The following is a 476,872-nucleotide window of genomic DNA, read 5'->3' as shown; positions in this document are numbered from 1 at the left end:
CCTTTTCTCCTCCCTTCTTCTCAGATGATGTGAAGAATCTTCTTTGCTCTAAGGGTGCAGAATCTCTTGCTTTTCTTCAGGTTGCTCTGCCAGGGAGGTGCTGCCCACACAGCAATATTCGCCAGATGTAAAAAAGCAGATACCACTAGGTATCTGTGTCTCTTAGCGGAAGTTTGACTTCCTTAGACTTGTATCACAAGTAGTTCTCTCCTCACTGCTCATCAGAGATAGTCCCTGTAAGTCAGAAATAGAATTAAACACATCTTATAATGTTTAAAAAAACCCCCAATTTCCACTGGGAGACTGGTTACCGAGTTAATGCATTTTCATCTCATCCAACAATCATTAAAACTGATATCACTAGGCATAGATGTCACTCAGCTCTCATTCAACTGAAACCTTGTTCTTTCTTAATCTCAGAAAAAAAAAATCAAAGAATCGTCTGTAGAGAGCAGAGAGAGGGCAGGCACTTGGTCTGTGTGTGGGAAGTGTGTTTCTAGTCCTCGTCTGACAGATAACTGATTTTGCAAGTTGCATTATATAATTGCAGAAGAGAAAAGCTGTATAGATAGTGTAGGGAAGGCTCCTTTTAATCACTGTTGCTCAATCTTCCTAAATCTTACTTATCTTACTAAAAATAGAAATGAAGGCATGTTAATTCACACTACCTTTTTGCTTAATGTTTTCTGTTTGCAGGTTTTATATACAGCAAATTTACCTCCTACCACTGGCCAGGATAAAATGTAACAGTGGTCAGAATACTGAATAAGAAGTGGAATGTGCACACATGTGTGTGGTCTAAGGGCAGAGCGTGCCAAGTGCTGAGGTTTACTGAGACTCTCTGTCACACCAGGAAACTCAGCAGCTTTTATGAATTTCTCTTGAGAGTGAGATGGGCCTTATTTGTCTTTTGGGGGATCCTGAGAAGGGAGAAGAGAGCACAGGGGATATATGGTAGTCAAGCAGGATGGTTGTGAGTCCTGCCAGCAGAACAGCTGTGCTGGCAGCTGGCAGGTTCTGGTTCCCAGAAAAGACCAGCGAAGCAAAAGTACGAGCCATTTCTCAATGGGTAGACTGCTTTCTTGTGATCAGCAGAAACTGAAAATACACAATGAGAAGCAGAAACAAGAAATCTACAGAAGGTGGTAGTGAGAGTAGGAAGAATTAGACATCTCTGTCCACAAGAGATTATATGTTTTCTTGTTTGCTCTCTGGTGTTATTCCAGACATAGGTATAGCTTTTGTTCAATTATGCCATTTGCTGCTATCTTGTATGCCTCTGACCACTGTTACACTGCCCAATAACTTCTGTTTGGCTGAAAAGTTTGATGTGAATGTGATGTGAAAATCCTGAAGCACGAGATGCAGGATCTACTGGTTTCAGGTTTTGCCAGAATAAAGCAATTGTATGGGAAGGACCTTTCACAAGCTGAGTCTGTAGATTTTTAAATTGGTCTCTGGGAGGTGTTCCTCCTGTTCAGGTTATTGCTCTGCAGATCACTTACATTTTCTCTTCAGTTTACTAGCAGTCCTTAAAGTCTGATGTGCATATCAGATAAGCAGACAACACTGTTGTACTCATTTCATCCGCTCTGCTCACAGAAACCAAATGTTCCTCTTGCTGTTCTTTTGCCTCTGTTAGGATGTCCTTAATCTTGTCTTTGACATATTGTTGCACTAGAGCCACAAGTTCAGCTCTTCAGCCACAATAACTGTGACAGAAAATCTTTGAGTACATGCTTTTCAGGAAAAAAAATCCTCTTGCTCTTTACAATGCTCCCTTAGGCATTGATGTTTCTTATTTTGGGATGTAAATTTTTTCTCTTCAATAAACCACCATGCATCTGCATGCTTATCTTGCCCCACTCATTATGTTCAGCTCTATCAAACTAGATATCTTCTTTGAATTTAATCAGTGATAAATTTTCTTGATTTCCAGATGGAGAGGTGAATAGAACTGAATCAAGATTTAAATCTCTTTGACCCTGTAAGAACTCTCTTTGGTGAGGAATGATTTCCCATCAGCAGCAACATTTTGTAAGAGGTGTTGACCGTCATCAGCAGTCTTTTGAGATCTGTCCTTAGTGCACAGGCTGCACTTCGGATATGCTTCTGATCTTTCAGGCATACTGTCATCAGGGAAAAGGTCTGTAGCCATGTGAATGCTACAGTAACTGTAGCCAGTTTAGAATGATCCATATGGCACTAGTTTGAAGAAAGCACCTACCTGGCACAGTGCCTTTTGCCCAGTCCTTCTTTGGAAGGCTTTGAGTAGTAAATGCACCTGCCGTAATACCAACTCGCTTCATGCCAAATTGCCCGATGGGAAGGGCTGTCTTTGTAAGGAAACTGAGCAAGAATGTTTCTGTAGAAAGAGGAATGTTCAGTCACAAAAAAGAGAAAAATAGTTGCAGTTACATATGCTGAAAACTTATGATGTGTGAACTCCGGAAAATGAAGATTAAAAAATTTATCTACCAGTTTGTGGAAATCAAGAGGATGTGAATGAATCCTGAAATACGTTCTAATGGCTTACCAATGAACAGAGTCACTGGGAGAGCCTTCAAGGAAAACTGGAGAGAAAACAGAAAAAAAAAAAAAAAAAAAAAAAGAAAGTTCAGAGCAAATGAGACCATGCAGAAAATACAGGAAATATGTTATGAGTGCAGGTCCTGCAATTGCTTGGAGAGAAAAAAGAGTGGAAGGGACTGAGTCTCCAGCAGGGGAGCTCTGAAGTCCCTTGTAACACATGGCAGCTGGTCTTTTTCAGATGCTTTTTGGAAAACCTGGCAGAGACTAAGAAAAGGAGAATGGCAGGAGATGGCAAGATTGTGAGGAAAAGGGAAAGCATTCTCAGTGTTGTTTCTGTAAAATTAAATGTTTTGCAGGGGAAGAGAAGAAGAGGTCATTTAACCTCTACTAAGTGGTATCAGGATAAGTAACACTGACCAAATAAATCACAGGGTGGATCAAACCTGATTGGCTTGACTGGAAGGAGATTAACCTTTTATAAGGGATGGTGTGTGTAGGGGGAGCACATTAAGTGCAACAGGAAGGAACTTAATAAAAGCAAAATGTGGAACAACCCATACCATAAAAACTTTGCTTTTCACCAGAAGATAATTTCAGCCTCTCCCATCTTTTATGGGAAGCCTAATCATTAATTTGCCATTTAACAGGAGGCATAAGAGTTTTGCCCAAGGAAGAACTGGAGACAGAGATTAACCTAACCCACTAACTAGATACTTACCACTGATATGCCAGTGCACCATCCATTCTGTCTGATCTCAGCGCTGGCCAGATCTGGGACAGATTATTCAGACAAGTGCTCGTTTGGAAGAGGCTGGCCCACAAGAGAAGCAGATGACAATAAAAAAAAAAAAAGGGACAACTAATGCAAGAATTAGTATTATGATTGATTGTGTGGATCCAGGCTGCCAAAGTCACAGATGGACAAACATTTACCTTTCTCATCAAACCATTCTCTCCATCAGGTAGCCAGCTCCTTTGTGTGTTGTTTGGCTTTGTGGGGTTCTTCTTTTGCTGTTCAGGTGAATTTGGATCATAGTGTGCACATCTGTGCTCCCATTCTTCCTTGGTAGTAAAATGTTTGTGCTACCAGTTCATTGTACAGTTCCTTTCTTTGTGACTTCTTAATGTATTCCAAATTTCCTACACCAAAACAGAGCAATCTGAGAGAGAACTTAAAAAAGGAAGTGAATAATTTCCTAGTTTTAGAGACCACCACTGTTGTTGTTTCTCAGGTGATTCACTCACAGTTTATTTCAATCTTTTCAATTCCATGAATTCCCTTTGGCTAAGATAGCTGTTTGTGCTGACAAGGAAATTATTTAAGCCAAAAACATATTTTCCTTGTTCAATGCTAAGCTGCAATTCCCCTCATTTTTTTCTTTCAGTGGACCAGTTCCGTGCATTCTACTGTTTCTATCCACTGGTGATTCTGTAAATTATGTCAGTCATCCTTTTCCTCAGCCTAATTTGCTTTCTACATGCTGTGCTTGCAAAGCTGCTATAGAGAGAGCTCCTCATTTAAAAAAAAGAACTGAAACTTCTTACCTCAAACATGACAGAAATAGTCATTTTGTATGCTGAATTTTACTTAAAATAAAAATCATTGATGCAAAAAAAATCAGGGGGTACCTTTAGGGGTGACGAGTTTATTCTTCTTAAATGTGAAATAGCACAGCAGGGAGCTTTCTTTGTCACATTCAGTGATCTGTTAAATGTCACCAAGCAGTTTCTACAGATAGTTAAGAAGTCTGCGCTGTTTCCACTCTGAAGAGCAGTTGATACCTGAGATTGATTTTTTTTTCCTAAGTGTCTCAGCCATCACCTATGCATCACTATGAAGTCCTCTCAAAGGCTGGTCTTTCTGGGGAAAAAAAAAAAAAAAAAAAAAGCTCAAGGCAGTGGTGAGTGGTGAAAGCAGAAGTGTTCTCAGGCCACTTTTATGTTTATTGTGATGAGTTTAGATACAGAGGAAGGATGACAGTGTGGTGTAAAGGCTTTGTGTTTTGTGTGCTTTCTATTGGTGCCCCCAAGTCTCAAACAATTCAGTTGCTGGTAGCTTCTAAAAATTTATTAAATGACTGGCCTTATCCTAAGCATCTACATCTTCAAAGTCTCTCCTGACATATTCCTTCCCTGGCAGATGTAATATAAAGGAGGCTAATTAAAAAACTGAAGTATTTGCAGAGGATCAAGAGTGAGAAAGAACTAACACTTGATCTTGCTGGTTACTAATCTTTCCATGTTTGCTAAGGCCCAGGCACTCCGTTATCCCATGGAAAAGCTCTTTCACTGCAAGGCCTGTTCAAGACAATCTGTACAGCCAGCTTTTACAGTGTTCAGTTCACTTTTAATAGCAAGGGAAACCACTCAGGACACCAAAATAACACTGTGACAGGCACAACAAAAGGTTTCCATTGGAGCATCTCTGTCATCTTTGTGATTCACAGGAATCCATCAGAGGATGTGCTTTGTGAATTGTTGGTGAAACTTCCTATAGTTAATTTACATCCACAGACTTTCATTTGCTCACAAGCAGATAACTAAAACCTCAGAGAAACTGATGTTTCTTCCATCAGCACAATGTAGTGACTAATTTTTTCTTACTTTTCATAAACATATTTTTTACACTCTGTACTTGCTGTGACTCCACTTGCTTGGCTGGGGTGCCCTGCTTTAACCATGAATGACTTTCAGGTCCAATGGAGTTTAATAATGCCACCTTCTGGTGGAAATGCAAAGAAAGCACTGACTAAAGATGTGGCAGTAGGAATGATGGAGCAAGCTTAGGACAGAGGGTCCTGTGTGAGCAAGGGATTACAGGGATAGCGAGAGGGTGTGGTGACTCTGGAAATATTTGGCTCCAGGTGTTGTTAGCCTTGTGCAAAAAGATACATGCCACTGTCTACAGTTGCACCTTCTGAATCTGACTTGAGCTGTAAATCCTGGCCTGGGCATTCTGCATTGCTTTTGTTGTAACTTGAATTTTGTCCATCCCTTCATTGTAGCCTCCTGAAACCTGAACTACCAGGAGGAACTGGAGAGCAAGGGTAAGCAATGGGACCAAGAAAAAGGAACTGATCAAGATACCAAGTGAGGGCAAGCCTTAATGATTCAAATGAGGCCCTCCTTGGGAAAAAAAAATCAAAACCAAACCAAAACAAACCACAAAAAAAAACCAAAACCAAAAACAAAACAACAAACCAAAACACAAAGCAAAACAAAAAATACAAGCAAGAAACCAAACAACCAAAAAAGAAAAATGAAAAAGCTGATCACAGTATGAGGATGTCTATTTTCTAAGCTGGGAATTCAAGGGGGAGGGGGACTATAATAAAGCAGAGACTCAGTGCAGAGGGGCTCTGAAGCCATTTAGGGGTTATGACCTGGTAAATTTTAGTCAGCTCTAATACTGCCATTCCCAAAACAGGCAAACCCAGCTTTGACCCTCCTCAGACACAATCCTTCCAGGGCAAAGAAGATGTGAGGGGAAGGTCCTTCATCTGTACCAGAAGACCTAGCATGACATCCCGAGGAAGCGCTGAAGAAGCAAATCCCGGGCACGCTCACCCAGCTCCCCACCCTGGCTGCTTACAGGCCATCAGCACTACCGGGTCCCGTTTTCCTGTGGGGAATGCTGCCGCTGCCTTGTGCTCCAGCCGCACCCAAACTGGGATCTGTGGACTTGATCTGCGTTGCTCAGCAATTGCCTGGGGAGAAGCGGGCGGCAAAGGGCTGCGGACAAAGCAGGTTCAACAACCTGCTCCAGGAGCGTTTCAGATTTACCATTTCCTTCTGGTTCGCTCCTACCTGGTCGGAGACTGGAAAAAGTAACTGGAGCGGCAGCTCGGGGTTTCAAGCAGCCCTTATCTGCAAGGAGCCGCGCAGCTCCGGGGCACAGGGATTCCCCATGGGCACAGCCGCTCGTGTCCGGCGCCAGGGGGAACTCTCTTGTCACAGGAGCATCGCCGCTCAGCTTCCTCAGCTTTGCCGGTGACCTCCGGCGTGCCCGGCAAGCACGGGACACTGCCGACATTTCTATGTACCAAATTGATCGGCTAAAGGTGAACTCCTCCTGGGAGAAATGCAGCTCCTCAGTTGCCTGCATTATCCTGGCGTTTTGGAGCTGTGTGTTGTGGGACTGTTGTGCTGCAGCTGGATACGGGGCAGAGACGAACGTGTGCCATTTATCAGAGACTTAAAACTGAGTGAGGTGGGAAACAGACTGTTCCAATGACAGCTGAAGTTGGAAAGTGGATTATATCCCCTATGTAGTGCCAGAGTCTTGGCTAGCATTCTCTATCCCACTCACCATGCTCTGCCCTCAGTGACACAGAGTTCATGTGCTCCTTCCTGCTGATTGAAATGCCATGGTTAGAAATGTGGTAAATGCAAATTGTTCTTCAAAAGCAAACCATTTTCCTCATGTACAATGGGACTTATTTCATAGTACTTCTTTAGGAAGAGGAACGAAAAATGCAATATATTAACATTTTTGTATTGCATATTAATGCAACAAGCAAAATTGGACAGGAACGGTTGGTGGATTTTTTTTTTTTCCATTTTGAAAGCAATGTGTTAACTCTGGCCCTGTAAAACATAGATCTTGAGGTTTGGGTGTGCATGGTGAAAACCAGGCTCTTACAGTGGCTCCCACATAAATTAGGAAGTTCTGCTTACCGGTGGCAGCAGAATTATTGCTAACTTCAACAAAAATTATATGTATGTGGTTAAGTGTCAGAAACCAATTTCTAATAGTTAGAAATTGTTTTCAATTTTTTGCTTTGATTACTGAACTTCAATTTCAAAATAATAATGCTGGATGACACAGATTTTCATTAGTTTCAGGTGTCCTAAAGAGTAAAGAAACTGAAGTGCAAACAGTAAAACTTTGAGCAGGACTAGGTATGTTCTTAATACAGACAATATTTCATTCAGTGGCTATTTTAGAAATGATGTGTTAATGGCCTTTGGCAAATATGCATCATGCTTGGGCTATAAGTACAGATAGGACCTGAAAAGAGATCTAGTGCAATTTCAGATTTTCTTTGAAAAATTCTCATTTGGTTTTTAGTGATAACAGGACTTGGGATCTGCATGGATCAGACTTGTTCCCTCATTGTCCTGCTAAGACAAGGGCCTTATATCACTCACAAGACCTCAGTGAGGGACCTCACAAAGGTTATAGAGACAAAATGGAAATGACAGAACTGAACCCATAACCCATTAATTCATTAACAGTTTCTCTGTGAAGAATGCCATTAAAACTTCAGACTACCCTGGGCCAGTACTTCAAATCCACTCCCACCAAATGCTGAATCCAAAGGAAATATGTGGGTAGTGACTGGTCCTTCTGGTGCCAGTGCTGGAAATGTCAGCTTTCACTGCTGAGCAATTTCCTAGGCCAATGTGATGCTTTGACCAGCTGCACTTCTAAGCTTTTTATACAAGTTTTTTTGTTTAAAAAACCCCAAGAATTAAAAAAAAAAAAAAAAAAGTAAATCCTATTGTTTTGGAACTGTGTTGTAATATTTTAATGAGATGCATTCACAGTGGCACCTAAAAAAATACTGATGTCCATGTATCTCAATGCAATCAGTTCAGCTAAATATAGGTCTTGTTCATTCTGGTTTTAAGTAGAACATGAAATATAGTCATGAACCTGCTAAGGACGCTTGGATTCAAGTTTTACTAGTTCCTCAAATATAACCCAGCTGGGAAAAGATTTATAGCAAGTGTCAGTGTGATTCTCAAACAGGAAAAGAAGTTGATAATAATGAAAAATTAGGATGCAAAGATAGCTCATCAACCTCAAAACTCCAAAGCCAACACCCATCCTGCAAACCCAGAGATTTCCTCACCTTCTTTTTGCACAACTAAATACTATTCAATGGATAGATACAGCAAGTGTGTGTGCATTTCCATGTGTAAATTGTGACCTGCTAAGTAAGCAAGAGTCTGTCCTTAATTTATAGCAGATGAAAAGTTTTTACCCCATACTGAGAGAGTGGTTTACTTTCTCATGGGTAATGGGTAGGAATGGAATGTTGCTGATTCTCAGGGATGTGTTGATCCAGTCTAAGGATAAATCCATCATTAGTGCTGTACATAGAAAAGCTTAGCAGGTTGTAAACTTACCAGGCAGTTAGAAAACACCAGTTTCCTGCAGCAGAGGTTTTGAAAGAGAAGTTGTGTCTTTTAAAAAAGGCTACAATTAACTGAAAGTCCAGTTCTTAAAGAGACATCAGTAGGCTTTTCTGTCAGGCTTGAATGGTGTAGTGCAGAAAAGAGCAGCAATGCCTGTCTCAGCTTGCAGCTGAACCCACACCTGCTAAAGTTTACTACTTGCTGCTCTCAGGGCATAGGTGTGTTCCATGGAGGCCAAAGTTTCTAAGGAAGAATTACAAGAATAGTTTTCCTGTTAATACAAGCAAAATGAAAATGGTGATTTTGGTTTTCACTTGGGTTTTTAAAGATTTACTGCTGCTCCTATGAGGAAGGCCCTGCATAAACCAGCATTTTGTGGTGGAGGCAAAGATGAAGATTTTAATTTCATCCAAATGCTCACATATTGAGCAACAAAACCATGAAAATAAATGGCAAACATAATAACTTGCAAATACATGGCATGAAACTTGGCAATGTTATGCTGGCAATCCTTGGAAGTGTTCCATTGCACTGTGTGGCAGAGAAGACAGGAGTGCAGGATTTCAGGAGGGGCCCTTGACTTGCAAGTGAAGGTTTTTTGCAGCTTGCAGAGGACCCAGGGCTGTCGAGGCAGTCTGGCTCACAGTAGCAGGTCTGCCCTGCCAGAGGGAGATGCATCTGGAAGGAGAGGGATGCACTGTGCTGGTGATGGGTAGGATTGCTGGAGAATCACTGGATCAAAGCAGCAAAAACCTCTGCTTTCCTGGAGAGCTGGCATCAAGCTCTGGGTTTCCACCTTTCATTCTGAAGACAGCACATGGATCATCTTTAAAGATGCCTTTTCCTTTTTGCAATCTGTAACTCACCATTGTCTGAAAAATCAAAGGGAAGTTAAATAAATCAAGTGTGATTGCATTGCTCAGTTTGGCAATCCACCGTCTTCAGGCTGACTTCAGGCTGATAACTTCTTGTTTAGTCTCAGAGCCTTCCTCTTTCTTTCTGCACATCCTGGCATTTCTTTAAAAAACATTGTAAAAATACCATTTCTTAAAATACCACTTTCTTGGGGGGAGTGAAAACAAAATTGCCTTATATCACTTGATTAGTCAGACTGAAATTTGAAAAAATAATTTAATTTCAAGTGACACTCATGCTACACTTAATTTTAGACAACAAGTCTGGAGTCTGGAAGTCTACTTTTAGTGAAAATTACAGAATTGAACATAGAGGATGTATTTCCACCTTATAGGAAGAGAAAATGTGGTGGTTTTTTGTTGTTGTGTTTTGTTTGGTTTGGGGTTGTTTTTTCTTTGTTTGTTTGTTTGTTTGTTTGTTTGTTTTTACTGTAGATTGTGATGAATGTTCAGTGGCAAAAAAGAAATATTTATGTAATTATGGGAATATTGCTCAATGGACACACTCTCCTCCACATTTTCTAAGAAACAAGGTGGTACTAAGATCCACAAAGAAAGGCCCTACTCCTCTCCCTGACAATCTGAAACAACTTTTTTGTGTTAGTTCAAAAGTGAGAGTGTTTCTTCAGATTTGACATATTACCAGTTCCATCAGAGTACAGAAATAGGGTTCCACTGTCATGGACTTGTTTTGTAAGACTGGTCCTTGATTTTTTTTCTTGTAAAGTGATCTCAGCTTCATTATTGGCAACAGTCCTTTTTCCACTCAACCCTAGTCCACAGTGCCAACAAATTCTCCTTTGCTTTTGCAGCAGATGATGACAGGGATGCCCAGGTAAAGGACTCAGTTGCCTGATGGCCATTTTGTATCCCCAGTGCGTTGTTACTGCATGAGTAACAAGGATATTTGGAGGCTGTGCCCTGCATGTGGGAAATGTGTCCTCCGGGATGCATTAAGTCTGGGTACAGCTGCAGTTTTCCCTGGTGAAATCAGCTGTGGTGGGAGAGGCCACAAAACTTGAGGAAGGTTTTGTTAAGCAGCATGGGCAAGTGATTATTTTGTCCCCAGAGCCATTGTCTGTGATAGTGTAGTCATGGTTGGTGTTTACAACCTGTGGCAAGCAGGGCATGGGTGAGAGGCAGGGACTTACCATGCTCAGCTTGATCAAGCTGTATTTGGACCAAGCACAGGGATATCCAATTCCACACTTCCAGTTCCCATTGTTCCACTGTCAGAGCCCTTGGGGATTGTGGGTCTCAGATTCAGTCAAAGAAAGAAACTGAGAGTTTCTAGCCAGGCAAAAGGCCTGGGAAAGAGCTGGAGAAGAATGTAAATAATTCTTTATCACTCTTGTTTTTCACATTGCTTATAGTTAAGTTCTATCACTGTGCGTCAAGCACTTTGCACCAATGCTGTGGGTTGTTTTCACTTCAGAACCAATGGAGTTGGTCCTCAAGAAGCTCTGTATAAAATAACAGTGTATTTTGAATAAATAGGAGTTTTACTCTCACAGCCTTCTGGTCAGTCTTCTCATTCCTGTCCTGCCTCAACAGCGACAGGGGATGTGCTCTGTGAAGGCCTCCACTGAGCTCTGGCATTTGGCTGAGGCCAAGCCCATGGAAACTGGGAGATAACACCCACTGGCATATCTCTAATCCTAAAGGATGGATCAGAGGTCCTTGTTCTGATTACTGCATGCTATAAACACAGAGAGAACAGGGGACACTAAACACATGTTCAGAAATAACTTTGGTTTTTTAAACAGTGGGATTTTATTACATAAGAAAACACAGTTAAAACGTTTGTTGCAATCAATAATCACAAAATCAGTTCCTTATGGATATATAGCATCAAAAATACACCCCTTTACTACAAAAAATATTCCCCTCTCCTAAAAGTCAGTCACCATTTATTAAGGAGATTTCTCTTCCCTTAAAAAATGAGTTTAGGTCTATGTACATCAGTATTACATGCACATACTCTGACAGATGCACAGGTTCCAGTGGTGGAACAATTCAAAAGATTCCCTACCCTTAAATTCTTCTTCTCCTTCTTTTCTAGGCAGAGAGCTCCTTTTTTTTTTCTATTTTCCCTGATCCTTGCTCTTGATTCCATTCCATGTCCAACACTGACATATTGTACTACTTCTGTTTTTAAAAACTTGGCTGTTTTAGAATATTTAATGCTTAACTAGAGGCATGTCAGTAATTCAGTGCAGCCTTTAAGTCTCTTCATATGGGTAAATGCAACCCCTCAGTGGCTGCTATCCCTGCAAGAGACACGTATTGATACATTTCTCCATCTGAGACCATTTTAGACGAAGACAGAGACATCCTGGTCGCTGGTGTTCTGGGTTATGTTGCTGTTCACCACACTTTCTGCATAACTAACTGAATGAGAGACCTGGTAGTGACTGCAGGGCCCACAGAAACACAGGAATGGACAGTACTTAAAGCAGACATGATAAAGGTATTTCCTGAATTTTTCCCCAGCAAAGGCATAGATAAGAGGATTGAGACAACAGTGACTGAATGCAATGGTTTCGGTCAGGTGCATTGCGTAGTCCAATGACTTAATTTGGTTGCAATTTGTGAATAACTCATAGTGATTTAAAGTATCTAGAAAAATCAGTACATTGTAGGGTGACCAAAACAGAAAAAAAACTACCACCACAATCAATATCAATTTTATGGCTCGTGCTTTTTTCTGATTTTTGCAGGACAGGAGGGTTTTGATGATCCCACAGTAGCAATAGAATATGATACAGACCGGGATGAAAAAGCCAATAGTGTTCAGCTCCACATTGCAGAACACTGGCCAGATGTTCTCCAGCTTCTCTGGGTAGACAGCAATGCAGTCATTTTCTATGAGCTGGGAGAACACAAAGTGTGGCACTGACACTAAAACCGCTATTGCCCACACTCCACAGGTTACAAGAAAGCCATGTCTTACTGTTCTGGATTTCAGAGAATAAGTTGCCCGGACAATGGCCAAGTACCTGTCAACACTGATAACAGTGATAAAGAACATTCCCCCAAAGAAACCAATGTAATACAGCGAGGAAACAGCTTTACATGCAATAGTCCCAAGGGTCCATCCACGGACTGTGTTGGATGCCCAGAATGGGAGGGAGATCACAAAGAGAAGGTCAGAGACAGCCAAGTTCAGGAGATAGATGTCAGTGATGCTTTTTTTGTTGCCTTTCACAATGGCAAACACCACCATTAGATTTCCTGTGAGGCCAAGAGCAAATACCAAAATGTAAAATAGTGGCAGAAATATTTTCCCAAACTCTTGGATGTCGGTTTTATTGCAGGAGAAAGCATGTTCATCGTAAGCATATTCAGCTGTGCTTTCTGCATATGCTTCTGTCATGCTGAATTTTCTGGCTAGAGACAAAATGGAAAGAGCAAAGAAAATAACATTAGAGTGATCTTATATGTATTGTGGTAAAATACCGAGGGACTGCACCAACCATGCTTTGGGATTTTATCACTATTTTAGTGAGGGCTGTATTAATGTGGAGCTGATGGTAGTTATATTATGACAAAAGCCCAGACTCTGCTGTTACACCTACTTCACTGAAAATTAACTCTTTAGGATAAGAAAAAAAATTGATGAGAATTTCAACGGCTGTCACATAAACCCCTACTTACTGAAGTGCAGCAGGAGCAGCAGCAAGCTGAGATCTGGCTGAGCTGTGCATGTGGTGCATGGCAGCACCACAAGCAAGGCAGGTGCTCTGCTGATCTGTGGGCAGTGCTTGGCAGGAAACAACAGTTCACAAGTAGTTGCTGAGCAGATTCAGTGCCTGTCAACACCCCAAGAGCCCCATCTTCCCCTAACCCAGGGCTGGAAGGGTACAAGGCACCCAGTTTGGCCAGGCCTGAGCTGATGCTTGCTGATAAGGGAGTAGCAAGTCTGCATTGGGACATCGCTGGCAGCAAGCCTATCTTTGATGAGGCTTTTCTAAAAATCATTCTATGATCAAAAAAGATAAAACACATTGACCCTTTTCTTCAAGAAACAAAGCATCTCATGACTGCTCCTGCTCTGGCTGTGAGGCTGGAGCCAGGAATTCACCTTGGCTGAATCCAACGAGAGTATGGGGTGCTGGTGTGTGACCTCTGGACTCACTGGTCTGCACACCCAAAAACCCAGAGCACCTGCCATTTCATCTGCTCTCCTTTGGGATGTGGTGTTCAAGTCTCTGCAAAGATTTCTGTTTGCAAGGAATCAGAAATCCTATAGGAGCACAGATGTACTTTTATCTGGTCTGCTCCCTGGTTGGGTAAAGAATTTGGAAGTATCCATTACTTGGTCTCACTGTAGGAGATGAAAGAAAGTGAGTGTGATATGCTGTCCAGAAGCCCAGGGAGGTGATAACATGGCCAAACCAGCCTGTTAAAGCTGAGACCGAAAGAAAAGGTTTTGGTTTTGATAACAAAACTGCGACTAATAACTACACCTTGGCCACAGTGTCACCATTGCCCGCTACCTGTACAGAAGGGACTCAGTTCAGTGACCACAGGCTGTCTATGTTTACATCTCCTGTTAGTGGGAGATCTAATCAAGTTCATCCTCATCCAATGCAGGTCAGGCCAAATCTACTTTAAGACAGGACAGACTGCTTTCCAGACTGCTGACCACACCAATAAAACTTCTTTTCCCAAATATAAGGTGAGCATGGATGCACTGCTCAGTAGTAGGTGCTAATGGTGTATAGCTAGTCTGACTCCTTACACTTACAGCTAAGTGACTGGAATCCACATTTCACCAACAGCAATAGTTTTTATACCTTCTATTACAAATAAGCCATGCAAGATTAAACATGAAATAAAGATGTCCTCAGGTGTGAGACAATTTTCTATGACATGGTGGTAACTACAACAATCTTCCCCATGAGTAGCTACTGTGACCATACTGACATTTTCCCCTAATGCCTCATTGCCAGTGCATCGTTTGTGGCATTGCCTGTGAAGTTCTGGCCTCTTATTTTGTAGCAATATCTTAAAGAGCATTTTTTTTTTTTTTTTTTTTTTTGGTGCTAGTTGGAAATGCAGGGTCTCAGTTTTAAAATATTTTTTAACCTAAATGTTCAAACCCTAATGATTAGTGCCTACAGACTCTAGAAAACATCTTTGTGGTTTGCACAGGAAAAGTGGGCTACAAAAGGCTGTCTCAGCGCTGGTAGCTCTGGGGCATGGGCACAGTATGGTGAAAGCTGTTTGCAGCAGGCAGGCACACCCATGGGCAGAGCGGCTCTTGCATTATCTATTCACTTGAACTGGGAGCTGAGTCTGCCTTCAGAGTCTGTCCAGCCCCTGCCTGTCAGCCCAGTTCTATTCTCAAGCCTCTGGAAAGGAGGTATCTGACACCAGCAGAGTTAAAGTGATACAATCTGGAAAAGCTTAGGTGCTGGGGCAGAAGCTGACAGCAGTTGCAAACAAGATACTTATTTTCTACTGGTGAGACAAATAAAGAGTTGCCATCTCTTAATCTGCCCTGTTGCGTGATACAGATATGAGCAGGAGAATCACATATAATCTCCATAACCCATCATTTTCTGCCATCCAATCCTGATTTCTTTCTTGCCTTCTGATGCAGCAAAAGCAGCAGGGTACACCAAGTCTCCTGTGCTGAATATGTGTCACTCTGTCGTTCCCCCAGCTCCTTTGCCACTGAGCTGTTACTGCACCCATCTGTGCACCCAGAGCCTACACCTTCCTCTGTGGGCTCATGTGCTCCACAGCTGGTTCTTCACTGAGGCAGCAGTAGCTGAGGGCTGCAGAAGTGACTGACTGGGGCAGGAGCACATGGTCCATGAGAACTCACTGGGTTTGGTCAGCCTCAACAAGAGATGTCTCAAGAGGGATTTGGGGTGAAGGTGTAAAAACTAAACAGACAACTTTCTCTGGGGGAATAAATAGCAATACCCATGGGAAATCATTACTTAATGTATTGAAAAGAAATTTTTGCCATAATGGTGGTCAAACACCAGGACAGAGCTCCAGGGAGCTTGTGGGATCTAATCCCTGGAAGAACTTGAAACTCATCTGGCCCTGCTCTGTGCATGGGTTTGGGCAAGACACCTCCAGAAGTCCTGTCCTGTCCTTGTGACTCTGTGGCAATGCCAGACAGAGATCATGCTGTTTCTGCAAAGATGTCCCAGCTTCTTTTCTGCCAAGTCAGCTCCTGTTTCAGACATGTCATTCCTGGTGTGACAACCAGAAGTGTCATCAGACAAAGAGGAAAAAACTGATCAAAGCTTGCTCATATCCCCTTAACACCTTTGTTAATTATGTCATCATCCTGAGAGGGCTGTCAGTGGTGCTTGTTTTGACTGTCTGTGCTGTGTGAAATCCCTGCTCTGGAGAGGAGGAGCACACATTACTTTACTCTCATCTCTAAGAGCCTCAAGCTATGCTGGTTTTTAACATGCTTGCTCCCTTAATTCACATTGAGAAAGGCAGTTTGTCCATCTGGAGAGTTTCCATATGTGTCCACAGAAGTCACTATGTTCTGTGGGACACAGGATATCACACATATAAGGAAATGCAGCTCCCACCAGGGCTTAGATGTCTCAGGTCTGGCAGACTTCTGCACAGACTTCTGAACTGGCCTTGCCTGGAGAGAAAGTTGGGCTTGGGAATGGCCACCTTCTTCACTGGAGAACATTTATGCAGACATGCAGGAGAAACTCCTGGCCTTAGTGAAGTACACTGAAACATTGCTTGTGCTGGGATATTTCCTGAAATACATTTTCAGTCAAGTAATCTCCTCTAGATTACTGATGAGGATAATTTATTTCTACAGTAGCAAATTATTTCCTTTACCCTTGGATGGGTGCTTGTGGGGTCTGTGGTACATACAACAATGGGAAGGGTGAGATTCTATATTGCATTTCCAGGGGCAAGCAAGGACCCCACTTACCAAAACGACATTGGTGTTTGAATATGCCGGCAGTCTGTGGCTTACTCACTCTCTATCTCCTGGATTTTATTTATCAGCAGTCACTCATATCCTTCCACCACCACTCATCCTGCACAGGCAATGCCACCAGCACTGTTTGAATATTTAGCTCCTCTTATACCAGTTTGCTCCGTTTCAACTGATGATATTCAGTTGATGGGCTGCAAATTTCAAAGGGCTCCCAAAACCCAGCCCATGCCAGATAGGGATAATGTGTTGAAATGATATTGCACCTTAAAGAAAGAAACTTAGATCTGACAATCCTCCATCCTTTCCTGTCAAGTATTTTCTGTCAGCCTCTCAAAGTCCAGTGCAGCACATACTACAGGTTTCTCACCATCAGCTTCAACACAATTTTCTCTTTTATGCTTACAATAAATGTTCACCTAAGAGACAGAGTGAACTGAAGAGTGTAGAGGACACAGGAGGACTGCAAGGCTTTGAGGTTTCTCCACCAGATATTTTCCCTTGCTGACTACAGGAAATAGTAGATTCACTTCTGCTTCTCATGGAACTGCTCAACCACTTTTCTCTGTCTCCGGATTTCCCCATCAATTTTACACCCTACTCTTCGCAAACACTTCTGCTCCTAATCATGTTTATAGCTACCTCAAAGACTGTAGTCTGCAAGACCAAGACCCCTGTTTCTCAACCTAACCACCATGTGCTTGCCATGAAATACAGAGGGAAGTGAAATTGTGAGAGGTCTGCAAACTCCTCTAAAGAACAGAAGTTGTATTTCAATCTTCAAACTACACTGGTATCAGGCTGGGTGACATAAGAGAAAATCCTTTTTATATATCTACATATCAGATATATTCAGGTATATCAGATATATCAGATTCTCTCCAGGTGTCATCTCTGACACTTCAGCCAAGTGCCATGTTACAGGTTTTATTGCCAAGAAGAGGGAGATCTACAAGCAGTTTGCCTCCCTGTGATTCCGCTCCTACCACCAAATTAAAAGAAGTGAAAAAAATTACCAAATCCAGACCTCTGCCAGAGGGTCACACTTCAGATTTGTACAATATGCTAATTAAAGTATTTCAGCCTCAGAAAGAATTTCACACCTTAGTCAGCATTTCTGAGTGATGCTTACACACTTCTCTCATGCTAGAAAAACATGTTTTCAATGCACACTGAATATCCTGATTAATCAGCTGGCCCTGGGAAGCTGAAGGCTTTGTGAGAACCCCTGTGAAACCCTACAGGTGTGTGTAGATCCCTTTTTCACCCTTAGATCTGAGCTGCCATCACCCTATCCAAATATAAATGCTTTTGCTTTTTTGCATGTGCAACTACACCCACCTGTTTCTTACCAGCTGGTGATTCTCAGCAAGAACACAGGGATGACCTCAGGCGCCTCCAAATGAAATGTTGAAGCTATGGTGGCACTTCTAACACACAAAAGAAAGAGATTAAAGTAAATAACCAAAACTTGATGAGAGCTAGGAGGAAATAGCACTCTGGATAAAACTTAACCACCCTGGCCAAGAATCTACCACAGAATCATTAGACTGCCACAGACACCTCTACCCATGGTTTAGATGATACACCACCCAAAACTTCAGCTCACAGTTAATACAGTCACCCAAGATGGGGCCTGGTTGCTAGTCCTACGCCCTGCTAGTTCCTGTAATCCACTTAGTTTATTTTTCAGAGCAGGGTGGTTCCATTCACAGGCAATGGCCTCTGGAGCTTGTTTGGACCACGTTAGATAGTCAGGGTTAAAAACAAGCCCATCTCACCAAATACAGTTACTTTAAATATTAAATTTCAGTCTTTCATTCAGTCCTGAAGTGGGGAGATGTTCTCCCTATTCCTCCTCTACATGCAGACCTTTGAAAGTGGGAAGCAAAGTGGGAGGGCTCATTTAACCTAACATTTAACTCAGGCAAAATTAATTTAAACTGTCAAGGGGCAGAGTGCAGCTAAAGCCAATCTGCATGGCTTTATAGAAGAGGATATTTTAGTTTGGGCATCTGAAGTTATCTGATGGGATTGCAAGGTTGAAAAAGGGAGCTATCTGGGTGAGTTGGAGCTCTGACTTGCACTGCACGCTTATTTGGTTAACACGTGTCTCCAGCCCAAAGAAAGACCAACAAAGTATTGCAATGGGATTTGGACCAGTTAGATGTCAGATCTCAAAAGACAGAAGACGTCCATGGAGGAAGCCTTGCTGAACTGGGAATATTGCTTGTAAAATGTCTGCGGAAATGACAAGTTGAAAGCCAAAAACTCTTTGGTGTTTTCATAATTGTTCTGAAAGCACATTGGCAAAGAGAGGTGGCAGGGGCACTGATAAAAGGGTTACAGGACTGGAGAGTGATTCAGACAATCTGAATAATCTGGGGCTTCCGGAATGATTCACATTGGCCCTAATGGAGCCAAATGTAACCAAAGTGACATGGCTGGGAGTTAAACAACACAGGTCGTGTCTCAACTGTGGGGGCATATATCTGAAATGAAACCTGACTGCAAGAAAGGCTGATGAAACCCTCAGGTGTTAAAAGAGCTTCCAGATAGGAAGGAACAAAAGAGGGATGACTTTGACACAGCAGAGCTTGATACAGGGCCCGCAGGCATCATTTGGTAACACCTGATTTCACTTTTGCTTGTGTTAATAATCTTGCTAATTATTTGAGTGGGATTAGCTCTCCATTACACTGATGCAGGGAAATTCAAACCAGAAACATGCAAGACAGGAATAAGATTATTATTTTTAACAGTGAAAGGCTAATAACTGGAACAGACTTCAGGTAGGAAAAGGATATTTTTGCATGTCTGAGGGTCTTCACTTTGAGAGAAGATATCACTCTGGGAAATGGATTTAGGCCAGACATAGTGGAGAGACTCAACAGGAGGGTGCTGGATTAAATTCTACAACCCTTGATAGGCAGGGAGGCAGACCAGGATGAGGCACAATTCTCTGAATAACTATGATTCTCTTCTGGTAACAAATGACTGAAAAAGCGAAACTCTTTGATCTCTGCTCCAAACCAGCTAGCTCAAATCTTAAATGGGATGTGAACCCTGGAAGAAGCAGGGTCCTGTGAAAACCATGGAGCAGCTGCTGTCATTGGGTTAGCAGTGAGGCTATCACGATGGCTTGGAAAGAAAGCAGCACAGTTTGGAGATGTTGTTAGCAAATAGCCACCCTGTTGAAACCTGTGTATTTTCCCACCTGACCAGTTCTTTTTTCATTCCTCCCTAGCTTCTGAATGAGTGTGGAGTAATGCCACATGCTCACTGCCCCTCCAGTTCTTCCTCAATGACTTTAAGGTGAGGAAATTTCTTTCTTTGGTGTTTCTTTTTTCTTCTGTCATTTATTCTCAGATCAACTGGACTATTTCTGTGGCACATCAGAATTCTGCAAACCTAATAATTGCTTTTCACTCTGGGTGATTTAATTTATGGAGGCTTCCCCCAGTAATTCAAGGATAAGCTTTTTAAAAGCAAGTAGTTCTCTGGGATGCTTTGTTATTGAATTTTCCAATTTAAGGTGAAGTTGAAAGTGCAGAAACATTATGTTGAGGCTTCCAAAGAATTAGGCCACTTAAAGTGTCATAAGTAAATTACTCAGAAATAGAAGCTGATAAAACCACTGCTGATAAGAATATGACTGACTATTGCAGAGGCCTTGGATCCCTTTACAACGGTATTTAGGTCAAAGATATTTTAAAAATGCCACTTCCCTGATCCAATTCTACAGTTTTTACACCAATATCACAAATTAAATTAGAAGCAGACAGCACTAGTTGAAAATGAGAGGCATGTAAATCTACAAACTTAAACCAATGGTTTTTGGTAGAAAAATTCATGTGGAGAGATCAGACTTTGATAATGGAAGGCATGAGATAATGCAGAGTCCAAAATCCCAAGGGTCTCTCTCAGCATTACCTAGGGCATTATAGTTTTGGAAAATGCTTCCTCAGTGATGCTCCATGCACACCTGGAGGTAACAGTAAGTAACCAGAACACAAGATTTATATTAGCCCATCACATCAAAATTAGGTATATTCATGATTTATTAAGAAAAGCCAAAAACATGGAATTTCTTCTGGATGTCTCTGCCAGTGTCAAGGGCTTCATCACCTGTCTTTCAGAGCAACAACACAAGTATTATTTTGAACAAAATCTTGCCCTTGCTCCTTCAGTGTGCTGGCCAGTCTGGTGGCCCCACTCAGGTTGTTTGTGCTGCCATCACAAAGCAGGCACAGGGGACTGAACCCAGGTGTCCTGGGCACATCCTGCCCTCAGCAACATCCCCCCACTTGCTGATTTTTTTTTGCCTCACCAGGCAGACTTGCTGTGAGCCACTGGGAAGGGACAGCTGCACCACAGCAGTGTGTGGTTTGCTGGGGCCAAGTTATGTCCTGCCAGACCCCTGGCAGCTCACCCCTGTGGCTGGTGTATTTACAGAAAAAATTGAAGCTTGCAGTGATTTCAACTCCTTCCCTCAGCACTGGGGAGACAAAGCCCCTCTGAGACTGACAAGGTGGCTATGCAGGAGCCTTGGTGCCCACACACTTCATGGAGCAGGGAATAGGTTCATGTTTCAGGGCATGACCAAGTCTCTTGAGCACGTGAAGCTGTTTCAGAAAAGACTCCATGAAAGATGACCTGACAGTACAACTCATACTCCCATGTCTCCCTTGCATGTTGAAGTTGAGGTTCAAAAATCACTGAAATGGTTCTGAAATTTGCATCCTTATCTCTCAGGGTGGTCTTGATCCTATGACCAGAAGCAAGGGACCTTGACAGAGCTTCTGCAGCCTGAAATGGTTTCCCAGCAGTGCCCTGCTCCCAGGGATCAGCCATGGGATAGGAAATTAAGTAAATGGTGAGCATTGTTGTAGAGCAGTAGTTATTTTGGTCCTCACAGAGGCTGGCGAGCACTTTAACTTGGCTGCTGGGAAGCAGTGGCAGAGCTGAGGGAGCAGGTGTCCTCCCAAGAGCTGCCCTCAGGGAACTGGGTCTTTGGGGTTGTCATTTGACGATAGTGACTGGATGGTGACTGCCAGGATCGGGTTTTTCTTAGAAAATTTATTTCACAGGTATTTCACCTAGCTTGTTAGTTCCCCTAATTGCCCTTTCTGCTTGCACAATTGCTCAGGCACTCTGTACCTATATTTTCAAATGTATAGCTGACCATTTTGCCAGTGTTTTCTCTTACCTGCTCTTCCTCGGTATTTCTTTTTCCCAGGCTTTCTCTTCTGAAGCAGCATTCAAATTTCTTTTGTATTTTCTGTTGAAGGGACAGCAAAATCAGATTATTATTTGTAGCTATGAGCACTGTTTGTACTTGTTTATGGTTACTGTTGGCTCCATCCTCTCACTACCTTTATTGTGGCATCTATTTGCTTCCTGCCTCCATCCCCTTTTTGTGATTAATAATTTCACATTGCCCCAGCACCCCTGAGAAATCAGAGAAGGCTCTCCAGAAGTGGGAGATCTTTTAAATAACTTTCTCCATCATTTCAGAGAGCAGAGCACATTAAACCTTCTTGATTATGTATGGATGAGATTTAAGTGCCTGCTCCTTCCTTGAAATATAATTTTTTTAATGGGATTTACTCTCAATTTATTATGCGTTGTCTTTTGTCAAATTTTAGCCTTTTCTTCTCCCTTTTGCACTTTTTCTGCACTGCCCAAACCCTTTTGATTCATTGCAGTTGCCATCTATTATCCTGACATCCAGTTCCCTGCCTCTGGCTGCACTGCCTGCACACAGGGCTTGCCCCAACAGACCAGATTTTGGAAACCACTGCTGTGGACCTGTGTTTTTATCACACAAATACTTAGCAGGTTGCCACCACTGTGGCATTACCCAAATGTCTCACACAAACTATCAGACATGTTCATGTAACATGTTTCCTGTGGAAAGCTGAGTCACAGAAAAATTAAGTATATTATACAGAAAGGTACGTGTTTTCAAATGTCTTTAATTTCCATTGCTCTCTTGCGGGTCTGTCTGTGTCAGACGCTTTCTATTGACTCTATCAGATTTTCTGCTTTGGCTGTCTTTCAGTGTCAGTGATGTTTTGGATGTTGGTTCATTGACTAAAACTAGAAGCAAGCAATGCTGGTGAGTTGTGAAATCTCTGCAGGCATCAAAGGAAAAACTTCTAATGAAGTAGAAGGGCTGTATCTTCTTGTCTGTTCTTCTAGGTTACTGTTGCACACCAGTCATATATCAGCATTTACTAACCTTGAGGATTTCTATCCAGGGTAAATATTCATTGTACCACAGGATGACACAAATAATTAGTGACTGAGTAAAATTTATCTGCCCTGGTTCACTTCGTTAACAGAAGTGCTTCCCTTTTTACTTTCACAGTTTGTAAACGGTACCCACATCATCTTTACCCAAATTAAATATCATTTAGGTTCCAAGCACTAAGCAGTGGAGAATTTCCTTTGTCTCATTTTTCCCTGTCAAATTATAGGGAAAATACAATTGCCTCTTACCTTAATTCATAGCTGCATTGGAAACCAATGTTTTCTTCAAGCTGAGCCTGTTTGGATTTAAATGCATGTTTCCTCTTCTCTAATGCTCATGCCTACATAAATTGCATGGTTAGCTTCCTGGGCTGAGCTTAGGGGCTGAGCTGAGAAAGTACTGATGTGCTGTGCTTGGGCCCTGCTGGCTTCTTGTGAAACTGTCAAGTAGGATGCAGCCACTCAGAGGGACAGAAGTATTTACACAGGACAGGATTTGCACAGAGACAGAAATGCCTGAGGTGCTGTGACAGCACGTCAAAGCTGTCACCCCCTTATTTTCCCCCCTTCTATGCAGAATGAGACATTTTCCACTCAGACACAGTGTGTAGAAATATGAGTTTGGTACAATAGCAGGGGCCTTGGGCTGTGGGAATGCAGGATGCAGCACAGAGGAGTACAGGTATGGGAGTGTAGAAAATGGGGCAGAGGCTGGCACTGTGGAGCCACACAGCTCTATACAAATCACTGATGGTCAGGTAAAAAAAATGCAGATCTGGAGATGGCAAAACTAGGTTTAGTGGTAACAGAGAGAACAAAATTAGTGTCTAACATACATAAGGGGCACTGCCTATAGTCGGTTGTGTATAAAGCAGTGAAGAGAGAATAAGATATAAAAGCATGTTGGAAAACAGAAAAACAATCCAAAACAGATCCTGGAAAAAGACAGAAGGAAAATCAGGGTGAACACCGCACTCATCCCAGGGAAGGACTGGAGGTGCTGACAGCTCTTTCTGACACCTCACTTCACCACAACCACCAGCCTTAGGGCCCAAAGGAGCAGGGATAAGTGTGAGCATAACACCAGGAAAATGGATAGAAACTATGTGTGTGCAAAAAATTGAAGTTGCAATAATGTTCTTGCTTTTCTGCAACCAGCAGATTTAAACTGATAACAATTGGAGTCTCAAGAATGCCATTGCACTCACAATACATTCTTGGCTCTACCTATGATACATTGTGCTCCTTCTTTGCCTGTAAACAAGATTTTAAGTATAATGTCTCTCTGCAGCCCAGTGGAGTCAGAGGGTTTAAAATATTGGGATGTTCATAAACCAAGGACTCTTCTTGGCCCCTGACCTGAGCATCCTGCTCAGGGTCGCACTGTGAGTGCAGCACAGCTGGGATGCTGTGAAGAACATTGCCAGGCACTACTGGTGCCCAAAAATCAGTTCCTCTGGGGTGGAGCAGGGCAGGAGGCTGTGCAGTGGGGTGTGGTATGAGAAACAGACATTGCATCCACTTGGCTGCTCTACCAATACCAAGGCCCTCCAGGACACAAGGAATGTGGTCCTGGAAACACGCCCAGGTACTGCCTCAAAAGTCAAGGGAGATTAAAATGCCCTCTCCCCAGAGGCAGAGTTGTGCTGTCTTCAGGCAGGCTGACCTTGGTGGGATTCTGGGGTGGAGAGTATCTTCCAGGTTGCCTGAGCTCTTGCTTGTGGATTGGTTAGCAAGTTACCAGGCAAGTATCTTTGTGTAAGTTCAGTTCTGGTATTTCTGCCAGTTACATTTTGCGATTTTTTACTGTGTTATGCTTTATCTATCAAATGTTACATCCGGAACAGCTACATAGCAATGTAATTAAGGTCAAACCGTGGGCCTCCAACATCAGCCAAATTATGCAAGTGATGTCAGCCGGGTGGGCCAGGGCAAGCACCCATGGAAATAATCAGGGGACTGACTCCTGTATAGGTGTTAGGCAGGGACAGCAAAGATACACTGCTGGAAATAAAGTTTAAAGGGTAGGGAATTATAAAGGGCCAGAGCAGTGAATCTGCAATACTCACCTTTTTCTCTGACAAGTGCCAGCAGACCCATTCTACTAATTCTTTAAAAACAGATGTAAAGCACTCTGCACTGTTTTTAGGACAGCATCAAAAGGCTGGTTTCTCCCCACGCCTGTAAAGTAGGATCTATGACTGCCAAAATTATGAACTTTTAGCTTGCAGTAAGGTAATTTCTGGTAGATGGTACTAAGGAAATGTTCTCATTGTGTGAAAAACATGAGATTCAGAAAGCTGAATGAAAGCTTCCTCAATGCCAGTGATAATCTGATACTATCGGAGCAGCACTGGCCTGTCTGTAGATGGGCTGTTGTTTGGAGGACACCCAAATCTAAATTTGTCTCCCATGTCCTCGTGGGGATGATGAAGAGCTGTGTCCCTCCCTCCCCCCCTGAGCCTTGTAAAGAAGCCACAGATGGATCAGTAGGAGTTTCCCCACTGGGGACCTGCACATGCCAAGCTGGTTTGCTGCTGATCAGTGAAATGTGGGCAGAACCCAGACAGACACGGCCACCCTCACCGTGGTGGCACCTGCTCCTGGGTCACCAATACTCAGCACAGTGCCACTAGTGTGGCTCTTTGCAGGCAAAATCCTTGAGAAGAGGGTCAAACAGGAGAGGCTGGCCCCAGGCATTTCTTACCTCCAGGTAGAAGGAACCTCCTAGAAATAGGGTTTTCCTGAAGGTGGTCATCAACCTCTTCCTCTTGTGCTGCCCAGAATTTAACTGGAACCAAGCACATAGCAGGCTATTACCCTCAGAAAGAAATTAAGTTTGCCAAATTTTACCCACAGAGGTTTTATCTGGAGACTTCAATTAAAGATAAACCAATTCAAGCTGACTCACAGAGATCCTTAGCAGATGTCCCTGGGAGACACAAAAGGCTTTCTGCTGTATTCTGCTGTGAGTGAAAAACCTAGATAAGAGTGTTACTCATTATCATGGTGTGCACTTGTAGTGCAAGATAGACAGATGTGAAACCAATACCATCTGAAAGGCAACTGCCACATCAACCATATCTCTGCTCTCCATCTTCAGCCTCTTCACACTCTGGTACTGAGGACAGCTCAGGAATAAAAAATTCTGAGGAAGCTGCTGAAAGGACTTTCATTTTGGTCCATACACAATGGATGAAAACATCTTTTGTTTCTCCAAGCTGAAACAAAAAAGACATTGCATCCCTTGTAACCAGAGAGACTTTTGCTGGGAAGGGCTAGGTATAGTGTGCTGCTTTCTCAACTGGGAGGCCTACAATGATTTTACAGGAAGGAATCAAGAGTAAAGAATGACACTGTGGCTAAAGAATGGCAAACACCCTGGTCTTTTTATTCTATCTCTTTCTGAGTGGCCTTCCAAATTTGAAAACTCATGTCTCTCCATATCTAGGGAGACCAGAAGTACTTCAATACCACTGGCATCTCCTCATGCTCTGCAAGAGCAGGAGCAGCTTTGGGAGGCAGGGTTTTGCACAGTATCACTGGCAAGTTCAAGCTTTGTGGGCTAAAGCACTTGGTAAAGGAACATCTAGCCTGAAGGGTCAAAATGCTGTTCTCCCCAGCAGACTCAGCTTTTGCTGCCATGGAGGAAAGCCTGATGGAGGTGATTTGCTATGAAAAGAGGCTCTCTTTGTTCTCAGGAGTTTCACTAGAGTCCCCTCTGCAGGCCAGTGGGGAACAGCAGTGGCCTGGGTGTACCCGCTCCATCCTCCCAGGAGCTCTGGGACGCCGAGCTGCCCTACGTGGCTCAGCAGCGTGACACACACCACAGCCTCGACTGCACTGGCCCCTGCTGGACATTTTTTTATCTTAATTTCTCCAAAACACTAATCTCTTCTGTCTGGGTAGAGGCGCTCCTGGAGGTGCATCCCTGCCACATCAGCATCCCGTTCCTTCCATGCTGTCCTGCAGCAGAGCCCATCCAGCAGCTTTTGCTGCAGATGTGAGCAGCAGCTGCTCAGACACAGACACATACAAAAATCACAGAAATAATTTCTGTGCCTCACTTTTGAGAGAAAAGCCAGCAGAGAGAGCCTCATCCCTCCATGTCACTGTTATGCAGAGATGCAAGAAGACAACTGAGCTTTGGTGTCTTTCCAGACACTGGTGGGAGATGCATTTATTTTACATTAAAAAAGTGGGGATGTAGAAATTACACAGAGTGAGGAAGAGAGCCATTATGTCTAGGGATGAAAATGTTTCATCCTGAGGGCTGCTGAAGGGAAGAGCCATAGAAGGCTGAAGGTTTGCACAGTTTCTACAAGCAGAAGGAGCATGGCTCAAACAGATATCAAAAATCAAGAGAAACATTTATTCCCACATTAGAAATGTCACAGAAGGGATAGGGACATTGAAACACTTTAGTGCTTAGTCTCACTCATGCCTTGGTAGCCCCACTGTGTTCCTGAGCTCCAGCTGTCATACAGATATGGTGCTGTCCTGCCCTGGAGATGTGGCAAAGGCTCAGCCAGGTCTCCTGCAGGTGTCCTCCTCCCCTGGGACCGGTGACGTGCCTGTGAGCTGCTCGGACCCGCCTGTTTCGGGGTGTACCTGAGTTACACTGATCACTCACAGTACATCATGAGGCTGCCCTGCTTGTGAGGTCAGCTCCAACAGTAACAGCATAGCCCAAGAAAGATGGGAAGAAGCCTTTGGTTGGGCAATCACATCCCTTCCCTCCTAGGCTCATCCAGACAGGAGGAATGGCTGCAGAGCCACACTCCAGCAAGCTGCTGTTCAAGAGGCTGAATAAAGAAATGCCTTTCCTCCCTCCTTCCCTCCTCCCCCTCCCTTCTCTGTCCCTTGTGCTGCTTATGAGAGCTGAAGCTGTTGAGTACATTAGCACCAGCACCACCCCTGTCTCTGCTGGGCTGCAGCTGAGCACACGTCAGGGCAGTGCGGTGCTGCGAGATGTGCAGACATGAGCAGAGAGGAGTGGAACTGCTGCCTGCCTTGCAGTGAGCATGGCCAAAAGATCCAAGGAAACCACTCAGCACTGCTCTTTGCTCTCAGCCTAGTTGAATACCTGAGCATTAGGGAACAAGACCCATTTCCTCTACTCCTTATTGTATAGGAAAGGCAACTGGTTTGCAACCATTTCTTGCTACACAGATCTCTTCACCTTGCTGTCAAGGTTGGTGCTGACTCAAACACCAAGGGCAATCAATACTTCTGCAATGTCCTGGCAGTCTGTGTTAGGCCAGGGCTGTGTCCTTCCTTCCTTCCTTTTGTCCACTCTCACATTCTGCACACACCTTCACACCTTCTCTGAACTCAGGCATGTGGAGGATCGCAGAGACTGCACATCCTCCAAGGGTGCCAGGTGAAGAAAGGGATGAATGTCTTGGCAATGCAGACCTGCATGCATGTTGCACATTCATTAATGTTAGTGGGAAATCTGCCTGGATATTGGAGCATGGTGAGGAAAAACTGTTTGCTGACACTGTTGTTTGCTTGGTGGCACTTTTTGTTTGCATAGACCTCATCCAACGTGGTAAGTCTGACCCAGCTGCTGACGCCAGCATTATACTGGGTGCCCTGGCTGCTGGAATACACTTCAAAGCTGCAGGGACACCTGGAGGCCCAGAGAGCTCTGTGGGGTCAGAATGAGGCCCCAGCAGTCACACACATCAGCAGAGGCTGTAGGAACCCAAATCAGTGTTATTCTCAGGTGGGGATTTCTGTGACCTGTTTCTGTACATTCTGGCATTTCAGCCAAATCAGCAGAAACACAGATTTACCTAGAGCAGAAGCACACTGCTCAGAAGTCGTGCGTCAAACCTGACACACTACAGCAGCAGCTTTGCTTTGCTCAGTATTACTTGCTGCCTTTAAGGGACATTAACATTTAAGGTATGTTAACCAAATATGAATATCAGCCCACATATTACAGTTAAACCTGATATATTCAGACTAAAGTTATAATTACCTTTCAACTTCCCAAACTATTTTTAGATTTGGACAGAATAGCTAAAGCCATGGGGTTTTTTCTTCTGTCATGAGGGACCTTTCTGTATCCTCTTCTAGCATAGTCAATTATTTCCATGCTGCTTCATAATTGGTATACATATGTTTGTATATATAGTAAGTGTTTTCAAGAGGCTGAAAATAAAACAATATTCTCCTGGATATGATACAATTAACTTGGGGAGTCAGGCTTGGGGAGTTTCATGTATGCTAATGTAGGCCTATCCCTGCATAGATGCATCCTTCAGCTAAGAGAAGAGTGGGACACAAATACCCTTCATTAACTTTTCTTTTTCCCCTCCCTAAAGTTTTGCCTGGTTCTGACTTCCAGGTGTAACCAGATGTTACCACAGCAGAAAGAGCAGAGTTGTGCTGCTGGCTGGCAGGGCTCCTCCTGACAGCACCAATTCCTCATCCCCAGACTGCATCCACTGGCCTGAACGAGTAACCTGAAGGTCAGAGATTCTGCCAAGGATTTAATAAGTTTGAATCCATGTTACCTTGGGAAGGAGGCTTCAGCATAATGCCAGAAAAAGCTGGATATGGACTAGTTTCTCACTCAAGGATAGTGTTTTGGGACAAGAGACATGATTACCTGTGCTAAAGTGGCAGTCCTGCAGCTCAGAGCTGAGGAAAAATCTACTAGGTTCCACTTGACACTGTTTTTTGAGGAATCTAGCAACATCAGAAGCTGGCATGGTCTCATACATCCCACTTTTTGCTGCTGTAGTTGAATAGCATTGTCCTTGAACATGCCCATACAACTGCTGCACATGTTTGCAGTGTGGCAAGTGATAAGCACCGCTGATGCCACCGCAGTGCTCCAGCCTGTCAAGGCCTTTCCATCCAGACATTCAGAGAGCATCATGAGTAGCATCAGACAAAGTCTTCATCTTTCTAAGAGACCGTCTGTAGAAGGGATCCTCTGGTGCAAGTAACACCAGTAAATCAAAAGAAAACAAGTCTGACCTTTAGGTTTAAGTTTGAATGTGGGTAACAGTTACTCTGGTCTCTGTTTTAAGATGATGTGCAGAAGATTACATCTGACTGTTTTGTGTGCCAACATCATCCTAAATCCTCTTTAACCTGCCTCATCTCAGCAAAAAGAAAAAGCAAGATCAGGATATGAAGGTAAGCAGCAGACATGAGCAGGAGCAATACAACAGCTGTGGTAGAACAGCTGTGGTGGAACAGCTGAGGTGGAACAGCTGTGGTGGGTACATTTTATGCAAATAGGTGAACAGGCACTGGGGCTGTGCAGAATGTTTTAGTCTCAGCTTCTTGTGCTCCTTTCCCTTGGGAAACCCCTAAAATTTGGCATTTTCCTCAAGCTGTCAGCTTGCACAGATACAGGAATATGTCTTCTGCTCTCAATGCCTTCACAGGCACTGGAAGGGCAGCAGACTGCTCCAGGCTCATTCCTTCAGAAAGCAGTGGAGCTCTGTTACCTACAGGGGTGTTTCTGGCTACCCAGAAGAACACAGGGCAGCTCTTGCCAGCCAAGCTTGCCAGTCAAGCACTCTCCGGATGTGGGTCTCACCTCCCTTTGCACAGGAAGGCAGAAATACCAGTTTAAAGCAGTTGGATAGTGAGAAGAGTTGAGGTAAGGTCCAACTCAGAGCTCCTGGTGTTGCTGATAAAACAGAAGCCATCTGCCTCTGGCAGAAAAACCCTTTAAGCTGCATAAAGCATCTCCTGTTTCCTTGCTAGAAGGTGTTGTGGCAACAGCAGGGCAGGATGTCCTCCAGTGAGAGCCTGAGAAGTGAAAGACTGCAAAGAATGCTCTGCATGTTTAAGCTACCCTCATGCCTAGCCTAACCACAAGGGTTGCAGCCCTTGTGGGGAAGCCCTGGATCACAGCCTCAATCCAACAGCTACATAACAGCAATCAATGAAACCTCCAAGCAGAGGGAGATGTCCCCTAGCAGACATGCTCAGCAATCAGAGAAAGGCCATCATCATCTTGCCAGCTTGGGCAAATGGGCTCCTGTCCCAAAGCACTCACACAAGGGGTGCAGGGTGAGGCTGTTGAGGCTGCAGAAATCCTTCCCATCTCTGGTGCTTCAGCTGAGTGAATTTTGCTCTAGATGGCTCATGCTGTGGATCTGCAGGGGAGAGAGTTGGTGCTGTCCTCTTGCCCACCACCCTTTGGCTTTGCCCTGAATTTTTTTGAAACCCCTTCTAGAGAACCAGAAGGTTTGCATATCCAAAAAAAGCCTGGCTGGCTATAAGGCACCTGGAAGGCAGAGGCTGTACTGCTGTGCCAGGCAGTGATCCTGCTGCTGGGACCCAGGCAGCAGCTGAACTGAAGAGGAGGCAGAGAAGAGGCAGCTGGAAGGACTATCGGTTGTGTAGATCAGTCCAGGACAGAATAAAATGCAGATGCTGACACAAATAATGATGAAACAGGTTCCTCAGGTGTAAAGACTGTGCAATTACACTTCACACAGTATCTTTATTATAAAATTTAAAACATGGTGATAACTTGTAGGGAGAAAGAGAAGAGAACAAAAAGCTTTAGAAAACCATTGCATTTATCTAAGAATATTTGCACATATAGAAGTATACATATGTATATATATATGGGCATATCAGTGTGTATTTGTGTATATATACACACAGAGGCAAGTATAGATACGCATGTATGTGTACATAGCAGCTCTATATCTATATAGATACATATAGATATATCTATACGAATGCGTAGCCATTCACATATATAAAATCAGTCATTCCAAGTTGGAACAGTAACTGGAAAGTCAACCCCATATGCCTGTTCAAGAGCAGTGACCCCACTGGCACACCAGCTACCAGTTCAAAAATGTTCATAAATCCCCTGACAGGGACGTGTGACAGCTCACACCCACTATTTTTTCCACTCTTCAGCCTTTTTACTGGTAACAATTTCTCCATCCATTCCTACAGCACTCATTCATTCCTGCAGGGGCTGTTCCTTGACGTCCACAGCACCATTTCTAAGCTACAGCTTGAAAGCCTTCCAGCCAAGAAGCTGCAGGCCCTGGTAGCAGATGTGGAGTCAGGGTCATACATAGATATTAATTCACATTGATTTTACCTAAACACGTGGACAGAATTTATTTCTTGGTTGCTTATCCAATTACTCACTAAGTTCTTCTGGGACTGGAAGCATTGTTCAGATCTGTCAACTGGGAGCCAGGCTCTGGCATGACACCTTAAACTTGGGCCCCATTTCCCTCCAAAGAGCAGGTTCCCACTTCTGCAGCGAGTCCCATCCCTGCTCACAAAGCCAACACACTCTGCTGAGACAAGGGAAGGAATGGCCAAGTGTCCAGGGTTTGGAAACATAAACAGTTCTTTTCAATACTGAGCCTGAAGGGGAGATGGTATTTTTCTAAGGTACCTCTCCATCTTGTTCTGGCAGTAGGAGTCTGCTGGTAATTTCACAAAGCAAGCAAGGCAGGATGTGCTGAGGGAAAGGGAGGATATGCTAAAAAAAAAAAAAAAAAACCAAAAAACTCTAAAAAGTGAGAAGAAAAAAGCAACCACAATAAAAGCAAAATCAAGCAGCTGCTTCCACTTTTCATGTTCTAAAAGGTTGCTCAAACAGCCCATGTCTGTGGATGCCCAATTGAGGATTTGTCAGTTTTAGGTCACCTGTCCAGGATGATAGTTTTGGACTTGTAGTTCTACAAGACAGTGCCAACAGAAGACAACTGTGAGGACTTTGTGTGCAGAGAGGAGTGCTTGTCCAGGCTGCGCCCACCGAAAGCCCCATAGCCTTTGCAGTTGGACAGAAAACATACAGATTTTTTGAAAGCACCACAGAGGTGCTTCTTGAACTTCTCACCCACAAAAGCATAGATGACTGGGTTGAGGCAGCAGTGGACATAGGAGAGTGCCTCAGTCAGCTCCACAGCTAGGTCTAGCCTTTGGCTTGTCTGGCAGTCATTGATGATGTGCATGTTCTTCAGAGAGTCCAAAAACAGCACAATGTTGACGGGGGTCCAGGAGAGAAAGAACAAAATGACAACAGTAAAAACCAGTTTTATTGCTTTGTACTTGTTCTTGGTATGGCACTTCTGCAGGTTTTTCAAGATGTTGTGATAGCAGAAAATGAGGACAACAACAGGGATTAGCCACCCCAGAATGTTGACTTCAAAATTACTGAAAGTCTTCCAGCCATTGTTGCCACTAGGATAATGAGGGAGGCACTTAATCTGGTTATTGTCATTTACTTCCTGGAAAAAAAGTAAGTCTGGTAATGATGCTAAAATGGCAACTACCCAAACAACCAGACTGGTGATAAACCCAATGGCAGTTGTCCGAATCCCTTGCACGTGGAGGGAGTGGACTATGGCCAAGTACCTGTCGATGCTCATGATGGTTATGAAGAAGACATTGCTGTAGAAACCAATGAAGTAAACTGAGCTGATGATTTTACACAGTGCATTTCCAAAAGTCCACTGGCTTACAATGGAGTACTGAACCAAGAAGGGCAGAGAGAATACCAAGAGGAGGTCAGAGAGAGTCAGATTCAGCAGATACATGTCAGTCATGGTCTTGATTTTCATGTAGACTGTCAGTACCCAAACAACCAAAGCATTTCCCACAAGGCCGGTCACAAACAGTATGGAGTACAGCACTGGAAATAAGGTAGGTGCAAATTCTGGAATACCTTCAGGATGACAGATGATGTGTAGTTCAGAGTAGTCAAAGGCATATTCATAGGCTGCAGAGTAGTTTGGTGTTGGTGAGGTGTAACTCATCTGTTCAAGGACAATGAAATTCACATGAGCCAAATCCCACATTAGTAGATATACCAGGCAAGAGTCAGCTCACACCAAGCTTCATGAGGACAAAATAGATGCCACAGCTGTGGTATAAGATGAAATGAGGAATGAACATGAATAGCTGGCCATCCCCTGCAAGACCCAGGACAAGATCCTTGCATCACAGGGGCAGAAGAGATCAAGGAGAATGCAGCTGTGGTGGTAGAGGTTACCAGCATCCTCCTGCTGACTCCGTGTGGGGCCATGGCCCATGTCCGAGTCCAGGTGGGATACTGAGGCCAGAGACAGGGAGCATCCTTAAACTAGCAACGACATGGGCATGGCCAGGAGGCTGAGTGCCCCTGATATGGGTTTTGGGGTCCTATTTTATGTTTCCTTCTTAAAGGAGAAGGGAGCATAACCCAGGGAGAAACTGACATGTTAACACTCATCTCCTAAAAGTTTTGTTTCCAGTTAGCTGAGTGCCAGAAATGGGATGCACCAGCAGCAGTGACATGCCCCCTTCCTGCTCACCAGCCCCTTGCAGCTTGCCCACTCCCCAGCAGCAGCCACCACATCCCTAGGCAGTACTTGTGACAGGAAACAATTAAAGAAGATGGACAGCAGCATCACTGTCAGGATGTCCTCCATAGGACACTCCTAGCACTACTTCTGCCCTCAAGGACATTCTTCTTCCACAAGCACAGTGTCATTAGCTAAAGATATTTTCACCCTGTGTTTTGGTTTCTTTCCAGAGAACAACGATCACACTGATTTCTTTTAAATGTCCATCATCTCCACCAGTACCGTGTCTCCATAGGAAAAACTGAACCTCTAAGATGTGCTACTGACCCCAGCTTGCAGGACAGCAACTCGGCAGGGAGTGACTCACCAACATGTCCTCAGAGCCACTGCTTCCCAGCAGGTCTGTCAAATTCTGCTCCATAATCCAAGTGTCTGAAAGAGTGCAAAAAAAAAAAACAAAAAACAACTGTCTTTATATAATGCATTTTAAAGAAGCAGGCATACCTTTGTGTATATAGGCTGGCAATATTTACTTTATCTTATGTTGCAATGCCAAGTCGCAGATAAAGTCCTTGCTGTAGCAGTGCACAGTTCCAGAATAGCTTTTCCTCTGTGTGACCTGTGTTACATTAAAGATGTATGAAACCCCAAAGCAGTGAGTTCAGCCTCTGTACTTAACACCTACAGGACGGAAATGTCAGCTTTATCTTATGTATGACCACAAACTTTTCATTCTGAGCACTTACATTCTCCAGTGGAAGAGATTTGCAATCTTCTCCACTTCTTTGAAGTGTTTCTCTCTCCCACCTGCATGCCCTGCACCTGCTGTCCCTCTCTGCAGTTCCGATGCCTAGGAGAGAGGAAGTAGCGCTGTCTCTGCCCTGCTCCAAGGACTTTTGGTGAAGATGGCTGAGAGGGATGGTCCAATGCTGCCAATAGCCAGCAATGGCAAAGGGCCACGTATTTGCTTTAACATTTCATTTTTCCTTGGAAGGCACCTTCCCCCCGCACCCTCCTAAGCACAGACAGGAATACCTAAGGCCTGCTGTGACCTCATCCAGACCCAACACAGCTTCCATCCCACAGCTCCGATCTTCCCCACAATACAAGAAACAGGGGAAAGAGCAGCCCTACTGAGCAACAGGCAACATTTGAAGTGTGTGTATCTCCTTAAATACTGCTGCACTCCACTAGAGCTTGGTGTCATTACTGAAACTCAGGCAAGTCATGTTGCATTAATAAACAGACAGAACTCAGTTTCCTCAAGCAGAAAAAACCAATTCTTTATTAACATAATTCATTTTTATACAGTTTTCACAGACCTTGTGTTCAACTCCAATTGGCTACTAGTTTTCTTGCCACTCAATTAATTGGTTAGTAACTTGCATTTTTCCTTTCCATCCAATCTCTTTATTCTTGGATTGTTGATGTATTTTCTTCACTGATTCTCATGGGACAGATCTATTGTTTATGCAGGTGCAAACTTATTTTTTTTATTAAAATAGGTTGTTGTGTTAACTGTCTTCATTCTTATGACTTTTCCTTATGGGAACTTACAAGCTACTGCTAGCTTAACTAGAGTAGCAGGGCCTAAACCATATTTAATAAGACCTTTCTTTTATAATATTTCTACCGGCCTGCAATAAGTCACATCAACTTTTTGTTTGTTTTTGAACAAACAGCACCTCATTGGGCATCAGTCCATAGATGTGCTGCTAGAATCCCCACGTGGAATGATCTCAAATGCTTTGAATGTCCACCTTCACTCACCATTGCTCCAAAGGCAGAGTGATAAATTTATGTGAACCAAGAAAACTGCAACTATTGCATGTGTAGCAGTGGATGGCTTTCCTCGGCCATGGCGGGCAGTGTGATATTAGGTCAAAGTTTTTCATGTGAGTCAAGCCATGACAGCCAAGCTCTGCTGGGTATTAACTCTTACAAAGCCTGAAACTAGGAATTAAAACCAGAAGCAAACTCTTCTGCTACAGGCAGTGTTACTGGCAGTTGCTGGCAGCGCTGAAGCTTGATCTCCACTGCCCTAATGCAGGATTAAAACGGCACACACAACTCTGTTGGTGCTAAAGTGGCAAAGAAAACGATCAGGAATTATTCAATGTGGAAAAAGATGTGTCCACCAAATGGTAATTTGGCAGTTCTCTCATCTTTCATCTCCTAAATAAATGACAGGCTATGTCAGAGCACAAGGACAGTGACATGAAGGGACGCGGCTCCCTCTGCTGGGCATTCCTGCAGAATTGAGGCACATCCCTGCAGAGCAGTGCAGTTTCACCTCCTCATTCATCACGAGGCGTGTTTTAAGGAAGAAAACACTTCCATAGCAAGATAAATACCTGGAGACTGCTATTGCTGCCAGGTTTTCATGCTGGATGAGCTCTTTCTTGGGATGTATGCCATTTGGCCAATATTGTTGCAGCCCATTTTGCTTCAGAAAACTACAAAAATGTCAATTGTTGCTCCACGCAAAGACATGGAGGGAGAGGATCCAGCCACACCATACCCAGTTCCACACAGAAACATTTCAAATGCATCACTTGAGTTTGTTGGCCTTACTAGAGTTAAGCTTACTCCTCTAAACAGCCAGAAACATGCAAAAAAAAATAGCCAAAGGGACTTTTTCAAAATGACACATATACCCCAGAAAGCTTCCTTATATAATCAATTGTATCACAGATGATGATGCATTGGGTTTACAAGGAAAGGTTTTGGTAGCAAGGGGGCTGCAGGGCTGCCTGATGTGAGAAGATCCAGAATCTGCCCCTGTGGCGGCAGTAGCCAGTTCCAGCTGACTCCAAGATGACCCTGCTGGTGATTAAAGCTGAGCCCACTGGTAATATTGGTAGTGCCTCTGTGATTCAGAAACACTGTGCAGCAGCAGCTGTGAGAGAGGGAGAATACGTGAGAGAAATCCCCTGCAGAGTCCACAGTCAGGGAAGATGGAGGGGAAGGAAGAGCTGCAGGCAGTGGAGCAGAGATTCCCATGCAGCCTGGGATGATGCATGTTGTCCCTGTGCAGGTACACAATGGAGCAAGATGTGAGGCAGAGAAAGAAGCACTAGAAGGGAAGGAGACAAGCTGATCTTCTTTTCCATGAGTCAACAGACAAAGTTAGTTAATGAAATGAAAGGCAGTCACTCATCCAAAGGAGGGAACTGCTTAACAAAAGAGGAGTTGCCAAAGGGAAGAGGGAGTCCATAATGAAATTATTTTTCTACCCTGTGTGTTAGGCTAGCAAAAGTACTTCATTTTTTTCAGAGAAAGTATGAGAAGTATATTCTCTCCTTCTTCAGAGGCTGCCACAAGGCAAAGCGAGCACAGGAGAGGAAGTGGTTTGTGCATAATGGCTATTGCTGTACACAGGGTTGTCTTTCTAGGAACACCTGAAGCATGATGTTCTGGACATGTCATTCCTTACTTGGCCAAGGCACAGTAGGTAGGCAATTCTTAGAAAAGCAGCTTTGCCAAAGCCGCAAGTTGCTCCTCCCAGCTCCTGCAGTTTTGTTATTGATAAGCAATGTCTGGCTCTGCAGGCACAGCGAAGCCACAGTCTCAGGGCTGGCACAGGTCTAATATTGAAACACTTCATTTTGGTGCCTCACTTCTTCAATGCTGTGGAAAGCCAGCCTTCCTCTGCTCTGGGCCCAGGATGTGGACGAGCAAGTGGAAACATTAGCGATAGAGGTAAGGACGTGTCAGCGTTCATCTCAGGTTTCTGAACAACACAGTATCCATAGGAAGCTGGTTTTGTGGGGAAGTGGGAGTGTGAACTGAAGGAAGACATGATGCCAGTTCATTCTGCCATTATGAACTGACCCTTCCCACTGCCTACGTCTGACAAAGCGTGCTGGGGCGCAGTTGCTGGATACAGCACAGAGTGCTGGAATATAGAGTACAGTTGGTGGAACTGAGTAAATTCTGCTGATCCCAACTTCAGGCCATGGAACTGTTGGAGAAAGTCCAGAGGAGGCCACAAAGTTCCAGAGGACTGGAGCACCTGAAGACAGGCTGAGAGCACTGGGGCTGTCCAGCTTGGAGAAGAAAGGTTGTGTGGAGATCCCATAGAAGCCTTCTAGTATATGGAGGGGACCTACAGAGGGGGACTCTTCATTGGGAACTGCACTGATAGGACAGGGAGTAGTGGGCATAAATTGAAAGACAGGAAATTTAGCTTAGCTTTTAGGAAGAATTTTTTTTTTTTCTGTGAGGGTGGTTAGACACTGGAACAGGTTGTCCAGAGAAGCTGTCGATGCCCCACAGCTGGCAATGTTCAAAGCCACACTGGATGGAGCCTTGAGCAGTGTGGTCCAGCGGGAGGCGTCCCTTCCCGTAGCACGGGGGCTGCAGCTAGATGAATCTCAAAGATCCACTTCAGCCCCTTACCGTTCTACGATTCTGTATAGAACGTCCAAAAGCCGTGACAAACACGCGACCCGGGGACAGAGCCCGCTGGAGAGGAGCGGGCTAGGGGTGGGGAGCCGCCGCTCGCCACAGGCCGCGGCGGAGCGAGACGGCGGCGGGCGGAGGGCTACGGGAGCCGCCTGCGCCTGGCGGGGCGGGGCTGCGGCGGGGCTGGCTCGGGGCCGGGCGGGGCTCCGGGCGGGCGAGCGGGGCTCCGGGAGGGGCGGGGCTGTGGGCGGGAGGGGCTCCGGGAGGGGCGGTGCTGTGGGCGGGCGGGGCTCCGGGCGGGCGGGGCTGCGGGCCGGGCCTCGCCGCCGGCCGGCGCGCACCGGGGCGGCGGGCGGCGCTGGGATGCCGGGCCGTGAGGCGGAGGTACGGCCGCGCCGGACTGGGCCGGGGCGCTGCGCCCGGGCCCTCCTCGCTGCTCTGCCGGGAGCGACCGGGGCGAGGGGGGCTCGCTGCGCTGCTGCGTCGTGTTCCGCGGCCTCGGGCGGCGGGGGCGCGGGGGACGGGCCCGGCCCCGTGACGGTGGGTCCGGGCATTGCTGGCTCGGAGTGTGCCCCTCACTGCTTCTGATCTGTCCGTGCTTTCTAGTCTGTTGTGATTCTGCTGCGCCGAGGGGCACAGACACTCCTTCTTGATTAGCGAACCCCGTTATAGGTTTATAATAACACAAACCCTCTCTAAACACCTAAAAACCTTCACCCTGCCGTGGGCTTTGTGCCTCCTGCCGTGTTGTTTCCCGAGAGGCGCCGGGCGGCCGCAGCCGCTGTGGGCAGCAGAGGCAGCCTCGGCTGAGCAGGCCTGCGGTGCTTTGGGGCGCGGCAGGGGCTGGGCAGGGCTGCCCGCCAGCGCCCGTGGCAGCGGGGAGACCCTGGTGAGCGGGTGGGACGGAAGGGTTGGAGGTGCTGCCAGCAGAGGTGGATGGGACTGCGGCAAAGGTACAGGTAAGTAGTGAGAAGGGGAACACCTATTTCCTTTGGCGTGGCATAGGGTAACCAAATGGCTACTAGTACATTTGATGTTCAGAAAACTCTTACCAACCACCGAATTTAAAGGCGATTCTGAACTACCTCCCAGAAAAAGCAGAGAACCCAAAAACCACAAATAAAACTTGATTAGCCTCAGAAACAGCCTGGAAAATTTTCCTAAGCAGTACCCTAAGCAGCTGTCCTTAACATCTGGGGTCAGCACGCCTTCCTTCCAATAGCATGTGACGTGTCAGCTGAAATATTTCCTCTTGTGCATTTTTAATTAAATGGCCATTTAAAGTTCTGTTCTTTCTCTTCCAGATGCATCCAGTCCTAAAGGCCTTTGTGTGTGGCTCCATCAGTGGCACTTGTTCCACGCTCCTCTTCCAACCCCTTGACCTGCTGAAAACCCGCCTGCAAACTCTGCATCCTGCTGTGAATGGGTGAGAGGAGGGGGCTGTGTCTGCCTGGGGGTCCTGGAGGTGCTCTGCCTAGGCTTCTGCCCCATTTTCTGCCTGGGGCTTGGAGTTCAGAGCTGTAATTTGGGAAATCAGTCTTTTTAAAAGAGGAGGTATGTTTTTATATTATGGAGAAGGATTGTTATTTTGCTCCAGAAGAACAAAAATGCCTGTGAGTGGTTGTGAATGCCATCAGAATAACTTGTAACCTCAACATTTGTTCTCATCTGAGATACTGGTGTTTGCTGGAGTGGCTACCATGCAGTTTCATGGGATATCCTCTGCCTGAAAAAAATCTTGTATAGTTGTCAGATAATTTTTCATGGGTGCAGCTTGGTGTAGTCAACCAACAATCTGCTGCTGCTAACAAAGAGAGTGAGCGACTAAAAATGCTAATGGGTGTTACAAGTTGTGTGAGATACAGAAGGTCATAGAGAAGCCCTGGAAAGAGCAACCAAGAAAAGCAGACTGAGATGAGGAAGAGCACCTTGGAGATGTTCCTTGGAGTTCATGCACCTTGGAGTTCATGCACAGAGATTTGAATGAAAGGGGTGGCTGTGGAGTACACCTGCCAAGGAACAGAAGCAGGTAATTTCTTCAGTTCCTGTCTTGTCTTTCTTTCAGGTCTGGTCGTGCTGGGATGGTGACACTGCTCTTTAGGGTTGTTCGTACTGAGAGTATTCTGGGGCTCTGGAAAGGTGTCTCTCCAGTAAGTGTCTGGTTTAATTCTGACTTGTAAAAATAAATAAATAAATAAGCTTACTGTTTATTGCTAATTATGTCTGCCTGAATTTAAATAGCCAACTCTTGTACAATTATGAGTGAACCAACATGATTTAGATTACATCCTATTTTAAGGATGAATTGAATTGAATTTCACTGATTTGATTATGGCAGTCCTGAGCAGCTGAACACTTGAATACTTTTGCAAATGTGGTGTGGCAACTGCAGGAAGTTCATTTTGGTTTGGGATATCCTGTTCCTAGAAAATTGACATTGAGGAATGCAGTAAATCCTGGTATAATTTGAATAATTTGTCTGTCAGTGCCATAAAAGATTTCTACCTTATCTTCTTTCCTCAGCATGTTAACTTCTACAAAGCTTCCTATCAAGCTCAACAGTTTCAGAAATGTTTTGTAGTATATTTTGTCTTATGTAAGCTTTTTTTCCCTTCATCTGCATCTGTTTCTCCTGAAGTCCTTTGCAAGATGCATTCCTGGAGTTGGGATTTACTTCAGCACATTGTACATGATGAAGCAAAAGTTTCTTGTGGACCGTTCACCCACAGCCCTGGAGTCTGTCTTCCTGGGTGCCGCTGCTCGTGCAGTTTCTGTGATTTGCATGTTGCCAGTGACTGTAGTGAAGACCCGATATGAGGTATGAGTTTCCAATTAGTCCCCTGTTAATGGTGTCACACACCTTCCTTGTGATGCAAAATAAATCCTTCTGCCTGGAGAAGGTTGCTGCCACTTGAGTACCACCAGGAATGTAGTCCTGATTTCACCTCAATTCACGCATTGTGCAGGAAATGAAATTTTGGCAAGAAGATGAAATAGAATTCACCTTAAGATTTGTAAGTTTCAATTGTATACAATGTTTGTGTACCATCTTTCATATGTTACCTTCCTGAAGGATTATTTTAAAGGCTGAGGTAGGTGAAACCCAATTTTTGCCTTGGGTTGTCCTCTGAGTTGCCATCTTGGGCATCATATTAAGTTCACACTACCATTTGTTGGGATATTATATCCTCAGGGTACATGTAGGGCTCCTCAATGTGTGTCAGGCACGTGGATGACTGACCTTTGTCTGCTCTTGCAGAGTGGAAGATTTGGCTATGGGAGTGTGTATGGAGCCCTGAAGAGTATCTATCAGACCGAGGGGGCTCGTGGCATGTTCAGTGGGCTCACAGCAACGCTGCTGCGGGATGCACCCTTCTCTGGCATCTACCTGATGTTCTACACACAGACCAAAAAGCTCACACCTCAGGGTGAGGCTGAATGTTGCATGCTGGGTGGAAAATGTTCCTCTTCTTAGATCCTGCCCTGCAGCTGACAACCAGCATGCTCTGCTTGTTGCCCTCCACCTCGGAAGTTAAATTAGTCTCCTGTAGGGCTTTGGGTCACTCACTCACATTTGCCTGTGGAGAACTGTAGACCAATAGCTGAGGTCAGTGCAGAAATGGAGACTGGCCCTAAATTGATTGATTGTCTTCATGAAGACTGATGCATAACCGGGTTATGTAACAGTTGAAAGACAGGGTGTCTTAAGCAATGCTTGCTTCTTCTGCTTGTGTTGCATACTGCTCAGTTTCCACTAAACTGGGGCTTCTCTGATATTTGAACTCACTGGGACAACTCTTGTACATTTTTTTCTTTTCTGATTTTCTGTCAAATTAAGTTTTCCAGCAAGTGAGACTTTTCAATAGTGCCAACTTTTGACTAGTAGCCACTTTTGCCCTTGAAAATTGGTTTCTCTAGCTGCACGGATTTTAACTTTTCTTAGGCTCTGATGTTGAGTTAATCATTCAAAAGCTTTCACTTTGTCATGTAGCATAAGTGTACCTGTCCTGAATGGTGTCTGAGTGTGTTCCCTTTGCTCTGTTGCAGACCAGATGGATCCAGTACTTGTGCCGTTGCTGAATTTTGGCTGTGGGATCTTTGCAGGGATCTTGGCCTCTTTGGCAACGCAGCCTGCTGATGTTGTCAAAACACACATGCAGCTGTCACCCCAAAAGTACCACAGGACAAGCCAGGCCATTGCCTTTATCTACAAGGTGAGGTGAATCCCTTTTGACATGCACAACCACATCCTTAGTTCTGATTCCTTTGCTCAAAACTCAGCTTTGCTGGGGAAGTTGTTGCCTTTTAAAGGAGGTGGACAAGTGTCAGTGTTTCATCTGCTCTTGCAGTTGGACAATTCACTGTCAGCATTTTCAGGATGATGAAGGGGGTCATGCTGTGGTAGACCAAGTGTGCGGTGTGAAATGCTGGTTTCAGATACAAAACAGCTATAAAATAATTGTTTGCACTCTAGACATCAGAAGAGAAATAAATGTCCAGGTCCTAATTGCAGGAATGGGATGGAGAAGTAGTCAAAGCCCACCTTTCCCTTCCTGCAGTCAGAAGGGCAGATCTTGGAAGATTCACTCTGTTTCCATATTGGACTCTATTCCTAAGAAATAATCTGTTTATTTTTGTATGCATTTTTATGTACCTCTTTTTCCTCAAATCATGTTTTTTGCTTCAATACTTAGAAATCTCAGAATAGCTGAGAGACTTTTGTAAATATGAAGCTCCAAAAGAAAGACTAGCCATTTTCCTGTAGTGTCTGGAAATGATCACACCCTTGCCTTTTCTTTGTTGGACTTGAGTCTGGCTATCCCCATCTGTTGTCTCCATCTTGGCCTTCCTTTTTTCTGCTCCCTGCTCTTCCTGCTTTTCTGGGTAGTCCTGCAATAGTACAATGCTAGTACAGGTTCTTCCTAAACACTATTTAAGCCGAAGTCTTTCAGAGACTGATCCAGGTCTGGGGTGAAATACATCCTTGTGCTCTTCCATGTAATATACGATGAGAAATTAAAACCCTTTAGGCAGATTGGGATGAATTGCTGTTTATCTCCTGTTACAGGACTTCGGGCTGGTTGGCTTTTTCCGAGGTGGTGTGCCCCGAGTTCTCAGGCGCGCTCTCATGGCAGCAATGGCATGGACGGTGTATGAACAGATGATGGAAAAAATGGGCTTGAAATCCTGACTGAGTTCCACAAGAAAGGACCAACTTCACTCCTTCTCCTGCTTGTGATCAGCTGGCACTGAGAAGTTCTCAGTTCCACAGAGGAATAAGCCTTCCCCAGCCTGGAGGAAAAAAGCCCTTCTGAGACCGGGGATTAGGCCTTTTGGCAAGTAGAGGAAAGGAAGGATTGGATCTTTACATTGTTTGATCAATGCATTCCAGAAGGACTGCACTTGGAGACTGCCATGGGAAATGACAGGGTTTTCACAGCCTGGTCACTATGCTGAGAAGCCCCTTTTAAAAATAACTCTGTGCTCACCACCTTCATGCAATGAGGCAGTATTAGAGCAAAAGTTTTTGAGGAGAAAACAGTGATGGCAGAACCTGCTAGCCTGTTCCTTGTGGGCATAACCAGAAAGGCCACAGTGACCACCATCTGATGTAAATCCTTCTTCTTCATATGCTTTATTCACACAGGGGAACACTAGGCCCTGGTGGGAAACTGGATGTGTCTCGTGATACTTACATTGCAGGAGTGGGTGAAAGAGAAATGAAGTGCAGGGGAAAAGCTACAAGCATGGTCTCTGTCATCACTTTTGTACTGTGGGTGATCGCAGAGAAAGTAACTGGAACCTCCTTGCTGTGTTATGTGTTATTATGTTATTGAGCACCTTAACACTCTTGAAATGTTCTGCCTCTACAGCAGGGTTTGCACAGGAATTAAGAAGCATAAGGCACTTTAGAATTGATTGCTGCCAAAGTTCTACTTGTTCTCTTAAAAAAAAAAAAAGCTGCTGGTCTAACTACAGCAGGAGCACTCAAGTGGGTTTTGTTGGGGTTTTTTATGCAGTTGTCATAGAGACTTACTTGCTTCCTATTCTTTATTTGTTAATCACTGATCAATACCGTCAGTGTGAACTGATCCTTAGAAGTAGCTTTTAGAGCCATGACTAATAATGCATATATGTATAATGGAAACAGATACAGATGCTGGCACTTCAAATTTTCCTTAAAACATTGCTGATTGCATGTGGAGTATGTTTTGGTTTGGAAAGAAAAAGTTGCTATTTCTGTAAGCTTGCTCCGAAGTTTGAGCCCTGTGGGTACTTGGTAGTGACCTATAATTCCCTTAGGGCTCCACACAGACTCTTCTCATCTTCCTGGCTGATCCTTTTCTCTTATGAGGTAGTCCATATTCGACTATGAATATGGACTGAGTTTAAATACACTTTTCATCCTCTGTGCCTTCTTACTCTTTTTTACTGTGTTACTCAGACCTCACAGTTTGTGCCAGGTGCAGCTTGATTCCCCCCTTCACTTGTGCCACTGTGATGGATTGGATCCCTTGCAGCTCTGTTAGCATGGGCGTGAAGCTGGCGTGGAAGTGTGCATCATGTTCTTTAGTGTGCCTTGCAGAAGACTTAGCTTTGGCTTTTGTTTTCTTAAATATCTAGGCATATTGCAATTCTAGAACCAGAGCACCTGTCTCTAAACATGAAGAGATGACACTGTAGCTGTATGAACAACCAGTGCTGTTGTTCATAAATTTTAGAGTGTATTTTGGGCAATCACTGCCTGCCCAGGCAGCTTCCCGAGCGCAAGAACAGAGGGGATGTGGATTGTTAAAGTGCTGCCTGTTTTCAGACTCAGCCCATCTGCGAGGGGAGGTTGGTGCTCTCCAGTGCAGGAGTCTCCAAAATTGGTGGTGGAGGATTCTGTGTGCACATGTCTACGTGTTAGCAACAAAGCACTGCATCAAATCAGGCATGTGGCACATTATTTGCTAAATCCTAAATGTGAACACCTGTTCCTTTCTTTTGCTGTTCCTTCTGCCCTTAGTGACCAGAACTTGTGAGAGTGCCTGAAACCATGGTAACTGCACATCCTGCTTGTTTGCCATCCTGAGCATTACTGACACAGAGCTGGAGAACCAAGTCTAGGACTGATGACCTGGCAGAATAAGGTGGCAATTAGATGAGTTACTTCATTTGTCCTTTATTCCCCTGTGTATGCACCAACATTGTGCTGGGAGCCTGAATTAACTTGGTGCTTTATGAATCTGGCATGTGAGTTGGATCTGTTGATCATCCTGGGCTGTGGTAGCCAAGGGCAGTGTGTGGGGTCACCTGCAAGGTGCTTCTCACATATTTTGTTCCTGGTTTAGCAATGGCAAACTTGTTTAGCAATGTGCAACTCATGCAGACAGAAACTTAAGCTCTTAAAATGAGGCAGGCAAGCAAAGAATGTGAGGTAATCTGGAATTAAGTAAGGTCCTCATCAGAAACCTGAATTTCAAGAACACTTTGGTGGCTTTTATGTCCCTGTACTCCTGCTTGGTCAAGTAACAAAGGAAGAAGTAGAGAGTTTATTCCCATTTGTTAATGTTTCAAGTTCTGCTGTGGGATTTTTTTGTTTGCTTTAAATCGGGAATCAGGCCTAAAGCAGTGTTATCTTTTACTTTAGGAAAGCTTTTCCATTCTGCTTTGGTGCTTTGTTATTGGAGTAGAATGAAAAGCTATATGATTTTTGGCTTGTGGATTAACCTGGGCTCCTCCGAGTTTAATAAACAGAGAATCTAAATTGCACTGTGTTTCATCTACCATTGGTGCTGCAAATCCAAAAGCGTATCTACCTGTAAGTTGGAGAGAATGAATTCTCTAGTGCAAGCTTTTTGTTTTTTTCTTTGTTACTTCTTTTGTTGGATGTCATATATGGGGGAAGGGAAAGTCTGAAGTTCTGCTTCGCTCTGTTCTGAAAGCTTTATCCCATGGTCAGGCATAAGACTGTTTCTCAGCTCTGGTCCTTACTGTCCTTCACCCTTTTCTCCTCTTCAAAAACATTCTGTTCCTGAAGTGATTTATTAAAGTTACTCCTTGATAGCTGTAGCAAGTCAAGACAATCAAGTGCATGGACTTGAAGTTTATGTGTATTCCCCTTGAGGTTTAATGCTTCTACATAACAACAAATTGTCACTGTACAGCCTAAAGGTAAAGTAAATCAAATAAAAGATCTGGACAGAGGTGCTTAATCACCTGCCTGCATCATGCCAGCAATTCAACACTAGCAATCTTGTCAGATAATCATTTCCAAAGCCATCTTGGCTTGGATTCTGGAGACAGTGGTGTGCTCCCTCTGCACTTCAGGATCTCAGGACTTCAAGTCCCTCTTAGACTGACCTCTGTTGCTGGCAGTGCACTGGTAGTGATTGTGCGCTGTCTCTGCTTGCCCCTGCAGCTGTGGCTAAGAACACAGCTGGCTGGCATGTTGAGGCAGGTAGTGTTTAAGTGAGTTGTAAGGACACAAGAGAAATAGTCTGATTATTCATGCTTTAGAAACTATGTTTTCACTATTCCTGTGTGATGATTTGTTTGGGTTTTTGTTTGTTTGTTTGTTTTTTTTTTCCTCCAAGTCTCTTAAACAGAACTGGAGCTTTGGAACATTGCATAGCTTTGAGTATTGTGAATGCTTCTGTGTCTGTATAAAATATTTATGTGAAAAGGTGTATTATATGTTTATATTAAAAACTGGTTGCTAAAATTAAGGATGTAATCTCTTCAGTGTGCTTTTTTTTTTTTTTTTGAACACACATAGACAAGCCCCAGACTGATTAAATGCACAAGGGATTGGATGGAGTAGAGGCTTAAGAAGGCAAGAGGAGTTTCCCAAGAAGACTGTTGGATGTGTTCAGAGCCCATAAAAGGCAAGGAATATTCTCTTTTTGTGTGGTGTATAATATGCACAGGTTGTGCTAGTACAAAATCAACTTTGCTTAATGGAAAAACCAGACAGCACTGGGGAATGTTGTGTTTTACTCAGCTTCCTCTGCCTGCCTGCTGTGTGCAAAGACAGATGGCTGTTGAATCCCTGTACTAGCTGGTGAAATACCTGCCTTCAGGACAGTGGCGTTTTAAACTCTCTGGGGAGAAACTGTTTTTAGTCTCCTGCTGATGAGGTTTTTGCTACGCAGGCAATCTGATCTCAGCAGGGGGCCAGAAATTGTGCCTGGGACACAATTGTCTCCTGCAAGGCATAATGCAAGGGAATGCTGGATTGCTGGTATCTTCTCTTGCTGTCACAGTATGGTCCTGGGATTCAGTAGCAGGCAGATTGTGTTCAGCAAAATGTTGATACTGAGATGTGCATCTTCCAGATGTGAAGATCCCAAGCCTTTTTTCTTGCTTACATAATACATTCTTACATGGAGCAATTTTCATGGAGGGTTATGTGTGTGTAAGAGACCTACCAGACAGTACTGAGGTGCAGCCTTGTGCCAGCTGAACCTGAATTGCTTGTGCAGGTTCCTGGTAGCAAGTTAGGCCTGGGATAGTGCCTGGTCCTGCACACAGGGCTCTGCAGAGCTCTCCTGCTGCCTTGCAAAACCACCTCCTCTGTAGTGAGTGTTGCCATCCATGCTGCTGACAGCTGCCCCAGCTGTGAGGAGATAGCAGACAAGCTCCCTAACCCTTCTGGATGGTAGAAGGTGGGGAAGATTGAAAGTTTAAAGGTGCTGTGGTTGTAACAAAACATTGAGTTACAGATCTCCCTTCCTCATTAAAAATGGGCAAACGCTTTGCTTGCTTTTTTAATTTTAATGAGTTTTGTGCCACACATAATCAGTGACGCCAGAATTGAGCAGAAAAGATTCCTCATCCCACACAGGCGCATATATATGTGTACTCTTGTGAACTCCATGTGGGTTTATTGAATATGCTTATCCCTTCTGGCTTTGGTGTTTATTTCAAAATAGCAGGCTGATTTTCTGCATTTGCAGTTTCTTAATTTGTGATTTTATCACCATAAAATGTTTTAGGAGTTTTTATCATAATGCATTAAGGAGTTTTAGTAAAAAGGACAAAATCCCAGTAAGAGGTTAAAATGAGACCTCTGCAAGTTTTGTAGCAGGTATTAAGCAATTCTAACTTTGTACAACTAGAAATAAATTTGCCAAAATATGTTTTCCCAAAACATGTAAGAAGTAATAACAAGCCTTTGAAACACAAGCCAAAATGGAATTTATAAGGAAAGCACAGTAACATTAGTGCAGTTTCACTGAAAGTGGGTTATCTTCATAGTTCTTCTTTGCCTTCTCCAGGGGTGCCACACCATCTCTTGGGTGACACCCACTGTCATGTTTGGTGGGGAAGATATTGCCTGAAAGGCTTTCTGCCTGAGCCTCTTGCCCAGGCACACAACCCAACCCCCTCATGGCAGGAGCTGTTCTGGCAGCACAGAACACCTCCTCTGCAGCCCTGTGAGGAACCCTCTCTCCCAGCACTGGGTCCTGGTACAGCCCCCTGCTCAGAGGCTTCTGGCCAGGGCTGCTGCTCTGCTGCAGTCTGGGCTGGCTCTCTGGGAGATATTCTTTCTGGGGCTTTGTGACCATCCCAGGCACCAACTTGAGGTCCTCAGTGTAGCACCCAAAGGCTGGCGGTAGCTCTGTGATGCTTCTCTCTGAACATGTGGGCTCTGAGTCTCCCTGGCACTTCAGGAGGACCAGTGCCTCAAATCTGCCTTTCCTGGCTTTGCTGCTGCAGAGCAAGGCTATTCCCAGGGGCTGCCAGCAGCTTGCATGTAACTGTGTAACAGAGTTCAGTGTGAACTTTAGACCAGGGAAACCTTGTGTAAAACGTGATAAGATAGATACACTTTCACTTGAGGGACACGTCCATTAGTAACAGATCTACTTTAAATTGTCTTGTTATACAGATAAAAAATAAAGGCAAGCTTTCAGGTTATTTAAGGAAATAATTAGAAATACTTTATTGTCAAGCTTCATCACCACTTTTCCAAGCCCTCTCATGGGCTGTGGGTTTCATGGTCTGCCAGAAAGGGCCCATAAGTGTAACAATAGAAAGTAAATGAAGTATTAGTGATGCTAGAGTCTATAACACTTACCAGTGGCAGTCTTTTGATAACATCGTACTTACTGCAATATTCAATACTTAATTTCCAATTATTATGTTCAAACACATTTTTAATACAGATGGGTTTCAATTGTGACGAAGAGCTCTCTAGGCGAAATCTATTACCCACATCATGATGACATCACCACCACCTCTCCTCTTCCTTCCCAAGATAGTATTCATCCTGCTCCTGTCTCCTTAGGAGGGACACAGTTTGTACACAGCCCCATCAGGTCAGCTCTCACTATCCATAGTGCACTTATCAAAGTGCCACAGGCGTCTCTAATCTCTCAGGCAATAATAGTTCACACTCTGGCCGAGGGCTCACTAACCTGTTGCTGAGTTTCATTTTACATACTTTGTCACCACCGTGTGGCAAATGTTTGACTTACTCTCTTACAGCATATTCTAAAGCTGATTACTGGTAATCTCGCTAATTAACACCATCTAATAAGCACGAAGAAAAGAAGGATAGAGAGCCATTTTCCAGGAGATAAAGAACACACATGAGACGATGTAACCTGCTACTTGAGCAATTCTTCCCCAGAGTAACTCAGGGCTCAGGCATCAAAAAGGAGAGTCCAGGCCCAGTCACTCTGATGTGGTTATATGAGGTTAAAATAGAAGGGAGAAAATTAAAGAAACACTGTTGTTAGAAAAATGTGAAGATTAATTATCACTTGCAGAAGGCATTTGCAATAGTATTTGCACAGTCCAGAAATCTGTCCAGAATGTATCCACATCTTGACGATAGGAAACATAGTAAAGTATCACTTTTTTCTTTTTTTCCAAGAAATTTCTTTGTCAGGTCTGTGTCTGAGAACAGGACAAGGAAGATAGTGAAGATTTTTAATCTTATCACTTTCTGTGGTTTTTTAAAAACAAGCAACAGCAAAAAAATCCAAAATCCAACAACACACACAAACCTGGGCAACTACCACAAAAAATGTCTACTGCAGAATGAGGATGTGTAAGTTCAGTGTCAAGTTCACCTGTTTTTACTGTCATTTCTGCAAAGGACAGGAACAGCCTTGGCTGCCCAAGCTCTCCTGTGTGGTGCCAGAGCAGTGCCTCTGCAGGGAGGGGCAATGTGGGTGCAGGGAAGATGCTGCAGCTCCTTAGAAGCTTCCCCCCACAGCAGGCAATTTAGAGCCTAGATATAATTAATCAAATAATCACCAGCCCTCTGAGAGCATTTACTTCACTTTCAGCAGGAAAATGGAGCTAGCTGTAAAATGTTTAAAATAAATCTTTGCTTTCTATTCACTTCAGGACCTCAAAAACAGCCTTGAGATTGCTTGGAGCACAAGCCTTAGGATGCTGTGAAGCAGCACAGACTGACAGAACCACAGAACCAGTTCAGTTGGAAAAGGCCTCTGAGATCGTGGAGTCCAAGCCATGACCAAACACCACCCTGTCAACCAGACCTTGGCACTGAGTGCTTCGTCCTTACACACTTCACTGGACGGTGACTCCACCTCTTCCCCGGGCGGCCCATTCCAAAGTCTAAAAACTCCTTCTGTGAAGAAATTCCTCCTAATGTCCAACCTAAATCTCCCCTGGTGAAACCTAAGTACTCCTGTCCTGTCGCTGGTTGCCAGGGTCGAGATGCCGGCCCGCACCTGGCTACGCCCTCCTCTCAGGCGGCTGTAGAGAGCGATGAGCTCACCCCTGAGCCCCCTTTCCTCTGGGCTAAACACCCCCGGCTCCCTCAGCCGCTCCTCATAGGACTCACACAGCAGACTGGATTTTTTTCCCTTCTCTGGATTCATAATCCCCCAAACCCTACGAACCCTTAGAACCGGTGTGGGGAAGGGGCGGGAGGAGGCGCCCGGCCGGGGATGCGGGGCGGCGCTCCCGGCGCGCGGCCTCGCCCCCGAGGCGCCCATTGGCTGGCGAGGCTATAAAGGCGCGTCAGGAGGGGCTGCGCTCTCTTTCGGCTCCGCGCCGCCCGGGCCTCCACACGGCGTTGTCAGCGTGAGTCGGGGCCGCCGGGCGGGGGGCGCGGGGGCGGTGCGGGCGCGTTCCCGGCGCTGCCGTAACACCGGGGGCACTGTGCATCCCGCCGCACAGTGCAGCCCGCCGGGCCGGGCCGGGCCGGGCCGGGCCGGGCGGCGGGAAGGCCGAGGCCTGCCGCTGGCAGCGCGGGAGGCCGCCCAAGATGGCGGCCGGGGCGGCCGGACCTCGTGCGCGGCCCCGCCGGGCTGAGCCGCGTCCCTGTGCCCGCAGGTTCCCTGTCGTTGCTTCCCAAGGGAAACCCCACAATGTCCGGAGGCCTCGATGTCCTGCAGATGAAGGAGGAGGATGTCCTCAAATTCCTCGCTGCCGGGACCCACCTGGGAGGTACCAATCTCGACTTCCAGATGGAGCAATACATCTACAAAAGGAAGAGCGATGGTAAACAGGCGGGATGGGTGGCCCGGGTTGGGCAGCTGGGATCTTGTGGGAACATCTGGGAGAAGCAGAAAAGTGCTTGTGCTTGATCTCCTTAGCATGGTTTCTCCGTGGCCTTTGCATATCAAACAGTGTTAACTCAAAGAAATAGGACAGAATACTGATTTTTGAACAATTCTACTAGTTCTTGACTGTTTTAATCTTGGAATTTGGTAAATCAGTCACAACTGGTTTGAATAGTTTTGCTAGTTCTGTCTTATATTAACAAAATGGTTTTAGTGTCTCAGTAATGATTTCTGCTTGTTAGTATTGGTCATCAATTTAAGCTGCCCTGTGTTAAAAGATTAAAACTCATACCAGGGCTAGGTTTTTGATGATAAATGCTGGAAGAGTGTGACATAAAAACCGTAAGAGGAGAATTATAGCTTTCCATTAGCTTGAATGAGACTAGGGTGTTGTCATTTCATAAAGGACACTGAGAGACTAGTGTGTGGACAAGGGCAGCAAAGCTTTTGGAAGGTCCAGAAAATGTAAAGAGGAATGACTGAAGGAGGTGTTTGTTTAGTCATGAGAAGAAGAAGCTCAGGGGGGGATCTCACTGCTCTCTACAACTATGTGAAAGAAGGGGCCATCCTTTTCTGCTTGCCAGCAGTCAGGATCCAAGGAAATGGCCCTAAAATGAGACAAGAGAGATTCAGATTAGATAATAGAAAAAAAATTTCACTGCTTGGGTGGTCAGATGGTGGAATAAATTGCCCAGCTGCCTTTAAGGGGGACCTGGATATGATGCTTGGTGTTATGGCTTAGTGGTTTCAGTGGCAGTGCTGGGTGAACAGTTGGCTGAGATGATTTTGAACCTCTTCCAGCTTTGCTGATTGTATGAATTTTGGAGTAACCACAGCCATGTGACAGGTTTAATGGCAGAGGAGTGCTATCCTGTTTGAGGATCTTGTATTTGCTGGTTGCTCTAAAGCCTTTTGTTGCCAACAGGTATTTACATCATCAATCTGAAGAGGACCTGGGAAAAGCTGCTCTTGGCAGCTCGTGCCATTGTTGCCATTGAAAACCCAGCTGATGTGAGCGTCATTTCTTCCAGGAACACTGGACAGGTATGGACATCAGGAAGCCTGCAGTGTTGAGAGCAGGACTCCCTTGCTTGCATGCATCATTGCTTGCTAGTGATAATAGGCAATAACAGCAGTTTTAACTATAGGAATGCTTTCTTTAAACATGGTTTTTGTGTTGCACATGGCAGCTTAAAACAGACAAGAAACCCACTCCCCACTTCAGGGCATTTGATAACTTGGTTTTCTTCCATATCCTTCTTCCTGTTGGATTTCTGTCATATAGTGGTCAATTATGGTGACCCCTTCCTACCAAAGCTACTGTAATTGGCACTGATTTTCTGGGGACAGTAAGCACCTGATATGAAAGTAGTCAAAGAAGAAATTTTCTGTTACTGAGCAAGGTATAGTAAACCGGTGTATTTGTAATTTTGACTCTAAATTTTTAGCACAAAAATGTTCTGTTGTAGAAGATGATAATGTTTAATTAGTTACTGGAGTTTGTGCAGTTAGTTGGTTTAAGTAACTGCAGGTGGGGCCACAGATGGTTAGGGACATTCAAGGGTGGATTTCTTCAGGCAAAGCTTGGGCTTGATGTGCACACTATTAAAGCTTGATGCTGAGGTCATTTCTGGCCGATGAGCTCTCAAGTGTCGGAAGTGTGCGACAGCAAAGGATGGCAGGGTTTTCGCTAACGCCAGGAGAGGAGCTCCCTCTAGGACTGGAGTTTGATAGTAGGCCCTGCCACATGCCTGACAAGTCAGAAGCTGTTGGAATTGAATAAAAACACCCAACTGCAATCTGAATGGACACAGCTACAGTTTGTGTGTATTTATTGCTGAGTTTTTATGTAGCTCCTTGAAGTTCCTGGGTAATGAAAATATTGAGAAATAATGGAAGAAAACATGCTTTCCTTTTTTTTTGTAAGCTTTTAATTCCCCCTTCTATGAATTGATTATGAGAGTTTGGAGTAGAGCTTGCCAATGATTTGAGGGGAAGAGAAGGCTTTTTTCCTTGTCCTGACTTACTGTTTTGCTGGTGGATATGGTCTTTTAAACTCATGGTGTAGCTCTTTTCAATAACATTTTTACTTTGTCTCCTTCTGAGGTGGTGAGCCCTGGTTTCACAGGAATGGAAAAAAAATAGTTCACTTAAATGTTGTGCACATTCGCTGGCAGTGACCTGGCTGAAATGCACTTTTCTGGCTTGGTTGAAATGCAATTTTCCTGCTTCACCTTTGCTGTGTCCCTTTTGCAGCGTGCGGTTCTGAAGTTTGCTGCTGCCACTGGGGCCACTCCCATTGCCGGGCGCTTCACCCCTGGCACCTTCACAAACCAGATCCAAGCAGCTTTCCGTGAGCCACGGCTGCTGGTGGTTACGGACCCGCGGGCTGATCACCAGCCGCTGACAGAGGCGTCCTACGTCAACATCCCCACCATCGCCCTGTGCAACACCGACTCCCCGCTGCGCTACGTGGATATTGCTATTCCCTGCAATAACAAGGTAACACTTCCTGTGGCATTCCTCCAGAGTGTGCCCTAGGCTTCCAAGATGGATGCTTTCTGCAAGGGAGAGTTGGCTTATGTCTCACGTGTTTCTTGGGGGATGAGCTAATTAATCTCTTTCAGGTGGGTGGGGAGGAGAAAATAAACTGCACACAGTTGGAGCTTGGAGCTGAGGCTGCTTTCTGGCCAAGGAACTCTCAAGTGTAGGACGTGTGCTACAGTAACCTGGCAGGATTTTTCGCTGACACCATGAGGGTCTGCGTGACCCAATGAGTGGAGTTTGATAGTCATTCTTGCCACAGATCTTGAATATGAATGAAAGATAATATGAACTGATGGAGAAACTGCTCTGAGACATTGCCTTGCCAGAAATCACCTGAAAGGTAAAGATTGGGAAGCTATCTTAGATCTCTGTCTAGATGTCAGTCACCAAGAGAAGTGTAAGCCACATGTGAGGATGTGTGTAAGCTTTGTTTATTTTGTCAAGTTATCAGTTTCTTCATTGTTGAATATGTGGTGAACGTCATCCCTGTCCTTTGGATGAGACTCACATGAGCAACGTGAAACTTTGTAACAGGAGAGTTACTGCAGGCTGTATTGTAATGGCATAGTGATTTCTGCAGAGACCTGAAAATGTCCCTGGGAACTCTAAAAATTGCCCTTTTTTTGAGTTCGGGTACTTAAGTCTGGCATTGGCAAGTAATGTCTTTCACTAAGCATGAGCCTTGGATGGGGTACAAATAAGTCTTTTGCTCTTTCTGCAAAGGTTTAGCTTTACAGCCAACTCTTACATACTTTCTGCTGTTCCAGGGAGCCCACTCAGTGGGCCTGATGTGGTGGATGCTGGCTCGGGAGGTCCTGCGCATGCGTGGCACCATCTCCCGTGAGCACCCATGGGAAGTCATGCCTGACTTGTACTTCTACAGGGATCCCGAGGAGGTAGGAATCCTCATGGCAGGGATTGTGTCTCTCTGGGATGTTCTCCTGTCTCATGGTCCCGTGTGTCTGCTGTCGAGGACAGGTTTTGCTAGTATAATGATGGCACTTTACACTCTGCTGTGCTAGTTGGTTAATTGTATTCCCAGTTGGTGCCTGTTGTCTGATGCTTGAATAGTAAGGGTTCTGGGATGTGTTCCTGGGAGACTCAGGTTGGGCTCTTCCATTGCAGATTGAAAAGGAGGAGCAGGCGGCTGCTGAGAAAGCAGTCACAAAGGAGGAATTCCAGACTGAATGGACGGCCCCGGCACCTGAATTCACTGCTCCTCCTCAGCCCGAGGTTGCAGATTGGTCTGAGGGAGTGCAGGTCCCATCTGTGCCTATCCAGCAGTTCCCCACAGGTCAGTTTGGGGGTTGTCTGTGGGAAGCGGGGGGGAGGGTGTTGCGATGGTTGGAAGAAGCTTGGGGAGCACTAAGTGTTGTTGTGTTTGTGATTGCAGAGGACTGGAGTGCCCAGCCTGCCACCGAGGACTGGTCAGCAGCTCCCACTGCCCAGGCTACTGAGTGGGTTGGCACTGCCACAGAATGGTCTTAACTTCAGCCCTCCTGTACTGTGAGAAATAAAGGCTGGTTTAGTATGTGCTGTGCTGGTACTGCGTTTGTAAAGTTGTTGGCTGTTGACACGTGGGGGCACGGTCCTCAGGCAAGAGCAGGCATACCTGTTACACCTTGTTAAATGGAGCTTGGGAGGCTGTGGCCTTTGTCCCTGCCTGCAGCAGCTCGCTGGTCTGTCCCTCCTGTCTTTCTCAGTTTGTGAGGCTGGTCTCACATTCCCACCTTCCCTGGCTCCATCCCAGTGATGAGGCAGCAGTGTCTGTGCTCACAGGAGAGGACATGGTGAGGCTGGGTAGAGCAGTTTACTTTTGGTTTTTCTTTTTTAATAGCAGCCCATCTGGGCCCATACCAATGGGCTGTTATTGTTGCTCTGTCTGGGGTTTTATGGTTCTGGTGACCAGATGTGGGAGGTGGCCTGAACGAAGTGTGGTGAACAGAGCCCTTCAGATGAGAGCTGCTTCTCTGATGGAATCCCAGCTTTAGCATCAGTATTGCCAGTTCCTTCCTCAAAAATACTGCAGCAATCTTCAGGAAAGAAACACCATATTCATCTGCTTTAGTTTTTGCGGATTATATTGCTGTGATTACTGGCTATAATGGGAGGTAGACCCTTCACCAAGAGAAATGGAATTTTGCTTGTTGGAAGTGAAGATTGTTCAGATTGGATCCTTTTTTCCATATTGGTGTGGTTACAGATGCTCCTTTTTGTACCTTCAGCACTGCCAATCAACCTGTAAAGAACGTTTTCTCTTGGTGCATGTGTTCATTTCATTTTACTGTAATATAGGGCATATTAGCAGTAAAAAAACCCAAAGCAAGTTGTGCATATTACAGTATAGTAATATGCATAGTATCTGTCCAAAGGTGACTGATATGTCTTCCTCTTGTCTTTACCTATTACATGGAAGGTGACTAAATATTTTGTTAATAATGAACAGCAGTTAGCCGAGAGGTGGGTGAGCACTTCACCATTTGTTCCTGTAAGAGCTCGCCCTGCTCTGTTCACTGCGTTCTTGAGAAGTGTGCTTGTGGCACATCCTCTGCTATCCAGAATCCAGCTGGGGAAGGCTCCTTCCTGCCACCTGAGGTCTGTCACTTGTGTCAGGGACTTTGTACCTGCTGAGTGACTCCCCAGATCTGAGATTGCCCCAAAAGATTTGTTGGCGTGGACTTTTTTTTCACTCTGCTAAAAATAATTTTCAGACTTGGAGCACAGTCTTACCCTTTGGTACATTGAATCTCTGCTGTTACTGTTGCTATTTCACCGTTGTCCCTTTATCCGTTGTGTAACTTCTTTCATGCGAATGTGTTCCTGTCAATGAGTGTGTGGAAGTCATCAGATGGCTCCTGTGTGGGTGATGGTGCTGTTTTAAATCAATTGGTTCTGGGTAATTGCTGGTGAAATATTCCTGGCATGTTGCTGCAATGTGGTTGTTTTCATGTAAGTATTTCCTAAAGTATCACTTTGACTTTCATGATGCTCATTCTTAGAACTGAAGCCTGGCAGTGACAGGTGGATCTGCACAGCCCGGTCAGGAGACAGATCCCTGCATGTGGGTTCAGAATCACCTTGTTGGGGTAATGGGTAGAGTGGGAGGGCTCATTTGCCTGCAGCACTGCAGAGGGGATGAATAACAGCCTTTTAGGAAAGGAGGCAGTTTTGGCTGTGATAGCAGAGGACTCACTGCAGGAAGGCTATGATCCTCAGCATGCCAGAAGAGCAGGGTGGCACAGGAGTGGAGACAACAGCAGAGATGTAGCCAAAGATCCTGTGTGCCAGAGCTTCCCCTGTGGCGAATACCTGGCAGATGTAATCTATTGAGACAGTGTAGAGGAACAGGGAGGAGATAGAAGAAAATCCTTGAGACACTGGCTTGTTCATTATTGCTTTTTTTGGTTGGTTTTTTTTTTTTTTTTTTTTTTTTTGGTAAGTGCAGTGTTGATGTTGAATAAGAACATCAAAGAGCTTGTAATTGTTGTTCTGGATTGATTTGATTTGACCCAAAATGGCTTAGGCAGAGGTTTCTGTACAGTGTAATTTCCATTGAGGGTCATAGTAGTGTTTCCTTTTTCTGTGGCCTTCTCTTTGTGTTTGATATGGGTTAATGGAACTGGGTTGAATGGGGCTAGATGAGCTGCTTAGGATAGCCATCTTCCAGAGTTGGTCTCAACAGGAGCTGGCTGGAGTCTCTGAACATTGTAGAACCCCTCTGGACAAATGAGCTGTTGCAGTCCTTGCCAATATGGTACTGTGTGATCCATGAATGTCTCATACATACAGGGTTTCCAGTTCCCTCCCTAATTTATATGCCACCATTCACAGATGTTCCTTTTACTCTTCGGTCACTTCTTTGCCTAGATAATCACAATATTTCTAGTACCCATGTATTGTCAGATTACACCAAAGCTTTTCTTTTGCAGGAAGCAAATGGTTTTATGCACAGCTGAAGAGATTAATCTCTCTGCTTAAATCCAGATTGCAAAAATATTCCACTCTGCATCTGTAGTCTGTTTTCCTTTGTGAAACTCTGAAAATGGCTATACAATGTTGGATGCTGACTTTTAGGAGTATGGCATACTCATATTATGAGCCTGTTTATTCAAATCAGTGCACTGTATAAGTAAGTATGTAAAGGAAACAGACGTGTGTGATGAATTCACCTCACTGCTCCTCTTAGGAAGCTTCTTCCCTGGAGCTGTGAGCGTGTAGCATGCAGTTGGAGTGGATCTTGTAACATTTTTTTCTTTTCTTGGATTACTAGCATCTTGATGCAGATAGACTCTACATGAAATAAAGCACATGGTAAATCTGCAAAATTAATGCAGCACTCTCCAAAGCTGTTTATCTTGTACCTTCTTAGGACAGATGAAGCCTGGCATCTTGAATACATTTTCTGCCTGGCAGAGGGAGAAAAAAGAAAAGCATTCCAGATTTATGTCATTATTGCTGCAGGACCAAGGTGTTCCTGGAGCTTGTCCCCACTGCCCTGCAGCTTCCAAAGGGACATCAGCGGACATTTCAGGCAGTGCTTGGTACTACCAGCTCACAACCCTTGCAGCCTAAAGAGCTGGTGAAAACCTGACCTGCATCGAGTCTGTATGACAGGTAAAGGTGGAACAGTGCTACAGTGTTGCATGTAGCACTGGGAATGAAGACCATCACTGATCATTAGCCCTGCAAGGAGGCAGACTGTAATAAACACCTTGGGCATGATGGGTACAGTCTTACTATGTCACAACACTTGATTTTCTCAGTTTCTTGTTTTATGGGGCACTGATTTCTGAACTAGTTTTTATTGAATTTTTTAATACTTGTGATTTTAAGAATACTCACTGCCATTTTTCTGCTGTCCAGCTTTGGAAGCATGTAATTTTCATTTATACATTGTTCATTTTTACACTCAGTAATCACTGATGAAAAAAACTAATGAAGATCCATTGGGGCTGCTGCTTAAACCCTCAGTTTATAAAGTGAGTTTACCTGGTATGTCTTCCCATGTGACAGAGCCCTAAATATTTGTCAGCATTTGTTTCACTGGCTACAAGATTGCTTTTATTAGTTCTGTTCAAGCATGAATAAAATAAATTCTAAAGGAATGCAGGATTCATATTTTGAATTATGGTTCCCTAACCATGCTTTGAAGGCCAGAGAAACCTGCTGTGATAGGAAATCTTTCTTTTCATGCTAAATGCCGTTGCACCACGTGTAGAAGGGTTCCTGGGGTTGATTCACAAAGCTCACTCTCTCACTTGGGCAGGACAAGGGGTACCACAGTGCACAGGGACAGCCTGTGCCCACTTCCCTTGATATGGGGCTTGGGTTTTAGCAGCTCAGAAGGGGGGAATGGTCTATTGCATGGGCCAGAGCTGGATGCCGAGGACTGAAGCAACATTTTGGCTGCTCAATGGGACTACACCCAGGTTTAGGGTTACGCAGAGCAGGGTCAGCATGACAGGTGCGGCACAGTTCAAAACTCAGAGCTGCTCTGCCACGGGGCACAGCTGTGCCAGAGACTGGGCAAACTTGCTGTACTAGGGTATGCTGGCACTGCTCCTTCCTGTGCTGCAGATGGAAATGTTAGGGTGCAGCCCTACAGACTGGAAAGCTGCTTGGGACGCTCAGGTTCTCGCCTGGAATGCTGAATTAGTTAGCATTGCCCAAGGAATTGGTTCCAAAGTGTTTGCCACTTTACCTCCTGAGAGCCCAGGGGCTGCTCAGAGTGAAGGAGGTGGTCTGAATGTTTGCCTTTTGGGTCTGAACTAAGTCAGAACGACCTTGCCAGCCTTTTCCGCTCAGATACCGCCAAGGTCATGGAAATGGCTTTCCCGGGAGCAGGCTAACACCCCAGCGTCGCTCTCAGGTGGCCGGAGTTGGTGGCGGTGCCTTGCCCAGCTGCGCCATCCGAGCGCGGGGATCCTGCCGGTGCCAGTAGATGGGGCTCTGGCTCCTGGTTACAGCGGGCTGGGCGGAGCGGCCGCCCGGGGAGGGAAGGTACAAAGCTGCCCCTCGCCTGGCTTTTTGACTTCCCTCTGCCAGAATGGTGCTGTCTCACCGGGACCATAAGATACCTAAAAAAAACCCCAAATGACCGAAACCCCGCTATTTTTTCTGTGTCTGAGGGTTAAACTTTTTGCCTCCATGCTCAGTTGCAAGCCTTGATCTTGACTGTAATTTCCCTAAGGGAGCAAGTGTGAGATGTGGCTGCCTGTGAGTGCTCCAAGTTGAAGAAACTCCATCTTGGAAAGCCATGTTTCTAACTCATCTTTCCTGTATGCCTTATTGCTTCCAGTATTTTCTAGAATGGTTTGTCTTCTCCCTAGTACTTCCAAAGCTCCCAGGTATACAATTCACTGCACCTGTTGGCTTTGTTTATATATGAAAAAATGAAGCAGCACATGCAGAGAGGGAATCAGGTGTGAACCATTTTCTCTCACTTGTTATTTTGCTGTTAGAGGCACTAATTTGAGAGGAAAGATTAAAAAAAAAAAAAGACGCCAGCACTTCCTTCTCTGCAGCACATTTTCCGAGGGCTCCTTTAAGCCTCATTCCTGCTCCTAGCTGGGTAAGGTTTTACGAGCCCCAGGTGCCACGAGTTGAAGTGTCTCCTACCATTTTCTCACAAGGACTGGTGTGGGGTAGGAGTGAATGCGCTGTTTGTTGGCTTTTATTCTTGGTTTTGTGAGGCAAACCCACTTTGTCTGTGTGCTGTAAGCAGGTAGGTTCTTCATCACCTCTTCCAGGAGGGCTGGGAAGTCTAGCAACTATTTTTCTGATTTCAAGGGCTCAAGTCCTTTGAAAAGTTTTGACATAAATTTTAAGTCATAATTTTTTCCCTAAGCCTGTCTTCTATTTCTCCTTGACTCCTATGCTGCCATGCTCATTTTATTGTTTATTTTTGTTCTGTGAAAGCTACATATTTGTGTTTATTCTTTCAAAATGAAAACTGGGATTTCTCAAACTATACCTTGAATATTGAAGAAGGAACTTCATTAAAATGTCAAATCTGAGACTTATGATTTAAACTTTGCCAAGTTATCAACTCTGCATGGTCCCCAGGTGGGATGAGTGCTCTGTGAAGCTATTTTGTGGCCTGTGCTGTCTCTACTCCCCTGGGATCTCAAGGATGGAGCTTGCTCAATTGAGGTAAGTGTCCAGCTTTCTTTACATTTTTATTTAAATCTATCATTACAAGAATAGTGGGTTGACCTTCCCTTCTAGTGTCCATTTGGTAGGCACTGCTCTTCTGCTGTTACGATAATTGCAACACAAAATACAGAGGCAAGCAATGAGTGCCTCCCATGGTGCAGTGTGAGCCAGAGGGGAGCAGGGTGGGCAGCAGACACAGGGCAGCTGCCTCCTTGCTCTCCTAGGCTGGGATGAGCTCAGCAGTTGTGGTAGCTGCTCAGGCAGTATGTTGCTGGTACAATAGGGACCTGTGGCAAATGTGTGCTTGTCACGTCTTCCTGGTTAGATGAGGTTTAAGGGACACTGTCTAGGATGCATCTGGGTGTTGTGGAGCCCCCAAAACTGCCCAGAGGCTCCCCTCTCACCTGGAAGGCCAGGTGGAACAGTAGTTTCACAAATAATTTAAACATGTTATTTTCAGAGGTTCTGCCTTGCCTTCTATAGTCTTTCCTCTGAATTTGAGGTCGGGTGGTATCAGGAAAGAGGAAACCCTTTATTTTAGGTGGAGATTTGTTTTTCCTTCTGGACATTGGGTTGGAGGAGTACTGTGAGCAATGTATGTCTGATCCATCCCCAACAATATGATGGTTTTGGCTGTTTGGTGGATAACCTGTTCAAATGCAGTACTTGGCTTCAATGGCACCGTAGTAGTGTGGCATAGCCAGGTGCTGACTCCTCCTGTTCTGGCAGGACTAGTCAACTCCTTAGAGCCTGTTAAAGGTCTTTAGAAGTTACTTACCCTCCATGTTACTGGCATAGGTGCTGAGGAGGACAAAGTGCTGAAAGGGCATGTGCATGGCTGGGCTTTTCCTGGAGATCGATTACAACAGATTTCCACCATTTCTGCACAAAGGAACTGCTTTTGCCCATGGGTCAATGCTCAGGGTAGTGCTAAGGCAGATGTTTCCCCATGGTTGGCTCTCTGTGGCTGTGGCACAGCCCCATCCTATGTTGGCATGATGACAGATGTGGGGAAAGTTGAGCAGAAGCTGTGGAGAGTTCTACAGGCAGAGCTGCAGCTGCTTGTGAAGAAAAACTTGGCAGTGGCTCATTTGTTATATTCGCAAATGCAGGATCAAAATGCTTCTGCAGCCTTTTCCTCCAAAAACTGCAGGGCTTCTTGGGGAGCAGAAGCTGAGTTTGCCAGAGCCCTGTGCAAAAGCCCTGCAGCCCTGGCCACTGCAACAGATGCAGGTGGAGCTGGGTTTCCTGCAAGCTGCAGTGGTGCTGCTGTGGTGGCAGTGAAGCTCCACTGCTGTTCAGGCAGTGTTTGTGCTGCTCTGTCTGAGCTGCTGTAGCAAAGTGCCCTGGCTAAGAAAGAAGACATGGTTTTTATTATTATGATGGCTTTTTTTTTTTCCCTTTCTTCCTGGCCTTGAGCCCTCCAGGCACCTTATTAAAATACATCTGATAATAGCCTTCATATTTTGAAGATCCTACATATCTGCCAAGGCACTGAATTATTTACTGCTGCTGCTATCAAAAAAACCCCAAAAAAACAGAAGTCCCATATGTGTGAAGTGTTTCTTAATTAGAGGAAGGTTTGGATCTGCAGGCTTTTGTAGGAGGTAAGCCTTGGCTCCCCCAAACAACTTTGCTTTGAGGGAGGGAGAATAGAGGAAGGGGGAGAACACAGCTGTTTGGGATGTTTCTGCAGCTGCTCTTCCCTGGAAAAATGAGTTAGTAACGCCATTAAAATAATGTTCCACCTCCTACTAACCTGATCTGTACACTTGATCACTGTGGTGGTTTGTCTGTCCTCAAGCAGTCCAGGTAACAGTGCTGTGCTGCTATGGTTGTTTTCATTTTATTTTCAACTGAGCTGAAGTTATTTTTTCTCCCTCCCACATTGCCAGGAGAAGGATGACACTGGCAGCTTCTGCAGGCATTGCTCGGTTCCTAATGCTCTGCTGCTTTTATATCCTGCAGCTGTTTCCTTGCACAGTTTTTTCACTGCCTTGTGCAGCAGTGGTGGGTGCAGTGTGCCCTTAACCTGATGCTGGCCCTAAGGCAGGTGCAGGGCTGTTGAATTTCTTACCCTCTAGATTTCCCAGCTCTGTGAGCTGGGTTAAAGGATGCTAAATCCCACTCTCATTGCCTTGGGCATGAGCCTCCAGGGAGCACAGCTGAGATCAGCACTGGAGATTCTTATGTCCCACTGTTGTTTTGTTCTCCTGCCTGGGTCTGGTCCCGAGGAGATGAAGAAGAATGTCAGTGGTTGTCCCTCTCCTCCCCTTGGCTTCTCTGCCACCTTCAAGTGACTTTTGTCTGTTGGGTCTTTCCATGGATGTTTGATGCTGATGCACATAAGCCTTTGCTTGCTGGGAAATGGCATCTGTCTATCCAACCATCCCTGGGTGCCTGTCAGCTCTCCTCCCTCCACCTGCGTGCTTGGAGCACCAGCTGCAGAGAGAAATCTCTGTGCTTCAGTGCTCTCTAGTTCTGCTGTCAATCATGGAGGAGTGGTGCAGAAAATAATATAAATTCTGAAACATTTTAAAAATTCATTTATCTTGATCTCAGTGCCTTGAGTGGACACATGCATACACAGACTGTCTCCTGATATGTGGGAGATTGGTGGCCTTTGTTTGCTGAGGTCATGAAGAACATGGGTATTCTTCTCTGAGTAGCACCATTTGGTACGAATTTAAGATTTAGAGACAATGCTCACATCTGGGTTTGGATGTTTATACATGTCTGAATGGAAGGGGACCCCAGGGGGTTGGGTCCTGTGATTGCAGCAGAGCCAAGCCTCCCTGCATTAGCTCAACACAGTGCAGCATTTTGTTGGTATAGTCCATTTAAAACACAAGGCTGAGATCTGATTCAGCACTGATGACTATGTTGTGTGAGAAATGGGCCAGGACCTTAAATCCTGGGGTTTCAGAGTCACTTTTTTCCCCAGGGGAAAACTGAATGTGAGCATTTGGGAGTGATAAAGCCTTGGCTGCAGATGAAGCCGGGCTGCCACCTGCCAAAGGACAAGCTGCTGCCTCAGGGCTCAGGAAAATGGTGAGAAAACCATGACAGAGAGCAAAAAAATCCCCATGGCTGTCAGGCTGGAGAGCTGATAACATTGCATGCAACAGGAATCAAAAATGGAGGAATGACTAATTTAAAGTCTTTTGGCAAGCACTCAATTTTTTTTTTTTTCTTTAACCAGGACATTTTTACTTTGAAGGGATGTGATTTAGAGAGGTGGTGGGGTGAGGCTCAAAGGTCCCTGTCTGACCTGCTTTGGTGCAAAAGCACTGATGTGTGGTTGCAGAGAGGGGTCTGAACGTGCTGGGGTGCAGGAAGGTGGGAGACCTGCTGTACCCACAGCCTGCTGGGGTCAAGGCAAGGGCCCACAGGATATTACATTAATTCTTAGTGCATTTTCACTAGCACAGAAGCTGCTCTGGTGCTTCTGACACTGGCAGGAGCCCTGCCTTACAGGGCTTCTGCCACTGCCAGTCTGTGAATGTCCTTGGCTTTTCATTATTTGAAAGCAAAACTCAACGACCTGATTTTTGAAGAAATTCTGAAGTTTCTTTTTTTCTGTGTCTTTCTTGTATTTCCTTGGTTTTTTTTAAGTTTCTTTTTGTTGTTGTTTTTTAGGGTTTTTATGTTTGTTGGTTTGGTTTTTGGGGTTTTTTTTAAGTTTCTGGTGTCTTTTGTAAGCCAAAGGTATCAAGAAAACAGCTAGGCCTCTACAAAAGAGCACAACACAGTATTTGAGCTCTTAATTCCTGTGAGGAAACAGATATTTAAGTGTTTTTCTTGTGTCAGACCTTTAAAGCAGAATCCTTTTCAAATTTGCCTCATGTCTGACCTAACCAGACTCCTTTGCTCAGTTCCCTGAAGGAGACTGGCAGTGGCAGAGCTCCTGCCAGTGTGGGTTGTGGGGCTCCTCAAGCTTGTGGGGCAGGATAAACTGATAAAATCCCAGTCTCCATCATCAGGAATTTTCTCTGGGAAGTGGTTTTTGACTGTCTTTCTTACCTGGATTTGTCAGAGCAAGTTTTTTAGGGTACATCTGAGAAACTGGTGCTGGTGCCAGTTGTGGCCTTTGTTCCTGCAATGGCTCTTGTGGTGTCTGGAGCCTGTTTGTAGGTGAGAGGTTTCTTTAGCTTGGATGTGCCGCTGAAAACCCTCCTCAGCACCCTGAAAGAAACTAAAAATCCATCCCCAGAGTTCTGTTCTGTTAGCTGGCATGAGAAAACCCTCTCCCCTATCCATGAGCAAAGATTCCAAAGAAGAACGGAGGTGGGTGATACACAAGACCTCTGCAGCTCACATTTTCAAGCAAGGTGACAGTTCTATTTCTGCAGAGGTTCAGAATGTGTGATAAATGGCTTTGTCATAGTGCAGGGTTAGCTATAGGAAAAGAGGATGAAAGCTCAAGATTATCTTGACTGGTTGTTTAGGCTATGTGTTGTTATCAGGAAAAAGAGTGCTGTCAGTAGTGGTAGCATCCAGTGCTTGTTTTCCTTTCTCTCCTTGGAAAGCTTCATATAAGCTACTGAAAATACAAGTTCAGGAGTTTCAAAGTTCCCTTTTGAAAAGAACTTTCTGTCCTGCAGCAAAAAGCTGATTTTTCTGCTTTGGAGAAGCCAAGGTGCCTTGGTACCAAATACAAAATCAGTGTATTCTTTGCATTCTTTTCTGGGTTTATCAGCAAACCTGCTTAATGGTGTCTACTGTTTTCTGTTCATTGAGAGTACAGAAAGAAGCTTGTCTTGTATACAGCTGAGCAAATTATGATAGAAATGTCTGAATTGTTTTTGTCCCTAAAAGAGAGGAGTGCACGATGTTATCCCCTTCACAACTCATGTTTAGCTATGTGTTTTGAAAAATTGCCTTTTAAAGTTATTTTATTTTGCTTAGGTTCCTGTTCATTAGTAACACTGAGCAGATGCTCTGCCTGGCCATGCAAACTAAAAACTGATGCCCATGAGAGCTGCCTCTTTAAAAACAAACCTCTGATGAGAAGAATAATAAAATAATTAAGCTTAGATAGTTCCATTTTTTTTTTTTCCCAAAGCCTCTTGGCTGCAACATTTGAGCTAGTGGCAGTACAAGATGTGAAAAATTTGTAATGCAGAGAGCTCTTCCAGTCATCTGTGAATGCAAGCTGAGAGCTGTGAAAGACCTTACTAGGAGGGTCCCAGTACTCACCACTGAGGTTTTCTTTTTTTTTTTTTCCCTCTTTCCCCTTGAAGTTAGACTGAGCCCTGGAGGAAGATTGGGATGTATACAGTCTTTCAACAAATGTTAGGGGGTTGGAAATCAATGCCCAGACAAGGGCTTTTTGCTGTTTCTAACAATAGAGAAATAGGAATGAAACCAAACACCACTGAATATTCTGGTGAGTTTGTGAAGTTTAACCTTCAGTTGCATGTGAATAACTGGTAAATGGTCTCAGAATTCCAAGAGACAAATAATAATTTCAGTCCATGTGAGAACTGAGGGCTGGCATTTTCACAACTTTAATGACTCTTGTGCTCTGACAGAGGACCCCACTGTGGACTGGACGGGCAGAGAGTTGCCACCAGCCTGCAGGAATTGTCTGGCTGATAATATCACCCTTGTATCCTGGAGTCTCTGAGCCTGCAACAGACATTGATCAATGGGTGAACCTAATGTATTATAATTAGAGATAAACAAGCCTTGAATGAGTAATTAGCTAATGGGCAGTTGTGTGCTCCAGAGATGACACAGTGCTTTGGAATGCTCCATATTATTCCTGGTCTGATTCAGGGGCCTGATTCAGAGAGTATCCAAATCTTGTAGTAGTTACTAATCTGGTCTAAGTCTGCCTCTGTTTCTCTGGTTTTCAAAACCTGTCTGGAGTTCTTTATGGCTTCTTCATAATGCTTCTTGTTGCCTTTGTGTGTGTGCTGGCATGTATGCACACACACACACACACACACACACACACACTTCCAGCCTCTTTCAGTTTGCTAGCAAGAGGTGAGTGAGATCTGAAGCTGCATTCTCCCTTTTGCAAATTGTGTTTCAGTGTGAGCTGAGTGAAGAGGAGGAGAGTGCTCTTCCTTGATATGCAACCAGTGCCTAAGATACCAGAGTCTGCAGGGCAGACAGGGTGTGCTGAAATGAGGGCACTGTGTTGTTTCTGTGACATCCTTCTGGGCTGGCAGGCTGGGAACACCTTCCCCCAGCACTTTCTGACCAATATGGACATGTTCAAGGAAGGATGTCTCCTGGAAAAGGCCTCCTCTTGTCTGACTTTTCTCCAGTTCAGTGAATGGGTATCTCTGCAGCGAGCTCACCACAGCTGTGTTGCACAGCAGCTCTCATGGTAAAGAGGCAAGACAAGGCCTTTTCTGTGGGACCCAGATCAGAGAAATATCCTTTGACAGGAAAGAAATCTGATGAGTAGCTTCTCACGTGGAGGCTCCATGGGAGAATGACCAACCCTGACCACAGCAGTGTCCTGGGAGCAGCCAAACTGACTTTGAGCTGTGCACCAGGAACAGGTGTTTCTAAAAACAATCCATTGACTTTTCTGTATTTTAAAGCAAAATGCAATGATTTAATTTTTGAAGAAATTCCAAAGTCTCCTTTTATTTATCTCTTGCTTGCATCTCCTGGAAGTACTTTTCTACTGTTCTTAAATGGCAACAGGAATTTTGTAATTATTATAATCAGAAACTAGGCCATTGTTAGGCTCTCAGTTGTCCTGGGTGGTGTTGCTAGACTAGGAATCATATCCAGGGATTCAAATAATGGTGCAAGCTGCTGTCAACAGACTGTGAAAAGAAGAGTTGAGTGGGAACCTAGAGAAAGTGGTGGTGAGATTGAAAGATGAAAGTTTGGAGGCAGTAGACTATAGGAACTATGACATGGGACAAAATGCAGCTGACAAAATTCCCTCTGGTAGGAATCCTCTATTCCTAGTAGCAGCTGCCTTGTGGCTGAGCAAGGACACTCAATTTTTTATAAGAACACTAAATTCTTTAGGCAGAGGAACAGAAAAACAGAAAAAAACCACAACAAACCTCTGTTTAAAGGACAGGTAAAGTCATACCACTTTTATTAATTAAAGAAGCCTTTGAAAGCACTGGCAAGCACTTGCTTCACAGAGCAAGTTAGTGGCCACAGGGCTGCATCCTGTGTGAAGGATTTCAGCAGTGTCATGGCTGATTTTTGTTCTGACCACCTTACATTTCCCTTGGTATCAAAATCAGCAAAGCCTTTGGGGGTAACAACTCAGAAGTACTACTAAGTGTCTAAACAAATCTGTATTAAAGAGCGTTGGATAGATAGAGAGCACCAAGAGTGGAAGTCCAGCATGCAGGAATGCTTTCCTACCAAAACTACAACAGTTCATGCAGCACAGAAGAAACTTTGCTGAGGTTGCCGAGCAGCCCGTGGGTAGCATGGCTGCCCTCTCCCTCTTCCAGGGACTGGTCCCAGGGGGTGCCCCCATGGCCTGGGCTGGCCAGGGTAGGGTGCCCAGACGCCCAGTGTCCGTGGCTGTGTCACAAACACTTGCGATGGTGTGGTGAATGCTGCTCCTCTCCCGCCAGCCATGGGGCTGCCAGCCAGGACTTCTCCTCTGCCTGGTTTCCTGGCAGGGCTGGTCCCATTTGGAGACTCTATTTTCTTGTCTAGAGCAAAGATTATGAATGTTATTTTCTTGGTAGCAAACACTGCCTTTCATCCTCTCCCCAGTGGCTGCTGTTTCTTCTCTGTGCAATAACCAGAGTGTCTGGGGATTTGTATTTGAGCATCTGAGTGAAGAAATCAGGAATAAGAATTCTCCCCCTCCAACACAACAGCCAATACATGTCTCTGCTGCCCAGCCCCTCTTTTCAGATTCTTACTGATGCATTGATATAATAGTAATAATCCTACCAGCCATGCTGGTACACATCTAGGTATGGGGTGGTGGTGGGTAATTCCTGATTTTAGTCTTTATTTTCAGTGCGCTCAAAACACTGCCAGCACTATTTCCATTTAAATTAATGTCTGCTTTGGAGGGGATCTGTGCTGGGTTGTTCTCAACCTTCCAGTTTATCTCAGCCCATTGGATTCAAGGGAGTTATGGTGGCACTAGTCTGCTTTTCTCACCTGCACCAGGATAAAATCAAAATCTTTCAGGTTTTTTTCACAAGTGAGAACTGGAGGCTCTGACAGCCAGGAAGTGGCTGGTTGAGATTGAGCCTGGAGGATCCATTTTCTTTGAAAATAACTCAGGCCTGGTGCTAATGCCTCCACCTGGTTCTTTCTGCCCATGGACCCCCTCAGCAGCATTTTTTTATCCTAAGACTTAACCCAATCCTGCGAGAAGTTTCTGCCTCATTCATGCTGAATTTTCCAATGAAAAGTTCAACTCAGGAAGAAAAAGTCTGACTCAATTCACCAGACCTGAAACAACACTGAGTTTAAACACTGTTGGCAGAATAAATTGCTGGTTTCATGACCAGAATGGTTAATAGTTGGGATGTGAATCATAATTTTGGATTACAATTCCTACAGTGACAAGCCTGTGTGAGATACAATCCAGTCTAAAAATGTGCCCTTCCAGAGTGTCCATTGGCAGGTGGACTTCTGTGACAGGACAAAATCTGTGCTAATTATACTCATCCAATCCCTTGCTAAGGTGTATCCCTCCAGTTTCTCAATCCTACCCGTCACTTTGGTGGCTAAATGAGCACTTTCAGAAGTGTTATGGGTAGACTATTAATTTTTACCTTCTGCTTGTTTGGGGGGACTTTCAGTCTTCGTACTTGGTGTAAATAAATCCTCCAGATCTTGCAGCATAGGGTTGGTACTGGCTTTGTTGTTTCTCTTGTTTTTCTCCTCTTCTCGTTGCTGCATCAATAAAAACCATTGGGTTTAGTTAAAAACCCTGTCTGGGTGTAATCTGGGAAATGGTGGCTTGGTGTCGTGTTTGCCTGGCTGTTTATTGGTATGAATGAATCTCATTGTCAAGTTCAAGGTGCTGAATCCTGGTCCAGTGATCAAGTGTTTCCAGGCAAGAAAGTACATCCCAGGCAGGACTGGAAAACAGTGGCTCTGCTCCTGTTAGGGCAAAGCACTTGCTGATAATATGGTTTACATCTATCAGGCTGTCTGTGTGTTCCTACAGCTACCAATCTGCCCTCTCCGGTGTATTGGTTAGTTTTAAATGTGGGCCTATTGTGAGAGAGGGTGTCAGGGATAAATGCCAGAGGAAGAGGGTGCAGCAGCAGAGGGATGGGCTGTAGGGCTGGCTTTGGCTTTACTTGCATACATTTAGGGCTGCAAAAGGGTTTTCTTCTGGATAGTAACTGGAATCTGTACTTTTGGATAGGGCTGAGTCCTGCTTTGTGATCACTTTAGCCCTGATCCCAGCCAGGTTGTGCAGCATGAAATGGTGTGCCCCAAAAAGTGAGCGTGCTGTAGCACTGGTTCACCTCCTGCAGTACTTGAGGGTGCCCTTTGCACCAACATACTTCCTTTAAGCCGAGTGATTAATTCTGAATTTGAACATTTGAATGTAATTTATGGAGTCCTATTTTTCAGTGCTCACATCCTCACTTTTACTGTTGCACCAATCTCTGCTTTATGTGATGTTTTGCTTTATGTGGCACTGCTTCCTTGGCTTGGATCCTGTCTTGCGCCAGTAAAATGGCTGTGGTTTCCATGGGCTTATCATTGTTCCTGGGAAATCTCAGACACCAAACCATTGTCTGAACTTCGAAGTAACTTACTTCTGGAGATGAAAAGCACAGTTTATAGGAAAGCCAACTGTAGTTCTGATGTATGAAATAGCAGGCTATTATGGGATGTGACCACTCTGCACAGCTAGACATTAAATGCCATCAGAGGGGACTGAACAAGCATGAAGTACGTCATCTTCTTGTGTCACCAAAGTTTAGGTGCATGGTATTTCAGAGGTGGTTTTGCCAGATCAGTACTTACCATTTGCATTTTCTTCTTCAGCTCTGCGTTGGCACGCTGATATGCTTTAGACACAGCATTCAGGTAATAAATGGTGAGGCTAGAAAAGAAAACATGTTGCTGTAGTGATTGGAATGGGAAAGATAAAGTTTCACAAGGAAGGAGCATGTAATTTTTTGCCTACCTTCTAATTCCTAATTTTCCCATCAGTTGTCTCCAAACTTTTTTTAGAACCTCAAAGTTTAGGAAAAAGTTGGGCTGCCTATGGCAGGTTAGCCAAGACAGGCTGAGGGCATCCAAAGTTCAGTTCTCCTCAAAGAGAAGAAAAATGACCAGCCTGCCCTCATGCCTCCACCTTGGCTGTTCATGGGATCTCTCTGCTTCCTTTGCACCAGCACTGGGGAAACCAGGCACCAGCCTCGAGATGGAACTTGCCACCAGGTAACACAGGGACCTTAGGAAAAACTGGAAAATCAGGGAAACAGTGGTAGAATAGGGCCTTGACACCTCTCCCAAAAAGCAGTGCTCCAGGAACAGTCCTCCTTCCCCCTTTTCCAGGACCAGCTGCATCCCTGGACGGGGCCCTTGAGGGCAAGCAGAAGGCAGGTTGGAGAAGGGCCATGGTCTTTTGTTTTGATCCTCTCTTCTCCAAAAAGGGCACTCCAAAGCCAGGGGAACACTGAGCCAAGCTGGAGGGAACTGAAAGGCAAGTGGAGATGGGAGAGGGCATGTTGGCTGCCAGCCTCTGGCACACAGGGAGGCTGTGCTTTAAAACATGCCAAAGTGTCTGGGTCTGTCTTACCACCTCTGACACTCACCAGCCAGTAATATTTTGGTAGTAAAAAAAATGTCCCCTCCTGCTTTTGTGGAGTGCCTTTGTTTTTCTAAATTATAACCTCTACTCAGTGACTCCATGCCATTTCCAGGAAAAGTACCTGACATTCAGTTCACTGCTATAGTTGTTTGTGTTTGGTTTTTTTTTTTTTTTTTTAATAAAGTAGAAAATTCTCTTACAGAAGGAAAACAAAGGTAGGGAAAGAAAAATGGTTTCCTGACAGTTCATAACGTGTGTGTATTGCTCCAGCCCAGGTTCACCAACCTCAAATCAGATTCAAGGATTTCATCAACTAAATGCCTGACCCTAAGCCCAGCAAGGCACCATACACTGACATGTGGGTTTCCACATGGAAGATCAGGAAGTTTTGCTTAGGATTGCCTTTCTTGAGGCTTTTTACAGGGGAGTGTTTAAGGAAAATACATTTTCTTCCTTTTGCCTAACATTAACACAAAACTTGGTGATCTGGGCTCTCTGTCTTGGAAATTGTTTTTTCTTTTTGTTCTTCTGTAAAGGTGTGATAGTTTTATTTATTCTATGTTATCAAGCTCATTGTCTAGAAAATAGTACTTTGTAATCAGGGCTGTGAATAAGAATGGTGTTGATAACACACTGATGTTTTCGTTTTGCTAATTCTTGTTTATCCTAAGTTGAGCAAGGACCTTTGTTTTTTGTCTCACACTCTGTCAGTGAGGAGGTACACAAAAGAAACTGGGAGGGGGGCATAGGTGGGACAGGTGACCTGAACTGACCAAAGGGATATTCCACACCACAGAATGTCATACCTGGTGTATAAATAAGGGGTTCACCATTAACAGGGGCCAGTGTGCTTTTGGGAAGGGGAGTCTGAGTGGTGAGCAACTGTATTGTGTGTCACTTATTTTTCCCTTTTTATTATTATTATCATTTACCATTATTACTATATTTTATTTTGATTTTGAGTATTGAATTACTCTTATCTCAATCTACAAGTTTTTCTTTGATTCTCCTCCTCATTCAGCCAGGATTGGAGAGAGAGAGAGAGAGAAGAGGTTGAACAGGTAGCCAGGTAGTGCCTAATCTCCATATGGGTTTAAACCATGACACCCTAGCACCCCTCTTCTCTGATGTATTGCTTCCCCAGTTCTGGGGAGAGTGTGGATCACTGTCCTTTTTTAGCCTGTAGAGGAATTTTAGTTTTTCCCCCTTCTTGATACAGTAAAATGCTTCTATCTTCTGCCAGGAAGCTCTTCAGGCCACAGCTTGAAATCCTACTCTCAACCTGAGTGAGATTAAGTTATTTGCCTGTGGGCACAATATCTTTCATTCTTCTTTCTCTGTATTTCCTATTTCCCTTGTCCTTGGGCAGTTAAAAGCAGGACAGTAAGCTTGATGCCCATGTCACTCACTGAACCCCATCATTGATTGGAACCAGGAGCTAAGAACCAAAATAAATAGAAGATGCATTTTGGATTGTACCTGGATAAAAGAGAAGGGGTTGTCATGTTCTTAGTCATGTACTTAGTTCTGTCCATAGTAAGTGGAAAACACATTTTTTGAGAGACTGCAATCAAAATCAACAGACCATCCATTTATGATCCACCTGTTGCTCTTTGTAGAGGCTATTTTTAGTTAGGCTGGATTGCAGGTTGCCTTGCCTGCTGATTTGAGGGCTTCTGGCTCTATGTTCATCAGGACTAAATGAAGCTTTTGCATTTCCCTGGTTTCAGTCCCTTTGAAAACTGGATGGGGTTCATCATACGGACAAGCTCCAGCTTAACCCTGTCTGACTGTCAGCACCACAGCAGAAGCTGAAGATTTGTGGAGACAAGGCAGGAAATTGGGCACTTGACTGAAGAGGAGAAGAGAAAAGGGCCAAAGCCTTAAGAAACAACCTTGTTTGTTCACTGTGATCTTATTGTCTGGGATTATCACAGGCAAGGTGAGCATGTAGATAACAAGCAGTGCCTCTGCAAGGCACTCAGTGCTCTCAGGGCATGTGAGAGCTACTGCCAAGGGACTGTAGGTCAGACTGGTCCAGGCACCATGGGGGAAGCCTCTTCTTTAGGGCTGTGACTCTCTTGGGAACTGAACAGCTGGAAATCACAAGTATGTAATACATACAGGTAGTGTATCTGGGTGGAAAATGGAGACGTTTTAGGTTAAATGGACATAAGGTATCTCAGTTCTAAGAGGGGAATCAGAGCAGAGACAAAACTGTGTCTCAAGGGGAGTTGGACTAATGGTAAAGCTGCGGTGTGGGAATAGCCAGCACTGGGAAGGTGTGATAAAAGGTGTCTCTTCAACAAATAAATGGAATTTGTGTGGTTAATTTACCCAGCCGTCAGTGGAGGAAAGGGCAGGAGATTGTCACTGCAAAAGCCACATTATTTTCAAAGGTATTACTCTTTCTCATCAGCTTTTTTGAGGGTTGTGTGAAAGCCTCAGAAACCTGGTCTGCAGCCCTTTTGTAAAGGTGGCCCATTTGGGGTGTTCTTCAGTCTTCATTTTGTGTTTGCAGTAGCACCTGCCAGTGCTACTGTGAAGCCCAGAGGAACAGAGTTTCTAATTAAATATGCTTGGCCATGCTAGGGATGTGGTGTGAGAATTCTTGTCTTCTGCACAGACCTGATCTGATCTGTACAGGTGTAGGATCTGCCTGAACAACTTACACTACCTGATCATCCTTTTTAGGTTAAAATGAGCAAGTAGCTTGAGGCAGGTAGAGGGCTGACATGTCATTTTCAGTTTAATTAGGATTTTTCTCGGGTTGTTTATTTAAGAAACTTTGTATGGAATTTGTATTTGATATAATTCAATGGCATTACCTTCACTGTAGCTACGCAGGATGAAGCATCACAGTGCCCAAGGGTAGCTGTGCTGGGTCAGCTCAGCTCCAATGTGTGTGGATGCCCCAGAAAGAGTCAGAACAGGAACCTCTGGATGTAACAGGCTCCCCAACTCTCTCACCGTCTACCATTGATTAGTCTGAAGTGCTCAGAACTGCCTACAGAATTTGGCCACAGCCCTCCTACTCATTTTGATAGTTTTGTAAAGCCTCAAGAACAGTGCCAAAAATATCTTTTCAAATAAAAGGAGAACTAATCCTAGTACTGCTGAAGGTGCTGAGGATTTAAGTCTGATTTCAAAGCTGAAATGATCAAACAGCACTAAAACAAATACCAGATGTATTATTTGGAAAATGAAAAAGTAAAATCCCCCAAACCCAAACAAAGCTCACAACTCTTCATATTTTTGGAACATGTAATTTTTGAATGCCCTGTCTTGGCTGTGCTCTAAATACCACCAGCTGTGACAGAAATTGCTTCTCCAAAATGCACCAGGCTGAGACTGTCCATTTATTTCCTGCTGGCTACAGAACATTTTTCATATGGAAGCTGTGACAGCTTAGATATCTACAAGGCCTCTGTCAGCAATGTATTTCATCCACAAAGTTGTGTTTAATTGGGTCAGGTAATTAAATTTTGGGAAATTGGGTTAGGCAAAGGTATGGGGAGGGGGGATAGGGAGCATGTGTCTGCTCTAATCCATGCTGTTATCTCAGCAGAACCTGTATTTAGACCTCACTAACATACCAGAATTTTCTTTTTCCAACCTTCCCCCCAGCCAGGCATGTAATATTGCAATGAAAACTTACACCATGAGCAGAATTGCAGGTATGATCAGTCCTGGATTTGCCACATAGCTGAAGATCTTGGCAACAAAAAGTGGAAAATCAAGCTCAATGGTCTCTTGAATGACATCATACATCTTTTTCTTTCCACTGAAAAGACAAACAGCCAGTTAAGGAGTGCAGATATCTTCTGGAGGGACAAAATGCCCCATAGTCTCATGGTACTAAGCAGCATGTTTCACCTCTCTTTCAATGAACGTCAGCTTGCTGAAGGCCACAAAGAAGTATAAAAATGCCTTTATTTGAAATTTTCTATTTGTTCATTCATTCCCTCTCTCTCCTCACTGATTATACAATTAATCTTTGCTAGGCCAACTTGCTTCTGGAGTCAATACGTTTATTTCCATGCCTGACTCCTTTATGAGTCCTGACTATTTATCCCTCTGAAATAGATAAAACCCTGCAGACTGCAGTAACCACATATTTCTGATGAATATCTTGTTAAGTATGGCCTTTTCATGGTAGAGATGACTTTCCATATGCAAATTCCATCTTTCTGAAATAATGAGCCAACTTGAAGAGCTTCTAAGTAATGACAAAAATAGCAAGCTGTGATTATTGCTTAATAGGAGACTCAGTGAAAGAGTAATTTCAAACAGGATTGATAAAGCAGATGAGAGTATTCTGTATGAAAGAAGAACAAATCTGCAAAGGGCTGGATTATGTAATTGACCTTCTTCTCTCCCCAGCATCTCTGGTTCTGGGAATTCAACCCTATCAGGGCTATTCCTCCCATTGAGGCTTGGTGCCTCCTGGGGGCTTGCAGGATTCCAGTCAGGAGGGTGTTGGACTCTGTCTTGATGATGAGAGTCAGTAAAGAAAACTTGGATAAACAGTATCCCAGCCTCATCAACTGCCCGGAGCTCAGGAGAGCTGAGCTTTCAGTCGAGCTGCCAAGGGTCTGAATCAGGCTGAGTGGCTTTTGAAGGGTTGATAGGGAATTGAAATAGCTCTTTCACATTGCAGATTAGTCATCTCCAAATGATAGTGTGTGTGCAACAAGTTACTTGTCAGATCTTCTGACATTACTCGTTGACACCTGTCCTTGTTAGAGAATTGAGGGTATTTTGGTCTCTTGCCTTTCCCCCGAGTCTTTTAGCTTTCTGATGTCATTCTCCGTCAGCAAGCAGATAACCTAAAACATTGCATCTACAAGAACAATTTGTTCCAAGCTGGCTCCTTGCTGAGTCAGATTCAGCAGGCCCAGGAAATGGCATTATTCAGTCAAATTAGACTTTATTGGCACGTTAATCCAGTCCACTGGATGCTTTGTGCAGTGCTGATTCTGTCCTAATTAAAATAAACAGAAAGCCCCACAACATTTTAAAAAAACCCAAACAGCAAAGAAGGGGGGGAACCAAAAAAAAGGCAGCAAATTTACATGCTCAGCCCTATCCATTTCCTGCTATTTGCCAACCAAAGTCAACATGTAAAATACATCCTTTGGACTCATTTTGTTTCCTCAATGTTCCAAAGAACCTCTAGGATCCTCCAGTTGGAGTGTGTTTGTTTGGGGGGTTTTTTGGTGTTTTTTTTTTTGTTTTTTTTTTTTTTTTTTTTTTTTTTTTTTTTTTACTGGGGGCTGCACCTTGTCAACCCCTGCTGTTCTCTGATGCTTTCATCAGTGTGTGTTGGGAAAACACTGGGAATCATGTAGCAGAGAAGAGCAGCAGACAGGAGCAGTTTCAGTGCTCCCAGCTGACTGTTTACACTCCATAGCTGGACATGACCCTTTGCCTCACATTGCTAAGGATTTAAACACTTCACCATCTCTGCTGGAGTCCAGTCCTTCTAACTTCATGAAAATATGAAAATTTTGTTCTCAAAACTAAATGAAAATTTTGTTCTTGTGTACCAGAGAGCAAAAATATCCTTTTTGGTGTTTTGATAGTACCTGAAAGGTCCACAGTCAAAGGAGGGAGGCAGTGACATGATGGTGTAAGCCACAGGCAGGAGGCTGAGGAAGAGGATCAGCAGCAGCAATCCCATGTAAAAATTGTTAGACTTGGATGCTTTGAAGACTCTTGCATGAGGGACATTGCTACTCATAACAGCCCAGCACTGAAAATACATGGAGGTTAATAAGCGCAGCACGTTTATACCCACGAGCCCTGGTGCGTAAAAGGATCCCATCCTGAAAAGGAAAAGATAAGGACAGGAGGTGTTTTTTTGACAGACTGGAAGGTTTACTCTTTTCAAGAACAGAAAAGGAGGTGTTTGTGTGTGACAGTTGTGTTCACAAACGATGGCTGAGCGGGCTGATAGGTGCTACCCATGTGCTCCCACAAGAGAAGTCATCTGCACGCACAGGTTATGGTATGGTCTCCCTCTCTGAGGACCAGCAAGGCCTCAGACTGCTCAGGGGTTGCAAAAAAAATTTTTCAGTTTGTGACAAAAATTTCTTGGAGATGCCTCGGGAAATGTTAGGTGAATGTAACCAGAGGAGAGAGACACTTTTATAGTTAAGCACAGAAAGCCAATCAGTCAGAAAAAACAGAACCTAGAGGCTTATCTAGTTGGCTTGGAAGCTTTCTAACTCCGCTAACAGGTTTTCTAAATAATGTGAAAAATCATAAAAAAGGAAATATCTTACCAAATCATTCCCTGGTTGAAAACCAAACCCAAAACGTTGCCACTAATGTCAAATTCTGCATAGGACGGCTGTATGGGGAAAGAAAGGAAAGTGTGCTGTTGCTAGAGGTACGTGCTATTGTTTTCTGCTGGGTGCATGATGCTTATTTAGAGCTGGCAAGCAGAGGTTCCTGGGAGGGCTCCTGCTGCGTGCACACTGCTTGAATGAGCAGCAGCAGTGTGGGGAAAGCAGAACTGGAGCTGCTTCTCTCTTGGCTTCCTGAAAACTGGCAAGATACATGGAGGTGCTTAGAGCTGCTCTGTGTTTCTCTCTCCCTGCTTATTGCCACCAGCTGTGAGCATGGCACAGGACCACGTTTAAACTCCAGCTGGTGCCTGGCTATGGACTTACAGTTCAACCCTGGTAAAATATTGAATCTTGAAGCAGGGATAATTATGAGCTGGAAGGCAAATGCTATGCTGGATTATTTCTGTGTCCCTGGGTCCAAGCTGCTGAAGAACAGAAACACAGGGCAAAGGGAGAGAAATATGAGGGAATATATGACCTGATGGGTATTAGGTAGCATTTTACTCTGTGCTAGCTGACGTATTGCTCCATATAAAACAGTATTTTAGCTATCTGATGTGGGTGCTGATGGTGGCAGGTCCAGAACAGGCTGACCTGATCTACTGGCAGTATTTGTTGCATTATAAATTTTTATTTTGTTAGATTTGCCTATGATGAAGCTATTTCTTCTATATATATCTACTTTTGTGTGCACAAAATGTAGGTAATTTTTGGCAGATGAAACTTTGTGTAAAGATTTTCATGTTATGTTTTCTTGAAAAAAAGTACTTTTTTAAAATTACAATACAAAAAACAGCATTCTAAGAAATGGTAAGTGATGTTCTTATAATTTTGGAATATCCTATGTGGTATGTCAGTTTTTTATGCCATTTGCATTTACTTAATACTGTCAGCAATTCATAAAGTTGAAGATGTTTGTGCTTTATGATGAAAATTCAAGGGAAGTGTAGTCAGATTTTTGCTTCGCTAACTGCTCACAACTCTGGGAAGGGATGGCTGTAAGCACTGTTTTCTTTGGGTTTTTTTTGATTCTGGTCCATTTTTGTTTGAAATCTTTAGCTAGAAGTTAATATTGGCTTCTTCTTCACATGAAAATAAAGACACCTTTCAGTATCTGCTATCCTCTGCCTTGAGTATTCCTATGTGAGAAGGCTGGGTTAAACAAGAAGCTTACTCATTATCTGCATTAGAAAAACACACATATAAAATTGTGCTGGTGTCCCTGGCTAGGGTGAGCTAGTTGGCCATCAGCAAACCATCTTTGCACAGGCAATGGACGTAATTTCATGCTGCTTGGCTGCTGGGGGGACCTTTCTAGGCCACCCTGGGAAATGTCCTCTGCCTCCCTCAGAAGAAACACAAAGAGCTCCACGAGCAGCAAAATGCCTGTTGTGCCCTGCCTCCTCTTCCTTGACCAAAGCCCTCCTTTTTTGCTCTTCTCCAAACCACTCCTGGGAACCCTCCCAATACGACAGCTAGGCAGTGGATGCACTGATCTGCTTGTAACCTTGCAAGGTATTTTCTTCTCTGTCTGAATCCATCTGGTTTTGTTTCCTCCCATGTGAATCAATGGACTTCCCTCCACCCCTCCATTATTTTAATTGGTGTTTTGTGCAGTCCCAGTACTGACTGCTTTGGTAATGCAGCCTTTATAAATACCAGAGTCCAGAGTCGTGTGTTACACATTGCCTTCCCCCCTGTGAGAGGGGAAGGCAATGCTCCTTGTTCCATTGCAGCAGAAGAAACACCAGCTTCCAGGAGCAACCAGGAGACACTGCTGTGAGAAAAGCAGATTCCTGCCTGCAGGGTAGGCAATGAACAGGAAGGTCTGGGGCTTTGAAAAGGGATCTAGAAGAGCCCAAGGGTTTGGAGTTGTAACAACTGAATGAACACCGGATTATTTCTTTTTTAAGTCAGCTTCATGTTTTAAACTTCTGAGATGGGGAGGAGAACTGCTTTTTTGTAGAGTTCTTACTGGGATGGAGCTGATTGACCCCAAAAAATTATGCAGACTGGATACCAATTATCCAGCAAGACCAGACAGCCACTGGAAGCATTCAAAACAAATTCATTTGTAGTGTTTGACCAAATGGCCCTAAATTACTTTTATCTTCTTGGCTATAAGATACTTACAAATCCAGCCTCTAGGTCCCAGCACCAACAGTAATTCACAAATCTGACAAAGCAAGCTCGGATGAAATCTCCCACCAGAATGGTTATGTAGGTCACCAGGATATCGGACACAGTGAGCCTCACAAACTCCTGCAATTTAAAAGAAGGAAAAAACCCATTTAACTCATATAATTTCAGTAACACATTCAGGACAATATTTTTTATTAAGCTATTTGTCTTTATATGACAGTAATCTTCAGAAAAGCATGCCATAGGCAAACTCCATGCCTGTCTTCAAGCACTGTGCAGTGCCTAATCTTCACCTTTGTGCTCAGGAGCTACGAGCTCTGTTATAGCTGTTAGACCTGATAGCTGCTGCTGGCATTATTGACTGCACTGCATGCTGAGGCAGCACAGACAGTGGGAGCAGAATGCTAATGCTGCAGTGGTGCTGGTGTAAAATAAACACAAGCCCTCAGTAGTTTTGATTGTACAGAGCTCTGGTGTGGCTCAGCCACGTAACTTTTATGTGGACTCCTAAGAAAATTGTTCAGTTGTAAACAAGAGCTGTGCAGAAGTGTAGAGAAAGGAGATGTGCAAGACAAGGAAGATAAAATTACAGGCAGAAGGAAGACTCATAGGGTGGAAATAACTGGTGGCCCAAGGATTCAAAAGGAAAGACAGTCTCAAGAAAAGTTTTTAAAGTATGAGCGGGGAAAAACAAAGATCTGCTGAATGACAGCTCAGGTGCACCAAGGATCAGCTCCTTCTGAGGGGTGACAGTGTCTGGTCTTTTCCCACATGACTGCGTACCACTTGGCTTTTGAAGATGCCTTGAGTGTGCACAGGAATGCATAGCCTTGTAGTTTGGTAAGCCCTAACTCTCTCTGTCAGCCAGTAAACCACAGCTTTTACTTTTTAAGTTGTGCATAGTCTGGCTGCAGATCTTTTTGGTGCAAGGTAAATGTTGCAGGGTGAATTTGTGTGGTGAAACTCTGAGGACTTGAAGGCAACCCTGCCTGCCTTTCAAGGGGGTTACTTTTGCCTGATTTCTGCTTTAATCCCATGGCCTCATGCTGTATTATGGATTGGGACACGTCAGGAGTTCCCCAGAGGTGTGTCCTCTGGTTGGGTTTTACGCCTGCACCAAAGCCTCTCTGGAACAAGTGCAACACTAAATGGAGAAGAGAGGTTTGCTTCAAAGGCACAGTCATGATCTGAACAAGAACATGGTGCACTCATGGCTGCAGACTGCCTGGCCTTTTGTGCTCTTCACAGCCAGTGCCTCAGAGCTGTGCATGCCCTGGTTCCAGCTGAGGATTTCACCACCGTGACCTGAGAACCATGGCCAAGGGCTTGTATTGCCTTGGTGATGCTGTATGAGAGTGGGGGAAAGAGCTGCTGTTTGTGAGGAAAACTTCAAGCCTGGATGTTTTCCCATCAATGGGAAAAATAAAAGTGGATCATCCCAAATAAACACAGAGACTTGCTACATAATGGATTTCTTACAATGCCGACAGTTGTCTCCCAGCAGGGTCCCCTGGGCACATCTGCAGGGTCAAGGGGAGGTGGGGTGACAGAGCTGTCATTCCCTGCAGATGAGTTGTGGTGACCAAGCAGTGTCCAGTGCGTGATGTTTTTTACCACATCCTCTTCCGCCAGCTGCAATGAACAGACACCCCCACACCCCCCCACCAAGACAAAACTATCAGAAAATAGAAAACATGGAGGTGTTTGAAGAAATCCAAGGCACTGAGTTCCTCCCTCCTCCTTAGCAGTTACCACCCCTTGTATAAACATCTTTTCACAATGGAGTTACAGTGCTGGCAATAGCACAGAAAATCCTCTTTTGCCTGGAGCAGGGGAGCAGCAGCTGAGAGTGGGTCAAGGCTCCATAAGTTTTTGGGGAACAAGTAATATGTACCCTGCACATAGAGGAGTCAGACTTCCTTCAAGACTCCTGCATGCAGATGTAGCCTTTGCTTAGTCCTCTTCCTTTGCATGATTCATAATTTTTCAGGGCAGAGCAAACCACCCTGGTTCTTCTAATTCTCCTCAGTTTAAAACAGAGTAATTTTTTCTGTGGATAAGTTAGACGTTTATCCTTTTCTGCAGTTATCTAGCCACAACATACTACTAGGATAATGTTAAAGAGGGGAGGCAGGGGAAGAGGATTATAAACTCTGTCCTCAGGGTCTGCAGTAATAGAAATAGCAAACAGTGTCAGAGGGAGAAAAAAAAAAAATACCCTAACATGCTGTGATTATAAGAAGATAATAACTACAGTCTTTTCAGGGCGGTAAAGAGAAGCCAGAGACTCTGCTTGGTGAGTCTCCCTGGGGCACTGCTCAAGAGGATTAGGGACAGAGCAAGCACCTGCTGCAAAAGGGGTGATTGTCCCTGCTGGCTGTGGGGACAGAGTATGTTCACCCTCAGCTCTGGGAAATGCTATTTGACCATGGCTTTTTGGCTCAGCTCTTACTTTTTCGTTGACATCATCCATCAAGGCCAACAAAAATGTGTAGAGGTTCCCCAGGAAGAGTGCAAAGATCCGCCCCAGCTGCCATTTCAGCCCAATGCGGGGATGGTAATTTTCTAGTGCAGCGATGGTTTCAAACAGTGGAGGGCAAAACATGCCCAGCAAGGACATCACAATTTCAACCTGCCACATGAGGAAAATGAGATAACTGCTAATAGTAACAACAGTGACTATCTTACTTGGAGCAGAGTGGTAGCTGCTGGCAACTGGTTGTATATTTCTGAAGGATTTATAAAGGGGAAGGAGTCAAAGCAAACTCAGCTTCTGGCTTTGCTTAGCGTGCAGGCGGCACAGAGTCAGACTTTAGGCTCAGGTTGCACAACTTGCTCTTGCAGGAGCATTTTTGCTCTTATCTCAAAGGGATGAGCTCCAAAGAATTTGCTCCCAGTCAGTCCATACTCATGAATATTTAGGTTCTTCAAGTACCTTGCAGTATTGCTTGCATCAGCTCCAAGGTTCTTATTTTGGTTTCAGAGGAAGCGCAAGATTTGGCTTGTGTGCCTAAAGATAATTAGTCAATGCTAATGTTTATTTTCCACGTTCAGCACCTTTGCTTTTGCAGAAGGCATTTACAGACTTGAACGGAAGCATGCCAAGATCTCAGTTTTGCAGCTCAAGAAAGTGGTCCCAGTGGTATCTTTGTTTCTTTTTATCATGCCAGATAATAAGTTGTACTGTGGTCAATGAGGTCATTGGCCAATCAAGGTTAGCTCAGGTGTGACTTACAGGCTTTAAATATTTTTATAGCCCTACAGGCCCATGACCTATATCTATATAGGTTCAGGCAGTCTCTGACTCCTCTTTCTGCTTTTTTTTCCAGAAGAAGTAACAGTACCCAGCACTGTGTTTATTCAGATCTCACTTTATCACCAGGAAAGGGTCAGACATTAAACCTTTTTTGTAAGATTTTTTTTCTTTGGGAAAAATCTATAGTGATAAATCAAAGCATTTTATAAGCAAGTGCTGTTTTTCTAAAGTTTTTTGAAGGAATTTCAAAAATGCATGGCTTTGAATTTAATTTGGCTTTAATATATAAATACATAATAATGTAACAGACATTGAAATTAAACCTTTCCATAGGTTGAAATATTTTTTGCTCTATGTGAAGAGCTTAAAGATTTGAACTTCTCATTCCAAAATCAGACAAAGGAAAACTTTGACAATTGACTCTTTTTTTTGCAGGTTCTAAAACTTTATTCCCATTATTCAAGGTGGACAACAAAGATTTGATTTTAGAGTTAAGTCTGATTATGGACATTTCTAGACTCAGGGAGTTTTCTAGTACAACAGAGTTTGTAAGCATTATTATGCAACTTGATTCTTAAGATGATGATTGGTGTTTGGAAGTGCTGAAAAGCCATTGACTTTTCTAGTGATTTATTATAAGAGTATTTTCCTTTCTCTGCAGGAGTTGTTAATTTGCCCTGGGAAATTTCAGTGAGATCAATGTGCATTGCAGCTACAACAAGTGCAAAGGTACTGAAGGGGAATCCTGTGTCATGATAGGGAATCTCCCTGCCTTGGATGCTATCCTCAACCTCGTAATTAATTTGCTGATGTCCACAGCAAATTACCCTAGCAGAAAACTGGAAGCAAAGTTTCCTTACCTCATTTCTTTCATACCACCCAACATTTTGCATTTTGGAAAATGTCTGGGAGCGTTTGACCACAAAATAAATGAGGTAGCCACTCCCACACAAGCAGCATATGATGAGGACATTGGCCAAAACCCGCAGGAACCTCCTCAGGTGGATATTCTCATCCTTGTTGCTTTCTTGCTCATCTACAATAGACTCCTGAAAAAAACGGGAGGGGTGCTTAAGAAATTGGGGTGGATATCTTGCACTGCCAAGCATGAGGCAGCATCACTCTATGAAACGCAATCTTCTATTTTGGCTACATACTACTTGGTAGTTTTGGTTAAATTCAAACTAAGCTCCATAGAGGCATCCTGGTTTGACTGAAAGATATCAAATGGCAAAGAGCTTGAGATATCCCAGGGGAACTGCACTCTAAATTAATACAAATTCTTTTAAAGGCCAAAAAAAAGGAGTTATGGGAAGCATGTCACAGAAGCTGGAGCTAGCATGGATCAGAACCATGCAGTGTTCCTTTGGAGAGATGCTGAGTAGGTATCCAGATTTCTCTTTTAAGTATCTGCCACTGGTAGTCTCCAGGAGCAGGCAGAGGACAGTTAGCTTTACCTTGAAGCTGGTGGTGATGGATGCAAACTTGTTGTCTGCTGTCTCTGGGTTGCCAATGAGGTAGTCCCAGCTGGTGAACATTTTCCAGCTGAAAATGAAGTTGTCATCATCCCCATCTGCCGTGCTTTCGTTGGCATTGCGAGCCATCCTGCGTAAGGATGTGTGCAGTGACAAGGTCAGGCAGTGTCCCACAGAGCCAACACAGAGCCTTCAGCTTCAGAAGGCTTGGGTAAGATGGAGTGGGGCAACCATTCTTGGGGCTTGGGAATGATTAAAATGTGCCATTGGACTTTAGGTCTGAGGAGGACTGAACTGTCAACCATCAGGTCTACACAGGCTTTTTATTAAAAATAATGAGAAAATCTAGCATAGATGATTAATTAGATTAAGGATTGTTTTGTCCAGGTGGTGCCTGAAGAAAATATTTTTACAGTGCTTCTGAGTCCCAGGCTGCAGTATATGGTTATGGCTACTTTTAGTTAGTTAAATTTAGTCAAAACCCCCATGTCCCATCCAATACCCACTGCAGCACAAAGGTTTAGTGAAACTTCACTTGCTGTACAATGCTGGAGCCAAAGGGCTTGCAGGAAGTCATGCAGAGAGAGAGAAAGGATTATTCTTGTTAATCAGCGTAGGAGCAGATATGGCTTCTGCTGTTTCTTCTCTATTATTTGATCCCTGCAATCCTTCTGTAAGTCCCCCTAGAGTTCCTAGCACAAGTCCCTCAAGGAAGGCAAGACAACAGATGCTGCAATTTCATGGCAAATGTACAGCAAATCCCCATGTCCCACTCCAGCCAAAGGCTCAAGGAGCTCTTTCTGCTGAACAGCAATATGGCTTGTTTCAGGAAGTGATACAAATCCATGGGCTTATCCTTTCTTCCAAAGAAAGGAAGAACTTTTCATGGCATGTCCTTCAGGCAGAGATAGAGGGGCTTATTTTTTTATTTTTAACTTTGCAGAGACCATTACAGCACTGACAAGTGCTTTGTCTGCATCCTCAGTGCCCTGAAGATGCTGTGGGAGCCTCACTGAGGCTGGGGACAGTGCACAAGAGACACAGAAATTGTGGCCACTTTTAAACTCCACTGATTTGTTTAGGGACTCAACAAATACAGTCTGGTAGCACTTGGCTCTTGTCTGTAACACCTGCACTGTCTGTGGGACCCATGTAGTCTTCCAAGGATGTTTATTTTGCAATAAAAGCATGCAAAAGGAACCTTTGAAATTTACTGCAAGTAAAATCCTTCTTCATTTACAAAATCTACCTGTTTGGTGGCCCTGTAGTAATGCTGAGGAAGGGTTAAAGAAATCTGGAGTAAGGAAGTGTTCAGAATAGTGCACATGAGTACATAGAAGAGGCAGGGGAGCTCCCAGGTCCAGCGTGGTGGATGGGGAGGCCGAGTGCATGAAAACAGCAGGCACACACACCTCTTTCCCCATATTCCCCCAGCCATCCAGCCAAGGCTGGACCAGGTCTGGATGCCCAGGGAGGGGAACCCAGCCATGAGACACATCTGGGTGGATTTTGCAGAGGGCACTATGTCGGCTGCACTTACGATCTTATGACAACCATCAGGCTATAGCCAAAAACGCTGATCCCAACCATGAAATATGCCATTGGCAGCCTGTATTTCAACCAGCCAATTGTCCTCTGGTTGTTGTAGTAGCCATAAAAGAGCGCTGAGTATTTGATGTAGCCCTGGAGGTAAAGCAAAAGAAATCCTGTGTAAGCTGTGCAGCTTCTTCTCTGCAGGAAAAGGGTTTCTAGAGAAAACTGAAGATTTAAAACAAGGAAAATTAACTTGGAAAAGTTTTTAGGGTCTCATTCTTGTCTGTTTGCTGCCCTGGTACCTTTGAGAGCCATATTATTAAGAGTTTATTTTCCTAAGAGAGGTGAGATGAGGGAGACCATGTTAGAGGATAGTGGCTTAAAACTAACATCTGGTGTGGATTCATTGCTGTTTCATCCCTCCCAGAAAAACATCCTTATTGCTCTTTGTGGCTGTAGCCCACCTGCTTCTCTAAGCCAATAATCAAACACTCAGATCTTATATAAAAGCTGTAGCAAAGGGCCTTCCTACCATGATACGAAACTTTTCCTTTCAGGTAGGAGGCAGCTGATGCTCAGTGCCCTGCAGATTTAGCTCATTTTACTGGTTGCCACCTGCAGAGCAGATATAACTAAAGAGTGAAATCAAAGCATTACTTTCTTGTGGAAATCAGAGCTCAGACACAATATTAGCCATGTTGTCTCAAGCAGATCTATTTTTTGCTGTGCAATCTGTTAGGTATTCAACGAGCGTGCAGATCACCTAATTCACATTAGCAATCTCTCCCTGGTTTTCTGTCATATCTCATCCAAGTTGATGTGTATCATTGCACATTGTACTTCCCTATTTTTTGCCCCTTGTCTTCCAGCTTCTAAGTTAAGTGTACTTAATCAGTCTGGCCATGATAGTTGAGCAAGCTCCCCTCTGATCAAGCCTTTGAAAGGACATAACTTGAAGTTGTATCAGAGCGTGAGTAATGGATCTTGTCTGGAGACATTGAAGGGTTTACAAGTAAAGGGGCTTGTGGAGGCTGTCTAGCCAAGCCCCCTGCTCAAAGCAGAGCCAATTGCAAAAGGAAGTGTTGTGGGTCAGGGCTATGTGTCCAGCTGAGCTTTGACAATCCACAAGGACAGAGCTCCCACAACCTTTCTGGGCCTTTATTCCAGCGTTTGACTACTTGATCAATCAAACTGAGCTCCCCCAAAAACTCTTGACTTTTTATCCCTAACCTAATAAAAAAGCTTTGGTACCCCCAGGTACCATGGAAGCTGCATTTTTGCCCTGCACAAAGCGCTGTGCCACAAGTCCTGGACCACTGTGTGTGTGTGTTTCTGCCAGTGCAGCAAGCCCGTGGCTGGCACACCACAGCACGGCTGCCCGGGGCTCGTAGCCTGTTACACACAATGTCTGCTGAGGAGGGCTGGTGGAAGAAAGCCTTGTAAGATATAATGTCCCTGGAAGGCACTAGGGAAGTTTGCTTCTCAAGATGTAATTCCAAACCTTTGTCTTCTTGATTCATCAGATGCCAGGGACTGAAAAATGAGTTTCTCTGCTCACATCATCCAGTATGTTCTTTAAGCTCCATTTGTGAGACACGGTGCCTGGTGTCCAAGTGAGATTTATTCCTTTCTACTCCTCTAGAAATCCATGATTTGACCTCCTTCCTGCCAAAGCATACATTTCCCCAGCTCCTCTCTCCTGAAAGGTATTTTTCAGGGTAATGGTATTGACTCTTCATTTATGCCTAGTCTGATTTATATTTCTGCCCTGCACCTCTCCTGTGGAGCATGCTGGAATAAGCTTCTATTCATTTCCAAAGGGCAAACCTCTGCACAGAGCTTAATTTGACATCTCCTGGCTGCAGAGGGTGTTGGTGTACTGTGTTGCCCTGTAGTTGGAGATGTTTCTTGAGCTTAAATGATCGCTCCCTGATGTCAGATGGGAAGGGAGTGGGCACTGGTTGGGGACCTGTACAGCAGAGGGGTTCAGAGGACCAGCACCTCAGTGACAGCAGGAGACTGGCAGGTCATGGGAGTAAGCATTTCCTGGGAGCATACAGCCTCATCCAGAGACAAGTTTCCTTACTGATAGGTCTGTTACTTATGGTCTCCCAGAGAAAATCAGCAGCTGCATTTAATCAATCAACACTCCTTCAGAGTTTTTTGTTTGTTTGTTTTGAGGTTTTATTTTGCTTTTTATTCTTCTGGCTTAATGAGTTTAAATGCTACCTCTTGTATTTTTACAGTGCACTGCTTAAATGAGTTTTTTATTCCTTACACTGCTATTAAAAATGTCCCTAATTCACCTCTGAATTCTGGATTCTAGCAGTGAGGAAAAGTGCAGGAAGAGGAAGAGTTGAAAGGATCCTCAGCAGATTATGGGGGTAAATGAAGGTCTGGCCTTGGCAAGTTCCTCGACACTGCTATTAGAAGACTTATTAATAGATTAGTTTAAATTATCTGGTTTACAACAAAGTAGCTTTTTGGTTTTTTTGGTTGGTTGGTTGTTTTTTATTTGGTTGGTTGGTTTTTTCTTTTTTTTTTTTTTTTTTTTAAGCTAAGGAAATTGCAAAGGGGTTTATTACAGAAGGACTGTAGCCTGTGGTTCCATGCTTGTAGCATGTGGGCCAGTGCTGACAAGCACTGAAAAAATATTTCCAGAAGTAACTATTCTGAAAGTCAGATCCCAAGCCACTGGTTACATCCCAAAGTCTTCACCCCCTGCATATACCTTTTCTTGGGCTGTCACCTAAAAGCACTTAATCCCTTTGGCTTAAATTTTCAAAGTAACTGGGGTGGGAGGTGAATTGGTATTGCAGACAAGCACCCAGAGATGGCTGGAAACTTGGGATTTTCCTTTGGATGCAAGTCCTAAACTTTGGTTTGCGCTTCAGGCTTATGTAAATATTTCAGGGAAACAGGGAGGGCATGGACATGGGGAACAACCCTCTTCCCAATCACTTTTAGTAGTCTGGCAAGGTGCTTCCTGCTTGTGAAGGGGGTCTGCAGCTTGAAGTCTCTGTCTGGCTGCCTGTTTTGGAGCAGCTCCAGCCTCTCACCTGGGTGCTTGCTGCCTTTCCAGTTGGAAGCAAAATGGCTTTTGTGTCTACACACATGTGATGTGTGCCAGGCAGCACATTTCTATATGGAAGCGGTTCAAATCCATATGCAGGTGTCTGCACATGGACATCTGTTTTGGCCAGAAATCTCAGCATCCACAAATATTTTGTTGCAAGAAAAGGTTTTCCGGACTTCTTCTGGAAGAAACCATCTCCGCTGGTTTGTCTTGGAACAAAATCATCCTTTTAGCACCACTAACTTCTGAGAGGCTTTAGGAGGTATTCAAATGATCTGTTATGATTAACACTTGTGTACTTACCTCAAAATCCCAAAGAACTGAAAAATCCATAGCTGTTGCTTGTTCAGCCCGGGGTACAGTTTTCCTTGGCAAACTCCCATATGGCATTCCCATCAGGACCTGGAGAACATTAATAACAGTGACACATGTATGCTATAAAACACCAAAGAATTTTTAATAGTTTTTTTCCCTTAATGAGTCTGTTTTGGTTTACTTTTGGTTGGTTTTCCTTTTCTGTTGATTTTGATATATATTTTATTTATTAATGCTAGAGCAGCAGTTTTTAAAAACTGCTTAGCATTAATTTAATTTATAATTATTTAGTATTAATTATATCTATTAATATTTAGTCTTAAGTATATTTATTAATGTACAGTATTAAATTTATTGTTAATCCTTAGTATTAGTTTCACTCAAATAACCACAGGACTTCCCTTTCCCTAGACATATCCATTGCACAGGAGATATTTTTTGGAGAAACTGTATCCTCAATGAACACGCGCAGCTGAAATGTCCTTAGTTTAGCAAGGAGTTCTTTGCTTGAACTTCATGGATCTAATGCAGTAAAGAGATTAACTTCATCTATTTATGCAGACCTAGTCCTCTGAGACAAGTCAAGAGCACTGGGTCAAGCTTGCAATATAATTTGTATTTTTTAGTCCTGAATTGAAAGACATTCTCAAGGTGATGTAAAGGGCAATTAGGTTTGGGAAAAAAAAAATGTATGACAAAAGGATGCAAAGAATAGTTTTCATGGCACAGCCTGTCCTTATGGCACCATGCAAAGCAGGTCTTGCAGCAGTAGAAGTCCACACAGAGAATGCCAAGGGCTATGAAGAATTATTATATTTACAAGCTGGCTGCTGCCAATACCAAAATATCTCATTAGCATTCATAGCCTAGAAAGGTCCTAGTATATCGTCTATCACTTATTTTTTAGGGCTATCTAATTATACTCAAAATAATTTATGCTTAAATGTTTATTGCCCAGCTACTCTCCCTATCGTAACAGCTCAGTAGGCAGTGAGTAACAGTGTGCACACTTCAGAGAGGAGAGCTCCTGCCATATGCATAGTTCCTAACCAAACACATTTGTATTGTTCAGTGCTAATGGTTATGTCTCTTCGTCCTGGGGGGAAACTGAGCTTTCCCTTTCCATAGTGTGAGCAAGCACATTAAGGAGAACAAAAGCACGGTCCTCAGGAGACATTCTGCAGTGCATTTTTGCTCCATAAAATTCTGCATTGAACAGAACAGATGCCACTGTCTGTGGATTGCACAGCCTTTAAGTACTGCACTGAGTAATTTAGCCAGAGCTGTAATGGCTACATTAAAAAATTTTTCAATAAATGATCATATAAAGTTGGCTATGAGATCCTTTTCATTCTCCAAGAAGAGTGAGAAATAGAAAAAAAAAAATAAAACAATTGCTTGTGAATCATATGAATTGGAAGTACAAAAAAGGGTTATTTCCCAAGCAAGTGTTAGTTGGCAAAGTGCTGGGAAATTGTCCATTCCCCGAGAGGCTGTGCCCCCCAGAGGGCCCAAAATGGAGGGTACTTAATTATTTTCAGAGCACAATCCATTTCCTGTGGCTCGTGCAGACCAAATCTTGTGCCTAGGATTGGAATGTCATGTTCTTCGCTTTTGTCAAAATGTAAAACTAGCCTTGAATCAAATTGTTGAGCCCCTGTTTCAGATGCTGGATGGGCAGGATCTTTGATAGCATTTTATGTCTCCTGATATTAACCCGACTTCTGCTCCCGTGTCAGTAACTCTTTGTAAATAATTGTCCTCAGGCATTTCATTTTTCTAAAGTGATGCCTGTTATCGGGCATTTGTCCTGTCAATGTTATGTTTGTGTCAAGCAAAGGGCAAGATATTACTGAAAGGAGAATTAAGCACTTACCTCTGGAATTATAACCAGTCCAAATATTAACCCAAAGAGGACAAGATTTACTCCATACATCCACCGCAGAAATATAAAGTAGGAAGCAACAGAGGAGCCGAAGTGACCTTGAAACAGAAGACATTTTGTGGTTAGGAATTTAGGAGTGTTAAACTGTCTTCAGCAACCCTTTACCCTCAGGTGTCCCCAGCACATTTCCTGTGAGCCTCCCAACAGTCCCCACAAGTGCTGGAGAGAGCAACACCTGGAGAGGTGTGTGCTCCTTGCTTGGCACTGATGTCCCGAGTGAGTGGAGACTGTGGACCAGGAAGCTGGAACATTGTTTGTATGAAGACCAAGATATCTTAGAAAAAGTCCCACTGCCACCAGACAGCAACTTCAACTTACTCTCCACTTCCTTTATCTTCATCTCCCAGGGTATGCACTGAGTTTTAAAATTTTCAAAGTCTCTCTTAAATTTCACCCATTTCTGAAACAAGACAACAGTGTAGTGAGCAGAGAGGTGTGAATAGGGGTCTGGTCCAAAGCAGGGCTTTCTAATATCAGAGTTTGGTAGCATGGTTAGGTGTGGGTGTAAAGTCCATAGTAGGATCTCTAGTCTGGGTTTTACCTTTTGGACTACTTCAGAAGCTCCCTTCAACCAAAACACCCCCCCCCCCCACACACACACACACACACACTCCCATGTGTTCACATCTATGATTTGAGTTTTAAGAGTTTTAACCTTTCCAGGCTTTTGGAAAGCTGCAGCTGTGCTATGGGTTGATCAGATTATATAGAGGTGGGAAATTCAGACCTGCCTCTGGATTGAAAAAATTGGTTAAGGACAAACTCTATTTAAAGCAACATTTAGTTTGATGAAACACTGAGCTTGAATCTTTCCTCAGAAGGCCAGCAGCTAAACTCCCATTGATTTAATAATCTCAGGTCTGGCTCTGTTTTGCACTTCTCAATATAATCTCCATGACAACATACAACTTGGCTGCATACTTCAGTCTCAAAACACAGCCATCGTTCTCCCTCTTATCTCCTCATGACTGGAGAAGATGAAATTTTTCAGGACTAGGAGTAGGGCAAGAGTTTGTCAGGGCCTCTTTCCCCTTTAGGGATCTCTTTTCTCACGTAACAAGGTTTTGGAGATGGCAGCCAGAAAGCCATGGTTTTCTCTGCTCCTGTAAACTCTCCCTTGTTTCAGGAAGGGTCACAATGAGGTTCAGGTTGGGATGAATTTCCCCCTTTCTGCAGTAGTCATAGATTTGAAGCCAGCTAGTATTTTTTTCAATGTGAGCAGGAATTTTTATTCTGACTTCCTTGTGCCTCTTTCACCAAACAGAGGTCAAGAAACCTAAAAATGTGCTGAATACATAACTGAGTATCCAAGCCTTTCACTGACGTCACTGTAGCACTTACCTTCGCCATCATCATCTTATATGCATACAACTTTTTGCCCTTTCCTTTTCCCAGTGCTCCTTCAAACTTCTCTACAAAATCTTGTGCCTCCCTAATTGGGATATAAACAAGCAGGTTATTAAAACAGCAGAGGGGTCTTTAGCTTTTCACCCCTGCCTGCACCAGTGGGATAAGCAACCTTGCTCGTAGGAAGGTGGGCACTTGGTGTCTCTCCCCACCTGCTCTCTGCTGATCAGTTGCTGTGCCATGTAGAGCTCAGTCACCCACCCAGGATTAGCTCTTAGGTCCCCAGAGCACTCACATTCATATAGAAATGTTTTATATTAACTTTAAGTATTGTTACTGCCCCAGATCTTGCTCCACACTTCTCCCTGGATGCAAACTAAAAGCTTTGCCCATTTCTCTCATTGCAGAGCTCTCTCAGCTTGCATGCTTGTTATAATTTCTCTCTCCTGGTGCATTGGTCAAGGAGAAAATAACATTGCCTAGTGAAATAAACTCCAAGAGGATGCAGAGTTTCTTTTTATGAGCACCTCCCAGGATACATATCAGAGATGTGCAAACGGCCCAAGGGGATAATCTCAGTGCCAGAGGAATGAGTCTACACTAGTCAGGAGTAAAATCAAGCTGCAAAATGAAATTAGTTTTACACTAGGATATCTAAGGGAAATTCAGAGAAAATAGTCTAGGTAGATGCTGTTATGCTGAGTATGCTGAGCTTCTGAATAAAATTATATTGTATATTGGCATTGCCAATGAAAAGAGATTAAATTTCAGGAGCTGGGAGGTTTTATGTCATTCTAAGCCTGTGGGAAAGATGGACTTCCACTTGGTATAAATAGTTGCTAGGTCAGCCTGTAACCTTGGAAAAATCACCTGTGACTTCATTTGCAAGCCTAAAGTGAGATTTCTAAGTCTTGAACATATTGTTTCATTCTCTTTGTGTTTTATACCCCTCATCTGTGCAATGGGGGTAATAATTTCTTCTCTCAGGTTTATGTTCATGCAACCAAAAATATCTAATCAATGTAGAGCATGCTGAGAGTCTTTCTGGAGACCCCTGCATAAGCAGTGTCACAGTTTTGCTTAGGTTCATTAGTAGGTATTGATGATTGCTGTAGATCACAAATAAGATGAAAGTATAGAAGTACATTGTCAAAAATGATCCCAAATAGGAATTTTGTCAGTATCCTACACCACAGGGAAAAAAAATGCATCAGAAATAACTCCGCTTTGCTCATTTTGTTTAAATTTTCTTACAGAAGTTTGGAATTGTAGGGCCAAAAGAATTTATTTGTTATGAGCTCAGACTCATAGCACAGCTGTGAGGTGGACAAGTTACTTTAGCACAGTTTCCCTGTTATAGACCTACACCCAGATTTTCAGAAGTAATTGGCAGAGTTCACAATTCCTGATTTTATTGGAAGATGGAATGGGTCTTGGCCTTCAGGGCATAAAAGAGAGAAGCAAAGACACATGGTGACTGCCAGCTTTCATAGTACAGTCCCTGCAGTTCTGCACAACCTCTCAGCAAGCACGGAGCAGGACATCACCACTCGCTGTGGGGCTGTGTCATGGTTTAACATAGCTTGGTTTCTAATTAAAAAAAAATATATGTGTGCTTTGCAATGCTGTTTTGAAATCTCCCCTGGTAGAAAGGGGTTTCAGAGGTTCCTTAAGCAGTAGAGCTGGGAGCTGAATCATTGCCCTGACAGGGGAATGTTTTATTATGAGACATTCCCTGTCAGCTTATGGGTTTTGACTTCCCTGGTCTGCTCTGCCCCACTGTCCCTCATTGCCCAGCACTAAGTGGTCTCTGCTGCTGCCTGAGCTGTCCCCACTTTCATCAGGGGCTGTGTGACAGATTTATCTTTGCTCCATAAACTTCTGAAAATAATACAGCCTTTTTTCCAAGAAGTCCCATCTCAGGACTGTACACTACCACGGCACTGCGCTGCTCTGATTTCTGTCTGACAAAAGACATGAATAAGCAAGCCGGGGTATGGAGTTTGCTTTAACAAGTAGCCTGACTGTGGTGAGTCATTTGGTTTTAAATACGAGGGTAGAATGTCCTGGCCATGGGTATCAGTTGAACAGATTTGCACTTTGTCTGTTCTTTGGTTACAGAAGCTGAAAATCAGATTGCACATTTTAACTCTGATCATTTGAACCAGGTAGGCTGGCCAGGTTCTTCAGGTCACTTTTTCTGATACCATGGTATTACAGCAGCAGCAAATATGTCATTTCAAGGAAAGGCAAAGTGCATCTGACAAAAGTCAGACCTCAGGAGTAGGGGTTCCTATTTTGATGGGTACCTGAGCACCGAGAGCTTCTTCATCATCCTCCAGGGCTTGTTCCTCATGGTGGAAATCAGTTTTTTCTTTTGCTCCACCTGCTCCTTCAGCATCGCGAGCTCTTCCTCTGACAGTGACTCCTCATCAGATGAGTTGGAGGAAGCAGAAGAAGTACTGGAAGACACACAAAATAAAGGACACAGAAAAACTCACAGGGGTTAGAGGGAAGGCCTTGTTTGGGGTAGGCAGACTGCTGCTGGCCCTGGGGATTCCACTCCGATGTGGGCACAGTGCCTCAACATCCCCTGGCTCAGTGTGATGCCAGTTCCCTTTGCACTCAGAGCAGGGCTCTTTCCAGCCAGGATAACGAGGAGCCATTTGTGCCCTGCTACAATTCACTCAATGTCATGTTTTGGGCCACATTTTAGCTATAGAATATTGCCTACAGCTACCAAGGCTACAGCTGGCTCAGGAAAAATGGTTTTCATGCCTTCATAACAAAATGGGAGATATGAGGAGAAGCTGAAGGTTGGGACAAGCAAGATTTGGAAGAGGACGACACTTGAAAACACAAAGGATCCATTTTAACTGGAATGTTTCCATAGACCAGCAACAAAGAAAAAAGGTTGCAACACCCAAATTTCTCAAGGTACCTTCTTTAGGGGTGCTTTTCTACCCCTGGCTGTAGGTACTGAGTCCACTATACGCATAGACCTGATCCTGGTTGAAAAATGGTAATGACTTGGACACAGTTTTGTTTTGTGGCATTTTATGCTGTTTTCCACTGTTTCTCCTTAAGGAGAGTAGAAACTTATTTGCAGTCTGTTGGTTTTGCCATTGTGATCCATATGCCACCAGCATGTCAATATCACTGCCAAGCTGAACAAGGCACTGTAGTCAGGGATTGTTTAATTACCTGTTTTTCCTGCTTTTCTTCTGTTTATTCTCCCCCTCCTTTCCTCTCTTGGTTGTCTTCTTTTCTTTGTTTTCTGATTCTTTTTGATCTTTGTTGGGAGCTGTTTTGCCTCTGTCTTTCTGGTGGCTTCCTTCCTCTCTTGCCTTTTTTCCATCTCTGTTTTTCCTTTGGTAATTTGTTCTCCTAGAAGGTCTGTTTTGTTGGCTGCCATTGTCTTCCTCTTTGCTCTCATCTTCTTCTTTGTCTTCTTTTTCTTCTTTGTCTTTCTCTTTCTTTTTGCTTTGAAGTCTGCTTGCTCTGCCAGTTTCCCTGAGGGGTTGTTTGTTAGTTTTCTTGTCCTTTACTTCATCTTCTGCAAATAATAAAAAACAATTACATTTGGAAATCCATGCTGGCAGAATAAATATTCATCAGAAGAGCATGGGCAGCCAGGACATCTGAAGCAAACCCTGGCAAATTCAAAGAGCAGGTGCCTATTGATCTTGATGGGCTTTATGTTATGCCCTGTCCAAGAACCAGGTGGAACTCTTTGGTTGTGCAACTCCCATTTAAGACACTGTGATTTAGCACATCAGTGACTTATATGTGACCATAAGAGAATTGGAAATTAGTTACAAATGCAAAAGCCCATTCATCAGACAGCACAGATATCTCCCTGACCTGTAAACACACCAGAACAAAGGAAACAGAAATTGCAGTCTGTTGCACAATGTGTAGCTTGCTTGTTGATGTGATGTCCTTGAAAGATGTTTACTTTTCAAGGCTGGGAATGGAGTTCTTCTATTTATAGAGAGAAAAGGCACAGCGCAGGCAGTATCCAGTTTTCTTTCTCATAGTTTTCTTTTATATTGGATGGTCTCTATTCAGAGAAGAAAAAGACCAGATAGTCTCTGAGGCACATTTCATTCTTACTGGCATTGCAAACTAAAAACCTCCTCTTTCCAGAAGTCAGAAATGCTTCCAGCTTCAAGGATTGAAGTGGAGCATGATTTAATTGCAGAATTTTATGGAAAGGGGGAAAAAAATTTTCAACAGCCCCTGTCTCTCCATTTCTTTTATTACCAAGCTTATTAAAATGAATAGTAAGTGTTCCAGAGTATTCTGGCTTATTATTTTCCAAAAGTTCTGGCTGTTAAAAATAAAGAGTTGGAGATATTGTAATGGAAGTAGAAAATTATCATGGAGTGGAATCCAGAGTGTAAAATGAAGAGCCTGAAAGGTGAGAAAAGGTAGAGAAAAATAGAAGCAAAAAAGAATTTGAGTATTTGCATTTTTGGTTTGATGAAAATGTAGAAATTAATGACAAGCAAATAGTTTCTGGTTTTTAGTGGTAAAAAATTAGTAGGTAGTGGTTGTCACATTTGACACTGGGAATGAGAAGGAGCTTCCAATTAATTTCTCAGGAGCCATTATGAAGGTTTCAGTTATTATGTAATGGTCCATCTAAACTGATTTTTGGTCAATCAACTAGATCAATGGACCACCTGCTCTGTTTGGGAAAATGTTCATTTCAGACAGCCAGTGATCTAGGGGGTTTTTTATTTGCAACCTCTCAAGTATTAGGTTAAATATGAAGCATTATTTTGTTACCTTTATCTTACTGCCTCTTTTGCCTATATAGAAAAGGTGGATATTATTTAAAAAAAAAAAAAAAACAAGTTCCAGTAGTTTTCTGTTTACTCTCTCAAATTCTCTAAGTAATACAGACACAGTTGTGAACTGGTTTTGGAGCAAAAGCTACATTTTTATCACCTATCCAGTGCTGTTATGGTCTTACCTCTTAGCTCTCTCACTTTAGATATACTATACCTTCAGAGTTAAAGGCGTTTTCAGACCTGTCATGGGCTTTTCCTGATTTCCCTCACAGTCATAAGTCTCCCTTCAATCCTTTTTCATCATTATCTTCTTGAGGCCATGATTGATAAAGATCCCAGTGTATTACGGTCTAAGCAAGCATTGCAGGGAGGGCAAGCAGAACTTCAGTACAGTGCAAAGCAGCCCCAGCCCTGCACAGGGTAGTGCTTTACTGCAGTGCCTCATTTACTAGGGGCTGACTCCCAAGGGATGTGGGCTCTGACAGCCTTTGACTCTGGGAACATGGATAAAAGAGGCCAGACTGCTTAAGAATGGTGCTTTACATATCACTGTTATAATTTAAACCTCAAGGGAAAAATCTGCTTGCTTGCAAGTAGCTCATGTAAGAGTTTGTGTTGTAGAGCAAGTTGTAAGTTAGAGAAAAAAAGAGAAGGTATCACCTCTTGTATTTCAAACAGGACCACATTTGTTAATCTCTACATTACCTTCACTCTGTGTGTCAGTTTCCACTTCTCCATCAAACTCTATTCCGGCTGCAAAACAAAGAACAAAGAGTAATTGCATTTGTTGCTGGAATTTACACATGAGATGCTTGACACAGCTAACCCTTAAGTTCCAGCTGAGCTTGGCAGAATTTCCCTTATTGATTATACATTATATTCTTTCCCTACAGCAATGCTCTTAATATTTACTTTAGTCTGGCAGACTGACAAAAGTCTCCTGCCCAAGCAAACTGAAATTTTATGATCTTTGAGAGATGCTCAGGAAGCCCCAAGAGTTTAGTCAAGTATTTGGCAGCATGCAAATTGAAACGGTCTCGCAGTGATACCAACCATCTTCCAGGATGACCTGTAGAGAACTTTTCTTTTTCTTCCCCATGGCAGCTTCCTGTCTATTGCCCAGACACTGCTGCTATGCTGCACACACACCCCACTCATACACAGGCTACTCCCTCTTCCAGTGCCCATGTGCTTGTCTCCTTGGCATTGCAGACAGATGGGCATGTCCAGCCGTCAGTGACCTCTTGCTCATGAGCCATGAGGACAGGGAGGGGTGGGAGAGGCAGGGAAAACCTGGGCTCTGCCTCAGCCTACCCAAACACTTTCCCTTCTTCTCCTTTCTCCCTGTGAAAAAAGCACCTGTTGGCATTACATTGCATTTCATTACTTATACATGAAGGAAAGCCCTTTGGTGGGTACTTGGTGGTGTCGTATGAAACACAGGCACAAGTCACGTCTGGTTCTGACATAAGCATGTGGCTGGAGGCTTTCAAAGGATCAATTTTCTTAATGCCATATTCTTTACTGACCTGGGACAATCTGTGTAACCCTGTTAGTCATTCTCCTGCATCTTATTAAATCTCTCAGCCAATGCCCCTTGGGACGAAGCTCTGGGTCACCTTTTGTCCTCCATGCGTGTCCCTTGGAGGGGACTCATGAGCTAATATATACAGCAAAGAGTCAGGAGTCAGGATACCAGGATCTCTCTTTCCTTTGCTCCTCTATTCTGTGTGACCTTTGCATACTCATTGCACTTGCTGGTAAAATAGGATAGATTTTCCTTCTAGATGCTCTGAGGCTTAATTAATTAATGTGAGACCCTCATTTGGAAGGTCCTTTAGAACCACAAAGTATTGTATTGCATTCTGCAGCTTGCAGTTTTTCAGTGGGCCAAGAATAGGTTTGTCTGAGTGATGCCCAGAGTCCCTGCATTGTCTGCCTCAGCAGTACCTTCCACAGAGAGCACCCAAGGGTGCATTCCCCGTGTGGGGTTTCTCTTGGTGTCCTAAAAGGAGAGCTTACCCTCACACCATCCATGAAACATACTGCAGACCCCTGGCTTAAACAGGTGTCCCTTGGGGACCTGGCATGATGACTTTTTTCCAAGGATTAACAGGATGCGTGTTAATTCCTTCCTCTCTCCCAAAAGAGAGGACTGTTGCAGAGATCAGCTTGAGGCTGTTGCCACCATTGACACGTGTTGATGACTCCTGCTTTGGATCAGGTGTAATGACTGAGGAGGTGCCAGCCTGAACCTCTCCACTGCTTTTTCTCATTGAATTTGGGTCCAGAGGCATCTTTCAAATACTTTAATTCAAATCCCATGGATTATTTGATCTATGTTTGACTTTAGCTCAGCTCTCCTGAGCATAATGCATAATGTATGGTATATGCCCATCCATTATTAACAGTTCTAACCCTACAAGTTCATTGCACAGGGCATTTTCACTGTGTTTTCCCCACACCAGTGGGCTTGACTGGGTCTGAAGACAGTGATAGTGCCTTTTAAAGGTGTTCCCAGTGAATGAGTTTCACCTGTAACTCTATATGTTGATGTGGTTTGTTTCCAATGTGATCGCTAGGTCATTGAATTAATACTGCTTCAGGAAAAAAAGGAGAAATTCCCAGTTGCTGGAGGCTACTGGAACAGATCTTCTGCAAGATACTTCAGTTGCCTCAGTCCCAAGCATCTCTATCCCAAACAGAGGATCTAGGGCCCTTCTAGTTAAATGGAGACCAAGTTTCTGAAGAATCATGTGGCAGGAGACAAAAGGGCTGTGGATGCTCATCACACTCCACCCTCCACCCCCCTGGTACTGTACTGAGTGATAGCACTGTTTCTGCCTCAGGAATCACAGAATGGTTTGGGCAAGAACTGACCCTTAAAGGCCATCTGTTCCAACTCCACTGCAGTGAGCAGGGACATCTTCATGTAGACCAGGTTGCTAATAGCCCTGTCCAAACTGACCTTGAATGTTTCCAGGGATAAAACATCCACCACCTCTCTTGGCAACTTGTGCCACTATTTTACCACCCTCATTGTCAAAAAACTTTTTTTGTACCTAATCTAAATTGACCCTCTTTTAGTTTAAAACCATTACCCCTTGTCCTTTCATGGACCTTCTTTCCCACCATGGCATGCTCTGATGCTTTTTGCATGCTCAGGATATGTTCATGTGGGCATCTCACTGGCAGAGTTGAGTGTCCTGGTTTCTGCTCCACCACAGAGTCAGTGATTCACCCGTGATCTGCACTGGAGCTGGGACAGCTGCAGGCTCCAAAGCTGCTTGTGCCACTTGGCATGCCCATAGGCACCAAGTACATGATTTTGAAAAGTGATGGGGACTGCAAGTTCATTTTACTACCAAAATGTGTGGCCAGGTAATACCTCTGTCTCCTGAGATGAACCACTTCTCTTTGATTCTACAGTCTGTGCACAGCAGTGGGGGCAAGGTGTGATGTTCCCACAGCAGCCATGAGGCCCTGGGCACCCTTTGCCACATGGGGGGATAAGAGTGCCCTGCACTCCCCTCACAGAGGGAGTGACACCTGAGGGGTGCCAGCATATGGAACAGAGCAGGAACAGGGTCTGTTTCACAGCATTCCCATGAAGCAACAGGTCAGTATGGATGAGCATAGTTGCAATAAGATCTGCTTGGCTGTCGCTTTACTCCCCTGGACCTACACTGCCAAAGGTAGTAGGACTGGCCATGATAAAACTGTGCTCTTACAGGCTGGGTGGCAGCATTTCATTGTCACGTAGGAAGGGACCTTTATCTTTCATACTTCTGACTCCATTGGACTCCCTCCCATGGAGAGGAGGGAGTTGCATAATGCCTGGCAATTAATTCCTAATTAAGACTGTTATTAAACGTCTGCCCAAGGACTTACCCCTAAGGAGAAATCCCTACATTACCTTTCCAACTCAGCCCGTGGTGCAACAGACCCTTTGCATATGACAGGCTGCTCCCTTCGCCTTAGAGTCTCAAGAGAAATAAATAACCTACTCCATCTGATGCTGCTGACTCTTCTGGAAGTGATGGTCCCCCTGAGGCTGATTGGAGCCACACAAGCATGATGAGAAACCTTGGAATCTTGATTCCTTGTGGTACCTGTCCTTGGGGGAACATGTGGCAGACTTGCAGAGCCACTGTCACTTTTTGGGTGGGCCAGGCAGAGCTGGAGGCTGTGATGCAGAGGGAGGGTGGGCAGCAGAGACTGGGGAGGAGAGGAGTTGGATTGAGTGTAACAAAATGGTGTCACATAAGATGAGACCAAGAAAAACTGCAAAATTCTTAGATTGTCTTGCCAGGCTTGTTTGCCTTTTGTTTTTTGGTGAGCACAGAGAGATCTGTAATTTCCCCCCAGAATTAGGCTGGTGGAGATCTTGCTGTACCTCTGGGCTGGTTTTGCTGGTGTGATAGTCTGCTTGTAGTTTGTAGACACTGAATAGCACTGGTCAAAAACAAAAGGTTTAAAGGAAAAAAGATATTGCAACATGGAATTATTAATGGATAAAATCCTTATGGTTGAATATTCTACAAAATGCTGTGTGTGAAGTAAGAAAAGTGCAGTTCACATCCTTTTGACACCCATCTTTTATGGCAGAATGTGTTTCATTAAAGGAAAAATATACACAAAAAATTTATAATGAGACCCCAGAATGTCAGGCCTGGGAGAGCATCAAGACACCTCATGGGTTGCAAGGGAGGTGGCACCAAGGGACTTCCCATGTCTGTGTGTGTCCATCAAACAGGTGACAGACCCAAGCAGGGCCCACCAGGACTTGCACAGCCATACAATGAATGGGGAGTTTGCCAGCAGTGCTTCAGCACCAAGCACACCACCATCCTCAGCTCATGAGCCTGATTTTCCTAAGAGGATCAAGTGTCTTGCAGGGCTTAGGATTTTTTAGGATTATAGATTGGGGGAGAGGAGATTAGTGGATGAGTCTCTTACCTCTTGAGTTATTCCACACAAGGTGTGAATAAGTAATGCACAGCCATGAATCCAACTATTACTTATGTAAATATGTCTATGCAGTTTATGGATACAAAAATGTAGCACAAATATTTTTTACTGTGTTATTTAGTATTTTTCTCCTCATGCTGGTGATGACTAACACTATATAATTTGGCAGTTCTGAGTTTTAGCATACGAGGACATTAGGTGTCTCACACACATCCAAGTGTTAAATAAAAAACAGTTGTGTTATGGAGAGAGGGTAACTGAATCCTGGAAGCACATACAACATACTTGTAAATGCTTAATGAGCTAGTGTTTCTCCCTTTCTTGCTTTCTGATTAACATAGGGCTTTAGCTAATTAATCCATGGATTACATTTATTCAATATTCATCTCATCTATAAGTAATCTTTACTTGAGAGGGGTTTTGAGCAATAACAATAATACCTGACCTTTGTGTGCATATTTTGATTAGGACCTTAAACTTGTGAATTGCTGGAGCCAACTTTAATAACGTATCTCAGAGACGTATTTAAAAGGGAGACACCACTTTCAAACACTTACTTGCTTCTGTTGAACTGTTAAAGTAAACTAAACTCTTTTTAAAAACCCAAACCAACCATAATCATGTTTCCCAGGATCTCTCAGGCATGCTTCATAAAACTGGATTCAGCTCCAACCTGACTTTTTGACCATGTCTGAATTTAACTTTGCAAAAACAAATTTCTTACAAAGCCATGAAAATCCACCTGGGGCTACATGCTAACCTGAGCATCTGTCTACGCAGAGGTCATCCTTGCCCTCATGTAATCTCTGCAATGCTGTATTTTTATTCTGTATTTTGGTACCGGGATCTGGAGTGCACTCTGACAGAGCAGCATGGAAATGATTAGAGACCCCATTTGCAGCAGCCTTGTGGGAAACACTGCAGTTATTAAGACCCCAGATTAATGCAAAATACAAGCCAATATCTGCCAGATCACTGCCATCTTCACCTACTCCATGTCTCAGGCTCAGCACGTGCTTGGAGTCATCCTGGATGCAGGTGGGCTTGTCAGTGTTCTCCAAACACAACATAAAGGTGTTTAGCAGTGGTGCTGGCATCCCTGCTCATTGCTGACATTTTTGGGGACAGGCTTTGAGGAGAACAGGCTCATCCAAAAAACTGTGTGCATCACGGTCCTTTGAGCCTGGCACGGCACGAGTAGATAAGTGGCACTGGAAAAACTGTTCTGATTTCTAGCCAGATATAGACACCCCTACCCATGTCCCACACTCCTTTTAAGGAATGGAGGCAACACAACATATTTGCCAATGTATTACTCCATTTATACAGAGTAAATGAAATCCAAAAATGAAGTTCTTGTGAAATTTCCAAGGACAAGAAAAGTATTAAACCAACAATCTTCTGAACTAATCTAGAGCATGAAATGAGTCAATACTCATGCAGGACTTAAATGGAGAATGATTATGTCATATAGGATTTATATGAAAAGACTTGTGGTTTAGAAAATATATGTGCAAAACCAGAAGAAAGCATGTTTTTTGCACAGATTCTGATGTAGGAGGTTTTTTTTGGCAGAACATTTTTGCTGGGCTCCTGTTCCACCTTTTACTCCTGCTCTTCTGAAGAAAATTTCAGCATGGTCCCCTCAGCATTGTAGGAGGTCCCTGAAAGAGCATAAATGAAGGTCACAGTGTGAGAAGATCAGAAGAACATGCTTCACAGGAGTTGAACCTTTTTTGTTGGCTTTTCCAGCCCCTCTAAACACAGAGGGGTTGCTGCTGCTGGATTTCTTTTTCTTTTGTTCTGGGTCTGAGAATATTTCTGTGGGGAAAGAAAAAAAAACAAAACACTAAAACACATTTTTTCTAGAATCTCTTCACCTGAAAAGCAACTAGTTTCTTTTTCTTTTATTTAGAAATCAGAGAGAAAGCTGCCTGACAATCTGGTCGTGGCAGGAGGATCTTGCATGCTTTAACCTCTTTCTAAAAGCTCCCAGAGAAGCTCTGCCTTCATTTGCATCAGCCAAAGCCTCTGCTGCTATGAACTCTTAAAGCTTTAGTGACTTCCATGAGGATTTGCCAAGTCACGCCAGCTGTGGGTTTGTGCCAAACAGCCCTAGGGCTCCTGCTGGATCATAGGCTCAGAGATGCCCAGGATTTTGAGGGGTTTCCACATCTTTTAGAGTCAGATGGTCCCTGTGAAGGTTACTGCTTGTGTCAGAAAAGAAGTGGTAACAGGGTGACTGGAAGTCAGAATTAATATCTCTGTTTAAATTATATCAAAGCCCTGTACGTGGTTGATTTATACTGGATGAGAAAGTCCAAACACACAGGCTTTTGTGCCATTGTTGGAAAGATAAAGCCATATTAATGAAACATGTTGGATTATTTTTTTTTATTAGGTTTTCCAGGTGAGCTTTTAAAAAGAATAAATTGCAGCATCATGGTGGAGGACAGAAGTCACATAACGTGAACGCTAGCTGAGACAAAAGAGAACGAATTTGTTTGAGGAAGAGGACTACAATGATCTGGCATCCTAAGGGATTCTTTTAGTACATTTATATCATGCTTTTAGTACATTTATATACCTGCTTCCTCCTTCTCCTCGGTGTCAGTGTGATGAACAGTTGTGATGAACAGATCCTGCCCACGAGAGCTGTATCCCTCCCCTGCCCCTGCGAAAGCAGGATTGCCTGTGCCGTGCTCCCGGCGTATCCTCAGCAGTGACGTGCGACCAAAATGAGTTCCAGCCCACGGACGGCTTCCGACAGGCAGGGAGAGGTGAGAGGAGGTCTCAGGGGAAGGGAAGCGCATTTCAGGGGGATGGCGACCGGCTTGTGCAGGACGGGCTGGAGAAGAGCAGGCGGGGCAAGGCGGGTTCCCCAGGCTCTGGCTGAGCGATGCTCCGCGCAGCGCGGGGAGCGAGCCCGGCTGTGCAATGGGACCTCCCTCTTGTGGCAGCCCCTCTGCGCAGCAAACCCTTCGTCCCGGCTGCTTCACCGCCTCTTCGGGATGAGGCAGCACACTGGATAAACGAATGGGCGCTCGCCCTGTGTCAAACTGGTATTTCTTCTTTTTCCTAGCACGCTAACAAAGCCAAAGGACTTCCTACATCAGCCTCATCTGTATTAACATCTGGAATTATTATCTTCTGCTCTCTTGGGCAGAATTGGAGCTACATCCCCAAAAAGCAGAAAAGAAGTAAAGAAAAGGAGAGGGATTTGAGGGCTTAAACTTCCATTTATCCCAAATGACTGACATGCTAGGTCATTTGTAATATTAATTTCATATTGTGTAAGTCCTTAATAGAAGACTTTTTATATTCTATCTATTCTATCTTTTTTCTTTGAAGTACTGTTATAAAATACCTTGCTATTGAAGGATGTTTTCTTTTTTTTCTGTACTTAACAAAACAGAAATGGAGTTGGAATTCCCACATTGTTAACAAAAGCAGATGAGAAAAATCTCTTAGAACTATTAACCTGAAGAGTTTTCCAAATTTTCATTTATCGCAAATATCTTTTGGAAGAGCCCCAAACTAGTGCGGGAGGGGCTGGAAGAAAATAAACTTGTTATTTCCCAGCAGGGTGGTTTGATGAGGCATCCATCACAGCTGAGCTCAGCAAGTCAGCCAGTCTGCACAGAAGGGCTGAGCCTGGGACCTGAGGTCAGTAATTCAGCTCAATAATAGGAAAGTACTTAGATATGGGGGTAAGGCTGTGCAAGTGTGTGAGCAGCTAAGTAATTCACCCGACTGCAGCCCTGCCATGTAAATACTTTATGTTAGCCATGGTTTCAGGAACTTGGTTGGTCTGAGTCTCTGATGGCACACAAGGCCAGAAATTATACCTTTTTGATTTCTGGTGTAAGTCTAGTGATGCTGGAAAGATCTGTTTTAGAGGTACCAGAAGCCCTTGTTGAAGAAAAATTCTGGGCCGTCTCTCTAAATTATCCAAATTTGCTTTTATGATGTCTCATTTCTAAATGTGCTATCAATACACTTAAGTGTCAAATCTTAAGGCAACATGCCAGAATGTCTTCAGAAACATCTTGATTCTCATTCATTAAAAAATATTCCTTAAATTCAGTGGAAACATTTTTTGTTAGATCTCATGAACAAATTAAATTTCCAATAAGTAGCAAAGGAAGAAAATCACCAATAAATTACATGCTTTTAAAATGTTAGTTATTTCTATGCTTATTATTAAAAATGATTGTGTATTATTAAATAGTAACTAAGAAAAACATAGTTATAAAGGTCTGCCCTTTCCTAGCCTGGAGTATGTGGCAGATATAATTGGCTTATGAGAAGTTATTGTTTTTATCTGGGGTTTATTTAAACTCGCTGAGTATCTGCTGGTGCATTTATTCCCTTTAGATGGTTGTGATGAAGCTTACTTTGTTTAGAGAAGTAAGAAGAGGGTAATTTGTTACTATTATTAATAATATGTGTGAGTGCCTATATATTTGTGATCATGGGTTTTTGTGTGTGTTTATGTGCTGAAACTTCATGGCTATAGCTATATAGAATGTATATAGTAATTAGTATAATGTGTAATGTAAAACATATCTGCATGCCTCTCCTACTGTATGGCCATGGCTTCATGTTCATATTCTTTTGAGCTGACAAATATATACATTGCCTTCACCTTCTGGAGGATTCAGGTTTTGAGTTAGGTGAATCAAGTGTTAAAACTAAAATTGAGCTGGTATGGATGAGGTTTCCAGTCTCATAATGAAACTGGATTTTTTGCAAAGCTTTAAAATAAATATTGAATGCAGGTGTGTGCACGCAACATTTTCCATCATCTTGGTCTTTGTTACCATTTGGGGCAATTCATGATCTTCTGGAAGCTGAAACAAGCTGGCTTTAGGCTGGGAAAACAGTTTCTGGAAAACTCCCAAGAAATGTTTTGTTGTTCACTGGGCAGATCAACCTGAATGTTATTGCTGAGCCACTGCTGCTAAACTTGGCTCATCTGGTAGTGTAACAAGGGGACACTTAGCCTTTAAATTTTCTTAAGTACATAGTCACTGGCTCAGTTTTTTGGGTGCTTCTCTGATCAGAGACTTTTATTACAGAAGTCACCCTTGAGTGAAATTGATATCAGGTGAACTACACTGCCATGAAGGTCCAAATGAGAGGGTTTGAAAGATAGGTTATTTAAACAAGACATAACCCTGTTGATTAAACTATTAATCTTGTGTGTGGAGTGCAGAATGGATTTGGGTTTTTATTTTTGCTTTAACTGCATTGGCCTGTTCCTGAGGCAATTTTTTAGCAAGTGCTCATTTACAGTGTCACTACATAGTCATGCTTTTGCCTTAATAACCTGCCTTCTGGTTTTTAGTTGCTTGCTATGACTGCAGGACTCTTGTCAAAATCAGTATTAACTTATTGGAGCCATTGAAGAGAGAGATCAAACCGTATCTATCAAGACTAAATGGACAAAGTCCTAAGAAACCAAGTCTGAACTCCTCTTGGAGCTCCTATTTGGAGCAAAGGGTTGAACTTGAGCTATCCTGAGGTGTCCTTTCAGCCTGAACGACCTTACTTTAAAATATCATGCACATGTGAGCTAATGGGAACTGTTCTGTAGGGCATGAAGGAGGGGCTGCTAATTTAGACTATATAATCTAAATCTCTCCTTTGGGCTAGTGTTCTTAATCCCCCCTTTTCTTTGCAAAAAGGATGCAAGGGTTCTGTCTGTGTTACAGAGAGAAATGCTGATTACACCTGCTGTTTCCAGCCTGAAACCTATTCCTATTTCCCCAGAGCACCAGACTGTTTGTTTTCTTTGGCTTTATAGGAATTTTAAGTTTTCTCTTAACCTCATGCCTTTATGAATGGGAAAAAGATGTGAAAGATCCTCATTTCGACCTGCAAAACTCAGAATCCTTCTGGGGTTTGCCTAAGACTCAGATTTTTATCCTGTTAAGTTATGCTAAAAGAATTTTCAGTGTGTGGCAATTTAAGTTACCAAAATACTGCTGCTCATATATGTTGCATTTCTATAGAGAAATATCAGCAAAATTTGGTGCAGGAGAAATCTAGCTTTATTCTTGTTTTGCTACAGGGGAACTGAACCTGCAGGATGTTAAACTAGAAGTTCCAGAAGGTTAATGATTTCTTCAGCTTTGGTTTTCTAATTCCCAGATTTGTCCTTTACCCACATTACTTGCAGGTTTTGCATCTCACCTTTGGTTTCATGAACATGTGTTCCTCCTGCTAGAGATTTCTAAGTAGGACCAAATTCCCGTCTTATTGAACTGCAATTCCTAAAGCCATTATTATGACATTTCCCTGCTGACTGGGCCAGGGTGAGAATGCAAACTAGGTGGAGCAAAAATTTCATTTGGGAACACCTATATTATCAGTGTCTGACCATGGTCAGAGATGTATCTGGAGACGTGAATGTGGAAGCATCATCTCAGGGCCAGGAGCTCCATTGACTCCCAGCACCTTTTTGAGGGGCAGCATCTTGTGTGAGAACAGTGCTTACCAAAGGGAAATGTTATGGTAGAGTGAACTACAAATGCAAATGCCTCAGGCATGTTGTCGCTTCTGACTGTATCCTGGGTGGGTTGAGTGCAGGGGCAGATGAGTAACAGCCAATAGATCCCTCATTGTCCTTGGGTACATGAGGTATTTGATGATTCCTGCAACTCCAACAGCGACCCAGCAGGGCAAGCTACTGCCTTTTCAACTGAGACAGACCTAGATTAAAAAAAACCCCTAATTCTATGTGCTAATTTGAACCAATTTATTCAGCTATAATTAAGATGATATTGACTATCATGTGTGGATCTCAGAAATATTTATCATTGATGGCAGTGTACCACTTCTGTGGGGTTTCACTTTTGACCCCTGCCTCCCCCAGATGCTGCAAACTGGTGCTGTTACAAGTGGGTTTTGTTAGGAGGTAGGGGGAGGATTCTTGCTGTTTTCTCAGAGAAATAGTGTTGTGTTACTGCACTCACTGAAAACAACTTGGTAATTTACTGGGAATGAAATGTTGCTATTATAATAAAATATATAAATTATAAAAATTAGATTGCTCTGTCAAGAAACTCAGAGATTCAAGTGCTTATTTGGATATATATATATGCAAATCTAATGGATGCAAGGCTATAAATGCAGAGGAGAGAGAATGATTGCAGCAGTAGATTTGTGTAGTGATCAATCTATAAAAGTCAAACAGCCAAGGCATTTTTAAAGGAAAATTAGGATATCATTAACAGACGAGTAAGTTTTCAGACAAGATAAAAGGAAGACAAACTGTGATGTTTTCTAGATAAAAGGAAGATATTTGTTTTCAAATTTTCAGGCCCCTCCAAAGTTGCTTGAATAGATTTGCACCTTAAAAAGCATCCCAGTCTGTCTGTCAGAAGAGTCCTCCTGGGTCCCTACAGATAAAATCCAACCTTCTCTTCACATTGCAAGCTTCCTTGCTGTGTTTATCACCACCAGCAGCTGTCAGGATGGAATTCAGGTTGTTCTTCTTCACTCCCTGGAGTTTCTTACAAGTTTGACTTGCTGGATCCTTTTTTTTTTATACTTCTCTCAGTTTTGAGCCACACGAGCATTGTTTGCACAGTGTTTTAGCAGAGTGATTCCACAAACAAAAATTGCAAATGTGCAAATTGGTAGCAGAGGTTGAAAGCACAATAGAGATCCTATGTGAAATCAGAACAAGCTCTTGTGGATGATTTGAACAAGCTCTTGTGGATGATTTCAAAGGGAAATTTTGAAAAGTATCTGTTTCTAAATGTTAGTTTTTTGAAAGATGCAGGGCAGGATGAAGAGAAGATTGGTTTGAGGGAATAGTACACTTGACTTTAAGAATCTGTAAGCCAGCATGTATTGATAGAAGGTAAATGGTGTATGTGTATATTCTTATATTGACTAACACAAACCAGGACTGTAATGTATGTAAGACTGAAGCAGAAAAAGGCCAGTACATGCTAGGTTGTAGAAGATTAATTGAAGAACCACCCCCTTGGCAGTCAATGGCACTTTTTAATCACAAGCAAATCCATCAATAACCAATTACAATTTACAATCCCCATGCTAAAAAAGCCCACGCATCATATCGCTGTATTGGAGTACAGGCAAGAATTATGCTGGGGCACCTACTGGCTTCTCAGTACTACTTGGAGGAAGTAAGGATATTATGGAATATTATTTTGTTAATTTTCTCTCAATTAAATGTTATGCTAAAGTGAAAGCAACCACAGGAAAGTAAACCACCACAAGGAGTGCTGCAGCAAACTTCACAGGGAGCACAAAGCACTCAGAAATCCACGGTGTGAAGCCTGAACTCTAACAGGGATGTGTACAGGTAGCTGAGATGCAAGGATGTCCTGTGGGCTGGCCAGAAATCTCTGGGCATTTTGAATTTTGGATTTCACAGTGGTGGGACGCATTGTTCTTTTATCTGGATTTATTTCTTTCTGAGCTTTCTGAGCTTCTTATCATGAGTTCTGGTACATGTTCAACCAACTTGCTGTGACATGAAATGCTTTGCAAATTCTTCTCAAGAATCACAGAACTGCAAAACAGAAAGGTTATTCTTCTGAGTTCTTGCAGATTCTTTGCTCTGTGAATATATACATATATATGTGTATCTGTGTGTATATATATATCTCTATTTCATTCATGTGGAAATAAGGTTGTGATTCATATGTAAGGATGAGGATCTCAATGATGCCTAGAGGTTCAGAAAGTATAAATCATCTTTCTGTATTGAAGAGCAGATCATCATTACCATTCCTATTCTGTGTTAGAAACCTGGCCAGGTCTGTATCCAAAGACACCCATGCTGCCTTCTTTTGTTAGCTGTGCATTTCCCCAGACAAGTCTAGTTTAGAAATGCTGGCCAAAGCAGGGTTAGAGTAGGTGTTGATTTGAGTGCAGTCAGTGTTTTTAGGAGATGTCATTAATAAATCACTCTCATATGTCCATGTCCACAGTTCAGCTAAGCCATTTTGTTAGCATTAGGGAAAACTATGGTCAAGTTTCCCAGATGGAATTTAAATATGGGGTAACACAAAAAGAATCAGCTTTGGATACAGTCTGGAAAAGTGGAGGTGTTAGTTCTCTCGTTAAGCACTGTAACACTGCTGCAGGATTTGTACACTTTCAAATATCAATAAATTAACTTCCCAGCACCATATGAAGCAGGGGAGTCCCTTCATTCCCCAGAAGAAAGGAAAGCTGATGATGTGTTTGTTTGCTGCCTTAACTGCACTGTGGTACAGGACGAGGTGCAGGCTGGCTGGGCCATGGCAGTGAGGACATGGGATTCTGCAAGCTGGCTGTGCAGAATTCACTCTGGGTCATTGCTGTCACCTCTGATGTGGCCTGTGTCTGACTTCTGTCTTCTTTCAAAACAGTTAGCAGAAATGCACACAGGCTTTTCTCTCTGGCTGCACTTTTTCTGGCTGATGTGTTGAATTTTAAACAAGCTATCTGGCTCTTCTGTCAGTTTACTGTGGAGGGAGTATTTGCTGCTTGACTATTGATGTGTTATTCTTAGAATGGAATAGAAATAATTACAGTATCCAGTATTTCAAAATACATGCTGTCTAGCATGGCCTGTGAGGCACTTACTCTCAATAGTGAAAAAGCAAACCTCTGATTGTAGTTCAGTGCATTTAATGTAGGCACGTCTCTTTCTCTATGTAGAACTTGAGGGTTAGAGAAAGAAAAGAGGAAATTATTGGAAAGACTCCTGCTGCATCCTGGTTTTCTTTCTTTTCCTCTCTCAAGGTTTGAAAAATTACTATTACTGTTAATGGCCAGGAACTCTGATCTCTACTTAGAGAGAATGGTCAAAATGAGAGGAAATATTTCTGAAAAACAAAACTAACCTAAGTCAAGACTTCTTTCAGTCTTTGTCTGGATGCTGAGCTCAGGGCTAAGATATGGGCTGCTCGTGATGAAACATCCAAGGTCATGCACAGCAAAGAAAGCAGTACAGATTTTGAAATGCAACATTGACCATGCAGAGGGACAAAATTTCCAAGTGTTAGCTCCTGATGTTGGAGAGTGATGGTCTGCAGGGAGCTCGTCCAGCTCAAGGGGCTGAGCACGTGATGCTGCTGGCACAGGACTGGGTCATTTTCCAGAGGGAAGGAGGCAGCACAGAAGTCCCTCTGAATTTTCTATCCTCCCAAACTTAGGTGGCTACAGACCCACCTTCTCTGGTTCTACCTTCATTTAAGCAGATGAGATCCATAATTATTCTCTTGGTTATCGCATAAATACTCCTGAGTGGCAACATCCCTCATGTGTGCAGCAATACTGGTTGTGCCTGCAACTGGTCAGTTGGGTGGAAAATTAAAAAAAAAAATCGGCATCAGGTGGAGATGCATGGAAACTGGGAATTAGGAGTAAAAAAACCTCTGAAAGCCTGGAAAAGCATTTGGGAAGCTCTGGTGTGCTTGGCCTTACACAGCACTGCCAACATCAGTGCTCTGTGTGCAGCACTTGCTTGTGATGGCTTGGCTTTCTTGGAGTTTTTCATAGTCCCATAAAGGATATAAGCTTCTTGTTAGCTAACAAAACAAGCTGTGTAGTTTAATTAGCTCCCTGGGAAGGGAAAATCCCTGTGGATTTAAAATATGCAAGACTCGTGGATTTAAAGAAGCTCTGCAAACACAAACCACGTTTTTGGCTGGTCTCCTGACTTCCAGTTGCAGAGAATTTTTTTTGTCCCTCTTACTGGCGCTCTGTGCTGTCTCCCTATGTTTTGCAATGTAAAGGAAGCAATGCTTTTACTTAATGTGGGTTTCTTTTTTCTTTTTTTTAATCAGCATTCTTGACTGAAGTTAGCAGAAGCCTCCACCTTTCTGCCCCACCACCTTCAATTTGTGTGCCCCAGGAGGAAGCTGCTACCCTGCTGACTGGCACATCACTCACAAAGCTGTATGCTGATCTTCCTCCATGGGAACCTTTTCCCAAGAATCCCACTCAGTTCTTAAACATCTGGCAACAGATTATGGTTAACTGTTTTTGGCAGTTAAATCCCAAGTTGCCTACCCCAAGGAACTCAGAAAAATGAGAGAGCATCTGTTAATTTGTCCTGGGCTGTATTCCTGCACCTTTGTGGCAATCTGTTTCTTAGTTCTGAAGTTCAGTATCAAGTGTCCCCACACACAGCAAAAGAATCAAAGAGCCCAGAGAGGTGTGTCCATCCTCATCATCCTCTTGCTCTTGCAGTTTGTGTCAGAAACCTCTCTTCAGTCTTGGCATTTCTGTGTTGCTCCTCGTAGTCTGGCCTCTGCCTTGGGGCAAGTATCAGAAGGTGTCTTATTTTCTGATTAGTGGTTACAAGTTCATTTCTTGGGGCAGTCACTAGTACAGATACCTGGTTTCATTTTCACATTGCTGTCTTTGAAACAGTCAGTATCTATTAATCAGTTACTTTCTGGTTTCCTACTCCAAAATAAAACTTATGTATGGACTGAAAAAAAAATTAAATATTTCTATACAAACCTGCATAAACTTAACATAGGATGACTTTTAGAAATAGTTTCTGTGGGAATGGTAGAAGTCCTGGTTGTGGGTAGTTCCCAGATCATTAAGGGAGAACAGGTTTTTACAATTGTGGTGCTGTAAATTAATATCTCTGAATGGGGAAGTGCTAAGAAATAAGAAATCCTATTGTAGTAGTCCTATTCAGGGGGTTTCCCACTGCAGCTAGGGCCTGAAGACCTCCCATCCCTGAGGAATTTCTTCTGGCAGAGGTCCTAATTCTGACCATCACTATCAGTCCAGTTAAATGCTGGGCAAATAATTATGAATTTTGAATTTGGTTTTCCTGGTCACTTGGGTCAAGTAATTTCATTTTACTTATTAGTGAATGCCTAAATTTTTGGCTGGATTCAAGCATCTCTTTCCTGGAAAGCTAAAGACTTTGCACAGCTAAGATCCAGGATGTTTCAAGCCACCTTATTCCATTAACCATTGTAGAAAAATACTTTCTCCTTCTTTTTAGTCTTTACTTGGGATGAATCTTGTTGCCATGAATATATTCCTTTCAATTTTACCTGATAATTTGGATTTATCTGTAAATGTATGTGTGTTTTTCTTTGTAAGTCCAAGGGGATTCTTACCAAATCAAGTGCAGGAATTCTTGATACAGTTTCTAGATTGAACTGCATTCATCCAAAGATTTAAGGTACAAATTGCTAGTTCAAAAATTATTATTTTCTGAGCTTTTTCCAATTAATAAAAAATCTTTCAAATGTGTGCAGAAGCAGTATCCTGTTATATATATCCAGAAGCCTCCTGTTTTACAGCCTCCTTCATTGGTATGCATAGAAATGTTCACAGCTTATTTCTGCTTGGAGTGTTCCTTTTCTCCTGTCCCAAACATATCTTTGCTGTCTTCATAAGTGCATTATTTCCCACCTTCTTCACGACTTTGCTGGCCCCTTCAAGGTGGGTGCTTTGTGATGGCAAGGAGCCCTGGGAGTCTCTCCTGTAGGAAGTGCAGTGCAGTGCAGTTCTGTGGCAGTGGCAGCCTGAGATGGGCTTTGGGGCAGTGAAACAGCCTGGGGAAGGTACAGCACAAGGGCACTTCATGGCTGCACACTTCCCTGGTGCTTGCAAGCACCTGTGCACTTAGCCTTGGGCTTAACTTAGAACATAAACCTTGTGGTGCTTTTGCTAATCATGAACTGGTTTAAGTGGGTACCTCTAGGTGACCAAACTGCCCACCATGTGAATTGTAACATCCCCACAGGACACTGATGCTTGGGGCTGCTGTTCAACGATGGAGTAAACTCAGAGCAGCTTTGGAGAAGATCAAAACTTGCAAATTTTAACCCCCTGCCATGTTCACATCGTCTCTGATCTTTCTTTTTCTCCCATTCTCTGACAATACAGGAGACAATTGTGCTCTCTCTGAGCTTGTGCTATGGAAAAAGCAGTCAAGTTTTCTGATCTTGTGACATGCAAAAGAAGCGCCCTGCTCTCACAGGAGGAAAGAGACAAACACTTGTGTCACATCCTCCATGCCACCTCCCCAAGGCAAATTGTCCTTTAATCTAGGACTAAGTGGTAAATTGAAGCAGAGGACCATGAAGCAAGCTCACAAATTAGTCTACTTATAAGGCTGTGCTTTACATATTTGAACATAATTGAACCATCATGACTAATTCATGGAATAATTCTGCATTGACAGAAAAACAGCCATCTATTCTCCTAAGATTAAATATCAGGAACTACTTTTTAATCCCCTTCTTTCTATCCTAATGGATGTGATCATGAAACAGGTGTATTTACTCCTTTTTATACATAAAGGAGTCTTTCTCAATTCTGCACTATAAAGGCATGACTAATGCTATGGACATCAAGAAGAGGCTTATTGTTGTTTACGTGTCTTTGTAAGAGATGTCAAGGTCATTTTTCCTATTGTATCCCAGGCTTGCTCAGCAATGAAGTAAAAGAAACTCCTCATGCCTCAGCTTTTTCTGTTTGAATAGTGCAGCAATCATATTTGCAGGGAGAAGCCTTCTGTTATTCCTACATTGGCTGCACCACATTGACAGCAATTCTCTTGTAGATGGATATCTGTCTTGCACAGCTCCCTTTACAGTAGGCAACAGCTGGCTGTGCTGCAAAGGGGCTCTGTGTGGAATACCTTGATGCCCACTGTTACTCCCAGAGAATTTCTTTCAGATTCCTTATTAGCCATTCTGTGCAGGTGCAAAGACAAATACTGAAAAAAATTTGATAATTCCTATGAAAGCATCCTGCTGTAGAAAAAGGAATAATTTTCTCATCCCTCTTTAATGCCTCTGTATAGGCTGATCCTTAGATGTCATACAATGCCTTCAACACCATGAAAATCAGTGGAAAATTGGAAAGAGGAAAGGAAGCAAAATAGCAGAACTTCAAGCTTCTATGCCTTGAAGGTAAACAAGCAGTTTTGCTAGTAATCAGTGGCATTAGATAAGCAGTGCATGATATAAGACATCAGTGACTTTCTTTCTTGTCTTAGTTTTAATTATTCTACCATGTCTTAGGACCTTATGTTCAGCTGTATTAACTAACTAAAATGCAAATCAGTAGTGGAAATACAGTTTTGTCTTTGCTGAACTATTGGGCTGATAAAGCACAAATTCTATCCTCTATCACCCCTTGGTTCACTTCATGCTTGCTAAAGCTCTTGAACCTGTTGTATCTGTGAAATAGAGGTTCCCTTGTACTGAGTGGAATTTTACAGACTTGGACACTAGCATAGGAAAACAAAAAAGATTCCTCCCATTGTCTTTTCTTGTATCCAGCACCTCTCGGAGACTTTTTTTTAAATTGTTTTGAAATCCATTAATATCTCATCAATCTTTGTTGCATCTCTAGAGGCTCTGTCCCATAATATGTCTCATGGTCTTGTATCTTTTCACTTCCAGCTATTCCAATTGATCTGTTTCCTTCAGGTGTTCTTTTAATATTTATTCTTCTTCTCAGTCTAGCCACTGTTTCTTCAGCTCTAACACCTTTGCTTCTTCCAAGCCAAGTCTTGTCTGATCTCTCTCTCTGTAATTCTCTCCATGATTTTCTCTATCATCTTCCAAAACAGGTATCTCCACCTCCTTCCTCTGTGCCTGGTTTGAGGTCCCCCTCTCCAGGTTTGTGGTACCTCTTGCAGTGCCACCCCACTGTCTGTAGCTCAGATGAGCAGCTGGGCTTGTGCACACCGTGCTTCTTTTTGATCTGCAAAGACACCACGGAATCTTGCTTCAAATCCCTTAGGTACCACAACCTGGAAATGCAGCCAGGGCCAGCATCCTGCTCACATAGGCACTGGTAGTCCCAGCCAGGGTGCACAAGGTTATGGTTAAGGGACCTGGAGCTGTGTGAGAAAAGAGTTTGGGAATAGCTTATGTTTCATAGAATTTTGCCGGGAGACTGAACTTCACCTGAAAGACCCTGCTCACAAGTGACTGATTTCTGGGACTGTACATGTATTTTCCTCCCATGTGTAATCAGAAGCAAAGTGAGCCGCCCTTTCATCCTAGCCACAGGTTTTCTCAGCTCTGTCACACCAATCCCTATGTCCTCTCTTTCACTGGCTAATTTTTAGAAAGAAGATCTTACATCTGGACTAGACTTTGCTTTTAACTTTCCAGGTGAACCAATGCCACTGCTGCTTCTCACGTTTCTAGTTCAAGCCCAAATGTTTTCCCTGATGGCTGCATCGGGCTGCTGCCCAGCCATGGTGCTGCTCATAGGTGCATGTGGGATCTTCTCCTCCCATTTCCCAGCATGGAGAGGGCCAAATGATGAACAAAAAGCCCTGCTGTGAGCCAGGGGTTGTAGTGTGACATGATTTCTTCAAGTGCTGCCTTGCCAAACACCCCAAGAAGACCTGCTGTCTCCCCTCTTTCTGAACAGTGTTTCTCTTTCTGTGGTGTGGAACCTGCTCATCAGCCTGTGCAACCTGAGTGTTGTTAAAACTGCAGGTAGCTGTGCTGATTTGCACCTCCCAAGGAGCCAGCCTGTCCTGCTGGTCCATTATTTGAAATTATCAAAACATCAAAAGTGCTTGACTTTTCCTAATCAGAACCACCATAATTTTCTGGGGTGATGTGATATCTCTTTTCATTAATTAATTTCATTGATTAACTTATTTACTTGTTCTATTTTGTTGAAGAAGTACTGTGAAGGTAAATTTTCTTCCCACCAATGCCAGATTCACTGTGACACAGCTAATAAAAACTGGGGGGCACCTCTGTCCTTGTGTAGTGCTGATGCAAAGGGAGCAGGGTTTCACTAAGCACCCAAACAGCACAAGGAGGTGCTCCCTGACACAGCTCACCTAGAAGTGCTTCAGAGCAGCATCAGCCCCAGCACTGCTGGGTGGTCACACCCTGGGGCAGGCAGGTGGCCACCTTCAGGCTGCAAACATTGCCCTTCCTGTGGAAACTGTGGAATGTGGGAAAAGCTTGCAGTGTGGTTTCAAGTAGCCAGATATGGAGTGGTTCATCGCTTATGCCAGGGTGAAATGAAAAGAAATCAGTCTCTGAGGGGCAGCTCTGGGAACATACGGATTTCTTTAAATAAAGATCTTGTGTTATGAGAGCAAGTGATGCCATAGGTAGGGAGTGATGGGCTCGTTGCCATGGGAACTGCTCTTTCTACTTGAATAACAAAATCAATAATTGCAGAAAATCTCCAGTGTGTGTTTGGAGTTTGGTCCCCTTTTTTCATGTAGGTTTTATGAGAGGGGACATGATGGGTTATTTAAGAAAACAAAATCTCTGTGAGTGCTCTGTGCTGTTTCCTGCCCATCTTGGGCCCTGTGTGGAGATAAATTAATGCCATACCTTAATTTAAACAGATGGAGGTTTTATTCTTGCCATGCTGAAGGCCTAATTCTCTAACCCTTGCCTTTATTTGAGGGGAACAAAGCCTTTGCTGCTAAGAATGGTAACCAAAATACCAGCAAGGTTACCAGTACTGGTCAAGATAGCTGTAAAGACTGTATAGACAGACTACAACATAAGGATTGTGGAGGCTGCTGAGTTGGGCCAGGTGGTCATGGTAATTCCTATAGTTTGGAAGTTCTGAATCCCTCCCTACGGAGAAAGAAAATTCTCTTTGGGGATAGGTGAGCCAGGCTCTTCCCTGGCACAACTCCCCAGAGCTGTGGACATGGCTCCCTTATGTTCCAGAGACCACCTGGGAGCTGGCACTCCTTTGTCACCATGGTGCCAGAATAAGGTATTGCTCCAAGTGCGTCATGCAGGTTTCTTTTTCACTCCCACTTTGGTCAGCAGTGAAATAATTCCTGGCGTTGCTTGTTACTGGGAACTACTCTAATGCCTCTCTGAGATGAGCAGAGGTGATTAATGCTGTCTGAACTGCTGGATTTGCTTGTTTACAAACTCAAGCTGCTGCTGTGACAGCTCACTAATGTCCCAGGTTATCAGTTAGGTTTTTCTCATAGTGAATTTCCTTTTTGATTATTTTTTTGGAGGGAAAAGCCTTGGAGGAACCTGTTACATTTCTGCATATGTTTTGTGTATTTGTGCTAGCAACATGAATAGATAGAGGAATTGATTTATATGTAAATATTTGTGTTTAGCATTTTGATGTATTCAGCAAAATGATTTAATGATGACAGGATATAGTTCATGAACATTCCCTCCCTCAGCTACTTTCAGTAGTGCTGATCTTTCACACCTGGGAACCCCAGGGATCTATTTAATCTCTGCAGTTTACAAAATATATCAACAACCTGAGAACAAACACCAAAATACACAGAAAAAAAAGTTATTTTATTCCCTTCTTATCATAATCAACTTGTTTATACTGGTAGGTTATTTTATTTTGTCAGATTGCAATATCACACATTGAGGCATTTACATTCTCAATTTTTTTTTTTTCAAAGAGAGACTAGATTTTATTGTTTATATATTATTTTATCCACAAGGAGTTGGAGTAAGGCAGCTATCAAGGCCTGGATTCTCACTAGAGCCAGCAGACAGGATCTGATCATTGCACCAGTGCAGAGGTAGGTGTTACAATAAGGAGACCTCTGGAAATGGCAGCATATGGGATCATCCCTCATTTTCCAATTGGTCATTTTCCCAAGGCTTCACCTGGGCATGCATAAACACCTGATATAAGCTGTTGCTCAGTGTCTTGGTCCCAGTTTTACTCTACAAATTTACTGCAGATTGATCTGACTGTTTATGTGGTGTCTACAATTGTAGGATGCTGGCAGTGAATCTATCAGGAATTAGTTCCCAACTTGTGAAATTTGTTAAGCTCAGTCAACTTTGTACTTTTGACAAATTGTTTGTTTGTTATCTTCAAAACATTAAGGCCATAAAAATGGTCTTGGACTGTGCAGGTAACAGAAATATTGAGTATAGTATCACATATACTGCTTTCCATTTATTTTACAGGGTTGGGGAAATTCACTAGGTTCACAAACTGGCAAAGCCTGCAAGTCAACTTCAAGCTGGCTTTTTTAGTCATAGTTTTAAGTAATTCATGGGACTCAGATATTTGGGTCTTCATCTGCTGCACAACCTGCTGAGGGCTGATGGAACTCTGTGAGATAAGCATGTCATGGCATAAACCCAACAATACTTGAGCGGGTACAAATCTGTGTCAGGATAATCTTTAGAAGCCCTATAAAGTCAGCAATGACTTTAAATTGTATGCCTTATTTTGGGTTGTCAAAACAACTCTAAAGATCTGTTTTTTCCAGATGAGTGACTAGAAGCAGAAGCCCTTTTATGGGAGGTCATATATCTGGGGTTTTTTGCCTTACTACGTTCATTAGTGGGAGTTTTTTGTAAGGAATATGAATATTCCCATTGATTTGTCCTTCCAATCTCTCTGAAGGGAAATGTTGTATTCTGCCTCCATTTTCTTTCTGGTAGGGGCAGAATTCTGGTGCCCCCTCCAACATCTGGTTTCATAGTGAGGAGCTCACATTCATTATTTACCTTTGTCTAGCAAGGTTACCAGCTGAAATATCTCTTGATGCTCTCAGTGATTTAGACTGTTTTTCAACAACTTCTTAAATTTCCAGAAAGAGATGGATGAGGAGTTTCAAACCTGTGGGAGACTAGTTGATTTTTTTTTTTTTAATTTTGGTTTTGTTTCTGTTTTTTGATAATAAAATGGCAACTTTCCATCTAAAATGTAATTCAGTGTAATGAGCATACAAAACGAACAGGATTCACCAGCCCTGAAAATCATGACTCACAATAATTATTGTTATTTTAGAAAAGACACCACCACCAGTCTGGAAGAAGATGGAGCTCTTCAAGTGCAAAGCCCCATCTTCTTCCAATTCCCTATGTTGACCTGGACTTGAATATCTCCTGGAGATCTTGGCACTCTCTGAGGAACAGGACAAGGATAAATACCGTGCTGAAGAGATTATAGAAGGCTCAATCTGGTCCTGTCCCACAACTGACTGTGTACCAAGCTGTGGGGTCACTATGTTCCAAGTTGTTTCTTGTACTTATTCCCCTCTAGAGTACAGGGATCCCTTGATACCATAGGCAGAGATATCTCTGTGTGCCAAAACAAGAAGGGACAGGATACAGAGATTTAAAAATTCTTCTCTCCACTGATTTTGAAAATATATCTAGGAATATTCCTTTCAGAATTATTTATCCACTTTTCCAGCAAAAGTAGTGGTCTTTTGTTTGTTTGTGCTTTTTTTTTTTTTTTTTTTTTTTTTTTTTATGTACATGTGCTTGTTTCCAGCTTCCTCTGAGTCTCCCCAGGTCTTCCTCATGTGCTGACCTTGGCTCAGACTATAGAAGAGCCTCACTGACATGTCCCCCCATCCAAACATTTTGGAGAGCATCTTTTTTGCTGTTACAGAGCTGTCAAGTTTGCCAGAAAAACAAACCCTCTGACACAGAAGGTATAAAGCTGACGTGAAGCCAGCATTGGTCTGTATTTAAACCACACCCCCTCCCAGATAACTGGGAGTAATTGAGGCTTTGATGGATGAACTCTGTTTCTCTAGTCATTCAGTGATGAACCTTTGCACCTACTTGAAATTCATAGAAATTCCTGTTATTGAGCCTGTTTACTGTATACATGATGAATATGGGCCTAGCTTGCTCTAATACACTTTTGCAGTTTCCCTTATACTTTATTTTGCTGTAGATCTCCTCTCTCCTTTGTCTTGATGGCTGGCACAGAGCCAGTTGCTGGAGCAGCCATCATTCCTGGGGGCTATCAGCTTTGATTTTTCTCTTACATGCTGCATTCCTGCTGCCTCCACACTGGAAAGCTGTGTTATCAATCTAAAATCTGTATCTAAATCAATATGATTTCTATCCCTGCTACTGACAGGAGCTGCTACCGAGCCTGCCAGTACTTTGCTGTGAATTAGAGAAATTGCAATATAAATTTATTCAGGGAATGGAGCAAAGATAACAAGAGAGCCAGGCAGGACAGTCAAGGAAATTGGGGTGGTTGGCCTGGGAAGCCAGCAGTTCAGATCATCCCCTTTATTACAGAACAGCACCAACACACTTGGTAGAATAATAGCACTGGGATATATGCTTCAGATTTGCATAGTGCAGCATTTATCGTTATGGAAATAGAATTATGTGTTTTCAGAATGGTCTGCAGTACTTTGCTCCACTGCAGTCTTACAGAGGGAAAAAGAAATATGCTCGGGGTGCTGAGGGCTCATTACTTCATATCTGCATGGGATCTTAATACAGAACTACGTGAATTTGTTTTTGTGGTGGATTGACTCTGGCTGGATGCCAGGTGCACATCAAATCTGCTCTGTTGCTTGCCTCCTCATCTGGACAGGGAAGGAAAGCATAACACAAGTCTTGTGGGTTGAGATAAGGGCAGTGGCACGTCCATCTTCCAGACATCTGGCACTGGCCCTATGGGACATGGGGAAATTTCCAGTGACTTCCCACAGAAGTCATTCAGAAGCCTCCCACTACCAATGTCTTGCTACTCAAACCCAATACAATTAGGACTGTCTGAAATCTAAAATAACTTTGCATTTCTAATAAAATCAGGGGTCAGGCAAATCTGATAACATCCTATCAAGGAGGTCAACTGTTTTTCAGTTATTAATATTTTTCTTACAGAAATAATATAGAGAAATTTGAGTGACTATATACCATATAGAAGCACAGTTTTAGGGTAGAAGTTTCCCTAATTTCTACTAACAGCATTTATGAGAAAAAGCCTCGGGGATGGCAGAAATAAATTATGTGGGAAGTCACAGTGCAGCATCCTGTGACTATAAGTCACAAATGTATTTGCTCTTTTCTAACAAATAGACTGTGCTCAATGGCATTTTTTCAGCTTAGTTGATAGACAAGGCAGTGATTCCAGTGAGGGCAGGATGTCATCACCTTCTATAAAGTGATAATCTTTCATGTCTTATCACCTTTATAGATTGCCTCAGTCTCTGCTTCCCATTTCTATTCTATTTCTGCACTCTGCTTTGGGTACTTGTTATAGCAAAAACCCTCTGGGAGGAGCTGGGTCACCTTTGGTCCCACTCTGTACAGCCATTCCTGTGTCTTTCCTCTCATTTCCTGACCTAGAGATGTGGGTACAACCACTTGCAGACTGAATTAGCATGTAAAACAGGCCTGAGCCTTTACTGTTGCAAACTACCACATTGAATAATTCCCACTATCAATGAATCCAGATCCACTTTAGAGTAGCAGTGTTTTTCAGGAAGTTTGGATTACATTTGAAAAGATACAGTAATTCCAGAGGAAAACTCCAACAACTCAAAGGGGAAATCAGAGGGTTGCAGATGACTACAGTGCTCTTCAATGAGCTGTGCATGACTACAGCCCCCACAATTCCTGATTTATGGAATCTTTATAGATCCTATAAAGGCTGTAAACTTGAAAATATGTAGTCCAAATAATTTGGCTTATTTTATTAATTTTGGGTGCTGCTTTAACACCAGAGTGCTCTAGTCCCCAAGTTACATTTATCCCTGGCCATTTTATTCTCATGTGTTGTTCCACTAAGCTCAGTGCTTCCAGCCCATTTTTACAGAGGGCAGCTCTGTGTCCATTCTGTCCTGTCTCATGGCTAGAATAGAACAAACCAAGCCTTAGATTGCAATTGTAAACCAACTCCCTCTTCCCTACTCTTCTTGGCATCCAACTGAGAAGTATCTGATTCACTATGGCATTTAAGTGCACAATCTACTACTTTTTATAATTAAATTTCCACTGTTTCTCCCCCCAGGGTTCTCTAGTATTTCTTAGACAATTTTCAAATTGTCATCTTTACTAACTGTGAGTTCTCACTTTGAAATCTTGGTAAGAAATGTGCTGATTGCACAATGTAAGCAACGAAAACACTAATGAACATGAATAGAGAAAAAAATGAAAAGATTGATCAGTAATGAATTCTGCTTATAATGTTCCTCTGGCCTGATGAAACCTTTCTTCAGCCCAGCTGGTTGTAGTCACTTTAATCATTTGAAATTTCCTGTATTAATTCACAGTTTATGTCATAATACTTCATAGTGGTTTAACAAAGTTCCAATGGATGCAATTTACTACATTTTCCTTCATCTAGACAGTAAGTTTTTTTTTATCAAAGAAAGACAAAAATCTAGTCCAACATAACTGGAATTGCTAACTATATGCTAAACGTTATCCCCTTTTTTATCTTTAATGACTCTTTTCTTCTCTGCTTTCCTCTGAACACTTGTTGGTGATTGTTATATCTCAAGGATGCTCTCAAAGTTCTGTTCATCTCTCTCTTTAAAAAATCCAAACAGTGTTTGCTCTTCTTCCACATACTGCTGCACAAATCCCAGTGATGGAGGTCACTGTGCTGCCTTTAACATGAATGTCTGGAAAAGGGCAAAACCTCAAATCTCAGTTTAGATTTTGGATGGAATCTAGATATTCCTTAATGTTTTTAGCCTCTAAATCCCCTCCTATCCCATATTTGGTTTTAGCAGACCAAATGATCTGTCCTCCTTCCCTCTGGGAATGCTTTCCCACAGGCTTCTTCCCTGGCTTCATATGGAAACTTCAAAGAGCACTTCTTTTTCCCTTGGATATATGGAAATATCAAATCTGTAGCATTCCAAAGGCTCCAAGCTTTTCAGAAATAGGGCAAGTCCAGCAGACTTGAATTTTCAGATTTCCTTATTTTTCCACATGCGCCTTTGTAAGAGACTCCCATCTCTCTCTTTGATTGTTTAAAGAGAAACAGCTCAGGATTTCTCCATCTCAGACTACATCCTTCAACTGGCTCTTTCACAATCCCTTCATTAGGTGCCAAACCCAACTTTAAATGAGCATCAGCTCTTGCTGGCTCAGTGCCTGCATCTTCTGCTGCCTGTCAGCTCTCACAATCAGACTCCCACCTCCAAGGGGAATCGTGCACAAAGCAGAGTCTTCACTGTCATGCCCAGCCTAACAGCAGGGCTTGATCCTCACAGACACTCCAGTTCCTTGGCAGGACATGTCACTCTAACTACCTGGCAATTATGTCAGCCAAAATTATCATAAAGCACTGCATGTAGCTGGTGGTTTTCCATGCCAGGTGTCAGAGGGTACGGTACAGAGGCAAATGTCTCATGTGGAGGACAGGAAATTACACCAATTCTGTGATGACATCAATCGCGTCAATAGTGATTGATGAATAAACAAAAGGTCATAGCTTTTTGGCAAGGTTCCTGGAGCTCAGTAAAAACAGTGGCTATGCTAACTTGAGGCTTCTGAAGCTGTGAAATATCATCATGCTAATTTTGGAGAGGCAATAGCATTAACTGAAGCCTAGATGACTTGTTGAATTTGTCAGATTAAGGCAATTTGCTGATATGATTCTATTTTCATTCACTGTAGTTTTGTCTTGGAACATTTAACTTCACATATTTATTTAATCCTGTATTGCAATTGAATATCTTATCTTGCATATACCTAGCCTTTAGAGAAAAGAGGCTGTTATTTTCATACCTGATTTGTAAATTTTGATATGTTGGCTGCATTTTTAAAGTGTTTCTATGATCAGTAATAAAAAGACCTACTCACAGGAATTTTACTGGGGCGGGGGATTGTTGAGAACTCACAAAAAATCCTCAGTGCTCCTTTCAGTGGTATTAACAGTTGTTGAAAGTCTGGCCTTCTGGTCATGGGAACATGCCCATGTGTGAACAGCTAAAGTCAAATTAAACTGCCCCTAAACTCCTAAACTGACTGATAAACTGACAATTTGACTCTGGCCATCCAGGGCTGTTGAGCCCAGATCACTTGGGATTTGGATGGGGCATGTTGATGAAGTCCAGAGTCTGGATCCTGCCCCTTTTCTCATTCTTATTTTGGTTCAGGCAGAACCATTTTTGGGTTACTCTTGACAGCAACTTTGGTACTCCTTGTGTTTGAAATGCCTTATGATGCTGTCAGAGATGGATCTGCTTCAGGGAAAGCATCCTTACAGAAAGGCATTTCTCACTGCCTTTTGGGAAACAGATTCCTTCTTGATCTCAGAGCTTTGGGCTACTGGAGGAAGGCAGAAATAGACCAGAGTATTTACTGTCATCACAGATATCACAGTGTACAGAGAATTGGGCATGCAGCAAGAGTGAGAGCCAGTCCCTTTTCATCAGTGATGCTGTGTCAAAGTGAAATGCAGTGCATAAAGGAGGCTGGAAAATGTGAAATTGAAGGCTTAAAAGCCTTCTTCCCCTCATTTTTTTTCCCTCTGGAGTCTCCTGAAAACAAAGCCAGTGCCCCTTGGCTTGAAAGGGTGTATGACTGCAGGATACTATAAGGCAAAAGCATTGTGTTCCCTTGAAATAAAATTTTGCACAAAGGCAGCTTGAATTACATCCCTGCTTGAATACGTTTTAGACCTACTCCAGATCAGCAACCTCTTGTAATTGCTTTAAGTCTGCTATTCCACTACTGCAGTTCTAATCTTTGTTTTCGAAGTAGTGACAGTGGTTGCTCAAACCTGCATGCAGCCTTCAGACAAAAACTTCATCATTTTGGCACCTGTTGGTCCCTAACATCTGTGGGTTTGGCTCAGGTATCCTCAGCTCCACTTCTATAAATATAGTTTGTCATCAGTTCAGTCACAGAAAAGTCATCCACATGCCTATGGGAGCCTGCAAGTAACCAGGGTTACAGCCCTGGATCTGGTCCTTTTGTCTGCAGGACAGAGTTTTTGTGACATCACTGCAACTGAATATCTGGAGGTATGAACAAAAATCTAACTTTTGCTCTGGGGTTTCCTTTGGCTGAAGCTGCAGTTTCAGAGACTTGCTAACTGAGGCTATTCTTCACAGAGATTATATTAAAAACAAGAATTTGAAGAATTTTTAATGATTTTTTGATTCTTATTTTCAAAACTTGTGAATAAATCTGATTTCTAGAAAGGACACAGTAAAAACTTTCTTAAAATAATTCGTTTACCTTTTAAGGTGTTTTAGACTTTGGTACTTGAAAATTGAAGGCATGCAGAACCATTAACTACTGGTATTCTACTCTGCATCCCATTTGCCTTTCTTCATAGGATAAAGTTTTCTGCATAGAACTCATGTAGGGAAAAAAAAGAAAATGGAAGAATTTTATAATGAACAAAATCTGGACTCACTTCAACACTGAGCAATTCAGATCAAAATTGGTGCCTCTGGGTTACAATTTCTCTTTGGAGTATTTTTATAGTCACACAAGAGCAAAAGTTTCTACTGGAAAAGATGATCAAATAACCTTAAATCCTAGTTTCAGATTATTTCAGGTCCATGTTTGATATTTGCCAGACATGCTCCACTGTAGCACCCACAATGATTTTGCTGCATGGCTCTGGGAAAGGAGAGCTCTGTGCCAGCACAGGTGTCCTTCCCACCCCTGCCACTTCCTCATCAAGGTGCATGTGTGCTCCCTGCCAAGCCGTGTCCCAGCAACCAATAAATCCTCTGACTGAAACACCATCTCCCCTTGCACTCCTGCCTGCTGAGCTGCAAGTTCAGCAAAGTGCTGTCAATTTAAGCAGCTGTAATTCTGCCTCCTGGAGAGCAGCTCCTGTCTGCAGTGCTGTGAGGCAACAGTGAAGGGAATCCAGCACTGTGAGAGAGTGGGCACCGACTCCTCTGAGGTGAAATTGTGTTAGCACTTGTCTAGGGTAGCAACAGGTAGCATCATCTCTTCCATTGCTCGGATGTTGCCCCAGTCTCCTTTCCCAGGAATGGGAGAATATTGGCTGTATTTGACTTGACACCACCCACTCCTCTCTTCTGGCAGTGTTGCCAGCAGTATTTGCTCTCAGCTTGCTGCATGCCCCCATTTTATATGCGACTACTGGAGAAGTAAAAACTGTTTGGAATCACTACTCCCCAGCATCTTCCCTCCTATGTCTGTACCCCTGTGTGGCAACTCCCTGTTCACTCTCTTAGCAGGGATTGCTTGTACAAAAAGATGCTTTCCCATGTCTTTCCAGGATTTCTGTCCTCTGAAAGGTTCTTGGGAAGCTATTATCTGGTGTCAAATTTTATTGCCTTTTCTCTCCTTCCAGTAGAGTCATTAAGAGGCAGCAAAACATTGGATGTTTGTGTTGTCTGTCTTATAAAGTCATTTACCAAGGGAGGAAGTGTTTCAGTCTGTCCTTAACACAAGTGCAGGTATATATTACTTTCCATTATCTGGATCAATGGGCTGAGGCAAATTGCTTGAGGCACATGAAGGGCAAGTGCCAGGTCCTGTCTTTGGGTCCCAACAACCCAAGGCAGCACTACAGGCTGGGAGAAGAGTGACTGGAAAGCTGAGAGGTGGAAAAGCATCAGCTGGTTGACAGCTGCTGAACACAAGCCAGAGTGTGCCAGGTGGTCAAGAAGGCCAATAGCATCCTCGTACAGTCAGCAATAGTGTGGCCAGCAGGACCAGGGCAGTGATTGTCCCCCTGGACTGCTGAGGCCACGCCTCAAGTGCTCTGTCCAGTTCTTCACTGGAAGACTGGTCAGGCATTGGCATGGACTGTCCAAAGGGGTGGTGGAACATCACTACTGTCCCTGAAGGTGTTCAAGAAACAACTGGATATGGCACTTAAAGCTGTGGTTCAGTTGACAAGATGGTGATCTAAGGTTGAACTCTGTGATCTTGAAGATCTTTTCCAACCTTAATGATTCTGTGACTATGTGATCTTACCAGCTTTCAGTTGTGCTTGCTTTGCATTTCTTTCTTTTCCTCAAAGATTGCCAAATATTTCCTCCCAGCTCCTGGAGTATTTTTCCACGTTTACAGATTTAATTTTGGTTTGTTTGTTTCTCCTGATATCATGCCTTTTGAGACCACAGAAGCATTTTGGAAGTTGTTCAAACATTACTTTTTGACATATCTCCAAGCCAGTCTTGGAGAGCCAGTCTTTATCTGGTTTGCATCTTCTGATCAGGCTATTCATCATGAAGTTATTAGTTTTAAATTATCTTCCCTCCTGCTTTCCAGGTCTTCTTACTGTTATGTACAGAGTTCTCCACTTCTTATTTTTGCCTGCAGATACAATGCTTTATTGAATCTCTGAGCCCTGAGTTCTCAGTTTTATTCCCACTTGTCAAATTTATGCTGTGAAATTCCAGCTACTGACACCACTTTACTTGGCAGAATCTAGCACTGCTTCTTGAAGATTTCTGTATTTGTGGGGGCTTTTTAGCTATTTCACCTTTATTGAGGAATAGCTTAGAAAAAGTAACTGCATTCTTAATGACAAACTTTTCTAGTTGATGATGCATACAATTTTAATATGACACCACATTTTATATATTTTATGTATTAGTCTTAAATAATCTCTGCATATGAGGAATTAGTTAACCCACCCCTCCAATGACTGAGTCATGAGCAGGTGACTCAGTTTACTTCAGCATGTGACAGGTACTGTAAGGCAGTTGCAGGACATTATGGAAAGAGTTTGTATCCTCTGAGTTTATCTACCTACAGCTTTGATATATCTGTCTAAACTTGTCTTTGTTTCCTTTTCTGGGCTTTGATAGAGTCATGGCAGTAAAAGAAGGTTCTTCAGAGGGCAAGTCAGTGTATTAGAGACCAGCCTCTAGCCCTTTTATGCAGCAGCAGAGTTCAAATACAGTTACACTTTTTTGAGAAAAGTATTTATCAGTCTTTGTGACCAACGTACAGACCAGATTGGTCTTACCTTGACATTAGAGAGCCAAACTGAGGTCACAGAAAAGTACAATAAGGACAACACAGAACCAACAGACTGAGTCAGAGATTTCCTAGAAGCATGGACAGCTGAATGAGCCTGATCACAAATAAGCAAACAGATATGCTTGCATTATATGTGATAGAGTAGCTTTATTTTAGTAGGTGTCATAGTTAAACGCCAGCTAGCAGCCAAGCCCCACAGAGCCACTTGTTCACTCCACCCACCAGCAGGCTTGGGGAAAGAATCAGAACTAAATGCAGAAAACTCACACGCTGAGATCAAGGCAGTTTAATGGAGGAAGCAAAAGCTGTCCATGCAAAGCAAACCAAGGGATTAATTCACTGTTTCCCATGACCAGGCAGGTGTTCAGCCATCTCCAGGAGAGCAGGGCTCCATCACACACCACAGTGACTTGGGAAGACAAACACCATCACTCCAACTCTCCCTTCTTCCTCCTTTCCCCCCCACCCTTTATTATACACTGAGCATGACGCCACATGGTCTGAGATGTCCCTTTGGCCAGTTTGGGTCTCCTGTCCTGGCTGTGTCTCCTCCCAGCCTCCCACAAAACCCCAGCTTCCCAGCCAGTGTGGCAGTATGGAAAGCAGAAAAAGCCTTGGCTGTGTGCAAGCCCTGCTCAGCAATAAGAAACAGATCTCTACATTATCAACCCTGTGTTCAGCACAAATCCAAAACACAGCCTCATTCCAGCCACTATGAAGAAAATTAAGCCTACCCCAGGCAAAACCAGCACAGGAGCACAGATAATAAAGAACAGCCCCACTAGTGGGTGAAGCTTTCATATTTTTTTCCTTGGTGCAGGTTCTCTTCTGCACACAACCCCAACTCTCCACAGAGAGCTAAGTGAAGCTTCTGAGTTCATTGCATTTAATTTCTTATTCAGCATATAATTTGATATAATTTGTCTTCAATCAGTGTGCATTACATATATTGCATTTATTGTTTCTTGAGCCCTCATGAAGAGCAGTTAAAGGTTTTTCAACAAGTACACACATTGTTTTTCTTCTTTTAAAGATTGTGAAAGGTAGTTTCTCCTCATGGCGTGGGGCATTCCTTGAAAGTTTCTTGAAATTGTACATGAAGGTCAAGAGAAGGAACTGACCCCATTTTGGAAAGGAGCTTCTCTTCCTTCACTGACTGGGGCAGAGAGGGAGCCACAGAGGCTCCCTCTCCTTGAAATAATAAAGGTTATTATTAACCTTGCCAATTTTTATGGCTATCCCCAGGCAGATGGGATCACTCCTCACATGTTTGTTCACAATTTAGCCTAATACAAGAGTAGCTAGGAAGCAGGTTTGTCTGCTCATTGTGTGTGTCAGGCATGGCAGCTTGGGTGGGGTGGACAGCCCTGAGGGAGGCACCGCTCCTTTCTGTCAGCAGGGATGCTTCCCTGTGTCCTGGTAGGTGTCAGCTGTGGCACAGAGGAGCTGATACTGGTACCTGCTGGAACCTGTTGTTGAACTGGGATGCTGGATGTACTCTGCTCATTCTCTGTGGCATGGGGTGACAGCTCTTCAGTGGCTGGGGCTCCACAGATATTACATTCCCGTTCACAGGATGGGACATCTTTCCTCTGCCACTCATGGTCCTCACATGTCTGCCAATACTGTCCCAAGCCAAGGTGCAGATCAGAGGAGAGATTTTTTTTTTTTTTTTAATGTATGTTACTGTTTAAATGCCAGAATAAAATTTATCTAGTGTGGCATTTTAAGATTATGTAAATACCACATTGTCTTGATCTAGTCAGTATTGACGACTAGAATTTATTAATGATTTCACAACACATGGTTGTGAAAAACATTCACAAAACATGCTTCAGCAGCATATTTTCTTTTCCACATGACAGAAAAACAAGTCCCTTCAGGAACATATCAATGGCTTTATCTTGGCTCATCAGTGCAAATCTTCCATCTGTCCTGTTACAATCACATAAAGGAAACAAGCAAATTAAAATAGTTTATATACACTGATCATTTTTTTGTGCCTCAGGCCTGAAAAGACTACATATTATTTCACTAAAATAATGGTTTTGGCAATATCCAGACTTGAAATAGCTGGTTTCATTGTTTGCTTGAAAGTACACCCAACAAGCTCCAAGTTCTTCACCACTTAGTTCCACAGACATGATGCATATGCTTCACATGATGCTTATTCAGTAACAATCATGTTTATTGCAAGCAAGTCAAATGTTCACCAAAAACATGTAAATAGGAGCACTAGCAGCAGATGTCCAAACAAAACCAGTACAGTGCTATCCAAGTTTCAGCTTGGCACCCATCTTAAGCTCTTCACAGGAAAAGGTTATCCTATCTACAAAAACTATGTTAAAATAGTGAAATAAATCTGTCCAGTTGAGCTTTTGCCATCTTAGAAGCTACTGCCCTAACTTTATACTAATTCTTCCAAAATTTGTCATCCTTAAATGTAGGTTTTGGTATATTAGCTCATCATGCATAGTTTTTTACATTATATTCCTTCATAGTCTAATTAATTTTGTTGCTCAGCTGTTTCCACATGATCCTGTCAGTTACAGAGTCCCACAGTATGTCTTATTGAAGTTGTCTCCAGCTGAAGGCTTCCCTTTCAGGTTTCCAAAGAACAGTGAACAAAGAGAACTTAGAAAAAGCTTCAAGACAAGAGACAGCGAAAAAAATTTATAACCTCCTTGGAGAAAGTGTTTGGGATACAAGTAAAATATATGACTGGACCATCTTGTCAGAATCTGATTTGGGTATCTGTCTTTGCACTAGATACCTTGTAGTGACAGCACAGGGCAAGTATTCACTCATCTCTTCTGGTCTTCACATTTCTGTGTGATGTAGTCATAGGATATGATTTATGATCACCTTTTCTAGGCAACTGGGGTGACCCAAGACACTCTTCACTAAAACAGGTTTGAAGCAAGGAGGCAGGGTGGACTGCCAGGAGAAAGTGCTGAGGGATTGAGAAAAGAGAAAAATCCTTAAGTAAAATGTTTGAGAGCCAAGTTGAGAGAACTTCAACTGAAATTTCACTAGTGCTCAAGACTGATTTATTAATAAAATCAAGGTTGACACTCAGCTGATCTTAAAGTAGTACAAACAAGCCTGGCTGCGAGGCTTTCAGTGTTGTTGGACCTATTTAACTGGAGAATAAGGCTCTATTTCAAAGGCCCCATACTGTATTGAGGGCTGTATAGTCGCTATTTATTTGCAGTGTATTTCTTGGTGTAGTGCATACAAGGGGCAGCTGCTCAGATGGCTCATTGGTTTTCTTTCCCAGGCACTTCACCAAATATTTTTCACAGCTCCTCTTAAAGACACAAGTGGATTTTGATATCCCTTTTCTAGTGTTATTCTCATGGTATTCCTCTGAAACCCTTGGCAAGGCTTTCCATCCACAGGATTTATTTGTTTGTTTTTAAATCGGAGTGCACTGAATGTGTGAGACACAAAGATGCTGAGCCTGATTCCAGCTGTGTTTTTATAGCATGGGTTTAACTCTCCTGACAGTAGCTATCTTCTTGATTTTGACACGTCATTGGAGTAAGGTAAAAAGATGACGTAAGTTTAAAATCAGATCCAAAATCTTAGTTCTTCTGTTGCACATCCTTACAGAATTTTCTGCAATCATGTTCTTATACACACTTATAAAGACTGATCATCTATTTGGTTGATTTTTAGTCTATTTGAAAATTTTCCTTAGAAAAAATAGTGTGAAATGTAATTTTTACCTTTTCAAACACAACTAAATATCTACTTCAGGTTATTACTATTTGACATGAGACACTCTGGGTGCAGATTGGTGAAAACAGTCCAATTTTGCTTTAGCTCACTGGCAGCGGTGTCTAGAATAGATGCAGAGAAGGAACACAGTCTTGTACCTGTTTGATGTATTGTTCTTGGTTCCAGAAACATTGCTGCCTCTCTGTGCTGCATTGCTGGCAAAGGCATGCTTTGTGGAAAATGCAGACCCTGGACATTACAGGAAATAAACCCTAGGTCCAACTCAGACCAGTCTGCAGCCCAGAGAGCAAAGTATTATCTTCCTCATTGCATTTAATTTAATAATCTCTGCAGTGTAAGAAAAAGGCCTGTCTGTAATTCCCTGTTTGCTGTGAAGAAATAAGCACTGATGGGGATTCACTGTTTCAGGGTAGTGTTCTATTCCCCTCTCTCCCCCACTAGCTTGCTTCTATAACATAAGAAAAAATATAGATATGTGCTGTGCAGAATACCGAAGAGAGCAATAAGCTCTATCTTGCAGAGTACCTTGAGAAAGTTTACCCTGCAATCATTTTCTATGCATGTACTGCATGTATTCACTCACCTCCTTCCTCTGCCTTTGGCTATTTTCTTTTTTTTTTTTTCAAATGATTGCAGCTTCTTTTTCCGTTGTCTCAGATTTTATTGTTTAAAGCTAGAACAGATGGTGTTATGTCTATTAAATACTAAACTGTGTCATGTAGGAATCATTATCTCAGCTGAATTGGCTCCTTTTAAGACTGGTTTTATAGTTTAGAATAGATTAAAGAAATTCACTGCACTGCTGGATGCAAGTGATGGACTAAATGGATGACACCACTCTTGGCCAAAAACACAGTGTGGGTGGACAATCAGTATTCTCTCCTACAGGATCAGATTTACCACAGGTTTCTGCATTCTCAGGTGCAATGCAGAGTTGCAGCACTGAGAGGTAAATTGAGCAGAAAAACTTCCCCTCGGGCATGGGGTAAAAGCCCTGCCAGATACTGAGCTGCTTCCTTGCTTGTTTTGCATGGATGAATCAATCTGGGTTGCATGAAAATTCTGCTGCAAGAACCACAATTTCTTCTATTTAACACAATTTTCCAGGAGTCCCTCTGCATAGGTTTGCAGAGCTTTGAGATATTTGGGGCAAGAATTATTTCTTCTTTAAAATTTGAAATATACAGTAGCTGGGTCAGTGTGCCCCAATTAATTCTCTCTTGAGCTCTCATCACTGCAATGCAAATAATTAATGAAAGGACTGGTTGTAAAATGCCAAAGGAACTGCAGTCCTCTGTGTGATAAATTAAGACATAGGATTCATTGGGTCTGGGTTCAACTCCCTGAAGTATAATAGTCTTGCACTATCTCTGATGCAATGGATCAAAATATTTTTTACAATAAAATAAAGACACTTCCAAAGTACAGGACTGTACTTTAATAAACGTTGCCAGAAGGAATCTCATTTAAACAGCAAGACTCTACATCCTTTATTCCTTTCCTTTCCTCAATAAAATCCACTTTGCTCTTGAGATATTTTAAATGTCTTTTCTCTGCTTATCAAGTGACACCATACAGTGCAATGACTACAGATGGAGAGCTTCACATCAACGACACACTGTGTGGAAATGTTTTTCTGGAGTCTGTCTCTGAAGGGGTCAAGATGGCATGTCAGACAAGGGCTCTACTTGTATCACGATCCAGTGCCTCCCAATTCTAATAGCTCCAAAATACTTTTTCAAACATGGACTTCACTGTGGCCTCATTTCAGTTCTCTTATTCTTGTGATCATCTGTGCTGAATCACCAGCCAAGTTACGTTACATGCTTTGTGTATACTTGGAAGCATTTCTATTTGGCCTGAAGCAGAACTATTTTGCTGCATGACTGTTTCAGGAGCTCTCCAGCACAATGGGGCAGTAGCTGTTCCATCTTCTTTCACTCCACTACTAAGCATTTTTCAAAAATACTTTTTGAAAGCTCTGTTGAATTTTTCTGAGTTTGAAAATCCTTATATTGGGCCAAGACTGCATGTTCTCTAGCCACCACAAATGAAATTACATTTCATTAGATCACTGACTCACTGCCTACCAAAACAATCCTGCACTCTATCAAACACTTCTGCTAGCCATGCTCTTGTAAAACAATGGGAAGGGAATGAAAAAGCTCTCAAGGCCCAGCCTCACAAATCATGTGTGTGTTTATTTCATAGAAATTTATATTTCATAGAAAATAAAGTGGTAGTAGTATTGGCAGTAGTTAGCCTATCATAGCAATAGGAGTTAGCTATCATAGCAATATGAGATTTTCCTCCACTCATTTCTCTGAACTCCATTCAGTTTCCTAGTACTTTGCACATCAAATATCACACCAGATCAACTTCCAGTCATGGACTTGAATAACAAAGTAGATCTCAGCATGGCATGCCAGATCCAAGTACTTGGAAATCTAAGTATGCCCAGGGGGATGTAACACTGGCCAGCACTTTGGGATTTCTGTTTCTCAGCTTTGTGTGTGGCTTCACCAGTTCTGCTTTCTCTCCTAATTTCTGTATGAGTCAGAAAAAAATGCTGTTCTTAGTTAGAAAAATCTGGGATTTATGGTACTTTGGACTGACTCTTTGTAAAATTCAGTTGTCCCGTTTTGATCTTAGATTTTGATGTTGAGATATAAATGTGGAGCATGTGCCCATTGGCTTGATTTTCTTGTGGATTTGATGAAATCTAGCAAGGTATATCAAATCCTTGTCTTCCTCACTCCTTTATTGCACAGTGAATTATATTTCCCTCCAAAATGAGAGCTCTCATTTAATTTTTTTCCTTTGTATTTCTCTTTGTTGTCCCTCATATGAATGGGCAGACTGGCTCCCACATGGTCACTTCTATTAGTTGCTCTAGAGAGAACACATGTATAGGTAAAAAGCCAGGGAATTTTTTCTGGGGTGCATACAGAAGATAAAATCCTCATAGAAATTTATTGATACAGCTCTTCTGGGATAGAAAAATGTAAGAAATGATAAGCAAATTCTCTTTGTGGCCATTCTACCCTTCTAGTTCTATCATCACCAGTTTCACTATTTTATTGGTAGTGTTTAACAAAGGTTTCTCAAATCAGAAATATGAGTCAAACTCTTCTTGTTCTAAAAACTTCTACAAAGAAGGCAAACTTTAGACTCAATTAATCCTGGCAGTACAGATCTTGTTATCAATGCTTTTGAGACACTGGCAAATGTCTGAGGAATAAATTGCATTATCTATTGATGAATGACATCTCCACAGATAGTTCAAACTACACAGACCATTGCATTCATCTTTTTTGCAACCATAAGTCCTTCTCTGCAGTAAAATGAACTTTTTTCCCCACTCTGAGATTTTCTTATTAGATTTTAGTTCAGTATTGAGGGCTAAAAACTCAATGAGTCATTTGCTCAGCAGAGAAATTCCTGAGATATTCACCATTCTTTGAGGTATATCTGTATTCCTTGCCTTATTGAAGAAATTAGATGATAGGGAAGGCTTCCAAAAATAAGTACCTGCAGCTGCAGCAGGACCAGTGCCTGTGTTCAAGCAAGATGCTCACAGAGGACCAGTACTGGGGTATCTGGAGACTGCCCCCCCACCCAGTTTTGAAGTGGGCAATCACTCTTTATCCCTTTTGTTCCCTGTAGAAATGGGCAAGCTGCCTGGACCCCTGCTCAAATGTGAGTGTTTAAATTGGCTGTATTTTGGGCACACTTAAAATCCCTCTTTAAGAGACATCACTCTCCACTTTTTTACAGTACCCCCACACCAAGCCAGTCTCTTCACTTGCTGCTTTAAAAGGAAGAATGATTAGCTCAAGACACCAGTTCTCAAATTCATTTTCCAAAGTGTCTCATTGGAATAACATGCTATAAAATGTACCCTGAGTATAAAAGTGACAGGATCCTGGATTATCAGAGGGAGGCAGAACAAAACAAAACACTGTGTCAGACAGGATGTAAGATTCAATCCTGACAGACTCTTTTTCTCCCAACATGGTCTGTAGCTTCCAAAGATGCTTTTGTTGTTTGCATTTAAGGAGTTTAAATAGAGCATTAACCTAAAGGCTTTCCTTTGGTCTGCAGTAAGCAACTTTTCCCCAAGTCTCTTGGCCCAAATAACCAATTCACTTGCTCATATTTGAAAGAGAGAGAGGCCACAAGATTGAAGGAATATGGTTTTGGTTTGATTTATTTTAGTTTTTCTTACATAATGCAGAATGTAGCAGGTCATGAAAATCTAGCTTCTTTCCTAAACACAGGAGAGAGTGCAACTATTCATGTTCCTGAATGACTTTGTCACCAGGAGTTCAGTGTCCTTGCTGGCAGAGTGCACATACCTCAGTCACTAAGTGCCATTTCTGCAGAGTTAACTCAGATGGGAGTATTTGCTTCTGTGCTTGGCAATTAAGTAAGTACCACTTAGTTACTTCCCTCAGCATTTGGAAGTTGATTTTTTAAAATGGAAAATCTAGGTATTTGAAAAGCTAAATAGATCAACAATCTTGTAAATGGGACTCAGGAAACATTAATTAAAACACACTGGTGCCCAATTTCTTATCTGTCCTCTGACAAGTAAAGATAGGAAATGCCTCAAGCAATTATACTCTACTTAATTTATCTGTTTGCAAAGGTCTTTTAAAAATTTTTGTTCTGTTACAGCAAAGTATACTCTAGAACAATCTTATTTCCTGGTGAGGCTTTGCAAAAGAAATTTGCAAACTAGCAGCTGCTATTTTTGAGCACCTCAGTGCCTAAAGTATTTCTGAGTAAAAATGAGTTCACAAATATGGTGATGTAACCTACATCAATATAGATAATTGTGTATATGGACCATGCATAAAAACTTAGTTGTATCATCATCCATGAGAACTCTGTCAAAAACTTAATAAAGCCAGGACTTGAGCCTGAGGTTTATGGGTTTTACTCCTTAAGAGTCTTGGAAATCCCTTTCCCTGCATGCAGCTGGTGAAAATATATGCAAATCTCCTAAATTGATAACAACATTTCTGTGATGGTTTCTATTGATAAAATGAATCAATTACCTGTTGTAATAAGGCCTATTGCACAGACTGGGTTGACGTGAGATAGGCTTTAAAATTCAACTGAAGGTGCTTGATCTCAAGGGCTTGTATTCAACCATTAAAGTCTTGGCAGCACAGTCTAACCTCTGAAAAGATACAGCGATGTACAGTGTTTGAGAGATTTTGGATTATCTCTTTGGCAAACCTTGTTGTGGCTAGGAATGTCCAAGGAAAATTTGGGAGTTGTAGGCTTCATCAGGGACACACCCTCATTTCCAGACAGCCAGCTGGTTGATGAACCTCAACCAACATCTCTGTAAAGGAGGTGACTTTCACAGGAAAAGGCACTTAAGATGTCTAAAAATATTTGTACTTTTACTTTTATCTCCTTGAAGTATGGAGGAAAGGCGTCTCCTGCAGTAGTTATACAAATTCCAGCCTCTAACTTTAAAATAGTCCTTTATGCTATCATCAGTGTTGATTCTTTTCAGGATGGCACTGAAGTCTCCATGAGGAAGGGAAACTGCTGACACTTAAAAACCAAAAATTTAAAAATTGAAGTTTAATAGATACTAGCAAAAAAATAATAGTCTGAATAAAAACCAGGTCTTCTTCATACTCATGCCTTATTGCTGATTCCCTGATTAGTCAAGGTCTCCAGGGAAGGCTGAATGATTTGCCTTTGGTTCCTAAGGCAAAGGCCCCTCTGTTCTCTAACAGCCTCCTCTTTGCTCTCCTTCCCAAATGCAAAGGTAAAATATCTCACATTCATAGGCAAACATAAAGCATAAAGAACCAAACCACTCACAAATACACATTTTCCCTTTTCATTGACCTTTAATCTGTTTGCTTGTGTTGTGAGAAGCAATTCATAAAAATAAGAAAACAGTGTCAGAGTTGTCACAATATTTTTTCTATGTCAGATGGCTTGCTCTTTAGGCCTATTTGTCAAATACATGGCATTTAAATGTATGAATTCACACATCTTCATGCAAAGGGAAGAAAGATTACTTTAACAATTCAAATCACAGATGAGGTGTTTATTTTCACTTTGCACACATGTTGCATTGCACCGCTGGTATTTCAGACATTTGAAGGGACATTTTTAAATTACTTTTTTTAATGCTAGATTGTCACCATTTAACTTATTTATATAAAACAGGTTTGTCTTTTATTAGGAAACTGGGAATAATTTTATTTATACATGTTTCTATCTTCAATTTTGCCATAAGATGCATAAAGCTATTTTATCACTTATACTCAGCCCACTACAGTGGCATTTGAAGATCATAAAATCTACTTGTTTCACTCTTACCTAACACAGTTTTGGAAATGTTGCTATTCACTTTCTTCTACCTGAAAACACTTACTATTTTTTTTATTACTTTTTTTTAATGCTAGAGATTAGAATCTAAAATGTCTGCCTGCTTTCTTTTTAGATCTAGAGGTAACAAAGGGATGAAATCATGCAGGACTGCCTTTGAAGGGAGAAGAGAGGCATCTCCTAGGCAGCTGAACATTTCTCTTATTTCTCCTCTGAATATGGCAAGCCCTGGCCAGGTAAAAGATAACTTGAATTGGTCTTTTACGTCAAACATCTTTGCACACACATTCAGGGTCCCATTCCCAGTTATGTGAGTGAGATGGGAAAGATTCACAACCTTCTGGCTGTATCAAAGCAGAGAAGGGAACAGCACATAGAGCAGTCAAGGGATCTGCCTGCAGAATGGCCAGTGCAATCCAGATTCAGAGAGGTTTTACTTTTGATCTGTGTTTTTTCCATGTGAAAAAAGAAAAACCTGATCTAAGTAAAAAACCTGATCAAAAGTTTACTGATACCAACAGAAGTCTGCAAAACACTGATAGCTATATAGTGACATCAATTTTTTCTCATTAGCATACCCAATCCCATTCCTCTGATCTCTGGGGACAGAGTTTTTCTTCCCCTAACCCTCCACGGCCCCATTTGGCTTGGCAGCTTCCACAGGACCACTGCTGAGACTGACAGGGCACAGGATTATTTTCCAAGACTTGCCTCTGAAAAATGCCTCACAAGCACCAAATATTGCTGATGTGGATTCCCAAAAGCACAAACAGCCCAGCAAGAAGAGCAGGGAAGTGGTTTGCAAGAAGAAGAGTGCAGAGGTAGCAGAAACCCAGAGAGCCTGAAGTGCAGCAGAGGCTGACCTGAATGTAACCTCAAGGCTGTGTGCAGGAAATTTTTCCCATCACAATTTGGCTTCCTCTGCATCTCTCCCACTGGGGGAAATGCTGGGCATCCCATAGTGACATCTCTGAACACATACCTATGCTGGAGTAACATAACCTATACTTGCCCTCAATGGCATTCGGGAGAAGCCAGTCTGAGTTTTTTGAGGTTTGGATTTGGGATCTTTCTCCTCCTGCACCTTACATGCTTTTCCTTCAGGTTCTCCGCTTTGCCAGGCACTTTGAATGCCCCATTTGCTTTAGGTGCTTTCTCTACTTGCCTTTTCCACTTTCCTTCACAGTGCTGTCAGATGAAAAATAATTCTGGGCAAGAAGTATACCTGTCTGATGTGTTGGAGGAGCAGTCCTAATTGCATGTGGCATTGCAGCACAATGTAAGATAATTGCTAGAGGCAGATCTTCTGTATTGTAGATACATTCATCATCCCAAATCTGCAAGTGTCTATAATAATAAAGGAAGCAAACTTCAATGAGAACTGATATTTTTCCTCTTTTGTCAGGAAGACGATTGACTGGCATGTCAATCATGTCTGAAACCTCTACTTCTTAGGAATCTGTTCCCATATCTCAAAGAAATTTGGGATCCCTATGACTGTTATCTGTGTAGTTAGTTTAAAATGTTCAATTACTTCCACAGCTCCCCAGGACAGACTGCAGTAAGCTGCCAGTCAAAATCACACTCTAAATTCAAGTAGATTTATGAAGGTGTGCGTGTATAGGATCAGATAATCAATTATCAGTTTTCACTCGCATCAAATTAATTGTGTTACACATAAACCAGATCTCAGGCACCAGACCTGCTGTATGCCCCATGTTGCTGGCTGAGCTAAACCAGTAAGAGTTTCAATTCAACTGGACTCTGCCCAGACCCAGCTCACTGACATGTCCTGAAGGTTCTAAGTGGCCATACAGCCTTACAGAAGGAGTTAGAGCTGTGCTTAAGGCACCAGCCTCAGGGCCTACATTACCCTCGTGGGAAAATGAAAGTCCATGTACTATCCTGTGTTAACACTCCTTATAATGGCTGGAAACATTCACAGGTGCATTACAGCAGCTTGGCTGGCAGGCAGGGATTTTATAAGATGGGCCCATGTGTACGAGCTTGGCAGAAGAACCAAAGATAATTATTATGCCAGCATTTATGCTAGGGAAGAAGGGAAGACTGAAGAGACTGGGATGTATATAGTATCCTCTTCTCAGGCCAGTGTCAGCTGGTGACAGAATTCATGACCACTGCCTCTCTATCAGATTATCCACAGTCATGCTGTCATTTACTATTGCTGAGCTCAAACTAGATGCAGGAACTTATGTCAGATCAGACCCAGGAGACATCCGGGGAGAAAGAAAAAATGGTCTGTGCCTAAAAGCACAGTGAAAGCAGTCTGAAATTACCTTTTTAGGTGGTGTCCCTCAAAAATCTCTTTTTCTGTTAAAAGTGTGTTGGAGTTAAGACCAGGCCTGTCTCTGGTTAGCATTCTGTAAGAAAAGTTTCCTGTAGGTGAAACATTACATGATTCCAGTGTGGGACTGGGACAGGTCTGCATGTATGACTGTGTTTGTTACTTCAGATTGGATTTGGAGAGGCTGAGGTTGGGATTAGCCAAACCCACTGCCTTTACACTCCATAAAATCCCACCTAGTTTGAAAAGAGCAGCTGAACTCAGTTTGCCAGGAACAGCCTCTGCTAATAAAGCTTAAGCCATGTAAAAGTTGATTTAGAGGCAATTTCATGTAAATAAACTAGAGTGGATATAAACCAGGGCTTCTACTCCATGCTGAAGGCTCAGTATGCACTCTGCCATGTGTGCATTCTTGGTGATCTCCAAGATTATGATATAGAAAGAATTGTCATGCAGGTAACAAGAGATCCAGAAGAATGCTTTCAGGTTAAGAAAATAATTTACAGCTCACCAGTCTTCATATTTCCCTTTTGTGGGTCTTTGGCCCCACTTTTGCTGGAACGCATGTTGACAAAAGTGTTCTATGTGATAGCCCCTCAAATTCAATTTCTAATTATTTCCAGCTTGGAAAACACTTGTTGCCTTTGTAAGCATTTTGAGAATTGGAGGGCATTTTTGGCCTCCTCCCATGTCCCCACACTTGGGTAGCAACCTCCATAAAAAGAACAGAAAATCCTCAGAAGTGATTAGTTTTAAGCATCACAGATACAATGTTCTACAGTCCTCAGCATGATGCTACTTGATTTTTAAAAGTTTAAATTCTCAGGTTAAAATTTTAATTGAGCTTTTGACCACTTACATCACTCTTTCTCTAGGTTGTTTATTTGCCATTTGAGAACAGAATATAGGAAAGTTTCCTTTTGATGACATTCAAATATTAGAAACAGGATTTAATATCTTCTTGTCTTTAATTCTCATGTTTTGTTGCTATTAAACTCCTATCATGTTTCATGCCTGTTCCTATCGGTGATGGAGCACTTCGTTTTTATGTACTATATCTCAGCCACAGATTGTAAATTCTGTGCAATTTTTTTGGGGCAAAAAGCATTAGGAAATTATAGGTATTAATCATGTGATGTAATCATTTTATCTGCAGTTATTACTGTTTTAGATATTCATCTCACATCAGTGCACAGATGTTTAGAACACAGGCCTAAATAAAGCAAAATTAAAAAGGACTGTGCCTGTTTTAGGAGTTTGCATCTCTTAATGCATTTTGCATAGTGTAAGTAGAGCTGGGCTATTTTTACTTCTTTATTAAATCCTATTTCCTACCACACCTAATAAGTTTGGGTTTCATGCTGCTTGTTGTAATTCTATTTCTTAATAAATCTGGAAAATAATTAGGCCCCTTCTCCCTCCCAATGGATTGAAAAATGTATTTAGATTCTTATCCAGAAGCTATGGGAAGAGGTATTTTAAAGTTGCCAAAAATAGGGTGTCCAAGGAGTATTGTGAAACACTTAAAATTGGTGTATTTTGTTTGTGAAGCATGGGTTCAGTGGGAGTCTTTCTTGGCAGAAAAAAGCTGTCACACCAGAAACAAATGGTCACTTCAGCTTTCCTATTTGGAGCTGCTGGCGACTCAGCTTGGGTAAGGTGTCCACTCTCAGTGCCAGTAAAGCCACAAGATCTTCCAAGCATTTATGCACCTTGTCAAACCACTATTAATTTCTGTTTTAACCTCGTTACGAACAAGAGAAATAATAACATTGCTGTCTGAGGAAGAACTGCACAGATAATATTAAAGTATGGTCAGTGACAGAGGAAAAGGAGCTTCTCTGCAGCTCCTATCATGTGGTCCAAAGACTGGCATAAAGGGGAAAGCAAGCATTGGAGGAAAACTGAGGGAAGCCCACAAATGGCCACTGCATCTCCCAGCAAGCTGGGAAGCATCCTCTGGAATACTCAGTGCTATTCCAGGGGGCAAGGGCTTATGTTTATCAAAGATGCATTTAATACTTCTTTTTTTCTACTCCAAGCTTCCATATAAAGCCTAAGAGTGGTCATTCTTGGTGCTGTTCATCTTGAAAACATCCCTGTGATGCCATGAGAGGTCTCTCCAGCTTTAAGAACACAAGTTGCAGTCTAGAGTGACCAGACTGGCAGAGGTGTAGGAAATGGAGGGTTCCTATCAACAGGAGAGTCTATGAAGAGCATAAATGAATTATATGAAATCTCAGGGGAAGCTGGGGAAGCAGAAAAGGTTTGAATGCTGAGCTGTTGAAGGGTAATGACTACAAAATTGTGTTGATCTTCAGGTGTATTCCTTGCACTGAACGCACTCTTTCGCTCTCAGCTGAAATCCGTTTTAGGTGGGTCTGTCTTTACTCCGGATGTATTAAAACTAAATAAGTGATAATATTAGTAACATGTAGGTTTTTTTTTGAATGAAGCCCTTACTTTGAGACTCAAACAACAGTTTTCATTTCTAGTTTGTCATCATCAGGCAAAGCAGGACAGTGGAAATGGAGACCAAGTTTGAGGACTGATTGGAATCCTGGTTGTCTTTCACTGACAGTCAGCTTCTCTTGCCCCATTCCTCTTCTATAAAACTTCAAATAGGACTACCAGGAGATAAGGCCAGCTCACTTGGTAGTGTTGTACAGCACAGTATTTAGAGCATATTCCCAGAATACAGGGGCTCTGGCTGTCCTATCTTACCCCTTCACTGGTGACAGGAAACTGAGCTAGCTCTTCTCATCCACTTTAGTCTTAAATATACAGCAAGCTGGTAGTGACCCTTTCCCCTCCATTTTTGGCTGTAGTTCACCTAACAATTCTTATTTCAAACCCATTGCTGAATTTGACACAAACAATGGATAATTTTTAATTATTGATTTTTTTTCCCCTTAGGCCAAAACATTATTTGCAGAATTCTATTTCACTTCTTTTTGGCAAAATCTTGAGTTTGATTTAATCTTGCAGTTCAGGTGTAACTAGAGAAACTGATCTCTTGGATCCCAGGTGGAAAGAAGGAGGGGAAAGAATTCCACAGCCTGGAATTGTGTTAGCAGGGGAGAGGAGGGGAGTCAGGTGTACCTTGTGGGCTTGACTCCACCTGTACCCTGGCTTGGGACTCCACATACCATTGCTGGTTTTACATACACTATCAATCTGCTTGGGAGCTTCCTCCCTGCTTGGGAGGCACATGGGGAGATTATCAAAGAAATGACTACTGCTAGCCTAAAGTGCTGTGAGAAAAGGAACATCTTCCTGCTAAAACACAGCAGACCTCCATGTCCAAATATGACTGACAAACCCAGTCTTGATAACTCTTTAAGGAAAATCAATTAATTTAACACTCCTAACTTGCACTATGTCTCAGCATTCTGTAAATTGGATTTTGATGGGATTTTCATTACAGCTCCAAAGGGATAAAGCTTCATTTATTTAATACTTCAAAGGAAGACAGGGAACTTTCTAAAACCCATTTAGATTGTCACCATTTAACTTATTTATATAAAACAGGTTTGTCTTTTATTAGGAAACTGGGAATAATTTTATTTATACATGTTTCTATCTTCAATTTTGCCATAAGATGCATAAAGCCATTTTATCACTTATACTCAGCCCACTACAGTGGCATTTGAAGATCATAAAATCTACTTGTTTCACTCTTACCTAACACAGTTTTGGAAATGTTGCTATTCACTTTCTTCTACCTGAAAACACTTACTGTGCTACTATTTTTTTATTACTTTTTTTAATGCTAGAGATTAGAATCTAAAATGTCTACCTGCTTTCTTTTTAGATCTAGAGGTAACAAAGGGATGAAATCACACAGGACTGCCTTTCAGAGGCAGTGGTTTCTCACACCAGAGCTGTGTTGTATGCTTATTTTCCCCAGCCCCCAGACATTGTGCAAGTCAGCCATCCAGGAATCAGCCAGAGATGCTGCATGGGATATCTAAAATCTGAATGAATACTGAGACAGTGGCTAGCTAAGCAATCACCTAGTGCTGTCTGATTAGCATGCAGGAGACCTGCCAAGAGGTTAAGAGGAAAAAACAATGAAAGGGGAGCTCTGGAGTAGATGGAGAAGCAATAGAGAGAGGCAGTTTCTGACTCACATGCTCGGATGTTGACTCCATGCACGCTGAAGATAAGGATGTGGGACAGATTCCCGGGGCGAGTAGCCCATGGGATGTACTTGGCCACTGTTTTTAGGTGTGCCAGGATGAGATCTGCTACAGGACCTGAACCCAGGGGAGCAGCCTGTGGCAATCCATGCCCCCTCTTGTCATGTGTGGTGTCAATGCCTACCTGGTGCCTCTCAAATCCTCTCTGGATAGGGGAGCTGGAGGAGGTCATGTAAGGCTTTGTAGAGGGGCCACAGGCCCAGTGCCCACAGAGCAGAACCTGGCAGGGTCCTTCAGCACTTGGTACTGTGATAACAAGTTATCTGGTCCCCCTTCTGGTGGGAGAGACCAGTGTGGGGCTATTCTGTTGTTCATCAGAATGATATTTTTTAAATTTATGTTTTTCCCTGTTGGATGGTAATGCAGTGCTACATGGCACAGCAGAAAGACCAGGAGTGCTATTTTTTTTTTAGGCAACAGTAGCTGACCGTGACCAAAGGAACAGCTAAGACCAAGAGCATCCCTGGCTGTGCCAGCACAGTGAGCTGACTGCTCTTGGCAAAACTCTCAGGATCCTGAGTAATTTATGGAGCCTGGGATCATAGCTGTCTCCTTTTTCCATTTGTTCTGGTCTGACTGGGTTCAAGAGGAAGCTGAGTTTTTGGAGGAGAGGAATTGAGGCTTTACCTATAGGTACTTGGCTTTAGACTGTGCCATAGACTGGGAAAATTTACTTCAAGAGGCTGAAATCAAGGAACAAAGATAAGGTATTTTCTAAATGAAAAAACACAATGTTGTCCTCAAATGTTACATTGAATGCTGCTCAGATACCTGCCTTGAGATGGCTTAGCTCTTGGAAAGGGTGGGAACATCAAAACTCACAAGCAGAGTCTGATGCTGTCCAGAGAGCAAAGACTTGCACAGTGCCATGTGCTGCCATCCAAACATCTTAAAACCAGGGCAGTCTTAGCTTCAAATATAATTTTTCTCCTCAAATGTCTTTCTACTGCTTTTTAAAACCTGTGCATTTGTATGTTAATAAGTACAGGATAATACCTTCTGAAGGGTAGGCCTACAAGGATGCTGCAGTGAAACCCTTCATCAGGAACTCTAATGGTAGGACACAGGGTATTGCTTCAAACTGAAAGAGGGGAAATTTAGATTAGATATGCAGAAGAAAGTGCTTTATTCTGAGGGTGATGAAACACTTGAACAGGTTGCCCAGAGAAGTTGTGGATTCCCCAATCCTGGCAGTGTTCAAGACCAGGCTGGATGGGGCTTTGAGCAACCTGATTTAATGGGTGGTGTCCCTGCCCATGGTACAGAGGTTGGAACTAGGATGCCCTTTAAGGTCCATTCCAACCCAAACTATTTTATGATTCTCTATGATGCTCTATGATGCTGTATGTTAAATGGAATTAGTGTGACTAGGTGGGGCTATGAAACCTATTCACATAATTCATCATAATATACAGAAGTTTTTGTTTAGTTGCCTCTTCCCCTGGTGCTCTTTCAAAAGACCCCCACACTTGCCTCAATTTACACATCCTTCTAATTTGCCTCTGATATTTGGTCACATCAGTATTTAATTGCCTTTCTCTGAGAAACAGGACATTTTTGGTCACAGATCAGCAGTTGTTATTATTACCCTTGCTAATGATGAAGTTGTGATTTCTTCCTATTAAAAAGGGGGATTGTCTCTTAAAAGTAGTTTGTACTGCAGCAAATGACAAGAGGCCATCATGCATTTTATTTTTGGAAGATACAGGCAGATTTGGCTGAATAATGAGAAAAATTCAGTAAAATTCATGAGCATGCATCATCTGCCTATGCTGAAGGTGACATATTGAAAGGCTGATGAGTAGCAAAGATAATTACAGCTGCATCTGAAATGGCTGTGGCAGCATAAAGGGCATACAGCTTAAATAGGAAAAACAAACAAACTAAGGATGGCCTGAAGAAATGGATCTTTGATGGTTGATTAGAAACTGGGTCATTTGGTAGCTGCAAGGTGTGAAACACCTCCTGGATTTCCCAGTCAGATACCTGCAGAGTTGGAGATACCTACAGAGAGGGTCCCTAAGAAATAGCAAAACATTTCCAGGGCCATGGTTTCCCTGCATGCATAAAATGTATAGCAATGGATTCAGTCCCTTTGGATGCTGCAGATGGACAGATTGTTATTTTCTCACACACAGATTACCAAAATGGCAGAATTCTATTTTTTGTGTGGTCTTTAACCAAGTATCCCCAAACTGTATAAAAATGCATGTAGAAACCATCCTTGAATGAGAATCAGAAATAATTACCTGCAGTCATCCCTGAATTTCTAAGGATTACTTGCAGCCAGGTTCTAATTCACAGGGACTTTCCAGTGAAGCAGAACTAAAACCTTTTGGACAGCATTACTATAAAGGAGTGAGTTACATCCTATTGTGCCCATCTAGTTAAGAAATGAGCTTGGGAACATTGTCTCATTACAGGATAACTACTATATTCCACCTTTCAGAGTTCTTGCTTGCATATAAATAATTTTAATGAGGGTCAACATAGGAAGAAGCATTTGGGATGAGGGGTATATGGGATAAAAGCAGGTATTATATGTTTTTTTTCTTAGTTTGCTGTTGATTGACTGATTTCTTAACCATATCCTACTGTCAGTTTGGAACAGGGGCCTTTTCCCCTATTTTATTATTGTAAGCTCACTAATATTTTCTTTCCTCAAATATTCTCTGAATATTAGAAGTCATTGATTCCCATCTTCCTGACATCTCAATACATATTTATAATAGTTATTCCATATCATCTGTCAGATACTCTTTTGCTAGGGTAAAGACTGTCACTTTTCAGAAGTTTGCCTACAAGGATGAAGGTGTGGGTCCTTCTCTCAGGTTCTGCTTCTGATTTTTGATACCTATTTGCAGGAAATAAACCACCAGGTTCTGGCAGGGAGCTGGCTGCGTATTATGCCATTGAGTCATATGGGGACAGCAATCAGAGCTTGGGCTCTGGTCTGAGAGATGCCCTATGAGACAGACCCTGTTTAATATTCAGAGTTGGCTTTAGACATAAGCAAGTGAAGAAAGCAGTATTGGTACACAAATGGGATGATCTCTGCCTTGGCAGTCACAAATTGCAGTTTGTGCTCTTCCAGTACCCAGCAAACCCAGGGGGCCATGTCAGACAGGTGCTGATCATGAGCTGGTGGCACACTCTTATCTCTACCAATATGCAGCAGTATATTCTTCTGAAGACCTTCTTCTTTCTACAGTTAGTAAATCTTTATCTTTTAACAAATGCCCATGTGTTAGTTGCACTGCTCTTGTCAAAATGTTGTAATGATTTTGTCTGGAAATTTTTGTTTATCACTTAACTGTGCCTTTTTTTTCATCCTACCCTCATCTGAAGCAATTGAGAGCTGCTGTGTTCTTGTGCATGTTGATAAACAAGATGTAATTTTTGGGTTATAGCACCAGAAGAGAGTCAAATGAACTTCTTGCAGTGGTGACAACAACAGCAGGAGCTGGGACCCTGTGAGGGTTCACTGTAAAACCATTTTTCTTTTCTTAATTCTTTTTTTTTATTGAACAGTTGAACTTGTGGATGTAAGAGCAGCATGCTTCTAACTTTGGCAATAGATTTTTAAGAACACAATTTTTTAGAACAAGAACTTATCTTTATTACTATGAAATATCTACTCCAGTTAAGGAAAAGTGATTGTCATGAGAAATGATAAATTATGTTCACTCAACTGCAGGTTTTCCTTTAATATTTATGATAGCAGTCCATTTTTCGAGCTGATGCATTTAAAAGTTTTAAGCTTGTTTTTCTCTTGCACATTATGATTCTCTAGTGATATGAAGACAGTTATGGGATAATGCAGAAAGGTGATTTACTTCAATGTGTAAAATATCTCTGAATGGCTCATTGTTTGGCTTAAGGGGGAATGGCTCATTGTTTGGCTTAAGGGGGCTGTGAGGAAGACCAGACTCTTCAGGCTAGTTAGTATTTCTGAATAACTTTTCTCAGTGACATTTTTGCAGGTTCCTTAGGATAGTTGTACTCTGAATCATAGCTTACCATTTTATTAATTTCATTTCTTTTGTAACCTCCAGACCTTTGTCTTATGTCCTAAATTCAGTTTTTCCTATCCTGTCCAGCACTGGGGCTTTAAACAACAGCAGTTGTCCTCTGGAGATTGATTATTTATCTTTTGTTATGTACCCTATATTTGACTTCCCCAACTTTTTTTTTTCCTACTCCTTCTTACTCTGTGTATCTAAATTATTTTATTTCTCATTTTGTCCTCTCAAGTGATCACATCAGAAATTAAAAATGAGCATGGTACAGCCTAATCATTGAGTGAACAGCTGGCATCTTAGAGAATCTGGACCTTTAGACCTAATATTCTTCAGTGGACACAAGCTGGAAAAAGGAAGACTTTGATTAGCTTTAAGGAACCACCTTTCTCTGGGGTAAAAATCTTCTAACCCAGAGTAGTCAAACACTGGAAGAGAGTTGGGCTGGAGACCCACAGGGGCTTCTTCCCACTTTTGCTGGGTCTGTGATGCCCTGCAAGGGAGTCATTGTCCTATGTAATTTACTGATATTGCAGTGATCTCGTATAGCTCAGTGGTGGCTTTGGTGCTTGTGAGAGATTCAGCCTCCCACATTGTTCCAGAAATGTTTTTTACTACATAACTATTTTCCATTTAAAACTTTTGCTTCATTTTTGAGTCTATTTGTTATGTCTTTTGATTGCCAAAAGTCATTCCCTTGGCCAGGAGAGATTCATGTTCATAAAAGCAATTGGCTGCCCAATGACAAAAGCCGTATGTTCAGAGTTGCTGCCAGCTCTCCAAACAGAGTCATGTGGAGTTATTTAGCCAGCTGTGGCCTGCTCTGCAGTGAGAAAGACACAATTTTCCCTGTATTGTATCTGCCGAGAGCTACTTCTTCCCTTTTTCTCCTTTATTTACTATCAGGGAATTTATTGATCGTCTGCAGACACCTAAGGTTGTTCTCATCTGCAGTAGCAGTTCTCTCCTCCATGTTTACTTCTGGCTTTAAAGACACTTTCCAGCCCTTCTATGATGGAAGACCAGATGTGGTTTCCTTGCCTTTTACCATCAGGAATCTCCTTCTGAATCCAAATATGAGCACAGATTTACTAAGACAACCTCCAGTCAGACACCTTCCCCTCAAGCTTGAACTCAGGGTAGCTGGGAGGCAATCATAATTTGGGGTTTCCTTAGATAAGGAGAGGCTCTTCTGTTGTCAGGTTGCTCTTTTTTAACAAGGGCCCTGTTTATTCCCCACCTACTTCTCCCAAAGGCTGCACTGCTGGTGGCGTGATGCTGCAGAGGGGCCCCGGTGAGTAAGGGCATTGTGGAGGTCTCTGGAGTGAGAGGAGCATGAGAATGCAGAGCCTGGGTGGTACAGTCAGCATGAAAGCACCAAAGCTTTCATTTCAAGCTTGTATTTCACCAGCTCACCCCCCCCATTCCCTGCCCGACTGCCAGGAAAAAGCTGCAGATTTAGTGCCCACCTTTAGTGCAGAAGTTCCTGCTTCTGTGCCTGTGGAAGAGCCATATACCAGGCTCATTCTATACCCCAGAGGCTCACTCTTTCAGGTTTCTGAGTTTATTCTTTAGAAGAACAGGAGCAGTTTTGTGGCACTGCCACTTCACAGAGCAGGGGACTGCAGCAGTCCCCAGCAGACCCAGTCCCATGCAGCTGGAGGCAGCACACCACCCAGGCACAAGAGTGCAGGCATATTTCTGTGGCAGTGGTCAACAATTTCCCTTTGGACATGTTTATAAATTAGCAACTTATTTTTTTATCTATTACTTTTCATCAAAAGAGGAGCTTCTGTGTGCCCCTTTTCTTTCCCTTTCTGCCATTAAATATGAAATAAAAATAATATAAGTAGGATTGGGGTTCCTTCCCCCCCTTCATTTTTCCCTTTCTTTTTCATTTTGACTTTCTGAAGCTTTCTTCACTTTGAGCTGGCAAAAGGAATTATAGGGCGCTCTACTTCTGTGCTTTAACTGAGGTCCTGACCCAAGAGGAAGGGCTGAAAATCAGCAGAAAGAACGAAATACAGGCAGAAAAAAAAATTAAAATAAAAACCTCTTTGGATATCACTTCTGTATTTTATCACATAGAGATCTCAGTGAATCTTCAGCTAGTAGCTAGATCTGCAGAGAAAACCTCATCTGCATTTCCTTAGCAAAGATGCAGATCTAATAAATATTAACTGAGTATTGACTTCTTTGGAGTTGTTGAGATTTAGTGTGATAACAGGATGAATGATAATACTCAAATGAAGTCCACAAAGCCTTCATCTTTGGAGAAAGCTTCACTGGGCATCAAGAACTGTAGCAATTATGTGTCAATCTTGTATTTCTTCTTTACTTGGCCAGAGAAAAGAAATGCAGATAATTTAGGAACGGGCAGATAGTCTCCCACTTTTTTCCCAAGAGGGGAAATGTCCCATCATTTGTGCAGGCAGAAATCTCTCCTCCCAAAGCAGGGACCTGTATTGCATTCCCACCACAAGTGCTGGCTGCAGATGGGGGCATGCTCTCCCCATCTGTAGGCCCAGGTTTGGGGTAAATATGATCTTTCCTATCCCTCTACGCTTGGAAGCTGTATCATCCTGCTTCCTCTTGCCTGAATGTAATCCACTATCACTTGTTTGCCAAATTTTCAAATTCTTTTCTGATTTTTCCTATGCTGTTTTTTTCTAGTGGAAAAGAAAAAAGAAAAACAGTAACAATGACCATAAAGCTAGTTTTCAAAACCTCTTCCAGCAGACATGGCTCTGACCCTTGCACAGCTCTGGATAAGCCCAGGCTGGGGATGGGATGCTGATGGTCACTGTGCGAGGTGGCACTGCCTCCCCTTGCCCTCGTTCATCCCCCTGCCTGCCCAGGGAAATGTCCCTTCTCAAAGCCACACCACAGCGAGCTCCGTGGGGCAGGGGCTTTCTGCCTGGGACAGGGAGGTGTTGCCTCTCACAAGAGTCCTTAAGGAGCACAGGCAATTATAAATAACAATTACAAATAACAGGCAGAGGCCTTCACTTCTGTGAGGAGGTATAGCAGCTCTGGGCGCGGTGAGGTAAAGATCCCTCGGCACAGATGTTCTCAGTGCTCCTGGCATGCCGAGGATCGTTTGCGCCCGCGGGAGTTATTTTTATTCGCTTTTTATCTCTCCTGAACCTTTCCATAAGCTTCCTGCTTGAAAACGGCAGCACAGACGCAGCTGCCACATGCTCGAGATTTAAAGGTGAGCTGCCACCAGCTCCCCTAGAGCTGGTGATGGAGAAGCTCAGCTGTGGGTAGTGCTGCAGATGCTGCTGCTCTGAAAGGCAAAGTGGAGCAGAGGGAGGGAAGGCACAAGTGGAGGAGGAGGATGGAAGGCAAAGCAGATGCGTGACAAGAGAAAACTTAAATTGGTCTGTTGTAAAATATTTTTTTAGAAGATAAGGTTTTCATATGCTTTTATGTCGGACAATTTAACTACAGTTTTTGCACAAGGTTGTCTGCATTCATAGTAATTCGCTAAAAAGAAACATGATTTAGATGTGTTAACGTGACCTATAATTCCTTATAAAGCACCAGTAAATATGAATATATTCATATTCCCACCTCCCATGAAACAGCCATAGGCAAGTCTGATATTACTAACTGCTGCTTACAAAACAAAACTACATTTCATCTACAGCCAAATGTTCAGTCCTTCTTAATGCAAAATAGACTATTTTTCCATACCAAAACTTGAATTCTGCACAAAAGCAAGTGTAGTTAAGCCTTATCCAACTGCTTATGTAAGTAAAGCTCTCAATATACCTTAGTGTTAGTAATAACAGAGTAATGTAATTTTCTTTCAATACACGTTAGTGCTTGTAATAACAGAGCAATGTAATTTGGGTACATTTTAACCCTGCTTTGAAGCAGTATATTTTATATGGCAAGTGTTTTCCTAGGTAATAAGCCAAACAAATTGCTATACAGCTAGAGAAAGAGGTTGTAAAATAGGAGTCCTCTGAAATATCACAAAAGCATTTTCAATTTATAGCAGTAAACAACACAGAGATATTCACCATTGCTGGACTTACCTCGTTTGAGAGGAGCCACAAAACCAGACCTATACTGAAGTTACCAGCAAGTGTTTTATCCCTGGGTTAAAAGAGGAGAGGAAAGAAAATCATATAATCATGAAATGTAAAGACTGAACATTTTCAGAGACCTCAAAATCTTTTGGATGAGAAATGGGTTGGTAGATTAGTGGTGGACTTGAGGGTGCTGACAGCACTGAGTTTTTCACCCTGAGAGAACAGGATGTGCCATGAGCAAGTACATCCATATCTGTTAGTCCACTTGCATATCCTCCAATGGCAGTCTCTGCTAGTGGGTTACCTGTTGAGCTCACACCTTGTGAGGCTAAGCTTTGGTCACCTCAGAATTTCTGCAGAAGCCCTGCGCCTTTCCCTGTGCAGTGACAGGGTGCAGGAGCCCTCAAATTGGGTGACAAATAATGGAAGACATGAACCTTCACAGAAATCAAAGGCACAGAAATCCCTTCCTGCTGCTGGAGCAGGCTGATCCCCCAGGAGGGACTCCTTGGCTGGGTCCAGGGTAGTGAACTTACCCCAACAAGGAAGGGAACTACCTCCTGATCCAGGGAAGCTGCCACAGCCTGAGCAAGGGGCACGGACTGCAGTGTCATAGCACCTCCATTCTTCCTCTCCAAAATATCTTTTTTCCTCTCATGAAGGAGTGTAGGAAGCCAGGTGCCTTTTTGCACCACTTGGCTTATCTGGAGCAACACTTGCCTCATCAGTTTTACCCAGCTTCTTGCATGGTGCTTTACGTCTTCATGAGCTGTGCTGCAGATGTCAGCTTTGCAGTGGTGGTGCCCTGATGACTGTGATGGGACTTGGCTGCAGCTTCAGCTGTGGAGTTTGAACCATGTGGGCTGAGAGGCCAGATCAAGACTGATCCCTGCTTGCCAGCCAGCCCCACCCTAGGCTTTGGTGCTGCAGGGTTTATCACGTCCCAGCCACAAGACTTTGCATTTTCCTTTTCTGAATTAATAATGTTCCCAAACACCCTCTCTCCTGCCTGCCCAGCCCAGCTCTCTGCATAGCAGCTTGATTCTCCAGCATGCCCATTGATCCCTCAGGTTGGTCTTGTGAACTTGCTGAGCTCTCATTCCATTCCCTTTTTCTGGTGTTAGCAAAAGTGCTGAACAGCTTTGGCTCAAGTATTTTGTTCTGGATTTTGTTCTGCTGCTCAAAACTCTTTGACCAGCCAAGTTTTCACCCACTTTATGTTCCAGTTATCCAGCTGACACCACATCAGTTTGGTTACAGAGAGGCTACAGGAGAGAATGCCGAAGGACTTGCTAGGTTCAAAATATGCAATATCCAGTTGTTTAATCACAGGCTGTGGAAGCCAAACCCTCATGAAAAGACCACTTGGTGCTATACTGATACAGCCACACAGTCTGTATTTTGGCACTAGTTTGGCTGGTATTTCTGGCTGTCACTGAGCTTGAAGAGAGCACAGGCTCTTGTTTTTCTGCACAGTTATTCATGCAGATCTATTCTTTTCAACATCAACCCAAACAGCCTGTTCACAAGCAAAGAAGACCAGATAAGCAGTACGTCACTCAGCACTGACAAGATGCAAAACTCTGAACTGGCCTCAGGGAAAGGGCTGAGTAATGTTCATTATCTGAGTTTAAACAAGGATAACAGCTTTTAATATTATTTGCAGACACAGAAAGGCTTTCAGTGATTTCTCTAAAGCCTTAATGTTGATTTTGAACACTTTTAGCTCAGCTGAACTTTAAAAGATATTGAAAGCTTAGGTGCAATTCCTCTGGGGCAACAGAAAGAGCAAACTCCAGATAACAATGATAAAATGTCCAGTTCACCATAGTCAAAGGTTTGGTTCCAACACAGACTAGAAGTCAGCAAAGAGTGTACAACCACAAATGGGAACTTGCTGATGTGGTCGATGGCAAGTTGAACATGAGTCAGCAGTGCCCTGGCAGCCAGGAGGGCCAAACGTGTCCTGGGGGCATCAGGGACAGCATCACAAGTTGGACAAAGGAGGGGATTGTCCTGCTCTGCTCTGCTCTGATCTGGGGTGGCCTCACCTCAAGTGCTGGGGACAGTTTTGGGAGCCACAATATAAGAAAGACATTAAGCTATTGGAGAGAGTCCAAAGGAGGGCTATGAAGTTGGTGAAGGGCTGTGGGGGGAAGCTGTGTGAGGAGTAGCTGGTGCCATTTGGTCTGTTTAGCTGGAAAAGGGGAGACTGAGGTCTGGAAAAGGAGACAGACCTCATTGAAGTTACAACTTCCTTGTGAGGGGAAGAGAAGGGGCAGACACTTGTTTCTTATCTGTAGTGACCAGTGACAGGACACAAAGGAATAGCCTGAAGCTGTGTCAGGGGAGGTTTAGGTTAAACATTAGGAAAAGCTTTTTCACCCAGAGGGTGGTTGGGCATTGAAGAGGCTCCCCAGGGAAGTGGTCACAGCACCAAACCTGACAGAGTTCAGGAAGCTTTTGGACAATGCCCGCAGGCACATGGTGTGACTCTTGGGGTGTCCTGTGCAGGGCTGGGAGCTGGACTTGATCGTCCTTGTGGGTCTCTTCCACCTCAGCTTATTTTTTGATTTGGTGATGTTATCTCAAGCAATTTCCACTTGACTGGTATTCTGACTGGGAGATACATGGAAGAAAGTTCCCAAGCAAGCAAATATGATCATACCAAGAAATAAATCATACTGCTAATGGAAAAATTCCTGCTGACCAGGAATATTTCATGTCTGAAAGCTACATATCTGCTAAAGGATCAGGAGCAAAGCACTGGAGCACAGCTGATCAGTGAAGCTGTGTCTGAAGATCTAATCCTGTTACAGATTGATTTTACAATGATGGAAGGAAATGTGTTTCTGATACACCTGTTTTGAGAGGCACTTTCTTAATGCTTATGCTGCAAAACCTGCTGTCACTAAGCAATGGCTCCTAATCTCCAGGGCTCTGAATCCAGTGTTTTCTGCAGTATCATATTCTATCACTGAGGGCTTTTCTTGGCTCAAAGAAGTTGTTTGTGTCTCTGAGCATCTTGACTGGAGACAGCACAGGCACCAAGACAGGGAGTCTTAGTGCAGGGGTCAGGTTGGCTGTTTGTATACCCTCCCTCCTGAGAGACAATTGTTAGTGTGGGGTTTTCAGAAGAAAGTTGGTACTAAGCTCATTGTGAAAATCAGACCCTTTAAAATGGCCCTGAATCAGGTGCCCAAAGCCAGAAGCCAGACTAGAAAATGCTTGACCAGCAATTTTTTTAAAATATTCTTTGATTTTTATAAGGACAAAAATTGAGAGATTCCCTTGGCCACATTTGGGGTTTAAAGCTTTGAACTGAATTTTATTTAGAGAAGATTTAAGAGATAAGGTTATGACTTGACCTATGCCACCTTGTCAGGGCCACAAAGGAGAGGGAGAGGTGTGCTCCTTGTTTCACCAGTGTAGCTGGGTTCCTCCAAATCACAAGGAATGGCAGCATAGGGTGTGTAGGAGGTCAGAGGGCATGGTACAAATAGAGTGCCCTCTTCTGACTTGCAAGGGTTGAAGAGCTGAGCTCTAGAGAAGTCAAAATATTTACCAACACTGCCAAGATCACCAAATGGGTTCAGATTTCAAGCTGAGGTCCTCTTTCCCCAGATCTAGAGCAAGAGCATGAAGTTCTTTGTGTGGGCACATAACTCTGAAGTTCCTTGTGTCAGCAAGGAAGGGGAGACAGAGCTGTATGGTGGGGAGAAGGAAGGAAGAGCATTGCCAGGAAATAAGTTATTGCTTTGCTAAAAAATTATTCCACTGCTACATCACACCTTTAGACAGGTGTAAAATGTGGCTCCCCAAGGAAGGATGAAAATGAATCTGCAAAGTTTGAAGCAATCAAAACAAATAAGGAAAGTCCTAAACTTCTAGGCACCCATACCATGACAGGGCTGGTTCAATAGCAACCCATAAATTTTGTAGAACTGTAGAGTATTATACAACAAAATTTTTAATAACAAAAGGTGCTGTGACCTTGTGTTACCTACATCATTGCTCTGCCAGTACCAACAGAAGGATATTTTGGATTAAGATCTTGTTTCTGTGTGATACCAGTATCTGAATAAAGTAATTACATAAATTTGTAAGGTATATGCATGCGCACCAGGAATGAAGGTAATAGTGAACTAACTGACTTCTTTTTTCTTTACTTCAGAAACACACAAGTAAGTAAGGAAAGTAAGACAAAACTGTTGCTTTGATGATCTCTTTGATAAACATTTCAAAAAAGTAATAGCCACAGTATCATGAGTATCACCGGAGGAAACAGCTGTTTGCTGATAAAAGAATGAAATACAGAGGATGGGAAAGCTGCAGCTGGATAGACAAGTGCCTCCAGTCATCCCACTGCCATACTCATCATGCATTCTTTGGGCTCTCCATCAAGGGACAGAGCCACAGGATTGCAGGGGGCTCCTCAGCACCTCCTCACACCCCAGCTCTGGGATAAGGAGCTCTTTTCCCTTTCTGAAATTTCTCCCATCAGAAAGACATTTACAAGCTCTCATGCAGAATCAGTTTAGCTTTCACCTTAGTGTTTTGTCACTGGCACTTCTCCCTTCTCCCTTTCCATCATCCTTCCTCCTCTGCTCTGCTTTCCAGCTCCAGGTGCTTGCACAGGCAGTGGAGCAGGACCCTGGGTCCCCCAGTGGGGAGTTAAACGCCATTCCAGTGTCTCAGCAGATCCCAAAGCACACCTGGGGAGAAGCAATTTGTTTGACAAAATCTCATGCTGGGTCCCCAGCAGTCTGTCAGGGAATAGGTGGGCAGAGGGAGGCAGAGACAAAATCTGGAGGAGCACAGGGCTGCCATCCTCTGCTTCTGGTGCTTCTGGTTTTCAGGGAAAGAGAAAAGAAAGCTTGTTTCAGTCCTGCTGCTAAGTGCAGGAAAAACTCTTTGATAAGTCCTGGAGTCCTTGTTCAGGACCTGAAGTGTTTGGTAAAGCTGAAAAAGCTGATATCTCTAAGAGAGCAAAGCACATCAGATATGCTGCTATTTGTACAGGCATAACAAGAAATGCCCCTGTGATTTGGAATAGATTTTAATATGGAATATTGCAAGCAAGCCAAGTGGGTGACTATAGTTCACAGAGCTATTATATTGCATGTCAAATGTCATATATGATTACAACAAGCAAAACAGAGATGACAATGATGTAAGGAAGAGTTTTGTTTAACAGTGGAGGTTGCTAGCAATGTGTGAGTACTATTGATGCATATTTAATCAGAGCAGTTGATTTGCTGGACACTGTATTTCACATCTAAAAGCTTAAACTAATTTGCTATTCTGTACTGCTTTGGCAAGAAAGCTGCAAGATTAACACAATTATTTTGTAAGCAAGAGATAGGGATCTGTGAGTTACAGAAAAGGAAGTTTCATTGTCTTCCCCTTTGCACATTTAGGTAAGGACTGGTAGAAGGCAAGAGGGTGTTTTTAAATTGCATGGCAGATGTTTTGCCAGAGGAGAGGCGAGTTTGCCTGAGTTCTGGTGACTTCCCACAGCTTCTAAGGAGAGAGAAGACTCTCCAGGGCTGTATCTCCTGCTGTGCCTTTGATCTGCCTTTTGTGCCTGAGGGTGAGAGCAGGATGTGGTGAAGAATCCTGCAGCAAAGATATGGTTTTGTTGTCCTCATCAAGTCAGGATTGCAGCCTACACCAGCCCAAGTGTCTTTTAGAGAGTTCAAAGCTCTGCTCTTCTCAGGTGAAGACCTTCTTGCTTAAGCTCTATAAAGGGGTTCTTTCTTCAGCAGAAGGCTTGGAGGCCAGGACTCATTTTGCATGTTTAACATCACACATAATTTACCTGCAAGACAGAGGTGCCTAAGCCTGAGGGCTTCTTCCAGTGCTTAATGCAATAGCTGACTCAGGGATACTGCAGGGCATGAGGAGATTTGTTGATGGGGCTGCTGCATTTTCCTGTAGACTCCCAGTGGATCTAGCCAGTCCTTGAGAGGGCCCATGTCCATGTTTTCTTTAAGGGCTGCAGTTTTGCTGTCTTGTTTTCTTTCTTTGCAAAATATGAAATGAAATGTCTGAGAGCAGGGTACTGTAGTATATACCTCAACCTGCACACTAGGGCAAAGGAGCTCAGCTTTTGATTAAACAACTTCCTTTTATCCAAAATGCTCTACAGCATTATCTTTGAAGAAGGAGCTTAAAATTCCATGTATTCCTAACAGCAAAACAAGCAAACAAACAAAAGCAGAAGTTTTAAATAAAAAGGAAATCTCAGAAGGAGCTGAATTGAATGAATGAATGAATGAATGAATGTCCAGAAGACATTCCCCTAGGCTGAAAAGAAAGACAGCTGACCCATGCATGAGCTGTAGTCAGCCAGCTTACAAAACCCTGGAGTAGGGAACAGAGGAGATCCTGAGAAGGAGACCCTGCTCGTAAACCAGTGAGTTCTTTCCAAAGAGGTGAAGGATCAGGAAGGAAAGAAGACTAATGATTTTTCAGGGGGGAAAGGAAAGGCCAGAAAAGGGAGAGGGCACTGGCAAGGTCGCTGCTAAAGATGGGAGTGCAGCTGCATCTCTGCTCATCCTCTGAGCAAAGCACCAGTGAACGTGGGCTAAGGCGATGCTTTGGGGCTGTCTTGGTAAATCCCATGGGAGTTGATGTGTGTGGGAATTTGCACACTGCAGACATCAAAAAGCTCCTAGACAAGGGGTCTGGTGTTGTAGCTCACTGTAAGCTGATGGCACATCAGTACCCATCAGGGTTCGGGGTTTATCCCTGTATTTGTTTTGGCAGTGTGTATACTTAGAGGAGGATATGCTGCAAACTGCACCACAAAATTAAAGACAAAAAATAGCAATATTGAGTTTTTAATAGCAGTTTTGGTGTGCTGCATCTCTAATGAACAGTTTAGTTTTGTAATGTGATTAATTTGCTGCCACAGAGGATGTTTTGTTAATCTTGGAGGACCTAGAATTGAAAAGGGGGAGGGAGTGGGAAACAGGCTTTTTAAGCCTAGAAATTTAATTGCAAGATAGCGCCTGAAATGTAAATTGATATATATAACTGCTTTGAGAGATAAGCATTACTGATGACGTTGGTTTCTGGCAGACAGGATCATCACATTATTATGAAAAAGATACTGCTCTGGGCTTTACTTTGTAATTTATATGGGCCTGAATTTGTTTGACATAATTCTCTTGGCTGCTTCACATCCTGTAACAAGGCAGCACAGCTCTTAAATCTTGTTATGAGCACAGGACTTTGTGGAAGGGGTGGAAATGTCCAAATTCGCCTTGAAATACACAGTTGTGAGAATTAGGTTTATGATTATATTTTCCAGTTCCTTTAAACCCAGTGCTGAATTCACACTCTGTTGCTTTCCATAGACTGGTATAAGTTCTTGGAAAGGATGGGCTTATGTCTTCTTAGAATAAGGCAAACCAATTGCCATTTATTGGGATGTAGCCAAATTATCTCATAATAATTGATTTCTTTATTGCTCTTCAGTGTTTGACTTTCCAAGCACCTGGGATTTTGTTTTCTAGGTTGGTCTTTTCTGCTGTCTCAGATGTTCAGTAATTAGTTAGAGAGACACAAAGTATTTTCACATCACAGACCATGGCAAAGTTTACAAGTACCTCTAAAAAGTCTAAGACAGCATTCCCACAGTGATAATGGATGAAATGTTTCTAGGAATAATTTATCCACTGAAGTTGACCTTTTCTCTATTTAGAGGCTTGAAGTGCTGATTTTTCCTTAATTGTAACTTCTGAACCATGTTTAAAGTGGATAACTTTGAGCTGACAGCTGTGTGTCAGGAGCTTGTGCTTATCATATAAATCCTGTATTGTAGGTATTTGCAATCTATCATAAACAGGTATTGTGTGTTAAAGAGAGCAGATGTAAGTGTAAGCCAACAGACGCAAACCAATTGTATTTACAGTTTTGTCTCCCTGGATTATAAGGGACCCACAGTCAGCTTGTAATTCCTTTTCTTCACAACTCCAAAACCACAGTAACACTAAAAATATACTGCTCTAAATCAAAGCAGCTCTGATGGGGGTTGCAAGAGTGTAGGAGGAGCAGAGAGGAGGAGAAAGAACTACTTACCAGACAGGTTTCCTCAAAGAAAAGGTAGGTGCCTGACCCAGATATTAGAGATATTTTTGCATCAAAGATTTTGTATTGCAACATGTGTTTACAAAGCACATTGTTTGATCGCACCCAGTGTAATATTAATCCCACCCTTAGGAGGCAGCAAGAGGGAAAGATATTTCATTATCATCTGATATCAAAGCTAGGAAGTGCAAGAGAGGTTCAGATGAGCTACCCTAAGTTTTTCCCAAGTTTAGACCAAAGTTTAGCTGAGGTCTGACCAGATTGAGTTTATTTTACTTTCTGCCCTGTTTAATTTCAGTCATAGCATGAGGCACAAGACATAGCCATCTGCAGAGACTTGGGCCTGGTATGTGTATTTCATCTCTGAAAAATGAATCGTGAAACTGAGGCAAGGATAACAATGTTCCACCCCTATATAAAACATCTTGTAAGTGAACTTCTTTGGTTGTAATCTTCCAATTGTAATCACAGTCCCTCTTCCACACTGCATCTCCAGCATGTTATGTAAAATTATTGTAGGGGGCATAATTTATGACAATATTTAGTAATCAGGTAAGTGGTGTATTCACAGGAAGGAAGACATTATAGCATTCAGCACTCTGTTCAGCTCAAAAATAGCTCAGATTTTAAATTAAAAAAAAAAAAAAAACAAACAAAAAACACAAGAGAGGAAAAAACGTAGGAATGATTGCAGGCACTTACTGATGCTGGGTTCCAGAGCTGTTTTCAGTGATATGCAGTAAATTGCTAGATGATACAAAAGCCATTTGATGCTTATCAAAAGAAAACCACAGTGGCTCAAATAGGCCAAATACACTTGAGTGGCCACAACACAGAGCTGGATCAGTGACTCATGGGCAATTATTTCTGGCTTTAACTTCAACTGGCAAGACACTAAACTGGGTTTTTCAGTCCTTGAAGGAAAATATTCTCAAGGTTTGTCAGCCCACCCATGAGTCAGAGGCTTCCTTATTGTTCCCTTAAATGAATGTTTAGCTGATGTCCCTTTTAGATGGCTTAGAGACTCAGAGGGGAAAGCACTCCTGTGCACTTGCTGTAGCTCAGGAGTGTGGGCATCTGTGAAAGGCAGAGGGCAGGTGAAGCATGTTCAGGGTGAACACTGGTCAGATTTTGCTGGGCATAGCAGGGGCAGCATGCCAAGGAGATGCAGGAAAATGCTGATACTGCTGCGTCCCGAAGTGCCTGCCCAGCAGCACTGCATGAAAACCCTTAAATCTTATGGCCCAAGTTTTTATCCAGCCACAGGCTTAATCCTCACCCTCCTTCAGACCAGCTCACCACTGACACAGATTTGCTGTTTCCAGCCCTGAGATTTAGCCCAGGAGTGCCTCCTGACCCCAAACTAATCCTCAGCTCCACTGAAGACAGGACCTTTAAAAACAGTGTTAGCATCAAATCTAGGTTTGTAAACTGGTTTTAAGTGCTAATAACAGTAAAGTTTGAGATTAGGCATTGGACCAAGAGCAGAGGGAAACTAGAGTTGCTATTGGTGCCTGTAAAGTCTTTCTCCTTAAAGTTTGGCTTGGTCAAGTCCAGAAGTAATGTTGGGTTTCATGCTGCAATCAGTGCTAGGTGGATGGGAGAGGAGTTGTGTATAAAATTAGACTCAGTATGTTAGCAGCTATCTTTCTAACTTAATGTGAAAATGGCAGATCAAAATAAGAGCTGGTGTGACATTTGGAATGGAAGTGGCATATGTCCATAATACAGCACTGCCTGGGTTAAGAGCTCTCTCCAGTCAGCACCTACATGTTCATAGGATGGAGATGACAGGGATAGAAGTAATGTCAGTAATCCTCACCTCACCTTTACCCCCAGCTGCGACTGGAATTTTGCTCTAAACCCAGAAATGCCTACTAGCACTACATCTAAAAACAGAGTTTAATGTCGTTTTGGCCTGCATCATAGACTTAATCTGGCAGCTTTTTTTGTGCTCCAGTGAAACCCTACCTCATCAGCTTCTGATTGCATTAAAAGCAATTCCCTGAATTCTACAATCCCATCAGTATTTTCTTAAGACAGTCTGCAAAAAAATGTTTTAACATTGTTGAAGTCTTAACAAATGAGTTCCTCTGAAGAAGGTTGCACATATTTTAAGACATCTATACTATATGAATCAGTTATTGAAACACTTCCATGTTGATTGTACTATTGCTACTGTAACTTTTTTTATTCCCTGTGCCATTCATGACTTATCCCTGTCCTGAAACTGAGCATAAAAATTAATTATCCCATTATTGAATGTATATTTTCAGCTTGTTCTTTCTTCAAAGAATATCTAAAACTAGCAGATGTGAGTAGAGGTGCAAGGAAACACTGGATTCTCTGCAGAGTGAAATATTCAAGGAAAGGCTTTTTAGAAACATCAAGTTTAGCCAAGGGTTTTGCATCTCAAGTGATTGCCGAAAACCCAAGACTTAGACACTCCCATACCAAGACTATATTAAAGATTTAACCCATGTTCTGTTGATATATAAAAAAGACAGTGCATAGTGTATATTTTGGTTCTTTTATGTGTTTGTTTTTTTTTTTACACTGACACCGGTGCACTCCCTCTGACACAACCATGCTTTGAAAAAAACTGAAAAACTGGAAAACTCTTCTCTTCCTACAGGAGCTGTAATGGCCACTCACTGTAGCCTACATAAAGTCAGGAACTGTATATTTCAAACTGTTTCACTCTGGGGAAAACTAATCTGAGAACAAATTATACAAGTCCCTGTGTTCCTTCAGTTCACCCAGACAGCAACACTGAGGCTATGTGCCCTGTGTCATTTACTGAGGAATGAATTAGAATTGAAGGACAAAATTATATTTAAGTGAGATTTATTATTATTGTTATTATTATTGCTATTATTGTTATTATTGTTATTATTATTAGTGGTGGTGGTGGTAGTGGTGGTGGTGGTTTTATTGTCACTTGTTAGAAGTCATTAAGCAAAACTGAACTAAACTGATCAGACAGAAAACTAGTTTGAAAGTTCCCAGAATTGCTCATCTTGATGTTTCAGTGAGGTGTCTTGGAAGAACGACATCTTGGTAATGATTTTTCAGTGGTGAATTCAGGGTGGAAAGTTTTTAAGAAGACAAGAGGGAAATCCCTACATTTTTCTGATGGTGGGCTACTGGTGATTTGTCTGCCAAATATTAAACTTTAAGATTAAAATGGAAATTCTCCTCACCAGATTGTGTCGATGGAGTGGGAAGAGCACCTTGATGAGTTTTCAGCTGGGCCTGTTTTCCTGTAACCCACAATGTGCCAGTGATGTTAACAGAACTGTGTTGGGCTGTCTTCAGGGCTCTTTAGCCCTGCTCCTCTGATGTGTTGGCATGTGAGTTAATTCAGTGGCAGAGGTAGATGCACATGAAATCAGTGCTAGTGAATAAGGCCAACAATTAATCTTGGTTCGTTAGCGGATGAAACACCATTGTTTGGAATACCTGCTCTCCCCTTCCTTACACCATGCAGAGCATCCTCACAGAGGAGTGCTGAATTAGCATTAGCAAGCACAGCTTACAGAAGAGACTACCTCATCATTTTTTCTTGTCATCAGTGGAGAAGCTTTTGTGAGCATTGAATGGAATTATTTTAATTCCATACAATTAAAGGACAAAACCACAAGTAAGAATCTCACTGATGTAGTGATAAACACAGACCAAAAGCAAAATAAAAATGGTATTAAATGGCTGCAAAAGGCTTGGTGGATAAGTAATCACCTATAATTGCCTAGCAGATATCAAGAACACCTCTTAAAGCTTAGTTGTTGAAACATTTGATGTTCAAATATTATAAACCGCAAGAAATCCCACTATTTTATCCTGTCAATCTCTTAACTTGGATATAATAGATAATAGAAAGGATAAAGAAATAACACCAAAAGGAGGGCTTGCAGAATAAACGTTTTCATCATTGAACAAATAGAGAGAAAAAGCTCTCTATTTAATGAGATTGCCCAATACAATATTATGATAATCCAGAAAGGCACAGATGAAACCCCCGATGTTTAACACAATCTGGAAAGTCAGTAGAGCAGCATCTCATGGCAAAGAGATATCTCAGTTACTGTGCACCTCTGACACTCTCATATCAGTGAAATTCTTCCCCTTTCTAATCTGAAACTGTTACTCCTTTGGGGATTTCATGCCATTCTCAGATTTTGCTCCACAGTTGCCAGCTATTTGCCATGTTTCTCTAGGGAGTTGGGGAAGGTACCTGCTATGAATTATCATGGCAGACTACAAAGACCATGTTCTTACAGCAAAAGATGAGTTATTCAAAAGCAAAGTACTGCAGCAGGAAACAGTCTTAGGGCAATAAATGGCCTACACATTTTGTCAGGTTCTCTGGGTCCCATCTGTTTACTTTTATCAATGCATGTGGGAAGCTCATTTGAGCAGCTACTATCTCATTTGATATTTCAAATAAAATTACAATTGACATGTAAAGTAAATTAACAAAGGGTATCTCAGGCCTAGTTATAGTGCCTGCTCTCCATGATGGATCCAAGAGGATAATATATTGACAGTAAGAAACAAGAACTGAGATTCCTACAACAGCCTTAGGGTAATGGCAGCATATCAAATCCCCTCTTTAAATTTTCATTTGTTTACTTTGGTTCTAGAAATATTCATAAAATTGGCCTACAGTGACACATTCACCTGTCTTAAACTAATCTATTCATTGTGAATTGTAGGAATCTAGCTAACAGGGAAAGAAAGTTGCAGCATCCTGGAATGATGTCCATGCTGGTCACTGGGGAAAGAATATGGCATTTACTGCTGATTTTGAAGGCATCTTTTTCCAGAGAGAGTAATAAATGTGACTAGACACAGCATATGATAGTATTCAGATTAAACATGGCAGAATCCAAATAAGCCTGGCGATGTTAAAAGACTGGATATGAGAGCAGCTGAAGAACTAACTACTGAAATTAGAGGTCAGAGTTGTGAAGAGGAATTAGGCACTGGAAGGAAACCTAAAGAGTTGCTTTGTCCCTAGTATCTCATGGACTTTTTTCTCTGTAGCACCTGTGACAGTTTACTTTATCTTGTCACCCACTTTGCATATTTATATAAAAATACCTAACTCATGGGAATATTCCCATTTGCCAGAGTGTAGATCTTAAGCTGTGAGAAGAGAGCACTTGGTTTAGCTCAGGAAGACAGGTCCCCTCAGCTCATTGTAATCTGTGACATAAATCACCAATGTGAATCAATCCCAGCTGCACTAGTCCTAAAAATCTTATATGCCAGTTATGCCTGCTGTCCCAGCTGCTTCGGGTAGCATTTTCCCATTGTCTGCTCATGAAGCGTCTGATACGTGGGACCAGAGTGGGTCTGTCCTGTGGGACTCAGATTCAGTCAAAGAAAGAAACTGAGAGTTTCTATCCAGGCAGACGCCTGGGAAAGAGATAAAGAATTATCTACATTCTTCTCCAGCTCTTTCCTAGGCATCTGCCTGGCTAGAAACTCTGTTTCTTTCTTTGAATGAATCTGAGTCCCACACTGTCCCACCAGCACACTGTCATACTGCACTCTCACCTGACAGAATCAGAACCAAACGGTGTCTGTGGATGCCCGTGATAATTCAGGAATATGTCCCAATACTCTGCTACAGCTGCTTTGCAGGTGGAGGGATGATGTTGCTGGTTACAAAAAATAATGTTTTTTATTGTTGTTTGCTCCTTGTTTGTCCTGCTGGAACTCACCACAGGATTTGTAAAAAGGGAACAAACTCATCCACCTTGCAAGACAGCTCTGCATTTATTTATTTGTTTTCCAGTCAGTTGTTTCACAAGAAAATTATTCTGTAATCAGTGCAACTTGCTTGAAGTCTAATGGTACCATTGCCCTTTGATGTTAAAAAGTTTATTAATGGAACTGCATCTTGTATCTGAATAATGTATTATTTTGTAGGGCTTCTCTCTACACAGGCAGTCAGAGGGAACGGAGGCATCCTTTTCCCCTCAGCATCTTTGTATCATCTTTGAAATCTCTGGCTTTTGCATGCAAAAGACTGAGCTTCTTAGAATAAAGCATTGCTTCCAACATGGTTCAGTGTTGACATTCATCTTCTTAATCTTAATAATTAATTCTCTCTGTCACTGAGTTACTGCCTCAGATGGACACTCCAGAACCACCATGCTTTGAAGACAGAGCTGGAAGGGACTCCCTGGGACCACAGCATCATGCTCCCTGGTGCAGCAGGGAATTGTGCCAGGCTGTTCTTGCTGGGAAAACTCCACATGAAAAGCAGCAAAGATGTTTTTCTAGACCAGTTTAGCCCAGATTTTCAGACCCCAAATAAAAAATGTCTCCGCTTTTTAAGTTCATAGATTTTTTTCCAACTTGGTTTGAATTTTCTTAGACTGTTCAAAGACTGTACAAAGCTCAGGGATGTGGACTGCACCAGAGATGAGGCAACAGCAGTTGCTTCTGCAGTGGCATTAATATTTTCCTATCTCTCCTAGAAAATCTTTTTCTGATGCATATTAATTGCATTTGACTTCTGCTTTGTCAGCTCCTTCATCAGCATGTACTTTTGGCTTTTACTTCACCCTCAGGACACCAGCTCCCAGTGTTCCTGGTGACCTCCAGAAAGTTATGGACAGCCTGCTATGCTGGGTAAAAATCTACTTTGTCAAATCAGAGTGAATGATGATATCTTAGGATGTTTAATTCACTCAATTTGCTGGGAGTCCTAGGTCACTAACATGAACTAAAGTCATCCTGACAGTTCAGCTGCAGAGTGGAGCTGTGGGTGCAGGTTAGGACTGCAAAGTCTGATAGCACAGACAGCAGTACTCAGAGAAAGGTTAAGCTGATGATTACATGCTTGCAGAAGCAATAATACAAAGCTAGCATGAAGCTCCCTCCTGCAATGAAAGGTATTCTTCTTTGATGCCCACAGAGGTTTTGGAAACACAACTACTCCTTCCCTAAAAGCAAAGCTTGGTATGGTACCATCAACTTGACACAATCCTATGCTAGAAGCACTTGCTGTTCCTTGTTGTTCATCACTGCAAAATTATCCAGCGAAGTTCTCTGTAATTTGCTATCACTTTTCCATTGCTTTAATCTCTAGCTACAAATTTCCATGTTTCTATAAGATTTAAAGCACTAGCATAGCATTCTGTGTTCCTTTCCAGTGGGAAGTGGAGTCTCTAAAAGCTTGTGTATCTCCTATCTGCTGTCTTCTGTCATATTTGCCCATTACCAGTCCTGATAGAAGTTCCCACTAGATTAAATGTTTTAAGATTTTTTGCAACTTTTTTTACAGTTAAACAAGTTGTTCAAGGAGATGATGGATAGATGGATGGATGGATGGATGGATGGATGGATGGATGGATGGATGGATGGATGGAGGATGGATAGATAGATAGATAGATAGATAGATAGATAGATAGATAGATAGATAATTTGCTCAGCCGTGTGTGTTTCAGCTCTTCTGGTGAATAAATAATTTCAGTTATTGTCCTGCAAGTGAAAAATGTTGTCTGAATTTTTATAGACTAAATATTCATAGGAGGTGAACATTTTATCTGTTTGCTGAGTGAATACAAATGCAAACATTAACATCACAGATTCACATCTGCTAGAAATTTCTGGCACAGAGCAAGAGAGATTTGAAGTGACAACACTTTCCCACTTCACAGGAGATGAAAAGCAATGACTTAATTAGAATATTTTAAACACCAACAATTAATACTCTGATCAGAATTTCTTTCAGAATTTTAATTTAACAAGTACATGTGGGATGTGGACAGTTCACTGCTGGTCACTCATATGCTGTCTTCATCCTTGCTGTAGTTCTGCCATTTTTCCTCCTGGGAGTTTAACACTGATGAAGCAACTGAATGCCTGCAAGTTACTGTAGTCATTCACAGTAAGTTTAAATCTGCTAGAGAAAATGGAAATTTAAGGCAAGGACTATGAAAGAACATCTTCAAGTTTGGCTTTAATTCTTCAGTTTATTTTCTACTGCAGGCAGGTTTGTCACTGCTATGTTTTATTGAATACAATACAGTGGTATTGCTGCCTGACAATTATTTTGGAGGAAAGAATGGAATGTTCAGGGTACTTTTTGAAAGATTCAGTTGAATACTTTTGTCCCGAGGCTCCCTTGAAACTATTTCATACTTGTAGGTTATGATTTTGGTGGTAAGAAGTACTATTTCAAACTTCATTAAAGCATTTATTGCAATAAACCGGGTCTCCTAGGAGTGCAAACAATTGGGATAAATGATGTGATTTTTATGCCAAAGGCAAGGAAATGAAAGGAAGATGCTGGAGGCAAGAGGAAAGGAGAGAACCTGTGGTTGGACCCAAGCATACAAAGGTTCTGATTCTGGCTTGAATGCCGTGCTGTTAGAATCCTTTCTTGTGTTCACTGATTTTCAGTTGGAAACACACTGTTGATTTTAAAGGCTTCCATTAGTTCCATGTCTTGAGGATGAAGACCTGATTCTTCCCAGCTGTCCTGGCTAAAGGCTGACAAGCGTGGAGCATTTTTGATGTTGCCTGCACTGCTTTGTCTTTGTGCCACCTAAACGCCATGAATAGCACCATCTTTCAAATGCCTACACAAGCAGATCTCCCTTTTCTACTGCCTACAAATGCCTGACATACCTGGAGCTGCCAACAGTTAATTTGCTGGAGTGCCAGGATTATTCGTTTTTTCCTGCACCGACATCCTTTCATCTCAGTGCTATTTCTTGACGTATTTGAGGACAGGAACTCTCTTTGGGCTTTGTATTGGCACAGTTCCTGGTGAAACAACCATCTGGTATGGGGCTCTTCAGCATGTCAGCAATGCAGATGGGAAGCAACATTGGATCAAAGCTCTGCATGTTTTTCTCGTTGCTGTAAAGATGTTTAATATAAGGAAAAATTGGTTCCCCTGCAAGGCATGGCTGGCTGGCTGCACAGAGGCAAGAAGAACCCTGCCAAGCTCCTCTTCAATATCTTGTAGGGTAACACAGGAGCCAGCTGGGTTCCTTACCCTTTATCTGAAGATAGGGTAGTCACAGCTTGCAAGAGCACAGAGGGACTCTGGCAAGGAGGTGCTGACAGGGGCTGGAGGCAGGGGCTGGCAGCCAACCTTCTACACAGTGCCTGGGAACCTCAACTCACCCCAAGTCTCTTCTAAAGGACAGAAAGCAGCCAGGTTAGCATGTAGTGAATATCTGGCTGGAGGTTAAATCTTTTCTCTCTTTACTATACCCATCTGCCATTGTAGGATTGCTACTAAGAGTGGGACTCTGATTTGGGATAGTTATTTTGGGTTGCCTGGGTCTTAGGCAATGACCCAGGCAGACACAAACAAGATAGTGTTATTCTCTTCCAAAGCCTGTGGGTCTTACAACCTCAGACACACAAACTGCACAATTTCTAATTATTTCCTGATCTAACTACTCTCATTTTTTTCCCTGTTCTGTAGGACATACACTAAACCTCTAACCCTCTGGGTAGGACTCTGTCAGAAACTCTCTTTTTGCTCCATCAGTTATCTCTATCAGCTATTACCACTACTCAGGACCTGGGCCAGAGACAAATATGGTTGTAAAGAAACAGAGTCAATTCAAAACCCAAAGATCTCCAGCAATACCAAAGAAGATTAGAGAACAATGAAAATTAATGAAAAAATAAATTACTTTATGCATAGATATTGATGCTTGGTTTTTTTAAAATTTGCCGTAATGTGAAAGTCCTTCTTTCAAGCAATTAGAAGTGGCATATTACTTTTTGTTTATTAACATGGAAACAAAAAATGAAAGGGCAGCTAGATAGACAAGGAAAGTAATTATATAATCTGAAGGAAACAGTAGCAGTAATTAACTGAAGAGATTTATGGCTTTGGACTTGGAGAGGAAATGAAAATACATAAAATGAAAAACTTATTTCTAAAAATGTTAACAGATGGGGTGAAATGCCACAACATTATTGTTGTCTGTGTGACACTTTGAAAAAAGATAGGGGTATGCTTCTAATCGATAAAGAGCTCTTTTCTAGAAAGCACAGTAAGTCAGACAGGGAACTACAAAGCGTAATTATTTTATTCAATTTCAAATTTGATGCTAATTGAGAGAAAAACTGATGCCAGTTGAGGCAACAATATATTTTTGGTGGCTGATTATAACCACTGAATTAAAGGTATAAATTAATCTGGTGAAGAAAGGGAAAGTTCTTTGCCCACATCCTTGTGACTTAGTGTAGCATTGAGCAGAGATACACACAGTACAACAACCTAAGGAAATATTTCTCTCTAGAGCTTGTTTGATCCAGCTGAGGCTGGAAAGCAATAAATCAAAGCATCTCCAGCAGATGGCAACTATTCAAATTTGTGCTTTCTTTCCTGCATATAATGCAGGATGAATTGCTTGTACTATTCATCGAGCAGAAGCAAGTAAAGAGGGAAACACAAAATCTAGCTATTAGGGCCTGAAGTCTGCAGTGGCAAAGAGAGCACCTGGCTTCTCACTTTAGTGCTGACAAAGATGAGTTATGTGATCCTGAGAAAGTAATTTAACTACTCCATGAACTGTGAAGATATAATAAACTCGGCACATAAGACAGAAGTGGGTAAAACTCTCATTGTGCCAGCACCCAGCAGTGGTAGGAGCACTAGATAATGTTTCTAGAAGTACTGAGCATTGGCTTTGCAGCATCATAATTTTTTTTTTTTTTTTGAGCAGCTCAGTCTATTTAAATGAAAGTAAATTCATTGACCAATGAACCTTCATAAAACTGTCCATCCAGGTTCTGTGCTGTGGGGAGGGTTGTTAATCATAAATGGAAAAATTATTTATCCAAGCCTTGTGTGTGTTTTGGATTGACTGCATTCAACCAGCACCACATGCAGCAGACCAAACCTGCTCCTGCTTCCTCTGTCCACAAACAAACTGCTGCACAAGGGTCTGTTCACCAGGCTTGGCCAAAGATGACCAGCAAGTCTTTAGTGTTGGCTTGCTCTGTTTCACATCCTCACAGACAGTGACACATCCACATTTGACTGGCATTGACTCTTTTGCACACCCCATGTGTGTGCTTTGAAAGAACAATCTTAGTCACAGCAGGTAGAGAGTCTTCTGGAGCATCTGCTCCTTTACAGTCTCTGCTTTGTTACATCTTCTGCATGGTACTGTGTGTCTCAGCTCCAAGCACTCACAGCGACTGCACTGGCATTCCTCCAAAGCCCACGGGTGGCACCAGCTGACTGTGGCTGGAGAACAACTAGCTTAATATTGGCACCTCAGAAGTAGCAAACCTACTTCTTCAGACTGCCTATGACTGAATTTGGTTATTCTTGTTTTGTTAAACCCTTTTGTTGTGGCTGTTCAGTAAGAAATGGCTAACAAGTGAAGTGGTTTGGTCTTCATTAATTCACATTCCTGCAAAGAGAGAAACCACTTGTAAAGGAGCCAGTAGTTTTTAAGCCTGGTCTGGGTGTGGGGCAGTGCCACCGGAGCAGCCTGGGATGGTGCAGAGGGAAGATATTAATTCATATCAGGTGTAGTGTAAGACTGGCTGATCTTTGATTAAGAATGGGTTAGCTATCCCTACGAAATTATTCTACTGTATTTTTCCATGGTGCAGCAGTAGAATAGCTATTTAACTGCACTGCCTAATTCTGTTGAAAATAGTGATGTCTTCATGTGTTATGAAATCTTGAGAGATTGAGTGAACTGTATCTGTATGCAGGAAAATGAGGTTCCTTAGCCCTGAAGGATCATGTTTGATCAAGGTCCTCTAATGCTTTTTCCATTATAATAATTTTGCAGTAGTATTTAAGGCAAGCTGAGAAGATCATTTTATGAACTATTAGTTGGCTCATTTGTTCTTTTACCTTTAAAATCTGAATACCTTTATACTAATAAAAACTTTTCCTCAGGGACATAAATAACTAGATGCTAAATGATGGTAACTTAATTTTGAAAATGTACCAATTGGCCACAGAGTTTCCAGACCTAAATTGCATTACCACATATTTTCAAACAGGTCACTGTAGTAAATTCTGTAGCAGAGCTCAGAAATAGCAGCTTTACCAGCACTTAGAGGCAGCAAGATCTGGCTAAACTGACTTCTGAAGCATCTTCCCTGTGGTGAAGTTTGACTTGAAGAACTAGATTCTGCTTATGTAACCATAACTCCAGAAAACTGGTATTGATTAACTTTACTTGCACAGAAAAACATGTTCTATTGCTTTCCAATAATGATCAAAACCAAGGTTTCTGCTCAAACACTTTGCTAAGGTGGGAGGGAAGCTGTGATTACACCTCCTGTGTAAAGATGGCCCTGAAGACTTTGAATCACAGCCATTCAGTTCCCCCATATATTTGCTACGTGTTGAAGTCCTAGTAAGGTAACTGCATCAAAATGGGGAAATACCAAAAAACCCTAAATAATGGTACCTCAAGCTCCATGCAAGAATAGTGAGGATAAGTGAATAAGAGATAACTACAGAGATTTTGTGAGTAAGTGCTCTAGAAAGTCTGGATTTCCTGTCCCTTTCCTCATCTAACCTACTGTGCTTAGAGCAATCCCAGCACCTATCTCAAAAGCTCTGTGTCTCAGCAATGGCATTTTCCAGCCACTGGCTCTTTTAACCTTTACCCCAGGTGGCACTTTGCCTCCAATACTCACAAAACATCAAAGCACAAATATCATGTTCAACGAAATGTGAAGCAATTGGAGAACCCAAATCCATCCTCCTCATGGCACTTTGATATTTGCTGCTTCTTGTTGTGGGGTTTCTAGATGCCTTCCCAGAACTCTGCCCCCAGCTATCCCCCAACTCCTCACCCCTCAGAGCAGTGCTGATGATTATTTTACTCAGATATTTACATAAATAAATATTTAAATAAATGAGAATCTTTGCTTTTGATTCATCTCATTTGGAGGATAATTGCTAAGCTCCTGTTCAGTGAGTTGATGAGGTTATTGTTTGTGAGCACAGAAGGAGTTTTCCAAACATTTGTCTTTTTATTAACATTAAGTTGATCTGTCTGGGGTTAGAGAAGAAAAGTGGTTTGTGAAAGGACTATCAAGCAGCACAGGGAGATCTAGGATGTCCAGCCCATTTGGCTTCTGGGCAAGGCAGCCCTGGAGAGACAAGAGGAAACAGCCCTAACCCTGAACTTAGTACACACAGCCTAAATCAATGTTCTGGATGTTGCACCAATAAGGGAAGCATCATGTCCTGCATCACTTTTTTCTCAAATCTCTTTAGATTTCATGCTGCCTTTCAGTTTCCTCATTTCCTCCATATCACTGGTGAGGTGACATTTGCTGAGGTGACATACATGGACCACAAACCTGCCATGATGGTGTCCTTCTGGCCCTCCTGTGTCAGCAAAGCCCTGGGACCACACTGTCATCCTCCCTCTCCAGGGACTTTCCTGCCAGCCAAGATGGAACAGAGACAGGACAGCAGCCAGTATTGTGGTCATTACCTGGCTCTGCTCTGGGTGCTGGGAGCATAGTGTAGGATTCTGGGCAAAGTCATGTGGATCTGATGGCTACTCCCTCACTTCAGCCCTGGAAACACCTCAAATAACTTTTAGAAAAATATTTTCTTGTCATAGTAGAATGTCTGGGATTAAATACACATTAGCTGTTCTCGTCTACCCTCATCCCTATTTGATCTTCATTGCTACCTTGCTAGCCTAAAGCCTTCATCCTGATATACTGTGACAGGTCAGAACAATTTGTGCTATTTAGGGAATGAGCGCTGGGCCCCTCTTCCACCTTTGTCATTTAATTTGGCCCTGAAACCATTGGCTCAGATGATTAAATCAGCTCTGGAATTATGAAGGGTTGGGATTGGCAGTTAAACATGTAATTTTTTTTTTTTTTATGAGTATTGATGCCATGCTTGTGTACCTTCACAGACCAGGCACAAAACCCCTCGTGTTCTTCTGGGTTGCAGGAAGTGGCAATAAAACTGTGCGACTCAGAGCTCCTCCAGAGCTCTTCTGATAGAAGCATCCCTGTGTTTCACAAAAAGGAAAGTCATCGAGGTGGTTGGCCTGTTTCTCATGCCTGTGTGCTCTCCTAATGAGGAAATCTCCCTGCGGGGAGACTAGGAAAGTTTGTGCTGGCTGTGCTGTCCTGACATGTGTCTCCTGAGGCAATACACACTGGCTGGAGGGTACAGAAATCTGAATGGGACCAAAAAACATTGCTTAACAAATGCTCTTTATGTGAAGTCCAAGAATGTCAAAGTGTATGAGAGACTGGAAATGTTTAAGATTTTGATTATTTAATTCGAGGTATCCAATGTGCTTCAATGAAGGAGGTCAAGAAGGATGTGGTTTAATGAAGGAGGGAGGAAGAGGAGAAAAGCTAAACCAGAACAAAGGCTGTAGAAATAGCTGTCTCAAAAAACACAGTTCTTTTTGAGTGACCACACTTTTTAAACTGCTTTTTTACCCTGTTCAGTTATCTGTATATGCATATATTTTTAATTCTGTTAGATCTCAGCAATTTCATTAGCAAAAAACACCTGTTTTGGCCCCACAGGGGAATGCAGGGAGGTAAACATATCCACTCTGAGCTGTGAGAGGCTGGCTTTCCCACTCTGACTCAGGTGGTTTAATACTGAAAAGGCATTTTGCAGTTTTTCTAATTTAATCAACCACCTCAGTAGACATAGGCAATTGAGACGGAGGCTCTGCTCCAGCTATTTCATGTCGTGTCACAGAGTGATGTCACTTTTCCACTGCGAGATAATGGGTGCAGAGGTGAAAATTTGCTCACTAGTTGCACGCATGGGAAGGATTTGTTAATGAATCTGGGAAGTGGCCATGTGCAAGGGCTCTTCTGCTGTCAAGAGAAGTGGCATCCTGCTGTGCCTCGGGTGGCAGAGAGCTTGTCCCACGGCACAGCATAAATACGCAGTGTAAACTGAGTCATAGCAGGGGTGGGAGCAACCCAGGGTCTGGTGCTCAGTGTGCAAGAGCCAACAGAGCAGTAGAGGGAAAGCCATCAAAACTTCTCATGAGCCCAAAAATCTTTGCCTAGAAGCAAAATATGGCCATGAGTATGGCCATGAATATGTCCATGTCATAGCAGTGGACTTGTCATTACAGGGCAGAACTCTGCTACCCCACAGGTATCCCAGGAAAGGCTGTGACTCAAGTTACCCAGAGAGGTTCTGCCAGCTCTATCCTTGGAGTTTCTCAGGACCTGACCTGAGAAGCTAAAGCCCTGAGGCACCTGGTGTGATCCAATGGTTGACCATGATTTGGGCAGGAGGCTGGACTGGATGTCCTCTGGTGGTCCCTTCCTACCTCCCAGGATTCAATGATGCTGTGACCTGAGCAGGCAATGCTTGCTGTACTGCCTGAGCCAGTGAGCAAAGTTGCAATGTAATTGCATTTCATCTACTTTGCCAGTCTTATATGACAAATATATCCCATATATATATATGGGATGAAACACATGCCAATTTACTGTCATTTATCCTGACTCGCTTAGCATTTCCCTAAAGCTATTTCCACTTCAGGTATGGAAGGGGAGAACCAGGAATACATGTTATCAACAGAGATGGCAATGTGGTATCCTAACTTTGAAAAGAGGCAGATTCACAGTAGAAACAGAAGAGGCAATACTGGGGGGAAATAGATTCATAAAAACATACAGAGAATGTTTGACAGACTTTATCAATTCAATATTTTCAAACTTTTTCTTGTGGTCCATGTCTACCAAAAGAAACTTTCCTTGGTAGTCTCTAGAAATACCACAAAAAATAACATTCCAGTATGTGAGCAAGAGATGTTATTTGCATCAATTTAATTCAAATAAGGATTTAAATATTAATCACCTCTCTCAACAGTAATGCTGCAATTTGGGATAGCACAGATTAATAATCTATACCTGATATGGCATAATCTGCAACACAGTTGATATCTTAACACCAAAACAATCTTTTGGAATTAGTTCTTCAATCATTTTAATGTTTCTCTGGTGTAGGGAACTTCTGTTGTGCAAAATTACCAGTAGAGCGAGAGAGGGAACATCTTGAGCACATTAACAGAAGTGAATTTTATCAAGACTTTTTTTGGTTTAGGAACTGCAAGGACATTTGCAAATGAAAAATGAAAACATATTTGCATTTTATCTACGGTGGGATGTTCAGTTTGCACCTAACCCAGACCTGCAATATGAATTTGCAAACAGGGAAATTCCTTTGTCACCTGTCTTGGAGGGAAAGGTGAGTTACAGGACACAGAGTGCTGGGGTTTCAGAGGTGCCACAGGGGTGCTCCCTCCAGGCTTTGACACAGCTGAGTGGCAGATGTAGCTGAGACTCCCCCTTGGCACTGTGCCTCTTTAAACTGTTTTTTATACTTAAACTAGTTATCAGCTGCAAGATGTGCTTCAGAGATGTGCCAGAGGGATTTTGGTGCCTGGGAGCACTGTGGGACTGGCTGTGCCAAACACCACTTACATTGTCCAGACAGGAGGGCCAGTAATTGCAGAGGGCCAGAGACAGTGATCCTCCAGTCTTATGTCTCCCTTTTCAACAGGTAAAAAGTGGGTCCTGACTTAACATTTTTTGTATGCATCCAGCCCTAAAGATAAATGGGTTTGGAATAGCACCAGCAGGGTGCCTGCTGGGACAACACTGAGCAGTTCTGTCTTTGGTGGGTGCTTATAAGCAGGGTTTTTTCATTCTAGTTCTTTTAACATCACTTTTTCTGCTTTGCTTTTATTAATTCTTGAGTAAATAAGAAATATTTTTACTGCCTCTTACACTACATTGCACTTCTTGTTAATATTTTCAAACTTTCACATCCCTGAGAAGGGATTTAAGGATTTTCTTTTTTTTTACTACTGGTATCTGAGGGGGGAAAAAAGAAAATACTTGGAAATCAGCTTATTATGGCTTTTTTATTCCTCCTTCAGCTAGCAAGTTTTTCAAAGGCTGTATTTGTGATGGACAGTTTACAGTCTTCTAAGATCTATGTATATTTTTCCTAAGATTATATCTACCTCCAGAGAAAAATTTAAAAAATAAATATATAGTGTGTGGCTGAGCACTGAAGAGTAGCTAGCTTTTGCTGAAGCCCAGGGATGAGATGATACATATCAAAATACATACCTTATGGAAAATGGGAGTGATTCACTTAGATTTCTACAGCTGTAAGAATCAAAGTCTTCAGAAAGCTTTGCATGCCCTTTCGATTAATTCCTTTTACAGCAGCACGATGATTACCCCACAGCAATTTAGGCTGTTTAGGTGGTAACATATCCAAGGTAGCCTGCTTTCCAACAGATTTGGATTTTTGACTCCTGTATTTTTCCCTGCATGTCTCAGCAGAATTATGCAAGTGTGGAAGGAGCAGTGGCCTGTGCTGGCTGCCTGTAGGACAGCTCTTCTCCATCCTTCTGCTGCCTCTCTGTTTTCCACCCTTCCATGTTTTCACAGGCTTTGAGGCATGTAGTCCTCCCTGAGATGTAGTTGAAATTGTCCTTTGGATTAAAAGTAATCATGTGGGCACTCACAGATAAGACCATTCCATACCTCCTTTTCTTAGAAAAATAGGGTAAGAGAATGCATTGCTGATCAGCAGTATAGAGCATTTGCATTAAAAAATGAGATCAGCTCTGTAGTGTCAGGAAAATAATGTATGCACAGAGCCTGAAATGTAATAGCTGGATATCCTCTTTTGCTCAGATTTTTTAATAAACTGCACGAAATAGTAATTTATTATAAAATGAGATTGCACAATCTGGGGGTGTCACAAAAGACACCCATCAGGCCTGCTAATGCACTGTCTGCAAGGACATGTTTTTTACTGCTTTGCCTCTGGGTGTGCCTGCAAGGCCCCCATTTTCTCTGATATAGCCCCTTTTTAATATAAATGCGTGTAAGTTATGCTATCCAGAAAGAATAAGTAACCAAAATTAGTTATCATGCCAAAATCAGTTATCTATCAATTTTCATTGCAGAATGACAGCACAAATCATTCACAATGGAGGACAGTTCCTGTCTCAACATTTCATTACCCTAAAGCGAGGAACACTAAAAGTTCTAGTGTAACAGACAAACCAAAATATTTCTTCCTACCATCACTCAGCGGAATGGAACAGCAAATTCAGCTGAAAACTTCCTTACTTTTTTGCAAGGGAGCTATCTCCACAATTTTATCCAGAATGGTTTAAATTTAGCACATTTAAATTTAAAAAACAAAACAAAACAACTCCAAATACATATTTTGAAGGAACAGGCATTACATCCTGAATGCCATACTTGCCTGTGCTAAATATTAGGCTGAAATAGTCTGCCAGACTTCAAGGCAAGCTGGTGCAGGCTGTGGTCAGAGGACTGACAGGTTGGTGGATTGGGTCTAAAGGGAATGGTGGCACACCTACAGCAGCTTCCTAATGTAAATTGTGGTTTACCTTTCACAACTTCATTTGGAAAGCTATGAATTTACTGTGAGGGTAGTGAGGCACAGGAACAGGCTGCCCAGAGAAGTTGTGGATGCCCTATCCCTGGATATGTTCTAGGTCAAGTTGGATAGGGTTTTGGGTAATCTGGTCTAGTGGAAGGTGTCCTGGCCCATAGCAGAGGGGTTGGAACTGGATGATCATTGAGGCCCCTTCCAACCCAAACCAATCTACGATTCTATGATTTCTGTGTGGCTACTTTGAAACTATAACAATACAACTTGGATTTTTGGAAGCCTAAATATGGTGTGATCTTAAACCATTTTAGAGAAACCTGTGTTGCCATTTTTATGTGTGACTGGCCTCAGCCTTATGCAAAACCCAGAGGTTCTTCCTGTGCTTGTTTGTGCCTAGTGTAGCCTAGAGGAGAGTGCTAGCAAATGTTCCAGCAAGAAGTATTTGTTGTTCCTGTAATGGCATTGGTAAGAGGGCTGGTCTTGGAGGTTTCTTGGATACTCTGTTTTTCTGCAGGCTGTGTGAGACCTGAGCCTGCTGCAATCCCCCAGTGGAGACAGCTCCAGCAACCTGCTGGGCAGGAGTCTCAGGGCTGTGGGGGCATCTGGACTGTCTCTGGCTGCTTCGTGGTGGCTTGCACCAAAGTGCTCTAGCTCCAAAGACTGCCCAAAGCAGCCCTCATCTTTCTTAGGTGCAGCACATGCAAAGAATCAGAGCCATCCATCACTGTTCCTGTCAAACAGGGAAATTAAATCCTTTAGTTCAAAGTGACTGTTTAGAGCGCTGGCTATTTTAGAAAAGCCCATTTTTGGGGTTTTGGTGGTGAGGTTTTTATTGGGGGAAGGGATGTTGGTTTTTTGTTTTTTTTTTTTTTTTTTTGGGGGGGGGAGTTAGTTTTTTTTTGGTGTTACAACCTTTTAATATAAGAAAAAGGTGAATACCTCTGTCCTTTAGACTCTAAGAGCAGCCTTGTTCTGGCAGCTTTGTGGCTGGTTGCAGAGCTGAGCAGCTCCAAGGAAAGGAAAAGAGAGAGAAGAGACAAAAAGGTACCTAAATACTGAGGGTACCTTGGGTGGTGGGGGATTACCATGTTAAAAGGCAAAACAAAACCAGTGGGAAATTCCACCTGGGTCAAACTCAACTCTACAGTTTGGATGCAACTGAGAGTGCATTTCCTGAAATGGAACTAGGAAAAAAGTGTTGCTCTGTGTCCAGCAAAACACACTATCTTCCCAGAAAGCAGCTGTTCGCTTTCAGGCACTTGCTATCAAAGCAGAGGAAGTAAAATACTTGATTTGCAGAACTGCTCTTGAGCTGCCCAAGGCTTCATGCATGCATCCAGGGGTGCTGGAAATCAACAGTTAACTCCCATCAATGCTTTAGGGAAGATAGACCTCAGAATTTGGTAAACTTACAAAACTTACTTTTCAGACAAAAAAGCTTTTGGATATATTTGTTACTTTTTCATCTGTCACTTATACTATGGGCCACCATAAAAGTTAAGCAAGCTGTTATTCTTTTGTTACCTTATGATTTATAAAACAAAATTAGGTGATATCTTTGGAAATTACAATAGGAAGGTGGCGAAACAAGAACCACCTTACCGTGGATAGTGGGGGATTCCTAAAAGCTCAGAAAGAATGGCTGGAGATCCCAGTATCACAACTTCTATTACACAGACACAATTAAAAGCATAGTTTCTGTGTCTTAATTTGCTGCACAAAAGCCAGAGAAGCAGCCAAGCTGACTAAGGATTAGCTCCAGTATTTGACATTTCTGTGGGAAATCATTAGAAAAACTGTTTATCTTGATCCTTGAGGCAAAAACCAGAAAGGTATTGTCCATCCTAAGCAGTGAAGATTTTTTAACTGTTAGCACAGCTCGAGAAAATACATATTTCATGCAATGCTGGGAGCTGACTGTTGCTGAGTTGGGGATGAATTGGAAATTAAGAGTAATTTGTCTTAAAATTGGAACTTAAGAGTCCTTTGTGTTAAATTTAAAAAACACAAAGCCCTAAAAGTATCAAATTGGCTAATCTCTATGTTTATAAACTCTGAGCTCAAGAAATAAAAATATCTGCTCTACTCCTGCTCTCTAACTGTAGGGAAAATGGTCTGAAAATGGACTGAAAGGGCATCAGTGCTGCTGTTTTCCTGTAGTTACCTCCTTTGTAGCCTTGGAGGGGCAGCCAGCACAAAGACCAGACAGGTAGCAACATGGTTAGTCCATGAAGCAAACAGCAGCCATGTACATCCACATGCTGATCTACTGCCCTGTAGGGCCTGCCCAGCTGAGACTTTTGGGTGTCTGCAGTGTAGGTCCTTTCTGACACTGTATGTTCTCCCTTTACACTAGTGCCATGCAAGGATGCTCTCTCTTGGTCATAGACATGCCAGAGGGATCTCGGAGAGGTAGCTGCACTGAGCTCTCTATATGGTTACCCACATGCTTTCTTCTGCTCTGTCAGATCCACAAATGCCTGTGGGAAACACTCAAGTGACATTTGGGCTTGGAGAGACTTTCCATTAAGGAAAAGAAATATATCACCTGTCTTGTTTTGTTTGTGCATGTTTAATCAATCAGTAGTTCGATACATTTCTGTGAGTCAGCAGGCTGGTCCTGCAATAAGCTGATCTGTGACCTTTCGTAAAGGATACTTAAAAATGTAATGCGCCACTTTGCACGGGCTCCTCTCAGCCTTTGATTGTGCTATCCATTCATACTGTTCTGCCAGACATACTTGCAGTCCAGCCCTGTAATCAGGAGCCTGAAAAGAGTGGCTGCACTGCATTTCCACAGCGCATGCCATCCCAGAGATACTGTGTTGCCGTCTGCCAAACCCGGGACTTCATTTCTCCCCATGCCAAGTCAGAAAGAAAACTCAGGAAAGGAAAAGGTCATCCATACAGAAGATGTGACATTTATAAAAATGCACAGGTTGGAAGAGTATTTGCTACGTAAGACAGACACAATTAGAGTAGCTTTGCCCCTCCAGGCTCAAGCGAGTGTGACTTTGCCAGAGGAACTGGAAAATGGATGTAGGGGCAGTGAGTCTGGGCATGGTAGAACCTGCCCACTTTCCCAGTGCCATAAAGGTTTACACCACTGGTCTGCAGTCCATTTCATGTGTTGTTCCTAGCAGCTGGAAAACTCACCGGAGAGCTCAGTGGCTCCAGGTAACACAGCTAAAGAAAACCAATCTCTATTAACATAGCTGGTGAAGGTAGTATCACGACAAAGTAAATCTCTGGACACATTAAATGGAAAGCACTTGGTGCTCCAGAACCCTACCAAGAGCAGCATTCAGCATGTGACTGTAAGAGTGTAGGTGTGTGTGAGACAGGAAAAAGATTGAAGGGGATCAGTGGAAGAAGATACTGCTTTTCTTCCAATTAATATTTTGGATCCATCTGGTGTTTAAACCAGTCTTGCCAAGTCATAAGAAAAAGATCTGCTGTTCAGCAGTACTGCTGTGAGTCCCAGCTGATTTCTGTTCATGGATGATTAGGGAAATATCTGGAGAGGAAAAAGCTCTTCCAGGACCAGGGAAGCCTCACAGCTTTATAGGGTCAGTCACCCACTCTGACTGCACTGCTACTAAAAGGAACTGAGAATATTATTTACTTAAACTGTTTAATTACTAAAGGTGGTCAGATGTCAGTAGGGTCAGGAAAATTTAAAAAGTCCTACATAGGTAAAATACAAGTTCTAAATATAATATAAATAAGTATAAGCATAGTGTTTACTTTCAGCCACATAAAAATTCTGTCTAAGCTAACATGTATTTATCAGCCTGTCCCAGCAACATATTTTGTTATGCAGTTGGAAATTCAGGTTTGAACAAATGCTGGTATTTTATATAAATCCATTAGTTGAAATTTAATTTTCTAAAAAATAATTGCCTGTTTCTGATGACTATTACAGCAATTATCTGGGGACAGTTTTTACTTTAAAGATTTGTCCAAGGTTTTTTTTTAGAATTTTAAAAGCAGTGATTACTGAATAGCTGTACTGAATCTGTGGGGAGGCATAATTACATTCATGATACAAAAATTAGTGGAAACATCCATCTTTAAAGACTGAATATTTCAAAACTTCTAATTTGCCCATCTGACTAAAGTCAGCTTCAGAAAAGGTTTTGGCTTCTTATCTCATCTTTTAATAAAGATTTCTCACATCTTTTTAAATTCTAGGAACTGCTAGAATAAACTAGAAAAGAGAAATTACATGAGTGGGTCAGCCTTTTCTGTGCTGTTCTTTTCCAGACTATAGGGCTTTCCTTTTTCTGTGTTTTAATATCCTCATCCACTAGATGCAAGTTCATATAAATGTGAGATTTGGGGGGATTGTCTGTAACCAGTGATTTCATTATTCCTTCATTAAAGCTTCCAGGTAGAAAACATAATTAGGAGAATTTTGCCCAACAGGTATATAATTTCATGTTTTTTCACAGATAGTTCTAGAGTTGGAAGTTATATAAAATACAAGCCTTGGTCCCCCAAAGGCCAGTTCTGACTATGGTAGCTCACTTCTTCTTCCAGAGGGGAGAGGGTAGCTGCTCCAGGTAGAGCCAGTGCAAATCTGAGGCAATGACAAGGACGTGTTTCATGCACACACAGAACAGTGTGGCACGTTTGAGGGTGCGGTGTGATCCAGCAAATCTCAGCCTAAATCAAAACCTCCAGGTATGGGGCCAAACATCTTCCTTTCTCCAGGCAGCCCTGATCCCTAAACAGCCTGGGGCAGGGAGGGTGGAAGGAATGTGCACTGCTTGGTGCAGCATCTCCCACTGGGGAGACAATGAGTTCTGCCCACATTCCCTCCAGCCTAGGCCATACAGGATTGTCACTTAGGGCAACAGACACATGTTGGTTTTGAAATTACCTTCCTCTGGGTTTCTCTGAGCTCAGAGCAATCCTGGATGATAAAGATGCTCCCTGCCCTCTCCAGTATTAGCACAAGACTGTTCTTTTTTCTTTTTTTTTTTTTTTTTTCTTTTTTTTTTTTTTCCCTAGAGCTTTTTTTGCATGTATGTTTCAGAGAGTGCAGACATATCTGTTTAATCTAGATGATTTAAAACTGGCAGGTTGCATTACCAAGAACATGCTTAGTCTCATCTCATGCATAACATCTGTATGACGAAATTTGCCAGTACATCATTACAAACATTGCTCCAGGGTAAATGCAGAGGTGGAGGTCTCAGAGGAGAGGCTGTCTGCCTGTGTGGGGATCACTCCTCAGGACCTTTTGGCTAAAAAATTTAAGTGTTGGAAAATACTTGGTTCCTTATAGGGACAGAGAGAGTAGATGAGAAGCAGATCTTGCTTTGGGACCAAAGGGATTTCTGGTGGAGGAGCTAGAAGCTGATGTTAGTGGGGGGAAAACCCATGCAAACATACCCAGTCAATGCCAACTCACAGAGGACATCCTCCCTTAAGAGAAACACAGAGGAGCAGTGCAGTCAGCAGTGTGATCAGAGGTACTCTACCCTGTACTGTGGGACTAAAATCTCTGCTAAGAGAAAGGTCTCTGCTTAGATAAAATCTGTCACAACTGAGCAAGCAGAAGACTGGTGCTCTTGGAAGAAAAATATAACCTGTGGGTGGTTAAGTTCCTCTGAAGGAGTGAAGGAAAGAACAGAAAATTTATGAAGGTATTACTTGGAAGAGAGATAAAAAGGGAAGTGTATTCCTGCAGCAAAAAAAAAATGCATAATAGATTAAAATGGGAATTTGTTGTCAAAATTGTAGGGTAAGTATGATCAGTAATATTTGGGTATTAAAATGCCTATGAGTAACAGGAAGTTTATTAAGGAATAATGCAAGGACCCAAATGTAATTAGGGAAAAAAACATGATGTTGAAGGAATTTAAGCTAGGAGGTGTTGCTAGATAGGGTTTCTGTTTTTAGTGGTCATGTAAATAGATAAATAACACTGGCTTCTGTCAGATATTAGGGCTTTTTTTTCTCTTTCACATTCATTATAGTACTGTCTTATAATGTGTAATGCCACTATTTTTTCTGGATAGTAAATGACTCTGAGCTTTGTTCCCAGCAGTTGTTTGAAGTTTCCAGAGTTTCAAGGAATCTCTGCCTTATTACAACAGAATTTGGAGCTTTTTCGTTAATTTAATTTCTTGTAGTTGGGGGTAGGGGAGACTTTCTGCTACAGTTAGTGTAAACACATGTTGAGTGTATTTGTGCACGCCCTGCAAAGATTTATAGAAATAGCAATTTTACAGAGCACTAATAATGGGAATAATTAATTTCCTCTTCTGGAGGTTATCTGCTGCTCTTCAGCACCCCAAGATGAGATTGCTTTCTAGGAATGAAGCAGGTGAGGGAACTTTCTTTATTTCTTCTGGGACTATGTGATATGCAAAAGTAGAAAACATCTCTTCATACTTAAGACAGGTCAACTCCACTGATACCCTGGACTTACCCATGGGTAGGAATCAGGTCTGCTATGTGTGATACTTCACAAGAGTAATATAAGCATCTGAATCTGTTAAAAAAACCCCTCAGATCTGGGGCTGGCTGTGGTGTATAAATAAGAGAACATCAGTAAATTGCTGCAGAACTACCAAAGTCCCAGGAGGAATACTGCTGCTGGTCTCCCCAGTGCTTGTGCTGCTTGGAGTATCTCAGTAAACCAGTTCTTATTTTGTAGCCTAGGATTAAGGTGTTGAAAACAAACATTACTTTTACAGTATACTCCACCAGTGACTGTGATGAATTATGAGTCCAGTGTGTACTTTTAAACTGAAATTCCTGGGTGTATTTCACATTTTTAGTATGCATTAGTTGAGTTTTTGATAACTGGAGGATTTTTCATTTTTCACTGATATATTTTTCCTGCAAAATGAGCATTTAAATATAATGCTATTGAATTCCTATCACAACAGTTGTCTCTGTCTTAATGCTGATAAGAAATTTAATTTGCTTCTTACAGCCTTCTACTAACCATGATAAAAACTTATTTAAATAAAGTGGATATCACCTCCTTAGAATTCCCAATGCCTTCTTCTTGGTAGGCAGAGCTAGTTTATAATTTCTTTTCAACCACCTTTAGAGGCAGTAGGAAGAATTTTCAATTAATTGCAACTGTCTTGGCAAATCTGATCTTTCTAGGCAAGCCAAGACTGCAATAGTCTCCACTAAAACTGCTGCTGAGGAAAATTGCAGACAAAATATAAATGGGTTGTTAATTGTGTGTTTGATTGGTTAAATTGTTTGTGATATTGTGCACAGTTCCTACTATTTTACAGAGGAAGACAAAAACCACAAGACTTGTGTGTGTTTACAGGAAACTTAGAAAGATGACTTGAAAGGGGGAAAGCCCAGCCACACACTAACAAATCCCTGCTGTGTTTCCAGTTCTTAGTCTGCCATAGATACATCAAAATGATTTGCAGTAACTGATCTGTTAATTACTCTGCTGCAAATATGTCAGGAAACTGATCAAGGAAAGTGATAAAGGCAAAAAGGTATGTTTTGGTTTTTTTTTAGTGTTGGATTAGTTGATTAGATAATGATTTCAAACCATGAAATACTTGTATTTTGACAGTCACTTAGCTGTGTGTCTTGCTATCCTATGTAAACACATACTGTAAATCATGTGGTGACCCTACCAGCATTCAGAGTGTCTACAGAAGCTGCATGTGGGGGAAAGAAACTCTTAGTCCATCTTTTTGTATCCTTTGCAGCACATCTATTTTTAAAACCTCACAGAGGACTTTGCCCCTGTCCTTTTCAGAGCACATACATGTCAGCTCTGCTTGTTACTTTTATTTTCCTCTGACTAGAGTAACTTGTAGAGGGAATTCAAGAAGTAAGCAGACAGCCAACATGACATGAGCACTGTCAGGCAGTGATGGCAAGCAGCTTTAAGCCATGCTTGGAAATGGGATAGGTTTTATTTCCTCCTCCCCAAGTTCATCTCAGGTGTTTTTTTGACTTTGAAATTCTATGCAGCATTTTATTAGGGAAATTTCCAGAATCAAGATGTCCTGGAGAAAGCCAAGTGAGAAGAAGCAGAAGCACACTGAAACTGCTGAAAAGATGAGGTAGGGTCTAGCCCAGTGAGATACTGAAGCAATAAGCGGAATAAATAAATAGACTCCACAACTCGATGTAGTTATGAAGTGGGTATGTATGTCAGCACTCGGCACAAGCAAGACAGCTCTCCAAAAACTTGTGCTCTGAGCTGCCGTCTGTCCCACATCTTTATTCCCAAAGGTGTTCCATATGCAATACATTACACAACGTTTCTATGCATATTCAACCCCTGGCCCCGCCTGTCTTCTCCTCTCATGCTAAATAGGTCCACGCCCTTCTGGGCATGCGTGGTTTGCTGTGGTGGTCCCACGGGTGTTCCTGGTGGTCTTCTGAGGCCGAAGATCATAGTCTTCCTCTGGATTGAACTTTTGAACTTTTCCCCTCTGCACACGTGCTTTTGGTCCTTTGGGGTTTTATCTGAGTATGTCTGTTAGCCTTGACATGATTGAAGATTAGAGGGGTCTCCTTATCTGGGTTCTTTGCATTCCCTGGTCTTCCCTGGTATTGTCTTTTATGCAGGAAGCTCTAAAGATTTGTTTCCCTATGGCAGATATTTCATGATACATTCATTTTGTTAGCTCAAGTGAACTCCAAAAATCTCTATTTCAATATGAAGGGTCTGGCCCACAAAAGGTGGCTTTGGGACAGCAACTGCACTGCAGCCTGAGTGCACAGTGAAGAATAACAGAGTTGGTCCACTGTTTGATGCCTGTGCAGGTGCCACTGAACCCCACGGTGGAACAGGAGTCACCCGAATGAGTGACTAGGCTGAGATGTGCAGTGCAAACAGGGAGTTTTGGGGGTGAGCCATTGAATGATGGCCACAAGTTACTTGCGTGAGAGGATGTGGGTCCTTCCCAGCCATTGAAAGTCATAGAGGGTATTCAGCTGGTGGGTTAAAAGTCTATAATTGTATGGAGAGAAATGAGCAATTGGCAGCCAAGCAGGAAGCTCTGGACACAGTTTATTGTGTACCAGGGATGTTTCTCTGGACCTCTCAGAGCCATGCACACAATTCCTGCTCTCCGGGTTTAGCAGCATGTGTTTCCTCACTCCCATAGATATCCTGAGAGTGTGTCTTGCTAGTCACAGAGCATTCCTGCCCTGGGCACAGCCAGCTCCAGTGGCATTTCCTTTTTTTTTCTCACAGCTGGCTCCTGACCAGATCCGCTGTGTGTGCATGCACCCAGGGCAGGGGGTGGTTTTGCTCATAATTGCTGCACAGATGGTGCCCAGTTGCTCTATTTGAGCACTGTGGGGAATACATGGGCACAGCCACCAGCTTTACCACAGGTGGTGCTGAAAAATCAAGGACTTGTCTGTTTGAGTGGGTAAAGAATTTGTCACCCACTGCAATCCTCGTCTCTCTTGCCCTGTCTCATGACAAAGCCACATCTGCTCCTTGCAGACCATTTCCTCTTCTGGGAAACTGCTACATTTGGGGGAATCTGGGAGGAAGCAGACTCTGCTCCTCCTGCTTTCTTGCCAACTCATTTCACCCTGGCATGCAGAGATGGACAATGTGAGATCAAATGCATTCAAGGGAATGGGAAGCTGAATGCCTCCTGGATACTTTATTAGGACATGTCACTGCCTTCATGAAACCAAGGAGTGAGAAAGAGCACAAGGGTTTGTAATGCTTTTCGGGGAAACTCCGATTTTAACTCCATCCACCCAGCCTGGTTACACCTCACCATACAGCTGGGAGATGTGGTTCTGCCGGGTTGAGGCAGGAGGGTGTGGTGCCTGCACCCCCAGGATTGATTAATTTTCCTTAATGCAGCAACAGAACCTTCAATTTAGGCGTGCAAAGCCTGGGCTATAAAATCCCCCAACTCTTTAGTACAGCCCCAGCCTGTGCGTGCCTCCTTTGCTCTCCTGGAGAAAGGCTGCGCACCAGAGTTAGCAGTTTGTGATAGTTCTGAGGCGCTCCCCCTGAGTGGGAGCAGCCTAAGGTGGCTGGGGAGGACAGATGAGGCTGGGTGGCTGCAGGGCTCTGGGTTAAGCAGGAATATATATCCTGGTATGGGCTGACCTGTCTCACACCTGCCTCAGTATCAGTGGTGCAAGACAAGAATCTAACCTGGAGACAGGCATCATCCATACCTGTGCTTGCTCTTGTCTTTGTAGAGAACAGAAAGAGCCACAAATGAGAATGTATGCAATATCGCCATTAAGATGTGCTCTGCAATTGCATAATTCTATTGCTTATGGGTTGCTTCCAGAGTATTTCTTTCATTTCCTTGGCCATATGGGTTTAGCATCAACTCCTTTATTTTTCCTGCCTCACATATCCTGGACACCTTTCCAAATTGTAATTATCTTTAAGCACTTGCTTAGCCATTCTTGACACTGAGCAAGGCTTCTTTCTTCTATCTTAACACTCTTTTCTCCTCTGACAGAGAGGTTATGTACTATCTCACACTGTCATGTATATGATCCTCCGAACTCCTCAGCAAACTTTTTTTATTGCCATCAAAGATTAATGGTGCTTACAAGATGAGTTTTTTACATTTAATTTTAGTAATCTTCCTGTTTCTCCAGTCAAAGCTGCAAGCTGCCAGGCTGTGATGGGGGGGGGGGAAAAGCCTTTATTTTATAGGCTCTGAATAACCAGGTTTGCTGAGGTTGTACCTGTACAAGCAAAACAACCTTCAGTGCAGAAATTAGTATGGGCTCACCATGTAAGCAGCTGTATGATGAACCTTGACTTGGAAACTTCCCCTGAGTCTCTTCTTCCTCTGGTCCAATTGATTGTGCAAATGCAGTGGATTCCTGCTCCAGGAATACAAAACAAGCATCCTGGTGCTGTGACATGGCTACGTGCTAGGATGCAGCAGCTGCCTATGCTAGCCTTGGGAGAGCTAAGCCTTGAAGGAGATCAGACTTTCTTCCTGTGGCTGGAGAAACCCAGCAACACAAGCCTTCGTCAGTGGCAAACAGTGAGGTAAGAACGTGTCGATGAGTCATGCTGAAAATCAATATTTCCTCTGCAGTTTAAACCGTAAGGAAAATGGATGTCCAGGGTACATTGATCTGAGCATAATCCATGCTGACATACTCCTTGCATTCCATGGGAATACATGGTGGCCTAGTCCAGAGAGTAGGCAAGTGGACTTCAGTGTTGGCACATTGGCACTGTAGGTTAAAGGACCCCTCTCAGGCCCAAAGATAAACCAGGGACAGTGTGATGGGGTCCTTTGGAAGGAGAACATGGCAAATGAGGTAGATGAAATTAAGGCTATCTCAAGGAAATAGGGGAACCTGAATGTTCCAGAACTGTGATCAGGCTTTATTCATGTTCTCATTAAGCTGACTGATGTGCAAGTTGCTGGATTAAAAAAATAACTTTTTGAAGGCATTTTTTGGCCTGACACATTCCTTGAGCTAACTCACTACGTGACTGCCCAAGGAGAGAAAAGCATGACTGAGAAAGAACAGAATGGCAATGTCATTTGAGCGTAGCTTCCATGCAGACTGGCTTCTCTTGAGTAAGGAATACCCAGCTTCAGAGAATTTGGGCTATTCTTACCATTACAATGTTTAAAATGGCAATTGTCTCATCTTTTCCCATTCATGTGTTCCATTTTGCTTAACAAAGCGCAAACTTCAAACAGCAATTCACTCTCATCCCTTGAATGAGGTTCAAGCCAATGTATAAATCATGGATTTGTGTTTTATTCTCATGCTATCATATGACAATTCAAGGTCAAATCCCTACAGAGAAGAGGTATTTTAAGAAGCAATAGCATAAATGAGGCCAGACCATTGAAGATGTCCTTGTCTATGGACTACAGGGGCATGTGATTCATGGGAACTGCAGAGGATGGACTTCAGGGGCATCATGCTTTCTTTGCTGCAGTGCAAGCACAGAGGTCAGTTTTTAATACAGAAGGTCTTGACATTTCCCATTGGAAAGATTCTGTTTCAGACCAGTAGAGGGAGAGATCAGGCCAAAGACATGAATTAGATTTTTTCACAAAGATTTATGGAGGGGGGGGAAAAGTCTAATTTATCTCTATAGTTAGAGTGCAAGAACAGTTGTCTGGGTTGCTGCTGGGTTCTTTGCTGGTGCCCTTTATTATTCCATTCAAGAAAAAGCTAACAAATAGTAAGTATATGTTATATCTTCCTAACTGGAAAAAAAAAAAAAAAAAAAAAAAAAAAGACAATTTAATTTGAGAAGCAAAGTCTTAGTAGTCAGTAGCTCAAAGATGCACTAAAATATTTCACAAGGTAAAAAGAAACTATTTGCACTTATGAAACACTTGCTGCAACTCAAAAAAGTTAATCTTCTGAAAAGCATGTAAGGTATAATGTCCCAGAAGACCATTAAAGAATCTTTGAAATAATCATAATAATAAGCAAACTAGTAAGTGTAGTCATGTATGGATTTTGCAAAGTGATTGAAGTTATCACTCTCATCCATGATAGATTTGGTACAGCATAGACAGAGAGGGGTAGAATGACTTGCACATTTAGACCCTATAAGAGAAGGAGCAGGCATTTAGGGGGAAAAACATCAAAGTAATCACACCCAGAGAGTAATGAGATTGTGTGAGATTCACGTTGTCGGTGCCACTGTTTCAAGTGTAGCTGCTCTGATACAGATTCAGATATCACTCTCTTCACACAGTCTATTCTCATTTCCTTGTAGAAATGGATTTGAGTGTCATTTCCAATGTTGATTATATTCTTTCCTTCTCTTGGTCTCTATACTATGTGCTGCAACATGTCTGAATCTAATGGTGTTTACTTTAAAATACAAATCATATCAAACGTTAAGAAAAATTTGAAGCAAGCAGCATGATTTCACAGCAGAACATAGGTGAGTCTGTGGTTCTCTCAGGATTGGCTCCATGGGTAAGTAATACCTTTGGGAAGCTCTGTCCCCTGCCAGGGCCATAAAAGGGGAGCTTCAGAAGAACAGTCACCCTTGATTTCTCCCCAGAGCCTCAGAGGACCTTTTATATCCTATCCCAAGTCATTACAGACTGGGAAGAAAAAAATGAGATGCTGTGCAACACGCATCTCATTCTCATTCAGCTCTGAAGCCTGATGTACCAGGGCTACATCGGGCTTCAGAGCTGCATTGCAGTGTCTTGATGTTGTTGGAATTTCTATAACAAAGCCAGAATATTGTTCACTGCTTTGCGATGGAGCCTCTTAGTGAAATGGAGATCCTGCGATTCTGGAGTGGAATGCCAAGGAGGAATCAAACTTTGGTCCAAAACAATGGTGTGACCTCTCTAAAAATAATGTGGGACTCCTGTGAAATGAGAATTTTTTGCTGCTGAGAGGTCTTGGAAATGTTTTTAGGGATATTTTTCTTCCCATACATCTTTACAATTTTGTCTTTCCTGAGTTCAGTTTTTGATGGATGAACTGGTCTCAACCAGATCCTTGGCTGTTTCACTGTTGCTTTTTTCTTGTATTGCTGCAACCAACCTTTCACATAACTTTTACCTGAAATAGTAATTTTAAGTAGTCCCATATGAGAGAAGTAGTCCTGCGAAGTTTGTCCTGCAAAGTAAGGCACATGTTATGTCACAACACAGTCACACAAGGCAAATTGGAAAGGTGAGAGTTTATTTTCTGCCTACAGGAATCACTGACTGTAGTCTCTCTCATCACTTATTATTACAGTACCATGTCTCATAACATATCAGGTATAGTGTAAGCAGAGATGGGAAAATTGCAGATGATGTGATTTTTATCTCTTCATCTAGTGACTTTAAGGAGACACTGAATGAGTATGGAAAGACAACTTGTGTGTGTATCCATACACTAGGACTCTCTTGGTTAAGATGCCATATTAGCTACAACCTACTGGGAAAATATTTTTGAGAGTTTTAGCATATTTCCTGAAATCTACAGATCCTTCTATATCTGAATGCCAGGATCTGTGGTTCAAAGGTAGTTAATGCTCCAGTGAAGATTAGGAGAATGGATTCCCCCATTAACAACTGAATACAGTCAACCAATGTACTTAATTTGTACTTAATTTATAGTTTCTGTTTTCCCTTTCTCTGAGTTCCTGAGATGTGAGATATCAACTTCCATGAGTGTGTGTATCTGGCTCCGTATAATTTTCTCAATAAGTAGGAATGAATGTTGAGGTCCTAGGAGGACCACCAAAGCTAGTGCTGATGTACTGCTCCTGAACTGCACTTTTCAACAGACTGAAGGAATTTTATTATTCATGTAGCTGGTAAAACCCTATGTATTTCTGTCTTATCAATAATTCATCTTTATCTTCCCCATCTGCTGTTCAGAGAACCTCACCTCACAGATAAAACTGTGTCTGGAGCCTACAGGGATCCTGAATTTTCTCTGCTTAATCCCTTTGCATTCCCCTTCACTTCTCCACTGGCAAAATATCCCCTAACACCAAGTGAAGAACCTTGATAATGCCTTTGAGAATAATTTAAAATTCTTTGGTATTTCATATGGAGATGTTTTAAAATGTTTATGTATGTAGTAGAGGTAAGATTAAGTTGCAAGAAGGGGCAATATTACTGCAAGTGAAACAACTGAACCTCAGATATAATAGCTAAAGTCTTACAGCAACACTCGCTTGACAATTTATTTGCTGTTCTGTCTGAGGGTTTGGTGTGGGCTTTTTTTCCAGAGAGTTATAGCTTGTGGTAGAGCTATTTGCATCAAATGCATCAACAGGGCATTACAGGTGTAACTGAAACTATTCCTGTTAATGCAATTTAATATAGACCATTGAATAGTTTAGAAGTAGTGAAGTCACATAATGCTCACAGTGTATGCTGGGTCACTGATAGTAGTTGCTGTGGAAACCTTATTGTCTCTTCTACCACAGCAGTACATAATTGTAGCAGGTTTGTTTTTTCAAGGATTACATTCCAGACCATTTCAGAGAAAAAGAAATATTGTTAAACTTCACCAAATGTAGTTTCATTAAAAGAAAGGAAATTTCTCACCTTTCTGCAACAGGTGTGGTAATGGGAGTGAGGCTGCATTTCAGATGCTATCTCAGGACCACTCCAGATATGCTGTTCAGGTACAAGGAAATAAAGCTACAGAACCAGGTAGGTTCTGGTTGAGGTAAAATGGGCTGAAATCTCCAGTAAGAGGTATGGGCCATCTGCTTTTCCAGAAATCAAGCCATCAAGAAGTGAAGGCTGTAACAGCTTTATTGCCCATTGATGGAGGCCTGTTCTAAATGGGTTTGCATACAGGGAGGATTCAAACAATGCCAACTTGTTACAGGGAGCGTGGTAGCACACGTGCAGCACACTGGTACCAACCAACACCTGGAAAATTCCATGAAGAAACCTGCCCAGGAAGGCTGTTGATGGCCTTGCCCTTCTTAGGTGTATATAAAGAAAAACATTCATCTGCAACAACGCTTGCCCACCTGGGCAACCATCCTGTTGGCCTTCCCAAGTCCTGCTGTGAGGTTCACAGGCATCTTTCCTAACAAAGAGATGCTTGTCAGCAAAGAAATAGTGCATCAGAATAATTCCTCATAAGAATGACCACAAGAAAACAACTGAGGGCTTTCAAAGTGAATGTCAAAGTTTTGGGGGTTTTTTGGTGGGTTTTTTTTGGTTTTTTTTTTTTTGGGGGGGGGGTTTTTTGGGGGTTTTTTTGTGTTTTTGTTTGTTTGTTTGTTTTTGTTTTGTTTTTGGTTTTTGTTTTGTTTTGGTTTTTGGGGTTTTTTTTTAATCCAAATGTTGTTGGATTAAGGTTTGGCTGCAGAGCTCTCTCTTCCTGGTATCACAGATGGTATCACAATAAGACTTAGTATTCTTTGTGCTAGACCCAATTCAGTAAAAATTACTTACAATTGTTTTAATGACTTTGTTAATGATTCACAGGTATCTTATATGCACTATTTACTCATCTGTCTTCATTACCCCATGGCCTAAAGTGGAGATGCCACCAAGGAGAACAATAATAATTGGCTCCCATAGGAAAATGAACAGTTCAAGCTCTGCAATTAGAGACTGGTCTCTCCCCTTAAATACTTAATTAATAGATCTGAGTATTCTAGGTTTTAAAATTCTAGTGACTCTATTTTTATACATTCACCAGGAACTTGGATAAGGAAATGAAGCTTAGTATATAAATATTTGTCTGGAGTGACACACCCTACTGGTGTGTCTGAGAGCTGAGAGTTTCAGAGCTGAGCAGGGAAAGAGGATGTGTAGTTTGGGCCTGGGTCTGCTGGAGGGCTGGTGAATGCCAATTTGCACACTGGGAAGGTGGTTCTCATAGGAATTATAAAAATGAGAAATTCCTGACGTCTAGCTGTTGCTACTTTGGGCAGAGTGGAACGGGTTAAGGAATAAGTCTTGCAGGGCTGATGCTGGTCTTGCAGAAGAAGAGTGCATCTATGCAGTGCCTGCAGCCTGCTGCAAGGACAATGCAAGGTGAAGGTCCTGTCAGACACAATACCTTTAAAACAAGATGGAAAAGTAAAATGGCTGATCTGAGGTCCCAAGGCAGACACAGAAAAAAGAAACTTGTGTGTATTTGGGACAATCCCCAGAGGATTTGATTTGAATAAAACCACACAGTCATTTCTGCAGCTTGTGACAGATATAATCCTACTCCAGCATATCCCATGTTATTTTGGGGGTAAATTAAATGAGAAGAATTTTACTCTGTGTGTGAGAAAACACCAAGTAACAAACTGATTATAGAAAATCCAGGGAGAGGAATTAAACCATGGGGTAAGCTCTTTGAAACAAACACAATGTATTTTCTATGGACTTGTACAGAACAAGCTCAAAGGGTACTGAACATAATCAAGGCATGTGAGAGGTTGTGCAAGAATATGTCAAACAGTAACATGATGCAATGTGCCAGCATCCAACACATCTACTTTCATAATACTTTGACTCAGTCTTTTTCTGGAATGAGATGCTGGTAGGCAACTTTCTTTTAATTGCTTTGACTATTGCTGCTATGCTATTTGCCACTAAGCTTTGGGTTTGGGAAGAGAGAAACTACCTTTCTAGTCAATGTGGAAATAGCTTTTGCTTGGTAATTTTTATTTGAATGTCCAACTCTGCTAGATGTATCATGGAGAAAAGATTCTCAGAATATCTGTTACTTCTGCTCCTGGGTAAGCCTTACCAGTCAGTGTATCTATCTAACAAGGCTCAGAAACATTAATGAACTAGCCTGTGTCATTAGCAAAGAGCTCACCTCACTGTCACCAGGCATTTTTGCTGTTGCAACACCCATTTTTTCCTCAGCCATGCACTACTGATTCTGAACACACAGAAGATTAATATAACAGAATGAATGTCACACATGAATATCACAGAAGAAGGGACTTCAGTGTAAGATGGCTGCATAAACATTTTTTAAATGTAGACAAAATTTTATCTATTTCCGTCCAGTGGTCTAATGGGAAAGGGGAAAGAAGTGAGCAAACTTTTTCTCTTTGAAAAGATGAATTTTTTCTTTAACTCAGAAATGGTTAAGTCCTATATCCCCAAACAATTGGTTGATCCCCAAAACCAGCTGATCTGGCTTTGTTGACCTCATTTCCATGCAGAAATTACTGTCAGGATTAGGGTTTCTTTCAAAAGAAAAGAATTTCTCAAAACTACTTTATTCAGAATGTACTAAAATATAAGAAGTTAATAGAAAGTATTTTAATTTTGACTAATCTTCCTTAAAGGAATTCACTGGTTTTGTACTGCCTAGGATTTTTAAGACTGTTCATAAAGATTTGCTTCGTTCTTGCTGTGGTTTTGCTTGTAAAACATAAGCATAGAATTATATAGTGTATACTCTATGCATCTGAGGATACTTTTTCTGTATAGAGTTCTAATAAGGGACAGAAAAGCATTTAGCACTATCACTTTCATTTATCAGCTTTAGCCAAAGGCAGTTGGGTTGATGACAATGTAGATTTTAATAATTTCAAATAATGAAAAACTTCAATTTATTTGAATAAGAAAAGCATTTTATAGGTCTTTTTATGAAAAGCAACCTTCTAGAGTGCATTCTTGTAGTCTGGCTCCAGGTATCAGAGGTGCTAGGTAAAATAAAATAATTCCTGATGGTGACAGAGAATTGAAGCAATGAACCCAAAAAAGAGCTGCAGGCATAATAGTTTTAGATGGGTTTGTTTTAAACCCAAAATTTCACAGCTGTCTGTTGATTCTGGTACAAATAAATCAAATGAAGCTGAAAGAACATATCACTAAACACGAGATCAAGAACTAAACCAACACTCGCTCCTGTTTGTTCAGTGCTTGAATCTGTGAAGTCAAATCTGCCTTAATATGAGCATTTTCCTCTTTAGCTGGAGACTTGCATGGTTTTTCTTATTCCTCCCCTGGGCACCACAGAGCTTTTTCTCATTTCTTTCAATTTGTGAAGAAGAGAGCGTAGCTGAGCCGTAATAAAGATGCTACCACATCCTCAATGCCACCTTGCCCAGGACACAAATGCAGCTCTAAAGAAAAGCATCCGTGGACCACATCCCTCCTGCTGCTTGCTCGTCCTGGGATTGATGACTTAGAAGGAGTTATTGCATGAAAGGTGGGGCTAAATGGGGAAAAAACAAAGAAGCAAAAAGCCATCCCCTGATGATGAAGGACATCCTGACATTGTTTCATATGTTCCAGCCACTGCCAAAAAATGAAGTCCATTCTTCAGGGAAATTTAAGAAGTCACCTCACCTTTTAAGAATTTTCTTTTACTTGCAGAGATGTAGGAACTTAATGTCCTTGCCCATAACTGTTTAATGACAATCATAAAGGAAGAGCACCAAAAGTGTCTTCATTTCTTTGCATGCAGCTTCTTCCACAAACATCTTCAAGCTTGCATTTATGCACCCTGAAAGAATGAGGAAACCTACAGTAACAGCAATACAGTAGCATCATGTTCTCTTCTACAAGTTATTAGCATTCTGATTACTCCCATTTTTCCAATAATCATGGAAAAAATTTCCCTTACCAATTACACATCGTATGTTTTTTTTCTACCATCTTCCTTACTAATTCATATTTCTGCTGTTACCTTTTTATTGACCAGAAAACCACAGTATAAACAAAAAAAACCCTCTGTTCTCTCGCCCCACTGGTCATAAATTGTTTTTTCTGCATTAGGTACAGTTTGTCTGTAACTGTTTTCATCCCAGTTGTGAGAGTTTGGTAAGTTTTTGTCTTTTCAAAGTATTAGCTCACCTAAGTTCTGCTGCTGCTAGGTAAATACCAAAACTTCCTTAAGCTCTCTCCCTTACTAGTGTAGGTATAAAGCCCTTATCCTGTCTTATCTCAGCTTTCCTTTTTCTCTTTTCACTCTGAGCATTTGTCAGAACTCCTCTATACACTCTGAGGCTTGCGGGTCAGGGAGCATGGCTGTTGAAATCTCCAAAGTCATGGCAAAGTGTAATATCAAATGTTATGCCCAACATACTGTTAAAAATGCATCCATTCTTTTCAGTTCTTTTTCTTCTTACTCATTTTCTAATGGCCTATGAATAACTTAAGTATTTTAGCTTATTTATAATTCTTTATGTTTTGCATAGACACTTTGTAAAATGATTTATATTTATGAAGTTCTTTAAGATCCTAAGATAAAAGGTTACAATGATTTTCAAGTTATTACTATCAAATTATTGTTAACTACACTTCGTGAAAATACTCTGAGGTCTTAAGAGATCAGTTGAAATTAAGAGAGACTTAATTATTTATTACTGTCTTCATTTGCTGCCCTAAAATATCGGTAGGCTGGAATAAATTCATAATTGGTCTTTGTGGCTAACACAGCAGCTTGTGGCTTTTCAGCAGGTACTGTCCATATTTGCATCTCCAATTTCCCTGTCTAAACCCCTATTTTTACCAAGAAGGTTGGGACACTCTGAAAGCAAACTTCACAAAGTCCTTGTGGAGTAGTCTGTGATTGTCAATGAATAATCCAGCATGACTGTGCACATTGGCTAACATCATATTTCTGCATCCCCCTGTGTATCCTCCGAGGGAATAACAAGCCAGCAAAAATCTTACTTTCCCAAAAACAAGTTTATTTGAAGGTTTTGCAACAATCATATGCGGTACAAAAAAATGGCTAAAACTCCTGATCATATGAACTGTGCTCCTAAAATCTTCCTATGACTAGCAGCCCCATTCCATGGATGCTGAGGGCAGAGGGAAGTTCTTTGTAGGGTGAGACCTCCTACCCAGAACTACTGTTATCAGGGAAGTCAAGGCAGGGTCCCACAGGTCCTGGAAGCAGCCTGCCCTGCCCTCCTTACACCAGTGCAGCCAGCTGGTTACACAGCACAGCTTGGGGACAGCCTGAAGAGTCACCTGTTGGCCACTGCAGCCTTGTAGCCACAAGTTATGGCATCACTGGATTTAGTGCTGAGCATTCCAAGCTATAGCAGCCTGCTTATTTCAATCTGCATTTGGATGACTTTTTTCTTTATGGAAAAAGGCTGTATTGTGACAAGAGAAACTTGCCACCAAGAAAACACATTATTTTCTTGTCCTGCACCCATTATTACCAGATCTGCCTCCCATTTTTACAAGATTTTTCCTATGCTGCTGCCTAAACAGCACCATGGTTGCTGTTACTACTGATGTGTTCCCTGGATCCAACTTCTTTTTTGCTTCTCTCCACACTGAGAAATATTGCGTGGTCTGTAGTTTATTCTAACTGTTGTGAATATATGGAGAACTGGGAATTTTAGAGCTATAGGATGTGAGACAAGCATTCAGGGCACTCTTCTTTCCCTGATGACTCCTCACTCTTGCCAGCATCCCTTGCACCTCTCAGTGGCCTGCTCCCTTCCGTATCTGCCAGGCACTGGGTGGAAAGGTGCTTGGGCATGGGGTAAAAATTCCCATGCCACCACTAGGGACTTGTCTCTGGATAGTTTCTCTTCCTTAAACTTGTTTATTCTGTATGCTTATTTAAATGCGTTTTTTAATTAGTCAATGGCCGTATTTAATATGATTCCAGGGAAAACCTGGCATATCTCAGTTTCTCCATCTAACCCTTATGATTTGGCCCGTAGGGGTGAAAAATAGATTTTATGCAGGTTTGGGGGTTTTGTTTCAGTGTTGTTTGGTTTTTTGTTTTTAATTATGAATGGCATTAATCAAAAATACCTGCTACAGATGCAAGAAGTTGATTTCTCTCCAAGTGAGACACCAAAACCTGTAGATGAGGCCAAATATAGCATCCAACAAGTAGGGTGGGGATACAGTCAAATAAAGAAGTCCAGCACAGTATCCACAAGGTGATTACAGTATTTTTTATTTTTGCATTGTTCCCTTTCCCCTCTTTCAGTGCCACTCTGTCACTTGCTAATAGCTGGCTTACTTGTGCCACTGATTAATATCTTCTCTGTGGAGTACTGTTGCAGTAAAAACATGTAAACCTAAAGATGTAAAAATATACTGATTTACATGTAAACATGTAAAAATGTATTGGTTACTGTATTGGTATGGAATGAAAGAGCCTCAAGTCCAACACTTTATCTCTAGTGGTGAAGAATGTGAAATATTACCTTGAAAGGAAAAAACACTCTGTACCTAATTGCAGAATGTTGAGACATTACTCTTGAATGCAGTATTAGCTTAGTAGCTTGAGTGTGAGGAGCAGGATCTCAGTTTTATCTTCCAGTGTTTCAGCTGGAATATTGGGAGAGGGGTTTCTATCCAGATGTTTTTTCAATTCCTAAAAGTGCTCAAGTGTGTTATCAATTACTCTTCTCTAATACAGGCAATTTGTGACCTATTGTTTAAGTCAATCTCTGATTTGTTGCCATGTCATGTTGCTGTTGAAAAAGTGTTATTGCTGAAACTTACTGCTTCTTTTTCTTGTTTGTATTTAAAGAAGAAATTTCTTCTATTTGGGAAACACTGAGACATGTATTTACCTATAGATGTGTTTATGAAATACAAAATGATGTTTGATGCAGAGTACTTCCTAAAGTTGTTTTTGTTTGTTTGTTCTTTGCATACACATTTAAAATGAATGTAATGTCTGCCTCACTGAGTGGCACCCATTTAACTAACACAGGCCAGTGTAGGTTAGCATAGAAGTAAACGTTTGCGAAACCAGTTTATTCATTGTACCGTGAAATTCATGTAAACAAAAATACTCTCCCAGAAAATGTTTTCTTTGAGAACCTGCCAAAATTTATTGAATTCATCTGTCTTGACAGAGCACTTCGGCTGACATCAAACAAGTCCATACCTTGCAGTGAACAGCTGCAGCTACTTTAAAATTAAGTTAAGCAAGCATGGAAAAAAAAAACAAAACACCAACAACAAAAAAGGGCAACGAAATATAATACCAGGGGAAAAGTAATTAGCCTGATACAATAAAATCTGCAGTGATTCAGGACATAAAAAAAGCTTCCACGTTACAGCAGTGACTCACGGATGAGCTGAACGACTGACCAGGCCGCACCTTCCTTACGACTGCCTGGTGTGCCGCATCCATACGGATGGAATTCTCGCCCGTTCCCAATAGCCGGCCTCTCCTTTCTTTCGCTTGACACCGCCACGGGCGGCCCGCACCACGGCAGGGCCCAGGCAGGCACCGCCTGGCAGCACCTGTGCCTCGCCGGGCCAGCTGGGGCGGACGGGCCGCAAGTGTCGCGGGTGTGACAGCGGCGGGCGACCCCGGGGCGCACGGCGGGGCGGCGGCAGCCCGCTCCTCGCCTGTCGGCGGCGCAGCTTTGGGGACAGACGCGGCGGCGGAGCGCGGAGGTTCGCGCAGCTCCCGCCCCTGCCGGGCGCCCGCCCCCGCCCGGCCCCTTCCCGGCGATTGGCGGCAGCGCCCGGGCAGGTGCCGGTGCGCGGCGGGAGCTGCCGCCGCCGGCACCGCAGCAGCACTCGGCGCGTCCGGCGGGGCGGGGAGGGCTGAAGGCGACAGCGACAGCAGCAGCGGCGGCGGCAGAAGCAGCAGCAGGAGGAGGAAAAGACAGCGCTCTCTCCTCGCTCCGGCCGGTGCGGAGCGGGACCGGGACACCTGTGCCCGGCGGCTCCGCGCAGGTGGTGGCCGGGGGCCGGCGCGGGGCGGCCGCAGACCCCGCCGTGCATGAGCGACGGGGCACAGCCGCCGGTGGTGCCCGTGCCCCAGAGCGGGGCGCTTCCCGCCCGCCTGCCATTGTGGTGCAGCCCTCGCACTTGGCCGGGGTGAGTACGGCCGGGGCCGGGGCCGGGGCGGGCTGGGTCCCCCTGCTGCGGCAGCGCGGGCCGGCCGGGGGTGGGGGCGGCCTGCGGCAGGGCCGGGGCGCGGGGCCGCAGCGCCCGCCGGGCCGGCCGGGCTCGGGCCGGGCCGGGTGTCGGGGCGTGCTGGCGGCCGAGGGGCCGCCGCCCTTCGGGGGCGAGGCGGGCGCTCCTCCGCGGCAGCGCGGCGCTGGGCTGTGCTTTAATTACCGGACAGATGTCGGAGCCGCTTCGTGCCGTTCTGCTGACCGCGTGGCTCTTGGAGCGCTGTCACTGCAGTGCATCATCACCATCGTTATCATTGGAGTGTTTTACTCTTGATCAACTTCCCCGGGAGCCCGGGGAGGGTTTCAGCGTGGCGCTGCCGCTGTCCGCGTTTCATGAGAGCATCCCGCCACTTTGCGCTTGTAATTTATGCCTCAGACAGAAGCAGCGTGCGTTTTCCTAGTATCAAGGTCAGTTTATCGTAAATGCTGAGGAAAATACCATATGGCTCAGACTGACTTTTCTTAGGGAATCTAATTAAGTAGGAGCCTGCATTGTGCTGGGATTTGTGGTATGTTTCAGGCAAGCGTAACTGAATTAGATTGCAAAAATGCCTTATAGTGTGTGTGTTACTCCTCAAGCGTGTTTGTGGGGACAGTAACTGTAACTAACAATCTGTTTTGACAAATTATGCTTTTTTGCCTCATACCTACCATTTTGCTATTTCCTGCATTTCTGAAAATGTGGGTAGCTGTCTTGCTATGGAGCCAGGAATTTTTTTGAATAGGCACAGCGAAGATTTTAGCAATTAAGGGCTTTTACTCATTTGTCTTGTAAGCCTTTTCTGGAAGGCTAGAGAGAGAGAATGGAAGGATAGTCAGTCTAGTTCTCATATTACCGGACATCTTTCTGATTTTGATGGACCTGTCGTCAAATCGGACAGGTTTTTACAGTTGCTTATTTATGGTGATAGCTCTTCTCTGTTAACTGCCTTGAGACCAGTGACTAAGCCCCTGCTGTTAAATGCCAAACAGTAGTGTATGCTGCTCAGTTCTACCTTTAGGAAGTGAATAGAGCTGTGCAAAAGGCAGAAGATGCTGTATCTTGTACGTAGCCCCTTAGGCTATTGCCTTATCCATCATTACTCAGGTATCAGATTGTATAAGAGCATATTTACTGATGCCTTATGCTTGAGCATCTAAAAAGGTACTTGGCTATTGTGTAGCCTTTCTGGGGAGTTTGTCAATTACCTTAGTACATTGCAGTTAGAAAAGGGAGGAGGGGGGGAGTAGCCTTTTCAATCTCTCACATTAATTCCCACTGGTGAGAACGCACACAAATCAATTCCACCCTGGTAGCCCTCACAGGGGTGAGATGTACTTAGAGCACTACACCCTGTGACAGGATTTGGCTCTTGGACCTGCTGCGTGTTCAAATGACACAATATCCTTTCAGGCAGGGTAGTGCTTTTTTGTCTTTGAAACAGTGCTGTCTGGATCTAAAAAACTGAGTTAGAACTTTCATTTATTTTCCTGAGTTGGTTTTTTGCTTCCTTGCTAACTTGATGAATACATCTGAGTGCACTACATAGAGTATACCCAAGTGTAGAGTGCACTGCATAGAGTATACCCAATGTATGAACACAGTAGGAATTCACTCTTCTCACTTCATAGTTGCAGTAAACAGAACACTTGAATGGCTTGTATTTAAGTAAAGAAAAAAAAAAAATCCCCAAAGCATCCAAAGGGTGATGATGAAGCAAGGCTGTATGTATCAAGTGCACTATTGTTCATAAACACTACATTGGTATGAAAATGCGACTCCTTTGTATTGCTGCCAACATTAACATGCCCTATTGTTATAAGACTGGAAACCATGGTTTAGCAGTATAAACCACCTTAACTTGCCCTTGGAAAGTTGGACAAGTTGAAAGAAACTAGCTGACTATAATTCCATGAAAACCACAGGGACAGTTTTTCTCATTGAGAAAATCCATTGAATGGTGTGAGTGGATTAATGCTGCCTTCCTGTGGAATGCTTTATTCACCTTCCTTTTGGATTCAGGTAGGTTACTTTTTAGATAGATTCTTAGAGATAATATAGGCTTCTGGCTTACCTGTGAACCACTGACAGCCAGAGAATAAAACAGCTCCAAGTTTCTTACACTCAGAGATTTATAGCAGCTTGCTTTCAGAAGAAGCTTTTAGGGCTTAAGAGATGAGGCAGATGACTGCTATATTTTGGTGTGAAGCACACCACACTATTCCTCAATTTACCAAAGAAACTTCACCTTTATGGTAAAACCAGGCAATTTTACAGAAGGGCTAAATACAGTGTAATTTGATAAGATTTCAAGCACTGGTTGAGTTTCGCCTATCTCTTTGTGAGATTGGTCAAAGATGCCTGTATCTGAAATTTTGTGAATTTACAGAAACTGGAGAGGAAAATCTCCCATACATATCCGATAAACCAGTAAGTTCTGTCACTCATACGGTAGGCTAGTGATTACGATGTGCTTGCTATTTAACTCTCAGTTAAAACATGCTATCTGTGAGGATCTATATGGTTTATTAGAGAGGGTGAAAGGCCCTGCTTGGAGTCGCAAGACATGACATGTGGCAGGCCTTGGGGGAAGGGAGAGGTAAGGGGTAGAGGGAGGTAAGAGAGGGTCCCAAGAGGGAGAGGATGCTCCAGGAGAGGATGGAAGTTCCAAGAGAACGTCTGGCTCCTCAGGGACTCCTTATCAGGGGGCTTCAAGGTGGGCTGGAACAAGGCTTAGGCCAGTGGGGTCACAGATACCTGATGCTTCAGGGGAGGGTTACAGGTGTGGGATGAACCATACATTGGGGGTGAGATAGAACATTCCATTTAACCTTTGGGCTTATCTGTAGGTAAGGGCATTGTTCAACCAGAAGGGGGGATTGCCTTCATCCTGGCTGTATTATTGTTTTGTAGTTGTTCAGTAACTAAGGTTTGGTATCTCAAAACATATTACCATTTCAATCTCTGTATTTTCTAAGTCTTTTACCAGGCAATCATATTTTAAGGCTTTCCTATTTCATCTTCCCCAACACTACCTTTTTTTTTTTTTTTAACAATTTTGTAGAAAAATGCCATGCTGTAGTTTTTAAAACTTCATTTTCTGTAAATAAACATTATGCTTGGCATTCTGTGTCTTGAAAATAAATAAATAAAGCACACTGTAGTGGAAAGCAGTTTAATAAATCATCTTAGCAGCTTTGTCATAGATGAAGACAGTATAAAGACTACAGTGGCTCGACTGGTCAAAAGCTAATATCAGTATTGTTGCAGTAATGACAGATTTTTAGATCTTATGCATACTGTTCAGGAAACAGAAACACAATAAATTTTTAGGCCAATATGCATTAAATTTCAAGAGCACAGCAATATATATATATTACACTTTTTAAAGAGTGTTTTACTAGTAAAACACCTAATGTAGCAATTTTTTGCTTACCAATTAGCAATATGCTTCATTTACCTTTTGATCCATAGGTGATCAGAAAAGGAAAAACTAATATTGGTGTTTGGTATTCAGATTATTGGAGTTATTACTGTCTACTGGTTGTTTTAAGATATAAAGCATTACCACAGGAAGTGAAATACACATTCTTCAAGGCAAAGTATACCTCCAAATAAAACATCAGCCATTGGGGTGGAGCTGACTACTGTGGAGATTAATCTTGATGAGACACTTTCAATGGCATTGTCCCCATTGGCTCACGGTAATCAATTCAGTAGTTTTCTTGAGTTTTAATGGTGTTGACTTTACAGGCAGATAACTCTATCCTGTCCTCTTGCTGAACACTCAAGCTCAAGTTCTGCTATGTAGCAGTTTCAAGAAGCTCTTTCTGGACTCTTCTTTGGAAAATTAAGCTCTTTCTGGACTCTGCTGCTTATTGATGGAGAAGAATAAATGAGGCAGCCATATTTTCTGGATTATGGTGCAGAGGTAATTTTCCATAGAAAGTGAAACATAGCATCTTCTTGTGATAGCAGTCTGAAGTGTAGTCTCATTCAAAGGCTATTGAAGTTTGTGGCATTCCCACTGTCTTTAATGAATCTTGAAGGTAGGGAACAGGCTGAAATCTTTGGGGTTTTTTAATAACAAAGCAATCCCTTCCCCAGCACCCTCCACTTGTCTCCATGCAGAATAATTGGTGGTTCTGCTGTTGTAAGCCAACTTTCTGCTCTTGGAGGAAGACTGTACATAATCTGTTGTTTTCTTTCTCAAAAGCAAAATATGTTTGTAACTAGTGGCATAAACTTTCTCTTCTGCTCTTGTGATGAATTGTATTTCTTCTGAAACTAATACAAAAGCTTCTTTGCTTATTGGGCATTACCTGTGGGTCAGATGATGTTTTTAATGGGGTTATCTTCTGGCCCTTTTGAGCTGTATGGACAGGATTTTGTGTCCCTGGGTAATAAAAAAAAGTGCTCATTTGTGTCATCAAGATTAATTTCTGCAGGGTGGATGTGCAAGTGTATGATTTAAGTGCAGTTGACAGAAATGTAATTAGCACTGGCCTGAAATACCTAAAATTTCAGAGGTGCACCTACTTTTCTAACCATTGTTAATCTTGCAAGAAATTTATTACGTTTTTTCCCCTTACAAGAACTGATCCTTATGCCTCTCAAGGATCATCCCCAGGAGTGCTTGGTGTATCTTTCTGGAAGTTATCTCAGCGCTTGCATCTAGCTGTCATAAGTGCTTTGATATTTGTTTGACAGACCGTGACTTGGATTTAAGTTAAATCACAATGTGTGAATTGGAGCACCATCAGGTTTCAAAAACAATTGAAGGAGCTTTGAGGAGGATTCAAAAAGGTGTTGTTTTTCACTATCTCAGCTGGTCTTAATCTAAAAGTGACAAAAATCGTCCATGTGTTGATCACTGCAAGCATAGAAACCATTAATGGAGTCCCAAATGAGCAGAAAGCTGTTCACCTGTAGAAGAGGATAAGCCTGATTATTCCATCTCTGACTTCTTTTCTAATATTTAATGGTGAGGTTTCACATTCCTGCTCCAAAGTAGTATCACAGATCAAAACATTGGAAAATGAGGCAAATCATTGGGAGTACTGTGGACTTGGGTTTCACACATGATTAAGTGAGGAACCCTAGTTAGTTCCTAAAGGTTGTGGCTTGATTATGCTGTTCAAATAATAAGTTCCGTGGGACTCAAAAAGGGGTCTGTGCTAGCTGAATGATTTCCTGAACCTGTACGAGGATGAATTGTAGTTTAAACTAAAGGAGCTGTGACACTGCTCCAGTTTGACCCCAAATATCAGTGAAGCAGCAGTGAAAGCCTGACACTGAAGTTGGCCTTTGAACTCCAGAAAATAACTGACCATGTATTATGCTTGAATATAAACATTCTTTATTTGTATAAATTTATGATCCAGAACTTCAGGTGTGTGTTTATTGGTCTAGGCTCAGGTTATCTCCAAGTTGTGCAGTGTCAATATTAAAAATATCAGCTGAGCACTGGTCCAAAGCAGAGTGTCTTCTAAGCACAGTGTGGAGTAGGTCCCATTGTCAACAAATGAATCCATTAACTCCCCCACCTGACAGATTAAACCAGCTTCTTTGGTTTGCAGAGGCTTTCTAAAGCTCTGGCTCTGTTTTACTCATGTTTTATGCCATTTGACAAATGGTTATCTAAACAAACCAAAGACAACCTGCTACTGAAACCCTTTTTACAGTGCACAGGGCATACGTTGTGTGTCAGCTCATCACAAAGTCTTAGTGAAATGGGACATGGGGCTTTTTACATGTCACTTAATTGTTGTCTATCTTATGATGCTTGCTTCTTCAAGGCTAAATCAGGGTTAGAAGTATTTTGCAGGTGTCACGGTAAATGTGGAAGGCACATACTTAGGAATTTATTTTAGCTTTTTACTTTGTTAATTTACTTGCTAATCTGTAAAATTCAGTAATTTGCAGTGGGGTTCCTGTCAGTGGTTTGAATTAACAGTGATTTACCATATTAAATTTGTTTTCACATCTGGCAGCACTAGAGAATACTGCCTCATTGTGGCAACTGCTATTAGAAGCGTTTTCTTACCTCTAAAAATAGAACTTTTGTCCTTCTTGTAGTCCTGCAGGAAGATTCTCTCCGTGAAAGTTTAGTTCTTGGATAAATCTTAATTATATGTTCATGGGTGGTATTTCATAAGAGGAGTGAGGGATATCAATTAGTGCAACAGGTGTTGTGGGGGAAAATATCCATTTTACTGTATAGCATATTTTAAGTATGCCTCTGATATGTTTGCATATTAGTTGGATTTTATGTTATGGATGTTTTGGTAGCAGGCAAGCAATCCACACTTAATTGTTTACTTTTGTAGCTTACATAGATTAATCAAGTTATGGCTTTCAAGTTGTGATGAGTTTGTTAATTTATCATAACTCTTTTGCCTGTGTTATTGAAATGCAGAATAAAAAGCAAATACAAAATGTGTAGTGCTTCCAGAGCTGTTTGACTTTTTACAAAAGCTTCACCTTTTCTCTCAAGGTTTTATTTTTTTCCCCATACTAAAGATGTTAATAACTCAGATGAGAAGCCTTATCACCACTTAACTCAACAGTCATGCTTTGGCATTTTGGAGTTGAAAAACCTATCTTAGTGGACCTATTTTCTTCGTTAGTTTATTGAATGTTATCTCTAGTTGTTCTGACAAATAGTGACTGCTGTGGCATAGGGGAAGGCATTTAACTTTGGTACACATGCTTGTCATGTGCTGCTCCACAGCTCGTACAGCAGGGGACCTTCTGTATCATTCAGTTGCTTCAGGTCATACAGGAAAATAGGATGTTGGCATCTGAAATAGGGATCTGCACAGTAATATCCAGAATGCATCAAGTTGGAAGGGACTGTCTGGTCCAGTGTCCCTGCTCAAGCTGGGCCATCCTAGAGCATGTGGCACAGGATTGCATGCAGGTTGTTTTTGAGTATTCCTGCTGAGGGAGATGGCACAACGTGTCTGGACAACCTGTTCTAGTGTGTGGTCACCTACTTGAAGATGCTCTTCTTCATGTTCAGGTGGAGCTTCCTGTGCATCAGTTTCTGCCCTTTGCCTATTGTGCTGTTGTTTGGCACTACCGAGACACGTCTGGAAACATCCTCTTGGTATCTTCTCCCCCCCACCTTCAGATACTTACAGGCATCCTCCTGTTGCCCTCCACAAGGAGGGAGGTAAATAATTGAACCTTCCCAAACTTAATATGGCATTGTACCTGAGTTTTTTTGGGTGCCAGTACTAGACTGGTATTCACGTTTATTTGCACTGCTAAAGTAAGTGCTCGCTTCTCTGCCTCTTAGAATAAGAGAGAAACCCTTCAATTCTTTGAAGGAGCCAAGAAGTATTCACCATTTCTTTCATCTCCCTTCAATCCATGTGGCTCATTTGAGGGCCACTGATTGTGAAATGCTGGACAGGTGTCTCAGGAGAAAGTTGTGTCATGTGTAATGCAGCACAGGTGGGTGAATATTTTTGCAGTCCTCACTCTTGAGCTGATGCTGAGGGGGAGAGGTAGGAGTACAAATGAGCCTTTTGTTTTGTATTCTCTTCATGCTGGCTCAGGCTTGGCAAGTACAGTGTGAAGCCTGATTTGCTGGGTGTGTTCTGGTTTGTGTTTTGATGCAAAGGTGGAAGAGGCATAACTCAGTTCAGTGGCTTCTGCTCTCTCTGTGCAGGGAGTCTGGGCATGTAGAATTAAACTCTGAGCCCCACTTTGCAGGTTAGGCATTCAAAGGGAAGCCCCTGCAGTCTTGTGCTTACAGATGTGCAAATTTCTGATTGTGTTGGACTGTTTGGGATCAGTTGCTTTACCTAAGTGCACATGCTGGCTTTCTTGCTGGCCTGTGATGATTCACTCTGGAATTGGTTGACAGTCTATTACAGTAATGAGCTGAATTTCATGCTTTAGATTGAAGGCACATGGAGAAGAGGCAAATCATCCAAGATAAAATTGTGTGTCAGCACATTACTGCTCCAATTTTGTCTTTTTCTCCAAGCTGTCTTCTTCATTTCTAGAAGAGTGATAGTCAGTCTTGCACAGTCAGAATATTTGTTGTCAGATGCATCATCTTTACGCACCGTTCCACAAGACGGTTGCTACTAAATAGAGAGAAAATAGAGCTGAACAGGATTTGCCTAAATTCAGCATAAACAATAGAAGAGGAGACTGAAGTAAAATGAGACTATACACTAACTAGAAATCCACTTGCATATGAAATACGTGAAATCAGTGTATGCCAGATAACCTATGATCTTTAGCAGCTGCGGGGATTTTTTGATAAAACTTGACTCTAGTTCAGTTTTACCAGTGAGAAGATTATTCTGGTCCATCAATTTAACTTTTGTATCACATTTTGAAACCCCAATGGGATTTGTGTTTGTGTATTAGTTGTAGGCCTGATACATAAATATAAAATGGCTATAAGTTGTTACACAGATTCTCTTTTTATAATGACTTTTTTTTTAACCATCAGAGGTAGACAACAGAAATTAGATCCTACAGTGCAACCTTTAGTCTTTTCTAAAATTGTTTTTCTATTTAAATAAAATAGGTTCCATTTTTTTAGAAACGCTTATGTGCTGTGTTCTGCCTTTAGGAGAGTGCTATCCTTCTATGCGATGCCGTTCTTTCTTGAATGGAATGTGACTTCACTAAGATTTTTAATTCTGTTGTTATGGTTTAACCCCACCAGCTGCTAAGAAGAAAATGAACCCTATCCCAGCTGATGAACCATATCCCAGCTGTCACCAGGACATTCTGCTATTTCATATTCAGCACTTAAAATAACATAAAATACAGAAGCAAGAAGAGTGTGAAGCAACTGTTTATTTCCTAAATAGCTTAAAATTTAAAACTATGCAGTACTAACCTTTGACCTGTAAGGTTTACAGTTTCACCCAGTATGGTATGTTCCAGCAATCTTTTAGATAAATGTACATACAATTATTATAATAACTTGCATTAATAAGGAACATTTTTCCCTGAAGGAACTGAATGAACTTCTTGTTTTAAAACCTGCTGCTTTACCCCTCACACTCCCCAGTGAAACAAATGTAACTTTGCTCAGAGGCTTGCCAGCTGTTTGTTTTGCTGCTTGCAAATCTCTCATAAAATTAGTCTAAGGCTGAAAGCAAGATAATTTTTTTTTGCTTTGGTTGTTGACCAGGAAATATGTGCAGTAAAACTCAGTAAAAATCAGTGTGGGTACAAAGAATAACATAGTCTTTGAGATCTTTATCTTATATCTCATTTAAAATGTGATACACCAGATACAAGTCCCATGTTGAAGTCAGGTGGGTTATATTGAATTCTTCAATCTAAGAGTTGGCTTTTTATTTCTGATTAGTGTATTTTCCCTTTTCTTATTTTGAGGTATTTGTTCATTTCAAGTGTAAAGAGAAGAATATTCAGTGTTTTTTACTCAAGCTTCTAGACATTATTGGAATTTAAAAGATTAACAAATCTGTGGGCAGTATTAATTATGCCTCATTTCAGACTTAATTTTGTGCTGGCTGTAGTAGTAATTACTTTGGACGGTGATGCTTTTTAAATGTTGGGTTATGGCTGAAGTCTCTTTTATTCAAGTGTGTTGATATAACTCAAAGCACTATTACCTTATATTTGTCAAATGAAGCGTATGACATTATGTCACAATATTGTGACATTTGCTTTCAAAAATTATCATATGACCTCACGTGAGCAATGTGGCAACTTCTTTTGGACAATTCAGTAAACAAAACTTTTTAAAATACGAAGATGGTCAAGGAGCTCTGTTGAGGACAAAGTGCTTGTCTTCTTCTTTGTCTTAGAAAAGTGACTATGTTGTACAATTTAAAAGGGAAAAATATTCACAAGGAATTTCTTATAATGCTACAAGAATTCTGGAAATAATGACAAGAAAGATTGAGCAGTATTATTTGGGTCCTGACAAACTGCTAAAGGAAGGAAAGATGATCTTGCTGGTGATAGAAGCAAAGATATAGTTACTAGTAGGTTTCTTCTTGATTTTCTACCTGGAAATTATAGAAGCGGTAGAGTAGCAAAACAGAGTAGAAAAGTTCTGATGAAGAGTTTGGTGAGTCTAAAGCTGAGACTATGTTGGGGAAAGGTATTGTATATGAAATATTTCAGTTGCAAATAACTGAGTTGAAGGAGTTTGTGGTCTTGGTTCCTCAGGTATTACATTTCATCAGTGCACATCAACAGCATTTTAGTGCAAAACTTATGCTGTGGAAACCAATGAAATCTTAATTAAGAATGTGCTCAGAAATGGAAAGAATTATAGGTTATTCTTGTTTGGAGAGCTATCTTCCAGATACCCATTGTATATACCTCCCAAGCCTTCTCTTCTCCAGGCTGAGCTGTCCTAATACTCCCAGCATCACTTCCTGTGAAAGATGCTGCAGTCCCTTAACAATCATTGTGGCCATAAGTATCTTTCTTTTCCTGTGGAAGCCCAAACTAGACACAGGACTCCAGATGCAGCCTCACTAGTGCTGATTGCTTTGCTACAGCATAAAACTAAGAAATCTGTGTTGTACAATATTCAGTGTGACCACTTGCATAATTAATTTTATATTGTAGTTCTTTGTCAAGCAGAGAATCTGTCTTAAATATTAGTTGGCACTTAGCCCAAAAAACTTTTATTCTTCCCCACCCTCCTAGTAATGCTAATCATCTGCTGAGACTCCAAGTCCAAACAGATTAGGTGTCATATGGGTGAGTAGGAAATGCACTACTTGCCCTTGTTTCCAGTGTTGATGGGCTTGGTGATGTTAAAACCATGCATTGCTTGTCGTTCTTGAAAAACACTTAATTTGCTTGTTTTTCTTTTTGCTGGGGTTTGGTTTTGTTTTTGAGTTTAAACTCAAGAAATGTTTTCATTGTGGAAGTTTTAATTAGATTTTAAAATAGACTGTAATAAGTGTTAAGGTTAGAGTATTACTCAAACAGTACCCAGTCATGTTTTGTAAGCCTAGACTTTTCCGTTATAGTGTTTTAATTTTTTGAGCACAAGTTTTCTAGGGAGTGATACTATTCCTTGTAAAGTCTGTGAGATCTTAGATTTTGTATTCAGTTTGAGATTTACCAAAGAAGTACTCTTGAAGGCAATCATCTGAACAGCCTCATGTAAGTTATTTTAATTGAGACCAGAAGTTAGTTTAGGTTGAGAAACTATTTTGTTTGTTTTAGGCTAGTTTTAAGTGTAACTTGTTACATTTCCTCTAGAGGACTCGCAATTGTAAATTTCCAAAATACGTAATCCAGATCTACTGCAGAAAAGACATTTGAGAATTGTTTATAAATATTTATAAACTGCTGTGATACTCCCAGATCAGAGGTGATTTAGTAATGGGATGAAAAACTATTTCCTGGAAAAACACACAGTGTTCCTTAGAGGTTAATGTAATATTAGAATGCAGACTGAGAATGCCATAAGAGAGCTAAACCACATGAAAGTCTAAAGTTAAAATTGCTTCTGATTTTAAAGCATATGTACTTGGAATTAATTCTTTGCCAGCCCCAAAAAATCAGAGGTGGTGGGGCTGCCCACTTATTCCCAAATTTAGGGGTAAATTTCCCCTTTCTAATACATGGTCACAATTAGCATTGGCAGCTGAATCAAAGGGATGATTTTTTCTTTACTAATGGACCAGTTTGCATATGTGGAAAAACATTAGTGATTTTTAGACCATTTCCAAAAGGGTTTTGATGAAGACCTGAAGGGAGAACCTATTACGAAAATGTCAATTACAGTTGTTGACTTGATGCTCAAGATACTAGGAGATCAAAGATGAAATTCTAGTTACCTTCATCATCTTGTGTCTCAGAAGACTGTAGCCTTTGCATGAAGGTGTCTCTACTGGCTCCAGGAATTACTTAAAAAAGTGTTATTTCCTTTTACTATGTATCCTGTATTTTCCCTTTAAGCCTATATGTGTGTGAAAAAAGTTACTTGGAAAAGCCCTGCTTACTTCCCCATGGATGTGGCTCTCCTATAGTGAAGCCCTTCTATGCTTTTAGAAAGGCAGAGGTGCCTTTGCACTCGAAGTGCTTTGCGTGGAAGAGCTGAGCAGATGTCCCTAAGCATGAAGGGAAGGATGTGTCCCAGGGCTCTTCATGGTCTGTCTTGGAGCTTTAACCGAAGTGTTACCTCAGCAGATGCTTTTCCTTGACAGTGCTCAGTGAGGTTTTGATATAAGGATTGTAGGTGAAAGGACAGAGGAAAATCTTAATACCCCAGTGAAAATTTTGAGAAGATTTATGTACATGTGGCATTGGAAAAAACCCATCTTGCCAGTTGTTCCTTACTATGTTTTAGCCAATCTTTAATTTTAACATATATTCTTGGTCTTGGAAGTGAGATTAATGGACATTACTTACAGTTCTTTGTTTCTTTGGCACTTTTCTACTATGCAAATTTTATAACCTTTATTAAATACTCATTGTCATCTTCCTTTGTAGATTCAGAGTCAAGCTAAAATATGGTGACTTTTTTACAGCTGTATGGTGAGCATGTATCTTGTTGGAGGGATTTGTCATCTTGATTTCACCTAAGCTTATCTACCATCTGCTTGGTTTTGGTTAAGTGTTGTTTTCTTGGGCAAGGAGTTTATTCTAAACTTCATGAATAGCCTAACCAAAACAGACTAACCAAAAAATAAGCAGTGCCCTCATTCTGTGTTTGTGTGTTTTTCTTGTTTGAAGAACAGTAATCAGATGATTGTAGGAAGGTAAATATTGTATTAAAAAACCCCCACCAAACTAAGAAACAAAACCCAACCAACCACATCCCACATCATTGTCTGCGTAGCAAAAGAAATGTTTAGAAAATAAAACCAATTTTTCCCCCATGCTTTTACTTGCAGTAGTACTTGGAGCAGTTAATTGTATGCATTAGTTTTTCTTAAGGTGGGTTTTTTTTTGAGCAAGAACTAGCTTAGATGCTTTACATAGTCCCATCCATTTTTTGCTCACCATGGATGAAGAGGTGTGAGAACTCTGGGCTTGGTCTGGGGTCTCGTATGGTGGTAAAGTCTCTCCTTCAACCCGTGCTTCCAAAGAAAAACTCTGCAGCCTCTTGCTGTTCAGTCTCAAGGCAGTTTATTGCGAGTTATCTAAAAGATTGTCTGCACGGGCTGCGGCTGTTGGTCAGCGGCCCAGGCAGAGACGCACACACCCTGACATCCTCTCTGTCTGCTGTCTTCTTCTCTCTCTGCCCAGGGCTGCTGCTATCTTTTATATGATATATTACGTATTACATGTTTACAGTTTTTCCCCCAATACCTACTACCTATATTACAAAGTGCTTTTCTGCTCTAAACCAATCCGTAAGTGCCAACATCACCAAGAACGTGGAGGCAAGGAAGGAGGAGGAAGAATAGGATCAGCCCACTTTCCTCCATCTTAGCATTTCTGACCCCCATGTACAAAGTAAAAACCCCCTTGCACAGGTGCTAAAACTCCCCTGTACAATACTAAAAAAATTTCTCCTCTGTTTTGTAATTACTTTTGCTATACTATCTAACCCTTTGTGACTGCTTGCTCCACCTTCAAAGTTGGTAACTCATTCCATGGCTCACACTCAAAATCACAGCTGTTTCCAGCTGTCTGCTGGGATCTAAAATGCTTCTGACCAAGGCCTGGAACCTCTAAAAATGTCTGAGAGGTGTTTTGAGTTCCAACAAAGAGGCAGTAATAGAGTAATAGTTATCTCTTGTATACAGTGTAGAAACTGTAGTATGTTCATGGTTATTATATACATTGCTGGGGGCTCATAACAGAGATGCAAAGACTGTCTTATGCTTCTGAAACTATAACACAAAGTAGAGATGGAGACCTCTATGATTGCCCAAATAGTTGCATAAATCAAATGACACAAGTTAATACTGAGAGCTGAATTTACTAGAATTCAATTAAATGAGTAAAAGTAATGAGAAAATAAATTAGAACAAATTTAATTAGCAAAACTTAATGGACCAAGCTCTAGTTCAAACTTTATAGTACCTTCAATTCACACATAACATTAACTACTACTTTTTCTTGTCCAACTTTATAGTGGCGACATCTAAATATAGATAGTGACATCTAAATCTTTTCAGTCATTCTGGGAGATCCATTTTAAATTTATATGCTTACTTTTTAAAATGGTTCTTTAAAATAATTCCTGATTTCTTAGTTGGCAGTGCACAACATTTTTGAGTGTTACAGCAGTGTGTTCTCTGTTCATGCACAGTGACAGGGATTGCCCTGCAAGCAGTTTTATAAAATCTTAAGCAATGTCTAAGCCTGATTTGACCTGACTTAGTTAAACATGTTCCTTTTTGAGAGCAACACTGAGGTCTGTCCTCAGCATCTCTTATTATCCCAAATAATGTATCTTTTTCAATTATATTTGAATGGAGGGTGATTGCTTTCAGTGCGTGGAACTTGCAAAACAATTCTGAAATGAATCCTTCAGGTTGCTTAAAGGAAGTTTACATTGGATTTTAGAAACAATTCCACTACTAAAAGGTGTGTCAAACATTTGAACAGGTTGCCCAGGGAAATGGTTGAGTTGCCATTCCTGAAGGTATTTAAAAGATGTGGGGGTGTGGTACTTAAGGACATGGTTTAATGGTGGACTGGGCAGTGCTGGGTTAATGGTTGGACTCAGTGTAAAAGGTGTTTTCCAGCCAAAAAGATTGAAATGTTTTCTTTTCTGATGTTTATGGCAGCAACTTTCATTTTGTGTGTGTGATCTCCATGCACTTGTGAAAACTGTGAGTTCTTTCAATTTATTTTTCTATTCTATTTTATTTTCTTTTTCTGATTTCAGATATTCCTTATAGTTATTCATATCCAGGACCCAGTGTATAATGGGGAGAAAACTGGACCTTTCTGGCTTGACTGATGAAGAAGCAGAGCATGTGCTCCAGGTGGTCCAGCGAGATTTCAGCCTTCGTAAGAAAGAAGAGGAAAGGCTGAGGTAAGGATAAAAATAGGATTAAAAATATTAGTCTATCTTTATTACAAAACTTTGGAGGAAATCAGAGAACACAGCATTTTTGTGGTGTTCTATGCATTAATAATAATTCCTGTCACAAGGCAAGAAATACTCAAACTCCTACACGTGAATTCAATTACTGAGTAGTAATTAATTTTTGCATTTAGTCTATCCTAGATTAAACCACAGAAATGGTCTCTGAATCACCTGTGTATATCTCCTGGGTAGAGGCTAAGTAATGTTTGGTGTAGCAAAAGGAGAAGTTTATGTTAAGAGAACTTTTTGCCTGCTGTAGTCAGTTTCATTTTTTTATTCAGAAACTTTGCATGCAAACATCTGAAAGTGAAGAAGTTCAACCCATCTCTTTCCCCTGAAACAGTCAATGAGGATGTGTTATCTATTGTATTGAGACAACTTTGCTATCAGTATTCTGTGTACAAAGTGATTGCAAGCAGAAATAATCCAGAAGAAAACAGATGGAACTTGTTGGCAAGGTAGCTGAGGAAATTTGGTATGTGACAAGGGGACTACAGATAGAGACCTGAATTGGTTTCTAGCTTCAACAATATTTCCTTGAATTATTATGCCTGATTTTTTATTACCTTCTTTGAACATATCATTATTTATTATCTGAAGTGCTCTGAAGTCTCTATCTGTGGTTGGCAAATGCACTTTCTCTTATTTCTACTTCTATCTCAGGCATCATCTGTTTCTTTTTCATTTAGTATCAAGCTGAAGTCTACAGAGCAGGAAGATGTTGAACACAACAGAAAACTAGGCTTATATACCATCTGCAATTGAAACTGTCTCACCTGGAACATTAGGAGCAAGAAATGTGTTTTGCAGCGTAGGCCTACTTCAATTTTAGCATGCTGTGCAAGTTCTTGCTTGGGTTGGTAGTACAAGCTTGCTGCAGAGAGAAAAAACTGCATGAGGATGGCCCACAGAATTTTTTTTTGACTGTTATGCCATAGGTTGTTCTGATTACTCTGGTAATTTTTCACAACATAGCCAAGAGATTCTAGAAACAGCTTAAGGAGGGTGAGTGTGTGAGCTCTCTCTGGCTTTTTGTACCATGACTGGTTGTATCTTTCTGAAACAAGCATACCACATCTGGGAAGTGCTGGGGCATCTTGCCTGTTCTATACAATAGATTTATAGTGAGAGGAGGAGGGGCAAGACATGCACACAGAAAATTGACTGGAAAGCCTAGAGAGAGAAAATTTCTGCTGGTGTCTGTATTGTCATTTTGCTACTGAAGTTTTTCATGACACATAATTTCACAAGTAGAAAACTGGTGTGAGAAGGTAGCTAAAACACTGTGAAGGTAGGTATATTTCAACTATATATGACTTTTGTCTTCTTGCAAAGTTATGCCTTTTGCAAGTATTAAAGTATGTTAAAGTGCTGCTGTATAATGAGCTGTAGTGACAAAGCAGAAGTTCTGAAATGCAGCTGTTATTTAAAATATGAATTTAAGTAGTTTTAATGACACTAAAATTGCAAGCGAAGTTCAAAGCTTACTTCTGACTTAAAAGCTATGACCTTTTTTATTTTTCTTTTTTAAAATTGGGCTACTCTGGTTGGTTTTGGTTGCTTCGTGTGCAGCACATCTTTGTCTTACTGTGTGATTGAAAGTATGTAAGAAAATTACATGATCTTGCTATAGATAGATTTTTCAACCTGTAAGAAAAGAGATTAGATTTGCTTTGATGTTCTTGGCTCTATTGTGTTTGTATTTAGAATGTTATCAACTGGTAAAGTTACCATATAGTTTCACTTTAGAAGTGAAACTCTATAAGGCTTTGCAATCTTTTCTAAGATAAAAAAGCTGACACACACACACATATATATATATAATATATTAGACTTCTAGACTTCTTTTAACAAATTCAAAACCAAACTATATCTAAAGGTATGGTTTTGCATTTCCTTTTTTTTTTATTATTCCTGCAATTAATTTGTGGTAGCAGCATTAGACTTTAGATTGAACTGTTGAAGCTTTTGCGTGTGGTAATTTCTTAAAATAAGGTTTCTGTATAATTCTTCATCTCATGAATGGTGTTATTTTTGGGTGGTGTTCTCCACCAAGATTTAAGTAACTCCTTCACATACCTCTCTCTGTATTATTCCCATTGGTAACAATTATTTCTAAAGATCAAGGAATACTTAAGGGAATATATGATAGGTTTCCACTATATCAGGAGAATAATGAAAGCTAAAAAACTGTGAGTGTTTGATAACTTGAATTTTGCTTTTCTAATGGCAGCTGAACAGTTAACTAGCATACTACAAGAAGTGAAGCTTATCTTTACTTCTAATAAATGTTTTTAAGGCAGTAAAATGACAAATGTTTTAGAGCTAACATTCAGTGTCTTTTTTATAGTATTGCTGGGTTTACATGTTAATTTATTTTTTCATACTCTGTAAACAAAATGACATAAGTATGGAGAAAAGCCATACTGGTGATCTGCATTTTCTGCTGCAAAGCTAATTTTAATTTCTCTGCAGTGAGGATTTTTTGCAGTGGTTCTCTAATTTAAGTCTTTCTCACAACTTTATCTCCCACTGTTATCAGACAGATTGGTCTTGTACATTTTGTGAAAAAAAATTAGTTGGCAACAGCTGGTAAGATAACAAAGATAATAATAAGCATGTGTACATATTTAGTGAGTACAGTGGTTGGTTTGTTATATCTTACTGCTTTGTATTGGTTTTTTGTGTTTTTTTTTGTTTTGTTTTGTTTTTTTGTTGGTTTTTTTTTTTTTTTTTTTTTTTTTTTTTGCTATGGCTTTCAACCTGATATGAGATTAATAATATTTACTGTTCCTTGTCACTTGTTCTCCCATTATCTTTCTGGTTTGATTATATGTTCGTTGTGGTCTTTGGCAGTAGTGTTTTCATTTACCCCTATGTTAGTGTAGTCACTCAGAGCCATTGTGGCTAAAATTGTAACACAGACTTGCAAATGAATGGGCTGAGTTTACTGTGAATCAGTTGAAGTAGACAAACAAGGCAGATCTGGCATAACTAGGAAGGCGATTGGTTTGAGTTTTTTGGCATGTATGTTCAGAACAACCTTACATCCCTTCTGCCACTGAAGCTCTGCAGGCTGTCTCTGGGCTCCTGGGACGCTAAGAATCATAGATGGCTTTTTGAGGAAGTCATGCTAATGACTTGTTTCCTTATGTACAGATTTATTAGTCTTGAATTTCAGGCTGCATGCAGCTGCAGGATGTTAGCAGTGGAGAAGACTGGACTGTGTTGAGGGTTGAACATTTAATATTTTGCTGTGCATAATATCTTTGTCATATCTACAGTTTGGGAGGGACAGTGTCCTCTTGTTTTTAATATTTATTTTTTTTAAAGAAATGAAGAGGAGAGCTAATAAGAGCTTCCAAGTCCAAAGGCTTGTGTGTGAGGTAGGCCTTTATACATAAACAGATATGTGAAAGTGTCTTATTTATTGCCTGCTTATTCAGTTTTCATGACTGGCTAAATATGGCACTGTTTATTCTCATCCACTGTGAGCAAGCTCAAGTTCCCCGTAGGTTTTGTTTTTACCATTCCTGCTGTATTTATAAACATGTGTATCCATTTGTTTTAGGTCAGGAATGCTGAGAAGTCAAGGTGTTTTAAATAAGTGAAATTATAATTTCACAGAAAATAATTGATGGATTACCTTATTGTGGTAAATGTTCCTGATCTGTTATATTTTAGCCATGTGGACACGTTAAAAAATGGCTGTTCTGATTCTCACATTCGGAGTGGGTGCAAAGGGAGGCAAATTAGAAGGTCAGAAGGGTTCAGGCATAGAGCGGGCTCAGTGCTGATCAGCTGTAAACAGCAAACTGCAAGCAGATCAGATCTTTACCTGTCAGTAGCTACCTTACCTTAGGAAGCCATGGTTGGAGTGACTTAAGCTGCCTTTCTGTAATCGTTGGCTAAGAAGAGTTTCCATCACCATAGTGAATGCTGGATCAGCCATTTGCATGCTGGTATTTTAGTGGTAAAACTTGCACTGGGCAAGGATACTTCTTTGCAGGCAGCATGGTTCTCTTTTGTTTAAACCACTGCTGTTAATCACCTGACAAAACATATTTACAAAGAAAAACTACTGACCTTCTGGTGCTACATGGATATGGGATCATAGCACTTTAGCAACTTAATATACTTACGTAGGGTTTGCTGGAAACAGCACAAGGGAAGTGTAGACAACTGACTTGCCCACAGGCAGAAACATCACCATGTCTTGCTTGATGTTGTGTCTTTCATAGCTGAGTTGCTGAATATCAACTTTGCTGCCTTTATTTATACAGTCACATTTTCAGTTGTAGTAAAGACAAATAATGCAGTGATTTGTGATCAGTTTTCCATAAGTGTTTAATTTGCAGAAAGAAAATGAGATGTCTGTGCTCACAGGGGTGCCCTCTCTACTCTGGTTGTTCTAATTACCTTTTTAGCCTAAGAATGAGTAAGGGATTAGGACTGAGACTTGTGTAGATGATTATGAAATTGTTTAAATTGATTTTACCTGCTTTATTCTTCTTGCTCGTTTTGCAGCATATCCTATTGTAGCATGAGTAGGCCTGTGAAGAGGCTTCTGAAGAAACAAATTCTCATACTTGACAAAACTCAGAAACCAGTTTGACACTCTCTTGTCAAACTACAGTAGACTTCGGTGTTTTTACAGTATGTGTCATGGGTCTTGTAGTGGATAAAATATTGAACTCCTTCCAAAGCTTGTTAATCAAAATATTGTCCGTGTGAGTCATATCAAACTGGCAAAATACCAGGACAGACATTTGAGTAGCTATCTGTTGATTCTACGTAGCAGTCCTTGTTCCTCCCTCCTGTGGCAGGCTTGTACCAAATACCTTAAACCAAACAAAAACCAAGCAAAAAAACCCTCCTGTCTGTCTTCCCTCCTCTCCTTCCTTCCAAACAATGCCATTTTATAGCTGCTTTCCTAGTGAGGAAAGAGCAGGAGACTGGTCTCATTGTGCCAAGCTTCAGAGTTCCAGCAGATGAACTTGTTGATCAATACCTTAATTGCTTGAAGTGATTTCAAAAGGTCGTCTTTCCTGCCCTTCACTCTGAAGAACAGTGTGGGGGAAGCCCAGTATGCTGACTTTCTTTATTTTTTTATTTGAGCAGGTTGTCAGTGTTCTGCTTCCTGGGCTGTCATGACAGGTATGTTCTCTCCCTGTGAGAAAAGATCTTAGAGCAGTTAGCTTCTCTGAGGAAGTTGCTGTTTGTGATTCCTATGTTAAAACAGCTGCACGCTTCTCCACTGCAAGTTCTGCTGAGCTGCCATAAGTTTAGCACTCATATGCCTAAAATTATTTTTGGATGCAAGGAATGATTCATCAGAATCATAGCAGCTGAATAAATACTTTATTTTGCTGGGGCTTTGACTTATAAAACAAGATTAAAACATATGTAGGGCACTACAGCTCTTTCCTGGAGGTAAGGATTTATTAACAAGATTAAGAGCAAGACATGTTTTTTTTTTTTTTTTTAATAGTTTATCACCAGTTTTGTTACATAATGTTCCAAGATGCAAACCTGTTTTCTAGCTCACACAGTCTGTCAGGATTAAGAGCTGTCAGTAACTGCATCTGTGTACTAGATGCTTTACACTGTTACTGTGTTGCCCTCTCTCAACAGCTGTGTTCAATGTTTTACCAGCTATCCCTTAGCAGCATTCTCAGGTCAGAATAAATAATTTATCAAAAAATGGCCACTTGGATGAATTCTGCATGAAAGTCATAGCTAATTATAGCTTTTACTGCAGTCAGTAAGGATGCACTTTAAAATGCATTTAGAAACTGTTAGTTGCTGCTAATTTCAGGAAATATTGATTCAAGTGTGCTGCTTGCTATGGAATAATGCCATGTTTGGGGTTAGACAAGGAAAGAGGTGTGTCAGCAATGATGCAAGGTCTTATCTTGTGCAGTGCAGCAGCATTTTGAGTCCTTTCTGTGGTTTGCCCAGAACTCCCTGCTTTGGCACTACCGGGTGCAAAGGTTGTGAGTGTGTAGGTTTTCCTGACTCTAAAATTGATCCCGGCCTCACCTATAATTGGAGAAAGTGATGGCAGCTGACAAGACAGTAGGATCTAGTTTATGCTTTACTGGAAAGAATCTGGCCTTTGAAGCAAAGAACTGAACAAAGAATCTGTTTCAAGTTAAAGATTAGGACCCAATTTTTTTTCTGCCTAATGAAGGAAAAAATGCCAGGGTACTTCCAAAGAGAATCTTCAGCTTAGTTGCCTCGAAAACCAGTTCTGTGTATCTTGCTTTTGACTATCATGGGAACCCACCATGAAGTTTGTTGCTATCTGAATAGCATGTAGATGCTACAGGAGAAGCACAGATGGAACTTCTCAAAAAGTTATTTCTGCCAAGTGTTTGAATATAGGCAATGCCAGATGTGAGTTTTGGCTTTTTCAAAATGTATTTACAAATGCAGTTTCAGCTGAGAGGAAATTCTGGTGAACTAAGCATCATCTCTCATGTTTCTTCATTCTTACAAAAAGGTGCAAAAAACCGCATAATTTTAGAGACTAGAGATATTGCAGAACTGTTATAAAACTTATTGGAGGGTTTTTTTTTGTAATTTGGTCTTCATTGTGGGTTATGACTAATCAAATTACTGGCTACAATTTAGCTAAAAGGAGTGAGTGTTCCTAGTGATAATGAACAGCTATAATGTAAAATCAATATTTAATCTCCAATGTCTCGTGTATGAAAAGTCTGAGCTGTTAAACGTGACTTGTGGTAGTAATCTTCTCTCACCTGAGTGGCCCTGCAGTGTGGGCAAGGGATGTTCTCTTGCATATGAACTTCTATTTTTACAGTTTAGTCTATCTTAAGTGTTGGTTTATCTCTTTGCATATTATTATAGCAGTACAATTGGTAGTACTTTCAAGTTATGGCAGAACATGTAAATAAACATGAGAATAATGGCTACATAATGTATTTTCAGGATTTATTCTTCATATTAGAGTTTAGAGAACAGGGATATTCTGAATGTATTTCCATATAATGTTCAGTAACTTATAAGTAGTGCCAGGTGCTACAATTTTGAGGTGTTTTATTTAAAATGTGGGTTGGGTTTTGGCTTTGGGGTTTATTTACAGCAGAAGTTTTACTTGAATTTTCTATTGCAGCCATAAGCCTGCCCCTGTCTGCACTAATCTGGATGGATCTGACTGAAGCTGCAGGCCTTCCCACCTTCATTATACTCCTTTGGTTCTCAGGAAAATAAGAAATGCTGCTTGTCATTATGAAGTTAGCTTATTATCAGTCTGAGCTATGACTTTCCATTTAGATGTCAAGTTTGGCTTGTAATCCTTTTTTCAGAAAAATGCATTATGGAATTGTAAAAGTATACTTTTAAGAAACACTAATGTCTGTGAAAGGAAAAGACTTTTGCTTCTGCCTACAATGTAGTAACCATTCTTAACCAGTATTATAATATTTCAGAGACGGGACATTTAAGGAAATAACTATTTACTTAGATTTGCTGATGTTTTTATTTCAAGTATTGTTGATGAATCAAGGGATAGTCTTTGCCTTGCTTTACTTCAATCATTTCCATGCTCTATGTTCTTCACAGACAATGAAGTTTCTCTGGTCACTTTTTTGTGGCCAGTTCCTGTGCCCTCAGTTTTGAGTAAAACCAAGAACAGTTGTAAGAAACAGCACAGGAAGCTGACAAAGTGAAAAAGAGCTGCTATGAAGTTGAGTTGCCCTTGTAGCTGAGCAACAGACTATGAAACTGTATCCCACTGTCAGTGTTTTTTGTTATAAAAAGGTGCATTTTTAATAGTTCCTAATATATCCTTTCTGAAGCCTATGAAGAACTGAAAGCATCTAGGAATTGACATGATAGATAAATGTTCTATGTGTGGAAGGAGCGCTTTGGGAAAGTAAGGCTGCTGTATAAGAGCAAATTGGGTGTTTTATTCACTGTGCTGAAGGTTAAGGGAGTATGTCATGAGATCCACCTCAGTCTATTGAATCAGCAGAGGTGAATGTTAATAAATTGCTTTAGTGAGCTTGTATTCACCTAACACCTCATCCTACAGATTCTCTCGTACTCTTGTCTTTTACAGCTTCCTACTCGGAGCTATGCCCAAGGAATAAGCTGTGTTAAAGGGGATGTGGTTCTTAGAAATCTGTCCTGAGTCTAAGAATCTGTGTCTTAGGAGGTCCATGGAAAGAGAACTACTTTATAAATCACTTTTGCCAGGTTCTTCACTGTTATATCTTTTCATTCCAAAGTGAACTATTGCAAACTAGAATCTGCTTGCTTTTCAGAAATGTCACCATGTGTTGGTTAAGGGGAGTTCAGTTTTTAGTGTTTATAATCATGTTGTGTTTATGGTGAGTTCCAAGGACTACCAGTGAACTTCTGTGATGAATGGAGGTGACTGAGTTAAGGTATATGTTAGAGATCAGTGATCTGTTTCCAAAATGCCAAAATTTTCAGCATGAAGTTTTCTAAATGAAATTGGTGAACATTTTCAGCTAAAGGAAAGAGGGAGAATGTGTGGGAGAATACCACAGATGTCAAAACACTTTGTCAACACTTCCAAAGTGTAGCTTCAGAAATATCTTTGGAGATAGTTTTAACTGTAACACATTCTGCCACTTGTTGGTTCATATTTGAAATAAATTGGATTTGCTTTTGTTACTTCTGTGAAAATAATGAAGAAAAGAGTAGTAGTAGTAGAAATTAATAAGTCAAGTTTTGCCTTTATAATATTTTAGATATACAAAAATGTCAGGTGTATCTCAGCTGAGGGTATTACTCAATATACCACAAAGTCTTCCTGCAATGGGTGTTGCCTAAGTATATGATCCTACCCTATGATAAATGCAAGATAATTATAATTTACCCTTGAGGGGTACAGTAAGGAGCTTCATGTTTGCCTAAGGGAAGGAACTAACATATGGGCAGTTACTGCAGTCATACTTTTTGCTGTAATTTAACTTGGGATAAGTTGTTAATGTACTGTTGCCTTTATTTACAGTTGGTATATATTTGGCTCTGTGCCTGAGGCAAGAGCAAGTCTTTGAACTGCCCACCAGAGTTGTTTTTTTATTGGAATGAATTATAACTGCTCTATATATTTGCTTACGCATATTTTCCTTTATTGATGTAATAATTTGATTCTCCTTCTAGTAATGACTTAAGGTTCTCTTGAAAGCAGTTGAACTCAAACATACTTTTTTAAGCTTTTTTCTCTGAGGTACGTATTTTATCCATTCTGCTATCCTAATTCCAGAAAGGAAAATAAATATCTCTAAAAAGCTGGTTTACAACAGAATTAGTATCTTACAGCATCATAGTAAGTCTTCATTAATGCTGTTCTTCAGTGCATTAGGAAGATACAGCCCTAATGCTGGTTTACAGCAAATTACATGTGGTTCTTGGTACAGTTTGGGTTACCGTTTGGCTAGTAAATATTGGAAGATAAAGACTGCAAATTATGTGGTGTTTCTGCAGCACTTTCAGCTTGAAAGGATATTCTAAATTTATCTTGGTTTTGTGAAGCACATTGGAAATTGAATGAAGCACAGAAGTCAGTGTTTGCATCTCAATCAAAATAAATCTAAATCTAGAAGCAATTAATAGAGATGCCTGATGGAGGTGGCAGGGATTTCATAATTTTTTTTTCTGCTGTAAAGAAACACTTAGAGATTTAACAAAAGAATATTTAATTAATCTCTCTTGGCTACTGTGTAGCATTTGTCAGTGAGGGTGGCTGATTTTTTGCTGGTGGCATCTCTCTCCTTTATCCCTCTTCAGTTTTCATCAGTGCATGATGGACTTTATGGTTTTTCTGTGCATAACATTAGGAGGGAGGGGACCATTGTATTTTGGTAGAAGATCTGTTATTAGAGGGGGGAAGCTCATTAGTGCTGCCACTGTGGTTCTGTGGTGTCTATAGTTCTTGAATCTTCAGGAAGAGTTATTTGCTTCTGTTTTGATTTTGTGGGTTTTTTATCTCCTTTGCTTTCCTATTTGAGAATAAAAATAAACTTGTGTTCTTCTAGTAGGAATGTTGAATGTATGATGGATTTTAAAGGCTTTTTTGGAGCTGCATGTAGGCTGTCAGTTATCCTGGAGATAATCCTACGGTAATCCTTCCAGTACGTTGGTCTCACAAAAGAACCTGTCTTGTCAATTGATGTTCTTTCAGTTGACAGCAAGATGTCACCTGTGACTGTCTTTTGAAAACTTCATTTTATTGGATGAAAGTAGTCACATACTTGTATGGCAGGTACGGAAATATCTCTTGTTAGATAGGGGACTATAATCTAAAAAATGTCACTAGTAAAGAAACTTTCTCCATGCCATGAAATATTGTTTGAAGTTTGTATATATGCCTCACAGATACTGCCTGCTGTTATTTTACTGTTATATTACAGGTAGTCAAATTTAGTGCATAAAGGGGGAATTTGAATTTATCTTTCATGTATAACTAATTGGTTATCTAGATAAAATGTAATTTTATTGTAAATCAATTACAATTTCTCTGAATTTGTATTTATTTTGCTTTCCTATTTTATGCACCATGGTTCTTGAGAACAATTCTTCAGTGCTAGCATGAAACCTAGTTAGCTAGCGTGATCTGTGAACTGACAGATTTGTTCTATGGTAAGTGGTGAAATTGTAGAATTGAGTTTCTACAGATTCAAAAAGGAGCTCTTAAGCAGTTTATATATTAGTCCAGAACTAGTGAATTTTCTGTGTCTCAGCAGGCAAAGTATACAGTAGCTTGAGCTACTCACCAGTGGCAGCCCTTCTGCCACTCAGACTTTTCTTTTTTTTCCCCCATGAGCTTTAATGTTCTATAATTATTATAAAGTACTACTAATATTGACTATTTACCAGTTTTCTACTAGTATAGTATATAATAGAATATACTCTTATGTACTATACTAGTATAATAATACTAATACTAATATAATAATAATACTATTATATATATAATAGTATATATATAATAGTATATATACTAATATGCTAGTATTATACTAGTATAATAATATACTACTAGATATAATATACTATTATATACTAGTATAGGTTGTAATAGAATACTAATCAGTACAACTACACTAGCAAAGTGTGCCTTCAGATTGCCAGAGCAGTTGAGAAATTAGAGGAAGACAGCCTCTGAAATAAGAGGTTTCTAACAAGTCAAATATGTATGTTCATGTTTGCCGTTCACACAGGCTAGACTTGGCAGCTCTCCAAGAGATCCAAGCTCATCCAGAGATGCAAACGTGTGATTTGAAAAACTAGCTTAGAATTTAGGAAGTAACCCAGTTACAGAAAGGCTGGACAGAGACTGAATTAACATTCATGTGTTGGCAATTGTCTTAAGCACAGAGTCTTTTGGATGGCACTTCTGTCAGCAAACTATAAATTAGGGTTTTCCTGACATAGATTAGATCAGCTCTCCTTAAGTACCTGCTTGAAGGAGTTTTCAATGTTCTATTTATAGTGGGTCTCAGGAGAAATAGCCTTTAAATTCTTTACATTTGCCAATTTTAGTTCAGTTCTGGGCTGGTATTCTTATATTTCTGTATTCTGAATAAAAATGAGTACAGAACACAAGTATTAATAATACATGTGAGGATAATTTTTCTTTCTAGTCCAACAAAATATTATTCTAGGCCTTAGTAGTGTCTATGATCACCAAAAAGTTTTTCTGGTCGACAGTTCTCTCCAATTTCAGTTCTTTAATCGATGAAGCAGTTCCAGGCGCTTGAATGCAAGTAATTTCTGCCTTCAGCTAATTTATAAAAATATGCAGCATTCCATTGATCAACTTAGGACTCAGTTTCATAAAAGGAAGGACAGTAACTCCACTGTCACAGAAATTAACTTTGTGCACTTTTCAGGGGTACTCTGCTTTGACCTACATTTCTCTGGCTAAGTTGATAGCTTTGGCACTTTTTATGATAACATAGACTATTTTTCAAAATTTTCCCCAGTCTCATATTTATAGTAGCTGAGTTAAGTAAGGTAGGGTTCAAATGCATATCAGTAATGGCTCCTGCTAGGAATAGCAAGTGAGACTGCTGAGATTAAGCAGTTAAGTGGTTTTGTGTGCTATTGAACAGGAAATTCCCGACAACAGGAAAGTCCTGTAGAGGACTCTACATTAAAATGTTCTTTTAAGGAAACAGTCCTAGCCATACAACATCTACTTTGAATGAGTTACAGCAGAGCATAATGTTGCCAGAGGAGAAGGTGATGTCATCACTTTGGGCAGAAACTATGATCTTAAATACATATGTTATTTTGGTATTGCAAGCCTTGCTGCTTTAGCATCAATTATTGACATTAGCATAAATTACAATTAATGGGAAGAGTAAATCAGCACTAAATAATTGTAGTGCATATGAACAGGTAAGAATTTTAAAAGCTGCTGTGATGCTTTTTTCATGCAATGGAAAAATCTTCAAATACTGATGTTTGCTGCAGAATAGCAATCTCAGAAATGTGCCGACTATTTCAGTCATCTATTTGATGTCTCCCGTATTTAACTTGCTTAATATGGTGGCATTTTCCTTTGATTAGTTTGCTTCAGCATTTTACAGTTTGCAATGATGATTTGGGTTATCTAAGATAAGGGATATTAGGAAGGAGACAGAAGAAGAAAGAATATCTTTGAAGTCACTGTTATCTGGTGAAATCTGATCTTCCCTTTCTCTGCTTATTTTCTCTTGATTTGGCTGCCTCTATTGTGCTTTATGAGTTCAGCCAAGTTGGCTTTGCATGGATGAAACTCCTCTTCAGTACTATGGATTTCTTTCTTCAGTCCAATACTTTAGTTTTAGATAACAGCAATTAGCATGGATGATAGAAAGTCAAGACCTAGTCTTTTTCTTTCTGAATAATAAAAACCAAACCATGGGGCACTACAACTCCAGGATACATATGTATTTAAATCTCTGCTTTTTGTAGTTGCCTAATGTAGCAAAACTTGAGACCAAAACAGCTTGTTGTAGTTGGTAATGAATATTAAGTTTCATGAAGCAGTGGCAGAAATAACAAACACTGTATTTTTTTATATGCTGCACATCTTGAAAAAACAAGCATTCTCCATAGATATCTGTGGTGAGGAAAAGTCTAACAGTGCTGATTAGATCTACTGATACCTGTTGTATGGGTCTTCTCTCTTTTGGAACTCCTCATTTGTTTCCAAGTATTCTGCTGCTTTGCAAAACTTTAAATTGTGCTGTCTGTTCATTTTTACCTACATGGTTTATGAGCTACTATTTACTACCTCACATCGATCACACATGATGCACTTCCTAGAGAAACTTTTAGGTTTGCTTTAATAGATAAGCAAATGTTGAGATTGCACACATTGTCAAGTTTGAGACAGGAAATACATTTCTATGGCCATAATAAACACACAGTGGTATTTATTGCAGAACCTTTGAGTTATATAATTACTTTCTCTGTTATCAATGTCAGAAAAGGCAATGAAAATAGTATATTTAAACAAAGCTCATGATAGTCCCGATGATGTGTTGTTTAAAAGTGGACGTCTCTTCCTGGCAGGAATCATTTGACAGGGTGTCCATTTTCCCTCCCCATTATGTGAAATCTGGTGAAATTATCCAGGAAACATGACTGCAAGGGGAGTCTCATACAGAAGGAAGTTGTGCAATAAGCACAAAAGCCAGGTGTCATTGGCATTGGGGTGATCCTGGCTGTTGGTTTAAAGCACTGGGGGTGTAGGAACTTCCTTTTTGTGTTGGGAAAGTCTCAAATGGCACTAGGATTTTGTCATGCTATCCTTATATCCTGCCTTGTCCTTGGCTGATGAAGTGTGTGCTAGGGGAAAAAAAATTGGACTCATCTCACTGAAGTGAGCATCTCTGTGTGTGTACACAGAGGATTTGGGATGTGGTCTAGAAGTTCTTCTGTGTGATGCCAGAATGGAGTCACAAATCTGTCCTACCTTGGGGAAGAGAGGAAGGCTTCGTGGAGTTTGGCTGACTGCAGTTTAGCCAAACTGCAGGTGCAACAAGGTATGCTTGTGTTCGACTTAATGAAACCCTTTAATGTACATCTACTTCAAAAAAGTTGAATGTAAAAATTCTTATTTGAAATTCCATATTCACTGTTTCTTGATATTCTTTTATCAAATGCATTCTCTATCCCCTTGATACTAACTGCAAACTTGACAGCTGCTGCACAAGTTGATCTGAGTTCTTTAAATTTGATTCATTGCTGTCCTTTTAAAATCCCTCAAGCATTGGTGAGATGGAAGTATTGCTTGTACAGCCTTTTCATCACCAGTAGGGTTGCATGACTGAGTAATTAGATTTTTTTGTAGAATATTGCACAAGAAGTAATAAAGCAATCTGTGTTTTCAATTTAGCAATGTTATGTCTTCAGGGCTTCTGAGGAATAAGAAGTTATATACTGATTTTCATCAAACAAGTATGAATACTCACTGGGAGAGAGTATGCAGTATAAAAAAAGAGTAAGAGAGTTGTGTTTCACCTCAGTATTTCTGGAGCCATCATCTCAGAAATCCATCCCCGAGATAGTAGCACTTCAACAGTTAAAATTTTAGAAATATTGAGCCTTTTGTTTACGACTTGTTATTTACAGTTGCCCTAATTAATATTTTTTGTTTCCTTGCGTTAGATGCAAATGAAGTACCATTTCTGTGTCTGTTATCTAAAATGAGCCTATCATATGAAAGGCTTTAGCTTTCATTACAGACTTAAATCTTCAATAGTTAGAGAACTGGGATTGTGTCTTTTGTCAATCCATTTACAATTGTCACTTCAATGTTAATTACGAAGAGCTGAATTGTCACATGAATGACAATTTTAGTTTATTGCAAACATGCATACTGTGGATTATATTCACATTTACCCTACCTCAGCTGGTTTCTACTGGTATTTGCAGATAATCTGTCATCAGCTTTCGTAGCTAAAAGTGAATTGGTTATTAAAATGGTTAACAGTGAAGTAGGCTTTTAAAGACTTTGCCTACTAATGTTTGTCTTGTGCAAACAAGACAAAACAAAATCCATATATCATTGCAAATTATAGTATAAATACTTCAAATGTTTTTTTTTTTTTAAATTTATGAACTCATCACAATGATTCAGTAAGACTCTTCCAGGTGATAAAACTGCATTTTCCCGTTTCATGCTTTGGGCAAAGGCAGTATTCATGCCTTCAGTCTACTGTACCTTTTTGCTAATGAATTACAGATTTGTTTATTATTTAGTTACTGAAGACAGCAGTGAAGTGTAGGCATTGTATTGGTATCTAGCACTGAGGCAGTTTTTCAATATTCTGTGTAGCTGTTATTCTTGTTATATATATCTATAGGAGTAGTTAACTATCTAGGGGATAATACTGTAAAATCTTTATTTCTCATCTGAAGGGAATTTTAAGTGGCTGAAGCCTATATCTTCACCAGCAAATGACTGAAGAAGATTATCTGCTTATATAAAAGAAATGGTTCCAAAGCTGATAGTGGCTAAAATACTGTCACTGCTTTGAAACAGGACAAGCATTCACTTGAATGTTCTTGAAGCCTTGCCATAGGCCAATTTTCCATCTTGACAGAAAGAGGAGAGGGACTAGTCTTCTGGGTCAGGACACTCTTCCAAGGACAAATCAAAGCTCTGTTCACTCACTTGCATCTTCCTGTACTTCTTTCCAGCTGGTCTGGTATAGTTTCATTAACTCTGAAATAAGGAGAATGGAAGATTGCAGACAATTAAGGTAAATGATTCCTGATAATGAAGAGGCGGGAGAACTTGCTCTCGCCTGTCTCTGCTTACTGGCAGGAGGTTGAGAACACTTGCATAAGAGGGGTCTTTGTTGTGTTAACTGCCACATTCTCTTTTCTCCTTCAAAAATTTTCCTTTTTTCCTTCAGATCTGTGCATCTCCCTACATCCCCTACAAATGGTTTCATTGACTGGGAGGTGTGCCTTGTAGTTGTTAAGCCCGTGAGCAAGTTTTGCTTGTGCCTTTTGCTGAAGGAGTGAATACCTGATTTGGGCAGCAAAGAGAGATCAGTGCAGCAGGACTGGGTCTTACTAGGTGCAACTATGGTCTCAGGGCTGAAAGGGGCATATTCCTTGATAAATCCCTGCAGGGCTTATTAGCTCTCGGGCAGTACAAACAGGACTAACTTGTATATGGAGTCAAACAGATTTGTTGTGTTCCTGACTGTGCTCCAGCATGGATGCAGTCCTAGAAAAAAATCTGTGAAAGTGCCTACATGAAAGAACCTTGTGACAGAGAAGCAACTGCTTTTGTGTAAGTGGTGTTTCACTGAAATGTATGTAAGGGAGAAGGTAAATCACCTCAGTATGGTCAACCCAGGTATTAAAAATACAATCCACCCTAAAATAAATAATTTTTTAAAGACCTCTGGTTAAAGAAGGCAAGAGTTACTAATTTTTCTTTTTATGTCCCAAGGATAGTATTTCCTATTCTGTGTAGAAAAAAAACCCCTAAAACATTTTCTGTTCCTAGGTAAAAAGAACTTTGTTTTTTAGAAGTTTTTATGTCATCTTTCAGAAACAATTGGGGAGACTAAAAAAAATTACAATGTCAGTTTTTCATTTGTATGTGCCTCATATTGTTCCATAAGAACTCAAAATGTGTTGCAGTGTTAAATAAACTTGGCTCTTTTGAATGTAATTGTTAAAACATGGTTATGTTTTAAAAAATGTTTATTATTGTAAGCAGTATACACAGACTCTTACTGCTTGCTTTCCCATAATTAGCTTAATGTCAACTATAAGTTGCTCATTCAGCTGGAAAAATGGACCTTTACAGTGTATCAGGAAAGTCTTTTGGTTTGGTGAACTCACCAGAACTGAAGTTGTGCAGTGATAATTGGTTCCAATATATTTAGCTGCCAAGTGTGTTAGAGTGGTCTTTTTTGAAAAGTGAGTCATGCATCCCTGGCAGGAGAAATGTGGAATCTTTGAGGGTTATTTAAGTTGTATAAAATCCTCTGGAATCAACTTGGTAGTACTTGAGGGACCACAGATAACAGAGGCATGGGTCAGAGGGAGTTCAGAAAGGTTTCTTTGTTTTGGGGAAATAAGCTTAATCTGAGTTGAGTGGGCTCTCTGTTTTTCCCTCATCCCCTGCAACTGATTTTCAACCAGCCTCCTGATAGAGCCTTTTATAGTAAAAGTATTCTGGGAAAGTTTTGTAGTTAGTGGAATAAAGCATTTCACAAGACAAATGCAACCCTCACACCTCTGTCATGCTAGTGCAATTGTTCCTATCTCCATGAAATGTTTGATTGCTGTTGCAGCAGCACTGTTTTGACCTCATCTCTCTCAGCTGATCTCACTGCAAAGCTCTTCAAAAATGTCACATTCATGCTGTATGTCTAATTCTTACCTGTTTCTGGTTAATCTGTGTGTACTGCCAGCCTCTCTCCCTTGCAGACTTGGAGCTTTTCTTTCCTGAGCATTTGAGTTTGAGTCAAGAAACAGGAGAAGGTTAAATTTGTCCAAGGAGCGAGGAGTGCTTCTGTTGCTGTAGCTGAAGGGCAGCTCTAGTACAGTGAAAATTGTGTTGCATTTCATCTGAAATTAACTCTGCTATTAGTTGCTATATTTAATACACCAATTCAGAATTGGTCTCAACTTTGCCTCAGGGGAATGTGGGGCAAAGGAGCTGGTTTACTTTGTGGATCTTTGATCCTGCTCTGAAACTGGCAGCCCTGTCTGGTTCTGAGCTGTGCTGCTTCTTGGAGGTCTCCAGTCTGGCTACTGACCCTTCATACAGGAGTTTGAAATTGGATGGGATTGATGTAGATAGAGGAGGAGCTGGTAGCCAGTTTAAGCACCCTGGGAAATAAACCTGATCCTCATCTAGTAGACTTGCAAGCTTAGCAAAACACATTCTCGACCTGAGGAAACTAATGGCATTCTGTGGGTACAAAGACTTTAGCTGGGCAGAGACCTTTACTTAGCAAGGGATTAGCTGGGTTCAGCGACCTGGGCTCCTGCCTCAGTTCTCCGGAGAGTGTGTTGGGGTTTTCTTTATCTTCTTGAATTTGAGTTGGGACTTTGGCATTTCTTGAAATAAGCTTATGTATCTGATTTAACAAGGTTTTGTTCTTGCTCTTTGTAGTATTAATAAAAACCAACAGTTTAATCTTGAAGACACAAGCTCTATGGAACTGTACACCCATGGAGATTTGTCAGCTTTAATCTTGTATGTGACCTTCTCAGTACAGCATAAGAGGACTATTGTTGCTGTCTTGGCTTGTACTCTTTACACATTGTAGCAATGGGACCAGTGATTTAAACTTCAGTTTTTTCCTTTATGTATTAAAGAATTCTCTCTATAAACTATCAACTCTACTAGGTAATATATAAATAAGTATTTTTTGTTTGCATCACTACCCCCCAAATTAGGGCTATTCTGTTAATAAAATAAAGAAGTGTTGAACAGGGGATGCTTGGCAGAAAGAGAGTTTATCAAGCCAGAAAAGTTTCTTTGAGGGAATGGGCAAAGAAGGACAAGTAGGTTTTCCTGTGTCAGGCTGCAATAGAGGAAGCAAAGCAAGTCAGATTAGTGTTGTATACATATTTATCCCTGTGTATGTAACTTAGACACATTAACATGAGTGCTAACAGCTAGAAGAGTTGGGACAAAAAAGTTGGGGTAATAATCATATATAGGTGTGAAGGTTTTTTTGTGGGGTTTTTGGAGAGACTGGGGAAGTTATAAGACCGGCTTCAACCTGAATATAATTTTATGATATCTGTTTTGCTATCATGATGACTTCTTACTCATTCAAGAGTTTGTATATTAAATACTACTTTTTTCACTTTTAGCCTTTCCTTCATCAACATACTGTATTGTTTTCTAACTCTTAAAAATGCTAAAAGATGCTTAGAATCATATCCTTTACATTTTGTCATAGAAAAAGTCTAAAATTATAAGAGGCTGTATCTTTTGGGGAGCATTTTATGCATAGATATTTCTGATCTGAATAAGACTTTCGTCAGACTTTTCACAGGTGGATTTGGTCATTTTTTATATATCAATTGTGATGTTAATTTCAAAAATGAAGTGGTATGTGCCTGGAAAGAAAATATATTTAAGCTTTATGTTTTATGTACTTCTGTTTAATATGTTATTATATTTTTTCATCATGTTACTAAAAATTTAAGTTAGTTGCTGGTGCATACCAACAGCTTCATTCCCAACTGGTTTTCAGCATTTTTTGCTCTAAAGTATTGATAAAATATTAGCATTTTCAGAGGTGCCTTATCTTTGACAACCTCCACCCTCAGCTAATAGTGTTGAAGTGGAGTGTGCTCTGGGCCAGGCATGTCACGTTTAACTAATGCCTGTGAACTTCAAGCATCCATATCCTGCTTTGAGAAAAGATATATTCCAAGCGACAGGTTGTCTATAAGTATATGTGTTGTTCCTTTAAAGTCTGCTTGGGACAGGTTCTCTGCAAAGCTGCTGACCTTGACATGGATACATCTATAAAACTTGATTTTAGAATAATACAGTGATAGTATAGCAACTGTTGTTGAAAAATAGATGGAAGGACTTGAGGTTTTGATTTTCTTCATTGTCTTCCACTAAATTTCAAGCCTTTAATTTTTAATGTTTGGGAAACGCTTTAAAGTGTGGCAAAATCTCTCAAAATAATTTGCTCTCTTTCTAGTAAACTGAAGCATGTGCTGCAGTAATTCACATCATGTGCTGCAGCAGTTGATTTGATGGACATGTAACCTTCTTCCCATCCAGTAGAAGTATTACCTGACCTTTTTTTAAATTTCAGCCTCATTACACAAAGGCCACAGGAATAATGAATGTGGTTTTTATCTGTGTTTCCTCAACAATTTGTTGTCAGCTTGTGAAGCCCCTTAAAAAGATGCAAAAGCATCTCAGATTTCTGCTGTGTTCCCAGTGTAGTTGCTTTGGGTGAAGCTGCCACCCACCTGTGCACTGAGCAAGCTAAATTTCCTACTGTTTGTCTCAAATTACAGCATCCCTGATCTCTTGAAGTAGTGGTAGGAATTTGCCTAGATGAAGTTCATTTGAGTACAGTGTCCTGCAAAATTGCTCTTCCCATGTGTTCTGGGCTAGCTGTGGCAATAATACCTGCACTACTCCCAGCATATGAAGGGTGTCTTTGGCAGCAAAAGCACATCGTGGTGGCTGGTGCTTCTTCTCAGCAAGGGTGGCTGTAGAAGAATGTCATCTTTTTGGCCTTTTTAAAAATACATGGCATTCAATGGCTATCTTTCTGACTGAAAATATCAGGAAGCATATAAGTAAAGTAAAACTGTCCTTTTTCCCCCCCCTCCTAGAGGTAATTTTGTCATGAGTTACTATTCTTTGGTCTGTTTGAAGCTGGTGTGTATTATTCATAGAGGCTAGATTGGTGTCAATAAAGATAATTCTCTTCAGATAATATAGGAAAAAATACTCATTTATTTGGTTCAGGTTCTTTGTGTTCCTGGGTCACTGTTCATGAACAATAGCTCTGATATTGTAGATTTTTCTTTGTGTTAAATTAAATGATCTGAATTTCTTTTTAATTTTGTGTTTTTAACTAGATCCCTTCCATAATTAAAAATGTCTTTTGTCCTTCCTCCTTGTATATGTCAGCAAACATCCAGAAAGTTAAATGCAGGCATCATGAAGTAGCTAGCAAGCTTGAGATGTCCAGATTTCTTTCTCAGCTGCTTTTGGTACACATTTAGTTCAGGCTCAAGCTACCTTTTAAACTAATGACTGTTGGGAAAATTTCTCCTGTAAGAAAAGCTGTTATCTTGGTGATTGTGTGTGCACGAATGTGTATATATATATATATGTATATATATATATATATATATATATATATATATATCTAGTCTATAGAGGTTTTATCAGCCTTCTGATACTGGTCGCTTCTGACTACAGCATGGGACATAAGGGGAGCTTCATACTGCAAGTACCTTCTTGAAGAGTCAAAAATACCCTGAAGGTCATCAGGACTCTGTATCAATGGCAGATTTCAGGAGTATCTTGAAGCTCTAACTTGAGATAGTGTAGTTAAAAGCTGACTCGTAATGTAGAATTAATTAATGACACATTCTGTGTGAATTAATGTGTTTCCTGGCACTTGTTAAACCGTGCAAGCATGACATCCGGTGGTGCTACTTTTTTCAGTAGTGTTCTCATTTGTTTTTAACTGGAAGTAAAAAGAAATTTCATTGTCTAGAACAATTTTCTCATCATTGTTTTTTCCATGCATTAGGCTCAGTAAATGAAGTCAGGGATGCTTCCTAGTCCTCTCTCTTTAAGAGAATGTATCAGAGAAGTGCTGTGTCCCTTAGCTCTGATTCTCTGAGAGCTGAAAGCACAATTGCCTGCACAGCAGATGAGGTATGTGACCCCACCTCAATGAGGAGATGCCTCCTGTAATGTTACTTGTTCAGGAAGGGTGGAAAATTCTAAGAGCTGCATCTAGTCTGTGGCTTTAGAAATGTTTTGGGTTTTTTTTCCCCCCAAAATCTTGGGCATTATAATAGGAGTGCGCTTGTAGAATAGCATATCCTCTACTTAGAGTTTGATAATAGAGCCTATGAGTTTGAACCTAAGTAAGATGTTTTGGTAGTCAAACCAAATTAATGAGTCATTTCATGTGAGGCCTAGAACTGCTGTGGGACTGTTCCAAAAGTTTTGATTGAATGCCTTGGGGCATCAGGGAACATGTTTTCATAGATTTGTTTCCAGATTTTTATTCCATCAATGATTAATAATTGATGACTTTAAATTTACAATGGGGAAAAGCCAGTGATATTTAAACTGGCTTGCTGTAGGTGGGTATTTCCATTCTGATGCACTTTAACATGAAAATTGATGGATTTAAGTTATTGTATTAGGTGATGCATTAGAGTAGTCTGTTAAAGCTTGGTCTTTGTACTGTGCTTGTCCAGCTCAGGGTCTCATTTTGGAAACAATGTGGTCTTTGCCTGATCTTTAATCTTTGATGGATGTCTCTTCTTGTTCTCTATTTTTGTCATGGGTAGCATTTATCCCATGAGAATTTCATGCTTGATTGATATTGCTTTATTAATTAACCTTGCCAGAGGCTTATTCAAAACTATTATTTATATTTAATATCCAAGCATAGTAAGAAAGTGGATTTTTTTTGCCTTATTACTGCTAAAAGTAATTCACAAACATAATTTCATCCATCTTTAATTATTGATCTAGTAGTAATACTTAATCAGAGTTTTGCCAATCATACATATTGAGCCAGCTTCTAAAGAGCGCTTCATCGATGAAACCTGCAGCTCAGCATTTAAGTAAGATTGCTGAGGTTTAAACACCATGCAAAAATTAGAGTGCAGTTTATTCTGAAAATGATAAATTGACATGCTTTTTTCTTTCTTAGCTTCTGTTCACAAAATCATAGCATGGTTGGAAGGGACCTCTGGAGGTCCTCTTGTCCAACACTCCTGCTGAAGCAGGACCACCAACAGTCAGTTTCCCAGGGCCATCTTCAGGTGACTTCTAAATTGCTTCAAGGAAAACAAACTCTGCCATGTCCCTGGACAACCTATGCTAGTGCTCTCTTTATCATGGAGGTGACTGCTGTTTCCTGAGGTTCAGGGGTAATGTCCAATGTTTCAGTTTGTACCCATCATCTTTGATCTTGTCACTGGAACCACTGAAAAATGCCCTCCTTTCAAGTATTTATGAAAAACTGATGAGATGCCCCACTGAGCTTTCTCTTCTCCAGGCTATACAGAACCAGTTCTCCTTATAGAAGAGGTACAGTAGTCCCTAAATAGTCTTAGTGGGCCTTTGCTATACTCCTCAGGGTGTCCATCTCCCACTTGTACTGGAAGCCTAGAACTTTACTTATAGATATCATGAACACTCCATTTGTTTCAAGGTTTGATGTCCACATTTTTTAAATGGTAGCTAATAGATGGCATTATTTACCTATAGCAATAACTCAGTCTCCCATAGGACTTTTTTTTTTTTTTTTTTCCATCGAGAGGGGAATAGCAGCCAGTCCTGTTAGGTGTCAGCAGGATATCTCATATTTTGCATCTCTGGAAAGCTATTCCCACTGACAAGATGCAGCTCTTATATGGCTCTGCAGGCAGGCTGACTTTTCAGGAGTCATGGAATTGGGAGGTGGTCCTTGAGGAGTGATTTTGCCCCTTTTTCTTTTTACCAGGGACTTAATTTTAAAGAAAAAATCTATTGTAAAGACAAAGGTCAGTCCATTTGATAAAGTGCCTCAAGTAGAAAACTTGCTAATAGCTTTGAGAACATAAGTCAGAGTAAAGCTCCTTTCAACTTAAGCTACTTGGTATTTCTAAACTAGAACCTTCCTGACTGCACAGTTACTTGGGGCTAGTTCTGTTGTGTAGAGTTATGAACGGATTTTTTATCCAGGTGAATGCTTGCTGCTTTTGACTTTTGTTTCTAGGGATATGTGTGCAAGAGGTCTTATACTGGTTCATTTTGCTTTGGTATGAGATATAATGTTACATGAGGATTAAATCAAGGTGTAACTTGTAGGCACAGCACATCCTCCTCTGAACTGTTTGCAGAGGCAGGACTCAGTAAGTTTAGCTTTCTGTGCTACTCTGAGCTTTTCAGTAGTGATACATCCTTATTGCCTTCTATTTGTGTTTTGTTCTCTACTTTTTTTAAATTTTTATTTTAAAAGGATCAATAATAAAAAGATTGCTGTAAAGTATTCCTTCTACTGCATTCTGGAAAGTGTAGGAAAATATATGCTCATGTCCTTTCCATAAAAGCTGGATCAGTGGTTCTTGTAAATCCATCTGCTCCTGATCACTTCCAATGTGACATCCTAATCCTCTGCATATGACACAAAATCCTTTTCACAGCAACCAATTGTGAAAAATCTTTAAGATTCACAACATTTATCTAAGTTCATTTTAGGCCTAATTAATTGTTGTTAATTATTAGATGTTTATAGGGAACAGAATTTTAAAAGCTGTTGTGAAGGTACCTTAGGCATATGTTACTTTAACATTGGCAAGTCAGTATATTCTGGCTTTTTTTCATTTATTGAACCCCAGCTTTTTAGCTCAAGAAGCTTTAGTCAACTGCGTGTAATCAATATTTTCAAAATACAAATGGTCACTTATGTGAGGTTGACTTGCAACGAGTCATTCGTAGTGCCTGAAAGACTAAATGCAAAACTATTTCTTGCTTACTGAACGAAAATGAAAACACATTTATCAGGTTTGGATTGGGTTGATTTGTTTCTTGTTGGTTTGGTTATTTCTTGTTGACTAGAAATACCAAACCAACTTGTTTCTGTATTACAGTTACTGGTTATTTGAATCTCTGTGTTTTTTCTTTTCTTGGCAGAAAAGAATTTAGGTTCCACTGTGTGCCAAAAGAACTGTCTTTTAGGTGCTCAGTCTTTTATGATCTCAAAGAACTATTTATGCTAAACAAGCATCTGATCAGAGTTTGTAGCAAGACTAAGCCCTAGAGAAGTAGCATTAAGAAGGGTGAACAAGCCCAGAAGCTTTCAAATTTTATATTTGCATTCCAAAATGAAAAATTAAGTAATAACAGTATGTATTGGTTACAAACCTTTAAAAAAAAAGTAAATTACTAGAGTGAAAAAGATGATCTAACATGTTTTACCTATTTAGCCAAACACCACCAAGCCTACATATGTTTGGCATGTGTGGGGTTTTTCCACTTAATGATTCCAATTCTGTTATAATTTAAGAGTCATAGAATGGTTTGTGTTGGAAAGGACTTTAAAGATCATCTAGATCCAAGCCCCTGCCTTGGGTAGGGACATCTTCCACCAGATGGGGTTGCTCAAAGCTCCATCCAGCCTGCCCTTGAGCACCTCTGGGGATGGGGTATCCCCAGCTTCTCTGGGCAACCTGTTCCAGTGCCTCACCACGCTCACAGTAAAGAACTTCCTAATATCTCTGTCAGTTTAAAGCCACTGTCACTCCACGCTTGTATAAAAAGTCCCTTTCCATCTCTATTTTAGCCCCTTTATGTACTGGAAAATGCTCTAAGGTCTGCCTGGAGCCTTTTCTCCTCTAGGCTGAACAGCCCAGCTCTCTCAGCTTATCTTTATAGCAGAATTGCTCCAGCTGTTAATCGTCTTTGGGGCTCTCCTCTGGACTCAGTCCAGCAGGTCCATGTGGATCCTGTGCTGGTACCTCAGGGCTGGATGCAGCTCTCCAGGTGGGACCTCACCAGAGCAGAGGGGCAGAATCCCCTCTCTCACCCTGCTGCCCACGCTGTGTTTGATGCAGCCCAGAATTTGTTTGGCTTTCTGGGCTGTAAGTGCACCTTGCCAGGTCATGTGCAACTCTCATTAGCACCACCCCAAAGTCCTTCTCAGCAGGGCTGCTCTCAATTAATGTTTGTCCTGCCTATATTTGTGCTTGGGATTGTCCTGACCATGTGCAGGACCTTGCACTTAACCTTGAAGAAGTTTATTCTATTATTTAGAGGGGATGGACTTAACAGACTTAGCTGTAGAGGTGCATAACATAAAATTATTTTTTGGGGGGTGGGGGGGTGTGAAGAAAGGATGAAAATTTTGTTTAAGTGGTCAGACTAAGCAAGTTTGTTTTCATAGTTATGTCTCTAGTTGAACAGTGTCCCTGAGTTTTTAAAGCTTTTAAAATTTTTTTTTGATGAGATCTTATGTGTCTGTTGCCTCAGTCTGAGGAACAATGGCTGTGAATATGGAAGCCTTTTATTCTTTCAGAGCAATTTCTATAGCAGAGGTAGTGGCCTGCTGTACCCTTGTTATACTTTTGTCTAGTGTTTTGAGTTACAGAAAGGATTTTAATTTCAAAAAAGGAACTGGTAAAAGGGAGGGTGCTTAGAGGCAGGATGAATTCTGTTGAAAGGTAGAGGCTCAAGAAAATGTGTCCCAATTAAAGGTAAAGTCTATTAAGAAAGAAAAAAAGCATCAGAAACCTTAATGAAAAGTTTGTTGAAAATAAAAATGCTTCCTTTAAAGAATGAAGGCAATATCCACTGAAGAAAATGGAAAATATATAAACACTGACATTTTAAAGACAAAATAACAAGAAACAACCCCCTAAATTTGTAAGTGCATAACAGCTATTGATACATAATAAGCATGAAACAAGTTTGCCAGCAGTCAGCAAAGCTAATAATTATTAAGATGAAAAGGAGACAGTACAGATAGATAATGTGATAGCAGCACAGTTAATTTAAATAATTTTTCATTGAAGTGCGTGTCTGAAAAACTCAAGTGTTTGCCCCATTGAAATATTAGGAAGTTGCAATATGTTGACATTTTTTCATTGTGGAGAGTCTTGTGAATCAAAAGCAACCATGAAAACTTTGGAGAACTTTCTGTTTTCAGTATTTAAATTCAGATGGGATAACTTTGGTAAGTACCAAGCACTTTACATGGTGAACAAAGGAAAAAACTTATAAACTTTAACCTTTAAATTAATAAATCAGCTGTTGCCATTAAAGAAGGACTTATGTCTTAGGAGTTGGTTCAGCGTGCAGTAGTACTGGACTATCTGGAAGGAATCTAAAAGTATTCCTTCTAGATAGACTGTTGACAATGGACTAGTAAAGGAATAGAGAACAAATCAGAAAACTTGACTAGTTCAAATGCTTTAATTTCTACCAGATCCATGTTTCAATATTGTGCACTTCCCTAATGTTATAGTTATATTTAAAATATGACAGAAGTAGTAAATAAATAGCAAAGGTTGTCATTCAGGATCAAAAGTATGGATTATTTTCTGTCTGAGGACTACAACTTCTTGGAAAAAAACCCAGCTGGATAGGGACATTTTAAACAGGTTTTCAGAACCCTAAGTGTAGTGGAGAGTGTGAATACAGACTTTGTTTTCATCATTTTGCGTTAGTGGTGTGAATTATAGTACATGGTGAAATAAGGAGGAAGCAGATGATTTTAAAAGAGCAAATGAATGCCAATGACTCTTCCTTCAAAGACCTTAACCTGTTCCTACTAGTGGTGTTGCCAAGATTGTCTACTGAAAAAAAAGAAGGTAAGATCTGTAGGAAGAGATATCCTTCATTATACCAAAAGTCACAGTCACTAAAATCAGTCTAGTCTGAAAAAATTCTTGTGTGTCAGAAATATGTGTCCTCCTTCTTCACCTCCCCTGCTGCATTAGCTTCTCAAATAACCAACTTGTGGAAGTTACCATGGATTAAATGAACAGGTACATTATGTTTAAACTGCATCATTTAAACAAAGGAAAAGCATTTCTTTAGAACACAGATTTTCTTGCATCTGTACCTGGTTCTTGTAATGACTCCTTGTCCCTCTATGACAACGTGAGCATTGCAGACTGATGCGTTTCTGTCAAAAGCTCAATTGTTTCACTCATTTTTGATCTTTCTAGCAGCTGTTGTGCCAGTAATGTGTTTTATTGTAATTTTAGTTTTAGGCTTTACCTTTTAAGTTTGACAGATATTTAAGATGATTATCCCCATTTCCAAATATGTGGCCTAATTATTGATAAAGGCTGCATGCTCTTAACATGCCCAATTTTGAAAAGCTGTACAACTTTGTATAGTGTGTAACAAGTTATTAGATCCATATTTATGGCTAGCTGTAGTCTAGCAAAAGCTCAGATGTTTTTTGTGTTGTTTGCATATTTTTCTTGAGAAAAGCAAGTCTATTCTGAAAGACAGTTTAGTTGACAAGCCTGTTAGATGGAGTCTTTAGAAAGGGAATTAAAGAAGACCTACTAGTAAGCAGGGATCTGTGTGAATCATGTAGTCTTTATACCAGGTATAAAAACTGTTACTGTGTCAAATGGCAGAAGGATCTGCATTCTCTTTACTGTACATGAACATCTTGCAGTTAATCCTTTTTTCTTATCCCTGAGACTGAGCTAATGTTGATTTTCAATCTGCAGTTCCCTAAACCTTCAATATATGGCCTGTAATCTTTCAGATTTCCAAGTCTGGAAATGATAGCATTCTCCACTGATTAATCTTTTAAAAATATAAATGTAGCAGTGATATTTTAGGTATAATTAAAGGGGTCTTGTTTAATTAATCACTGTTTTGAACAGATATCGCTCCAGCTTTTCAAATTATTGTCATTAAACATAAGTACTGTTTAAAAAAAGAAAAAAAAAAGGATGGCAAATTTATTTTATTTTTTCTTCTGAAAGTTAAAATCTGACATATATATTTCCTGAGGGGAAAAATGGACCATTTCAATACTCTTGTTCATCAAGATATAAAGATGAACAGTACATCTTGCTCATCCTAGTGTTGTGATGGCCTGACAGATTTCAATTCATTTAATTATTTTCTACTTTTTCTCCTTATATACATATGTTTGTTCTAGTTGTTTCTGCTATTTTGTTGATATTCTAGACTCTCAATGTTTTGATTCCTTCCCCCCTTAATGTTTTCAGCTTTTTGACCTGTGGATTTCCTGGTTTTGCATTGTACTGTGCTTCTGCTTTACAAGAACAGCTTCTGGCTTCTGAAATGTCATGCTTTAGTCTTTCCTTCCTCCAATTGTTGCTTACCTCACTGAGAAATAAAGAAAATCTCAACTAGGAAATTGCTTGACCCTTTCACTCACTTGCAGATCATCTTAGTTACCCATACTTGTCAGGTTGGAAAATTGCACAGCATTAATTCTTAATTCACAAAATACTTACAAAGTTTTATAGAGTTGACAATACTATTGTTCTGTTTGGAAAAATACATAGAACATTAAGTTAAAGAAGCAAACTTTAAGTTTGAGAGAAGAAATTTAAGGATTTAACTCATTCTTTTCTTGCCCCTTAATCCTTCCTCAAGTGGGATAAACACCTTTTTGAGATGGGCACTGTCATGCTGGACAACTACCCAGCAGACATAGTGTACCCAGCATCTTCATTTTCCTAGTGCACCATCTACAAGCTCACCTCACTATTTAGTTACAAACATGCCTTAATCTAATAGAAGCCTTTATATCCTGTTAAGTGTGAGGAGAATGTTGTACTTTTACATGCCCAACCTCCAGATGAGCTCCTGTTTCACCATCTCAGAGGGGGCAGATGGTTTATGGACATGATCCTATAGACAGAAGAACAGGCCAGTATGGATTCTAGCAGTCAGAATTAAGTAATGGCTCAATTACAAAAGGCAGGCGTATTTAAATTGAAACTTTCAGTTGATACATAGAATTTTTTGTGTCTTGTTTACTTTTATTTATTATCACTCTATCTGGTTCTTACTTGGAGAGCTGAGTGTACAGTGAGACTGTTTAAAAATTCCCTATGGTTGCTACAGCTTTGAATAAATTTTTAGAGTAGGGACAGGATTAAAGTTGTTTACCAGAGTTTTCTTTTGGTAAACAACTGATTTTCTCCCCAGCTCCCACTGTTGGTAAATTTATTTATTCCAATAGTTCCACATTCAAGGTGTCTGGGTTATTTGTGTGTACCTGTGTTACATCTCTGGCACCAGGGACTGGATTGGATTCGCATTTTACTCTTGCAAGCCCATCGGGAAGGCAGTGAGATTGTAATGTGTGAAATGTGAGAGTAAGAAATGCTCTATATCTTTTAAATAGTGCAGAAGTAGTTCTTATGAGGGTATGGAAAAGGAGAGGTTGCAGCTAGCAGTGGTACAGGGGGAGAAACTGGATACCTTTGTGGAGAGGGCATTCTTGTGAGCAAAGCATAAGCCTGCTGATCTGTTGGCAGCTAGAGACAGCCTTGGAGCAGTCTTGTCCAGCAGAAAACTTGGTTCTGCATTGTGTCTCCTTGGTTGTTCTCTTTTGTGGCAGTAGTAACTCTCAACTAGGAGTTCCAGAGGCAGCATTTGATTCAAAATACTTTCTGGACATAGGCAATCTTAATGTGTTGCAGTTCTCACAAAGTGTAATGACAGACATCCTTATTCTGATGGTATACCTTACAGGAAATACCCCTCCCCAAAAAGGCTGGAGTAGAAATACTGTCAAAATGAAGGGAGTAGGAGGAGAGAGAAGCAGTTGGCATCAGCTGGTTGCACAGACAAAATATTACAATCTCTCCCTGGTTATCCTTTTCTTTCCCATCTTTGGTGGTTCCCCCTTTGCTTTCCTCTATGTTCTTCTTGGAAACCACTGGAGGGGTGAGACCCCAGTGGACCCAAACTGAAACTGGAAGTCCTATTAAGTACCAGTCAGCATCAGCATCCTCAATTGAGAGCCACTTGGATTCTGAATTTATAGGTTCTATTGATTTTTTTTCCAAAATGAACTCGCAGATGTTGCCATGTGGTACTTCAAAAAGACAAGAAGCAATCAGTGCACTATATTTAAACATTGCAAATATAAATAGACAAAACGGGTGTCTTTAAATTATTCATTAAATATAAATAATGGAGCAACTTTGCCTTCTTTTTTCTAAAGGAAAAGAAACAAAGTGCACTAATGCTTGATTCAAATTTTAGTTTGAAAAGACACTGTCAGTAGTGAGGTAACATATTTACTCTTAATTATTCTTTATTTTAGGACTAAGATAGGTTAGCTGGACTTGGTTGGTGCTTTCTGATCATTTTTAGCTGTAATTCAATAAAACTTCAAAAATTTTATGCAGTTCACACAGCACTGGATGTTAATATAGGTCTGAGAGTAAAGGGCAGCATTCTCCCCTGTCTCAAGAGTTTAAATTAATTTAAATAGAACAAATAATGAAAAGGTGTTTAGCGCTATGGTTTAGTGATGCAAGATTTGATTGTTAGAGAAATGTTTTAGTACTCAGACCTCCATCTATTTGAAAAGGAAGTAACCAGTCAGTGGTTGGGGAAAAAGAAGGCTATGTATTTTTTTTTTTTTAAGAGGAAAGAAGCCAAACAAAATAATACAGTTAAATACAAGAACTAATGTTTTGTTGTCATAATGACACCTTGTTTATGTATCATATAATTTAAAACTTGGGGTTAAAATTACAGACATACTAACTAGTATTTCTAGAGGAAATGGGGGGAAATTAGACACCTCACCCAGGTGGAGGCGGCAGATGATGCTGTTGGAGTGCAGTCCTTGTTCTCTTAGAGCAGCCCTCAGGACAAAGGCAGGGAATTGAAGGGCAAAGGCCAGAAGGAGCATTAATTTCTGCAAGCAGGGCTCAGTGCTGCAGGCAGGTGGGAAGCATCTTCCCTCCTTAACTTGCCTGGCAGAACTCGAGTTTGTGTCATTGCAAGGCTGCTTAAAGCACTGGCTTCAGTATTGCCTTGAGTTGCTGACTTGCAGCAGTGTTGTGCAGAGGAAACCATCCAGATTACCAAGATTATACTTCTTTAAGCAGAGGGCTTAGAAGGGGTAGGGGCGAGTGAGGAATGAGAAATCTCTTTCAGGATTTAGCTGGTGCTGGTAGCTATGAGCTGTCTTCTTTACCCTTCAGGGAGAGAAGAAAAAGATCCTATGACTTCCCTTTGATGTGTCACCCATAAATGCTCTCTTATGAGGTCAAGATTGTCCCCAAGATCACTGAAGTGTAGGTAATGAACTCACCTCTGTTAACCAGCATTCTCCAAACAAATACTTGTGGCTTCTCTTGCAACTCCTAAAAATTTATGCATATTTCCGATCAGACAGCTCATGCACGTCAGGTATTTTATCTCTGCTGTGTTTGGTTCCAGTACCTTGCTGGCCCAGTTGAGTTGGCCCAGCAATTAATGCACAATCTTCATCTGGTGATAGTGTTTGGAGAGTGAGGTGGTGCTCTCATAGCTGACAGCAAATCATCTTTGGCTCTGAGGAGATGGCATAAGTTAGAGAAGCTGAAATGATGGGAATGAAAGATAATTGCAAAGGGGATTAGCACAAAGTGGGAATGTGTTTTAGGTGCATGCCCTGCAGGTTGCAATATATCTAGGAGTACTGTGATAACAAAATACAGACATGAATGGTAGAACAAACAAAAAAAGTTCTTTTAAATGAGAGTACTTTCTTGTAAATTGTTTTAATACTGTAATGTGGAATATAATGTTTACTAAAAAAAGTAAAACTGAAGCTGTTTCTACTGTAATTGTAGAAATTCAGAAATGGAAGAATGGGTGTTAGAATTTGCTTCACAAATTTTTGACTGGGCTCTGTTTGTTTTAAAAGTTATCAGGAAACATTTCTCCTAGCTTTACAATAGCTAAATCTTTTTTTTTTTTTTTGGTACTTTATGAATGTAAATTACTTGCTTTTGTCAATGTCGTGATACTTTCCATGGTCCTTGTGCAAAGAAAATCTTCTGTTTTGTTTCTTAATAGTTCCTTAGTAGAGCCAGTGAATTTGGACTGCTGTTGACTCAATATATTTTGTTCCAGGTTGTTTCTTGTGGGTGCTTTTTTTTATTACACATTACAGTGTTGTCAAACCAAGACAAGTGTGTACTGTGATGAACTCTTTTTTTATCAGGTTTGCAGTTTCTACTGCATTATAGGGTCAAATGAGACACTGCAATGAGGCAATGTTCATTCAACAATGCCTCCTTCCTAAAAGATTCCATAATTTTGCTTTCATTTACTTCAGTTCTTTCTGTGCTATTATATGCAGTTAAAAATAGCATTGAAACCATCTCCTTTAAAATCACACAGAGTGCAGAGAAACTTCTCTGTGAGCAGCACAGAGCCTGCTCTGTGTCCTCCCTACCACCACAGTTCCACTCCCCATGTGTTTTCCTATGGCTTTCAGACAAAGAGCAGTACTGGAGGGAGCTCTCCTGGTCTGTTGGGGTGCTGGGATGTTTCTGCTGCCAGACCTGTCAGTGATTACCAAGTCAGCAGTGGAATAGCTTAGCTTTCACTTTAGGCTAAACAAAACTGCTGTCCTCTCTGTTGGAGTCTGACCCTTTTGGTCACCTAATAAACTCTATGCAATCTTGACTTCATTGCTTACTTAAAAAATCTTGAAACCTGCTAACAGTCTAAACTCATGGAAAAAATACTGCTCTGAGAGAAACATCTTGCAGTAATCTACTAAATGCAGGCAGAGTCCGATTTTTTTGGTCATAGAAAAGAGTATTCAGATGCTATTAGACACAGCCGGTCTTGGGATTATGCTTTATCTGTTAAGAAGTGCTTCTTCAGCACAGGTTCCTTCAAGTTTCTTTCTGTTTCATAAGTTTGTCCTTCATACTCTGTGTCTTGCCATTGATTCTGTTGGCAAAAATTTGTTGGTCTCTGAGTGTTCTCCAGTTTTGCTAAAATTAAAATGTTTTCTACATTTTAAAACTGATTAGAAATTGACTAATTTCTGTGTTTCATCCATACAGTACAAATTTGATATGTATAGGCATAATTTACAGGTCTAGTATATCACTGTATTTTGAACTAGAAGCCATGACATTCTGTTTCCATAGTTGCTCCTTAGACACATCAGAAACAGTGTCATTTTTCTCTATATCTATTTAGAGAAGTGTATGATCTTGTATTACAATGTAATGGATCATTTCTGACTGTTCCATTAAGGAGAGAAAAAGAAGTTAATTAAGCATGGTATTAAATCAATGTTTATTCTTCAATCCCATTTAGCTGAAAGGCTACTGTTAAATTTTTGTGTTGAAAGTAACTTTTATTAAATTTCAGTGTGTAGCTATGTAGGAATTCAAAACACAGTAATAGACTCCATGTTCTTCATTCATACTTTCTTGGAGTAGGGATATCGTTCACCAAGGGGAAGTACAAAGTCTTGCACGTGGAGAGGAACAGCCCCAGGAACTAATATAGGTTGGGGGCTGCCCAGCTGGAAAGCGCTTTATCAGAAGAGGATCTGATGAATATTAAGTGGATGTGAGCCAGCAATGTGCTGGGCTGTATTAGCCAAAGCACTGCCAGCAGTTTTAAGGTGCTCATCCTCCTCCTCAGTGCTGGTGAGGCTGCACTTGGAGTGCTGGCTCCAGTTCTGGGCTCCCTAGCACAGGAGAGATACAGGCATACTGGAAGGTGTCCAGTGAAAGGCCACTGAGACTATTATGGAGCCAGAGCATGTATTATGGAGAAAGGGTGAGAGAGCTGGCATTGTTAAGCCTGGAGAAAAGAAGCATCCAAAGTAACTAATGTACCAATTTTTCATAAATACCTCAAGGCAGGGTACATAAGGTGATGGAGCCAGGCTCTGTTTGGTGCTTCCCAGTGACCAGATCAGAAGCAGCGGGCACCAACTGAAACACAGGAAGCTTTCCCCTGAAACTCAGGAAAAATTCTTTCACTTTGAGGGTAACCAAGCACTGGCACAGGTTGCCCAGGGATGTGTTTCGAATTTGCAAGCCACTGTAGTAAAAGCAAAGCAGAAGTGGTAGGAAGCTAAATGGTGTTATAGTCTAGACGTATAATGGAAAAAAACAAAATAAAGAAGTAGCATCCTACTGTAATACTCTAACATTTACTGTGGTAATATAAAGGACAGTAACACACAGGTATGTGTACAAGCATACATTTGCTCATTCTTGGGGCTTAATTATGCAAAACATTTTATAATTAGGACCACTGCCTCATTAAAACTAATTGCAAAATATAGAAGTTTAGAATATCACATACATTCATCACTCTTTAGGAATGAAACTATTGACAAGTAATTAAATTGCCAGTAATAAAGCCATACAGTGGTTAAAAAAACCCTCACTCTAATAGGGTAGGAGTTTACTTTGTGATAATTAGTAAAATATGAGGAATTTTTAATTACTTCAAATGAAAAAGACAGGATGTATGCATCATCTGTATTGCTGAGAGCAATAGATATCACAGGAATACCATCAGCAGAGGAACAGAAAAACTGAAAGGTACACTCTGTGCATCACATTTTGTGGCAATGACTTCACAGACGCCTTCCTCCACAATTGTTTTCAACAGACTTTTCCATTTACATTAGTGTTCCTATGTTTAAAGGACTAAATAATTGTAATACATCAAAGACAAGAATATAAAGCTTTCTGCCTGAAGATCACGAGTTCAAATTTAAATATGAGTGGCTATGACAAAGTAAAAGTAGTTGCCCTCTGCTGAGCAGTCTGTCTTAGAGGGGATTGTTGGCCCTAGCCTCGAGCTCTGTGGAAACATGCCTATGTAACACATGGCATGGGAGTGATCAAGCTTCTCAGAGGGTAAGAATTAAACAGGCATCTGGACAATTATTCTCTGACTCCTGAAAAGTATGTTTATTTTTGAAAATATGTGGTCAGAACAGCAGTCAGTTGGATTGCCTCTGAGTATTTTTTTTGCCTTGACTCTTTCTGAAGCTGAGACATGATATGAACACAAGCTCAGAGATGTGTGCATGCTTCTTTAATGTAATGCATAAATGGATGTATTAAGTGAGATATGTTTAGGGAGAATTAATTTTTCATGTGTTTTACTTCAACTAAGTTTCTCGAGAAATGTCAACTGTAAAGCTGTCTTGACTCTTATTATTCATAAATAAAATGTCTTGTTCATTATTATTTATAAATTTTTAAAAAGAGCAGTTATGTGGATGAGAGATGAGGTTTTTTTCCTTTTTAAGTATTAATGAAGAGTTTTTTGCTTTTGCCAACCCTTTCTTATAACTGTAATTCTGTGTCCAAATGTATTCTTGTAAATGCCTCTTACACACTTTTTAATCTGATAAAAATATCCATTGACATGGTTGAGTTGCACTGGAAAAATTCAGGGTTAAAACTGGCTTCTAGTGCTACAACTAAAATCTTCCAAAAAGAGACAAAGCATTTTAATGTTGCACTTCTTCTGCCTCTCACCTGTATTTCAAATATTTTGGGGGTTTATTTTGATTGTTTGGTGGTTCTGTTGTTTTGGTTTTGGGGGTTATTTGTGATTTTTTTTTAAATCAACTAGAAAGATTAAAGCATGAAGCTCCTAGTACATTTCAGGTTATGTGCTTTTCTCCCTTTATTATAGGCTAACACTGTTGTTATACAGGCATTACTTATACAAAGGGTTCTCAAGACTTCAGTTGAGATGTCAAAGAATAATTGTGGAATCTTTTAACTGTTTAATAATTTGGTAGGTTTAAGGTTCGTTCTTTTGCTTCCTAATGCTTCCTACATCTCACTTTTACAAAAAGCTTCAGCTGTCTCTCAGCTCTGTCTAGTTACCAAAAGGAGCATTCTTTTTAAGCTCTTCTCCTACCCCAATAGCTTTCAGTGATAGTAGTGAATAGGTTTACTCTAGAAGTCTACTGTATTTTAAGAATACAGTAAAATTTTGATAACAGAATTTAGATAGCAGAACTACAGGGCTATTACTCTGATTTCCCCCCCTCCTCTGAACTAATTAAACCACCTCTTTGCCATCACAGTAGTCTTCAGAACCACAGAAATCTTTGTCTTGAAATCTTGACAATGTGGAGAATATCTGTCTTCATTTGCTTTTCCTAGTGGCTGTTTCAGCACTCGCTTTGGATGATTACTCTTTTTCAAGTGCTGGTTTCATCTCTTCTTGTGTATCCTACAAGATCTATTTCTTGATCTTTGGTACTCTATATCTAATTGTAGGACTGCTGTCTTGTTGCTGGTAATGAGTTGATCCGTCTGTACGCTTTGCCTATTTCCTTTTTAGATCAAACTCAGCCTTCGCCCCACCTGTAAAATCCAAAACCATTGTGGGACTCCAGCTACCTATTTGTAGCTAAAATGGGGTTCCTAAACTTTGCTTGGCCTGCCTTCTCCTACCTTTCCCATTCAGCTACAGCTGAAGTCATCAGCCAGCCCATCACTTTGAACCTATAATCTGCTGGTACTTGTAGTTCCTGGTCTCTGGGCTGTACCAAAAGAGCACATTGTATCAGTACTAGTTGAGTTGCCAAAATTAATCTTTCTTTTTTTGGCTACTTTCAGAACTGTAGGCCATGCAGTGATTACATACATTATGATTTCATCTCCATGCCTGTTGCCTCACATGCTTCAAGCATTTGGCAGCTTTCTAGACCTGTCACTTCCTTGTGCAGTTTGCTTTTTTTAGAGTTGCCTAAGTCAGATTCCTTGTCCTTTATTTTCAACATCTTCAGCAATAGTACCTTATATGATTAGTTAAGGTTGATCCCTCTTATAACTCTGCCAATTATGCCAGACTCCGTTTCTTAAAATTTCACTATCCTTTAGTAAATGTGCTTCTTTCTTTCCAATGCAGCCTGGCCTACCGCTCTGAATCAGAAGTGCTGGGTGTTTTGATTTGCTTGTGTTTCTAAAAGGACTTCAAATATGCAAAATTTGTTTGTTTATGGCATTTGATGTCTAAAGTGTTAATCCTCTTATTTTAGGCATCCCCAGATCAAGTTTGTCTTGGCTTGCCTTGTCTTACTTGCTTTTCCTTCCAATGCCTGGTCAAATGTCTGAAGAGCATGTGGGAAGCAGCTGAGGAATCACCTTTCCTCTCAAGGCCAGGAGGTGCAGCTATGCAAGCTATGACTTGTCCAGTTCAGGATTGTGCTGATAGCCAGACTTACCAGGAGTAAATGCTTTCCTTTGACTTCTCTGGACTGCTATGAATTTATCCCTTCACTCCATGCCCACTGGATGTCTGAATTCTGATATCAAATAGGAATTTCCTGTAACAGGTTTCCTGTGATAAGCACAGGTCCAGGATGCTGACTGCTGCTGTATTCTCTGTGTATTCTCTTCTGTCTTCTGTGCTTACTGGTAAAGGTCTAGAGGGCTGGTTCTTTTGTTACATGGAGCTTGTCATCTATGCTATGGGTATGTTTTTGACTTGAACTGAATGTCTGTTTCATGACTGCTTATAGTTTGATGATGATGGTACATACAGGCCAATAAAACACTACTATCACCTTGCAGTAACTGTCAGTACAATATTACTTACATTCCTTTAAAATCTTTCTATTACTTTATTTAAGAAATCAGTATATTTTAGAACAGAGACAGGACAGAGTTAAAGAATAAAGTAGGTATTTGGTAAAAGACGTCAATGGATACACCTTGCACAGTACAAGAGCCTGGCCAGGGCTACACCCAAGATGAACCCAAAATGGTCAGGACAACAGGTCATGAGGTATCTCACTTTGGTAAGTTTTGGTTCATATGCATATTAGAGTTAATTGTCCCACTATAGCTTTAGATTATGAAGTTCCATCCTTCTTGTTTTTCTCTATTCAGTTTGCTCTTGCTTACGCTCTTGGGCTTGAAATTTGTATAGGTTGTCCTTGGTCCCAAGCTAGAAAAAGAATTGTTTTGTCTACCTACTCTGAGAAGAGAGCCTACCAATGCTTAGTATGAAGCTCAGAACTACACACTAAAGCAGCACAGAATCTAAAAAATATAAAAGCTAAAACTTAAGGCATCGGTTGGTTCTGAGGACAATCCCCCTGTACTGTTTTTTCCTTTTTTTTCTCTTCTATAAGCAGCAGTTGCCAGTATACTTTTGTACTGTAAATGTGAATTCACATATGTTAGAGAGGATAGTGTATTTCTAACTCTTTGAAATTATATAGAAATCAGTAATTTGAATACTGTTGCTGATTCCAGAGGCTTTAGCTGATTGTGGCTCTTATTTAGTTTGGACTTTATCCATGCAGAGAGAGAGAGAAAAGATTTTTGTTCAACATTTTGACTATTCCAGCATGAAAAAAACAAACTACAGTTACCAAATTGATAATATACAAGGCACTGAACACAGGGATGTGCATATGTTTTTGCTGATAAAAGCATAGCAGTTGTGTTGGGATTGAAGAAAAGAGTTAAGGGCACAAAATCAGGCAGAAATTAAGAGCATGGAGGTTGACTTTGCTTGTTGACAACAGTGTACCAAAATGCTGGAAGCAATGGCTATAAATTATGTGTGTAAGGGGTTAATTTTTTCAAGAAAAGGCATGTTAAAATAAAGAAGTTAAATGGAAATAGTTTATTCCATGACGATTCTCCTTATTGTGCACAAAAGCAGTAATTTCCAAATGGATATGCTTAGTTTGTGGTATTTTCAAGGGAGATTTCTCAGTGCTGCTAATTTGGGAACAGTGCAAGAGAGAAAGATAAAATAGCTGAAATTTAGAGATGTGGTCTGCTGATTTTTTTTTTTGATTTGTCAACACTGAACCTAGACAGTATCCAAAATGTGCCTGTTATATGTCTGGTGCCATGTCTCAGTTGAATCCTTCTAGTTAAATACGATTCTTTCATTGCATTAATTAGGATATTTTGCTGATGACAAAGACAAAATTGATCAAAACACAAATTTCCAAATATAACTATTCCAATGAAAATTAAAGATTATGCTGTCAATTTGAATTCACATTATTTTTGGCATTTCTGTATGTAATGAAATGTTTTCTATTTATTTTTTCACATCTATAACATGCTCCAGTCATAAATTATGCTTCATTTGCCTGGATTAAAGTAGGGTTATATTTTACTATGGCAAAGAGAACAGTGAACAAGTTGGAAAAAATACATCTAAACAAATTTGATTTTTCACCCATCTGCAAACACAATTATTAAGTTGACTGAAGGAAATGTTATTATAGCAGTTCACAAACTATTGTGAAAGAATCTTTGGTACTGAGTCCAGTCATCCTAGAAGTTATGTGTACTTTGAAATCTGGATATATTCTAAGGTATTCAAAATACAACATTTAAGACTATCTAGGAATGTTATCAGAAGTCAGTCAACTGTGTCTTGTGTCACTTTGGAATATTGAATGCAAAACCACTGACATGGAAAAAGATTCATTGAACTTATATAGTGTGATGTTTGATAAATGGGAAAAAAATGTTTTGCCCAGTGTATGGAGTGCCCTCCTACTAGTTTGCAGTGTCTGCATTTAAAATATACTGAAATTGAAGTAATAGAATTTTTGTATTGCCACTTCAAAACTGGGGTTACTTTTCAAATGTAAGTACAATTTTCATTTTTACTTTATGAAGCAATTCCAAGAGTTGACATTGACATTTTTAGAGGCAGCAAATCTGACAAGATTTATCAATAGTTTCTCAGTTTACCTCTGAGTGAAGCATTGTTTGTTGTAGTTAGTTTATTTTGCATACTTGCTCAGTCATATTCCTTACTATGCACACAGTCCTAATGCTTGGATGCTCAACTAATTTTGGAAGTGCGATGAAGGCTTCACTTGGCTGGTTAAGTATGAGAGATCAAAAAAAAAAACTACCCAGGTGTACATGTCAGGTGTACATGAATACAGCTGATGTATTCTTAGAGATACCTTAAATCTGTGAGTGATGATAGATGCTTTCTTTTTCTATTAAAAGACAGGAGAGGGAGCTGCTGTATTTATTCCACAATTCCATCTTATTCACCTCAGAAATTATAAACTTTCAGGATGTACCTGAGGAAAAAAAGAAATTTTTATGAAAATATGTTTGGATGTGCAGTTTTATTCTGAAGAATGATGCATTTTAAAAGCAAAGAACCTGTTAATAAAAAATAACTATGCTTATTTCACAAACCTTTCTGGAAATTGTGGGCTAGAAGACCTCATCTGGGCCTGTCTGCTGTGGCTCACGGCAGTTATGAAAGAAGTTAATGTGAAAACATTCCCATTTTTAAATAGAATTATATTATTGGCAAATGAAAGTCTCCTTGAATCAGGATCATCCTGAATTTCCCTGGCCAGGTCTCTTGGTTATGTTATGTATCCGCCACTCAATCTGCTTATTTCCTTTTTATTCCTTTCTCTGCCTGTGAATTTCAGCCTTTTAAAAACTTAAAAAATACATATTATGAGCATTTAATTTTAAGAGAGATGAAGAGACATAGAAGGAAACTTTGGAAATCAGCCCTTTTTTCTAGGTTAAATTATTTTTATTAGTTAGATGTTCTTTTTTATATTTTTTATTTCTACATCTCAGATCATTCCAGTTGCTGCTGCTGACTGCATTTGCTTGGTGCCTATATTGCTGAAAAAGAGTACCTTACCCCAGTTTAAGAAGCTCACTTGAGACCTTATCTGTGTAAAGCAGGGATATTTCAGGTGTTTTTTAGGTTGTTAGTCTATCAATGCTTTGTGTTTTGCTGTAGGATTGAAAATATTGTTGCCTTGTATTCAGGTTTTGCTATTTTGGGACTACACCACTGTCTTCATCCCGTGTTTGCACTGTTGATTCTCTCTGTGTAAGTCTCCAGCCTTGGATTTGTCCCTTACTGAATTTCACAGAGGTTTCTGTTCAGCAAGTTTACCAGTAATCTCAATTATTTTGAGTTTCTTCTGAATGCCTTTGTCATCTGCAAACAAACATATTCTTTCTTCAACCTCATTAATTAACAGTGAACAGCTGGCAGTGCCACTTAATCTTTTTCCATTTTGAGGGGTGTGTTGACAGCTTCCCTTTGTCTATAGGCCAATCCATTCAGCATCTGTATTTCTTATTGTCAAGACTGTGCAGCACACAGTTCGACTTAATTTTTAATGTTTTTATAAATGCCATTTAAATGCTTGTAAAGTTTTGTGAAGTTTTCATTAAGAGGTAAATGCGAAGGTTTTTTTGAAGGTCACTGAAAAGCTCAGAGTTAGTTCTTGCTGTAATAAAGTCTTGTAAAAACAGCTTTTTCTCTCAGATGCAGTAAATGGAAATTGTGTAAGGGAAGCTGATTAGGTTAGATTTTGCTACAGGTTGATTGTACTTAAATAGGACAGAGTAAAAGAATTGAACTGTTGCCACAATTTCTTTGTTCTTTTAGAAGCTGTGTTGCCTGCTAATAAGTGTATTATTTATAAAACTGACTGACTAATCTACATCACCCCATTCATTCAAATGGGTACAATGCTGAATTATTTAGTGAGGTAATATGGGAGACCCTCTGAACTCTGAAGCAATTTTGCTTCCATGTTTGTCATGCTCATGAAAACTCCTCAGTCCCTACATTAGCCTCGAGGAGCCTGGTTTGCACCAGTGGTCTCACATAAAAGATAGAAAAATCCTGTGATCAGAGATGAGGTGGAGTTTATACAGAAAACTTTGATGTCTGACCTTGAGGAGATCAGTTTGTGCCACACTCTTGGGAGATACTTGAGTTGCTTCCTTGGGTTTCCTTGAGTTCAATGTCTAAGTGCCTTAGAAGGGCCAAGCCTGACTGTGTATTTTGAGTAGTTGAAGGCTGTGCTCAACACAGACATGGAGCTCCCTGCCATTGGAGGCAGTGATTATCAGTGACCACATCACTGTGTTTGTCTGAGTGGAATCTGACCCTGGATCATATGGACCATGTAGTACCCCACACTGAACTGAGTAAAGACAAAGATACTAAATGGCAGTCATATGCCAAGGTCTTCTGGCTTCTCTCTCTCTCTTTTTTTTTTTTTTTTTTTTTTTTTTTTTTTTTTTTTTTTTTTTTCCCTTTTCATAAACTCTTCAGGGATTTTTAGAGAAGGAGTCTCAATCTCCGAAATGTATTTTTCTGGGCAGGATAGTCAAATTTATGTGCACAGCCTTCAACTACTCAAAATACACAGTCATGCTTGGCCCTTTGAAGGCACTTAGACATTTAACTTAAGGAAGTAGATTGCTTTCAATACTACCCTGGAGAACCTTCCTCCACTTCATCAGTCTTCATTATGTTCATACTCCTTCCTTTTCCTATTAACCTCCATCATGTAAAGAGTGAGTGGGTTGTGTCCATGTGTATTTTATGAAATGTACTTTTGATCAAAACTATTTCAAATTTTTTGGGTGATCCTGCAGAGACAGCTTACTTCTGAAACTATACTTAATTTCTGCTGTGAATTTGATCTCTGTGTGTTCTACTGTGAAAAATGTTGAAGACCTGGATGATTTCTTTATATTCCCTTTAACTCAGATTTAGAAAATAAAGTTTTGCCTTTCTTTTTTTTGAGATGTTTGTGTCTTGAATGGATCCCGTAGTTTGTATTGGCTTTATTCTGACCCAATGAAGTTGTCTTTGCAACAGGTGATTTCTTTCTGTATCATCATACTGCTAATAAGTATGCTGGGATTATGAAGTATCACCTTTATGACTATAGGAAAACACAGCAGCAGTGAACACAGATAGTTTTGTTTCTGTAGCTTTTATTTGATAATGTTTTAGTTAATTATAATTTGGGGAAAGATAGCTTGCCTGCAAGCAAAATTCACTTGTCTGGATGATTTAATTAATAGTTAATGATATCAGAATGTGCATATAATTAAATTATCCAACCACATTTGTGTATAAAAAGATTCTTTACAACTGACATTTTAACACATAGCCTCAGGAAATAAGAGTGGTTTTCTGTATTTTCAGCAGCCTCTTGCTAGGATCAGGAAACTGTTTCAATCCCCTCTTGCTGAAGATGATAGTTATTTGGCTGGATAGCACTGTGGGTTTAAAGAAAGCTGTTGGAATCAGTGTAATTCCCCAGTCTGGAAACAATGTGTTGCTGGTTTTGAATGTCAAGAGCTGGCTGCAAGCTATTCCTGCAGGGACTTAGCCCCTTTCTATGGCTAGCAGCTGCTTCCCTGTCTGTGTTACATCTTCCTGTTTACTTTTAGAGCTTTGTAGTCTTTGATAAACACCAGAGTTGTCTATGTATCTATTTCACTTTAGTATGTACTTCATCTTCAATTGCATTAGCATCTGTGTACTCTACACTGTGCAGCCTTTTATGCATCCCTGAGACTTTAGGATAGCCAGGTAAAATTGGGGGTGCAGGTCAGAAGACAAGTGGAGGCCAGAAGACAAGAAGTGACTTGTTAGAAGTTGCAGAGGAGCTTTCCATAGTGCAGGTCACAACCTCTGGTGGCCAGGCCTTAGTTCAGGCTCCCAGCTTACCTTTCCTCTGCATAATCATCCTGAAACAAACATTTCCAATGTACTGTTTTCCCCATTGTAGAACAGAATGCAAAATATGTGTCTGAGGGATGTGTTGTAATAATGATGGTGCTGTCCTTTGGACTTCAGAAGTATAAATAAAAAATCCTTTCAATAACTGGTTGAAACAGGCCAGAAAGTATGTTTTTTTCTATCCCTTTAAATGTGTGTATATGTGCACAGAGAAGTCACAGTACATCATTTGCAGAAGTAGCCCATTTTGCCTGTCTCTGTTTCAGATCTATTTTTATGTACTGCTTTCATTTCAAGGTCCTGAATAGCACTGCTTGTTTGTGAAATTGTGCATATTCTGAATCTTAAATTTCTAGTGTATCTATATTTGTACCCTCCTAATGAAAGTGTCATAAATAAGCATCCTTTAGAGACCTGGAGCATTAGGGATGTAAAAGCAGATAGAGCCAAACTTAGAACGTAAAAATTCATTATATATTGCTCAATGCTTTTATACCAAAGAAAGAAATCATAAAAAACCCCAACCATAAAAAGCCCCACCATAAAAGCTAACTTTTTTTTAGATTTTTAATGCATAATATTTTTTCCCTTTATATAATCATATAAATTTTTCAACTTAGCTCTCATGATAGTGAAGTAATTGGTATTTTGAAAATTAATATTTAATGTTTCGATTTGTTCTCTGTTCTGAATTTATTTGTAAACTGCAAGACATAAAAAGGAACATAGTGGAATAAAGATTATTAAAGCTGAAAGAATTTCAGACTTGTTTCATTTTAGATGTGTTTAGCTGCAGTTCTCTTTTTTTTTCTCTTTTTTTTTTTTTTTCCCCTTTCTCTAAGATGAGTAGCTGTTCTTATTTTCAGACTTCTGTAAATCTGGAATGTCAGCATTGTCTGGGTCAACCCACATGTAACTGTCCAAAGTATTCACCATAATATTGATTGGGAGGAGAATCAAAATTTTGAAGTTAGTAGAAAGGAAAGTGTTATCAGGGATTTAATTAAACTGAGATCAGTTGTTACAGTGGTAGTAAAGGGGTTAGCTATCACTCTGTTGCACAGCACCTTTACCTGACATGGCTTGGAACCACATTGGAATGGGGGAGGGGGTGGGGTTATGTGCTATCAGCTTGGTACAGAGGAGGAACAAGGAAGTGCAAGTCTGAAGTCTGGATCCACTGCTTTTGAATAAAGGGGAGTGAATATGTCTTACTGTTTTGCCACATGTCCTGGTATGTAGGTGTATTCAGTGAGAGTGTATGTAATGCATCCCCCATCTCTTCAGAGGGCTGTGGTACAGGAGAAAAAGTAAGCAAGCAAATGAATATGGTAAAGCAAAAATGGACAAAGTTTCCCTAAAGACAAAAGTGTCAGAAGTTTGGCTTTTGTAAAGGTGGTTTTGTCCCTTAAGGTTGAAAATGTTTTAGACTGAATTGCAATGGTGAGCTCCCTGGGTGGGAGGATGGTTCAGGCCTGTGAACGTTGAGGTCCTCCATCCTTCTTCAGCATCCTTCCTGTGAGCTATGGAGAAGGAAGAAGGAGTGAGCCAGATATGTCTTTGGTAAGGTCCATGTGCAGTTCTTTTTGCCTTATGTATTGTCTTCTTGTTTGTGCCTTGTGCACCCCCATGTGATTTAGGGTGATGCAGACATGGAGCAAGTATGGAATTACTGTGGGACAGCTTTTTATGTTTTTCCTCTCCTTCCCAAGATTTTTGAACCACTCCTAAGATTCCTTTTACAGAAAAAATAGCTTTTCATTATTTCCGAGTGTACATAGTGTACTCAGAGCTATCTAGCATCGATATACATTATTCAGACTCTATATAATGGCAAGTAACCAGCAATGTATGTAATCATAAGATCAAATAGACTTGGAAAACAGCAGAAAAGAGGCTGTTTCCTCATTAAATTTAGAGATAAGGACACAGGCAGAAGTTGAAATAAACTTTTTTCATTAGGGAAGAAAATTAATGCCTGCAGAGCATCCCAGCTGTTTCCCTAATGCTGCCAGGCTTTAAAATGCTTGCAGGGCTTGTGTTCTGTGCACCTGTTTCGTTCATAATGCGCCTTCCTTGGTGAAGATAATCTCTGTGAGAAGGGGACAATGTGACCCAGAAACAAGGCAGCTCTGGTCTTGGGAGAGCTGGGAGAGCATTGTGAGCCCTGTGACCAAGTGGTTGTGTGAGTCTTGGCAAGTTAATTCTCTTTGTTTCTCAGTGCTTTGCCTAAGCAGGCAGAGCAGGCAAGGCCAATTAGCAGCACGGATAGAAGTTTTTTTATTCTACGTATGTAGAGTGCCTAGTACAGGATATTCCTCACTGTAAAAGGCCTCAGTGACAGAGAGAACACATGTTGTGAGCTGTGCAAAACACACAGTTTCAAACTGGCCCTCCTGGACAGATCGTAATGTGACACAGTTTTGTGAAAAAGAAAATCAGTACTTACTAATGTTTTTAATACTTTAAACTCCAATTTTGTAACTTTGATCACTTGACTAGATCCCCAAATGACAAAAGATTGTGATGGCTAATTAGTGAAGGGAGGCAATGGGATAACATGCTTAAAGAATATGCAGTATTTTCCATGATTAAAGATTCTAATTCTGTTCTCCCAGGTAAACTTTTGAGATATGTTTTTTGCTTACCCAAGAGAACGGAATTGCAGTTAAGCAATATTAAAAAATACATGTAATGTACCTGATAGGCCAGCACTGTTGAATATACATAATTACATTTCCACAGCTTTTTTTCCCTGACTTTGTAATGTTAATAACTTCTGAGTTGTTAGGTATTTTGGATGTTTCCTACTGAAAGAAGCAAAAAGTTTCCTAATGGCAAATGTGGAAATAAAATTGCAGTCCTAGAACAGGCTTTTTTTGCAGCTGAATTCATTCTTATGTTATCTAGGACATGTACATTACCCTGACTCTGTTTTCCTGTTTTGTGGGACAGCTGGCACTATCGATGGATATTTTGGAAATTGCAAAGGAGTATCTCCCAAGCTGAGAAAATTTTATGTTAGTTTAGGAAAACAGTTTAAAATAAATCACATGCAGAAATTTGGACCCAGTCATATGCCAAAGTCCATATTTACATGAACATTTAGATGCTTACATTGGCTGTACAGAAGTGTCACATCCTACAAATTAGCTGTCTTTCTACAGTTATTAAAAGTATCACAGCTCAGATCTAAGTTTTCATTCCATGCTATGCTGTCCAAAAACAACAAAAAGTGAGATCTAAAAATAATCTAAACTGTGTGATAACTTATTATTGAACATAATAGGAGGTCTCATTTTCTCTGCAAAGTAGATATTTTACAGTATGCAACATCCCAAATTCAAATGATCATATATGCCTTATTAAGATGACATTTGCATGAAGTTCAACAAACTTTCAGTAGTTTTTAAGTGGACTAATGACAGTGGTAAGGTCTCATGGTTTTTGTGGGGCATAAAGTACTGAGAATATCTAATGTAGTTATCGGTATGCTAACTCCATGACCTTTTTTCCACTTTATTGGTTAGCAGAGGATGTTAATAATTCAAGCTGCTAAGTTCTATTATTCATGATGCAAGGGATGGGAGATTTCCATGAAAAATCAGAGCTGCTTTATATATAGGTGACGGTGAGTTGTATTTCATGTTCAAGTGTTGAGCATTCCTCCTGGTTTACATGTTTGTACATAAAGCACTCAAAAGGCTGAAGACCCTCAAGTGTTCAGTGAGGAAGCAAAACACAGCAACAATACCTTATTTGATTTCACAAAGCTCTACTGATAAGCAAGTCAATGCAGAATCAGCCTTTACATATTGATAGAATGTGATGGAACAAAAAGCATATAAAGCCTTGCTAAAAAACCACAAAAGATCAGGGAAATGAAAATGTTACTATCTTTACTATCTATAATTTGGATAATTTTGCTCTCTTGCATTTGAACAAAAATTGTTTAATTAGGTTTTCTATTTTACAATTAATTCCATCTGGATATGTATTTGCTTTAAGGTTGTTTTAGGTTCTGTCTTGCCTCTGGTGTAGTTTTTCATCTCCATGAGATGAGGCTGAGTGAGGTGTCTACCTTACTCAGGCAAGTTACAGTCTGTATCACTGTGGCCTTGGAGAACCCAAGAAACCTTTATTATTTCTCAAAGCTCCCATTTCAAAGCTGGAGACTTGAGGCTAATAAGGTGATGTAGTTGAAGCCCAGATTTATTCAGGAAGGACTTCGTGAAGATGAATCTGTGACCTCCTCAACCCTGAAGAAAGGAACAGCTCCTGTGCAAGAGAGGATCTCTTATGCACATGTGGAAGGAACAGGCATCAGAAAAGCTGATCTAGACACACTGTGGGTTAAATATCCTGCACTGAGGCAACTCAGCCTTCCCACCTTGTAGGTGTTGTCCTGAACACTGCCCCAGCTGGGCCCCTTTTCTGGTTCTTACCCATTCCGGGTCTCTAAACCGGTTACTGTCTTGATAATGGAGAAAAACACCTGCCCTCGTAAAAGATGATTAAATGCCCTCTACCTCTCTGAGAGACATTCCAGTATGTAAATTTAAAGGGATTGTCACAAAAGCCTTAAATTTTGTTATCAAGTCAGATAAATTTCCATGTCTTCATAAATGTAGCTTAAGATTTTTGAACTCACTGAATGTGTGATTATATAAATAGAATATTTTTAAAGGTCCTTTAAATAAGGAATAACTGAAGTTTATTTCTATAGAAGATTTATATTTCTTGCCCAAATGTTACTAATATTTTTACTCATTTGCATGGAAGTGAAAAAACTCTGGTTTCCAGCCCTAAATAGCCAGACCACAAGGGTTTTGTTCTTATTAAAAGTGGATACCTTTAATAGAGGCCCCTTTTCTTTTTTTTCCCCTCTCAGAAAAAAATGATGCCAGTGTATGCCTGTGAGATATTGAATGAAAGAATACTGTGTAACTGTGTCTGGGAGATTAGTAAAGCAGCATTTCTTGAAAATTTATTATTCTGTCTTAGTGGTGGTGAGAAGACTATCCACAAAGTGGCTGTTGAAAATAAAATGAGACTTCATTTTTTCTCTCCAAGCAATTTGAAACGAAAGAAGTCTGAAGCTCACCAGGAGTGCTTTATATAATGAAATTTGAGAGATTGTTTATTCCTGTATGTCATCAACAACATCCACATATTCAGAGTTTATGGAACTGTATGTTTGTCTCATAAGGGCAAGAGCAGATTCATCATGTAAAAGGTTGCAAGGTCATTCAGCAAATGACTACAAGTTTAAGAGTTGCTAAAGCAATGTGCAATTTCAGAAATAATTTTGTATATTTGTGAATCTGGGTGTTATGAGTAATCTCTGTACTTGTGAGTGACTTGCTACAGTTTACACTGTTTTAAAGATGATGAGAATGTCTGAAAGGTTATCAAATGAGGGCATGCTCATTTGTGTGTGGGGGGTGTTTTTTCCTTACTGGCAGTATTACTGTGATTACTTAATAGATACTGTGTTTTCAGTGATGGTTTGGAGCCTTAGACTTACCACCTTGAGCTGAAATGTATACTTCTGGTATGTGAAAACAATATAAGGTTCTTCAAAAGCAAATTTAAAAAACACAACCAAACAACAAAAATCTCCACAGTAAGTTCCAATCTCTTTTGTTATTTAAATAGCAATATTTTACCCTATTCTATGGCATGGTATTTATTCTGTTGTATTAAAATCAATTTTCCTGTTGTTGGGAGCTGATGTGTGTAGAAATCCATCCAGTGGAAAAAAAATGCATTTAATTATAATTACTGTTCTGTTTGCCTCTGTTGGCAGAACAGTCTGTGTCCACAGGGTATCACATGTCCCCTCCATACAAAGTAGAACTATATATATTGTGTAATCCTTTTCACTCTCATTGTGAAACAGGTGACTGCTGAGTGGATTTTGTGGGTTTATCTCACTCCATTCTCTTAACAGGCAGTATCAAAAGATGCACTTGATATAGCTGGCCTGAAGTGCTGAAGATCACATGCCATGGAATTCTGCAGTAAAACACAAATTTCAGTGTTTCTGGAACTTGCATTGAAGTTTTTATCACTTTAGGATTGTGATAAGATTTATTTTTCCCCCAAGCTTTTCTCTTTATACAGGATAGCTGGAATTTTATAGGTCCCTGTATTTGCTTTGAACATATCATGCCAATGTATGCTGTAGATTCTTTGTTCCCTTCATTTTTGGATGAAAGCAGAAGAGGGCTATCTTGAAATAAGACAGATTATTTTTCAGAATATATTTTAAATCATTCTGTGGCTTTCTAGTGTAACCCTCTCCTGGTGTTCACCTAAAATGGTCTAAATTTCATATATATATTTCTTTTTGGAAGCTATACAAGTAAACTCCCATATATTGGAAAAACTAGAAAACTGAACACTGGGAAAACCTGCTAGTTGCCCTTCTCTGCCCTATATATATACATACATACATACATACATATATATATGCATACATATGCAATTGGAATATTTAGTTTCAGAAGTGAAGATAAATGAAGTGGGGAAATAATAATTTCTGCCTAACCTTTCAACATTTTTGGCTTACTTTGTAGCTGCAATTCAATAAAATATTTGAGGTGTGTTGCAACAAGTTTAGATGAGAATGAAAATGCATGAAAAAAAATTTCCATAATTGTGAGCTACCACATCATATTCTCATTCTTAATTAGTCCTTTCAGGTTCTCTAACTCTCCTGAGAAATTTTAGTTTATCCTGCTGAGTATTTGTAAAATTAATTAGGCCTTTATGGCTTGACCTTTTTTTCTTGAAATTAATTTAACTGAAGCTGTCATGAGTAATTATAGGTGTAGATTAGTAAGAAGCAAAGGAAAAACTTTTCATCTTTGCCACTTTATTGTTGAATGTTTTACCTCTGTCAGAAATTAAAGATACATGGGTTTGATTAACATTGTGTAGCAGTTTGCTGTATAACAAGACTCAGGCATCATTAAGACTATTAAAGCAAGTTTTATGCAAACCCTGGAGATGAGAGAGTGTGGGGAACATCAATTTTAAAGAATCAGAGACAGGCAGTCTTCATCCCTCCAAAGGTTAAAACCTAATTCCAGTTTTGTGTGAAATTTCATGAGACCTGAGCTCTATTTTTTTTTGCAGTGTCAGACCAGGGTGAAAGTAAGAACCCTTCTTGGGAAATTTCAGTGCAAGAAAAATAAGAGTAACCTGAACTCAGTCAGCTACCCGAGGAAACATCTTCTAAGATAAAGTGTAAACATATTGCAACTTCTTATAGAGTTCCTCTATTTCTGATCCTATACCATTCTATATTTTAATTATCTTAAATAGGAATTTTCAATTGCTTAATTGAGATGTTGAATGAATGAAGTAACATAAGGTGGATGCATCTTAACTGCTGCTTTTGATACGTTAGAATACTAAGGTGTTCCTGAAAAATCTGATCAATTTGGATAAGTAGGAACTCTAGGCTGGAGAGATCTTGAGTTATTATTCCTGACTGTTTTAAGATTGAAAGTAGATGTGAGAACTCCATCTCTTTAAGACTGATGCTGCATCATTGACTTAGATTGTAGTGTTTCAGTGTTATCCATTTTCACCTAGCATTCATTTCTACTGCAGGTTTCAGTGCCTGATGGGTGATGTCACTTTGTTAAGCCTAAAGTGCTTTCTATTTACAGGAAAGCTTTTGCATGTTAAGTAGAGTACTTTTTTACTTCTTCTTGTACAATTCTGTGTCTTGTGGTTTCAGCCTGGGTGAAGTTGCTTCAGAATAATTCTATTTGTGTGGAAACTCAGGAAATGTCTTCACTGTGTCCTCAAAAGATGATCAAAACATCTATGCACCTCATGAATGAGACAGTGAGGTGCATAGTACAAAATGTAAAGCAATATCTTTAGAGTACATAAAAATAGGAAAAGGCTATTTTTATGGTTGATATGGTAGAAATAACAGAAGTTACAGAAAGATTTGTTGGCTTTCAAAAAACTTTTCATATTTCATTTTGCAAAAATTATGATGTTAATTTTTAATAGACCATCTCATGTCCATGCCTATCTTCCTTTGTAAAGATTAGTCTTGTTGAGATGGATATGTATAATGTGTACACTTGAGTAAAAGAGGTTAAATTGTCCTAATTCCAACCTCATTACATGTTTATCATGTACTTTTAGCCCTTGGACAGGAAATACGTAAGTAGATGAAATCTGTTGTGCATTTTACTTTCCATTATGGCCTTTAGAACATGGGGTGGAGGAGAAAATAGAAGATGGGGTTCTAAAGTTTGTGTGTTATGGACCTGATGGTTGAGCTTACAGAAAGCATGTACTTTCCCCAGTATTTTGACTTAATTCACTGTATCTCCTGTGGTGTATTATGCAAGCTACTACCCCGTAGTATCTACAGTTCCGTAGATACTAAGCTTGTTTTGGCAGATGCTTAGTAAGGTGTGAAAGGCAGTGGCATGTACTCCTGAGAAAAGGATGAACAATCCCTGACTGTCACATGAGAAGAAGGAAGGTCAGTGTGTATTGAATTAGAAAACATAAGCATGTGTGTTGTTCTCTTTTCCTCATTTGACCATTTCTGATGTATGGGGAAAGTGACAGAACATCTTTCAGTATGCATTTCCCACAGCTGTTAGCCTGAATGCTTATTGAACAGCAGCTCTGCAACACAGAGAAACCTCAATTAGACAGGTGAAATAAATGCAGTGTGCACCAAAGAATGAGTCTGAAATAACTCAGAGGTCCTGCAGCCTAGCACAGTCAGGCTGATGTGTAGTGCACAGACCGAATAAGTAAAAAATTATTGGAATAAGAGAGGGGCTAAACAGCTGGTGTTAGGTTATGAATTAATGTGTTTAAATTGAACTGGGGGTTCACACTGAGAAGCAACATTGAACACTGAGGGTAGTGAGACCTTGTAGTGCTTACCTGCAAAAACTTCAAGATCTCCATCTCTAGCAGTGTTTTGGATTAAGGAAATATTCACTAGGAGCTGTATAGATGTAAGTGAATCAGCCTTGTGTGGGAGGTATGAACTAAATTTTCTCATGAAAACCCTTCCTTGCCCAATTTTCCATAATTCACTTTGTATAATGTAGGGTGACTGGCTGCCTGCCACACACGTCTTCAAAAAGCATAAATTTCTCTGTCTCAGTGTGTTAGGTAAAGCACCAAGAGAGACATCTCAGCTGCCTTGATCTTTGCTCAAAGCACTTTTTAGTCAGCTGCCCTTTAGTAGAACAAATGACAGGAGGTAGGACACTGAAGATAACTGAGAAAATTTGTATTCAAAAGTTGTTTGAAATTCCATGTTTTGTATTTTGAGTAAAAACAATCTTGTAGTTAAAATGAAAAGGGGGGGAGGAGTGGAAATACAGGTGAATACAAGGTGCCCAGATACTGTATGGCCATATTACGAGAAAAGTGTCAAATTTTGACCTACATGCTTTTTATAACTTAATATCCTCTTGTCCATCAGCCATGAAAGCTTAGTTTGGTTTGATGAAATACAAAGATCTACAAATAATTAATGAAACATTTAATTTAGTCTCTTTTGTTTCACATTATCTTTTCAGTCTTAATACATCTGCAGCAACCAAGCTTGCAAGCAATTATAGTCAAAGCTCCGGGTAGTGAAATGTCTTGATACAGAAAATTAGTTGGATGAAGTTTTAAGGTATCCAGCACCAAAAGAGGGGCAATGTTTTCTCACCTGACCACTGTGCAAAACAGAACCATGCCATGATCTTTTCTTTAACCTGTGAAGTACAAGCAGTATTTCACTGTGTTCTGAAATACACTTGTAAGATATAAACTGTGGTCATATCACAATATAATGTCATAATGTCAGTGATCACTAGGCATGGAGTCTGTTAGTAATCTGTGCACTGTTCTTTCCCAGGCAATTTGTCCTTCTAGTCCAGGCCAAGAGCAAATGATGGTTATTGATAGCTGGCTATCTACATGAACTTACACTGCTGCATCCCCCTGTGTGTATCTCCACTGTATCACAGTACAGACTTTGAAATTGAGAATTGTTCTCGAGTTGCTGCTTTATATAAAAAAAAAAAAAAAAAAAAAAAAAAAAAAAAAAACCAACAAAATGTCAAAATTCTCCAATGGCTTAAATCCCTGTCATGCCCACTTGTTAGAATTTAGTTTCTTTAATATGTTCTAGTGTATCCCCATTGCATATGTAAGGAATTGGGGGAAACCTTTTTGTGTTATTGTTAATTGGGAGTGATGCCTTTGTTGAGGAAACCTAGAAAAGCTCACTCTCATGGTCTAATGAACCATATCTAGATATTGGGTTAGCCTATACTCAGACCCTTCTTAGGATGGCATGCCTAGAGACAGCCAGGGTGGTCTTTTTTGTTAGGAAGAAAAAGGCATGACTTTGACTCTGCTAGGAACTTCTTTTTCCCTGCTGAAATTCAATAAACTCAGAATTTTTAGTTGATGAGACATATGGAGTTATTAAGACTTGGCATCTGAACAGCTATTTTTTTCAGTACAGCAGAGCTTTCATTCTTTCTTTTAATAGTGAAGTGCCAATAACAAAGTAAGTAACGTTATGCACATTGTTCTTGGTGCTGAGTATGTTTTCTTGTCCCACAATGTTTTTTTGTTTCATATTTTTACATTTTTGAGGATGTTGGAATTATGCAGCTAATCATGTTACAATATGTGAGAATTAAAGTCTATGATGAAAGTAAATATGAAATCAGAATGTGATAGTTTATTTATTTCTGATTAATACATTCCCTCATAAAACCAACCTAAATTCAGTGTTAAGGCACCTTTACTGAGTTGTTTTATTGTACTGCACAAAAGAGGACATTACAAAAAAAGAGAGATGAAATAACATTAGTTTTTTAAGTATGTTTTGTAGGTCTGGCTGTGTGTTTCACTGAGTTTTAGACATAGTGTTTGCCAGGATTTTACAGTATTTCATATTTTATTCATCTAAAGAAATACAGAATTTATCTAGTGTAAAGGTATCCATAAGAACAAAATGGGGATTGGCCTGCAAACTGAGATGCATGCAAAAGTAAGATTAGTTTTAATTGCAAGAGATATTTTTATTAGAGTGATGCTAAGGCTTTGCCTGGGATTGCATTAATCACAGGGCTCAAAGGGCTGTAAGAGACAGGTTGAGTGAACTTTCTTGCTGGATACTGATACATCATGCACCTAGATCTTGAGTGTTTTCTAATTGTACTTTTTGAAAGGAGGGCAATCCATTTGTTTACTCTGGTACAGCAAAGGTGATAGTTTATGGTTCAGGGCAGACATTAAGGAAACTTGATCACACATGCAGTGACTTTGAGATGTGCTCTTTGAAAGTCATTGTCCCAAAAGCCAATACCCCAAATCTGTTCTGCTTCCTTACAGCTGAGATGTTAAATTGTTGGGATTTTTTTGCTGCTGAATTTGCTGAGCTTTTATTTTGTAGTGGTCTATAACACAAATATTAAGTAGCTTAAGTGAATAAATCACTGTAGCTTTTCTGTCTTACTGGACGTGGAAATCAGAAGAAGATGGAATCAGGAGAACTGCAGCTTCACTGCAGTCATATCAGTTCAGGTACAGCTGCCCAATGTTATAGATAACTCAGGTATCTCTGCTTGCAAAGTAGCAGAAACTGCATGGAATTTAGTGTCAGTGCACCAATGTATTTATGGGCACTGCTTTTGGTGGAGATCTGTGCTGCCCTGCATGTGTGGATGGTACTGGCCACCCTCTTAAAGTCTGCGTGAACTCCTCAGTGTAGTGTTGATGAATGTGAAGCAAGGTGTCCAGCTTCCACCTATCAACATAGTTCTCAAGTGTCTCAGTGTCCTTGGGAGGGGATAGATAATAGTGGGTAAGGGGAGTGCTATCATAGCAAGGCGTAACTCGAGGCGGAGCAGTCCTTGTGAATGCCTGATGTGAAGCCTGGCTTCAGCCAACCATGTTTGCACTGCTGGGAAACAGGAAGAATTGTAACTTCCTTGAAATGGACACGTTTCCACTTACTATCCTAATCATTAAGGACAAAGATGTTAAACAAGGTATTTAATATAAATTCCTTCCCATAGGAGAAGTTTTCATATTTATTGACTAAGTCTGTATTTACAAAAAAATTACAGTTTTAAACTTGCAGTTTCTCTTTTTGACAGTTTTGACAGCAGTGTGCTGTGTGTAACTGCACTTACTCATCTGGCCAGCATCCCATGCAAAGGGGCAGAAGGTTTTTCTGCTTTTTCCTAAGAGTTAGGTTTTTTAAGTGTATGCATCATTCTAAACCGTGCTGCTACTGCAATATCCTCCTTCTGAGCATACACCCCATTGCTACTCAGCCAAAGCTTGTAGTGCCATCTACTTGATACATTGACAGATCCTAAATTTAAGAGCTCAAGCAGGCTCCAGTCAGGGTGAGACAGAGAAAGATTGCTGGGATGAGGATCTTGGTGTGTTCATTGCTGGTTTTTATCCTGGGCTGTAAGCCTTGCATGTGGTGGCTTCATATTTGGCAGGTTACATTATTAGGAGCAGTTAACATCCGGGTGAAGGAGTGTGCCTTGTAATTCAGCCTGGGGCTTTGGGGGAAGGTGACAAGACTGAAACAGAAGCCATATGTTACTACTCTGAGTTCTGCTCCGTGCAGCTCTCTCCTCTAACATTGTTATTCCAGTGTGACCCTGTACAAGCAAATGAAGCAGGATTATTTTCAAATTCCCAACACAACTTTTCCCTTTACTAAATGTAATACAGTTGATGTGATTCTTCGTGCCAGTTGGTTCACATGAGCAAAAGTTAACTTGTGTGATTCATTTGAATCATCCTAATTATGTTATTAAAAAAATTCAAGGATCAAGCAAAAAAAATCCACAAGAACTTCACTAATCCCTTCCCTTTTCCCTTTTCCCTTTTCCCTTTTCCTTCCTTTCCCCCACCCCTTTCCCATATTTTGTCCATCTTAAGTTGCAATAATTTCAAACATCCAGTTATGGTTACAAATCTAGTGGTATTATCCCACCTGAGGATCATGAATGCTGCCAGGACACTGCAATTGGGCAGTGTCAATGATATTTCCCAAAGATCTGGGCATGCAACTTATGCTCTGCTTTTTCACAAGCAGGTTATATCTAAGTTTTTCCAAAGGTGCTTGAAGCCTGCTGTTTGGGGCAGGAGTTGAAGGTGGACTATTCTGGTTTAATTTGGTGCATGAGAACACTGACTGTCCTGTAGAGCATATAGTAGTATCTGTGTTAATTTTGTGTATGTTAAGTTACTGGTTATTTAAAACAGGCAACTTTTAAAATGTTAAGTTAAATAAAATTACCTTAATCTTTGAAGAGTTGTATGAGTTATAAGCCATAGTTTGAAGCTTAATGATCACAAATTGTGCTTTTCTGAGTACCGTGTTGCTGTAGTATTTGAATGTTTTTGTGATTCTTAAAAGGAAAGGAAGTACAGTCTTTCTTTCTTTCTTCTCCATTGATAATCGATTAGTTTACAAAGGAGAGTCTTACTCAAAGAAAGCTAAATAAAAGTCTGACCAATGAATCAAAACAGCTGAGCAACTGTGAGACTATAGGAACTGATCATGTCAGTTTTGCCCCTTGATTTGGTAGGGATTGGTTCAGCTGTGCTCCTCGAGTCAGTACAGAAGGTCCAAGCTTGAGCTGGTTGTCATCTCCTGTTGCTGGATACACTCATTTTCAGACACAAGAATCTTGTGTTTTCAAAAATCAGAAAAAAATCCACAACAAAGTGTCAGACTTTGATTTGGCCTATGTAGTGCTTTGTTGTTTTCCAGACAGGAGACAAACAATGATGGTGAGAATCAGCTATCTATGCAAGACATCAAGACAGCAAAACCTGCTGGGGACCATCTTTCCCTTCTCTTCTAGTGCACTGTGTCAGGAGCTGAGTGGGAGGGTCTGTGTCTGAGTGGGTTTCTTATGCTTTTTCTGACTGGGATGGGGACCTTCATTTGCCTAAAGGATATCTGAAGAACTTTAGAGTGGGATTTTATGTGACTGGGTCTCTTCTTCTTGCTTTGATATTGGGGTTTTTCAGACATCGTGCTTTATTGCAAAGGGGCAGGGTAGAAGGTCATGATAAGGAATCTCTTGTACTTGCCACACCCTGGAAATGCAGATTTGGGAGATGCTTTCTCTGCTTCAGGAACAGTAGGTGGAGCTGTTTGATGCACACTTGAAACCTGCTCCTTCAAAAAATTAGAAACTCAGACATGTCATTGAGAAACCGTTCTCATTTTTACTGACAGAGTGATGTATCTTAGCACTAGGTTGATCACCTTAGGGATCTGAGATGGTAGTTCTTTAAAGATTTATCAATTTAGAAAGACGAGTAAAGTGGTATTTTAAAAATAATGCAGCTTCTTGAATGCTGTTTTGTCTGTCGAGTCTTTTGCTATTAATGCAATTTTCCATACTGATCAAATGGAGCAATTCTGTTCTGCTGTGCTGCTGCACTTGACTCTTCCAGTTTTGTCTTTTTGTAAGATTACACAGATATTTGCGATTAACATGCTTATATTTTTAATATGATTAATTTACAGTAGTAAAGTTGATAATTTACTTTCTTTTTTACTTTACCATAGTTAAAGTTTTTTTTAAACATAGTTCTGTGGAGGATCGACATTCTTCTTCATACTTCCATTTTGCAAAAGTGATGTAAGTTGATTTTTCGTGTTCTGAACAAGTAGAGATCCAGCACAAGTATCAGAAGGGTGATCTTTGAATACGTCTCTCCTTATTTGTGTACAGGGGCTCAGTTTGACTTATATGAGATGGAAGAGCTTAGGATCAAAAAGGATGGGCCTGTTTGGATTTTACCCTTGCTTTTCAGTTCTTTGAATAAGGATCAGATAGATCCAGAGAGATAATCCTGTTAGTGAGGGTGGTCCATGAGTTTTCTTTGAGAACTGGCATCACTTGCAAAGATCCCTGACTCCTCCTTGCTTTGTTGAGCTGCTGTGCTCCCAGCTGGGCTGTTGGAGGTGTTCTTTAAGAGTTTCCTCAATCCCTCTGGATGGTGAGATCAAAATGTTTGGCTTAAAGGAAACTGACATGGTAACTAAATTTACATCGATACATTTATGTTGCCTGTTTGCAAGCTTAACGAGCAAAGTTACTGAGCTAAGCCATAGAATACTTGGTAATAATGGATACTCTTCTGTTTTCTTTTTTTTAATGAAAGCAAATAAAATGGTAATTGCAGTTTCTTTTGCCAATCTGCCCTTAATAATAATCTTTGATATAAATAAACTTCTTTCATGTTACAGCCTTCTTTCCAGTGTTGGCAGGTGAGAAGATTAAAGTAAGCATATAATTTAATTTTCTGCAGCAGGTAATGTAGCAGAACATTATGGTGAGCAATCAAGAGCACCAGCAAAGTATTACTTGCAGTCTTTATTTTCTCAGTGTTCCACTGGACATTAGTTAGTAAGGGTTATTGGTGAAATAATCGTGTTCACTAGAGAAATAATAAAAAATTATCAGCAATATATCACTTGCAGAACCTCTGGGTTCTCTTGTTTAGTTAACTGTATACTCAGTAAAACTATTATTGGAAACCAGATGTATCTGCTTGTACAGTATTACATAACTACTGCCTGAAGTCAGGAATCTGAAACTTAAAAAAAAAAAATACCAGCAAGAGCAGCTCAGCATCTCATTTTAAACCCAAATTACCTAATGACTTCTAAAGTGAATTACTCAGTAATGAAAAAATAGCAGTGCATCATTCGTTATTGCTATTATTCATCTTATCATCAGCTCTGGAAGACTTCAGGATGTTCCATGAATACAGGATTGTATCTTATTCCAGTCATTTGAAAGCTCTTGCGTAGGTGTCTTTCTGTAAGCCAGTGATAGTAGATTACTCATTTCTGAAACACATTTGGCATTTTCATGGAATGTGATTATTTTCTTAAAAAAAGGATTTCCTACAGGCATGTCCCCTTTGATTTTGAAAATTTGAGCAAAACATTTGGCCACAATCTTGGCAGTTTATGCTTTATGAGGAAAACAAATTGAGCTACTTTATGGAGAAAGCTTAGGAAAACATGGTTAGAATGAAACCAATTAAATCATGTTTGCTGATTTTGCAGAAAAGCTGAAATTATGCTTTGGAGGTGTAAATTATCGCATTTGTGGGATAGGATGCTATTAGTGTTAACTATTTTTCTGGTCATCCAAATGTTTAGGGAAAGAGAAGTAGCAGTCTATTACTAGGACTTGAAAGGAAGATGAAGTTTCTTTGTGGAATGACTAGCAATTCAGTTTTGATTACTTCCTTTGGTTTTCTGTAACATGGGTGACTGAAGTTGCCAGTGAATTATTACAGCTAAAATGCTTTTTAAAGATGGGGAAGTAATTAAAAAAGCAAACAAACAAACCAAAAAATCTGAGAATTTTATGCAGAGATATCAAGCTTTTGGAGTGTTTCTGAGTGAGTCTACTATGTGAAGAGGAGGATAAAAAAGGAGCACTACAGGAAGACAAAGTCAGTTAATGATTGCAAAAGAATTTTTTTGCATTGGCTTTCTTTTTACTGGAAGAGTTTAGAAGAGTTTTCATATCAGTGTCTCACTGTGTAAGGGCTGCCTTAATTGCAGGTGTCAAGAGTAAGTTTTAGACTAAATCAGTAAAGAGAAATAAGTCTCCAGAGACAGATGGCAATTGGTCACAGGTTCTACAGTAATTCAAAAATTAAGTGGTTGAGCTGTGGTATGAAAGTTGTCTCCTAAATTGTTCTTGATACCAGGAAAAGTAATATATTTGATATATGATGCTACTTTCTAAAAGGGGATGCAGGAATGGGCAAGCTGCGTGCCAGGAAGGCTGACTTCTAAACTCAAAGAATAATGAAGTCGGTAAAGAAAACAGTCATGCTCAAACCAGGAATACTGGGGAGGAATCCACCTGATTTGGGAGGTAAAGTCACTCCTTTCAAATTAAGAAAATGTGAATTATGGTGATCAAATGACTGTACTGCACTTGGTTTTCTGTGAGTTCACTCAATGGAAGCTCTTGAGGAAAGGAAGCTGTTGAGCACTAAGAGAGAATGTATTTCATGGTTTGAATACTGATTTTTAAAAATTGGGCCAGGCTGAAAAATAGGACTAGATGATCATTTTTCTTAGTATTAGATTATTACTGGATTTAAAAACTGTGGAAGAAAAAATAATGAAATTAGCAAATTTGCTGAGGAAAGTTACACAGAGGCTTGTGATCCTTAGTGACCGGGCAGGGAAGCAGCATGTAAGAATGTTGATATGTTCAATTTTTTCTATAATTTTTTTTTAATGGAAACACACTGGTGTTTCCATATGTAATATGTTTTCTTAATTTTAAGAAAGGTAACAGACATACCTACTAACCTTGAGGCCTTTTCTTGTGATAGACATGTTTTGGTAGGGAGAACACAATCTGTCATAGAAAAAGTGTTAATCATCATTTTAATGTGCAATGCTTGAAAAATTTGGGCCCAGTTAGTGATTCATGTTGTTCCTACATTTAGAAAGGTAATTTTGGCCATTTGGGAAGACTGTTAAAGCATTTTTATTCTGCTTTTCTATTCAAATGTTGATAGGCATTTTTGCTTACTAAAGGTTGAAAAGATTTGTGACTGAGTCACAAATAGATGTGTAGAAAATTATTTATTTAGGCCTACACAGAGCCAGAAAATGAAGATACTGTAGCTTAAACGAAGTTCTAAAAATGGTTTCAATTGTAATACTTTCTTCTATAGAAGCTTAAATGTGCATGGGAAAAATATCTCTCTTATGTTTGAGGAATTTTCCTAGGCATGCCTTAATAATTTGAACAAAAGAATATGTGATGAGGTAGTTCATGGTTCAGGAGATAACCTCGCCACCATTTCTAGCAAAACATTTTGATGTTGTTTGGAGTTCAGCTAATTTTCTATAGGCTTCAGTGTTCAGTGTATGTTTCGGTTATTCTGAGCAGTATTTAAATGCCATTGTTTTGTTAACATAATGAAAAATATTTTTAGCTGTTTGTTATGTTAGACTTTTAATTAATAGTTTGAGAAATTATAATAGATTTGGAGTCATCTTACCATACATTTAAATTAAGGTATGTTTTCAATTTTTAATGCCATTATTGCTAGCAAAAAAAGAATAAATTAAGATGCATCCATTATGTATATCGCCTATAGCACTTTTCACTTGCAGGTGTGATGATGTGCTACAGAGAAGTTGGGTAAATGCTGTCACCTCCATTTAGCAAATGAAGCAAAGGGATTGTATTATTAAGGAATTGTGTCCGATTTTGTTTAATCCATTAGTGTTTCTCTGAACATTTAAAAAAACAATAGCCATAACAATTATACTTTATATCAAACTCCATGTGTCAAAGTTAAATTTTTAGTCTTGAACTTTTTTGCTATTTGCTCTGCCTAACTCAATAGTATTAATTGTTTTGATTTCCAGAAAACATTTGAAAAAAAAATTGTATTAAAACAGAAATAAAGAAAAGGTCATTATGTTATCAGGAGATTGGAAATAAAGAAGTGTTACAGACTAGAAACTGCAACTAAATTAAGGAGTAGGAACAAAATTTTCAGCTTTGGTTAGAGCTATGTGGAGCTTAATGTTAAAGGGCTTTTGTTCATTAACTTATTAAACCATGATTTAGAAATGAATGACAATGTCTTCAGAAGAAACAGAAGGATTTCAGTTAGGTGAAGTCACAGGTGTCTCCAAGGATGTAGGTAATAGTTTATTTCAAGCTCTGACTGGATAGGGATTTTTTGGGGTTTTTTTTCAAGTTTGTTTTGGTTTTTGTTTGTTTGTTTTTGGTTTTTGTTCCTATCTGTTTCCCAAAAACTAATGGTAAACAGATAGGAAGATGCCTCATCAAAAGCTGCATTTGTGCGAGGTAGGCAGTGAAGGATGTAAAAACTATGATGAATGTTGTGCTGATGCTCTTGTAATTCCACTGGCAATCTGAACGTGCCTTCTTGCCTAAAATAGTCATTGCTTCTGATCAGGGTAGAAGCTAGTAGATAATAATGAGAGCTTTCATTAGCAGGTTTCTTGTTAAAAGAAACATGAGAGTTTGCTTTACAGAAGGGCCAAGAAGGGATACAATTAAAGTGCAGGAGATGCTACATGGTATAGAGTTAAGTGTTCTTGTAGTTCCTTTTGATAGCACATGTACCATCATCAACTTTAAACTAAATAAATCCAATTATTTTTGCATAGTTAGGCCAGGGAATTCACTCTTAAATAATACTGAGGTACAGATTTAATAGGATTTTTGAACAAGCAGAGAAAAAACAAAAATTCGTGTTGCAAGTCCTTGATGCAAAAGCAGGAGACTGTTGAAGAAGACTGTTTCTACAGACAAGAGCAGGAAGGGAAGATAAAAAACCCCAAACTTTCCTTGTTCCAAAAACTTCTGCCCATCCCAAGTGTTACATGGACTGTAGTCCATCATGGAATTTACTTCTCAAGCCTAAAGTCAGTCACTGCACAACTGTTAGTCACTAAACTGAAATATGGAGGGTAGGGGAAAGAGAAGGAACAATACAAAGATTAGACAGGGGAGGTACCCTGATCAAAGGGAGGAAGGTATGTATAAGCTGCAAAGTCTGTTACAGACAGCCAGGATGCAGCCTTGACAAACTATTGTAATGCTGGTTGCAGGTTTGATTATGTGCGCTTTAAAAGAAAAACAAAAAAGAGTGAAATTTAATTCTGAGATTGAGATTTTTAGTGAAGGCTGAATGAAGAAGCTGTTGAGATTAATTACTAGCTGTTGTTTAAACAATTCACTGAAAATATGTTTTAAATATTCATTTTAAGAAGTTATAAAATCTCCCAAGCTTGATGTGTGTGAAAAATCCGAATTCAGAGAGCAGAAGGGAGAAAATTATAATACTGCTGAATAACAGCAGCACGAGCAGAGTGTACAGCACGTATACCATGTACTATACGTCACCTGCTTTAGACAAATGGGTTTGGGCTGGCATAGAAAAAGCATGGTTTATACAGGAGCCTATTGATTTATATATATATATATATATATACACACACACACACAATAAATTTCTGTGCTAGGGTACCTGATGTCTTTGCAATCTGCCAATGAATTCTTTGGTCTCCAGCAGACAGTTCACAATACCAGCTGCTCCAGAGTCAATATAAAGGAATGCACTCAGTACTGTAATACTCAGAAGACTGAATGAAACCTTTAAGAGATGCAGATAATTTTTAATTAACTCAAGTTCAGAATTTTGCTGAGAAGGATCACCAGAAATCTAAAAAGAAGATTAAATTAACAATATTGGAGAATCTGAAAATATTTTTTTTTTCCTAAAAAAAAACACGAGATGGAGTTTTGCCTCTACTTAAGCAAAATGTGGCACAATCAGGTTTCAAATTCATATTGGGAAAAAACGTGATAAAGATAGTATGTGCTTAGCAATATTTGAGTAAATAAGAATTTTGCTTATGAATGGTGAATTTTCCAGAGGGCAGTACTGTAATGACACCTTCATAATTCCTTTTCTTTTGGCAACATTTGGCAATGGGAAATGCAGTGGGGCCTAGTGTTAGTTGAGGTAAATGTTGCTGGCCGCACATCTCCAAAGCGACATTGATGCTCTCCGAAATGCATCAGTTGCCATAACTTCCTTTCTGGATGTGCCAGCACAAAGCCTCTCAAGAGAACAGGTGTATGTGTAGTGGCTGCTTGTAAGTATTATGGGATAAATTGCTGCATTAGCAGAAGATAGAAAAGCTGGAGCAGCAAAGGTGAAGAGTGAAGTTGTAACATTGTTGTGCAATGTTACAGTAGATTTACTGTTAGCTGATGACCTGCAAACACTCAGGCTGTTGAAGGGAAGAATTAAAAGAAAGTACAAAATAAATGTTAAGAATAAATTTTTGGTGCTCCGGGAAGACAACCCTAAGTAAAATGTTGAATCCTAAACAGTGCATTTTAATATGAGCACATACCCAAGCTGGAGACAGATATCCCCCTGTGTGGAAGAGGAATATTTTCACTGACTTGAAGGGAACTTAAATAACTTGAGTTACTGAATTATATAACAGCCCTTAAGGATCCACTTTCAATGGCTTGATAAAATAGTACATATCAGCATAATTGGCACTGGGATGCCAGAGACATCTTTTATGCTTGTTGTATCTGATGTGGTGTGTAATAGTAAGCTACTGAAGTAAGTGAATTTTGTGTCACTCATATTAGGTCATATACATTCATACCAAAGTGTTGTGGGTTGTGCTATATGACATTTATTATGCTTATATGCATTTATTATGTTTATTTTATTGATGGGCAAAGCCTCTGTCAATCTCAGACATGCTATTTAAATTTAGGTGTCATGTTTTTATTTTTATCAGGTTGTTTTGGGCTTGGAGTTTTTTGAGTAGTGTTAACCAGGAAGTCAAAATTATTCACTTGTGCTTTCTTGAATGGAACATTAGACCTGCTTAGATGAAATACTTACATACTCTCAAAGAGGTTGGTCGGGATTTTGGTTATAACAGGCATATAATACGTATTTTTAAATGTTTCTCCAGTTGACTTAACTTACTATTTTCTTACTGCATCTCTGTTTCTTTGATCTTTTACAAACTTGCCTTTATATTCTCCTGATTACATAATAAATATGGAAATTTCTACCCTCTTGTAAATAAACATTTTATTGTTAAGGGTTTTGAAGAAGTTGGAGTCGCTGAAGGTTTTTGATATTATTGGAGAGGCTTCTCAGCTACACAAAGTAGAGGCAATTTATACAGTTTACTTCAGCACAACATTTTATTTTACTTGGATATTTGTAGTATAACTTTAAGATAGAAAAAAAATGTGCTAACATTCTGGTACAGTGTATTGAACATTCCCCCTTTGAATGGAGTTGGACAAGAGCTGATATTATACTAATTAGCAATAGAGAAGAAAAACTCCACTTGATCTTTTTTATCTTTACATTTTGAGATATGCAAAGAGAGAAGAGAGGAAGAAATTTAAGGGACTTGATTTTCAAGAAGGGCTAAGTCTTCTCTGAGAAACAAGCTCCAGTAAAACACTTGTCATTACACATCACATAGCTGAGGAGCCAGATATCTGATCTTTAGCATCCTACTTGAGTTATCTGCAGTTCATGAATAGTATGATCTAATATTCACATATATCTGTGCAGACAGGCTGAAAACATTCAGAATGCAATTTTGAAAAATATGTCTTGAACACAGAGTGCAAATGACCAAATTTAATAATGACATTGGGTCTCTTTATTGCTTTGCATTGCTTGGTTTGTGCTCTGGGGTTTAGCTGGGCATTGTGCAGACAAAAATCTCTGAAACTGCTGCTAGCTTTTATAGCATTGCTATAATTATTTATTTATTGAGTGTTATTTGAGCTTATTCTGTTCATTTTCTAGCTATTGAGTGTAGCTGATGTTGATCTGTCCCATGTGAGACCTTAGCTGGTATTTTTGCCAAGTTAGAGATTCAGTTTTTTAAGTGTGCTGGGGAGCTTAAACGTATTTATAAAGTGTTTTAAGTACTTATTAGGCACAGATTGTGGTGACACTGTTCAGAACTGAACTGAGCTGCAGTCAAGGGAAACTTTGTAACCTCAGTGTCTTTTGCAAGGAGGAAATATTTCAAATGCTACAGCTTTCTCCATAATGGATTATGTGTGTTAAGAGCCTGTGCATAGTTTGCATATATAGCAGAAAGATAAATGGTTTGCTTTAATTCCTTGCTGATTTCAAATAATGTTTTATATAAATCACCTGCTCTTCTCAAGTCTACTTCTGGTTTTTGAAGTAAGGCTTTGCTTTGATTTATAAACTACTGATTGTACTCAGAGATTTGTTTTATCTGCTTTTGTAGTTGCACAGATATAACCAGAGTCCTAAATTCCTCTAAAGCTTTTATTTTTTTTTTTTTCTCTCAAAGGGAGGCTCCTTGATTATAAGTATTGGTGCATTCCAATTTGTGTTTCAGAGCTCTCAAAAATATTATGTATAATTAGCCTTTTGCTTTAGGAATGAATTTGTGTAACTGTCTCAATAAAATAAGCATCTGTCAATCAACATTTTTAGAAAATTTTTGTGTTTGTAGGTCTGTATATTCTAAAATATTTCCTTTTTTATTTCTGATTTACAAATGCTGCCACAGTAACTGCAATTTGCATACTTAACCTACAGTGCTGGTTTGAAACCACCTTGAAATGTTTAGGAGCAAAGTATAGAACTGTGTGAAAAATCATATAGCCTTGTATGTCTAGAAAACCATCATCTTCCTCTCTCTGTATTTGCTTATATTTTTATTACTCTTAACTGCTAAGAGAAGTGGCTGCTAAACTGCCAACAACTAATTCTTGATTACTTACTTCTTCCACCTGTGCTTGTGGAAAGACCTTGCCTTTTGGTTCTTATGGTCCACCTTTGTTCCTCTATGATGTATTTTCTGAATTTAACTTGCACCTTTTCTATTATGTTTGTACTCTAGACAGAAAATACACAAAAGTGTAAAAGCTGTAAAAAGTGTGGCACAGGATGGAAGCGAGCAAACAAACAGAAAATGAATGGTGATTGTTTTGCTTTCTGTGGAAGGGAAAGAAATGAGAAAGCACCTCCATGGTCAAGAAATACTTCTGGAAAACATAGTTATGCCTTGTCTAAGCAGTAAAATCTTGGCTAAATATCAATTTTAGAACTGTTTTGAAGGGGATCTCCACTTGCATTTCTCTTGCTCTTGAAGGATTCAATTGGTCACTCCTTAGTCTTTTCACATATTTGCAACTAAATGTATAAAACTAAACTAAGCACTTAATTTATTAAAAAGAAATACTTCTTTTGTCAACACTAGACTTTTTCATTGTTAATTGTATAATCTTTAATTATATTGTAATGGTTCCCACTGGAGGATCTTCTCCCACTTGCAATTTAATTAAATGCATTTTGATATTTGTTATAAATCAGCCAATATTTCACTTACAGAGGTAGTCCCTTGTGATGACATAATCATGCAAGCTTTGAATTCCTGAATTTATGGACATGCCAAGGCTTTTATATTTTAGTTATTTTGAAAGATGAGTGTTTCATAGTCACGCTTCTTTTTTTTTTTCTTAAGAATAAATGTTGGATTTTGAGAAGAAATTGTTACTTTAAAAGCAGTAATTCTCCTTTTGATGTACTTATTTTAAATCACAGTCACACATCAGAGGCAGACTTGGTCTGTAATTGAGGTTATGGTGCATCAATGCAGAAGAGGGCTTTAGGAGGGAAGTATCTGCTGACAGTTGTCTGCCCAGCTGCTGTCATTCCAGCAGCTCTGTCCAGAAGGTAAATACAAGCTACATATACCTATAAGGAAAGCGGCTTGGTAGAGCTTTGGTTTCATTTGAAAGCATGGTAAGGGGAGGAGGAATTAATTGAAGCACAGACATCTGCTACATAGCAGAAAAGTCTGAGAAAATACGTGTTTTCCTGAGAGAATCCCTGGATTACTCTGTACCCATTTTCTGCTGCTGAATAAAAACTGACAGTCTGACCATCCTCTGGTATAGTATTTCAGGCCATAGCTACAAAATGTCTTAAAATGAAATGGGTGTATGATACATTGAACTTCTAATGTTATTTCAAGTGAAATTTTTAAAAGCCCATGTACAATTCTTCTGGCCCAGTGATTTCTTTTAAAAGAAAAAGAATTCCTAATCTGAAGCTACAGTTTTGGAGCAAGTCTACTCATCCCCCTCACTTATTACAGCATGGATTACAGGCAGGTTTTGGTGTGCAGAAGCTAGATTCCTTCTGGAAGTAACTAAGTCAGTGTTTCTGAACCAATGAATCACATAGACAGGTTCAGACTATGAGCAGTGCAGGAATGTTTGATCCAGGGAATACTGTCTTCCTGAAGCCAAGCTGTGGATCTACATGCTGTAGGTATAGTCCTTCAGCATTGTCTAGTTCAGGCTACTGGCCTGCTCTTGGTGCAAGCAGATCTCACAAATTCAGAGATAGCCAGAGGGTCTGAACCAAGTATGCAAACCAAGTCTGGGGTCTGACCATGGAGACTCCCCACAGGGGAGAGGCCTTCCATTTGAAGAGAGGAAATGCTCAAGGGAGAGAAGAGAGGCATCAGATATCTAAATGGTACTATGCACAGAAGAACTGAATAGTAGTATTTGAAACTTTTTTATTACAAAAATAGTCAGAACAAAATGACATTTCTGAAATTTAAAACACATTATTTTAAAAATGGTGAAGACCCATTCTGTCTTTTCCAGACTTGCACCACCTAATGATCTTTCTGAATTCTAATCGTGAATTAAGTGAATTTCAATTTTTCAGAAGCTTTTGTGTTATTTCAGTTGTTTTGCCATTCTCCAAAAACATCCCACTGAAATATGTTTGCTGTACTTCAGATTGATAGGAACTGAGTTGGAAGATCAGACAGCACAAACAGGCTGAGAAGAGTAATGAAAATGGCAGCTTTATGAAGTTCCCCTTTGTCCATTTCCCTCTGGGACAGATCACTGACCTTATCTGTGTCTGGGGTGAGGCATACTATCAAGGGCTAAGGAAGATTTACTGGGATTCACAGAGCTGTAGGAGCATCTGCACAAGGGGACTTTTATTTATCTCTAGTTGCTTAGTATGCTATTTGTCTGATAACCTGGCTTTCCTCTTCTCTAGCTAAATTGTCTTGTCAAGGACAATCCATACTACTATGTTTCCATGGGAATGGGGTATGGAGAGTTCCAGGTGGGTGAGAATCCTGGTCTTCACTTGCAAGGGATATTGAATAATGCAGTTTAGCTATAAGTGTATGCATGCTCACACACATATGCAGAATAAAACTAAATAGTGGCACTTCTAGTCACAGCTACAGAATAAAGATGATTATTTTCTGAATAAATTCTGAATTATTAGGGGGTTTTGTTTGTTTCTTGTGGTTGCTTACTGATTTCCTTTTAGTCTATTAGTGTGTATTCTTTTACATGTGAAATACCAATATGTTATTAAATTTGCAGAAACATTCCCATAATGAAAAGCTTCTGGATCAAGTTGAGAACATCATCTGTAATATAGCAAAAGTATTTTAAAAATGCTAACTGAAGATCGTGTCTTTGTTAAATACATGTTTTAATGTAGGAGTAGTATATGCCAGTATTTTTTTAAAGGACTACCCAAAATACTTGTGTTAGAATGAGGAGGTGGAGGTGCTGTCTATATTTCTTGGACATTTGCAGACATTCATCTGGTTTATAAGAAACAATATGATACTTCATTCAGAAGGTATTAATAATATTGATACGAAACACACCAGAGTAACACATCATGTTAAATATAAAATACATTCTGTGATAATAGATTCTTTTATCTGCCAAAATACTTGTCTTGTGTACAGTATAGGTGTGTGGTAGTTTTAAGCTTCTAAGTCTTTGTCTTTAAAACAGAGAAACAAAACCTACATGGAAGTTGCAAATACTTTTGATAGCTAAGAAAATAATTGTTTATATGCTTAAATCTGCAAAAGTATCAAGCTGCTATTTTTGACACATGCTAACTGTTTGGAATTGCAGGGCTTGCAGTTGTAAAGCTACTTGAATTGCAGTCTGTGTGGAATATCAAAGAACAGTATTAAACTATGTGTTAGGTGAATGGGCAGTATGAAGAGGAGTTAGGCGAGGGAAGTGGGCTTTAGGACCTGTATTGTGCAGACTTACTGAAAGTATAATGTTGAGTGCTACAGTTGCATGGAATTCACTCTGAGGCCAAGTTAGTGGGAACAATGTGGTGTGATCCTAGGATTTCACAGGAGTCTCACTGAAACAAGCCCATGGGTGACCTAGAGCATTTGTTAATGCCTTCTGCTCTCTTTTTGTGCCACATTAAGGCTTCAGTGGTTGTTGCAGAAAGTGGCAAAATACTCAGTGGACATAGGTGTGGGAGGATATGTGCTGATTTGTCTTGTATTGCATTCCCCATGGAGGATTATGGAGGACAGGGCTTTCCCAATGTTCCCACCCCACCAGAAGGCACACACAGCATCACTCACCCTGTCTGTACACAAACCAGGATGAACATCTTTGGGCTTTTCTTTCTAACAACACACTCACAGTCGTCTGGCACTGACTTGTCAGGCTGTGAGACCCAGTTCCTTAGCAAGCTCTGCTGTTTGCTCTGCTGCCTGCTCTTGTTTATTCTGCTGTGTGATCTGTGGGGAAGGGTCAAGTAACAACAGCAATTCTAGAACAAATCTTTCTATGCCTGCCTTGCTAGAAGTCCAGCTAGGAAGAGGGAAGAATGACTCATAGTGAATATTTAGGGATTTTCAGAGCCAGTGTCTCAGTTACTCTCCTGCTGTATGCTAGCCAGGCTATGAATTGTGCTTTGTGAGGTTAAGCCAGGTGGCACTGTGAAAGGAGCACTGAAAGAACTGTTTAATATAGGAGGACTGTTTCTGTCATTAGAGGAAGTTTTTCAAGTTAATATGGACATAAAAGGGGATTCCCAAGTAAGGTAGACTCACATATGCCACCAGTGGTGTATTGCAGAATGTATTGCATGGAACTATGATGGAAGAGTATGTACATTTAAAAGAATATTTTCACAAAATATTTTTACTATTTTTGAATTGAAAAATGCTTTATTTTAAAGTATGTTTGTCTGTATTTGTCATTCTCTAGGAATGAACCTGTACTGAAAGTCAGGACCTGATAGGAAAAAGGTCTCCAGGGAGAGGTACCAGACAGGCAGTGAGAAATACACTTCAGGGAGAGCAAAATGACACTTGTTGAGAGGAAATGAGATGAAGGGAAATGTAGCAAATACTTGTGTAACTAAAAATCACTATCAAATGTGGGAAAGGAAAAAACAGGAAAGCCATATAAGAAAGGTGGTAAAGCTAATGATGTTTTGCTAGGTTGTTAGGAAGTTTGATAGGGTAGTAAAATATAAAGTATTTATGTTTTTGTAATCTAAGAGGAAAATGCCCCAAAATGCTATTGTGAATAATAATTTAAGCTTACCATTTTGTAGTCACATTGTAAGATTGTGGCATATACTGATTAAATTACAAAAAAAAATCACTCAGATTGTAGCGATTAGTGGTTCAATATGGACATAATAGGGAAAAAAGGGGAAAACGTTCCAGCTTATCATCACTTGGAGTTGATATCCATTATGGATACACAGCTTTTGATTATTCTGAGTCAAACTCAGGATTTAACCAGAAGGTCCTTTAAGATTTAACTTGCAGCAAAAGTGCTTGTCCCTGATACTGACACATTATTTCAACTCAGACTACCCTACCTTACTGCAAACTCAGCTGTAACTGAGATAGGAGAGCAGATGAGAAAGAAGAGTGTGGGGGTGGGGTAAGCATGCAAAAACCCAGCTTTATTTTCAAATGTCCCATGTGGCAGTAAAAGAATGGGAGGCAAAGGAGTGCATACTCATGATGCTGTCTTGAAAAAAATAATTTCAGCTTTCATGTGGAGATTTTCAATGTCCCGAGATCTCCCCAAAATGTTTTCTCTATAATTCAACACCTGCTTTACCCTTGCTGCTCTACTTGCCCACAGAAGATGTCAAAGCCGAACAGTTAAATGTGGTGCACAATCTGTGCTCCTGTGATATCCAAGATGACAAAAGAAAATGGGGTTAAATGCAGTGTCTCTGGACAATTTATGAGTTTATGAAGTGAGAAGGAATTTAAAAGAATACCAGTATAGTATTTATTTAATCTATCTGCACTGTGACCTGTCAGTCAGTTCCAGCTGATGATGGACACTGACTGACAATGCTTGTGCTGTCAAAAGAAAAGGAAACTTCCCCTGATAGCCATTAGTACAGTGTCTGTAAAGTAATACAGCAGCAGTCACACATTTTGTGAAACAGCTTTGTCTCAGCATGAAATTGTTAATGGATTAGGATAGAACCTGGTATGGCAAACTAGGTACTGGTCTGAGGAGAGTGCACCACAATTTGTCTTGGTGCTGACTGTCTTTCTCTCTAGCAAACACAGTGCCTGATCTGTGCTTTTTGACAAGGGTAAGTGTTCGGTATGTTGGCATTTTTCTGATTCTGTCAGCAGTTTAATTGGTTCAACTGTGATTAGCTCAAAGCTCCCACAGGTTAGTCTTCATAACCTTTATTTTATAGTATTTAGTTAAAAAAAAAAAACCAAAAAAACAAAAAAAAAACATTCATAGTGTTTCCACTGTGATGGATTACTTTATTTTTAGAAAGAGATTGTCTCCAGATCAGAGCATAGCACATATACAGCATCATCATTTCCTCATACTTTTGAAGAGAGAAGGAAAGAAAAATATAAAAAGTGAGATTTGATATGAATATGCATTAATATTATAGAAATTTAATTGTATAGAAATTAAAAGCTGAAGAGGGGAAAAAAAACCTCAAGAGATGCTGGTAAGATCTTAAATAAAAGAACAAAACCACAGTTAGAGTAATTGGACTGTGAAATATTAATCTTCCTGATTTTTGTACAAGTGACTTACTCATAACTATTTATGAGTTTCTTAGCACTCAACTCCCCCTATCTCCCCCTGAAGACTTTGTGTTTTGCTTTTTTGCTTTAGGATGTTGTTACTTCCATCACACCTCCCCCTTTCCCTCCCATTTATGGTACACTCTATGCTTTCTAATCCTCACGAAAAATGTCAGCTACTGCTGCTGGACTGATATCCCTCTGAACAGATTAAAGTGATGTGTGTTCCTCCAAGGCTCCCCAAATGTAAATGGCGTGTTTGCACATGTGCTAAGCATGGCTTTTTGATAGTATCAGCAATGTGTAGAGCACTATTTAAGTGCTAAGTGTTAAATATAGCACAAGGCACAGTTGTGATAGTGTTGCTAAGAACTTAGGAAAAAGGCCTTGATTATAAGATAATGAATTAACTTGGCATTTGCTATAGTACTATCATGTGTTCCACTTTTTCAGAGAGCAATTAGAGTTTCACTAGGGGAAATTTAGCAAAGACATAAGAGAAACAAAAAGGGGTGGTGTAGTAGTACTGTCTGGAAGTTGTGTTAGATGCCTGTCTTGATGGAGAAGAATAAAGTACTTTAGAAGAAGAGGCAGCAACAAGAAATTAGCACTGAACCCTAAGAGAGTAAATAATGATGGAGGCATATGCCTACTGGGAGAATTTGGTTCTTACTGTGTACTGCAGGTGGAAAAGGTGTATGACCCTGTGGGTTCTCTGCTTGTTTTTTCTTCCTCTGTCAAAGTCAGGATTGAAGGCACTTCAGATGATGTTTCACGTTCAGACTCGGATGTTTATTATTTCTTATCAGTGAAAAAGCCTCACAGCCGTGAGTTCTGCAGTCTTTCATTACCAAGGCACAAAATGGCCAACTATCTCTTGTTAAAAGGTCTTTTAAGACTAAACTATCCAATAAAGAAAGGACACGTAGATTATTTTCCCTTTTAACCTAATAACTGATCCCTCGAAGCCCGGAATATGGACTTTACTGTCCAATCACAAAACATCACCCAAACTCATGAAGAAGGAAGAAGAACAACCTTTCTCCACCCCAAAACCTCCATCTTGCTTCTTATTTATTTCTATGTTCTAAAACTCCAAACTCTTAAGTTTTCCACCCTGTGATACTACACACTTCTAACCAACTACACATCCATAATCCCAGTGCTGTTAATCAATTTGGGAACTCTTCTCCACAGCCTCAGGCCAAATGCAGTGCTCTCTTGTGAGTCTGTGCCTTTCAGAGCAGAAAGTTTAAAATTCTCAGCATCCAGGATTCCAACATGACCCTGTCAGCATAGAGCTTCAAGCCTATTTGCACCATTCCACAGTTTGAGATACAAGAAACATGGAAAGGATAAAACACTGAGCAGCTCTCCTTGGCAATTTTAGCTTGTTCTCTCAGATTCCTGCCCAGGAGTCAGGCTTATAAAACTTCCACTGGGTGGTTTTCCTAAATGTAGCAGTATTTTACTAACCTGGCTGGTGCATTTCTGAAGGTTTGGGAGATTGGGTGAAGAAGAGAGGAAGTAAGGACTGAGGTGGGAACTATTTGTAGTTATCACAATCTAGGACCTTGAGCATCACATTGAAAACATGTGAATGGGAGAGAAATTTCAGTCACATTCAGCCTGTGACTCCTTCTCATTGTACTAGTAATAAAGGAGTAAGAGACTGTCATGTTCTCTACAATTACCCCAGCTCTGTCATCTGCTGCACATCTGGCAGGTTTAAGGAGAGTGGAGATGGGAACACTGTGTACACTTTAGCCACTTAATATGAAAATCCCTTTATCCTCCTGCACTGTAGGTTAGAGGGTATTGGTTAAACCTGTATTTTTAGGTGATCTTTGTAGCCCAAGAAAACTCCTAGCCCAATACACCAAATTTGGATTGGCTGTGGGAGTGGAGAAACGTGAGGTGCAGTGGTAAAGTGGTCTCTCTGAAAGTCTGGAAATGGGGACCTCAGAACTTGTTCATCTGCTCCCCAGAATACACAGAAATCCAAATTTTTTGCTAAGCAAAAGGCCTCAATAGCTTGTTATGGGTAGATTAATATTAAGGATGCCTGAACAGAAAAGTGTCTGAAGGTGTTCTCTTCTGTGCAGGGAAACAGTGTTTCAACAGTTGTCAGACTAAGATTAAAACCAGTTTTAAGACAAATTAGTGATCTTCATGCACTGCTCTGAGTCCAGTCTGTGAAGTGAGATAGTGCAAACAAGTGCAGAGAAAAAATAGAACCAGTTACCCAGCTGAGCAGAACACTGTTCTTCTAAGAAAAGCACTTTGCAGTGTGGGCTGCATGTTCATTAGTCTTTGAAGTAAAAAAGGCTCTAGGGCCAATGGATAAACCATGGCTTATTCTATGAAATAGGTGTAATTCAAATTAAGAGGACAGGAAACAGAAGAAACAGAAACCCTCATCTGTAGTACCAAAGGAGAAAGTTTCTACCTGTCTTTGATAACTTGTAAAAGCACTTCTCTGTTCATCAGGAGGGAGTGAGGTGAATCTAGGAATGTTGTGCTTCCATTTTCGTCTTTGCCTGTGCAGGCAACTAGAATAGATTCAGCCTCTACTGGGGAAAATACAGGGTGTTTGAACAGCAGGAAAGATTGTATTTATCCATCACTTAAGAAGGCAACAGAGCAAATGTTAACCAGTCCAGCTGGACTTGCCTTGAAACTGCCAGGTTTAAACTCCTGAAATGGAAACTGGTGTGAGACAAGAGTAAGATGGTACAGCCCAATAACTAGGCTCATAGAAGCCCTTAGAAGAGCAGAGAGCTGCATTTTGGGGAGTCTGACAGACAGACTTGCTTATACAGACTATCTTGGAGCTCAAGCCAGCTATCAGGTTTTCACCAGGAACTGTTCTCTTTGTCATATGAAAAACAAGGGGGATTTTTTTTAGCTTTCTGTTGTAATACAATTGCCTGTTTTATGGACTCCTTTCCATTGCTGCACCCAGAGGTTTAGAAATTTATTAGAGGAGAAGGCATTGTTCAGGCAAATGTTGAAGAGTTGTGTTTAAACTTACCATAATAAAACATATTTTTTTAAAGCAGACTATGTAAATTCATTGATAAAAGCTTCTAGAAAAATCCAATATTCATCTGCATATTTTTGAACTTATTTGGAACTTGGAACTCATAAAATGTTCATTGACAGAATTGGTTTTGGTGATAGACATGTTGGATATCTTTTAAGTATTTTTTGCTTCTTCTGTACTTGTAAGCAATTGGTGATATGCAACCACTCCTGAAAAAAAATGAAACTCAATCTGAAATTCATTCACACAGCAGGAGTTTTCTTCTCCACAGGTGCTTATTACTATGTTGCACATAACCGTAGTAGTTGAGCCCCTTCAGTTGTGACTTCTGAATAAATTCTGTCATTTGTCACACCCACTGTTATGTGCTTACCCCAACAAGCACATTTTTTGTGAGTTTGTATTTTGTTGCTTGTTTTATTTGTACACATATTCTATGTATACATCCCCTCCCTGGGGAAGTAAGCAGGCGCAAGTGCAGATTCGGACAGGGAGAGGCAGTGTTTTGTTGGAGGAAACAGTGTTACATGGGGAGGAAGGGGCAATGTTTGCAATGACTGGGTGGTTCTACTTTCTTAGAAATAGCTCCTGCTGCAGTGGCTGTCACCTTTTTGGAAGCGAGTTTCATTTTGTGAGACAATCGGTTGTTGTCGGCTGCTGCCCTTTCCTTAGAACATTTTTACAATCTTCTTGCACCAAGCGATTTGCATGCTCTGAAAGTAAAGCCTGAGATTTTCAAATTTGGGATGCCTTGAGGTTCACTTTGTATCTCCTGAATTTCAGTGCAACAAACTTTATCAGTGTGTTGACATTGATGCCTGAATTAATCATCCCACTCAGGGTGATCATCCAGCTGGATTTACATCCAAGTAACATTTTCTCAGTATTGGTGAGAGTATATTAGTGCCTACTTTTCACTTCAGCTGATTTTCCTCAAACTAGGCAGGCTGAATTGCCCACCAGAGTTATACAGCACTTTGCTTTCATATGAAACCCATGTTTTGCTTCCAAGGAAAGCGTGTGGAGAGCAGCCTTTTGGCTTCAAATGACAAGTCCAGTTGACAGTCCCTTTTGCCATTTGACTCCTTATGGAATAGCCTTTGGCAGGGCAGTGTGCAAGAACCTTAATTTGTTATAGCTGTCAGAGAGATGTGCATTGCTTTCTTTTCTGTTCTGCCTTCTTTCCTGTGGAAATGAGGGTTTTTTCTGTCATGCTCTCTCTCTGACAGGCTGTCCAACCCTATCCTATTTACTTTTTTAATCCATTGGCCAATTTTAGTCCTATTTAGCACTGAGGCAGATGCCTTAATGATATTGAGTTCTACCACTGTAATGAATACTGGCAGCCAGATAGAGGAGAGAGATGTAATTAATGCCTGTTCTGATGAAAAGATTTCAGCAGTGTACTCAGCTTTTTGTAGGTATCAGGCTTTATTAGCTCTGTTGTGAACAAAACTGACTGGGTTTATATTGTAAGCATTATTGTCGCCCTTTAATGGTGGCTTTGCCTCTGTGGTTTATCTTGCTATATCATGCATCAAGAGCCCTAATGAGGGTTCAAAATGCCACTGAGCATGATAGTGTTGAGTGTGTGGGCTGATGCTACCAAGCATCAGCATTACTAATTCTGGGAGATATCAGAACTACATAAGGACAAAAATCTCTTCTTTGATCACTCTCCCTGACCCTGACTCCTTAGCTGTTCTTGTTTTATGGGAGGGCCAGCATCTGCCCTGCATCTCCATCCTGAAGCAAAGATTGCAGCATCTTGGGCTGCCAAACACTTTTCCATGCCAGAAATCCTTCTTGAATCATACAGCCCACACCTTCAGCAGCTTTTGTCCTGGGATCTGGGGTTCCTGGCTGACCTTCTGTGCAGAAACAGTGCTTTGTCTCAGCTCTGCTGCATGCAGAGCAACATGCCTGCTGTGGTGAAGGAGTGACATGGAGACAGTTCACTTCCTCTCTTGTTCCATGAGAAAGATTGCCCATGTAGTACCATGGTAGGAGGGAGTAATGGAGATTAAGACAAACTAGTCTAGGCATCCCACTGGGATAGTTTACCAAGGAAGCCAGTTTGCTTGCATAATTCAGACATTTCTTCTCTTACATGATAATCTTTTACCTTTTGCATCTTGCACATTCTGTAAAAATGTGGCAGAACAGGCATGTTTTTCCATCAAGACAGAAAAAGAATAATAAAGATTATTTACTTGAAATTGTGAAAAGTATCTGAGCACCTATAGTCTAATTTAGTCAAACCCTTGTACAGGGTTCAAGCAGCAAAAACACACATTGTTTTTACATTTTAAATGTATTAAAAGGCATATATTTCAAATACACTTAATTGGGTTTTAGGGTTTAGATCACTGCTTTACTTGTCTTTTAGATTTGAGGTTTAGAATTGACCTGTCAGATTTCCATAAAACAGGCTGGTTTTATTTTGAGTTATGAATCTGAGGCAGAAGTGGCAAATAAGGTGATATATAGCCGAGTAATGTGATTCTTTTAAAATTCCAGGCTTGGCTGACAATGATATTCATAGATGATCTTGGTTGAGTTCCTGAATAAGTATGCAATAAGTGTATTCTTTTATTTGTGTTGCAAGATATTTACACATTAATTTAAGAGTAAGTCAGCGTGTCATGAATAAATACTCTTGCAGCTTAGTCTGCTTTGTGGTACCTCTAAATTTTATTTAGTCTTTTGTGTTACTTTAGTCTTATAAGTGATTTTTATCAGCAGTTGGAAATAGTAAGGTACTCTCCACTAATTCTGAGAAATAGAGAGAATGAATGTAAGTATGTGCACAGTGTGTTAAAAGCTTTTATTTTACTTGTTTTTCATTGATACTTATTTTTTTTCCTCACAAGGTATGTTCTAGTTGTACATGCCACAAAATGTGTGATGAGTTTCCAGACCTGTCTACCTTTACAACTCTTCCTTCTGCATGTTTTTTTATTACTGCTATAATGGAATATATTGCCTAATTTGTAAATATCAAAAGCACTGTAAAATTGGAGATAGCAATTTCCTTAATACCATGCATTCAAATTTATTTCATTTTTTTTAAATAAATGAGCTTGTATGCTGAAATACAGGAAACTTTATGCAGAGTGCCTACAAATACTTTCACAGTTAGCAGTCATCTTAATATTGGTCCTAACTAGTAGAGAACTCAAAACTCTCTGAAATGAAGGATGTCATTAATGTTGCTTGACAAATTGGAGCTATTATGAATAATATGACCATATGGTTCAGAACAAAACAAACTTTTTGTTTTCAAAACTATTGGTCAGGAGGATTTTTTTATTACTATGCACCAATCTTTTTGACTTCCATAAACTGATTTTTCATTTGTAAAGGGTTCTGAGAGTAGCCCTCAATTTTCACATGGTCTCTATAGCTTAGCACAGCCAAAGTGCCTGGAGCAGCACCCTGGCTTTCCTTTGGGTTGTCTCTCTGGAACTGAGTAAATTTTGCTCTGGTTTGTGACTGAGGGAGAGAGTTTAAGTGGGGTGGCCATGGGTGTCTTATGGGAATGTAGGAATTTTTGCTTTCCAATTCTAAATTTAGAATATGCATTTCTCATATTCATTTCATATCTGCAGAAATTATTTGAAGAATATAACATGAATACATGGAAAGAGGATGAAAACTTCCCATTGAAATTTTGTTTATATTTTTGTACTTTTCCTTTTCATTCCAGTGAAATGAAGCAGAAGTTGGATGAAGAGGGTAATAAGTGCAGCATCCTTTCCAAGCAGCAGAAGTTCAATGAGCACTGCTGCATTCGCTGCTGTTCCCCTTTCACATTTCTTATCAACAGCAAGCGACAGTGCCAAGACTGCAAATACAACATCTGCAAGAGCTGTAGCACTTACCAGAAGAAGGAGAAGGCTTGGATTTGCAGTGTCTGTCAGCAAGCAAGGTAAAAGCCTATTGTTCAGCAACTTGTGCAAGGCAGCTGTGACCTGACCTGAGCTTTTCCTTGTATTTGTGAGTTGCTGACTGGTGGGATAGGACACAAAGTACCTGTTTATGTAGAGGTCGATTTATTCCTAATGTGCCTGGTTTTTGTAGAGGTTAATTTGTTCTGAGAGTGTTTGGTTACCTGTTTAATTTTCCAGGCTTGTTTAGCTGGACTGATGTATCAGCAAGCAGTAATTGGGCATAGCTTGTGCAGGACTAGGATGTCCTGAAACACCTGGGTTACTAATGGAACCTGAGCACAGATGGTGGTAAGACAGCTAATAGTTTGGCAGCTAATCCCATTGATGGGTCAGAAATAGAAGGAAGAATATTTGTGAATAGATCATCCAGCTGTGACTGTGTTTTAGAGTTCTTTTCAAAATGCCTGCTTATTGGTGGGGATGCCTTGAGCTTACTTTGGCAGGGACCCAAAGAAAATAGCAGTGCAACCTGTTATAATTCATAACATCTGCTAAAGAATATGCTGCCAGGCTTCTATTTGCAGAGGGTATCAGGGATTTACTATCTCACCCTTCTGAGGGTAACAGAGCCCCAACATTTAAAGATAGCACCAGAAAAACAAAGCAAAACTCTTAACAGCAGCAGAGGGGCCATTCCTTGTACGTGACTATGATAGTCTTTGTTTCCAAGTTCCAAAAGCAGCTATAGCAGTGGTGCCATAATCCTGACCTTTAACTCAGACAAGAAGGGTGAATGAAGTAACTTGATTCCTTATGGTTTAATTTTGACCACTGGTGACTAAAGGAGCTGAGCATATGTGACAAGAATGGCTGTTTTTTCTTTATCTTTCTCTCTAGTGGAGAACACAGGATGAAGGCAAGAGACAAGTCCCTTTGCAATGCTTTATGATACTCCTGTGCTCACCAAAGCCATACTATTCCCTCATGTTTCCCATTAACACCCACTTAAAATCACAGAATCTTTTGGTTGGAAGAGACTTTCAAGATCATCAAGTCCAACCCATGCCCTGACACCTCAACTAAACCATGGCACTGAGTGCCGCATCCCCTCTTTTTGTAAACACATCAAGGGATGATGATTCCACCACATCCCTGGGCAGATAATTCCAGTACTTTTTCACTCTTTCTGTAAAAAACCTTTTCCTAATATCCAACCTATATTTCCCTTAGCACAGCTTAAGACTGTGTCCTCTTGTTCAGTCAGCTGCTGCCTGGAGAAAGACACCAGCCCCCACCTGACAACAGCCACCTTTCAGGAAGCTGTAGAGAGTGATAAGGTCACCTCTGGGTCTCCTTTTCTGCAGGCTGAACAACTGAACAACCCCAGTTTCCTCAGCTGTTCCTCACAGGAACAGCTTGTGTTCTAAGCCACTCACCAGCCTCATTGCCCTCCTCTGGATGCACTCAAGTGTCTAAACGTCCTTCCCAAACTGAGGGGCCCAGAACTGGACACAGCACTCGAGGTGTGGTCTCACCAGTGCCAAGGACAGGGGAAGAAGGACCTCCCTGGGCTGGCTGGCCACACTGTTCCTGATACAAGCCAGGATGCCATAAGCTTTCCTATAAGATTTGTGAATTAAGTTGTGCCCTTTGACAGAGGTCCTTAAAATCATAGGCATCCCAGACAATGCCAATGTCCAAACATCAATCTTCTAAGGCAAAGTGGTTCTGTTATCTGGGGCACCTGATCCTTCCATGCTTTTTACCCTAGAAAACCTACAGAAACCCCCTTTTCCCTGGTGAGGAGGCAGATGAATGATAGGAGGATCTTTTCCAGCAACACAGAGGGCTGTGGAGCCAGTGCTTGTTTCTACCTTAGTCATTCAACCATTTCATATGACATCTCTTTCTTCCGTTTATCCTGCGTTGACCCATACGGGAAGCAGAACAGAAGCCAGGCTTGTGGATGCTGATCAACTGCACTTAAAATACCTTTTGCTGACTCCACAGAAAATGTCTCAGAAGAATTTTATTTCAGAAGAAAAATCTGTAGCTATATCATAAAAATGCTGTTTCTGACCCTTGAAGTCAGGGCTTTTCCTGTAACTCAGTTATAAACATTTTCTTTATTTATGAGCCCTGAGACACAGCTTGAGTTATTTTTCAGTGAATAAATTAACTAACACTGTTGCTAATCATTTTGTATTCTGGTTTACTGGACTGTGCTACTTGCAAATCCCTGTAGATAGATCAGGGGCTAGTATTCCTCAGAGACTGCTGATGTATTTTGATTTGGTGGGGGCTTTTTTTTGTGTTTATTGGGGCAGGTAGTAGTATAATTTTGGTGTTTAACTGTCAGTCAGTATTTCTTCCAGGGAAAAGCACAACAGTATTTTTGACTTCCTCTCATCTTCTCAGTGACTTATCCCTCAGGTGGACTGTGTTCTCCTGCCTCTTCCCAGCTCCTCTACTTGTGTCTTTTATTTTTAGGTTTGATAAGGCAGCACAGGTAGTGGAGGTGGTTCTTGGTTTATCTGTTATTTACCTGCACATCTTACTGCACAACAGATAGTGAGCTCTAGTGGGATAGAAATATCTGAGGACCATGTTCTACACTCAAGAAAAGCTGACATGGTGGGTTAGTCTTTCAAGGCTTGACCCCAGTAGAGATACCTGTTCTGTTGATCTACATCTTCCAAGGCAGACATCTACATTAGCATTGAGCAGAGAGCAAAATTCAGGTCACCATTTGAAACATAGAACATCTGTAGAAAATCAGTCAAAAAACAGTCTCTGCTTCTTCCAAAAGCAGGAAACTCATCATTAAGCCAGTGAAAACTTTGGTGTTTGAATTCTTTTAAAGCACATCTTCTGTTGCCATACATCTTTTAAAAGTTAGAAAGCTTGGTATGGAATCTCATGCTCAAAAATGTCTTTACAGCAATGTCTGAATTAATCTTCTGAAGAACAGGAGAACCTTCCTTAAATTTCCCAATTTCCCAGATTTAGCACACATTCTACAAATCCTTTTTGATTTAGATTTGTTTCTGAATACTATTATTAATGTTCCCAGGGGCTTTACCTCTCATGTAGCTTTTTACTCTGTAAGTACTCTTCGATAAAATCGTAAAATACTAATTTCAAGTTCTTGATTTCTATGTAATGCTGTTCCGATTCTTGTGAAGCCTTGTGCAATGTCTCCTTGTTAGATACCTGTCAGACAATGTATTTAGGCAGCTTGCTGAGGTCTGTACTTTTTAAGTCCTCTTGACTAAGTGGATTCCAGGCACAGTTTCTTTGCCCTCTGGATTTTGATGCCAGACTCAGAAGTTCTTTGCTCATTTGGTAGGCATGCTTTCTATGTGTCTGAGACCACTTTTCCATTCTCCAAGGAGTCATATCTGAGAATACCCTGCTTGTGGTATTCTGCTTTCTAGTTTGACACTTATACTAATAAAAATAATTTCTTTTTAAAAAAGCATAATCCATTAAAACACATATTTTTTCAGGTTTTTAAAATTAATCATGTTTTACTCCTGGACTGATTAGTATGAATATGTAGATTCTAATCCAAAATAAGGTGTACAAACATCTGGCTGTCCACCTCAGCCTTTCATGACTATCATGCATGAATTCCTCGGCATTCTTGGTTCACTTCTTCTGGGCTCGCCATCTGTATGTCAAAAGATTTCTGTCTCTGTTGTGAGTGGGAGCATGGGCACCTAATCCTTTCATGCCTTCACATCCATCTGTCCTGTTATTTTCTCACGTGTTCTCAGAACTCTTGCTCAGGTGGTGAGAGTTTATCACTTAGTGGACTCCTGCTTTGCTTTCCTGAGGCAGGCCATGGGTGAGAGGGTCTGCAGGAAGTCATAATTCTGCTTTATAAGAGCTGCTTTGTTGGTGGTGGTCCTTTGCTAGTAAGAGTTATTAAGAGACAGAGACCCAGACACTGGTCCTTTTCTCCTTTATGTCGTTAACTAGTGAAAAGCACAGTCATGTTGCACGTATTCAGACTTCCTGCAGTCAAAGTAGTGTTTTGGGTGGCTCGAACTGAGTCGCAAAAGTCATCACACTGGTTGCTTGCAGCACAGATTTATTTGAATGTTTAAGAGAACTACTCTATTTTTTTAACTTTGTTTTTTGTACACCCAATATAACTGCTACTTTTAAAAAGAAAGCAAGGGTATAGCAATTACCTTCATCAGCTCTTCAATACAGAGTTGTTGTTGAATGTTCCTTTCATTTTATTTTGAGTTTGTTGGAGTTCCTTGTTGAATATAACTGGACTGTAACAATTTGCATCACTAGCAGATGTAATTGTCTTACTGGAATTTGATAATTAGTTAGACTACTTATATATTCATTATGTTTTTTTAATGCACATCAAAGTGAGATTTGAGAAAATGCATTAAGGTCTGCTCTCCCTGCAGTACCCAGTACATTTTTCTGCAACTAGCATGTACTGGGATTAACACTAAAGTAAAAATGGAGCAATGCTTCTGATAAAATGAAAATTGCAACATAAAAAAGAAGTCTAGACTCACTTGGCAGGCAGAACACTCTTCAAATGGAAAGGAGCTTTGCCAGCCTCTGGAATAGTCCTAAATAAAACCTTTATATTTCATATGGGTTTTTTTGGAGGGCTCTATAAAACAATGTAATATGTTTTAATGTCAGAAGAACAAAGCATGTATTTGTAGAAACATGATAAAGTTGAAGTTAGCCTGCCAAAAGGCATATCATTTCTGCTTAGCTGATGCAAGTCTCTTTACAGTCTCTATAGGGAAAAAGAGAAAAAAAGCAGAAAATTTGACAAAACCTTGATATTGTACTTGAGGGAAAGTAGTATTTCTAGTTAATAACTGAAATTTGTATTTGTTTGTTCAGTGCATTTGGCTGCAACAAAAACAGTCAGTTTCAGGACTTAGTTGTGGAAAACTAGTGAAGATATAATGCTGCTTAGCAATTTTGTTTTGCTTTCAAGCAGGTTCAACCATCTGGTAAAAGGAAGCCGAAATGTATTTTAGGTAGTCTGCCTCAGCCACAGCTCAGAGCTTTGTGTATAGTTTTGTGACAGTTGCTATTTCTGCTCTTTGAGGTCCCTGTCTGACATTAGTGAGAACTTCTACAGAACTTGGAAGCTGTGACATTGTCAAGTCAATGCCAGGAAATGTGTTTTTGCTTCTGAGAGCCTAAAATTATATAGGAACATTCACTTGCTCTGTGACATAGCACAGAAGATAGTCTTAGTTCTACCATGTGCATGTTGTCTTCATTTGACCCATATGGATCTTGTTTTGCTTTTTTGAAAGTTCTCTGAATTATCCCATTCGTATTGTACTTAAGAGATTTACTAATTTTAAGTAAATTGCAGTGAAAATTATTTTTCTCAGCTGTATATACTTGTAGAAATTGATGCAGTTCCTTCCAAAAATACATGCTGCTCTGTTCAATTTTTTTTCTTCCCCCTTTTCCTGCCACTGTCTCTCTGTTTTGTATCCTGTCGCTTGACCTCCTTGTCCTTACCATGCTTCAGCATCAGGATCACAGACACCATATCCTTTTTCTCTCTGTATCTATGGAAAGCAAGGACAAGAGCTTTGATTTTGCCCAGGGGCCAAGAACAATTTTTTGGTTTATTCAGTTGTTCTCTAACTGGAGGAGAAGAGAGAGAAATGTGCAAACCGGTTGCTTTGACAGGTTGATCTCTGCTGGGTTTTTTGCTATACTGATCTGTTTTAATTATTTTGAAGTATGCATTGTGAAGAATTTAGTTTTTGCTAGACAGAATAAAGCTGAACTTGCATAACGTACGGCAGACTGCAATGCTGCGCTTAGCTTTAAGAAAAGAATCTAAAAATGGAATTGAAGAGGAGAGTAGGAAAGAGAGGTCTATTAAAACAGCTAAATACAAGTGCTGATTAGGCGATCTTTTCTAGCTTTAAGTAGCTTTGGATGTGAATGTGTGCCTGAATGCATGGAGGACTAATCAGTGTTTTAGAAAATCTGGATCCCAGTTTTAGCTGTCAAGTGACCTTGGGGAAACTTCCATGTGTCAGGTTTCCCCCTCTGCAGAATGGATTTGATGACCCTGAGCTCTTTGAGGTTAGTGGTTAGAAAGTTAAATGCTCTGGTTGTAAAATGCTAAGTATTATTAATGTACTGTTATTAGAGGAGTTTTGCTGCAGTCAGCATGCCTAAACCTTTGTGGGTTTCAGTTGCACAGAAAGGTAAATGCTTGGATTCTTCTAGGGAATGAACGAGTGTGGCTTTACGTTCAATGTTAATATATAAATGCTTGCCTGTGTTTGGCTTCACCTATCTTCAGCAAGTCATGGTAAGAAAGGCTATTAAACATTCTCCCTAGTAGTAATAAATATTACATAAATAGTGTGCAAAAATATTGGCACTGCTAACCTGGGAGGAGCTGGATATGAAAGGATGTAACACAGTTTTTCCACATAGTAAGCAGCATACAAATTATAATTTGGACTCACTTAGCCTTCAGTTTTGCAAAAGTTGAAAGACTCTCAGTGAGGGTGACAAATTAAAGGCTAATTAAAATTGCACAAGATTCTTTAAGTATGGGCATTTAATGTCACATGGGAACATCATGCCTTACAGTAGCTGAGATGGAAAATATTAAGTATCAAGCACAGTTTATGGAAGAACTTCCTTTATGTCAGTTCTGCAACTGGGACTTCATGTGCTGTTCATAATAAAATGTATGTACTAAAGCAAGGAGCCATGGTGTGGTTAGCACTCTAGAGGTACCTCTAAGCAGAGCAGAATGCCTTTCACGCAGACATATCACTGAACATTTTTTTATTATCACTAGTGAAAGATTGTTACCTGGTTTGATGTATGTTTGTTTCAGCATTTGGTAAATCTTCATGTTTTATTTTGTTGTATTTGTGCAACCACCAAGATTTAACAGTTTGCTGTAGTTAGCAAAAGGTTTTTTTTTCTAGGTGAGAAAATTGGAAAACCCCTGGACTGTGCCACTGCCACTGGCACTGGCAGTGAATGGCAGTAACAAACGTGTCTTTCCTCTAGCTAGTGCATTTTGTGGTATTACTCTCCTAAAACATTCTTGTGTTGCCGAAGAAGTTAAAGTGAGAATTTAATATGTCATTTTAAAAAAGATCGACCACATCAATAAATAAGTCACTCTATGTTTTTATTGTTCAGGCCCACCTTTCACATGAAGTAAACACTGATGCCCTCACTCCTTAAGTGTCTCCAGTAAGAATCTATGAGATCCTGCATTCACATGTTCCACCCTGCTTCTGCAACTTAAGGGAAAAGGAAGGTGGAAAAAGCAATTGTACTGTGTCTGAGAAAGATGAGGTTTTCCAAACTTGTATGCTTTATTAAGTATTTGAATTTCTTGTACTTTTTTTTTTTTTTGTAGTAGCATATCTTTTCTGCATCTAGGTTTTTGTGAAGTCTTCTTTTAAATAACCTTGCATGAATCTGGTTGGAGTTATTTATTCTTCTTATATCTTCCACTCTCAGCTTTCAAAGTATGACCCTGGATTTGTGGATCATGAAATAAATGGTACCTGTTAGCTGTTCTGGAAGTGCGTTTCATGCATTTTCTGTTCTAACATCCCACCTACATCTTTTGCTAGAGCTGTCCAGGCAAACATCTTGTCCATTTTAGCCCAGGACCTAACAGACATCTCTTTCATTAATCTTGTTTTCACAAGCAGGATCATGTTAACATAGTGGAAAAACCATCTCTGATCTGAAGCTGTCTTTAAGTTTCCAACCCTTTGTTTCAAGTTGTTTTACCCTTTTTTTTAAATTTACTTTTGCAGAAACAGTGTCAAAAAATGAAGATGGAATTTTGACATAGTGCCTAAATAAAAATTGCCTAAAACCAAAACACTTTTGTTTGCAGAAGTTGTGAACTCTTTGGAAGTGATCTTGGAGCATAGAAAAAGAAAGCTTTTGTTTTCAGATTAGTATTGTATTTATAGTGCACTTGGGATTTACTTTGATAAATTGTTTCCATCAGAAAGGTGCTATAGTAAAAATGAAAATTCTTCGCAGTAACTGGAAAATAATGATGGCCAACATAAAAATAATCATACCAAATATATCTTCAATTCTCCTTATACCCCCACATCCCCCACCAAAATATTTGATACTTATGTACCTTTCTGGGAATCAGTATGGTGTGGCTTTACAGCTTGACTTTTGTCTCTAGATGTTAGAAACCAACAGGGAGTTGCTAGCACTCTTTTGAAAGAGATTTGTTAGTCCCTTTTTTTTGAGGGCTGTTCTGTGATGGAATGGCCAGTGCCTTCCTGAATGAACCCTTTTGCACTGGGAAGGAATCTTTGTAAGGTAATGATGTGGGTGCAGCTCATGGTTCTGTAATACTTCCTGTCCTGATATTTTTGATTTGAAATTTAATAGCTCTAAAGTTTGTTGTTGTAATTCGGCAAGCAATGTCTCTGGGCAATATGTTGGAGTCAGGTGCCCATACTGGTTCATTTTTGTTTCATCTCTGTTTCTGTCAATTTATGTGAAGATTTGTGGGGTGCTTCTCCAGGCCCCAGGCTGAATGAGCCTTCCTCCTCTTCTTCTTAAGGCCCCAAGAGATAATTAATATTGAATGAAAATTTGTTCATCGAATTAGGAAATACTGTTTTCCACGGTCCTACACACTCTAAGATTTTATGTGAGAATAATAGCGTAATGGAGACATCATGGTTCACATTGTTCTCAATTTGCTGATGATAGATTTGCTTTGTGTTCATGGTTTTTCCTGGCTGCCAATGTAGGGGCTTGTAGAATAGTGCCTGGAGTATGGAAACTTGAATGAATGCTTGTGAAATAGAGGAAACCCATATAAAGAATGGTAGAAATTGCATCAGGAGTCACAGTTATAATCTTGTCTCTGCTGTCTTCGCAGGACTTCATAACCTAGGGGGTTTCTTCAGCTCTCTGTATCTCAGGTAGTTGCAGCTGTCAAAAGCACTTTCAAACTCTAGCAAGATAAAAAGTGAATTAATATGTGTTAGCAGCAAAAAACCCCATTATGATGACTGGTCCCAGTCTTGCAAACTCACCAGTAGCCAGGCCTGTCTGTGGTGACAGAGCATACCTTTGATCCAACATGCTTTTGGAGACTGTCCCGAGGGGGAAAGACTGTAAAGTGCTGTACTGAGAAGTGTGAATGCAGCTCCACTGTGAGCTACATTTGGAAATGACCCTGCCTCCTGTGCTTCAGAAATTCTGAGCCATTCATTTTCGAGGGGGTAAGTCGTTCTCTTGCGTGTTCTAAAAAACTCCACATTACAATGGTGCCTTTCAGTTTTTGCCATTGAGACCTATCACAAAATACCTTATTGTATTTTGCATCTAGGATCCAAGGGCTGTTGGATGTAGGGGAATTTAAGGCTAAAATGTCTGTATCAACATTGCTTTCTGAAACTCGTCTGAGCTGTGACCACTCACACAGAAAACATACTTAACTAATGTCTCTGTTAGTCACATAGTGTGGCAACAGTGGTTATTCTTCTCATCACGGAAATTATAATTAGAAATTGAATATTCTTGACAGACACCAGCTTTCAAAGCAATTTTACATAGGGTTTGGGTAGAGAGGGTTGGTTTTGAAACGTGTGAAAGCATACTTTACTGAGTTCATTCTATGCAGTGTATTTAAATACCGTATTCTTGACTTTTAAAGTGTTGCAGTTGCTACCAAAGAAGGTGGTTCTGGCAAGCGAAACAGCAACAGAGTAGACTGAAAGGAGATTGACAGGAAAAGTATAAGGAGGAGGATGGGAGAAATAGTACAATTGTAGTTTAAAAAATTAGTCACATAACGTGTCATTGTAATTCCCAACTGGCAATTAAACAGCACATATCTGCATAAAGGATTAGTAACACTAGAGGGTAATGTTCAGGATCCTGACCAGCCCTTCCAATATATAATTTGCAAATGGTTTGATGGATACCTGCCTCACACACTCCATAAGCTACCACATTCCAGTGCTTAATATCACTAGAAAACACAAGCTTCAAGCTTTATAGGTAGCTGGCTTTAACTTTACAATATGTTGCATTAATAGACTTAAGGAAAAAAAAAAATTAAAAATCGGACCAGCTGGAAAAATTACACTGTTTATTCCTCCTCAGGTGTCAGGGTTCTGTGCCAGCCACCAGGGCTGTGGTGACTGAGGCTCCAGCAAGCTCCTCTCTGGTGAGAAAAGAGGTCCAAGGTGAAATAGAGCAAATGATTCACAACAGTTTCTGCAGGGCTTGCAAAGGCAGCAAATGAGAGCCTCAGAAAAATGCAGAGGTAAATTTAAAACAATGCTCATTGAGCTTTCTGTAGTGGTATAACTTTTGTGATACCTTCTTTTTAGTGGCAGCTCACTTTGATAGGATTAAAGGATATCAAATAAGCTTCTCAGGTGATCAGCGTGGACTAGCTACAATAACAGCGTCTAGAGTAATCTGAATGTGAAAAACATTGAGGAGGGAGTTTTGGGACAGAAACCCTCTTTGATCTCAGACAGCCAGGACTTCAGCCTTGCAGGCTTTATCTAAATCTGCTGACTTTCAAAGGGATACAGAGCATTGTGCTAAATGAGCATATATGTCACCTCTGCAAGGCTTGTTCCAAGTTTTGCAGTGTCCTTCCCACAGCTGCCATTGCTCAGGTGCACCAGTTACTGATATTAGAGCATCATGTGAGAAAATTACTGCCTCAGAATTCTGTAGGTCAACTTTCTTTCAGATGATCTCTGTCTAAAGGCAGATGTGTTAAACTTCGCCCGCCCCAGGTCCTTTTTGGTGAAATATAATAGATGATGATGGTAATTCTTTTAAAGTGAAGAGCTTCTTGGGAAAGCACCTCCTCTAAATTCAGCTCAAATCTCAGGCACAGCTGATGGGTGCTACCCGAAAGTAAATATACAGATCAGCACTGCTTCTGAACTCTTATTTTGTAAAACAGTGTGTGGTTTAGCCTTTTCATGGGCTTTGTTAGCTCCTGTCACACAAAGATTCTGCTTCACTCTGTTCACATGTACCACTCCAGTTACTAAAGGGCACATTGAAAAGTTGACACCGCAGCATTGCTTAAGCTGAAAAATGTTGTCAGAATTACTTTGTAAAATAAAAAGTGAATGTATGCCTTCTCATTGTTGAAACCAGACAATGACTTCTGAATTGTGTTGAATCTCATGAACTGTCTGATATTTGCACAATTTTCATTTAAGGTTATGAAGGCATCATTGTGTTTTCCAAAATTATTTAGACACTTCCATTTTCCTGGATGGTTGCTGATGCATTCTGTGCATTTCAAATGTCTTTGAATGGTTTATGAAGGGCAGAAGAACTTCAACATAACTTTGATGTCTATTTAAAGATAGAAAATTTATACACGGATTCTGCTATGGAGGAAAAGAGTGTTTCTTCCATCTCTCTATATATCTTATATCACAGATATATATGAGGACTTTTAGATTTTTTTTTTATAGTACATGAAGGGAGGAAGTATTTTTATTATTCTGTAGGTGACAGAATCCAGGTGAGGAAGTAGAAGGCGGACCTGGATTCTGCTTCCTTCTCAGAAGGTACTCACCATCTGGTGTTGAGTAGGTTGCTCTGGTTTTCCCTGTTTTTCTCCATTATGAGAGTAATGCAATTCCCACCTTGATAAAGCTCATGTGAACATTATATATATATTATACACATATTTATGTTTATATATAAATATATATCAATATATATATTATATATATAAGTTTTTTAACTTGCAGTCATACAGACCTGGAGTTTAAATAAAAAGCATCGATGTGACAGGGTCCATATGGGAAATCAGGGTTTCAGAAGGCTCCAGGCTCTGATAAATTTACTGTGTCTTGGATGAGGGACAAGCACTTAACTAGGTCAAACATTTCAAAACTTTTCTCTTTCTGCATGCTCTGTAAGGATCAGTCCAGAACCTCACCTCATCTATCAGAAGGACAGTATCTCCAGTTTGCTTTTCTCTATTTTCTTTATTGTGTGTCTGTGTGTTCTGTGCCTCATTTTGGCCAGAGTTTGAAGAAGGGCTTTCCAAGGCAGAAGAGCATGTTACTTCGTTTTACACACAAGGTAGGACCATGTTCAGAAAGGCATCAAGATGGCTCAGATTTTGTTGCTCTGAGTGCTGTAACATAGGAAAACAGTGGAATGATGGGGACACAGAGCTAGAGTTTCTGCCTTCACATTAAAAATACCCACACTATAGACGTTTAAAAGTTGATTAACACTGCAGTGGTGTGTTTTTTTAATGGTCAAGGCAATGCAATTGAACCTGAAAGACACCTGTGGGAAAAGCTGCCTCTCCTGTCTAAATGATTGTCAAGTGAAATCTGAGGAGAGCTCACTGGAAAATTCCTTAGTGGAGAACACAGCAGATGGAAAATCTTGATCAGAAAAAAAAAACAAAAAAAAAAAAAAACACCAAAAAACAAAAAAAACCCAACATAAAAATAAAGCCTTGCATTTAGTGAAGGGGAACACCTCCTCCGTAATAGCTGTCTTTAGCTGCTAGATTTCATGGGTTTAATAATTTTTTTAATAGTGAAGCAAAAATCTAAAAACTGTGCTTCTTCTGGTTATCACATAGGCACTATCATACATTCTAAGTAGCAGACTGTTTCAGGCTTGTGTCCAGGACTGGCTGGTTTGATTGAAATTGGACAGCTGATACAATCAGCTCTAAAAATTGTCATATACTGAGATTTTTCACAAGTAGCCCAGTCCATTGTGATGGGATTTCTTAAATCATAGCAAATCCTCTTCATGAAATCAGAAATGGGTGTACTTGGCAACTCCTCAGTCCTTTCTAAGAAGACAATCAGGTGAAGTTTACAAAGATGCACCTGGGGAGCCAGTCCAGGAATGAGAGCTTAATATAAGTGAAAATTCAGATTCTGTAATGAAATTAATTTCCTTTTAGCAGGGCTTGTAGATATAGAGTGAGCTAACTTATATCCTACATGTTTAATCCTGCGTGTTTCAACCAGCTCCCATTGTTATAACATCTATAATAGAAAACCAGAATGTACCAAATATGGTTCTTGCCCTTCCTTAGTAAGATCTGGATCATTCTGTAGATGTGCTTTGTGTATCATGGAGGTTGTTATTTAAGCATTATTGGTAAAACCTCCCAAATTATATTACTTCCATTTTGCAAAAAAAAAAAGGAAAATAATTCAGACACTAAGTGGTGGGAAAAAATTAGCTCATCAGAGAAGGCTTTTAACTGGGGCTGTGTATTAGCTAGATTTTCCTTAGTAAAATGTGCAGTTTCCTTAGTAAAGTGGGCAGTTTCTTTTAAGGCAAGCCAGAAAGCATAACTGCCTTACCATGCTTTTGTGATGGCTTTCTTGTGCTAAAAATGCCTTTTGCCTTTGGTAGCAAAGATTCTGGCAAATCTAAAGAGATCTGGGGTGAGGAACCAGGTGATAAGTATCTTTATAGCTTCTCTATTATGTGACTTTTTCTAATTCTGTCAGAACAGCAACATATTGGTTGTTTGGCTCCTTTCCCTATTTGACATATATGTAAGACAAACAGAAAATATTATTTTCTCATTTAAAATTACTTGCTCTCACTAGTGCACCATCTTCCTAGAGGAGGCAAAATGTTCCTTGGTACCAAAATACACATAACAAATCTTCAGAGCCCCTGCACTGGCACAGTGTTGGTTCCAGGCTTGCTCCTTTCAGGCACAGATCTCACAGATCTCACAGGTCTGTTCTGCTTTTAATTCTAGCTGAATAATTGTCTCCAGATGGTTCTATAGATTCATCTCGATCTGAACACTGCCCTCAGAATAAACGCAGCATTTACAGCCTCTGAGGCTCTGCAGAAATTAAAATGCTTCTACCTACTGTTATTGTTACTGTTGGGATTTATTAGACTGCTGTTTTTATGCCTAATAATTAAAAAACCTGCAGCATCAGGGGATATTGCCCCAGGTCTGAAATAAATTAATTCAAGCTGACATCAAGATTTAAATTAGCTTTGCTTTTTCTTATGACAGGAAGCTATACCATATCACTTCTTTTTTTATTTTTCTTTTTTGTTTTATCATTGCTAACTTAGTCTGGGGTTGCAATAGAATTTTTTTTCCCTAGAGATAATAAACTCCTTCCATGAGGTGAGTTGCCTAGCTTTCTACTTTTCCAAAAGAATAAAAATTTTTGGCTATTTTCCTCCAGTTAATCCTGTTTTTATAAGTTTACAGTGAAAGATCACAAATTAGGGCCTTTTGTTGTTTACACAAAACCTCTGCAAGATGTCATTTGAGGTTCTGTGTTTTCTTTGATGCTAAGGATTTAGTTGTGTGTAAAAATACCGTGTCTAAATGGCTTTTCTGTGTATTTACAACCTCTTTGGCCTCATTACAAGAAGGACACGAGAAATGTTAATTTAGGATATTTAAAAATCCACAGTGGTACTGTCAGAGGGGGGAAAAATCGCCCTGAAATCAACCTTGCCTTTCAGAGTCAGTGTGCATATATCTATGGGATCATATGGTCCTGGTTTAGCTTATATAAATAAATATGAACTATAAATAAATATTCACTAACATCATCTGTGAAATTTACTTGATGTTATTATGTCAATACTGTTTGTGTTTCCATAATTGAAGTTAAAGTGAATTAAATATTTGAAGCAGAGCTCCACAAGAGGGATACTTCACAAGAGGTATCCTTCATATTGCTGCTAAGATTGACAAGTACATCTAGGGGGTTGAAGTAAATATTCTGGAAGTCTTATAAGTAGCTTGATTAATTTGAATTTAATCTAATTTTAAAATAATTTCTCTCCATAATGTAACATGATGACAGAACAGGGCAAGCTGTTCAGACGTCCCATTTCATAGAATCGCTGAAGCCTTTTGTTATGTAAGGGGAATTTCCTCTTGTGACATGGTTTTTCTGCCATTCTCTCTACTGAAAGTTTATTTTTCAGCAGGGAATTAAGGCATAATGTTTCACTGACAGAAACTCTTAAAATCCCCTTGCTATCTCAAAACTATTTCCCCTGTACTCTTCTGTTCGGTACGACAGTCTCTTAAAATGCACATTACTCATCAATCTCTTAAAGGGGAGTAGATCTCAGTGCTTTCTGGGCAGACAGCAGCTTTGAGCTATCCCTGCTCTGTTCAATATCGACGTATTCATCTTGCATTCCCAAATGAACCACAACTTTCGATGTGCCACAGTACAGTATGAGAAAAATATTCTTTAAAAATCTTAAACATGGACCTGTAAGCCTTATAGGACTGCAGACTTGATTGGTATTGTTGTTAGCTCTTTGTGTGATTCTGTCTTGCAGGTACATACCTTAATGTAGCTGGATCTATTTGAGATGTAAGTTGACCTTTTAGTTTGGTGGGTTTGGGATGACAGACACAAATTTGCAGATTTTTATTGTCTTTTTAACTTAAGTTTACTTCTACAGACCCCTGACTGCAATGCTAGATTAAAATAGGCTTAAAATTTAAACTCAAATGTTGAAATTATAGAAGGGGTAAAAAAATGCCTAGATTTTTTGAGACAATTTTGGCAGTTCATTTCCCACTAAAAGTATTATGAATTTCATCTTGTAAATAATAGGTCAGATACTGAGAAAACTCAGAGCAAATGAACACACAAGTGAATGAATGCAAAGAAGAATGTAATGTACTCTGCATAGAAATTCCTTTCTTTTTGATTATGTGGTTACACGGGATACCTGCTATTTAAAGCTTGAGCTGTTTTCCCAGAGACCTTCTGTTTGTCGTTGGTCTTTGATTATATTTCCTTGGTAACATTTCACTTTTCTGTTTTCCCATTCTCTAGCTTTACCTTGAAATACAAGAGCTGGTTATCATTGAGAAAAGATACAGTTCAGGTCAATCTTAATGCTTCTGGTTATTTTTAACAACATTTTATTTTATCAGCTAATACAGTAGATTTACTCTTTGCATCAATAGTGATCTAGTTGTCTTTCTTTGCTTTTAATGTTTTTTTAAAAACATTTTTCACATTCTGCAGAATCTTGAGGGCTGCAAAAAGAAAATCACTGGGATCAGTTAAACAGAATCGAATGCTCTAAGTATCTTAGTGACATAAAGGTATTGAAAGAGCATTTTAAGCTGCAGTGGTGAGCACATGAGAGATATGTTTTGGAACGATTAAGAAAGAGGACTGTGAAGGGATAACTCAAACATATGCATTAGAAATTCTTTTCAGTCTGTGATTTCTCACTGGTTTTCCCACAGGACATCTGACTTACTGTGGTACCAGTACAGAAGAGAAAAAAGGACTATCTATTAGTTAAAGCTGTTATTTGTTTCATTTGTTTCAGAAGCTGAGAATAATGTGGTCAATAAGCCAAAAATTGCCCTGGAGGCACAGCTTACATTTCTTTACAGGAATTTTCACGTCTTCCGTAGTCGTCTTGCAAAGAAAAGAGGAAACCAAAAGAAGTCTTCCTCATGTGTTATTAGGCTGAGACCTTTGTGCATCTTTAGCAATGTTTGCCTGTTTCTGCAAACCTTGCAGGTCTTTGGCACTGGAGGCAAGAGGAGCAGCAGGTGGTTGTTACCCTTTAAGAGGCATTCTGAGAGTAAGATGTGATGCTTTGTCAAGTTTTTTCTTAGAGATCTGTTAACAGCAGATGACTCAGGCTCTGCTCCTGCCTTTGCAAGGGTGTGTGCTATAGTGAGCATTTATTTTTATATAGAGTGTGTTGGCAAAGTCACACCATGCTGCAAAGTTTCTGTAAACTTCGCTGTGGTTTCTCAAAATCACATAGTTTTGCCAAGGTTTCTTTTTTTGTTTTCATGGAGTGAAAATGCACAAACTTTCTGGTATCTTTCAGAAGTTGTCCTCCAACACATGCAAGAGCAAAGCATCTCAAGGCAAAAATCAGAAGATTTATGTTTCCAAATATGTGAAAAGTGTTTTTTTAGCCTCATCCTTAGAAATTGCAGAAATACAATTATATGTTTTTCTTAATATTTGATGTTAGGCAGATTCCCAGCACAACACAATTCCTACCACTGATGAGTATTTCCCCTTCTTACTGTGTGTTTTCATTGGTGATGCCAATAAATCTTTCTCTGATCATTGTACTCTTTCTGTGCTTAGAAGCTAATTGCATTACAGGGTATATTTATCTTTCTCTACACTTAAGTAGATGGTTTCAGCAAGGGAGCCACCATATAAGGGTGTCACACTGCCTTGGAGCCATATTGCTTTCTGTTCTAGTTCTGCCTGTTTTTGTAATGCTTTTTCATTTCCTGGAAAAGCATTAAGACACCAGCAGGTGCTGGCATACAGCAGAAAGCAAGAGTCTTGTTTCAATTTCAAACACATTTTTTTCCTAATTTCTATTCTCATAGTGGGGATCAGGGATTTATTTGGGGTTGCAAGATGTGTTCTGTGAGGCAATAAAACCCAGTTTTTATTATTAAATTAGGCTGCAGCCTAATTAAAATCTTAAAAATTGCTGTAGTGGAGCCATCCATGTGCTGTGGTTAAGGCTTTGGTAGATCAGATTGCTTTGCATATTGCTCATAGATTGTTCTGTGTATTGCCACATTTCATGCTTTTCTGGGCAGAAATTATCTCCTCCTACTTTTTTTCTCTGTTGTCAGGCATGGTAGGGCCTTAATATGGATGGACTTCCTGTAGAAATCCTGTGTGATATTGAATAGCAAATTCTAGTACTGTTTTTCTTCTGGAAGGTAGTTTGCTTTCCTCCTCAGAGCCTGCTGTGGAAATTCCCTTTAAAGCCTGAAAATCAATTTGTAACCTTTATTAACACAGAGCTGGGAGTTGTTCCATCATGGATTATTTGATCATGTGAGGGAGTGTGGCTTCTCTTGTCTTTGCAAGCCAGGCTGAATTCAAGATCCTTTTACTGCTCCTGATGATCAATTAAGTGTTAATCACAAAAGGGAAAATTTAGTAGTGGGAGAGATTTACCTATTCCAAACTTAAAAGTGACATTGGAACCAGCAGACCATATTGAAGTTTTACTGTGAAATCTTAATCCATATTTCTCCTCTCTTGCTGGCAGACTGGGTGCCTAGAGTAACTGAGCTTTTCTTTTGCTAGAAACTAGTGTTCCAACAGAGTGCTGCACATCTAGAAGTCCTGAGGAACTTTTTTCTAACATAACCAAGTATGCCCATTGCTGCACTAATTCTTCTAGCAAGCCAGCCACAGTAGTCTGCTTTGTAGTGTGAGAATCACAAAATTTAGTTTGGATTTGTTTTTTGTGGTATGTCTCTTATTGCTTTCTTTGGTTACACAACAGTATTGACCTCAAAATGCAAATTTGGACTATATTAAAGTAAAATCCATGTCCCCATCCAGGCTTAAGAATATGGTGGACTTAGAGCATGGAGAAAGGATACCACAGTTTCAGTTTTCTTACTTTACTATTGATCTGTGTTATGAAATTCATCTGGTTTGAAAAATATATTTTTTTTAACTTTGCCATCTAACTAGGGTTTTTAATGTTTTGGGGTTTTTATTCTCCTGGAAATTACACAACATAAATTTCCCAAGCTTGCCTTTTTTTTTTTTTTTTTTTTTTTTTTTTTTTTTTTTTAACTCTAGTTTGACAGTGTTGTGTTTTGAAGCGTTGCCATGCTCTGCAGTTTACGAGAGGAAGCCAGAATTGCCATAGCCAAAGGTTTTAGTGTCTGACTTAATGAATCTTAAGACCAATTGCTATACTAACATTGTCATCATAGTACAGAAGTCAATATTTTAGCTTGTAAGATGCATTATAAATCTAGAATTACTGATTTCTCAATCAACACTGCCTAGGAATAGTGGAATTTTTACTATTCAGAAATACAGCGTTCTTACTCTTTTTTTTCCCAAAGGAGGAGCAAGCACTAAATATAATATACATTTAATAATATGCTGAAATCTGTCAGCTTATATTTTAAGAAAGAATGTTTTAACATTGGTAAATTAAGTAATTAAGATACTTTCTGACATGTCAGTGTCTGAATGTGAGTCTCTGCCTTTCCTGTATTAATAGTAGATTGTAGTATCTTCATAAATTGCATTGTTTCACTTGCATTTTGCAAATGTCTCTGACTTTTGTGCCAGATACGATTACTTCTGTAAGATAGCTTCCTCTGCTTTCTGTAATGAAGTCAGTTACATACTTCCCTTCAATTTAATTTCTTCATTTTCACTTTTAGTGGGAATGAGGTAAATGAGTGCAGTTCACATGCCAAAACAGGGAACGGAGTGGACTATGCACAGCAGCTGTCACAAGGACACAAGATACAAAGGTGAATTACAACAGCTTATTAAGAAATTAATTACTTGTCACATTTAAGTCTTAAGACTGGAATTAATTTCTTCAATTTGATGCAATCTGTTGTTGGCAGAAGGAGAGAAAGCACACCAAGAAGCCATGAGGAGATACTTGCATACTCTTGCACCAACTGTAGTTGGGTTATTGCAAGCAAACTGTGCTGTTTACGTACTGAGGCACCAGCAAATCACAGAGGCATTGAAATTGGAAGCAACCTCTTGGGATCATCTCATCTAGCCCCACTATCCAAGCTAGAGCAGGTTTTCCCTGAACATAACCAGCCAAACTTTCAATATCTTTGTGGACAATCCACAAGCTCTCTGAGCAGCCTGTTGTACTGTTCTACCACCCTCAAATGGAAAAGTGTTTCCCTGAGATTAGATATAATATTTTGTGTTTTCATTTGTCTGTATTGTCTCCTGCCCTATCACTGGGCATTACTGAGAAGAGCTTGGTTCCCTCTTTTTAATTTTGTCCTATTAAGTGTTTATACACATTGATAAGATCGCTCCCATAGTCTTCCTTTCTCCCTTATAAAGAGTCTCTGGTCTTCCAGCCTCTTCATCTCCCATAGATGGTTCAGTCCTTAATCATCTTTGTGGTCTTGCCCTGGACTTCTCAAGTAAGTCCTTTTCTTTCTTGTACTGGGGAACCTAAAACTGGACACAGCACTCCAGATGCATCCACATCAGTCCTGACTAGAGAGGAAGGATCACCTTCCTCAGTCTGATGAGGATGATTATCCTAATGCAACCCAGTATGCTGTTTTACCTTTTTTGTTGTTTTTTTTTTTGTTTTTGCTATGATAGTGTGTTCCAGGCTCATAGTCAGCTTCTTTTCCAGTTGGATCCCCAAGGTCCTCCTAGGCAAACCTGTCCTCCAACCAGTCAACTCTCAGACTCAACTGGTGGTTTCTGCTTTTCCATCAAGCCAGTCATCTCATTGAGGAAGGCAATGGGGTTGGTCAGGTGTGATTTCCTCTTTGTAACTCCATGCTGACTACTCCTTTTTCGTCATTCATATGTTAGGAAATGCCTTCCAGGAGAATTTTCTCCATTACCTTTCCAGGTATTGAGGTGAGGCTGACCAGCCTGTAGTTCCCTGAATCCTCCTTCTTGTGCTTCTTCAAGATCAGAAGAACATTTACTGCCTTCCAGTTTGGGGCATGAAGGCTGAGTTTGTAGTACTAAGGTGGTGTGTTTAAAAACTGAAAGAATTCTGTGTGGTTTTGTTCTGGAATTAATATAGTAAAATATTGATGCACTTGAGAAAAGTTGTTGGAATGCAGGTAATTGAATTCCTATTCCACGAGGACAGCATGTGTGGCTGTTCCTCCTGCGGGGTCCTCCAAGTACTATGGCATATGCTTGTTAGCTAATCTGAAAAACTGGTTCAGGTGCACTTTGCTGGAAGTCTTTGTGATGTCTGACGTGACACTGGTGCAGCCCTTGAAAAATGTAGAAGTAGTTCTTTTGGAAGACTTTACTGCATTTAAAGTGGCATTTATGGGGGAAGAAAACCCGTGCTTTGAAAGGACAAGTGCCCTGCAGGTTGGAGTGGCATCCAGAGCAGCCAGGATCTCGATCAGTTGTCAGCAGTAGTTCATGTGCAGTGCCACGTTCTGCACAGAATTTGCTCTCCCAGTTTGAGCAGACACCCCCATACAGTCTTCTTCAGGGCCAGATCCTTCCTCAGTTGCTAATGATGTCTGCCCTCCGCTGCATTATTGAGCTGCACTTCTTGTCCAGGGTTTGCTCTGGTAAAGGCACTGATGTTTATAAAGCCTTCAAAACTGCAGTAACCCTTGTCTCTCCTGACAGAGGAGTAGCTGGTTGTCAGGGTCTGCTTTCTAGTCCCTGTGTCCAGGGGCCTTGCTCTCTTCTCTTAGCAAAAGTTCTCTACGGTATTGTTTCTAAAAGTGCTTGTGTGGCCTCAATTACAGTGGTTCAGTACAGTGACATTGTCATCATGTTTTATTTTTAAAAATGACAGCAGCAAAACAGAAATACCAATTCAATGTCACATTCGCCATGGGAGATTCAGTCTAGTGGAGAGAACAATGGCCTGACAATCAAGGGGTCAGCCTCTATTTTTGGTTATCGTGCTGACTGGCTGCATGGCCTTGGGCAAATTGCTTTCACCTCTCTGTGCTTCTGTTTTCCCTCTAAATCCCTGCCTGTCTTTTTCATTTAGATGATTAGCTCCCCTAGGCAAGGAATGCCTCTTGTTTGTACAGTTTTCTGTGTTTTGTTGGAGGCCTTGGGGTCTCCAACGCTGTAACAATAGGGATTCACATCAGTATTACCACTTAATCTCTCATATACAGTCCCGAGGAGCCTAATTTTCACAAAGGGATGAATGTTCCTGGCCCTTGTGTTAATAGTTCACAACAAGGAGCTATAATGACAAGAATCTTCTCTTTTTGATGTGTCATAGCTATCATATCTCCAGGGCTTAGATCAGGACTCATGCAAGTGTTGTTCCTGCTGATGCTGGTGTCACTCATACGGGAGTGTGGTGTGTCCTGTGCTAGTGTAGGTGGCCCAAGAGTGAGCTCAGTCAGCACGTGGTCTGTCAGCTAGTTGGTCCTGCGTATCTGCAAGATATGCTCATGATCAGGCCTTGAGCCACGTAGCAAGTTTTGGAATAGTTGATTCCCTGTGTGATCTGTCTGTATTGCTGTTTGGAGTCTGGAGTAGCCAAAGATCTTACACATGGCTAGATCCAGATCTACAGGAGCAAAGAGAGAGAATAGACAGTGCTGTCCTCAGTCAAGGCTGGTTGGAGTCATGCACTACTGTGCTTGCATGTAGAAGCAGACCAGGATACCCACTCTTTAACTGGCTGCTGTAAATGTAAGCAGCATATAAATGCCTTGAGCTCATGATTTCCCTAATCCTGACTTGTTAGAGCCATTCAGCCTTGAGGCAGTGCTTTTCTTTTGAATGATTTTTCAACAATTGTGTTTGCCTTTTCTCACAGCTGTCACCAGAGCAGGCACTGCCTGTTGGGCTGATATTTACATCAGTCCCTTTACAAGCCCCTTCCCATTCCTCATCCAAAAGTGTCCCAGCTGGGCTCTGTCATAGACTACTGTCACACTCATGGTCTCACATTGTTTGCTATTCCTTCTTTTTAAGTTGTTAGTAGTTTAGTGACAGCATGATGTCATTAGGGGGTTTCTTCTTCACGTGCTATGAGATGTTGCTGGCAGTCATGATTTTGTTATGGATCTTGTTATGATTCCTCTTAAAGCTTCGGTTTCTACAGTAATGGTAACTCAGACTTCTTAAAAATAGTTGTGATGCTCAGCTCTTTAGAGCAGAAAATATGATTCTAAAATGCTAGAATATTAAAGCAATAAGTAAAAATACATCAGTTTGTTCTATTTCTTATATTCTGAGTTTTTAAAAGGTCAGGATTGACAGAACTAATTACATAATGTAGGGAAGAAATTATAACCTGCTGCCACCCACTGTCCGTGCCATTTTAGTGGTACTGAACACCCACCTCCCATAGTGGAGGATACACTTGCTTGAGGGATCTGTATCTCATCTCTTGTCGTGGCAACAATACAGGCTGGGATGTGTTCATCTTCCAAAGCATAATATGAGTGATGATTTCACAAAATACATGTTCAAAATGGACAAGAATTATAATAAGATGTGTCAGTGTGTTTTTAATTTGCACATGGAGATGAAAATTCTCCCTGAAACTTCTCTGAGTTATTATTACTGGATTACAAAATACAGTCAATACTATATCATTGTGAATACTGTTAATACAATAACAATTACCATTGCTTTTTAAAAACAACTAGTTGTAAGTAATATTGTTGTTTTAAAGCTATGTGTGAGGGAAAATTGGGGTCATATCCATTAGAGCTGGTCATTAAAGTCAGCATGGACAAAAGACTGTAGTAATTTAATAGTTAGAATTCCCTTAAAAAGTCTGCTGTTAGCAATAATATGTATGAAAGCAAACATTTCAACTCCTGTTGTTTAATGCAAGAGGTGCATTTGTAGTCAGGTGCTGGGGCTGCCTGTGAAATCACATGTGGGGGATGCCTAGGATCCAGCCCCAGGGCTGGAGGAAAGTGCCAGAGCCATACACTCTACGTCAGCTCAGCCCCTGGAGCTGCCTGGGAGCTGCAGCAGGGGATGCCAGATGAATAATCCTCATGCTCAGCCTGAGGCTCAGCAGGTCTTTTACACTCCACTTACATGATGGCTGGATGAGCCTTGCACATATCTGTTAAAAGTCTGATTGTCTGGCACGTGTGCTGTGTAGATTTGCTGGCTATTTGTACACACAGAGTAATTTTTCATCTCTCACTTAAATTACTGTTCAGTAATGGGCTGTGAACAGGACTGTCTAAGCACCTGCAAGGGTGCTTTTTTCATCATCAGAGGGGAGAAAATACTAAAGAATACATTGTGGAAAATGGTATCTGTAAATTCTAGCAAAATTTTAAAAGTGTCAAATGAATCTTGAGGAGGGGTAGTAGCAAGACTGAGTTTGCAATTAGATTTCAGGCCAAAGATGTTATCTCATACTATATTTCTGTTTGTCTCAAAATGTACATCACATTACAGGAGCTGTAACAGGGAGGTGTTGATATTGCTATGGGAAATGTAATATTTTTCATTCCCTAATGCTGGATATTTTAGCCAAACTTCCTGTGTTAGGTCTTACACAGTATCTCAGATCCTTAAAATCTTTGGTGTGCCTATCTTTGTGTAGGACCCTTGTGAAAGAGGGACATACAGCACGCCTTAGCTGAAGAGAGAAGCAGCTTCCCAAGCCTTTTCTTCCCTTGCTTTCCCTGACACCCCCTCCTTCGCTTACACTGGCACTTGAGAAATTCTCCTGTTATTCCACTGCAGGCTGTTCTGTGCGCGCGAGCTGCGTGTGCTGGGGAGAGGAGCGCTGCTGAGAGGAGCTGCACACACTGCGACTTCCCTCCAGCAGAATCCTTCTGTCCACCTGCAGCAGAAGAGTTCAGCTGGGAGAGCTGGGAATGGGGGCATTTCTGCTGCCCCCACACTCTGCCTTCCTTCTGAAAACCTTACAGTTCTTCACATAATAATGAGGAGTACATATGCTATGAATAAAATATTAGTGCAGAGTGGGGAATATACTTTAGGGGTGTTTATCCGGAAAGGAATATGAAACAAAGCAGGAATAGAACACAATTACTACTTCAGGTAAATCTGCTTATTGCTTTATTTTTTACCATTTCTAATGAGAATACCCATATCTTTGTCGTGCATGATAGTACAGTGAGATGACTTCATTCCTTGTGTTGTGCATCACTGTCCTTGCAATGCAGTTCTTTCAGTTTTTAACATTAGTGTGTGATTTAATCATAGGATGGGAAGTACCTTGCAATATTGAATGCTGAGATGACAGTGAACATGACAAAAATTTTAAGTTTTGGCTTTCTTAACTTGTGACAAATGTATCTCTGCACAATATTTATCTGGACTATGTAGGGGTAGTGTTGATTTTCTTAAAGATGCTTTGATTTATATTTGCATTTATAATGACCTTAAATATTTTTTTAAATAGCTTATTCCCCAAATGCAGACTTTAAAAATCAAATCTGGCAACAGAGAGGTTTACATGAATAAAATATTTTTGCTTCTTAAATTTGTGAGTAAGTATTAATGTTCAGTCAGTGTTTATTGGCACTGCTAAAATCCCAAGCAATGCAGTGCTGTGTGACCGCCTAAGGAAGTGGACACAGCCATGGCAAGAGTTTCCTTGGACATACAGATGTGCTGAGAGCTCACTGATGCAGAGTAAACTACTTACTGATTTAGTGATGTTTTGATGATCCACAGTGTTCTCTGTAACTGATGTAAGACGTGTTTCCTTCAGCATTGCATCTATTTTTTTGTATTGGCAGTGTTTTGACAAACATTCTGTAGTGTTCCTGCATATGTTCTCTCTTAATGCATTTTTTCTGTATTCTAGGAAGCAGAATTAACATTAAACACTGTTTTCTGCTGCTGCAGTCATAACACAGGTTTTACAGGCATCAACGTGAAGTCTTGCCAGATGCATCACAGCATCTGTGTTGTGATGCTGGAGAAGTGGTGTGTTATCCTACTAATGTAGGGGGAACCACCACTTCTGAAGTGAGCAGAAGCTGAATGTAATTCCACAGCATGTACTTAAGCATAGGTAATGGGAGGATAATTCTCTCTTCTGTGTTCTGTCTTGCCAGCTGCAGCAGCTTCAAAATCTTGGATGTTTATTTTTTTGCAGGATGGACAGCAAATAAAAAAGAAGTTAAGCATGGTCAAGTAACTGATTATTTTGGTTCATTGAGAAACATATTCCTGTTTTTCTATAAACACAGCTTTAAAGGATGTAATGTCTCTCTTGCAATTATAATAAATTTAAACAGAGGGCATGCTGTTAGAGACTTTATCTTGGGCTTGTTGCTGCTGAGTTGTTCCAATCTCTGCTGCCTGTACTATGGAGATGATCTTTGTACTGGTCATAGAAAATAGGGCTGTGAATAACTGATAGTTACTCATAATTCTGGAAGCAACAGACACCATAGCTCTGGCTGTCAGTAGGAAAAGTAGCTGCAAAGATATTAAAGAGACTCTAGCTTGGGGATCCCAGTTTTTATAGTAATAAAAACTTCCGTGAAGTTTCCTCCCTTGATAACCAGTCTGGAAAAACAACTCAGTTCTGACTGTCCTTTGCCAGGAGGCTAATGAGAAATTTCTGCCATCTCTGTCAATGCTTCTGCAATTAACAGGGAAGACCCTCGGAATGGAAAAATGCACATGAGCTGGTAGAGTGTGCAGCAGGAGGGGAAGGCTGAGAGGGAGAGACCAAGAAACCAGTTGTACCTTTACAGGCCCAGGTTAGCAGCCTGGGAACTTCTTTGAAAGGATGTGAGGTCTGCTTGTTTGTCCATATAAATTTTTGGCAGCTGGGTGGGAGGCGCAGGCAGGGTATGGGAGTTTGGAACAACCTGCCAGTCAGGAGCTCCTGCCTCACCCTCCTCCCCAAGTGTTTAATGAAATAATGCTTAGCACACCCACCAGAGTATTGCTCTACTTCCATGGCTCCACACTGTATATGGTTGGATATTCAGTCTGTGTCAAGCGAGAACACAAGGATGTGGCAGCAAGTTCCAATAAAATACTGTCTTTGTTGAAGCTTTACAAGCAGTTGTGCGGGTGCAGGGTAACACGTGCACCAGATCTGAGGTGATTTTAGTTGCATGCATTGACACAGTTTCTTAATGTCTGAGCTGTCAGGTGAATGTTAAATGTAGTACAGAACAAAAGGGCTTGCACAGTGCTGTGGAAAGGAAGCAAAGATGAACTAGCTTTGTAAGGAAAACAAGGAAGCCAGATTTAGCTGCTGGTGTATTAAGAGTGTGGATTTACCCTGGAAATGCCTGGGAAATGTCTGCAGTGGTGCAGGGTGTTGGCAGGTGTCTTTGGAGCTGAGCTCTGACATATGCTAAGCACTTATTTCCACCTGCTCCTCTCTTCCCCTCTCACTGAGTACTTTATGCAGCCTGTCCTTGGCATTCAGTCCTGTGGAAAGTGTAACAGCCCCATGGTCAGTAGCCAGGTCCGTCAGGTTTCTCCTGCTGTGCCGTTCTCCACCATCTTTTCACGGGTGGCTGGACCTGGCCTCTGTTTTCCATATAAAGCTTTCTTTGCTGAGCCTTCACTCTTCGGAAGCCTTAAAGGTCATGGCAGGCTTCTGGCTATAACTTCAGAAGAAGGCCAGTGAGGAGAGAGAAAGACTATGGGGTCTTCAACTGCTGACATTTCCCTGTGCAGTGGAACTGGGCTTCTGGCCCTGCTCCTGCTCTGGCTTCAATAGGAAGAAAGTAAAAATTGTGATTATGTAACTGGTTGCTCTCACAAGTGACTTGTTATTTGCTCTCCAACAGCAACCTCTTTTATCCAGTGATCATAGTAATTCTTGGAGAATTAAAAAAGCTAAAGGTGAGTTTGTGGCTTATGCATGAATTTAGGAAAAGAATCATTTGAATCAAAAGAAAAATCTGCTTGGGAATCATAAAATTCACACAAAGTTACCCCATCCTAAACTTGCATTTCAAAGAAAATTGCCAGTATACAGATTCTTTGAATACTGGTGAAATAGCAAATGACAGAGGTGCTATTTTAAAATACATTGATCTGAAAATGATGTTTGAACATAATCTGGAAAGAAATACCTGTAATATTTTTGGGTTTTCTTATGCTCTCCAATTCAGGAAAGCACTGAACAACCAAAAGGCTCAACAACTACAATTGTAGAGGGCTACCTCTCATGATATACATTTGTAAACTGTTCATATAATGTTTATACAATGGCAGACTAAAGGTACATTTTCTTTTCTGCTTCTAGTGGAGTTCTCCAGTGTGTCTCCAACTGTTAAAATATATTTCACTATATGCAAAGAAGTTAAAAGATATAAGAATATTTGTGTATGTATGGTAGAAGATGCTTATTGTTGATTCATACATGGAATGTATGTCTTACAGAAAAATACAAGTCATGCCTACTTTTATGACTTAACATATATACAAACACATATATATAGAATATGAATGAGAAAAAAACATGGAAAAGCAGGTGTTCTGATATGTGTAAATATAGAAGAAAATTCTTCCAGCTGGCTAGATACGAAATTTTATGTCAAATATTATAGCCATTTACCAGTAGTTGACATGACAAAAACCTGTTAGTTTATTTCTTTTATAAGAGCTGGATAATAAATTTAAAGAAATAGAGAACAAGCACTTTCCCAGCACTCAATGAAGAATGCTGCCAAGAATACAATTAATTTTGTTACATTGCTTCAGTTAAGTTTATAAGTGAAGCAGAACACAAAAGTCTCTTGTGCACAGAGCTGAGATGTATTGTAACTTACTTATTAGTCACAAACCCATTTCCATATGCCTTGATGTATTGCTAGACTGTGTCACCCTTAGAGGAGCTAACCATAAACAAACAGTCAAAAGCACCTTCAGTCACTCTGTTGGTTGCTCTTAGGATAAGGCTGATGACAGCCTGAAATGCTCCATTGTACCAGACATGAACAGCCTCATTTTACAGCCTTACAGTCCATGGCAAGGCCAGCAGCACATTCAGAAGTGCAGGTGTTTGCTGTTTGCACCATAAAGGTCCTGTTGAGGGCTGCATTCCAGCTGCAACACGTGGATGAAACAGGTAGATGAAAAGGTAAAAATACACAAAATAATCACATGATAATGGATAATAAATTTGTCGTCTCAGTGACCCAGCTGACATTTCCCTCACTTTGACAGAATAACTAGGCTGAATATTTTTAGACACAGTGTTTCTAGTCACTCCAGTCCCTCTGAAGAGCTTTCTTTTGGTAAATTAAAGGATAGTGATTTTGTTTGTTCATTTTTTACAGGCATTTTTAAGGTGAGCAGGAAACAACAATGAGTTGCTAATTTCCTTTGGGCTCTGAAATAATGTCTTCTGTAAGAATTAATGATTTTTATCACAAGCATGGCTCAGAAGTCTCTGTTGCTGTACAAGGCTCCTGAGCAGGAAACAAGTACCAGATAATTACATGTTGTCAGTGTTCAAGTATTAAGAAAAATAAGGATCCCTTTCAGCAAAAAAGGAAAATGCATTGATTTACTAAGGCAGAGCTAAAGAATATCTGGGCAAATTGCTGTATTAATTATCATCAGTCTTGAATTTTTGCAATATTCTTTTACTATGAAATGTATGTAAAGCAGTAGTAGTTCTGTTCCAAGGAAAAATTACCCGTCTTTCCAATTATAAAAATTTGTGCATATTCAGTTTAAAGTTTTCTTAATTAAAGAACTGAGCTAGATTGTTATCACAGTTAAAATAAGACATAAAAAGTATTAAGAAGGAACTTTACTGAGCTGATAATTGGTTGCTAAACATAGTCTGTTAATTTTGTGACTGCTTGCTTACATCCCCTTTAGCCCCCTGTGTCCTGGTTTTCCCTCTTATAAAAGTGAGCAATAGTATTCCCCGCCACTGTAATGTAAGTTGGGCTTCTCTGGAAGAAATCATTATTCAGAATTAGAGGTAATTCTGCCTTGTTATGGTAGTTGCCGGAACATGTAATTCAATCTGCTTTCATGACACAAGCTTCATCAAACTCATTATATTGACCCTAGCTTATTCCTGTTGCGATTCTTGTGGGTAATATCCAGTGTCAAATATTACTGCTTCATCCTACTTTAAATGCAACCTGTGTTTTCACTCCCTTTTCCCAACCCCAAGTTTATTAACTCAGAAATTTTGCCTTTAAAGTTGCAAGAATTGTTGTAACAAGAGCAAAAAAACCCATAAAACCCTAAAATCAGTTTTATTATAAATATCCTTTTAATGAGTGCAGCTACATATATCTAGTTACAATTATTGAATTTTCCAACCTCCTCTTTGGCCTACAAAATATTAAATATGTTTCTGATAAATTGTTAGTCTCTCAGAAAAGGTAAAACAGCCTTGAAATCTGTAATTTGTTAATTGTCTACAACTTGACTAAATGCAAAGTTTCCCCTTGAGACATAGATTGCTGATATTATTACAGTGCTCAGATTTGGTCAATGTGCCAACTCTGCAGAAAATGAAAAAAAAAAAAAAATTTCTCTTTTTTCAAGCAGCCTAAATCTAGCAACTAAAATCTTGGCTGTGGTTCTCAGATCATAGCCTGCCCTGGGGCCAGTGCATGCTATTGGGAACCAACTGGCCTCTGCAGTGGATCAGCATTTTTATGTTTTATAGCCTAATCTAAAAATCTCCCATTCCCTTTCTATGCTTGAGATGTAAAAGGCATCAGGCCATGTCTTGACAAAAGGTTTTTTGCCTTTTGACATGGCACCTTTTGCTCCTTCCTTCCTGGTGTGAAGAGCTGGTTGTGAAACACCATAGGTTCTAGGCCATGTGTTAGTTGAAGTCCAGATCTGTCATGCAAGCGTTATCTGTGCAGCTCCTTTTGTGAACTTATAGCTGCTTTGTGGCAAAAAAAAAATCTTCCATATGCTAATTGTGTTTTTCATCAAAAAAATCTTCAGTCTGACATGTGTTTTTTTAAAGATCTGTTTCACAGATAATCTTAATGGATTTGGCTGTAGCTTTTTTTAACACACTTCTTCTGTCATCTATAACTCTCCTTTTTAGTAAGTCTCATTATCCCTCACTTCAAGGTAAGAGCTGGTCCACTTCTCCCTGCCTCTTTCTATAGGTGTGTTGCAACTTAGATTGCTTAAGACATCCAGATATGGTCTCTGATTACTAAATATATTTCTGATCTATATTAAGTGGATGTATGAAGGTTCTACTCGTGTACATGTCATGCATGTTTCTTTCATTAAAATACATCTTGTTGGGATTTTTTTGTTTGTTTGATTGTTCCTTTTTTTCTGAAGGGGAAGTGGGGGTATAATTTGGACACATTTAATTCACAGCTTGGTGATCTGTACAAGCAATTTAAAATAGTTTCTTCCAGTGTATCATCTTTCCTTTGACAGCCCTAAAGCTCAGCTCCCATCTCAGTGCCCCATTTGTTCATTTGTGATCAGTCACCGTGAAGAATATGGTCTGCCCTGGCCAACTCACTTGAAAGGAGCTGCTCAGATTGTATGACAGGACAAGAGAATTTTATTTCCCAGTGCTGCTGTCACTGAGTTACCCTGGTGGTGACAAAAAGGCTCCAGTTGTCTCCTAAATGGTTAATCCATGAGCTGCTGCTGTCCATCTTTAGGGTCTCATCTAGTTTGTAAAAAGGTTACTTACTTAAAGTGATCCTAATTGTGTTTGTGCAGGCTATTTGGGTATTTAAAAAGTGGTTTGATCTCATAATGGAAGCAAAATGAACTAGAAAACCATCTGACTCTATGAAACAGTCATGTTTGGGTCCTCCTAAAGTTTTTTTTTTTTAGCTTTTGTACAGGGTAATGCAAAATCAGCAAACTTCTTATGCAAAAAGTAGGAGAAAGTATGTGATTCTACTTGGTATTAAAAAAAAAGGTTAAAATAATAACTCCTAAATAGAACTTACAAGTAGGGTTTGTATTTCAAAGGGAAGGCTACCATAATTAAGATCTACTAGCTTGCTATGAAGCCAGACTGGATTGTCTCTGACAGTCAGATGCTACAAGTGTGAGGATTCAGTGACTATTGGAAAGGCTTTTGTTTCCCTGAAAGGAAGACAATTTGTTGTGACACTATTTGACCATACATAACATATAGTTTATTTGCTTTCTGCTCAAAGTTTAAAATAAATAAATAGAATTCTGAAAGGCTAAATGCATTTCTTCAACTACAAAGTTAAAAGTAACGTGAGAGGCTATACTAGGAAATGATGTTGCTACTTCATCTACCTCCAAAACACATGTATGAAAACAACTGAACAGTTATATGCATTTTTTGAAGAAATCACAGTTGTGTATTTAAAGTTAAAACCTAACTGCTGAAAACTGGACAGCAAAGAGAACTGTCAGAACAGGGAGATTTAGAAAGGCATTGCCCCTCATGAACAATTTTATTTTAAATCTTTCCTTCCTCACTTTTCTGACAACATGGGAATAACATGGTAAAAGTAGGGCATCAGAAGAAATTGTAGGAGAAGAAAAGTTCAGAATGAAAAATCTAGAACAAATGGAGAAACCCCAAAGCACCGGACTCTTTTTCAAGAGTTGATTTTTTAATTAATTTTATAAAGTATTACCTATAAAACCTATACTAGTTGAATTGAAATATATGAACATTTCAGAAGTCTGGGAATGAAATAACTTAATAATGTCAAATAAAAGTAGAACTTGATAAAAGAAAAGTTATTTGAAGGCTGTTTCTGCATTCCCTTTATCAGTATATATTTTTCTATAGATTTTCACATTATAAATGTCTGTAGAAATTTCAATTCTGAATATGAGCTCATCATATGGAGAGAGATGAGTGAGTGTGATCTGAAGGGCTCCAGTATGTGGTTTATGTATTTGCAGTCTTTTCTTAAGTTTAAGAGCCAATAACACAGTTCTGATAAGGAATAGTCTATTACATTTGTTGGTATTCTTCTGTGGTTTTCTGTAGTACTGTGTCAGTATGATATGATTTCAGTGCTCTTCCCTGGTGATAGCTCAGGAGCATAAAGTTGGGGCTTTGATGTTTTGGTGGGATTTTTTTTTTTTAACACTTTGTTATAGGAAGTGATTTTAAAAATTCCTTTAGCAAGTTTCCCGTTTTGTTGGATGCTTGCAAAGGCCAGTAAACTCTTGGACTTTACAGCATAAATCAGAGAGGGAAGAGTTGGTAACTGTCAAAAGTGATTTTTTTTTTTCTGTGAAACAATTTATGAGCACATTTGCTTTCTGGAAACATAGGTTAATACTCTTTACACATGCTCAAGAATAAATCTTTCTAAAGAGACACAGAGGCAGTTGAGGAATGAAGGAAATCTGAAGTGAAGCAAACACAGCTTAAAGCTAGTCCTGCCCTTTTGCATCAGGAACCTTGCTTCAAATGCACTCAAGTTTTGTGAAATTTTGAAATGCTCTTGAACACCTTGAGGTGTTTGGCAGCACTGCTACTCAGAGTGCAGGTAATCTGGGAGAAATCCTGTGTGGAGTTTCTGACTTCAGGAGGCACATTTGTAACTCCTGAACACATCCAATGTGGGAAGCCTATAACACATTCATTGACTTTAAAACATGTTTGGGAATTCATGTTTTCCTTCCCTGTTCCATAATGATTCTACTTGATCCACAGAGCTCAGGCAAATTTTGTAGCAAATAAGTGGGTTCAGGAAGAAAGCCAAGGCTGAGGTTTTCTAGCTACTAATCATATTAGATACAAAAGGAAATCCCAGTAAGAAGATTTAAAAAGAAGTAGGAATGAACAAAGATTTTGTTTCAGGTATTTGTGTGGCCTCTGTAGCACAGTGTTTCATAACCTTTTATATAATCAATAAGAGGAGTTAAGAAGAAAGGGATATTGTTTTAATAATTCTCAGTTAAAAGAAAGAGCTGGATCTAGAAACCCTATGTGCTGCATCAGTCTGTAAGCCTATGGGAGTTTTTTTGGGAGGGAGGACTATTGCTGGTTTTAATATCATATCAGGGATGGACACTAAGATTTGCAACTTGTAAGGAAACATGATTCTGTCATTAGGGCAAAGAAAGGGTTATTTTTAACTTCCTTACTGTAATGCTTCTCCCAAGCTTGGCATACTTGTTGCTTTTTCTGTATCACTCAAGCTGTTGCTATAGCTTTGACTCTACCTTGGCTGTCATAATTTCTTGATGAAAGGAGAAGTAACACCTCTTTTGGGGGAGAGTTACTTAGAAAACTGATATGTCCTCTCTTTAGGCCCGTTAAGTAAATCAATGTCATGTATTTTATGAAAATCAGTCTCTATCAAAAACCATGATGTCAAATAAGAGCAACATTTTGGTAAATAGTCTGTTGGATATTAGGTTTCCTTTTTATTGCCTGGAGTACAACGAAGAGATTAAGAATGTCTAAGTTACAGGAGGCTGGCTAGACAAAATAGAGTTAATAAAGTAGGCTTTTAGCAAAATGACCAGAAGAGCCCTAGTAGCTGAAAGTGCTCACAAACTTTATCAAAGAAGTTACCATTTTGGAAAAGATTAAGGCATTCTTTTAGTGTTGGTTCATACTAGAAAATACTAAATCTACCAGTATTTTACCAGTGTAACATACAGTTCAGTGGAATTCTTGCATTCAAGGCATGATTCTTCCTGGGATTGTCCCATGAAGTTTGTGCAAAATATGCTAGGAAAATGCGTGCACTTAAAATCCTCCCTTACTTTGTGAGTTCTGATAGAGAATCAAGGTCAGTGACAGTAGCATCATTCATTCCTGAAGAGGTTCTTATCCAGAGGCAGAGTAGGAGCCATGGGTTTTATGCTGCTGCTTCACAGGGCTTGATCTATTCCATGCTGGAGGATGGTGTCATTGCCCCTTTGCTCACTGGATCATCTTTTAATCTGAATTATTTATAATTTGTTCACTGTCTCTTGTTACTCGACATATTTATCACTTGACTGTAAAGTATTTTGAAGTTGAAGGAACTTGGTTTTGTCAAATATGAGAAGGGCAAGTCAAGTGGATTGACAGCAGATGTGTATTGAAATCCTGGGGGTTTATGGTGATTTACTCTATTGATATGATTAGTGAGTGACTATTTCACTTGAGTGCCCCATGCAAAAGAGATTTTAGCTGCTACTGAACCACTCCTTTCTGTGCTTAGCACTTTTATTCCGTCCATGAAATGGAGGTAAGACTTGGACATTCATACAGAAAGCTTCTGGATCTGCAGATCAAAAACTGCTGCAAAAGTCTTGGGTTTTGTCAGTTACTGATGTTCTCTTGGTGTAAAAACTGAATGATGTTCTGCCATGTTAGCCTGTAAATCCTGGTGAAGGAGCCTAGGAATTCATCCAATTTAATTGCTGCAGTATTAGGAGGAATAATAGCAATTCAGGCTTGTGTAGACCTTGGGGTCTCTGACAGGGTTTCAGTTGACATTCGTGCCAGCCAGTGTCTGGCCAGTGGAGAAGGACGCTCCTTAGTGTCAAGTGATTCATGTGTGGCTATGAGGAGCTGGGCTTCCAGACAGCCTTACTCATGCAGAAAACTTCTCTGCTTCTCCAAGGGAATAAGCAGTACCGCTGGGAAAATAAGCCCCATTTGATAAGCCTTTAGCAATCAGTTTGTTTCCATTTCTCTGGGGGTGAAGAAGTGCAAAAAAAAAAAAAAAAATCAAGTTAGTCTGTTCCTCTTTCTTTACCAGCTGCCTCATGTCACTTTTTTTTCTCTGGCTCAGCCTGTCTACGGAATCTTCCTCTAAATTGTATTGCAGGCAGCAAAATAGGAATTGTACGCTGTCAATAGTCCTCAGTTCATTTACTTCTTGCATCATTGGGGAGCACAAGAATAGGCAACAGTGTCTGTACTTTTGTAATCCCCATTATTCACTTGTTCCTCTGAGTCTTTTGATAAAAACTCTGTCTAGCACATTTGTAGTGGATTTGCTTGCCTGCTCATCCCTTCCCCTGTTCTACTGGCAGCAATACAGAGCTGGTGAATGATTTGACCAGTCTTCTGTAGAGGCAACAAAATGTGTATGAGCCAGAGGGTCACATGCTGGTACAAGCTTCTCTGATTAATCTCTTTGTTAGCATCTGCTGAGACATGTTTTTTGGTGAGTGCCAGATTCCTGGATGGAGGGAGGAGTAATAGATGAAAAGAGCATGGATTTCCTTCTCCTTGTGTCATAATGACCTTCAGTGCTGCTGCAGTTGGTGATGTGTTTGATGCAGATGTGTGGATGTAAGCAATGGATCTGTACCCCTTTCACTTCATCACCACACTTACAAATCAGCAGCATGAGGGAGAATGTACTTTTGCCTGTTAACCCACAGGTCAAGAAGCTGAGATGGGATTTCCCTTTTTGCACATCATTGTTTGAGGACACTAACTTAAACTCAAATATTTTCTTTCCTTTTGACATCTCTGTCCCTTAAGTATTTCTGTAGGATTTAAATGTAAGTCCTAAATAACCAGGCTGTTTGGGACTGCTTGTGTTGATGCTGCTCAAAGACTCTGTATGTTTTGGAGGCTGGAAGAAAAGCATGCAGTTGATTTGTCTGATGATTTACCTAGAAATTAGGCAGTGTACCTATGCTGTACTCCACAGTGCTCAATGCAGCAGCATTTGTCACCTAGTATTTCTCCATTCTCGTGACTTTATGGGAACTCTGGTTCCTGGAGAATTCAGCTTCTGCCTGAAGTCCTGTAGTGCAAAATTTATCTCTGTGCTGTCTGTGTGCATTCATTTTTTTTTTTTTTCTGTAGAAAGGCCACAAACAACAATACCAATGTTAAAGTACTACAGCTGAAAACTTGATGGGCAAGGTGAGCCACCAGATTTTATATCTGAAATAACACACTCATGCTTAAGTTATGCCCTCTCAGTGGACAGAAGGAGTGAAATAAAAAGGGAGAACTGTCACTGCATGGTACTCCAAGTCTGGAGAGTGTTAAGGGACAGAAAGTATCTGCTGGAGTTCTTTGTTTTTTTTCCTCATGGACCTGCTTGTGTTTTGCCCTGGTTTGGGACAGCTGTTCCATCAGAAGCACTGAGAGTGCCTGAGAATCCATGATCCTGGGCTTCCGGAGCTGTGCATCAATGGTGCTTAGTAGGTGAGCTTTCCTGAAGTCAGAGATGCCGCTGATTCTGCAGGCCCTGGGCAAGTTGGCTTCTCACTGTGAAGAGCCCTGGTACACAGGCAGCAGCTCTGTCTGTGTTGGACTGAGTTGGTAACTGCAGTTCTTGGGAGAACTCAGGTCCAATGGCAGTAAAAAGAAAGGGAGCAAGTCAGAAATTACAATGGAGGAGAAGCGGTGCACCTGAGACCAAGGGAGGACAAGCAGCATCACTTTTGTATGAAAGCAACTTGGTTTCAAACAGAAAAGTCAGCATCAAACATCAGTGTGCACTTTGTCTTATTCCTAAGATGAAAAACGATGTCACTGTTAGTGAAGATTAGTAAATGGGTGTGCTGTGGTAAGTGATAAAGAATTCATTAGATCTTGTACTGAAAGCTAAGGATAGTCACCACTCTTATGTCTGGGTTACTGATATTGCTGTGGAGAGTGCTAATATCCTTGTAACTCCACTGCAGGTCTAAGTGCCTTTCTAAATAGTTGCTGCTACCTAACATAGGTTTCAACATGTTTTCTTGAGAATGTTCCTCTCTGGGACTTGCATTACTGGCAGCTTTTGGAATTTGTGATTTGGTGGTCACTTCTCTGCAAGAGCTTGTTTTGCATTGTTACTTATCAAAGGCTCAGGTAAAAGCTTTTAGTGAATTTTGTACCTGTGGCAATGTCTTCTGACAACTACTGAGGCAGAGGAATATATGCAGTTTTAGGAATGAAGTTCTTATCATAATGACACCAAGATAAATATGAATTAGTGTTGATGCTAACAAAGATGTTGATGTAGAATAAAGAGGATAAGCCTATATGTAATTTTTTTAATTGGAGTGTTTTTTCCATTCTGAGATGTTATGGTACTTTCTAATGAAGAAATATATCTGTTCATTTTGGACATAATCCTGGTGTTCTATATCCAAAAATAAAGCTGACCCATCTATTTCAAACAGCCAAGCTTTGGGAATAACAAGACTTGAACAACTTTGCTATTAGAAATATCTTTTAATCTGTAGGACTATAAAGATATAATTTTTATTCTGCAGAAATCTTGTGGGTTTATTTGCAAATATCTCCTCTTCTACATAACAGAGATTTATCTGTTGTAAGAAGGATTTCCAGAACAAATACTTTGAAATTTTTCTTCAGTAAAGCAATCATCCATACTCCAAATTCAATATTTCTTTTTTACCTATATATAAGTTTGATAAACTAGCACAGTCTTAAATCTGACTGCAATGAAAATGCAGTAAGTGGAACAGAGCAAAGACTACTTAATATTGTCTATTATACTCCTCTTGCAAAATTTTAGTTAATCCTTCTTCTTTCCCTTTATCTGATATCAAATTAGTCTGCAAAAGCATTCTAGTGCTAACTCAAATATGCAAGATGAGGGTATGTGCAATCTTGTGGTCATGTTTCTTAATCCTAAAGTATGTGTTAGGAATAAACCCCTTTAATATTATCTGGTTTGTGTCTTTTGGTGTCTGGGGCAGAGGGCCATCTGTCACAGAGAATATTTCTTGTTTTACACACTGTATATTTATGACTCATTAACATTCCTTGCGTATGCATATATAAGCAAGAATCTCAGTTTTTATCTTTAAAGTCCAGCTGTACCTTTGGTTTTTCTATTCATGACTGTTGAAACCACAAGTGCCTGACAGACTATAGAAATTAGTCAGGTGACAATTTAGAAATTAATTTTAGAAGTTGCTGGTACAAATCACTTCCTATCAAATATCATGAACTAATAACGATCCCAATACTATTCTGAACAGTCTGGCTGAATTTTGATTGAAGGCATGGAAATGACATTTAATGAACTGAGGCAATAATTAACCTATCTGTCTCTGTGATACTCCTCTCTGACCTCTTGTTTAACCAAATAGATTCTCACATTGTTTCCCATGATAGTTCTCTTCCTGCAAGTATTCATAGTGAATGCATGCATAACATGCTTGTCAATTACACTAATTCTGTGTAACTTTCTGAAATACATGAACTTGTATAATATTTTGAACGTGTTGACAGATTCTTGGTGGCATTTTCTCCTTTCAGCTTGGGCTACACTTACATAAAACCTCTTTTGTTCTTTGTGACCTGCGGTAGATTTTTTCATCCTGCATTTCTCAAGATCACTACCAACATACTGGCAGTGGGGGGCATCCTGTTCCAGCAGGTGAGTTAGGCAATCTGATGTGTGGCAGTAGGTGGCCAGTTTCCTTGGCCAACCCCAGTTAACTCTCACACCAGCACACCAAGTGTCACCAGCAAGCTATTGACAATTGCCCAAGACCTTAAGTCTTGTGTGAAAAAATGTAAGTTGTCCCAAAGTAAAGAAAAGTTTTATAGTCAGATAATCTGCATTTTTAAATTTGGTTTGATTTTTTGATAGGTAAGGAAAGTATCAGTAAATGTAAAGCAAGAGCCAGAAGAATTGGCAGACACGGAAGAATGATCTGTTGAAGCGAAGGCAGGAGGCGGCATTTAATTATAGTAGGGTTTGCTAGGCTTGGGGTGTTAGTTGGCTGAAGTGTTGATGTGAATTTGGTATAATTCATGTAATGCACAGAAGTAAGACTTCAGACAGGCATTTTGTTTTGAGGGAGGATTAGGGATTTTTGGTCACCCCTTCCTGATCTGGGCTGCCAAAGAATTAGAACAGAGAGAGGGAATGGAGGAAGAAATTGAGCACAGGTGAACCCAACCTCCTTTTCTCACCATTCTGACATTTCACCTTCATATTCTGTATTAGACTTTCACCACAACACCCTCCCATCACTTAAACCATTCTAGTCCTGCTGTGAGGGATGAAAATAGGTCCAGGCAGAAGCATCAACATGAGTCAGGAAGGAGTTCAAGGGAATCCCAAGATGTGCAGAAGGTAATGCAGTTCTTACAAAACAGATTTCTTCACCCCTTGAGTAAAACTTCTAGATCTTGTTTGCACAATAGATCAATTTTTTTGTCATCTTTCAAAAAATAAAAGGTTTTTATGTAGTACCAGAGCTTTTAGAACAGGCAGATAGAAGCATGCAAAATTTTCTCAAGACTCAGGTGATTGTTTGTGGCACTCCTTTGTTTACTCCTTCAGGGAATGGATGCTTGTTACAGTCCCGTCTTTTGCAATAACTCTATTACAACAGCTTGTGGTGACACTGACAAATAGTGAAAATTCATGGCTTTTATGGTTTGCCCTAAATCTTTTAGAATAGGGTGCCCAATGAGCACATGCTTGTTGGGGGTGCATCTATTACTCTTACTTGTGTTGATACTCCAGTACTGCTTTGTGCCCCCTCTCTTCTACCAGCTAAAGACCACAGCCCCAGCTGTGTTGGTAGCTTGGATGGCTGGCAGCCTCATCAAGGGCTGTTGCACATGTTGGACTGGACTGTAGGTTTGACAGCCAAAATAGGCAGACTACCTGTTCAGACAGACCATCTGATCACTGCCTACTTGCTATACACCAGCTACTGCCAGTCACCTGCTGGACAACCTGCCAGACATGCCAAAAATCTGTGAGCTTGCCCAAGGGGTGCAGCTACCAGTGGATGTACTAGCCTGCCTAGCCTGCCCCTGCTCGTGTTTGCCAGTGAAGCTGCTGTGCTATCAGAGTTATGAGGAGAGGATGAAGAGAAAGTGTAGGAGAAGAGAGAAAAGCTCTGCACACAGTAATTATATAGCCTTTCTAATTGCTCAAGGTTTGTGAGTGTTCTGTATCTAATTCTACTGTGATCATGCAAATTGTAATGTTTTGATGTAATGGTTGGACTCAATGATCTTAGAGGTCTTTTCCAACCTCAGCAATTCCATGATTCTGTAAAGTATCCTGAAAGAGATACGAATATCTTAGCAGGCAATATTCAGGGCTAACTGAATAACTGAAACTAACTGTCCTGAGTTAATTTCAAAATCAAACATAATCTTTCACTAGAAAGATAAAATATTTTCAAAATACCAATTTGAAATATTCCTATAAAAAGTATGAATGAACTTCTTATTACTTGTGTGTTCTTTGTGTTTTTTAATGTGCTCATCAATACCGTGTAAGCAGTCCAGCCTCTGTCTGTAACTTTTTAATGGCAATTCTTACCAAAGCCATTGCAAGTTTTTGGCTCACTCTCCTTTTCTGTAAAAGGCAGCTGTTTAAGATATATTTGCTTTTGTTGAGAAGGAAATTATGAAAAATTGCTTCAGTACTGATGGGTGTCTTACAGCCACCTGTGCCACTTCAAGTTCTCTGCACTCAGACAGCAACAAAAGCTGTGATAGCAGCTGTCTTTACCAAAAACAAAAGACGTGATTTTTGAGAGTAGAGAAAAGGCAGTGGTGGAAGCAGGGAAGGTTGTTCCTTTTATATTTTGCATCTGTCAGAGTATTTTGGTATTGTGAATGAATGAAGAGGAGATGTTGCAGGATGTTGGGGAAGGTCTAAATGTCAGTATTGACTGTGATTAAGTTGGTCAGAAATTCTTTTGGGGTGGACATTCATACCAAAGTGCTTCATCTATCTTTTTTGGGTGCATTGATTTATACTTCTGTGATTGCCATACTGTACCCCTTCATATGTAAAGGGAGCAGAAGTTGCAAAAGGCTCTTCAAAAAACACCCGAAGGAAGGTGAAGACCAAGACTTGCTTTTGCATTCTCCTGTATGAGGCATCTACTACCTGTGATACATAAAAGGGGGAAGGAGCCTGCTTTTCTTCAATGGCTCTCTAGCCACAGCTCACAAAGAGAAAAGGTACCCAGGTCTTGGCCCTGAGACTCTGAGAGAAACTGGAGCCTCAATGGAACCATGAGAGATCATGGAGCTGGCTGCTGTTCCCGTTCAGTCAAATGCTGTCTGAGCTCAGGCAGGCGGGGCTTTGGGAAAGCTTCAGGAGAGTCATAGCTGCAGCTGAAAGTTCATTCATGGAAGCAATGGCCAGCTGAGCATGTTACGTGAGATTGACTGCTTCTTCCCCTTCAGCCAAAAAGGCTCATTTGCAGGCAGCATGAGACCCTTTGTCCAGCTATATGGATGAAGAGAGGTGATGAACTGTTAGTTTTCTGACTGTGAAGAAACTTACTTTCTCTCAAATAGGAGAAATTTGGCATAAGGTCTCAAAAGACCTGTTTGTGGAGGAAAAGATTATGGACAGTATATAGCAAACCCCAGAAAAGATTCCATCTGCTGGAACTTTGTGTCTAAATATCTCTGAAAGAAGCTTGGGTACAACAGAGAAAAAGAAACAGACAGATGTGCCTCTTGTCTTTTCCTTATTTAATCACCACAGTCTTAAATCTTTGAGGTGTTGGAAAGTGTCCAAAGAAGGGCAACAGAGGTGGGGAAGGATCTGGATCATAAGTCCTATGAAGAGAGCCTGAGGGAGCTGGTTACTCTGGCAAAAAGGAGGCTGAGGGGAATCTATCACTCTCTAGTGATAAAGTGATATTTAGTGCTATCACTCTCTTTCACTCCCTGAAAGAAAGTTGCTCAGGGAGGTAGGTGGATCACCATCCCTGAAGGTATGTAAGATGGGATATTTAAGGATATGGTTTAGTGATGGACTTGGCAGTGTTAGGTTAACAGTTTGACTCAATTATTCTTAGAGGTCTTTTCCAATGTAAACAATGCTGTTCTGTCCTGTGGAGCTACTTATGTCTGGTTTAAAGAAACAGCTGGATGTAACCTATGTACAGCTACATTATAATAATGAAAGAGTGTGTGTCTCACTATAGTAACTGGCACTGTGCACTGTAATTTTTTATTTCTCTTTTCTTGTTACTCTATCCCCAAATTGCTAATTAGAGTCAACAAATTTGCTCTAGAATACAACAAGACACCATGTAGTCTGCCAAAAACAGTGGTTGGCATTTGTACAAATTGGTTGATGATGTGTTTAAAGACTTAATGTTGGAAATATCTTTCCACATTCTCTTCATCCTCCCTGTCCTCCTACTGAAGTGACTAAATTTCAAAGGCAGACACATATTGCTCCTTTCTAATCAGAGGTTTGGTTAACAGAAATCCGTGAAGAAACTTGGGTCCTCTACCAATTAAGTTTCGTAGTTGTGCTAAATGACCACTAAGTGCAGGTCCTGAGTGATGGGCAACTTGAGCATAACCCAGATGAAGTGATGTGAAAATGGCTGCAGCAGTTTGGCTTGGCAAGGCAATGTGCCTTCTGTAGCTGTAGAGTAGCTGCAGAGCTGTGGTGCTGCACAGCATATGCACGTGTGTTGTGCTGTGTCCGTGTGCTCCCTCCCTGCGCCTCACAGCTCACATGTGGGTGTCTGGAAAAGAGTGGAGCTCAGTATTCCAATTCTTTTCTGTAGTGAATGGTCTGAAATGACAGTGTCAGTACCATGACTTTGTTTTTTGTGGTGATTTGATAGTCTCGTACCCCCGTGAATTTACCAATGACTTACAGTGGCCGATTTGTTCTGAATTCACATGGTCATACAAAGGTTAAAGCAGAGTCTTGCTGTTAATTTTCTAAGTATATTTTTACTGGCACAGTGACAGACACATTTGGATATCAATGATACACAGAAATTTCTGCCAGTATTATTTTCCAACAGGATCAAAGACTATTATGAAAGCTTTTCCTCAAAGCAACATACTACAGGTGGATTGAGAGGTGACACTGGATCCACAGGTGGTACCAGGAAGGAAGACAATACCCTTTTCTTCTGAAATCTCTTACTTTATGGAGCTTCCAATTAGCCTAGGATTCAGTAATTTTCAGTAAGTCCAAACTTGGAGTGATGGTCTTGTTTATAAAAAGCAATATAACTAAAAGCATTCGGCTAGGCTGACCTGACTCCTGCTACTGTGGTGTCTTGGGAAATGGAGCCTCTTTAATTGTACTAACCAAAAATATGTCTAGAATTGCTTCCCCATTGATAATTGTTACCTTGAGGAATGGTGGTCTTTTTTGACTGAGGCAGCATGAGAAACCTTACAGAAGCCTGTAGGTTGTGGGCATAGAGCTTTTTCTGTGTCATCCCAAATCCTCTGAGAATAAAGACAGTGTTTGGGCTACAGGGCACACAGGCTTGCATGAAGGGATTTGTATGGCAGGAGTTTGCTGGGACACATGGTATGTGTTTGTGGCTCCTTGGCTGTAAAATAGGAATGTTTTATTGCTCTGATACATTTTGGAGCAACAGCAGTGAAGCTGTTGGAACAGAAGTAGTGCTAAATAGGCTTAATGAAGATGATAACTTTTCAAGATTTGCATCTGCCATCATATATTCAGCCATTAATAATTCTTGCCGTATATCTTAACTAAACAATCTGCAAAGTCCTTGGCTGAGGGCTGTTTCCAAGTTCAGATATGCTGCTTGTCTAGTGGATTTGGAAGGGGGTTGCATGCATTGTCACACTCCCTTATTCGACCCTTTGATCTCACTCACAGTTCTTCATGCGTAAAGATCTTGAGAGTGTTGGTTTCCTTTTCTCTTCAACACAATAATCTAATGTAAAATAGCTAATTTGAACAAATTGTAAATTTGAAAATTGGAGCTTCAAGACAAATGTTTATTGGCTCAGTATTGGAGAGGAGTCAACTTGAGTGGAAAACACAAGCCTTAGAGTCAAGATATCTGAATTCCTTTCTCAACACTGATTTTGAAAATAACTGGAAGCAAGTCTTTTGGTGCTTCAGTGAGCTTAAAGGATATTTGGCCATTTCTTTTATTTTCTACTTGAGATTTTTGTTTGCTGCCTTTTGGAGATCTTAATTGCTTTAAAATAATGGCATTATTATCAATGAGGCAGTAAGTTTCAAATAACTATGGTATATTGTATATACTTACTGATTGTAAAGAGTAGTAATTAAACATATAAAATGTCACATAAAACCAGGATATATGTAAAATGGTTTTACTAGCTGCTTTACCTATCATAGAATTGTTGCACTTTTCCCCCTACAGAGTTAATCTCTAAAAAAATTAGGAGTTGGATCATAGATTGTATCACAGTAGCTGGCTCTGACCTGAAAAAATACTTTGGTTACTATTTATTAAAGAAGTTCTTGATTTTAACTCTGTTTCTAGACATTTTCTGGAAAATCTCTTTTCAATACCTGTGTTTTTGTTTTCAGTATACATATAAGTAATCCCAGTGTTGCAGCTTGCAGAGTATCTGTTGTTATTATCTCAGATTGTGTTATTTAATAGTATTTTGATGGATTAGATGTATAATACTCAAATATTTTAAAGCAGCACTACTAACCTGTCACTATTCAAGGTATGATTCATTTCAGGAGTCAAATGTCTGTGTAGATCCTTTTATTATTTTGATAAGCTGAAAGTAGATAGATATTCCTGATACTTTATAGTAATACAGCCTCTTTGTTTTGGGGACTAGTGTAGAATAATTACTTCTTTTTGCCATCTTGAAACTCAAAGTCATGTGTGGGTTTTTTGGACTTTTGTGTTTTCCCTCCTTCCCTAGTGTTTCTACTCCTGAGGTCTGTACTCTTTTTCAAAAATGAACTTAGGAAGGAAATAAGAAAGAATAGTTTAAAAAGTAAAGTTCTTAATAACTAAAGGAAAGTGGAGGGTAAACACCCTTGAGTAGTCCATATTTATTTGTTTGTTTCATATCTAGAAGAGATAATTGGTTTTCTCTTTTCACTTTACACAGTTACCAAATTTAATGCATCCAGCTGACTCCATATAGATTAGTGTCATCTTAAGGACTAATCTGTTCTGTGTCTCAACGATAGGATTCTGCTAATGCTTTTCTGTGTCCAAAATAATTTTTAACTTGTTTTGATTGAAAATATGTGTGCCCAATCCATAAAAAACATCCTTTTAAAATGGTCATTTAATTATTTTCTCATGGATATTTGTGTAATGGAAATTACTTTAGCACCTGCACTGTCTTTTTAACAGGGTAACTGCAGAATTGCACCTTCTGTGGGATAAAATTTAAGCATTATGTATACTGGACATTTCATATCCCTGATTCTGCTGGCTGGTGAGTTCTTGTAGTCTGACTTCCTAAAAGAAAGTTGGTGTATTAGGGAACCAACACATACACTGGAAACATTCTTAATGCATTGCTTTCTGCCTGCCTGCCCTAGTACTCTGCAAATTTGTCTTCAGTTATGCAAGCAAATAATTTATCCTACCTTCATATTGCCTCAAGGAAAGGAAGAAGAATGGAGAAAAAAGAATAACAAGAAAAAGTGGGGAGCAAGGAGTTACCCACGGTGACTCGCAGAAGTGCCACGTATGCGCAGAGAAGGAAGATTTTCATGATTTTAAGGCATCTACCTTAGCTGTAGAGGATAGACAGAGATCCTCTGTCTCCAACCCACTGGGGTTCAGCAGCCATTTGGCAGCCTGTATCATGAGCCATAATAACAGCTGATAGTTCAGACTACAACCTGCCTGCTCAGTGGGTGTACCTAGTGGTTAGGATTGCTTCCCCAAAAAAGTGCTATCAATTTTCTTTTCTCTGTGAGAGGACTTCTGCTTGAGAATTGGTGTAAATTCTGTCTTCTTTAAAGAGAGGTGAGAGTAAATGATGCCTCAGAAATGAGAAAAGGCTTCTGTTGGCCCCATCTCTCCCTGTGGTCATTACACACAGGAGGGATGCCTAAGATACCTCCTGTTATTGCAGTGGAACCTCCTCTGCCACCACCAGGTGAAACTACACGAGTGTTTCTATGCAGCTATTCTGCATTAAATCCCTTTCTTCACTATGGGCTTAAGCAACATATTGGAAAAATGTTAGAAAGAACTTGATTTCCTTATTCTTCAAAATTACCTCTGGGTTTTTCTTAAACATGAAAAGCTGTGGTAGTGATACCTTGTGCAGTTAAAATAGGAAGAGACGTCTGGGCCAAATAACATAAATCCTGTATCTACCAGATATTAATTGCAGTTTGATGGGAACTCAGAAATTCTTGGTATGGATTTCTTCTGTGAGTGAAGCAGGGGCTCTTCTCAGCTGAGCCTTGTGGATGTAGCTGAGGAGGGCTTTGATGCTTGCGCTCCATTCACTGCCAGCAGCTGAGGCTGGCACCAAGGAACTCAAAGGGACACTGCACGCTGGCGTCAGCCATGTGCATGACCAGAGTAGCTTTGCAGCTCCTTTTGTTTCCATCCCTCCTGTTCATACACTGATTCTTCTAATTCCTCCCGTTTTTCTTAGTTGATCACACTTGCTGATGCCACGCACACATACTTCTTATCACAGCTGGGTGGCCCTATGAGAGTATCCTCTGCCTTGTGCAAATGAGAATAAGTTTGCCTTAGAGAAGGCAGGAGGACTGTATGGCTTTGAAGATTTCTGCTGTTAGGGAAGTGAATCCTCTGGACAGCTGATCAATTTTACCCAGAAGCAGGAACAGTTTTGAGAAACAGCTGTATTTCTCTGACAGTCTGGCTAATTTGTGCTTGGGTTTTTTATTACTCTGACACAAGCATTTATAAAAACAGAGATTTGGGGTTGTTTTTTTTTCTTCCTGTTTTTCATTATTCAAATAACTGAAAATCCATATGAAAAGTACATTTGTATGTGTGCCCAGATGTAGAGCCCCTGTTAGTAAGGCCAGCTGGGATTAAAGTCTCATTTGTATAATTTATATAGCTTTGGAATTTTTCCTACAGTTTTCAGCCATAAGCTGGAATTTAGCTTTTATCAGACTGCTAGACAGCTTGCACAATAAAGCTTCTAACTAAAAATATTTCTATGCAACCCAGAAAACCTCACCATTTTAAATGAAGTGACTGTGGAGTTTGTTTGAAAAGAAAAATTATTATAAAAGAAAAAAAAAAAAACAAACCAACAGTCATGCCCTGGGTGTTTTAAAGACTTAATCAGTGAGCTCCATGCAGAAGTAGTACGACAGATAGAAAAGCAGAAATGGAGTGGTAAGGTGGTAAGTAACTTAGGAGGCACATACTGGATGCTTGGGATGCTCACAGCAGTAGAGTACCCTTGCACAGCAGGAGATACTCTCTGATGAGTTGCCCTTGGTCCATTTGGGAAGAGCTGCTGAGGTGCAGCGTCTGACTGAGCCCACCTCCTGGGGCTGGCCAGCTAATCTACTTCTAGCCCATTTTTCACTGTAATTCAAGGAAATCTCCTTGCTTGAACTGCTGGATAAACACCTGAATCTTGTCTGGGTAGTTGCTGTCCTGGGAGTGCAACATGACTCCATCTAATTCTTCCTCCTACCCCAATGGGAGGGTGGGTAGCAAGGAAATAGTTTCCTTACACCTCTCAGCTAGGGACCTGCATGGGAGGATTTGGATGTGTCGTGCTCCTGCTGGATAACACAGCAGTGCCTCCAGTGTGTTCCTGAAGTTATTCTGTGGCTTATGGAGCTACTCTGTGTCTGCAAAGCAATAGGTATGTCATCTCACAAAGGGGTGGTGGAAGCACTGTGTGCACAGCTCCTGGAAAAAAGCAGTGCAGCCTACTCCAGCAGAAGTTGGGCTTGTGGGGTGAGGTAACCAGTGCAAAATATAGGAACTGAAATTGCATCTCTTCACTCACCAGCCAAGTATTTTTTTTTTAATTATTTTTCACTTTTTTTTTTTCCTTCTTTCTTTCTTTCCTAAATAATCTTGCAATGAGCCCAGCTTTCTCTTTGATTTTGCATGGTGATGAATCTTCTCATCTTTGCTGGCATTTCACAGCTGTTTGTTCACAGCTTTCTCCAAATATAAGAACAGAAACAGACCTTCAAGCACAGGATTGTTATCTTTTTGGTGTCCCTGAGCTCTATATTAAAAGCCCTGCGTATTTTTCTAATCAGGATTACAGAATTAATTTGCATGGTTTATCCTCTGGTATTTTTTTCTGATGGGGCAGAGTTTGTATCTCTTTTGTGAAAATTTTTATGCTTCATCGACCTTACTTTTGATGTTCTTCAGCTGTTTTTCAAGAATCTGTGGATTAAAAATCAAGTTTACAGAAAGAAAAGCCTTCACTTAGGTAATTTGAGTAACTAATCAAAGTACCCTTATGCTCTGTAGTTTCATTTGGTATCTTCTGTGGTTATGGAAAACATTTCTCTTGTGGATGAATGGTGCATTTATTCGTAGCTATTTATATTCAGTTGTATTTTGATTATAAATAACTTTTGTTCAGTATCATGAATGTAAAGTTCAATGAGCAAATGTTCCTGACGGTGTTTTGATGTTGCTCTCTGTATTCGGAAGTTTATTTACATAAGGTTTCTGTATGAATTTTCATTCACTTCAATAGGTAGTTGCAAAGGATAAATTTGTAGTAATAACACAGCAGGAAACGAATGTCTCTCCAGTTGAGAATTTATGAGTATCTGTTGCTGTTGTTGTTTCTTAAGAAAAGCAGCAGCATGCATTCATTTTGAGGTACTGTCAGTGTGGATTTTTGTTCTTCTTGTGTGTTTTCTTTCAGAAATCTGAAATAAAAATTAAACCGATGCATTGTAACAAGTAGAAACAAATATGACAGGAACAGCCAATATATGTGTGTTCAGTGTAGCTGTAATAACATGTTTTGATTCATGTTTATTTGCGTTTTGCTTTAGCATGTTGTGTGACTGGAAGTGACATAAATTTACTAATGATGCAGTATTGATTAATTCTTATGATTTGCCTAGGAAAGTATCTGGTACCAGATGGCCAGGATATAAAATTCCTTCCCTTTGAAAAATACTGCAATATTAAAAATGTATTTTATTGCAAATTAGGATGGGGGAAGAAAGAAACAAAACAAAAATTTTTCATGAAATGAAATTTTTGAGTGAAATTACTTAAAGAGAAAAAATTCTTTCAGAGGTATTTTTTTATTTTTATGATTTTATTTTTATTATTTTTGCATCATGCATAAATTCCATGGATCATATACAAATGTCAGGAGTGAATTCTGAAAAATGTACTTCAAAGTAAACGTATGGAATGTTTCATTTATGCAGTATCTGAGTGTTCCAGCTTTTACAGAGGCGTTTGGACTTGTTTCCATTCAGTTTCAAATATCTAGTGGTTACTTACTTAATTTTCATCTGTGTTGACAGGTAGTATTAATGAGCTGTGCAAAGATCCACATTTTAATGAAGGGCTTAAGAGGGAAATACTTGGCAGTGTTGTGAGGAAGAAATCTCCAGGCATTGAATGAAACACCTAGAAGGGCTGAGAAAAGAAGGGAACAAGTTCTTTCTTTTCATTTACACCTGTGGTAATGGGCACTACAGACTGGTTTTGGCCACTGAATGACCTACAGTGGCTGTCAGTAACATCTGGGGATTATTACACACCAATCCAGAAGTGAAACCCAGAGTCAAATGAAGAGAACTGGGCTTTTTGTGCAGGTGGAGTTGGTAGTGTTATGGATATGACCATAAGGCTCCTTGTGAAGGACAGGATTTATGGTTTTCTTAAGTGGCAGAGTCATTTGCTGATCAGTGACAAGGTGTTAACAGCTGAGCGCCAGTGAGAGACACTTTAAACCTCATTTATGAAAGTGTCACCCATGTAATTATTGGTTTAAAGAAGAAGTGGATTGAAAATAGCCTTCACTTAGTTGGACCAGTTCTTTCTAAAGAATTGGCAATTTCTATGGCTCAAGTCTCAGTGAGACTTGCAGGGATGCGTAACTCAGGGCATTGTGTAGGCCAGATTCAGGGTCACTGTGGCACGTCTGGTGCTCTCACCAGACATGTGTGGGATGTCATCTACTGGGACTGCAGTCCCAGTGACTGCAGTTACATCCCCACAGTCATATTTGGTGCTCATGAAAGAGAGATGGTATGGCCTCAGATTATCTGTTCTGGGTCTATGTTTAAAGAACCATGCAGACCACTTGGGTATTTTCTTACTCATCCCAGGGGAAGAAACAATGGGAATTATTAGATGACTAGAAAACACGATGTGGGATGAAACAGGATTCGTTAACCTTTTTAAAAAAAAAAAGGAAAAAGAAAAAGAGCAAACATCTTAAACTGTCTTGTTTAAATAGAAACAAGGAAGGTTCAGCTTAAATGTTAAGAAAACCTTTCAACATTAGGATAGGAAAACATCAGTGGATGGCTGAGGAGCTCTGCTGCATCAGCAGTCATTATGAACAGGCTGCCTGTGTATCTGCTGGGAGTGATAGAGGTATAGCTCATGTATGGGGGCAAGGTGAACACCAATGTGATCTCATTTCTTTTATGGCCTAGGGCTCTGCCAGAGAGGCTTGAAAGCAGCAGTAACTTGTACTGCAGGCTCTCTGCAAGCTCCCCTGCAATGCAGCCTTTTGAACTTTACAGTTCACAAGTCAGCTCTGAATAACTGAGGCTCACTTTACAAGGCAAAAATGGGGAAAGAACATTCACTAATGACTGTAAGACATGGCAAACATCCTTATAAGCATGTTGTTATGGCAAACTTTTATTAGCTCATGCTGAGATAATGTCAGGAGCTGTATTGGATGTGGCCTCTTACATCTTTTACTGCTGGTAGATGTCTAAAGAGAGGTCCTTCCCCTTCTTAGGTCACTGTTTTAACTGTTAGCTCTCCACAATCATGTTGTTGCTCCTGGAGTTTATAGTCAGCTAAATTACAGTGAATCACTGGGTTTGAAAATCCTCTTATTTTTAGAAATTGACTTTAATAACTCCTACAAAATCTGTACTTCATTTGGGTTGCCCTAAAACTAAACATGTTTTGTGTGAGCAGCAGGTCATATTAGTATGTCAAAAACACATTTATTTGTGAGCCAGGGTATCCTGACCTACAGACTCACAGGGAGAATACAGGGCAAAATAGCTTAGTTAAATGCTGACAGGTTCTACTCTTGTGTCTGTTTTCCTACTGGAGGAAAGACTAGTGCAAAGATTACAAATATCAATCAATTTCTCTCTTTTTTTCTTCTATTTAATAAAACATGGTATGAGTCTTTGATTTTCTTAAAAGAGGGGCACTGTATCTTCTCCATTCTAGTTTTCAAAAGGGTTATTAGGTGCACATGCTTGACTTCTGATTTTTACATACTGATTTCTGTCCAGTAATTGAATGATGTGTTTAAGGATCAGAATCTCGTGGTTTATTTTAACATAGGGTAGATTAGATCTGTTTACCACTGGGCATATGAGTCAAAAACCTATGGTACAGAGAAATGTCTGTGAATGGAGAAAGGGTTAGGGGATTTTGCATACCACATATTTAAGATATTTCTCCTTTTTCAGTGAGTTTTGAAATGTTACCCAGTAGAGGGGAATGTGATTCTACACAAACTTTAACTCATTTTGAAGCCAGCACATTGCTTGCTGGTTTTCCTCAGCTGTTCTACAATGCCTGTATTTTCACTAAAGCTTTCTCCCCAGTTTTACATGCTGAGGTTACACAGCTTTGCTGCAGCATCTCATGTCAGGGCATCTATGGGAAATCCAGACAATTAGGAGGTAGATGTTTAAGTGAAGAAAGGCAAACCATCCCTATATTCCAAGTAACTGTAGACTCTGATTGTCAGGGAGCTTTGAGTGGGACAGAAGTATGCCTAGATTCAGGTGAAGTATAGCCAAATTTAGGGAATATGAGTCCATCCATATGTGTCTTTTGAGGCTTTGTTTTTTGTTGTAATGGCAAGCACAGAATCCTGAACTGACCAGTGCTGAGTGTGCTGAAGGCAGAGTCTCTGCTTACAGGAGCTTTCTTGTCATGTTTTCCATGTAATTTCCAGTGGCCAGACACAGAGTACAAGGCTAGGTGAGCCTTTTATTGGAGCTAGTATGACTCATTATCTTATTTTTGAGAACCAGCAATCACTTAGTGTGGCCTGCTTCATAACACAGTGAGTGATTCTTGCACTTTGGCACATGCTGCTGTGAGCAATCCTTATCATGTCCCTCTGGAAAGGCACTGAGGCTTGGTTTAAATGGCCAGGGTGGTAGAGGTTTTAATACTTCCCTCAGTAACCAGCATTAGGAGAACTTGTTACAAGTTTTTGTCTTTCTTCCATTCATGAAATATATGTAGGTTTTCTGTGTAAAACCTACTCTGTTTCCCTTATCCAACTTCTTGACTGCTAATTTCAAAGGTAAAGGAGACAGTGACCAATTTGAGGGTTGCACTTTTGTAAACATACAAATCTTTGTTTCCTCTCTGCTAACACTAATTTATTATTTCCTGTGTGTTGCTCCATGTTGAAATTTAAAAACCCGAAGTGGAGCAGCAAACTTCTCAATGGTTAGGAGGATGTGGTTTTTTTAGGAAATGCCCTCTGTGGTACTGTCCTGTTGGTTGAGCTCTCTGAATAATTAACCTTCTGTAGCCTGCAGTGCAGTTGCTGGGCCACATTCATATCTGCTGCACAGAAAAGTCATTATTTCACTGCAAGGGACATGGACAATTGTTTTGTTCCCCTTGTGAGAAGGATAGATCATGTTTTGAGTGGGGTAGGCAGTTTTCATTCTGGGGTAGATGCTTTGACACAAGAGAGTCTCCCCTCTGCTGTTACCTGGATTTTGCTGACTGCACAGCAGTGAATTCATTGTGCCCAGCTGTGGCCTTTCCTGTGACACACCTGCATGGCTCAGTGTGCTGTGCTTTGACCTGTCACAGTGTCATTTGTGTGCAGCCCTTTGCTGTGGATAATTGGAGGAAGAAATTTTCTGGAACAGCACTTCTTGAGAGATAGGTGACCTGAAGAATGCCATCAAGAAGAAAATAAATTGGATTTCACCTTCAGGCTTGGGAAGGAAATGTCACAAAGAGTTAACAATGGTGTGCTGGGATAAATCATTAGGAACTGTTTTTCCTGTGTGAATAACTGCCTTTCATAATCAGTGGATAGATGCAAAACAATCAGGGAAGTGCCCTCTTGAAATAACATGAGCTTGGTCAAAATTCCTGTTCAGGGCTTCAGGGTGCTGAACTTTCTCAATATATATGGGGGTTTAAGTCTGATTTTTAGAGAAGTGACCATTGGTAGGATATTCATGAGTGTAGTGCTTTTTTGTGTAGTGCATCCTGAGGGGAATGAAGGTGAACCTGGAAGTAGATTTGATTTCACTGAAATGGAAAAGAGCTGAAAACCTTTAATTCAACAATTTATAACAAGCAGTGCATTACAAGCGCTAAAGTATCAGCCCAAAGGAAAAAGCATATTTTGCTATTGGCAGAGAAACAATAGTTCATGATGTCAAGTTTGAAGCAATTTTACTCCAAAACTAGTAAATAAGAAGTGACAGGTTAAATCTTAATTGTTTCTTGCGGCACCAGGTTGAGGCCACTTTGTGCTGGGAAATGGAAACAAGGGCCTTGAGCCTCATATTGCGTGTGAGCCAGTATGGGGAGAGAGCCCGTGGCAGGGGCTGTGCCTGGCAGTGTGCCTGTCTTGGCTTAGTCTGTGTTAGCTGGAATTTCCCAACCACTGGTGGGAAAAATGGTGATAATGCAGTCAGGGGAAATGGTGTGCAGCTCCCCAGGAGGGGACAAGGCTTCAAGGATGTCAGTCCCACAGCAGCAGTCACCCGTCAGTGGGAGAATATCAGGGTTAAAAGCAGGAATGTTTAACTGCAGCATGGCTCTTTCTCCAGCCCAGCATCTGGCTGAGCAGGTCTGCTCTGGGGGAGTCACGTCCACCAGTTTCTCAGCTCTGACAGAGCTCAGTAGTCAGTCTTCTTCTGGCTCCCACCCCCTCCATCACTTCACTCCTGGCTGAGCCTCCAGGCAGCTCAGTGAGCCCAGGGAATGCTTTCAAAGAGTGAAAACTAAACATTGATGTTACTTTTCCACTGACAGTTTGCATATCTAATATTTCTTAAGTTTGATGTGATCATGTTATGCTTTGGAGCCTCCTCACAGAGCAGCAGTTCTGGCCTGTGCATAGTCCTGTATTTCAGAGATGGATTTGATTGGCCTTTTAAATTTTCTTAATTTTAAAAAATTGTCGCATCTGCAAAAGTAAAAAGGTCTAAGAATCGTAAGGCAGCTCCATTACCGAGTGAAACTAATCACTTGCTGAATACAGATTTCAAATGACCTGAGGCTGGATGTTGTAGTAGGTCATGGGCACAGCTGGAGAACCACAGGATGGTATTTGAGGGGCTAGAATAGTTTACTGGCCTGAGTGTTGGCACAAAACTATGGAAGATACCTTAACACAGATATGGAAAACTAAAAAAAGAGGCTTCATTATCCAGTAAAAGTCAGTTGCAAGGAAAATCCAAGTGATTATGTGTTGACCCTGACAAATTAATGAAGTGTCTGTAAGATTTCAGGAAACACGTCCTAACATAGAGAACGTAGACTGCAGCTCAGTAAGTGAATTGTAGGGGAAAACTTCTCACAAAGCTGATGGGAAAATGTTGTTATAAAACACTTCTTCATTGTCCAGCTTGTATTAAGAATAGAGATTAAGGTTATATATATATTAAATTGGTTCTACCTTTTAGAGAAGAGTACTTGCAGAAGCTTCATATTGCCTTTAGACCAAGTAAAACCTCTCAACATTTTAGAGGAAAAAAGAATTAAAGTGGTAAATCAGTCACTAAAGAATCTCCTGTGTTTTGAGTACTGTGTGTGTGATGTCTTTTATGTGATTGTCTTCTCGTCATCACAGATAATGTGTTCATGTCCCCACTTCCCAACACAGCTGGTGTACTTTTTTCCTGAAGGAAATGCTAGAACTTTACTATTTGGGTGCTTCAGGTGAGAAGTGTTCTGAAAACAAATTGTAAAGATTATAATGGGCTTATCTCTTCTCATGGGGTTTCTTGATTAAGACAAACACGTTGTGACACTAAAAAAAAGACAAAGGCTTTATCATACTTGTTCAAGTTTTAATGTTATATCAAAAGCATCTTCCTAGCTTTCACATTTTCTAAATAGACAGAAATTTAGAATCATAGTATTGTCCTCTGCCAAAAGCACTTAAAAATGCTACTCAAATCTGTGGCAATATTATGTAACATAAATAATGTCCTTAGTGTTTAAAGATATTTATCAATAAAGACAGAACAGTCTTTGTTGCACAGATAGAGCAAAATATGGCTTCAACCAGTCCTGCTTCTTTAAAATGCAGACAAATAATATCCTTTAATAATGAATTTTTTATTTCACAGAGAGAACTTGCACACTTTCTGTTAAGGCTAATAAGAGCAGTGTTTCATTCCAACAATTTAATGCTAGCACTGTCGTAGACTTTCATTATTCTGGACTCATGGACTGCTTTTGCAGGAAACAGCTTTAAAATATAGGTCAGCATTAAAGGATTTTGAAATGAGGTGAAAATGCTCTTATTTCTCGTTTGAGTGAGTCCTTTATTTTAGTATCTATAAGTGAAGTTCTGTCTTCTTCAAATCCTTTCTCTGTATGAGGAATCAGCAGGGACATTGTGACTTATTTGAAAGTTAAGAGGCTGAAAAGCTTTAGGGGAGGCATTGTAATCTGTTATAAAACACATTCAGGACCTAGGCCTAGATTTGGAGCTTTGGTAGCTCTCCAGCTCATAGGAGAGAAGAATGAGTTTATTAGATTACTCACAAAGTGTTAATCCTGCAGCAAGGAGGAAACCTAAAAAAAAAGAAATAAAAAAAATCCTTGTGTTTACACCAGATTAACTAGTACAAAGAGGCAGGCATCTCCTTTCATGGTTGCTTTGTGGTGTATAATCTCTATTCTTCTGACTCTTCCAAAGTTCATATGTGGAAACTGTTATCATTACAAATAAAAACCTGTTTCACTTGCAAAGTATTCTCACCTCCTCAAGAAACAGTGCTGTTAGTTTTCTGTTTTTACACAAGAAGTATTGACCAGAAATACATGGGAAAAAGACACAGGGAAAAAGATGAGGAAGCAAACTTGCAGTTAATCGTACTTTTTTTTCCCAAGCTGCCAGCTCAGCATTCATAACTGGCTATCCTAACTCACACAGAGCATTCAAAGATAGGTGGCTCTCTCTTTTTTTTTTTTAATCTCGTCACTCTGTCTTGAATATTAAGAACTGGGTCTGCTTGGCTTCCAAGATGACAAGTTTAGCATTTTGAGCTAGTGCAGCTGGGGTTACTTGGTAAACATGCTGAGGGTGTTAGTAAGGATCTTCAAAGCCCTAAAACAATGTATTTGAGGAGTCCAAGTGCTGTGAGTCCCCTAGTGGTGATGGTGCTGCAATACTTTTTCCTGGGCAGCGTGGAGAGCGCTGCATTTACTGGGCAAAAGAGCATCCTTTCTGGTCAGTACCTCCTGCTAAGACACTGCCAACCCGGTCATGCTGTTTTATCCTTCATAATGATTGTGATTCTGTGCTACTCACTGAAATCTTACCCTGTCAGGTTCTGCAGAAACTCAGTGGACAAAAGTGAATGAAATTCAAACAGCAGAAGACAGTATTTGATGCAGTTTACACAAGAGCAATTGTTCCTTGCCCACAAATCAGGCAGGTTCTCAAAATGCTAAAGAATTTCAGGTTTGGGAGAGAAATTTCCCTCCATTCAGATTCATCACCGTGCCAGCAGTGAAACTTTGATCAGTGGGTCAGGTCTTGGACAGGCATCATAGCAGATCTCTTGGTGGCAACATCATGGGAATTCAGAAACCCTGTACTTCACAGACTAACCAAGGAATCCTTCCCATTGTTTGTGCTCTGGATACTTGTGTTTCATCAGAGTAATTTCTCACATGTAAGGATATTTTCCCGGAGGAAAAAAAAAAGAATATTTTTGCGCTTGTCACATGTTAGTAATATTTTTAGAATGGTGAATATTGGAACTAATCAGCCTTCTGGGAACCATAGTTAGGCTTGGGATATTACTGTGCAAATAGATATTAAAGGGCTAATATTCTTACATTAATTGTAAACATCTCTCCTGCATCTAATTGCTGAAACAGAATGCAATAAAGACCTCTGTTCCCTTATGAGCTTTTCCTTCAGTTGTCTTCTTTAGAGCAGCTAATGAAACTTTAAGGGTTCACAGTTTGAATACTATAGGCTTCAATGATTTTTATTTTTAATTTCCCACTGCTGGTATTTGCTACTAAGAACTTTCTGGTGATGACAGGCAAGTGGACTATATAATGATGTTTTGCTTTTCATGAAGTGGATCTTCATTTTTATTGTAAAAGTCTGGATTCAGACTGGAAGCATATAGTTGAACCCCCAGGCTCAGAATGTTTGTTTGTTTGTTACTAAGAATCTTGTCCTGAGGTTTGGTGGTTCTGATTAAGAACTACATTTCTAGTCTGTCAGTAGGTGACAAAACAAAAATTGTGTATTGTCACTTGCCTTGCACTTTACAAAGAAAAGTTCAGAGTCCCTGAAGGAAAATGTAAAGGTGATGGAGAGACTGTCATTTTATTTTGTTTTTCAGCATGGCCCTGGGTTTTAAAAATGGAGTTAAATCATCTAAATATGTTGAAATCTGGAAATGCTGAGAGTCTGGCCCTCCTGATGGTGACACAATTTCTTTAGGGGTTCATATATTGATACTGAGTGCTGGCATTAGCCTTTTGTTCTCCTAAATCTGTTGTTAAGAATAAATCAGCTTTAATTTATAGGTGGAACCCAAGGATCCCCCTGCCCAGTGACACCCTGGGTAGGAAACGTGCAGGTCTGCAGTGGGATCCCTGCAGTCACCTGAGGTTGTTTGTGCCTGGGAATGTGGCACAGGTTCTCTGCATGCACTGCTGGAGGAGCAGGTGGAGCAAGTTGCCACATGCCATACTGGAAAGAATACAGAGCTCGACAGCATCTCATGGCTTTGTAAAGTGTCTGAGCTCTGGGGACAAGTCTGTAATGGTGAATTACTGTTGTCAGTGATGCTTCCTGTGGCAAGTGAGAAAGAGAACTGTGGCTCATTCTGCTTTGAGGTCCTCTATTAGGCTTTGTCTACTCTATTGTTTTCCCCAGATAAAAGAAGTGATGTATTTTTATATAAATGAAGGGGTTTTATGGCACACTGATGGGCTTGTTGTCTTACATTATCTGTAAATCTGGGTAAATGAAGGCTATTTTTAAGCCCTGTGCTGTTCCAAGGCTTGTTCGTAGTTTTCAAGAGCTTGTATCGTGACATTATAATTTAGAAGGGGTGACCACCTGATAGTCTGAAAGTACCAAAACCAAATAAACCCTTGAGTAATGTGAAGAAGATATTTTCTTATGGCTTAACCTGTTGGGTTTTTTCCTTCCCATAGTATACCAGACACTTCCAAAGTACAAACAATAAAGAAAATATCCAGAAAGTATTAGGTTTGTAATCTGAAGCATAAAAGATTTTTTTTCCCACATTTATTTTTTGTAGAATCATTCCAAATATGTAGGGGTTTTTTTTCTGTTTTAGGCTCCTAAGGACCCAGTCTCTGGATTGGTACTATAATAATGTCAAAAGCCGCTTTAAGTGTTTTGGAAGTGCCAAGGTCCTGAAGAACTTGTACAAGAAGCATAGACTGGAGAGTGGACTTTGCCCTGATGCAATAGGTAAGAACAGCTGTGTTGATTTCTCATAAGATTTATTCTTCTCTACTTTAACACAGAAGCTGAGACAATGAAAATTCTGAGGTTATTTCAAGAGAGTTTTTTAAGCACAATTTCCTTATTTGCGAAAGAAATACATCAGTGGAGAGATAAAAGGATAAAGCATCTAAAGAGCTGTTTAAGAATTCAAACAATGTTTAATCTTAATTATGTCACTGATACAGAAGAACTGTTTATAAAGTAAAGCGCAGTTTATATTCTAGCTTGTATCCCCAGATTTTTTACAGTTCTGAGTAGGCAAAGAATAGAAAATAATTTTGCATTCAGCATTTGCCCATAGGCACATTTCTGTGATGTTTGAAGCAAAATTTGATTAACATAAGATACATTCAGTATCCAAGTTGACCAAAACTGACATTTCCTTACTTAGTTTTACATGCTTCAGGATCTGAAACCGGCCACGTTTTGTTTTTGCATCAATGTTTGTAAATAGATAAAAGATACTGGTAAAATATTGGCATCAACCTTTTAAATGAAGACACAACTCACCCCTAACTATGCTGTTCTAATGCCCCACTCCATAAGAAGAGTGATTGGAGTCAGAATGGGTTTGAAGAAGTGGAGCTTGGTGTCATACTGGTAACTTCAGCAAGTTACTTAGAACACAACTAGCTGTATATTTGACATTTCACTGGATTTATTGAAGCAGATAATTTACTCTTGTTATTCTTTCAAAATTTGTAAAGAGACTAGTAGTCCTTCCTTTGGCTTTTTATGAAAATATACAGAATGGTAAGTAGACTCTCTAGTCCTGAGTGGAAATTTTAGGTGTTTATTATGAAAATTGACATAAAAGCTTCTAGGGAAAAGTGACCTATTTACTAAACTGTGGTTTAATAGTGTTTTTCCTTTTTGGTATAAAATTCATAATTCATGAGAAGATTCCTTAACAACTGAGAACAAATGTATGAGGATAAGCAAATCTTGTTTCATCAGGGCACAAGTGGGACAGTGGAAGTAAAAAGTGTGTCCAGGGATACTTCCAAACTTTTATATGATGTGTTGCCTTTATTTAACCATAGTCTCAGTGAATGGGGGCTTGAATGGAAGTGTGAAGGATGCAATGATGAGCTGCAGTGGCATGTGCACTCTTGGTGAGACCTTTCTATGGAAGGCCTTTGAGTCTAAATGTTATTGCTAACATTGTTCTGCTATCCCTGTGACTGATAGGTAAACCTTTTGTTCCCTTTGAAGATAAATACTAGTATAGGTGTCTGGGGTCAAATTCCCTGTACTTCTGCCATGCACATTTCTTGCCTAGTAGCTTCTTCATCTCTTTTTTACTGTAGTAATAGTTTTGTCTATTCAAAATGAATGAGAAGTCTTTGATATAAAAGCAGTCATATTTTGTAGAAAAGCTGCTGTGGTCATGATTTGCCCAACAGCAACAGCTAGGGGAAATTTTCCAGTTATCCCCATTGTGCCCAGTGCCAACATATCTTGAGTGAATATTCTAATGTAATAATACCTTTGTTGTTAATGGGTACTTCTTACAGTAACACATGGTTCTGTCTTTCTTTTTAGCAGAAGGAAGTTTATATGAAGGAAGCTTTGAGAATGAAGGAAGCATTTGTGGCAGTGACTCTACCTTCTACCAACAGACGGAAGGTATGCTGCTAAAATCTCATCTGATTAAAAAGCAGTCCTTACACTTTGAATTAGTGGACAAGTAGCTTAGAGTGCTGGAGAGTCTTGTCCACAGATCGAACAATATTTTGACTGAATTATTTAGCAAGACACTAAAAGTCTTTTGTGTACCATGCTGGGACATCTTGCTTCAGCATTACACTTGCTACATGCCTATTCAAGTGTGATTTTCGCAATGTTCCAGTTTTGTTACTTCCCTCCCATTTCCTTTCCTATGCTCATATTTTTTTTTTTTTTTAATTCTCTTTCCTAAATTGTGTTGTTCTTGCTTATAGGAACTGCACAAATTTTCTTTCAGTTATTTCCTCCAAACTATTTTGCTACAGTCTAAAATAAGCAACATAAAAATACCATGTTTTATTGTATCTAAGATTTACATTTAAGCAGAAACTTAGAGATTGCAACAAAGTTCTCTGTCTTAAGTTTTTTATTTTACTGTGCATATTTATGGATTGAGAAAACAGCTTTTTCATGAACAATTTAAGATTTGAATATGTGTCCAGAATATGAGTCTGAATTTTGGAGCTCATTATGCAATATGTTCCTATATAAAGAACATGGGGGTTTTATCTTATTCTTCATCTAGGACACAGCATGATGGATACCCTTGCTGTGGCCTTACGTGTTGCAGAGGAAGCAGTGGAAGAAGCTATTTCCAAGGCAGAGACCTACAGTGACAGCCTGGTAACACTTTCCAAAAAAAGTATTAATTTAAATAGGATAATCATGTTTCTTTTTATTTGGGTAGTGGTACAAACCAAGTAGATATAAACAAAAACATGATGAGGTAGTGACTATCTCATGATATATCTAAAGAGTTGGGCATGAGTTTTATGAACTGGTATCCAAGATGCACATTGCATTCCAGAAGGTGTGTGCACTTTAAGTGCCTGTCATTTCTTCCCATAGTGCCAGTAGGGCATATTACCCATTTCCCAATCTATACGCGTTCTGTGGGAAGGCTGTTTTTATGTGATTTTAGCAAATGCGGATATCCATTTTCATGCAGGACAAGCAGAATGAAGCTTGTTACTTGCAGGAGCACAAGGAGGACCTCATAGAAGAGCTGGCCACAACCATTGTGCAGAAGGTATGGCATGCTTTTCCCCCTTACGTTTAATAGCCAAAACACAATGTGTTAGAGCTCAAACACTACTAACAACAAAAGAATGCCAGTAATGTAGAAAATAAAGTAAATTAACTATGACAGCGTAGTTTTCATCAGCTATGTCTGACAGAGATCAGTTTATATGTCAGATCAATCCAGTGCCTATACCTGATGTCCTACATGTTCAGAGCTGAGGTACCACTCCCTGAGGTTTGTGATGTCCTTTCTTGGAACGGGAGGTCCTTGCTTGATGGAATTTTACATCTGTATTTCACTTCCCCACAAGCACAGAGTTTTCTAACGTCAAGAGGTATGGCTCTCGACCATATACATCACTTCCCAAAAGATATAGTTTGCCAGTGTAAAGAAGTATGACTTCTGACCATACCCTCTAGTGAACCCTGCGTCTGCAACACATTCAAAGAAAACAACATCCATCATTAACACAGAATTCTCTTAATGATACTGTGAGAGAGACACTCAAAAATCACAGAATCCTTGGCATGTTTGAATTCTGTAGCTTTTTAAGTAAAGCTCATTCTTCTCCCTGCAAAGCTCATGATTGGCAGAATGAAAGTGGAGGGCTAGTACCCCTTGAGAAAAAGTACCACTTGAGTTTGTCTGGACAGTTCGGAGTAAGGCAAAATGAGCATGAACAGAGCACTGATAAGGTCATGTGGTCAGTAAAGTAACCACTATGCAAAGTTAGTCTCCTTCTATGTGAAATAAGCTAGGTGCCACATCTTTGTATGGGCTGTGGCATTTAACAGTGTATGGATCACACACCAGAAGAGGAACATTGTTTATAAGGCTATCAAGAAAAGCCAGAAGAGCAACAGCTCACTGGAAAATAATGCCTTTTCTTTCAATGGTGACATTAGACTATCAAGTAAGTCTTTATCGGGTCTTTCATAGTCCAGAGCCTCTCTCAGCCAAGCTTGAATTGCTACTGTTTTTGTCAAGAGCTGCCTAACAAGATCTTTTATGCCACAGAATAATAGTCTATAGATATCTTATATTTAACTTGTGGAAACAAAGTGTAGCAGGGTATAATCTGTCAGGGTAAGGAGACATAAATTCTCTCTCTCTTAAGATGGTGTAGATTTTCAAAAATAAAAATAGTGTCTAGAGACCTTAGACCTATTTGTACTCACTAGAATGTGTCTGCATGTTATGGGAGCGCCTTTGAAATTCCCTTCATATCTAGTATTTTATATTTCTTGGCAAAAAGTCTTGTCTGAGAAAATACTTGACACTTAGATGCTGCTAAAGTGTTACTGTAGCAACAGGTTTCTATGTTTATGTAATGCACCTCTGGTATTCCTGCAGGCGCTGTTACATATTGCATCGCTGCTTATGTGCTTACAAGCGGTAGGGCTTCAGATGAGAAGTAATTGCATGAGCTGGAGCCAGAGCAAAGGGAAAGTCAAATGTTTGTCCTGGGAAGATTGCCTTAAGACAGGGTTCATTTAGATCTTCCCCTTACGGCTCAGACAGTATTTCCCCAGCAGCATTTTTCTGTCCTCTCCCACCCTGTTTCTCCCCTACCCTGCAGATTATAAAGAAGCAGAAAAGCAAGCCCGAGCAGGGGGAGGCTGACTTGGAATGGCCGCCGTCGCGGAGCAGTGGCCTGGCGTCCGGCGCTGTCTCGGACCAGAGCATGCTGACATTCCCAGGGAGCCGCAGGGGATCCTACACCTTGTGGGTGAGTGCCACAGCACAGCTGTCCTTGCTTTCTGGTGCACAAAGCCAGAAGATTGCAGTCATGGATAAGTATACTTTGCTGCCTGGAACGGTGTGTGGAGACTTGCAGAGAACAAGCATTAATTCTGTGTCTGGACAAATTGTCACTCTGTTGCATGCTTTCCTAACGTCCCATGGGCCACGGAGGTACATCACAGACATTGTGTTGTCTTGGTGACTGTGCTGGGGAGGACTAAGTTTGTGATATAAGCAGTCTCACTGCTTGATTTGAATGCCAACAGGACTCGATACCTCAGTGTTCATTCCTCAGAACAGTTTTTCTGCTCACTTAACTTTTATGTAGGTCTTTGCTGAGTGTTACCTTTTCTTTTGTATAAAGTTAGGTTTCTGTAATGTTTCTTTTTCTCCTTAGCCATCTTACAGAAAAGAGCCACCACCAGCAACAAAAAAGGAAACTCAGCTGCAGAGCACCATTTATGTCTTACACTAAAGAATGTTTCCTCCTTCCACTCATTTCTTAGCACAATGTCTTTATCTCCTGCTATAAAGCTGAAGAAAATCTGACAAGCTGCATTACTAACAGTTTTAAAAGAGCAGCAAATAAAAAGCAGTGAAAATAAGCTATAGGCTTGGACAAGCACTTCGGCAATCAGAGAGGGAAGACAGTGACAGATGAGTTAGTTCCAGTGCATTTTGACAGTGTGGTTTAAGCTGCTGCTCCCAAGTGTCCTGCTACTGCTCCAGTAGCCACCTCTCCCCCACTAAGCAGAACCACCAGAACTGAACGTGGGCTATGTCCTAGTTTCCAGCTAAATTTGCTCACTTATACTCCCAGTGAGAGCAGATTTATGCCAGAATATTGACTGTGGGCCAGAGTTGCTGAGATACAGACTTGCATCCTAGTCTTCTAACTATTTGCAAATTGAAGGGGTACTGCCTTTAATGTCCCACTATTAATAAGTGATCAGAAGTTAGGGTGAGTACGATTTAAGCGTTTTGTTCCGTCACTCCTAGGCAAGTTGTTTGTGGAATATAAAAGCCAGGAGAGAGAGAGTTAATTTTGTGTCTAACTCAAATGAGTTTTCTTTCTTAAGTTTAAGGACAGGACTCAGAACAATATGCTGTTCAATTCCTCAGTCATTATACCAAGAAGCCTGTTCTGCATTTGAAAAGTTAACTTGGAACTCAACACATTTTGACATTCTCTTCTGAAGTAACAATTTCGTCCTGATTTTTTTGCTAGGGGGAGGTTCATTGGTGTGAGTAATAATAGACTTTGTGAAAAACACTGGAGAAGCAGAAATGTCACACTAAGGTGCAAACAACTTCAAAATCTCTGTAGCCATCAGTCAGTCCTAGAGATCCAGATGTGTACAGTGTTTTATAAGGACACTCTACCTCTTTGTACAGGGTCTTTTGCCACATATTTCACCATTTGTTCCAACTGTCTTCCAAGAGTGTTTTAAGGAACACAAATGAATTTGGCCATCTGCTGTGACTTGTTTCATCTCTCCCATAAATTTAGTTTCTGCCTTTTGCTCTGCTAGGGTTGTGTTATCATATTATTTTCTCCTTTGAAGTTTGTATATGTTTATTTTTGATTTTCTCTGAATAGAGGAGATTTTCATTAGTATGACCAGACACCCTTGTGAAGGAAGGATAGCTCCTGTCATTGCCATAGCTAAGATAGTTGCAGTTATGTTAGGCTGTTAGATAGCACAATTAAAGTCACAGAACCTGGGCCTGCTGGAAAGTATACTGAAAGGCAATTTGTGCAGAGGGAATGTAGAGCTTACAGCCTGCTTGATTCTCATCAACAGTGCTGAAACAACTCAAATTCCTTTTCCTGAGCTTGCTTTACACTTTCCACTTTGCTTTCATTCAGTGACAAATAGGAAGCATGCATCTGTCAGTAGATTTGCAGGACTAAATCATATCACTTTCTCTTCTGTATATTGTGTGAGGAAGTTATCTTTGCTGCCAGAATAATTGCAATTTTTTTTTCCTTTCCAAAACAAAACCTAGCTTCTACAGGAGCTGGCAGAGAGGCCCTTTGACCATTCCAGGCAAAGCTCCTTACTGCCTCCCAGGAACTCTTGAGTCCAAGTCTGTAACAGCAAATCTTCTTGGATTCCACTACAATAAATTAAGTTTTTTTAGTTCCTAACTGATGACATTATGTTGACCAAAAAACCCCAAACTCTTGATTTGTGTACATACATCCTAACATTGATCTCTGTGTGATGGCTTAGTTTAAGCAGATATCTGCCTGTAATGATAAAAACCTTTTAATATTAGTACACATCACAGCTAACAAGGGGTCTACTGCAACAGATTTATTAGCACAGGTGTTCCTAGTGTAGCCAAGGTTTTTGTGGCCAGACACAGTGGCCACAACCATCCCAAGGGAAGGAAGAAGAAAAACAAGTTGTCATTTTTTTCCTATCAAGGCTATCCAAGGAGACTATTACTATGTCAGAGTTTCACAATAAAGGTTATTTAACTAGAACTTCCCTTGTTCAAGTATTTATTTGGTTCCAGGCTAAAAAATTAGCAGAAGCAGGATAGGCTAAATAAAAAGAAAGAAGAAACACAATTAAAAGAAAGACAGGCATGCAGGGGAAAAGGGAGGTAAGGATAGCAAATCTTAAGGCAGTCAGAATTTTGTAATTTAAAACTGAAAATTTATCTTAGAGGATTTTTTTTAATGTCTTCTGTGCAGAAGATAATACATGTGCTTTTGCTAGCACAGTGAAACTAATAATATATGACACAGGACAATTGCATGCTGTAACTCTGGCCTTTAGAAACCCATGTTTATTGTTGCATTGCTTTTTATTACCGAAGTCACTTCTTACAGAGTCAAGGGGTGCTGTAATAAACCCAGCTATCACCTTGTGGTTTCACCTGCCAAGCAATTTTTTCTGTTTATTACAGCTATTTGTGTACAGTTCATCCATATTAGCCAGAAACTTCCAGTGGTCTCTGGAAGCCCTGCACTACCTCCCTGCTCATCCAAAACCATTTGCTTTGAAAAAGTAATTAAGTTAAAGTTTCTCACTTCCCCCCTTCAGACTATAGTATTGATTGTTTAACTGTAGTAGTACATGTGCTAGTAGCTATAGACATTGTCTTCTCCTTTTTTTTCCTCTCTTAGATTTCTTTGAGATCCTTCTCTCAGGCTAAAAATAATGAAACAGGGCTGAATACTTTTTTTCCTCATCTCATAAAAAGAGATGGATGGCACCATCTGGTTCTCATTACCAATAAGCAACGGCTGTGCAGTGTTGGGATAGGAGGAGTGCAGAGCAATGGGTGGATGCTTCTCTGTTCTCTCAGTCCAGTTTGCCCACCATACATCACTGCCAGCCTGGTAACAAGAGAGCAAACAACCAGTTGGCGAATTGTATCCCATTTAAACATTGATGGAGTGAAGGCACCCTGGTGTGTTTTAAGTGCTGTATTAGTGGTCTTTATTTTACAGCATAAAGATTGCATATATAAACAGAAGTTCATCCATAATTTATAGCATATAAAACAGCTAGGGATATAGGGAAAAGGAGGATTTCATTAAATACACATTATGATGCACCTCAGGGGAAGCAGAAATGTATTGGTTAAGCTAATTTTAAGGTCCCTAGTGTACTGCAAGTTGTTTATTTTTTCTTCCTTTTTTTTCTTTTCTCCATTTGATTTGTTTTAAAGTAAAGGAAGGTTACACAAGCTTGAGGTTTAGCACTGCTTTGGAAATCCCTGGAGGTTTTGCAGGTGTTCTGTACCTTTTTAGTTTTTTCTCAATCAAAAGTGCTTGAAGGAAACCTTTTTGAGGAGTAATCCTGTTTAGCAGTCAGTCATGCAGCAAAGTGGGAGAGCGATTTCAGATGAGTGAGGTGTAGCACTGTAGATACCAGTTGACATCACTTCCTACCTGTCAATGACTGCATCAGGAACATCATATTTACGTCTAATAAATAAATGAGTCATGTCAGAGGAAGATGGCACTTTTATACAGGAGCTGGCAGCAGAAGGTTGCATGGCCTATATTGCTGGGACCTAGTTCCAGTGAGACAGGTGTGCATTCCTCCAGAGGCCCATCAGCTGGATCCCAATGGGTTATTTACTGTATTGTTTCCTTTGAAAGAAGCCAACTGCACCATCATCTTCTTTGCACAAAATGGGAAAGAACAGTGCATTTTGAGATGGAAGAGCACTTGGTGCTCTAAAAATAATGTGTCTTTTTCATTACTATTTATTATTTGAAGATCCAGCTTTCTCTAAATACTTTCCAGGCTACAGATAATACTGGCATCTGCTGACTCCACAGGTGACACTGTAACATTGTAATCTCACTGCAAAACCAATGTGGATTTCAGATTAGGATGGCTCTGTCCATGGTAATCTGGTTGATTTCCCTCCTTCCAATGCTGCAGAGCAATAGGATACAACTCATCTGTGATTCTGACTCAGCAACTAGTGCCAGATTTTAAGGCTCAGGTCGCTGACATGACAGCATTGTCCCTTTAAAGTTGTTTGTGTGGCTTGAGTTTGTAATTCTTCTTGAGATGTATCTCCAGCATAAGATTACTGATTTTTTGTTTCGCAGTACTATCCATGCACTTGACAAACTTCCAAGATGGTTTTGGATGCTAGGTACATGATCGAGCCCAGGTAGGCCTACATTCAGCTACATTTGCCATCAGCCAACCAAGATAGGTTTTAAGGCATAAAAGGGAATAGGAGAAAGGACAGAGAAGGGTAGTCATTGTATAATGTTATCTTCCAAATAATTGAGCTTGTATGTTGTACTTTCAGCTTTATTTTCTTTTAAAGATGCTATTGTAATACACTCCTGAGTTTTGCAGAATTTTCAGGTCTTACTTAAAACCTGTTTTAAGGATGCTCAGAGCTAGGCTGCCTGACAAACCTTACTTTATTTTTAGGGTAAGTCAGGGTGTATATTGCTAGAGGAAGAAGCAAATAAACACAGAACACTTAAGGCTTCCTCTGGTGTTTGAGTAGGAGATACAGTGATTCTCTCTGATGGGCAAGTGATGTGCTGAGCACAGCTTTGTAGATGAGGGTCAGAACAGGACATGAAAGGTTGCACAGGGAAACTGAGGCACCTAGAGATGGATAAAAAAAGAATAGTTCTGTTTAGTGAAGGATATTCACTTGAAGAAAATGGTGTGTTTGTGTGTAAGGCTGCAGTTAGACCTGAAACATGGGTGTCAACTCACCTCCTCCCCCTTTCCTCTTATACACAAGCATTCTTCCAGAGAGGTGTGCTAGTAGCAAAGCAAATTCCTTCTGTCACACCAGAACCAGGGATCTGGCTTTTGCTGTTTCTCTTTCTCTTCTGCAAATAAAATGGCAATACTGTCACCATAGGTGACAACTGAGCTCTCAGTATCTTCAAACTGGGAAGTGTCTTCCCTGGTTGTTCTTAGTTTCATTTGTTTAGGTTTTTTCAGGACATGTGATACAACATTCAAAGTGTGGGAGGAGGGAAAAAGAATGGGCTCTGGGTGAATGTGTGAGGAGCAGTAATGGCTAAATCCATAAGGATACCTTGTAAAGGCACTGTGAGGATTACAGTTGCATTGGTGTAGCTGTACTCTGCTCCACAAACTTCAGTAGACTTGTTTACATAAATTCATTACATAGATCAAACTATGATATTTTATGCTCCTAGCACTTCCTTAAATAGTTGACCTCAGAAGGGATGTTTATACTCATATTCTGGAATGAATATGAAATATCCATTATTACTAGCTTACAAATTCCTTGCAAACAAAGCAGTAGCACTTTCACATGTGGGGCCAGCTTTTTTTTTTTTTTTTTTTTTTTTTCCCATTTTTTTCACACTATAGGTGATGTTGTGGACATACTGGCATGCCCACCAGCATTGGGTTTGTTCAGGAATAACCTCTTGTCTCTCTCCCTTACAACCCTCTTCTCCATCTGGTTAATCAAAGTTAGCTAATCTGAACTGAACCAAAATAAATGTGCACCCAAATGTGGCTCTACATGTTACTGCACAGCTGTGCAGTTCATCCTGCTGACAGACCCATTCCTGATAAGCTAATAATTATTTTTGTTGTCTATTTAAAAGAACAGTGCTTTTAAGGGAATCAGATGTCTAAGAGGCCAGTAGGAGGATGGAAACAATCCATTGCAGCCAGGATATGTCTGTCACTAGTGAACAAAAAGCCAGCTTGGGCAGACCCTTGAAGGACATGTTCTAAGGCTTTTGCAGGAGAGGGACCAGTCATCTTTGCTTTCTCCCAGTCTGCTGTTCAAAGGTTTGCCCTAATGGCTGGGATATCCACAAGGGGTGGTTAGGAGGGAAAAAAATCTTTTATTCATCTGCCTGTTCTTGTCCTTTTTTAGAAGGTTGTTAACAGATCCTTTGCCACATACAAGATTAACTAAGGAACAGATGCTCAAAACCCTTGGTATTTCACTCCCACTGCTAGATGTCTGGACTGCATACATTTGAGCAGAGCAAAAATCACTTCCAGGATAAATAGGCTGTGGCAGAGTGGCATCATTTCCAAGCTCATACTGTCTCCTTCCTGGTGTGGGAGTTTTCTTCCCAAAGGATGCATAACCTGTTAATGCCTAGGGATTGCTACTGTATTTGCTACCAGACCTACTGGTTCTGTCTGTGCATTGATTATTTTCAAAGAGCACAGGTAAGAAGAGGATTTGCTGCACCACTGGCAGGCATAGCATGCTGAATTTGCAAGGGAGGAGAAGTCATCTAAGTTTATGTCTCAGTTCTAGCTTGGTTCCCTGAATAAATAAGGTAGTCCTCAAAGCCCAGCTTAGCATCTGCCACTCAGATCAGAGCTTGCCCAGCACAGGATTCTTCTCCCGAAATCCGGAGGTACCTGCACTCAGCATGGGTGTTGAGGTCTCTGTGCCTGCAAGGGCTCCTTCTGTGGTGACCTGTGGCTGCCTTATGACACCCGGGGTTCCCAGTCCCTCCAGGACCTGGGAGAGCCCTTGGTCTATTCCAGATAATTGCAGAATAATTTACTGTTTCACTAGTTATACCAGGCTGAAGCATAATGTAAGGGTGGAAACAAGGTGAAATAGGAGGGAAGTGGGGGGAAAAACATGCATGATCCAGTTCTAAAGTCCCATCAGATGCTTTTGGGACCTATTTTGAATTAGCATTTTGGCTTTTCTTTAGGAGAAAGAGGAATTATTTTTCATCTCTTGGTAGAAACCTAAATGTTTTCATCTTTTATTGCAAAATCTTCATGTTGTCACTCTAAAAAATATGCATACATATAAGGCAGTTGTTCAAGGTAAAGAATCTATAGATTATCAAGATTAGACTCAATATTCTTTATAATGGCTTATAAAGTTGTTCTTGCTTTTGGTGACATGTTTTGCTTTTATTTATTCAGTGTTCAGAAGAGTGAGCTCATAAATTGTTACAGGTAGAAAATGGAATATTTATATTTATTAAGTAATGGAAGATGAGATTACTTTTTATTCACTCCTTCCTTCTTTAATATTCAGAAACAACTTTGTCTTTAAAAAAAAAAAAATTATTGAAGGCCATCAATGAATAAGATGATTCCTTTTAGTTCTAGTTCAGTGGAAAATGAAGGCTGAGTTCTCTCCATCCAGACATTATAAACTGCAACAGAAATCCCTGAAGAGGGGTTTTTTAAAAAATAATAATAATGTGTCTGTAATTGAAACAAACATGTCACAAGAGGTGCCACTAGGCAGGATTTGGCAGGGAACTCATCTAATTCAAGTGTCTAGAAATGTCTGTCAATACTCCAGCTGTATTTTGTGAGCTGTGCTGCACTGCCCAGCACTCCAGCATGCAGCACCTGCCTCTGTGGAGTTTGTGCAGAGCACAGCAAATGATCTGCAGGGCTGCAGTGCCATCTGCTGATGCGCCAATTTGCTGCAGAAACCAGCAGTGTCTGCAAACTTACAGGGCAGCCTTGTCATTTATAACATATAAATACACCTAAAATAGCACTTGGCAGGTGGGTTGGGGTTTTTGTTTGCTGAGGAAGCAGAACTTCTGGCTAGGAAATAAACCAAGTATCTTTACCTCCTTTCTTGACATCTCATGTCTTTATAAATCAAAACCAAATTTCCTACATTCCTACCTTATTTTGAAAACTGTATCTAGACTCCTGTATTTTTTTGGACACTTTTGGTTCTTCTTCCCTGAGATCTTGATGCGATCCAAGCATGTAGGCAGTTGATAAAGCTTGAGGGACATGATTCCTTCATTTGGTCAGTAAAAATCCCTTGTTCCAAAGCAAACCTATCCAAGAGCCTATCTCCAGTACCTCTGTGCATCCATTCACAGGGAAACCACATGGAGCATCAGCCCCCAGGCAGGCTTCTCAAGCCTGTTGCCTTATTTTCAGTGCTTTGCTTTCTATACAAATGTCCCCAAGGGAAGTACATCCCCTATGGCTCTACAGATGAGCTGATACTTCTGAAGAGGAGAGGCACTGATGCAGCACAGTAATGTGTGCTTCTGCTGCCGGCCCAGGTCAGTGCAGCAGTGAAGTTGGCACACAGGGAATAAGAACATAGCCCATGCTGCAGCTGTAAGGCTGGGGAGTTAGTGGTGCTGGCTGAGTTCAAGTTGATGTAAGTGTGCCAGCCAGGACGAGGCTTTTGCTGTGTTGCCTCACGCCAAATGACTAACTGTCTAGTTTGCTCTTTATTTGCAAAAACAATGAAAGGAGGTCTTGAGGTTGTTAGCATTTCACATAGAGTCATGAGTCAGGCTGCTAGTTGATTGGAGATAAACTTGTACACAAACATTTGCTTTTGTGCTCTGAAAATACAGTCAATTTAGACTGGTTTGTTCTCACACCAGGATGTGCTTCTGTCCTGTTCCTACACCAAGCTTGGCTATTGACACTCCTTTTTTTATGTCATTATCAGGGCTACCAGTGATTTGAACTGCTCAGGGATGAATGTTTATGCTTTCTTTCCACCCCTGCTTGTCTGAGTAAAACACAATTCTATTATCTTTTCCTCCATCCCTATCTAAAACTAACTTTCAGAACAAGAAATAACCTAATCCTGTACTTTTATATATTCTTCTGAATTGGAGCTTATTAGAACATTGGTATTTTTTGATCATTTCAATCTCTCCAGATACAAGAACTACAGAGACCTGCAAATCTAGTAGTGAAGAGTGCAAGTTCAACAGCATATCCCTTTTTCAGGATGTAAATGTCAGTGTGCAGCCAAGCTATTTTATCATGCCATTACTTTTCTATCCTTGAGCCTTCTGTGACATCAAACCACCTCAGTGAGAAGAGGTGGTACTTCTAGCAGAGCAGTCCAAGATAGTTTTTATCAATAATTCACACAGAATGTAGAAAAATAATGAGGATGGCCTCAAGCCAAGCTTTGGAGGCACCACAGGCTTTACTCCTTGCTGTATTTTAGCTGGATTTTCTAGGAAAATTTCTTAGCAGTAATTCCTACCTTATACCAATTTCCTGCTCCATAGAGACCTTGCATAAAATGTAGAGAGCAGTCTCCCTCTGATCTGACCCAGAAGTTTTAGCACACTTAAAAATCAGTTTTTTTCTAGATATGTTTGTTTGGTTGAGCTTATTTCAGATCCTAGACTACTACACCACTGGACTGTGTCCAATTTCTTTTCTGTGCTTCCCTGTTTTTCAGCTCCTTTCATCCTTCAGGCTGTTCATCTTCTCCTTTTTAAATCCTTCAAGCTGTTGTGTCTCTCCTAGTCCTGAAAACTTACCTGCCCTACAGTGTGGATGCACATGAGCTGGCTTTAAATTGCTTGGGCACTGCTGGCTACAGCTTTGCTGCCAAAGCATCAGCCTGGGGGAAGGAGTGCCCAGCTTCTTCAGGAGGTTTTGCAGCCCCTGCCAAGTTCTGCCTTGTCAAGGTTAAGCTGCTGGCAGGTCTTAGGTGAGTTGAGAGCAAAGAGCAGACGCTGCCATCACTGCAATGGCATCCCTTTGCTGTGATGTTTGTGAAACAGTGAGAAGGCACACAAGAAGCTGCCATTTAAGCAAAACAGGAAAGCTGTCAAACATAAAGATAGGTTGCATTATCAGTCTCACTTATCCTTTTACAGACTACTTAAGTTCTTCCTGGTATTCTTCCTAAAGATCTAGTTCTTTGCGTAATAAGGGAAAATAGATACTACTAAATGAACTGTAGGCTATTCCTTCTTCTGGGTCTTAGCATCTCTTCTGTCTCATGTTTGCCATATGTACATGGAAAAAGAATGTGCCCTGAGAGAACATTTGTGGACAGTCACAACAACTTGCTGCTTCCAATAATAACAATTTTGACACAAAGATTTCAAAAGATGTGGCAGACACCAGACCTAATTTATTGAAAGCATGGCAAGTTTGGTAGTTCTAGCTTTACAATGAATGAAGTGAACTACAGCACAGTTAAAACTCAGAAAATTTGTGGCAGAATTGTTTGTTTTGTCCACATATTCTGCCAATATGAAATCAAACATGATGAGCAAATTTCCTATAGTGAAACAATTTATGTGTCATATGCATTGCATTAAAGTATTTTATTTTATTACTTTTTCATGGTTAAGAAGGATTCAGATAGATGATCTTGATCAGTGAAAGACCTAGTTCAAGGTTTGGAACAGACTAAATACACACTTGAATATGGCTGACTTGTAAAAGTGATGCACCTGAAAGATTCCCTATAGTAAAATTACTTCCAACTTGTGAATAGTTTGTATCACTAAATTTGAAAGGAGACACTCCAGTGCATCATATTAGGATCTGTATCTTTGTATGGACAAGGCTAGCAAAGTTGTGCATTCATTGAGTTATAGAAAATATAAAAATACCTAGTGCAATAATTCTGGCTTTTCTTCATCAATTCAGAAGCTAAACTAAACCCTTGTGCTTAATTGTGTTTCTTTTTACTGCTGAGCCAAGGATACAGGAAGATTTGCAGTTAATTAAATCTTCTGGCATGGTACATGGGTCCCATAGTGGAGCATTTCAGATGAGAGGAGGTGCAGACAGAAAGTGGTGTAAGTGCAGATTTTGAGCCAGCAGGACTCCCAGCAATGCTTATGCTGTTCTGGGAATTTAAGGGACTTGAAAGGAGCTGAAAGTCAAGGTCTCCTTTACCTCACCAGCACCAGTGCAAAGCAGACTTCTGATACAGGCAAAGACTGGCCCTTTTGAGAGTAACAGATTTATTTAATTATTTGTAATTTGAACATGACTAAAAATATACAAAGATTTGAGAGTGCCAACTTGACCTGTGCAAAGCAGCCAAGCCACTTGAAAACCTGGCATTTAGTCTTCTACTGACTCTGATGGGAAGGCAGCTTGACTTGAGCTCTGAAAAACCTTGTTTCTAAAACTACATATATGATTTGATATGTGAGTGTGAGCTCTACTGAAATCAGCAGGATTCTGACAGGACTCAAAGCTTTTTTAAATGGGCCAAATTTAAATGTGTCTTCTGAAACTGACTTTTCTGTGTCTAGGTCAAAACTAAATGTCTGATCAGTTTATGTGGAACCAAAGAAAAGTCCCTTCCCCATCAATGACAAACAGGCTAATTAATGATTACAACAGTATTTTACCTTATTATGTCTTGAAATGTGACCCTCCTAGAACTAAATAGATGTGCAATTGTAGGCTAAATTGAGTTCATGAGTAAGAGGGCATAAAACTGCTCAGCATATTGGGTGTTATGTATGTATGTCCTAGCAAACAGAATTTTGCATTAAAATCAGTTGAGTTGCATATCCATTTCTGGGGAACAGGCTGTTTGTTTGCTTTTTTTTTCAATTTTTAACTTCTGCAGATTGTTACACCAGATGGCCTGTTGAGCCAACAATAGATTATCCTGTCTCACCACAATGGGATCCCTTTCTGACTAACTTGAGTCAAAGCAGTTCGATATCAGTCCTCACCAAGCACATTCCCAACAACTTCACCTTAATTATTTCTCTCCATCTGGTCCATGGTAGTATAAACAACTTTCTGCCTCTTTGCATAGCATCAGAAATGCACATAAATAAGCAATCTAACGCTGAATACTTTTGAATACATTAAATCCCATTTGTGATGTTAGCAGATCATACACTTCCATGGGTAACTGAATACTAATTATGGCAAATAGTTGAACAATTAACTTCTTCTGTTTTTAAATTTCACTCTCTGATTTTTAATCCCACAGAGGTCTCAGTCTGCATTCTCCCTGTCTAGTGAAGATATGGCCAGTAAAGGACAAGACCCTGCATCATCTGTGGCCGAGGCTCTTGGGAGGCAGCAAAAGGGACAGTCCAGGAAGCAGAAGGAACACAAGCTCTCTGCTTTACCCAGCTGGAAGAGTGTAGACAGGCTAAATGAAACAAGTAAATATTTCTAGTACGAATAAGATTCTTTTTTTGGCTCTCACTCACATGTGGAATAAATACAACTTAAATCAAGGACCTTCTTGAGGGCATTTCAGAGGTCACATGTAAAATGTATATTTGATGTTGCCATGTCAAAAATTTGTTGGGCTATGTCATTGCTTAACTTTGTTTAAAAATGAAAATTCAGAATTTGGGTCTTTGTGAAATTGATTTTGGACTGCTACAAAATTTACAACAACTAGTTTGGATACATTTCAGGGCTTCTAAGACATGTGTGCTCAAGTGCCCTTCTTTGTCATTGATAACCTGTCCTCCAGTTGAAGGGGTTTGTGGCCCATTGTATCCCTTCCATGGCACAGGGTAACTGTTCATGAGGTTACATGGTGAGTCAGTCATTAAAATAATTCACATTTAGAATTCCTCCTTACAGCTTTATTTTAAACCCTGATGAATTCACAAATGCAGTGCTCTGTGCAGTCCCACTCACTGGCACTTCCACACTAGTCTGAGGAAGCTGTATGAGTAAGAACTTCACAGATCAGCAGCTTCCCTGGATCTGACCTCTGTCATCATGCATTAGATATGGATGTAAATATGGACGATGGATGGTGAGCAGCTTTCCAAGTCAGCTCCATTCCTGCCTGAATCAGCACCCTGGGATAGAATGCAATTCCCTGTTTACTTCTAGATGACAAAAAGACAGGTTGTAACTGTAGAAGATAGCAATGTATATAAGTATCTGAAGGGAGGGTGTCAGAGGATGGATCCAGGCTCTGCTCAGTGGTGCCAAGTAATAGGACAAGAAACAACAGACAGAAACTGATGCACAGAAAGTTCCACCTAGATATGAGAAAGAACTTCTTCACTATGCAGGTGACAAAGCGCTGGAACAGGTTGCCCAGAGATGCTGTGGAGTCCCCTTCACTGAAGATATTCAAGAACCTGGATGCAATCCTGTGCCATGTGCAGGTTGGTCGGACTAGCTGACCCACTGTGGTCCCTTCCAACCTAACCCTTTCTGTGCTTCTGCAGTTGTGGCTCCTGCTCTTGGGGTGGTCCCATTTACATTGCCTCTCTTGTTCTGGCTGAAGCATTTGTGAGACCACAAGAGTGTAGCACTAGGCAACTTTCTTTCCATTGAGTTGGTCAGATTTTACCCCTACAGTTGCACAAGAACTCATTGCAGCAACATTCCCTGGCTCAAAATGTTGCCATGCCATGGCAGAATCTGTCTCAAAGGCAGTTCTTGCTTCTTCTCTTGTAGAGAAGCAGCTGTAGAGCCCTTCTGACCTCTATAGCACACTGGTTCATGAAGCTGTACAAGCAGAAAACTTCTCTTTTGTGGGGTGAGTTCACTGGTACTGTAACTCCCACAGCTGCCTCACTAGGCACTGGCGAGCAGAAGCAGTTACAATGTGTGTTTGGGTTTGGTGGCAGCCAGGGACTGGGGCTGCCCATGTGTTCAATTTGTTTATCTGTGATGCCAGTTGGTAACTGGGAAGACTGAAATTTAGACAATTTCAAAACTTCTCCTCCCCGTGAAAGAAATTAATATTGAAATAGTACTAAAATCTGACTTAACCAAGTATGCATTACTCTGTGAATTTCTTAACCAACCCACTGTCAGAAGTGTTTCTCTCCTGGGCATTTTAGTGGAAGACCTATTTTCAGTAAAGTGGTTAATTTAGTGCTTAAATTTCAGCACCCACTTGAATCCCATTGCATTCAACTGTTGAGCAATTTAGTATTTAACAATTGCTTAACCACAGCAGAATGATAGATTGACACAGTTTCTTCTTGGGTGCTCTACACAGAACGTTTGTTCTGCTTCTTTCATCTAAAAACCAGACTTGTGATGAAATTGTGGTGCCTACTGAACTAATAGTAAATACCTGACTGTGCTAATATCTGTAAATATGGTCTCACCTATGCAGCAATAAGCAGCTTTGTATTATGATACAGAAAACAAGACAAATCTCAACCAAGAGTTTGGTGTGGTAACATCAATGGGCTTTTTAGGCATGTAGCCAAAAAGTAGGTGACAATTCATTTTGGTTACAGTTCATATTGGTTTAAATGGTGACTCAAGAGCCTTTGTCAATAGTCTTACAATGAAACTTCTTAAATCTTTTTTTTTTCCCTTTTCACGTGGATGAATTATAGCTTGTGCCCAAAGAATTGCGTGAAAAAAAAACATTCATTCAACTAAGTGACTTTGTTTTCGAAAATCAGGAAGGCAGCACTTGACATTGTAGAATAAAAATGGGATAAAGCTGAGTCAGCTTTCTGAATATAGAGGTCTCACTTGCTTTCTACCCTGTTTGTCCTCTTAAGATGTGATCAAGTACTATCCTGTCCTTTATTCAGTTAACTGAGGTTGGTTGACTGATTCTCACGTGGTGTTGTTAAATACAATAAGGGAATATGGTTTGGGGGAGAAAAATGGTTTGTGGCTCCCCATTACATTTGAGTAATGTGGTGCAGCTGAATTCAATTCCTGTTGGAGACTTATATCTTCCAGAGCTGTTGGCTTTGTTTGAAGGAACAATGTTTTAAGGAAAATTCTTTATCTCAGGAGAGCCCTATACTTAGATTAGTTAGTATAGTTAGGAAAAGTAAACAAGCAGAAGTGTCTTATGCTTGATAGCTTGTTTGGGTTTTTTTTTTTTTTTCTCCAAAATCAGAGGTTACAATAAAGAATTATTAGTTCTCCTTACACACCTAACTTCAGTTATATCCTTCCTTGGTCACTGCTACAAGAGAACTAGTATTATTTTGATTTCCTTTTAAGCAGGAGTAAGAATTGTATTTTCTCAAGTTCTCTAAATTGACTTAAAACTTAGGAAATGAAAACAAGCCAAAAGAATTCAAATTAGTAAGAAATGCAAAAGTTGTCAAAAAACTCTCATAGCTCCTAAGTTTAATTATAATTTAATTTTTGTTTAGTTTTTTTTGGGGGGGTGTTTTGGTGGTGGTAGTGCACCTTAGACTTTGTTTTTTTTTAAACTAAGCACAGTTTACTGCATACTAATGTTCTTTATTAACAGTTCTAGGGGAAAAGTAATTTTCTTTTTGTCCTAGTATTTGTAACCACCTAATGCAAAATGCCTAATTATATTCTACAACAGACCCAGATATTACTGTGTCCATTTGAAAATAGTGATGTTCTGCTTACATTATGAGAAAACTAATAGTTTATATTAAGTATTTCTATAGGTTTCTGAAAATAATAAATTTGAATCCATAGGAGGAATCCTTAAGTCTGAAAAGTTCACTTAGTAGGCTGGATTACTGTGTAAATCCATGGCATTATATATTTTTCAAGTGCTACAGAAGGCAGAATTATCACACATCCATATTTCCCATGAGGGGAATTTTCAATTTTGATTGGAAATTAAATCTAAATTTAGAAGAAGTACAATGCTCAGAGTTATGAGAGTTAAAGAGCACTTTCTGAGCATATTTATGACTTTTTTTGGTTTTTATGTTGGAGTTGTAAAACATACTCTGAAAATGTGGAAGGATACAAAAGCAGCAGTGCTTATTTCAGACAGAATCAGCTCCTTTGGTATTTAGTCTGGGGTACAACAACAGCAGCCATAAGCAAGAGTCAAGGAGAGATTAGGACAAAGCAAGTATTTTTCATACTGCCTCTAAGTAGGCTCTGAACCTCTAGAACTGTTAATTTAATTACTATCTCAGCTAGAAGTGTTTTTCTGTTTTCAGTAAATTTTAGTGGATTTCTTCATGTTCATAGCCATCTCTATTTTATCACAGATAATTTCAAGCATACAGAACAACCTTAGACAAGAAGTTCCATAGATCTGATATCCATTGTATCTCACTTCTTTCTTTTGTTTGTTTGGAACCGTGATTTCTCTAGCTTCACTTCATGCCCTCTAGTAGTTAGGTTGGAAGAGATTCCCCCATCTCTTTTAGTGTGTATTCTCTCGGTCTTCTGTCATCCAGATGGCAGAGCTCTGGCTTACTTAATCATCCCTTGAAGACACACCATTTCAGAACCTGGTACAACCTCTGTTGCTCTTCTCTGATTCTTTTTCCATTTTTCCTTACAATATGGGGGACTACAATTGCACACAGAATCAAAGACATTTGCAAAACTCAGGATTTGTACCTGCCTGTCTGCTTATGTTGCATCAGTCTTTCATAATCATTCTTTTAGAAAAAAATTTTGGTCCAAGTACTCTTCCATTTTAGTCATCACCTCGACTTAAAAGCAGTGTCTTCTAAGCAGTAGGGCAGCTTGGCTCACAACATGGAAGAGAGTTCATGTGGCAGTAGCACTTGCATTTGTTTGTTGGTTTTGCTGAAACTTTCAGTCTGTGACTAGTAAAAGCAGCTATTTACAGTGCGATCACACTTGTTCTTGTTTCCTTTTCATAGGTCCACCTTCTGTTTTCCAAAGCACCGATGGAAACTGGGTGGCTTTGCAGAACGTCACTCTGCCTCGTCCTCGAATGCTTGCCAAACCAAAGAGTCAGGTGTTCAAAGCTCTGGAGAGCGAGTCCAGCATTGTGTCTGCCTATGACGAGATGGGCTCGGACAGCGAGGATGACTATGACTGGAACGTGGCCTTGAACAAGCTGCGGCGGAGACCTCGACAATTGCCAGATGACTTCTATTACTCCAGTTCCCAGTATGGCACCGAGTGGGTTTATGGCAATGATCAGTACCAGGCAGTGACCTCTCCCTCCTCTGGGTTATACACCAATACTGAGACACTGTTCTCTGATTCGGAAACATCTTCAGTAAACTCTTCCCAGGAAGCTAAAGTACCTAACAAACTTCTCTGGTTGCAAAGCAGAACTCAAAGTGAAATGCCCAGAATGGAAAAGAAGCACTTCCATGGAGAACTAGATGTAAATTTTAATCCACAGGCAACTAGCTTGGAGTATTCAGACAGCAGTGAGACTGAAGGAGTCCATTATGATTTAGAAAAGAGATCAAGAAGGTGGAAGAAGAGCAAAGCCATCTCTGAAGACTTACATGAGGAGAAGAATCAGGCAAAAGCCAACAAGATGAATTTAAGTCAGGTAATTGTGTCTGAGCTTACCAAATGCATTCTCAAGAAGAGTTGGGTAAAACTAATTAATCTATACTGGCAGTATCGTGTGAATCATGAGTGGGAGGTAGTGTTCTTGCAAGCTTTTTCTTCCTTATGTCTCCTAAATAAGAAGAAAAAGTAGGGTGTTAGACTGGCTTTACCTTTTTCTCAAATAGGCCACTTTCATCCAATCAAAGACATTGTTAATGTTGTAAAACACAGTGCTCTTAAGAAAAAACCTTCAGGATTTGTCAACAGCTGAGAAATGTTAATTAATCACTTGTTTTGTTGTGCTGCAATTTTTTTTTAACTTCTGTTTTCTTGGTATAAGAAATAACTCATATGCCTGGGAATCTGCTCTGCAGTGTCTACAAATATTCTGGTAAGGGATAAAGCTAATGAGCAGCAGAAGTTCAAAAAGGGCTTTTTGTGAAATCCAGTCCAAATGATGTCTGCTTTTAATTGGTCATCTTAAGATTAGTTCTGATGTGTTAGAGTGAGTGTTTGTAAATTACTTCCATTTAAATAATTTGTCAATTCATTAAGAAACAAAACCCAAGCAAACAACAAAACCCCCAGACTGTAATATCTCAAACTTGGTAAAATTGTGCATACAGCTTGAATACAGCAAACCTTTCTTTTAAATTACAGGTGTTAAATTACAAAGCCAAGAAGTCTCTATCTGGAGTTTGTCCAGACCTGTGACTGATATTAAGGGATCCACTTGTCCCCAAGAATTTTGTTAGCAGTGCAAGCACACAACCTCAGGAGGATACTGACCCCTTGTCCAGTTCCATTTCCCACATCCTCCCCCTCTCAAATCCTGAAGCTGCATCATTGCTGCGGCAGAGCCTGAAGCAAGGAGCTGAGGGCTGTCTTCTCCCTGTGCCTCTGATTAAGAGCAGCCTGATTCAGTCTTAAAGCTATCTGACCAAATTTAGGATGCCTCGAATAGTTTTTCTTTCCTTGTGCTACTAGCCTCCATTTCCTATAGAAAAACATCAGTACAGCTGATTGCAAGTCAATATTATGATTCTAGGGTTTCAGCAGGGCTTTAATGCTGGATGTCATTGATTCTGGACCCATTCCATCTGCTTTCAGGACAGAGTGTGGGTGTTCGGGGTGTTCTGTACTGACTCATTTATACTCGTGTCCTCATATATTTAAAATCAACAGTTCCCAAAAAGGAGACTGATGTAATGTAATATAATATGATCTGACAACACATCAGTCGCCATTATTGACTTTTTAGAACATCAGGCAGAATTACAAGGCTTTACAGGGACTGCACAAAGATTGTATCTTGTACGCAGACTTCTGCATTTAGCTTTCTGGCTTTGTGTGTTTGTGCATGATCTCTGTGTGTCTGTGTTCATATTGTGGCTGCCTAGTCCCAATAGACAATATGCAGAGCATGGAAGATCAAAGCTCACAGAGAAAATCCTGGAGACATTATAGAATCACAGAATCATTTAGACTGGAAACACTTTTAATATCAAGTCCAGCTGTTAACCCTGCTCTGAAGGGTTGACCACTAAACGTTGTCCCTAAGTGCCACAATTACATGTCTTTTCAATACTTCCAGGAATACTTCCCTGTGCAGCCTGTTCCAGTGCTGGAGAATCCTTTCTGCAAAGAAATTTTTCCTAACATCCAATTTAAATCTCACCCATGCTTATCCAGGTGAGGTCAGAAAGGCAGGGTGCTTCCCAAACATCCGTGATGGCCTCCTTTAGCATCTTAGTGTATTCTTCAAAGTGCAAGCTAGTATGGAAAATTATTCTTCTTTCCCAAGTCTTTTGTGAGTTGCTTTGTCTCTTGTAACCTCTCAGTTGTGCTAAAAGATTCAGGATTCTAACCCACTCTCCCTTTCATTTTACCCTTGAGGCTAAAAGAGGCTGCTTCTGCTTCCTCAGCCTCAGTGGGGCAAGTGAGACACACTGCCAGTGTTTTCAAAGCAATGAAATCCTCACTAGGAAGTTTATATATGGGTGGTTTGTGTTTGGACATACACACACACATAGGTGGCTGATTTCTCAGCTGCTGCTCACATTTGTAGAACCTTTACTCCAGCTTCTGGCAAACAAGCACTGCTGGCACCAGAATGGACTGATTTCCACAATTTAGAGCAAGAATATTGCATGTTAAACAATTATAGGAAGCAAGTAAAATTTCCATGTATGTACGGAACCTGATTTAATGTATGAAAATGAATTAGCCAGACATCATTTACATTGCTCTGGAAAATGAGATTAAAGGGATGTTAAAGTTTCATACATTCCCCAGAATTATGTATTGATTTTGGTAAAATGATTGATTTGAGGCTGCAGCAGGGACAGCCCTACTTATAAACAGTTCTATAAAATTATAATGTAGGTGTGTGAAGAACTGCAGACAGACTTAAGAAAGATTGACTGCAGGGTCTTAAACCAGGTATAGCTTTTCACATGATGAGATTATGCAGAGTTTGCAGAGACCATACAAACTCTTCTAAACTCTTGTTGAACCAAGATACTAGACAGTGAATAACTAATTAAATGTCAATTGCAGTAAAGAAACACTTTTTCAGTATTTTACTGCATTGGAATATAATCTTATTTTACTGCATTGTAATAATAAGGTGATTTGTTGACCATTATTTGTTTTCATCAGCATTGTAGAACAGGATTTCTCTTTATCAGTCTAAAGTTGGCATTTCATTTTTACTTTTCTAATACTGGAAGTTGCTTTCTTGTTTTCTGCTCTCCAAGTTTCTCAGTGACATGAAAACAAGCCCTTTTTCTTCTATTCTGTGAGCCTAGAGAGTTTTTCCAGAACATAAGTAATTATGTTCTGAAAAAACTGCAGTTGGTTCATAACTCATAACTGAATTTCAATTTAAAATCAGGTATTTTCTAATCAGGATCCACTTCCTAGAGTAGGATAATGCTGTGGAATTTTTAAAAAAATACATTTTTGACACAGCAGCGGAATGCTGACTTTGTGACTGAAATTTTTTGCTTAATGATAAGTAAAAGAGCATGCTCCTTTACTGAACTCTCTATAGAGATTCCATCAACACAGTCATGAAGCAAGATATGCAAACTGTCCTGATAAAAACAAAGTCCTGCTATAAATAATATCTGATTGCTTATGTACCACAAAAGACATATTTCTGTGGGAACAGAACTGGAAATTGCAACCTTGTTTTTAATGATTATTTTTCAAATGGTAACTTTTTACAAAAAATGGACACTTAAGCCACCAATCATTATCAATAATTGTAATAATAGTTGATAGTATTGGTAATAATAATAATAATAATATATTGACTCTCACTCTCTTTGTGAGAGAAGGATATGACTGTTGCTTAATGTAGCTGAAGTTCTTACATTTCTGATGCAAAGTGGAGGGGCTTAATTGCTTCAAGTGAAAGAAGTACCCTCATTATGAGTTTGCTTCATTGATCAGCAGACCCCACCTGTTAATTACAGCCCTCCTGTCCTGCACCAGGCTAGGGGTGAGCACTGTCAGACTGCCTGTTCCCAGGGGATGGCACTTGGGATGTATTCTTTGAAAACAGCTCCCTGAAATCACTCTGGCTCTTGATGAGAAACTGCCTGCAAACCTCACAATTTGTGTATTCTCCTAAAAATTTTAGTTTCCAATTTTTTGTTTCCTGTATGAAGGGAACTTTCTCTTGGGAATTTATAGTTGAACATAGATATTGTTCTGGAGCATCTTTTTTTTTTTTTTTTTTTTTTTTGTATTTCATTTCCATCCACTCTGATTACATTGAGTTATCAGTGATTTGTGTGCAAGGATATGGACACTATTTATGAGTAAAGGTGTATGTGTTGTTTTCATTGTCTCCTAAAAGACTTATGCTTGTATAGAAACACTTGATTTTCTTTTAGTGAAACTGGGTTCATGGCTGTGTCAGTCTGCCAGGCCCTCACAGAAGCTCAGTTTTCAGATCAAATGGTACCCCTTTATTCTTGTTTGCAGTTATTAGCATTATCTATTGCTGATAGCTGCAAATGGGATTTTACACAATGATTTGTGTGATGGCACAAAAATGTCATTAAACTTACCAGAAAGAGTGAAAACATGAACAGTTAAGAATAACAAAATTTAATGCAGCATCTATTCAATAATAATAGTAGTACCTTTCAATTTATTTTTTTTCATGGCTGCTAATGCATTTTTTAACTTGTCAATCCATGAAAGAGGTTTAATCTCCTCACAAATAGTTTTCTACCACTGAAAAGCCCAATACACAAGTCAAGCAGCCTTCTATTAACAGAAACCACAAAGTGCATCAGTGTAAGGTATCATTATCTCTGCAAGAGCACGGGAATTAACAGCTCTAGCCAATATAGATAATCCAACCACTCATTTAAAAGAGGCTAGAAAACTAAAAAAGGCATTATAGACATACCTGAACCTAGCTGTAATACAATCAATACTCTCAAGATGAGTCCTCCCCCAAGAAACAATATGTATTCAAAACACAGATTTAGCTAATGCAGAATGAGACCCTGGGGTTGCCAAGGCATCTCATGACTTTCACCTGTGCTGGCAGACCTAGCAAAAAGATCTTTAAGTTGCTGCCATGTATGCTATGAAGCCTGGCATTTTTTTAGGATCAAGAGAAGTTGTGATATTGCTGATGTCCATACAGATTCTTTAGATTAACAAGTGGTGCTTCCCATGGGTGTATCTGTGCATTACTACTCCAATAAAGCTGTGAAGCAGTTAAAGCTAAGCTGATCTATTTAAGAAGCCCCCAGAGGACTGGTGCATGTCCTGCTGCACAGTGAAGTCTGTCAGTACAGCAGTGAGGAGGAAGTGTGGGAAAATCCACCACTCTGGACTGCCGGCCTCCCTCACTGCTCCACTAGATTTTATATACATATCTGTAAGCTGATTTAAACAAGAATATCAAATTCATGTCTTCACAAGCTTTATCTGCTCAAATGTCTGCATAGAATAGGATTTTCTTCTTTTCCTTGCAGGCTTGATCTCAAGGTAAACTGTGTTCAGTCTTGATTAACAGTGCTAGAGTAAGCCCACACCCCTAGTGCAGAGCTGTAATCCTAAACCAAATTTTGGTAGATGAGAGCAGTAACAATTTTTGGATGTACCAATTAAATAAATGGAGGTAATTCAAGTAAAGAGGGGTTCCACTAGTTAGCTTAGACAAGATACCTAGCTGTAAATAATGCAGGTTTAATGAGCTGTGTCTTCACTAAACTGTAGTCTCATAAAATACAAGTGTACAGTTTAGCTGGGCTTTCTATCCTGTATATCACATAAATTATGATTGTTTCTTTCCTAGGTACAAATTGATGGACTGATTGATTCAGCAACAGGTTTCAGGGCTTTTTCATAGTACTATAGTGACTTGTGAGTATTAGTCATTGGCAGATTGTTGGTTGGGGTGTAATACTTATATTTGTAATGAGTTGCGGAGTGATGTGCAAGAAACATCTGAAGAAAAGTTCTCTCGCAATTTGAGGAAACATTGTTATAATAGAGATTTTTAATTTAAGAGGTGAAATACACCAGTCTTTTTCATGTATATCAGAGCATATCATAAAACTGAAGTGAAAACACACTAGTTTGGAATCTTTTAATTTTTCCTTGAACAGCTTTTCAGCAGAAAAAGCTTTTTATTTTGCAGAAGGTGATTGTTTGGGAAAGAAGTTTCAGCATAAACCCATGGTCTCCCTTCAATTGTACCTCTCAAATTCCTGTTGTTCCTTCAAATCCTGATTTTCTAAAAAGCCCTTCTGCATCCTGAAGCTGAACTATAAAGCAATAATTTAGTTCTGTAATTGGTTGAATTGCAAATAACTGCTGACAAAAATTGTCCAGAACACTGTGAAAGTGCTAAAAACTCCAGTATAGTTTACTGTATGAAAGATGGGACCTGACATTATGAACAAGAAGTGTCAATCCATTAAAAGCAGTTTGGTGGGTAAGGTTTGTGAGGGGGTGGGCAGAGTTGACATTTCTTGGGAGAACTGGAGGTAATTGGTTCATCCCTGAACAGTGCTGTACAGCTGCTCCTGTTTATGTATTTCCAAATGAATGGAAGACAAAACACAGATTTTAGTCTCTCCAGCAGTGTCTGGTCTTGTCGTAGTATGAGAACCTAAGGCAGATAGGAGTAATTTCCTCTCTGAGAATTGCTCCAAATCATCCTCTTAGACCTGCTGAGATGTGCCTACCGCTCTAGTCCCAGTCTGAATTCTTCATAGCCACCTTCTGGGTGGTTTTGCACAATTATGTTCCATTTCAAAATATCTGTCACTTTTAAACCTACCTAATACCATCTTATTTCATGGACTTGGGTGAAGCACCAAACAAGCTAAAGATTCAAAACTTTCTCTCAGCAGTCAGCAGGGAGAAAACATTTCCAGAAGTCAGCAAATACTGTAGGTGGAACAATTTGCTCTGGGAGGTGCCTCTCTCTTTCCAGGGACTGTAGTGGAAATCAGGGCAAATTGAGTCCTAATCAGACAGCACAGATCCAGAAAATTAATTGATACATACCTGGGGATTAGTTTTTAGAAAACTATGAGATAGTCTCAGAATTTGTCAGCAAGAGCTGACAAAACTGTCCCCCTTTTCACCTTATCAAATGCTGGGCAAAGATTTTGCTTTTCTTCTCTTCAGCTTCCAAAGGGATTTGTGGCCTAGTCTGTAGCACCCACTGTATTTAACTGACCTTTTAAGTGTTTCCCAGCTTTGAGAATCCAAGACTCAGAACAGAAGGCTCTCCTGAAGTCTGAACTTGTTCCACAGAGGTTGGCATTTGGAAAAAAAAAATCATCTCTGTAGAGGATCTACCTATGCAAATAATCATGGGGAAAGCTGACAATCTTAAGCCACATCATGTAACAAAAGAGGAGTTTTTCAAAACTTGTTTCCAGTAGTCTTTAAGAATAACATGGATAATGCTCAAGACCAAGCAGTCAGGGAATGCAAGCACAGCTTTCAACTGAAAGCTGAACACAACTGCCAGGTTACAGGTTATTTCATTCCCACACCACACTTTTTTCTGCACAGTATGGGAATGGGAAATACAGGCATGTTTTATTAGTTGTACGCAGATAGTTTTCATAGTTGCTTTTTCAGATAACATTAAAGTAAGAAGGAATGATGAATATAATCCAGCAAGTGTTGGTTTATTGGCATTCCTTTTTTATCAGAACACTTAATGTATTTTCTTTCTAGCTTCTCTGCAGAGTGACCATACCTATAGTTTTCCAGAAAGCTGTTTGCTTTTTCTTTCTCTGCCTAAACAGGAATTGATATGGGTTTTTTTTCTAATGTCTTTGTAGGATTTTGATGATATATCAGAAACAGATATAAGCCATGAGGATCAGCACCATGATGTCAAGCCTGAACTTATGGAGGATGAGCTTAAATCCAGGTTATTTCAGCTTGCTGCTAAAATGAGTGACAAGGAAACATCATCTGGTGAAGAACAAGAGTCAGAACCTGGAACAGATCTGGAAAACCAGAAAGAGAGTTTGTCCTCAGAGGAAAATGGCAGAAGTATTCAGGAAGAGCTAAAGAAGGTAAGTGGTAATTACAAAGGAGTGGGAATAGTACTCTAAGAGTTAGAATCCAGAAAGAGAAAATTCAGGCCTGAAAACTGAACATAGTTGCTTAAAAAAGCCTGAGGTCCTTCATATAGGTCTGAGACTGAACCTCTTGCAAACATAAGAGTTCAGTTAAGGTGTTTTTTCCTCTCTGTGAGGAGCAGAAAGCCTACAGCCTCAGTTCCAAGCAGGGAACTTAGCTTGTGCAACAAAACTATTCACTGGATTGTATTAATGGAATTATGTCAATTTATACTGACTAAAAATCAACTTACACTTTCTGATTTAAAAACATATCCAGTTTTTCTTTTTATTGTCCATGCTAACCAGACAGTTTAAGTGATTTTTTTCCATCATTTTAGTTGCTCCTCTCTTTGTAGTATTATCTAGTTCATGCTGATGGCATAGATTCTTCTTTTGCATTGCTATTAAAATATTTAGTGTTTCATTTAGTGTTTCTTTAAAGCTTTCCAACCCTGGTATCTGTCAGCTAATAGGCTTCTGAGAGTAATAACATTTTCTAATGAAACTGATATTCAGTGTCAGTTCTGATAGCACCTGAGATACTCCATTTGTGCCATTTCACCCTTACAATAAGATAACAGATTTCAGTGTCACTCACAGGATGTACCACCTCCTCTATTCCCTTTCTCCCTCTGAATTTCTCTTCAGATCATGTGGTCTGCTTGAATTTGGTGCTAGAGGAGCCTAGTTGTGCCCCTTGCCAGTCAAGCACTCTTATTCCTTAGATCCACTTAGGCTTATTCTAGTTTGCTGCATATCTTGACATGCCTTTTGGGTTATTGTGTGCACAGCAGTTCAGCTTTGACAAAGAATGTGGACAACTCTCTAAAGGAAATCTATTTGTCATAGTTTGGAAGGTGTTTTGCTCAAATTATAGGGGTGAAAACAGCATCGAGTAATCCAGGCAGATGATAGAGGTGCTGTCCAAAAATGCAGGAATGGTGTCACAAAAGCCAGTGCCCATCTGGAGCTGAATCTGTCCAGAGACACAAAGGAGAAAAAAGTCTTCTACAGGTCCATCAGCAGCAAAAAGCAGATGAGGGAAAGCTGGGCTCACTACTGCAGTGATCTGGTGAAACAGAACTTGGAAAAGGCTGTTACACAACATTGTTTTCACCTCAGTTTATGGGTAAGATTTTCCCTCAAGAATCCCAGGCCCCCTGAGACCTATGACAAAGCCTGGAGCAGTGAAGACTTATCTTTGGTAGAGGAGGTTCGGATTACAAGTATTTCAAAAACTGGGATTTGCACATGTGCATGGGTCTGATGGGGATGCACTTCCAAGACCTGAAGAAGCTGGCCCATGTCATTGTGAGGTTCATCTTAGAAAGTTCATGTCAATCTGGGACATTTAGAGCTATGAATGTTGTTTTTTTTTGCTTTAACAAGACTTTTAGCAGTCAAATGCAAAGGGAAATGCAAGTCCTGCATGTGGGAAGTGATTAGCTTATGCACCTCTGTTCAGTATTTGTGAGACCATTTCTGGAGTGTTGTGTCCCATTTTGGGCTCCCCAGTACAAGGTACCCATGGACACGCTGGAATGAGTCCTGTGAAGGGCTACAGAGATGATTAAAAACTGAGGTATCTGTCATATGAAGAGAGGCTGAGAGAGCTGGCATTGTCTATCCAAGAAAAGAGAAGGTTTGGGAGGATCTTTTCAACGCGTTTAAATACCTGATAGGGGAGAGTGAGGAGTGTTTGTTGTGGGAAATAAAGTGGAAATTGAAGTCTTTCCTCTGACAGGAATGGAAGCAGTAGGCACAAACTGAAATACAAAATATCCCATCCAAATTAAAAGCTTTTTCACTGTGTTGGTGTTTAAATACTGGAATAGGTTTCCCAGAAAGATTGTAGAGTCTGTGTCCTTGGATATAAACAAAATCTGACTGGACAATGCCTTGGGCATGTGCTTTGAGCAAAAGAGTTGGACTAGGTGATCCCCTTTCATTCCAAATGTAAGGAGCATGTGACACTTTGAATCAGAGTTATTTAGCCATGGACTACACAGGAGTGTAAATACTTTTGATATCATGTGTGCAAAAACCTTCATGATGTGCACACAACCTTTCCAAAGAAATCACATAAAGAATTTATTCTCAGAGCTTGTTGGCTTATTTAATTTTTTTTTTTTTGGTTTATAAAGACAAAACAGCAATATCACATTATTCAACAGTATATATGGGCTAGCTGGGGTTATAACGTTATGCAAATGAAATCCAGAATTAAAGACTACAAAGAAGACTTTCTGAAATGCTCCTGTATAGAGAACTGAGTGCAGAAAATAATGAATGTATGTTTTTGGTGTATTTATTCATCTGCATGCATCTACAAAGTAAGATTGGTTGGCTTTTTCTCTCCTAATTTTGCTATTTCTTTCAAATCTGTATGTCAATTATTTAAAATAAAGCAAAGATTATTATCTTTTTCCTCAATAAAATTTTCTTAAGTTTTAAAAAAGAAGGGCTTACCATGTTCAGCAAAATAAGGAATGCTTGGAGTTCCTAGTCTTTTAGTTGAATTGGATAAAGAAGTTCTCTTCATTAGTGGTCACAGTATATACTCTTTTTGTCTGTAATAAAGAAACCAGAATACTCCAGTACTCTTCATGGTCTGGAATTCAGTGGAATTGACAAGGAAAACTTCTCCAGGTGTAGAGAAACAGGCACACTGCTTTCATTCTTATTCTTGACAAGTCTTTCAGTTGTCCTTAAAGTTGTTTTTAAATCTTCTGGCATGTGCCTTCTTTCTGGAAAGTTGGCTGGCCAACATCTTACAAGGAAATACTGAAGATGAGAGTGTATAATGCCAGCTGGGGCTGTGGTAGTCTAAAATACAGACATACCTAAACTCATAAAAGATGCAATAGCTTTAGAATCACTAGATTGAACACTTCAGCAACTTTAAAATGCTGGGAATTTTTAATTCTAGTACACCCCATAGGATAAGACTTAAAAACATGTATTGTTTTTGAATCACTGGAAATTAAGTACCTGGTGCTTATCTGACCTTCACCTGTCTGCACCTTTAAAAAACAGGACTTCTGTTTTAATAGAAACTGGGAATCTCATGTAATCACACATTGAGCTGATGCTTTTAAAAGGGTATTTAGTAAATTATGATCTGAAGCAGTGGTAAAAGTGGTATCTTTCATGGAGAGCTAGCTGAAGTTGTTTGGCATTTATGGGTTCTCAGTTCTCACTTCAGATTGAGCTTTTGAGTCCTGTGTCTGCCTTTAAGATGCAAATTTGAATATGACGACCTTTGAGTTAATTACCTAATTCATCTGGGATACCTGAGAATTTAGGTTGGTATTAATTAAAGTTAATTTTGGGAGTTAGACTTAAATCTTCTTAGATTTTCAGCACCTTCATTTTCATTATCCCTCAGTTTGTGATTACCTAAAATGGTTTTGTGGAGATTCACAGCTCTCCTTTTAAAACAAACATAATCCTGCAGCAGACTTTTTTTTATTAAAATATTTTGTCCTACTTAAGCTACAGAAGTAATTCACAGTCTTTCTGGGGTATGCAGAGCCCTGAAAAGTCCATTTGTCAGTGCTGTGCAGTGAAAGGCCATGGTTTTCACCAAAAGCCATGCTTAGGGTAGAGTTGGCCTTTAGTCCCTCTAAACTTCAGGTGTGAACAAACCAAAATTCAAATTGTGCAACTGTTGTCTTAGTGAAACATCTTGTACTAGCAAAATGATTTGCACAATTCTTTCTGTCTTGCTCCTTTTTTTTTTTTTTTTTTTGATTGGATGGTTAGTATTTACTTTATTCTCCCAAAACCCTAAATAAATGCCTAAAGAAAATAAAACAAAATGTAAGTTCCATTTGAAGTATCTTAATGGATCCTGAGAGTGTCATGCATGATGAATGGGATGTATTTAATTCGCAGTCTCCTCCATCCATTCTCCTTCTCTTTTAATGCTTTCATGAAGATAAATTGACTGGGTCTTTATTTCATGGTATATGCCAGAATTACATTTTAGAAGGCGATTTTGACAGGCTGCATTTTATGAATGCAGTTTATCCCTGTGACTGCTTTATGAGAAACTATAGAGATTATGTTAAAAAACAGATTAGCCCCTGCCATTTTTTCAAATTGTCCACATAGCATGAAAATTGAAATAGTTGTTAAAACCTTACTTTTGTTTTTTTTTTTTCTACTTCTACTTAGTATTACAACTTTCTTAAGCTATACCAGTGAGCAAGTGAGTTAAATTTCCATAGTAACATGGAGTTTCTCTCCTCCTTGCATTAGCTTGATGCAGTGTGCTGTGTGCTTAAGGAATTTCTTTAAATCCCTTTATGCATTTACTTCTGCTCAGAGAATGTTACAACCAAGGCTTAGTTTGTTAAAATCCTTTGTTTAATCCTGCTGTTCTCTGTTGACATTACTACATGACACAATAGCTCTTCTCTGAATGACAGCCTCTAAGTGAGTTTGTTAAGTAGCACAGTGGGATTCTGTTTCTAAGTGAAACCTCCCAAGTCACTTGACAGGATGAATAACAGCATAAATAATATTTTCGTTAAATATTTATGCTTCCATTCTCTGGAAACATTTTATTCTTCTTAGGTTCTAAAAAGCTTTATTTTGGGGAAAGCACAAACTCATTTAATGAGTTCATATGAAAGCATGAATAACATTTTCATGTTGATTTTTGCCAGAAGCCTATTTCCTTTGTTTCTAGAGTACATCTTGCTTTTTTAATCAGGTAAATTAGCACTGTTCGACTACTGGTATAATGAGATTGAGACTTGTTAGAAAATCTGCCTTGGCCTCTGTCTTTTTAGCAAGAAGAGCAGCCATGTGGGTGCATGTTCCTGCAGAAGAGAGAGCCAACTTCATGGTGTGTATGCTAGCAGTGGTGCTCGGGGCTGGCCTTGAAGGCAGTGGTCAGGGCTCAGTAAGGGAGGTCAGGCAAGCATGGGGCCCACTGGACTCAGTTGCTGGAGAGATTTCTGCTCACAGCCTTGATGGAGCTGGAGAATGTCATTGGACATGCACATGCCAGTGAATCTTTCCTGTGTACCACAGACCTGTTGAAGCATCATGGCAGGGATGTCTGGGATGCTGACAAAGCGGTGCTGGAACATCAAGAGTGAGCCTGTGTCTCTTGGTGGCTGGCCTTCTTTAGGCATTTGTGCTGGTGCAGGCACTGTCCTCACAGAAGATGGTGTTGTTGTTTTTGTGATCATTATCTTGCAACTTCCTAAATTCCTAGGTATTTTGGCTGGTTTGTTAGTTCAGGAAGGGGTTTATAGGAAACTGCCATCCAGCTTCATATGACTAAAAGCTTTAGAAGTCTCTGAGTAAAAGTCTCTAGAGGACAACCAAGTGGATCACTTTGGCCAGAAAACACAACAGCATAAATACAGTAGCTTACTACATTGCTGCTTTTATGGTAGTGCTGAACATACAATGATATCTTCCTGGGCTAACAGCTTGGAAGGTATTTGTGTGTCTGTTGTTTCACATTTTTATGTGCAAGATGCTTGGATTAATTCTTGTGTTTTCATGGATCATTGCTTTTAAGATTGTGTTCGTTATCATGACAGTCTCCCAAAATCCAGCATTGAAAACTGAACATGGGCAGCATTGTAAAAAGTGATCTTTAATGTCTATGAACTGAAAATAATCTATGCACAGGATTTTGAATGACAGAAGGAAAAAAAAATTTGTTTAGGGAAGGTGAAAAGAGGTACGTGATAATAATCTTCACATTGGGCTAATGGATCCAAAGTTTTAAGTTCTCAGTTTAACAAAGCAGTCAAGTATATGTTCAACTTTAAACTGAGGTTTAAGTGGTTTGCTGGACAAAATTCCCATTCAAGGTGTTTCTCCTCTGTATTTACTATTAATCAGTCTTTAGTATAAAATAATCAAGCTGATCTTCAGTTTATTTTGTCAGAATCTGAGTCTTCCGTTTCAAGCATCGAGACCATGAACATTTATTTTTTAAAGTTTTCAAAGCTAGCAGTGATGTTTGTGTACCTCCAATTCTGACACTTTCTGGGCTCAATACATTAGCATAAATGTGGATGTAGATAGACCATCTGAGATATCTTGGAGTGTCCCACAGGGCCTTAAGCTGCTAGCCCAGATGAAATGTGAATCTCCCAGGTCCATGTCATATCTGACTGCGCTGTTTCAAATTGCACTTTCTCTATCTGTGTTTAAGCAACTGAATCAAAGCCTGTTGGATCTACTGGTGAAGGGTAAAAGAGGTGACACTTCAGCTGCCTTCACATGGGGAATGCAGTATCTTTGTAAACAGCTTTTTTCTCATAGTCTCAGTTTTGACACCTATGTGCATGCACACCAAGCCAGCTCTTGCGGTGTACATGCAAGGGGAATCTCCATCAGTTCTCTCCTTGCCAAAGATTTATTTACTAAGGGAGAAAATGTCCAAGCTATTCTACAGATACAGTTGCAGAAAATCTGTGAACATTAGTGTAAGCTCCTGGAACAATATGGTGGGAAAATAAACTGTTTTTTACTATTATTTTGTCTTCTTTTGCTGCATTGAGACTTGGAACTGAAAACTGAGGTCTTTCAGATCTAGCTGGAAGAGTTTCAGGGAAATGCTACTCCTCAGCTGGAAGATACTTCTGTCACAGCACAGCCAGCAGGGCGACTGTGGTTTCCTCATTACTTCAAGGCAAAACTAGTCAGTTCAGTTTAAACAGGCCTAAGGAAATTAAGGAGATTACTGTAAGCCTACTGACTGGTTACTGGAGACTTTTACTATGAAGGGTTTTAATTGTTTGTTTTGGGACAGTGAGGCCAGGAGAGGGACAGCAGCAAACAGTAGGAAGTGATTTGGCACAAGACATCTTAACTTAGCCCAGGTGTTTCTCAGATGGACACCTGACTGTGACATAAGTGAGTGCAGACTCTTCGGTAACTACTGTCTAAATTGCTGATGTGTACACTCCAAAAGTGAATATAGTTAGCTTTTCTTCTTCTTCTTAACACTGCTGCAAAAATATTTTTTCCATTGCTAGTGACACTTTTTGTGACAGTGGAAATAGTATTTTCCCTCTGTTTTGTTTTATAAACAATTGTGTGTGATTTACATTGTCTGTCTCTGTGAGGTCTGCTAGTCTGAATCTCACAAATAAAATTAAATTAGGCATTGCTTTATTTAAAATATTTTAGTAATAAATGTAAAATCTAAATTTTATGCTGTTTTAATCTTGGTAGTTTCTTTTTTCTTGCTATTTATCCTAAACTTCCCTGTAAGTCTGAACCTATATAGTTGTTAACTTCTGTAGCTGTTAATATAACTTTTCTGCCTTCTTATTTAACTGCTTTCCCACTATCTAGGAAAAACAAAAGGTTTTTGATCTTCATTTAAAGCTGCAGTTTTTATCCACTGTATTGCAGCAGGTGAGAAAGCTTTGTTTTATTTGTGTCTTTTTACATCTCTTATGTAGTAAGAGATGCCTTAACATGATATTGAGGGTTTCCATGTTTCCCAATCAACATTCTTAAACTCAAAATGTTTTCCTGAAAATATCAGGCCTGAAAAATCATACCATTTGGTCACAATCAATAACCATTGCAGAAAATTATTTTATAATCACACTTAACATGTGGAGCAGACAGGCTCCCTTGTTTGGCTTTGTGATGAAAATTTGGTTTTAGTAAAGAAGAACAGAAGACAATGATAAGGTGTATGAACTTTTTATTATCATGTACTCACCTATATTAAGAAATTTGGAAGGAATTTTTCTGATCATAGTAGTTATTAAAAATCTTTCTAAGCTCTCAATTTAAAAAATAATCAAAACCCTTAATTCATTGTAGAGTTTGTACAGTAAGTAGATATTTTCTCACTTTGCTGCTAGTGACTGTTGCTTATCATTTTTCTAGGTGGAAAGAGGCTTCTTTCTGTGCTATTTGAATCTCAGCTAACGAGGCTCACATATTAAAAATATTTTCATTCTATTCCCTGAGCAAATATATGCTTATCCTTTATATTAAAATACCTGCTATTTTTAGTATGTCATGCATCATTCTCTCAGTTATAAAATAAGAATCACTTTTTGTGTTCAAAGTTGATGTTTAATTTAGCAATACACTTCTCTCAATTTTTTTCTTTTTTCCTTGCTCTTACTTTTGTCCTACAAGTTGTAATTATCTTTTAATTATCTTAGTTTTATTTAGTAAAAATATCAATGGTGACATTAAAGAAAAAGTGTTTTTCCAGTTGTATAATGTAATTAGTACATGTCCATTGTATATCAGAATCCTGTGTAGATTTTAAAATGGAAATATTTTAATTTCCAGCTTAGGCCTATAATATTTCACTTTTGGAAAATAATTTCCTTTCTCATGATTATAGGCAACTTGTCTCTAGAAATAAGGCATTAAATATTAATAAGCATAACATATGTAGCTATATTAGGACAGTGGATTGAATCAGTAAAATGTAATATTCAGCATTACCTAGCACAGTCAGAAAGAGAAACTTTATTTCTCTGTGTTATACTTTGGAGACTATCAGTAGAATAATAGCTCACAGTCTGTAAGATAATTTTGCTTTCTTTTTCTAGAGGAATGCCCATAAATTAAGATATTCATTATAAAGGTGAAGGTGGGTAGTCTTAAACTTGAAGAGAAGATTATCATGGATTATCATGGTATACTTGTCTGCCTTCAAACACCCGGGCAGAATTTAGCCTTTTTTTCCCCACAATTTTCATGGTAATGAGTGGTTAGGGCTCACTTTTGGGCCGAAGATCTTTTGAAGGTCAGGGTTGACAGCTGCCACAGATAGTTGGGCATTGATGGCTCTTTTCTTCCCACACTGTGACTTGTGTCCCAGATTTTGCTGGCCTGTGAAGGACTTTCATTGCTCTTTTCAAGGCCTTCTCAAAATTCTACTATGAACTCCCATAGGGTGGGGAGATGAAGGAGACAGGTTTGGGGTTTGATTTTGTTTTCACCCAGCTTGGATTGAGTCAGGTTACTCTGAAAGGATGAGTTAATCAGTGGCAAAGCAAAACTTATCTTCTCCCCAGCTCCCTTTAACTCCCTATAAAACCCTATAAAAAGAGGGATATTGACCATGAGTCAGTGCGTGATATAACGCCTTGACACTGGAGCTAAAAATGATTGTACCACAAGTCATCAATGATGTGGTCAATACTGCCAGGACTGCTAGTGATGGAAAGGTGTTCTTGCTCTACTTCTTGATCTAGCTGTTGATGTCACTGTTCTTTGCTGAATTGCAGGTCACCCTCTCCCATGCTCTGTAAAAGAGCCTAATGATGACATTGTAGTGGCAGAAAAAAAGAAAACACTAATGGCTGAGTACAATGGGAAGAAAAGTAGTGCTAGTGATGGAGAACTGTTTTGAGAGCATCAGAAATAAAAGCCATAATGTTCATGCAAAGGAAAGGATGTGAAAAATGTTACAGGCTGCTGAGATGCATACAAACACTTTAAATCTCACCTGCTCTTAGCAGTTTGGGTACTTAATATTGCTTCAGTTCTATCATCCTGTTTTCCTTCTGTTACTTGTGCAAGGATGCAAACAGTGGTCTCTAAAGCATGTTCCAGTGTAGCATGCTTGAGTTAAACAACACAGAAAATACTGTCAGCATCAACAGGGAAAGGAAAGAGAGGCAACAGAAGGAAAGGGAGTGGCTAACAGTCAGCAAGACCACTTGATCTTTGCACTACTAAAACATAATCTTCTCAAAACAGGAATACTTTCCATCTGACAAACAGAAATAGCAGTAAAGAAGTTTTACAATATATGCCTTATATTCAGTGCAAACATGTATATATGCTTGCATACACACACATTTTTAGCATTTCATTGGTTTTAAGACTCAACCATATGGAACTCAGAGAAATCAGGCATGTTCTTTTGACTGTGTTCTTAACATGTTGGTGACCATGGATATTAATTATCATAAAAAGATTAAATGTATGTTTTATTCATTCCATTAGATGCTTAGTCTCAAATTCAGTAAAAAACAAAGATTCTCATAACTAGTAGAAACATTCATACTTGGTCTGCTGCATGGATTTGATTTGGAGTGGTTGTGTTAATTCAGAAGTAGGGTAGCCCAGTTGAAATCCAAATGTGTCCCAGAGTTTCAAGAAGAATGGTTGCACTTAGCTTTCCTGTGCTGGATATTTGTACCAGAGATTGCTTTCTGCATCTACCACATCCATATTAGTTCTTTGACTTGCTTGACAAGACAGAGCCTGTCTCATGGCATGACAGCTGTCTCTGTGAGTCACTTAGAGGTGTAAGCAATGACCTTTCCTGCAATGGCAAGATAAATTGAACAGCCAAGAGGTGTTTGGAGCAATTTGAAATCCACCTACCAGGATGATCTTGATGTGTGTGTGTCTGTGAATTTCAGGTGATTGTTATATGGTCTTATAAATCCTGAGTTTGACATGGGTGGTCAGGGAAGGGAGAGGTTTGTGAAGTACTAAAACCCAGCAACACATTTTCTTTTCTTTTTTTATTATTGCTTTTTTTAATTTATTTTGGGTTTTCCCATTACACATGTTAAATAATTATATCTAGAGTACCTTACTATATTTGCAAACAGACCATTTTGGAACATGAGCTGTTTTAACAGCTTTTGATAGGTGCTCAGAAGGAGGGTAAATCATATGGAAAAGCATGAAATGAGCATCCAGCTTTTTACAAATCACATTTCTGCACCTGTGGAGGATTAGAGTGGACTTTAGGAAGCATTTTGTCACTGTGAGGTTGCTCAAACTTGGTTTCTAGACAGGTGGTCAGTGCTCAACCCTGTCAGTGTATAAGAGGCATTTGGACAATGTCCTTGAAGGGCATGCTTTAACTTTTGGTCAGCTCTGAACTAGTCAGGTAGCTGGACTAAGTGATCATTCATCATCTTCCAGATGAAAAGTTACTGTATTCTATTCTATTCTGTTCTGTTCTTTACTGTTGAATTTCTTTTCCCCTATCCATTTCCTATTAAGAAGCTAGGGTATTTTTCACTCAAAATCTGATTTCACAAAGATATCTATCACAGACAATTTTACCTTGAAAACATAAAAATTATTTTTTAGTAATTGGTCTGTGAAAAACACTAATATGGATTATCATAATGTGGTATAAAGATGACTTTTTCTAATTTAATTTAATCTTTTTTTTGACATTTATAATTAACTATAAAGGCTAATAAAAATTTAATAAATAATACAAACTAAAGTGAGGCTACAGTTCTTGAAATGGAGAACATACATCAGTGAATATGATGAAGAATATATAGTGTCTGGCCTTCATCCTTTTTTGTTCACTACTCACTGAATATAAGAACTAGGTAATTGTAGAAGTAAATAATAAAAGAAAGTAGCATTGATTTTTCTCTTCTTCCTATAAAATTATTGATCTGATTTTAACCTAATTGGCACTTGTGAAAATAAATGGGGAAAAGCCAGTATGCTATTCATGGGGTTCAAGTATTTGTTGCTTAAGAGAGTCCCAAGCCTGTTTGTTTAGGACTGTGTTGGCTGTCCTAACAAGCTAAGGATTGAGTGCTGTAGCATATTGTATTTGCTTTGTTCTTCTTCTCTTTAATCTCTCATTCTAATTATTTCATGTAATTCAGATGAGTAATAGTGTTAAAGATGCCTTAATGTATTGATACACAACAATTGAGTATGTACTGCTAAAAATGTAGCTTTTCAGTAGAAGTCTTACCTAACATAAGAATGGACGGCTAATTAAAGGAAAGAAATAATGAAAGTATGTTTCCAATTTAACCCAAAGAAATTGTGAGAATCAAAAGAACGTTATTTCTCCTGTATCCTACCTATAGACACTTGTAACGAGTTATACTCTCCAGTACCATAGAATTTACTGTATAGACTCCAAAGACTGTCCATTTCCTCAGTGTTGATCTGCAGATATTTTTTGAGAAAATTTACAGACAGGTAAGCTCCTAATACACATGCATAAGTATTTGCAGGTTTGAGAAATGAATTAAATTTTGGTTAAAATTTTTCCACACTTTCTTTTAGGCAAAGCAACACTAAAGGTATTGCACATATATTCAGTGACAGTATTTTTATTGGCTTCAATAATCTTTAGCTCAGTCTCCAAACTATATAATTTGGATATTGACCTTGGTTCTTGAAGGTACATCTGGTGATTTTTTTTTTTTTCGTTCATCAGAGGAAGGTCCTGAAGCTTAAAGCTATGTGAAAATCTTAAGAATCAGGACAGTTAATTAAAAATTACAAGTAAAGAATACTGATAAAAAGGTTTTCAGTTGTTTTTAAAAAATGGATAAAACTGCATGCTTTTCCTTGGTATCTGATATAATTTATTCCATATTAAAAAATAGGTAAATTGAAATTTTAAAAAATAAAAGGATGCAAGTGTTTGCACACTAATAGGTCAGTCTTTGTTTATTTGGGGTGATCATTTAGTTCATAATAAGCATTTTAATAAAATGCTGTCCTTACAGGGCTGCTGAAGATTGCTTTTCCATGCTTACATCCATAATGAAATGGCTCCTGTAGACATAGATCATTGCACATCTCTTTGCCAGTATCCAAAAAGGAAAATTGTGTTTTAAAACATGTTTAAAACACTTTTGCAAAACCAGCTTTATGTAGCTCGTGTAGAGTTTAAAGCTGGATATTTGTGTGCTCCTTTGGGATAAGATTTGGACCATCCCTCTGGTAGAATTCTGTTGTAGAAGAATTGCATGTGTATTTTATTTCGCATGCTGTAGCAGTGTGGTTATGTAAGAAAGGGAAGGAGAAAATGGGAAATAAATTCCAATTCCATTACATGGTTCTTGTATCTGTTTGCAGCAGAGAGCCATGGATATGGGTTTAGCATGGCTAAAGCTGGGGCTAGTAGAAGGTGATTTATATCTTACCCCTCTATGCTAAATTAATGCTGTTGTTTTCTCTGTCTGTTCTTGTAAAAAAATAGAAGTACTCTGCTGTCTCGCTCTGCAACATATCTACAGAAGTCCTGAAAGTCATCAACGCCACTGAAGAACTGATAGCAGAATCCACCGATCCCGGCGACTTCCCGGATGACATTCAGGACATAGGAAGAGGAACCCTCCCCCTGGGCACAGATCCTGTCAGACTTGATGAGCAGCTCACAACACTGGAAGAAAATGTAAGATGAATCAGTATGTGAAAGAGTCACATGTGTGAGTGAGTGCACCTGTTTGTTTGCACCAACTTGAAAGGGAAGGAACATAGGCAGCATCAGTGGATGTTCAAAATTAATTTGGGGTTTTTAAACAAATACATGAATAGAAAAAAAAAATGTTTTAACAGTGCTTAACTGTGTCAGTAAGGGGGAGTTTTATGTACTTTAAATATAGAGGGGAGGAGGAATTGGATGCTTTGGGGTTTACAACTAAGTTTAGAAGCTCTATCTCAAAAACTCATTTATGCCCTCCACACCTCTATGGCAGTGTGGCTATGCCACACCTGGCTGAAATCACACATCTCCTAGTCTCAGCACAGCTTCATCATTCCAAGGACAGGTGGAAAAAGTCACACAGAGAAGTGGAGAAGCTCTTCCTCCCCTCAACACCTCCAGCACACTGTGCTTAGCACCGAGGGATCTGGAGCTGCCTCCTGCACTCTTAGAAGAGCAGGCTGGAGAATCTGAATTAAACAAACATTTGTTTGGCAACATCCAAATCATCCATCCTTTTTCATTAATACCTGTCATACACAGGGGAAGGTACAATGCTGAATCATACAATGAAGTTGCTACTCATTGGAAATTTTTGTGAATCCAGTTAATGGAGTTGGTACACTTTTAACTTTCTCTTTTTCCCATATTTAAGTAATTACATTTCAGTGTCCTTTCCCTTCATCAGGAGCCCTTAAAGATCTCATAGGAATCTGCACTGTACCATTATATCATCCTGATCAGTTCAAGAAGACAAATCCTGGTTTTCTTTAGCCCCAGAAAATTTTCAGACAGAATCTCCTCTTAGAAGATAAAATCAGTTTACTCTACAGAAACATATATCCACAGCAACCCCAGTAAAAGAACTAGGTGGAAGATACTCTGTGCCACTAAAAGCCACTCCTGGCACTGGACTCTCTCTCATGAAATAGTAAAGTATCCTAAAGGTCCAAACACCACAGAATTCATCTGGTAGAGAAGTGAATATAGAATAAAAATCCAAGTGCATGCTGGACCACATCTTCAGAAGAACTAAGTTCTGGAGGACAAAGAGCAACTTGAGGAAATCTGGTCCCACCTGTTTTTTTCTGTGGAGAACTGTGTTGCAAACTATCTAAGGTGCATGTTTTGTTTTCCCAACTGCACTTTGATAATCCCTCCCAGCAATGTGGAGGTTTGGCATCTGTGTTGCTGTGGCCTCTAATAATTTATTTGGGCTAAGCATTTCTCGCTGAGAACACACTGGGCACAGAGGCAGAGCATTTCTTGCTTTGGCTTTGCCCTCGCTGCAGCATCTCTGGTTTAGCTTCTCCCAGTTCTCTGCAGAATTCACAAGCTATCCAGCACAGTCTTGCTGTGTCCCCACAGAACATCTTTCTCTGTCCCACACAGGACATGAAGTAGATGGCAAAAACATCACAGTTTGAAGATTTTACCATTACACTCCATGGTAAAGAGCCTTTAGAAATGCAGGAAACCACAACTTTTCCCATTGCAGCTGGGGCCATATCTACATGAACCACATCCTCATTGCAGCAACTTCTACAAGAGGATCTGAGTGTTTATAAATACTTTGTTCATTTTTGCTCTCTCTAGCCTTTTAAGGACTGTGCATGCAACAGTGTGAAGAATGTAGGGCCATCTGTACCCGCAAAAGGTTGGGGTTTTGTGGAAGTTGTGCATACCTAAATGACAGTAAAATGAATCTCCACAATCTAAATATGAATAATTGAATAATGGCATAATTTAGGGGGGACCTGCAAGGATACCATTGCTGTTTGGAAGTGTTACAATTGTCCAGGTAAATGGAACATTCTTTAGAAAAATATTTTCTTTAGCTCCAGCTGGAAAATGTTCATTAATATTTCACAAATGTAGGGGCTGATTGAGTTACAGAAACATTAATGACAAAAATGGCATTTTTCTATCAGTCCCATTTTCTTTGGATTTTTCCCCCTCTTGAAAAGAACATCTTACTGTGCAGAGATTTTGCTACAGCACTTATAATGCATATTTTCTTTAACTTTCTAAATATGCTGCTGTTCAAAATATTCTATTTCTTCTTTCTCTAAGCTTTTAGATGTGACAGGGAAATCTAAAAAAAATGTCTTTTTATCTAAACTGGCTGTGGTATGTTATACTTAAAAGATGTATCATTTAAATGAACAGTAAGAATAATTAAACCCCACAAAACCAGGAGCATTTCTATTTAAATCATCACATTAACTTTATGGACCCCCTTTGTCCCCAGGTACTTCAGCAAAAATTTTACATCAGATTACTTATTTCTTTCAGATATGTGTTTCAAAGATTTCATACCTGCAGTTAGGAAATGTTCTTATATGATGCAATTTGTACAGATGTAGTGATTTTGTTTCTATCAAACTCACATGCATGGACAAAACATATCTACAAGTGACACAAAGAAAAAAGAAAACTATTTCAAGCAATTAAAAATCAATTAAATAGAAAAGGAATAATAAGTAAATAAATTGCAATCTGGTCATTCTCCACCATTTTGATCCATAAATTATTTGAATATCTCTTATGTCAAAGGACTGAATGATCCAGGAATTGTGGGCAGATACAACTGCAGGAGTAAAAGACATATGAAATAAAGGTTTTGGCTCAAGGATCTTCTTCAGAGCCTATCTGCTTGCCCTTTGAACCCTGAAGTCAGCCACAGCCATGTTTAATTTCATGCTAGGTTTGTAATAACACAGTCTTTACTGCTATTGCAATGGGGGAAATCAGAATATATATTTCATTTCCACTGTGCTGTTACCAGCCTCATGGAAACAAGTCTCTTGGCTAAGGAGTAAATGAGCAGAAAGTGCAGTATTTTCATGTGGTTCTGCACAGATCTCAAAAGCTAATGCTTGAAAATTACCCTCTTGCATAAACCAGTGACCTCCATGTACCTTAGGGGGTTTGTGAAATAAGAGAAACAAGGAGACACAGTGTATCACTAATTACTGCTCTGAAGGCCTGAATGAAAAATGAAACCTTTAGCTGTAGTTATAGATACCAGAGGTGGGGGAAAATAGTAAGAGTTGTTTATTTTTAGGGAAGTCTGTAATTCTCTCTTATTTGGCCCAAATAAACCTATTGATCATCCACAGATTTACTCAAATGCCCAGCAGGTGTGAAGGTTTTGCCTGCTGTATATTTGGGTGAGAGCAGGATGGGTTGGAAAATGTTTATACATATAAGCACATTTACTCCATAGGAAGTTAATAACAATTTGCTGCCGAACAGTTATTCATGCAGTTTTTATTGCCAGAAAGCATCAAATGGGTTTAAAGAATGTCCTGATTTAGGGCAAATTTGGGAGAAAACCTCCGGAAGGAGCCCCCAGAAAGCAAACCTCCACGGCCCATCCCCCTACACCTGGTTTGGGAAGAATTTCCTCAGAGAGAAGTGCGATAAAAACCTGTTTATTTAACAAGCAAAACACTCCCCAGCACAAAAAAATTAACAACACCAGATGACAAAAACTCTTCCACCACTCTGAAGAGATGAACAAATCCAGAAAGTCTCTCCTGGGAGTGGTCGCCCAGGTCTGGGCACTGGGGATTGCTCTCCAGCACTGGGGATGGCTGCTGCAGATCACAAAATGCAGGCTCTCAGTGTTTCTTGGTGTTTCCCAGGTCCCAGTCTGGAGCAGGTTGGATGGTATTCAGGAAAGGGAAAGGAAAAAAACAGTCCAGGGAAAAAATTGGACTGCCTAGCTAACTAATAAGTAAAAGCAAAGGCAAAAGCAGGAACAAGAGCAAGCAAGACAGCAAGCAAGCTCTAGGCTCTCCTAGACAACAGACCATGTGGGGAGGTGAGCAGGCTGATAACAAGACAAAACAAACCTTCACTTTCAGAGTGAGTCCTGAAAGCACAGAACATATATCAAGCATAAACAGAACACACGACTGGGGATACAAGCACCATAACGTCACCCTAGGACGAAGAAACACGGCTTTATATGAGGTGTGATCTATAGACTTCCCTTTGTAGACTTAGGGTGTTATGCGATGAAATATCAATAATAAAAAAGAAAACTTTTTAACTTTTTTCTTTGCTGATCAATCTGGAACAAATCTGGTTTGGAATAAATTGTAGCACCTATGGAATCTGTAATGCAGCCACCTCGTTCATCCCTTCTCTTTGTGGATGTGTGTTTTTCAGATTATTTCCCCCATGACTTTCCTCTGCCAGGTAAACCTCCCTGTGGTGGGCTAGCAAGCAGGGAAGCTTGCAGGTATAATGGAAAATGCAGTCTGCTCAAACCTGCATGCCCACAAACCAGGAATCACTGACACCTGTCCCCACCTTGGCCCTGCAGGTGTACCTGACAGCCAGCACGGTGTATGGGCTGGAGGGGCAGCTGACCACCCTGGAAGACGCCGCACGCAAGATCAGCAGCGTTACTGAGGAATCTGAGCTGGCTGATCTGGAGGACCAGGTGGCCACAGCAGCTGCCCAGGTTCATCATGCAGAGCTTCAGGTGAGGACAGCAGCTCCTCTCCATCTGCAGATTTCACACTGCCTTGCCTAACACCCACCTCACCCTACACGCTTTGAATATTCTTTTGTACTGTCATAGTCTGATGATCCAAGGATGCTGACTACATCACAAGCTGAGCAGAGCATAACTGAGCTGTGTAACTCAGCCCAGCCAGATGTACTGTATCTCTTTGTTTCTTCCCTCAGCTTGGTTTTGGACATGGTGCATTCTGTGTCATGAGCATGGCCCTGGTCAGACAGCAGGAAGAGTCTGAGGCAGTTTATCCAATCAGCAGCTTGTCAAGCACTTTCCAAAAGATGCCACTGTTGGCAGCTTTCTACCAGCAAAGGCCAACGGCAGTCAGAGGCTGAGCCAAGGACAGAGCCTAGGGCTTGCATGCCTGCTGTGGGATTTAGGTGCTAAGCAGCACACGTCCCAGCCAAAGGCAAGAACTCTTGTGCATGGTGATCTAGCACCACTCTAGCAGGCTCCAGAAAGGCTGGGGCTCAGAACACATTGTAATCTGGTGCTAAAAGCTGAACAAGATATGCTGCCAGACCTCAAAGGGCTGACACTGCTTGCAGCCCACTGCCCAGTCTGTACCCAGCAAGATGCCCTGACCTGACTCTGTCAGGGTTTAATGGGAAGTACCTGGTGATTTTACTCAGTAGAAGCATGCTCAACTCAGGACTGAGCAAATATCTGAGAGCCTGACATGTTTCTGATGTCAGAAGTGCATTGCTGTACTGCTTGGTAAACTGGCAGTTGTGTTTTGTTGGCTTTGGTCATTATTTTAGGGTAAATCTGTTAATGGGAGTGAGAGGGAGGAGGAGAGAGGCCTAAACTATGCAAGGAGGCCAATGGAAGATCTGCAGAGTGAAGCCAGCTGTGGCTTCAGGTGTCATTGTGTATCAGCTGTTGGGTTATATGTCTGACTTCTCTGACTCTTCTTTCTCTTTTGTCAATACTTGTCTCCACTGCTCTCAATATCAGACTACTTTTCCCTGGCAATTTGTTTTCCATTCAGTCTTTTTATATAGTGTATGCCTGCATTTATGCATGCTTGTGTTTAATATGCATATACATTTGAACTATAAATAAGATCAAATGTTTTGATTTTGTAACAGAGGATGTACTTTGCACATGTATGAAATTAATTTTCAGTTAGGAAATGTGTCCCACAAATGAAGCTCATTAAAACATAGCTTGAATGAATTTGGGATTATGCAGCTAAAGGTAATCAGGAGATAGCAGATGCAGGTTTTCTCTCCTCCTTTCTTTTTTTCTTCAAAAGGAGTAAAATGCCTCTTCCTTGGAGTCACAAGGTAGGTTGGATTGTTCTTTTACTCCATCTTTACTAACAAATTAAGCCCCTTTTAATGTCAGGACTAAAGAATGCAGGAAGGTGTCAGAATTGCTGAAGAAGTTAGCCATCTGTTTATATTTTCTTATTAAAGTGGATTTTACTGGGGGAGGGTTATATTTCAGTAGTGGCATCCACAGTAATTTTAAAACTTCTTTTCCCCCCTCCCCATCTGTCTGTCTCTCTCTTTTATTTTCTTTGAAGATTTCAGATATTGAGAGCAGAATATCAGCTCTCACTGTTGCAGGCTTGAACGTGGCTCCCTGTGTTCACCTGACAAGGAAACGGGATCAAAAGCAAACAAACCAGGTGCCAGAACATTATGTAGTATTCAAAAAATACATTGGGGAAACATTGCCTCTTTCTCTATAATGGAATTGAGTAATGCATGTATGTTGTTTACAGATGCATACAATAGACACATCAAGACAGCAGAGGAGAAAACTTCCAGCTCCACCAATAAAAGGTGTGCCTAAAGTGTTATGTAAATGAGAGAGACTCTATGTAAGATTCAATATAATGTACAGGCCAGCAAAGTAGGGAAAAGTTTAAGTTACGAAATGAACAGAGAAAGCCTAATAAACTGTCCCATCCTCCTCATTTTCCATGTACTTTTATTACATAAAATACCCCTTTGTCACATTTAAAAGCATTGCCACTTTCTTCAGTGAAAGTTGTGACAGTGACAAGTAAACAAGAGCAGAGGCAGAAGGCTGAAAAAAGCAAATGAGGAATGCTGAATACTTGCCCTGCAAGAGGGGTGCTGCTGCAGCATGGCTGGGCACCACACAGTGTGGCTGCCACCCTCCATAACCCACCACTTCCTTAAAGTCTGTATTTGCTGATTTCAGTCTGTATGAAATGGCTCAGCAATATTCCTGGTATGCCAGAGAATGGCTGTGAAATGTTTTTATAAAATCAAATGGGTTTTGTTCTTTCATGATTTTTTTGTGGATCTTGATTGTTTTTTTTTAACTCTGCAGTGCATTATCTCTGAGAATTCTAGGGTTTTGTTCACTGCACTATTCTTTTGTAATTCCACTGATTGACATGGCCTCAAACTTTAATTTATCTGGAGTACCACAGCCTGCTGTTTTTAATTTAAATTAAATCCAACTTTTCTCATACATCTTAGGGGAAGTTTTGTCTCTCTAGAAGCTGTGACTCTTCAGAAGTATTTTTATATCTTCTTCAATCTCTTATGTGAAAAATCTCCCCTTTTGTATTTTTCCCAGGTGAAAAAATAGATGGCTCTCCAGTTACCACTGTCAGAACGTTTAACAGAAACTTCATGCTCCAAGGATCTCTAACACAAAGAACTAAAGAAAGGAAAAGCACTGCCAAGGACTTAATGGTAAACAAATGTTTTTAAAACTTTGTTAAGATCAGTCAAATAGAGAGATAGCAGTATCTGTGTAGGCAGCTGTATTTCAGTGTCTTCAGAAATCTTCTCTTGATAGTTTGAGGAAAAAAATAGAGACTGCTGAGGCAACTCTTGAACAAATATGACCAGTGTCCTGGAAGATGTCTGACTATATACTATAGAATAGCAGCTCCTGAATGTCAGCTTGTGATAATGTAGCCTGGCTGCCAGGTCTCCAGGAACATGCTACCCATATTTTTTAAATAATAAATAAATTAGTTGTGCCCTGCATTTCAGACTTTTGAATCAGACCCTCACAGAACCATCTGTGCATTGTAACTTGGCAGGAGAGAGTCACCTTGAATTTCACTAATTGTTGAGAAATGTTAAAAGGTTATCTAAGTGGAATTTAAGGGATAGACAGATCACACATGGGTTCTGCAGGGTTTGAACAAAGAGGCTTCACTCAGGACACCCAGGACAGCTGTCAGTCATTTCTTCTACAGCAGCCATAGCGGGATAAAGGAAAAAGCTGACTGTCCCAAAGCAGTCTGCTACAGAACATGTGGGAAATACGTGGGGAAGTGAGAAGGGAAAGGACATGGCTGTGTTCTTCAGCAGGTTTGTTTAGTTCTTCACTCATGTTTTTTTTCTTTCCTGTCCCACTCTGCTCTAGGAACCTGCTATAGGATCTGCTGTGATGTACTAAACTTACTCTTCCCTACTGCCAATAACACACTGCCTAAGGCTGTACACTAGAGTGCCTTTTCTTAACAGCCATTGTGTATGTCCAGCTGAAAATGGACCCTCAAGAACCCACAGAGCCTCAGTTATAGGGCTTCATTTGGATACCTCACTGAGAAAGCTGTCCAAGTCTTCAGCATTGTGGTCCGCTACAGGAAACTCTGCCTTAAAGTTCTCAGAGGACTCTAGACAGGATGCTATGTTTCAAATGCAAGGCTCCACATTTTAAGATGCACTTTTTCTCCCTATCAATTGTACTAAAGTATGTAGTCTTTAAAATGCAGTATGTTTTTGTACACTCAGTCATAACTATAGGCCAATTAATCTGCCAAAGCAGACCTGTGATCCATATTTGCTGGCCTCTTACTATTCATGTGGGCATCTGTCTTGTCGAGCAATAAGAACAACTTTATGCAGTGTGTGCTGCTTTTCAGCTGCGTGAAGGGAGAGGAGAATTTGTGTACCTCGCTCTGCTCCCAGGGAGTCAGTGGAAGTCTTGGGAGGGTTGGTAGCAGGGAGAAGACTACTCTGTTCTCTGAGAGTGCATCTCGCAGATTGAATGTTCCAGCTCCAGAGCTAGGGATATTGCTCTAGGAAGCTGGGGTGTCATGCTGAACCAGGAACTGGTGGCCACACACGTGGACCAGATGTCTGCCGAGTTGCAATCCCAGTGTCTGGAAACATCTGAACACTGTTAAAGAAACCAACACCTTCATATGTCTTGTTCTTGGCAGCACTGTCCACTTGGTGGTGGCCGACCATGCTGTAGTTCAGAATAAATTGTGTCCAAACCTTTAAGATTGGAAAAAGGAGGTGAAAGTGCAGGGGATGAGATCTCTGCTGACTGACTGTTGGTTGTGGGGTGGCTGGCAGCTTGCAAGAGATTCCTTTCTGGCGTTCACTGGCGTTTCTGAGAAGGAGGCAAATGTAGCCCAGACATCACTTCCTATACTAGTCTGGAGCCACCAGAGAGTAGCTGGGGCCTGTTGCTGGTGCCACATGCACCACACTTCTACTGGACCACTCTGAATTGGATTGTGAATAGTAATATTCTTTCTTTCATTTCTTGAGACCCTTAACAGATGAGTCAAACTAGAAGGCCCTTTGGCAGATGCCCAGGAGGGAGGATGCTGCTTACAGGGTGTCCCTCTCACCCTTTTGTGGGAGAACATAGCCTATTTGTGGATTTTTTTGCTCTGAAGAATACAAAGAAGGTAGTCAGAGGAGGTGATAAGCCAGTGAATCCCTTACCTTCCACACCACTTGCAGAGCAGGTACCCAAGTGCAGATGGGGTTGATGTGAAATGTGCTATGAAGGAAGGCATGGGCTGGCAAGTTCTCCTCAGCATTAAGGAGTGGTGAGCTCTCCCAAGAGCTGTGGGTACCAGGAAGGAGGAGAGTTCCTTCATTGCCTGGGCTCCCAGTGAACACCCATGAACAGAGTGCCACATGTTACCTGCCATGCAGCAGGAAAGCAGTTCCCTGGGACACCAGGCCATGAAATGTCTGTGGCTGGGCAAATACAAGCAAATTTCCTGACTAGGCTGGATTTAGGGGGTGCAAGTCAGAGAGACAGGGAATTACTGGGTGGGTTGATTGGAAAGACAGTGCCAGCTGCAAATCTGCCATCCACATTTGACATCTAGCTTGTCAGTACTCTGATGTCCAGCTGCATGTGAGGAATCCTTGGAATAAATACAATCACCTTCCCACTTACAATACATAAGTGTGACTCCATTCCTTCAAGGAATTTTCATCTGCCCAAGATCTGACCCAATGTCTTCATTCTGGGTGAAATTAGGCCTTCTTTTACTCTCACACAATACTAGTTCTCTGAAACTGGTTTGCACAGATGTGAGGGATAAATTTGGCCCACTCTGTTTAATATATAAATATATATATAAAACAAATAGATTTTATTTATATATGCAATCCAGTAAAGGAAATTAAACAGAGTAGGATGCCTAGTAATTTTTTTATTTTTCAGTCTCCTCCTCCATTGACTGTTCTTGTGTATGTGTACAATACATTCCCAGGTTCTGGTTTATGCAGGTATGCGTGTTATGAAATGTCATTTATGGTGGTTGGTCTGCATATTCGTCTAATAAATAATAACTAATATTGTGTATGTAATATCAATACAGAAATTACTAATTTTAATAGAATAACTCTCTGGCTTTTGTTCTGTTAGTGTGATTTAAACAAGCCAACAAAGTTTGGAGTAGGTTGTTTTCCTTAAGAGGCATGAAAAGCAATTACTATCGTGTTACAATGTTAAAATATTCAGTCTTCTTTGACAGACAAATGTGTACTGTGTAGGCATTGCAAAAAAAAAAAACTTAAAAAAAAATCCCACCTGCTCTAAGCATTTGAATTTTTACAAATGTTTATCGTGCCAAATACGTGCAAAGATATAATCTACCATTTTAAAAAAATCATAAAAGCATATGTTATAGCACACAAAGAATTATTTTGTCATCAGGTGATTTCAATCTTTAGTGTTGATATTTATATTTAGATTAATTTTTATAAATGAAAATATTTTAATGGGTAAAATGAAGACTATATGACCTATTTGATTAAGTCTGAGTGAATATTAAGCTTGCCTTGTTGTTGTTATCTGCATACTCACCAAGAATTATTGTCAAGAGAAATTATAAAAGAGTAAAAGCGATTTATGAAAATAATGCCTTTTCAACTACTTGATTCATAAAAAACCCAAAAGATTTCTTCTCTGTTGTTTGGATTTATGTGCACTTTGGCCTGGAATTGTGCAGAACCCACAGCTGTACACATGACACCATCACACTCGGGACACGGGCATCTCCACAGGGGTGCCAGGGTTTGACAAAACAAGGGCACACACTTGGTTCACACTTCCTCCTCCTCTAGGGCTGGGGTGGGAGGAATGCTGTTAGGAACATTTGCTGGTGAGTCTTCTCCAAACCATCAAGTCTGTTGGCTGAAATACCATCTCAAGCACAGTTTCTCAGGTGGAATTTCTTGATCTCTCTCTGGGATCTCTGAATTGATTGGGATTGCTGCAAAAACTGAGCAAAAAACCTGCTGATAATCTTGGTCTTGCACTTCCAAAGTTCCTTGCAATGAATGTGGATCAAAATATTTATCAGCATATCTTCTCCACCATGAAAACATTCAGTAGAATTAGTGTGTTTTAAATAACACTTTGGGTCAGCAGCTTTGTTGTATTATAAATGGAAGTAACTCCCTTATTTATAATAAAAACCCACCCCTTCCTGACAGGCCATTTGCAAAAAGAAAAAGAAGGGTTAAAATGTCTGCATTGGTTAATTCAACCATTATTCAGTTTTAGTAGTAATTCTCACAAAACACAACTAGAAGTGGAAGTCCATTCAAATTTATCCTTTGCAGAATGATTCGTGGCCTGGATTTAACCACTGGTTATTACCTAAATTGTAAACTTGTATTTTTTTTATATAAGCCATAGATAAAACTGTATTATTCCTGCTAATAGTTATTAATTAAGATGAAACACATTGTAAGTAACACTTCTTATAAAAGTAATATAACTAAGTTACATTAATATGAGTAAATAGGGGTATTGACCTGCATCTCCAGCCTTATTGATTTGGACTAATGGAGTAGATAGTACATGGCTTGTGATCCTCAAAGAGTGACTTCAGCTTGCTCAGACAATGCACTTGGAAATAATGACATTGTTTTAAAGGGAATCGGCTCATTCAAGCCCTTGCTCCTTTTGGATTATGGTTTATGATTATATGCAGTAGGCACAAAACTACTCCAAGGAGTTCAATTAGCCAATTTTAATTTTTTTCTTCAGCAGGGAGAAAATACTTATCTTCAATAGGAGCTCCTCTTTGTTCATTAATATATCTCTCCAGCAGTACAGGAAGAAGGGCCGGTGGGTACTTCAAGGAGATATTCTTAAAAGTGGATGTTAACAATCTCTGTAAAAGCTATATACAGAGAACCAGCATTTCATGCCATTAATGCAGGTACATTAAAAATTGGTAAGAGCCTTTTTTCTTTCTTCCAACTATTGCTTTTTATTCTTATATATTAAGAGCCATTGACTTTGAAATGTGACAGGAAGGTTTCATGATACATTTAACACTGCTGAGTTTAAATCCCAGCCCAAAACCTGTGTGGGTTTTGGATAAACCTAACAGTGAACGTAGCAGTGAACAGGATCAAGAGATTGATGGGGATACACAATGAAGAAACATTTTTATAAGCAGTGGTGGCACTCAGTGCTGGTGTCCATGCATTGTCTTTTACCTGCACCCTGAACCTTTTTCTTTTTGAAGGTACTTGCACAAGGAGCAGAAAGAAGAGCAGCATGGGATTGCTAGGCAAAAGCAGAACTGTAGATCTGAGGTGCAGGGGAGGACACAATTCAAAGAACAGAGGTTGGGTCGCCGCCTTGGAGAACAGAGATCACCAGTCACTGTCCTCTGTGTCCAATGATTTTTGCTCCCACAAAGCATTCAAGATGAAATCCAGGTGTCTGCTCACAGGCCTCAGGCTGCTATGGCTGCTTCTCAGCTGCCTCTTCCCAAAGCGACCAATGGGGCGAACACCACGGCCCACATACCAAAAAGGGTCGATCTCAGGACCTGGAATTCAAAGCATTCAGTGAGGATGTGCCACTGCACTCAGAGGCTGTGTTTTCTGACCATCTTGAAGATGTTAAACAGCTTACTTGGAGCCATGGAGGAAAAAAAAGAAGGGAAAGGCCGCAGCCAGACACACAGCTTACTGGTGCCTTTGAGAGTTAGTTTCCATGTGTAGAGCCCATGGAAGGGATTCAGTTGCAAAATTAATTTTACCCATCTGGACTTCAACCTGCATTTCTAACACGAGCCAAAGGGCCCATCCAAATTTTCTGCACTAGATACAGGTGCACTATTTCTACAAGCTAACAAATCCACTGGATTGCAGAGGGGGCTCCTACATGAGGGGTAAACATGAAAAGTTAATTCTTGTTCACTTAGGAAGTTGTTTTCATGGATGACTGTTTTTTTTCTTTTAAAGCTCTGACACATGACTGATTTTTGTGGTCGAGTGCAGTTTTGGGGCAGGTCTGCAAAGGTTTATAGTTCTATTAAAAGATTATATTAAAAAGAGTATTTTAAAAGTATTAAAAACTATATATTAAAAGATACATCAGCAGGGAAATTCTAAAACATGCTGGAGATTATGCCACCCTAAGGAAATCCCAAATCATTCCAGAGACAGACAACAATCTGGAATAGAAATAAATTACAATTTTAAGTGCATTATATATAATCCCCATCACATGACAGTCTCAGTCAAGGCAGGAGGAATTTTCCCCTGTGCATTTTGATGCTTGAACAGAGGAAAAAATTCACCTTACCTTTAAATTTCTCGTATATATGTCTTTTAAGTCTTTCAGCACAATGTTTACAGCCTTCCTACTCAACAAAACTCTGTGTACCTAAAACCTGAGGTTCCCAAAATCTGTTCTCTTTAATGGGGAGAGGCATGGCACTGAGCCCACACAACTTACTCTCCACAACCCCTTTTCCATTCCACCTACCATTATCGGTCTATGCACCTTGGGAGATGAGATTTCTTGGTGATTTTCTCAAAGATCTTTTGGATTGTGTGCTAGTTTAAATTTTGGATACATGGTATCACACCTGACCTGGATACTCTCAGTACTTCGCAGCATCTCTGAATTGAGATACTTCAACCACTTGTATTTGGATTTTCAGACAATTCACAGCTGCAGACAGAATTGAAGATGTCTGTAAAGTGAACTAAAGCTTCTGGGCCATTGCTTACTTTTTATTATATAGAAGTAATTGTGTATGTCTACAGAACACAGCTGAAAATCTGGTGCTTAAATATTTGATGTATACCACTTTACATTTTCTTGTCTGTCCTTTGCACATTAGTGTCTTCTCTGATATTCATCAAAAATAATGCTATTTGACTTGACCAGTTAAGGGCTGTGAGAAGGACATGAGGTTCTGTATACACACTGACAAGTGCAAATGGAAGCACAGGGCTTCACACCAAGGTGACACCATGGAAACACCTGCATGACTTGCTGTTGAACTTTGCCTGACAGCCCAGCCCTGATCCCTCAGTGCAGCTGAGACTGTGGGGTCACCATGTCCGGTGAGACTCATACTTACTTCTGTTGTCTATCTGATGTTTAAATGGCCTGCTCTGTCCCGAAGCAAAGCTGAGCGACACCAAGAGCATCAGGACATAGACAGTGACTAACTTTAAGTGGTTTGGTGACCACTGGGCACGTGGTGTCCAGGAGATTAGATGCCACATGATGGAGCAGTGTTGGGAAGTCTGTAAAGGAGAAAAGTGAACATGGGGAACACATGAGTTAAAGCTCTCAAGGTGAAGGAATGTGTCAACTTTAACAATAGGTTCCCATCCATCAGAGCCATTTCATGGCTCTAAGTTCTGTAGAACACTCATGCTGGGGATGTCGTGGCCATTTCTGTTTGAAGGCATAGGCTATGAAGTGGGCCATTTACTGATGTAAAAACTGGAGAGTTTTTCTCTCCAGCAGTGAAAGCCTTCACAGGACACTTGAGTCCTGGCCCTGAGTTCACTGCTGATCCTGTATGGCTCTCTGTATGACCACAGGCTTTTCCTTGCTTATAAAATGTATCCAACAATTGTGTTCTACACACTCTTTCTACAACTAAATGCATTTCAGTATGAATACCAATGCTCCTCTTGTGACATTACACCCTTTTTTGCCAGCATGCAAAATTAAAATTTCCAGATACAATTTCCTCTGGTAGATGTCCCGGTCCTGTAAATGCACCCAGATGCAACAGAATGAGAAATCCCTCCTAGCTTCTGTAGAATAGGCTCAGCAGAACAGAAGGTGCTGAGCTGGGGAAGTTGCATCCAGGAAGGGGAGGGAGCCAGACTCTGGTTACCACTGTCTCTTGAATTTTATACAAGCTTCCTCATGGCAGCTCTCCCAGTTGTCGCACCAGGACAGTCTGTCTTGTGACATGCAAGGTTTGCCTGTACATTTGACATCCTGGAGCCTGTGCCTATAGAGCAGGAGCCTATTTGCTTAAGCATTGTGTAAGTGATGTAGATATACAGGCACAGAGGCTGTAGGAAAACCTCTCAGATGTGCCTTCTCTTTGTGTATTGGTGGAATTTTTCCCCAGTTGCTCCCAAAATCTTAGCCTGTTTTCAGTAAAGGCAGAGCATGAATGAAAATCTTTGATGCAAGATGCTCCCAAACACACCAAACAGGCAACACAGCAAAAACACATGAAGTTGGTTGTGTCTTTCACTAAAACGCAGTTAAAAGCTCCTTCACCCCTAGTATTCAGTGAGGTTTTCTCAAGGACTTTTTCCCACAATGACAGTTTCTTACCAGGCAGCTTAGAGGAAAGTGATTTTAACTCATTATTTCAGACCTGCAAATTAACTTTTTCTAACTTGAATATCACAAAACAATCTCATGACAATCAGGACTAAATTATCTTAGCATGAAGAATTCACCCACATGGGGTGAATTCTGCCCTCAGTTTCAGCTGAGGTACCTCTCCTGTTGTTCCATTTTTAGCAAAGCCTTAGGTTCAGTGGGACAAAAGGAAGGTGTTTTGAGGCATCTCTGTGGTGTGTTCACAGGGCTGCTGACAAGTTTTCCCGGTTACTTGCTCCCTGGTTTTGTGTCTTGGGGTTTTTTGGGAACCAAGTTACAGAAAAAAGAGTTTGCCTTGAGCTCATTGTTGAAGAAAGACAAAAATACAGGGAAAAGCTTTTAGCACACACTTTTTCCTAGGCACTGCTGTGCTTCAGTCCCCACCATCTGGTCCTCTGCCACTGCAGCCACTTTCTACAGCACTGATATATATTGAATTTTTTGTTCATACCCTTGTCCTGGCTAGGGTTTCTGTGAAGCACATCATTCCCACTGCTCTTCACCCTACCCTAAATAATCGGGGCACTCAGCACTTCTAATCCTCCCTAATTTTTCCTACACTTAATTGTCCCATCACTGTTTGTATGGGAAGAAACAGAGGCTGAGGTATTGCCACAAACTTGACCCTGAGCATTCCTAACACCCAGCTCCATCTTATCACTAAGCAAAAAGCCTAATTACCTAGGCACAGACTTTTCAAGAGTCGTGTGGCTGAGATGGCTTGTGATCTCCTCAGGTCCAGACCTGCAGCTTTCTTCCAATAGGAAAATTGAAAAAGAACAAGACCTCACACAGTCAAGCTGTGTGCCTCCATTTTCAATTATTAAATAATAAAAATTTTAAAACTGACTAGTTGCAACCAAACGTGGCGCAATTTAAAGTTTCAGGAATAATTTTGATCCTGAAGCTCAGGAAAATTCAGTGCCACAGTAATTTGATCAACTTGCCACTTCTGCTTGGTGCCCAAGCAGAGTCTTTAAACTTTGGCTAAGCAACATCTGTGACAGATGTCTGGCAACTTTCAGCGACATGAGAGGAGAAAATTAAAGCCACAAACAAAGCTATGGTGAAGCAGCAGTATCACAGCTTGCCATGGGTCTGCTTCACCAGGAGATCAGCCTGGCTCTCCCTCTGAGCACACAGGGGTTCTTATCATACCAAACTCAAGCTCTGCTGCAGATCCATCAGATATACCCCTACCACAGCTGTCCTCAGAAGACAAGATGCTACTAACTCTTTACCCCTAAACCAGCATCTTTCTTGAGATCGGTGGCTGTGTACACCCACTCCGGTGCACATGTGGAAAGCTTTCCTGTTGGAAAGCAGCGCTGGAAGCACGCCCGAGGGATCAGCCCCCGGGTGAGCAGGCTGGTTTCAGGGCCGGGCGGCCGGAGAGGTGCAGGGCTGTGCTGCTGTCCCGCCCGCGCTCTCCCTGCAGGGCACAGCGCTGCCCGCGGGGTCAGCCACCCTGCCTCGGCACGGGCTGCTTCGCTAACAAAAACTGGGCAAAAGTTACTGAGCACAGAGCACAGCTGTGCATGTTAACCTAGGTGAGCTAAAGCCCAAAATGAAATAAAATGAAATTCAGCACGAAAGAGCCCGGACAAGCGCTGAAGCAGACAAGGGAAGGCACTCACCTGTATGCGCCAAAGATGCTTCTCAGGTAGTCGCTGCTCCAAGCAGATGCAGGGCAGCTGATGGGGGCATGTGCCTTTTATACTGGAGGGAAGTGGACTTGAAGCAGGGAGGGGGAGTCAAGAGGTGGGCCAGCAGGACGTCAGCAGTACTGGGTGAGCAGGATTTAAATTTACAAAAGGAGGGGTAGGAGAACGGAGGCTCTATTAAAAAGCCATTGATCTGGGCAGGGAGCAGGGGTTGAGGGTGGCACCAGGGGATTTTAGGGGGACATGGCAGGATAGATGACTGAGGCCCCCAAGCCCACTAGGAAGAGAGCAGAGGGAAGGGGGCTGCTGCCATGTCCCTGTTGGGGGGGGGGGGGGGGGGTGCAAAGACAGATGGGAGCAGCTACACCTGTAAAGGAGACCCAAGCTCCCTGTGGCACCCAGCTGAGATGTTCTCTGTCTGAAGAGCATGTCTGCAGAGGGAAACACTCGTGGCTGAGAATGAGTTGTGGGGAGAAAGAACAGATGGACAGTGGGAAGCCATCAGAGCCAGCAAGCTGGGAGAGTCAGTCCACACACTCCTTTCCCAGCCCTCCTTCCTCTTGCTATTGTCCCATCTTTGGGATGGGATCAACCCACCCATGCATAAGTTTTAAGTCACACTGCAACACAGCACACAATTAGCCGATTAAATATGTAGTGATTCAGTACTTAAGCAGGCTCTTACTAGTTCTGTGGCAGAGAAAATTTCATGTGCATGAGGCCAGCATCTCAAACAATATTGTATTTCCACAATAGGTGTCTCTTCTGAGTGGTTATTTTTAACCCTGTCTCTTGACTAATGTGTCATCACGGCCTTGCTTTTAGTGATCTTGCTGTTCTGGAAGCTAAGACCTTGTTTACTCTGGAGGTTTTCAGGGAAGAGCAGCTGAACTGGCAAGTGCTTCATTCCTTGGCACCATGATGCAGAGAGGCTGAGATGTGAAGTGTAACTGGGCTGACTGGGAGCCACAGGCCCTCTCTTCACAGACCCATGTTCATGTTCCACTCCTGGTGAGGTACCTCAAGGAACAAATTTAAGGCTGTGCTTTGAAAGGGAGCTGTGAGGCCTGACCCCATCTGTAAACTGAGACTGCATAGGAAATCCTGCAATCCCATTAGGATAAAGTTCAATAGCAAATATGATCAGTTTTTCTATAAAGACACTTTAGGTTGGGAAAACATCAAAGCACAAATAATAGTATTTTACTGTAGGCACCTCTCAAAATAAATTAAATTATTTTATTTCCTATGGGTAATTCTATGAGGAAGCATGGTGAAATGTTGCCTGGCCCTGCCCTTACTCACCATCCAAGCATCAAGTACCCCTGGGAGAGTACAGTCACTAATTGCAGGGATTTTTCATTTCTCTATAAAAGTTTGGTTTATAGGTAAATGTATGAACGAAAATTGTAAAGAAACCTGAGAAATACTCTTCCATTCTCCAATTTCCACCAAACAGCATCTAAAAGAAGTGTCTTCCTCATCCAAGTTTTCAAGAGTTTACTCAGACTACTTAGGATCACAACTTCAAAATATGAAGAGCACTTCAAGTCCATGGTAGCACAAAAGGTCTTCCTACAGCTATTACAATCAATAATAGATATACATGCTTTTCTCAGAAATCTCCTTTTAGCGTGTTCCCTTTGAACCTTGCAAACACTCCCTACCTAAAAATCAATCAGCGTCCAAGAACCAGGCAGTGGTTGTGCTTCTGCTGTGCTAATTTTTTGTGCATGTGTGCAAAGGCTCTCTTCTTAGTAAATAAAACTCTTCATGGCTTCTCATTGTAGATATTTTCCCTTACTGTTTTTCACATTTATTTTGATCAGAAAATGTGAGTATCCTTTCATGATCTCTAGCGGGCAATTGCTGGAATAAAGGTTTCTTTTCTCCAGGATATACAGGACCCTTTCTTGCTTTCTTGTTTTGCTAGTGATCCTGTCATCTTAAAATAGAAGGAAAAGTATTTTTCATCCCATTAACTTTTTCTAGTCTTGCTGACACTGCAATGTGAGCCTTTCCACAGCACAGATCAGATAATTTTCACTGATTGTCACCTACATGGAAGTTACCACATAAAACAAAATTATGCAATGTCTTCATGTTAAAAATTTTTGCCTATTGGTAAAGGTTGCTTGCAAAATAATACACCATACAAAAATACCAAAAATAAAAATCATTATTAGCAGAGCCAGCATTTAAAATGTTCTAATATTATAATCTATCTTCATTCTGGCCCAAAGCTGATGTAGTGTAATATCTTGGTTTTGACAGTGGACAACAAATGACATTTATGGAAAAGTCTAAAAACAGGGTATCTTATTTTTACATTCCTCACTATACTCTTCTCACAGACCTTCAAGCTCTGTGGTCCAGAGACTTCCCAAACCAAATGTTTATTTGTGGTACCTAGCTCTTGATGGGTTCCTTCTCTTTCACAGTTGCTTCCTGAACCCATGTAAATTCTCAACATCCACAAAGTTGCGTGCCAAGGACTTCACAACTCTTTCTCTGCTACAAGAAGGATCATGGCTGTGCATCTGTTCTGGACACACTACTTGCCAGTTTCATTTTCTCTTTCATTCAAGTATTTTCATTTTCACTTTTAATCATTTTGACTTCATGAAAGGCTACTGTAAAATGTTGTCAGCAATTAAGACTAATCAATTATGTGACAGTCTGTTTAAATGAGCATCATCAGGCATTTCTCTTACCAAAGTAAACTTTACTTCATTCTTATTCACTGAACATTATAATTTCTATCCACCAGACCACAAGTGAACCACCATTCTGCTAAGTACAGTACCCACAAGCTTTCACAGAAATCATCCTGGCTTCTCTGGGTCTTTTCAGGCAGCTGTAATTTTATTTTTTGTTGCCCCATCTATAGCAGGGCTGATGCTTTGGCTGACAAAAGCAAGTTAGCTCATGTAGCATAGCAATGTGAAAGCCACTCAGACTTGGGAGGAACTAGGAAAGAGCTGTCAGGGGAATCAGGGTTGTAAAAGACCAAACCAGAAACATCTAGAGGACAGCTTGGTCTGCAGTGAAAGTGCAGAGGTTTTTGTGTTAAAACTTCCATTCTTTTCCTGTTAATGAGAGAGAGGCTGGGCATATGCCGTCTTCTTTGTAGAAGATCCTGGAGAAGAACTCAAGTCCTGCTTCACACACAATTAAAGACTCCTGTACATAAAATTCCTGCATAAGTTATGAGCAGGAACAGGGCTGAGGAGTGTCTCAGTGGGAAGGCTGACCAGGGATGCACCAGGATGCAACTAAATCAAAAGGCAGTAGTAGATAAACAGGTGTGAAGGACTGCGAGGAGGAAAGCAACTTCCCAAGGTTAGGAGAGGTCAGGTTTCTGGGCAGGAAATGCTGAGGAGGATGAATAGAGATGATAGGAAGGTATTGCCTGGAGGCTGGAGTGACCCAAGAGGGTCCAGCTAGCCTGATGCAGAGAAATATTCTTTGACAAGACAATACCAGACCAGAGGCCATCAGCGAACTACAGTTTTGATGACAAATCCTCGCATTTAGTTTTCTCCAAGAACTAATCCAAACCTCTCTTTTTCTGTAATTCTTTTGCTGGTCAGAGCCTTTTACAGAAGTGAAAGACCACAAAAGCAAAGATATTTGATGCAGTTGAATGGAGAAATAGCAGCGTTTTTTTCCCCTCAGCTCACCACTCATTTTTTCACATATCAGTCTGGGAAAAGTTTGCAAATGCCTTGAACTACTGTCTGACCTATGAATCTGCCCAGCCTTCTGTAGTGGGGTGGAGGTCCAGTTGCACTAAATGAGTTTGGAGGGCTTATGAAATGTTGTATTCAAACCTATTCAGAAAACCATATCAGTTCAGTCAACTAGATGAATAACATCTTATGACATTTACCTTTACAAATAAATACTAACATTCAAGTTCAGAGAAAAGCCAGGACTGACTTTATTTTGGAGCTACTTTTTGTTTTAATTTGAGAAAGAGGACCATCTAGTGATTAATGCCAAACTTATCATCTTGTTTGCAATCATTATTGAGCAGGGAATGAACCCCCCACATTTCAAATGAAAACATATGTATCCTGAAATCTGACCACGTACACAAGCTCAGCCAAACTACATGTAACTCCAGCTCTCTTGAGTTAGGCTGGATATCCAGGTGTTTATCATCAGCACAATTTCCAGTTAGCCCAGTCTCCCAGGTAATGCTTATTGGGACAATTTGTTAGCAGCTGGGCAGCTCAAGTATCGGCTGCAGCTCAGGACTTCAGCCATGAGCCCTTCCTTAGCACACTGTGGAGGCTTTGCACCAGAGCTGGAGTTTGGATGGAAAAATACAAGTCAAGCTCGGCATGGTTATAGCCACTTTCAAAATTATTCTGTTGATGGAAGAGGGAGGATTTCTTCTGGCACTTTTGCTATTCTTCTTCCCTAATAGAAAGCTACTGGGCAGCCTTCTGCACAGAGGTTTCGGATGTGCAGATTCCAAATGGAGCTGGATATTGTAGGTAGAGTTGTGTAGTGAGAGCAGGGAAGATTAAAGTTGAAGAAGAAGAATCAAGGTTGGAAATATTTTTGCATATATCTCAGGGATCCAGCACTTTGACGTTATTTTCAGAATGCCAAAGTTAGACCAGCATAAGCCAGCTTCTGGCACAGGAGTAGAGCAGCATTTGTGTATAGAGCAGTGGCACTGTCAGCATACAGGATGGAAATTAGTGCTGCTGCATGCCATTTGCACGTTTCATGCATAGTTGCTTTGTCAGGCAACTTAAACTGCTCTTTTAACACCATGTGCTTCAAGCAGTAATTGGTTTTCCAGGCCATTGCAGAGGACAGGTCAGCATGCAAGTCTGACATTTCTGGTAAGGCAGGCTGCAGGGCCAGGTACGGGAGCTCTGCCTACTGGAGCAAGCCCTAGTTAAATTCAATTTTAGCTTTGTAAAAGCTCCTAAGGTATAAAACTCAAAATATTGGTATTCTGCACCTGAAAATAATAGTAATCTATATAAGAACTGTGTCTGTAGGAAGTGAAAAACAATGTTCATTCTGGTTATTAGAGAGGGGCAGGTGCAGACAACGGTGGCCTTTTACATGCACACAACCAAAGACAGGTCCTAAACTACAGAGTCCTAAACCAAAGCACAGGTTTAGCCCTACTGCATGGCTGACTTTTTTGCCTGATGCAAGGCTTTCTCGTGCCGTTTCCAGCCCATTTTTCCAACACAGCAATCCTCTGGAAGAATAAAGTTTCTCCCAGTGGTCTGGGTTGCCCATTGCTGCTCAAGATCATCTCAAGTGCTTCTGAGACTACCCAGTGAAGGTGAGGTTCTGCACTAAGGTGATAGGTTTTACAAAAGTGTACTTTATGGCTTCAGTATGTCATACTTATCATCTGCATGTCAGTAAACCCCTGGTTTTAATCCCTGAGGCTTATCCAGTCATAAATAACATGTAATGATTCACATGCAGCTTGACAGATTAACTGAAACACAGTAAAAAGCAAACAAGGGGATCTCTAATTGCCTTTCATAACCGAGTCTTGCAACTACTATTTTAAATAGCTTGAAGCCGTGATCAAATTAATTAAGAGATGGAGTTCTTTTCTGGTGCTGTAGTTGGCAGGTTATATATCAGTCATGGAAAGACAATATTCTCATTCCCAAAATATTGCTTCAACCCTGATGTCTAACATAGGTGAATGAGATCAGCTCCAGCCTCAGCTTTAGGACAATCTGAAATTGAACAGGTTTTCAAATCTGATATTTAAGTTTTCAAAATCTGAAATGTAACAATTAAGCAACACCTCTTACCTTCACTTGAGTTTTAAACTTATTTTAATTGCTTCTACCTCTCTTGGCTGCCGCAGGTGCATGTCTGCTTTGCTTACCTTTCTTCAGTCTGGTGTGACTGGAAGCCTCTCACAACCAGGACTTTCACAGGTCTATTGCCACAAGTGACTGCTCAAGAGCAATGGGAAGGACTCAGGTCAAACGACCCCAGGACAACTCTCCTGCTTGAGGGGCAATAGCAGGAGCAGCGTATCTCCAGTAGGATGCCACCTGCTTCTGCACGCAGACACCAAAGTTTGGTGCAATGTGCTGGCACAGACAGGATTTGTGTCAGACCTTAGTGATGGATGTGACATCGAGACCTGAAGCTCCCTCTGAGGAGAACAGCAAAGGGAGACTCTTTGCATCGACACAGCCCCACAGAGGCCCCGCCAATTCACATGGACATTGTGGAAGGATGCCAAGAGAACAATGATGGCATTGGCCACCACCTTTATTTTAATTTATGCACAGTGCCTGCCAAGCTGTGCAGTTGGGGGTTGTTTCCATTCCCTCTACAGTTGCCAGAACTATTCATTGTTGTTTCAATTTAAGGATAACAAAGTCACATCTTTCTGGCTTATAAAAGGAGCTTTGTTACTTCACAGACATCCAATCTCATTTGTCTGTAAACTGTAGGACAAGTTCCACAGATTCCCAGTGAGCCCATGCAGTGAGAATTAGAAGAGTAAAACTGTTTTAAATGCATGAAGATTCAAAGTAAGCAGAAGAATTGACACAATGACTGGTATATAAACCTGCAAACTCAGACATAGGGTTTGTGTCTGAAGATCCATGGCCAGCCTTGTCCTCCTCAGTTGGCTCAGCACAACTGTTGTAGGATTATGCAAGTGGGGTGGATCTGAGGCTTTAACATTTGAGTTTATTTTTAAACTCAAATCAGTTTGCTGATTTGGCTCCGCCTAGTGCCCCACGGACAGTGGTACTGGTGCAGCCAAGGTAACAAAAAACGGTGGCTGGGAGAAAATAAGGATGATGGACCTGCTTTGCTGCCGGGGAAAAGTTTCATGGGATGCTGATGGGAGAGCAAAAGATACAACAAAATCTTGCAGAGACATAGGATTAACAAAAATATATCAGAGCCAAAATTCCTTCACATTAGTAGTAATATGTTTTCTGAGAGAGGTTCTATTGATATCCTGGGGTCATGTCCTGGAGGATGGGTGTCCTCATCTTCCTCAACCTTCCCGGAAGGTTTCTCAGTGTTTAGCTCTGCATCCTTAATCCACAGGCATTGTCCAAAATGTGGCCTCAAGCTCTTGCCCCATCCTCCCATTATTGCCCCAATAGTGCCTTTGCAGCTTCTTGGGAATGAGTTAAACAGCACTCCTCTAGAGCCCATGGTGCAGTGAAAGGTTTAATCAGTGATGGTAGCAAAGGGTAAGCAGAGGTTTTGTTCCATGGCCAATGGGCTTGCTTTCCCCATGGAAAGTACAAGGACTTCCTTGCAAAGTGCCAGGACTAGAAACTTTCTTAAACCATTGCACACTAGCACTCATAAGACTACTGCAGTGCTGATCCAGACCTTGGATCACAGAAAAGAAATATCCCATTGATATAAGAGGATGGAAATTTAGCATAAAAGCTAAAAATGGAAAAAAAAAAAAATAAAAGAGAAATACAGGTTCTGACACTTCTGCCAGAGGAATTAGCTTATGGTACATCTGCAAAGCTATTAATCATCTCATAAGGACCAGCAAGCTTTGTAACACCTGCACACCATTTTAAAGGCAAACTTTTTCCATTGCAGCCCCTACAATGCTGATGCGCTGGGATGGACAGTGAGCGGCTGTACACAGGAGTCCTGTGAGGCTGCACGTCAGCCATCCATGGTGGCCCCTAGGGACTGGCGAACAGCAGCTGCAAAGTTCTTGGAATCACAGGATAGTAAAGGTTGGACTGGACTCTTGAGATCACCTGGTCCAAACCATCTGCCAAGGCATTCTGATCTCAAACAGGTGACACAGGAATATGTCCATGTGAGTTTGGAATTTCTCCAGAGGTCTCCATGATCACCCTAGGCAGCCTGTTCTAGTGCTCTGCTTCCCTCAATGTAAAGAAGTTCTTCCTCATGCTGAGGTGGAACCTCTTGTGTCTCCAAGTCATGCCCAAAGTGGACATACAGGCAGTTTGTAGGGTGCTGACTGCCTCCCTCACCACATTCAGCATTTAAAGCACCATTTTAAGCAGCATTTTGTCCAGTGAGGAAGGTCTGAGGGACTGGGGTTTCCAACATATTTTAATAGGGAAGGGGGAAGCGCTCTCCCAGTTTCAGATGAGCTGGAAAAGTACCCAAGCCAAAGAGATGTGAGTATGGAAGGACCTCCATGGGGGTCACCCTTGCTGGGGCATAGGGCTCCCTGAAGGCCATGGAGAACACAGGGCTCCTGCAACACACCAGCTCTGCTGTCGGGGATCCACTGAGAGGAAGAATATTGTTACAAGGACACTGGGGTGTTGGAGCAGGTCCAGCGAATGGCAATGAAGCTGGTAAAAGGTTTTGTACACAAGTCATGTGAGGAGCGGCTGAGGGAGCCGGGGGTGTTTAGCCTGGAAAGAGGAGGCTGAGGGGTGACCTTATTGCCCTCTACAGCTGCCTGAATGGAGGGTGTAGCCAGGCAGGGCTCAGCCTCTTCTCGCAGGGAACCAGCTACAGGACAAGAGGGTGTAGCCTCAGCCTGCAGCAGGGAAGGTTCAGGCTGGACATCAGAAGGAGTTTCTTCATAGAAAGGGTGATTTTACACTGGAATGGGCTGCCCGGGGAAGTGGCGGGGTCGCCGTCGGGACGTGGCAGCCGGTGGCGCGGTCTGGCTGCCGCGCTGATGCTCGGTCAGGGGTAGGGCTGGATGAGCCGGAGGTGTTTCCAGAGGAGCTGGCTCCGCGATGCTCGCGCCGGCCCGGGAGGGCCCGCACGCGCGGGACGCCATTTTGCGCGGAGCGCGGCGGGCGGAGCCCGTTGGCGGTGCCGTGGGGCGGCGCGCGAGGGGCGGGGGTCCCTCCCTCCTTCCACGTTTTATTTCCCTTTAGCGCGTCCTCTTCTTCGTGTTCTTCCCTTTCGCTCCCGCTCTCCGGCTCGGGTTCGCTCCCCGCGTCCCTCTGCTTTTGTTACCCCTCCCTCGCTCCCTCCCGCTCCCCGCCCCCGCGCGGCACTGCGGAGCCGGAGCCGTGACCCGAGCGGACGCGCTTCCCCGCAGCTCCAGCCTCTCGCCGCAGAGTCGCATGTCCTCGATCCAGAACCTCCAATCCTTCGGTAAGAGCCGCCGGCAGCCCGCCACCCCCGCAGCCACCCCTCGGTAAACCCACCCATGGCCCTGGCCCCTCGCCGTGCCGCGGCGCCGCCGTCCCGCCTCCGCCTCGCCGAGGGCCGCGGTGACATTGAGCGGTGTCGCCGCGGGCTCCGTGAGGCAGCGCCGCGGCTCGCCCTTGTCCGCGCCGGCCTCGGGACGCGCTCGGCGTGTGCGGCCAGGAGACCTCGGCCGGAGGCTCAGCCCCTGCTGCTCCCCAAGGAGGTGCTGCCAGGTTCTTAGCTCTGACACCCCGTGTCAAGGGCTCGTGTCCTCTGCTGAGGAAATAATTTCATCACTTACAGTCGGTTTGCTGCCGCAGCTTATCCTCAGCAGTGTCCCAAAACGCTACACAAGCCGTGCAAGCGTTATTGTTTCTATAGAGTGAGCTACGCAGATGGCAGATCATTTCTCTTATCAGCAGGGAAGTTTAACCGTGCCGAGCCGGCGTTCTCCTCCTGCCTTATCTATAAGCAGCAGAAGTGAGCAAGTTAGCACTTTATACAGTAGTCTCAGGCTTTTGGCCACAGTTTGGACTCTGATCTGCACGTGTAAGCCATGTGAGAAGGTTACGTTCAGTTATGATCTGGGAGCTCACCCTATGCTTAAGGAAGGTGCCGCCCAGAGGATTTGTTTGAACGGATCCAGTGTTGACACCTACAGTGCTGGCTTATTTCCAGCCTAGAGCCATAAACTCTGCCAAGCTATCTTGGCTTATCTGCAGTCCTTTAACCTAGAGTCCTAAACTCTGCTAAGTGATCCTCATGCCCATACCCTCTTTTTCTTTCACTTTTTTTTTACTAAGATTTTCTATTGGTGTTTGAGCCACAAGCTGTGGAAGACAGTAAAATTCAGCATAGTTTAACAAATTCCATAGTATAAGTTGAACTAGTCAAGATTCCCAGTGCTGTACTTGTTTCCTGTGGTGCTTGAATCCTCATTATGCTTTCAATGCCTTTAATGCTCATGTCATTCTTGTTTCTACAAGGATCTGCAGCTGAACTACTTTTTGTGTTTCTGCTGAAGTTTTACTCATTTGGGGCATTTCTTTCTAGTGGATGGCAAAACTTGGCTAGTGTTTTTAGAGCCGAGTTTTGAATGGAACTTTGGGAAATTGTAGCTTGCATGGCTATTGAACTATATGGGCTCTTAAATACAGTTCCGATAAGTACAAAAATTACTTTTGATTATTCTTGAAAAGTAATAAAATACTTTATGCTTCAAGGTTTATTTGGAACTACTGATTAGGGGATTTGTAGAGCTGTAAAATTTCTTGATTGTTAAGTATGTTTTTGTGAAGTACAGAGTATAAGAAGTGTTCTTTCTAAATATTTTTCTGTTTTATCTGTGCTGGATAAATGCCAAGCTTGGAGGAATTTGAGAACTGACCTTTCTTTAGTTAAGCCTAAATTAATTTTGTTACATTGCTTGACTAAAGCTGCTGACTGGAGGAGTAGTGGTTTACAGGCAGCCTCTGACATCTGTTAGAGTGTATCTCTCTTTTATTTCTATTAGTAGCCAAGAGTTAAATCCATGGTTTAACATGCTGGAAGTCTGGGAGTTAGCACAGTCTAAGACTTCTGTTCTGGACCTGTAAGGAAGTGTCTGTTCTAGAGCTTTTCTATTTCTCTGTTCTTTTCAGTTGATCTGCTAAGAGATCCAGTTGCATTATTTCACTTTAAATGCATGTGGCTGTCTAAAATTTAAGTGCATTTGATGTTCTCTCAGAACCATGTTTTCAGGTTCAGGATTTACAGTTTGCAAGAAACTATGAGGCAAACCGATACTGTAGCAGAAAACCTTTCATACCTGGGAAGAAGTGGAAGAAACAGTGTGTGGTAGTTGAGACTGCCTAGTGTAATGACACTTAATACAGCTGTAGAAAAAGCACTTTGATTTTAACAGCGTGTTTTTAAACAGGCATTAAACATCAAGGTGACATCTTGAATACAATAATAATTTTCTGTGAAGTGAGAATCTTCCTTCTTAGTTTTGAACTTGGGTGTTTTCCTTTGTGGGAATTACATGGATCATTTTCCTCCTGCAGACCCCTTTGCTGATGCAACAAAGGGCGACGACTTACTCCCGGCGGGGACTGAAGATTACATTCATATAAGGATCCAGCAACGAAACGGAAGAAAAACACTAACAACTGTTCAGGGCATTGCAGATGATTATGACAAGAAGAAACTTGTGAAAGCTTTCAAAAAGGTAAAGTTGCTGATTTGATAATGATTATTTATAAAGGAGTAAGATAGCTTTGAATACTAAGTAACAAAATATTTATTTCACTTCATTCTTTCCAGTGCACATCACTTTCCTATTTGAGTCCTTTCTCTTTCTCAAAACACCTATCAGTGTCCAGTGACACTGATTTTGCTAAAAAGTTAAACAGTTCTATCTTAAAAAGCAGTAAATAAAATATATTCTGAATGTTTCTTTTTAAATTTCACAGATCTATGGCTTTGTTGATATAAAGAATAAAATCAGTTTAAAGTAGAGCTGGTTTTTATTCCTGCCTCTGTTAGAGCTGAGTTGTTGCTCAAAATAGAGGCCTTTAGTTTTGCCAGGATAAAAATACTTATTTTAAAATAGAGTTGAAAGGCTGTATCTTATGACTTTGTTTTTCTCTCTTGCAATGACTGTTGGCCGTTTCCTTCTGCACAGTAGCTAATCCTGAATTTACAATCAGCAGTTTAGTTTGTGTATGTATGTATCAGCAGATATATTCCATTTGCTGTCAGAGCCAGTAAAATTGATTTAACCTTTGCCTGGCTTGGCATCAAAATAGTAAGCAGCTTCTGAGACAAAGTTCCTCTGAAAACACTGACTAAGCAAAATCACAGTGTACATCAGATGTCTTACAATATGGATGTTTCTCTCTTAGAAATTTGCTTGTAATGGTACTGTGATTGAGCATCCTGAATACGGTGAAGTTATCCAGCTGCAAGGTGACCAGAGGAAGAACATTTGCCAATTCCTCTTGGAGGTGAGGGACTGCAGATAAATATCTAAACCTCTCTGGAGGCAGTAGGGTGACAGGTGGTACTGATGCTAATTAACCAGCTGAAGATTGCCACTGTAGTTCTTTTGTATTTTCAGCCAGAAAGTAAAATGACACTTACAATATGAGAGTAAGCCTCTGGTATGAATCAAAGCACTGTAGAGTGCCTTTGCACTGTTACAACAGACCACTTGTTCTCTGGCAGTGCAACATGAGCTCTGTGCTTGTAAAATCAAGTGTTCAATGCAAGCCATAATTGTGAGACTGAAAACACTGTAGAGGAAAGAGGCCTGCTCTGATGCAAATGATGATGCAGGGTTGTTACAGTGTCAAAGAATAAGTCCTAGGACTACAGAACAAATTAGATGTCTGATAAGATTTTCTTTTTGTTTAGTCTGCTTGTCCCAGAAACATTCTGTAAACTAGAAAAAGTTTCATTGAGTGTATACACTGTATAGCAGTTTCTTTAATCAAAGTGTAAGATTGTGATTAACTTGATATTGCTGTAATAGCCTAAGTATGTAAGCTTTACTAAAATACATGGTTTCTCTCCTTTAGATTGGCATTGTCAAAGAAGAACAACTGAAAGTTCATGGTTTCTAATATACCTGTACTCTAATGAAGAACCCTGCAGTATTGGTCTTACCTATCCTGGCTCTTCTGTGAAAAATGAATTTTTGCAGTGAATGGACTTCCCCATTACCTCAACATTTACAATTTGATTTGCATGACTGCATGAAACAGGTGGTGTGTAGACTAGAAACACATAAGAAAACTTCAGTAAGATGGTAATGAAGACCCTTGTGAACTTTAACACATTTCCAATGGAAATGTATTAGTGATGATTGTTCAGTTTAGTACTATCCACCTGAGTTAAATGTGTGAGTTTTATTCAAATAGTGTGTGTTGTTGCTTAAAAATAAAAGTTTATTCATATAATTTCTGGGATATTTGAAATGCTTTAGCCTAAATTTTGAACTAGCACTGCAGCCTTGCTGAAGAATGGCTAAACTGCTTTGATGCAAGTGTAGCTCACTGCTGATTGAAGAAATTGGAAAATCTACATGATTAAGTACAAGCTGATTAATCAGTAGATTAGCTTGATGTGGTCTTACCCTGTAGCTATAAGACTAGAGCTTTAAAGCCTGTAGTATTGGTGTACCTTAGTAGCAGCATAATAAGACATCAATTGTTTGCTGTGTAAGTAACTGGATCCTCTCTGAAATTTATTGCAGTGACTATGAGATATTAGTATGAAGCAGAGTAGGGGTAAGACAAGCTGAGCTCCTCAGGGTGAAACATTTGGGCAAAGTCCCAAAACATTTGAAGGAAGTGGATGGGATATTACATCTCCTCTGTCACTGAGTAGGGGGAAAAGACATTGTGTTGGCTTCTGCCATGAATGTGCATTGAACACGGTCAATGTGCTTGACTGAGCTGGTAGTGTCAAGCTGCAGGAGCAGGGAAGGGAACCAGGTCTACACTAACCTCTTCCCTGTTATGAAAAGTTTTCCTAGGGTTGATGGCTGACACGGAGGGTTTTGTATTCATGTTTGGGTATTACTAAAGAAAGCTGATTTGGTTTACTTATCTAGAAGGCAATTCTTTCAGCTTTACTGGAGGTTACAATAGGTTTGTTTCACCATGCTTGTAAGCTAGTTTTAGTTAGCTGTAGGGATTTGCTGTTCTGCTTGTAGGGTATGTCTTGTGAAGAATGAAATTAATTCATTTGGTGAAACAAGCAGATGTTGTCTTCCTTTTGAGGTAGACATGGAAAATTTTTCTGAAACAATTCAGAACACGCTGAGCTGCAAAACCATAAAAATAGTGGGAAATGCTTAAAAAACTTCATGTGATATCATATATCCTCTGGAAAGAAAGAAAGGTACATATCTCTACTGGTAAGATTTATTAATAGCCAGAAAAAAAAATATTAAATTGATAAAATAATTGTTTACTACCTAAGTAGTAAAGAATTAGGGAAAACTGTATTATTTAATCTCACATGTACCTGTACTTTATTTCCTATTCATATTTGCCTTTCTAACCAGAAATGTTTCCATTTTAGCTCATTTTAACTTTTTTTTTCTTTTTTTAGATTTTTGAGTTCAGAAATGAATCCTTAAGGCACTAGCAACAATTAGGGGAGCATTATGTGACGATTTCTTTCTCCGTCTGTAAAAATCTAGTCTCTCAGTCTCCACAAATACTGCCTGATGTTACAGATCTTAACTGTTCCAGAGAAAGGATGCTCCAGAAGATGGTATACTGTTAAAGTGCAATACATTCAGGAGGAGGAAATGCCTCATGCAAAGCATAAAATACCCACATACCAAATGGAAATCCAAAAATAAATCTTATGCAAGTCTTGCAGATGAGCAGAATAAAGTCATTCTAGTGCAAGTGTACCTAGTACTGATTCTTAACTGCTAAAGTAATCAGTCTTTTGGGGGTACATAGCAATTAGTGATTTTCATTTTACCACATACCAGAAAAACTGATGTTCTCATTTAAAGCTTGTTCTCCTGCTCAAGAGGAAAAACAAGCGGTATCTTCTATTTCACTGGTATTATACAAGTACTTCTAGTGGGCTTTGAATTGAAGATTAACAAATGACTCTCAGGTCTCGTGTTACTGAGTCAGTCTTCATTTCAGATGGCATTCCATTAACTTTTACTACCTAGAGCTTGAGTCATTTCTCCATAGTCATTCTGCTTGCATAAATAAGAAAAATCTTTGATTTTCTTCCTCCTTATTTAAAAATTCTTTTCTAATAGAAGGAACCTTGCAGTTGAGAGGTGGCTTGAGTGGAGATGCTTGTGTTTTGACCTTTGAAAGGCAAAATTAAAAGGAGATGGAATAAGATGTAAATTTGAAGTTTTAAAGAGGTGAGATTTGTTGTGGCAACAAATCATTTGATCTTTCTAGAGAGAAAGCAAAAATTTTTGTCAATGAGTATTTTAAACTGAAACAGTGTTTCTAAGACTGTGATTAGCCTTGGTACAAGTCCAAACCTCTTTGTATGTTCTAGATTAAAAGCTTCGACATCATGTTTTGTCATCTTATTCTGAAACTGATTTGTCAAAGCTAAACTTATTTGGAATACATATCTGTGTTTTAAAAATGTTTAAAATTAAGGCTTTGGAAAATAACTTGTTAAAGTGCTACCACAGAAATCTGTTTTCAGAATGAAGGCAGGTTTCAATCTTTTAATCTATTCAAAAATAAGTTAAAAAATGTTGAAGGATGTGGCCCATAATTGCCAAGGCAGTAAAAATGAGCTTATGATAGAAAACTCTTTTGAAGTCCACTAGTAGGACTTGAGGCTGGCCAAGCTCAGACTGCAAAGAATGGTCGGTTTTTTGTTGGAATGTTGTGAAGTGTGTGTCTGTCAGACCTACCAATCAAGATTGCCTTCTTAGTGATACTTAGGTTTAATCTCAAGGTGTTACTGGATGTAGAAACTTGTTTTGAATTCACAGCCTTGTGCATAGTTTTAATAGGTTTTTCTAGCTGACTCTGAGCTGATACGTTGGAGTAAGGTGTTGCATAAAAAACCTCACTAATTCGTCTCTTGAGTCTACATTTACTTAATGCAGCTGTGAGAAATGCAGCACTTGCTTCCCAAATGCTACTGGCAGTTCTTGTTTGTAGACCATGAGATTTAGTGATTTAAGTCTGTAAGATGCCTACTTCCTCTTACTGTGTCAGCTATCAGGCCCTTGACTGTCATCTATGGTTCACTAAATCTGTGTCTCCAGAGATGAACATGAGGAGCACAACTGTGGGCAGATAATTCTTGAGTGGAGTAACCTCTGAAAAGTGGAATGCTTGGGCTGTATGTGCATGCTATTCATTGCTTCAGTGGCTTTGCTTGAACCTTTATTCCTTAACTCCATTTTTGCACAGCCTAAATGAATAACATTTTTTTTTGGAGAGCTTCTTTGGAGGGGGAGGAGGGAACTAGTAAAAAAAACTGTCTTAGAAAATACATTTATATCTGAAGTTTGTTTTCATTAACTTAGATACCTGGACTGCAAGACCTCTGTAACGTTGTCTCTCTCTCTCTCTGTGTCTTTAAAAATCCTAGTTAAATGTCCTTGAAAGTTTGACACTTAAGGCTCTAAATACATCTAAAGCCATTATAGAACTCTAAAATTTCATTGAAGCTTAAGTTTCAAATATTTGAAATAACAATTAGGCAGAACTCATTTTTTCCTATACTTCCATCCTGCTTATAGTCGGTATGTAGTTGCCCTGAAGATGCATCTGTTATTTACAGCCAGACAGTAATCAGATATGCCTGCTGTAATGCCATACCCTGTTTATAGGTTTTTTTAAATTTTATCTGATGTGCTGCACTCGTACAGGCTGTACCACTCTAATTTTGCGGTATAAGACAGATGTACCTTGATTTCCAGTCAGCAATTAATTCCTTAATCCTTCTGCAAGGCTCTAGTGTACAGGATCCATGTGTTACATCTTTAAGTGGTCAATAGTTCCTCATACTATGTGAAAATGTATACAAGATTGATATTTAGCCTGTTAAAGCAGGGGGAGGTATTTTTTACTGACTCTGAGACACAGTAGGAGTTACTGTCCGTTGTATCCGTCAGTGTTGATCAATGTCACTGAGCATTCCTCTAACTAATGTGCTGCTGCCACTGGTGAGATGGAAGTGGGCTTAGAGGGTTGTGTATATTTAAATGCTATGAGTTTCTACATCCATACTCAGTCAAAAATCTGTCCCCTGAGCATGGCCACATGAAGGTTGTTTTCCAGTTGCCAGATCAAAAGCTCTTGAGGTCATTAAGGGAAAAATGGCATAGTTGTTTCATGCTTGCTGTACAGATGTTTCATGCCTGTTTCCCATTTAGATTAAAAATATAAAAATAATCTCAAAAGAGGATTTGTACTTGGCTTGCCTTTTTTTCAAGTTTGCTATGTGCCTGTCATTAATCTCTTCATGAACAAGTCTTAACCTGTATTGGAGTATTGCTGAGACAACAAAGTTTTTTAAAATAAAGTGTTCCAGTGTTATTTGATGTATGCTTTTCTAAAACAAATAGAATTTTATGCTGTTAAGGATAATTATATTTTTTTTGGTGGAAGATAAAAGCAACATAATTTAGTAGAGATGTGAGTGATCCTCTTGTAAAATCAGCTTTGATTTCATACAGAAATGTTATATTTCATCCCTTAAATTTCTAACATAATCTGTATTAACCAACTTAAAAATACTGTTCTGGAATATTGTGGTTCTAAAACAAGATGATTGGCTTGAGGTCTAAAACTTTGGGTAGAAGAGGATCATCTAATTCCTTGAATAAGCAAAATGCACAGTATTTTAGGATAAAGCCAGAAACGTGCTCAAGTTTGGTTTTAGCTCTGTTAGAATATCTTGCATCTGTGAAATGTGACAGCACATTTCTGAAATGAGTTTGGAGTCTGGTTAAAAAGAGTTGTGTATACAATAAATAAGGGGGTTATTTATATTATTCTCTTTATTTTTATTTACAGCCCATCTTTGCTGTGATTATGCAAGAAAAAAAAAATCAAAATCCCCCAAATCAGAAAACCCACACAACACATGATCCAGGCTCAGCTCTCCAAGTAGCTGAATTCAGCAGATGTGGTTCCAGGTGGAATGGTCCTGCTCTTCACTGAGAGGATTTAGCTGTTAGCAGTGTTTGCGGTCCCTCTCACCATCAGACAGGGGCACAGCTCTGTTTCTACAGTACTCTCAGACAAACTGTGGCAGTCACCAGACAGGTGATCCTAGGGAAGGGATGGTACTGGGGCTGCTTAAAGGGTTCTCCCACAAATGCAGGGTTGCCCTTTTAGGTAGACCCAGCAAATTACATAAATGCATTGATGTGTAATTGGACAGTAATTCTGGGGTAAGAAGGGTTAAAATGGTCTATTCCCAAGGATCCTGCTGGAAAGATCTATTGAATGGCAGACCCTGTCATAGAGGAAGTAGCCTTTAGCTACTTTCTACCACAGAAATTTCTGTGATGGCTCCTGGCTACCCCACAGCAAACAGACTGAGCAGGTGTCAGCGTGAGCACACCTGTACTCAGTAACAGTGGGAAAAGATGGCCCTGCACACTAATACTTGTCACTATCTGATACTGTGTGACCTACACCTGCAACTCAGTGCATGTCTGGGGATGAATTTCAAGGTACAGAACAAAAACACTGTTCGGGTTCCTTCAGTAAATGGTAAGCCATAAATTAATCCACACGTTAGTTAAATTTTGTGAGTGAGTATTCCATATTACTTCCTTACATGCAATATTGAGCAAAGAGTATTTTCTGTGCTTAAGTGCCTTTCAGTAAGATTGTTGCAGTGACATGGAGAAACTTTCTGAATGTCCACTAGTGGTCTTACTTCATTAAAAATACTGAACTTGGTTCTGTTTGAAAGTAGCTGCACCTGGAGTTTTCACCCATGGCTGTTGTTTGTGATAAGTATTTATAGGGACACTGAAGGGAGAGACATTTCTTGGAGTCATCAAATTGTTTCATTTGTCCTGGTAGTAGAAGTCTGTTTTGGTACTGATTTAAATCACCCTGAAACTAGATCATCCATAGGTAACTCTGTGAAAGATAAAAATCCGTTCTGGGGACATTGTGGGAAGGAGGTGTTTGCATGCTGCTTCCAAGCAGAGCAATGCAGAGCCCTGCCTGCTGCCACCTGAAGCCAAGTCTGAACGTGGCAGCATCTGCTGCCTTGTGTTTACACTGTGCAAAGGGACCTGTGTGATTTCCAAGTCTTGTCTACTTCTCCTAGTGCTTCAGACTGATACACAGCTGGGTTTCTGGTGGTAACTTCAAAGTACCAGAGCACTCTGGTCATGGGATGTGGCCTGCCCACACAGAAATGGACATTACTGTGTCCCTCCAGTAATTTAATTATTTTTTTTGTCTGTCTGATAAAAGCAGCATTCTGACTTCAGGGCAGTACCCTCTGAGGAGGGAAAATTGTCATTTGTTTGCTGTCGAGATTAAAGAAATAAAACCACAAATCATCAAGGCCAACATTCACCTAAATCATAGGAGGTGATCTTCAGTTTCCTATTAGTTTCTAGTATCTTTTTAACTGTCTCAATTTGATTTCAGGCTACTAATACTCACATTGTGGTATGTTTTCAGGAGGAAGGCCTTAGGAGTGCTTTAAAGGAAAGCTTAGCTTAAACAGCTGAGTATAAGGTGACAATGCAGGGACCTTCTAAGTGCGTGAGTTAGTTGTTATATTTCTGCAATGAGGCTTTTAAAAATGATGCCTGTCTTATATTCACCTACGAGGCATTTCCTGCCCAGATGAGTTCTTGCTGCATTTATTTCAGTTTCCTGAAGCAGTGCTTTCTCCCAGGTCCCCATGCTGAATCTTTTGGAGAGCCTGCTGCAACTGGTGCTGCTCTGACGGGCATCAGGAAATAGGAAGTTGCCTGTGTCTGCCCCAGGACAGACCACCAGCTCTGGCTGCTGAGGCAGCACTGCTGTCGGATAGGAACAACAGCGGTGGCAAAGCCAGAAACAAAAGGGTTGGTGCTTTCTCTAGTGGTTTAGTGATCTAACAAAAATGGCTACTGGGGGCAAAATGATGGATTTTTTTTTCCAGTTACTTCATATACCTTTATCAATAGAAATATCCCTGGATTTAATAGCATTCAATATATCATATTCTCAGGATTGTGTCTTGTAGTGCTCATATTGGTAAAGCATCCATTTGCTTTAATTTTTCAAAGTTTTATTTGATCTCTACTTTTGAGCTGAATTTTTTCTGTTCACTGAATTTGGACCATAGGTGGCACAGCTTCATTTGCTCAGACCAAAAGTTCTTAGAAAACCAGCAGCCTGCCTCTGTTCTCACCATCCTCATTTGTTTTTGTTCATGTGAGCATATTTAAATACTTTAGTTTTGGGCATGCAGGCCTCTGATACATGTATAAACACTTTTCTTGATGCCTTCTTCTGATAATACATTCTACATTTCCTTCTGCCATGACAGAGATGTATTTTTTTAGCTTCTGCAAAGGTCCAAGCATGAATTAGCCTAGAATTCTTTCTGTTGGTGGCCTGTGAATACTTAGGAAGAATAGATTTATGGGGGAAACCCAGAGCAGGTGTAGATTGTACAGTCACACAAAGTCTGTTTCAAAAGAGTCAGCTTATACATTTCTCCATCTTTCATGTGATGTATTACGCAGGCACATGGTGGGTTTCTTTCTGTTTGGTTGACCCTGGTTATGTTCTGTTGGAAGCCCGTCTGTGCTCCCTAAAGAAATGAAGGCACAATAGGAAGACTTGCTGTTGCTTCTGCTTTGATCCTGCAGGGATAAGCTGTTGAACACTGTGAACTGAAGTCTAACATGAAGCCAGGCTGCAAAGCAGTGTAGATTGAGCCACTGTTCCCTCTGCTCTACTGCCTCCATCCTTTGGTTCTGCCTTGTCCTGCAGGTAAGATCTCCAGATCAGGCCCATATCTTAGTCCTGGATAGGTGAATCACAAAGCACAGCGACTCTCTGTGATCAGGGGACTAATACATAAATGTAATGAGTAATTTAGTAGTGGTAGCAATGAGTAAATAATGGATCCATCTACCAAAGCAATTTGTTTGATCTTTTGCCCTCAAAGTGTTTTTGTCCTCCTGATGACATTTTCCCTTTCATGTGTTTTGTCATTATTAGTGATGTACCTTTATCTTGCTTGTGTTCTTTGTACCAGAGCAAAACCTTATGTCAAACAATGCCACGTCTGTGTAAGCACTTTATGAAATTAATGCTAATACACGAGTCGAGGAATGGGTCTTGGGACATCAATTCAATCCTGAAAAACATGCAAGATTCTTTCCTTTTTTTATCTTAATTACAATTGTTCCTTAAGCCTTTTGGCTTATCAAAGAAGCAAATTTTATCAGTTTGAAATATGTTTTAAACAATGCCTATGTAAGTGTCCACCTTGCAATTTTCAGTCTCTATCCCTAGATGTCACTGGAAGACAGCAAATGCTGAAATTAGTGACACTAAAGCCAGGAGAAATTACTGTGAAGCTTAGATAGGGGAATGTGGAAGTCAAGATTTGGTAGAATTCCCAGGTAGTTGTAGGCATGACCTGCGTGCAGCTGTTCCCCATATTACCTCTGCTTGAGAGGTAGAAGATCTGAAAATCTGTTCTTATATCTATCCCTTCCGTACAGCAGCTGCCCATCATGGATGACTCCTAGCTCAGTGCAGGAGCACCACAGAGCCCTGTGCAAGAGGTATGAGGAAGGGACCCAGCGCACCACTTCAGAGAGAAGAAAGAAATCTAGTGGGAGAGGCAGGAAATGACAGCTATGGCTTCATAATAGGTGAAGGTTAGCTCATGGCAAAATGTCCCACAAAGAGGCAGACCTGCCTTAGTGCATGTCCACCAACTAGTTTCCACCAACTAGTGCTGCCCCTCCTCAGACCGCAAGCCAGTGCTAGGGCATGAATCATCAGTAAATTATCTGCTTTTGAGACTTAAACAGTCACTCCTTCTCCACTTAGTTCTCTGCAGGCTGAGAGAAGGGATGGTCTTGGATCTGGTGGAATAAGGTGGAGAAGAGCTTGGTGCTCATGTGCATGGAGGCAGTGAGAGTGATTGTGTGCCAGACCCAGCTGTCTACAGGAAAGACTTGTGATGATCCAGCCATTCAAAGCCATTCAAAAACATGGCAGAATTCAAAGGAAGAACCTTTAGGAATCAGAAGTTTCATATGATGGGCCTCTCCAGTGCCACTCCAGGCTGGTTGGTCACATAAGGGTGTTTGAATGGATCTGGGTATGGACAATACCTGGGCACCTGCTCCCTTCCCACAGCTGTAAGAGTTTGAAGCAGGCCACTAGAGATGGGCTTTCAGCCATCTGAATTACAGTTGAAATTTTTTTCTTGAAAGGAGGCTGAAACCTATTTTTAACATCAATAGGATCAGAACTATAACTGACTTTTATTAAAACTCTTATAGAAGAGAAAAATGCTCTGATTTGGTGAATACTCCTAGGACTTTTGCTAAGAAAGGATAAAAGTTGTCACCACATGATCTTTAAGGAAGTCAATTCCTTCCTGAGCTGAAATTGTACAGTGTGTATTCAGCACTTGATTCAAATGTCTTTATGAGTCAGAAGCAGACTTTCTCTTGACCTTAGCTGGATTCAGGTAGATAAAGAGAGTTTTGCAAAACTGAATATTTCTTTTGTATTTTAACCTTTTTCATTATTCTTATCATTATTAGGAGCAAAGAATCAGCTACAGTACAATGACTTACAACATTATGTGATTAGAAAGTATGTTGTGCCCACAAGGCCAGAGCTTCTGAAACTCTGGAGCCAGTTATGTATGATTTGAGTTGACTTGTGTTGAGTGATAGCCTGGTTTATGGGCGTGTGATTGCAGTCAGTGTCAAGACAGAAATGTGCTGGTAATTGGAACCTGTTTTCCTAAAATAATGTCTGTCTTTCGGATTAAAGCAGGGATGTGTTCCCTGTCTTTGCCGAGGTGTACAGGAGCATAAACCAGGCTCAGTGATGGAAGGAAACAAACTGGCCTTTCACCAGCATCTGCCAGAGTAACTTGGTTGGTTCCATTCCCACAGAATTGAGGATACATTCTATGAGAGTAATGTCCTACCATGCAGCTGTAAGGGCTTGTGCCTGCCCAAGGCTCTGCCCCATCTCATTGTTGGTAAGACCTCAAACCACAAACAGAAAGCATAAATATCTCAGGTCCAGCAGCCTCCCTGCTGCCATCCTTGCAGCTGTAGTACAGAACAAGCTCTAATCCAAAATGTAGCCTAACATCTTCAACTCACATGTGGAGCGACTTGCTGATACTCTGTGCGGAATCTTCCACATAAATAAATACACATACATAGCATTTCTTGCAACGTAAGAAGGTACTGAATGATTTTTTTTTTTCCCCTGGTATTGTGGTATACTGGTTCTGTTAAGGACAGCTATGTGGAAAGTTCTACCTGCTGATAGAAATATTAGCCCTGAAGTAAGGGGACTTTTTGAGACGCCTTATTGCCTCTTTCTTTTAAGGGTTGTAGAGTGGGCCAGGTCATTCTGCATTTTAACTCTCAGATCTGGCAACTGTAGTCTACTGCATGCTGTGATCCCATGGACACTTAGTTCTGTGAAATAATGACAGCTGCCACAGCCAGCAGACAGCACCTTATTGTTCCTGGGGCAGAAGCAGTGATCTCTCTAGAACAAAGTGCTAAGGCCCATGACTTGAAAAGAGGAAATGGAGAGCAAAGCAGTCAAAAGCAGGAGACTGGCACTGAGCTCGCACCACTGAGACAGAAACTGGTCCCAGCTGCATTCAGCGTGGTCATGAGGAACAGTGGTCATTTCAGGTGAGTGGCTTCACAGCAGTATTTAACCTTCATATACATTAATTTAAGTACATCACGTATGATAAAGATTTAAGAGTCAGATGGTCTTATATGATCCGTGGTGGTCCAGTCCACATACCTTACTGTATAGGCGTGCCAGGCTAACTCAGACATGTAAATGTAACCGAGTGCTACAAAGCCATCTGCAGCCGAGGCTCCTCTCACTTGTGCAGAGCTCAGATGAAGTCTAAAGGGGTTTTCTAATTTTCTGTATGAAAACACATGAACAGAAAGCTTTAGGTTTAGCTGTTCCTCACAAAGATGTACATGTGAGGAAGAGTCTGGCTGAGTGACTTCGGAAAGAAAAAAGGTGGTTATCAATAATCCCAGGAAACAGGCTATGATTTTGTGACTGAGGAAGATCTACTAATGATCATACCACTGAAAATAAATTATGAGTTGCTTCTACTAAGGGTAAACATGCTAATTACAATACTAGAAGTTGCCCTCAGACCAGGAGCCCATAGTAGTAGACACCATGCAACATTATAAGATAGTACCTTCTCCTCTCCAAATTATTTGAACAGTCAGCATCATTTGTGGGTGTAGGAACAGAATTTCAGAACCACCTGGTTTGATGGTAGAGGCCTCACATGATTACTAGCTGCCTCCAAATGTGAATTGACAGATGACAAGTAAGCACAGACAAAATCCTGACTCTGGAATCAGTCCCCTCCCACTGACTTCACTGGTGGCTGTGCGCACCCAGGCATGGATGCAGCCCACATGGCCAGCTGCTGCACCACCTTTGGAAACTACCAATATTACTTAAGAACAGGCTCCAGTGAGTCTTTCAGGTGCCTGAGTGCCCAGTAATTCCTGTGGGACTGTAGACACCTAAATATATTTCTCTATTTGACCCAAAGTTTCCCTAATCCTCTCACTGCCTTCCCTTTCAGGAAATTCAATGAGTGGAACTAGCTTGTTTGTTTGAGAAGCAGAGAGGTTCCCTAGGAAGAAAGGATATGAAGATGTGTTATTCAATTCTGGAACATATTCATTACAAGATACAGAATCCCAAGCCAAATAGTTTGCAGGCCAGATAGATTAGAGCATAATCCTTAATTATTTCATTCCTGGTCTAGATTAAAACTTTAAATATAATTTGAGCATTGCAACTGCTGCAAGCACAACTCCTCATGAAACCTAGAGACAAAGCCCATCAGTCTAGATATCAGAAAACCATTTGGAATTACATTTAAACAGACTGTCTTGGGTTGGTTTAATTGCAGTAGTGCCCTTTTAAATGTTGTGTGGGCTCATTGTCAGATACTTTATCAATATAAACATTTTTGTGCAAACTTCCTTTCTTCTTGGTAAGGACAGAAGGATACTTCAATGCTTTTTATAAGAGGTGAGCTTGGTCATGCACTGAAAGTGTGGTTCTCTTACCTGCTGGGTAAGATCTGGCTGGTTTCAACTTTGTTAGAGAGATTCACACCAGAGAGACCAGCTGTAGTCTGGGCTCTGCAGTTCTCCTGTGGTCAGGAGCTTCATGATGGAACCCAACCTGTGGCTGACTTTGCGAAGAGTAGACCTGGTGAACAGGTATCCTGAAAAGAAGTCTGTCTTTAGGAGAAGCTATAATTCTGGAAAACATAGATATCAGGCTCAACTGGTCTTTTGGAGTCTATCAATTGAATTCTGGAAGGTACCATCCATAAATCATTTTACAGTAATTCCTTTTGAATGCAAAATAGAGAGTAAAAGTTTCAGATTTGGATTCACAGCTGGGAACACAAATCTAAATCAATGTTATTTCCGTCCTCAAATTAACAGTCACACAACACTTTTGACAACAGGGGAAAAGGTAGCACTAAAGTTGTTTGCTCCCAACTGAAGAACTGGACTGATTTATGTTGCATAATAGAGGGGTTGTTCAGAGGATTTGTGGCATTGCTTTTGAATAAATGTTGATGATTGAGACCCAGCTGGAAATTGATTCCTTGATCAACTCTTTTGTAAGAAAAGGAATTAGGTCTTGCTGTTGTTCAGATGAAAAATTGAGGTTTCATGGGACTGGTAACTGTTCTGGAAGGCATGGAATGGAGTTCTGCTGGAGGTTAGATCTGAAAGTCATAAATTGTTCATATTTTTGAGGAAATACCTTTTACAAGTAAAACTGGATATATTTAATAACCCAGATAGGCAGGGCCTAGTGATTTTAAGGCACCTTTGCATTTTATAAAATATCTAAGATTTTGCTCCTTTACCAGCAGCAAGTGTCCCTTCCTAGCATGTTGCAAATGTCCTCTCTTCTTGCCAAAAGCAGCAGTGCTGCTGGGGATTTTTCCTGCTGAAATATAGTGTTCATCTTGTCACCTTTTTCAGCTCCTCTGACTCCTTGCTCTCTTCTTCAAACCTCGATCCTGTCCCTCCAGCCCCTTTTCAGCAGAAAAGACAGAGAGCAAAAGTGACTTCCCAACAGTTCCTTGGTACTGTGCCAAGATTTGAAATTCAGACTTAAGGATTCAAGAAAAGGGATGGCGCCCACATGTCTGCAGGAGACCTCTCCTAAAGTCCACGGAATTGGGAAAAAAGATGTAGGGTTGACATTTTTGTATTGCTGGAAGGAGTGCATCAAGCAAGGTGATGGAAGAGGAGGGAGGGAAGGGCCTGGTCAGATCTGTCTATTATACAAATTCTGGAAACAAAATGAATGCTTGCTGAACCAATAAATGCACCTCACTTCAGCATTAACAAAATACTTCATTCTTCATTCAGACAAACCCAGTCTCTCTGTCCGCCCCCACTAAAGAAACCAAATAACTGAAATAATTATGCAGAGCATGAAATTTCCTTGGAATAAAATGTTTATGACTTAGATGTAAGCCAGAGGTGAGTAACTGAAGAGCTACTGGTAGTTTAGCAATAATGTTTAATGAACTGAGAAATTATCTGCATGTAGGAGGAGTAGTAACTCTCTGTATATTAACCTCATGAGCTGGTTAGTGAGAAAAGAAAATATGTGGCATGGACCTGCAGCTTTCAGTCTTCAGCTCCTGGGCTGAAGTCCTACCATAGCCAAGTCAGGTTTTCATAGAAATATTGTCTGGGTCTCTCAGGCTAATAACAAAATCGGGTTCTTTGTCTGAATATTAAAGCATTACTTTTTAGCTCTACTGAGAATGCCTAGCCATGGAAGTTACTGCATACCTGGGATTTTAGCTTCATTGTTGCAAATGGTATATTTAATCACAGGGAAAACAAGTGTTTTTGAGGTTATCCTGCCCTTAAAAGCAAAATCAGGAGGAGAGCAGAGGCATTTTACCACAGGATAAACTCACAGTGGCTGAAGCTGATGAAGTTACCATTATGTGGTTATTTCCAGCTAAAAGCCATAGTGCCTTGTCACCACTGCTGTGCCACAAAGAGAATAATATCAGGCATTTGTGAGTGCAAAAGTTTACACCCCCAGATGATTTTTGATTTACTGGCTAATGGGGGAGATTGCAGGAGGGATGGACACAAAGGGAGGATTCCCTGATATTAATACTGCTGGTGCAGTATGTGGTCCCTGTTATGTATTGAGAGAGGTTGATATAATTTTCAGCTCCCCTCCTGAAATGTAGCTCTTGGAAAAATGTGAGTGAACAATTGCTTTAGAAAAGCAAAATCTCTACAAAGAACCTGGTATGACAATGGGGACCTCCAGATGTTTTCTCTCCAGCATTAGAGCTTTTCTCATATTTTCACTTGGCAGCTTTCATTTCAATGCCCAAAGAATGTAAAAAGCCACCACCATTGCAGGTTCATAAGTACAAAAGAGAGAGAAGATTAAATCTAGAAGGGGAACTGAATGACCTAGTTCTAGGCCTTCACAATGAACACTCTTGGTCTTTTATCTGCACAATAAGCTCACTTTTCTACAACACACTAAATAAAACAGTTGGTCTGGCAAGAGGGAATATGATGGTAGAAAAATGGCCATTAGAAGTATGGGCTTCAGCTCCACCAGTAAACCAACAGTAAATGTTCAGTCAACATACCTGCAATGTGTGTCATCTGACAACCTCAGTTTTTGGCCATTTAACTCAAATCCAAATTCTATTTTAGAGTGGTGGATGTGGCAAAAACACACATTAAAAAAAACTATTTTAGATTCGGCTGGGCCCTAAATATTAATTTCTATAAATACTGTTGCCTGGGGTAGTGGTCTGTTGCCACATTTGTTCAGTCTAATATTCACACCACTGTTTAGTGCTGTTTCCTTTTGTTGTAGTTTAATTTCTGTAGATTTGTGTTCTATCAGTTATAGCTAAGTAAAATTAAGACTGCAATTTACTTACATCACAATTAGCAGTTCTGGTCAATTAGAATGCAGTTAAGTGCTGTGCAAATCCATTATGGTAAAAGGAATGCTGAAATAAGAACTTGGAATCTCAAGTGAAAGGACAGTGCTGTACCTGTGCAGTCCCATCCAGGAAGTTTGAATTCAGTATATATAAGATACAGACATCAGCTTTCCCTGCCATTTGCCAGGATGGGGATACCTGAGTCCATTTCTATTTATGGTCTCTGTCTTTGATGGCTGTACCAGGTGGACTTTTCTCCTGTCACTCCAAATCTGGCTGGTGAGAGGAGGAAAGGATCACTCCTTAATGTTGCCCCATGAATTGTGCCACCCACAAGCCACCAAGGAACAGGTACCACACAGCCATGGCAATGCCCCTTAACCTTCTCCTGCAGGACCATTGCTATGAGACCTCCCCCAGGGCCTCCCACAGTGCAGCAGAGTTAGTTTGCTACTACCACCTGGACCCCCAAAAGAGTCACTCACACCCACTCAGCCTCTCCCAGCCCCTCTCCTGGAAGCTCCTAGGTGCCATGGCAAGTGTCAGCTGCTGGATCCAGAAAGCATTAGAGCTGACTGCTGGCCCCAGTGTCTGAGAAAACACAGCTGGTCCTTCTGACCTTTTGCCTCTGCACCACTTGCCAGCAGTCACAGGGGACAGTGGCACTTGGGGACCCTCAGGGTGTAGGGTGAGTGATACTGAGATGAGCTGAGATGGGAAGGATTTAGCTGGGAAAATCCTGTAAAGGAGCAGGCAACTGGTAATGAACCAGGAGTCCTGCTGTGGATCAGCAGGTCCAGGAGAATCCATGCTCAAATGGAATTAGTCTGATACACTGTACCAGCAGGAGGTAATGCAGTCTGGGCAGACATTAGATGGCACTAAAACCTGCATTTTTCAGGAGCTCATTCAAGCAGAAATAGGATTAAGACCTGCCACTGCTTGCAGGTCACTGGGAAGCAGTCTGTACGACTGAAAGTTATAAGCACAGCCTAGAAAACAATTACTTAAGGCACCTTCACAGACTATTTGCTCAAACAAGTTCATTTTCATGAGGCCTCTGGTGAAACTATCTGGAAGAAATATGAAAGTATTTTCAAGTGGTCACTGGTGCAAATGCTGCTGTAGCTTGTGAATGTTCTCAGACTTTACATGGCAGGGCTCCTGGTGCAGGCACCTCTGGAACTGTAGAGGTTTTTAAATGTCCCTGTGGCACTGAATAAAAGAGATGCTTATTGAATTGCTCTCACAGTTGTGACTCATGATGGTAGCTAGTCCAGAAACATCATTGTAGGGCCCACTGATTGAAGCTTAACTGACAGTTTGAAAATAGAAATAATCAACCAAGAAGAGGGTAGATTCATTGCACATTTTTTCTCGTAAATGGGGAAGACCTTATGAGTAGATAAAACAAGTATTTTCTTCACTTAGCCATGTCAGAGTTAACAAAACCAAATATTGTCAATTCATAATTTAATTGCAATGCTGGCAAGACTCGTGGTAGCTCTTAGGATTTAGTTTGTTTGGTCTATTTTAAAGTCAAAACAGCTTGTAAAGGTAATCAGTATAGGAGCTTTTGTTTCTTTTGTTCACCTGATTTTGCTTTTAAATAAGTGGTTTACTCCTGTTTGATTGAATGAATTCTTGAATGAATGTAAATTCTTCTCCCAAGAACCTGACAGAGTGCATTTGAAAGGTAGAGCTGGACAAGGTCTCAGCCCAGCCAATGTAATCTACTCTCCAAGGTGCCTGATGAGGATCTCGAGGCAGGCTAACTTAAGGATTCCTGTTGCAGATGGAATGTTTAAAGGCACGCCATATGGCTGAGCCCTTTTCACTCTCACAAGCAGCCCCTGGCAGATGGGTTACACTGCTCTTCATGTATAAAGGGGTGGCATGCTGGTTTTGTGCATTTGTTCCTCTCTGGCAGTTTGCTGTCTGTAATTTTTCAGCATGAGTTTCATCCTGTCTGTCCATGTTTAGGAGAGCATTTGCTGATAAACAGCACAAGTGGAGGGGCAGTGGAACACCGAGGTGCTGCTGTTTTCTAGCGAAGTAATCCCTAGCAGTTTGTTACCAGTGAGTTTGTGCTCTGTTCAGGGCTGAGAAAAACCTTTAGCTGTCTGCCCCTTAGTGAATTAGATGGAAATGAGAGAATGCTCAATCTCTGCTAATCAAACCTTGAAGTCTTTCTGAAGCTGGCTTTTCACAGGAGGCTGCTCTGACAATGGAGTCATAGAAACTAATTTTTATTCCATCTGAGGAGTCTTGTAGCGAGTAGCCAGAACAATCAGATGTGAACCATATGTGACACAGTTGGTGAAATGTCCCATGGGAAACACAGGTGGGTGACAAAAAACAGGAACCTGCAGGCTCCACTGCCCTGTGCTGTGGGGCCCTGGAGGCCTCTGTGAAAATTGTCTGTTGAACCTTATTTCAGTGAGGATCATGGTGAGGTTTGGGTGAGTCTACATATTGAAGAGACATGCAATTACTGCAAATAATCATTCAACATTATATATACAAAGTGTTTGTTCTCATGTTGGAGAGCTCTCAAATGAGCAAATGTGTCTTCTAATTTTATTCAGCCAAGCAGACTTTTAGCTCTCTGAAATCTCCTAGGAGAAATCCTTTAATTTAACATACTGTTTTTTGTCACTGAGCTGATGGTCAATTTAAGGTGTTTGTGATGTTGTATTTTTTTCCTCAATTATGCATTTAAAGCATCTTTAAGTAGAAACTAGTTTTCTGTGTTAACAGTTTCAAGCAGCAGTTTCAATTACAAATCTTTTCTCATCCATACCTGTCTCTATACAGCAGAAAACTGCATTAATATCCTTTTGTACTACAGCAGACCAGCTGGATAAATGAATGCATCCATGGGAATGAAGTAACCATTAAATTTTAACGTTACCAAAAGATGTAAGAACAGCAGGAAGCAAAAATAATGACAATTTGTTATCATAGCTGTCTTGGCATTGTTTTGCACAATTAACATTTACTTTTATCAGTACTTTGGGAGTCCCTTTCCTGTTAATGGGACCCTTCTGATAACAGTGGCACATTGCAGACAATGTGAGCAGAGAATAAGAGCTAGTTCCTGGTCTGAAGGTAGGCAAAGAAGGGATTCAGAGAAAGGCACATCACTTACAGGCAGGAGGTTGTGAAAGAAGCCATTAACTACTTAGGATGAAGCGCTTCACTGAGGTCTCTCAGTGTTTTCCTTCTAAATCCTTATTAGTATGTCAGGCATTTAAAAATACATGCACTTAACAGAAAGACTGCAGAGGCCTTCCCTCTGTGAGTTGTGTTAAGACAAGTATGTTGTCCCTTGTTTGGATGTGCACAGCAACTACTTGGTACATTTTGATGTAGATGGTTTTAAGTAGCTCTTTCCCAGGGGTTACAACAGAACACGAATTTAGGTGACTACATTGATTCATTACCAGCTTCCAGTAAGATAATATATAAAGTGAATGCAAAAATCAATAAGACAAGCAAAATGAAATAGCTTGAGATAAGCAGGGGTATACAGAAGAAATCAATGCCTTTCAACTACTATGATGGTGAAAGAGAGTCCATAGGAGATAATATTAAATTCCTAAGTCAAATATTTCAAATACTGATCTGTAACATCACCTGTGACAATAAATGTAGTAGGGATTTGCAGTAGTATATTCACATGATTGCTGTGAAATTCTCCAATCAGTGAGCTTTTCCTCCTACAAATGATCACAGTAAGTTTATGGCTGTGCCAGGTTGTGTTTTCCAGGAATAACCTTTATATGTTTAGTATGGACAGATTTATTGATAGAAGATGAAATATTAACCTTAATTTCATGACCTGGAAAAAATATGCCACATTAGGAATAAAGACATTGATTCTTACCTGATTGCTGGTTGTGAGTTTGCACAGATACATAAATAAATAAATAAATAGACAATACAGCAAAGTCCTCTAATCGAAAATGATTATTAATTTTATTTCAGCCACTTGCTCAGACTTTTTGGAAAGACTATGTGTTATCAATAGGAAAACTGACTGAATGTTTTCTTTCTCCACTTTTCTTTTGCACAGTTTCTTATTTTTGTGAGTAGGCAGATTGGCACTGTGAGAAGGAAGGCTTTTCTTTCTTTTCCCACCTAGGACCCTGTCATACAGTACATTATCAACATCTGATTTTAAATGCATAATGCAGATTGTATTTTTCACAGTACTTCTCCACTGACCATGGGGTCTCTCTCTCTCATTCAAAATTTTTGGGTCACATCACTGAATAGTGGCTATTAGATTTTATTAGATTTTGTTTGCATTTTGAAATGTCTCTTTAAACACTCAAATGAGACACAGTAAAAGCATGGTGGAGCTTAGCTCAAGAAGTATAATGTGAAGGCAAGGGTGTTGTATTGCCATTAAAAAAGTATTTTTTCAAGAATCAACAGAGGCAGCAAAGGTCTGTTCCACAGCCCAGTGAAACAGCCTGGCTGCTAAAGCCAGAGTGACCCTTGCACCAGCTGCCCAGGATGCCTGCAGCTGTAGGGCTGAGATGATTTACTAACACTGTCAAGAAGATGGAGACATTTGCCTTTTTTGCAGGTATTTGCTTGTGAAGGGGAATTCCTGAGAATATAATAATTTTCTGCATAGGTCTGCCACTAAATCTGAGGGCTTTTTTTATTAGCTTCTTACAATTTCTCAAATAAGATGTCAACCTTCATTTCTTCTGGCTTTCTACTCATCATCATCATCATCATCATCATCATCATCAATCCTTTGAAATCTTTCAGCCACTCCAACCTTGGTTTTAACAGCTGAAACTAATAGAATATCCTAAAACCCTAGGGGTTGTCTTACTAGGGCCTTGCAGCACCAAAAACTAAACTCATAATGTGTATTATTTTCTTCTCCTGAAGTCTGTAGCCAGACGGTTTACACCTGATTTATTTCTAATACCACTTGTTGTTAGTGTTTTTCCCTTCCACTGGGATATAGCTGACATTTTTCCCCTAGAAATGGATTAACATATATTTTTCTACACTGAGCAATATTTCAGTACCTAGATGTAACACTGCTATAACAACCCCCCTCTGTGTTGCCTTTGCTCCTATCACTAGAGAAACAAATACTTGTTTATGCTGAGGTTCCCATCTGGATATCTATCCAAATTCTCTTTGAAGTTTGCCTTTTGAAACTTAGAAGAATCCTGCCTAGGCTGATGACTCTGCAGTAAAGGCTGAGGTTGCCTTTTCTTGAGTTTGTAATGTGAAGTATTGGAATCACTTGTCAATCACTTTTCTTTGTGTATATTTTCTTGTGTTTCTTTTATTCTTCATTTACTCAACTGTTTGCATGCTTATGAGTAATTTAATTTCTAAGGTGAAGAAAATCATCCTGACAACACTGACTTGCTTCTTTTTTGGGGCAGGTTTGCTAAGTTTCCCTGCATTACCAAGTTTATGTCTTGAGGAACTCTAAATATAAGCATTAGCCTGGTGATGTGACCCAGTTCAGATGCCAAATTGGAATTTTCACCCTTAGATGCACAGCTATCTGGGATGATGCTTCCAAATGCAATATCTTAGTTTTCAGACAAATACACAAATGTAGCCTCAGTTAGATTTTATTTTTCAATGAGGAGATCATAACTTTTTACCAAATACACCTTATGAAAACTTTGCACTACATAATAACCTTTGTGAATAATTGGATTGTACATTGAACAACTTTTTTCAATGAAATTTTTCCAGGAGACCAGTTTTCGTTCATAAGGCATCAGTGAAAGTATTTGTGAGGAATTCACTACTGTTACAGATTTGGCACCTTATTCATTTGTGTTAGAATCCTTTTTCTTTGCATCCAATGTTATCTAAAGTATTTCCAAATACTGCCATCAAATTGTCTTCCTGTAGATATGGAGAGAGTAAAACTGCCTTTTTTTATACGGATACAAAATTAATAATTTATCTAAGTGAGACTAAAGCACCAGCCATTCCAAATAGCTCTTTTAAATCGACATTCCTTCTTCCATTGCCCAAATAAAGCAATTCCTCAGGTTTTCATTGCTGTAAATACAGCTGCATTCCAATGTTACTGCACTCATTTCATCTGCATTACTCTGATGTGATGCAACCCAATGATAGGATAGCACTTGCACTGTGAGATGTGAGGGGAAAAAATGGGAGCATTTCCATCAGCAAATGCACTAATTTAGCAGCAGACATGAAATGTGGCATTTATAGGAAATTTAAACAGACCTCTTCTTTGGAGAAGGTGTATCTTTGTATGTGCGTCTTAACTAAACTTATCCCTGGTGACATTTGTAATTCTACCTAGTCTAGATTTAGTATGAGAAGATCATACGAAAGCCAGTTAAACTTCTCTTTCTTTCTCTTTCTTAGGGAATGTCTTGGTGTATTTTAGGCAATTGTCTGAAAGTGAGACAACTGAAAAATTTGTCTATCTGTTCTATGCACCAGAAGCCACCTACCTGTGACTTGTTATTTTCAGTCTCTCATCTCATGCTGGCAATTTTCAGGAAGGGAGCCAAGTCAGAAACCAGCCCTTATTTCTATCACAGCAAAAGGAAGACATCACTCCCTTCCTTCTCCTCCTTCACCTCTGCATGATGCACTGGAAATTAAGAGGACAGCAGGAGTGAGTCAGTGTTCTCAACTCTGCAAAAGTCAGTCTTTCCAGAATATCTTTTGAGTGTAACTCTCCTGTTAGTTACTGTCAGGAAATAATGCATTGGCCTTAAAATAAATCATCTCTCAACCTATCCCCACGCACACATATGGTCTGCTACATCCTAAAGCTCTTACATCTTGCTGGGGTCTACAATATCTCCTACATCTTGCTGGCATTTACAACACTGCAAGGAGATCTGTGACAAAGCAGAGCCAAAACCCTCAGGGCTTTCAGTCCAATCAGTAGGAGAGATGGAGGTAGAAATGGAAGCAGGAACATCCAAAGTCTAATGTGCCTGTGAAGGTCAGAAAAGTCTTTTTTAGTGGCATTCTTGCTTGCCAGAAAGGACCTTGTAAGAATATGACTCTGCAGTGAGTTTCTGGAGTATTTTGACAGAATGGTTTCCTGTCTTGATTAAGGAGGAGCTTTAATCCAGCACCACACAGATAGATTTTTCTAGGGTGGAACAGGAGCTCCTGTAAGTCCAACAGAGACCATGACTGAAAGTTTGCTTTCATTTTCTTTCCAGAGATGTAGTGTTTTCACTTTTCAGAAGCATACATTAGTTCTTTAATTTAATATAATTTCAAACTGCACAGAGAAATAGTTTCTTTGAGTCTTCTTCTCTGCAGAGAGGAAGAGGCATCACTAATCAAAGTTAGAACTGTGATACATGATTTTTTTTTTTTTTTTTTTTGCTCCTCTGGCTCAGGTACAATTTTAGGCTTTCAGCTCTTATGGCCTGTACTGCTCTTTCTGTACTTGCAGGCTTTCCCATGGTGTGAACACCTCATACTTAGGGTGGGTAGCACTTCATGGCTACCCATCAGTGCCATGGAAGGAGACAAGTGTGCCCTCAAAAAAAAAATACTAATTTTGGGCTAAAGGAAACTTCCAGCTGCAGTAAAAATGGACATCACATTGTTGCCTGTGATGGAGCCAGGCTGTTATACACCAGTAAAGAAACCAGGAACCAAGGAAAAAGCAGCCTTAGGAAAAGACATGTGGGAGGTAATCACTCCTGTTTCACCAGTAACACAATCAGATTTAGAGCTCTGTTTATGTGAGGGCACTCTGCTCTTACCAGTTTAACCAGAAATCAAGACTCCATATTCTGTGATACCAGATCTACACAATGTTTGCTACTCCTTGGGGAGGATCTTCATCACACAAAACTCCAGCTGCCTTTTCAGACACTTCTGTGTGCTTTCTGGGATGTCATAGGCAACCACAGAGCTCCAGCACTTGAGCATCCATAAGCTTCTCATGTCATTAAACATTCATTATATCTTCAAAGTGCATTTTCTACAATTCTTTGTCCTACTCTGTGCTTCATTTTATAGTAATAAGGCTTTTTAAATACTCTATTTTGGAAGGTTTCTTTTTTGCCTTTTTTTTTTCTTCCAGAAGAGGGAAGGAAGACAGGAAAATAAAGGCAGAGATTCCATTTACCAGGGATGCTTGGCATAACTTATCTAGTTACCAGTAGCAAAAATGGGGAGAAATAAGGAGGAAGATAGGGAAGGCATTGTTCAGACATATTTTGGATGTGGTATCCTGTAGTGAAAGCAAGAGGATGTTTATCCTTCAGCTGAGCCCCCCAGCTTGTTCATCCCACTCACCATCCTGCACCAAGGAGGCAAAGGCTTGGCAACCAGTATCCAGTCCTGTGGTTTGCCCTGCTGCTTACCAGTTGTGCGTGCCCATGTTGCTTCAGAGGGAAATGAAAGCAGCTTCCTCCTGTGGGATGTGATCCCCTGTCCCCTCAGGCTCACTTTCACATGGTCCTCAGCAGCTTTGCTGACTGTGCAGATTTTTTGGGGCCACACCATCAGCACTGTGAAGCAGAGCACAAAGTAAACCACAGAGAGCAGGTTAGACAACATTTGGCACCTGATTCTTATTCCTACAATGATTCCTGTTTGGAAAATATGGTTCTGCACATACCTTGTATATGCACTGTGTTAAGACACCTCTGAAGAGATCCAATTTAGTTGCTCCTACAGGGGAGTGATGTACAGGCTACTTTGCTCTTTCCAGGAAACATCAGCCAGCAAGGAGGTGGCGGAAGCTAGAACTCCCTCTGCCTAGCCCAACGGTACCCTTTGTGCATCAGGTCCACTTAGGCAAGTTTGAGCAGCCTTTGGTGCCTCTTCTGGCCTTTAGTGATGGTGAGAGTCCAAAAACTGCATGCAGGCAAGTGTGTAAAGACAACAACCCCTCCTAAGGAAAGAAATGCTGTTCTAAAAAGAAATAAAAGTACGTTATATAAAAAATGGCATTGTTCTTGATTTTTCCTTCTCTTTGTGAAATTGTCTCTTATTTTCCAAAGAGCAAATACAATCCTTAAATTAGATATCACAGGAATGCTGGCTCCAGAATTGTGAAAATTAATACACAAGCAATTAAATTTGAAAACAAAAAAAATCCCAACAATGAATCAGGAAAGAAGTCACTGACATTAAAACCAGAGTTATGCAAATTAAGTCATAAACTCTCAGCCAAATTTAGGGAATTTTTTTGGTCTTTAATTCACTTCACTCTGCCATCTGAATCCTTCTTGCCGATTTTCCCCCAGGATAGAAGTCCATCATTAAATTATGGATGCATAAAACCTCTCTTTTTATTTCTTCCTCTAAATAAAACTCTTTATAGGAAATACTGGAGAGGAGCAAAAATTAAGGATGAAAAGAAACTACAGTGATGGTAAGTGACAAACAAAGCCAGGGCTTGAAGAATTAATTTCATTCTCTGAATTACACTGATCTTATTTGCAAGGTCATTATATGCATCTTCATTTTGGACTTCTGGAGAGTCCTACACATAGAGAAAGGAGTAAAATACAGTCTTCCTTTGATATGAAGTACACTGAGTTTTGATTTACTTGTTTTTTTATAAAGAGCTGGAGTCTTGCAGTGCTACCCTGCAGAACCAGTAAAGCTATCACTGCGCCATCACCAAACAAAACCTCTGAAGCCATTGGAAAGTGGAGTTGTGAGGTCTTCAAGTAACTCAGCAAAATTTGTTATATGAAATCAAGGGAGAACTGCAACTTTTCAGGGTGGGTGGTTCGGTATGAAACTTGTACTTTGGTTTTAGTACTGTTTTGTACTTTTATTAATCTATCCAAAAGACTTCAGGTGATCAGTATGCATGTTAGAGCCTGGACTGTGCTGCTCAATACTGGGATCACCCTGCTCTGAGCAGGCCTTCCTGGCTCCCAGGCAAGGTGTCCCCTTCTCCCTGGGGAAGGTATAGTGTCAGATTCGTTGGTATTTTAAAAAGTCATGGCCCATAGAGATAGTCACAATTATCTAGAAAATATATCCACAGCTCTTAGTGTAGCTAGCTAGTTAGAAACATGGAAAGTCAAAGCCAAGTAGGTGTAGATTAGAAAAGCCACAAAAATCTTCTTCAGTAATCTTGGCTCAGTTTGTCACGGATATGAGTTATGACAACCAGATCTTTGGCATGATGTGTCATGGGCTCAACACCTTTTGTTTTTGCAGCCAGTTGATTTCTAGGGAGGTGGTGATAGAGAAAGGGAACTGGTGCCTCTTTGGCAATAGTGGACTCTTCAGAGCAGAGTTATACTGTTTAATTTAACTCCAGAAAGATCTCTATATGTTTCAACAGCTCAGCTGTAATTAAAAGAAGTTATTGATATAAGATTAAAGGCTATATCAGTAAAAATTACTTGACCTTACCACTGTAGATTATTAGATTACTGAAGGTAAGGAGGCATTTTCCAATAAGACTCTTTTACTCTTCCAGATTATTCTTGACAGCACCTGCAATGAAAATGTCAAGATAGCTATGTCAAATGCCCTTGAATTAAGAAGGCACATTATCATGTTTGCAAATTGTTGCCAAATTACACTCATCAAAGGGGTATTTTAGTCCACTGATTGTTCCCCTCACAGTAATACAGAACTAAGACTCTAGAGATGGATGTCCTTGTGCAGTGGCATTTTTGTCATGTTGACAAATCCCATAAATCTGCCTTTAGTTCATCTGTTCTCCTAAAATACCTGCAGTATTACTTGCATTTCCGTACTATTATATATTATCCTTGTCTAATACATATTACCTATGCAAGCTATAAACCTTGGAAGTGGCATTAGAATTACAGGCCCTTTGTAGGGGGGATGAAGGCTCTATTGTCATTCATTATACAAAGTGATTAATTCAAGAACTGCTGAAAGAAATGGTTTAAGAGTCTCTTTGAAGTAATTAAATATAGGGAGTTCTACATTAGCAACTGATTCTGGTAGACCTATACAATATCTGTGGTGTTTTGGGTTTGGGTTTTTTAACATTTCTAAGCACTGCATAAATAACAAGCATTGCCAATTAATAATATTTTCACAGTCTGTCTTATGAGACAGATAGATAGATGTATAACAAAATTTATATCTATATTTTTTGAGATTCCTATGTAGATCGCATAGAAATTTCACAAAAATATGTGTAGATAATAGTTGCACATATTACTGAAAGCCCTACTTTGGCATCTGAGATTTGTATGAACATCTCAGTTTTCACATCAAAAATATTCATGGTGCGTGAGATCAGGAAAAGGATATGCTCTTACTCTCCCGTTTTCACTTCCCCTTTTTTCCTACAAAAAATTAATAATGGGAAAGTAGAATACAAATAAAATAATAAAATTTCTTTATTTTCCTTTTGATATTTCATAATCTGTAAATTGACCTCACTTTTAAAAAAATATTTGTAAATACCAAACTCAGTACGCAAAACTGGTCTCCACAGCAGAGAGCTGTTGTTTACAATGTGTCACCTCTTCAGCTTTTAGCAAGGAACAAACTCATAGTAAGCATTATACTGCTGATGACTTCAACAGGAAGAAGCACAACATGCTTTTTTATCTAGAGCAAAGTGGAAGGGGTGCTGGTGCTCAGAGACACAGACTAGAATAGAAGAATACATTATTTGAAGTGCCCTGCTTGGAAACTTCCTTCTTCCTTCAAGAAATTAAAAGTTCACATTTCCTAGTTAATCTGACCTTCAGATGGAAGGTGAAGCTTTCTTCAGAGATGATGTTGACATCAGTAGGGGACAGGAGTGTTGAGCTCCCTTTTGTCATCTTTTTTCCTGCGTGCAAGGTAGCTTTAGAAGCTCCTCTAAAGAAACTCCAGTTTTAAATTGCCTCTCTGTGCTAAATTTTAGATTCAAGAAAAGAGATGCATCATTTCACAAATGAGGGCCTGTATGTGGGGCCCTAATGATACAACAAATATGTGGAGAACATTGAATGGACCTGGGAAAAAAGGTACAAAGATGTACATGCACCATAAGTTCATAAAAATAATGTCTTCATTCATTCCAATTTATCTTCTTATTCTGAAAACCCTAGGCCTGGAAAAATAATATAGCTTCTGCAGTATTCCAAGATATGCCTATTTTCTCACTGAAATTTATGTTCAGATTTGCCAAACAATGCCTAAGAAAAAGCATAAATGGGGATTATCAGAGCCAGCATGTAATCAGGAAGCAATTTTTTTCAGGCAAAAATCAAGGACAGGGATTGTACTGTTTTACCCCATCTGGTGTGCATCTGCATCAAGGAGATGCTTGACTACCTGGGTTTCACAGCTCTTTATACCTCCATTGTGGCAGGAACCCAAAGCCAGTTCTGATTGATAAAACACAACCAAAACAGTAAGAGGAAGCCACACTGGCCTGTTTGTTTGGTTTGGTTTTGTTTTTTTTCTCTAGGAGCTCAGCATTTCAAACAACACACTTCAGCAGGAACCCAAAGCCAGTTCTGATTGATAAAACACAACCAAAACAGTAAGAGGAAGCCACACTGGCCTGTTTGTTTGGTTTGGTTTTGTTTTTTTTCTCTAGGAGCTCAGCATTTCAAACAACACACTTCAGCTAGGTTAGTGGGGAACCTGGGATCAACCCCTTTCACAGTGCACATTGTGTTCCAATATATTCAGATAGCTACAGGTGCTTTCTCTTCCCCTAGGTTACAGATCTGCAGGGATTCAGCACAGAGAAAATGGAAAGGTGCAAGTGGCACTCTTTGCTGGCACTGAGAGAAATGTTGGGGCTTATTATTAACCTTTTATCAATCCATAATGAATGCAAACCTTGAAATAAATCAAAATACAGAAATGACCATTTCAGCTTGAAGTGTGGTGTCTCCGATACGTAGTCTTTCGTGAAACCCTGCCATTCACTTTCTGAATAACTGCTACATTTCAGCACTTTCAAGAGCTGGCTTTTATAAGCCATTTCTTATCATTATCCACTTATGTTTTTCCTGTACTTGAAGCACCAAAGAAGCCACTCATTCTGTAGTCCCTGCATCCACTCTGCCAGCATCCCAGCAGCACACAGCATACATATGTATATTAGCCAAGTGGAAAATTCCACTGAATGGGAGCTTTCATAGTACTCTTCCAGGTTTACACCAGTTTTAGTAAGAGAGGGGAGTGGAGGTATTCACTTTTAATACAGTAGTTTGCCAAGAGCATTCACCTTTCACTGATTCCTGCCCTCCTACCAGATTCAGTGGGAAAACCACAAGTGAAGATGGGCAGGACTCCTATTTAATGCATGCCCATGTGTAGGAATTAAGAACCCTGGTTTGCTCCCTGACATCTACTGTCCAAGGTCTGATTTATCCTCCTCTCTCACTTAGATTAGATCACTTAGATCTCACTAAGAGATTACTCCCCACCCTCCTTAGCCTACTTATCTCTTCCTTTCCGCCAGTAACAACTGGTATGATTTCACCCTAACTCCCAGGAGTCACTGCAAGCCACTAAACACTGACAGGTAAAAATGAGGAGCTGGAAAGGGAGCAGCTCAGACTTAGCAAATGACCAAGGAAAGGATGCACTGGGGCACTGATGGAGATGCCGAGCAGGTATCGGTTGGGATGGATAGGCACCATGTCCTACTGGCCCAGCCACAGGGAGGTTGAGAGCACTCATGGATGTGGGTGTGTGCTTGCTATCCCCACAGAGCTGACACTGGTTTTGATTTTAAGGAGGTGATGCACCTGAGGAGAGAAAAAGGAAACAAGTGAATCCTGTTAGAGGAGCATTAGGGTTGCTGAGAGGTCTACATGCAAACATCTAGAAACACTGACGTTATGTTACTCTGCAGAACTGTGACAGGATCCCTCTGAGCACATGCAGAGCAATGTGAGCTTGAATGTTCTGTTTGCCAGTGATCGCTCTGCACCATTTCTTTCCTACATAAGCAGATGCTTTAATACTGGACCCAGGCTGAAGAATAAGAGGAAGGGATTGCAAGTGCATAAAAAACACTACATAGTAAACACAGCAGTGCCTATTAAAAGCTTATTTGTTCCCCTTCTTGCAGTACAGATACAAGCAAAGTATGTGCCTCTAAAACCAATTAACAGTTGAAGGAGCTACCAACAGCATGAAAATAAGCTGCTTAAAAATCCTGCTGTTAAAGAGACACAAGCTGGGTGCAGCTCTGTGCTGTGATTATACACAAGTACACAAGATGATGTCTGACTTAGCTGATGGACAGCTAAGTAACTGAACACAACCCCTACAGGAAATAACTTGCACTCAGCCAATGCCACTCCATGCCCCAGTCATTGCAGATGGTAGCAGTAAGGCAAGCAAGTGCCATGGCAAGCACAGAGCCTGAAGATTAACAGCTAAACAATAATAACAGCTATGAATTCATTCTAGCACATGCCAATCCAGGCTGTCATTATATTGAACCCTTTGAGCCCCACACTTCACACCAAGAAGGGCTGTTGTGGTTTAACCCCAGCTGGCAGCTAAATACCACACCCCTGCTGGGATGGGGGTGGGAATCAGAAGAGTAAAAAAAAAACTTTTGGGTTGAATTAAAATCAGTTTAACAGGTAAAGTAATAGCTGCACACACAAGCAAAGTAGAACAAGAAATTCATTCAACACTTCCTATGGCAGGCAATGATGTTCAGCCACCTCCAAGAAAGAAGGGCTCCATCTAAAATAAGGGTTACTTGGGAAGACAAAAGTCATAATTCCAAACATGACCCTTTCCTTCTTCTCTCCCCCACCTTCATATGCCTAGCACGATGCCACATAACATCAAAAAGCTGCCTGATTTTTCATGAGCATGGGAAAGAAGTATAATGCTACAGTACTGACGGTAGAGAAGGATCTAGAAGAATGTGATTAAACTGATGTAGCAAAAAAATACAAACAAAAGAAGCCCGAAACACCAATGAATCTGTAGCAAATGGGAATCAGGAAAGTGATGAAGCTTACACTGTTATTTATGAAAATCATCCTAATTTCTGGGTATTATTATTATTTTTGCTACACGGCTGTACTTCATGGACAGCAGTGGAGTGTTTTCTTGATTGCATGAAGGCTGCATGATCTCTGATACAGATCTGTGTACCAAATTCATACCATTCCTATGTCTCATGTTATCAGCCTGTAGCTCAGCCTAGCTTTGGTAAGAATCACATTTTTAATGTAACAGTGGAAGAAAAGGTACTTGTCTTATAATCTGGCTTTCTCACTGAGCTCTTACATAACCACAAGTGAAAGCAATGCTCTCTGCCAATTTTCTGATATGGTCTCACTTTATATTCCTGGCTCAAAATACTACTGTGTGACCCATATCATCACCCCCAATAACTATAGCATTTCTGGCTAGGTTTGACACTCATCTGCAGAACATTCCTTTTCCTCCATTCTTTTTCAAAAATGCGAAAATGGAATCTGGATTAATCAAACCCTGCTGCTCACCACCTGCAGCACTTGCAATTTCCAGCTTTCAAGGCTACAGTGGCAACAGGAAAGAATTATCAGGACATGGTAACAACACAATTGCTTCAAACCAAGGGTACAAATACCGGCCACATCATCACAGGGAGGCTGCTGCTTCTAAAACGAACTCAAGGCTAAATACCATCCCCTTGCAATTATTTATGAAATTATTAACTGGGAAGAGATGTGGGACAAATCAAGGCTAAATGCTCAGAAATGTAGCTATTGCTCTGCTGGGTCCAGTTTACAGGAAAGCCTATGTAGAGCACATATTACCAGTGCCACCTGCTACTCAGAGGCCGTGACCATTGGCAGAGCTAAAGGGGCAAGCTAAGAGTGAAACCAGCCCAACAACTCTAAATCTTTCTCCTTTTCTTTAACATTTAGGATACACATTGGTTTTAGATATTATGGTGTACCCTACTTTTCTTGATGAAAATTTTTGCTTTGGAAAACATAATTTTTTAACTTTTAGCAATGATGTAGTGAAACATACCAGGGTGTTGAATCTCATTAAAGCTTTAATAGGAAATTTATTTCAGTTGACGCCTCCTTATAGTAGGTTTTGGTTGCTACAGATTGGCTGTTCCAAACAAAATATCAAAAACTTTTCTCATATCCCTATAATATTGCAAAACAGAATTCATCACAAGTGCCTAGTTTTAGGAGGAAGCAACATTAAACTGAGTTTTGTATAACTCTTCCAAAACACCTACATTTGTTTAGATACACCCGAAAATCAGATAAGTGATGGGAATACTCTACTCCAGAGAAGTTGACTGGTGGTGCCTGCTACTGCATACTGCAACAAAACTTGACAGATTCTGGTTTCTGAGTAACAGGTTATTCAGTATGAGAGGGATTCTAACAAGTTTCACCACTGATGGAGAATGAGCTTTATTTCCACTCTGACTAATCTGAAGGGAAACTTCCCTTCAGCTCCAAATGCTGTGCCTCAGTTCTTCTCAGCCAGTTACCTAAAGAGGATGAGCTCCCTCAGTGATATATTTTTTCAATCAGGTAGTCAGTATTAGGCAAATATTTCCTTATTCCCCAAAATCTTGAACACTGGAGAAATTAATTTTTGCCTCTTAGGAAAAAACTTCCTCTTTCTCACTTCTCTCTTCTCCTCTCTTGCCCTCTCTCTTTTTATACGGTGTAATGTTAACTTTCCCTCATTGCATCCATACACAAAAGAGATGAGAATCTATTGCACAGCTCTAAGCTAATTTACACTAGTTAAAATTCTAGCACAGCTAGATGATAAAACCCCTCCTTGAATTTAAATAGAAACACATCCTTAAGACTTAAAAATTAAATTATATTTGGCGTTAAATAAATATCTTTCTTCTGACAGACTACTAACAGGAAACAGCAGGAGACCACAGGAGTTTATCTCTGTCAATGCAAAAAGGAAGAAAAAGTCTGAGCTGACGTTTTCCTCCAGCACATGAACACAGACACACGCCTGTGCTTACGCACAGACACCGGGACTCGCTTTTCATAGCAGAAGGACCTCACTCACACGAGACGTGCACAGGAAAGCTCTACAGACTTGCAGTTTCAGGGAAATGTATTTCTGCATGGATGTGCCTCTCAGCATTTTCAAAGATTTCATTACTCTTTGCCAAGTACAAAAAGAATATTACACATTTGATATTTGATATGCGGTGTCACCTATTACAGCAAGTGCATTTCAAGCTGCGCTTACAGACGCAGACATCTCCTCTAGGGTTTAATGTTCTTGTCCACAGCATTAAAAAATGTACCAAAGTCCTATGTGTGTAATCTGTTATAAATAATTCTTGCCCTGCAGTTATTTAACTCAGAACTGTCCTCTTCAATTAGTGGTCAAAGATGAAAAAGTAGGAAGTGATCTATTTAAGAGTGCAGCATTTGAAGTACATATATCTCTCATGAGTAATTGATCCCCATAACACTTTTGATTCAGTAGCCATGAGGTCACTCACAGAAAATTATATATGCAGACCTACACATGTATAAATCACTGTTGTCCTACATCGAGCAATTTACAGGAAATGAAATCTTGATAAATATTTACACAATTGTGGAAAGACTAATATTTTAAAAATTAATAAGTAAACAATTTTCACAGCAACAGCATGACTAACTTTTACAGGCAGCTATTGCTGCTGTGGGATTCAATACCTAATTGTAATTTCCTTCACGGTGTGCTTTAACTGCAGGAAATATCTCATTTGGATATAAGAGAACCATCCTATCCTGGATGCCAGGACATGAGCAAAGCATCACCAACTAAGATTCAGAAAAGATCCTTTTTACAGACTTTAAGGCTCCAAGGCCAACAAAATAGTTCTACCCGAAAATTTAAGGAACAATCTTGCATTCTGCAATTTCACATGGGATCACTTTAATTTGTTTTTAAACATCCTAGCTATTCCAAAGACTATTTTTTCGGGAATTGAAAAAATAGAGCATATTTTCCACCAAGGTCTGATAGGGTTTAGACAGTTGTATTTGACAAGTTCAATTAGCTGGAACTATTTTCATGGTTATCCATCTGTCCTTTAAATTAGCGACTGAAAAGGCCTGACAGATGGTTTGTGGTCTAGTTAATAAGATGAACCCTTTAGCACCATACTTCAAGTACTGTAGGGCTCAGGCCCCACCAGGACCAGAAAGAATGAAATCTTCCATATTCTGCAAGAAGCAGAAATACACCAGCACTGGGACACTCAGACATTCAGGTGCAGCCTATGGCCATTTCAGCTGTATGAGCCACCTGATGAAATCATGGTAATACAAGATACAAAATTCAAACTACATGATCAAAATTCCCCACTATTGCTGTATGTTTAAAAGTTACAACTAAAGGAGAATTTATAAACCTATGTGGCACAGAGAGACTTCAGCAACATTTTAGGGAAGAACCAAACAGCCCAGGGTAAAGAAAGAAGGGAATGGCTGTGCCTACTTCAAGTGACCTAAACAATTGCCCTTTGATATATAACTTCATTTTTAATATGTCTCCAGGGCAGTAACTATGGCTCTTACAGGCCATATGCTTTTAAGAAAGCCTTTCGAAATGTGTTGTTTTGATCACAGCAATTACATGGGTTCTTCGAAGCAAATCTACAGCAGGTGAAGGTAGGTGAGAGCAGGGAAGCCCCATTCAAATAGGCTCAGCTCACACAGGAGGTCCAAGTGCTGCCACAATTGTGTTGGGAATCAGCCGGAAACTCCAGGCACCAGCAAATGACACCATGACTGCTGCCAGCACAAACATGGTTCTGGTCATGCCACCAGCAGCCTCCACTCTCTGGCTACCTTCCAGCAGGCATTAGCTGCCATCTGCCTCTGAGCAAGACCCAGATATTGCCACCAACTTGCTATGGCTGGAAATAAGGAGGCTCTCCTGTGCTTTCCCCAAAAGTGGGGATATGAGTTCAGAAAGGTAGTGAGGTGAAGGAAGGTAAATTTGCTGATATGCAGCACTTGCTTTGCTTTACAGAGCTTAGAAAACAAGCCCACCAGTACACAGTAGAGTGCCTGTATAAATTCACCCCTTGAAATGCAGCAACACTGCTGTACCACAAGTGCTAACAAGTTGCGGCAGAAATTGAATTTTCTCACAGAGATTCATAATTCTCTTTGGGTCTTATAGTCCTGATTAATGCAGATACTCAAAAGTGCTATGGCAGCATTCAGACTCCAGTGCAAGGTAAAAATCTGAAACAGAGATCCCTGACACTATTTCTATATCCCAGCAATACAGAAGTGTATTTTTAATGTGAATTTCACTGTACACTGATGAATGAGTTTTTACAACATATTTCTTCCAAAATTGTGAAAATAGCAGAGCATGTGAGGAAGCAGTAATTTATTTAAATGTCATTTCCAGTGAAGGGAGGATGGGTTTCTTTATTAACAGCCATCCTGACTTGCAAAACAAGTACGGACACAGCCTGCTCTCTCCAGACTATGAGATCATTACGGAACCCCCAGGTCTCCTGGAAGACATTCACCGTATTGCTCCATTTATCACCCCAGATAGTTCCCTTCTTATCTCAGACAATAGACTTCAGGATCTAGAAAATATGTTTTCTGCATTTTCTTTAAGGGTCAGTGTGGCAGATAATGACCACCTCTTTCTGTAAATCTCCCTTGGTCACCTCTTGGTCCATCTGAGGTACTGAATACAGGCCCAGTACCTTTCACTGCTGTTTATGGTATGCAGTCATCTCACAAAGCTTCTAATACAGGCTCCAGAATGTGCTTGCAGGAAAAAACCTACCGAGAGTGTAGGGAGCAAAAAAGATACCTGAAGTGTAGTAGAGGGAGAAAGAAACAGCACAATGGAAGGGTAAAAAATTAGTTTCAGGATGCTGTGGGCTTTTGGAGATGTAACAGAGAAAAAGAGCCAAGCAGTCCTAAGCTTTTTAGGATGAAAAACTGATGGACTGTAGAAAAGACTATCTTTGGTGATGAAGTTCAATTCATCTTTGGATTCATTTTGGCTCTGAAGGGCTTCTTTATCAACACACTATATTGACATAAAAATAAATTAAGAAGGAATGAAACAGAGGAAGTAAAAAAAAACTCTAATTAGTAGGAAGAGTGAAGACAGTTGAACTCGCCTTTTATTACTTGCTGCTGTTTTCCTCTATGTATGTGATGTTCTGCTATGGATCCAATGCATGGATCAGCAAGTGGCGAAGTCCATACTGTGCTGCCATTAGAAAAGCATCCATACAATTTAAAGTGTTTGTAGCAATCAGGTCCTTGAGAGAGAGGAAAGTTGAGAAGAGATCAAAGGAGCAAATGAAAATAATTTATTTGATTGACTCACTAATCTTTTTTCTGAATATAATGTCAAATAAACTAACCACATTTTCCCCTGCAAATGAGTCACTATCCAGTTGTTTCTTCTGTAGTGACTCTTAATGAGGGAAAACCACATGCAAAGTGAATGAGGTAGAACTGTTTAATAGTATCCTATAACTTATTTTAACACATACTGACATTCTTTGTCTCTTTTTCTTACAAGAACTTTCAGCCTGGGAAAATGGTTCCCATTGTCAGAGATGGATATTACAATTCACAGGTTTTTGGAAAGATGCAAGTCCATGCCCTTTGGGGTTGGCATGGCAATGCTTTGGTAGTGGTGTGAGGGGATACAGGGGTGGCTTCTGCAAGAAGCTGCTGGAAGCTTCCCCTGTGTCTGACAGAGCCAATGCCAGCCAGCTCCAGGACTCACTGCTGATTAGGGCTGAAATCACCACGGACAGTGGCAGGGCCTCTGGGACAACATATTTTTTGTGTGTTTGATGCCTCTATGGGTCATTCATTTAACAGCTGGATTCAATGATCCTTGTGGGTCCCTTCCAACTCAGAATATTCTGTGATTCTATGATACTAATGAAAGGGAAAAAGCGGCTATGGCAACTGTAGCCAGAGAAGAGCAGAGTGAGAATGCATGAGAGAACAACTCTGCAGACACCAAGGCCAGTGGAGGAGGGGAAGAAGCAGAGGTTCCCCTGCAGACCACGGTACAAACCATGGTAAGTCAGGCTGTCCCCTGCAGCCTGTGGAAGTCCACAGTGGGGCAGAGATTCACCTGCAGCTTATGGAGAGACCCATGATGGAGTAGGAAGATGTCCCGTAGGAAGCCTGCACTGGAGCAGTTCTGCTGGCAGGACCTGTAATCCCACGGGGGACCCATGCTGGAGAAGTTTGTGGAGAACTGTCTCCCATGGCAGAGCCCCACGCTGGAGCAGAGGGAGAGTGTGAGGAGGAAGGAGTGGCAGAGACAGTGTGTGATGAACTGATGGTAACCCCCAGTTCCCAACCTGCTGCAACTCTGTAGGGGAGGAAGGAAAGAAAATGGGGGGTGAAGTTCAGCCTGGGAAGAAGAGGAGGAGGAGGAGAAAGAGGAAGGCATTTTTAATGTTTGGGTTTATTTCTCATAATCCTACTCTGATTTGATTGGTAATAAATAAAACCTATTTGCCCAGGTTGTGTCTGGTTTGACTTTCATTATATTTTCTTTCCCTTGTCTAGATGAGAGGAGTTATAGAACAACTTGGTGGAAACCTGGCATCCAGGCAGGGTTAACTCGCCACCAGGGAATTTAAAATATTTGTACTGGGTTGCAAACATCTGTTCATCCCAGTTAAGCAGTGAGGTTTTTCATTAGGAATGCCACCTTATTTTGTGAGGTAGTGCCATGACTAGAGAGTTCTTCTGAGCTTTAACAGGAAAAAATGTACCAGTCTGAGGAGAGGGGATTTTTTTGTTTTTTCACTCACATCAAGCAATTTTTGCCCCACAGCTTTGAGCTACAAGTAGGGCTGGTTCTAACACAGTCAAATCTCCACAAACCACAGAATTGTCTCAGCAAACAGTAACAGTGCTCCTTTTCAAACAGCAGAAGATAAATAATGAAAATGAGTATTTTCCCAGTCTGGTAACCAACACCAGCAGGATGCTCTGCTTCAGGAGGTGGGTTTTTTTGCCGTAAACTGAATAGTAGAAAAGGGAACAGCACATACTGATGCAAAACCACTTTCTCGCTGATAATTTATGTTTGATGTTACAGAGCCAGTAGGATCTGTAGGAAAAGAGGGGCATGTCAGACAAGAAGTGTGGAGTCAGGTGAGTGTGCAGTCAGTTGAAATAAAATAGTCATGTCAGTGGTGTCTATATATTGAAACTCACTGAAAGGAGGGCAGTGTGGGAGCTTATTTGGGGTTTTTTGATTGGTTTGGATTTTTTTTTTTTAGTATTTTTTGTTTCATTTTTATATAGCACAAAAGCAACACAGAAACAACACTAAACAGAAACAGGGATAAGAAACTAAAAATTAAAAAAAAAAAAAAAAAGAAAAACAAACCAAAAACCTCAACAAAACTAAACAAAAGACCAACTGTGACTGAGAACAGAAGGCAGCATTTGTTAGAGAACAGAAGGCAGAACAGACATGAGACAATTCATAACAGAAAAGGAGGAACTCACAGGTCAATTGCCAGAGAATGTGAGGCCAAGAATATATCACTGCTAGCCAGGAGAAGGGTGCAAAACACAAGGGAGGAGGGAAGATAGTTCCTGATAATCCCTCATATGGGAAAAGAAAGATGCTGCACTGGAACAATCAAAAGTGAGTGCAGTGCTGAAAGGCTCAGAGGTAAAGCAGCACTTTCTGGGGATTTGGCAGGGGATTGGGTTGTGGGTCTTTTCCAGAAGAAAATCAAAAACTTGAGATGAGGAAGGTACAAGTTCCTTTCAGACTGATGTAAGGCATAAGATTTTTAGGGAGTTCATTATGGCTTCATTTACTATATGACACTCTACAGAAAGAAAACTCCCCAGCTCTCCTCTCATCTACAGTCTGACATCGCCACCCCTTCATTTTGGCCCTGTTTGCCCAGTTCCAGATCAGAACCTATAGCCAGGTGGGCTGGACATTTCTTTGGGGAGGAGTGTGTGCAGCCAAAACCTCTGTGGCCAAGGCAGGATGGAAACCCACCTTCCTTCACTTCCTGGGAGAGTGCTCTGATCTTGAGAGTGGGGTAGTGTGAAAAGCAGGTGTCACACCATATGCTGCACCTCCTCCTCCTTATTTTCTGATACGTTTGTGTGTCCATACTTATGCACTATATTAATATGAGAAACGTCCTGACACCTGCATTCTCAGCAGGCAGAGAATTTTTAGTTCATCTTTGTAAATCCCACCCCCTAACACAAACTACTAACTGGCTACTGCCATGCTGATCACTGTAAAATCTCTCATGGGTATGTCCCATATAGTTATTTTAAGTAAAAGACAAGTAAGTTTCTTATTTCTTTCAAAGTAAGAAAAAAATCCTGGATTTTCTTTTGTAGCTTGCACTGCATTACATCATGCTTCTGTGGAGCAGTCTTGAAATTGCACACTGCCAAGGGGGTGGGGGGACCCTTAAACACTGTGATTTAAATCTGACTTCTCAGCCATGTTCCTGTTGATGATATTAATGACAAGTCTGCATGTTACTGTGCCTCTAAATAAAGGTGGTGACATTTTTCTGGCCAGATTGCTTTTTCCTGCTTGCAATAGTTATACTATTATGTTGTATTAGAGTTACACTACTCAGCAGATATGACTGCTGTGATCAGGAATACATATTGTAAATAGCTTTTCTGGATTTAGTATATAAACTCAATACTGCTAGTGTTCCTGAGAGAATACATCTGATGAGTACTAGGAATATGTATCGAATAAGTTATTCAATTAGGGCTATCAGTATCGTAATCACAAATTAAATTTATTAAATACAGGTCATTTCCCCTTGTCGCTTGACCTGCATTATTCATAATGCAGTTGTCTGGGAACTATTCTGTTGAGCTTATCGGCACAGTACCTCATTTTGAGTTATTTTCTTATAAAATTATTTTTAATTTCTGATGCATCCTGAACTGAGATCTGATCTGAAGTAACACCTCCACACAAGCCTCTGAGAACATCCCTTTCCCTTTCATGAGCTGCAAGTGAGCCCAAGTGTAATGTAGGTTATGCACTCTATTGTCTAATGCAGCAGCTCAGACATCATTGTGCTAATGACACCGGCCATCAATTTACTAATTCCAAAGTGAGCTTAGAAGATCAATAGGTATAGACATACCAAGTTATACAGCACGTTAATTATGTGTATGAGCAAATGCACTGCCTTGTGTCACTCTGAGGTCCTGATCTATGAGTGTGCTTTTTAATGGCAAGAATTAATAAAGGAGACAATACCTTCTGTGAAAAGATATTGGTACTGACATGACTGGGGGGGAAAGCAAACAAGCTTTAGGAAGTAAAAGCCTTTCTTCAAATCTGAAGTGAAGTTTACTGGATTTAATGCTAAATGAGGGTAGAGAATGATCTTTCTGAATTTGAGTATGTCAGACCAGTTGAGTGAGGTGGTGGTGTTAAGACAAAGGTGGAAATAAGTTGACTATACTCTGCACAAGAGAAAGAGATAGGACTGAGACACAAAATATTTAAAAAAGAGTGAATGAATGAATGAATGAATGAATGAATGAATGAATGCTTATTAAACATGAAATTGTGCACAGACACACAGGAAATTCAGTTTGACATAACATGAGTGTGACATAAATGCACTGTGACTACAAAGTCTAAGTGACAGATTTTTTAAAAGGGATTATAAAATGACACTTCAAGCACTTTCTTGTAGTCTAAGGTTATGTCTTCTGTTAAGACTTTGTTTTTTAGGCTATGTCTTGGTGTGAACTCAAGCTCAGCCATGACATAATAATAAACCTTCTCAAGGAGCAGTCACAGGCTCACAGATTATTTAGAGCACAAGGAATGTGCTCATTTTGAACAAGTCTATTGCCTATATAATCCCATTGGACCCAAAATTCATAATTTGACTTCAAAACAATAGTTAACTCTATAAAGCCTTGACAAGTTACAGTTTAAAATATTCCATATTGCAACAGAATCTGCAGCCCTCACAGTTTAGAAAGGGAATTAGCACAGAAAGTAAAATGTTCTCAGAGGCATCGAAAATCAAATGCAAATTTCAGTCTAAAGGTCAAGACCAGATAACATTAAATACAACCTTTCATACGCCATAAATGCACTGAATATATTTCCATCTATTTTCATATAGATAAAGGGACTTGCATTCACTCACATTTTAAAAGCAATTTTTAAAACAGTAACTCTGTACGTAATGCTTTGGCTCCATTAACTCTCTTTTATATAGTTTTGGGCAACAAACCTGAGCTGACAAGGGTGTGGAATAATTCAGCACTTCAAATTAACTTCAGAAACACAGAACATTTACCTTTGCTGGGTTTTGACATCTTTTTATGCCAAAGCTTTCATTTTTACTTAATTACTGCAATAATTTTATATCCTAAATGGAGGATATAAATGTTGCTAAGCTATTCCTTGCCATACTCTGCTTCTGAATCATTATCACTAAACCTTCACTGGCACCATAAATTTACAAGCACGGTATTTGAAGGTGGAAGCATGGAGGAAGGAACCTTTATAGTGACATTAAAATGATCCTTTATCCAAACACCACCATAAAAAAATACACGTTGCTGGATTAGATAGTTTCTTTCTCACAAACTCCATTCATGATATGGCATATGGCATATGGTTTCTGAAAAACAAGTGAAGATTTGAAACACACTGCAAGGAAAGCTGGTAAAAAAACATATCTGAAACACTGCACATTTATCAACCAAAGACTGTCACAAGGTGTGAAGTAAGGAAAGTGAAGGAGTCTAAACATAGGAGTCTAAGATGATACACCAATTGTTTGCTTTAATACCTCTAAAAAAAAAAAACCAGAAATAAGAAAGAAAGCTGCTGCATTATTCCTATCAGAACTCAGAGGAGCTAGCTGTCTCTTTGCAGCAGGTTTTGTGCAGAGCTCAGCCAGTCGAGCAGAAACTGGAATAATTCCTTCTGATTATTCCTGCTGTAAAAAGGTAAAAAGTCCTTCTTTTACTGTATAGCTGGGCTAATTTCTCATATGTTCTTTACATAACTATTTTGAAATTTTATTTAATTATATTTCAATTTTCTGCAAAAATGCAGTCTAAATAATAAATGAATGCAGTGAAACTTTTCCTAGAGATAAGTAGCAAATAGCATAAGTGTTTTTCTTCCACTTCTGCTGGATGATGTTTAACACTACAATCTAACATAATAAACTTGACATTTTTTTATATAAAATTAGTTTCCTCCAGGGGCCCAGGGGGAAGAATATGAACAAGAGAATTTAAAATTTTTTTCTGTAGTTCTGACTTTAAAAAGCTATTAAAAATTGTCTGAAATGGCACTTATGATTATTTTCAAAATTTTTTTAACAATCCATAAATTCTAAACCAATTTTTATTCTTCTTTTGGGTTTTCTCGGCCTGAGAGAGCAACTTAGTCCACATCATAACAGAAAATAAAACTTGGACAAACTAATATATTATTGCAACTAAATGCTTTATTAAGAGCACTCTGTGTACACTGGTGTCTGAAAATGCTGGAGGCAGAGGAATGTGCTAAAATATTAATCTATTTTCCCTTTTTTCCCCTTCAACTTGACATTTACACATGCACAAAACTTACAGGTAAGTAAAACTTTTAAATTGCCTGCTGTCCTGCCACTAGTAAAATACAGACCTAAATCCTGCCTGACATATCTAACTTTGTTTCCAGAGTGTAACTGAGGTCTCCTCTCCCACCTTGTTCCAAGAGTTCCACTGGGATTTCCTGTCATGGGCAGCAGTGTGATCTGTTCCTGCCCAGGTGTGGACATCCCTAGCCCCTGAGCATTCCCAAACCTAGGTCACTCAGGGAAAGAAACTGGATATTACCTGCCTAAATATCCTGAGGAGGTAGTAGAAGAGGCAGAGACCTTTGGAGAACATACTATGTGCAGATGGAGGCAGAATATGCTTAGAGAAGAGGAATAGGATGCTTATGCTTGATTTTGCTCCTCATTTGCTCCTCAGCTGCCTGTTTAGGATCCCATTCTGAAGTTTATCCCTGCCAGAAGTCCTCAGGAACCTCTTTCTGGTTTCTTAATTTTGCCACATCCCTGGAATTTTCGTCAAATTAGTAACTATTTTGCTGAAAAAGGTAAGATCTAAGCCATGCTCCTCTCACCAGTCCTAAGGTCAGATGGCACCTTTAGCAGTTCAGGTAGACTATCTTTTTTTGTACCTAATCTTCCCTGCATGAAATAAAAGAACTCAAGGGGCCAATTTGCATCTGTGGATTCCTGCAAGCAGCAGTTGCCTAATACTTGGAGAATGGGCATGGCATAACTTCCACCTTTTCACAGGGCTGGCTGTTACTGGGGAAAAACAACCAACATCAAGAAAGGAATGATTCAAAGACAAAGTGCTCAAGGATGTGCATGGCCAAGACCAGAGCAACCACCACATGGAAACTAGTAACTACATCAAAGCTCTCCCAAAGTGAGAAGTGGCAGGCAGGCATAGGACAGCATGGCCAGAAGACATCACCAGTGTTATTTGTCTCTTCAGTTTGTGTTGAGATCTGTTCACTGGAGATCCAGAATAAATATCTTAGATTAAGCAGAACTTAGAGATGTTAATTGAAACTTCCTGGGAGAAAAAAGTTTGATTTCATGTGAAAAGACATGGTGGAATTTTTTCGGCAGGACTTTCCCTCCTCATAATGTCAGGGTATTAAACATTAAAAGCTGGGACAGCTTATACAAGCAATAAGACAGGTGCAAAAAATGCAGGACCCTTTCTCACTTGATGAATCCATGTGAGCAAAATAAAATATTTACCAGGAAAATATAAAAGAGAATCACCTCACTTGCTGAAATATTCAGTTGAGTTTCAAAGGGACTTTTAAATCATTCATTTGGAAGGTTTTTCCAGGTGAGAAAGACACAATTGTTTGGCACCCTTTCCCAGGAAACATACCTAACTTGTGCTTCATCTCCTTTTCCTGCCCTTAGGCCTTCAGCAACTTTTGGACTTGTCTGTCCACACCATTCCTTGCTGCTTTTCTTGAACTGAGATAAAATAAGCCATCTCAGTTCACAGAACAGACCCCTGCCTTTAGCTGTGCTATTCCTGAGATAAATCAATGTATCTGCTTCACAGCATATCAGTTTCCCCTAGATTACCTGTCTGCTATAAATGTTTACATCTATAGATTTCTTTACAGCCATTCTGACTACTTCCTGCCACAAAGGAAGTTGTTTATTTATTTTAATGGTTACATCCATTCCCACTGGTGTAGGACAGACAAAGCAGTACACACTGTGACTGCCCATCAGCAAGGGAAGGGTACAGCCCTGTCCAGACAACCTGAAGTTGCTCTCCTTCACTGTCAAATCCCATGGCCACCAAGCCCTAGGCTAGGTAAAATATTTGCAGTGTTACCATAGCAGCAGTAGGCCTATAACTCATAACAAGACTCACGCAAATGAAATTAGTCTTGTTTAGATTGTGTGCACAAGAGGCAGAACCCTCTCTTCTCCCTGAACAGTGAATGATAACCAACAAGCCCAAAGAAGATCTTTCAGCTCCATATATCCATCCAGGTTTACAACAGCATCTGTTCCAGCTTCGTGACCGGTTTAGCACAGGACACTTCTGCACCTAAGCTTTCAAACAGCACTCAGCCTGCTGACCTCCATCACCACTCAAACCATCACCCTTTTTTCTCTCTGGTACAGTGCTGTTTATTATACCCCTTATCTTGCTGGAGATATATAAACATCTTTATGTATTTCTTGGCACATGAACAGACCTATCCCTGAATTGAATCAACCACAACCAAAAGGGAACATTTAAGACTAAGAGCTACTGCATTTCCAGGAGTGATCTGGAATCACTTCAAGCATAGCAGCAAAGGCTGTATAAAGAAAAGGGCCAGACCATTCCCAAGATCTGTTTCTAGCTAGAGTTGCTGATCTTTTAATTGGACACAATCCCTGGTTATTATTACCAAAGAGAGCTGAGTAGATTTTATTTTAGCTCAGAGTTATTTAGCTTAATTACCTAGCAAAAGACCTCGAGGTAGGTATGTAAAATGTAATTAGC

At 40.5% G+C, this 476,872-nt stretch overlaps 8 protein-coding genes and 2 non-coding genes across 23 annotated transcripts; 6 read left to right on the top strand and 4 right to left on the bottom strand.

Moving 5' to 3' along the window:
- Nucleotides 1–11,339: 11,339 nt before the first annotated feature.
- Nucleotides 11,340–23,152, bottom strand: LOC110471061 (CX3C chemokine receptor 1). 2 transcript variants are annotated; one of them, XM_021531292.3, is made up of 4 exons: nt 23,035–23,152; nt 21,740–21,811; nt 17,883–17,960; nt 11,340–12,980 (listed from the first exon to the last, which is right to left on the bottom strand). In XM_021531292.3, exon 4 carries the CDS (start codon nt 12,964–12,966, stop codon nt 11,905–11,907), a length of 1,062 nt encoding a protein of 353 aa, XP_021386967.2. In that variant the 5' UTR covers nt 12,967–12,980; nt 17,883–17,960; nt 21,740–21,811; nt 23,035–23,152; the 3' UTR covers nt 11,340–11,904. The 2 variants fall into 2 exon arrangements, with proteins under 2 accessions (XP_021386967.2, XP_021386966.2); XM_021531291.3 differs by having other exon boundaries at nt 17,872–17,960; nt 23,035–23,100.
- Nucleotides 23,153–32,480: 9,328 nt separating this feature from the next.
- LOC110471062 (C-C chemokine receptor type 8) lies at nt 32,481–34,526 on the bottom strand. Its single transcript, XM_021531293.3, has 2 exons — nt 34,456–34,526; nt 32,481–33,560 (listed from the first exon to the last, which is right to left on the bottom strand). Exons 1-2 carry the CDS (start codon nt 34,507–34,509, stop codon nt 32,481–32,483), a joined length of 1,134 nt encoding a protein of 377 aa, XP_021386968.2. The 5' UTR covers nt 34,510–34,526.
- A 3,111-nt stretch (nt 34,527–37,637) lies between these two features.
- On the top strand, nt 37,638–47,206 carry SLC25A38 (solute carrier family 25 member 38). 4 transcript variants are annotated; one of them, XR_013340848.1, is made up of 8 exons: nt 38,814–38,879; nt 39,800–39,921; nt 40,561–40,645; nt 41,134–41,313; nt 41,755–41,923; nt 42,543–42,709; nt 43,564–44,106; nt 46,129–47,206. XR_013340848.1 is itself a non-coding variant. In XM_031503895.2 (7 exons), the coding sequence occupies exons 1-7, from the start codon at nt 37,716–37,718 to the stop codon at nt 43,684–43,686; spliced, it is 921 nt and encodes a 306-aa protein (XP_031359755.2). In that variant the 5' UTR covers nt 37,638–37,715; the 3' UTR covers nt 43,687–47,206. The 4 variants fall into 4 exon arrangements, 2 of the variants coding, with proteins under 2 accessions (XP_031359755.2, XP_021386969.1); XR_002465523.3 differs by having other exon boundaries at nt 45,505–47,206; XM_031503895.2 differs by lacking the exon at nt 38,814–38,879 and adding an exon at nt 37,638–37,790 and having other exon boundaries at nt 43,564–47,206.
- Nucleotides 47,207–51,455: 4,249 nt separating this feature from the next.
- Nucleotides 51,456–56,110, top strand: RPSA (ribosomal protein SA). The gene is made up of 7 exons (XM_021531266.2): nt 51,456–51,545; nt 51,798–51,965; nt 52,953–53,071; nt 54,284–54,529; nt 55,342–55,470; nt 55,700–55,868; nt 55,968–56,110. Exons 2-7 carry the CDS (start codon nt 51,833–51,835, stop codon nt 56,060–56,062), a joined length of 891 nt encoding a protein of 296 aa, XP_021386941.1. The 5' UTR covers nt 51,456–51,545; nt 51,798–51,832; the 3' UTR covers nt 56,063–56,110.
- LOC116183344 (small nucleolar RNA SNORA62/SNORA6 family) lies at nt 53,622–53,778 on the top strand. Its single transcript, XR_004147944.1, has one exon. It is a non-coding gene; the product is annotated as a small nucleolar RNA SNORA62/SNORA6 family (small nucleolar RNA).
- On the top strand, nt 54,677–54,835 carry LOC116183352 (small nucleolar RNA SNORA62/SNORA6 family). The gene has a single exon (XR_004147952.2). It is a non-coding gene; the product is annotated as a small nucleolar RNA SNORA62/SNORA6 family (small nucleolar RNA).
- A 12,928-nt stretch (nt 56,111–69,038) lies between the features above and the next one.
- TMC2 (transmembrane channel like 2) lies at nt 69,039–99,816 on the bottom strand. Its single transcript, XM_031503722.2, has 20 exons — nt 99,771–99,816; nt 99,423–99,470; nt 97,123–97,474; nt 96,228–96,380; nt 93,913–94,003; nt 92,890–92,971; nt 92,503–92,609; nt 90,615–90,713; nt 87,243–87,385; nt 85,685–85,832; nt 85,088–85,276; nt 83,424–83,603; nt 82,451–82,603; nt 80,963–81,091; nt 78,764–78,831; nt 78,065–78,304; nt 76,135–76,260; nt 71,684–71,762; nt 70,471–70,591; nt 69,039–69,384 (listed from the first exon to the last, which is right to left on the bottom strand). The coding sequence occupies exons 1-20, from the start codon at nt 99,814–99,816 to the stop codon at nt 69,101–69,103; spliced, it is 2,838 nt and encodes a 945-aa protein (XP_031359582.2). The 3' UTR covers nt 69,039–69,100.
- Nucleotides 99,817–106,394: 6,578 nt separating this feature from the next.
- Nucleotides 106,395–413,582, top strand: MYRIP (myosin VIIA and Rab interacting protein). 9 transcript variants are annotated; one of them, XM_021531268.3, is made up of 20 exons: nt 106,395–106,468; nt 107,271–107,354; nt 220,660–220,809; nt 300,920–301,141; nt 359,971–360,107; nt 361,689–361,772; nt 362,398–362,495; nt 362,821–362,901; nt 364,475–364,624; nt 376,840–377,017; nt 377,894–377,989; nt 381,425–382,074; nt 389,417–389,656; nt 397,040–397,102; nt 402,663–402,857; nt 407,224–407,385; nt 408,953–409,057; nt 409,154–409,214; nt 409,984–410,102; nt 410,788–413,582. In XM_021531268.3, exons 3-20 carry the CDS (start codon nt 220,700–220,702, stop codon nt 410,818–410,820), a joined length of 2,784 nt encoding a protein of 927 aa, XP_021386943.2. In that variant the 5' UTR covers nt 106,395–106,468; nt 107,271–107,354; nt 220,660–220,699; the 3' UTR covers nt 410,821–413,582. The 9 variants fall into 9 exon arrangements, with proteins under 9 accessions (XP_021386943.2, XP_021386947.2, XP_077642895.1 ...); XM_021531272.3 differs by lacking the exons at nt 106,395–106,468; nt 107,271–107,354 and adding an exon at nt 205,608–205,778 and having other exon boundaries at nt 361,692–361,772; XM_021531267.3 differs by lacking the exons at nt 106,395–106,468; nt 107,271–107,354 and adding an exon at nt 205,609–205,778.
- Nucleotides 413,583–415,192: 1,610 nt separating this feature from the next.
- Nucleotides 415,193–417,292, bottom strand: LOC110471064 (uncharacterized). The gene is given in 3 exon segments (XM_021531296.3): nt 415,193–415,474; nt 417,023–417,209; nt 417,212–417,292. Coding segments are annotated over 3 exon segments (447 nt in total). The 3' UTR covers nt 415,193–415,295.
- An 11,526-nt stretch (nt 417,293–428,818) lies between these two features.
- Nucleotides 428,819–437,152, top strand: EIF1B (eukaryotic translation initiation factor 1B). Of its 2 annotated transcripts, XR_002465522.3 has the most exons (5): nt 428,819–429,065; nt 431,147–431,310; nt 431,987–432,088; nt 432,662–432,847; nt 434,202–437,152. XR_002465522.3 is itself a non-coding variant. In XM_021531280.3 (4 exons), exons 1-4 carry the CDS (start codon nt 429,035–429,037, stop codon nt 432,704–432,706), a joined length of 342 nt encoding a protein of 113 aa, XP_021386955.1. In that variant the 5' UTR covers nt 428,819–429,034; the 3' UTR covers nt 432,707–433,042. The 2 variants fall into 2 exon arrangements, 1 of the variants encoding a protein (XP_021386955.1); XM_021531280.3 differs by lacking the exon at nt 434,202–437,152 and having other exon boundaries at nt 432,662–433,042.
- Nucleotides 437,153–476,872: the final 39,720 nt, after the last annotated feature.

This window comes from Lonchura striata, chromosome 1 (assembly GCF_046129695.1).
Source record: "Lonchura striata isolate bLonStr1 chromosome 1, bLonStr1.mat, whole genome shotgun sequence".
Taxonomy (NCBI): Eukaryota; Metazoa; Chordata; class Aves; order Passeriformes; family Estrildidae; genus Lonchura; species Lonchura striata.
This window is presented reverse-complemented; position numbering and strand designations above follow the sequence as displayed.

Bases quoted from the DNA above. Each gene is read 5' to 3' on its own strand.
- LOC110471061 (XM_021531292.3), bottom strand. From the start codon at position 12,966: ATGACAGAAGCATATGCAGAAAGCACAGCTGAATATGCTTACGATGAA.
- LOC110471062 (XM_021531293.3), bottom strand. From the start codon at position 34,509: ATGGAGCAGAATTTGACAGACCTGCTGGGAAGCAGTGGCTCTGAGGAC. The intron at 33,561-34,455 runs GTGAGTCACTCC...GTCCTTGAACAG, and splicing joins GTGGCTCTGAGGACATGTTG to ATGAGTTACACCTCACCAAC.
- SLC25A38 (XM_031503895.2), top strand. From the start codon at position 37,716: ATGCTGTGGAAAGCCAGCCTTCCTCTGCTCTGGGCCCAGGATGTGGAC. The intron at 40,646-41,133 runs GTAAGTGTCTGG...TTTCTCCTGAAG, and splicing joins TCTGGAAAGGTGTCTCTCCA to TCCTTTGCAAGATGCATTCC. The intron at 41,924-42,542 runs GTGAGGCTGAAT...GCTCTGTTGCAG, and splicing joins CAAAAAGCTCACACCTCAGG to ACCAGATGGATCCAGTACTT.
- RPSA (XM_021531266.2), top strand. From the start codon at position 51,833: ATGTCCGGAGGCCTCGATGTCCTGCAGATGAAGGAGGAGGATGTCCTC. The intron at 55,471-55,699 runs GTAGGAATCCTC...CTTCCATTGCAG, and splicing joins TCTACAGGGATCCCGAGGAG to ATTGAAAAGGAGGAGCAGGC. The intron at 55,869-55,967 runs GTCAGTTTGGGG...TTGTGATTGCAG, and splicing joins TATCCAGCAGTTCCCCACAG to AGGACTGGAGTGCCCAGCCT.
- TMC2 (XM_031503722.2), bottom strand. From the start codon at position 99,816: ATGGGGAAGAAAAAGAAAAGTTCTCTACAGGTCATCCTGGAAGATG. The intron at 99,471-99,770 runs GTTGGTATCACT...TTTGTTTTGCAG, and splicing joins ACAGGTCATCCTGGAAGATG to CCGGAATAGAGTTTGATGGA. The intron at 82,604-83,423 runs GTAAGAGCTGAG...TGTTCATTGCAG, and splicing joins TGGATGATGTCAACGAAAAA to CTGGCGGAAGAGGATGTGGT.
- MYRIP (XM_021531268.3), top strand. From the start codon at position 220,700: ATGGGGAGAAAACTGGACCTTTCTGGCTTGACTGATGAAGAAGCAGAG. The intron at 402,858-407,223 runs GTAAGATGAATC...TTGGCCCTGCAG, and splicing joins TCACAACACTGGAAGAAAAT to GTGTACCTGACAGCCAGCAC. The intron at 409,058-409,153 runs GTGCCAGAACAT...TGTTGTTTACAG, and splicing joins ATCAAAAGCAAACAAACCAG to ATGCATACAATAGACACATC.
- EIF1B (XM_021531280.3), top strand. From the start codon at position 429,035: ATGTCCTCGATCCAGAACCTCCAATCCTTCG. The intron at 429,066-431,146 runs GTAAGAGCCGCC...TTCCTCCTGCAG, and splicing joins CCAGAACCTCCAATCCTTCG to ACCCCTTTGCTGATGCAACA. The intron at 432,089-432,661 runs GTGAGGGACTGC...TCTCTCCTTTAG, and splicing joins TTTGCCAATTCCTCTTGGAG to ATTGGCATTGTCAAAGAAGA.